This window comes from Coturnix japonica, chromosome 5 (genome assembly GCF_054131305.1).
Source record: "Coturnix japonica strain WE chromosome 5, WE-NBRP24, whole genome shotgun sequence".
Classification (NCBI taxonomy): domain Eukaryota; kingdom Metazoa; phylum Chordata; class Aves; order Galliformes; family Phasianidae; genus Coturnix; species Coturnix japonica.
In genome coordinates, this window is record NC_140667.1 from 28,258,718 (window position 1) to 28,753,726 (window position 495,009).

At 38.8% G+C, this 495,009-nt stretch overlaps 15 protein-coding genes and 2 long non-coding RNA genes across 82 annotated transcripts in view; 7 read left to right on the top strand and 10 right to left on the bottom strand.

Moving 5' to 3' along the window:
• The window catches only part of TMEM229B (transmembrane protein 229B), a 31,316-nt gene extending 30,436 nt beyond the window's left edge, over positions 1 to 880 (bottom strand). Inside the window, exon 1 of the mRNA XM_085549028.1 lies at positions 809 to 880. The gene's annotated coding sequence lies outside the window, so the exon portion shown is untranslated. The remainder of the gene's footprint in view (positions 1 to 808) is intronic.
• The window catches only part of LOC146760728 (uncharacterized), a 17,610-nt gene extending 15,702 nt beyond the window's left edge, over positions 1 to 1,908 (top strand). Inside the window, exons 3-5 of the mRNA XM_085549819.1 lie at positions 310 to 1,039; positions 1,158 to 1,264; positions 1,657 to 1,908. Coding sequence (XP_085405945.1) covers positions 310 to 1,039; positions 1,158 to 1,264; positions 1,657 to 1,682 — 863 coding nt within the window. The 3' untranslated portion in view covers positions 1,683 to 1,908. The remainder of the gene's footprint in view (positions 1 to 309; positions 1,040 to 1,157; positions 1,265 to 1,656) is intronic.
• A 19,779-nt stretch (positions 1,909 to 21,687) lies between these two features.
• PLEKHH1 (pleckstrin homology, MyTH4 and FERM domain containing H1) lies at positions 21,688 to 67,543 on the top strand. Of its 5 annotated transcripts, none has more exons than XR_014946635.1 (29): positions 21,688 to 21,901; positions 26,660 to 26,805; positions 32,000 to 32,062; positions 34,341 to 34,490; positions 37,496 to 37,579; positions 39,490 to 39,571; positions 42,152 to 43,155; positions 45,400 to 45,478; positions 46,147 to 46,235; positions 46,619 to 46,769; positions 47,354 to 47,493; positions 48,414 to 48,524; positions 50,089 to 50,175; positions 51,373 to 51,534; positions 52,234 to 52,314; positions 52,989 to 53,168; positions 53,293 to 53,401; positions 54,342 to 54,454; positions 55,029 to 55,205; positions 55,437 to 55,534; positions 56,064 to 56,241; positions 56,626 to 56,781; positions 58,605 to 58,705; positions 60,537 to 60,678; positions 61,501 to 61,643; positions 62,106 to 62,516; positions 63,414 to 63,500; positions 64,016 to 64,162; positions 64,484 to 67,543. XR_014946635.1 is itself a non-coding variant. In XM_015864798.3 (29 exons), the coding sequence occupies exons 2-29, from the start codon at positions 26,680 to 26,682 to the stop codon at positions 64,658 to 64,660; spliced, it is 4,347 nt and encodes a 1,448-aa protein (XP_015720284.2). In that variant the 5' UTR covers positions 21,688 to 21,901; positions 26,660 to 26,679; the 3' UTR covers positions 64,661 to 67,543. The 5 variants fall into 5 exon arrangements, 4 of the variants coding, with proteins under 4 accessions (XP_015720284.2, XP_015720288.2, XP_085405128.1 ...); XM_015864798.3 differs by having other exon boundaries at positions 62,387 to 62,516; XM_015864802.3 differs by lacking the exon at positions 64,484 to 67,543 and having other exon boundaries at positions 62,387 to 62,516; positions 63,414 to 63,505; positions 64,016 to 64,153.
• On the bottom strand, positions 29,490 to 48,478 carry LOC107314946 (uncharacterized). 3 transcript variants are annotated; one of them, XR_014946649.1, is made up of 4 exons: positions 48,362 to 48,478; positions 43,061 to 43,344; positions 35,195 to 35,296; positions 29,490 to 29,633 (listed from the first exon to the last, which is right to left on the bottom strand). It is a non-coding gene; the product is annotated as an uncharacterized LOC107314946 (long non-coding RNA). The 3 variants fall into 3 exon arrangements; XR_014946648.1 differs by lacking the exon at positions 29,490 to 29,633 and adding an exon at positions 30,892 to 31,030; XR_014946650.1 differs by lacking the exon at positions 29,490 to 29,633 and adding an exon at positions 33,527 to 33,641.
• Positions 67,544 to 68,691: 1,148 nt separating the features above from the next.
• Positions 68,692 to 89,229, bottom strand: PIGH (phosphatidylinositol glycan anchor biosynthesis class H). Of its 8 annotated transcripts, XM_085549021.1 has the most exons (6): positions 85,491 to 85,581; positions 83,832 to 83,892; positions 79,932 to 80,191; positions 73,189 to 73,398; positions 71,977 to 72,060; positions 68,692 to 70,170 (listed from the first exon to the last, which is right to left on the bottom strand). In XM_085549021.1, the coding sequence occupies exons 3-6, from the start codon at positions 80,130 to 80,132 to the stop codon at positions 70,069 to 70,071; spliced, it is 597 nt and encodes a 198-aa protein (XP_085405147.1). In that variant the 5' UTR covers positions 80,133 to 80,191; positions 83,832 to 83,892; positions 85,491 to 85,581; the 3' UTR covers positions 68,692 to 70,068. The 8 variants fall into 8 exon arrangements, with proteins under 8 accessions (XP_085405147.1, XP_085405151.1, XP_085405145.1 ...); XM_085549025.1 differs by lacking the exons at positions 79,932 to 80,191; positions 83,832 to 83,892; positions 85,491 to 85,581 and adding an exon at positions 89,091 to 89,229; XM_085549019.1 differs by lacking the exons at positions 79,932 to 80,191; positions 83,832 to 83,892; positions 85,491 to 85,581 and adding an exon at positions 88,425 to 88,673.
• Positions 74,665 to 89,106, top strand: ARG2 (arginase 2). Its single transcript, XM_015864768.3, has 8 exons — positions 74,665 to 74,893; positions 74,978 to 75,050; positions 84,591 to 84,768; positions 85,635 to 85,794; positions 86,355 to 86,449; positions 86,589 to 86,693; positions 87,374 to 87,510; positions 88,673 to 89,106. The coding sequence occupies exons 1-8, from the start codon at positions 74,777 to 74,779 to the stop codon at positions 88,876 to 88,878; spliced, it is 1,071 nt and encodes a 356-aa protein (XP_015720254.1). The 5' UTR covers positions 74,665 to 74,776; the 3' UTR covers positions 88,879 to 89,106.
• Positions 89,019 to 95,025, bottom strand: VTI1B (vesicle transport through interaction with t-SNAREs 1B). Its single transcript, XM_015864770.3, has 6 exons — positions 94,860 to 95,025; positions 92,842 to 92,900; positions 92,453 to 92,644; positions 91,163 to 91,336; positions 90,382 to 90,443; positions 89,019 to 89,375 (listed from the first exon to the last, which is right to left on the bottom strand). The coding sequence occupies exons 1-6, from the start codon at positions 94,972 to 94,974 to the stop codon at positions 89,279 to 89,281; spliced, it is 699 nt and encodes a 232-aa protein (XP_015720256.2). The 5' UTR covers positions 94,975 to 95,025; the 3' UTR covers positions 89,019 to 89,278.
• A 182-nt stretch (positions 95,026 to 95,207) lies between these two features.
• On the top strand, positions 95,208 to 101,858 carry RDH12 (retinol dehydrogenase 12). Of its 2 annotated transcripts, XM_015864769.3 has the most exons (7): positions 95,208 to 95,341; positions 95,701 to 95,819; positions 96,521 to 96,676; positions 97,285 to 97,389; positions 97,593 to 97,802; positions 98,589 to 98,778; positions 100,415 to 101,858. In XM_015864769.3, exons 1-7 carry the CDS (start codon positions 95,247 to 95,249, stop codon positions 100,515 to 100,517), a joined length of 978 nt encoding a protein of 325 aa, XP_015720255.2. In that variant the 5' UTR covers positions 95,208 to 95,246; the 3' UTR covers positions 100,518 to 101,858. The 2 variants fall into 2 exon arrangements, 1 of the variants encoding a protein (XP_015720255.2); XR_014946643.1 differs by lacking the exon at positions 100,415 to 101,858 and having other exon boundaries at positions 97,593 to 98,372; positions 98,496 to 98,778.
• Positions 101,859 to 102,548: 690 nt separating this feature from the next.
• On the bottom strand, positions 102,549 to 143,452 carry ZFYVE26 (zinc finger FYVE-type containing 26). 8 transcript variants are annotated; one of them, XM_085549001.1, is made up of 43 exons: positions 143,277 to 143,452; positions 142,906 to 143,117; positions 141,561 to 141,639; positions 140,606 to 140,695; positions 139,477 to 140,026; positions 138,932 to 139,062; positions 137,995 to 138,159; positions 137,310 to 137,398; positions 136,852 to 137,012; positions 134,525 to 134,707; positions 133,429 to 134,082; positions 132,427 to 132,516; positions 131,648 to 131,716; positions 131,053 to 131,204; positions 129,564 to 129,762; positions 128,964 to 129,227; positions 128,690 to 128,809; positions 128,243 to 128,407; positions 126,582 to 126,809; positions 125,022 to 125,127; positions 124,030 to 124,769; positions 123,222 to 123,418; positions 122,205 to 122,309; positions 121,538 to 121,660; positions 120,637 to 120,813; positions 119,276 to 119,522; positions 118,315 to 118,413; positions 116,943 to 117,097; positions 116,285 to 116,454; positions 115,642 to 115,670; positions 114,488 to 114,609; positions 114,186 to 114,406; positions 113,438 to 113,585; positions 112,154 to 112,363; positions 111,087 to 111,305; positions 109,945 to 110,142; positions 109,441 to 109,643; positions 108,620 to 108,761; positions 108,018 to 108,077; positions 106,966 to 107,148; positions 106,632 to 106,701; positions 105,974 to 106,018; positions 104,836 to 104,939 (listed from the first exon to the last, which is right to left on the bottom strand). In XM_085549001.1, the coding sequence occupies exons 2-42, from the start codon at positions 143,094 to 143,096 to the stop codon at positions 106,008 to 106,010; spliced, it is 7,515 nt and encodes a 2,504-aa protein (XP_085405127.1). In that variant the 5' UTR covers positions 143,097 to 143,117; positions 143,277 to 143,452; the 3' UTR covers positions 104,836 to 104,939; positions 105,974 to 106,007. The 8 variants fall into 8 exon arrangements, 4 of the variants coding, with proteins under 4 accessions (XP_015720252.2, XP_015720253.2, XP_015720250.2 ...); XM_015864766.3 differs by lacking the exon at positions 106,632 to 106,701 and having other exon boundaries at positions 102,549 to 104,939; positions 134,525 to 134,704; XM_015864767.3 differs by lacking the exon at positions 106,632 to 106,701 and having other exon boundaries at positions 102,549 to 104,939; positions 111,087 to 111,302.
• A 1,182-nt stretch (positions 143,453 to 144,634) lies between these two features.
• LOC107314928 (galectin-related protein A-like) lies at positions 144,635 to 148,122 on the top strand. Its single transcript, XM_015864763.3, has 4 exons — positions 144,635 to 144,713; positions 145,738 to 145,826; positions 146,547 to 146,721; positions 147,080 to 148,122. The coding sequence occupies exons 1-4, from the start codon at positions 144,687 to 144,689 to the stop codon at positions 147,221 to 147,223; spliced, it is 435 nt and encodes a 144-aa protein (XP_015720249.2). The 5' UTR covers positions 144,635 to 144,686; the 3' UTR covers positions 147,224 to 148,122.
• On the bottom strand, positions 146,853 to 156,426 carry PLEK2 (pleckstrin 2). Of its 2 annotated transcripts, XM_015864759.3 has the most exons (10): positions 156,256 to 156,426; positions 153,984 to 154,148; positions 152,831 to 153,012; positions 152,031 to 152,122; positions 151,537 to 151,724; positions 151,080 to 151,181; positions 150,293 to 150,376; positions 149,648 to 149,726; positions 148,860 to 149,030; positions 146,853 to 147,218 (listed from the first exon to the last, which is right to left on the bottom strand). In XM_015864759.3, exons 1-9 carry the CDS (start codon positions 156,301 to 156,303, stop codon positions 148,903 to 148,905), a joined length of 1,068 nt encoding a protein of 355 aa, XP_015720245.1. In that variant the 5' UTR covers positions 156,304 to 156,426; the 3' UTR covers positions 146,853 to 147,218; positions 148,860 to 148,902. The 2 variants fall into 2 exon arrangements, with proteins under 2 accessions (XP_015720245.1, XP_085405138.1); XM_085549012.1 differs by having other exon boundaries at positions 146,853 to 149,030.
• A 2,965-nt stretch (positions 156,427 to 159,391) lies between these two features.
• On the bottom strand, positions 159,392 to 167,572 carry EIF2S1 (eukaryotic translation initiation factor 2 subunit alpha). 2 transcript variants are annotated; one of them, XM_015864760.3, is made up of 8 exons: positions 167,472 to 167,572; positions 165,534 to 165,775; positions 164,526 to 164,605; positions 163,596 to 163,747; positions 161,907 to 162,013; positions 161,119 to 161,216; positions 160,232 to 160,375; positions 159,392 to 159,925 (listed from the first exon to the last, which is right to left on the bottom strand). In XM_015864760.3, exons 2-8 carry the CDS (start codon positions 165,772 to 165,774, stop codon positions 159,800 to 159,802), a joined length of 948 nt encoding a protein of 315 aa, XP_015720246.1. In that variant the 5' UTR covers position 165,775; positions 167,472 to 167,572; the 3' UTR covers positions 159,392 to 159,799. The 2 variants fall into 2 exon arrangements, with proteins under 2 accessions (XP_015720246.1, XP_085405140.1); XM_085549014.1 differs by lacking the exon at positions 167,472 to 167,572 and adding an exon at positions 166,409 to 166,431.
• A 48-nt stretch (positions 167,573 to 167,620) lies between these two features.
• On the top strand, positions 167,621 to 173,934 carry ATP6V1D (ATPase H+ transporting V1 subunit D). Its single transcript, XM_015864761.2, has 9 exons — positions 167,621 to 167,735; positions 169,320 to 169,437; positions 169,604 to 169,683; positions 170,188 to 170,255; positions 170,981 to 171,025; positions 171,512 to 171,615; positions 172,016 to 172,082; positions 172,535 to 172,613; positions 173,172 to 173,934. Exons 1-9 carry the CDS (start codon positions 167,695 to 167,697, stop codon positions 173,311 to 173,313), a joined length of 744 nt encoding a protein of 247 aa, XP_015720247.1. The 5' UTR covers positions 167,621 to 167,694; the 3' UTR covers positions 173,314 to 173,934.
• Positions 173,935 to 174,883: 949 nt separating this feature from the next.
• On the bottom strand, positions 174,884 to 217,138 carry PALS1 (protein associated with LIN7 1, MAGUK p55 family member). Of its 2 annotated transcripts, none has more exons than XM_015864881.3 (14): positions 216,949 to 217,138; positions 196,357 to 196,870; positions 192,455 to 192,663; positions 187,467 to 187,544; positions 186,823 to 186,969; positions 186,063 to 186,224; positions 183,919 to 183,996; positions 182,885 to 183,068; positions 181,199 to 181,270; positions 180,694 to 180,765; positions 180,257 to 180,424; positions 179,377 to 179,579; positions 178,550 to 178,660; positions 174,884 to 177,946 (listed from the first exon to the last, which is right to left on the bottom strand). In XM_015864881.3, exons 2-14 carry the CDS (start codon positions 196,721 to 196,723, stop codon positions 177,770 to 177,772), a joined length of 2,028 nt encoding a protein of 675 aa, XP_015720367.1. In that variant the 5' UTR covers positions 196,724 to 196,870; positions 216,949 to 217,138; the 3' UTR covers positions 174,884 to 177,769. The 2 variants fall into 2 exon arrangements, with proteins under 2 accessions (XP_015720367.1, XP_085405136.1); XM_085549010.1 differs by lacking the exon at positions 216,949 to 217,138 and adding an exon at positions 202,179 to 202,286.
• Positions 217,139 to 222,119: 4,981 nt separating this feature from the next.
• Positions 222,120 to 231,326, bottom strand: GARIN2 (golgi associated RAB2 interactor family member 2). Its single transcript, XM_015864886.3, has 7 exons — positions 231,219 to 231,326; positions 230,339 to 230,478; positions 228,752 to 228,948; positions 227,950 to 228,214; positions 227,235 to 227,488; positions 226,718 to 226,764; positions 222,120 to 224,929 (listed from the first exon to the last, which is right to left on the bottom strand). Exons 2-7 carry the CDS (start codon positions 230,420 to 230,422, stop codon positions 224,871 to 224,873), a joined length of 906 nt encoding a protein of 301 aa, XP_015720372.1. The 5' UTR covers positions 230,423 to 230,478; positions 231,219 to 231,326; the 3' UTR covers positions 222,120 to 224,870.
• Positions 231,327 to 231,599: 273 nt separating this feature from the next.
• Positions 231,600 to 232,790, top strand: LOC116653548 (uncharacterized). The gene is made up of 2 exons (XR_004307639.2): positions 231,600 to 231,760; positions 232,646 to 232,790. It is a non-coding gene; the product is annotated as an uncharacterized LOC116653548 (long non-coding RNA).
• A 7,352-nt stretch (positions 232,791 to 240,142) lies between these two features.
• Positions 240,143 to 482,736, bottom strand: GPHN (gephyrin). 42 transcript variants are annotated; one of them, XM_085550340.1, is made up of 29 exons: positions 482,643 to 482,736; positions 409,793 to 409,871; positions 382,204 to 382,261; positions 364,209 to 364,394; positions 358,342 to 358,434; positions 350,300 to 350,338; positions 337,276 to 337,370; positions 333,546 to 333,612; positions 327,243 to 327,515; positions 326,031 to 326,138; positions 321,608 to 321,742; positions 310,062 to 310,118; positions 302,982 to 303,023; positions 288,020 to 288,082; positions 285,646 to 285,688; positions 282,553 to 282,690; positions 278,300 to 278,392; positions 276,213 to 276,268; positions 270,841 to 270,960; positions 267,017 to 267,075; positions 266,640 to 266,793; positions 265,359 to 265,480; positions 256,703 to 256,774; positions 247,581 to 247,668; positions 245,428 to 245,501; positions 244,930 to 244,994; positions 243,631 to 243,734; positions 242,293 to 242,389; positions 240,143 to 241,154 (listed from the first exon to the last, which is right to left on the bottom strand). In XM_085550340.1, the coding sequence occupies exons 4-29, from the start codon at positions 364,353 to 364,355 to the stop codon at positions 241,021 to 241,023; spliced, it is 2,538 nt and encodes an 845-aa protein (XP_085406466.1). In that variant the 5' UTR covers positions 364,356 to 364,394; positions 382,204 to 382,261; positions 409,793 to 409,871; positions 482,643 to 482,736; the 3' UTR covers positions 240,143 to 241,020. The 42 variants fall into 42 exon arrangements, with proteins under 42 accessions (XP_085406466.1, XP_015720326.1, XP_085406467.1 ...); XM_015864840.2 differs by lacking the exon at positions 364,209 to 364,394; XM_085550341.1 differs by lacking the exon at positions 350,300 to 350,338.
• Positions 482,737 to 495,009: the final 12,273 nt, after the last annotated feature.

Below are 495,009 nucleotides of genomic sequence, written 5' to 3' on the forward strand. Positions count from 1 at the left end.
GGGACAGTAGTCAAAACCCTGCTGCAGGGGATGGGCAGGAGGAAGCACATTTTCCATTTCGCAAAAATTCAGCTGTTCTGGATGTTTTCCATACCAAAAATGGAACAAGAGCAAGCATCCAGAGAGCGATTTAAAACGTAAAAGCAGCGGTAGAAAGATCCCTCGTTTGAGCGGTGCCGATATCCGGGTTCCTGACCTCCCGGTACCGCAGCACGAGCGGTCCCCGGGGCTGCAGAGAAATCATTGAGGGGGATGTCGCCACCCCCCTCCCGGTTCTGGGGTGCTGGACATGGATTTGTCCTTTCCCAGCACAAAGAGTTACTGAAACCAATACAGCGAGGATATTTCACAACACCTCTCTTTGTTCAAAACACGTCACAACTCAGAAGAAAAGCAGCCCCAACCTCCTCATCTCCGCAGCTCCAGCCGCCCCCCCGCACCGCTGCCTTCCTCCCTCCGCCCGCCCGGCGCTCCGCACCCCAGGACATCGCGGCGGCGCTCGGGGTCGCGGCTCCCCACGACCGCTCCCGGGAGGGGGCGACTGCGGGCCCCGTGCCGCCGCCTTTGTCTGCCCGAGACCGGCGGCCGCCCGGGTACCCCACGGCCGCCCGCAGAGCGGGAGGCGCGGCAGCGGCCCGGCGGTGCAGGCGGCCCCCGCCGCCAAACCGAAAGCGGTAGCGCCGGTCGCCCGCCCTCCGCCCCGGGCGGCGCATCTCCGGCCGCGGGGAGGCCGCCGGGCGCCGGGGCGCGTCGAGGGCAGGTGCCGGGCGGCCGCCGCGCCTCCCCCCGCCGCGGGCCCTCGCCTCACCGGGGTCCATGGGTGCCCTGCGACCGGCGGCTGCGGGAGGCGAAGCGCGCCCGTGCCACTCGCCCGTAGTGTGGATGCGGTTGCAATCTGCACATGCTCGCTTCCGACAGCCGGCCTTCCCCGCCACCTTCCCTTAACTCTTTCCCAACTGCCTCGCACCGTCTTCCGCCCCTCCCGCACCGCGGAGAGGCTGCAGGGGTCCGGGCCCGGAGTTCCCCGCACCCGCGATGGGTGCGTGCCGCAGCACCCGGCTTTCGAGCCCTTCGGGAGCCCTCCCGAGCGGTTGCTCTGCGGGTACGCGGTACCTGCGGTGCGGTCCTTCGTATTTACCCTGAATCTATGCCCGCAGAGTCCGAGTGGCCGTGGGGCACAGCCTGCACCGCCTGCTGCTGGAGCCGGGAGCGGATGGACGCCTAACGCCACTGTCAGAGGAAATGTTTGTCTGTAGCTTAGCTGGTAAAGAGTGAAACATAATCCCTGCGAGAAGTGTTTTTCCACCCAGAAGGATCCCTTCAGATTTAAAAAAATTTTAAAAAAGGCCCAAAGAAGGAGTGTAAGAAAATAAATTTAAGGCATAAATACTAGAGCAGGTTAAACTCCTTTCTACTTCTGCATTAACTCTTCTGCGGTATGAGAACAAGGGAGAATAAAGTGCCTTTCTCTAGGGTTAGGAACCAGAAGTCTGCAACCTCAAGCCAGAGATGATGCACAGACATCTCGGTGCCCTGGGACAGTGTGGGTGACACAGCCACGTGCCACCACTTGGGAGGGCTGCGGTGGGCAGCAGCGGGTTAATGTGGTATCTTCTTCCAGAAGGGGACGAGATTTCTGTATCTATTACTTTACAGAGAGAAACCAGTGTATCCTGGGGTAAGAGGCTACCTCCAGTAACAGGAATGGGATGGGACACGGCCCATCTCCTGGCCCTGTGTTTCAGCCACCTCATCTCTGAGCTCTCCACTCTGCCCAGGTTGCTGCAGCAGCCCACACTTTCTCCCAGCCCCCACGTCTCCTGTTCTCTCCTGTCCCCTGCAATACCAGGAAGGATGAGCTCATGTTTTCAGCAGAATAAAGATGTTTTCGTGACCTCTGTTTAATGATTCAGTGGTTCAGAGATCAATAAAAAATGGTCATGGTGATGAGGCAGCACCAGACCGGCACAGGCCTGAGGCACCCACGGGAAAGGGCTCCCAAGAAGCCTGGACACAGGCTGGTGCCACAGGGCTCAGCACCACAGGTGCTGCATGGATGCACAGCCCCATTGTGACCCTGGTGCTCCTGGGGCCCACACACTGTGTGCAAAGAGCTGTGGCTGTTCCAAAGATGCTACACTGCAGCAAAGCGCCTGTCAGAGCGTCACCTGACCACACAGTCTCTCTGCGAGAGCTGGAGTGTCAGAAAGATGGAGTGTTTTAAAGGGGAAATGGAGAATAATGCAGTCAGCCCTACCCTGGTCAAGCTGTGCCAGCTGGGGTGGCACTGCATGTGCCAGTAATCTCAGGCTGGCTTAAAAAATGAACTGTCTGATGTGTATTTCAACAGAGCTGGGAAGGAAAATGCTAAGACAGATATCTGTGGTGTTGTAGAAGCACCTTTAAAATACTGCATCTGATCAGACAGATGCAGAGAACAGCAGTCAGATGCTGTGCTCATGTATTTACTGTGAAACAGCATCCTTCAGAAAGTGCTGAGCATTGTGCCAGAGAGAGAGCGTGAGAGAGATCATTTCACAGCATGAGGCAGCATGAACATTTCACAGCATGAGAGGAGAGAATGCCTTAAGAGGAGCAGAGGAAAGGTCAAAGAGAAAGGAAGATGAGAGCTAAGAGATACTCACCTACGAGAAGGAGAAATCAACAGCCGGAGACAGACCAGAATAAAGGAGAAGCACATGTAGGAAACATATAAATCTGCATTCCCCTCCCAAGTCACAGTAAGCAGGGAGGAAGGAGGAGGCAGCGAGGCAGGGGTGAGGGGGATGGAGACTAGGGCTGCTCTGTGCTGAGTGACAGGCAGGAGGGAGGCAAACAGAGAGCACCTGGGGTGGTGCTGAGCCCCTCAGGCTGGTCAGGTCCCTATCATCCAGAAAAGCTGTTGTTTCTCCATTCAGCTTCCCATCTTTTAGCCTGAGCTAGTAATGAAAAAGAAAAGCTAACAGAGCTGAGATTACAAAATGCTGAAATATAGAGTAAGATGAGTCTGGAGGCATGAGGATCCCCAGAATTACCCACTCATTATGTGCTCCTTGAGGGCTAGCCAGGAGTGAGCACTGACCTCTGCAGAACACCCAGGTGTGTGCAGGAAGCTGGCACCGAGATGGAAATTTGCAGCGACCCACAGATGCCCCAGCACCTCTGCAGCCACCTATAAACAGGCAGCAGATCCTATTAACTGTCTTACAACTGTGCCATGAGTGCCTTGCCTTTATCTGGAAGAAGAAAGATCATACAGAGCACCAGACCTTGATCCTCTATATATGCACCCAGAGCCAGCTTAGGTGTTTTTGCACCACATAATTTCTGGAAGGATTAATTAATTCATTTGGTGCAGCATCACACCTGAACATGCATAAACACCCCAAAAAGTGGCATAATCATATCTGTTTGGTACCACAGTCTTGTCTTTGGGCACACTCAGAATACAGCACAGACATACTCAGGCTTGTTCCTCACTCATCCAGCTTAGTCTAGAAGAGACTATTCTCCCCCTCTAAATTGTGTTTTATTTATGGTAAAGTTGTCAGACCGAAAAAAAATATAAAGAAAAAAAAGGATGACTTATTTCTTCAGGGACTCTTAATGCGGTCATTACAGCAGTGTCTGAGTGCATCACAAATACTGCTGTGAGCACAGTCATCCCCAGTGAAATCAGATCTCACTCTGCAGACTGGCATTTGAAGCCCAGACATGTCACAGTCAAAAGGAATCATAAATTTGAGCCTTGTCGCATCTCTTTATCCTCAAGAGATTTTTGCTTTATACAGCTTCTTATGTTTACATTTCATTTGTGAACATTCATCCCTTCTGTAAATCCTCAATGTAAATTAAAAAAAAAAGGAGCACCTGGGAACTCAGGAACTCCTATTTTTCTTCCAGTTTAGTTCCATGACTTGTCTGGTATTACTTAGGAATTAATGGAGGATGGGATCCAGCTTTCCAGAGTGGAGTTTAACCACCTGGCTCACGAAATCGCCCTTCCTTTTTTTCTTCTCCTCTCCAGCATGCCTGAGGACATCCTGCAACTGGGAACTGAGGATTTTATTTCTCTAGGTAAATAAACACAGAGCATCTCCTGTCAACTCTATATAATAAATCTCTCGCAGATGTACATTCGAAACAGGCTTCTCTGTCAGAAAACTGAGGAACAACCCTGAAGCTTATGAAGAAACTGAAGGAACTCGTTTCTTCTTTATTTTTTCCTTTCCCTTTTTTACTGAGGGGTCCCCAGTCACTGTGTTACCACATGTTCTCCAAACAGGAATAGGAAGTGTTTTTAAGACTGCTTCAAATGACATTAACCCATTTAAATTTTGTGTTGTTTGCTTTAACACAGAAATTGCTTCCTCTATCTTTTTGGTGAAGGTAGAAAAGGCCACAAACAATGAATTTTCACTACCTTCATACTTCCAGGGAGTTCACTGAAGAAAATGTTCATGTTCAAATGCAAACCTTTCAAAGTGGAGATTTCCTCACGCAATGGTTCATCTCTTTTCTTTTTCTTGCATGTGGCTGGGCTTATTTTTCACTGTAGGCCCTATCAAAGCACATTTGCGTTCTTCTCCTGGCTTCAGGCACTAACATCATACCATTCCTAACAAAGTCCATGACTTACAAAGGGACTGAAGTAGGACGTAAACCTACTCAGGTTCTTATCATATCCTTGCCCCAAATTCAAGGCCTTTAAACACCTGATTATTTAACCACACACATGTCAGTCTCTGCTGTGGGACCATATGCTGTACTTCGCCAGTAAGGTGCAGTCTGGTATGACTGATGCCTAGCAAAATAAGATTGTTTGCCTTTTTAGGAAAAATTAAAAAAGCAATCCCTTAAGGTTTCTAATTTCTTCTGCCCAGCAACGAAGCCAAAAGTAAATACTTCACATGTGGAAATTACAGATCCAGAAGGGTTTGAAGAGATCTCTATTTTCCATTTTCCCCAAGTTGCACAAATTGCAAACATCACTTCAGAGAAGAGAAAGTCAACGTACAACACTGCACATACACAGTCCTTCTCAATCTGATAACTTATCTTGGGGGAAAGCATTGCCCATTAAAAATGGCAGGTGATGGGAGCACTGCAGACTTGGTCAATGCACAGAGATGTGCTTCAGGCATCCCCAAGAGCCCCAGATTCACCTTTCTATGTTTGCTTCCCCATCTGTAAACCAAACCTCAGTTCCTTTACTCAAAGGCTGAGAGATATGCCAGTAGAAAGCAGGAGAAGAAAGGAGTTGTCTAGAAGCAACCCAGTGCTATCACTTCACCAACATACCTTGCAAGTCTGAGCCAGCTAAAAAACAGAGAGAATGGAGAAGGAACGTGATTCACCTAAAATACTTCTGAATGTCAGTACCACAGATGGGATAATTATAATAAATAATTCTATTTCATAGTGCGCCTCTGGTATGTATTATGCTGCAAAATGGTTAAGAGACTAAGTATTTCAGTAGCTGTAATTCTTATTTATACAACACAACATGTTTGTAAAGCGCTCTGCATAACAGTAAAATGACAAGTGCCTGCTCTGAGTAATTACAGTACAATTCTAAAAAATTAGTCAAGTAACAGTAATAAACCAGGAAGGGGAGGGGAGTGGATGGAGGAAACGATGGAAAAGACGTGGATTACAATATAAAAGGAGATCAATAGAGTGTTGGGAGCAATTAAACTGTATGAATGAAATAGAAAAAGTGTTCTGAAATGATGTGGAAAGTGGATGAGTCAAAGGAACACATAGAAATTATTCAGAGCAAAGAATCATAGCTTGACTCTTTAATGTATCAAATACTCACAAGGAGCTGCTCGAGAACATTCTACAGGCCGAGAGCTTTTGAATAACAAAAACATCTGAGATGAATGAAAGCTGTTCACAAGCAGGGCTGAAGAAGCAAGAGGAGCTAAATCTGTCAGATAAGCTGTCTACTATAAATACAAATTATCTGCTCTTCTCTTCTCCATTCTGCATTACCTGCACTTCCTTTGAAGTTCCATTAGCAATGAGATTCTTTAGCTTATTTCCTAAACTATTACTTGGAATGACTGCGCAATAACAGCAGCATCCATGCTTTGCCCCCAAGCCATGAAAGGCCTCCTAAGAGCTTTTGAGGATTAAACTTTTCAGGGACTTGAATCAAAAAGCACTCAGGCACCCAGATACACAGGTCACTACTAAAGGGATTCTCAAAAGCAATTTAGCAGCAATTCAGTTCATTTTGGAGATCCAAATATCAAAACCATTTTGGCAAATAAGGTTCCTGTGTTCAGGCACCTAAATAATGTTGAAAAATGTGTCCAGTGACACACTGGTGTTCTCTGCATCCTGACTTCCATTCATGTCTTTCATAAATACTTTGGCTATTTTTTGTCAGTATAATGTGTGCCGGTGGCAGAGTTACTTACTTGCCATTGGTGCATGTCACAGCTAAAGAAAGAAGTTTCTAGACAGAGCAAAGAATGGAAAAGGCACTCAGCAACTTTTATTTCACACATGTACTGGCAATCCAGGCAGTCCATCTGGTGAAGTGGCCACCTACAGGAATATCAAGACAAAGAGGAATAACAAAAAATAAAAAATAAATCAGTCAGGGACTTCTACAGTCCTCCAGTTTCTTTCACTAGCTTCCTTAACAGGCTTGGTTCATCTTGTTATCACTGAACAACAGCATTTTAACAGGCAGAATGTGAGAAAAGTTGCATGTTTAGGTACAGCTTATTGACATAATCATAACAAATATATAGCTCTCCTGCAGCATAATGGAACCCAGAGATCAGTATCACCTACAGTGACCCCTTAGATATCATAGACCATTAATTTCCATGGAGATATTCCAGTATTAAACACTATAGATCACGCTTGACAATTTGTATTTGGCTGTCAGCTGATAAGAAAGACATCTAGTCTTGATATGAAGACCTAAGGAGATGAAGGATTCACCACATGAGCTTGCTCTGGTGGTTAATCATTTTCTATCTCATTCTTCACTTGAATTTGTCTGGCTTTATAATTCCTGCACAAAGCCCTTGCTGAGATTTACTCTGCTCAGAGACCTTTCCTGCTTGTGTTTTACTCCTCCAACTGTACCAATTCATTAATCGAGCCATAAATCAAGGCATCTCCTTTTCAGTTAGTCAGATAAGTTGAACACTGCAAGTTTGTGGTTTGTTTGTTTTTTTAAACAGTCAGGCCATTTCTTTAGGTCCTGAATAATGGCAAAGCTTCTTCTTTATCTTCCCCACTTTCTCAGCAGCCTTTGAAAATAAATATCTTGCATATGATTAGCCTCCCCAGTACTACAGAGGCAAAGTAAAGCATCCTGGTACTTTTACTCACCATTCCCCTTGTTTATGCATGTGCGGATTGATTTCATCCTTTTTGCCACAGTATCTCACTGGAGTGAAACTACTCCTTATGACCCTGATCTCTTTCAGACGGCTGTTTTCCAGGGTAGAGTTTCTGATTACACATCTCCTAACCTCCTATCTGGTTCCCACATGCATAACTTTGCATTTGGCTGTAGTAAAAGGCTTTTTATTTCAACATGTCTGATCTGTCAGGTTAATGATCCTGCTTTATGCAAGTGCTTTCCCTTCATCATCACCATTTCACCAGGCTTTATATATCTGCGTATTTTGTCACTAGTGAGTTTGTATTCATTATTTACTGCAACAATTAAAGTGTTGAATAAAACTGAAGTTAGAACTTCTTAATAACAACAATCCCGTTGTCCCATGTTTCTCTTAACAAATGGAATTCATAGGGTACAAAGATCCAGTGCTGCCTACATACATTGACTCCTATCAAGTGAGAACTCTCAGTTGGTAACCATGTTACTTCACCTTGGTACCATGGAAGATGGGGCTGGAAAGCACTTTACAAGCATCCTAGTCATTGTCCTTACCAGGGAAAGAACATTAATCCTAATTCTTGATATTTTTCTAACCAAGATTATTCTCTTGTTGGAAAAACACATCCTTACATTTTCTCATTTTTTGTCAGATGATTCTTTATCAGTTAATACTTCTTCCCCCTCCCCCAACAGCTGCTAACCTTGCTGGCACGTATCCTCTGTGATTATTGACTTCATTTTTAATACTGGCACAGAATAAACACTCCTCTACTATTCTAATATTACCTCCCTGTTACAGAATTTATTAAAGATCAATACCAGCAGGCTAGAAATCAGTTAACTAAGCTCTATTAGTATTCCTCTGTAAGCTATCCAGACCTGCTGATTTTAAAATATTTACCCCCAGTACATACTTTACATTCCTCCCCGTCACTAATGGAGTGGAAAATTTTTCATCAGCCCATGTGATATAAGTGCATCATCATTTTTATTCTTTCCAAATGGAGAACAGAAATACTTATTGAATATTTTCATATTTTCTGCTGCATTATCATCTTATCATTCCCATCAAGCATCTGTATGGACCCTTGTTAGGGCTTTTTATTTATACTCTTACCTCATTTTATTGCCTTAAGTCCTGCCAGACAATGATTTTTCTGTTGTCATTTTCTGTCTACTTTTACACTGTATAACTTCTATATTCATCAATAAAATTAGAATTCCCATTTTACCCATCTGCTATGTATGCTTTTTATTTTCTAACTATGTCTTCTGTTCACACATTAACCCAGGATGGAATTTTAAACAACATTACACTCTTATGCTTATGAAATTGAGGCACTTCTTTTCACCTAGTAACAATTCTTAAACAGCTTTCAGTCATCTTTCATATTTTTCTGTCCAAGCTTCTCCTCCCTAACTTTGATGTGTTTATAGAGTACCTCATCCTGCTCTCTAATTTAATTTGATGGCCTCTGAGAGATCCCTTTCCCCCACTGGTACTTTATGCTTTGATATTATTTAGTACATTCAAGACCATGTGGTTCTTGGTTATTAGCAATTCCAAAATAAGTAATAATTGTCCTTAACATACAGCATATCCTCCTTGTTCTGTCTCCTTTTCCTCTTCTGTTCACTCACTTCTTGGAGAGCAACTAAACCAGGAGATTTTATATATGATCATTTCAACAGCTTTCAGAACATAAAATCAATTTTCTCTTTAGCAATAAAAGCTTCTGGTTTTGTGCTGCTAAAGTGTGTTTGTGTTATGAGCTCCTCCTTTCTTTTATCTTTGTGACTTTGGTTCTGCTGGTTCTTAAGGATGAGGCAGAGAACAGTTCCACTAGAAATAAGGTCCTTTTGCATTTCTCATTGAGTATAATTTCCACACTCAACATGGAGATAGAGTTATTTCTGTTTTGCCTCTTTCAGAATACATTGCATGTGAATAGTTCTCCCATTCAAGCAGGTCACCTCAAGCGCAGAGAATTTTGTCTGAAGCTCATAGCAAAGAACTGGAAAGAATACTCAGAGGCCTGGATGAGCAGCCACCTAACCTTGCCTGTATAGATTGATATGATAAATAATGCATTAAAGTGATAATCAATGAGATTATTTTGCTTTTTGAAAAAGTAGCTTTTTCCTTTCCTTCTTTTCCTTCCAGGTGATGTCACTATCTCAGTAATAGTCCCACAACAAACACATGATCTCAACAGATGTCAATAGGTCAGGTAGAGTAGGAACCAAATGGTTCCAAATCATTTGATGACTAGGAAGAGTCACATGAAAAAGACTTTCTGCCTCTAAGATACAATGAATAAGTAACTACTTCATCAAATATTCAGCTATATTTAATGTAACAAAGCTTCCCATCAATAAGCATCACCCCAGCATAGACTGCATAGGAACAGTCATTACCTAAAGAGCAAGTTCTAATTTTTGAAAGTTTAAGGAGATTTCCTGTGAAGAATTTAATGGGATTTAGTATGTGCCTACCCCAATGATCATTTAGTTCAAGACGCTTTCAAAAGAAGTATTAATGAGATTTTGTCATGTTGCAGTATATAGCTATCAGATATTTCTACACTGCCTAAAAACGCTAGCTGAACGATGTCCAGTACAGGGATATTTAAAACTTCAATTTTGAAGAACTGCAGTTCTAATAGAGACTAGAAATTATGCTTCAGACACCAAGTAATCCCAACCAGTAAGCCTACTGAAATTTCAGTTATAACTTGCATAACCAGTGCTGATAACAAGAAGCCTACCTCAGAAAAGGAAGCACAAAAACAGATAAATTGAGGTGAAATTTGGGCAAAGATATCTACATATTTTTGCCTCCCCAGCTGTGAAAGTCATTTGCCTACAAGAACATTGTAATCTGCTGCCTTCCAATTCCTGTAGCACCCTGTATGCTCTATTATGAGAGGTGGATGCTTCTGGATGGACTTGCTCCAATCCTAAGTGGATGGAACAAGTTCCCCTTTCTCCACTGACGATAAGTGGTGCCAGATGAGAAGCTCAGACAAGTTGCCTGACTATAGGGAAACTAATGCCACACTGATGGTCAAACTAGATAATTCCTGTCCCATAACACCATGCCTAACTGCATGAGACAGATCCTAAACAGATTAAATAAAGATCAGACATGAGTAAATATCACTTATTCCATAATTTGACCTCTATCACCCCTACACCACCCAATGCTGTCAGAGCTTTCTGCATAATTGTCTTGGTAAACAAACTAATTTGTCTCTTTTATATCCTTCCAAAGGAAAATTGCAAGTTAATAAGAGGTGAATTTGAGAACAGAAGTGCCAGTACTGAATAGTGCTTAAGCAGAAAAAAGAAAAAAAAAAGTCATAATTGCTTCTCAATTCAAAAACATTTGAAGTTTTGTTTTAAAAGTGGGCATGCTATTAGGGAGAAATATTCAACCATAGTTCAGCACAGCCAAAGATGATATCAGCATATAAGATACTTCTGGAGTCAGCTGTATTTTCAGTTGGCTTTTTTCCTTAGGGAGCCTCTAGACAGATGAAAGCAATTAAGGACACTCTATTTGCCAGTCTCCTAGGTACAGTCTCAACCACAAGCCATTATTCTGACCAATGTACAAAGTACATAGGAGGCATTACTTTTGGAGTGATCTATTTATTTCCATTGAAACTACAACAGATACAAAGAACTCATTAACACTATTTGATAGAGAAAATTATCAGCTACAAAACACTATTTTTCAATATAGTCACCAGCATTAGCTGTGCATTTTCACACGTGATGAACAAGGGCATGCCACACTCAAGAATCTGCACCAGTAGAGGTGACCCACTGTTTCACAGCTGCTATGGCATAGTCACTAGGAAAACATCATCCACACAATCCATATTTCATTAGCCTGGACAGTTAGAAGTCAAAAGGCACCAAATCTAAATGAGTATAATAGGACAGTGCAGCCAAGACTGGCAACGTTCTCCAAGGTACTCGGACTGGTACAGGGCCTGGTATTATCCTGTTGTAAGAGAAAGACTGCCTTCCTCTCCAGCCTGACTCTGGAATTTTGAGCCTTCAGCTTAGCCAGTGTCACAACATAGCAGTGAGAGTTGATGTTTTGCCTGTTTCAATGCAGTCCAGTAGGATCACCCTTTTGACAGTGCTCATCACTTCACTCGTTGAGAGCTGTGTCTTGAACTTCTTCCTAAAAGGGGATTTCACATGTCACCATGCCAGAAGCTGTTGTTTCAGCTTCAGCTCATAGTAGTGACACCACTTATCCTCACCAGTAACAGTATGATCCAGGAGCCTGTCTCCTTCAGCCTCATATCAGTTCAATAGCTCCTAAAAAACTTGCATAGGGTGCTCTTTCTGCCCCCATGCAAGCCTACGAGGGACCAAGCTGATGCAAACCCTGCAATATTCCAACACTGCCAGCATCATTTCCAGTGTGTTAAAGGTAAAACTCAGCTCCATAAACAGTTTCCTGGTCATAATCCACCAACTCACATGGATGAGCTGATCACAGCATTCTTCATCTTTTGGTGTGACAGCTGCACAAGCCATCCAGAAAGTGATTTGTTTTTCACTTCTATGTCACAGCTACTGAAAAGCACCACTCACTATCTCACTGTGCTCAGACCCACTGTTTGCGTTACATAAGCACCCATCAAACATAAATGAATGTCAATGGGTGCATTTTTTTTTCCCCCCATATGGAGGGATACAATAAAACACCTTTGCTTTATATGTACTTCCACATGAAATGCCAGTTTGCCTGACTGCCCTTCTGTTACCATTTGTCGCACAGCAACAAAATGAAATGGAGTATTAGTGGGAAGGTCCAACCTTGGAATGCAACGGAAAGCACAGGAAAGACAGCAGGGTAACAAGGACCCAGGCCACAGCAAGTGAGAGTTTACTCAAATACAACAGCTGTGGGCACAGCAACAAAGAAAAGACACTGCTTACCTCAAATAAATAGAGACCTCCAGAAAGGTACCTTTGCCTCCACTGCCAACCCTTAAATGAAGTCTGGGAAGGGGTGGATCCTGACTCCACCCATTCTGATCACTAGAATGCACTGCATGCAGCTGAGCTCCCCTGGGTTGGCCCTGCCTTCCTACCAGGTGCTCAATCAGTTTCAAGCTGTGACTTCGCATTTCTGCTACAAACCTCTACTGCCATACTACTGCCACCTGCCTCTGATGTCATGGGAAACCATAACAAAATAGAAAGCATTACCTTCAGAGCTGCCCTTGTACATCTTCTCCAAATGAACTATTCATTCAGCGTGATCCCAGATTTGAATTGCCACTACTAGCTATATAGCACTGACTATAAAACATTTATGTGCTCATAATTCTTCATGAACACTTAGCTATTACTTATCTGCAAACATCCCTGTGGCATAAATAAAACACAATTAAATTAGGAATTCACAAGCCCTGCTTCCATAATTAGATTATGCCGTCCCTTGCTTCCCCCCAAGAAGATGCCCCAGGATGTTACACTTGCAGAAATAAATGTAAAAACATCTAAAACCAATGTGAAAAACTGCTAGTGAAAAGATGCTGATAGATGAGTTGATATTCCATCTGCTTACACTGGTCCTGTAACATCAACTGGCATTTTATAAGCGTAGGAATTTCTATGTTGTTGTTAGGGCAAGAGTAGTGTCCATTTGTTGTTAATAATGTTAACGCTGGGATATCCAAATCCTTTCTTTCCAAGAGAGTAAATAACAGTGCTGTTATGTCCCCTGAGGCTGGTGGTTAGTTGTATGAAAATTAGGGCAACTGGATCTGCCCAGAGGACATGTACCCTGGGTAACAAGGTATCTCTGGGAAACAATCCCTGCAGCAGCCCTACATTTCACTATTTGTGTTGATCTCCTCCCACCTGCTGGATGACAGAGGGAAACAGAAAAATCTGCAAGAAGCTCTCCTCACAGCTGCAGAAGAGACATTTGCCCGTGCTGATTTTTGCTTGTCCAAAAGCAATAATGGCAAAAAAAAAAAAAAAAAAAACAAATTACTAGGCAGGGTAACAAATGGAAACTCTGTCATTCCCTGGGTCTAATACAGGCTTCTCTGTGACACTGGATAGTATCTAACAGCCTTCTTTGTAAGCAGCTTCCAGCAGCTGGCCTTTACTCGAAGCCCAGGCCTGACTACACACACAGTCCCTTAGCTCTGTCATTTGAGTCAAATTTAGTGGCTCTACACAGCTGCCTGTCATCCACACAGAGCAAGAGGTCAAAGGTTCCACTGATGCTTGGTTCCTGTCTGCGATTTTCATGCCATTGAGTGTCAAAGACAAAACATCCTGGAACTATCCCAACAAACTGCAAACTATTATGTTTTGAGACTAAGAGCATGTCAATTTTCAGTGACTTGAATATCCATACAAACTTGCAACCATAAGTTAATCTTAGCAAAGATTTCTGAGCTGCTTTTTTTTCCCCTCCCTAGCTGAATATTCCAGAACTTCTCACTTGTGTTCTTATCCCGGACTATGTTTGGTTAGAAGTATTTTATTTCTTGGATGTGATTTTTACTCATACAGAGTGGTTGAGGTTTAGCATAAGGACTACTTTAAACTTCAAAAACTTGTAGAAAGAGTCTTGAACTACATCCGGCTTGAAATGAAACATTCTCCTAAAGCCCCAGAATGGAAGGAGTTTGGCATTCTGAGCATGGTACAAAGTGGTATTGTCAAACAGAAGCTAATTAGGATGGGATTTCACATTGCTATGAGCTAAGTCTTTGGTATGCAAGAGAGCCAAACAGCAAGGGTGAAGTGTAACTATTTAAGGTTCAAGTTTGCTATTTAATTGAAGATGTTCATTCTGGCCCAAAACTCAGCTGCAGTCAGGAAAGTGTTTCTCTGTCAGTGACAAGATGATGGGCAGGCACAACTGCACTTGGTGAGTCCAGATCGGATGTGCTCAGAATATAAGACAAGAGATTTTTTTTCCAACCTGTAAGCATCAAAAGCACCATCTGTGATTGATATTATGATAACAGAGTAAGCCGCTACTGGAAAATCAGGATAGTTCCCAGAGATTTTGGTCTCTGGGAAGAAGGAATATGAGCTTGCAGGATCAGTACAGCTGCTGCTACCCAAAACCTGCCGTCTCCTCTGCAGAGGCTGAGAGATATGGCCCAGTCACTAATCCATGGGGGATTTTGCCTGGTCCTGTGAGGGAAGATGAATGCTGACTCTTCTCTCCTTTTTTGCCTGCAAGCCTACCATTCAGAATATTTACTATGACAGTAGGTTTACCTTAAATATAGATCTAGTAAATCAAAGCCCAGAATGTAAAATGTGGGAACTGATTTCATGCATAGACTATGGAGATTCTGGATAGATTACTCTGCACTGCTGTATATCTGCAGAGGGAAGTTAAATCTAGAAAGCTGGGCAGAAAATCTCTCAGATTTAAAAGCAAAAGCATCTCTTTCTTGTGACAATGGTGGCACTACTTTTCTGACTAGAAGAATCACACTATAACTTTGCTCCAGCACAGGTTTTCTAAGGATCTTAATTTTTAGAAGTTTTTATATAAGGCATTTAATTGCTATGGCATCTTTCCCAAATAACCTTTGGGAAAACAAACAAACAAAAAAACCTAAAAACTCAAATGTTGTTTGTCTGCATGAGGAAACAGTCCAAGACCGAGAGGAGACAAGAATCTTGTGTGGAAACATCGAGCTTTGAATTTTGGCTCTTTTATCTGTAATTAGCAGGGGGTCTAAACTGACCAACACGAGGTTCAGGCTCATGGAGGAGCGCAAACAAAGGAAGCACAGCTCAGCACATGTTCCATGGCTTATAAAAGCACTGTATGTGATCCAGTTAAACGTCTCACTCTGTAACCTTTCAATGTTGAATGAGGCTACCGCAGAGCTACGCGCCGCAAAATCTATTCAAACAAATCGAAGAATGCCCCCAATCCCAACCAGGCTCCCGACTGGGTTCCATCCTCCCGCAGAGCCTCCTCTCTCCAGCAGGTGACGCCAGAGCACGACGGTCGAAAGGCTTCGAACCTCGGGCAGCAACGAACGTTCTTTTTGCAGATTACTCTATACAATACGCTTATTATTATAGCATAGTGGACGTTGTGCAATTAAATAGATAGCGTGGTCTCTCTCTGCACCAGAAAAAAATCCCCTGAGTTCCACTCACCCATTGCCACCCTGGTCACAGCAGCTGAGCGCGCATCTCCCTCCTGCACGGCCCTTAGCTGGAGTTCCCAGAGCGGTCAGACCTGGTACTTGCCAGCTGACTGAGCACTGCAGACTGAACTCCGTTCCCCTGCTGTGAGCAATTAACACTAATTAAACAAATAATTAATTACTACCCCGTGGTGCCCTTTGCAGAGAGTCCTAGCCCAGCTTTGTGCTGCAACTCTTGGGTCATTTTAATTAGATGTTGTTTCATGGCCTGGCCTGGGTTTCTGAGGGTACAAGTGTGCCATCATGCTGGGGCTGAGCTGAGGGAAGCCTGCTTTCTTTCCAGAAGCTCTGCAGGCTGGCATGGCTCTGGACAAGGAAGCACAGCATGAAGAGGTGAGCAGGATTCACTGGTTCCAGGCAGTAGGTGAAGCCCTGGTGAAATGATACTGTGCTGGAAGATCTGTGGATTTGGTTTTTGCACGTGGATAATGTGCCTCTATGACCAAGATGAAAGGTTTGAGATTCTGCCCATGTATTTACAGACATGACAAAAGAGAGGGCAGTGTGTGTGTTTACTCTGCATGTAATACCTGCATCTATGCTTGCATGCTGCAGCACATGCTGGCACATTGTGGGCTCTCTACCAGCACTTCCTACTAAACCCCTCCAGTCAAATACTATCAAATACTGCTTGCTTAAGGTGCCTGCTGACATTATTTGGCAATGCTATAAATAAAAACCAGTCTGAAATATCATTTGAACCTGCCCGTGGCAGTTTGTAAGTGGGAGTTATTGCTTTGAGCTGCTACTCGCCCTTTGGAAATGGTACAGCAATGATTTTCCTGCTGATTTGGTGGGGTAAGCCCCAGGATTGACCCCGAGGAGCTCAGTTAACAGCATAAGAGCAGAGTTGTCCCCTCCTTCGCAGCCACAAATACTATCACATCCTATTATTTGCCTTCCAAAGGAGATCAGTGCTTTTCTGCTGTTTTTGTGAATCACCATGGAAACTGTCAGGAAACAGAGCCATGCCAGGGAAGCTCAGCAACTATTGCTGTCAGAGCACTTTGTTTGGAGATCTTGCCTGCTGAGAGGTGAAGCCTTTTCCAAGGCTGCTCACCTGTGGGTGACCCTTCCTGGGATAAGTAGGTGGAGGGACCTCCACTGGGGCTCTTGGCATATCCTCCCTCCACATAGGAGTGAAATATTTCCTCCCTTTACACAACTGCTTGACAAGTTTGAAAGATCCCAGAGCAGAGATCACAAATGTCTGGGAACTGTGAATGCCTGGCTCCAGTGTGAGACCAGGAAAGGAGCCAAAAACCTTTCCAGAAAATGTAGCCTCCCTCCTGCACTTGCTGCAGAACAGCCTGCCCACCGGTTCCAGCAGCAGAGGCTCTTGCAAGTAGGAGTCCTACAGTGGGGATCCACGTTCCTCTCCATGCCCCATTCTGACATCTGGCATCTGTAGGCCTGACTTCAGTGTAAGGCTGGGAAGGGAGCCAAAAGCCTTCCCACAGACTAGCCCCATCTCTTACTGGTGTCTTCTTTGCCCCACTCTCAGCCAGTAAACCAGTTTTGGACAGGCAGGTATCTTCTGTCATGCTCTGTGCAGCATCTCCTGCTTTGGCCATAGAGCTGCCCCAGCTGCCTGTGCCAGAGTTCTCAGATCTGCATCCAAAAGTAGAGTGAGCTGGGACCTACTTTTCTCCTAACAGAAAGTATTGACTTAATACTGAAATGGAATTTCCATCCAGTACTGCCATGCAGATGTGGCAGGGACAAGGATATCCCTTCTATCTGCCCTAGCTAACTCTCTCCCATCCAACAACTCAAAGCACCAATGGGGTTCAGACATCAATTCACTTCTCGTGATCCAGTCTGAATGCACTGAGAAGCTGTTTTCCGTGATGGAATGGATGATGAGCTGTAATCAAGCATAGTAGTAGCATTCTTTGCAATACAGTGGAGCTCTGCTGTCCTGTGTCCTGCAGCACACACTATTGCCTCTTCAGTGCTCAGCCATAGTAAATGTGTTCTACAGAGACGATGTTTAAGAATTGGGCTGAGACCACTTGTTTGACCACAAAGCCATCTCTGCTGCTGCTTGTCAGAGGGTAGCAATATTACAGTGATGAACTGTCCTCCTTTCTTCTCCCATCTACAACAGTATTTTGACATGCACACGCAAGCATGCTGACAACAACCTCAAATTTACTGAAGTTCCAGCTGTTTAATCTACAATCTAGATAAAATGATGAGGATATAGGCACAAAAGAGCCCCACATTTTTAATGGAGATTTTAAGTATGTGTTTTATAGAGGAGAAAGTTAAGAGCCTGTTGTTCGGATTGTTTGTTCTATCATGGTCTATACCTGATAGCTGACGTCTTCTTAATCTAACAGAAAAAGGTCTAATGAAATCTGATACTTGGAGGCTAAAATAGGAGAAATGTAGTGATGGAACAAGGCATAAGCTATTAATGCTGCCAGTAACACTGGAGTTACCTATGGACTGACTCGCTGAGGATAATGGGAATTCTCACTTGTTTTGCTCTCTGCTAGTCGAGACTGTGCATACAAAACATATGCTCACTCTCAAGCAGGAGATCTAGTGTGACTAGAACACATAAGGACCTTTATGTCCTATGTCACATGTGACACTATGACCATAACACAATCAAGCCCAATTGACATAGCACCTACTGGAGGGCAACAGCTTCCTGGCCCTCCCACTGGGTCCTCCCACAAGCAACTGATTTATGCAGTGCGGTGATCCACAGCTGCCAGTCTCTTATTTTCTGCTGCATGAGCTTGTCTTTGCTAATTAGCAGATAAGCAAGGCAGGAGTTTGCAGGTCTGTGTTGTATCTGTCAGCACACTACAAGTCCACAAGAAACAGAGCATGAGAAGAACATAAAGGCTGTTTTTAACTTCTTTAAGCCCCTTGCCTGAATGGAATTTAGAGAGCTACAGTCTGAAGCCTAAGTTCTTGAAGGAGAGAGACAAGTACATCGAATAGATGTTTCAAGGCACTGTCTCATTACTGAACAAGTTTTTTCCCACATAGGACTGAGACCTCAGTGGGGCTCTCACACGCAGGCTGGGTCTGATTGGTGTTCCTGCCCCTTTGGTAAGTTTTCAGCAGTGCCGTGTCTGGAGCATTATTCTCTCTCCCATCTGCAGGACTGCAACAACTTTGCTTAATAGAGACAGTTTTTCTGCTCTCATCTGCTGACACCTTGTTCGCTTGTATCTTCTTGCCCTTCCATTTAGGTATCTCAGATAAGGTGCTCTTAACAAAGCGGTCTGTGCTTGTTTTGTGATAACAATATCCTAACAGTGCCAAGCTAGTTCTCTTGGAACTGTCAGAGAGTTTGTTTTGTCAATAAGATACTTGCTGTTTATAGTAAATTTTGGGGTTTTTTTGCTGAATGATTTGTCTGCAAATTATGAAGAACTGACATGGAGTGCTGGAGCAGACATATTAAAGATAACTGTCAAGGGAAGCCCCTTGGGAACTGTGCCATACTGCTGGTTGTTCTTATGATGTCCTCCCTCTGAAATTAAAACAATTTTTCTGTCTGCATCATTTCATAGAAAACACTTTAAAAATGTTTTTTAATAATTATTTTGTAAAATAATGTAATTGAAGGGTCAGCAGATATAAAGAGGTATATCTTTCACAGAATCACAGAATTATCAAGGTTGGAAAAGACCTAGAAGATCATCTAGTCCAACCATCACCAATACTTCCAGGCTAAATCATATTCCTCAGCACCACATCCAAGCGTTTCTTGAACACTCTTTATATCTTTATAGAATATCTGCCTTAGAGAAATGTAAGCATGTGATTCTGTGAGTGCTGATGTGGTTCTGGGCCTCCAGGGGTTAAAGTAAGGTGTGTACAGGCAGTTCTTGGGGAGGTACTTCATATAAAGTTCAGTGGCTGAGGAATGTCCTGGCAGTCAAGCTTCAGTGCCTGGGAAAAACACAAGGCCAGATATTTTAGCTAGTGATACAGTCCTGTTGGCTTTGCTGGCACAAAGGAGAGAATCTGACCGGTAACTTTAAGGGAAGAGTAAGAATACTTTGTGAAATTCAGAGTAAGGAACATTGCAGTTGTACGTTTTGGCCAAAAGAAGTCAGAAGCTGTATAGAAAAGATGAAGAGAATAACTCCTTTTCCCATTTTGTGTTTGGCCAGTCTCAGTTCAGAAGAAAACTTTGTGAAGCATGAAGCTACCTTGTGCCCTGCTGAAACACCAGTAGGGAGCCTCAAGACACATTGGTTCTGGTAATTTATTACAACACCTTATTCTCTGGGAGTAACAAATAATACATGCACAAAATATACAGATTGCAGGCAATTGGAGTCCCTTGTGCTGCAAATTGCTGGAGAAATCTACTGTCACAGCAGCCATCTCATCTTGTATTCCAGCTTATCCCTGCTCAGCTGGCCAAATGAAAGAACTCCTTGCCAGATGCCTGTTTCTTTTCAGCCCTCTGCCTGTCTCCTCTTGGCTCACTGGCCATCTCTGTGTAGTTCTGTCCCGCTCTCTGCCTGAACCAGCTCAGAAATGAGTGCTTTGTCTAGTAGCTAGAAAGGAACAGGCAGCTGCATTCAGCCAAAACCTCATGAAACTGGAAATGGATGAGAAACTGAAGCAAGATGATCTGGAGGGAACTGCAAGATCCACAGAGTCTTTGGAAATCTGACCACCTATCTGGATAATGAGGCATAGATTTCAGAGTCTGCCTTCAGTCACTTCAGTGTCCAAATCTTGACCTAATGGTTTTAGTTATATTTTGCAACTTTAATCACATAGTGACATAAGTGGTTTTGTTTATTCCTGGTAAGAGATTCACTAGGCATTGTTTCTCTGCTGAGACACTAGAGAAAACACACTACCAGTTGTCTACTGCAAATCATATAGAATCATAGAATGGTCTGGGTTGAAAAGGACCACAATGGTCATCTAGTTTCAACCCCCCTGCTATGTGCAGGGTCACCAACTGCCAGACCAGGCTGCCCAGAGCCACATCCAGCCTGGCCTTGAATACCTCCAGGGATGGGGCATCCACAACCTCCTTGGGCAATCTGTTCCAGTGCGTCACCACCCTCTGTGTGAAAAACTTCCTCCTAATATCTAACCTAAACACTTCAATAAGCAGTGGATCTTGGACCAGACAATACCTGTAAGCCAGATAGCTGCACTTGAGAATTTGTTCAGCTATGCCAGTTTGGGAGGGGAGGCAATGAGCAGCACATAGTAGAGGGCAGCAACAGGCATTCCCCAGCATCCAGTTTTCCAGCTTGATGGAATAGGTATATGTATTCACATATGTCTGTATGTATTCATATAAGTGCATGCTATGGGTAAAACAGGTCACTAAGTGATGTCCCTAACCTTGGAGAGAATATTCTGTGCACTGCCAGCTCCCAGCAGAAACGCCTGTAGCTGTAGGATGGTGTGTTTGTTCCATTCCATGCAAAGTGGCCCAAGTACATTGGGAGGATAGCATCCACTGGCCAGAGATTTCAGGACACATATTCTGTTTTCATCTCTCACAACACAGACCCATGTCTTGGGGATGCCTGCAGCTCATGGAGGAGCTCCATCTGGAGACCCGGCCACAAAGCAGAGGAAGGCAGTGAGGTGCTGTGGTGGCCCTGGTGCCAGCACACGTCGGCCACCACTGTGTGAGTAGCTTAGAGCAACGGTGGGAGACGGGGCTCAACTGACCCGCAGAACACTGCTGAGCCTCTGGGCTGCAGACGGTTTAGGAGCACTGGCTTTGAAAGCAGAGAGATGACTACAAGGGGAATCCCAGATGCCGATGAGGGTGCTTGCAAGCCTCAGGAGCTCTGCACTGGGTGGGTTCCAGCAACTTTTGCTGTTGCCCTATGGCACAACAAGATGGCCGTCCGGCAGGGGCATCCCCGATGGACGGCCGCGGGGAGCCTGACCCGGGAGTCCCCGGCGGTACCGGCGAGCTCTCAGCACATTCTATGTCAGCGGCAGCTTCCGAGGGCCGTACGAAGGGCAGTCGGTCCCGTCAGGAGCAGAGCGCGGCTGAGGCTGCTCTCCCCGGGTCCGCCCCGTCCCCCGCGGCCGGCTGCCCGCCCCACCTGCCCCGCCGCCGAGTCCGAGAAGGGGTTAAAGCCCGTGGCGGGTGATGTCAGTTCCTGCGCTACTCGGGAGGGCTGGCTCTGATATTTGAGCCGGTCTCTCCCGCTCGAAGGAGAACGCCGAAGCGTTGAATGGGACAGAAGTCGCACCGGGCACCTGCCTGCGCCCGACGGCGGCTCCGCTGCTGCCCTGCGCCCGAGCGAGCCCCGCGCTAGGCAAGGTGGGTTCGGGAAGTGGCAGCCTGGGCCCCGTCGCTGCCGCAGGGCAGCCCTCGGGTGAGGTGAGGGCGGTGGGGGTCCAGCGGGTCCGTCCGCGCGGAGCTGGCGGAGCTGCTCACTTGCAGCTGCGCGGAGCGGGGCTGCGGGCTGGAACGGCGGCTCTGGATGAAGATGCAGTCGGAGATCGGCTATACCTGCGTCCTGCCTTCTGCTCGGGCTTTATGGTAAGCCCCGGTGCGCAGGCCGAGATCTCGGCAGTAGAATGTGAGAGCCGCGAGCCCTCTTCCTGCCTTGTGACTTTTCTGATCAAGCCACCTGCGCTCACGGAGGGACACCTTATTTTTTTCCCCTTTGCCAAACGTTTCCTGGCGTGCAGCAAGCCCTACCTGCATTTTGTCACAATGCTTTCTCCGTGCATTCCAAGCCACTCTAGCTTGGTCCAGTGACCATGTATATATTGTGTATCTAAAAATGTTCATTGTAATCAGTTACCTTGGATTCTTAGAAGGTTTTTCAGGTGAAAATATACTATGTCAGAAGTGCTGCTGAATCCAATGTAGAACTTAGAACTTCTGAGCTGATTGATTGAATCCAATCTAGAGACAGAAAATGTTACTTTCTGGTATACATTTTAGCTTCATCAGGATTACACGTTGGGCACTCAAAGTAAATACAATTGCATTTACTTCGGTTATAGCATTTGGAATAAAACTGTCCGTGATGTTCATCAAAACTTTAACATATGGAAGAAGTCAGAACTAGAAGTCTCACATCTGCATTCTGGTTCAATTGATTTTGTTTTCTGCAAGATTCTAAGAACTGAGCATCTCCTGTTACCTTCACTGTAAGTTGTTTGATGCTCAGCACTCTGAAAATCCAGATGTTCTTCAAGAGATGCCTGTATTTAAGAACTGAGTTTTGATGATCTCAGCTTTTCTGAACAGTGTGGCTGTTTTCTGCTTCTCACGTCCCCAGAGAAAGTATCCAGCACCTGAAAGTATATTTCCTGACTTCTTTGTATGCCAGAGGAAAATCAGAATCAGTTTTATATAACCATATAAATATTGTTTATAAAACTGTGCAAATTCTTTATGTGATTCAAAAATCACCAATATCTGAAGAAAAAATATATCCAGAAACTTAGTGGATCAACATGATCAAGAGTTCTCAAGAAATAAATAAACAAATAAAAACACTAAATAAAAATCACATGAGCTCTCACGTCCAATAGCAGGGGTTTTATGTCAGCCTGCTAGATTAAAGCTGATCCTGGAATTCATAAAGCACAGATTGTCTGCTTCTGTTTTGGAGACAAAGTGGAGAGGAGTGGTATATTTAACAGCAACTGAGAATGCAGAAGTTTGAAGGAAAGTTGGAATTTAGCAGATGAAGATAAGTGTGAAATGGTAGACATTGTTCCAGAGTGATGATGTATCTTCCTGAAAAGAGAGAAGAAGCTTTAAACCTAATCTCTGGTCTTCTGAAATCATTTGATAGGACGACACTTGGGCAAATTATTAGCAGAAGTTGAGGGAATAGGGATTAATAGAAGAATGATATGTGTAAAGAAATGACGGAAGAGAATGTGACACGGTGCTGAAGGGGGGATGCTGAAAGGTATTTTATTGGAATTTCTCTGCTCTGATAGTGTTGGCTTGTCTGTAGGTGTTAACCACCAGTACAATATGGACATAAAAAGGCAAATGTGATCAGGTGTGATATTCTCTAGAATTGCCTTCACTGAAAGTTTTGGAGAGACTACACACTGCCTTCCAGCTGTGGTTGTGGTCACCTGTGCCTGAAGGGGAGTGAGAAAGACAAAAGTCACCTCTTATATTACTTGCACTGAAGTTGGAATGGGTGCAGAAGGAGGGTGGTAGTTTTTTTATGGATGACTAAAAGAGCTCCTTATCTCTGGCCTTGAAAAATGAAATTTTTAGCTAAGGAGAAGCTTGTGCTATCTATGAATGTACTGAGGGGCAAATATGAGGGAGAGGGAATACAAAACAAAATGAAACACACACTCGCAAAAACAAACAAACAAACAAAAAACCCCAAGTTAGGCTGAAGGGCAATATTTTGCAAGAGTGAACAGACACAAGCTAGTTATGATTACATTTATGCTGGTAATTACAAGGTGGCTCATTAGAGGGGTGAGGTTTTTAGAACAACAGGAATAGCATGAGCAAAAATGCCTGTGCAGTTCTAGGGAATGGTTATGTTCATTTACAAAGGGTTTATGTGAAGCAATTGTCCATAGTGAGAGGGAATGAGTTCTACAGACTTGGGACACCTCTCCTAGTCTTGGATTTAGATCTGGGTATTTTGGTTCAGCCATCAGTTTTGGTCTAGCTGAGGAAGTTACTTTTGCTCTGACATAAACTGTGCAGTAAATCAGGTTTGTTGACTATCAGTGGACTTAAACTCTATGAATAAATACTGAAATGCCTTTGTGCCTATATGAAAGAATTCATTTCAGAGCTGAAGCATTACATCCAGAACAGAGGTACCAGTAAAAAGAATTAGTGTTGTAGGATCCTTCCACAACCAGTGCATTTCTTTTGGCTTGAGAATGGCTGATATCTCCAATTGAGAGTGAAATCCTACACTCTCGTGAAGTGTGTGAAAGATAGCCTGGTTAAATGCCAAAGAACTAGGGCTAGAGATTCTACCGATGTGCTGGGCTGGACTGTGGAAAAGGCAAGTCTGTACTTCTATAAGCTATTGAGGTACATGTTGAAGAATGCTCATTTTACTTCCTACAATTTTTATTTATTTCCTGCCCCCTCTTCCACCTCCTAACACATTGCCTGAAAAAATTCCTATTACTGAACAAAGCTACCTGTATACAAGGTAACTAACAGCTAATGTTTGTAGCTAAAGGGTATACAATGTGTCTTCCTTTATTCATCTGTGCGCTTGCTGCTCTGAGTTAAGTGGCCTGCTGTGTTATGTATACTGTTATGTACACTTGGGGTAACTTCAAGCTCTCCTACCTGCAAAATATGAGGCAGCTGTGCTGCAGATATGACCAGAGGGACATCTGAAGTGTTCTCACCCTACAAAGTCAGATGTACAAGCAGTAAGGCTGAGTGACTTCATCGCTCTTTCCCAAGTCCTGGCCTGTTGCTTTGGCCCCAGTTCAGGGAAACTCTGAGTTTGCCCGTGAGCAGGTGAGAAGTCCCTTTAAGTCTGAGCTTCAGTGTTTAATGAAGCTGATGAACTAATAACTCTCTTGGCTTTGCAAATGTTTGTTCTTGTAGTGTTGCACAGCTTGTTGCTGGGCCTTACACATTCATTTGGTATTATAATGTCTGTGAATACTCAGCCACTCTCATTTTGTTTAAAGGCACTCTTATTATGCACATCTTACATAATCTGTACCCATTTTAAAATAAAATAAAACTTCTAAATAGGTACTGAATAGGAAAATTAAACAACCACAGGTTTTTTCCACTTCATGGAGTTACAATTTGATGTCTACAACATCTTCAGTTTTGTCTTCAGACATAGCTTCTTCCTAGCTGGGATCCATCTCTTTGTTTTAATGAAGTGCTTGTTTAGATACTCTTGTTCTTGTTGTGCAACTTTGTTTCTTCTGATTTTTTGTTTATCCTAGTCTGTAGGCAGGTCCTTTTGCAACAACCTCAGATACGCCAAAATGGTGGAGAGGAGTCCTGCCCAGACCTGGGACTGTTCAAAGTTAGAAAGGTTTATTTTATGATATGACAAAAACTGGATGCCAGCTGGCTGGCAAGGAGAGCATAGATCTTACAAAGCAGAGAACCTCTAGCTCCTCCTTAGGCCTTGGGTCCAGCTCTGTTGTCAGTGCTGAGCAGCATGTGCATTGCCTTACATTTTCCAGAGAGCTAGACTTGAAAAGTCATTCTGAAAGTTAGAGCTGATAGGACAGCTCACTGTTGTTTTCCAATGGGAAGAGTAATTCTTGAGGTTAACTAAGAACTGGATGCAATCCGTGGACAGTGTTACCTCATATGTCACATCCTCTTAACAGTCCACATGATGTAAGACACTAGGTGTCTCAGATTGGTGATGAATGTATGATCTGAGTTTTATTTTAAAAGTTTTACTGACTTGAGTGTTTGCAACCACACTGGTGTGAAGAAGGCAGGAGGGAAACTTAACTTTTCATAGGAAAAGGCTAAACAGGGCTGTAAGGATGGCAAGATGGCTGTTTGTGGAATTTACAGTATGATGCACTAGTAAATTATTTACTCAGTCTAAAGGTAAAAGTTTATTTGAATATTTATCTGTTACCCATTAATGGCTGCCTTTTGTGTGATTAAATGCTTGAGTATGCTCATCTGTAATATATGTAGCTGCATGCAGCTGTGCTGCTTTTTCATTTTCTAGATTTACACCCTCTTCCAAATGTAGTTGTATCTGTGGAAGATATCACTGCTCCCTGGAGTTCATCCCTGCTCATCAGCTAGAAACCATCATTCTCTTCCCACTGAGAAAGTGATGAGGGCAAGTTCTCCCAATTTCACTGTACATCCTGACTATAGCAAGGTCAGAGCAGGTTGGTGTACTGTCATATGATCAATTTATCCATGACAGCAGTAAGAATATAAACTTCTAGTAGAGGGCATGTCTATAACTTGGAATAGTACCACTTCATAGTCTGCTTGTGGAAGAAATCACCCTTGTTCCCAGTTCTACTGACTAAACTGACTAGGCCCAAGGAATGAAAAGTTTTCCAGTTTAAAACGCATTTTTTTCCCCCTTCTTTTCTCTAGGATTTTTAAAGCACCACAGGATGGCTGAACTCACAGAGGAGAATGGCAGCTGTATGGACTGGCAAAAGCGATGCCTTGTGTTGGAATCCCAGCTCTTCAAATTCCGCTTGCAGGCAAGCAAAATCCGAGAGCTACTAGCTGAGAAGGTGAGACAGTGGTGACTTTGGTTTCATTCTGAATTGTAATATGAAAGCGAAAAATCTCTAAATACTGAACTATCAAGCATAGTCCTACCTGCAGTAGAAATCTCTTTCTAATTTGTAGTATCTCATTTAGCTTTTCTTATCACATGAGGTACGTGGATGTTGCCAGAGTGGTATAAAATGGTGTTAGTGAAAATAAGAACGTGGCCTTGTTTGTTGGAAAATCACCAGATATTCTGACTACTGGAAAACACCAACACCACAATAGCAAGATTCTGGACCTCTAATGCTCAAGGCAGCTACAGAGTAAAGATGGATTATTTTAATTTACAGCAGTGGGATTGAATCTGGCCACAGAAAAGCTTACAAGATAAAAAATTATACTGTAAGACTGGACAGTGATACATGTTTTGCCATAATGTTAGAATAATATTGAATAACCAGTTAAAATATCCTGGAGATGCTGAAGATCAAAACTGATATGCTTCTGAAGATCAGGATATTAGAAACTTACAGAGTATCTGGTTCTGAGGCAACTCCTACTAAACTCTTTGAAGTGCTTTATATGAAGTTGCCTGCCATCTTAGGGGAGGGGACTAGCAAAGATTAAAGATTTTGGTAAAGGTATTTTTGGTGGGGTTTTTATTTGTTTTGTTTATTTGTTTTTGTCTGATTGTTTCCACCAGGGTGTATATTTTCTTTACCTCAAAATAGTTTACATTTCAATTTGAATTCAAGCTTATTCATTAAGCTCTAATTTGCACATTGTCCAAGTTTGTAATTCACTGTGGAGTTCCTTGTTTCAAAATGTGGCTTACAATATTTCAGTCCAGTTAAAGATTATTCAGCCATTCAATCACTGTTGTTAAAGTAAGTACCATTTCTTTCCATCATACTTTGCTAATAAAGTTGAAATCTTTGTGACTGAATGCAGTTTACTTGGAACTCTTTTAAGTTATCCCTGATGATAGACGTGTTCTAACTCACTTTTGCTACATTTTGGGTTATTTAACTTCTTTGTGCCTGTCTTTGTTTGTTAGATCATTTGTTTGTTGATGTTTTAAAATGACAATTACTTCAGAGGGGAGTGATTTTTATTGTTGCTTTCGGTCTAATTACATTTCCACTACTGCTTTATGTGCCACATTGATTCCACCTCTAGTGCTGTTTTAAGAAATGATGCAATTCTAGCACCCTGTCCATCTTTAAAATATAGATTTGGAGGTGGACATTAGATACTGTTTACCTTTGAGAACATTAAGAGTAGTCATAAAGTTGATTTAGACAAAAGAGTGTAAGAATCATGTATGGATGTGGCACAGGTCTGGTAAAGACCCCTGTGATGTACAGCACTCCACAGACTCCATAATGCAGGAGAGGTAGCCATGTGCTTTGCTAATTCTTGACTAACCCCCAGAACAGAGATAAACCCATCTATCAATATTTTGGAGAGGAGATTTGCCATGCTCTTGGACTGTCTGTTTAGAGATGTCTGTGAGCCACAGCAGAGAACAAAACTGTAATCAGCTGTATGGGGCTGCTCAAGAAAGGGGCCCCATGACAATTAATCCAGCCATTTGGTTAAAATGACATTCTCTCTGTTAAAATTAAGGATCTGCTTGGTTCAGCAATCAGGTTACTCTGTAACTACCTGTACAGCATGCTGGTAGACTCACTTGGAGGGTCAAAGAGCTAGCAGGTTTGCAATTCCCTACTGTGAATGTTATAAGGGAAGGGGAGAGCACCAGGGAATGTGGGTCAGCCCATGTCCTCTCCTGACACAGGTGGACTCAAGCCCTTAGAGCAGGTGCTCAAGCATGTGATGCTCAGGCTGAACACAGTTGTTGGCAAGTCTCCTGTGTCTCAGGTTCCCAACTGTTCTGCAATTACTTCCTCAGACACTTTTCCCTACAGGACCCATAGTATGCCATGGTTCCTGTCCACACTTCATCCTTCTCCTCAGATAGGCAGTGATGCAGAACCCTAAACGATGCACATATTGTGCCTTATAATGCAAATTCCAGGGACTTTTATCATATTCTACAGCAACTGTGATTCTGTATATAATTGGGTCCATCTGTGAGAATGAAGAGATACAGACAATATTGAAATTGTACTGCATTTCTTATAGAGTTTTGAGGGAAGGTAGAGAATCTCAAGAAATGGACACCATTTGAAACTGTGTGGCCAACTCACGGTGCCCCTGAGAGCCCCTGATATGGTTTGTAGCAATGGGATAATTTTTTTCTTGAAGTCAAACACAGTTTTGTCAGGGAAAGCTACTGATTGAAAGCTTGGAAACCTGATTCCCATCTTTAAATCATTCTTTAACTAATTTTTGGACTTTGAGGCAGATTTTACCATTTTAACTCAAAAAACTAAATAAAAAATCACTGATGGAGTACAATGCACGCTAACATTTTAAATCCTTCAGATTCTTAAAATCCGCTTAGACTAAATAGTCTAGATCACAGTTCAGAACAAGAAGAATTTAAAACCCAGCAGTTTAACTGCCAACACTGCAGTTCACATGGCATGAACTCCCACGTCAGTAACCTGGGCTCAGCTTCCCAGCAGCAGTTCTTGGGTTGGCTCACTCCTGGCTGCAGGTCAGCATGCCAAGGTGCCCCAGCATGATGCCCAGCCAGCACGCTGCTATCCCCCTGCACTCCCCTAGCATGCAATACCTCTGGATGATTATTTGGTGCAGCCATCATCAGGGATCCGGTGTCTCCAGAATCATCCAGTTATTTCCACGCTGGCTTCTCTGCTGGTGAGTGACACTGCAAGCTGTTGTCTTGGCAGCACAATGACCTGGTTACAAGTGAGCTCTTGAAGAAAAAACAAAAACAAAAAAAACAAGAGGAAATTGAGGCTGAGACATGCATGAACTTTTTTCTCCTTAGTTTTATTTTGCATGTAATAGGCAGTCAGGAGAGGGAAAGCCTATTGAATGGCAAATAGAAGGATCTTTTGCAGCTCTTAGAAGGGCCATCTGGCTAACTTTAATCAGCCTCTATTACTTCAATAAAAATGAACACTTTAAAAGACTCTTTTGTCTCATGCAACAAGGGCCAAACAACTGGGCCTGTTTCTCTCTTCATACAAGCTAAAATTTGGGAGAAGAGTTACTTGGATTTGGTTTGCCACTAATTTTTTTGTATGTGAACTGGGTCAAGTTACTTAGTAGTATTTGTCAAATTATAAAGCATTTTGAATGAAAGAACCCATGCAAATACCAAGTATTATTATTAGTTCATTGAGGGATTTGAAAGAGCCTAAGAAGCACGGATGTATTAAAATTTAACATTCTCCAGTGAGATAGTTGACATCAGGGATGGGTGAAGTAATCATTCTGTGACTACAAGAAATGCAGTGGTTATTTAACAGTTCATAGTAGGACAACTTAACAATGTAGTAGAGGAAGTTAAGAAAAGCGCAAGTTCAGTTAAGGTTACAGAGGGGATTAGGGTGACAGGATGTAATTGATTTGCCTGGAACTTAGCCAGATCATCTTGATTGCACAAGAAGTTTCATAACTCTTTAGTGATCAGGAATGGTCCCAGCACACTTAATTCTTTTTATCCTGATCAAGAACAAGGACAACTACTAATGAAAAACAAACTGTCTTGAGGCTGGGACAATCAGGTATTTTTCTTTCAGCCAGAGCAATTCTGCCTTTTTAAAATAACTTTAGTCTTCCATGGGGATCTCCTATTGTGAAGGATCCAGCTGTTCATCTAAGAGAATAGCCTTTGGGAAAAAGCCTAGAGATTCATCTAAACTGTGTTGAGAACGTACACCCCCCTGCTCCTCCCCCCCCCCCCCCCCCCCCCCATCAGTTCAAAAGAAAACTAGCTGAAACTGGCTTAGAAGCTACTGTCAGAAACAGTCTTTGCTTTCTAAAGTGTATCATGCTTCCAGTTTGCAAATGTCTTTTGCCAGCTCATTTTGCTACTACTTGTCTATGGCCATTGCTATTCCAAGACTGACAGAAAAATGACTTGGGAGACCACTTCTCCTAATAGGCAGAAACTTGTGCCCACACAACTGCTGTAACATTAGTTACCTAGATGTCAGCTTCTACCAGGTCTCTCAGATACACTGTCTTTGCCATGACTTTGGCTGTCTGGGCAATCTTTTGTGGCATCTCTCTTCTCTGCCAAGGAAGTGTCCTCAATGATTTGGAGATTAAGCTCCATGAACTGTGCTGTCCTTGACTGCTATACTGAAAAAAAAATATATAAAATCAGATAGGTACTATGCTACATATGTGGCTCTTTCTAACCTTTGTGGTGTGTGTTTATTTGTCATGGCTTTTTTTAGTTACACAATCATTGATGTGTCTACGTACATATAATTCTGATATATTTTTCAGTAGGTGTCAGTTTGCTCTTATGATCAACATATGAGGAGGAGTCTTGTTGCCATCTAAAGAATGGGAAATAAAAACATAAGAATACTGACATCTGCCTTCAGGGTGATCACTCAAAATGAATGAAGGTCCCTTTCCAAAAGTGTTGATTTTGTTCTAATAGTATCCAACTTGACTTCCTGGCTCCAGTGCTTTATCCAGAGTCATAAAATATATCAAAGAGAAGTTCAGATTCCCTTATAGTCTGTTACAGTAGAGGCAATGCTCAGATTAAGTACTATTAGTTTGCAGAGTTCTTTAAAATGAAGAGAAGCATAGGAAAACTAAGAACATTCATAATCTTATCAGATATAAACCTGGCATATTTTTGAAGCCAAACCAAAATATTCACTAGTTATAAAGGGACATAGTAGAGAACCTGCTGTGAGACTCCCAAGATGTGATTCTTTTCTTAATCATCATAAATTTGAGATGAAAACAGGAAAAAAAAAAATGGTGAACAGTAGAAGTGTTCTTGCAGGAACAGCCTATGGCATGTAAATTGTAGAGATGAGGTCAAGAATTTGGGACTATTTTCTTGACCCATGTAATGAATGATGAAGTTTGCTAATGAGGAAAAAGTTCCAGTAAATTCAGATTGGGCAGATGACTGGAAAAGGTCAAAGGTTTTTTCCCCTGTTCAGGGCTGACCAGTTAACCCACGAGATGCCAAAGATCTGTGACCTACCCAAGGAATTGAACATTTAAAGTCTAACAAATTAATCTCTGTGTGATGATTATTTCTTCTTTCCCTTCTGTCTTACTTCTTTTCTGGCTCTGAAGATGCAAGAATTGGAACAGAGAGTGATAGAAGCAGAGCAAAGAGCTGAGGATGCAGAGAAACAGGTAAGATACTCTCTTATGTTGCTCTGGTGCAAGCTCAGTAGGAACTTGCTCTAAACTCCTTCCAGTTTAGCATACAGGTAGCACCTCATAACACTGTGCTATACAAGAGAAAACTGATTTACCATGGTGAATGAATACACAGTCTGCACTGAAAGGACTATTGTAACACAAGTCAGGAAGGGCCAAATGACTTGGGCTCCTGCATCCCTGCATGCAACAGCTGAAGGGAGGCTTTGAAGTGAAGCAGCTCCCTCCAGCTGGTCAAAAACTGCAGGCCTAAGCATAGTCAGAGATTAAAGCATAGAACTAAGAACCATCCAAGATAGTTGAGAATGGTTGTCAAAAAGCATTTCAGTAGTGAAGGAATGAATAGACCGTTGTAAGTGCTGGAAAACACTGCCTCAGAACTAGGAACTTCCGTCTGTAAAACATAGACTTGCAAACCTCCATCAGTTTTGTATTAATGGTGAGATTTCTTAATTCTGACCAACATAAATCTAGGAAAGCTATTAATTTCATCCTCTTGGCCTCTATGCTAGATCAGCAATCATCAACCAAGAATTGTTCATGAGAGTAATATCAGTTAGTCTGCACATAAAAACATAGATGAAAAAGGTAATGTTGACTGTTACTGCACTAACAGGAAATGTAGCTAACACTGCAGTCCAGTAAAGGAGGTTTTATACTAGGTAACAGCTCAATGACAGGAATGGCATCCATGATATAAGAAGATGCAATGACACTGAGAAGCACACATAGGGAAAGTCAAATCCAGGTTAGAGAATGAGCAAAACAGTACTTGACTAGGAAGGTGTAGAAGGGGTACCCTAACATAAATGAAGGTTCTGCAGCTTCGTATAGGGTAGGTCCCAAAGACCAGCAATCTTCAAAGCTGTATAGTCTGCCTTTCTAGCAACCTCGGTCCCATACAGAGAGAAATGTTGCTAGACACATGCTTTGCTGCTGCCTAGCAGCCAGAAGATACTACAGAATAAGGAGTCATTCCCTTAGCTAACAAATGTATTTCTAATGAATGAGAAGCAGCTTACAAATGAGAGAGCTCTGCATCAAGTATAAAATCCCTTGTTTTGTTTCACTCCAGGATTCTGAGGGATTGGATTTGTTAATTCAATGGACTCCTTGGAGCTGCCAAACTCAATTAAAGAAATCACATACTTGCAGCCCCCACTCCAAGCCTCTAGCATAAAGTCAACTTTTGAGCATCAGAGAGAAGGGGCCATCTCTTTTTACTATAATCACCCTAAACTCTAATGAAAACACATGTGACTCAGCAGGCTTAGTTTTCTGGCTCAGATATTGAGTGTCTACCTTTCTTACTCAGAATGAGGAAGTGCCATTGTGCTTCTCTGCTTAACACAGAGAGACAGAAGAACAAAACACAGCTGCAAGTATGAGGGGCAGTCTGTTCAACAGAGCATGAGTAACTTACTTGCACAGTCTCTGTGAAGTGCCCAGATCATTGCTCATCTTCTGCCTTCCTGGTTCCAAACTCAGGACATATTAACAGTTCTTGGAACAGATTCAGTCTGTCTGGGATGTACTGGAGCCAGATATCTTCCTGTTGTTAAATACCACATTTGAGTTAAGCTGACAGAAATCCATTCACTTTTAGAATGGAAGACTTATAATCCATTTTGAAGAAAGTTTTCAGAACCGATTAAAGATTTACAAAGCTCCAGCAGCAGCTAAATTTTAAAGTATTGAAACCTGTCAGTAGATTCTCAACAGTCCTGTTCTCAACAGGAGAATCACCAAGTGTTGGCACTCATAGGAACTCAAGAACAGGCAGATCTCTAAAAATACACCTACCAGATTGCCAGAAGTTACCAAAACAGCATCTTAAGATGGAGATCATATAGAGAAGTATTTTCAGGATGTTCTGGTGTATGCTTTGGTGCTCAATGGGGTTAAAAAGCTGGCCATGGTATTGCAAAGGAGGAAAACATTATGTACCTTGTTTAGATATCAGTACAGACTGTAGTGCCTGCACCATCTCTCTGACCAATAACAAGTAAGTTTATAACAATCCACTGTGTGCTTGTGTTCATTTTTCAGTTTGTATCTGTTACACTTTCAGCAGTGCAAACAAATGGAAAATATTCTTATCATAGACAATATTTAAGGTGTTTTCTTCCTATTCTGACTACAAAAATGTGAAATAATAAATATTACATGAGTTAGGGTCTCAACACTAAATAAGCAGCTCCTTCACTTGCTTTTTTGTTTTTTTAAATTCTCCCTCTGATTGTCCTTGCAGGTCAGAGTTATGAGAGAGGAGGTAAAACTAACCAACATGAAGACTAATGAATCAAACAGCACTCTGTACAGGAAATATCAAGAGCTGGTGGGTACAGTGCAAAGAAAGGAAGGTGTAATCAGCAGACTGGAGACACAGTTAGCAAAACAGGTGAAGACACCTTCTGCATGCAGATTTGTAGACATGAGCTGGAGGGACTTGTAATGTATGGCTCAAAGGTACAGCTTGCGTCTCTATTACACATTAGCTGCTTACAGAGGGTCTGAAGGCAACTCAAATGATGCCCTCCACAGTGAGATTTCAGTAGCATTTGTCTCTTCATTACAAAAGACTGATAACATTCAAAGACTTAAGCTACTGTTGAATCAGCGGTGAAATCCTAAATTGCAATGCTCATATCTAGACATGGCATTTATCTGGCTTCCTAGCATATAGCTTGCTCCACAAATTCATTGTAGGTCCCATCTCTGACTCAGAATGAGCTGTATATTCAGAAGGGGCTTTTCCTAGTCTTCTGGGATTCTTTGGCATAGTTCTTATCTTACCTTGCCAGATAAGATAAGATGATATATTGCCTTCAATATAAAAGACAAGCCTCTTCCATTCTTATTTGGTGGATGACAGGAGCTACACCTACAGCAGAATTTTCAGTTCTTGAAGAGGGCTTGGCCCTGTAGTCTGCTTTATAATATGAGGAATGAGATAGCCTTATATTTCTAAATAAATTACTTTCTTTTTAATGGAAACATCAGAATTTTACGTGAAAACATTTTGGTGTTTGAATTGCACTTTCAATTTAACTGATTGATAACTAATTTAAAAACAAAGTAGATTGGTAAGCTGTTAGCACTTACTGAGATCAAGCATGGTGTGTGGAGGTCAGGCATCAGGTCTCTTGTTTCAGGTCACTTCCCTCATCCAGCTTACTCAGATACAATGTAGGTGAAGTTTCTCTTCTGGAAGAAAAAGAACACATTCAGAAGGAGCTACAATAGTGATCAAGGTCTAGAAGCAGTTGTTGCATTCAAAGATGAAAGAAATTTTGATTTACCCATAAGTACAAGGTGTGATTTGATTAAAATCAATAAACACTAGTTGGAGAAGTGTTTCTGTTAGTAGAAATCTCTTGTATTCAAGCAAAAGAGGACTATTTCAGACAAACAATGCTCATCTGGTTCACTGGGTTAGTTTCAAAATGGAATGAGATAGTTGAAGTTCTGGAAGTTCATTCAAGTGCTGTAATGTTGCCATTCTACTTGCTTTCACCAGGTTGGGGAAAGCTGTAGAGTACAGAGTATTAATAAAAGGACACTGAGGTCATGTCTGCACCACACAATAGCATGGGACATAATGAATCCCTAACTGCTCCTGGATATTTAGGCACAATAACTGCATCTGCGGGTTCTATGCCTGAGCAAATTGGTTCGGCTTGGAGGCAGGGCTTATTAAGCTCTGTGACAATGCTTTCATAATGTTGCTAGTCTGGTTCAGGACCCTAAAAGAAATACTGGTTTTGTAATTCACTGTGTAGTATACCAATATTCTTAATCACTTGTCACTTGCTCTCTGAATTATTAGGGATTCAGAAGCATAACTATATGATGGTTATTCAGAGGACTGTAGTAAATCCACTACATTTGTCTAATCATTTTGGATCAACAGTCATGTATAATATTATGACTCCAGCAAAGACTGGCACCTGAAAATTAGGAACACACACAGCTATGTTCAGTGAGGGAAAATAAAAAAAACTAAATAAATCCTCCTCTTGAAGCATTTGATTAGATTACTTTTATTTCATTGTGCTCAGTGACAAATTTTACTGCTGCCAAGGTCTGATTTAAGGTCAGGAAGCACATTTGAATAGAAGCTACTAGATGTGCAGCTATGGTGACTAAAAACATGTAGTGATTAAGAGTATCTAAGATGTTGGAAACATAATGAACTCCACATAAATATAGTAGTTCCAGTAAGTGAACCTCAGTTTAAAAATGAAAATAAAAATAAACCAGATAAAAGTATTAACTTCTGTTTTCACAGTTACTGGTATTTGTACACACCAAGAAATAGATAATAGATCAATAAGTAGATAACATCAACTACTACCAGTAGCTATTACGTTTTGTCCATTTAAGGAAAGATATTAAAGGTTGAATATATCATACAGATAATATTCCCTCTCCCTATCATGCCTCTAGAACTAATTTCTCCTTGTAGTCATTTAAATCATGGTGTAGATAAGAAATCTTTCTGTGGCAGTGCTCCTGATGAACCCATAGAGGGAATAAACAGGTACTATTGTCACCTGAAGCCTTCTGCCTGGTGCCTTGTAGAGGGAATTCCCAGAAAAAAAAGGAGGAAAAAAGGAGGAAAAAAAAAAAGTGCAGCTGAGAAAACACAGCTGCAAAAATGATGTTGTAACAACGCTGCTCAATCAGATACTTGAGAGAAAAACGTTCAGTGTACAAGTCAACAGTATTCCCCTAACACTTTGTAGAATAGAAACTGCTTTCATTGATATGTAAACATACAAACACTTCTACCAACAAAAAAGCATCCGGGTGGATCTTAGAGATTGAGCTTTCTAAAATCTGTGCCTACTCATTTTATCTACTTTCTCAGAGAGAGCACTGCACATTACTAATACGCTGTTGGTGTTAGTTTCCATCACGTGTCTTTAATATCTATACTCTACAGAAGTACCTACAGCAAACGAATTGCTTTTGCTTGCAAGAATTACACTGTTTTCTGAATCACCTACTGGTACTGCTTAGTTCTTTATTAACCTCAACCAGCAGGGTGGGGTGGTGTGAGGAAGGACACTACAGACGCTCAACAGCAACACTGCAAAACCATCTAAAACAGGAAAACTTGGAGACTACTTAAAACTGTGGGAGGAGGGCAATCATTACCTAAGCTAGGCTTGCTACACCACTACAGGCTCTTGAAATAACCCTCTGAATTTGACCCCAGGGATTACATAAGATAACTTAAAGAACTTGATTTTTCAGAGGTTAGCTGGATAGTAATATCCAAATAGAGGTTTCAAGTTTTACATCTATAATAGGATTGTCATTGAACAACTCATGCAGTAACCCACTGAGAATACTGTTAGCTGTACCATCCTAATGCATATAATCCTTTTTTTGGCACAGAAACAGCTGAGGACTGAGGAAGCCAAAATAATTCAAGAGAAAGCTGCCAAGATTAAAGAGTGGGTAACATTTAAGCTGAAAGAGGTGAGTCTATAGTCTGCTGCCAAGTTTCAAGGCCTATGGGTATATGCAGTGGCTGCACTGCCTGTATGCTTTTATGTAAGAACAACGGACTGAAGACAGTCAGTCTGCCAGAGAGTCTTTCAGCTTCTTTTCCCCTCCCAGTGCACACATTCAACTGCAGGACTAGAGTTACCCCTATTTTACTGATTTGGACAAACTATGAATAACTGCTAAGTCACTAGTGCCCAAACACAGGCTCTGAAGAACATTGTTTCACTGACTAAACAGAAACAGCTTTTCCAGTTTTCTTCTACCTTTTCTCTATATTAAGGCTGCAGTTTCTGTATTTCTTTCTGACAAAGTAGCTGTAATACAAACACTATCCTTTGTTCTTCCACAGATTTCCATTTATAACACAACAACGTCCCTGTTGCCTTACTACCTAATGTTCTTTCCTACCTACCCTTTCATGTTTAACCATCCTGTAGATATAGACCTGCATTTGGGCCCAATTCAATTCAGTGCTCTCTGGAATAATGCAAAGGTAGTAATGGGTCATCACTCAGGTTTAAAGCTGTTGTACTTGAGTTTATCCAGACTTCCCTTCTCATTCCAAAAGAAAGCCAAGCATTTCAGAATTTATACCAGAAAGAAATATAAAAAATACTCACTGGAACTGAAAGTAGTAATCTCTGTGAGCACCAGTTATGCTGAGATGCGACTTTGTGAAGTCATTAGATCACATCTGTAGTTATGTGCTTGAAAGTTTTGCTACTTCTTTAATTCACCTATATAAGGCAACTTAATGTGCGCCTACACTACTGACTGATGCAACCTAAGGGAAACACAGGGGTTGACTTAGAGAGACCTGCTGTGAATCCAGGAGTGTACATCCACACTGTGTCTTTGTTAGCAATAAGATCATGTCACGTGGTGATCCCAGGTGCACACCATACACATGTAAATTATAGGTGACTGAAGAACTTAATATCTACACTGCAAATGAAGTACTCCAGAAAGCATAACTGAAGTTTCAGCCTTGATTCCATTAAAAACAAAAGCCCTTAGGATGCAACAAAAACATTGCTTGTCCTACGAAGCAGTGAAACTGCTTCTGACAAATTCTTTAAAATACAAGGCAAAGCATCATTGGAAATACCAATAGTCATATACAAGGGGTGGAAAAACAGACAAACAAACAAAACTTACACAGTAATAAGGTTCTCCAGGCGTGGAACATTCTTTCTAAGGAAATAACCTTCGCCTAGAAGACATTCTCCCTTTAGAGGCTGGCCCTTAAATGAGCCTGGGGTGGGGGGGGGAGAGGAGGGAAGGCAACCCTGGGTCCACCCCTTCTGGTCATGTGGGAAGTATGCTTAAACTGTTTGCACCTGTGCTTCTTAGGCCAGCCCTATTCCTCCACCAGGTGCTCAATCACCAGTTGAGGCCATGATGTAATAATTCCTTTAGAGATGTAAGGCAAAACTGCAAATGTATAAAGTTTTTTTCTTTAGTCTTCTGGAACAGGTGAGGATCTTGTTTTACTCACGCAGTGTGTGAGGAAAAATGCTGTTCCTGGGTAGCAGTCATTTGACTGTTTCATAACAGTTATTTCTGAAATGGGAATAAGTGATAAAGAACAGCAGAAAACAAAACTAAAAGATCTATCTGAGAACAACAGATGGAATAGACAGAGGCTATTTGAAGAAGTGCAGCAAAGTGTAAGTAGAGCTGCAGAGGAGGAGGATTTCAAGGTGACTGGTGGAATTCACTGATTTTTTTCCCATTTTCCTGTTCAGATAATTGAATGTAAGTAAAGTTGAAAAACTGTTCTGTGTAGAAAAACACAAGTACATCCACATTAAGCATTAATTTTCAGGGGTTTTTTTGGTTTTTTTTGTTTTAATTTTTTTTTTATTGTTGTTTCATAGCTTGAGCTAGAAAATTACCACCTGAAAAACTGTAATCAGAGGCTGACTGAGCAAATTGAAGCCCTTCAGGACGCATTGCAAGGTAATTGCATTCACCTGTAGCCTACTAATCATCTCAAGAGTAGAAGTCAGCCTTCCTGGGGTATATTCTTAACTTTGTCAGAAATGAACACTTACACTATTGAACAAGAAATACAGTTGTTTGGCTTCTCAAAGGGTCTGTTTTTTAAAGAAGAATAACATTGTTTAGCTATCTTAAAATACTCTTAATTGGTTTTCCATGAAGGATTGAACATAGACACCTTTTTTTTTTTTAAATTTTTTTTTTTTTGCCAGTGAAGTAAGCCAGTGAGATCCTGAGTTAAAAGCACTCCATAGGAAAACATCAGTGGTGCAGGATAGAAACCTCTGAGGTGTTTCACTTCACTTTCTCATGTGAAGCACTCTCATCTTCAGAGGCCTGCTGCCTCTGCTGACATGTGAATCAAGTAACTGAATACTGAATGGCCAAGGCAGCAGTGGTCTTATCTGCCTTTCTAAGTTATGTTCTTCTGTGCTGTCAGGTTGGGATGAAAAAAGCAGTTCACGTTGCTTGTACTTTTGTGGCTCTTGAAGGGAGGATAGAAGGAGATCTTTGGTCTCCATGATTTGAAATCAGCATGTTTTGAAATCAGCACGTTTTGTTGCAACACATTTTAAAGAAATTCTTTACCATATTCTTACTTTTTTTTTTTTTTTTTTTTTTTTTTTTTTTTTTCCTTCTTACTTCCAATGTGCTTGGTTTGGTCACCTAAGACAAGATAATTTTCAGATCTTCACAGGGCATGCAGACAAGGGGTACTTCTTTCCTGCAGAGGTCTCTTTCTGGCATTCACATTACTCCATAGCTAATAGGGCAAGATTCCTTCTAAATCCCACCATGTTTCTAGCTAAATGCTTTATTGACTGGGTTTTTCTCATCCCCTCTGGCTCTAGCTGTTTACAAAAAGTGAATGGCTGGTAAGCCGCGTTAATAATCTGGTATTAAGTGTTCCCTGTAGCCCAGTGCTCTGGGCAGTAAATAGTTCTACCCTGTCCCCCACTGGTCTCACTGTGCCAGGCTGAATTCAGAGGCCCCTGCAGAGGGACAAATCTTTTCACTTGCCATTCTAATAGTAAGAGCTTTTTCTGCTTCATCTACTGTCACACCTAGCAATCTGCAAAAGTATCAGTATTATTTAAAATGAATGGCCTTTTTTCATTCTAACAAAAATGCGTCAGGCCTGTATGTTAGGAATAGCTTTGTTAACATCCAGTTTCTTGTGACTCAGTTGCTGAGGTCAAAACAGCTCTAATGGCTGTCTTTTTCTCTGCTGTACTTCCTAAAGTGGGCTTTGGCCTCTCCATAATCAACAATGATTTATTCTACCATTTGCTCTTCCCTTTGTTACTTTGTGTCTTTGGTGCCTTTTTACTTCCACTTAAATCTCCGAATCCCACTCACAGTTCCACATAGGACTACCCAAACTTTATGTCTAAGAGTGCTGTCCAAATGCTGCTTGAACTTTGTCAGGTTTAGGTCATGACCACTGCCCTGGGGAGCCTATCCCAGTGCCTGACCACAGTTTGATGAAGAACCCTGTCCTAACATCCACTTGAGCCTCCCCTAATACAGCTCCATGCTGTTCCCTTGGGTCCTGTTGCTGTCACCAGAGAGATCAGCACCTGCCCTTCCATTCCCATCATGAGGAAGCCTTAGGCCACCATGAGGACTTCCCTCAGCCTCCCATTCAGGCATGGCTGCTCTCTGAATTTTGTTATCCCTGTTATAATGGTACAGAAGCAAGACTGAACCTATGACGTGGTTGCATGTGGCCTTCTTTCTTAAGCTTAGTGCTAGAAAATAAAAGTCTGAGTTTATAGTATCTTGTGGGATACCACGGGAGCTTGCTATAATGAGCAAGAGGAACAGACAATGTGCAGGGCTTTAGCATAGTTTTCTCTGATAAATAATATCCTCTGCTACTCAAAGTTATGTCCACACTTTCTCATCCCCTGAAGTTCTCATTCAGTAGAAATGACTGGAAGGACTGAAGACAAAAGATCAATGTTAACCAGAATTCTAGGCCACCTAGATTGTTTTTGACAAAACATTGTGCAGACAGCTGTAAATCTTTCTTTTGTCTGTTCAAGAGAAGAGACATGAATATGGATAACAGTAAGAAGTAAACAAGTACTCTACTGAAAGCTTGTCAGTATCTTGTCTTCTGGTTGATTGGGGAGAAAAAGTAAACAACAATAAAAAGCAGGCAAACAAACAATAAAACCTGCAACCTTCCTTCTGTAAATTTCAAACACACTGCCTTCTAATTTCATTAGGTATCTCTAAATTCCATTTCTGTAAGAAACTGTGATTAATCATTTCCTATTCATCTTCTCTGTACCATTCTAAAATATTCAGTGCTTCAGTTATAACTGTCCCTGTGGAATGAAATAGTGGGAAGAACTCTACTTAGAACTTAAAACTACAGAGGCTGTAGTTCTAGTTAGGTCGGAGTCCCTCCTCTAGCCTGTTCTGATATGGTTGCTACTGAAACACAACTGAAACAAATTGCACTTGCAAAAAGCATTTCTGACAGTAAAGAATTTGAATGTTCTAACAATGTATTCTCCTTCATCATAGATATAACCAGCGTTCCTCCTATGGAGTCTCTTTGGAGATGTAATTCTCTGAAGCCCGGAGCACCACAGCCCTCCTACCCTGAGAAAATAGACCAGAAATCTAGGCTCCTTGCACCTGCTTTCAGACAGGTGTGTCAAACAGGATCAACCAAACGTGTCCTATCGACAACAAACATAGTCCTGGCCAGTGACAACTTTACTGAGAGTGGAGAGAATAAATCTCCGCTTTCCCAGAACACACTGAAGCTCTTGACTGACCCATCAAGCTGGAATCTCACCACGGAGAAAGACATGTTCCTGGACATAAGCTCAGAACACAGGCTAAGGTGCTCTGACCCCTCATCACTGGACCCTCCAGTTGAGCCCACAAAACTCCTTGGGGCTTTGACTTCCCAGTCATCTTTAGAGGGTAATCATAGCACTGTGAGCACCTTGAAACAAGTGACTTTGGACAGAGCCAGCTTCCCTGATGATCTGACTGCCAGGTTCCACTCCCACTGTTTGGATTCTTCTTTCTCAGGAGAAATAATGAGCATCTTTGAGGGCCGTCTGCAAACTGCTGAGCCACCCCTAACTGTGTCGTCATCTGCCGTTACAACACGTTCCATCCGTACAGAGAGACAACATGGGCTTGGCTCAAGTATGACCTTTCCAAAAATACGAACTACCAGTACACCAAGAGACAGTATCCAACTAGCCAAAAGACATCACAGCCAACCACAGTCAGGTACTAGTTCTTCCTGTCATGTAATGAGCTTCAAGGCTAGCACCTTCCAGCCCATAAAAGACTCCCCAGTCTGTCACAGGCCAGTGGAGGAGACAGACATTGATGACGCAGTGCTAGAGAAGATGGAAACAGAAGGTGGTGTGGTGAGGGAAGAAGCTGGAATGTGCGAGATTAACCACTTACCTACAGAGCAGAGAGAAGCTTTGAGTTCTAAGGCCGGCATCCTTGAACCAGGAGGTAAACCTCCCACACCACCTCTGCACAGATTTCCTTCCTGGGTAAGAAATGCAGGGACAACAGTCCAAGAGGTGTTGTTCATCTTGGAGAGGTGCCTGGTAGCTAAGCTAGAGCAGCTTTCAATCTCAGACAATTGTTTCCTGGTGGCATAGATTTCATTTCTGAACCACTTCTGACAGTTTCAGTCATGGGGCATGCTACTTCCACTGACAGGTTTCTTATTTTTTTACCTTTATAAGGAAAAAAACAAATAAAAAAATCAGTCAAAAATAGTTCTCAAGATAAAGACAGGGGGAAAAAAATGACAATTAAGAAGTGTCGCAATGTGTTTCATCCTTATGAGACATCAAAATTTAATCCTCAGTTCTGTCATCATGTTTTTAATGTTTAGTTCAGGTGCCTGTCCCTTTGCTGATCTGTTCTTTTGAATTTGACTTTTTAAAGGAGTAGACAAACAAGTGGCTGATTGAAGGTGCAAAGTGAAACACTCAGTGTTATTTCTCATGTTTTATAATATTTTTTCCATGAAATCTTAACTTTTGATCTTTGGATGTGTCCTTTATGACATTAGTTTGAATCCCCATATAATGGCAGCTGTTTTTCTGAAAGAATCTCTCTATATTCAGACCATAGTGAAAGAAAAGTTTATGAGAAAATCCATTATTTTCTCTTCAGAACAGAGTCAGGGGAGTGCATCTTAGTACAAATATTAAATTGCAGATTAAAAATAAAGTGACTTGGATGAATTGATAAAGCTTCTCCTCAGCTAGTTTGCTGCTAATATGAAACTGAGTAGAGTGGCTGATACCACAGGGTGTCGTGCTGCTGTTCAGAAGGATCCTGACAGACTGAAGAGCTGTGCTGTGAGGAACCTCTTGAAATTCAACAAAGTCAAGTGCAGAATCCTGCTCTTGTGAAGGAATAAACAATCTGCGGGCTGACCTGCTGGAAAGCAGATCTGCAGATATGGACCTGGACACCAGGCTGCCATGAGCCAGCAGCATGCCCTTGTGGCCAAGAAGGTCAGTGGTATGCTAGGTTGCATTAGGATCAGCATTAACAGCAGGCTGAGGCAGATGATCCTTACCTGGCATACTGTGCTGTTGAAGCAAGTCCAGTGAAGGACTAATATAATGGTTAAAGGACTGGAACATCCCTCCTACGAGGAAAGGCTGAGGAAGGTAGGTTCAACCTAAAGAAGGCTTGGGGTATCTTGCCAATGTCTGTAAATACCTGAAGAGAGGGTGAAAGAAGATGGATCCAAGCTCTTTGGTGCCCTGAGATAGGACGTGAGGCAGCAGGCACAATCTGGAACACAGAAGATTCGAAGATACTTTCTGAACATTGGGCAGAAGCTCTTTTCTGTGCAGGTGATGGAGCACTGACACGAGCTGCTCAGAGGTTGTGGGATCTCCTTCTTGGAGACATCCAAAAGCAGCCTAGATGTGGGCCTGAGAACTGCCCTCCGGATGTCCCTGCTGGAACAGGAGTTGAGCCTGATGGCATATATTTCATTAGGGTCTGAATCACACTGCATAAATATAGAGAAAATACTAAGCCTCTTACTTCTTTTTTTTGTGTGTGTGTGCTTGACTTTGCAGTCATCAGGTACTTTAATATATATGCTTACATGTGTTGCCTGACACTTGACAGTGATTGTACATTATAAGGAGCAGCAGGAGAATCCAGATTTCTAGCTTCGATAAAAACCAGTTTTACGCTGTTTTTTATCTTAGTTGGAACACTGCTTTTAGTTACAGGTTTATGTTTTCTCCATTGAAACTAATTTGTGAAGCACTTGGAGATCTTTTGAACTGAAAGCTCCACATGTTGCTGTAGCTAAGTCATGAGTTCATCAAGATCATTCTAGGTGTTTCCTTCATTCCCTTATCAGAGAAGGGAAATCCTTTGCAGGCAGTGGCTCAATAAATTATCTTGTTTTAGAGCTATTCCTGATTCATTTTAACACACTGTTTGTAAAAGAGGAGGAAAAAAAGTCTATTCTAAGCTGTCAAGTATTTACTTATTTACAATTTTATATATAGGTTTCATTTTGCAGTTGTCATCTCTAGCACTCTTGTCCACCATCTGTTGTGATTCAGGGAATTACATGTACACACATTTCCACTAACAGTCATTTACCCAACATCACGGAACAATTTTTCTTGGAGGGCCATTCCTTCCTGCCCAAAAGGGATATGTGATCCTGTGACGTGAGCACTTCTTTTTTGCTGGAATAGTGTTTTTGTCTGACTATTGCTGTTCGTGGTATTGTATTCTTCCAGGAGAGCCGAATCTATGCTGTGGCCAAGTCTGGCATGAGGTTGTCTGAAGTAGCCACTGTAAATGATGCTTCCAGCTGCTGTAAGTTTTAGACAAGATCCATCCTTAGAGGGGGATTATAGTGACAGTGCAGGGACCTGAACAACTGGCTGTTAACATTTCTTCATTTACTTACCTATTTTCAAAGTAAATTTGATTTAATAGATAATCATAACAAAGAAAGGGCAATGACTGTTGCTGAGCTGTTTGGGCCCCTATATTCAGTAACATCCTCAGGGGATTCTGTTATCTGTCTTTTACTGAAACTGCTCTGCCCCTGTGTGTCTGTGACCTGCTTTTGGTCACTTGATTTCACCATAACTTTTCCCTGTTTGTGAGTCAGGGAAGGTAGCCATGAAAAAGATCCCATTGAAGCAGGGAATAAATTACCTGTTTTGGCTTTAACCTGTTCAGAAATTGTTCACTTCACTGCCATCATACTATGGGGAGCATGGGGGGGAGTGCGGTGGGGGTAAGACACGTTACAGGCTAAATGAAAGGAACATTGCAGCTGTCTCTGATAGTAGTATGCAATAAATAACACATCCTCTGGACTTTCTGAAGCCAGACAGTCCAGGATGGCAGTCCTCCATTGTGTTCCAAGTGGCTACACAAGGTACATGCATATACATGTACCTCTTCATTAAAACCTGTTTAATTTCACCAGATTGTATCTTTTGTTCTCTTGCTCTCTCTCTGAATTTTCCCAGTTTCAAATTTCTCATATTCAGCTTCTGGGCCATTTACCTGTCTCATCTACAGAAATATCACAGTTCCAGTCTACACTACATTGAAGGGGGTAAGGAGTTATTTCAGTCTTCCCTCTTACAAAAAGCATGGTCTGGGGCTACCACTAGTTTGAGAGAGAATGGATTGAAGCTGTGCAGAGAGAAAAGAAAATTAAGGATTGCTAAGAAGGACTGGAGATCAAAAGAATGGAGAAGGAACAGGAAACAATAAATTTATAAGGAAATACAGAATGCTGCATCAAGTTTTGGTACTGGAAGTTGCAGCTTGCACCATGAGGCTGTAGAAACCTAGTAGTGATAGCAATTGTAGCCTAGAGAGTGAAAGGGTGAAAAAGAGGAGGCCTGAAACAGTACTGGTCAAAGCAGTGAGAACAGGGATTATCCTGGAGAAGCTCCTCCCTTACATGCTGACCATGTCAGATCTGTTTTCCAGAAAGCCACACAGATCAGCAACGTGCCTTTCTTAGATGAGTCTTCAGGTTCTGATGATGACTGTGGCTCCAATGCCAGCATCAGGAATTCTGCTGCTGGACCCGAAAACAGGAAAGCTAGTGTGCCAGGCAGCCCTCGTGCAACAAAAAGAGGTAAAGTGGGAATTTTGCTACTGAGCAGCACATGTGCTCTCCCCACAAACTGTCCTGAACAATGTCATCAGTGGCAGACAGGCAAATACAAGTTCTCACAGCATGCATGAAGACATCAACAGCTACTCAACAGAAACCTGTTTTCTTAGATGGATTTTGCTGCTAGTAGCTTTCTATCCAGACAATTGCTAAGCTAAGATGATGGGATGGATTATTCCTCAGATTCATCATACAGCAGAGCATTGATAGCTTATCATAGAATCAAAGTTGGAAGAGACCTCCAAGATCATCTAGTCCAACTGTCCACCTACCTCATTACGTGTAGCCTTAACATTTGTTGTGATGACTAAACAATGCCCACCAGCGGTGAAACATCCACAGGAAACTTATCCTGCTACAAAAAGAATACTCTCAAAAACCTAGTGAGCATGCTTTGAGTTTCCAACTTCTGATACGTTGTTAAGCAAAGGAACTTTAATGGTGGACTCAAGAATCTTTTAAGAGTGTACGGTATCAAATACAAGTTACACCTGTGCCTGCTTCTACCTAGCTATAATTCTATTTCTTTCCTTTGTTTTTAACAGGTGTTTCTATGTCCTCAGTGAGCTCTGAAAGTGACTATGCTGTCCCTCCTGATGCCTATCCCTTGGATGGTGACTATTCAGAGCCAGAACACAAGCTACAACGGACATCATCCTATTCCACTGATGGTGGAATTTGCACTGTAAGAGAGAAGTATAAGCACCGAGGGCCATATTCCTTCCTAATGATCTGTATTGTGTTTTTGAAGTCATATCTTCCTTTAATGACAGCCTTATACTTTTATGACTAAGACTGGAAATTCAAAGGAATTAGAAAGGATAGTAATTTCACTTAATCATCATGCTGTGGTGATTAATATTTATAAATATCTAACAGGAGCTGGGAGGCAGATGGATGTGGCCAGGCTCTTCTCAGTAGCCTGTAGTGAAAAGACAAGTTGCAGTGGCCTAAAACACAGGAATTTCCATGCAAACATGTAGAACTTGTTAATGGTGAGGGTGATGGAACACTGTTGCCCAGAGAACTTGTGGAGCCTCCTTCTATGGAGATACTCAAGATCCATCTTAATGCCTACCAATACAACCTATTGTAGGGGACTTGCTTTAGCAGGGGGTTGGACCCAGTGATATCTTGAAGACCCTCCCAGCTCCTGCTGTTCTGTGATTAAAAATGGCTCACAGGTTTAGCAGTTTTGGTGAACTTGATTAGCCATTTAAATGAGTTAAACAAGTATCTTTAATGTGATAAGAATAACTTATCTGTGCATTAGTTTCACAAAACTAGGTCAAATACCCCACTAGTTTTATGTTTTTGTTGCCTTCTTTTAAAGTTTTAATTAAAATACTAGAAGCAGTTTTGTTACTTGTATATATAAATTATATATATTATAGGTGGCTCAGGCAAGCCAAACAGTTGGACATCCATGGTCTAGGGCTTTTTTCAAGTTAAGTGAAGAGCACTGACCTTGGATGGCTGCTAATTCCATCTGTCAGAGTAAAGAGAAACGCGAAGAAGAAACAGCAAATGTCTGAGCTCAATTTCATGCTTACCTTTGTATTTTGAGAGGTTCAGGGTAACTCTGCTGTGCTCCTTTACCTCCAGGAACCCATGGAGAAATCAGGTTACTTGCTGAAAATGGGCAGCCAGGTGAAAATGTGGAAAAGACGATGGTTTGTCCTAAGAAACAGACAAATCATGTACTACAAGTCTCCGGTGAGTCACAGAGATACTTACCTGTGTGAGGAAGCATAGAAAGAAGGGTGGCTGCTGAATTGGTTCCAGACAGACAGCACTGGCAGAACATATAACTGTAGCCAAGCTTACCACCAAGTATCCTGTTAAAGAGTTTTGTGCTTCACTCACATGTTCAATTACAGGTGATTTGCTCAGGCAGAGAATCTCGTTGGTAGTTTCTGAGGACATGGAGGGCTATTCAGACACAAATGTTTGATGCCTCTGGTTGATTCCATGTAGAGGACTGAAAGAAGGCATACTGTTTGGTAAGGTTTAAGATGATAATAAAGGAAAATACCAGGAGAGCACAGTATTTATCAAGTTGTTATGTGGGGCTCTAAGAGGAAAAAATAAAAAATAAAAAATAAAAATCTTTTACTGGAGGGAAAGCTGAGACGTTTTAATTTCACATCCTCTCAAACTGATGAGGAAGTGCTAGGAAAGTAAGATACAATTTAAAACAGGTTCTCATATAGAATGATTTCCCTTACAAAGATATCAGGAGAACACATGCATTCAAACCATTCCAAATATTTTCCTAACTTGGAATTATCCTAAGTGAAGTTACATTATTGTAGTTCTAGATAATTAATTTAGGAACATACACCTCCTCTATTTTCTTCTCCTTTTGAACAAAAGAGTTTCCCATATATATGCATAAGATAGAAGTATGAAAATAAGATATAAGAAATAATAATAAGAAGAAAGGAATAGCTTACCCTGGCCTAGAGGCAAGAACACAGTGAAAAGTTCCTAAAAGGAAATTATCTCCAAATAGAGATATTTTCCCCTTGACTACCAGCCCTTAAATGAAGATTGGAGGGGTGGATCCTGGGTTTGCTTCTTGTGATCACAGAGGTGAATTGCTTTCAGCTGTGCTCCCAGATCTGGTCATCCTCTTCACTGGATGCTCAATCACTGGTTCAAGCTGTGATCAAACATTTCTCATACAGTCAGAAACACTGATAAAGTATATTTCCAACTTTTTTTCCCCATCACATTCCAACAGTACAAAAATACACCCTAATGCATAATGCATCTTAATTTCAACTACTGTGTCTATCTATCATGGTTTACAAGTAAATTGCACATATGTAATATACCTACATAATTTAATACGCACAAACAATGCAGACCACCATCAGCTATAGACTAAATCAGCCATGGCTCCCTTTAGCCAAACCTTAAAAAGTTCCAAGGGTGGAAAGTCATTAAATCTGGGCACCTATTTTGAGTTGTCTTGCCTTCCTAGAGAGAAAGTTTTGTTGTTGTTGTTGTTGTTGTTTTTTCCTTAATGTCTAATATGAGCTTCCACAGACACTACTTGTTTCTTTTACTCTTGCTGTATAGTCTGTCACTGCTAAGGAGACTTATTTCACTACTATAAAGGGATCACGCTGTTGTCTTATTTTACCTGGCAATCTTCAACTTCCGTCTTTTTCATATTTCATTCTGCACATGAATTTATTTTGCTTTATTTAACTACTTTGAGATCCATATAATTTCTTCCTACTGCAAAGGTCATTTGCTTCTCTTTCCCCAGAGTGATGTTATCCGCAAACCACAAGGGCAGATGGAGCTAAATTCCTCATGCCAAATTGTCAGAGGTGAAGGATCCCAAACATTCCAGGTAAGCATTGTTTTTCATCCTGCAGTTAACCATACACTTGATGTCTGGGTGAGTGAGCACTTATTTCAGGCAGAGTGGTACTGATAAGGGCTGACTTTAGCTCCTATTTCCTGGCACAAGACGGGCAGTTTTATAAGTAGTGGGGAAACTGTAACCCAAATGTAACCCTTCTGATGTTGAAAGAAATTCTCCTTTATTTGATTTTAAACTGTAGCGTTTTCCTTTTTGCAACTTGAGAACTTGCAAACTGCAAGTTACAACAACTAAAGCCAGAGAGCACATAGGGTCTCCTCAGCAAGACTCCTCTCACAAGATCTCCAGACAGACTTCACATGTGTAATATAGTGACAGATGCTTCTACCTATGATAGAAGATGGACCTGATGTTCTTTAAAGGTTCTTTCCTACCTGAACTATGCTATGGTTATGTATGGAGAATCTGAAGAAATACCTAAAGCTTTGGATTCCTATTAGAATTCAGTTTCCAAACATTAAAAGTCAGTTCTTTACTAGGTTTTTAAAGGAGTTAAAGGAGTTCACTATAAAGGAGACATTAAAATTTCTGTCATACTTTGACTGAAAAGCACACAGCCTGGCCTGGAACTGCATTTACAAAATTGTTGTTGCTAAATTCTTAAATTCATGGCTTCATACTTCTTGGATTGCCAAACCATTTAATACAAAATGAAAGTGGAAAAAAAAATATTTCTACAGCAATCTTTAAAACGAAAAATTACCAACATCAATGGGGTCACTGTCCGGATACTCACTGACCTAAGAAAGTAGCTGCTATCTCAGAAACACCAGGTAGTAAGGGCAGAGAGGGGAGAAGTACAACCTGATCTAGCTGTAGGCATCCCTGTTTGTTGCAGAAGAGTTAAACTAGTTGACCTTCTAGAGTCCCTTCCAACTAAACTGTGACCAGCACTCAGAAGCAAGATGGGATGAGAGACAAGTAAAGCTTCAGCGTCTAAGAGTAATAGCAAGAGATCTCACAGGAATTTGTTATCTATCTGAGTTTTGTGTCTTTCAGTCAGGGTTGGAGTTTTAGCACTTTTTTCTTACACAAAAATATCCCTCCTCAATTGCCAGAAAAAAAAAAAAAAAAAAAAAAATCTAATGGGATAACGAAATTCATCAGCTAATGACAAGATTTAAGGTACACAGATTTATACTTCCTCATTCCTTTTCCTTCCAGCTTGTGACAGAGAAGAGAACCTACTTCCTGACAGCAGACTCTCCCAACATTCTGGAGGAATGGATTCATGTCCTACAGAGTATCCTTAGAGTGCAAGTGACCAGTCCTGTTGGAGTTCCTCATGGTGATGCTAAACCCACTGTGAAAGGTTGGCTCACCAAGGTAAAATACTACTTTTGACTTTATTCAGCTTAGTTCAGTATTGACAGAGTACCAGTCTCGTGTTTTGTACAGTAAACGTCAGCAAGAAGTTAGTATTTTAATATTTCCTAGAAGAATGGGAAACAACGAAAAATGGCAGTAAACTGATGTTTGTCAGAGATGAAGGTTTACATAAATGATAAAGAATTGCACAAACTAGGCTGCAAAGAGATACTGACTTTGTCAAATAACAAAGTAGTAACAAATATATAATTTATGTAGGTTTTCCTTCAACATAAATCACAACATTTCATAGTTTAATAGACAAATATGAAGAAAGTGTAAAGCTTGTAATTTAACTGATCTGAACTTGGTGATGTAGGAGAGTTTTAAGGACACGGATTGTATGATTTTAGCAGAAGATTTGTTTCCACAATAACAGACTGCAATCGCATTAGTACAAAGTACAGAGGCTGGAAATTATTCTCCTTTATGACATTTCCATAGATTGTTTCCACAAACACCTACATCACATCTACTTAGGTGGGATCTAACTTCTTGCTTTTGGAAATGGTGCCCTGCGTGTTTTGGGAGGAGCTTGTATTAACATACAACAAGTACTATAAGCAACATTTAATTGAAAATGGAACTTCTATAAAACTGAGGCAACAGCACCACTGACATTAAAAAACATTATGTATTTCCTTGTCCTCCATATAGGTTAAGCATGGTCACTCTAAGCTGGTCTGGTGTGCACTGATTGGAAAAACTTTTTACTATTATCGAAATCACGAGGATAAGGTAATTCTTGTTCTTGAACAACACTGAAAAGAAGTAGTGACAACAGTATGGAATGAGGAAGGTCATTTAATCAGCATAATGTTCTTCTGTTTCTAGAAAACTTGGCCCAGCTCTCCATTATTTTTCTAAATGACATTTTAGCTTATCAAGGAACACTGGAGTTCAAACTTGAGATCAACCACTAGAGTTAGCACAGTAGATATCCTCCATTTGTCTGAATCTACCCATTTATGTCATTGAAACATACTTATTTCCTAATAGTATCCAGAAAGTCTGACCACAATCAGAACCCAGTGGCTCAAGATATTGGGCAGCTGACCATTAGAAAGCACATCCCACACTACAAAACCAATAGTACGAACATAACTAATGAGAGAAAAGCAGTAGTTTAAGGGAAAAATAATCCTTTTATTTTCATACTCTCATTCTGACCTGTAGATGCTCCCAAAAGAAATACAGTAGGAGTAATACCACAGTGTGAAAGTACTTTTTTTCATGGAGGAACTTCTATAGAAGTATGAGATGATGTAAATATTGCTGTTAAGCACTGAATTATAGTTCACCGCTCACATATTACAGAACTGCTAACATTTTGAGATAGAGCCTCTTTCCCAGTGTTCCCTGTCCATAGCAGATCATTAGCTGGAGTTACCCAGCTTGCCTCCTCCTTCTAGTGTCCCTTAGGGCATCTGCCATTGCGTGAGTCCAAAGTGGAAGAAGTAGATCGTTCCTGTGACTCTGATGAAGATTATGAAACAACTGGTGGAGGACTTCTCTCATCCCACTGCACTTTGGTGATTCACCCACAAGACCAGAGTCCCACATACTTACTCATTCGCACAAAACAGGAGAAGGTATGAATGATGGTCTTTTTGGAGACCAAGAGACTTTTTGCTATCAGACAGCATATGGGGAATAAACCTCTGTGTAGAAAACAAGACTGAAGTTGTCTCATATTGTTTTCATCCTCATGCCTAGAACACCTGGCTGTACCATCTGACTGTAGCAGCTGGTAGCAGGAACACCACAGTGGGCACATCATATGAGCAGCTCATTGGAAAACTGCTGGATGCAGAGGGAGACCCTAGTAAGTAGAAACAGCAAACTCTTTTTTCACTGTAGCAAAATACGAGGAAAAGTAATCTAAATCCTCAATTTTAATTCAGTCAGAGATGAAAAAAGGGGATTCCTGGCAGAACAGCATATGATACAGCGCATTTCACCCTTCCACAATAACATCTTGGGAGAGAATAGGCATTGTAATGAGACAGCAAGTCTGTAGCAGTGTTACATCTTTTATCAAAGCATCTGAAACTTCTGTAATATTTATTCAAATAACTGGGGATTTGTTGTTTTTGGTTTTTTTCTTCTATATTTGTTGGTCCTGGAGTATCCCTTTTGTGGGAATCTTCACTGTACAAACACGTTCTCTCTTTTCTCATCTAAATACACACATATTTGCCTTCAGATCTGCTTTTCTGTCCACACATATAAACCTTATCATCTACCTCTATGCTCATCTTTTCCTCCTTGTCTTTGGTACTTGCTCATTCATGTACATTTGTGCACCATGTTCTCAAATCAGAATTCTAGGGGCTGGAAGGGACTCTGGGGAAAATCAAGTCCAACCCCCCTGCTAAGAGTAGGTTATGTGTGTATCAACAGGTCTGTTTGTTCTTTATACTCTTTCCTGCACACTCATATGTTCCTACACCAATCTTGCTTATTGTAGAATAGTAACTTGCATTAATAAAGATCCTCGTAGCACTGTCAGAAACCATCTGACAAGGAGTTCTGTGTCATGCATGGAAGTGCTTCTTTCTGCTGATGCCTAACACTGCCCGTGGCCTCTTGCTGACAGGAGGCATTGCCAAGATCAGCCAAGTTGCCCCAAAGATAAACATAGCATTGTATAGTGCTGCTTCCCAGTATGTTTTGCCTCCTCAACAAGGCTCCTTTTCAACATGAGCTCTCTTACCTATCTTCTGGTTCTGACAGTGCATGTTCTTGCCTATCTGCTACTTCAGATTCTCCACTGTGGAAACACCCTATGTTGTGCTACAGTAAAGATGGGCTGCACATGTCCCTCACCACTCTGCCATCTGAGGCTCTGCAGACTGAGGCTCTGAAACTTTTCAAGGTACTTAAAGGGACATTATGTAGCTTTCAGCTATTTTGCCCCATTGCTGGGGCAACACCATTGCTCATATTGTTGCTGATATTTATCATCACCCTTGGCTGCTTTGGACAGGCCTACTAGGTCATTCAGTTACAGTCAAACATTAGGTGTCATTCACTCTTTAGAAGTTTAACTTCTCCTTATAGAGAATATGAAGCTAGAAGCAATGTTCCATGCAGGCTTTGTACTTCAAACTTAGCCTTACCTTCCTCTTTCCTCTCTAATAGCTGGACCAAAGAAATCCTTGTACTGACAAACTCAGCTGTGGGAGTAAGAACAGTAGCAAAGCCATTGGAGATCTGATTCATAGAATTATAGAATTGTTTGAGTTGGAAGGGACTTTTAAAGGTTATCTAGTCCAACAGACCTGCAATGAACAAGGACACCTACAGCTAGTTCAGAGCGCTCAGCACCTGGTCCAGCTTGCACTTCTAAACTGTAAGATCAGAACTAAGTAATCAAAGCTAAATAAAGCATGGAGTAAAATATCAGAGTCACTATATTAACAGCATTGATTAACTTCACTATTTTACAGTCCTGTCAGCTGTTCATCAATGTCCCTGTGGAAGCATCCTCTATTGATTACCACGTGTCGCTCGCCCAGACAGCACTGCAGGTCTGCCTGACACATACCGAGCTGCAGAATGAAATCTTCTGCCAGCTTGTCAAACAGACGAATTGCCGACAGCCCCAGAACCACTCAGTCATTCAGGTGAATTCTTCTTTGTCAGTCCTGCTCTGTAAGTATTGATACTATTGATAATATTGATCAGATGCTAAAGGTGTGCTGGAGGAAAGAGAAATTTGATACTTGAACTGAGTATCCAAAATGGTTACTCCCAAATGCACTACTCACCATCCAATGTTCTAGTTACAATATTCTGTGAAAGGCAATAGATAGGAAGTTTCAAACAAGAATTATGACTGAGCTTCATGTTCACAGTGCTGGCAGCTCCTCGCTTTATGTGCTCCTCTGTTCCTGCCCCAGCATCACTTCCTTTGGTATGTCAAGCAGCACTTGCAGCGCCACGCAGACCCCAGGTAAAGGCTGCAACAGCTTTTTTTCCCCTAAGATAATTGCTTTTTGCATCTGCTACAGATATTGATGGAAATCACTTTGTAACTCCTACCCACAAAATACTGGAGCTAATTCATTATAGTGTATGATTAGTTCTTATCAGGACTTAAAGTGATAGTACCTAAGTTCTCCTGGCATGATAGTGAGCTTAAGAGTGAACTGCCTGGTCTTAGTTCAACAAATGCTGTGATGTCAACAAGGTACAAAAGAGGACATCTATGCTGTGTCAAGTGCAGCTTAGAGCAGGGGACGTTCAGGTGCTCCCCAGAGAGCTCCCTGTATACTTGAATTTCACAGAGCTGAGGAGCTCATGTTTGATTTGCAACTTTTGATGTGAGCTAGTCAGTAGAGATCAGCAAGGATATCTACACAGAGATGTAACTCTGAGACAAACCTGGAGGAATGCTTTGCTGTAGCACAGGAGTAGGAAAAAAATAATGACATATTTAAAGCATACATTTGTGACTTATTTCTGTCTCTCTCCCTGCCTAGGAGTGAAATAGGCAAGTATGCCATCTACTGCCAGAGATCAGTGGAGCGCACTGTGCAGACTGGTGAGCGGGAAGCCAAGCCCTCAAGAATGGAGATTGTGTCCATCCTGCTGAGGAATCCCTACCACCACTCACTCCCATTCAGCATCCCAGTGCACTTTATGAATGGAACCTACCAGGTGAGTTGCTATGGTTACATTTCTTGGCACTAGAGAGGTCTGTGCCATAACCTGCTTCCTTCACACAATTTGGTAGCACCACAGTGTTTACATGTCAGACATTTAGAGACAGGTACTATTTCTCTTCCTTGCTATTTTAGCCAGGAAAGGAATCCAATCCCTTTCCTTTTAAAACTTAGGAAGAAAAGGTAGCTGGGGTGAGACACTGAAAGTGTCTCAGTATGAGAAAGAATGCAGTGTTAGGGGAAATAACATAAGTGCAGTCACTGCAGCTGGCAGTCAATCATGATAAACTGATCTGTAGAAAATTAGGTTTCATCAGTTGTGATACTCAGCATCACGCTTTTTGAAAGTTATACTAAATTAGCTCCTATTGCATCACAGGTTGTAGGTTTTGATGGCTCTTCAACAGTTGATGAATTCATCCAGCGGCTGAACCAGGAGACAGGAATGCGGAAACCATCCCACATGGGATTTTCTCTGTTCACAGATGATCCATCTGGCAGGGATTTGGAACACTGCCTGCAGGGCAACATGAAGGTAATTCTTATTCCCCCTTCTGCTACATCTCTACTTAATGGCTACTAAATTTTTCTTAATGCAAGAAAGATCAAACACACATGGATCTTGCCTACCTTGATTAGTATTCAGAGATGAAATATTAACTAGCATCTCAGATAAGATATTAAGACAAAGCACATTTTTTAACCAGCTTGTCACCTATCAAAACAAAGGCTTCAAATCAGATTTTAGCTCACACTAAAGTTTAGTTTGTCTCAACTACAGAACTAAAATATGACCGAGTAAGCTGACATGATCAGATATTGTAACTAACATCAAGTATAATACTCCCAATGGAGATGAATTTAGATTTGGCTGTGATTTTCTTGGCACACTTATATAAAATCTTAAATATTGGATTATGAAGCCTCTCTCTCTTTTCTACCTCTGGATAACTTTCCTTGAGGAGTGTTCTTAGGGGGAGAAAGCTCTGCTGAGTATACCTTCGCTTTAAGAGAAGAGGAAGGGAAAACAGTTAAAAGTATTAACATGCATCTCTCATGGAGAGTTTTACCCATGCTGCAGCTAGACAGCTACCTTAGTTGTGTGGGCTAGTGGCTATGAATGAAAGGCATCAAATTTTTTTATTAACTTGGGAGATACATTTACTATGCAGTATTGATGGAGGATAAAGTGGTAGTGACAACTTCAAAGAAGCCCTGACATCTGTAAGGAATATAAAAATTTACTTTTACACAGTGTAGAATTTCACTTGGGCAGCACAGGGAGTAGATGCCAGTAACTTTAAATTAGACAGTTTAAAAAGGAAATTACCACACAGTGCCAAATAATAAACTTTGCTTTCATGGCCTGATGCAGATCAGATAATCTGAATCTTTTCTGGCAATCAAATCACTGTTCAGAGGGATACAGCATTACAGTAAAAGAAGGAGCCTGAGACAAGCAAAGGCATTGGTTTTACTCCTTATAAACAAGATACTACTTAGTGACCAAGGCAACTTCAATACACTCGTAAGAGAAGGTTATGATATCTGGTTATGTATTTCACATAGTTTCTTATATTTACATTCCTTTTACTGAAATGCCATCAAAAGAGAACTTAGGGACCTTTACTAGACCACTTGTAAAAGGACTGGAATCGGAATTGAACCAAAATATTTAACCATGTTGTTATTAAGAATATATGTGAAGTATGAAGCTGGAATCTAGATCCAAACGTTCCCATGAACATTCACACGGCTTTGGTTTAGCCATGCTTTAGCCATGCACATAGCTGCCATTCAGAAAATACATTACTGCTTCTGGTAGGCTCAGGAATGCACTTGGGAAGCAATCCTATCAATCTTTCCTATTAACAACGCTTTAGTTCACATTGTGAAACTATCTTAGCAGGAACTGGATTCTTTTCATGTGAAACAAGATAAAAAATGTGATCCAATCTAGTGGACTTCCAAGCTTTCTGACCACAGTAAAGACAGTGCAGAGGAAAACACCATAGTGCGGGCTCAAGGTCTTAACAATAGCACATTGTTATACACGTCTGTTCCCCCAGGCTACATAACTTACTAACATAGACATAACAGCCTGGTACTAAGCCAGAATTCACTTACAAATATCCTCCTGCAGATTAAGAGATGGAGTTTTTATTGAAACAGTTTTATTTTTTCAACATACTATGTAATAGGAAAAGGAATTGATTTATCCCTTTTGGCTGTCATTATAATGATCCTGTCTATTTATCATCTGTGTTCCACAGTACTTTTTCTCCCCCACTTTCCCATCAAGCCTGGACTATACAATTCATATGTTTGTCTTTTCTCTCTCCTTAATATCTTTGAAAGATCTGTGACGTCATTTCTAAATGGGAACAAGCCTTAAAGGAATTGCATCCTGGTAAATATGAAGGCGGCACAAGAATCGTGAAATTGACCTATAAGAACAGGTACCTCATTACTCCTGTTAATTAAACATTTGCAGAATGCCTTCATTTCTGCAGAAGTCCAGCAAAGTATAGCATTGGTAGGACTAAAGCTTTTTAGCAAGTATGATGTCAGCTCCTACATGTGACACAATTTCTTCTATGTGCATGCAGTATGCATGTACAAGAGAGCATACAATCTATAATGAAACCTAAAAACACTTTGCAATGGTGGAATAGTCTTAAAATGGGTTAAAGGACTAGCTATAATATAATAAAACACACCTGACACAATTTTGTTTGCCTAGATCCTAGAATGCAATTAAATAATGTTAGGTGAGAGGATGAGAAACCTGGAGGGATAGGGTGGAAATCACCACTATAAATGAAACTTGCAATTAAGTGAAGAATCATGAAGTTGAAAAGCATACAAGAACAACATTCTAAATGGCAGGGACGGTAGAGAAGACATGTAGTAGCAATGCCCAGACTTCATAAAGAGAGAAATGTTAAAAGCCAGATGAAAGATAGAGAAGAAAACAATGAAACACAGATCTAAAACAAAAACTGGAACAAGTTCATCACCTATAATAAAGACAGGAATTCTGAATTAAAAAGAAAAGAAATCTGTGTATGAGAACAAGTAATGGCCTTCCACACGAGTTCCATTTTCAAGGGAAATAAAGCCTCACCCAAATTAGAAAAGTTAAAGTTCTGCATTGAACACAAAGATTTTGGTGACTGTAATGATGGAAATAGATTTCTGGGAGCTCTATTAGCTGTCTTAACAGTAATAGAAGCAGAAGTTATTACTTTTTAACCAAGAAGGATTTTTGTTGGTAGTGGTTTTTGTTTTTCTTTAAAAGGAGTGACTCTTTGCAGTATTATTTTGTTAGACTGGAATGTGCCCAGGCTGGGCAGCAAGGATATTTTGATAAGGTCTTTCCAAGGTTGGACTGTTCTAAACTGAAGGACCCTGATTAGACATGTAAGGCAACTATGGTCCTAATCGTGTTGTCTTAAATTGTCATAAAAATTCATTCCAGTGGATCACTGTATCAATATCTTGTGTGGCATTATGGAATATACAGTCACTGCTGTATGTAGCTTTAAATTAGTATTTGAGTTAGATGATGTGAGCTGTAAGTAGGCATGCATGAGGAATCTGCCCAGGAAGCATTACCTACACTTGTGTCTTCAACCTCCATCAGTCATATTGCTGCATCAGTTCAAAGAAATTAAGAGCAAAGAGAATAAATCAAAGCTTCCTAGTAGTACTGCAAGAACTCTTCTTTCATTTTTGCAGTAAGGCCTGATAATTGGGTTTCTTATTTCCCACTGAATCAAACTGAAGAATTTTCAATAACAATTTCAATGTAAGCAGTCAAAACAAAGTTGGCAAATGTAACAAGTCTTCAAGGCTGGCATGTAGAAGGTCACACAGTTCTTGCCCTACAGCAGAGACAACTCTGTACTCCATGGTAAGCAGAGAATGACATCTCTTAAGCTTTGCCTCAGTGTTAATTGAGTTAATTAACAGTTAATAATTGTTAATAGGAACAGTGCTCATCTACCTTTGTTTAAGAATGTTTTTCTGTCTTGTCTTGGCTGGCTCACAGAATTCAAATATCTGCCAAAGTAGAAAACATGATTTGAGCCTCCTTGCCTGAATTTTAATCATAAGGAAAGCACCTTAGCTTCTCAGCCTATCTCTAATCACCTTTTAATACACAAAAGTCACTTTAGACCAAAAGCAAACAAAATGCTTGTTTTTACTCATCTTGACTAAAATTCACAACTCTATTCTCAGTTAGTTCATGACATGTTTTTACCTGTACAAACTTCTACATTCTAGGTTGTATTTTCGGAGCCAAGCCAAGGGTGAGACAGACCGGGAGAGGCTGCTGCTGGCCTTCCAAGTCAGCAATGAAATAGCCAGTGGAAGGTTTCCAGTAAATAAAGAGCTAGCTCTGGAAATGGTTGCTCTGATGGCTCAGGTGAGCATTTTCATGATTCTTCATTAGATCTCCAGGCTTATATTTAACATTTTACCACATAAAACACACAACATGAGTTGTGGGCATGATGAACAGGATAATCGTTTCTCCTTAAGCTGAAACTGTTGCATTTGTTAAAGCAACATAAACTGAGGTGACAAAGCTAGAAACACTATCCACTCTATTTACAAATAGGCTGTTGTTTTAATTGGCCAGATGAAAACAAAACCCAAAAGTTTAGCAGTTACATAGAAGCATCTTCATACAAGTAGCTGGCCCAAGTCTTGTTTCACTTTTTTCCAGAGCAACAAAGAATTCCTTGAGCAGCCACGTCCCCTACTGCTGCTTTGTTGCATGCTTATTGCAGTAAATGCTGTAGAAAAAAATTCCCCATCCTGATGGTATTGCTTTACAGGACTACTAAACACAGTAGATATCAGTGAGGGAATCCACAGAACATTTTACTGCACTAAAAAAACCTCATCACCATGCCATGCTACAAGCCCTAACATTATCTTAGGTGGTAAACAGATAGGCAGTAGCAGATATAGTTGCTCTAAACCAATTTTGGATCACCCAAGAAAAGTAGAGGTCACAACCTAGTAATAGAAGAGGAATTGCTTACCCCTTTCCAAGGATCAAGGCTTGCTGAATGCTTCAAGGGAAGAAATGCTTCTCTGGCAGCTGCCAGCCCTTAATGAGGTGAGGGAGGTTCTGGCTGCACAGGTGAATTGCTTCCACCTGTGCTCTCAGGGCTGGCTGTGCCCCCTCACCACGTGCTCAGTCACTGGTTCAGGCAGTGACCTAACTGCTCCCATACAGGTGGAATATGGGGATTTGGATCGGACAGCATCTTCAAGTCCTGGGGGATCATCACACTTCAAAATGCAGCATCTTCTCCATCAGGTCTTGGATAAATTCTACCCCAAGCGCTACAAGAAAAATATTGCTCCTGAACAGCTCAAGTAAGTTGTTTGTTCTCCTAAGCATCAAACTTACCACAATTTGGTATATTTGCTCTCTTCATACTTAAGAAGTTTCAAGGAGCCCTGTCAGGCTTATTTCAGTGTAGAAGCTTAAACAGAACACCGGTGTCATAAGAAAGATTCCTTAACAAACACTATGAATAAACTATGAATAAACACTATGTATGAGTAGATAACTCATACAAAAACAGTCCAATCACAGACTAACTTTCCCCAAGTCAAGAAGTTTAAGCCTAAGATGAATTCTACTTGTGAACACATATTTAGGGATGCAAAGGCAGAACTAACACAGTTACCTAGGTGAGACAAATAAAGACAGAGTGGAAGTGTGTTGTCAGCGCATCTAGAGCACTGTAGACAGGTTAAGATGAAGGTGAGAGGATAATTGAATGCAAAGCTGGGCAGGATTTTACTGCAATAGCTGCCTGTTTGTTGTTGCAGTTGCTGATTATCTACACCAATGAACAACCAATGTGCAACTGGGATTCCTGGATATTACAGTATAACTAGCAGTGAAATAACTGGGAAAGTAGAGAAACTGCTAAAATAAACTTAGTTTGTACAACACACCCTAACTAACAGAGCTAACAGTCCTGTCCATAGTGCTTGTGTAGAATAACCCTTTGGAATGAGAGGTACATTTAGTTATTGGTATAATTTTACTCACGTTCTCTTGAAAGACTTTATTAAATTGTGCTGTCTTGTGTCTTGGACTCTGAAAGGCAACTGGCTGACAAGCTGGCAACAAAGTGGATGGTGCTGCAGGGATGCTCTCCACCAGAATGTGTTCGAATTTATTTGACAGTGGCCCGCAAATGGCCTCTCTTTGGAACCAAACTATTTGCTGCTAAGGTAACAGTGCACCATGTTTTTTCCCCTAAGAATGAATTCTATGAGCAGAACCATATCTACTTCCTGTGTTAACACAGATAGAAAATACTCCTAAAGGAAGAGGAAAAAACAATGCTCTGTTCTGAACAGTCCTAGTGTCACATTCGTTCTGAAAGAAGTAAGAGGTACCTTCTATCCACCAGGGGTTGCTGGCGTTCACTAAATAGGCACTGAAGCTTTTCTGACTATCAGTTCGACACAATATGAAATACTACCTTTAAACCCTTACCAAAGCTCTTATATGTAGGCATTTTCTTGGTCATAAAGCTGCAATAAAAGCTTAAAAAATACTATTTACATACCCCTGTGCGGAAAAAGGGAAGAGTACCCCATTAATCACACCATGCAGCTTTCAGTACTTCCAAGTACGGGTATTTCAGTCCTGCTGTCTCACCAAGCTGGTTGCTTTTCTTGCCACATGAGAGGCAAGCAGTAAGAAAGAAAAGTGCACTGATGTGATGGCTCTATGCACTGGTGCTGTTGAAGCCAATGGGCTTTACTGCCTGATGGAAGTCAGTAGTGTAAGAACCAGAACAGAGCAGAACTGCCATTCAGTCACTGTCCCAGCATCACCCTCGCTTTTAACTGCACCAAAACAACGGTGACAAAGATGTTGAGATTAAATTCCATCTCATGTACTGCTAGTCTCCCAAATTCTATTTCAATCTGAAAATACTTTTCCAGATTTTGGAAGAAATCCTCTTACAAGTCAAATCAGGTCAGATCAGTAAGTCTAGAGGATTCTTTCACCTCCACTTTATCCTTAAAATACAAGTTTTATATCAGAAACTGCTTCTTTGCAGTATTCAAGAAAATGAAAAAAGTATTCAACTCAATAAAAATGTTCTTTTTCTCTAGCCTGTTTTGCCTTCCTCATTAGAAGACTGTCCAGTCTGGATAGCTGTGAATGAAGATGGTATCAGCGTACTGGATTATAACACTATGGTATGGTGAGGAACACAGCTTAAAAAACAAATACACCTCCCACAGGAAAACTTTCCCCCAAATCCACTTAAAGTCGGTAGAAGTTTGTGTTTAACTTCAAATGGATCCAGAAGTTAATTTGTAGAAGCCAGAGATGAGGAAGTGAGGGCTATGTTTTAGAGCTACATAAACAAAGGAAAATTACAGCTTTGGTGTAAGGTAAAACTTCATGTAACAGCTAACTGCCTTGTTGATGGGCAACAAGCAAGCATAAGCATCTCGCAAGATCTCAGTGCTATGTGCTTTACTACTACCATCTGGTTAACAAAGTTTGCACCCTAGCTCTGAAGCATCGGGGCATGGAGCAAGCTAGGAAAATACTGCAACTGTAATTCTCTTCTGAGATTTCTCTGCCAGCTGTTATCTGTACAGCCAATTGCCTATTACAGCTTGCAGTAAATAACAAAGGCACTAGTTTGAGGTGGCAATTTTGTCTCTTACAGAAGTGTGACTCTTCATCTCTCTGTTGTTTGCAGCACTTGAAGTTCTCTTACTCATACTCTTCTGTGTTGACCTTTGGAGGCTGTCGAGATGACTTCATGATTGTAGTCAGTCAAATAAAAGAAAGGAGTTCTGGAAAAAGCAGCACAGAAAAACTCCTTTTCACAATGGCAGTTCCAAAGGTAATTACAATATGCACAGTGAGTGTCTTTTCAGCTAGCAGTATCTAAGCTGGGCATTTTGAACAAGCCCTGGGTCTGGTACTTCAGGCTGCTGCACTAGCTACGTACAGTCAAGAGATTCCATGTAAATTGTACCATTTAACTGAGAGACTTACTCTACCTCTTCCAGACAGACCTTCAAATCAAAACTTAACAACTCCACGTGAGAAAAAGCCTTTTGCAAAAGTTACGTGATCAATAGGTTCTAAAAAAATAAATAAACCAAAGGGCACTTTTCCCTCTCCTTGCCTTACAGTTAATCATTTTCTTTTTCTCCTCCAGATTGTTGAAGCAACACTTCTTATCGCCACCTATATTAACTCCCGGTCGACAGCTTCGCTCCTACCCTCCACACAGCCCTCCCGAAGCACAACACCTGCCAACAGGCTCTGGGAGACTGAACATCGGTGTTTTTTCCCTTCCGTGCCCCGAAGCACTAAGGGGCCCACCCTGCTCTGAGGGCTCATCCCAATTGGGGAACTTTTTATTCTTGGGGTTGTGGTTTGTTATTACTTTCCACACTGCTCTGCACCAAATTGCAGACCACTAAGATTTTGCCAGTTACTCACCTTGTTTTAACGCGGGCTCTGGTTCTTTTTGCTGCACGTATTCTTCCATCTCCCTTACAGCTTTGTTTACAAGCACGTTTTCTTTAATCCTTCCCATTTTCAGCTTTGCATCTGCCCTTAAATCACTGCACGCCCTATGTCTGGAGCCTCAGCCCAGTTCTTAAACTCCTAGTGATCTCTTGTCCTTGTCAGGCCCTTTCAATTATTCCCATTATTTCCAATAATCTTCTGTTTACATCAATCACTGACTCACTCACTCCTTACCTGAAACAGACTGCAGCCTCTGCAAGGCAGGTTTGAGTGGTGCGTAAGCTTGACTTTGACAGAAGTGAACCCATCACACGGTCTCAACAAAATTAAAGACAGGTGGTTCTGGATGCTGCGCCACAAGCCAAGTATACGGATGCATCCTGCTGAACACTGCCTGCATAAGGAGCAGAATGTCACTTCTTCATAAACTAGAGAGACACTGACAGGCTGCTACCAGAGTGGAAAGATTAATATGATGTAGTTTGGTCAGGTAATTTAGACATAGCTTCAGCTCTGAGCTCTGGTTATGAACAGCCACTGTGTGAAAGTTTTGACCTGTGTTTAAATTCACTGCTGCTAATCTTGCTATCACGATAGTCCTTTTGAAGAGACTAAGATAGTTTTTTGTATTTTTGTGCCACTGATTAACAAAACCAAGACAATTTATTTTTTCCTAAAGCTACACTGACTGCTCCCTAAAACAGATTACAAAATTCAAAGACAATTCCAAGTCTCTGCCCCAGACGTGGAAGAAAAAGAGATGCAGCTGTTGAAAGAGAATGGGAACTGAACTGACAAGAAGATGTCATTTCAGGGGTGATTTTGAAGACCTGGAATAGGGAGTATAGAATAAGAATTCAGTGGTACATGAGAATCTTTTCAACCTTAATTTAATGAAGGTTAAAAGCTGATGTCCTTCCTTGTTGAGGACTCAGAACAGCTGGGATTGGACCAGCGTCCGACAATGCCCTGGCTCCTGCAGAACGGGTGGCTTCTGACAGTTGATGCTGCTCTGTGCAACTGCTGAACACCGGATCTCTGCTGCAGGGCTGAAAGTGTCACGTGCCCCACCACCACATATTTTCAGACTCCTTCCACTAATCAATGTTACAGATGTTTCAGGACATGCATGTGATCTCAGACAAAGGAAGACAAGGCAAGCAAACCTTTCAATTTTTGTCTGTCTTCCAGCAACTGGAACAGTCCTTCCCAGACCAGCTCTGTCCTTCACAGAAGCTATTTCTTTAGATCTCCTGTTTTCTTCATGCTACTGGCTCAATGAGGAGGTTGTTAGCAAACATATACTCAAATACTGTTCTTCAGATTTTCCTAAAGAGTGGTTTTTTTTATGGGTTTCAAAGTGACTTTGTTCTGATTGGGAAGTGAAATGCATTTTAAACAAATGAAAGAAAAACAGACATTCCTCTTAAGAACTCGACATCTATCTGGCTTGAGCTGAGCTATTTTGAGAAGCCTTTTAAGAAGTAAAGACGAATTGCCCTTTCAAAAGTACCCGAGTAACTTCATCATCATGCACTCATGGGCAACTTTCTCAAATTAAAACAGTGTGAATCCAACCATCATAAAGAATTCAGCAATAGCAAACCAAAGCTATTCACCAATGAACCAACCAACCATACCAGGGTGTTGTTTTTTACTTCCTAGTATCTGTGACCAACCCTGAAGTGGACGCTGATACTGCGAGAAGTTTTTGTTTCAAGTTTATGGTGGGTACAAAGCCAAAAATCAAAATTACATGAGGCAACAATCATTCTATTCAATCCCTTATCAGGGATTATCCCATATCTTTAACATTAAAAAAAAATGAAGTGGTTTGTGGAAATTATATGATAGACTTGAAATATAAGACTATATATACACAGAGACCTGATCTGTCCGTTCTGTAACAAACCCACTTGTCATGAATTTAAGGACCACCCCTTCAACTTATCTAAAGAGTAGTTTTCTAAGTTAACAATAATGTTGAGAAGGTATAGTTTTAGTCTCTACGTAATCTTGCATACTTCTGATATACCCTTGTACAGTGTCCAGTAGCACGTATTATTTCTCTCTCTGATCTTAGTATGGATAAACAAGTTGGAATAAAGACAGTGTTATTCCACTTCACTACTTAAGTTACCTGCGACAAACGTTTGGCAGCCTGCTTCTTGTGTCCCACCAGTAGGAAGCTGCCTCAGAATGAGCTGAGCTCAGCCCATTATCACCTGTCCTGAAGATGCTCAAGGCATGCAAGTCTCCAGTTCACTGTTCTGAGGCTGTGCTCACCTTATACTGCTAACACCCACATCTTTGTACTGGGGCAAACAGGAAGCAGAAATGCTAATAAGCAAGAGCTGTCATGATGCTCACTGTTTTCTGCCATAAATTCACTCTAAATTCACAAACATGGCAAATGGGACTTTATTTCTTCCCTCTTTCTTCCCAATATTCTTTAATACTTGAGTATTTCATGGACCACCCCACTCTGATGGATGCACATATACCTCCTATTTATAGGTTACTCGACTTTAAAACAGAACAAATTTTAAAAATCCTGTGTAGATACCTATTTTGTATGATTCTATGATAAAGTTTTAATTTAATCAATGCTTTTGGCAATGATAATTGCAACTGTATAGAATGAGACAACAGCCTGTATCTCTCTAACTGCTGTGTGTATGGTAAAGGCTGTCTTGGAGATATGACAACATTTCTGTTCTTAATAAAAAGAAATTATCCTGAATGAACTTGTATTTCTTCACAGAGTGAAAGAAATGATTTATCTTAAAAGCCAGAATAGCCCTGAAGTAAACGTGTGTGGGCAATGACTGTGTGTGTTTCCAAAGTCATACCTGGTGCAAAGCTCCCTGTCTCCCTCTCCTTGACTCTTCTAACTCAGCCTTAATGGTTCACTGCCACACGCAGGGGATGTCCCAAAGACAGCTAAAACAGTTTTCCAGACTTCCTCCTGTGATACAGCTCCTCTTTCATCTGTTCAACTCACATTCTCAAGACTCGGACATTTTTACAGCATAGCCAGAGTCCCCAGCAGACTCTTAGATCCAAGTCTGCCCACTCTGCTAAGATAACTTCTCCTCCAACTAATTCTTCCCACAGCTCAGCAAACCCTCCTGCTGCTTTAAATGCTTTTCAGTGTTCACAACCATTTCAAATCCCCATGAAGAAACACAACCTGCCCAAAGCAGACCTATAGGCAGCTGTGTACCCAGCTCCAAGTGCACCACAAGGTTTTCAAAGGACCTCCACTGCAGCCACATTTCTTGTGCCCCCTTCTGCTGTCAAAAGCCAATTTCTGCCTCTGCCCCAGTTCCCCAGCTTTGTCTGGATTTACCACCAAACATCAGGTATAGCATCCTCAACCTCAGAGGCAGACCTACCAGCTTGCATTACAACTGAACCAGACTTAAAAATCCAGCCAACTCCATCGTTTAAAGCACCTGCGAGGAGTGAAACCATAGAAGAAACTGAACACCTAGACAAGGTTACCCAAACACTGTGGTGCATCCCAAAGCTTCTGCCCTTCGCTTCAACAACCAGAGGACTCCTGTCATGTGAGCTAACCTGTACGCTGCAGCACAGTGCAAAAACCTACCAACCAAACCACTGTACATTACATCTTGACAGTGTTGCTGTGTTGTCACATCTTAACTCTAGAGAACATACACAACAGTAGCACAGTGTTGTATGAAGATTAAGAATGAGCCCAAGGCTTCTGTCAGCTTGCTAGTTTAGCTTTTGCTTTTTCCAATACTTCAATTGCCTTAATTACTTTAATAAGGATTCACACACAAACAAACAAACAAACAAAAAAAGGACTGAAAAATACCAGCTAAAAGCTACAGTAACTTTTAAATAATCAACTAAGAAGAATTTCTCCACATTAAGTTACTTTATTCACATAGTCATTGTTATAATTTTAAACAACATATTTTTCTCATATCCTCATAGTAATTGATCTGTCTCTTATGGAAGAGGTTGCTCCAACCCCCACAAAGCTGCCTGGGTCCCTCTGGCTGGCAGCACACCTCTCTGGCCTATCAGCTGTTCCTCTGAGATTGTGTCATTAGCAAACTCTGTCAGCACTTGTAGGTGCATCCCACCAGGTCCCATGGACTTACAAAAGTGCAGTTTGCTTAAGTATTTTCTGGCCTGATCCATCAAGGGTCTTCCTTGCTCCAGAACTTTCCCTTTCTATCTGCAGTCTGGGATTCCTGAAGCCCAGTCTTTCTAGTGAAGACTGAAATGACAAAGACATACAGTACCTTATTCTTTTCTAGGTCCCATGTTACCACACCTTTACACCATTCAGCGGTGGGCTCACATTTTCCTTGCCTTTTTGTTACTCAAGTACTTCCAGAAGGCCTTTTTGTTACCTTTGGCATTCCTAGAAAAATTCAATTCCAGATAGGCTTTGGCTTTCCTAACCACATACTTCACAAGCTTCAACAGTCTATATTGCTCCTAGGCTACCTATCCTCACTTCCACCTTTTGGCATTGGAATTTTGCCAGGAATAACCTGTTCATCCATGCAGGCCTCTTGCCATTTTTGCTTGACTTGCTACTTGTTAGAATGGACTAGTCAAGTGTTTGGAGGAGGTGATGTCTGAGTATTGACCTTGGACTCTTCTCTCTAGGGTCCCACACCATGGGACTCTTTCAAGCAAATTCCTGAAGAAACTAAAGTATGCTCTGCTATGTTTAACTCCATAAATATAAATCAAAACAATGGCATATTTTCATTTTCTGTCATTATCTGAAATTCCCCTGTGGATCAGGAAAAGTTACTGAGCCAGCCCACCCTTCTATTTTAATACTCTTTCCAAGAAAGGATTATAAAGAAACTTAAAAAAACCCCAAAGTATTTTTTTCGGTCTGCCCAAGGTTACAATTTGTGTTCATCAGAATTCCTGGATCCATGGAAGTGTAAACATTTGCTGCATGTTCTTGTCTCCACTTGCCATCCTTTTTTTCCAGAGACGCATGGAAAAACCTCTTCTGTCTGACTGTCAAAAGTTTTGCTCACCTGTTTTCATAACAGTCAATTTCTAGGTTCACTTGTGTGCTTCAGCTGACATCTTCTGCAACAGCTCTGTGACACTGTGCGGGCTGCTGCCTATATTGCCATCCTTACAAGTGCATCACATTCTAAGCATTTAATTTTAAAAAGCCATGGGTCAGATTTGCCTTCTTTTCCATGCATCTCTCCAAGTCCTGCTGCAAGTTTTCCATCTTGATTATTTGTTACATTATTTTACTCCATCTGATTGTGAAGCTGCTTTCCTCTGATCCAGGATTTCGTGACAACTTTTGTACACTTCTATCAGGCAGTCCAGACGTGGTTGGGAACTCTAGAAATCAAGTCAAACAACAGAGAATCACACTCTGAACTGGTTGTAAGAAAGAGATCTGTAAGTTTGTAAGAGTAAGATATCAGTAGTTAATATCTCACATTAAGTCAACTGAGAATAGATTTCCTTTTTACATGCTCATTGAGAATTCATCGAACTCCAGTTTTTTAATGTAAGTAGGTGACAAAAGAACGTAAAGCTATTGCACAAGCTGCATCAGCTCAGGGATGAAAAGCACCAGACCCTACAGCTGCCAGGTTAAAATACACAACACCATTCTCCAGCCAGCCTGAATCTCCCACCAAATCAAAGATCTTCTCCTTTCAACTTACAATGTACAATGAGAATACAAAAGAAAATCCACACCTTCCAAGCCATTAATCTATCTGTAAGGTCATATTCCCTCAAAGACCTCCACCCTGAAAAACTGACCTTCAGGACAAGGAGCTTAGACACTTGGCCCTCAGCTATTACCATCAACAAGAGGACAACTGAAGGTTAACTGGAAGCATCAATTCATTTTCACACTAACAGAGGAATAGTGGTCAAAGAATAATGATTTTTCATCATTTCTAATCTGGACCAGCAAGACAGTGAAAGCTTCCCAGTTCTGCAGTCCCTATGGCCCCATGACTTTTGAGTTCCCAAAAACAGCATTACTGTGCGAAGTCCATCTAATGCCTTTCCTTGCAACTGTTGCTTAAGAGAACAATAGGTTAACTCAGAGCAGAAGTGCTCCTGGGCACAGTGACATGCTAAGTTGTGTTTCTGAGGGCTGACATGCCTTAGAGGAACAAAGACCCACTGAAGGAGATGCAAGTAAGTTACTAATTACTGCTCCTTCAAAACTAAGTAACTTTAAAGTGAGAATTACTGACAGGTAACAAACTGCAAACTGACACGGCCCTTTCCTGTTAATCCTTTGCTGGTGGAATCAACTCTGCCAATATTGAGATATTTCCATAGAAGTAAACATTGTTCAGACTCGAGCTAAGGAGGAAAAAAAAAAAAAAAAAAAAAAAGAAAAAAAAGAAGAAAAAAAAAGAAAAAGAAAAAGAAAAAGAAAAAGAAAAAAGGGAAAAAACCAAACACATTAATTCCAGGAAGCTTGGAAGGAACACAAATCCTAAGTGCAGCCCTCCAAGTTGGGTATCCCTTGGACATACATGAAATACCTCACTTACATTGTTGAGTTAGGTATACAAAGAGAGAAAGAAATTTCATCCCCAAAACAGGATTATGAACAGCCAAAACAAGTTAGCGAGAGAGTCTGAGCAAAGCAGAGCATGAGATAGGCAGGGTGTGAATAAAACAAACAAGTTATTATACATTAAGCAAATTGCTCACAGCTTGTACTGTGATCTTTGTCAGCGGATGTAGGGGAAGTTACCGTTGTAAGCCAAGGAAATTTTTATGAAATCTTTTTGGCACAGACAGACAAGAGAAAAATCAACTACAGCACTATAATTATAAAGGTTACGCTGAGCATAAGATCACACAGAAAGCTGTGCAAGTCCTCATTACTCTCCATGAGCCAAAAACTTCTACTTCATGCAATCTGCTGGTCAGGTTCACATTTATGCAGCGCACTATTCTCTGCATGAGGGATAAATGAACAAAACTTCCCTGGTGCTTCACTTTGTGAGACTTGAATACCGCTCACAGCACACTGCTGTAAGATCCAACTTGAATGTGCAGTCAAAGAAAGGTGGCCATAATCAGCTGCGTGTGGTGAAATAAAGGTATGACAAGGCCTCTGACATACATATAGATACTTGTAGTGCCCCACTATTCAGTCATGCTCACCTGAAAGAGTGGCACAACCTCAGACACTCCCTGAGGATCCTGGGGGTCCCGCAGAAGGATGCACAGGTAATAGATAACTTTTTGCTACAAGACAAACAGACAAAATAATTGAAGTCCGAAAACACTATCAAAGTGCCCAGAGTCATCACAGGAAGAGGAATTTGTTCAGCCCAGTGAGTTGAAACAAGTGTGTGACATTTTCATTAAGATAAATCAGCAGAAACATCTGTGTTTCAAGAGGGTAAATATTCTTGCTACAAGGTTATGAATAAAGCAGCTTGAAATCAGTCCCCTTCTCTTTTTTCCTGTTTGCGTTCAGCCTCAAAAATAGCAGGATGGTTTTGCTCCATGAACTTATCGTTTCTAGTTGAACAGGTGGCAGGTGGGTTTTCAGAGAACCCATCCCTTCCACAAAGCCATTCTTCACCCAAGTCTACCTGAGTTGCTGACATTCAAGATATTACTAAACATATTAGCAACAAAATACACAGGAAAAAACCAACAGCACAGGATTTAAACATTCCTGCTGACAACGCCTTTCTCTTATGCTTTTTTTTGATGCAGAGCATTTTACTAATTACCTGTTTTGCCTTTCTAAGAAGTTACACAGTGTTGGAGCACGTTGAAGATTGTGGGGACTTAGTACAGATTTGTTTTCACCTATGATGATTTCACACACATCAGTGACAATGTGTACAACCTCAGTTCTCCGTAACTGTTTGAACTCAACAGTGATGGTGGCACAGCCCACCAAGTCTTACATAAAACTGACAAGTAAGTGCAAAGGCTTTTCTGCCTCCTTGCATATAATGAGAAACCTTTGTTTCCTTTTGCTAGAAAACTTTATACAGTTCTATGCAAATCTCCAAGACTTCCCAGAGTGCTCTGCCAGCAAAACAACTCTTTTGGATAAGTTTAGCAGGAGATGACTCCAGGCTCAGGTACATTAAACTGCTGGATTTATGGGTGTCATGTTAAAGAGGTATCACAGCTGCCTGCTTCAGCCTTTCATGGAAGTTACAGCTTTCCACCCTCCCCTCCATGCAAGCAGTTTGGTGCAGAACATCTGCCATTTCCCCATCGCTCCAGACCGCAGTCAAGTCTATGTATTTGTATTTATGCTGCTGTGTTCAACTGCACTGCTAAGCCACTAGGTGAATATACACAGTGGAGAGTGTGTCTGCAGCTATACAAGAAAGACGATATGATTACCATGTGGATGGCTTCATTGATAACCACGTCCTTCACTTGGCTCATCTCAATGAAGGTTGTGCTCTCCTTCCCTGAAGCGTAGGATGAAGTCACCTGGATGCCAAGTGAGCCGATGACCAGCAGGGATTCCTGGTCAATCTTCACAAAGTGCAGGTAGATGATGAGGCCGATCAGCATGAGGAATATGGCAGCAGAAAGCACCATACTATTCTGTAACACAAACCAAAGACAGAGCTCTAGTCTTAAAACCAATTGAACTTAGACCAATATATAAGTAAATGCTGAACGGTAAATCATAACGTAGTGGCTACATTTACAAGGTGATTTTACATAGGTGGAGTCCATTCATTCAGAAGGTTGGCTGATACGTGCGTGATGGGATTTAAGTCACCAAACATCAGCCTTATAGGATGGTCTGAAAGAACGACTTTAAACTGAAATCAGCAAGAACATTGTATTTCCTTGTAAAGTTACTGGAGAAATCTCATCCAAATGCAGTTGTATACATCAGTGACAGTATATTATACAGCCAAAGACCTGGTAATGAAGCCTAATGGTCTTCAACCCACAGCTGCTTTCTGGGGTATGTTTCAAAGGGTTCCAGACCACACACACCCATCAGCCCGAGCCGAGCGGAGCGGGGCGGGGTGGGGGGTACCTGGCAGAGCACGAAGAGCCCGTAGGCCGCCAGCCACACGGCGGAGGTGACGGCGCTGAGCGAGCGGAGCTGCAGGCGGGGGCAGCGCACGGCCAGCTCCCGGCACGAAGCGCTGTGCTGCCGGCACCGCAGCCACAGCGGCGCCCCCGACGCCGAGCGGTACCGCCGCTCCTCCATCGCACTGCGGCCCGTGCACACAGCAACGAACGGAAGGAAGGGAACGGAAGGGAAGGGGCGGGCGGCGCGTGCGCGTGGGGAGCGGAGCTGCGGTAGTCAGCGGGCCGTGCTGGAGCCGTGGCTTTAAGGGCTGTGGTTGCGTTGTTCTCGTATGCGCCTCTTACCATGGCGGAGCAGGGCCGCTGTTTTGCTCCCCGCTTACCCCTCTGCCCCCTCCGGTACCAACTTTCTGTGGGCAGCTGCCTGCATTCATGGCAGCTTCAGAATCCCCGCGTGGATGCCGTGTGAGAACAAAAGAGCGGCGGCAACGGGGGCCGAAGGGCTGGGGGTACAAACAGGGAAAAGAAAAGGCCTGTATAGGCTGAAAATGGGGCACTAATATTAGGGACTGGGGCTGAGCTTTTTTACAAGGAGAAGCGTTGCTAACAGAGCACGGCTCCTCAGCCGACATGCCGACGTGCCGTCGCGCTGCCCGCCGTCCCCCCTCGCATCGCCGAGTCCCCGCCCGGCAGTGGAAAAACCCCAGCGGCAGCGGCACGGCCGGGTCTCGCTAAGGGCCCCGCGCGGCTCCGTGGGCGGGACACACCTCCGGCCACGCACGCCGCCATTGGCCCAACGGCCCGGGGGTGTGCGGGCGGGGCGGGGCCCGGCGGGGCGCGCGGAGCTGGAGCCGGCTAAAAGGAGCGGGGCGACCGCGGTGGGCATCACTGGGCACCATCGGGCACCATCGGCTGTTTGAGCATCTTCCGCACCATGGCTCTGCGCGGCGGCTTCGTGCGGCTCCTCCGCAAGCGGGCGGATGCGGGACTGCAGCTGTCCCGGCGGGCGCACTCGGTGGCGCTGGTGGGCGCCCCGCTCTCCAGGGGGCAGGTGGGCGCCGGGCCGGGCCGGGGGGGGCTGTAGCCTGGAGCCGGGCGGCTCTCGCTAACGCGTCCCTTTTTCTCTGTCTGACAGAAACGGCGCGGAGTGGACCACGGCCCCGCTACTCTCCGCGCCGCGGGGCTGGTGGAGCGGCTGGCCGGGCTCGGTGAGACACCGCGGGCCGCGATCCGACTCGTCCCACCCCCATCGGGGCTCCCCCTTCCCCGCGCACATCGGGGGGAGCGTGACTCAGCCGCGCGTTGTGCTGCGCCGGGGCCGGGGGAGGCTGCGTGAGGGGCTGCCGCGCCGCGCCGTGCCGGCCGCCCATCTCCCGTGCCGAACAGCGGCGCTACCTCGTGGGATGCCCGAAACAAAGGGCTCGCTGCCGCAGCCCGCGTGTCTTCCCGGCTCCCGGGGGCCGCATCCGCTCGGCAGCGGGCGTGTGCTGCTCCCAAAAGCCAGAGGAGCATCAGGCCGCGTAGGGAGCGTTCCGCGTATGCAGCCAAGGGATGCCCTTGACTGTGCTCCTCGATTATTTTATTATTATCGTTGTCCGTGTTCATTGCTAGGAACTCAGCTTGTTCCCACAACAGCCGTATACTTTCAAGTGATGAAATTCAGAATTTTCTGGAGAAATCTTTAGGTCTGCATCTATCTGAAGTTTTAGCATATCTGTTTTTCAGCTTCCTGTATCTACAAGCTGAGAACTGGTTAACAACCGTGAGATGGTGTTCAAAATGTGATATAAGGGACAGAAACCTTTAAAGTGGTCTTAAAGAATCTTTAGGTAGCGCTGAAAACTACCATAGAGATGAACTGCAGAGGTGGACCAACAGCAGAAAGAATCACGTTAGCAATAATTGCACATACTGTAGATAATGAAATTCAGATGCATACAGAGAGGAAGAATAATTACTTAATAGCCTTCTAGCAAATTTAATCTGAATTATGAAACCACTTTAAAACAGGCTATTGTTCTGCACAGCCCTATGGGCTCACTGTGTGTATTTTGGGATTCACAAGCTGGAAAGTCCCGATTTGTCAGCAAATGCATAGATGCTCTTTTCCTGTCCTATGCCAAGTTGAGATGGATGTCTTGCTCATCTGCACACCCTTAGCAACATTTCACTTGCTAGCAATCATGGTCTGTAGCCACAACAAAAATAGAAGAGCTGCTGTACACTGAAATAAACACAGGTCTAGATCTTACTGACCTTAAAGTTACTGAAAATAACGAGTTGGCAGCTTTGAAAGGATGTGTTATCCTTAGCAAGGAGGCAGGCAGTGGTTTGACGTCAACTGACAGACATCTCTATTGGAAAGCTTGGGAGTCTCTTTCAAGTAGTTCAGATGTAATAGTTTGCGTTTTACAGAAATCCTTATTTTGATATAAAACCTCCTTTGCATGACACTATTTTGCTTCTGTGTAAACTTGGAGGTGGTGAGGAGAAAGGATCCCTTTCAGGATCTCAGTAACAACAACAAAAATAAGGATAGAAATGAAGCAAACTAAATTCAGAAATAAACAGGTGAAGGGTACTCTCACTGTTCAGTTGCTTATGGACCGCTTACTAATTTGTCAGTGATGTACATGGAGATGCTTTCTTGCTCTTGCTTTTAAAGTTCTTAACAGCTCTGGTGTTTTTTCTTCCCACAGTTTTAGTTTCCTGTATTGTTCTTCCACTGGGGTGCTGCTCTTTGCCATTTGGCATTGATGCTTCTTGCACCTCTCTCCTGAACAGGTTGAGATGGCACAAATGTCGTAACTCATTCTGTGTGAGGGCCCATCCCTGGCACGGGCTGAGGAACTGTTTACTGTGCAGAGACCATCTGCTGGAGGGCTGGGTGGTAGGCTGAGAACTACCATGAATTGTGCACATCTGTCTGTGGAGACTTAACTAATAATCAGTTTTTGTGTGAGGGCTGGCAGGATAGCTTTGCCTGGATTAATGTGATAGTGCCGTTGCTTGGCCTCCTGTGCTATGCTGAACTGGCACTAAAACATCTTCCTTTGTCTTCACCTTTCTAGCACAGCACATTTTCTTTTTAAGACTGAAGAAGGCACAAAAGCAGCGCTGCTCTTATTAACTGGAGCCTTCCATCTATCTGTTCTGCTAAAAGAATCTGTTGTTCTCATGGGTCCTTGTTTCTTGTTTTCCAGGAGCAGGTAGATAATTGCAGCAGAAAAGATTTCTCCTTGAGAATAATGTCTGCCTAAGATATGAGGCTGCCTAAGATATGAGGCTTCTCTTTTCCCATATATTTTGTCTATTTCTGAAGCTTTCATGTCAGTGAGTTGCAGGTGCTATTTTATTTTGTTCCCCCTGCTTCCCCTCCCAGCAGGGTTGTTGGAGATGGCTATAGACACAATTGCAATGTTTGTCCTTGTCAATACATGGGTGAGCTGTGGGGAGATGCTTCCTAGCAAGAAAGTGAGTTGGATTCAGAATAGTCAAAAGAAGCAGAAATGGGAAAAGGAGATGTCATTCCTTTAGGGAAAACTGCATTTGTTTGTTTCAAGTAGAAGAGATTGCTAGAATCTGCTGTTTGCCTGAAAATGTAAAGTTTATCTTGCTTGTTTTTTCATCCACATGTTCAATCTGACCTGCATGAAATGGAGATGCTCTTAAATCCACTTCAGAACTGTAGCACCTGGGTAGTAAGACCCATGCACTGCCCAAGTCACATGTGTCATACTTTGTGACTTTTAACATCAAGGAACAGCATGGCTTTGTGTGTGTGTGTATATCTAATTGAATAACTTCAGTAGACAATGCTTAAGGTATGTCAGAGAAAGTGAGAACACCATATCTTTGGTTCTTCCTTTTGCCACTCTCCTGTTTGGAAGGGATTTCTCTGTTCCCCACACTCTATTTTAACAGCTAGTCTTTTATAGTTCCTTTGCAGCCTCCTGAGCTGCTGCTCTACTTTCTGTCTTCATGGATCTTTCCCTTGAAAGACACTGTAACAGTAGACACGTGGTATGATATCTTTTAGGCTGCCTAGAATGATCACTGCTGCTGAGCAGCTTGTTTATGCTTAGGCTGAAATACAAAGAGGGAGCTGAGAGGCAGATGGTATCACTATCCTGTCAGAGATGAATCTGAGCCATTAACTCATCTTTTATGCTCTCCTTAGAAGAATGAGAACACTGTTACCTCCTGGTAGTACCTTGAGGTGCACTCAGGAGGAGAGAGTGCTAAGGTAGCAGGAGTCCAGCTCCCAAGCCAAAAACAGTGGGTGTGCAAGTCTGTAGCAAGCACAATTAAAACATAACTAAGCCTGAGGGGCTTCTTAATCACTTTAGTGACGTCTGTCTTTTGGCACTGTTTCTTTTCCAAAGGGAAACTAAAATAATAACACCTTAAAGGACTCTACCATCTCTCCAGAAAAGAAAAAAATATTACATGAAAACAGAGATTGTTAACTGCACGGTGTGGGGAGAGAGGACAGCATACAAAGTTGGAGGGCTGTGTGTTGTTCTAGCACTTAATACAAATAGGAGATTATCAGACTTCCAGTGGAAGGGCATGGGGAAGCTGTGATGTGTCAGAGTACACATTGACTTAAGCTGCAGAAGATGCAAAGTGTTCTTTTTTGGAGTATTCTTTTCAAAGTTTGTTTTGGTGGATTTTTCTTTGACCTCACCCTTCTGCTGTAGATTATACAGAGAATCTGATTAACCTTAAATCCAATGCTGCTTAGTTCCCTTATTGACAGAGAAAAGGACCATTCTTACATGATTTTTTTCATAAGCAGTAGGTAGCTGTTAGTCATCTCAAAGGCTGTTGTGATCTAGAGCACCATTGCTGTTGCTAGCATGGAATTAACTTTCATATGTTGACTACTGCTAGGTTTTATGTTCTATTTAATGAACCAAACGTGGCTGGATTGCTGTGTTTCGTTACAGTTGGGTTTCTCCTACTCTAGAATGCATTTTAAAAAACTGGAAGAGAGCTGCTTGCTTGACAAGTTGATATAGACCACAGCCATGGAGCCTACAAAACAAGTAGAGCCGAGCTTGTCAAAAAGAATGATCATCATGTTGCTGCTCTTCTGTGCCACAGGAACAGAGCTCTTTAGTAATAGCATGCAAGAGGTCAGTGCAGTGAATCAGAAAACTGAAGGAGGTACCCCCTCTAAAAGAGGAAAGGAGCTCCTAATCCCCACATGACTGGAGATATGCTCCTGATTTGCCTAAAACCACTGGATCCCTACTGACATCAGCTCCTTAAAATAGCCATTCAGCTTTTCTGTCTCACCAACAGATGAAGTTATAATTTCAGATGAAGACCAGTTTCTGAACTGATGGAAAATAAATCATGAAGCAGCTACTTAGACATATCCACCATTATCTTCTCAGGTGAAGAGTTTTAAGGAGATAGTTTTTCAATTATGTACAGAATGTACTGGTGCTGGAGTTGAGCAGAGGTTAGTAGAGCCAATCAAGTCTCCTTAATCTGTGGAATTCTAGAGAAGCCCAAATTTCCTCCATAGGTAAACTTAAGATCTGTCTCTCTTGTTATTTGTACTTTTCACAGTTGACGAGGCTAAGATGGAGGCAGACAAAATAGTAAACAACTGCTCACAATTTAAGTAGAATGCTTTGTTAAATCTCCGTGTTGCTGAGATGAAAAATGCTATTGTTTGAGAGTGTTTTCTGATCACATCTGCTGCCAGTACTGTCAAAGCTGTCTATTAATTTGCTAGGAACTTTCTCAGCAGAAAAACTGGCTAGGATACAGCATAAGGTTGTTAACAGTAATAGCTCGGACATCTGCCCTACCAAGTAGAAGTAGGAATGCCTACAAAATGTAAATGGCAGCCTTCTTGCCTTTTCCTTTGCTTCTCACAGACAAAAGCGCACACAAGAATCCTCTATTTAACAGCAGTACAACATGATTATGAAGCATTACAGCTTATTTCTAGAACTGGAATAAATTAATTGCTTCCTCTTATTTACACAGATCCAAGAGACAATTCTTTAAAATTACTCCTTTCAGACTTTGTTTTGCCATGAATGCTTAATTTCACAGACCAGTGATACCTGTATGGCCAAAGTCAAGGCACAGTTTGATGTCCCGGTCATAACTGGCACCTGCAGCATGTCTAACATCCAGGTAGCTCCCAGAATGCACTGAGGGCAGGTGTGGATCAGCTCCATGACAGCAGGCTGCCAGCTGACTGATAACCATGAAGGCAGAAGGAGCCCTGAGGAGGCTTTGTAGGAGAGCTGCTTTGGGAACATCTCCAGGGAGGCTTCTTCATGGTTGCTTTTTCAACTGACCCTGGGCATAGAAAGCTAAGCTAGAAGAAAGAAAATGCGTTCTGACACCAGTTATGAGATATCCTTTTAAATGCTGGACACTTTGATGTCTGCATGGTTACCATGAGGCTTAGACATATCTAGAGAAATAACAGCAGTGAGTGTATATGGAGTTCAGGCGTTCCTTCTAAAAGGTCAGTGCTGATTCTCATCCCTTGTATTTCATTTAGTTTTATGAGCAATGTGTTTCAATCTTGACATCTTATTACAAAATCAGTTTTAATACATGGCTTAGCTGATTTTCTTCACCCACAAGATGAACTGGATTGGAATAAGTTTAAGTTGGATACTGCTTAATTTTTCATTATGAATGGTTTTTGAAGGAGAGAAGTTATTGGAGAGAAGCACAGGGAGATGACTGAAAAATCTAGACAACAAATTGTTCTTTGGTCATTTCAATATGCATAAGTGAGCTAGTCTGATACTAGTTTATAGCAGCAGATATGGAGAAACTTTCATTGAGCTCTACTTCTGCTCTTCCTTCCTTGCTACTGTCTGGATGGTCAACTAATATAATAATCACTTCTGTAATGTTCTCAAGCATTTTATTATTAAGGAAAGTTGCCTTGGTATTAACTTCCTATGGCTCTAATTGCTTACTTGCTGTCAGAAACAGTTTCTGGGTTTCTGTTTCTGGATTCTGGTTTATTGGAAGGAAAGTGGAACTTGTGCTGGGCTGGTCAGGGGAGTGACAGACCATAATAACTGCCCCCTTCTCTCATCTCTGATGCAAGCTACAGTGCAAATGTTTCTCAACACCTGATGCTGACGTTTTTGGAGACCTCTTTCAGGTCAAGTGCACTAGATTTCGTAAGTGATTAAAGATACAAAGGGGAAATGAGGTAGCTTCTTCATTTGTGGCTGAAAAAAATACTTCTTGGCTAATAGAAAGCAAAGGGGACACCTCCAGACTAGAGATGTGGGGTAGCAGTTGGAATTGGGTTGTTGCTGCCTTTTACTTTGCCTTAAGCCAGACCTGTCTGAACACCAAAAAGCAAGGCAGAGCTTCCTGGGATGTATAATTCCTTCTTAGTGAAATTTGACAGCTGAAAACTAGGGAACCATCAAATACCTACTAGAAGAAATTTCCCATTAGGCAGTGACATATAATTAAAGAGACTCAAACTCTATGTAATCAACTTCAAAGCAAAAAGATTTGATTAAACCAGGCTGCTGAAGGTTTAGACCCTTGGAGCTACCACCTTTCTAATCTAGTTTCCTACTTCAATAAAACAAAAGTTTACCTTTGCTTACACTCCCCTCCCCAGGTGAATATGGAGGGTTGGAACTATCTTAAAAGGGGTTTCAGAATGCACTGTTCGTACTGAATGAGTCATTCGTTTGTTGTGTAACACACTGCCCTTGTCTTTGAGAAAGCATTACAAAATTAAGTCCAAACAAGTCAATGAGCTTATAATGGTAACAGTTTGTAGCCCTTTATTCCCAGGAAGTAAAATGTTACCTATGAACAGCGTTTACAATGCTCATTGCTTCCTGACAAGCCTCTCTATACTAAGGAGGCTGTCATCTGAGCAAACTCTGTTGTGTAAGCAAGAATGATGCTTTCATGAGAGCAGTTTTATATAACACATAGCTTAAAGTGAGGTACAGCAACAGTGGCACTTCCAGATTCTTTTTAAATTATTCCAGCCAGATTTAAAAACCCTTAAGAAAAATTTCCTATTTTAATTTAAGATGTTCTATTTTACCTCTAGTACACAATTATTCAGTGTAAGCAGCCTCTGTCAAGAGATTGTCTCCATCTCATTTTCCACTTGCTTCTGTTTCAAGTCTTGTTTGCTGCCTAGGAGACTTGTTATAACTGTATTACGGCAGTGTGCCTTCCAGCAATGTCAGCAGATAGGCTGGACTTTTAAGGCTGAATCTCTGTCAAATCTTTGCTTCTGGCTAGAGAAGGATGGGGAAGCTTTCCCTAATGTTGGTGCCTAGGCAGTTTTTCAGTTAAATGCCACCTGCTTTTGCATTGGGCTGAGCCCCATTATGACATTAACTAAAAAGGCGTACAGGAAACTTTATTTTCTTAAATACATCCTTAATTTGTATTTATATTTTTTCCTAAATACAAGTTAAGCTCCTACTGATGAAAAATGCAGATTCCCTTTGCTAGATGTTTGTTTTGGGCTCTTCAAGCTAAAGAAGCAACTGTTCTACATCCCATTTGGTGGTTGGATGCCTGTTTGACCTTCTCCCAACCTACTGCATTTTCTTGAGCTCTGAAAAAATCTAGAGGTAAATGCTTATAGACAGAAAGTAACATCTATGAAGCCATTACTGATACTTGAAAGGGAATAAGTCTGAGCAGTAGAAAAAAAGATGTGAGCAAACAGGAATGCCAGATTCCTTGGACTCATTAGAAGGCACAGCATGCACACCATTTGCCTGTGCAGCAGATCGCATCTAGTCAGGGACAGCAGGGGACATGCCTTGGCATTCAAAGATTTGTTCTGCCAGGTGAAGCTTTGTTTTCCAAAATTTAAGGAGAAAAATCACACAAAACGAAGACACCAGACAACTGGTGGCTGTGACCAGCAAGTTCATTGCATCTGTGACCTAACTAGAAGGCTATGTAGAATGAAAGCAGTTCCCCCTCACCCCCACCAGCTCTGCAGATTTGCCTGCATGTGTTTTTATTTCAGGCAATCACATTCTTATCTGTCAAGAATATTCAGTAGGATAGATGAGTCATCTTCAGCCATACTCCAATACTTTCATTGAATCTTTAAATAATAGTGGAATAGTGCACATGTGCCTGAGAAGTAGTCTTGCAGGAAGATACAGATTAAAAAACAATTCTTTAAGGTACGTACAGTGAATGTTGCAATGCTTTCCTGATTCTGTGTGGGAGCAGAATGAAACAGTGGGGGGAAATGACTGCACTGGGAGAGAAGATAATGCACTGAAACCTGGAGGAAAAAAAAAAAAAGCTAAAAATTCCAAAGCTGTTGTCCTGCCAAGGACTTCAGTATTGTGTAAGGGAGGAGAAAAAATGCTGCTGTATGCCTGTGCTGTCTTTTGAAATCTATGGGGCAGTAGGTCCAGCTTACTGCCTTAAGCCTCTGTAGGTGATGTGCATTCTTGCAGAGCAGCTGATGCTGTATTCACTGAATCCCTTGTCAAATAGCTGTACTCAGCTGCTACATCTTTATCTCAGATTTGCATATGTCCTTGATATAGAAAATATGCTCGCCTATTTCCCAGCAGCCTAATTCTCACAAGAGGCTCAAACTATTTCCTTCATTCCATTCGTTAGTCCAAAAATCCTTTGAAACGATAATGAACTCAAATTTTTCCTAGTGCAACTTTAACTTTTTTTCAACCAAATTCAGTGCCTTTTTCACAGCTAATGGTTTCATGGGACTCAGACAGGAAACACAGGGTCCCAAGTGGGACGTTTCTTCATGTTGATTTGCTTGCCTTAGTTTTAAAAAGTTCCCTGTTAATCACTGAATGGCTGAAGGCAAAATGTCAAGCTCCGGCCTGGATGCTTTGAACTATGAAACAATTAGTGACTCTGAGGAACAAACTGGAAAGGCATGAGTGGTATTTGGGGTAGTCTTAAGCGAATTTCATGTAGCTGTAAATACCTTTTACGGTACTCACCAGTGCCTGCAGCGGCTGGCCTATCTGAAACTGAAAGGCTCTGCATGCAGGATCTGAAAGACTGTTTGAAAGCATGTGGTATCAGAGAGCAGAACTTCAAAGGTGAAGCACTGAGATGGAAGAGAATTTAGAAGCAGCCAGTTAATAAACTTTTTCCATTTGGGTGAGAAAAGGGAGATGACACCCAAAAATGTTCCCTTATTTCCTTGTCTGTGAAGGGACTTCTTTTTGTTAAATAAGCAGAAAGATCTTTTAGGATAAGTCTTAGATTCATAACATTGTTATGTTTCAACAGCTGTTTAATCTTGCGGCTTCTTGCTTTGAGAAAATGGACAGGTTCTCTTACAAGACACCAGCTGCATGGGAAGTAGTCTTGTAAAACAAACAAAAACCCCATCACCTCCATTACAGTTAGGCATACTTTGTGCCTGGGTTTTTGTGGGGTTTGGGAATGGTAAATAACTACTAGGACTCAAACAAACTTGATGGAATACAGTTCTATGCATCTTTCAGCAAATGGTTTAAGATTGTACACAACTTGGCTAATTAGAAAGACAGCAATACAAACTATACTTTTTTTTTTGTACTATAATTGTTGGCAAGGGTGCGCAGACAGTCTAGTGAATTGGTTCTGTTCCTGTTGTTCCTTACATATTTGCCCAACTAATTTTTTGAAGAGCCCACATTTTCAGTTTGGACTGTGCTTTCCTTTGGATGCTTGCTTAATAATGCCTCTTTCTCCTTTTGTTGTGTTTCCAGGATGCCAATTGTATGACTTTGGAGATTTGAATTTCACTCCAGTTCCCAATGATGAACTGTACAACAACTTGATCTATTACCCACGGTCAGTGGGGTTAGCCAGCCAGGTCCTGGCTGATGCTGTAAGCAGAGCGGTAGCTGCTGGACACAGCTGTGTCACTATAGGAGGTGATCACAGGTACGCTCACAAACTGGAGGCTATTCATGTTGCATGCTTACAGGCTAACACTTAAAAGAGAGTATAAGAGCTAAAGTAAAAAATAGAAGGGTAGCAAGAAGGGGGTTGTTCCCTGGCAGTACCACAGCAGCATCTTGATTTCTGAGTATTTTGGGGTGGAACAAAAATGTCATTTATAAAAACCAGGCCTTCTAAAGATAGTATTGCTTAATTCCAGGCTGTTCTTAATCTGTAAATATACAAATGAGGTTTTTCTCTTTGGGAAAGTTGTGTGATCAGAGCCCTTTAGAAACTGTTGCAGTTTCGTTAGTGGTGAACGTTTAGTCACTTGTCTGTTTTGACCCCTTATAGCTCTCAGGATGTCATCTCTTAGGATGGATTTGTAATGCCTGCACATGGGCCACTTTTTAATAGATGTTTTTATACATTAGACTGTCTTTCTATTCTTTTTCACTAACCTTCAGTGTAAGAAGTGATTGAAGAAAGCTGGGCATATAAGAATGAACTTGAGGTGAAGGTGAGATGGCAAAACTGGAGAACAGCAAATTACTGAGTTAGGAAACCTGGTACACTAAGAGAGCATTTGGAGCTACAACACGCAAAAACTTAGTTTGGGAAGGCTGGCAATGGAGAAAGAAGAGCTCTCTTTTATCTTTCATTACAAGTACTGTCCTGCAGAGTTATTTGGGAGTGGCATACCACACAGTCTGTACAGCACACACCTTTGTTCATCATAGGGATGTCCAATATGTTGAAACATGACAATGATGCTGTCTGAAGTTGCAGGCTTCCTACTTCCTCTTCAGAACAACTACAGGGACAATGTTTTGCAGAACTGAGTAAAGACTTTGCTACTGTACTTGCAGCTTGGCACTTGGTTCTGTCAGCGGCCATGCACGACAGTGCCCACGTCTCGGTGTGATCTGGGTGGATGCACATGCTGATATTAACACTCCTCTTACAACTCCAACTGGAAACCTCCACGGACAGCCAGTCTCATTTCTCTTGAGAGAACTTCAAGATAAAGTAAGTATCTTATTAGACAGTCAGCCTACATTGAAATCCTTTCGGCATCTTACTTTTTCTGGCATTGAGTGCACTCTTAACTGCCATGTGTCCCTGCCATGCAGGTGGGTTGTAACTTTGGAACTTGATTGCCTTTAAGGTCCCTTCCCACCCAAACTGTTCTATGATTCCACAAGTACCTGTAGGATCTACTGGAGACACAACAGCAGTGTCCTGTGTGCTTGTCAGGAGCTGAAGCCTTTATGGTCAGAACTTAGAAACAATAACCTGTTTCTGTTAAGGTTTAGGCTGGATAGAGGAGCAGAATCAGGAACTGTGTATTGGGAACAGACACTGGATTGCAGAAAAGCTTAACAACTTCATCCATTAATGTATTCAGCTCAAGTGAAAATGGTGGGACGCTGGCAGGGACTGATTACATTAGGAAACAGGACTCTTAAGTGGTGAACTCTTCTCTATATAGGCAGAGAGAAGATGCTATAAAGTTTTGATGGAAGAATTAAATACAAGTTTGTTATATATGTCATTAAACTAATCTGATATAAAAACTTTGCCTGCAGGTCCCACAACTTCCTGGCTTTTCCTGGCTAAAGCCCTGTATTTCAGCATCTGATATTGTGTACATTGGGTTGAGGGATGTGGATCCTGCTGAAAAGTAAGTTGATTTAAAGGATTTCCATAAACTCTTGAAATCATGGGCTTCTTCCACAGAACCCTGGCTGTTTACAAGGATTGTACAGTTTACGCTTAGGCCACTAATAATGATGATTCTTTTTAAAATCTTATTCTAACAGCTACATTTTGAAAAACTATGACATCCAGTATTTTTCCATGAGGGATGTTGATCGTCTTGGAATCCAGAAAGTTATGGAGAGGACATTTGAACAACTGATGGGCAGGTAACAAACTATGGGCTTAACTACTCTACCAGCTTGCTGAGTACTTACTTTCCCAAGAGTTATGTAAGTGAAGGTCACTGATTATGTAAGGCAACCTAAGAGAAGTGTTAAAGTCTCCAGTAAATATTAGGTCTTAGCGCTGGCTTTGAATCCTTGACTTACACGTTTTAAAACAGAACCATTTCACAGTGTTTGGCAAAAATCTTGAAAGGAATTACAGCTGTAGCAACCAATGAAGCCTGCTGTATCTTATTTGTCCTTTTTCTTGAGGAATCCTGTATTTTGGTGCAGTTTGACAGAAGTGTTAAATCAACTCTGAGTCTCGAGTACCCTTCCAAGATTATACATATATATTAGTAACTGAGAGTAAATTGAATTCAGCTGCAGTAAATGAGGTAGAAGCATTTAATGGCCTCCCCCTTAGATGGAAGCAGATGCTCAGTGAAACTAGAAAGACAAACTTCTCTTTTCCCAAGGTATATTAGAAAAAAGTTTGAGGTAAGAGATGGTTCAGAGAACCAAAAGGTTAAAAATATATATATTTCCAAATACACATGGCATAGGACTTTGTGCAAAGATCATGCAAGAGGATGCCATTTCACTGATCGGCCTGGACAGTGAAAAAATACACATAGAAAAACTTTTAAGTTTCTGAGATTCCTTTTCTTGTCCTTGTTTAGGAGACAGAGACCAATTCACCTGAGTTTTGACATTGATGCTTTTGATCCTTCACTGGCTCCAGCAACTGGGACTCCTGTTCTAGGTGGATTAACTTACAGAGAAGGCATGTACATTGCAGAGGAAATACACAACACAGGTAAGAGCTGACAAGCTTTTCTGCACTAAGCCAGAAAGGACAAACTACACAAAGCCCATAGCAGTTGCATTTCTCATGTATAACCAAATAAGATGAACATAGCCAAAACTGAGATGCCTGAAGAATCAGTTCAGTTTCTTCCCACTGAGCAGTAATTCAGGTGTTGAAAGCAGCTTTCCCATCAACATTCTCAAAAGTAAATACAAATATTAACAGCAAATACAGAAAGTGGTTTTGTCGTTCTACAAAATACCATTCCCTATACCTATTCCCCATTTGGGGGAAAAGGATACAAACAATTCTAAGCAGTCTGGAGATCCTACTCTAGGATGCGAAACTAACAAATCAAGCTTTCATCAGATATCCACAGAAGCTAACTTAAGGGTTTCTTCCTTGTGCCACAGAGACTTTGTTTAAGCAATTAATTATTTGCAGTAAAAACTGTTATGGGAAAAATAAAAACAAAGAGCAGAAACCTCCACAGAATCACGAACAATATGACAAAAATTAGCCAGAGGATATAAAATAGTCTTCATGTTACAAAGGGCACCTCAGAACTGTAAGTGAAAGATCAAACTCCTGAATTTCTCCTGAATGCTAAAAGCATGAATGGAGAGAGGTAGCAACAACCTAAAGAACTAAAGAAAATAACTTACATCTAAGAACAGTGCCCTTTTCCCTCACTTGAGCCAATTTTATTTGTCCAATGGACAGAATAGGTCAGAACCTCAAACATCAGACTAGCTGCAAAGAATGAAGGATTGCAAAATAAACCCTATTACAGCTTTAACCTTTATCCTTAGTGTAATGTGATACAAAGCATACCAAGATGGCAAAGCAGCAATATCTTAAGCTACGGCAAGTGAGTATCTGCCTAGATGGGACAGCAGTAGGAACAGAAACAAACTGCTTACCTTTGGAAGGTCTGTAAGGTCCTCAAGGAGACAGACTGAGATGCCCCCACCTCCACTGCCAACCCTTAAATGAGGCCTGGGAAGAGGTGGATCCTGGCTCCTCCCCTTCTGGTCACTCAGGCACACTACACGCAGCTGAGCTCCCCTGGGTTGGCCCTGCCCTCCCACCAGGTGTTCAATCACAGGTTCAAACCGTAATTTAGCATTTCCACTACACATAGTAACAAAGCTGCACCTAATTTTTACAGGAATGCTTTCAGCTGTAGACCTGGTTGAAGTCAATCCGCTGCTTGGAGCTTCTCAAGAGGAAGTGAATGCAACTGCTAGTCTTGCAGTTGATGTGATAGCAACGTGCTTTGGACAGACGAGAGAAGGGGCGCACACTGCTTTTGATGAACTCCCAACACCCAGCTCTCCAGATGAATCTGACAGTGAACAGCAAGTGAGGATTTAAGAGCCCGCAATGCTGGGTATGCTAGATGTTAAAGAGCTCTGCTGAGACACTCGAGCAAATAGACTGTCAACACTTGGCAAATACTGTTAACTAACTTCTTGATTTTTAAATAAAAGTAGTTTTTGCACTTGATCAGTGGCTACTGTATTACATATGAAGATTTATTCATTTAGTTAAGTATATACAAATTGAGACAATAAAATATTTATTACCTTCTCTGTAATCTCACTGGTAGTTTGCAAGTCTGTCTGTATTTTCCTTTTGCTTCCTTTCACTGTCTTTCTCGTGTCAGTACAGTTTCAGCGGTGCATGCTGTCTCATGAGATAGTTCAGTTTTAGACAGTCACAGAGGAGACATCCCATCCTGCTCCTCAGCAGTGGAAAACAAAGTCACAAAGGTTCATCTACTGCGAAAGAATTTGTAGTAGACCACACCTCCTAGGATGGCTAGTTCCAGGACGATGATGATCATCAGCAACAACTTATTAGTGGCTATTCTAGAGTTAAAAAATAATAAACACAAATAATCCAAGGCTCTTTTATAAGAAAAAAAAGCTGATTCTTACCTTCAGAAAGTAGATTCCCTGTTTCTGCTAGTACTATTTTAAATAGCACTTAAGAAGGCAACCTTTGGGTGCCCATTTAATTTTTCCTGAAATCCCATATCCCATCTTTTATTTCAAAAACCGCAGTTGTGTTCTTTTCCTCCTGCCCCCATTCCCCAGAAAGGCAGAGCATCCTGCTCTGTGTGTGCCTGTTTATTCAATTAAGCACAAAGGAACACTTAAGTTGAATTGCTGCAGCTTTAAAACCTACACTGTGATTAATTTTACATCAATTAATACAGTTAAGTTGAGATTTTTAGTCTTAATTCAATGTACTTTTCCTTTGAAAATTATTGCTAAAGGAAATTACGGTAATTATAAAGGAAAAAGCTTGTTAGACCAGAAGTACCCACTGAAAAAGTATTCCATGAACTGGTTTATGAGAATAATTAAACCACACAGTTAAACCATAAATACACTTAAGCAACCAAGGCTTCAGTCATCAGCACAGGGTAGGGTCAAGCTCAGAGTTTCTCAAATAACAGTCCAGCTGTGCTAAGGCATTCCTGTGGGCTCAACGGATTTGTCTCTGTCATCAGACACCTAAATCACTTATTGCTGCAGTGATTTATGCCACAGTGTCTCCCAACCTGAATATACACTATTCAAAATTTACCTTTAGAAATAGACTGTAATTTAGTCAAAATCCCTCCCATCACTACAATCTATCATGCCTCATTGTTACAACCCCAGTATTATCTTAATAAAACTGTATACAAATAATTTGCAGCACAAATTCAGTAGTATTTGCACACCTACACTTCCATTAAATCTGTTTGCACATGCCCTAATATCTCCCTAGAGTTCCAGTTGACACTTTTGTTACTTTTTTCCATAAACAGTAAGCAACAACAGAACCTTCTGAATACTGCATCCCTCTAAGTCAGGTGCTACTCACCTCCTGGACATGGAACGCAGAATCTTACGACTCTTGCTTAAGTTTTCACTTGTATTCACCAACTAAGAAGAAACAAAAGTTATTTACCAGTTTACAGTTCTGAAGATGCAAATGCAATTCTTAATTGTAACATTTAGACACCAACAAATGCATTCAACGCAAACTATATGTTCTCAAAATTCAGAGACAACACCGCTCTCCAGGCACAGTACAAAGGGAACAGCTGTCTCCTTACTAAGGCAGAAACAAGACTGTTGGGGATATATTCCTTTAGGTACATGCAAAGATTCTATGCAATTTACAAACACTCTATTGGTAAAGTTGGTGTGAGGCCCTTTTATTAAATTGGTTTCTTTAATCGAGTTATGAATATAATTGCTGTCTGTTATCAGCATGTTCTTCTCTAGTGCATATCTACAACTGTTTGACATGCAATTAAGTTCCCCGCAAAGAAAATAAACACGTTGCTCTGACAGGCCTATGTGACCCAACAAATTTGACCACTGAACTGTTAATGGATGATCCATTTCAGCTTGGTAACGCTCAGAAATGAACCAAACTGTTGCCTCAGCTAACGTACAAATATTGCAAGGTTAGTGTTAGCTGTTGCCATTCAATTTCATTTCATGAGCACAACACAGTAATGTGGCAGCCTTTGGTATGTTAAAGCATCAACCGGCTCAGCCCATCTGGGGGTCTCCCAGTACAATGACTGGCATACATTTCTCCCTAAGCTAACACTGGGCTGTGTGAGCACACTGCCCACAGGATCTCCACTTACTCTGCTCCTGGTGCGTTCCAGTTGCTCTCTCTGCTCCCCAAGTTCTTCAATGATATCAGTACCAATCTGATCTGTTTCAGCAGCAATCCGGTGTGAGCGCTCAATGCTCTGACTGGCTCGGTTCAGACTGTCTGTTCCTTGGAGAAGCAGCACCCTCTGTGACTGCAGATTAGTCTGAGGAAAAATATACATTTAACTATTAAACACCAGGCTTCTGACGTATTGAAAAAGAAGGGTATGCAGTTAAAGAGTTAAGACATTCAGCTACAAAGAACTGTCTTTGCAGTAATTCATTGTTCTATTGAGCAACATCTGTATGAAAACAATATCTGGGCTCTTCCAGATGCTTTCCTTTTGTTCAGATTTAATGTCAGTCTCATTTGTGACACTACAGCTAGTTGCCAAGGAGATTATTAGGAGTTTACTCAGTCACAGACAAAAAGCATTAGCAGATGGACTGCTAAGTAACAAAGCTCCTCTATTAAAGCCAGTAGCCGCAGACAGAGAGCAAGAAATGTTTGCTGACCTCAGGGTGAACAGGTAACTCAGATTTTCTTAAGCTTCAAAAAGTCTGACCCATCAGCCTTCTCTTGGGTTTTAGCAATCAAGAGGAATCAAATGCAAAAATGTACCTAGCTACTGTATTATGGAAACTCCCCCAAACATTTCTTAACTAAGGCAGGGAAACAAACAAAAAACCAACACTTTTCCACAAATTTTCTATATAGACACCTCTCTGAAGACAGCAAGCAAATTCATTCTCTCTACCCTGGACATACCTAAACAGATGCAGTAAACCAGTGTATTTCTTGCTCTGCAGCAACACATCCATTACTGCACGAGACAGAGGAAGACAAAACAGTTTCCAGAAAGTATATAAAAAATGAGATTGTTTAAGAGAAGGCTCTATGGAAGAACCTGTACAGTGTATGTAAGTCACATCCCTTTTTGGGGTTAAGATTGAGATCAGTTTACCATTCTTCTCAGCAGGGGAGTGATTTAAATAAAGTATTTCACTATCCTTAACGAGTCTCTTAAAAATATGTTGTGTAGGTGATCAACCACATGTTACCATTTTGATTACATTCATGTCTGTGTTTTAGAACAGAAAAGCTCTCTTATGAGTTCTAGGTCTTTCTTCTTCCCAAGATACTCAAGTTACACACAAAGAGATACACAGGCAGTTATGCAAGAAAGCAAGTGGATTAAAGTAGAAACACTGTAAGCAATACATCTGAAACATTATCATAATCACAGAAGCTTTAAATACAGTTTCTATCAGATGCTCACACTCTGTTCATTTTCTGTGGAAAAGATTCCGTATTTCATATCCCCTTGACTTCCAGGGCCCAATCCCAAATCTGTGCTTCTCATCTCCCTCTGGAACATGGAGAGGTCCCTTCTGTATGCCCGGATTTTGCTCATCATTTGATTGCGGAATGGTAGAGGAGCATACTTCAGTTCTTCTTCCATTTCCCGGAGCTTAAAGGAAAGAACACTTATTTTAAAGCATCACATTCATTCTTATAAACAGCTGTACCCAGAACTTACACTAGATGAAGGGATTCACATATTATGTTCACATAAGAACATTAAAGTAAAACTTGGGATACTGTCCTTTCTAGGGCAATCAACATATTAAGTGGCCAGAAAGGCCACAATTCCAGGCTTAAACTTACCGTTTCATTTGCTTCACGCTGCTTCTCATCAAACTCCCGAATCAGCTTTTTCTTCTCCTCTGCACAAGAAAGAGCAACACGTGAGATAAACCCCAACAAAACTAAAGCAGAACTTGAAATCCTGATTTCCAGCAAATCGGGTTTTTGCATCCTAGCAGTTCACTAAAAACAACCACTCAAATAAGACAAGCACCCTGCAGAGCTCTGAGATGGAAGACACCATCAATTCACCAGATCAGGTTGTCCAAATACTTCTCTTTTCTGGAACCACACTGGATGTTAGATCAAAACATTTAAAACCAGCTCATCTTATGGATGTGCCGTGGCCACACCAGGGCCCTTCCCTTTCAGTTCAAATCCCCATTAAGCCCCTGAGCTTGACCTGTAGTGCACTTAAGATAGAATAAGTTTAGCGCTGCAGGAAATGCTGATTTATGGGGTTCCCAAATTGACTATCCTCAGCTCCTCCCCTGCTTTTCTGCCACGTACATTTGTGCTGATTCAACTGCTTGAACGGCCAGGCTGCTAGCAAGGACACGGGCACACACAGCAAGGAAACAACTTTCTAAAGTCACCATTCTGCTCATGCAGGACACTCCACTCCTTTGGTGAATGTAGTGCCCTCTTAGAACAACTGCTGCTGTCTCGAACCCATTGAAACCCGAAGCAGTGCTGAAAAAGCAGTATTTTACCCTCTTTGGGTGCCCACAATTGGATCAGTACAGCACTGCACTTCAGCCACAGAAACATTACCCACATGTTTCTCAGCATCTGTGAGATCTCATTTAAACCAACCAAAAAACAATCAGTTGAAAAAGGCAGTTAACTGTTTACTCAGATAATGGGATCTATAGCAGAAACTGATCAGTGCCGTTTAAAATGCTTTCTTATAGGTTTGGAAGGAAGAAAACACTTGCTTCCAGACCTGAGAATTTATTATCTTGTAAGATAACATTTCCACATGGAAGATGGTCCAACAATGACACATTTTGTCCTCCCTGCAGTCTGGGAAGTTACCAATCATCTCAAAGGAGTACACAGGACACCATCTGTTGTCCCACAGACTTTTCATAACAGTGTGAAAAATGAAGACCCATGAGTGCACAGGCAGCAAAGAATGCCTTACAAATGCCTTCAACAGAGAGATAAATTCCTGACTTCACATGAACTCCCTTGTTCATACTTCCTTGGGAATATCACAGATCTGGGGACCTGGCAATAGTTTACTTTTGTCCACAAAACTGACAACCCTCCTTTCTGCAAGGAAATTTCTGTTCTTTGAAATTCAAGCGTTGTGGGGCATTTTTCAATATGTGTGAGCACGGTCTCTCCCCATTCTTTTCCCAGCAACAGGGTTGAGTTGGTATTTCAAGGCAGCGAAAAAACCCTCACCCTACCCTGCAACCTCCTCCCACTAATTATATATAGTATAGAAATGATGCCCAGATTCCAGGGCCCTTCTTCACAAAGGGGTATTCCTTCCTTTATGCTTTTCCTTCTTGGTGACTGTCAATAAAACAAAGGCAGCTTTGAATCACAGAACTGCAGGGTTTGGAAAGGACCCCAGGGGATCACCCTGTCCAACCCACTGTTAAAGCCAGTTCCCTGCAGGTCACAAAGGAAAGCATCCAGGAAGGTCTTGAATATCACTGGAGGAGACTCCACAGCTTCTGTGGGCAGCCTGCTCTGCCTTCTGGCCTTGAAAGCTGCGGCCCATAGTTTTAAGTGCCTCCCACTGTACTTTCTGGAAACGAATAGGATGGTGTCCCTGGATTTAACCCGGTATTAGACTGAACCGGGCAGCCCGGACACCGCGCCCCTCACACCCAGCCGGTGCTTCCCCGCCTCCGCGGCCACTTCCCGTTCTCCGCTACGCCACAGCCGAGCGCTGTGCGCCGGGAGCCAAACGAGCCCCTCGGCTCGGGCAGCGCCGGGCCGGACCGCGGGGCCTCGCCGCGCTGCGGGAGAAACCTCCGCGAACCCGACGAACGCGCCGAGCCGGATCCGCCCCGCCTCACCCGCCGCGCCGCCCCGCAGCCGCTCCGGCACGGCGCGCAGCTCCCCGTGCAGCCCGCGGAAGATCTCGTGCAGCCGCTCCAGGTGCTCGGAGGACGCGGGGCCGCGCTCCGCCATGGCGAGGAGCCGAACGGGGCGCTGCCCGGCGCCGCTTCCGCCATCGGCCGCGAGGACCCGCGCCTGCGCAATGAGGCGCCCCGCGCTGCCTGACCGCGGCACCGGGGCAGCCCAGGCGGAGCGGGGTCCTGGCGGCGCGCTGCCCGCTGGGAGCCGTAGTCGCAGCGCCGCCTCGTGGTGCTCCGCCCCGCCCCGCCCTGCACCGCCCATTGCTCCCATTGGGGCGGGGCGGCTCCTCCGGGCGCGATCAGTGAGGGGCGGACGCGGCGCGGATGGAGCCGTCGGCGATGCTGAGCTGCTGGGGCGCGGTGCTGGGCGCCGCCGTGTCCGTGCCCCTCGTGCTGCTGGCGGCGGCGCCCTACGTCAGGTGCGGGGCTGTGGGGCGCCTCGGGGGGCTCCGTGCCGCCGGGCTAAGCGGCTCCTTTCTGGGGGTTGGAGACATACAAAGGGCTTTCGGGCAGCGCTGTTACGGCGGTGTGCGGTTGGCGGCAGCCGGCTCGAGCCGCTCCCGCGGAGGGTCCGGCTCAGCCAGGCACGGGGCGGTGGGAGCCGGTGGCCCGGGTTCGCCCCACGGCGCCGCGCCGACTCCATTGGCCGCCGCGCCGGGAGCCGCGCTGTCAGCCAATGGCAGCCGTGGCCCCACCGGAGCGGGCGGAGCGGGGTGTCGCGGTGCCCGGTCCGATGTCGGGCTCGGAGCCGCCGTCGAGTCCCGCCGCTCTCTTGCAGGCGGTACGTGGCCGGAGGGCGCTGCGAGTCCGCGGCCAGGCTGGACGGGAAGGTGGCGGTGATCACGGGCGCCAACACCGGCATCGGCAAAGAGACCGCCAGGGAACTCGCCCGGAGAGGCAAGTCGGCGTCACGCTGCGAGCGGGTGCGGCTGATGTGATCCGGCACCACGCGTCGTGGTCTGCAGCCTGGGGCCGTGTTTCTAAGAGCCGCCTTCTGAAGGTCCTTCAGACAGGGCTGTAACCACTGAGGTGCAGCTCCCCAGTTCCCAGCTATATTCACTGCTTGAACCCTGACCCCGCGTCTCAGCGTGTAGAAATACTCAGCGCTGCGGCCACCTCGGGAGGACCAAGGAAGTGCCTGGAGTCACAGGGCTCTACCTTGTTCGGGGCTGGGAAATGGCTCAGATCCACTCATGGTTCAAAACTGGCTTAAATGTTTTTTGGTAACTAGCAGGGCAGTGAAAGTACCCAGCAATGGCTCTGGCTGGAGTCCAAGCAACCCTGCGTGTGTAGGCCCTAGTGCTCCCATACAGCCACAAATACAACCTGGTCATACCGGGGCTGCAGTGCACTCACCTCACCTGGGAGAAGCTGGACAGAGGCACTTCAGATGTGCAATCTCCCTGTCATAAAACAGGTCTGAGCTGGCTTGGAGCTAACAATCTACAACAAGAGTTGTTGTGCTTGTCAGCTGCTCCCCTGGACTGAAGTCAGTTCCATAGGACACAATACATTGCAAGTGCTGAGTCGTCGGCCCTTGTCACAGCCCTGTCCATACAGAGTGTGACATCTGCTTGTGTTCTTTTTCCTCCTTGCAGGTGCGAGGGTGATCATTGCCTGCAGAGACATAGCAAAGGCAGAAGCTGCAGCGCGTGAAATCCGAGCTGAGACAAACAATCAGGAAGTCATTGTGAAAAAGCTGGATTTGGCTGATACCAGGTCCATCCGGGAGTTTGCTAACAGCTTCCTAGCAGGTAAGACCTCTGGGTCCTTCTTTTCAAGTGTGCCAGCAACTTCTGTCTGCTCTCTAGAGCTAAGGAAGGGGCACAACAGAGCATACACCAAGAGGAGTATTGCCCTGCTCTGTTCCTACACTGCTGTTGACTTCGTGTGTGACCACAAGCATATCACGGACTCCGAAGGCAGGAACTGCGGGTGTTGTACAATGCTGCTGTGACTATGAAAGCGTCTTCCCCTTTGCTGTAGGGATTTCATTTGTGGTATCTGGAATCGTTCTGTGCGACAATCTCTATTCTGAGCAAAGGAAGAAAAATGAGATGGCAGCCCCACCCTTCATTATTGTTGGTGCCTTCAGGCAAGAAGGGGGTTCTGTTCTGGTGCCAAAGGTTTTTAGCTAACACCAGATTCCTGACCCATGCATCTCTGTGCCATGTTGGCTGTTGCGGTTCACAGCAGGGGCTTGCCAGGGGCCATGGACGAGTTGGTGGTAGGAGAATTATCCTTATTTTACAGAGGCAGTGTGGCTGCCACTTGGGTGTGGGTTTTCTTTTTTGCCTGACTTGTGTCTGTCTGTCTTCCATCTCTGTATTTAATGACTGATGTATTTTTTTCTTTCTTGCAGAAGAGAAGGAACTCCATATCCTCATTAATAATGCTGGGGTAATGTTATGCCCTTATTCCAAGACAGCCGATGGCTTTGAGATGCACCTGGGAGTCAATCATCTTGGTAAGGCCAGTGGAGTCACGTTTTCATTTCATATCTGTGGAAAAATGCCACCGGGAAATCCTGCTTCCAGGTGCTTTCATTTTTCCTTCTTGTGGTAGAACGGAAGGAGGAAAGCTATAGGTCATAATCAGCATGTTCAAAGTACTTTGTAATTCCAGTGGGGGAACCCTTCAGAAAAGAACTGAATTTCTTCTCACCCCCAGGTCATTTTCTTTTAACCTTCTTATTACTGGAGCGTCTGAAGCAGTCTGCACCATCCCGCATTGTGAACGTGTCCTCACTGGCTCATCACGGAGGCCGAATCCGCTTCCACGACCTCAATGGTGAGAAGAGCTACAATCGTGGCCTCGCCTACTGTCACAGCAAGTTGGCCAATGTCCTTTTCACCCGAGAGCTGGCAAAGCGACTGCAAGGCAAGTCCCAGCAGAGAGCGGAGTGGTTTCCTTGGCTTTTGAGCAGTGGGGGTGAGGGGAGTGGGTTGAAAAAAAATGCCGTGTAGAAATGAAATGGTTTGAGACAAGGGTCACTGACAGCTCTTTGTTGGAAGGGAAAATGTATCTCATCTGTGGAACTAGGAAACTTAAAGCACTAATTGTCTTTACGGCAACAGGGCATGGGAGGTCAGTTGTCTGACACAGCTGAATGGATTTGATTTTAATTTGTCAAAAACTGGCTGCATCCAAGCAAACAATTGTGCTACGTGAGTAGAATTGGAAGAGGGAAAAACAACAACAAAGGAATTGAACTTGTATCTAATTGCAGGCTGCAGTGAACAAACTAAGGCAGTTGTAGCTGCCTTTACTGGTGATGGGCTGTAAAACAGAAGCATGGGGTTAGACAGTATCTCTTAAGTCACAACATATGTATCAGCCTTGTTATTCAGTCCTTTTTGTAAACCTGAGCAGTGTCTTCTCTAATTGTAGAATTCTCTTGCTGTCTAAAGCCCAATGGAAACTGCTGCTGTTTGAGCATCAGGCTTCCTAGTACACTGTTGTACAGAAGTCATGCAGTGACAGCACTGTTTGGAAGGGACAAGGGAGTGCTCCAGAAAGCAGCAGCACTAAGAATTTCACTAATGCTCTCTTTATCCACAGCAGTTCTGCAAGGTGCAGAATATTTGCAGGTGGAATTGAGGAGGATATTAGCCCGTTGTTTAAAGGCAGTCTGACGCATGCATTTTGTCCTTTCTTTTACCATAGGCACTAAAGTCACAGCAAACGCTCTCCATCCTGGGTCTGTCCATTCTGAGCTGGTCCGGCACTCATTTGTAATGACGTGGCTGTGGAGGATATTCTCATTCTTCTTGAAGACCCCATGGGAAGGAGCTCAGACCAGTGTGTACTGTGCAGTAGCAGAGGAACTAGAATCTGTGACAGGACAGTATTTCAGGTGGGTGCAAGCTGCTGGAGTGATGTACCATGGAAGGAAACCTCTTTGGTTGAGAAAATGAGCATAACTGTATCATCTTCAAGAAATCTAGAATGGATAGCGCTCTAGTATTTCTCTCACCCTTAATCTTACTGGCATGAGTTATACCAACCACTTACAAAGTCTCTTCGTAATAATGACAGTGATGATACTGTGTTAGAAAGGATCCCTGACTTATGCAACATTTCCTTTCACGCCAGGAATATTACTGGTCTCCAAGTGCAGGAAAGGCTGTCACGGTTGTAGCACTCTAATCCTCAGTCTGCAGCAGAGCTGTTTAGTTAATGAGGTCACTTAAGGCAGTCATGGAGAGACCGGTTTAGTTTTACCCTGTTGGGTGCACAGGATATTTTTGCTTCACAGAGCTGAGAGATCTGGTGGTGCAGCAGAGCTAGGAGGTGAGATTTGCAGGACTGGCATGTGACAAAATAACTTGATTCTCCAGTGTGACAGACCAGCAGCTACAAGAGATTCCATCTGGGATGCTTATAGCCCTTGCCTGCAAACTATCAGTTGTAGCTCTCTCTGTGAACCTGATTGTTTCTTAATTTCCTTTCACCTACTCCAGAACACCACATAATCGTGCCTCTTCTCTTAAGAAAGCTACAGCTCAGAACAGTTCTATATCATCATTATCCCCCTAAATTTGTAAACTGCAGTTTCAATGGATTCCTTCAGCTGTATCTGTCAGCTTCTTGCTGGGCATAGAGCAGTATAACAATACTGTATTTAGGAAATGAACGTAGGTGGGGTTTTTTTGCCCCCCATAAATACTGTTGCCTTTGCAAAAGCAATACTTTGCTCCTTTTCTGAGCTCTCCTGTCTTGTGATAAGCAACCAGATTAGTCTCTGTAATGACTCTGATCTTCACTTGGGCATTCATTTGCCTTAATCGGACTTGAATATATAAATAGACGCCTTAATCTTCTGTGTGTTTTGGGATATAAGAAAACTAGAATGGATAGAAATCTTGCATTTCACCAGATGCAATTTCATCTCTTCTCTTAAATTTCTATGTAACGTGCAGCATTTAGCATTACATATGAGAACACACGATCCCTAGTACAGACAATGTACTGCCTGACTGCAGGAGCTGAAAGGGGCTGTAGCTCAGAGGATAATGGAAATGGCAATAATGTGAAACCATATACGGTTATTACAGTGTTATATTCAGAGGCAGCTTTGCCTTTCATTCAGTGGCAATATAATGGGATGAATAGGATGGGATAACCAGTTTAGAACAAAGGTCTGTTTGAGTAGCTTAGTTATAGTTTGTTACAGAAGTACTCCTGCACAAGCCTGGTTAGCATTTATAATCTTTTTTAGTAATACTAATGAGAACTCACACTGAGTATACAGCAGAATATATGTAAAGCTCTGTAAACATCAAGATGGCAGATAGACCTAGATGCATTTGTTTTTGGCACCACTGGGGAAGATTCTTCCTAATTTAGCTCCCATCCTCCCTACCCTTTTTCAGCTGGTCTTGAAGTTTTGTGAATTGAAAGCAATTCCCTCTCTTTATCATAGCCATTTCAGTGTACAGCTAGAGATCTTAGATTAAAAAATAATAATAATAATAATGTTCCTTTTGCAGCGATTGCCGGCCAGCATATGTGTCTCCATGGGGTCGAGATGATGAGACAGCAAAGAAGCTCTGGAATGTGAGCTGTGAGCTCCTCGGGATCCAGTGGGACTGAGCAGTGCAGCCTCTTGCGTGTACCTGGTTGAGCACAGTGATGCTACTCTTGGGAAGAGCACTGCTGCCAAGAATGCTGGTACTTCAGCCTCCCTTGTGATGGTTCTGTGGATGCAGTCCAAAATGAATTTCTGGAATGTCACAGTTAAGGACTGAGATTAGAAAGAAAAGCAGCCCCTTTTGTAGCTGGAGAACTAGAGCACTGATACTGTGAGCAACCTTTGGTAACTCACACAACAGCCAGAGGCTGTTGTCCTGTGGCTTTAGAATAGAAATAGAGGTTATCATCTTAGCTTTAGATCATCTGTATTGAAAGTTGATTTTTGTGTTGGTCTCTTTTTCCATACCAGTAATAGTAAAAAGGTAGGACACTAAATTTATGCTTTACAAGGTCGTTTTTTGTTCCTAATATTTGACACAGCTGGGTACAAGTATTCATGTTTCTGGCAATTAAGTGTAATATAAATACTCACAAACACACAGAAACAGGTGCTGGCCTAACTGGGATCAAGCATTATTTTCCATGTTCTCTTGAGCACCTCTAGCCTGCAAAGTATTTTGCCTACTGGTTGCAGTAAGGTTGGTTCATCTTTTGGGAACATGGCTGTCAATGCAGCTGGCTGGAAGGTTAAAACCTGCAGGAACAGTGAAACTGGGCAATGGCTCGTTATTTTATCCAAAACTGTTAACATCTCTGCTGTGAAGCACTAAGCAAAGATGGTATAAAACTTGTCCTAATAAAATCCCAAGCTGTACTTTAAGTGATTTACAAACTCAGAAAAGAGCAGATTTAATTAAAATTAACTGCATTGAAAAACAACACTTAATTTCCACTGAGGCTTTAGCATTGAATTTGCTTTGACAGCAAACTACCTTGAACTAAATAGCTGAAGCAGGGGCCAGTGCTATCCTGATATTATGGTCAGTTTAGTCACAGGACAGAATAAGAAAACACAAATCCCAGCAGTTATGGGCCATGGCTACCAGCCTGACCTCACAGTACTGTACAGCCTGCATGGTCAAAAGGCAGCTCAGTCAGCCCACATCCTCATGATCCTACTCCCTTGGAGCTCTAGTGAAAACTGATATAATGGGACCCATGAAAAAGAGTTTTGTAGTTGCTTAACAAGTGCCATAGCTCACAGGATTATCTTTTTCTGGAAAAGAAATCCAGAAGTACTTAGACCCATGTCGGAACATTCCTCTGACCAACTGCCAGTGTTGGGAAGCAAATGCTCATGTTATGATTAATTATGTCTGAAAGCCATCTATGTACATCAGTCCCATGCTACCTCTGATCAATACTAAATAAAGCCATTTCCTTTTTACAGCAAGAAAACAACATTCTGAAGAAACTATGCAACTCATTTGTTTTTGCTGATATCTGCACCTGCCTTAATAATGTTTCTCCCTGTGCTTGTCCTTTTTTCCTCCCTCAACAACACTGTAGCAGTGGATTGTTTACCCAGCATGCAGACTGTGCAATTCTCTGATCTTTAAAGGGGCTTTTAGGAACAACAGAAACCATTAAAAAACGAAATAGCAGAAAGCATCTCTAGGCTGTATTTTTCCCTTTCAGGTCAGTGCTTTTCTCAAATGAATGAATCAGATCCTAGATGCACTATAAGACCTAACTACATTTTACCATAGAGGGGAATCTCCTCCCTCTCTGACCTTGAGTAAGTCATTTATACCTTCTAGGTTGATCTGTAAAATGAGATCTTAAGCTCATTTTGCTGCCTTAAAGGAAGTATTGTAAGGGAGAGTTGCATTAACTTGCAAAGCTGCCTGAAGAGAATTACTGGTCTGCCAGAGTACATGTATAAGCCGAGCTAGCTACCAGGGTGACCTCTGAAGGGGTGACAGCACAGTTGCTCGAAGTATTGAGAACATTATAGCAAAGGCATATTTTTGTATGACAGCAATTCTTCCCCTTCTAGTTCGTCTGATGAGCACAGCCAAATGCAAAACACAGATCTAGAACAAGACTCAGCTATACTGAGGCAAAAAGCAAACAAGATATATTGAAACCTTCAGTCAGAACACTTTTATTCTCCTTTCCCCCCCACCATTGTAAACAGCCTGTGGTCATTTCTATAGAAAGTTTTTAAACTGGCAGTACTCAATCCATTTCTAAAGCTCAAAAATTCAAAGCCTGATAATTGCACTATTAATGACAAAAGGCAGTTGGTCAGGATCAGAATTCCAGTTCTGCTGGTAAGAGAAACATTCCCTACAATTCCAGGTTAAGAACATCAAGTTACAACAAACACTATAAAGTGCATAAAGTACAGTGCAAAGAAGTCGAGAGGAAAGGCAGGTACAGAACTGACTGGTCTGCATGACAAACTCCACTCTCTGTGCTCTATACAGCTGTAAGGAACTGGAGCAGAACAGTCAGTGTTACAGCAAAGCATCACCAGACACCCGTGAACAGCAGAACCTCCCCCCATAGTTAGAGAGCTAGAAGTCATCAAATAGATGGACAGTGTCACGTTTTAGGATTAGCCTAACAGCTCTAAGCTGATGGCAAGCTAGGTCAGTCTGGCCAGGAAAACAAAAGCAGCTTTCATTGGTACTGCTCACTAATGAGATTGTGCAAATCTGTGATTGAGAGATTCTAAAATCTAAATGTGGTCATTTCTGACGACTTAGCTTAGCGACATTTCTAGCCCTGCTGTAGTGAACAGCACACCACTGGGAGAGATGGTGGTAACAGTGGAGCACCCAGAGGGGATGAAGCAAGTCCTTCCCAATGCTCTCAAAGTCTGTTCTGTTACTGCACTGAGTTTGGGAACATTACAAAACCCATACCTGACAGTCACAATCTACGTACTAAAACTATTTGAAGAAACTGTTCTGTTTATTCCAAAGTCAGTCAAATGGTGAACAGTTAACAACAAAAGTGAAGTAGTTTTTCCATCTTGTGCTGAAGTAAAAATTAACTGTTAACATACTCTTGCAGCCAGGTTTGTTTCTTTTAAAAGGTCCTACTGCTGTCTACATTTCTTCTGCTCATTTCACATGTCAAAGTCATCACTGCAGAGCAGCAGCTGCTTCTTTCGGTGTCCTTCAATGCAGAAATGACACAAAAACGACTGCTGATTAAACCTAAGAACTCTGCTCTGTTTCTTGTCACAGTAAGCACCTCACCACACACACAAGTTTAGCACAGAAGCCACTGTTCCATTCCTTGCGCTATGAAATACTGCCTTTTCACATGTCCTAACACTGCAGCCTGCCATTATAATCTGCACAGTGTGTTTAGTTAATGCATTCTGCTGTACCTGACAGGGACAGGTTATTCTCATAAGAAAAAAAAAAACCTAAAATTCCTGTGTGACAGGAATACAGACTGCTGAATTTTGCCACAGCTCTATCTTTCCGTATTTCCTGCCGTATCTAAAGTTCACTGCCATCTGCTCAGTGATAAAGCTGCATCACATTTTATTGGATATTATAGCAAAGAAAGAGGTAGGTGATTTTTGTTAAAAACTATTTTAAAGGATTTTTCCCTTTGTAGGCCCTTTGCAGGATGTGTCATTTATAATTTCATCCATTTTGTAAGGACTCAAGTGCAATACATATATCAGACAGTGCAACTGGGAAGTAAAAACCTGCCATGAAGAATCAGTCTGTACTTTGTCCTATAAACTAAAAAAGTCGTACACTCTGCAGTGGGTGGGAATGGGGGAAGGAAGTTCGCAATAGTTTGTATAGAGGCTTTAAAAACAACCATCTCTGAATTTCAGTTTTGTAAAAGATTTCTGAGAGCTTGAAAAGAGTCTTACAGGAAACCCATAATCACAGAAAGTGTTACACTCCAGGCTACATTGAGCTGTTGAGATTTTTCTGTACTCTCTATGCAGGTTTTCTGGATTAGAAATAAAAAAAGGGAAAAAGTTCAGTGCCTTTCTAAAAAACCTAAGCGCTCTCTTCCACAGACCTAAAAATCTTGCTTGTTCAGTTTGAAACTGCCACCCTTCCCCCTACCCAAATCAAAGAGGGCTGAAAGACACCCTGAGGTAGTGACTATTTGTCAGATTACTGGCACTTGTAATTTAGCTCCCTTCCTTTTAACCAGAGGCACACTAGCAGCTTCCATTTGCTACCGACACAAGTTAGAAGACTTCCCTTTTACCAAGCGATTGCTGCACTGCATGCCTTTAAGGTGTCTTGAAGTCTTCCCCTTCTGCGTGATGGTGAATGTCAATTACTTCCTGCTGCCCTGGCCAAGCCGATTTCTTGTTTTGGGCTGGTGCACTGTGAGCCATTGGGTACAGATGGCACGCACAACATCTTCTCCACTGCTCTCAGCCAGCTGGCGCACATGTTGGACAAGCTGCACTGCTCTGCTCTTCTCCTGTCTCACTGAGACCAGATACGCAGAACGCAGCTTGTTGCACATCAGGTAGGCTTGAATCTGGAGGAGAAGGGCAGGCAGAACTCCTTTAGAAAGCTAAGATAAGCTAACACAATAAGCTTAAGCAAGGATTTGCTGGAACACTACCTCGTTCAAGATGCTGTCATAAAAAGCAGTAGAAGCACAACATGAGGCAGAGTATTGCATGGTGTAGATGCCAGGGTAAAAGATAAACAGATGTATATTTCATTACATTTGGCTCTTAAGGAAACTCTTACAGTATCACCAATAAATATACATTAATAATTTTATTTCATGCATTAAGTTTCTGTAACCCCATGGCAAAGATTATAAAACAGTCATTATCTTCTATTGATCTCTGGAACAGCTGAGACATGAATATTTCAATAATAAATCTTTCATAAAAGGCAGAATTAAAAGCCCATTTTTCAATCTACATACAACACCCAAGTTTGTCAGTTGGAAGAGGACAGAGTAGAGTCAGAGATTTTAAGTTTTGTCTTTAATTATGCCACCCTGGATCTACAAAAGTCTGCAACTCTCTTCCACAGCCTCTTTACCTACAAATGTGCATTCAGAGTTTCCTTATTTATATGCAACTCTCCAGAGGCTTGGCAGGCTGGTATTTAAGTTTATCAAGAAATCAATTAGTGCAGGCCTCATTTCCTCTAAGAAAAAACTACTTCAATTCTGACATACATTTTACCATTTAACTCCTAACCACAATGAAAACAGCTTAAATCTTGAAAAACGATAAGCAGAAATGGCCATCTCAGAGCTAACTCGGAAATAATTTTCCTACAGTCTTACTAAAGCCTAGCTCTCATTCCAAGGATGACCAAGGGACTAGAAGGATAAAGATCAACCAATACCTTCATCTCACAATCCTACACTTGAAAACACTGCAGCCTTAGGCAGCTCATTGATTTCTACAGACTAGAAAGTAGCCTTCAAAACCTTTACTTGAGTGAGGATGATAAAGAAAATACTGGAAGAGAGCAGGTATCCTGGGGATCAAGACTGGCCTGTTCAGCTCTTGATAAAGGAATTCCTCTTACTCTGATTTTACTTACCTTGTTTTCATCACTGTCCATATCCTGAATCAGATTATCGAGGTCCTGTAGACAAAAAAGGAAAAGGTGATCACATTTAAGTGACTGTGGTTTGCAAACTTTTATTCCTTAAGGAACCGAACCTCTGCCTAGACTGCTGAGATCACAGATAGTTGTTTACATTATCCCAACCACCACTACACATGTAGAAAATATAAAGCCCAATTATTCCCTTTATCACAGCTTCTTCTGCCTGCCAAGTCTTTGGGGTCTCCCTAGAAAACCCTATGAGGTCAACCTCTTGTCCCCTGTGAAGTTCTACCATTCAAGTTAGGGGTATGCTGCGATAGGACAAGGATCATTGGGCTAAAACTTGAACATTGGAAGTTCCATACCAACATGCAGAAGAACTTTACTGTAAGAGTGACAGGCTGCCCAGAGAGGTGGAGCCTCCTTCTTTGGAGATATTTAAGACCTGTGTGAACACCTACCTGAGCAACCTATTGTAGGGTAACTGTTAAGTGGGGGCTTGGATTCTATGATCTCTCGAGGTCCCTTTCAATCCCTGAGATTCAGTGACTTATGCTTCCTTCACTGGGACAGAAAAGATGCTGTGGTAGGTAAAAGGAATCCTAAAATGACTCCTATGGAGGCAGAAGGTTCCTGTTTCTATACATACTCTGTATCAGCCAGGGAAGCTTCACTGAAGGCAACCCCTCCCACTCCAATTTGGAGCATTTGGCAGAATCCTGTCAGACAAAGGTTCTCTCTCCATCACAAATATTTACTTGGGAAGTGCAGGTTAGGAACACACAAAGCAATCTTATTCTCTCAGACAAATTAGCATAAGGAAGGAAAACACACCCACCCACCTTCAAACAATGCATGCAAGTACAGGGCCAGAATATTTGAATCACTAGAAGAGCAACACAGACACAGCAGAGTTGTCCCTGTAGCCTGTATTGTATACAGCCATTGTATTTCAGAAGAGATATCAGGCAGGACAGAATTACCTCAGCAGGTATGTTCTTGAATTCACTTAGACAATTTAAGATAATGGTATCCCCATCATTCTTGGCTGCAACTCCAGACTCACTGACACACTTGAGTAGCTGTCGGATCTCACTGTACTTTTGCTGCTTCACCAGCTGCTTGGCTACTTTGCTATACACTTCTGTAGCCTCCAGCTGGAAATCCTAGAGGCAGTTGAAGACCAGAGCAACACGTTAAATATTGTCAGCAGGTTTTCTCAGTATAGCCTAAGCAACCCTATACAAATAAGACAATCTCTGCCAAGGACAAAATATCATAGCATGCTCCAAAAAAGAATAAAAAAGAAACTGTTTTGGTGGCCTCTGATTTTTGAGTCACCACTGCTCAGGACTGATTCAAAGTTTCTTTATAATCAGATGGCTAAATTTCAGCTTTGCTTAAGAACAAGAACAGTGTCACTTCCTTTTCTGGGGTGGCAAAGTCATTTTTACTGTTTCTGACAGATCTTTCCTACCCAACCCACTACTACCCCACTTAGCAGACTTCTTTAGCAACATATGAATGAGAAACAGAAGAAAGAAATAATGTGCTACACTGACTGTAAGCACCTCAGCTTCTACCCAGACAAGAAGAAGGTGAGGTCCCAGGAGACAGCGATCAGTTATTCAGCTTTGCTCTTCTTTACAGTTCAGAGAACAATGCAGAGATGTTCAGTGTATTTGTATGGCTATCCAAACTGCAAAGACCTAATATGTCAGAGCTCTCTACTCACATAGTAATTGTGGTTTACCAGCACTAAGTCACTGAACAAGTAGCAAGGCAAAGAAAAAGCTCTATATAATTCATTTGTTGGAGCGAATTAACTTGGAGGTATCCTACTGAAGGAGACTCTCCCTTTCTTTACCAAACTTTTTCCAAGTACAAGCACATTTCAGACTTAACTACTGACTTTTCGCATAAGAGATTTTCCCTTTCTGTGGATTAGAAGGCAGCTGGCAAAAAAAGTCTTTTGCTTAAATAACTGCTGTTTGCAGGAAATTACTATTTAATAGTAATACCTGTTCTACCATACCTGAAGGACTCTGAATGCAATCCCAAATCCCTCCTCAACATTTTTGCCTTCCAGCATGACCTGAAAAGAAAGGCATCAGACAACTCTAAGGATGTACATCCCTCTTTTGTGATATACAGTTAAATAATAATGCTCACATTTCCAGATTTTGCCCATATGACAAAACACATGAAATTACTTCAACTGAGAAAAGCACCATCCCAACAAGAGGTGGAGGAAATGTAACATCTGTTGCTGCATACTGAGTCATTGTGGAATGCTAGATAAGCAACAAATGAAGCTGAGCTGAAGTCAAGAAAGATAGCAATAGCAGTATTATTTGCCTTGCTTCAAAACAAGTAGGTTATATAATCAAAAGGCGCATTTCTACCAGAATTTGGGATTCCACACTCCTGAAAGCTTGAATTTTGAGCAACAGTGCTTCAGGGTTTTAAGTATTCCCTGCTACTTGGAGTAGCAGTTTTCCATTAACTGTAGGTTTCATCCATGCACAAGGGACCTGCTCATGAGGCTGCTCCAACCATCAGATGTTTCAACCTGTGTATCACATTAGCACTGAAGGTAAAAACAAATAATGCTGTGTTTGAGATAGTGGTATGTACCTTGCAAGCAACATCCATTTTCATGTTGTTATTTCCAAACAGTGTGGGCAAGGAGGAGCCTGCCATCTGAGAGCTTCCTGAGATCTCACAGCGATGCAGAAACTTAGTTACTTCCATTTGCAGATCAACCGTATTGATGTGTCTAGACAAGGGAAAAACAGATCTCACTTCATTTTTCTTACTTAAAGAAACTCACTTAAATTCTTTCAGGGATGGGGCATCCATAGCACCTCCAGACAACCTGTTCCAGGATCTCAGTGCCCTCTGTTTAAAGGATTTCCATCTAACAGCTAACCTAAATTTCCCCTCTTAGGTGAGAACTGTTTCCCTGGAATCCAGAATCTGGATCCCAAATCAGTAACCACTACCTCTTTTTGATGTCTTCACACTCAGTCCCCCTCACCAACTTCAAGCTTAATGTCTAGCCTAAAAAACGTGAAAGGAAAGCAAATCCTAAGAAAACCAACTGTAGAGATACGTGGTTGAATTTACACTCAGATTTTTGAACACAGGGATTCAGCCAAGTCCAACACCCATAACTTGACATAAAGATTCAGTCAAATCTGACACCTGTTAGTTGAATTTAAATTTAAACAAATATAGCCAGCAAAATATATCTGTCTATGCATTATGTTTTGCTCTTTTAAACTACAGGATGATAGGTGAAATAAATGTAGTGGGAATCTTATAACTACAACTAGCTAGCCAAATGTTGGTCAAGCCCAACTGGGATGCATTGGTTAAATCCAACCCAAACACAATCATTAAGACAAAGTCTGAATTTCCCCTTAACCAAAACATAGCTTGCTGTTTATAGATACCTTGACACGTCTGTAGCAGACATTTTCTTCCGGAAAGTGTATACCATTTTTTTTCTTCCTGAGCTTCTTGAGACCTCCTGCAGATAGACTTTGAGGTGGTCCTTGATCTTTATGAGCCATGTCTGTTTGGCTCCCAGTTCGGTGTAGGATTTTGCTCCATGAGTAAAAAACCTAATGCAGGTCATGGCAGCACGAACATGATCCTAGAAGACACATACTGTTTTCTAAGATGGATCAGAGGAAACCACATTCTCTAATCCTTGTCTCTACTGAACAAAGCAGCCAATGCTTTCACTAAAGCAATACTTAAGCTACTGCAGTGTACCATATCAATGACAAAAATACACAGCAGGTAAGCATCAGCCAGCCTCACACTTTCTGTCCACTTTTCCGGATTGGAAATTATATACTTGCGCATCATGCAAATTTACACTACAGCAAGCAAACAAAAGACTGACAATATTTAGCATCTCTCTGAAAGAGATGGGCAATCACTCATCATACCTTCATAAATTGTTGTAACTCATACAGAATGTGGTAGTAGTTCTTTTTTTGCAAGTATTTGCAGGCTGCAATCAAATACATCCCCCAGCTCTCTAGCCCCGGGTCAATGGTTTCCAGCAAGTTCTCCAACATATGCAGCTTTCCACTTTCATAGCTTGGAATGAAGATCCCTTCAATGAATACTTCAGATGGGGATTCCTACACAGACATCAGAAAGGTGGCTTGAAGCAAAGCAGCTGTGATGCATAGATCTTCCTTTTACAAAAGCAGTATCAAGTGACAGATCATAGTGTCAACAGGTAACTCAGGCTGGAAGGGATCACATTGTTAAAATCCCTGTTAAAAAGAGTGGCCTCTCAACCTGACCAGATTCAGAGCATCACCATGACTCAACAGCCGCTCTGGGCCCCAGCTCCCATGTCTAAATATCCACATTGCGAACCAGAAGTAAAAATAAATAAATAAATAAATCCCATTTTCCATCTGTCCAGCTGGAGTTTCCCTTGCTCCACACGGTGTTAATTGCTTCTTGCACTGTGCATGTGAGACAAGCCTGTCTCCATTTCCACAATCACCCACTAAGTGGTTGAAACCATCACTCAAGATGTTTTCTCGCCCACTCTTCCTTAAAAAAAACTAAAACAAAAACAAACAACAACAAACCAGAAACAAACAAACAAGAAAACCCCATCTCTGCCACTCTCCTCATATGCACCTTGTACCAACATACAGAGCCACTGTGATAAAGTGTCTCAAGCTATCAGCACGTTGGAATTCAAAATCTTCCTTATTTCTTCTCAACTGTATTAACAATGAGTACAGATTTTCAGCTTTGCAGGAAAAAAAAAGCACTTTTGATACAGTGACTCTACAAAGGAAAACCAGAGCACTTTTCTTCTCTCTAGAAGCCACTGTTTCAACACAATGAAGAAGAGAAACAAAAGGCCTAAAGGTCAGTGTTATTTTCTCATATCACTGAATTGTAGGCAGTCACTGGATAGCCTCAGTGATAACATTTAGGGCACTGAAAAAACACCTGTGCATGAAAACACCCCAAACGCTGTGATGCTCAATGTCATTTTCAACTGGCCTTGAAGACCTCTCAACTGCTTTCTGAATTTCATTTTAAGTGATGGACTCACCTTATTTAACAAGTGAAGCAGTGCTTCTCTCATACAGTCATGCCTCATATAAAAGCTTATTATTGCCAGATTAGTGCCATAACTATGTAAATAGAACAAGCACTCTTGATAGTAGCTGTTGTGCTGAACCTTCCCCTCAGACATCATCTCCAGGGATAGACTTCTTGTTCTCAATGTTGCTTCGAGTTCCCTCAGTGTGGCAAAGTAATCATCATCCTGCTATTAGAACAGAATCAGTGATAGGTGACAACTAATAAAGAAAACTTTCTTTCCAACTATCAACCAGACCTCAAGGTTTTCTGTTGTTCTCTTTGAAACTGTCATCACTTTGGTGGGGTTAGTCTCTAGTAATGTTTTTTTTTATAAACAGTAGATTGGAACTGTGCTGCCAACAGACATGCTGAAAGTTGTGGCAGCTAGCACAACTCTCTTTCCAGGGATGGACAGGAAGCTTGTTTGTTAAACAGAACAAAGCTCTCCACAGCAGCTGCTTCAATAACCTACTTCAAACAGGCTTTTTCATTTTTTGAAAATATTTACTACTAAAACGTCTTTCTGTAGTTAAATACTATAAGGCTTTTTGGTACACCTAGTTAGAACTTCCAGAGCTCATCCCAAATCATATAACAGCACTCCCTGTCAACAAAGGAAGGAGTGAGATCACATCTGCACCTTTGGCTTTGAATTCCTGCTACATTAGTGCATTAGTAAAGAAATACTATGACTGCAGCAGCACAGAATATCAGTGGGATGGAGTTTAGTTTTCGCAGACTCTAGTAATAATATTTCAACCACTACAGCTTCTTTCATATGTACCAACTATGCCCTCAGTTACTATAAAAAAATCCTATCATCTGCTGCTCAGTCATCAATTCACTGTGAGGAACCAGCTTGTGAATTTCTCAACAATATTTAGTTTGCAGCAGGTAATCATGACACAACATGAAAATCATGACACAACAGGAAAAGAAACCAATACCTGATATTGTACCATGCATTGCTGCAATATGTGTCTTAAACCAAACTATTTTTGATATAGGTTCTCAGAGCAGACAGAAGACCCTCACCGCAATGAGTACAGGTTTCACTGTGGACTCCAGGTATTGTATCACATCCTGGACTAGCCTTGACCCGTGGCTCAGCTGGTTTAGATCCACAGGTGGCTTTAAACATCGGTTAAACTTCTCTCTTGCTGAACTTAAATTTCCAGCTTTAAGACAAGCCATACCCCAGGCATGCCATGCTCCACTTGGATCCAACCCGGATTTTGTAGAAACCTAAATTCAAAGCAAGTTGTTAATACTGCAGCACAGAAAATCAGAAAGTTGGCTTATCACAGCCTGTGACTGTGACATCAATGTCTTTCCTAAAGTGTACATCCCATTAGAACAAACAAAAACATCACGTGCTGATTATTTCTAGGCTATTGTATGAAATGCCAACTGCTGAAACAACCATGATCTCCAAATCGATGTGTTTAATCATACAAGGTTAAGTAACCACATATCTGGGAAACTTCAATTCATCAGTTTTAAAACTTAGAAGAAAATCTGTTTCTGATTTGAAAATGTCATGAAGCAACTGTTTTTGTTTTGTTTTGTTTTTTACATAGAAAAACTGTGTAAATAACCGTGAGTTTGTGGTTTAAAAGCAAAACAATAGCAGATACCTCATGAACTGCCAGGAAATTTTTATTCATTTAAGTTTGCTGATCAAATTTATTCCTGAAGTTTTTTAGACAATCAGCTGCCGTTAAACATGACCCCCTTTTATTCAAATATGTTATTTATTTCTCTCTGTTTTTTTAATCATCCCTTAAAAAATCATAATTCTCTTCCTAAGAAAGTGCAATATCATAAAAAGAGACTTAGAAAATACTGGGAGCTGGGGAAGATAAACCACACCCAATGATCTTAGATATACAGATTTGCCGTTATTGCCAGTTTCTAAGTAAACCCTTGTAAAAGGCGTCTACTAATATGTGCTGTGATATTAAGACAATAAAGATCAAACACACAAGCTTCAGATAAAATCCTGCCACAAGTGATACCTCAGCCCATGTAATACTCTCATCCATGCAGTTAGCCCATTCCAATTTTAACTGTACCAGGAAACATAGCCCCTGTCTATCCCTTTAGGAACCTGCTCCACAGCAGAAAATATCTTCCTTCTCAAAAAACCCTTTTTTCCAGCGTCAGAAAAGATATTATTTGTTGTTTAAAAACTTATTCCCTGTTTGCAATAGTTTAAATGTTGTCTGTTTCACACATATCCCATCCACCTGAACTCTGAGAAAAACAAAAATCACCAGAGAAAGATTATTAACATTCACATCTTTCTACTGTCATTACCTCTATAGCAAGCTGATAGTACTCTGCTTCCAGGAGCCGATTTCTTAATCTTGTTACTGCTGAAGGGAGAAGAATCTGATCCAAAGATGGTACGGGACGGTAGGCAGCAGCAACCAAAATATTCAGCACATCCACTTTGCTGATATAGCTAAGGGAAAACAGGTTAAACAAATGCATATGTTTTCACTATTGACATACAAAGAATTTTCAAACAACTCAGTGTTAAAGACAATCTTTGAATAGCAGATCCTAAATTACCAGTATATGAGGATTCTCTATCCATCACATTTTCTCATTCAGGTTATTTTTTTTACTTCCTAACATTCAGTGGAGCACTGAAAGAAGATGACTGCAGACATCAACAGGCATTATAAAACTAAAAGTGATACGTGTGAAATTCATACACTGCACCTGCCACTTTAAGCCCTCCAGGACAAAAACTCTGGATTAATACACTACTTCTCAGCAAGCACAGCTTCAGAAACCTAAATTGAAACACAGACTGAAAGCAGAAAATACAGAAGTAAAATTTTTACCTCAATCATCATGAATTATTTCTCCTATTCTGAGAATTTTCTCAGTAATCATTATGTAGTTATAATACTTGAAGTTCTGTCACTTGAGCTCTTATTCTTACATTATCAATTTATCTTCCTGTTTAAAATGCCCACAGCACAACCAAAGGAACTCTCCCACCCTCTGCTCCCCAGTGAAGATAACACATCCTAGTGAACATCTGATCAATCACCTGTCACAGAGAGCTAGGTCCTGGCTCCTTCCAGCTTTCACAAACATCATTTTGGCACTGAAGAGTAACTGTTTCATAATGTCCATAAGGAGTCCAGCATCTACCTCAGGATTAGTGAGTCCTTGGGACAATTTGCAGCAGTGCTCAATCAGCTGGTGGCCACACACTATGCTGTTGCTGTGCAGGCTAAGAATGGCAATACATAAGGATGAGCTGGGAGCCTGAGGAAAGAAAGAAACACAGCTGTAGAGGTAGGTCTCCAACAAACTGCTTATATTGGACTCTCCTTCTTCAGGCCTCACCTGCTCATAATAAAATTCACTGCGTACAATTTCATTCTCCTCTTCATTCAGTGAAAGAAACCATTCAAGGGCAGCTGCCCTGGGTATTCGCACCACTGTGGAATATTCATTATTAGAAGTTTCTGCAGCCAGGAAGAAAAAAAAAATAGGTAATATAATCATACAAGCAGCAAAAGAAAACCACCAAACAACCCAAAACAAAACAAAAAAAACCTGCTAAAAACTCATGATGCAGAGTATTCCCACAACCTGTGCAGCTGTTATTTTTTATGTGCAGCTGGATAGCTGAGAACCAGAGATATTCCAAGATAACTTCAATAAAAACAAAACAAAACCAAACCAAAAAAAGCAACAACAAAACTGTAAAGTTAAAAACAAAAATAGTTTGTCAAGGTGGAAAACAGCTAGACAAAGCAGGAATCTGCAGCAGATAATGGCTGGTGTTGCTGAAGAAATAGTAAATAGCCTGGGAAAGTAAAAACTGACCCTAGAACAAAGGAAACAGCATCATCTATTGGCTGGCTATTCCAAGTGAAAAAGAAATCAGCAACATCTACTGGGTGCTCCAAGTGGTACTGTTCTACATCCCCTCATGTCTCTAATGATAAATATCTAAGTGACTTGCTTTCTGCCCACAGCACAGCGTCTCTCTGAGAACTCACCTTGTATGAACTTCTCTACACAAGATCTGGATAGATCGGACCCTCAGTAGGGACACCTCACTGACTTCATATCCCAAGACACCGACCACTTCTGAAGTGAGAAATGGTTCATCACCAACTGACCCTTCTCCTGGAAACTGTTTGGAGGGTGCCACAGCTCGGCACTAGCCTAATAATTCCTACTCTTAATGCAGCCTGACTGTATCTAGTACGCAAGGTGCCTTCTCCAACAATTTCTTCAGTTCCTTCATTTAATCCCCAAACAGGTTGCTCTATATTGGCTCAGACATTTTTCCTAAACCACAAATTCCCTTTAATGGAAGTAAAGTATTCTAAACTTCAACCTGCTTGTACAAAACACCTCTGAAGTTATTGCAACTGAATTTTTGATCAACCTTTAGCTACAGCTAGATGTGCCAGCTTGCCTCCTCTAAATCCACTGGCAATCAGGCACTAAAAGAAAGTATATTTTAATTCTACTCCACTACTTACCTTCCACTTCATCCTGATCTTCCTTTGTGCTGTAACAGAAAGAAGGAAACATCAGGCCTATTCCAGCACATAGAAGAAAAAATACTTTAAAAAAAAATTACAGGATTAACATGTCTAGCCTTTTCAGAACAATGTGTGGTAAAAATCTAACATTTCTCCCCCTACCCTTCCCAACCTATTCCTTGTCCCCACCCTCTATTGTCTGGAAATGTAAAATATCTGAATCTCCCAGGATTCAAGAAGTCGTAACCAAGGGACTATGGAGTAACATTAAAACAATGATACATTCAGCAGAACCAGTCACCATGCAGTGCCAATCCAGGAGCTGAATAAACTGTAAGCAACTTGCTGACTTACCATAGTAGCTTTTGTTGAATACATTTTCCAACAAAACATTCAACTTAATTATATTTAATGATGAACTGAAGCTTAAAGAAAGAAATAAAGAACTTTGACTGGCTCTTCAGTGTTCTAATATGACAAGTAAACTGAGAGTGGTCTCTTCAGCACACAACAGCTGTCTGCCACAAAACCTGATGTTATCATAACATCCAGATAGAACCAGAATTCGAGTTTTTCTCATTCCATTCACACACTTTGCTAAGTACACAGAATTGAGAAATACTAGAATTGAAAGACTTACATGCTTGTGTCTTGTACCAATCCAGGCAGACGTTCCCTGTTGTAGTAACTATAGCATTGATCACAAACACGGGCTGGATTTTCTCTACAAGCTTCTACTGCCATTTTCTTGGTAGAGCAAGAACTGCACACAAGCCTGCCACAGCGCCTGCAGTGATGACGTCTGTTAAACTGAGCACACAAGGTCATGGGTAGGCAAATGAAAGGATTTACCCAAGTCCTCTGCCATATCTGCCTCCACTGCATCCTCCTACATCTACCTATCTGCCTCCACTCATGAGTAAATGTGAGGAGAAAAATAAAACAAAAACCACACAGAACAACTTGGGGTTTAAATATACTTTTGCAGCCCTGGATCAGCTTCAGTCATCCAGATACTTAAACCACCTCTTGAAAAGTCAGAAGCTGTAAACTGCCTTTCTGACATAACCTTAGCCAATTTCAAATTAAAAAGCAACTGACACTGAACAAATTCTTTTGTTTCTAACCAATATAACAGACTGGCAGCACATTTTTAAAAGTCAGATTAATCTTCTCCCTGAGAGCACCAATGCAGTTGCTTAAGTACTCTCTGGAAAAAACAAATTTTAGAAGCACACTATGAGCAACAATTCACATTCAGAGATCACCATCCTGAGAACTTCATTTTTGCTCCTTACCATAGTAAAGCGCTCAGTTTTGCAAACCATACATATTGTTTCCGTGTCATCAGGTATCCATTGTTGCTTTGGAGGTGGCTTCTCAGGTGGCACAAATTCTTCAGAAAAATTCTGCTGCAGGCTTCTTTCTCTGGGACTTGCAGACACGGTGACACCTTAACAGAAGCCAAGGCAAGACAAACGTGGAAGGGAATTTAAACCATTTAATGGAGTCCTGAACACCAGAAAACACTACAGACTTACTAAGACTTGCAACAAGACTACTCTTGTCCTTCTACAAGGCATGGCAGATTAAAATAGCGTAAGGAATAATAACGATTTAAAGCTAAAACTGTAAGACTGTAAGCTTCTAATACTGCGATACTAATGACCAAAATCGCTTAGTTACTAACAGACCTTTGCCATAACAATTAAACTATAAGACAACTTCTTAGCATCTAGCATCTATTTTTATATCACAAGCAGAGTCTTGGAGGAGGAATGAAAAGAAAACCAACACACACATATATATAAGCCTGTGTGTTGTTTTATATATATATATATATATATATGTGTGTGTGTGTGTGTGTGTATGTATATATACACATATATATGTGTGTGTATATATACACACACACACACACACACACCAAGTAAGGGGTACAGCATAAAATACAATCTTCAGGTTGACATTCCTTAAGATTTAGACTTCTCTCTATTACCAGAAGTATGGCATCGCAAGCAATACTATATACCTCTCTGATCTGGTCTGATTACAATCTACTGTTGGTAAATCAATTCAAAGAAGCCACAATTTTATTCTTCGGCCTTTAGCATCCTTGAAGCCAAAGAAGCTTTCATTTAATCCAAATTATAGTAGTAGACAGACTTTTAGTTTACATGATGTAATCCAGCTGCACTTCAGGCTAACTAAAAGCCTCAAAAGCTCTTTACAGCCCCACAAGCCACATCTCACATAGCAGGATATTAAACTGAAAAAAGAATAAAAAACTTTATTCCAGTAAAGTTAATTGATGCAGAAGGCTACAGAAGAATTTGTGCTTGCTTTTAATGGAACAAATATTCTTCAGTTCTTCTGGCTTAAACTATATTGCTTTTATTGTATTTGAAGGCTGTGAGTAGAGGCCGCTCAGACAATAAGATGTACTGTTTTCCCTCAGGTCACAAGCAGGATCTACTAAACTAAATTCAAGGACCAAAAGAAAGAAGGAAATAGACACAAGGATGAGATTTCAACTGTAAAACCAAAGTTAACATGGAAAAGATACTGAGCAAAGAGCAGGAAATACTACCACAGAGATGGGCTTGAAGAAAATATTCTGTCTTTCTTTGTGCTCCAGAGAACGCACAAAAAATGGCACTGAGACCTTACCTGTAAAGCCAGCAAGAGATAGTTCTGATGATCCTGATCTAGACATTGTTTCACCCTCCAGTACTTGAGAGAGACTTTCTTGAATACGTATCACAGAATCTAGGTCAGGAAAAAATAAAAAAACAAAATCAGAACATTATTGATAATCAAGCTACCTGTTTTAAAAAAGATCACCAGGATTCACTGACAGGAGTAGGTAACAATACTAGTACAAGCAGGAGCAGCTCTATTACCTTTCAAGAAAACTAGCCCACAGCAAAACTATATAAAACACAGAGAAAGGGATCCTTAAAAGCAATGGACTACTGACAGGCTCAGAAATAATTCAGCAAAGAATCAGTTGTGAAAACCATCAGTTGACACAAGATACACATGGCAAATATTAAGCGTTTCACATAGCAGCAGAAGGAACACACTTGCAACTTTAAATGTCATTTCGCATGATAAGATATGTGAAGTCTGATGCCTTCATAATAGCAAAAGCTTTATCTTTTAATCATGAAATGACAAACATTTTGAAACTGGCATAAAGCAAGGTGGTACCATATATGTAGAAACAGGTAGACAGATACAAATAAGTACACACATCGTGCATTTTTCATGTAGTGAAACCACTGAACTTGATCTGCAGCACCCTCTGCTGTTCCAGTTACAAAACCCGCAAATGCAGAGCGAAATGCAGAACTGAAGGCAACATGGATGAAAACTGGTTAACACACCAGAAGACAGCTATGTCAAGAGCATTAAATAAAAGAAGGAAGGAATGGAGCAGCAGAAGAAAATGAGAAAGTTTTGTAACCCTTCGTCCTATAAGAAATGTAAGGGCTTTAGAACATATTCTGGGCTAGAAGGAGGCTGGAGGCAAGCATCTAAAAGTGTAAGGCACAAATGGAAAAGCAACTCCTGGTGAAGTTCTGCCCTTCTTCCCCAAAAACAAAATAGCATTCTCAAGAAAAGTCACCTGATCTCCTTTCTTTCAATGAAAAGGGGAAGTCAAGGGCTTTCTCTGCATACTTTGAGAGCAAATTATCAATATCTTCTACAGCAAAACCAACTTCCTGTCCACCTAAGAGCTGGTGCAATGTCTGCACAGCCACAGATACCCAGTCCACTTTCATATTCATGAGCAGCTGTTCCACCATAAGCAGTGGCCTGGAGGAAAGGTGGAAGTAGTTAACACGAGAGAGTTCAGGTAGAGTCAGCAATACCTGGGAAGTAGAAAAAAAATAAGTTAGTTATACACCTCCAAATATGATTTATGTGAGCCTAAGACAAGAAACTAACCAAGCAGCTTACATGAGGAACAAAGCACACAGAGGCCAAAAAATTGAGACAGGACTTAATGGGCCTATTCATAGCTCTGTGACAGAATTAGCGAGCAGCTTACTCAGCTTCTGCTTTCAGATTCCATCAAACACTGTCTCATTACAGAGGAAGCTGAAAACAGGAAAGCATTTCATGCCATGTTGTAGTGGGTATGGTATATTATCCTATTAAAATATGACTAAGAAAAAAAAACCTAAGGCACTAGCCCTATTCTTATCTGTCCATCCTTTTAGAAGGAAATGAGATGATGAAAATATGAGCAGTTCCCTCTAAAGATGACTAGTTAATATAAACTCTTTACAAATTAAATCATGTTTTCAAAAGTAAAGAAACAAATGTTGCTACTGTTGTGCAAAGCACCAGAGCAAGCTGCTACGTGTAATCCTGCAGAAAGATCTGGATTTTCTTCAGATAGGTTATATTTTATTAAGATAATCTACTGGTTAATATTCACATTTCCAGGATGAGCACAGAACACTTGTGAGGCAGAAGTCGTACAGAAACTGAAGTAATGGAGCGATACTGACTGCCTTTGGAAAGCAGATCTGGAAGGAACATGCTGTGAGAGTATTAAAGACCACTACACAGATGACCATACTTCTAATGTAATTTATGACCTTCTACACAAGGAAGGAAGCATGGCATTTCTGATACAACAGAGACTAAGTTGAGGATGCTTCCTTTTTCACTAAGACAAAACTTAGCAACTGTCCTGATAAATACCTCGGGTTTTTTTCCTTCTTTTAGTTTGCCTGGTACCCACCTCCTCACAGCTCAGAAAGAAGAATGCTCTGTTAAAATTGGAAGCTACAACCACCTCAGAATACAGGAACTATGAGAAGGGAAAGAGGTTTTAGGCCATCTCTAACCTTTCTTTGGATTCTAAGACTTGGAATCTTGTGCCCGATAGGGTGAGAATTCTGTGGTAAAAATCTACAAGCAGATAATTCTATGGCTATATTGCTGTCAATCCTACAGCACATGAGTTTTACTCACTTTTGATCCCGTGTAAAGTGCGTGGATTTCATTACGACGTGCTGTTGTCAGATTCCTGTAGAAGTGGGTTGTGAGGTAATCAGCTAAGAAGTGAGATGCTGCCAAGCTAGGATGCTGGTCCAGAGACTGTTCACTGATGGCAAGGCAAATACCTGGATCTTCTATTCTTTGTAACAGCTAGAAACATACAAAATACAATAAATCCCCACTATGTTCCTGGAGAAGATTTTTTTATACCAGTCAGTGAATAACAGATTGCTGTCATACAATGGTCCAGCAAGCAAATTAACCTCCACAAGCATCTTACACACACACAAGTGATGATTTATATCATCCACTTACAAACTACTCACCATCTATTTGCTCCACTTAACAAACAAAATAGTTTTAAAATCTAAGCAAATAAAAAAAAAAAAAACACAACATGATAAGCAAGGAATGAGATACAAGATGTAGTAACAAAAAAGCTCTTCCTTGCTTCAAAAGTATTTACAAGTTATGTTGTCTAGAAGAGAGTGCATTTTATTTTTAATCTGTTATTATCTACAGCTCCATAATTATTAAAACCAGAAGAATCCACACTTTGCTGATTTGGGCATTGAAGCACAACTGACCAATTTGTACCAGTAGTTTAATTTCTGCTTCTTCTGTTTAAGCAGCACAGAATTACTTCATTACGATTTTTCAAGTAAAAGGGGCCTTGCATTTCCATTTAATTAAAATAGCTGTGAAGACACAGAAACTTCTAGGTCCAACAAGCAGACCAGGTAAAAGCCAAGACTTTGAGAAAATATCTAAGAAAACAGTCCTCCTTAAAGAAGAAACAAAGTCAACAGTTTAGAGACCATATTCTCCACTTACTTGACCTTGAAATGTAAGGCTGAGAGAGTCCTGCTGTTACCTGTGATGCTTTTTCCATGTCTCCCATCTCCAGTAAGTGGAGAAGGTGCTCACGGTGAAGACTGATCAAGTCTTCTCTTGGGACAGGATATAAGTGCCCCCATTCCTCACACAACTCATAATCCTGAAGGATAAAATGAAACAAACAAAAGTAACTAAGCAAACTGAAAAGAAAAAAAAAACCCTCCAAAGATCTGATCAGCTTCAAGAAATTTTTCACCTCAGACTCCTCTCCCCCACACAAACACAAATAATTAAAATGATAAGGGAAAATGATGACTCAATCTGCAGGAGTCACAATCTGCATTGAAAATACTTCCCCACCTAACAGTAAGCAAACTGGCTTTCTAGGGAAGCACTTTCCAAGCTAACCAGACCTACTGTATTAGCACTTACATAATAATCAAACTAATATTACACCAAAAGTCTTACTATTAAAATCTTGAAAATTTTAACAGAAAAGGTGCCTCAGAATAAGAGTTAAGGGATTATTAACTGTGCATAAATCTTGACATTAAGCTGAATCTGTTTCTGTAGCAAAGAATTGAGCAAAGGAATCCTTCTTGAGGTACTATCTGCTGACTGCTGTTTTAAATTTGCTGAACTGGCATTTTATCCCAAGTCTAATATGTTCTAAGCTCAACAAAATTCACGTGACAATGCCTAACCTTTGCTTTCAGAATGATATTCATGATGGCCTGGGGATCGTCAGTGCAGGCTTTTTTCAGATCCTGCCAGTCACTCCACACTGGTTCATTTTGCAAATTCAAAATCTGAAAAAGTTTGATATTATTGTAGCACACATTTTAAATGTTTTATCTACAACAATCATGAAGTCTAGGAAAACAGCTGAGAGCCTCATATCAGGAGTTACTTTGTACCAACAGACAAAAAGACGATACACATTTATCTCTAGCCCTGTATGTGGATGTTGTAAAGCACTTCCAACAGGAAAAAGACTGTAACTTTATTTGTATTTATCAATCATTGCCCCTGCAAAGGAGGTTTGTAAGGGAAAGCTCCTAAAAGATTACATGGCAATAACTATGGATGAGAAAGTTCGTGTACACTGAAGACACTGCTGGCACTAACAGTGAGAAAGCCAAACTAATTGCTTGCAGAATCACCACCACAAATAACTCAGCAGGAATTTATGACTCCTCTATGCTCCATCTGCCTTTTCAATTTGTACCGAACTCCAGGCTGACTAGTCTGACTTCACTTGGGTATCTAAACTGTCCTGTAGTTAGAAAAGCTCTCTGCAATGTAAGCATGCTTATTGGACCAGTAGTCCTGGACACCACACATATCTACATCTCTCAAGCAAATAAAAACCACGACTTTCTGTGGAAAGCTTCTAAAGGTCCTCACAGTGGCACAGAATGGAATAACAAACTTTTTAAAAATTAAAATGAATTAAGTGGCATCACACAAAAAAAAATACAAAATACTACTAGCAGACTTGAAGTATCATAGGAGAATGGAGAAGTCCTGAAAGATGGCGGAGAGTTTTAGCTGGATGTTACAGTACTGAAAACACATGACCTGTTTAGAATGAAAGACTTAAAAAACCATTACAATCAAAATAGATCCAAGGGCTAAAACTTCCTACCAAAGGGCAAACATACTTTTTTCCTGCTGCCTGTTTCTTAAAGAAACTGGTAACTTACAGAACGGCTTTGTACCTTTTGATAAACCTGAAGTTCTTTCTTCCTGCTCTGCAGATCTGCTTTCAGCTCAGCAGTTATGTCCAAATCAGAACTACAATAAGCTAGAATTTCCAAACAGGCATCGAGTGGCCATTTGTCCAAACAGCGCAGAGCCAGCACACTTCTTAGTGTTGCATTTTTTACCGGGAATAAGTACTGCCAACCATCCTTACCTGCAAAGAAAACGAACCACCAGGTTAAATATTTATAAATTTATAAATTGTGCAATTTGGCAGACATAAAAGAAACAAAACAAAAACACCCTTAACTGCACTGAGTGGCACCAGCAAAAGAAACAGTGAATAGCAGAATAACCGATATTAGACTGATGCCAAATGCCAGATTCTCATGAAGTAACTGAAGACAAGATAGCATGTTTACTACCCTTAGACTATTAAAAAGGCCTCTCCTTTCACAAGATTCATCATCCACACATGACAATTATAATGGATCATCTCTTACAGCAGTAAGAGTAATGCTGTAATTAGTATCTCCTGACATATTCAAGTCTACACATACAAGATACATGAGACACTTCCCAGTTCTTGTACTACATTGCTTTTGGGTAAGTTTGCCATCAACATTTGCAAGTTTGGAAAACAAACAACATGATCAGAGAAAGTAAATTTAGAATGAAGAAAGGGAAGGGATCTGCTTCTGTTTTTGGATTTGCTCAAGAACAACTACCTCCATTTTTATCTCCCATTTCATGTATTCTTTATAAACAAAAAAGAAGGAAGAAGGCAGAGAAATGCAGAGGAACACTCAACTTCATCCTTCTTACCTTCAGCAGCTGCACAGCTCAGCACAGCATCCTTCACATCAAACAGTTCCTGCACATCCTGACTGTACAGATCCAAGACCTTCAGAGCTCTAGTCCAATCCTTTGCAGCAAGTGCTTGTTCAAAGACTTCCATTAATACCTTAACAGCTGTGGAGGAATGCAATCCTAGGAGAACCAAAGGTATGTATGTCCTGCCAGAGAAGACACCAGCTAAATTGCCACCTTCTTCCTGTTGATTCTGAAATGGCTCAAACATAGCAAGCAGAAATCTTTCTAGTATTGGGAACTCCTTCAGCAATGCCTCACACTCCCTCGAAATCTGTTCCAAACCTAATGGCAATTCCCGCTTGTCCCAGAACTCCATCCAGGATAAACTTGATTTAGGAACTTTCTGTATATTAGATGCACTTAGACATGCAACTGTGGCTGTTAGCTTCGACTGAGACTTTAGGAAATCCAGGCAGGAGGCAGTGAGTGTGTGCTGGCTGAAGTCAGCCACAGAGGATGAGGCTTGAGTGTAGACATCCTCAGAGGCCTTTGCATGATTGGAGAAAGGTATTTCAACATCTGGCAGGCAGCATTTGGCACACTGGTGTGTTAGGTTTCTGATGTTTGTCAGAAGACATTCTGCTTGGCTCTTTTGCCTTAAATTGCACAAGGACAGCCTTTCACAGCAACAGTTAACAATAACCTGTTGCACATTCAAGCTCAACTCTTCTCTAGCCAAGAGTGAAGCAAGCCTGCAGGATTGAAAACAGAAACACACACAAACAGTACTTTTGATCAAAAATTTTCATGATGGCAAATAAACTACTGAATAGGTACATACTTACAGATCAACCCATGCAGAACTAAGAGATCTATGAGTGGGAGGTAGCAAAGGGAGGCTGTACTGCCTGTGCTAAGCAGCCAAAGAAAACTTTAAACTTAGCTAAAGCCCAAAATCACATGCATCAAAATAACCTAGAGAAGTATATCTGAAAAGCACCAACCTGTCAGGTGGAACCTGCTTTTCAAACAGGAGTTGAGAAAGCAGCTGAGATGGACTCTGCTGCAACAATATGAAAGGATTCCCCACTTTCACTTCTGCAGATAAGCCTTTAAAAAAGTAAAAATAAAATTAGGGCAATATAAAACATTTATTACAATACACATCAGTTTCACAGAATGACCAGGCCTTGTATTAGGAACACACATTTTAACAGCCTGAGTCTGAAACCTCTTTTCCTGAGCTTACAAAGGTCCATGTTCACATTAGCAAGGTAAATGCAAAGCGAACTACAAGGGATTTTTTTATTACAATACCCCTCATAAACCTGGCATCTCTGGCTCATGTTTTATCAGATCAGTTACCAGAACTGGCAGTGTGGAGCATCTGTTGCTTTTAAGTAAGATCTACATTCCAATAGCTTTCCCACTTGACTGCATACTTGAACCAAAACCACCTCTGTAGTGAGACACAAAAATATGCAGCATTGCTTTCTGAGGAGACCGTGGATACAGATGATTAAGTTCATATCTTGATCAAGTCAAACTGAGTAAAGGTGGTAGGGAGATTTTCAGAAATACAGCTGCTTCTACAGAAGGAGTGAAACTCCAGCTAGCATTGCTGAAATACCTTCATACAAAGTTAGGAGAGTCTGCTTACAGTGACTCAGCATACAAGTTTACCATTTCTGTTTGCCTTCTAGTACAAGAAAGTTCCCCAGAAACTCGCTCAGCCTTTAAACATCACACAGTTTTTGGCTTTTGATTCAGTCCTCATGGACTAACTGCCAGTCCATATGGAGGATGGCATCTGCTGGAATGGCAGAGGCCTCAGCTGAATCAGCACATCTGGAAATGGATCTTTACCTTCTGCATTTATCCTCTTAGAAAAGAATTCCCAGAAAGCAATTCTGTGGAATTTCACATTAGCGCGGCTCAATTAGAGTCAGTGTTGAATACCAAACAGTATTTGTCCCCTGTCAGTGAACAGTTCTGTTCTTCTGACAGCTTTATATGCTGATGATGTAATTCTTTTCATTCACCACTATCATCAACTGATTCCACAAGAAAAAATCCTGCCTGGTTAACTCTGTGCAGCTGTCTGCACATTTCCTTCCTATTCCATACAGCAGCAAGGCACTGGTTACTGCCAAGAAAGCCAAAAACTACGCAGCACACTGACCCCCACAAGACACAAAAATCATTTTTGCCTTGTAGGGGAGCAATCTTGGAAGGGCAAGAGTCATTTGTTTCATACAAACAAAGTGCAGAATTTGGGTCATCAGTTAACATTACTGTTCTGATTTATCCACTGCCATCGGCTACTTTTACCTCTGCTGTAGGTGGCGTAGATATTAAGAAATAAAGCAGTATAATAATAGGTAGAAATCAAAAGACCTACGTACAGGTTATAGGCTTGTTTAGGAAAGGCATTTCATATATTTCATACCACTTTACAGTCAGACAAGCTACACAGATGTCATGGTATGGGTGAAATAGCTAAGCTCTGCTGTCAGCAGTTACCTATTTCACCCATACTTAGGCTTTAGGCAGAAACACCTTACCTAGCTCTGCATTCAGACTTCGTAACACAACAGTAGCTAGTGTAGTAATGTAGTCAAAGAAAATCTTCACAAAGTTTGTCTTCGTGTTGCTCTCTGGCGAGGTTTGGAAATGTTGATCAAGAGTTCTCAGCAAGAGCTGTGTTTGATTATAAACTAGGTGTTTCTCCAGCTCCACGGGTTTCAGAGAGGCCTGTTCCACCAAGGTGCCAAGCAGGCTCCCTTTAGAGTCTGGTTGAAGAAAAAAAAAAAAAAAAAAAGCACAGATCCAAGACTAAGCAAGCACTACATGCCAAAAAAAGGGGTAGTTGGGGAACTGGAAAAAATACATTAAAAAAAAATTGAAAAAGAGAAATGGTTTAGCGTTGACGAATGTGGTTCATCTAAAGTGGTATCCTTGCAAACAGCAACTCAGAAAAGCCTAAAATACATCTAGTTACATCAATAATAGATAAGCTTATTCCAAAACATAACTGTTGACTAGTCACTATGTTCCAAAACATTTAGCCCTTACAACTCTCCTCATGTTTGCTCAAACATAAAATTATTGCAATATTTTATAAACATCTACATGCCATTCGAAAGTTTGGAAAACAGAAAAAAAAGCCAAACAAAAGAAAAGATTCTAGTACTGTTAAACAAAGAGAACTCTGAGAACAGGCAGGAAAACACAACCCAGGAAGACTCCTTCAGAAAAGGACAAGCCATTTTTTGATAGCCCCAGGAAAACTGGAAGGTATGTTAGATGACAGTAACTTGACACGTTTATCTGCTTTTTGTGAAAACTACAGAAAAAGCAGCAGTAAGAATATACCCAATTAGGTATAAGTGGCCAGGTTAAAGTGTACTTACAATATTTCTTTGCTATGATTGAAGAAAATAGTACAAATAAAAATAGCACCTCAAATTTACATTTTGCATTCTTCTCTGGCAAGTTCACAATTTTAGTTCTGAAAACAAATGCCTGGATAGTAAGAATTACAGCCAAATTTCACATTTTGTATTCAATTTTAAAAATATATACAAGGCTGCTCTAAAAGTAATGCTTCCTATTTTATTATGCTGGCCCACAATGTCAGATGCAGATGTTGATGGTATTGAAGTAGAGGTTGAACCTTCTCACCAACATTAACTTTGTTGCTGTGCGACAGATGGCAGAAGAAAGGCAGACTGACATGGAAGTACGTATGAAGCAAACGTGTGTCAATGAATTCCTCCAAGTAGAAAAAAAGTGATATCAACACTTGCTGAACATTCACGGAGATAAATGTGAATATGAATAGTGAATGTGAGCAGACTGAGGTGATGGGTGGTGTGTTTCAGCAGGGGCAGCAGCAACAGTGGTTACCTCTGCTTGTGCAAATTTTCAGAAGCATGGCAAAGGGCTCTTACTCATTGCTGGCAAAAATGCATAGCTAACAGTAGTGACTATGTCGGAAAAAAACCTGTTTTGTACCAGAGAATTTGCTCTGTGAAATGGCATTACTGTGCTCTTTGCACCTGTGTAGTTTCCAGGGAAATAAATAGGAAGCATTACGTTTAGAGCAAAGAAAATGAAGGTCATGAATGTGACAAAAACCATTACTACTAGATTTACGCTTTTCAGGATGCAACAAAAGTCTAGATCCATTTGTCAGTCTTCATGACCACAAAAAAAACCTCACCTACAGAACGTTCAACATGTGTCAGTGCTTCTAGGATTTGATCCAGATGTTGTGATAAAATAACTTCATTAGTAATACTTTCTTCAGTCAAGGAAGGATAGCAAGCTTGCAGAAGGTCTACAATACTGCATCGAAAATAACTGCTTATTTTCTCTTCTGAGAGCTCTACAAAGAAATAGGAAGAAACACCAATTACAACAAATACAGAAATACTGTTGTACAGAAAAACTCCCACAGAACCAAAACTGCATTAGAATACCACTAGTTTGCCAAATTCAAATTTATTCAAAACTGAGTGTGAATGTTTTTTGCTTTCTTCCCCTCCCTTTTCATTAAGTACTACACTCAGAAATGAAAAATTCCATAACTTCTTATTGCAACAGAAGGCAAAAATCTGAAACATTCAACAGAATTCCAACATAAAGTTGTATCAGCAAAGTATGCTACCTGATTTGGACTGCCCTTGTGATGTGCAGGAATAGTTGAGAATTTTACTTATTTGCTGAAGAAATGCTGGGAAACCCTTTACACTTTCAGAACGCAGCAAAACAAAATCAGGTCGGTGACCTAGAGAAGTGATTGGACAAACAGGGCAAAATAAAAGTTAGGAATGAAGAAAAGGAGAAAACAGAATCTAATTTCATATTGTTTATATTATGATGCTGGTGTTAGCACAAACACCAGCTCATACAGAGGCTTTTTTTACAAGCCAGAAGCCTACCCCGAGTTTCAAGGCTGCTGTACAGTTTTCTTTCTGCTGTCTCCAAAAGCTGTTTGCATGTCTTCCAGAGACGGCACTGAGTACAAGCTAGGTCAAACGCTGCCATTGCTGAGGGACTGAGGTCCTCAAGGACTTCCCAGAGAGGATCAGTGTGCTCCAGCTGGATGCTGCTGACCCAGATGTTTTCTTGGAGAGTAGGGGCAAGACTTCCAGAAGTTGCAAGCAATTTATCAGTAACATCCGAGATGGAATAAAACACCATACCTACATCAGTCAGCAAAAAAAACAATCACTAATTATACAGGATTTTCATCTCAGATCTTGGCAAGAATAATTATTTTCCAATCTTTTATGTAAGCAATTCAGTAGATGGCCTGCTTTACAAAATGCTCACTGTGGAATTGATAAAACTAACAGCACCAACAGTAAGTTTCAGCTTTCTGGATTTCCTTTTATGTCAAAGAAGAGATACATATCTTTCTGAACAATTATTCCACTCGTTATGACAGTAATCTGATTGTTTTCTTCTGTTTTCCATTTCTCTCTCATCTTTTTGAACAACCAAAAAAAACCCACAAACAAAACCCCCATGGTCCTTACCAGCTGCTGCTGCATTCCCAATAGCTTGCAATGTTGAGCGGCCACTGCCGGACCTCCTGATACCTCCAGTACCATCCGACACTTGATTCTCAATGTTGTGCTCCACTTTGGCCATTTCTCGCACCGCCTCTTGGTAGCGCTCCATGAAAACCAACTCACCATAGCAAGGTGAAGTGTCCAGATTGAACATTAGAGCCACCTTTCACGAATGACAACAAAAGCTATTACAGAGTATATCAAAATAAGTTTTCAAAGGTCAAAGAACTTCTGAGTTTTCTAAAGGAGTTAAGGGAATAAAATAAAACTGGTACTTCAGCATAAAAACCATGTACTCAGCAGGGAAAACAGTATTCATTTTCCCCTCCAAGTTTTAAGTGCCTAAAAAACAGTATTTTCTTAATTGCATCCTTCAGAATAATTCTTGACTTCAGGTTACTAAGTAGTAAGGATTTCAGTTCACTACATTGGAATACTTGCTACATAGCAACTATGACCTTCAAACTAAGCTACTTAAACAAATTCTTACTCAGCAAGAATACTTTCTAAAGATTTAAAGACAGTAGGATGAGCATGGATGTTCACGATCCTATTAGTAAAACAACAACAGAATGCAAACTAACCATGAATTCTTTACCACAAGCAATACTGACATTCAGAGAAACAAAAGAAACAAAACACTTCTTAGCCCTCTAAGCATGGAAAAAATGAAGCAGCATGCTTGACGTCAAGCAGAACTAATGAGCCGAGCAGCAGCTTGCTGCTAGCACAACAACATCAACTGCCTTAATATTGCTATTTGAAACTCAGCCAGGCCCCTGCTTTTTGCACATGATCTAATAGCTGATGCACCTCGAGATATTTTTCAGAGCATCAACCCAAAAGTCACATACAGAAAAGTAGCCTTGAGGGAGTAAAATAGGAAAAAAAAACAACAAAAAACCACCACCATAACTACAGACAACTAGGTTGTTAGTTTCCAGCCTCTCTATTTTCAAAACTAAGTTTTAGCCTCAAAACATACCTGCTGACAAACAAATTCACCCATCACTTTTGTTCTATTTCAGGTAAAGAATACAACTGCAGCTTAAAAGAAGCAGATAGTCATGATTTTGATTCACTGGACTAAAGCAAGCTGTTCAAGTGTTGCTTCCTTGTCTGGCTTCACATGACCTCTTGACTTTCCATTTTGCTGAAACACTAAGCTTGGCCAGCTCTGATCAAACACTGCCATGCTTTGAGAAACTAGTCTTAAAAGAGTCTTCTCTTTTTTTTAACCTGTTGAATGAAAACAAGGCATCCTTACATTTGGATTACCTTTGCTCATCTTACTTGCACCTACTTCTGTGGTGACCCTTTTAATCGGAATGCAGATGCTTCAGCCCTGTGTTAGCTAATGCAGGAGGAGCAGGAACTTCATCACCCACCATAACCACAAATGCCAACACCAAGCTAGTTTCTAAATTGCACAAGGCACACACAGCCCATTTACCTGATGGGCTTCTATGAAGTTTCCTCTCAAAACACAAGAAACTAACAATGATTCTGGTGGGGAAAGCATCATAGGAATTAGGGGATTTTGCTGCTGTGGTCTTGCTCTGCTTTCCAAATCACTTGAGCCAGACACATTACTGGTACTTCCCTCTGCAAGACAAGAGAATGAATCAGTACACCATTATAGAAAAACAAAACAAAGCATTTCACTAGTTAGCAGCCAGCTACCAGAGAACAGCACTAGACATATTTAAAACAAAAACACAGGAGCAGAATCACAAGGAAATTTTAAGGTAAAGAGGATAACACAGGAGTGAAATCTTCAGCACCTTGTTAAAGATTCTGTTTGGTCAGAACGTAGCTTCCTGCCAGCTAAACATATCTAGAAAAAAACAAAGTTATTTTCTTATTCTAGAAAAGGAGATGCAGGTTATTCTATTTAGAAAAAAAGGTTAGCCAAAAATGGAAATCCTGAAATTAAATAGTTCTAATTCTGTCCCATACAGAGGACTAATTTATATTAATCAGTCAGACAAGTAGTTCAGCATGGCACACTGACAAGACAATGGAATGCCACTTCTGTGGCTCGATACCTGAGGTACTGGCACTTAGCTCACTACTTGTACTTTCCCACGATGGACTGGAAGTTTCCTCTTTCCCATCTAAAATAAAAACAAATCAAAACAAGCATGTGAAATGTGCTTTTTCTAGACAAGGTAATTTAAAATTTATTGCAGCTAACAGGCAAGCAACTGCAAGAGATCTTAAATTATTTCACAAATGTGATGCCACTGACTACCCAAGATAAATGTTTAAAAAAAAACCTGCTGACAAAAAGCAAATGCTAGCCAAAAGATGGTAAGTTGGTGTAGCCCATCAGTGATAAGTTATCAGTTACATTTTAAAGCTGACCCCAAAACCAGGCTTACCTTTCAAGGTCTAAATAGAAACTGTCTTATGGCTGTCAATGTAAGTCACAAAGTTACGTGGGAAGTCATAACCTAAATACTAACGTGACATGAATGAAAATATAGGAGTCATTGGATACACTGTAGGAAAGAAAGAATTCTTATGGGAAGAAAGAAGTTGTAAGGTTCTTCCACCATCCCAAACCAGAACACATATTAAAGAATTTACTTCCTTGGCTGAATTTAAAATAAGTTATCTTCTATTTGAGCAGGTGAGCTTTAGAGAAGCAGCCTCAACCCAAGTGGTACTGGATTAAGACACTTCAAACTAGCTGGAAAGCTAGCTGGAAAAATAAATCTAGTTTTCTGGTTTTAGACCATTAAATCTAATTGCATTCAGATGTGAGCTCAGTGCACACACACAGTTTCAGAGATGCCCTCTCCAAGTCATTTTTTCAACTCACCTGTTCTGTATCTTTGAGATCTACCTCGTTTCCTAAAGCTGGAACACCTAACTAAAGAGCTGCATCTCCGAGAAACTGCAGGCTGTTGTTCTGTAAAAAGAGACATTTAAATCATTACCAAATAGCCAGACAGCCCACTAACACAGTGATTGTCCACCTTGAGGAACCATACAGACAAAATAGGCATTGTCCAAGAACATAAGCAGCTAGAAACAAAGGCAAAAAGATTAAGAATTAAAATAGCAAAAGAGATAGTTAGCTTTGCTATTAAGATTTGAACACAGTTGTTCCAGCAAAAGCTGCTCACAGACAAGAAAAGCAGTAGAATAACAAACACACTGGGATGCCCTTCACAGCTTTCATCTCTGCAGAAAAACAAACAAACAACTGTGTATTATGCATCTTAAATTCCAATCTGGAAACACTAAGAGGATATCCTTCCCTAAGAATGCAATAAAAGCAAGCAGACACCAGAAGCCCTGTTTCAGTAGCACTGTTGTGTAGCAACTGTTATCAATAAGGCTGAGGTGGTCTAATTGCAATCAAACAGCTGTGATTACAGAACAGAATCTTACACAGCTGAGATCAGTGCCAGACTTGTGCCTGTGCACTTCTAAGAGATCTTCAAAACTGTAACTGCCCTTCCCCTCTAACAACAACACTCCTGTGCTTGGAGCACTTGAGGTCCATACTACCCAGACTCTGCACAGTCTAAGATATGCAATAAGCAACACTCTGATACAGGCAAAAATCTGACAGCAATGGGAGCGGATAGGGGGGAGGCGAAAAATGTAAACCTGAACTCTCTGATTAAAACAAATAATTTTCTCAAGAGAATGGTGCAGGAACCAGGCGATCTCTAACTAGGTCACTCTCCTAATACCTGCCAAAATGCACTCTCCTTCACCAAGACGCTCAGGGAACTTAGTCTCGAGGGCACTGCCTGAAGAGCTGTAACAGAACAGTGTTCATATACCAGAAAGTGCCAAATACAAAGCCTACCTGCATTTCTGTTGCTCATCACCACCTTATATCGCCAGTGAGCTTCAGAAAGGTATTTGGAGAACTGTAACACACGACTTCCAAAGCCGTCTCTGCTTGCAGAAAGGTTCAAGCACTCAACAAGCTCCAGCTCTTCACGAAGAACGTTACTGGAGTCCCATGGGAGAGCACTCTGAATTTCTTCCAGATGGTTGAGGAGCAATGTGAGGAAGGCATCCATAGCCACGTCATCCGCTAAAAATCCACTGACACTGCTGGTGAGGTGTTTCAGATCTGGATAGCTCAGCCTAGGGGATCCACAGCTTTTGCCACATTGCTCCAGGTCAGGAAGATTCTGAGTGTCCAAGTGGTCTGTCCGAGCAGTTAACAGATACCTCTCTAATTTCTTTTCAGACTTAACTAGGTGCTGTGGACTTTCTGATGCAGAAGACCGCCGACTGGCACTGCCTTCTACACTCACAGCAGAACTCTTTTTGTCAAGATCATCATCCTCTGCATAGTCCTCAGGTAGAAGATTGTCACTGTGGAGGTCACTGTAGGAAACAAATAGCAAGGAGAAAATGTTCTCCAGAACTTCCAGGCGCAGTGGGACAGGAATGCTCCTTAAGAACTGGTGGCACTTAACAAGGTACTGAGAAAAGACTGGAGAGAAATCTGTACATAGAAGAACAAAAATAAAGAACACTCACAATGTTTTCCAGGAGTTCTTTCCTCCCATGTCTGCCCTCTAAGGAAATCCCCAGGAAGACAACTGTCCCAGTAGCTCAGGGATGATAATTTCTTCACACATCAAGTACATACATGTTCACCTTTTTAAACAATGATTTTTCTCTTTCCTCTAAGCAGCATCAATCATCATCCCAGGCAGCGAGGTGCAAACTCAGATTACAGACAGTGTAAAGATAGACCCATATATCCAATATATCCATATCCATCATTACTAAAGGTAACAAGAGCTCTCAGAAATGCCAACATACTTGTTTGTAAAACATCCATAGCCCACTGAATACACAACGTATGTACACTTACATGATAATTCAGAGCTCAGCAAATGCAAAAGTATAAGCTACTGAAACTGAGAAAGCAAGTCAGTCACCTGCTGATTCTCCAGAAGCTGTGTCCTCAGGGATATCACAAAGAAGGCTGCGTATGCAATCTCTGCACCTGGAATGCTTATGGGAATTCACACAGAGAGCGTAGATAGCATACTTCATGGCACAAAATGCTCTAAAGAGCACCAGACTGCGTTGCTGGCTGAGAGCATTAGGGAGTGGTGCTGCTGTGGGGGAAAACAAGGTTGGTGAGAGGGTAGCAGGTTTTTAAAAGAAAAAAATAAATAGAATTAAAAAAAAGTGAATCATCTTCTGCAGTCCCCTTATATACTTTCTTGATCTTTCTCCTCCAGTGTCACTTCCTTCCCAACTTTGCTCTACCTCACTGTTACTTCTGCAAGTCTGTGCTACAGGATATGGCTACAGCAAGAAAGATCACAACCTCCTCATGAGAAGTCTCACTAGAGAAAAGTGGTTAAGCTGAACTTTTGCATTTACAGCACACTGTTCCAATACTTTACAGGTTTATAAGTAGAGAGACAACAACTGTAGAAGACAGTGTAGACCGGCTATGACTTGTGAGATTAGAGAACTACCACTTCTACATACGTGTACTAATAAATGAAGTCCATCTTTTGATTCTATCCACAATAGCTGGTCATGTCTTCAACCTATAACTACAAGTGCCTGACCGTCCTACCCTAGAAACATTAATATCTTACTGGCAAATACTTTCACACACAGGGATTTTTTTTGTTACTGAAGCTGATAACACAGAAATTAGTAATGCACTGATCTGAAGGGTACCTTCCAAGTGTCAATCGCTATTGCTACTTCAGTTTCACTACTGCAGCTGACAGATGTGCCAGAAAAAGGAGGAAGAAGGGAAGAGAGAAGCATGAGGAGAGAAAAATGCCTGTTAACACTCTAAAATCAGAAATTAAAACTTCGTTACTCCAATCCTCCCTTAAAAGTTCAAAACATATTTTAAAGGAGTTTCAATTAAACTGTGTTTATGCAATTATGTAAATTATACTGTAACTTTGGAATAGTGAAATTTTGCCTACATTAACTAGTTCCGCAAATTAAGGGGATCTGAAACAAGAAAAACTACAGCTAGAGTTCATTTGCTACTGTCATGCAGCTACCAGATCTGACAGGATTTCCCCTTCTTGTCTTTGAAGGATAAATAATAGAAGTCAAGCAGAAAATAATTGAAGCATTACATGTGATTAACAACCTATCATTGACACTGACCAAAACAACTATTTACAAAAAGGAAGAACTCTAGAAGTCTATATAGGGGTTTCAATCATAAAGGTTTAATTTTCTTGGGGTTTTTTGTTTGTTTGTTTAAGACTTATTCAGGATAACTGTCACGGTAATGTTAACAAGGTCAGTAAATACAGGATTGGAAAGTGACATCTTAATAATATGATGCTGGATAGCAATCATCAAAGCTCCATCACTGAGAGCTCTCCACGTAACTGGAGTTGAAACTGAACATTTATGAATTTCCCCCACAGAAGGAATAAGGCACAAAACGCTGCAACTTCTTTGTTTCTGGTATACTTGCAAAGACTGAGCTTCTGTACCATTATTAAGAGGCCCTGTAAGAAAATGGTATTAAACTATCAGTGGCCAAAACTGGACATAACTGCATACAGGCAAATGTGTAAGGACAGCCACTTCTAAGTGAACTGACATGACCAGCAGTATCAGATAATTCTAGGCACCAAACTGGGACATGGGAAAACGAGAGAAAAGAGGAAAGAGGTACATAAAGACAGCCTGAAGGTAAATACGTAAATCTTAAGATCTAAGTAAATTTGTTCAGATGTAATTGAAAATGGAAGAAAAAAAAAAAAAAAGAAAGAAAAAAAGAGAACAATATTCCATATATCTGACAAGTGAAGACATTGCAGCATGACACACTGCCAACTTCATTTGGTTTTGTCCTTTGGTTTTAGATTGAAGTGCAGAGATTGCCAAAATTGAAAACACATTGTTCAAGCCATGCTTGTTATAGAACATGTAAGCAACAGTGAATAAAAAATTGTTTTTAGAATTAAGTCAGTTTTAAGTAATAAAAGAAGACTGTGATTTTTCTGAAACAAGTAGAAAGTGCACGTACATTTCTGAGCATGTGCAAAACCCTATTACCTTGAAAAGGCTCATCCAAAGGTGTGCTCCTGGGAGATTAAGGAGATCTCACACCTCCTTCCTGGGAGACAGTTTAGCATCATAAAGGACTCTACACTAATTTCCACATGATCAGAACAAGAACAGATTCTTCCTGGCAGAAATACTGAGCAGGACATACTTGGTGGACCAGGGGTTTTCCTGAGTTCTCATTATTCTACTCACTTACCCTGCAACTGCTGGTCTCTAGCAGGAACTTTTTGAAGCAGCTCAATAACATCCTCTTCATTTAGAGCCAGAAGATTAGTGAGATGGTGAAGAGAGTATATCGCAGTGTGGCAATCTAGACTGTGCAAGTGTTGCAAAAGAACCTTTCTTGGAATAGTAATACTGCAAGAGAGAATAAATAAAAGAGGTGACACACAGATTTAGGTCTTTCCTTCAATCATTTTTCAAGATATACTTCCCCTCTAATTTTGAATCATCCAAATTACTGCAGTGAAGAAGGTAAACAAATAACATAAGTAATGCCCACCAAGCATTTTCAAGAACTTGGCTTATGCAGATACTAGGAGATGGGTAGCCAGGATTCACAGAAGAAAGTGCAATTTCTACTTGTATACACAAAAGTGACTAACAGGCAGGCAGCTTTAGCAAGACAGTGTGGAAGAAGTTCTTCTACTTTACCTGTTTTGCTGTATGCACCATTCAAGGACTTCCACTTGAGCCCAGAGCCCATCACAGAAATCTTTTAGCACTGAATCATTGCACAGATCCTAAATGGAAAGACAAACAAAAGAACCCAGTTACAACAAATCCTCTATTCAAACAACAGAAACAAGCTCCTGTCACATACAGGGGTTCATAAGACTTCTACCCAGTGGTAACTTTAAAGTGCAGAAAACTGCCAGTTTTATCACAAAGGCAGCAAAAAAGGGCTATCAAATGTCCCCTGGCTCCTCTCAAAACCAGTCAACAACTGTTACTGCCCGTCTTTCTCTTATATTAACAGCAAAGGACTGAACTGCTTGCGTAAGAGAAACTTTTATAATCACCTGCACAATCACACACCCATCACAGCTGAGGAGTAACAAGAAAAGCATCCAACTCCATTGCCTACACACAACTGTAGCATCTCAATTTCTCTTAAGTTCCCTTCTGAGAAAGATTAAAATACTCACTAGAATCTCTTTATTTACTTTATTTAAAGAAAATCTGCAATTCAGATTCTCATGATTTGAGGTTGTCAATTTCTCTTGCAAACCACAGGAAACTTTAAAACAAACACAGAAACTCAACTAACAACTTAAGCATACAAACTGGATTCACTGGATTCAGTCTGGGACACTGTCCCTTGCTTTCTGTTGACCACCTGAGTTTTGTGAAGAGTCCATAGCAATGTTTTTGCTGATTCCAAGCTTTGACAGTGAGTCCATCCTAGCAATACCAAGAGGCGGCTGAGGGGGTTGAATTCTCTCCTCAATAAGCTGCTCAGGCCAGAGAAGTCTTCTCTTTTCAGCAAAGTTAATGCTGTCACCTAAAAAACAAAAGGAAGGAGCAGTTATCCTTCCAAGACACAAAGACTCATAATACTTAATGGGTTATATAAGTACAAAGCCATTTCAACATTAAGTTCACTAAAACAGAGAAACTCTGCATCTGAAACTTTCCTAAGTTTTATTTCACAAGCCATCAAGTTACATTTCATAAAACTGGAGGAAAGAAAACACCATTTCAAATGCCTCCTTTCTAAGGATCATGTCTCTGTTAAGAGCATTATGTAAGAAACTTGAATGAGCAGATTATCTAGAAATACAACTACATTCAACACGAATAACGTAAATCCACATTTGAACAGTTACCACCTACTTGGATGCTATTCCTTCAATGTAAACATGCTCAAACAAAACTTAGAGTATCTTTTGCTAGAACTTTACACTCACCAAGTTTTACCTTGCCAGCTCCTGAGTTTCACTGTCCCAACTATCAGCATCAGAAAAGCTAACCAACCAGACCCAGGCCACAGAGTAAAACAACAAACAAACATGCAAGTAAGACAGGACTGCTTAAATTCTGAAGATCTACGATTTGGTCTGCATGCAGATTTGCTTTTCCAAAAATCTCACTGAATGCTTTCAGTTCATCATACAGCTAGAAGTAGGGGAGTTATAAGAACAAAGAGGTGACTGATGATAAGCTGTGAATCCTAATAAACGCTACTAGAATAAAAACTCTTCTGTGCAACACCAGATACAAGGTCTGACTTTAGCTGCCACTGGGGTTCTCTCTAAATGTTTTACTGGCCATACCAGAATCTGTTCCAGAAAGTGCTTGCTACTGCTCAAGCAGTAGAAATATGCTGTCTTCCATGAAGAAGCCTCTTTGTGATCTGAGAACAAATTCATCATGGTTCGCTCTGCATCCAGTTGTTCAGATGAACCTAAAAAACATCACAGGATTACTTTCCAGTACAGAACAGTATCTTTAAAAGAAGCACAGTTGCTGTTAATTTCAACTGATGAACCCTCGACATTTTCTTGAATGCTAACCAGTTATATGTTAACAGTTAAGATGCTCAGATATTGATACTGGATCATGAGAAAACCAAGGAAGTGGGGGTGGTAAAGGAAATGTTCAGCTAGAATGGCCATACAGATCGCAGAAATGTAGGAAGAGACCCAGTATTCCTATGTCAGATCCTTGCTTTAAGTCACTTTAGCATCATCTTTCACAGGACTTCGTGGCTTGGAAGTCAAGGCATCTCAGCAAGGGCACTGCCTGATTCCTTGACTGTTTAATGCCTAAATGAGATTGTTAAACAAGAAATCACAAAAAAGAAAGAAGAAAAACAAACCTTTTCCTACTGATTTTGATACCAGAAATTTTTCTCTTGTTTTATCTATGAGAACACTGCTATATAGGTTTAACAGGCCACGGCTCCGCTTCCTCAGCATACAGCCTAGTAGCTTCTCCTCCCTCAGTGGGCTTCCCTCAGCCCAGCATACATCCAAGAGCTCCCTGAACAGATGTTGCAATTCATCAGCTTGGTGTTCCACCTCAAAAGTCACCATACTGAGGACAGAATAAATTATATCTACTAGTTCTCTTTGATCTAGCTCTGAAATCTCAGAACCGCACTGAAGCCTCTGCAGAGATTTCAAGGAGTCACGAAGAAATTCAACGAAGATGTTTTGCAGAGAGCAGTACTGCTGGATTGAAGGGCTGTGCGTCCCCTGTTCCTCCTGGAAGAACTCCAGCAGGACCTGTGCCCTCTGTGGAGCTCGTAACAAAAGCTTTCGGAGAGCAGAAACAACATCCAAACTGAATCTCTGAGAACAGCCATCTCTTCTTTTCGTGTCTGCAGCATGTCTGTTCTGGGTGCACACATACGCTTCAAACAACTCCTGACAGGGAAAGAATAGAAGATTACACCTTCTGGACTCCATTAATAATATGACTTCTTTTTTTTAAAAATATAAATAGGATAAACTTGAAAGCAAGAAGATAAATCAATTCAGAAACATCCAATTAACTAGGTAATCCACTAATTGAGGTCTACATCACCCAGTACTCTCCCTAGAAGAGTGGATATGCTTGAATACATAACAAAATGTAATGAAACCTATAACATACAACTACACTACATGGGTCATATGCTGATAAGTATGTTTACACCACTCATTGTTCACACGAGCAGCTCCTATGGGATGGCAGATGCATACTGCTCTTCTACCTCTTTGCAAAATGTGAATACTGTAAGTCCACAATGCCCATGTTTTTTTAATTTGTTGGATCAGAATATAACTACCAATTATTAAGCCTCTGAAAGAAATTATGAAGTTGATTTATCTCATATTTCTGTGCAACAATGCAGACAAGGGTGCGATCTATTATGACCTTGGAGGTTAGATGGAAATATACACAAAACTGCTACACATTCAGCATAACTAACAAGAAATCGTCAGCCATGCTAAGCAGCTCACCTTTAGGACTTCTTCAGAGACATCTTTCTGCAATTCTTCCAAGAACAATAAAAATTCTGTTTCTCTCTGAAGAATAATAGGTACAGTTTTCTGAAACAACAGTAGAATGGGGAAGATATTAACCAACATAAGCTTTATTTATCTGTACTATCATAACTGAGCCCTAGCTGTTCCATTAACTTTTTAAGGCAGACAAATATCTCTCTGAACATTCTTAACTCTCAGTTGAAGGCCATTCCCCATCTAGAATCTGCTGCTGCTGCACCAGTGGACTCCACTGGAATAGGAGATAAATATCACTTCTCCGGGAATTACAATACCATCAACTTAAGACATCTTTAATTAAAATGGTGAAGAAAGTGCAAAGCTTTTAGCAGTGACAAGAATAAGTGAGATTAGGATGAAAGAAAAGCAACAAAAAACCAAACTCACACACCACTGAACAGACATACATGACCACACTACCCAGCATACAAATTAAAACAAAGACAAATAAGGAAAGAAACAAGTTTCTCTTTCACACACAAAGCAAGTCACATCTGTCATTCTGAAAAGAGTGATACAGGAAGCACATGTTAAACCCCCATGGCATCAAAAGCTCATTAAGAATTGTCTGATGCCTGAGCTATTTCTTCAATTAGGTAAGAAAGGTGCTACACAAGTGCAGAACTTGATAAACCGAAGCCTTTCCGGTTACAGAAATACACAGTGACAAAAACCAATTTCTATTACCAAGGAAACAACCAAAAAAAACCCCAACATTTTATTCTCCTACGTGCAGAAAAGTCACTTTCAAAGATTAACACTTGTTTCTTGAGAATTTTGATAAGAGCAAAACCAATAGACCAGCTACCTTGAAAGCTTGATTCCATGAACATCAGGAAAACCTATTGATACAAACAAGTAACAAGGATGGCATTTCACACTTGGAAGACAACTAGAACTAATTCTGTACCTGATCCCTTGCAAGCCATTTTTCCAGCACAAGAAGCCAAAGCCATGAAGTTCTCCACGGGCTGCAGTTCTGCCCACACCTGTAAAAGCAATAAACATGTATATGTCAGATTACACAATGTCATGCCCTTTTCTTAGATCATGGAAAACAGTTAGAGTTACTTCTATTTTTTTTTATTTCTTCATGCATTATAACAACTAAACTTTTGAAAAGTCTAGCAGGATAAGAATACTGAGAACACAGAACATTAACATTACTTACACATTTGCTCAATTATTTCTGCTGTGCAAACAACTGCTTTTGGATCTGTGAGAAACCAATACTGTTGCCATAGTTCTCTCCTTCAGAACATCGAAATGTATTTCTGGTCTAAAGTTCAGGCTGCAGAACCCACTTTCAGTGCTTCAGCAGATTTCTCTGAAATCTGACTGCTTGCCAAACTGCTATTTCCTGTCCCGTCTAATTCCATCCCCCCAAACGAAGCAAACTCTTACATCACAGCAGCAGAAGCGGAGCTCTCTGTCCAAAACAAAATTAACCTGCTGTACTGATTAAACAAACAAAAAATCTTCTCACTTCCATCAGCTTTTCACAAGCTCCAGTACTGATACAGACACTTCAAAGTTAGTATTCCAAGTCAGCACTTAGTCTTGACTTTTACTTAGTCAAAGGAAATAAGTAAAGAAAACAGAAGGAAAAAAAGACAGCGTAGCAGCCTTTCCCATAACCTTTACCACTGCACAAACCTTGACATGAAGCATGACCACATAGTAACATAGTAGTTGAGCAGGAGCAGCAATAAGCTTTAAACCTCCCACAGATAGCAGCACACCCTCAAGTGCTAAAAAGGCACCGTTCGTTCGAACAAAACCCCTGGACACATCCGAGACATCTCAGCACATAAACCCGCACTACACCCCACATCCCAGCTGCCTCGTGCAGCCATCACGCCATCGGACAATCCTCATTGCAGCCTTTCAATACCTGAAGGGAACTTACTCCCAGGAGGGGAGTAAACTCTTCGAAAGGGCTGATAATAGCAGGACTAGGGGAAATGGTTTTAAGTTAAAAGAGGGAAGATTTAGGTTGGATGTTAGGGGGACGTTCTTCACTAGGAGAGTGGTTAGGCCCTGGAACAGGCTGCCCAGGGAGGTTGTGGATGCCCCGTCCTTGAAGGTGTTCAAGACCAGGTTGGACGGGGCCCTGGGCAACCTGATCTAGTAAATGTGTATGTTTGGTGGCCCTGCCAGGCAGGGGGGTTGGAACTACATGATCCTTGAGGTCCCTTCCAACCCGGGTCATTCTGTGATTCTGTGACACAGCGCACACAACGTCCCCTACTTACCGGACCGCCTGTGGACAGGCCACCAGCGCCTCGAGGATGGCCTCCACCTTCTCGGGGCCGTCTCCCCTCCACCGGCCCAGCTGGGGCACGCAGGCCTGCGCCAGCTCCCAGTGCCCGCTCCGCACGCACTCACAGAAGAACCCGAAGAGCCGCTCCAGAGAGGCCGCTTCTTCCTTGCCGAAGGGAAACATCCTCCCAGCGCGGCCTCGCACCTGGGCAGGGAACACGGAGAGCGATGCCGGGAGGAGAGAGACAGGGAGGCCCCCTATGTCTCTGCCAACGTCAGCCCTCGGGGGCCTCCCACCACGGCTCCCACCGCCCCCCACCTCCTCAGCGCGGACTGCCCAGGGCGATCCCCCCGTTAACGTTACCTGACAGAGCGGGCACTGCGGCGGTACCGGCTCTACCGAAGCACCGCTACCGCCGCCGCCATCTTGGGAGGCGCCTCAGCTGAGCACGCCGCCGGGCGGGCACGGGGAGGCGGGCGCCCATTGGCCGGGCCGGGGCGGAAGGTAAACAAGCCGCCATCTTTCTTCGGGAGCCGGGCGGCGCCTCAGGGCTCCGGGCAGCGCTTAGCACCGCCCTCACCGGCACCACGCCCCGGGCCCTTCCCACACAGCCACAGGTCCGGCTGTGGTTGAGTGTATTTATGAGTACAGAGAGGAGACAATGCATGTGTAAGCATACATGGGTACAAATAACTACGTGTTTTGATGTCCTTATGCAAAGGAGTAAATATATTTGTCCTTACAGGGTGTGAGAAAGGCGTGCACTAAGGGGTCCATTTGTACATGTGTGTGTGGATACAGAACACACCTATTCTCCTTTGAGAGAGGGCTGGAGTGGAAGAAAATGTATTTTATAATACACAGTTTGTATGTGTGCTGTGTAGGTCACTCCAAAAGTAATGCCTCCTGTTTATTTCCATGGAAACTCCAGTGGGTCTGAAGCACAATAACACCATTTGATAGAGTCAATTTTCAGCTACAGAACACTATTTTTCAACACAGTCACCACCGTTTGTTGTGCATTTTCACCAGTGCTGAACAAGAGCAAGCATGCTGCACCTGTCAAAATCTGCATGGCCATCTGGAACATGGCTTGTCTTTCACATCGCTGTCACCACTGCTGAAATGCACCACCCGCCACCTTGCTGTGCTCACAACCCACTGTTTGGACTCCATAAATGTTCAGCAAGTGCTAATGAATGCCAATGGGTGCCATTTTTTTCTGCATGGAGGGATTCAGTGCTACACCTTTTGTTCATACTCACATCCATGCCAGAAGCCACTTTGACAGACTGCCACTGTGCTGCCTTCTGTCACATGGTGATAAAATGTAGCAGAATATGGGTGGGAAGTTGTGGCCTCTACTGTCCTACCACCAACATCCTCCTCTGACATCATGGGCCAACATCACAAAACTGGAGGCAATTTCAGAGCAGCCCTCATATATTTGTATGAACAAATGCAGTGTCTTGCACATACACACCCAAACCAATATGTACTTCTGCAGTACGTATAGGCTGACAGTCAAGATATGCCTGACCCTCCAGGTGGGTGTCAGGGTGCTCCATATTGCTGCTGACTCCTTGGCTGTGCTGCGCCCAGGCGTGTGGGCTGTGACTCAGCTGCTTGGCTGGGTGTTGTCCAGATACTGCCTGGCAGAGATAACTCGCCCCCTCTCCCGACAGCCTCCCTTTATTCTTGGCTTTTTGTTTGTTTTTGTCATCACACGAGAAAAGCTCCCCCGGGAACAGCAGTGTGTGTGGCGCAGCAGGGATGACAGAGAAGGAGAGGTGTCCCAAAGTAAGTGAGCGAAGGGGTCCCCAGGGCTCCTGAATGGAAATAGGGGAAGGGGGCCATGTCCCTGTGCACACAATGGGACTCACCTGCACACCCTGCAAGGTGGTGCAGGAGCTTGTACAGCTGCTGGCTGTATGGCATTTTGAGTATTTCTCACCCATACTGCTAACTCAACTTTGGCTGAGTGACCACATGTGGACAGCTGTGCTCCTGAGCTAGGGGGTTATTAGTGAGTCTGGGATGCAGTAAATGTTGGCTGGATGTAAATATCAAGAAGGGAAAAGGAATTGCTTAAGGTCATCTTAGCAAAAGGTATAGCTAGTATACTGGAATTAGGAAATGGAGATAGGTGAAATGCTTTCTATCGTCTTGAGTTTGTGTTCCCATTAAGTAAGTTAGCATTCAATAATTTAAAATTCTAACATTGGACTAATTTTCCAACCATCTGAATTTGAAAACATGTATGAAATACCCATAGCAATGTACACTTGAATGGAAGCCCATGGGTTTCCATGCAAATATAGTGGTTCTAATAGCCAAACTACTAAATCATACTAATATTGTGTGAGTCTTCTAGAAGAAAATGAAGTTTTTCTTTGGACCACTGGAAGAATAAGGCACGTTGTTATCTGTAAGAGTGTCTGTTGTGCATTGGCTTGGAAAATTATCAGTGTTATGCAAACTGCTCATAACACTTAGTGTTTCACAGCGTCTTCTCTCCATCTGCGATGCACATGGAGTGATTACGTGCTACAGCATAATACTCCAAATGTCCTCATTACTTTATTTTCCAAGTTGTCTCTTATTTTTCCTTGCCAGCCATTGCCCCTATTAGGTTCTCCACTGACCCTTGAAGCAGACAGGGAATTACTTGGAACAAGTACATGTAGCTCTGTTCTTCCAGGGGAGTTTGCAACTAGAGTGAATGGGAGAAGTGCAGATCCACCCAAATTCTCTTTTACATACAAAAATACAATGAAGTCATCTGAGGTGACCTACTGCAGTTTGTTTTCCCTCTTCCCTGTAGGTGGAGCAGTATGTTGGTGAAATTAAAGGTGGTCTGAGACCTGCCATGAGAATCACCATCATAGGGATGGTACCTTCCAACCCCAAGAGGTAGGTAAAGAGGCTGATGGGGAGGTCATCCATGTCATATACTTGTAGGAATACAAGGACTGTACAGAGCAGCAGCTGGAGGCAAGATAAACAGCATGAGAACCAAAGACACCTCTAGAAGAAGAAAGAACAGCTCACGGCTCTGATTTGATAAGCTGAGATGAGAATGTGGAGCGAAAAATTACTGTTAGAACTTTCTGACTGTTTCACCACCATTTTCTACTCCTTGCCTTTATCTAACATGAACTAGAAGGGATGAACTAGAAGGGATGAACAAATGGTTCAACTCAAAACCTGTAGGTTGTCTGCTGGTGGCTGGAATCAAAACCACTTGAAAAATAGCAGTTTTGGCACAGGAAGTGAATGTCCATTGCTTTGTTTAATCTAGATGACAACTGTGCTATCATTACTTTTTTTTTGTATTTGGCAATCAACTCCAGCACTTCTATTGGTGAAATGCTGGAATTCAGTCACTCACCAATACTTGTTTGACTTCACTCACAAGAAACAGAAGACAAAATGAGAACTTATTAGTGTCCTCCTAGAAACTGGAAGAGAAAGAAAGCATGGCCTAATCTCAGCCTGATCTGCAGCTTCTAAGCCTGTCAGCAGTTTCTTTAGGAGTCCTGTGTTTCAAGGAATAAACAGCTCTCTCTAGTCTTTGTAGATGTCTGCTATGCTCCTCACTCCCTTTTACATTGTCATTTAATTGTTTTTCAGCTTTTCAGTGACTCTGCTCTGTGATCCAGTGGATGCAAACAAAGATGTTGGGATGATATTCACAGTTAACTTCAGTGAGAAGTCCATCACACGAAATGCACGAATTGATGGGAAGTGGGGGATGGACGAGAAGACTATACCCTACTTCCCATTTATAGCAGGGGACACATTTAAGGTAACTGTGGGACTGCTATAAATAGGGTGGAAAGGAGAAGGGATGTGAGTTGTGTGTATGACTAACTACTGAAATTGCTGGGTTAACAACACTGGCATATTCTCATATGGCACAGAGAAACAGTTCAAGCCTTGAAGGAGAGATTCATTTATTTTTCTAGTTTTAATGATAGAGCTTTTTATAAAGAGTTTTACAGTTTTACTTCAGCATAGAGTAGGTTATTTATCAGAGGCATCTCAGAGGAACTGGTAGACCTTGTGCTTCACCGTCCCTATTACGCAGGGGTTCTAAGTTCACACTGTTGAAATCAGTTCAGCTGCTGTCTTCTAACACCCTCACCTGTCCTTTTCCATTGCAGATGGAGCTCTTATGTGAACATCAGCAAATAAAGGTCTTGCTTGACGGGCGGCAGATCTGTGACTTCACTCACCGCATTCAGCCTCTGAACCTGGTGAAAGCTTTGCAGATCACAGGCGATGTCAAGCTTACCAAAGTGGCTTGAAAAAAAAGGAGTTCACAATATTGCCAAGGGACGGAGACAAATGCACTTTCTTCTGTCTGAGAAATGTTTTATCTTTTTCTCCTCGTTGATTTTGGAGAATGGGAACTGTCTTTTTTCATTTGCTGATGAAATACACTTCTTTTTTTTTTTTCCTCTTATCCGTGTTCCACAATTGCAGAGATATGGCTGGTCCAGCTAAGTCAGAGGACCTATATGTAGATACTGTCTTGGTCCCCCAGATTACAAGACTTTTGATGCTAGGTGGTATCTCATATCCTCATAGTTCCCTAACCTCTCAGCCATGCCATCTAATGGAGCTCAGTCATTTGTGGTAACTGTCACCCTGTAACTAAAATTGAGTGTTGTGCAGGCAGTGGGACTTAGAAAGGAGAAGTGGGAAATATCTTTGGAAGTGAATAAGAGAGTCTGGAGAGTCCCAGCAAGGCTCATGTTATCAGGAAGGAACTGCTTGTCCAGGAATCTCCTATCAATCAGCACAAAGCTACATGTGTTTCACCATATAGAGTAATAGATGCCTTACCACCATCCCTATCTGTTGCAGGTAGAGTTCTCAGGAGCTGAAGGGTTTGAGCAGTTGTGGATTTCACAGTCTTCACTGGACCAGTCCTATGAAATTGTATCTGTATCTGAAACTGCATCATCCATTTTTGCATGTGATTAAAACTGCCTTTGCTAGCAAACTTCTTTACCAGCTTTTGTAAATACTTGAATGCATGCATATGCTGTGCTGTTATTTCATTGCTGTAGATTTGGAAAAGAGTCCCAAATATGTGGCTGTTATAATAAATATATAAATACAAAAGGGATGGTTCTGTGGATAGAGGACTACCCAATTCCTTTGTGCCTTCAGGAACAATAAATAGCATTCTGTCTTTACAGTGTTTTTGTGACTCTGCAGAATCTGTCAGATGCAGCTACTCAGATAACAGGAGTCTGATAAAAAATAGCACATCAGCAGTTTGGTTGGATGTTTTGATCATCTCATGTGTTCAGTCCTACTCTGACACTGTGGACAATTTCTCAGTTTCCATAGTACTCTAAGTTGAAACCATTATTTTCCAACTGATCTCTGAGAAGGATCATATCTAAAGAGCACAAGAGAATCAAATGCACTGAACTTTTTTTTTGTGATGTATGTTTAATGATACCAGAGCTAAGCTTCAGCAAGGTTTTATCACAGTGCATCAAGAAAGGCAGCCTCAGACACCAGGGCCTTTCATGACTGTGACTCAGTTCAAGCACCTTGATTCAGTCCATCTGAACTAGTTAAGTTCACAAGCCCCTTTATGAAGGATAAAAGGAGTAAGACATTTCTGCTTTAGAATAAAACAGTCTGGATCTGCCAGATGTAGACTGAATACTTGTGCAAAAGATGCTCTTTCTTCCACCTTGAACGAGTCTGTCTTACTGTTTCCTCGTAAAGCATCATTTATTTGTATCCACATGTTGTTCTTTGTCTCTTGGTTAGAAGGTAAGTTCTGCCAGATCTGTGTGCCACCAGGGATTCTGATCTGACAGGAACTGCTGGGTGCTATGACAATACGCGTAACAAAAATAGAATGTCTGGGGAAAAAAAAGCCACAACCATCACTCCCAGATAAAGAGAGCAAGAAACATGGTCACAAACGTGGCACTGTTTGGCATGGAGTCCATCTTAATCATGTCAGTGGTTTGATCGCTTCAATCCATTGTGTTCGCTCTGCCTTGGAGCTGGCCTGCATGTAATAATGGATGTCTTTTTTGGTGATGATTTTGAAGAGGTTGCCTTGCACATTGCCCTTCACACCTACAGAGAAAAAAAATAACATGACAGGTGAGGAAAGCACACAGAGAACAGCTTTGCAGCAGGTACAAATTCTTACTGTGGCAGATTTTTATTTTAATGAATTAAGGTGTTAGATCTCTCAGTTTCATTACAGATAAGACAGCTAAAGCTGTTCTGCCTCTGCTTAATCTGGATTCTAGCAGATCCAAATGAGAGTGCATACAAATAGAGAGGACATTAAAAAAGGACAGTATCTGGGGTTTCCTCAAGATTTTGAGTCCAGTAACATCCAAAAAGGTCTCTCCTCTTTAGCTGTTAACTCTGGAAAATTAATTCATTTAATTTATTAATTTAAATGCATTTCTTGAGACGGTCTCCTACATCACCTGACTAAGAAAAATCCATAAGAATGGAACACTGAAGATATGCAGAAACAAAAACCCCCAAAACAACATCCCCTCTGGTAGGGTACAGCTCAGCCCATTAGTATGGCTATTCCTTACAGCTTACTTTCTCTCCCCTGAAAGGGGAGGGGAAAGGCCAGCCTGTGTTTACACAGTCAGCCAAACCACAAATCACCCCCAGTGACTGCAATCATATAAGCACGAAGTAGCAAAGCGCAGAGGCTCATGCTTTACCTGCTGGGACTCCATTGTCCTCCAGAGCTGATACAAGACAGCCTCGAAGAGAAAATCCACCTACTGGTCTGTTCTCTTCCTGATAACAATCAGACAAACAAAAACAACAAGCACAACACAAAGGAGATGAGACTTAGCTGCAATGGTTACATCCATGAAGACAGCATAACAAACTTTCCTGGTCCTTAAGCAAATTTAAATCTGAGTGGCATAAATTCCAGTAAATGCTTTGAGATCAAGGGAACCCTATTCAAGGATGTAAAAAGAACTGAGGAAATCCCAGTGTTGATCTCAAGTGATGGAATGCCAGCCCAGAAATATTACAGCCCAGGAAGAATGCCTGCAGGAGCACTGTCACAGACTGTGTGTGTACAGCAAAAGAGTAACCCCAAGGTTGCTGCCCTACATGTAAGGGAAAGGAATCTCAATGGGGAAAAGGTAGGCAAGGGATGCAGGGACAGAGAATCATGCAGGGACAACTCCAAAGGTAAGACCACTGAGGCCTTACTCCCCAGGAAATCAAAGATGAATCCAGAAGGAGAGTTGGGAGAGAGAAACATTTACAACAAAATTGTGTTGTATTTTCATTACGATATTTAGATCTGCAAGAGGATTTCTGAGGGTATGAACTTGCCACACATATACCTTGGTGGGGTCATAGTAGTGTAAGAACGCAGGATCAGCTCTCAAAACAAACTTCCTCACCTTCCAGTTTTTCCTCTTGTGTCCCTGCAAAATGAAAAACAGATGTTTTGCAGCCAACAGAGAAAAAAAAAACTATACTGACATCCTAATAACTCCCAGGATTTTCTGCTTAACCTCCTTCTTATTCCTTATTCATATTCCTCTTTAACATTTTCTTATTCCTTTCTTGTGCTGAGAACCAAGAAAGAAGAGCGAAAGGACCAAGAGATGGCCTGAGAGTGGGATCCTATAACCAATTACCATGGGAAGGTAAATATGCCTGGAAAAAAAAACAGGGCTCACCCCCACCAGAGCATCTGTGTGAGTGTCTGAGTGACTGCTCATAAGTTAATGTCCACTTCATGCAAAAACCAAATTGCTCAGCTTTGAAATTCATCCACGGTCCCCAGAATATCATTGGAAAATCCCCACAGCTTGGGTTAAACCAGAGGAGCAGTGCATTCACTTGGTGCGACTGTAACAGCTCTGGTGGAGTTTGTGTGGGACTCTTGTTGTTTTATGCCTATATACTCAGCACATACAGAATATCCAATTAAACCTGCCAGAGCAGTAAGTTCCATAGCTCATGTATTTATGACCTGATACTCTTCACCTCATGATGGCAGGCAAGATCTACTCTGTGGTACACAGTTCTATAGCCGCGCTCATGTAACACATTCATTCTCCACTGAGCTGTACCAGTTGTCTTTTTTCTTGCTCCCCAGTGATCTCCAAAGCCTGTATTTACCTGTTTCACTAAGAATCCTTGCTTCACAATTGTGCCACTTAATTCAGAGATGTTAAATTGCAGCTCTTCCTTGGAACTGATCATTTTCTTACTCGTCTCAGCCTGCAAATACAGAAAAGATGATTTCACATCTGTTTTTCATCTAAATACATTCTTTAGCATACGATTCTGCATTTTGTCTATTTTTAGCTACTATTTCCTGAGCAAATTCTGCTCTGCACCCTTTCTAATACCTAATTATTTGCTTTGTAGATCCCTCTGTATCCCTGCACTTGTTTGTCTCCAGCAAAGGTTCCAGAACTGCATGTCCGTAAGCCTGAAGTTTCTCCTTCTGTTTGTTTCCACACCTGCATATTTTTCCTGTGGTGCATTTTGTACACATCCCCTTTACCACTGCCCCAAACCAAGCACATGACAAAGGGCAGAAGAGCTGCTGCTTGTCAGCTGCATCACTTACAAACATGTACAGTGCGGTGGAGTCATCGAGGAACTGCTCAGAGAGGTCGCTGTAGCGCGTGGCCCCGGTGCTGCGTGCACCCACGGGTTTGGTGAAGTTCTCCTCCATCAGCATGGAGGCCAAGGTGACGGCCTCAAACCGTGATACAGCAAAGTTGTTGGAGATGAGCCAGTCCACCAGAGCAGAACCTGCGGGGGGAAAAGCAGCTCTCAGACCAAGGGAACGCTCTCTTCCAAGGGCAGACAAATGGTCTTCTGCCTTATAAGCCTTCCTTTGCTTCGGGATCGTCACAAAGGCTGTCAGTGAAGGGGGAGGGTGACAAAAGAGAGGGGTCCTCTATGTGCTTTCATATATTTAATGAATAAGCAAAAAAGGACATTGGACAATTCAGCTGCATCAGTACCTTCACCTGGGCCATAATTAATCCCATCATGAAAGCAGTGCAGTATCTCCCTTGCCCCTGCAACATGTCAGAGGCGAGGCAGCAGACATACCTGTGAAGGTCTCCTTGTATCTGTTGCCTTGCTCCACGTTGAGGGTCAGCTTAATTCCAGCACTGCTGTCACGCATCTTATCCACGATATGGCTGTAGAAGAGTACATAGGACAAAACTATGTAAGTAGAAAGATGGGCAGAAATTGTCACGTGCTTCTGTCTGTGCCTGGGATGCCCTAAAGATTACCAGCACAAAGCTATGAAACAGCCTACATACCTCTCCGACCCTTAGTGCTAAGTATGGTACAGCAAAACTTTGTGATCCCAATGCAGAGCACTAAGCAGGATGCCTTATAATGTATCCTTCATTTCAAAGCACTTCAAATTAAGCTAGAGACAGATTTCATATACTTTCTTAACACAAATCTAATTAATGCCATTTTTCTATATCCTAATAGAAATTGTTTAATATAGTATACCCTAAAAGTCCTAGCCTGGATTCTGGTTGCCAGCTCTGAGAGCTTACCAGCATGGCATGCACAGAGTCACCTCTCAGTCTTTCTGTGACATTACAGCTTGCAAGATAATGGATCACTCCAGTCTTAATATCTCTGCAGCTGAGTAGCCTTCAAGCCAGCAGTGACGTGCCTGTGCAGAACCTCCATATATCCAAAAATTAGGGTCAGGAAGAAGTGCATTCCCATGCCTCAGCTCCCAGGAGGGAGCAGCCAATGTAGATGCTCCTGGTGATGAAGGAGAAGATCTGTGCAGAGAGAAGCTTCCCTTCGCCATCCCACCCAGTGGCTCAGGTGCTTTGCAGAGTACAGCAACAGTTGAAGGAGAAACCATGAACACTTACTGGAGGCTGATGTTCTCTAGTAGCTTGAAAGAGTTCTTCATTCTGTGAAGCTCTTGCACCTGCACTGGGTGACCAGCATGAATAGCTCCAGTGATGTCCAAAGCCCAGGAGTCTCGCTCTTCTCTAGAGCAACATTCAAGGAAATAGTCTGTGTTGGTCTTTGTCTTTAGTTTGATAAGCAACTGTGAAGAGAGAAGTGCAAAGGAGTAATAATGTTTAGCTTTTGTTCTTCACTTGCATTTTGCTTCTTTCGCCACTGGTCCAAATATAAGAAATAGGTGTGTTACAGCATCCCAGCTGGGTAGTAGCAAAAAACTATTGACCTGAAGGATGCCGGGCACAGCTCTGTTTTGGGGGGAGATTACTTTCTCCTCCCCCCAGCCCCACAAATCCCTGAGTTTTCAGTTACAAGCATGACTTGCATGCATGGTGCAAAAGCTTGGAAGAGAACACATCACCCAGATACCAGAGTACATAGCAGCATTCTGCTGAGGACAGAGTCTTCGCATCCAGAACTCTGGTTTCTGAGCAACTGCAGGCTCTCTCTAGGCTCATTCTGTCATGAGAAAGGCTGAAACAGTGAACAATTTACAGAATCATTTCCTTTTGGCCCCACTCTGTGGAGGTCTGTGTCACAGCCGCCTATGGGTGAGCTGAGAAGCACAGGATGCGCTTTCCCTTCCTCAGCCTTTCTGCTAGAAGCTTTCTAAAGCAGTGAAGTCCCACTGAATGGAAAAGGGAATCTGAAATGGCCAGGAACAACCAGTGGAGACAGCTGGGTTTAGGGCAATTACTGGGGTGATGAGCTGCCATTTTTCTCCCATCCTCCTTTGGTTTTATTGAGCTGCTCATGCCCACTGTCCACACACTCTTAGGCTGATGCATTTGTTCCTGTGTGTGTGTGTAATTAACATTGTTTTGACGAATGTGCCCCAGATTTGAGCAGAGCGGATGACAAAGGCATAAGGAAGGAGTTAATTTCTAGTCCTGGTTACATTGCAAATGGCTGTTTGCTTTTGGCTGCACCTACTTCTGGAATTACATACCCCAGTGATATGGTTGCAACAATCAAAAAAATCAAGAGGAGGGGAAAGATAAGGGAGAAATTAGAAAGTGAGTATCATTGAGAAGGGATACATATTTCTAGCCATACCGGTCTGTTCTCATATTCCAGACAAGGACAAGTAATAGTGCAGCCATCCAGAAGGATCCTGCCCTTTGGAGAAGATTCCTTCTTGCCTCCTTCAAGTTTATAATACAGCAACTTATCCTGGAGTAGAACGAACCATCTTACTTTCCAGTTATGAACGATGTGTCCCTAGAGGGGAAGAAATCCACGTATTAACACAAGCATAGGGAAAATGTTTTTTTCTTTCTTTTTTTGTGAAATACCACAATAAATCCTCAACAAACCGATAAGAATCATGAGAAGACGTTGTGAGTCCTGTTCTCCCTACAACACACATCTTAGGAATGAAATAACACAGCTCCATCAACACAACTTCACAGAGTGAGGGTAGAAATGTGACTTGCCTTTTCCTTGCATCCCTTCATGTTGCTACTGGGAGGCTGCCTGCCTCAGCCTCCTGGGCTGAAAACAGTCCCTGTGCTACTGTTTCCTGCAAAGGAGTTATTCTTTTTACTGGCAAAAGACTCGGTGAAGGCTGCTGTCAGATGCATTCTAGATTATAGAGAGTAAAACACTTCCTCTTTCCTCACCATGAATAGCACCCAGCTGCCTTTTGCCCTAGTGCATGGGAGAGCACGATGGGCAAGGTGGGGTACCTGCAGGTTCAGGTCTCCCTGTGGGTCAGGCACAGCCAGGAGCTGGCTGCCTTTCTGTGGGTGAGGGAGCATCATGGTCTGCAGGCAAAGGAAGCTCTGGGGATGGGAGAGGTGGGTACTGCCAGGAAGAAGGAAGAAGGAAGGTCCAGCTGTGGTAGGAATCAAACCCCCTTTAACTTGCTACAAGTAAAGGAGAAGCTCAGCAATTTCCAGTAAAGGTGGAGTGGCAAGTCTAAATTCCAAAGCACATTAAATCTAATGCCTTTGAGTCTATACTAAATGCAGTCTACCTAGCTTAGTTTTGTTCTTCCCTTCACCTTCTTCACTGTCTTTCTCACCTACTGCAGATCACCTTGGCTGTCTTTCCTTTGTTAGGGTTCTTTCCTTTCCTTCCTGGAGATTTCCTTCTTCAGGAGGTGGTATTATTCTTTTTCTTTAACCTTACCTGACTCGCACGTATTTTACTTTATAAGCACAAAAGATTACAGTATTTAATCCAGCCATTTATAATACACACTGAGACTTTCTCCTTGCATCTACTCCCTTCTTCTTAAGAAATCTGATTCCTTTACCTGATCCCACCCCCAACTCCTCCCTCCCCCCCCCCCTTTCTTTTTTCTCCAAATCTCTTCCTATTCTTGTTGCCTCCTCCCTCAGTTTCCTTTATTCATCCTCTCCCTGGTCTCATTCCTATCCAACTTCACAGACTTCCAGTAATTTCAGCTCAGCATCCTCTCACAGTCACAGTGCCTTTGATTCCCATCCCAAATCCAATAGACACCTAAGAGCCACAGAGCATGGCCACAGCCTGGAGACAAGAGCAGGAGCTGGGGCTGTTCCTCCTGCTCCATGGAAGGAAGGGGCACTGGGGAGCAGCTTGAATTGCACATGGCCAACATCTGTCCTGCCAGCAGAGCTCCTGGCAAGGATTACCCTCGTGTTAGCACCAGAAGTGCAGACACGTAGTGCAGAAAAGCATTTCCGAAGGCGTGGCAAAGCTTTGAACAAACCTTTGAGTTGCACTTGGAGTGTGTGCAAAGACCATATTAGTCACTGAGCCTTGGTTCTGAAGGCTGCTCACGCCCCAGTTCAGTGGCCCCCGTGTCCCTGCTTTGGCTGACTCAGTTCTGTGGAAAGAAGTGCTGAGAAAGACTGAAACCTGTCACACTATCCAGTTGTTTACTCACCTCTTACTCTGGAACTTGGGGATGTGGAAGAAAGTAGCTACTTAATGCATTCCTATGTTTGTACTGCTCTCATCCTCTTAAAAAAGGACAATCAGTTCCCCATCCTTCCATACAGAATAGCAGACCCTGCTCAGCACCCACTAAAGAAGGCACAACACCTCTGTCCAGCCTTCCCACAGCCACTTCGCCGCTGCCACGTAGCCTTCCCCAGGCAATATTTCTGTGTGCTCTTTGCAGAGGTGTGCCCATCATTCTGATAACTGAGGCACACCGATAGCTCCCTCCCCTCTGAGCAAACCTAGCACAAGCAGCTCACAGGACAGTCAGTGCCTGTGGGTCCTGCAGCTCCCTCATAAGGGCCTGGCAGGAGCCCTCAGACCCACACCAACAGCCCCCCTCAGAGGCTGCTTTGCCCTTTGGAGGGAACAGCATGAAGGAGGCCACAGCACCTACCCGCTTGACGAGGAAGCCCTCCTTCAGGACCCCAGTGGTCTCCTCCATCACAGCCCACAGAAAGCAGACCCTTGTCCAGCTGAGAAGCACCCAGGCCCTGGCAGCCCGTTCCTCTGCACTCTTGGAGCCGAGGAGAGCTCATTTTTCTCCATGACCCTCCTCCTCCACTGTGACGTATCATCCCATCCCTTCTTTCTCGCTTTCTTCCCACCTATGAGACGTTAGTTAAACATTGAGCTGGCTCTAGTGCATTACCTGCCCTCTGGGGAGAGAAACAAAGGGAGGTCTGAAAAGGATCTAAAAGGAATTTCGCCGACTTCAGAGTAATAAAAAAAAACCCTGCGGTGAGCAAGCCAACATAGAGAGCAATTTCACAATGGCAAATAAGGTGAGACATGGGGACCGCATGGGGGGAGAAGCAGCACCATAGAACTGCAGCTCGATGTTTCAGACAAAGCCATTCCATAGAATAAAGTGTCTCACCTAAGAAGCCCCAAAACCTCCCACGGCCTGCCCTGCTTTCAGTGGTTGCTGGACACGTAGGTGTATTTAGGAATACTGGTGTACTTCAACTTAACAACCTAAATCGCTGTGGAAGCAGCTACTTGCCTTTTCAGAACAGCAGTTTGATTGGCAAACACACTGCAGCGACCTCTTGAAATGGTGCCTTTTTGTGGCTGAACCCATGTCTGAGCATTACTTCATTGTTTAGAACCTCAGCCACAACAAATGTATTTGATAGGTCCTGATGAAGCCAGTCAGAATGAGTAACAGCATAACAGTATGTCAAACAGCTGCAGCCTGCTGTACTTGTGAGCATTGCCTGATTTGTAGCCAAATGGAGCTGATGAATGCAGATAAAGGGGCAGGCTGCGATAAGAGGCCTGACGCACTGCACAACAAAGCATAACACAGCACTCGTTGCTATGCATTAAAAACAAAAAAACAAAAGAGAGAACAAAAATAGAGTTCTTCAGTTCTGTTGTGTTTGCACTCTGCTCAGACTGCTGGTCGCACTTGCATGCACCCAGGTAAAGGACAAAGAAAGTTGTTACCTTATTTGCTACATTTCTCACAAGGAGGCAGTAAAAGCGGGATGCTGAAGCAGGTATTAAACATGACAATGTGCTGTAGACAAGCCAGAGGATGACCCTGCATGGATATGAGAAATACAGCAGGCAGCTGACTGCTCATCAAATACCACAAATCCCATACAAGCAGGAAGCATGCAGGCCAACAACTCAAAAGCAGGGAACCCACTGTGAAGTGAGCAGGTTCTCCTGTACTCTGCTTGCCTCTGTAGATCCCAGTTCGCTCTTCAGACTGCCTGGAGCAACGCAGTGAGCTTGATGGACACCCAGAGGATCAGTTTATCTCGCAGGTATGTGGCATTTACAAAGGCATCAATTCAGGCATTAACTGAAAGTATAGGCACTGTTCATACAAGCAGGCACTCAAAGATGCTACCAGCGCTGAATCAAGGAAAAGAAGCCATGAATCAAGGTAGCAACAGTACATGAATACTGCATTTGTTTCCCTGACCAGCACACCTTATGTAAGTGGCTCCAGGAATACCATGTTCCTGCACACCGTATTTGAGGTTTGCCTTCACGTTGTTCAGCTTGTTACTGCAGGCAGCCCGTAACCAGGTGGGGAAGGTAATTCCACGCTGGCAAGGACAGGCAGGAGCTTGCAGAGAGCTCTGGCTCAGACAGTGATCTCAGAATTACACAACAACCAGCCCTAGTCCAAGTTCTGAGTGAGCGAGCACTTCTTTTTTCCAGCACGCAGACCACACACAGCCCTGCGGATGTATCTCGGCAAAATTACCACTAACAATGAATGCTATCATCAAATTAATAAAGAATGGTGAAGAAAAAGCTCCCCCCTGGCTGGTCACCAAAGCAGGTTCCACAGCAAGTAGTTTCAATAAACAAGAGCCTTTGCTTACTCTAACACTTGGAAGCATTTCTTTGATACTTGGGATATTTGTAATACGCATGTATCCATCCCTCCCATCGGTACCTCCCGTTTAGTCCCCCAACAAGCAAAGGACGAGGAGAACCCACACAAAGGACTTCCCCCATTGCATGCTCTACAATTCCCATTGCATATTATAACGTGAACAATATCATGTTGGGGGATTATGTATTTGGAGGTTTTTCCAAACAGCTTCTTAAAACACTAAGACTTTGCCCCCTGGTGTAGGGTGCCATCAAATCTTTAGTTCCTTGAGTGGATTAGGGATGAAATAAGACCAAAGCCAGCTCAGATCTAGCAGGCAGCAAAGTTGCTAATGAACAGCAGGAACACATGACCTCACATTCTACAAAGATTTTCACACACAAAGCCCACGACAATTACCAAAGTGCTTGGTAGGCAAACACACACATACCAAATAGACCAGCTGAGACAGAAGGAAATGCAAGTGCCAAGGATCCTCAGCTCAGCAGGCTACCCAAGGCACTGACATGTAAACCAATGCAGCAGAATGTAGCTGAGCTCTCAGTGCTGCCTCAGTTACATTGCTGACAGCCCTACACCAGCCACCTCTGAGCTCCTTCCAGCTACCACAACACATCCAGCCAGTTATAACAAAGCCCATCTATTGATACAGTGAAACAGCTCCTGTAGGCACACTAATAACACCATCCCTTGGTAACACTCTCACAGGTAAGGCTGGCTCATTTTCAATGCCATTTTTCACAGCACTACTTCAGCATACAGATCACAGGAAGGTATTTTACTTCTCACTGTAAACTAGATTTAGCACATGTGGAATTGGAAGGTCATACAACAGTTGGCTCAGAATAGACAGTGCTGTATTCTGAAGTATAAGTTCATTAAAGCTCCTGCTATATTCACATACAGGAACAAAGTAACTATGTATCTGCTATCAACTATAATTATTGAAGTTGTAACGTGCTATATACAAAGCCTACAAGTTCTGAGCCCCTAAAAGTAGAAGAAAAATACTCTTCTAAAGGAATCTGCATCAACAAACTTGTAAAAAACAAACCACGATCACACTAATTCTTGCCTTGATTTAAAACAAAGAAGCCCTTTTCAGCATTAGAGGGGAATCACCAAGTGATGACAGCACCCCAAGCAATTTAACAAAAGATTAAAAAAAACCTTCAGGTTACATAGCCCAGAACTTTATTGGATATTCGCTCAAATACATCCTCAATAGAACTGCTCGACCTGTTTGGTTTTCGTGCTTCTAGAAAACATCATTAACTGAGCTGCAATCGCCAATCTGGAATTGTTACATATGTAAATGTTAAACATAGAGCTGCAGCCTCCCTCTGGTCATGAGATTTGTGTCTTGAATATGTCTTGGCACCTTCCTTTTGAAGGATTCAATTTGTAAGTTGCTGCATCAAGTGTTACTCTGGAGATGCTTTATTGGTCTTTTTAAACCAGTAACATACTTCAAGTATTTGCATTTGAAGTTTTCAATACTGGAAACATTTAGTTCAGAGTGTTTGCAGTGGGGTCTCTAATTTTTCATATGCTTTCTCTTCTAAATATCCCAGAGTATTTAGTCTTCAGTTTTCGCTTCCATTTCCTCAGCATCATCGTCTCCATCCACTTCAGCATTTTCCCTCTCCAGTCTTTCCAACTGCCTTGCAAGCTCAGTCTCATCTGTGTCAGTGACCACTTTAGGCTGAAATAGAAACACAACCAAAAAAGAACATGTGAAAAACAATTGATTAAGAAAATTATGGTTGGTGGTTCTGATTCTGGATCATGAGACAAAACGAGTATCCAGAGATTGTTCAATAAAACCCAAGAAACAGAATTTCTGCTCATTTGATTATTTAAGGAATACTGAACTTTATGCTTCAATTATTTTTTTTCCAAGTTTCCTGATGTCTTTTGCTCAAACTTCTCCCAGTGCTGTGGATCTTACTCTACTTACAAAATATTAGGAAGTAAATCAGTTACGTTGTAGAATGCAAAGTGTTCTCACCTCCATCTGCACATTGAAGACTCCTCTCTTCTCCTCAATTTTCTCTTTAATGACAGCCATAGCTTGATTCAGAACAGAGAGCCCTTCAGTTCTCTCCAGTGTTGTAGTAGTCATCACATACCGAGGAGGGGCTATCAGATTGATCTATTGCGCATCATAGGGAGGAAAAGAAATCCAAATAAACAACAGTAAAACATGCTCAGTAGAAGAAAAGAAACACTTCCCCATCAGAAAAGCTCCTTCTGAAATCATACATGACTTGGAATGAAAGAGCATGCACAAAAAACCCACACAGACTGTTTAATTTCTGGTACAAAAGCCAATTATTCCTACCTATTATGTTCATTTAGACAAATGCTATGCTGAGAATACCAACTCCCACACCATTAAAGCAGTCTGTCGCTAATCTTTCAATTAGAAGACTGTGACAACCAACAGACGGTTATCTTATTTCTTTTTTTTTTTTAAGACAAGTGGATGAGTACATTCTTTCTTTTGTTACAAGAAATCGTTTTACATACGTGGACAAAATATTCCTTTTCTTACACAGTCTTGTTTCTGAAAATAAAGCTTTTTGCTTCTTACCTGCTACAAGGCTACGTAAAGGAACACTAAGTATTTAATATGCAGATACTACACATTAATTAATTGAAGAGAATAAAAACAGCTTCTTGAACTTGGAATGAACTTGAAAAGCCACAGCACAGTCACTGGAACAACAGGGACCTCACAGCAGAAAGGAAGTCTTGTGCATGTGCTAGACAGGGGAACTATGAAGCAAGAACATGGCTTCCCTCAGCTGTGTGACTGTGACAACTGCATAGTACTGACAACTCAGGGCGTTAGAAAACTTTGCTTTGGATTTCACCATTAAGACAGACACTTACTTTAATGGGCATGTTCTCTGTGGAACAGTTCAAGCCTGCTCTCAGAGCTTCTTTCACTGCATCTATGCCTTCATAACCATAACATGCAACCTCGATATCTAGGACAGATCAAAACAAAAAGTTATCAGAAGCCGCAGAAACTTTAAAACTTCTTTTTTTAAAACCTAAGCTTTAATAAAGCTTCTTAGCAACCAACATTTATTCACAGCGGTTCCCTCAATACCTTCCAAAACATTTTACACTGTGCTTTGAAAATCCTAGATATGAAATTATGCACCCATATTCACTCAGAATCACAGAATGACCTGGGTTGGAAGGGACCTCAAGGATCATGAAGCTCCAACCCCCCTGCCTGGCAGGGCCACCAAATTTCCACGTTTACTAGATCAGGTTGCCCAGGGCCCCGTCCAGCCTGGCCTTGAACACCTCCAGGGATGGGGCATCCACAACCTCCCTGGGCAGCCTGTTCCAGGACCTCACTACTCTCCTAGTAAAGAACTTCCCCCTGACACTGACTGCATTATACATTAAACCTATGTCTGTGTCCCAACGAATCTGCATGTGGAGAGTGGGAGCAGCGGGAAAGCCAGTCCACCTTGGACTTTGAGTCAGGATTGATACAGACATTCTGCTATTACTTCTCAATGAAGACAGCTTAATTCTAAAAGATCAGCTTCCCTCAAAAGTCAGCACTACAAGCCTCTAGTTTGAAATGAGTTTATAGTTAACAAGATACAACCTACTTAAAGTGTCAAAATCTATTCAGTAATGATCTGGAAAGAACTCACCAGCTCGGATTTTGACTGCTTGTGGAGTCAGACGTCTGTTGATATTGTCAATCAATACACGCCTCTCTTCCTCTGTGAGATCCAGGCTATCCAGGATGGCAGGGTCTCTGAACCAAGACAAGAAACAGTACAAAAGTTGTAACGAAGAGGGATGTGACACAACATGAACCTCTGATATTACTCCAATGTTCTTATGCATAATTGTGTCAATCTATTAAGAAAGAAAACACATAAATTCCTTAAGAGGCCACTGAAATACTAGAAGAAAATAAAATCATCTGTTTACAGTGTACTTTAGAAAGGAAGCACTTAAAGCAGATAGTTTACTTAGTCTGCCTCTTTCCTTTGTCTAAGAAATCAACAACTAAAAAAGCCAGTAACGTCTTCTGCCTTGTACAGTACAAGAGTAGAGCAAGAAACACATCTAATTGCTTGCCATTTATGCTCTTTCCAATGCAGAGATAAACTCACAGTGAACATGAGGTTTTCGAGTTTTCAGCTCCTTGTGCAAAGAAAAGATTCCCATCTTTCTACAAAGTAGCACGTCATTCTTTAGTAATTTTAACAGTAACTGGATCACAGGCAGATACTTATCTGTTGGCTACATTCACAGCTAAAGAAAGGATAAAATTCTTTCCCAAGCTGTCATTTCTCTTTATTGCCATATTAGCTTCATCCCAAATCTCTCTGAAATAAGAAAACAAAAAAGCTCCTCATCTAAGGCCTGTAGCTGTTTTCTCTTAGCTATAACAACAAATGATTTTAAGCTCATGAAACATACTTCCAAGAGCCCTGCTTCTTAGACTCAGTATTTTCTACAATCTCATCACTGCCATCTAGTGTCAAGTTGATGTTCCTCTCAAGGGTTTAGGTGCTATAAAAAGTAAACCGGAAACATTTATTGAAAAATTGATTTTGTTGACAATTTTATTACAGAATCTTTAGAGGGAAACCATATGGCTTCATTCTGAAAGTAAATTAAAGTACCACAAATATTAATAACAAGCAGTCTTGGTGCATACTCCCTTAGAATCACTGTTTCCAACTCTTCTGTTTGTAATTCCATTTCTAAACTCATCATCCCATTTTCATTCTTTAAGTTTGGACATGCAAGGAGCTAAAAAACAAATTTGCTGCATTTATAAAAGAAAAATTCTGCTGATGACAGAAAAATGAGCTGTGAGCTGAAATTCCTTCAGACAGAACTGGATATGATAAGAACACCTGACTCACTCTAAGAACAGGTATGTTCTGACAGAAACCAATATTAGTGCTGCTGCTTCTACTAGAAATGTTACAAGTTCATCTGTAGTCACATAAATCTCCTCAGTGTTTGCACTGTTTCTCTTAAACACATTCTTCTGTGAGTACCTCAAAATCATCCATACCAAATTCCATTATTGCTTCTAGAAAACTGGGTTAGGCAGAATTGGATATTCAAAGGCAGATAAAAAGAAAAGAACTCTTGAGTCCTTTTTTTCCTCAAGAGCACTGGAAACTTGAAGAAAGTAGTGACAGAGATATCTACAGTAGGCAACTGGAAGACTGATATCAAGAATCACTACGTGTCCTTAACCAGAACATCCTTCTCAACTGACTGACCCTTCAAAAATAAAGAAGTATCTATTCCAGAAAAAGGCACCTTGCCATTATGAAATAAATCTCTACAGACAGAAAATATGTTCTTACGAGACTGCATGCTTGAATGCATCATAAGCACCATATCCCGGTCTTTTGTACTTGTCATCAAACACCCAGGCAGTCCTCTGGAACAGACTCTCAAGCTGCTCATCCTTCGTGTACTCCAACACCTCAGCAACGTGGCGAAGAATGCTGTACACCTTCAACACAAGCGGGATGGTAAAAAACCCCAGAAATGAAATATTCCCACTCTCACACTGTTACATAATGACCAATTCCTACTCAGTTTGTGCAGCATAAAACTGACTTCTACAGATGACAACCCAGACCCCAAATAGTTGAGAAAAACACTGTAAAAAATATCAGTTGTTCAGTGTTTGGACTCTAAATACTACATGAGGTTGTAATACAATATTTCCCTATATTTAGAAATTAATAACAGTTCTAAGTGCCCACAAAACATCAAAACCACTTTATTAGTCTAAACTTCTGCTGTGCAATTACAAAGACAAAATAATTCTCCCAGCTGAAGTATTATCAAGTTGTTAAAGCCTCGGTATACTCATACACACAAAAAAGCCAGTCAAATTAACAAATAAGAGTAAGCATTCTTCTCAGAAACTTAAGATTACAAAGCAGTAAGTGAGATGCCATGCCTTAAGCTATCTGGATCCTTCTCCACTAAAATCTGCCTGGTGTGTTAAATGAGGATATGCTTCTGGATTTCTACCTTTTAAATATCACCCTTTTAATACAGATTTTCAACTGTCACCTTATTTATCTATTTATTAACTAACAACCAGTTTATCACAGCACTCAGACAGACTGGTTATATACTGCTTGGGAAATGACAATCAGAATACGCCTAATGAATGAGAATATGACTTTCTTTTTCGTGCTATGTTTTATCTATATACTTTGGTAATTCAGGAAAGAAAACAGCAGCACACAGTGCCAGAATACAGAAAAGTAACTTACAGTCTTTGATTTTGTGAATTTATCTTCGCATTTGATTGCCTCCTCTGGAGAAACTCTTCTTTTTGACAAGTCAATATAACCTACCAGGGAAAAATCGTTTTGGAATTGTCAGACACTGCACAAACCAAGTCTAACTGCTTCAGGGGAAAGGTGGAACAAATCCTCTGGCTCAAGACTTGCCCACTGCCTACACTATCCCTATCAGTTGCTAAAGAAAGTAACAATACTCAAGCTTAAATGATTTTAAGCAAATCATGATCATGATTCAGGTAACAACTTATTCTTTCAACTGAAAATGCTTACAACAGAGAAACTGTTCTATCACATGCTTGTAGGTTTGTGCCTTTAGAATAGCTTCCCTCCCAGCTCAGAAGAAATTTGCACAGTATTTCATCAATTTGTGATCCCCTTTTGATGTCACTGCACACAGGTTTGGCAAAAACCACACTAGCGTACAAAGAACCAAGTATGAAAACCATGTCCCAAATAGAAAATATATTCAAATAAATCTTTAAAGTCAAAGGTTTCCTGTTCAGAACACAGGAAAAGATCAAGTCTGCACAATCTCAATTTGTGACCTTCTACAGAAGGCATATAATTATTACATACGTGTGATCTATTTTATAGCCAAGATTCAATACAGTTATTGTGGCACAGGACAGACTGCAAGCATTACATTCTACTACTACATTAGATGACTTTCCTCTCTTCAGTCAGGACTTAGAATCTGCACAGATATCAGACAGGAGCTCCACTACAGTCTGTTGACCAAACACTGAGCTGGCGAGCACCCATTTAAGCAAATCTTGGGCGATGTGACTGACCTTCATTAACCCAATTACCAAAGGGAAAAACTATCATACACATCAGATGGTAGGATGGTCTATTTAGATTAAGTGCCTCACACAAAGAACTCCTGGCTAAACTACTCACGCTTAAGCACCCCAGTATGTCTGCATTTCTCTTTATGAATCCAATCGTGATACAGCCCATAGTATCCCCAAATACCTTTCTCTTTGTCAACTCTGATAACCACAACACATTCATTCCTTCCGATGCGGATGAGTTTGTTTATGGAACGAATACGTCTCCTGGACAGCTCGCTGAGAAGGATCATGCCTTCGATGTTGTTGTATTCTAACAGGCTGACGTAAGCACCCATTTCAGCAATGGATCGAACGTTGACCATCACTACATCTTCCACCTCTGGAAACTTGTGCTGGTAGAACCTACAGCTTAGTGCTGGCATTCTGGAATGTGAACAGAAAGAAACAAAGGTTATTTATTTCAGAGTACATCACTGCCTTCTCCTATAGAAGCATTAAAAAGCAGCAAAGACAAGTGAGGATAGAGAGGAACACTAACACTAGAATGAGTGAATTAGGATAAGGCTTAGGTAGCGTATAGTTAGGTTTTAACAGACAGGCTATAGATCACTTAGTACTTTAAAATGAGCACAACCTTTTTCTAACAAGGAAAAGTTTGCCACCCAGACTTTATTATCCACGTAGCAATCCAATACAGAGGAGACTTCAAGTGGTGAAAAGAAGGCACTGCACCCTTACATTCATCCAGTTCACAAGATAATAAAGTTGGAAACCAGGTTTTAGCAACAGGAGGACATGGGAAAGATGAAACTTACAATGTTTCTATACACACTGCTAGGCAGCATGTGAAAGGCTGAGAAAGCAAAAAGTAGAGCAAAGCTACTCCTCTACTAAGAAGGAAAAAGAAACACAAAAGAAAACCTAACATGTAGGCAACCAGGAGGAAAAAATAAATACATTGAAAAACAAAGCAGAATTCCTTTACTGTTACTATACTTGAAAAAACCACAGCATTACCATTTCATAACCACATAGCAACAAAAAGGAATGCTTAACCTGCTTCGCCTCCATGATGAGGGTAGCAATGCATGCACTCATCTCTGCTAACCAGGTGAGTCTCGCTCCTTCTGCCTACACCTGAATGCTTCATTCAGAAACTAAGAATTTGAGAAGCAGGAGCCCACCACGCTGAGCCGGACACACAACTCCTCCAGGAAGTTTGTTTTGTCACCACATCACGGAGCTGCTCAGAGCTTTAGGGCAGCAGTGCCAGAGCTTTCCAGCTACTGTGAGCTGGCAATTATATTAAGATGGTAATGCCACCTGCTACATAAAACACAGCCACACCATACAAAAGGCTGTATTATTAGTTTCATTTTTAACATTCTGAAAGTGGATACAGACTAGCAGAGCAACTACAGAAATGCTGGACCTTTCAGATAACTCCGAATATAATCTGAAACCTGAAAACAAAAACCACTGCTAAGAGTAAACCCCAATGTTTCACAGTTCACTTTTCTATTCCATCAAACGCAGTAAGCAAAGGCAGACTAAGCGCTCTGCATTTGTTTCTCTCCTCAGACACGAGCGCTTGGTGTTGGCCCCGTACGGGAAGGGCCTCAGCCCCAACGTTGGAAACGATCTCCCCTCCCAGGAGGCTTCAAAGGCTGGATGGGACTTTAGGGCAACCTGGTCCAGAGGGAAGGGACCCTGCCTCAAACAGGGGGTTGGAACTACACGATCCTCAAGGTCCCTTCCAACCCAAGCCACTCTATAATTCTATGACTCTCTGATCTTCCCACGCCGCAGAAATGCTGATGCTGAGCGTTAACCCCGCCCGGTGCACAGGCTGCAGTAGGAGCCGGCAAAACGAGACCGGCTTCTGCCCGGCCTCCACGTAACAACGCGGGGACGGAGCAGGGCCCGGGGACGGCAGCGCGGCCTGCAGGTCAACAGCACCGGGGCCGGGCCCGGCCGCTGGGGCCGGGACAGGGCGGGAGGAGCCGGCGGCAGAGCCACGCGGGGGGCCGGGCCCGGCCTCGGCCACGCCGCACTCGTGCCGAGCCGCCCGCTCCCGAACCACGGCGGCCCATCGCAGGGCGAGCAGAGCGGCCGTTACCTGGCGACGGCCGACACGTCCCGCTCCGCGCTACCGCCCCGGCCTCCCTCGCTGCCCCCGCCGCCTCAGCGTGCGCCGACCCGCCTCGCACCGCAGCGCCCGCTGGGAAACCGAACCCCTCCTTCCTTCCTTCCGCCGCGGGGCGGGGCGGGCGCAGCGCCGCGTCACGTGACGGGCGGCCGCGGAGCTGACAGCTGGAGCGGGCCCATCGGCCGCCACCACCATGTCGGGCAAGGACCGCATCGAGATCTTCCCCTCCAGGATGTGAGTGTCGGCCGGGCGACACCGGGACGGGTGAGGGGCGGGAGGGAGAGATACGCGGTCGGTTCTCGTGCAAACGCGGCTTTAAGCGGCTGGAGGCGGCAGGGGGACCTCGAAGGCAGCCGGCTACAGCCGTCTGCAACATCACCGTTACATTGATTTTGGGATGAGGGTTAGGGTTAGGGTTAGGGGTAGGGTTAGGGTTAGGGTTAGGGTTAGGGTTAGGGTAGGGCTGGTGGGCTGCGCGGGCTCCATTGACAACATCACTTTGTGTGTCGGGGAGAGCACGGCTCAAGGCGCCGCTGCCCTTCGCTGTTCCGTAGAGGACGCCGGTGTCGTGGTACGAGGGGCTGAATGAAAAGAGAACGAAAAGGGAAGTGCGGCGTGATTTCCAGTCATTTCCCAGTGACAGCAGGCGGTGTGTCACGCAGTCAGGTGGCTCCTGACGGGGCTCAACACAGCCGGCATCGCAGCGAACACCAGTGCTTAAAGCTGATGAACGATTAGATATACCGTTGTAATGGTGCCATTACGTTCCTCTTCAGAACTTCCCAGGACAGAAAGCCTCTGCGATAAAGGCTGTTTCAATTTTTGTTGCATGCAATGAAATTGGTGTTAAACATACAGGTGGGCTGCCTCCGCAAAGAAGCTATTTCTTAATTGACAGAACCGTACAAGGGTCATTTGTTTTGTGCTGCTGGTGCGATCTCTGCTGTGCTGGCTGGGATTGCTTACAGAAGCTGCTCAGCCTCCTTGATGGTAAACATGACTTTTTTAATGCCCTCTCAGCCTGTAAGGGCTTGCTGGAACCAGAAACGGAGCTGGTTTCTGGCAGGTGGTGAGCAGAGTTTGAAGGTAGTTCAAGGTGGTAACAGCGACCTGCTTGTTGGAAACAGCCAGTTGCTTTTTTGTTCTTGGACTTTGTTTTTCTCATGGACATTCAGAAAGCACGTGTGTGTCTTGTGAATGTCAATGGAGTTATTCTCATATTAAGCCAGTAGAGTGGGGAAGTGATTTTGTTCACTGTGTAGATTGAATCTTAATGGTGCTTGTTTTTTCCAAGGTCAGAGAGGAAGTGCACAGGGTTCTCTTTACAGACCCGAACCTTTGTGCATTAGAGCTCCATATACAAGGCAGTAGCTTAAGTTAGCGTTAAGTATAGCATCTGAGATTTTAGTTAGATCAAAAAGATTCTTCAAATTAAATATCCTCTACAGCCAAGAGGGAAGAGAGATTTGGATGCTTCACAGAATCACAGAATGAGCCGGGTTGGAAGGGACCTCAAGGATCATGTAGTTCCAACCCCCCTGCCTGGCAGGGCCACCAAACATACACCTTTACTACATCAGGTTGCCCAGGGCCCCGTCCAACCTGGTCTTGAAATGCTTCTTGTGTTGATAGTTTAGCACCAGAAACTCGGAAGTTTGCTACTGGAAATAAACAAATTGAAATTGTTTCCATTCCATGCTGCTATTTCTCCACTGCTTCATAATTTGTCATACAGCATTTTCTGACATGGCCACAAGTTCTTTTTCCCTTAATGCCTTTGGATGATGCAGGACATTTTTCTTTCTTTTTCTGTCACAGGGCTCAGACCATCATGAAGGCTCGTCTGAAGGGAGCTCAAACAGGTCGCAACCTCTTGAAGAAAAAGTCTGATGCCTTGACACTCCGATTCAGGCAGATCCTTAAGAAAATTATTGAGGTAGGCAAATGAGCAGGTTGAGAGTAAGCTGGAGATAAGAGTGCTTCCTCTACTTCTTTTTTCTTCTTTCTTAAATTTCCTATTGTTTTCTTGATGCTGTTCAAGAACATCTGTTTCATCTTTGAAAAAGAATAACATACCTTGTATTTGATGTCTCTTTTTACAGACTAAGTTGCTGATGGGTGAGGTGATGAGAGAAGCTGCCTTTTCGCTGGCTGAGGCGAAGTTTACAGCAGGAGATTTCAGGTGAGGATGGGGAAGAGCTCAGTAATCAGATGCTGTAGTAACCTGTGTGCTGCTGGAGGGCAAAAGGCATTTTTGCCCTTTCATCTGGATGTGGGTGCTGTTCCCTGTCTTAACCAGGTACAGTGTTTAGCTATAAACAATAGTCAGATTCCACCCTGTAAGTAAATTGTACTCCAGTGGAAGAGCTGGTACAGTAACCCGTTCTTGGAAGACCATAAGACACTTCAGAATCCGTCAAGGTGAACTGTTGTACCAGCTCAAGTTTGTTAACACAGTAAGAGTTAACAAACTCCAACTCATTACTGTTCTGAAGGAACAAATAAATATGAATTTGTAAAAAAAGAACAGTGTTTTGCTCTTGATCTGCATTGAAATTGCTTGAACTGCATTGAAATACTGAACTGGAAACAATGCTATCTGATAACTACTTCTCTTTGGATATAATGATGAAGTACTGGACCACTCTGGTGTTCCTGGTTAAGATAAATGTTTTCTTCCTTACAGTACCACTGTGATCCAGAATGTGAACAAAGCTCAAGTCAAGATCAGAGCTAAGAAGGACAACGTAGCAGGTGACTGTTTTATAGACAGTAGCATTTCAGCTTTCAAGGGAGCTGTGGGAGCACACTCTGAAATATGAAATATAGTTTGTTTCTCTTATTCATCTGACAGTAGGAACACTTACAATTTACTAAGATTTTGCTGATACAGGAGATTTTTAACGTTTAGTCGTTTACATTCATTTCATCTTACGAGAGGTATGTAAACTGCAGTCCTAATTCCTAGATCTTCAAACAGCACATAATTTCCATAGAGAAAATTCACTACTGAAAATAGATCAGGAAATAAAGTATCAAGATTAAATACATTTCAGAAAATTAAGTATCAGTAATTGTTTTTTTGAATAAAATAAGATTAATCAAGATGGAATGGTGAAAATATTCCTTAAGCAGTGGGAATACATTGCTGTAACCTACTATAGGGAACCTACTTCAGCAGGGTGGTTGGACTAGCTGATCTCCAGAGGTCCCTTCCAATGCCTAAGATTATCTAAGTATAAAATAGTAATACAGAATGGAATACTCTGAATTTTTCATGTGTCTGGATCTGTTATCTCAACATAACGCTGAAATTCCATATTAAAATGGCAGAATCAGCATGATTTAATCTTTTCAAATAATATAGGAAGATTGTGGAAACAAAGTTTCTGAGCTTACAGAATTTGTTAAAAGCACACAGACTAAAAATATATTAACCTTTATGTCCCTTCACACAAATCTGTGTTTGTTGTTGCCAGGTGTAACCTTGCCAGTTTTTGAGCATTATCAGGAAGGAGGCGACAGTAAGTAGAAAATATATTCTGCCTTATGTGTACTCATAGCCATTCTGTGCTAATAGAAGAATACTTGTTGTGCCTTGCTGATAAGTCAGTTTACATCACAGGCACAAGAATATTTCTTTTCTCTATATTTTGCTGTTTGCAAAGGTATTTTTGCTACGTACTGTTTCTCTAACATTAAGGGATTAAGTATGGGCCACAGTGGATTTTAGTTTACTAAATCAGTGAGTTTTTCAGATGAGGAGAAGCCTTGTTTACCATGTCTTTGAGACTGGCAGATATGGATATAGACAAGAACAACAACTTGTAGTAGCGCAAACCAGTATGAAGATAGATTTCTTAGAAGGTAAAGACTTTATCAGCACTTTTTGAGCTGCCTGCATCCCTCTAGTTTGTAAAGTACAGATACAGCTTTTTATCTAGTAAGAATATGCCATGGTAGCATTAGCAACAAATCTTATGTTGCTTTTTTTTTTTTTTTTCCCTCAGGCTATGAGCTGACTGGCTTGGCCAGGGGTGGAGAACAGCTAGCGAAGCTGAAGAGGAACTATGCCAAAGCTGTGGAGCTGCTTGTGGAACTGGCCTCCTTACAGGTTGATGGGAGAAAGAAACATGGGGGTCTCCAATTTCTCAGTTCTGAAATGAAAATATAGTCTCAATGACTGTAGCTCATTACTTTCAGCTGTATTATTACAGACTTTTAGTCTCAGTGCTTTTACCAAGTTTCAACCCTTTCTCAGCCATTAAATACAGCTATAGTACTACATGTCACGTTCTAGAACACTAAGAAACTTTGAAACTGCTAGAGTTCAGCATTCAGATGTAATCTGGTAATAAATAGTAAGAACACCAACATTAGTAGAAACAAATCTGCTTCTGTCAAGAATGTAGTCTGTAAAATGAACAGCTTTGGCTTCCAAATGACGTTTGGTTTTGTGTGTAGAATAGATGTAAATGCTGACTTCATCTTGTTATTTGTTCCTATTCCATCAGACATCCTTCATCACTTTGGACGAAGCCATTAAAATAACAAATAGACGTGTGAATGCAATTGAACATGGTGAGTATTTTTTCTTTTGGAATGCATAGTGCTTGTGTGTCTCTATGGAAGATGGGGAGCTGGGTCCTGGAATCTACTCTTCTTTTGACTGATTTCCTATTAGTATGATTTGAAACCAGTTTAAGAACTCCTGAGTACAATTACAATAAAACATATTGCAAAGGGGTTGGAGTACATTTACTGTATTTACTTCTTCAAGTTTGTATGCTAGAAACAAGAGAGGATGTCTCTGTGTCTTAAGGTGTTTTAATAACTATTTCTGTAGTATTTCCAAGCATAACTTACCAAATTTTGATGGTGGTGTCCAGTAGAAAGGTGGCAATGTGTTTATTATATTTGGCTGGGATGGCAGAGTGGGCATCCGGAGAGCTTAGGTATGAGGAATTACTAGGATAACTTTAAATAACCCTCCATGCACTGGTTCATCAACTTCCTGATTTATATCTATTTAGTGATTATTCCCAGGATCGAGCGTACTCTTTCCTATATCATCACAGAACTGGATGAAAGAGAACGAGAGGAATTCTACAGGTAACTATGTAAAACAAGACCAGTGTTCTTTTCCTCAAATAGACTGTACCTCAGAGCAGACATCAGAAAACTATTCAACAAATGAGGCAAAGAACACTATTATTACTGTGCACTGAGCTTCCAGAGTTGGGCAACTCAAGAACTGCAGTTAATTGTTAGTTTCACATGTAGATCTACCACTGGGTTGTACATAGCTGTCTTCATCTTTCCCCCAGTGGGAATGATAGATAGAATACAGTACTCTGAGTTGTTCTGCTTTAAGGATACCCCTGCCACAGAAGCTGATGTTCTGGGAAAAAGATGTTAAAATTGGAACTAAACAAATGTAAACTGCCTTCATTCAAGAAAATGCAACACTTACTTGTGGTCAAGAACATCATTTAAAAACTGCAGAGAAGATGAATGTTGTTTAAGGGCAGCATCTAGTGATAAGGTTATTTCCTGGTGAGCATCTCCAGGCAGCTTTATCACAGCCAACATGTACGGCATCTTTGTTGTTGGTCTGTTTATGGAAACAATCATGCTGCTTTCACAGATATGCCACATTTCTTTTCACAGGTTAAAGAAGATACAGGAAAAGAAAAAGGTATTGAAAGAAAAATCTGAGAGAGAACGGGAGCTGCGGAGGGCTGCTGGTGGGGAACGTGAACCGGCCAATCTCTTAGCAGAAGAGAAGGATGAAGACCTTCTCTTTGAGTAACCTGATGCAGTTGTTGTATTTGGAGCGGGGGACCCAGGCTACAGAAAGCCCGTTTACTATATAATTTGGGACATTGCCTCAATCATATTTATGTGGCTTCTCAGTTGGTATATAAGCCTCAATTGACCGGACTGTGGATTTCTCCTGGGAGATTAGAAATCTGGGAACTTAAAATACAGCATCTGGATGAAAAGGAGATGAATAAGGTGCTTTAATATCAGGAAGGCCTGTTATGTGTTCAGCCTGCTTGTTCACTTAATAGGAATGGCTGTCCACAACTGTTCTTTTTAGAAGATGGCTCTGGATTTGCCTAGTCAGATTCCTTTTTAATTGCTTCCTTCCCTGCCACAAGTGGTGGGAAATGTTATTTAAGGAGGGAGATGCATGCACTACTCTTTACTGATGAAATGTGAACATTGCTTAAAGCAGGTACTGGCACAGCTGAAGTAAAACACGAATGTAGGCAGCTCTGGTTTTCTAACCTGCTGATGAAATCCATAGTCCTCTGTGATTTATTTCTGTTGCACGATCATTACCACTGGCCTAAAACATCTATGGTTCAAATTAGAGATTCTGCCAACTTGTGTACTGTCTGTACTAGAAATAAAAGTTCTAACTGTTCGATGTGTTGTGCCTGGCTCATGATTCTAAAAGATGATTGTCTGAAAAGCTTGGGAACTGTCACACTGATTTAACAGAAACACAGAACAGCCTGGGTCAGAAAGGACCTTAAAGACCATCCAAGTTCCATCTCCCCCTGCTGCAGGCAGAGCTGCCACTCACCAGAGATGAGGTTTCTCAGGGCCCCACCTAACTTGGCCTTGAATGCCTCCAGGGATGGGGCAGCCACAGCTTCTCCAGGCAGCCTGTGGCAGTGCACTGTCAGTCACTAACACCCAGCCTTCTTAATATCCTGGGTAACCATGTCTATTGCCAAGTAACCTTTTTTTCTCGTAAGCCCCCTAAAGGTAGCATTGAAAAGGCTGTACTTGGTATTTGAACAGCCACTTTTTTTTGCACCTTTTTATAGACTAAGAGCTTTATAACAGTATCATTCCTCCTACTTCTGCAGATGGCAATTTTTTGTATAGCAGTTTCTTACCTTACCTGGACTAGAATTCAGATGAAGATGGTCTCAAATTGGTATAAAGTTGATGTCTATCCAGAAAAATCAGCAAACACAATTTGATTCTGGAACTCTCTGCATTCTGACACATGAAATTCTGCATCTTTCAAACAGGATGATGGGCATGTCCCCGTGAAAATGCATCACATCAAGGCAACTTACAGACACCTAAAGCCTGAGATGAATTGTGATGACTGGCAAAGACGTTGAATTTACCGGAAATGAAGTAGTGATTAAAGTAAATTAGGCAGCAGCTATAAGAAATCAGCAGCTATAAAGAAGTAGAGTAGGACTGCAGAGAGAACCTGTAGACCTAGGAATGTATTTCATTCCCTTCCAACACCACAAATCCTAGTGAGTGAAGTAAAGAGAACATCTTCTAGGGCATCTTTCACACACTCAGTAAAACAGCAATAAGACGATTCCCAAGATTCACTACAGTAATAAAATTGTACAGTGATTTATTTTAAATCTAGAAATATTTTACATTTATACATTAGTGTGCAGTTCATGATGTCTGAAAATACAGAGTGCAGATACACATATAAAAATACAACGTGGGGCTAACCACAGATCTGAGTAAAGTTACCTTAATTAAGGCATTAAACCCCCACCTTACATTTTAAGAAGTCACATGTAATTACATTCAGAAATTTTATGCAATTTGACTGATTTTTATTTATAATTCAATCTGGACTGATAAAAATGCAGATTACCTTCATTTTGGTCTGATACAGCTCACTACAAGGCCCACGGTAAAGTGTTCCACCAATGAAATTTGCATATTCTCTTTTGCTCTCAAGGGAATAAACACAATCTGCGTTAAAAACAGTAAAAAAGGCAGAGTAATTTCTTATGCCAGGTAGTTCCAGATCCAAACTGATGGCAGATGGGACAGCCAGGTACATTTCTTAGTGTTGCTCAAAGCCCTTTAGCAGCAGACAGCAAACAATGGGTATAAATAAATATCATAGCACCTCTTTACATGGATATCAGCAAGTACTGTGTGCCCTGGGAATTAAGAGAGTAGAGCTGAACCTCAACATTCTTTAAGTCTACATTCAAGAACTTACTGCTATACAAACAGCCTCTGTACAACATTTCAGAGAAAACAGGGAGCAAAACATCAGACACACTAACAGCAATTACTGAGACTGACACTGGCTATAACACTGAACACATAAGGGGGTTTCAACAACCATCTCCAGTTGATTGTGGCTGCAGAAATTTGGACAGTATCCGTGTAGCTAAGTTACCCTTCAGCAACAATTTTTACAGCTTTCCATCTTTTTGTCCCACAAGGACACAGTCAGTACCAAATAGCCTAATGTATCTACAATCTTCTTAAAAAGGGGAGAATTGGTAAGAGTATTCTGTCACCTACGAAACATCCAAAATACCTGAACATTGTAGTTTTTAAACTATGGAATAAGCTGAGAACGTGCCTGCAGTGTGAGGCAAAAAAACCTATCAATCCGAGTACCTAGTCCTTACATCAATACATAGAACATCACATCTTTCCCTAACACAGAACTTACAATCCTGCCCCCCTTTTTCTCTTATTTTTTCCCTGAAGGGTCACTACTTACCTCTTTAATTGCTTCACAGCCCTAAATATTAAACCAGCAAATAATTTTGCTTTGTAGCAGGACAGGAGCACACTCTAATTCTTCCAATACAAAATGTTAGTTCACTAACTAGAAATGTTATTTTATGATTTCTTTATATTCCCCATATACTCGGAAGTCTCTGTTCAGCTACAGGTATGAGTTCGTTCCATTAGAACTTGAATATATGCAAGACAGTATGGAAAAAAAAATAAATCAACTACTTGTTAAATCCTTCAGCATTAGACAGGAGCGAACGACAAACTGATGTAACTCATGTTTTACCTGTTGAAAGTAACAAACACCATGGCTAATGTTAAGAGATACTCACATTCAAGGGCTGTGCTACCCTAAACTCAAACAGCCAAGATTATATTCAGTTTGCTTCAGTGACAGAACTCCCCCCACTGCAGACACACAGCCCTTCCTTGTAGTTAACCAACATCATAGCTCAGATTTGAAGATGCAGAGGTGATTTGATCTGTTTAGCAGAACACACGCTGGGATACAGACCTGGCCTTCTGTTCACTCTTTTCAAGTTATTTGTTTTAACAAGTATTCTGCTTTGCTGTGACTTCTCAGTCAGTTACCAGTGTTTCACACACATTTACTGCAGTAGTGAGCAAACACAGGACAGTATGTTGGCTATTGAATTACAATACTTGTTTATAACACAACAGCTACCTTCAGCTATTTTAATTCCAGTTAGTTATCTGTTAGAGAAACAACCATAAGAAGAGCCATTCGCAGAGACTAAAAAACCCACTTATCTCCCAATGTTCAGCACATCAGCATATTTTAGCCAGTATTCTGTTATAAAACGTGAGAACTTCAGCTGACTTCCAAGCAGTGTTTTATAACTATATATTTTTCATAAAAATATATCTGCCTTCCTAAATATCTCTACAGATCTGTGGAGAACAGCGGCTCCAATCAGCCGGTGCTTCAAGGAAAATCCCATAAAAATATCACATCTAAAAGATCAATAGAATTCATCTTTAATTGGACCTAAAATTAATGTGCAGTCAACTCAGGAATTAAAAAGTCTGCCTAAGACACACGGACTGAAATATTTACATTATACACATTTTCCAATTACAGTGCTATTAGAAAGTGGAATGTTTTTTAGAATTAGAATATAAATTCAAGCCTCACCAGGCAGCTCCAGACCAGAGTGGCATCTTTGTTCTTCAGGTTTTTGAGAAGGACAGATTTTTCATTAATCACATTCTTCACATGTAGATTATTTCTTCTCTGCCCAATGATCTGCAGAATTACACTCCTAAACTACCATCAAGTCCCATGAAATCATTAAGTTAAGCGTTAAATAACATTCATATTTATAACTATGTGACAATGCGGACTGTATATACAAATACACACACACACTTAAAATCTTTGCTTTCCTAAGGGTGACTAGGTAGAAAAAAAGAGGATTTTTATATAAAAGTTGTTGCTAGAAAAATCTAAAGCTTTAGAATTTAGTACAGACCAGGTCTCCATATCTAGACCACAGAAAATCTGCAACAGTTAAATCAGCTCTCAAGCTGATCAGTGTTTTTTTGTTTTGTTTTTTCAATAATACCCAATTTCACTTGCAAAGGATGCAGCCACCAAGGTCCAGAGCTCAGACACTTATGACTAGAACTGGGTTGACCTACACGCGATCTCCTTAGAATAATTACTCAGCTGAAGTCCGTTTGTCCCTTGGAATAATTCTCTTTCACCGTAGCCAGGTAGAGGGCACCCACTGCGGTTCTGTGTCAAGTTTGTTTATTAATCGAAGTAACTCTTGATAAGCCTTATCAAGATCAGAATTCACAATTGCTGTATCGAAGTAGTGACCATTGTTCTGTTCCATCTCCCTCGTTTTCTCTATGATTTCTCTCAACTCCTCTGGCTGCAAATAAAGAATAGGGAGTTATTGTATGTGTGTAAGCCTCTCCCCCATTACAAGAGAAGGAAAGGTAACAACTCAGGCCTTATACATGGATTTTTCATTGCATTATTACCAGGTACTCATAGCTAAATTTTCTGACAACAATGAACCACCACACATCTTAACCCAAAGGCAACTGTTACTCATTGCCCACAAGTGGCAATCCAGTGAAAAACAGTCCTGGACTGAAGTAAATGAGGAAGACACAGAACTCCTTTTATGGCATACATCCTAGTGAGGCTTCTCAAACATGTTTCTCAAAAATCAGTTTGAGCACTAAGCCTGCTAACTTTCTGGAAAAAAAAAACACAAGACAGCAGAAATAAAATGTCATATTTTCTACCCAGCTACAGGGATTAACTGTGCTCCAGGCAACTGGCTTCTCTCACGTTCAGCTAGTGTGGTCTGCTTACTAACCTGGAGCAGCGATCTCCGACTAACCATCTCCTCTATACTGTCAGTACCACTGCCATCATCCAACTCCAAAAAAAAGAGCAGATGAATTTGTACACCAAAAGCACCCCAGAACCAGAATGGCTTCAGAAGAAGTGTTTGATTTATTACCTTTGGGTTCTTCCCTTCTTTGGCCAATAAAGCACGTAATCTCTCTTGCGAAGGTGGTGCAACAAATATAATATATGGCTTCAAGTCAGAATTACGTAGTGTCTTCAGTGACTGTAGAAAAAAGTATTAAATATTGAACACCTAACCAATTTCCATCCAACAAACCATAACACACCACTCAGAATTCACTCACCATTTCCTACAAAATTTATATTCCAATAGTTCTCAAATTAATGGACTACAAACATTTACTTTTGTTCAAGAATTTCCCTTAGACTGAGGGAATATCTTTTAGTATGCAAAAATCAAACAAGAAACGTAAATTGCAGCAAGTTTCCTTAAAATGCCAGGGAATGAGAAACTTTGAATTGAGAGGTCTTTAAAGTACAGGATGCCAAACACACTATGTGCTCAGAGTATTTTTTGGCAGGCTACACATATATCAAGACATAACAAACAAAAAGAACCTGACTGTAGTCTGAATTTTCCAAAAGCTTCTCCATCTTCAAATACCTCAGAGCACATAGAATAATTGCAATAATTAGAGACAAATCTTAATTTTTCAATTTAGAAAATTAGAGCTAGTGAGAAATATCTGAAAAGCAACATCCCTTTTAACTTTAGCGCAGATGCAAAATTTATGAGAGCAACTTTCTTGTTCCTTGTTTGAAGATATACAGAACACTCTAAATAGCTAACTGAACATCACTGGAAAAAAGGCTGGAATAAATAAGGAGACAAATTTTACACCAACTTAAAATGGCTCTTTTAGACTTTCACAATAGATGCTAAAATTGAGGCATAACATACAACAGCTTCTGCCATACCTGAGTGTGAAGATTTAAAAGGCATATCTTGCCAGAGTTGATCACTTGCCGCACGGAGTCTATACTAGTACCATAAAGGTTCTTTTCAAATTCTCCATATTCAATAAACTTCCCTGCAGCTATGTCATTCTCAAATGCTTGTCGGGAAATGAAATGGTAATCCCTGCCAGCTACTTCAGTTTCTCGCCTGCTCCGAGTTGTATCTACAAACAAAAGCCACAAAAAAATAAACTGAATGAAACATAGCTGTTGAAGTGAAAATATCAGAATTTAATTAAAATAGTCAAGAGATACATGTATTTTATTTTGTGTAATGAATAATCCTGGAGAGAGTTACTCCTCAGAGAGGAAACTGAAGCTACATTCTGATGTCTTCTTACATTCATCTAAGAAAAACCAGTCAGTTAAGAAATGAATAATTTCACCCATGCAGCTGCATTCTGGAGGTGAAAAACAGCTGTTAATTGTTCATAATACTTATTTTGGGTACAAAAGACATTTTACATAAAATTCAGTGAAATGTAAGTAGTTTGAAAAGGTATTAAAGCCATGTAAATTTAAGTTTATGCAGGAAAACTAGTTCAAAAATTATTTGTCAGATGTACCATTTCCTCTTTAACCTTCTGTAACTCATTCCAACTTTATTCAGATTGAAAAATACACATGCCATATAATGCCTCTACAGCACTATGTTGGGACACTGGAATTGCATTTACAAAAAGGCGAGTGCCTGCCACACAAGACATAATTTGTTCTTCACCAAAGAGCTGACTATAACCTACTCAAAACCCCCTAATTCCTCATTACAATTTTAATCACAAGAAGATTTAGGTGTAGGCAAAGTTTAGAATGAGCAATCATATCTGTCTATCAAACTTACGTGGAACAGCAGAGGCAAAGCGATCCACTTCGTTATTCATAAGTCTCTGCCGCAATTCATTTTGGCCACAGTTCTGTGGGCCAATGAGAACAATAGGCCGTTTTCTATTTGCTGGTTGATGATACAGTGACATTTCCTCATAAGTTAAAATTTCTTCATTATCATAATCTTGAAAGAAAAACAATAAAAAGGTCAACATATTATTGCTTGTTGAATGTGCCACTTGCCCTACAGTGAAAAGTTTCAGGAAGCTCCCCTCCACAACCTCAAAGATTAAGACTTGTTTAGTAAACCAAGACAGTTTTCTTGCTTTCTGGGGAAATTCACATTAAGTGTTATTAATATCAAATTAAGCGTTCCTACTCTTTATACAAAAGCAATTGTTAAATCTTCTAAAGTTACTTATAAATGCACACTACATAAAAGATGTTACTTACCATCATTTTTATTTGCATTGTATAAAACCTTCTTCCGCTTCTTTTTGTTCTTCTTCGCACACCACAGTTTTCCTAACCAAAATAAAATCACCATGATTGCATACCCATGCAGTAAAAAGCTTCCTGTCTTACCAACTATATGGATTTGCAGATCTGGAAACACTGTGTTGTTTAGTTTATTACACCAGTAGGGTGCATGAAGCAAATTCTGCACAGCAAGTGCTTCAACTGTGTCTTGCTACAAGTAGGTAAAATTCTTTAAGAAAAAGGTGGCCCTCCAAATTCCCTTACATTTACTTACATTGTGCATAATAATAATGATAAAAATATCTGATGGATACAACTAAATTCAGGCCTGCATTCACACCAAAAATTTCAAGCAAGCACCAGATTAGTATAAAAGTGGAGAATTTTTTTGTAACTCTATACTGACAAGGTTCTAGATAATAGTAATTAACACCACTATTAGTTAGACACCTTCTTCCTCGAAAAGCACAGATCTAACCTGATTTTTCTGGCTCCTTGTCTTCTTCTATAGTTTGCTTCATTGCTTCTCTCTGCTGCTGAAAACTTTTTCCTGGAAGCATTTTAAAGAAAACATGAAAAGTCAGTTAACTTTTGATACTGTTACTATGTAAAGCCATAAGTACATGTATATTTCTATACCTTCTTACAACGACTTCTTCATTTTGTTAAGATTTCTAATCTCTGATGCTTCTAGTGGAACATGTCATAAAATAGAAATTTGTTGAAGAAAACTGCTCTTCATAAAGATGTAAAATTCTATGACCCTAATAGAATGAAACTCAGAGAAATTGAGCTTAAGCTTTAGTAAGGAGCACAATTAATCTGGCTGTGTACATTAACAACACCCTTCAAAACTGACAGTATTTGGAAGTGATGTAACTCATATGTACACAAAAGTATCTGTTGTCTTTATAGCACTGCCTAACTTGTGTGACATTTACAGACAATTTTCCAGGATTTTTTTTAGTTGTTTTGTAGCATTCATATGGGGCTTTTAAAATAAATATTACTTCCATGTTGGCTGTCAAGCAAGCCATATATCTAGCACTCTATCATCAAATATGTTCATATACTTCCTCAGGATTTTTGTATTGTTTGACTATCACTTTTTCTTCAGCTATGTTTACACTGTCAACAACGCTGTATTTAGAAGTGAATGGGAACTTCATTGCTCAGCTGATTTCCTTTCCATCACACCCGAAAATTTATCTGAATAATAGACAGGATTGAGCCTAAAACCCCTAAAAAGTAGGACTTACAGAGGTCAATGCTGATGAGAACATTGCTTCCAAAACATAATTATCAAATGAGAGTTGCACAGCCTCATACTTTTCTGGATAGTTTTGTCTGGGAACTGAAAATATGGGGAAGACTACATTTTTTGTCACTGTGATGATATATTTTTCTTATTTTTTAATGTTATGTGTGTTACTTTTATACTACCTTCCTAAACTTTCAGCTTGAAAAAAATATTATGCTACATTTAAAAATCAGTGTTTCCCTCATCTTATTCAAATATCACAAAATAACAGCATTCTGTTCTATGGAATTAGCATCTGTTCATCTGCTAAGATCTGTGGTGAACTGGAACGCAGTACATACTTCAAGAGAAAAATTATACACTGACTTCAATTTCTGAAGCTTCAATTACTCAAAGGCCTCCAGCAGTTAGAAAGGAAGCTTGATTATTACAATAACTGAAGCTCTTGGTGAAGGGAAAATATGTAGAAAAGTTTCAACCTGTAAACATATTTTTCAAAGATACTACTTGAAAGAGTGAGAAATCCAAAAGCTGCTCTTATCTCCAGGTGCAACAAACAGGCTGAAGTCCAATTTGCCACTGCAGCCAGCAGAGGGAACTCTGAACCCACAGAGTTGCCAGGGTAAAAGATAAGGAAGTGTAGAGAAAGTCAGGAAAAGCAAACTGCAGTGTAAGCAGTGGTTTTACTTGATGTATAAATGTTAAACATGAAGATACTTCTAAAAGGTCAACCTTTTAAAGAAATGTATTATCAAACCAACAGCGGACTCTGCTGCAAAGTGTTCGAAGTCACAGGTATTTAAGGCTGTGGCTACCAGTCTGCAAAAAGTAAATAAATGAAAATATTGCCTCCTACAGCTATAGGAACAACAACTTTTCAAGGTTTCTCTAGATTTTATTTACCAGGAATAAGGCCTGCCAGTGGTTGGTTATCTTCATCCCCATCTCTGTAAGCCTGCCACCAGTTTGGATCTTCTTGGCTGATGACATGGAGTATATCTCCTTTTTGAAATGACAGGCCTAATTCTCGGCAGGGGACATAGGGGTCATCAGAAGGATCATAATCAAAATGTGCTTTCACATGTATCTGTGGAAGAGAAAAATGTAAAAAAAAGGAAAAATCCATGACTTCAGAAGTGTTACACTTCCATCTTCCTGTGACTAAAGATGAGGTTTGATAGATAAAAGCTCCAAGATAACTTCTATAGAACGCACACTGTATCTAGGGCATATAAGAGACACTGGAATGGATAAAAGCCCAAACCTTTTATTAATTCTAGAGCCACATATTTTTTTTTACCACTTAAGGAACCAAAAAAGTCCTGAGCTACAAATCTAAGCTTCCAGCACTCAAAAAGAATCACAGATATTCTCATTTATTTATATTTAAATAGCAAAGACACAGAATGAGACTCAGTTTCTGGCTTTCAGATAAAGTTTCACTTCAAAAATACTTTACTTTGCCACCAAACATTTAAGTGCTTGGTTTTCTGTGTTTTTTGTTTGTTTTGTTTTTGCTTTGATGGAAATCTGCACAATCTTTCTTCAAACCCTTGAAGCAGCCTGAGGAGAGGTTACACAGATTTTTCCTCACAAAGCATATTTGCAAATTACAGTAGATAATTTTTAAATTCTATCAATTCAATTGATATAAAATTGAGAAATTAAGAAGTTCTAAACAGAATTTCAGAAGCATAAGTAGTTCTATTTTTATTAAATTCTTATTAGTTTAGAAACAGTTAAAGATATACTGTATGTTTCAGCTTATCACTGTCAGTCATTTTTAACGGTGAACTCAGGCACAAGTCTGGTAACAAACTAATTAAATAACTGCAATTTGTTTTTTGTTTTGCTGGGCAAATAACCTACAAAGCAATGTTCTAAGCTCTACTGGAAAAACAGGGCATGCACCACCAAGGTTATGTAAAGCTACTTACAACTGTTTCCTTTGCAGGAGGTGGCTTGCTCTGCTGACTGGGAATCAATACAAAGGTCAGAGTGCCATGCATGTCAGCCTGAGATTAAAAAAAAGAGACTCTTAACATACAGATGCAGTGATTTAGAGACAGATTAGGAATCCAAGTGTTGATATTCAGATTACTAAAACCTAGAATTTCAGATTATACATAAACTATTTTTATTTTTAAATAGAACACTTGCAACTGCATCAAGCAGAGACTTGAGACAAAGAGTACCAAAGAGTGCATTTTTTTGCTCTGTTTAAAAATATCAAGCAGATCTATGCTAGCAAGAGAAAATACATTGAAAACTTTCACCCTGAAATTACTTAAATGCAAAAGTGTTTTTAAATGTAAACATTTCCAGTGCATTTTTATGCTGTTAACACTATAAAGTACACAGAACTCTTCTTAAAAAATTACCCACAACACTCAAATCCTGCATAAGTACCTAACATTGAAACTGACAACATCTACAAGAGAACTAAATACATGTCTTGTTTTTAGTTGTCTGCATACTCCTCTACACGATTTATTTCTTCATGCATGAAACATCTACTTTAACAGAGGTGCCAAATCCTGAAGAGGCCTATGCGTCTCACTTTCAATACAACACTCCATGAACCGTAACAATTGGCATTGCATAAACTAAAGCATATATGTGTATCAACAAAAATCGACACTTCAGGCTTAAAGAAGTAAACTTAACCAAGGATAATACGATTAGGCAGCAGGAAAGGAAAATCCACCATTTTCAGTCAGTACGCACAGTTCCTTGAGGAATGTGCAGAATTTCACAGTGATAGCAAGAGTAGCCTTGTCTCAAGTCACATGCCGGTTCATTATCATTTTAGGCACAAGGAGTGAAGCAAGAATGAGAATGCAAGAAATTTCTTTCTCTCCTGTTCTTAACTATTCTTTGGGGACTGAAACTTCATAACTTCTAAAACTTAACACTACAAAACAACAACAACAAGAAAAACCGAGGTTTTCACCAATTGCTCTTATAAACACATATAACGCACATAAATAAGACATATGTATACATATTACGTCTTTTATTCTGTAACTAAGTTGTAGGACTTGTTCAATTGCCGAACAAGATCTCTGCAGGGAATCAAACTGCTGCTGTTTAATTATCTGTTAAGAACATACAAAACATTTTTTTCAAAAGCACATACAAAACACTACACCAAAACTGTAGCTGGATATCGATGGCTTCTTTTGAAAACACAGATGGCAATGAAGCCAAGCACACAAAGGATCTCACACACCTCTGATCCAAAAATCACATGGAAACTGAAGGCTTTCCAAATAAATGGTTCAAAAAAACTGCTTCTGCCTCTAATTCTCTCCTCTTGGCCTCCCTCCATGCATTAATTAAACAGCACCATAGGAAAAGATGGGCAGTGTCCATTAAAAACTGTAGTCTTACACTAGGAGGCTTCATTGGTTGATGATGATTTGTTCAGAACAAAACTAAACAAAAAAAAACCAGCACTGAAGAAATGGCTAACTGTCCATTTTTTCTTCCTAAGCACGGTACTACTTGGCATGAAATATCCCTTTGGTCAATTCAGAACACCTGTCCTCACTGTCCCCAACACAACATCTTATGCACCCACTCATGGGAAGGGACAGAATGAAGAAGAGAAACCACTTTGATGCTGTGCAAGCAACAGATAAAACACTGGATTTTGAAGAGAGAGACCATCTACTGTGAAGATGGTGAACTCCATGTCAGCCAGGCAGGACCAGAATCATGCAGGCACACATTTATTGATATTAACTGAGAACTGAGTCCAAGACAGATAAAAAAAATCACAGCTTTTCACAGCTAAGCAAAGCTTTTCATCAGAAGTCATTAAAATAAGCCTCAAGATGACAGCATGACTTGTTCACATTTGTAAGGTTCATTTTTGCATTTAACTGCCATTATACTTGCTAAAATTGCACCTTACATGAGAAAGTAAGCTTAAAATGGCCCACCATGTGTGAGTATTAAGTATGAGAGTAAAGTTGGCTCTAAAATAATTGCAAATATGTCTACAAATGACAAGCAGAGGTAACAGACTTCAACCTTAGGAGTATTTTTTGCAGGGAAAACAAAGTTCCCAACTCACCAGTAAATCAAAAACTTCATTAACATCTTTTCCACGAATCTCAATGCCATTAATCTCCAGAACTTCATCCCCTTCATGCAACAGCCCACTCTTCTCTGCAGCACCTCCTTTGACTATTCGACTAATGATGACAGAATCCATTTCATTACGAACAGTAGCTCCCTGTGTAGTAGAAACAAATTCTGAATTTATTACATATCACAAACTCAAAGCCATCTATTGTAAGTATTTCAAGGCAGTGAGGAGACATTTCTCCGTTGAAAGAAATGCATATAATATTGAATGTAATGCTCTAGTTTACAAAAACAAAAACCATATTTGTTTCTGTGATATTAAAGATTGAAGAAATAAACTACTCTACACTTTCATAGTCTTCTTTTTTTTTTAAATAAAAGCTTTCCTAAACACTAATTTTAAAGATGCAAAATAGTAGATTAAAAAGAACACTAACATAACACAGCCACCTGTAATTGGACAAGAATCTAAGCTTTCCTGCAGCTAAACTTGGATAGTGACTGCTATAATAAAACCCTAGCCAAATCCACACGATGAAAGCTATACAGGCTCTAAGTGCTGTCTACTGCTATATCATAATGCGCATTAAGTAATCATTTATGACCATTTATCATTTGGGCAGGTGGGGAAGAAAATGATTTCTAAGTTAAATATAACTTTCACACTCAAATCCTGTAACTTTCATAGCTATCTGCAAAGACAGCTTTACTGCTTTAAGCATAACTGGGCAAGTACAAATACTTACCAATGGAATATCTCGAGCTTTCTCAATACGAACTATTTTAACCGTTTCCCCTCCATACGTGCCAACATTCTCATAAATTTTTTCATCTGCAACAGGCTCGGGTTGCATTTCTTGTTCTGCAACCTTATCATGTGCTAGTAGAAGTGCCTAGTGTTAAACAAAATGAGAAAAATTCTAATTCCATATGCATACAAAATAGTAGCCATCAATGAAATTCTGCAATTTGAAAGCTCTTTATAACTACAGAATACTTTATAAATACAGAATACTGTAATTTCTACTTGACAAAAATTCTGCTTTCGGTTTTGGAAAATAATACAAAATTACTTTGAACACAAAGTTGGAACTATACTTATGGCTTCTCCTTCTTGAAAAAAAAGTCAGACATTGGTTTACTATGTATGTCAAAGATACAGAAGCAAAAAAACCTACTGCAGTCAAAACTACTCATGAATTTACTTCACTGGACAAAATTCTCTTTATGCACCCTACTATAAGAATGCAATAGCTGAATCTATCACAGAAAAAAACCCTCAGGAAAGTAAGTAGCTCATGTGTTGCCACTGACATTACTGATCTAGTGCTACCTTGCTCACGTCAAAACTACCTTGTAATACCTGCAGAATACAATAATTTTTTTTTACCTGCATGTGAGGGGCATTCAGCAAGGCATTGAGTTCCTGCCCATCCCTGTGGTGACTGGGTTTCAAAACACACTGAACCTGAAAAGAAATGAAGTAGTAAAGCTCTCAGTCTACCCAGTGATTTATCAGTCTTCCTTCTCCAACTGAAGCACAAAACCTTAGCTGCAATCATCATTCATTTTACTGAAAGTAAAATATGCGCACATAATTGTTATACTGACGCACTGAGCCTGGCCTAGTACACATTAGGAATACATGCAGTGAGATCACAGGACTACTCCAGAATGCTGCACCTCAGTGATTTTCTATCGAATGCAAACTGGTATCCAGTATATCACATGGATTTCTCAACAAAAACTAACAATGATAACAATGATCTCAGCTACCACAAGAGATGTATGCAAAGAAGTTGAGAAAAGAACCTGACAGCATAATTAGCCACAGTGAAGCCTACCATGCAAATACTGCTACATCTTTCAAAATTGACTAGTTTCTCACTACTGTGACCAGACTTCCTTTTCCTTAAAAGTAGATGATTTATTTTTAACCCAGTATTGCTACTAGCAGCAAGAACAAAGATTCCAAGACAGGTTTTGCAGCACTTGCTGGAACATCTGCCTCAGAAACTCTAAGAGTCAAAACTTCAAAATACCAGCATCTCAGCAAACCAGTTTTCTTCAGCTATTATTTATTTTGTTTGCCACAGAAAAAGAATAATCCACAGAAAGACAACAGCTGTTCTTGCTCAAGTAGCTTTTGTTGCCAAAAAAGGTTTGCATTCCTGTTCACTTAAATAGGTCTTGCCATCATCTCAAATACAGAAAATCCCTGTATGCTTTAAAGGCAAGCCAGGAGCAGGGCATTCCCCTTTATCTAAAGGCAAGGTTGAAGAAGATACTTTCTACAGTAATTATCTTCAGGCCTAATCTGCATCAAAGTCATGAGTCCAAAAGCACTAATGAAGCTGTAGGAATCAAGAACAGATTATACATAACAGCAGCTTTCTGTGCGATAGAAAACATTCTTTTCCCCGAGAGTTTTCCACTCTTAAGGATGAAAAATGTGACAAAAAAAAAAAATAAAAAAAAAATCAAGAACTAAACTGAAGAACTAATTTAGATAAAAACACAGAGAACAGAAGGAATTCAGCTTCACATCAGTTTGACCTAAGTCATATCTCTGCAGCTGCCAGGAAGTTATCCCCAGTTAGAAGTCCTGCAAGCAAGACATTTCAAACATGTGGCCAGATGCTAAGTATTAGACAGAGAAAAAGATGTACCAATAATTACGAACGTATGTAGTACATCTCAGAATCAAATCTGCACGCTTTGTGAATTTATAAAATAAATATTTAGCATAAGAACAATCCTAAACAATATATTATTTAAAGTAACATTTTGCTAGTTGCTACATGATTCACATATGAAGCCTGAATAATAAGCGCACAATAAGCCATATATACATTTAGATGCTCAGAACAGCATCTCCCCTCCTCCTCTATTTTTCCATGCCTTGTGACTTGGCCCAACCAGTGATCCTCTGTGCAATAGCATCCTCTATGGCAGCTGAATTTCCTCTTTGAAAAATTATATTACTCAAAAACGCTAACAGCTCCTCCACCTCCTTCCTAAGGAAAAGATAAATTCATTATTTATTTGCTTAATATAATGTGTGAATCACTAGGAAAGGTTCAGTCTGCTTTGTGCAACTCTTATTACACTGGTATTGCTGCATGTCAGATTGCTTTGTTATTTAAGGTAAAGAATTCCATGTCTCATCAGGTGAAGAAATCCAAATCTAGGCTGACGTTCCAGAAGTGACACACCACAGACAGAATAAGCATTCCGCGCTAAACATTTGGCAATACTATTATTTTCTTAACCCTTCATTCCAGTTTTTATTGTTAGTTACATTAACTTGAACTCTAACAGCTAAGAAATTATTAATGGGGTTTCATTATAAAAGCCACAATTTGGAGGCACACTGTGAGACACATACCAGAGGGCTCACACTGGAATGATGTTGGCCCTTCAGAATATAATCATACCTGCAAAACCATGTTGCGTGGGTTCAGTGCGACCGTTGGGAGCAATGTACATTCACATAATAAAAAAATTACACTGGAAGTTACAAACATACAATCTGTCTTCTCAGAAGGCCTGATCAAATTTAATTGATTACAGTTCCTGAAGTGAAGGGTATCAGGTATTTAGGAACATAATTTATATAAATTGAGTCTGTAGAGTATATTTAATAGCAAGAATATATTCAAGGCATTTGACGTGGTGTTACAAGCTAAAAACTACCAAGTGTCTTACACGCTGCATCAAATATTCTTACAAGGTCAAGATTCAGACCATGTTCCCATAATCCTTGCCTCTATTTTGGTCAAATTTAAAAGGATTTAAAATCAATTTAATTACACTTGATGTTTACTGGCTATTTTTGTTTAAGAGATGAACAACACAATGTTTTATGGAGATTAGGTCTTTAAAATAAATTCCCTACACCTAAATGCTCCATTCCACCTTAAAGACTTTTCCAAATGTCTCTTTAAAAACACCTTGAAGTAGGTAATGCTCCAAAAAGATTAAAGTACTGAGTTCTGAGGGAGCTTCCGGAACCTAATATTTAGAGATGAGAAAAGCAAAAGGCACAAACAGGAAAAACTACAAAATAATTGGGCATGCTGCCCCTGCTGGGAGGTGTGTGTGTGTGTGGAAAACAACTTTTCCTGAAGCAAAAAATTACTTCCTCATTAAGGGATAACAGGACTGAAAAATGAATGTAAGATCTGTTCAAACAAGAATGACATGAACGGAGGCCTCAAGCTTTTCCTTACAACACTTCTGTTGGTCACAGAAATATCTGTCCTGAATTTCCAGCTTAATCATCTCAGGATGTTATTCAAAGTATTGCAAAATATGATTTGCTTAAATAAATCAGAAGCTGAATCTAGATTACATCTGAAAATGAGTACAGACATATGCAATATATTTCCCTTCAGGAATTTCAAGGCTGTGACAAGACACAGACAGGGGATGGAGCATCAAAACAAGCGCAGGAATACATCACATTCTATGTAATATTCTTCTAGGTCATGACAAAATTCCACCAGACAAGCAAAATACTTAATTCTTAAATGCTTTTATGCATTACTGCTAAGACACATAACTGCCTTTGCACTGCCTTCTGATTTTAGGATTTATGAAACTACTTGAAAATAACAGAGGAATGTGCTGAGAATGTGGGAGTTAGGGAAGAGGGCAGGGAGGAATATGAACATTTGAGAACTGACTTGTAGTTTGCCCTATACTGATAAAGCTCTGCTATTCCACTACAGATGTCAAGAAAAGATTTTGTCTTGCAGGGTAATTTAGAGTTGGAAGGCATATATTCCTCCTGGAAACTTCCATTAAGCACCAAAGAAATATCATATCCATGAAGGAGAGGGGTGGTGGTGGGGGAGAAAACCAACCACATTTCTTATATTAATCTAAACATTCAATATACAAATAGAGATTTAAAATCTCTGACTTGCACCTGAGTGAAAATGCAAACTAGGCCTACAGGCAGGATGTATGTATGAGGAAATGGCTTACAAACAGAAGTTAACTTGGAAGGTTCCTCCAGACTCAGACGAAGCTTAACAAGCATCCTGGAGCAGCCTAGAGGCAGACCAATAAACCAGAGGCAAGCTCACTGGAAAGATATTCCCACTTGGTTTTGGTGCAATCTTACTGACAAGCCTGAACAGAAAAATCCTGAGCAGCAGATTACTGGGCAAACTGTGCCTTCTGAGAATGTTTTATTGACATCTCTCAAGAGCCAGTAATTAATTCTGCAAAAGAACAAAGACTGCAACATTGTTTTCTTTGACTTTCAAGATCAACAAAACCAGACACTACAAGAATCATCCTGCTGCCATACTGAAATGGAAGTGATGCATCTGTGAGCAATGCGCCAGTGCACCTGAGCCAGGTCTGAGCAGGTGTACTTAACTGGCCTGGGGAGCTGGCTCTGCAGAATGCAACCTGTTGCACTTGTGCTGATACTGCCTCTGTTATCTGTAAATTTGTATCTGAAGAATTTCCAATGAAACTGGAATATAGAAGTAATTCCAGTGAATTGTTCATGTACACTGTAACCGCGTTGTGTATCTTAAATGCATTCTGAAAATCAGTGTTTTGAACAAGCTGTAAGATGAGAGAGATATCCTCTTGGCTCTGAGGGTCTACCAAGTAGCCTTATAAGGCTACTATAAATAGACATTGTTCATCTGCATTCAAATGATTAAGACTCAAAGAAAACAGTTAACAAAATTTTTAACAGTATTTCAAATACTTCTGATCTCAGTGAAAATATGGAAGTCTTAAATCTTACTGAAGTAGATCCCTAAAAGCATGTTTAACCATTTCTAAAAGACATGATTAGTCTTATCAGGGAGCTTATTTTTTTTCATGGCAGAAAAAAATTAATTGTAATCTGACAATCACAGCAGTAATCAAAACATAGAAATGAAGTAGGAAGGCACCTGCTGCTTACTTTAAAGCAAAATGTTTTCTTCCAGTACAGCTGTGTTTTCAGAGATGCCTCCAAATTTAAGAACCAGGGCTAAACTTGGAGAAAACTCACAGTAACAGATAACTGCAATGCAATTACTAATGCTTGGACTAAAGACTAATATAATAATAACCTAACATGAAAAGTTTTCCCTAACTGCTCCCTTTTGTGTTTAATTCTTTTACATGGTTTAATTCTTTTACATAACTACTCACATCAAAATGGGTGTTCTTACCCCCAAAATATTCTTCCAGTTACTGTTTTCCTGGAGATGTGGAAAAGCTGGACACAGCAATCAGTGACTACTGGAATCCATTTTCTATTTAGCATGCAGTAACTCAGACAAGTTCACCAAGTACACATTTCAACAACAGCTACGATTACACACTTCGTATAGATACCACAGAGATGCATACTGTACATACCTCTTGTGCTAGTTCTTGTGCGTTGGAGATGAGAGGATACGGAGGGCTGGCTTTGTTCATGTACACTGTAACCGCGTTGTGTATCTTAAATGCATTCTGAAAATCAGTATTTTGAACAAGCTGTAAGATGAGAGAGATATCCTCTTGGCTCTGAGGGTCTACCAAGACATGCTGGATATGTTTTAGGGAAGTCAATAGTTCTTCCACTTCTGGTAGGAAATAAAACCAAGACACAAGTTAAAGAGTAATGATGTTGTAATGTTTGTGTTCAGAGTTCTACAAAAAAAATTTTGCTGCTCAGTTTTTAAATCAGCAGTAATGTATGCAAATATATTACTTAGCTATTCTTGTCTCACGGTTATCAGCAGAACATAGTACAATCAAAACAAGAACCACAAGCCAGAATATGAAAAAGAAACAAGCTGATACATGATTCAAAATTGAATTTCAAATAATAGGAGCAGTACTTCTCTGAAGGAAATCACTGGTATGTAAAAGATTCAATAACCACAGCTCACCTGTAAATAAATGTTAAAGAGGAACTACTTTGCAATATGAAATCAACTGCGTTGCTAAACTAATTGTGATTCACTGTACACTAAATTATTTAAATACACTTATCACATGTATATCACTTATAAAGTGAGTTATTGATCAGTAAATTACGCTGAGTTATTAAGTGCAAAATTATGCTCTTAGCAGTTTAAAAATAACAAGGTAAAAAAAAAGTGAAGAAAAATCTTCTACACTCATGAAAGTCTTCTGCTCTAAAAGCAATCCCACATAAAAGCAAATCCACGTCACCTATCAGATTACGAGCCCCAAACCCTGAACACGGTACACTGAACACTAGGCTAGACTAAATCAAACATTCGATTCATTAAGATTAAAATGGCTGATCAAGGGGCACAAGAAACCTGTAAAGCACAAGTAAATATGCCTTTACATGTGCTTGAAAGCTTTTAATTTCAAAGCATACATTAATGTTTTCAATTTGGAGATTGCAAGTCAGTTTTCTAAAAGGAAAGAAATAATCCCCCAAAAACATATCCCCAAAGCATTTCACAGTCACATAAAATACATCCTACCCACCAAAGGCTTCTTCCTACAACCACCAAGGAAACAAAGGGCAGTAAGAAGATGGATGCACTGAAAACTCAGAGGCAGGACAGGATATTCCACGAGGAAAACACAGTACAGCTCAGAACAGTAACTAAGGCCAACATCTTATTGGGGAGAGGCATACAAGATCACACATGGAACTGCTGTTTGGGATGAAAGTTAACACCTAGCAGGCAAGAATAACTGCTAAATAGGACGTGGTTATCTGGCAGATTTCTTGCCTAGTGGAGTATGCAAATAGTCTCTGCAACCTTTTCTCCTGAGACTGAAGAGAACTGCTTTCAAGTATTAAAAAAAAATAAAAATGAAAACATGAAAAACAGCCAGATGTTCAAGTTTCTGTTAGTGCCTGTTCAGTCAAGCATCAGCTGAAAACTCTGTTGATACTGTTACTAGGTTCAAAGAAATGAGGCATTAGAGAACTCAACTTCTTTACAATACTCCTCAAGCATTAATGGTTTTACTCAATTACTTCTGAATTCTCTAGCCCACTCATACACCTGAGACTTCAAGTACATGCTCATACACTTTCTAACGTATACTGCATATAAGATAGAAAACAGATATGGACTGATAAACATCTATTCTACAGATATAGTAAAAAGATGGACTCTTCTTAGATGCCTCCACACATTCTCTCTTCAGTGCTTTCCTAGTTCCTTCTATCTTCCCCTTCCTTACAAATCTCCCCATCAACTAATTTCCCTGTACACCCAATCTTCATCTGTGCTGGATGCAGAAGACCAATACCATATGACCCTCCCCCCAGGAACAGCAAAAGCTCCAAAGGCATGAAAACAAGCCTCTCTAGGTCCCTGTTAATGAATTTTAAGTCACAGATTATATTTCTGAAGGTTTTGTTCTTGGTAGCAAGACTATCTCTAGACATTTCCTATTTAAAGGGTTGTATAGAAGAAAGCAGCTCAGTAAACAACTAACATCTTGCATTTACTCACAGAAAAATTCAGGGTTCTGTGGCAGAAAGTCCACTTTACAGCACGGATCAATTAGCCATCAACTGCTTTGTTTAATTTCAATTCTTGTTTTTCAAGAATCATTGCAGCCTTTTCCCATTAGAGCAAAGAAATGGCTGGAATGTGACACAGCACTGCACGATATACACGGTAATCAAAAAGACTGCTGGAAAAAAAACACGCAAGTGCAGGGGAGGACCCACGGTCACTGCTTAACACACTGGATCAGAAGAAGCAAGAAAAATAATGCTGCATATAATAATTTTGAACGAAAAGTTACAAGCAGCAAATTTAAAAGCACATAATTGGCTTTATTATATATTGCCACAATAACTTTAGAATACTCCGCAGGCTACTGCTAGCTCTCTAATGCCTCATATATTACTTGAATAACAGGGCTAAGAAAACTGTTTTATGCATAACTATTTATAAGTTTAAATTAACTTTTAGAAAACAAAACGTTTTATATTTTGTAAGTTTTGCCTGAGGAATAAAAACAAAAAAGGAACAGGCAGCCTTCCCCCTGCAAAAAAAAGAACAGTTTTTGCTGTAGCCACAAAAGGTTTCTTACACGAAGTGTCAGCTATTAATTTAATTAGGAGAATAAGCAGCAATGTAAAACATATTTTCTGCATTTAAGAGAACTACATTGCTATGAATGAGTTTGTTAAATTTCTCAGCAATGAACATGTTCTGGGTGCTCAGAAAGGTATTTCCACCCTGTCAGCTGTCTAATCATGTCCTGTTTTGATAATAAACATGCCCTTTAAAACTGTTTTAATTACGCATGCTATTTTATCTCTACAAACAAAATCCAATTTGCTTGATTTTTTAATTGTTAAGATGAAAAGATCAAAGGCCTGGCAAAGAAATACCAAATGAGATATTAGCATGTATGGAACATTATATTCAAAACTAAAAATATAGATAACATGCATTTACAGCCCTATGTTTTAGCAGCAATTCTACAGCTTAACAAATAAAGCAAAGCTAAAATCCTTTTTTTAAAACACAATGATAACAGTAGTTTAACAACTTCGTAATTCACTCAGAACTGGTTAAGAGTTCTGCTAACAAAGCTTAGAAATTTACCAAGGTGAAAATTCAGGAGTCAGAACCAGCTCGCTTCAGAAATTCAAACTAAGTACGAAAGACTTCACACACTGCAAGGCTTTGGGTTTGTTTGTTTGTTTTGACAAAGTCATGGGCTAGCAAGTTTTTTTTAGAGATCAAGAAGTTGTACGTATTAACTTGAAAAATTCCAGCTTCTCTAATTCATTAAAAAGGCAGAAGTACTAACTAAAATGGACTCCAGCCCTTTTTGTGGTATTCTGTATTTTACATTTATAGGCATTCATAAGGTAACTTCACCAGCACTTGACGAGAATCAGCAACAGGCAGCATCACTCCAAATTCCAAACCAAGTTGCTCACATCCCCACCTAGCCTGGCCTTGAACATCTCCAGGGAGGGGGCAGCATTCACAACTTCACTGGGCAACCTGTTCCAGTATCTCATCATCCTCACAGTAAAGAATCATTTCCTAATATCTAGTCTAAATCTACTCTCTCCAAGTTTAAAGCCATTTCCCCTCATCGTGTCACAGATACTGATATAACATAAATTAGTCTAATTACACTGCTGTGTCTTCAAAAGGTCCCAGCCTTTCTAGCTCAAAGAACAGACCATACATACTCACCGAACTAGTGAATATTTCTGCTGTGTGTGACTTCAGACATTTATTTTAAAATATTCACATAAATCTTTCTTTTCCATTAACCTACCCGTAATTTCCATTAACACCTACCTAACGTCTTCACAGTATAATGAGGACTCTCCAAAACAATCCCTTCTTCTGTGTCAAATATTGGATTGTCTATTCCAGTTTTCGGAGGAATCTGTGCTAATTTCTTAAGCCTCATTGAAGCAGTAAGGTCCAATTCCTGTTTCTTCCCCTCTTCCTCCCTTCTGCGCCTTATGTCCTCCTGCTGCTGCCGGATTCGCTCCAGCTGAGCACTCCGCCGCATGGGCATCATCCTGGAGCCCAAATCACCAGGGCAATCGACAGCCATTTCTCGGTGCTTCTGAGGTTCCTCAGGAGATGCAAGATCCACATTTTTTGCTTCACTGTCAGAATCTTCTGTGATGTGTCCGTTCATATGAGAAGTTGTCATGGTTATGTGCAATTAGGCCTACTCTCTTTAAATAGAAATGCTGCTATTAGGCCAGTTTTTGTAATGCTGCTGCGTAAAATCCATTATAACTTCAAAAATATCTCTCTTCCATCACAAGACAGCTGAAGAAGCATCCACGATGAAAATCTAAAGAAACACATTAAAAAAAATTAGTAAATATCTGTATTAATAACAAAATACCTAAGACAGTTCTTCAGTGCTCCAAGCACAAACTTCCCCTCCACATTATACTTCCCTTACTAAGAACTACAGCACCCTCACAAACCTGATTCATATGTTGAAGAAATTTTCAAGCGCTGGCATTAGAAAATTAGTAGCTCAAACTAATGCTAATATTTTGTACAATTCCATATCAAAGAACTGCATTATTCTGAACTTAAAATACACAACTGCAAATTAGCAGTTTTCTGAAAATTCCCATACAGTTTTTACACGTTCCTTCACTCTTAAAAATTCCAACACAAAACTGTGGTAGAACAAGCACTAAACATGAATAATTTGTTATAAACAAAACACTCCCAGGAGGATTTATAAACATGTAAAAGATATTTGCATTTATTGCTTGCAAATTGAGGCATTTTCATGTAAACACTGCCTCGCAGGTTTCAGAGAAGACAGGTCTGGCACAGAGTTCTTCCAAAAGATACTATCTAAAGCAGACTGCAAGCGCACTTACACAATCCCAAGTAGTGATGAAGTCCCAGCATGAGTTATGTTAGCAGCTACTCTAAATGCTTTCTATTGATACGCACAAAAGCAGAAAGCATGTATTAAATACAAGAGCAGAAATCTTGATCTGTGCACACACATATTTGGTAGTGCATAATCACTGATTTCCACAGGCACATAGCGGCATTTAACTGCACCCCAAGTGCAATCTTACCATCCTGTTACTTTCTCATTCCTACTGATTCAAGCTAAAGAACTTCAGTGTTTTAATAATGCAGCCACACATCCTTGTGCCTTATACCACACTGCCTTTTTCTTCCTGCTCTCTGCATCACAAAACCGCAGAAACGTTACCTTTTAATTGAACACACTGAGAATAATAAAACTAATAAACTGTTGCAAAAAGTTACAATTACATTTGATTTTTCAAGCTTTTTTCTTTTGTGTGTGTCTCTATTATTTATCAAGTGAAAGGAAATAATACAAAATAACCCAAAAGTTGCATTACACAAAAACACTGGAAGGACCAAGACAAAAAGAAATCCCTTCTTATACCAAGTGTTTGCATTTGGAGGAGGAAGGGAAGGCTCCTTCTGTTGTAATTAAGTTGAAAATTAAATATCATTAGCACAGCTTTGGAGGAACAGCAACAGACACTCCTACACAAATCACTGCCAGCTTGCAATTCTAAGTATGAGCAGCTTTTCATTTTCATTAATGGTATGCAGCTACATACAGCAACAGCAAAGCAATTATCTTCACTTCTTTCTCGTCCAGCTGGTTATTACTAAGACGTTCCAAAAAAATTAATCTAAGGAGTACATACAGAAGCATTTTTCAACTGTGAAAAATCTTTTTTGGCCTTTCTAATGATGTTAAGGTGCCCGGCACTGACACGCAAAAGTGCTTTCAATGTTCAACATTTTCTTATTCAGAATAAAGAAGAAAATCACGCAACAAAGAAAAGCCCATTGAAAGCTGTACAGCACTGGGGCTAGCACTGCAAATGCTGCACAGTCAGCTGGGGCCTGTAAAACTTCCTCTTAGTACCCAATTTAAAAAGAACAATCTTACAATCTTTGAAAAATGAAGTCACAAAGTCAGTATTAAAGAAGCTGCTAATATAAAGCAGTGGGCTAAAATGGGGTTTCTGAACTTCAGGAAAAGGCAGACAAGAAGCTCACACAATGACATCCAGATATACAGAATGAGAACTTTTCGTCCTTTCACTTAGCAATAAACACTGAAGTCCAGAGAAACAAAAACATAATCTGAGATAGATATTACTAAGTAATACGCAGACAACAGTAATATTGTTTCCATGTTCGTTTTCCACACAAGATGTCAAGGGCATACAAATTCTTGAAGGAATGAGACATACGAGTGGCCTGTAATAACAGCGGCTCATTTGCAGTCCCTAAGATTTGAGTGAAGCCAGTTAAGAAAGAAACAAACGTTGGGGTATCAGGGTCCCCCCCCAGTCTCACTAATAGCCACATTTGGGAAACAGGTATCAAAAAGCAAGAGTTTCAGGAGCACTTCAAGTACAAAATAATTTCTATATCCCAGAAAAGTGCATGTCTCTGTAATTAGGAATTAGAGTAAAGACACAGTAATCATACCCAGATAACTGAAAAGATTCGAAATCTCATTTATCAGGCAACCTAACGTGCAACTTGGCCAAAATACCAAACCAAGTCCTCCAAACATCTAGTTAGTGATCTGTAAAAGCACAGGGATGCTGCAAGTCTGGAATGTTGGAATAACTTCCCTTAATCAAAGGACTTGTGATAATGGGTTTAACCCTCCAAATCTGAGCCTGCTCTTGTTTCTGCCTTCTGAAGCCTACCTCAGATACCACAAAGCCTTATCTGCAACAACTCATAGAAAAATGCTACTGCCAAATGCAACAAACGAGCATTTCATTAGTTTTCATTGCCACAAAAGGGAAAAAAGCAAACTTTCAGATCAGTTCTGAAGTTCCTCTCTATGGAACTTAAATGTAAAACATGACACTGGTGGAGCATTAGCTCAGTCCTCAAATCAAGGCACGCTATAGCTGAGGTTAAAATAATAATTAAGCAGAGGCAGACAACAGGAAGAATTATTCTAACCAATAAGCATCGCATCAGAAGTCTTATGACAAATAAGTACAGGAACAGTTTTCTTGGCTTTTCTTTCATGACTTAAAAACCGTAGACACCATCAGTAAGGAAAGGTTGATATATTAAGTCTGCCCTCTGCAAGTTGTGGATCATCTCAGACATCAGAGAAAGCGTATTTTATTCCACTAATTCTTATACAAAGGGGAGAATTTACAGACATTCAGCAACAGTTTTCCTGTGTCGCATATAAAATACACAGAAGAAAATTTGCACTTAACAGAATTCTGCATTAGGACTTTGTATTGCAACCTGTGCACCCCTTAGATGTATACAAGTCTCTGCAACACAGACTGGTTGCTAAAAGTTGGACAGAGCTAAATCATAGCTTCATCTCCCTTTGAACTGACTGCCCATATCTAGCAGGGGAACCTTTGTGTTGCCACGTGATGAACAGACGTTTCCAAATAAAGTTCATTGATGAGTGTCTTCTGCCAAATTCACACAGCAAGTCTGACCAATAAGGCCCTGGAGAATGTTTTCTCTTCACAGACCACATTTACTATTGAGTTTCTGCACTACAGAGAAGGTTTGTACAAATTGCTAACTGCAATACAGCTTTGGACAGGGCACGTTTTACCTGCTCCCAACACCATTCAGCAGTACAGAAGAAATTCACTGTGAAGTAATTATGAAAAAGCAAACAATTTTCAGAGCAAGCTCAAAATAGTGAAATTAAAGGAAAAAAATACAGCTATTGTCATGCTAGCTACACCTATTCTTTGAAACACTGTATTTTATACAAGCTAAGCAAGCATCCTTCACACTGAGTCCTTAGCATTATCAGGCTGCTATCGTTCCTCTAACCAGCACAAATGCTGAATGCCGAAAAACTCTGTTAAAGAATAAACATACAGGAAAGTAATCACCTCGGTGCATAAGATGGACACTAAAATAAAACAAAGACCAACAGAACAAAAACAAAGACAGAAACAGAAGGGAAATGCTACCAGGTTGCCTGAGCTTTCACTCAGAAAACTCTGGCTGGTGCGCATAGCAAACCTAATAGCTTTAGCAATCAAATTCCATATGGTAAAATTAAATCTGCTTTGCTTAAGCAACTTTCACAAAGCAAAAATGACATTTTCTAGAGGCTGAGATTGTATTAAGTTTTGGTGATGTTTAAAAATTCTTTCAGTTCTAGAAAAATATGATCAGGCTTGACAGCTCCCTTTCCAAAATGCATTAGAACTGCAAATCCTGAATGACTGCAAGGGAGTTCAGCGCCCACCGCCAGCCAGACTCAGTTACTTCTGGCACAGTATGGAGCACAAAAGCTCAACTTGGAACTGTAATCAAACATAGAAGAAATACATATTTAACATTGTGCACAATGCAAAGGATTTTATTATCAGATCCGAGCAACGTACAACAACTATAACAGATATAGCACAGTAACAGATTCGTTAGAAATAACTGGGAGAAGCATTGTAGGTTGCTGAAGTTATTTAAAACAAACAGTTTGATTAAAATCTTGCACAAGATGCTTCCTGATAATCTGAATTACTGAGAAAATACAAGCAGAGAATTACGCCAGCCATCTCCACCATGAGCCACTAGTGGCTGAATTAGCAATGGGTGTTTTTACTCACGCTTCTAAATAAGCAGCACTTCAGTCATCAAAATTACAAGCTATCACAGCAAAGTAGAATTTCAGTAATTCCATGAATGGAATTCGGTGTAGAAAAAACATTCCCAGCTTTCACTGCATCATCTCCCAAGCGTCATTTGTTTCCTCAGCAGTACTCCAAGCTTAAGAGGCTTGAACCTAAATTACATAAAGGAAGGCACAACACAAACCAGTTTGCATACCACAGATTCCACTACTAATCAATGAGAAATTGAAGTGTATAGTAGAAAATACTTCACAGATGTCACATGGAGACCAACAGCATCTGGTATACCTGGTACACACTTGAGCAGCCTAATGTTTTTCACAAACAAAGTCTATGATAGCTTCACACCATTTTTCTTAAGCTCAAAAATTCTGTAAAAGAAAAATACCCTGCAGTAATTTTGCAATGCAATCAATACTAATTTCTAGTATGTTTTTTTTTATTTTCGTCTGCAACATTTGACATGATTTTCTCTAATCAGATGCTGGCGTACAGACTTTGTATTGAAAGAAAATGTTTCCTTCATTTCCAGCTGGCTCTGCCTTCTAATCATTTCAGACCAGGGCTCATTAGAAAACCTGTCAAGCACGGTAACTCAGTTCAACATGTGTATTTCAAAGGGCTATCAGACATGCCAAAAGGTTTTAGCATTCCATGCTCACTTCAATGTGCAAGGTATGTGGATCAACAGCTATAAGCTCTAAACCCTCAAAAGGAAAGCAATTTTCATTGTTACTGCTAGGTTACATTTGTACAGGAGGAATAAGACTGTCAACCTACAACATTAAAAGGCAATGAAAATGGTGAAATTGAAATTTCAGACACTGGCAAGTGATTCCAGCCTCACAAATTGTATGTGCAAGTTGCCTGATATACAAACATAGGGAAGAACAATCTTGTATCACACTGATACCATACATGGGATTTGTCATTATCAGAGTAATCCTCTTCATTGCCAAATGCCCCAAAGAGCAACCGGGCACTCACCTGGCCCAGGGAGGTAATGTGTGCTCCCCTCCTCTTCCTCCAGAGCCAGGGCTTCCCAGGCAGCAGCTGCAGCTACTCATTTACACCAGCTCAGCATTCCGCTGCCATTCTCTGCAGCAGGACTGCTCGTTCCCATGGCAAGAGCTTTGTCCACTCCCACCATGCTCCTGCGAAGAGCTGCAGGACTTACATCATACAAGAGCCATGCGGGGCTCCTCACTGCACTTGGCTTCTCACCCTGCAATTCTGAGATGGGGCAGCTGCTCCTCCAACCTTGCTAGGAAGCAAGGTGACTGCTCAAATCCAGAGGTGAAAATGCACCATTTGTGAGTCATATTGAGTGTGTATCTCAGTAAGGAGAAGTAATGCTGCCAGTAAGGTCAATAACGAACAGCACTCTGAGCTCACATCCTTAGTGACTCAGGTGAATGAAGGCACCAGTTAAGACAGGTGCAGAACATGCCACCACAGACTAATTTCAATAATATATTTTCAATCTGTTAGGTCTAAAGTAATCAAAACCCCTTTGAATAAGCATGAATTAAATTTTAAGAAATCCAAGAGGTTGATTTTAAGAAAAGAAATAAAATCTTATATAACGGGGGCAAGAAAAACAAATCAGAGAAGGCTTCAAGCAGCTTATTGACAAAATTCACGTCTAGATAGAAAACATACACCTGCCAAGGTCATTTAAGGATATATTAAAATTCAGTAACATACTAGTTGACCTCTGTTTATCTTTTGCTATCCCATATCAATAATAAAGCTCTTACATGGGTGATCAAAAAGTGTTCGACTATCAGCAACTCCCAGTGCTTACAAGACCTAAACTATCCGTTAGCTGAAGAGTACAGCAGAGGGCAGTCTCTACATTAATTAAAACTGTCAGAAAAGAAACAGGTTCCAAGAAGTAGCCCACAGAAAGGTTATCGAGTGGCCTGATGCCCACAGGACCCCTAAAACACTACACAGATTTACTACCCCAGCATCTCCCTATGACTCAGATTAATAGGCTCCAACTGCTTATACATTTGAACACTCGGTTCTAATCAAGTCTTTTGCACCATCTACCCCTGCTCTACAATTAACATTTGATATCAAGATGACAGTGGACTACACAAATATCTACAGGCTGCGAGGAAAAGATCTTAAGTAGTGAAAGAGGAAAGATCTACTTTAATTGAGAGTTACTGCCAAATGTTTAGAAACCTTGAAGCATAACAAATGAAGAGTAATGGAATTCCTAGAATTCCAAGGGTTGTTAAAAGATCTCACAGGACAGCCAGAAACACGATAAGACGAAAGCCATTTCTTTATCACCTATTCACAGACAGTTAAGACTGCAGATTTCATTGTTTTAAAAGTAAACGTGCCATTCCTTGGTTAAACTGAGCTTATATTCTCTGTAGAATTAAAAATATTGCTGCTGTTTTAAGTATCTAATAAGATTCCCCCCCACACAACCTGCAAGCTCATCCCTTTGAATTGTATCCTTTTTGGTTTCGACTCCTGTGTCCTCATCTCAAGTTAATCCCCAAGTTTTTTTTTAGCATAGTAGTTTTAACAGTGTTACTGCTTCACTACAGAAAACAGTATTAATAGTAAACAGTAAAAGAGTAAATAGTCAATATTTGCCACATTAACTGAATGGGTGAAAGTTGTCTTTTTTTTCCCTTTTAATTACTATCTGTAACACCTTAACCTGCTTAGCCCCACCAATATGTCATTCTTAGTTACCAGCGGGTGGGAATAAACAACTTCTGACCTATTTTTCTGTCCGCAAAAATGAGTCCAGACTTCTAAAAATTCTGAAAACTTCTAAAAGTTCTGAACTACAAAACATAAAACAATGATTGCGAGTCTTTGCACTTTATATAGACCTCACAGTCAACCACTCACCACACCCTCAGAACAAACCAGATTTCATTTGAGCTCTTCTCTAGTTATTTATAGGATACTCCTACAAACTATTTGAGATATTCAGGTCTGTGATGTCACAAGTTCTCCATTCCTAAACTCACGTGAGATTCTGGTGACAGCTCCACTGAGTAAACCCCAAACAATTTGCTGCATGAATTTCAGAAACTTTTCTTCTCAAGTATTTCCACTTCACAATGGCTATCCTCCACACCCCGTCACCCCCCAAGGTTTTCTCTAATTACCATCATCTGCACTTGTTTGCTCTGGAGGACACTGTAAGCAAGGCATAGCAGCCGCACAGCAGATATCTGTTTCAATCTATGATACCATTTCTATATTATTATTATGCTGAGATGCACTGCTAGACAAAAGATAGAAACCTTGGTTATTACCCAACAAACACCCATTCTCAAACAGGATAAATGCCCTGGGTAGCCATGGCAAGCGTATCCCCGAAGAAATGCACTGTCACAACCGCCCTTTGCACAGAACAAGCAGAGAATGCTCTGTGAATTTGTGTCCGTGAGATCTGCTGGAATGTTTCCCATTCCTAAAAAACTGAGCACTAATGACAGAGCTCAGAATACTGCATACAGGAAAAAAATATTCCGAGGCTGAAAGATTTCCTAGTTTCTTCACACTTTGCCAGCTTTATGTTATCTAACATTTGCAGAATATTTTAATATTTTCTTCAGGGACATAACAAATATGTTTGTGCACAGCTTTAACTCTCAACTGCTAGCACAGCACAATGCTGACTAGGCTTTCAAGTGTGCCCTAATTTTGGATCCTTCCAAACAGAGATGGCATAGTTTATGACAAGAACCATGAAAGAGCCTGTCAGTATGGTTTCTTGGAATGGTTTATTAAGCTGAACTAGTTCACTGCTGCCAAAGACTGCAGTCTCACAACCCTCTCTCAGTCACTCCCTTACCCTCTCCTCCTTTGGGCTGTACAGCCAGTAATACCTGAGAACTGTGTAGCTTTCAGATGTCTCCGCAAGTTGCCTCAATTCACTAAGCTTGAAGAATATTACAAAATATTTTTATCTTTCTGGTTCCTTTTTGGGCAAAGTGTCACGCTGAAACAGTTTGCAGTAATCCAAAATGTGACCAGATTGTGACACATGTGGCAGAAGCAAGAGACTGACACCAGCTTTGACAGAGTTGCCTGTCAACAAAAACTAGCTCCATGTGCTACCTGCTACAATCAACTGCAACAATGATCAGCCAGCAATGAAAACGGTAACAGCATAAGACAACAGAAATCACAATTGAGGAAGGGCCAGTTGCTCTTCAAAGATACTGAACAACTTCAAAACGCAGAAATTTGCCCCACTTTACCTTTCATGCATATCTTTTATAACAAGCTTCTCACCAGAAGAGTGGAAAAGCAACTTTTGTACATTACCTCTACCTGAAATGAGCATGCAAAAAAGCAAGTTCAAGTCCAATCTAGTGGATAAAAAAGCTTTTCCATAACAAAAAGTTTTTCTTCTTGGCATGGATGTCAGTGATCAGCAATTCAGGCATTTCATAACGGGAGAATGGAAGAAAACACTAATGCTGTGCATCTTGGCATTTTACCACTTAGTGAAGAAAATTGTACAGGTACTACACAAAAGGGCACTGAATACCTAACAAAGAAGCTAGCAAGAAATGCTTAGAAGAATCAATCACACACCCAACCTGGAATATAAATACCTTAAGTCTGTACAAGTTTTACATACCAGTGATGCAAATATGCTTATAAGCATTACACCAACGTGGCTGATAAATCTCTTAACAAATTAGAAAACATTTTATTGCTCCAATATTCAAAGACTCAGTCATCAGGTACTTCTAAATCAGAAAATTCAGTATCCTAAAATAATCCTGCTCGCAAACTTAAAGCTGTCATCCACAGCCACTCCATGTAGTGCTGACTTCAACAATTGCAGGTCAGCTGCACTGCAAAGGAATGACAGTACTGATTCCTTTGGAAGTTCAAGCTTCATAAGAACACATTGTTGCCATCCAACCAATGAGAAAGAGCTATTAAACTTAGCACCTTAGTGCTATATTTCCCATAATTTAGTTTATCTAAGAATCTGGCAGTTCTGCTTTGGGTTAAAGAATACAGCCTTCAGTCTCTCACACGGAGACAGCAGATGGCTGCCTTTCAATAGGGGTGAAGAAAAAAAAAAAACCCTAAAAATCATTAATCTAACACCAGTCTGGGCTTCTGTACTGTTGTGAAATCAGGCATCAAGACATTGATTGCTGCTTCTACAGACCACTGTTAAAAGTGAGACTGAATGGTAGTGAGGATGGACCTTGGCATTCCATGAGAAAAGCCAGAGAAAGACATGAAGAGGCAGGGGAAGAAAAGGGGAAGAGTCTAGATCTAAATGTTATGAAGCTCATAATGGGAGAAAATTCAGTAAATTTTTCATCCAAGCAATAACAAAAAGAATAGCAAAGCTGAACTGTTTCAAACTCCCTGCTTACATTAAAAGCGGAACCCACTGCCAATGAGCAAGGCTAAAACAATAAAACTGGGATGGGCAAGATCACTCCCTGGATGCATGGCTCAGCACCAACACTGTGGTTTCTATGTGCCCTTCAGGAAGCTGCCACTGTCTTCACACAGTTTTTCAGATCAAAGACGTCAGCCAAGTAACAGCAAAAGCCCTCATCCACTGGTAGAGAAAGACTGTACTACAGGGAGAATACTTTCTCTGATAGTAGCATAGGGAATGTGGCAAAAATTAAACTGAAAAACTAAATAGAAATTAACAGTAACCTGGTCTGATGCATCAGCCTTGTAAGCAAGAGAAAAAAAGAAGCCAAGTTTGCAGATGAAACTCCTAATATCACTGTGAGGTGCCACAGCCCCAACAACAGCACATTGGTCTATTCAAGTCATCACTGCAGTCATCTTAACAATCAGGTTTACAGAATGGATTTCAATTGAGAAAATTCATCCATATCCTAGCTATGAACATTTCAAGTTCTTGCCTGTAACTGGGGGAAACCGTTATATCACCAAAGCAAAGAAAGCAGTTTTCCTAAGCATAACTTTTCAAGATTTAACAGCAGCAAGTTCTCTCCATACACTTGGGGAGCACAGCTGCACGACTTTAAGATGCAATGAAACACACCATCCATCCCTAAATACACTCACATACCCATGCATCAAAACCATCTTGTTAAAGCCACTACTTCCTATTAGTTTTCCCATTTGACCACAGGTTATCATTCTGCGAGATGGAAATGATGTTTGCACTATTCCCAGCCTCTTTCCTCACTTACTCCACACTGCTCTTAGCATTAGCAGCTCTCTCCACAAAACAACTTGGTGGGATAAAATGACAGAACAAACCAGACAGAAAAAAGTCTCCCACACTCAGTGGCAAAAAGCTGCACTGTCAAAAGCATCTGTATATAAGGCTGTGGTTTCTTCCCATCACTAACAGTACTGCAACTTTTAGCTTTTATAAATCTGCAACTCAAATTATTACCAGCTCCTACTGGATACACAAGAGACCGTTTATATCTCAAAACGTGTACCAAAAAATACTGTGCACATTCACTTGAAAAAAACAAATACAATCCAAAACAGTGCTGCATGATTAGCAACAGAAGGTTCAGGAAGACAGAAATACCCAAAGGTAACAAACAGGAATTAAGAGACAAATGCACTCCCTGCACGTCAGATTAAAAATCCAGATGGTAGTGAATGCTATCTGCTTTCTCAGTTTGAAAACTGTGGAATTAGGATTAGAAGTGTAAGGTTCCATTTACACACAGGAGTGTTTGCATTCTGACTAATATGAAAACCATAAATATCACTTAAAATGCAGTCCTCTAATGTCATCCAAAGCACTTCAGGCTATTATTTTAGCAGTCTACCTGATTTGTTTCAGATTATTATAAATTACCTATCAGCGGAATTTTTTTCACGTGGATTAGGTCACATTACAAGGAAAATATCTCTCTATTAGAAAGGAGACTACACTATTCTCCATTAAGACAAATCAGCCAACTTAATTCATAGAAGTCGGGAAGTTTCAGGTTTCTGTCACGCAAACCAAACAAGGCATAAGTTCACACGGAACAATTTTTGCTCATTCTCTTTGAAAGAGCCAGAAGTGTCTGAAATCAGTACTGGGAGTTAGGCAGGACGCACCAAGGTGCCTGAGGAAAGGGGTTGGACCAGCTGACCTCCAGGGGCCCAGTCTGTGATTTTGTTTGCACGTGAAACAAAGTAAGGAAGTACACAAAAGGTATGCACAGATAAGAAACAGCCTACAGAAGTTAAATCACATACTTCTAATTTAACAAACAACAGGCTATTCAAAAAGGGTTAAAGCAGAAAATGGTTTGCTTACCAAAGATGTGACCTCAAGATTTTACTGAGCACAATACACAAAAGGATCCAAATATTTGTGAAAAAACAAAGAATACATCCAAATACTTTTCAATCTATAAAAAGAATCCCCATAGGACTGGGTGAATAAATACAATCAAGACGTCTGACATGACTGAAATTCAATTAACAGAAGTTTTCTAGTACAGTTTTCCATCTACCACTCAACATAATGGCTGCAATAGAATAAACTTTATAATATAAAGGTTTCACAGTCAACATTCCCAGTAAACCAGAAGGGACTGGGATACTTTGTGTAACAGCAATGACTGCTGGTAAGACACTGGAGGACCTGACAGAGTAAGAAAAAAACTAATAGCCGACACTGAACTGCCTGGGTCCATCACAGCTGTCAGTGACTTGACAATAATAAACCACCATGTATAGAACTTCTGCCTGTTCCTGGCTAAACATGCTAATCACAAATAAAGAAAAGTAATAGGGCTCTGATATAACAGAATGCTTTCTCTCCAACTCCAGTGCACATGAGAGAGCTCTGTAGCAGCCTGTCCAGGTTGTGAGCTCATCTGGACACTGGCCTTAAAATCTGCTGCTCACTATTTGCAGCTGCCGGTCCTGCAGGTGTCATACTGTGAAGCTGTTTAATACAGTCTTTCAGGCACAGCTGGGTATACTGAAAATTCTATTAACAAAGAATTTTAACTGAGAATTGAAATGCCACCTTCTAAATCAGTAAAATAAATTTTGGAAATGCAATTTCTTCTGCTTTAGATTATAACCAAAAACCTCAAGAGCGACAGCACTCATCAGTATTTCCTCTTCTCTAGTCACGCTGACAGGTCACACCATCTCCTTACTCAGCTGGTACTCTGTGATCAACACTAGTGCTGTATCTGAAAGAAGCCCTTCTGACGTTCTAATGCCTCACAGAGATCCTCCATTAGCAGCTCTGAAGCGACCCAAGAATGCTGCAGTGACTTTACCATTTCATTTGGAACCCAAGTACATAAAAGTACAGTCACTTGTTCAAATAATGTCTGAAAAATACTGACTTCCTGAAGAAAAGCAGCAACAGTTTGAACCATCTGCAGTAGCAATACCTGTTCCTGCAGCCAGGGCATAATAGAGCCACACTAGGAAGGTTCAGGTATCCCACAGCTTGAGGGGCAGACAGTCAGATTTCATTCATTACCTTAGAACTTTTCATCTAGAACCAAAAAGATTCACATGCTCTTTTCCAGTCCATCAATGTTAACAACTTGGGATGTATTTTCAATTTGAATCTGGCTGATACTTCACATTAGACAATGATTTTGTTCTAGAGATTTCTCTGAAGAATCAGCACTTGTGACCTTTTTGGTTTTGATTCTACACTTATAAAATTTTACCTCTATAAAAATAGGAATAATTATTTCCAGACGTAATTAATATTAACAATCTAAGAATACATTGAGTTTCGGGAACCCAACACATAACAAATTGAAATAAGAATTTAATATACAAAGTAGATCAATGAGACAAATGAATGAGATCTATGAATAGTTTAACATTGTAACTCAAATAATTCTAAGCATGAACTTATTGCTCCTAAAGGAACAGTTCTGGAATTCTGAATATAAACACTGGACACGTATTAGTTTAATGAATTTTAACAAGCTAAGCTGATGAACTATTTCAGTAGAATTCTTGTTCCCCTACATTTTAAGCATCCATTCAAATAGCACCAATGCATAACATTTCAGAGTCTTACTGCAAGTAATAAGTTCATGGATTTTATTTCTTTTTTGAACTGACGATCAGTTTGGCATACAGTGGTTGTACATACTGAATGCAAAGCCCTTCTGCATGATGTTACACTACAAACATGGAAAACTAAGCCACTGCAAGTTTTAACTGCCAAATAAAATGTTTCAGAAACATAACTGTAAGAATAAGCTAATATAATAATATATTAATCTTCGGCACCCAGAATTGTGTGGAAAGCAGTAATACACCGGATTGTTTATAAGTTTCTCAATGTACAGGTTTGAAGTTAAAGAAGAAAATAATGCTGCATAATAGGCTGAACTGGAGGGACAGCAAGCTTAAAGATGTTGATAGACAAGTTCTAGCAAATCTTGTTGTAGCAGATTAAGTTACTATTCTCAGCTGAAGACTCCGCTCCGGTCAGAAATCACTGATCCCAAAAGCAGAGTTAGCAGAAGGCAATGTGTGCTGACACCTCAGCCGCTTCTGTACTGTGTCTTTTACTTGGGCATCTTTTACTTGGGTCCTCTCCCTCAGACATTACACTATGAACTTAAATGACTTGGGATCTAGCATTTTGGCCATGCCTGCAAGTGACAAACTAGAACAGAGGAGCTGAATGTGAAAAACTAAGAGAAACCACCAGGTCCCTTAAATACTCCTAGAGCTATAGCTGCAAGCTAAGTGTCTTCTTAAATAGCTAGAATCAGATGTGTCGCAAATCCAGTCAAGAAAATAAATACCAAAAAAGTGAGAAAAAATAATTACTAATTGCTTAACAGTTTACTCATTAAGTTGAACAGGCTCTGATTAGTCATATTATGTACCTTAAAGGCTGAATACTGAACTTCAAATGAGCTTTAATATCCAAGAACTGAAGACTTGCATGGAATTTTAATTGTCACATCAACTCCCAACTACAGAAGCTACAAACAGCTCCAACATACATACTACCAAAAGAACAGTATTAAATATTTTTCTAAGTCTTGACAGGAATGTGCACTTAAGACGGAACACAAACCTGGTCTACACTCACTACTCAACCACTTAGGTATGCAGCTGCAGTCATTAAATATTTGTACAAAAAAGACTTCAAAAATGTTGACAAAAGGAGAAACCCTATGAAGTTCTCACCAACATAAAGTTCTCACCAAAAGTTTGAAAGTGGCTTACACGTAAAATCAGGTTTGCAACACAAGTTGTTTGATTAAGTAAAACCATACATATACTTTAATACTTTACTACCAGAGAGGTGGTTGTTTCGGATTTCACACAACCTATTAAACAAAACTGCAATCTGTTTTCTTTCTTCTTTGCTCTGATCTCCCAGATCTTCATTTCCACTAAAAGAGATCAATTCATCTCCAGCTTGTTACACACATTACACACTTGCAGCCCAATGAGTACAGCATCTGGTTGAGCTCATCAGTCATATTTGTACAGAACAAATTTCAGTAAGCTATAAAACACAGTTTTGAGTTTTTCAGGATATCATATTGATATGGAAGTACAAACAATATGAACAAAAAATGACTTCATGAGCTGTAAGCCAAAGTAGCACTTAGCTGTCACTTCTAAACATCATATAAGCAGATGCAGCATTCTCTTTCTCAGCCAAAAAGAAACAGCTCTCAGCTGCACTTCATTTTGACCCTGAAAACCAGCAAAAGCTTAAAGAAAGAAATAACCTACAAAATGCACTGAAATAACCGGTCTTGAAATCTTTCTGCCCATTCTGTTACCCTAAAAACAGCCTCACGTTTTTTTCTTTTGGGAAGCAAGGCACATGCCATTTACTTTGTTAGGATTCTTAGCTTTCCTTAAGATACTTTCTGTCCTTAATCTTTTCATCTTGCTTGACGAGTCAATGAAGAAGAAATGTAAGGTCAGAAGGTAGAATGCGTCCATTAGACTGCAGAAGTCTGGGAGTGACAATTTCCTCCTCTTTCCACCAAAGTCAGGTAACCAACTACTCCAGCTAATACTCATCATAACAGCTTAAAGAAACGTGCTATGTCAAGAAGCAACTGATGACCATTGAGTCTTGAATTAAGAAAACTGCACTTGCACTTAACAGTCCAAGATCAGGCAAAAATCAAGGTGATTATTCAGTAGAAGTGATCCATTAATCTACTAAGAATTTAGGCTCAAACACATTTTTGGTGCTGTTTATAGCTCTTAAAAAAAAAAAAAAAAAAGACAAAACAAACTATTCCACCGGTCAAAACCCAGATAAATACTACTGGGCTCCTAAGTCATTTATGCAGCCCAACAAACAAGACAATGCCAACCTGATCAGCTTTTACCTCATTTACTCTGAGGGACTGCGCTAATTCCTCCCTGTAAGTAATTAGGTTACTGATTTAGAACACATCTTGATTACTGGAAAAAAAAGAAATTGTACAAACTTGCATTATGTTTAACTATCCCACAACATCAATCACCACCTTTAATACATATCCAGTTAAATTTCCATTCACTTCCATACAGCTGAGAGCTTCTAATACTACTTAAACAAAATGTAAATGTCACTGCATATTGACACTAAGCAATTCCATCACTGCTTGATCCTACAGATTCTGCAGAGCACGTGATGCTCACTAATACTATATTCTTCCACTAACGCAGGACTATGTTTGCCTGCTGACATCATGCCCTTTCAGACACAGGGAAAAATTTGCTCTCTGAAAACAACTTTTCGCCAATATTAGATTTGTAGTTAACATCTATTAAACACAATGCAGTCATCTGTAAATTTTTTTTTCTACAAACACAGATGAACTTTTCTTAGTCAAGAAAGGTGAGAGCTCAACTGACTGATCTGTTTGTCACTCAGAGACCAAGAATTGACCCTAGGGAAACAACAAGTGAAGCCTTTTCTCTTAACAGCATTTTTACCAAGGTATCACACCAGTTACATTTTACCTGCCTTCCAGCCTTGAACAAGATGAACCTGAAGTTTGATTATTCTTTCCTATACCTCATTAAGTACCAGCCACTCATATGCCATTATATAGCTAAGAATAATCCATGTATGTACCACCAGAAGCATTTACAGCAGCACACTACTGAACTAAGTAGCACTTTTAGGCAGTAGCACGTGTTGTCCCCCTTTGATAACATATATTAGTAAACAGAACACCATAACTAATCATCTAAACAGTACCAGCACTGAATACTTGTTTTCAGGTCCTCAGGAAGAGGACAGGAATGCATACATTCACCTCCCAGCAGGCACTGCCAGGCCAAAGAGCACTTGCTGAGGTTGCACTGGCACTTCCTGGTTATCGAAGGTTTTAGGTCTGCTGAATTCAACACTTCAGAGCATGAAGACAGCACTGAACAACTTCAGGCTGTGACAATGAGAATTCACACTGACTACTCATTAAACAGCTGATGCAAATACAGTTGCGTGCTTTAGATGCTGACACACTCAGACTGTACAATATTTGAGTACCCTCAATGCCTCTTGTAAAATATCGCTTACCTTTCCCACCACTTCTAAAAAGACCTTATGAGAAATCATTACTAGCCTATCCAGAAATCATTTCCCACAAAAACACCTACAAGGGTCTCTAAGTTGTCTATTATGGCCAAGTATGTATAACCTTCCCAAAGCTTCCCCAGAAGGTAAATCCCCTATTGCAAGACAAGGATAAAATTTAGTTTGTTTTCTATCTTATTTTTCTAAAGACCCTCCTTCTCCAGAACATCCCTCTACCACCTTTTCTTCTCTTAGAATTTTCAGGGAGATGGAAGTTCATTTTCAGTGCTGATAAAGCATAGCAAAAGAATACTGAAGTTTACAGTTGCCAGCCATGAGCTGCACTATCATGTGTTCCTATCGTCAAGACCGTTCTCTAACTCTGGAGAAGAAATCTAAAAAAAAAAAAAAAAGACCAAAGTCAAATGAAAATCGAGAACTAAAATTGGTAGCATAAAACCACAGTAACTATTTCTCACTCAGCACTTATTGTAAGACAACTGTCACCAACCAGAACAGACAGATGATGCAACAGGCAAATAAATTCAGGAAACAGAATGCATCCAGGTGATCTTTATGTAACACGTAATTGCACATACGATGAAACAGTTTATTTCTGTATCTAATTACTTGGCAACTTACAAGAAAGAATTAAGTCCACAGCAGAATCCAGATGTCATGCCACCTAATAGACTTAGCAGACAACCAACCAAGCTCCCCTCTAAAACAAGCGCAAATCATAGATGCTGATCAAATGTCAGGCTTATCACCTGTAGGAGCTGGCAAATTTAGCCAAAAATCTAAAAAGAAAGCTTAGAAACTCACTAGCATCATGTTCAACAAAACACTCCTTTTCACCATTCAGAACTGTGTCTGCAAACAGGAACATGGGTTCACATCATCAGCCTGTGCCTGACTGAGCCCCCTGCCAGCCAGTCCCTTCCCAAGTATTACCCCTCAAGAATGAAGCTGGCACCTAATGTTATATCACTGAATGCTCCCCTGAAGACAGTTTCTGCTCTCACAGGTGCACCAGTAACTGTTTGCTCGTTAATAGAAGGAAAACAACACAACGGTATTTAATTAATATTTACAAGTAATATTGAGGCTTTCTAATGAGTGACCACGATTGTAATCACGCTACTGTTTCAAAAACCATAATGTCGAGCCTTTCCACAACACCACCTATCGCACTGAGGAAATAAAGAAAAAAAATAGAAGCTCGTTGCTGGAATACTTAAGGATTTTAACCACACCGTATGAATGCAAATATAGATCCCACCACCTGAGAAGTAACACATCGCTGGAGACCTTAGCCTACAGCGTTGTGAAAGCCTGACATTGTTAAAGAATGCAGTTAATCACAAGTGCAAACTGGAAGAAAAAGAAATGAACAGCTGAAATAGGTAGTCACAACTGTTTGTATTCAACTCTAAGAGCCAGTCCTTGGGGAGACAGCCCAACACTATTTACATCTGGAAATTCGGTGGGATTCAGCAAAAGACTAATTAAAAAGCGCCAAACAGGGTGTTAAGAAAACATGGTTACTTCTATAGAAAATAGATCCTTACGAACTTCAGACTACACCAAGTGTTCTGTGTCCATCACCCTCCGTATGAATGGCAACCTCCGCAACCATGTTTAGTGTTTCTACATCAGGTATTGTTGTGGTAATGAAAGACATCCGACACCCCTCAATGGCCCGAGTAACCACTCCGAATTCCTCAGGAAGTAAATCGGTTCAGTGGAGAAATATTTCCATTTCCATTTTTAAGTAAGCTCGGATCTTCTGAAATTAGCTTCAATGAAATCCAGGTAAAACCATCACCTTCACCATCATCTGCTTCTTCACACCAAGCACTACTGCCCATAGCCATTCTATGGAACTCAAGGCAACATGAGAAGCTCTACACGTGAAGTCTGAAAGCATTACTTTGAGAAGAGTTAAGTGATCACGTACTTACACTTAACTCTGTATTACTGTAATAACAGCCATGTTAATTAAATTTAACATTCTGCTATGCCGGTTCAAAGTGCTGCAATATAAATATTTGATGCCTTGTTAATCCACCTACAATACTAATCATTAATTAACCTTTTAACACATGAAATACAGAGGGCTTTTTGGATCACAGCATGTTGGAAGATAGTTTATGTGTATATAACATAGCCAGGCTCGAACGGCAATTAGAAATTACCCCATTTTTGAGTAATTCAGGAAAAGCATCTTGGTCGTCCAGAAGAAAGGTCCTCTGAAAGCACAGGAAGCTGCACATTGAGGCAGGGGGCATTTACAACACCACCAGAGCCCTTTGCCTGCAGACATTCATACATCAACACCAATGCAAGTACTTTGTCATAGCCAGTCAGCCACATAGCTAGCTTATGCTCAAGTAATTCCATTGAAGTGGCTTTAAGAATTATCATTCAATAGCACAAATAGATGCTCCTCTCCAATACATCCCTCATTACGTTCTTTTCCAGGGAACTGTCTCACTGAAGAAATAAGTAAGAAAGTTATTCTAAACAGATACGTATATGCACTGTTAAAGCCAGCGGTATCCCAGAAGGCCATACCCAAAAACTCAGTTTTTGGTGCCGTCCGACTGAAGGAGCTCCCGGTCTTTGTTGCCGCCCTCACTCAACGCAGCTCCTCAGTCCGGACTGTGCTGCTGCCACAATAACACAACCAGTACGGGCTTTCTGAGCCACCAGACGTTATAAAAAACTCCGGAAGTCGTTCCTACAGCACCTAATTCAATCTAACCCCGCAAAGCTTTCTAATCCAGCACATGGCGACGTCCCTACGGGGCATCACTTCGAAGCATCGCGCTGACCAGCAGATCAGATGTGCGAGAGAGTTTCCGACCTTGCAACGCGAGCAAACGGCTCCTCTCACACACTGGCACGGCACTTTCCTCACGGCCTCGGCCCAGATCCGGGGCAGGGGGCTCCCAGGAACCGGCCCGGCCCACGCGCCCCCGCTCTCCGGGCAGCTGCTGCGGGCGCCCCGCGGCACAGACACCTGTAGACACGGCGGCCCCCGCGGGCCGGGCTCCGGGACCACAGTACTGCCCGGCCCGGGGGAGCGCGGGGAATTCCGCGGAGCCCCCAGCTCGGCTCAGCCCGGCCGCCCGCTCGGCCCCGGCCCGGCCGGACCGCGGGCCTGCGCCGCGGGGAGGCTCCCGGGTCCGGCGGCTCCGCAGCCGGGACCTGTTGCTCGCACGCAGGGTGTCGCGCCGCACTCACCTTCTTTCCTTTCCCGCTGCTGCTGATGCCGCTGCCGTCGCTGCCGCCACCAACACGCTCGGTCCGAGCCGCGCGGTGAAACTCGCAGCCTCCCACGGCGTCTCCCCACCGAGTCCGCGGAGACGCCCGGCCACAGCCTCCGCGGAGCTGCGCAGCCGCCGCCAGCCCCGGCCCGGGCCCGCCCCGCCTCTCCGAGCTCCGGCCGCCAGGCCCCGCCCCGCCAGGCCGAGGCGCGCAGGCGCGGAGCTGCTCCCTTCGGGCCGGCGCTGGCCGCCAGGCCCCCTGCCGGCCGCGGTGGGGCCGCTGCCAAGGGTCGATTCCAACGGGCGCCCCCAACGGTTACCGTCGTGACTGCGGCCGCCACAGCTCTCGTGGGGGGCCAGTGCTCCCGTTCCCGTCCTCACACGTTCACATTCCCGTCCTCACACGTTCACACCCCATCATTCTGCCGCAGCTCCCTCTCTTCCCGCAGTCAGACACCTCTCTGGGAGCTCTACGTGCCCTGATCTTCCAGTCTGACCAATTAGTGAGAAGTGGAAGAAGTGTTGCCCTACATGATGTTTAAATATCAGTGGACTGCAGAGTTATTTGCTTGGAAATTGAAAATGGAGGGAATATGTGATTATAGTTATTGCTGTCCAAACAGAACCAAAGGTTGTTCTTTTCACCTTCATATGAACGTAGTGAAAGTTCGCATGAACCTTCTTGAAAAAGTTTTTTGGCAAAAGGTCTAAGAACTGCTTCAAAATATGATCCTTGTCTCTATGATATAATGGCTGCAAAATGTATGTAGGTTTAGCAGTTGACTATTTACATTCTCATCCAAACCGATCTCTAGATTAAAGTCTTATTTCTGCATGCAAGTTTACAATAAACAGATTAAAAACAAAACAACAACAACAAAAAAGCTACAAATTCTGATTACAGCTTCCCTTAACTGATAGCACTTCTCTTTTCATGACAGCAAGTCTCATTGTCTTTAGTTTGCATGTTGCCCTAAAGCCAGTTTTTTTACTATTTTAAATGAATTTTCTTCAATATATTGTGCAGTTTGTCATTGAGCAAAGAAAGACAACCATTCTAGAGTTTGTCTTCCTTGTTCTCTTGGATGCATAGCTGAAGTTTTTATCTTTTGCCAGAATGGATTGATAGACCAGGTTAAGACTGAGCTTGGAATATCTCTTGGATATATCTGCTTAAGGATCTATTTGTTTCTTTGGTAACCAATCTCCTCCCTCTGGCTTTCACAAACCCTAATATTAGCCTTTGCCCATCTGGCAAATCCATTCATAAGATGCTTGAATGAGGAGCACTTGGCTAATTCTGTCCAACAGATTAAAATATTCCATCAGGCCAAGAAGTTGTCATACTTGAAAATATTTCGCAACAGAGCACTGGATCAGCAGCATTGTTTGTAAAGTATCAGATAAATTTCTCTTTTAAATCATTATGTTAGCAGTTTAAATGGATGGATCTGCTGGGTTGTTTTGCCTTGTGGGTGCTGTTTGTCGGCATGCTGAGAACACAAAAATTGCTGGGAGAAAGCAACATCTTGAATTTAACAAAATATGCAAATTAGAAAACCAATGTGGAGAAAGAAAGGGAATAAGAGGGAGATGAATAAGAGGGACAATTAGAAGATGAGTGACTGGGAAGATCAGAGCTTTTAGTCATTTGTTTCATCTCAGCTGCCTAGTTTTTCATGTGAGTATATACTAAGACAGTTCTCAAAGGAATTTGAAAAATGACTTACCAGAGTATTATAAATAACCCATTCCATCTATTCTTCAAAGTTTTCAATGTTTAAGCAATTAAGAAATTAACAGAAAAAAAAAATAAAAATATGTGCATCTAAAACCTTTTGTGAGCTTGGATCTTAGAACACCTTGATTTTAGGGGCTTAATTTTAACAGTGTTGTTATCACCAAAGCATGTTTGGAGCTACAGAAACAATGTATTCAGGCAGCTTTATTAGTGAAGAACAATCTTTTTCAAAGGCCAATGACTTCATTCCACAAACAAATACATTTCTATTTTTACAAAGAATATGTTTACCTTTGGTTAACTGAATTTTACATACTAATGTCACTGCTGGCCAACAAGGTAGTGACAAAATTGCTGATCAATCTAAATCTGGCTGGTTGCAATCAATGGAAAAATAAATGTTTTTGACAAGTTGAGATGTCAGCCAAACATTGGACAAAGTGTTTTCTTTGAAACCATTGCCCTCTGGAGGGGGAATGAAAAATCACAGAAGGATTAAGTAAAAATTCCCCTTCATATCACTTTGTGCCTGAATTTAGATTTTACCCATGCAAAAAGGAATGCTCTTTCAGAAGCCCCAGAGTCCACAGTGCCTTTTCCAGTGAAGGCTGAAGGAGAATTAATGCCCATCTGTCTGCTCCATTACTCTCCTCCCCTTTATCTCTAAACTCTTTATCACTAAACTCCCTGGACAACTATCATACAACAGATGTACTTTCTCTTCCAACTTCATCTTGGATCCCTGCCAAGTCAGTGTCATCCCTTTTTTATCTGCCAACATAATTTTCTTTTTTTTTAATGCAATCTCTGAAGAATTCTTGCACTCCTGATATCAGTCTGTATCTCATCTTCTTTCTTAACCTTTTCTTAACCCTTTTTTCTTAACCTTTCTCCTGCTTTTGTTGTTATCTTAACACCCATTCCTTCTTGATCTTTTATTCTTGCAAGGTTTTGAGAAATTGTCCTTTTTTTTCTGTCTAATTTTATATGCGTCATCTACTTAAATAATCTGGTTTCCTCCTGTCTCTGAGAACTTCACAGGGATTTTTCCTTTGGCTTTTAGATACTGACAGACTGTGTCATGGATAATCACATTTAAATGTCACTTTTAATAGAATGTGAATGAAAGTGAGCTGCTTCCTACTCAGACTTATCCCTGTGTTGCAGGGGAAATAACAATATCCTTTCCATTTTGATTTATAGCAATATGATATTTACTGACTACAAATCTGTTGATTATTTTTAACAGGACACATAAATACCATGGTTCCAGAACCACAGGGCTTGGAAGGGACCTCTGGAGATCAGCTAGTCCAGATGAACCAGTCATCTGAAAGAATGTAACACCAGTACTAGTCCACCTACAGGGCTAGAAGTGTCCAAATATCTATTATTTCAAAGAAGAATGCAAAATTCAAAAGTCTAGGAGCTATTTTTTTCAGGCAAGAAAAGAAATGTCTTGGCCTCCACGACACATCTACAGAAACCCTGAATTTCAAAGTTACTACAGCAAACCAATGTTCTTTCAGCTTTCTTTGAATTTGGACAGCAAATATGAAGGATTAAAATGTGAACATGCTTTAATCCTTGGAAGCATCTAGACATATTCATTCCCCTCTATCCAGTAACACATGTGTGGATAGAGTGAGCAAGTGGCAGTGTGGTGATGAGCTACCTTCCAGTGTTAAACCACTGCACCGCCTAAGAAAAATATTTAAGTAGTAAATCCTAATGAATGAAGATATTTGTGGTGCCTAGGTGAGGTCATCTTTCCTGAAAGGTAGCTTAATGGCAGTAATTATGTTAATGATGGGACCCGCCTTTGTGATAATGCTACATTATTAGCTTAAGCTTTATGTATTTATCAGTCAAAAGTAAGTCACTCTAGTATATTGTTTGCATACTGTATGAACAAAAAATGCAGTAAATATTTTTTCCTGAGAGTAAATTAGATATACAGCAGGACAGCTGTAAGGTATACATTACCAGCCCCATAATTCTACTTCTTGTTCCCCTTTTCTAAGTCTCCACTGAAATAAATCTTCCGCACTATATTTTATCATCACATCAATCTTGTCTGGTATAGGATTTCTTCTTGTGCATATCTGCTATACTTTAACTAATGACACACAACAACAACAAAAATAGTGGGTATTCTGTAGTATACCATCATCCATGTGGTTGTCTATGTTAAATTTTCATGAGGGTAAATCACTTTCAGAATTATTAGTTTTAAAGCTCTCTTTTGGTTATTACCCTAGATATTGAGCTTGCTTCTAGCAGATTATAAACAACATGTGCAGCAGCAACTACCAGTCAGCATGTCTGTTGTTTCCGAATGTTTAAGGCAATCTTTAGTATCATTTTTATTTGAGCCCTAAACATCTGCATAACTACTGTCATATTGGAAATTTTCTGAAACTAAAATTAGAAGAAACTGTTTCTTATTTTTGAGAAACATGCTAATAGGAAATAATGTGCTCTATGTATGACCCTGAAAATGATAGATAATAACTTTGGATAGATACCTTGAAACCCATCAGTACAGATAATAAATAATTATATTGGTCTGTACATAAAGAATTAGTTCAGTTTAAAGCTGTTTGGGTCTGTGAGCACACATAGTTTTATAGTCTTTCCCTGTAGCCCTCACAGGTATACTTCATTGCCTGTCAGTTAATTTGCACTTGCTGAGATCTGTTGCTTTGAAACCAAAACAAGCAATAACTCACAAAGTTTGGATTTCTTAATCTTTCTGTCCCCTCAACTGCATTATATACTAACATTAAGAAACCCAGTCTCAGCCAAGAATCCTTAACTTTTGAGATTAATATGGACAACTGAGTTGTTGCTGGATGTGTTGCTTGAATACTATCAGAAAAATAATCCTTCATACATACCTCAGTATCATATGCATAAATCTAGAGCGTTGTGTCACAGAGGAAACAAAGGTACGGCATCCAGTTCCTTTGTAGATATCTGTACTGATCTCAGCATAATGTCTTCTATACAGATATAAGATGCCGATAGATTTTCATTCCCTCTTCTTGAGCAACAGAGGCATTTTTCAGAGGATACTTGATATGTGAAAATGTTACAGGAGACAGCACCAAAATATACTTATCATCTATTGCCATAAACAAAGTTAGTATACTTAATTACCTTTCCCAAGATAGCAATAGCAGCTACACAGTCATCTCTAAGGAAGGAAGACATAATTTTCATATTGACAGAAATTAATCATTTCCACATAGCTATGTGGACAGTCTTCATTATTCTTGGATAAATCTGCAGGCTACAGTGTAAACTCTATCCCATTCTCAAGAATCTGCATCTTGACAGAAAGTTGCGGAGGAAAAAAAAAAAAAAAAAAAGAAAAATCAAACTGAAAACTGTTTTGGAACATGTTACATAAATGCCACTTTATTTTGCAGTATATCCTAAAAGGTGTAATCAAACATCTTACACTTGATAGCTCTACTGCTTGCAGGATCTTCAGAGACTGTAGTTCACCCAGCCTTTATTTTTCTTTCAGAGCAGCTGATTGCCTGCATTGGCATCTAGAGCCAATACTGCATACCAATCTTCTGAATCAGCTCAGTGCAAGACTGTTTTGGTATGTAACCCAGCAAGCATCCCTGCTGATTTATTTTTCCTTGCTTCGGCTTCAGTGATCAATAGTATTTTTTATTGCATTTGCTATGCAACAGTTCAACCATCTTCCCAGCCTTGTAGCCTGGAAAAACTGACACTTTGAAGTTACACACTTGCAGCATTGATTGAGAGCACTTTAGGTTGTGTTCCAAAGAGCTGAGGCTGCACAGTACCATTTCAATGGTGCAGCAATCCTTTGTATCCCTTCGAGGGATACAGGTCTACAGGTTAGGGTACAAGAGCGTATGTTTTGGTAGCACAGAGTGTTGCTCTGAGACTGATCTTGGCTTTTGCAGATAAAAGACTGCATCTGTGTCTTCAGCCAGTGAAGAGAAACAATGCAGCATATCTTGATATGAAGTCATATACATATCTATATTACTTCTGTGCTAGTAAAAAAAAAAGTTTCTGATTAATAATCTTTTTGAATGCAGTATGCTTAATTTCAAAGTATTCAAAATACAGTATCGTTAGTTTTCCAGTGATCCACAGTTTTCATTTTCTCTTCTTCACTTGTGTGAAGTCACTGATGGTAAACATCTGCAGCCAGTGTCTCTACAGACAGTTGTGAAATTACTGTTACTGATCGTTGTTCTTGCAGAGTTTTGTTTGTGCATGTAGTTGACAACAGCACATCACAAACCATGAATCATTGTAACTCACAGTCCCTCAAACAGAAAATATACTGTACAAACATTTTCTCAGGGACCGCCTAAAAATTTCTTCTTGTCAATAAATGCAGCTATGTTCTTTTGATAAATAAATCACGGAAAGTTTTTCTGCCATGGAAAACAGCACTGGAATTTCCAAGTATACTGAATGATATTTCAGTCTTGTTCATGTTCTGGTGATATCTGGAGTTTGAATTTACTACCACTTGCTTATCATGGCATCACAGACTGGAATCCATTTACATGCAGGCTGCCTCAAAGAGTATTCAGTTAATTTATTTTCTCAAGGAACATTCAATTGGCATTTGTCTTCTTGGAATGTATGAATTATGTATATCCTCTATGCTAGCTTGCAGAAAAGCATACTGAGTCTTCCAACCAAGCCATGCTTGTCTGTGATTACAAAAAACTTATGCTTCAAAATTTCATTAGAATACTTAATCTGCAGTAAACTACACAGAAATGTCCCAACACCAGCTAGAAAAAGCAGTAGCAGCGAATGTATATATAGAGTATCAGAGAATGCAGTTGTTATGTGCAACTATCTGTTGTTGCTTCAATTGGTAAATGTAGTATAACTTCAGTTGCTTTTTTGTATGGTGGGCAGAGAGATGGAAAACAGCTACATCAGATTGTACAGCTGTAGAAAATGTTCTTAAATTAACCGTGAGCTGTGTGTAGTGCTGGCAAGACTTGAAATGTCTGATGATTGCAGAGGTGAGGTAGGGAGAAAAAAATAAAAGTGCATCATGTAGTCTGGGGCAGGTCTGCTTTTAATTTGTTGTTATTATTTTTAAGGAAGTTGAACTACATTCTAAATTGAGAGAAGGAATTTTAGTATGAATAAAAGTTACCATGCTGGACTATTAACTCTGTCATTTTTAGGACAGGGTAAATTATCTCTTGGTGGGATATCTCCCATTTATTTTTGATGCTGTCTGAAAGAATACTGATAGCTGAGTTGGTGACAGCCTTTTTCTCATACCAAAACTGACTAGGTGCTTCTGTGCAGTATGGATTTGTGCTACACAGTGCTGAGGTAAATGCAGGGTACATGTGTTCATTATTGTAGACTGCTGGCCTTTTGTAGTGGGTTCAGTCACAGAACGTAAGATTTTGGCCGGCTTAATGCCAAATGCTTAGTAGTGCAGCAAGTATGATCCATAAAAACTGCTGCTCAGTATTCCAAAAAGATACCTAGGCTTATTGGTATCTAAATAACACTAATATTAATGACAGTACCCAATCTGTACATAATAGTTCTCATTAGTAGATTGCACGACGATTTTCAATATCAGTCTAGCTATTTTCATCCTACAAATGAAGAAACCAAGGAATGAAGAGCATTTTGAAGTGTTTTGCCCACATTCACCTAGAAGTTCATAACACCTGGATTAGCGTGATTTTGTGTTCCCAGCATGGTACTGCTTACTATCACTTGTCTTCTTGCAACACTTTGAAAATTGTTAACATGAGAAGCTTTCCCAATGTGTAAGCCACACTCAAGCATTACTATTAATTCAAGTGTCAATTTCTTTGCCTTCTGCTGCATGTTACATAATCTTCTCCATGAAAAAAAGGCCTCAGTCACTGAAAAAAATGTAAATTCTACTGTCAACAACCAAAATACATTTGTTTCTGCTAGTTGTGAATTAAATACAGAGAAATACAGGGTTTGTGTTTCAGCAGTAAACTGTAGAACTGAAGACTGTGGCATCCATTGTTTTTTTTTTTTTTGTTTTTTATTCTGTTGGTATGTCTGGTCCCTATTTTAAAAGCATCTGATGACAGGATGCTTCACTTTGTTTTCTGTTATTCCTTCTCACTGACAAATTATTTGGAGTTTAACCTGAAGCAGCCTATGCTTGACTTCCTGCCACTCTTTTGATTTCCTGAAAACAAAGCAAACCAAAATCACGATAAGGATGAACTCAGAACACTGTAGGAAAGTAGAAAATGGAAAAGAAGCAGGAGTCAAAAGTGAGAAAAAGATGGAGAAGATAAACATACACCAAGAACAACAAAAGAGGGAAGACTGGCCAGAGGCAACTGTTTTTCAGACTTTTCTGATTGCTTCACTATTCAGTTTACAAATAGTGGGGGAGCTTACTAGCATTTCTGCCCTGCATCCCAAACTGGCCTTTTCTCAGTCTCTCTCATGATATTCTCCTTCAGTTACTCCTACGAACTACTTCTCACCTACTCACCTCTAAGAAGAAATAATCTCGAGTCCTTGCCGAACACCTGAGAGGCGTAAAAAGTCTGTGCATAGCTAGTATCAGTTGACATGATATTGGCATACCTCTCAGCTGGCTGGGGATATCTGAAGATCATTTCTGTTCACTACTGAAAGCTGATCAGCAAGCTGAGAAGTGAACATTGCCTGCAGGTTGGTAAGCTCAGGGAAAGCCAGTGCTGCCTTTGACTCAATGTGGCAAGTTCAGAAACAAGTAATAGAATGTATACCAGGGGAGGTATGGTCAGCAAATGAAGAAAAAGACAAGTGCACAGTGGAAGAATATAGTTCCTTCCTATGGAGGAAGATATAGTTTAACCTGAGGAAATATATAGGACAGGATTTGAGAAATGTGGAAGGTGAGAGAAAGGGTAATCCAAAAGTAGAGAAAAGGAATAGAAATCAGAGGAAAGATGAAAAGATAAAAGTGACTGAGGAAAGGAACAATTAGACACAGGGGGCGAGTGGGGGAGCTAAAAAAAGTCTGTTAAGGAGAGAACAATGGTGAAGGAATTGCAAGCAGCCCACTGGCCAGCTATAAAGAGAAGCATGCAGTAGCATCATGTTTACAAAAAGTGAGGTTGATTGGACAAGAGATACCACTCAATCTTTCATAACTTAGTCAAGTGTAAAAGTCTGTGTGGGAAGCCTTTAAAAGCTTTTGTTCAAGAGACTGATTCACTCATAAGCAAAATGACCATGAGCTTAGACACAAAGTATGAGCCATCAGCAAACTAAGAGCAAGTCTTTGTTGTTTCTTGGCAGGCATAGGTAACAGTGCATAACCACTGATAAGAAACTGGGAACTGGGAATATGGCAAGTGTTTAACAGTAAAAAAGACTGTCTTTCAGATGCCTGCTTGTTGTAGCTGAATATTCTGTAGAGATTTAAGCAGAAATGCTGAATGCCAAGGACACTAATGCTAATCTCAGTGTGGTGTTGAAAACATTACTCCAAAATAGGTTGCCAGGAACACATATTCATGGTTGAGGATACTGCAGACACACTGCCTGGAAGCAAATTTATGCTCTACCATGGACTTTTGTGAAGCCTTACAACACACTGGAAGAGGAAATAGGGGCCAACATTATCTCTTTGCAACACCCTATAGCACAGAGCTTTCTTATCCTTCCCACTGGAGAGTATTTCATCTGATTCTGCCGTGATGTTGCTCAGCTGACATCAGCCAAACAAAATGTCAAGGCTTTTCTAAAAGAAATCTGACTGAACCCAGCAAGGTGAGGTGTGTTCAGAACAGGGATCTAGAACAGGGTACTTTCTAAAAATATTATTTCACTTTTATACAAATACTAATCCACTGGCAATACAAATGGAGATAAAATGTGTTCTAAACAGCTCCCAGCAGAAATTTCAGCTCCCCATATCTGTTATTGAAGTAGGAATAGCAATGGGAAATGGCCAAATATCAGAAAATCCACATACCTGAAGAATGTGATGTTTTCCCTTTTTTGGATTTTGTTTTCTCTGTCCTAAAAATAAATAAATTAAAAGTTCAGGAAAAAACCCAATGTAGACAGCCAAGGGGATAGCACTATTGCCAACAAACATAGAAAAAGAAACAAACAAAAACAACAACAAAACTTACCTTAACAATCTTGTTATGTACCAGTATTAAATAGATGCTATTTTAATCTCTTTCTGTCTGCAGCAGAAATATCTATTGCTAAATGATGTGGTAGTGAATGATGCTTTGAAGTGCAGGCACATGGAAACAGTCTTTCAAAAGAACCTGAACAGCTGAGAAGCCAGAGTACAGATATTTGGAAACCCCACCCAACATTCTTCAGCTTCTTAGCACGTTTAAAGCATCAGGAAAATTGCAGTCTGAAAAGGTGTTGCAATGATATATTTTCTAAAAATAAAACTGCAACACATTTTAATTTTCAAATTTCAGCATCAAAAAACAACTATATCAGAATTATTTCTCAGCCATATTTACCTGCTTTTCCTCCTTTCTTTGCTTCTGCTCTTTACTGTATCCAGAGGATCTTTATTCTTTGACTGCATGGTGTTTTCTAGTCTGATTCCTTCCTTGGAGCTGCTGAAGGTTGCCCTTTCCCTTCCACTCTTTTCCATGGGACCCACACTACCTGAGTTGGGAACTTGGTTGGAGGGGGTTTGTTCAGTAACAGTTTCTTCCTTAACAGTTTCTTCCTCTGTTCTGGGGTTAGGCACATTTTGCGAGTTGTTGCTCTAGACAGAGAAATGGAATTTAAACAGATACAGTAGCAACAGACATTAAAAATGCTCCACACACATCGCTGATCAACACAACTGGAACTTTATGATAATTTCCTATATACTAGTCCTTATTTTTTTACATATAATATATTATATATAATATTCAGCCCCAAAGATCCACCTAAGAAAATACGCTTAACTGCAAGGAAAAACTAAACACCGAACATTTTATAGTACAATATTTGTAGATCATTACGGTTTTATCAGGGCAAGGGTGCACCCAGCGTTTTCAGTCCTTTTGCCCTGATTTTTGCAGGGAGTTTACAAGCCAGCTATTTTGATGAACAGAAATGTAGATCCCTCAAAAGCACATGAAAGGTTTGGCTTGAGAGAGACAGTAAAGAATATTGATAGAAGCTATACTTTCTAATTGTTCAGCTCAAAGATTTGATATCTATTTGCCAAAGACTTACATTGTCTGTTGGGATCTCGGGGCTGGGAGCTTTCTCGTGACTCGTGCCAGAATCCTCACATATTGTGTTGTCATTGGTATTGCTTGTATCTTCTGGACTTTTCAGCAGAGAGATTAGCTTCAACCAGTGGTGGAATAGCTGCTGCTGTTGATCTGGTGGAGCACAGAGCTCTAGATAATAGGAACGGCCATTTACTAATTTTAACATGAGTTGTTTCTTATCTGAGTTGTGAACAGAGAGTTCTACAAACTTCAAGGGCAAGAACCTGGAAAAATAAGAAAAAGAAGATATTATGTCTGTCAGATTTGAAGATAGAATAAGACTACAAGTGAGAAACTGGAATAGGGAAAAGATGCTGAGTAGATCTGGACGCTCCTCTTTGAGTGACGCTGACTTTGGAAAAAAGCACACAGAATAGAGACAAAGAATGTCAGCTTCCTTACAGTGCCTCTATTCCACTGACTTTTTCCTTGACAAACCTGAGCCTCCAATCTTTTCACCAGTTTTTAGCTTCTGATACGTTTAAAAAAAGACTCATTAGCTGTTTTCCAGTCATTTTCCACCTGTGTATATGAGTAGCATTGCCCTAAAATGATGACCAGAGTGAGGCCTAAATTTGTGTGCTTAAATTTCAGTGATACTCCTCACTTTACTGTGTTAGTGCTGGAAGAAAGTGCAAATGTGAGATCTGTTAATAATCTGATTCTTAAAAGGAGGAAAACACCATACGGAAGGGAAAGAGTATATACACTTCTTACATGCTCTTCAAGGACTTATTTAATCCTTCTCTATGCTCACTCACCTGCTGAGTGCTAGCTGTTCCACTTGAGATGGAGGCTCTGAGAATCTCTCAAGATTTGCCTTTATTTCCTGTGGGGACACGGGCACCTTGTGTGCTAGCAGAATTCCACTGGGCATTGGTGAATTAGGAGCACAGATGCCAAGGGTCACAACGGTTGGTCGATTATGGAGATTAACCAGTTCCCCTCTTTGGTTAATCTAAACAACAACAGATAAATCAACACTCTCAGAGAATATATATCAAAGACATTTCACAGTGATTCAGCCGAAGTTTCCTAGAGCTTATGTAATGAAGTGGTGAGGAGAGAAGGGAATGTGGAATAATGAGATGGGTATATATATGAGTAAAAACAGAGGAAGAAAGTAGAACCAGGATAAAGAGGGATCACTGGTTATTGTATAGTCTCCATCATTAGGTATCTGACTGCTGAGGTAAGAAAAGACAGAAGAGACACTGCTCTGATGATTCAGTGTCTTTATCAGAATTATTGTGATATTAATGAGACCTCATTTTGAGCCAGGATCTTGATAGATGCTGTAAAAGTACAGGATGGAATAAGATCATACATAACTTATGCATAAGACATGAAATGACAGAAAAAGAGAAATGAGAAAATTCAAAGAAACAAATTGATATGCATGATCAAATCACATGTTATCTACCACTGCCAGAATTCACTTTCGGTAGACATTAGAGAAAAAAACTGTGTTCTAAGAAGGAATTTGAGGGATAACAGTATATTAAATTAGTGGATTTCTAGTATAAGCTCTTTCCAAGTGTGAGACATGGAATATGAAAAAATAGATCAAAGACTATTATTTTTTACAGTTAGTGGGAATGACTCAGTGATGAAGCTGTTTTTGCAGGCTGTTTGTTTAGGGCAACAGCCTCCTTGAGAATAAATAGGATCTGATAAATAAAGCAAGATCAATCAAATACCTTGAAAATAGAGACTTGCAGCTGATTAGCATTCTGCAGGTGTATCAACAATGCAAGATTGAGTTAAGGCAAGAACGAAGGATGTTGCAGTTATCACAGCGAGGTGATAAAATCCTATGAAAATTGTAGGAGTAGAATTTGCATGTTTTAGATACACAGTGAATATAGTATTGTAGACTCGTAGGCTGTTGCGAGGGTCATGAAAGATTCTGTGGCCAGTCAGGGATACTGAAAGAAGGGAGGGAGCTGTGGGAAGCTTACTGAGGAAGGTTGGCAGCTGTTTAGGTTAGGTTGAACTAAATTTGATGGCTAAACAACCCTAATGAGCTAGCAAAGAACCAGAAAATTGCTAGCACTGTCCTAGTAGTTCCTACAGGAAGGAGCAGGGACTGACAAAGGAGAATGAAAACATCATTCTTGGCTGTTGCTGAAGTTCTAGACCATCATGAGTAAGGTGACAGCAAAATGAGACTGTATGAGATGAGAAACATTATACCCATATCTTTTTTTTTTAATGAGAATAGGTGTGGTGGGAATAAATGAATGAGGAAAAACTGTTCAGAAGAGGAAGGGAAAAAAATGTGTAATTTTTTGGATCAATTTTATATTGAGCAAACCAATAATTTCATTTAAATTATTTAATTTTACCTGAACAAACCTGCTTTCAAGCACGGGAGCAGAAGCAAAAAGAGCATATTCTCCTTGGTTTAGAAGTCTCTGGAGGTCACCCATGATGGATTTCTGACTTGATATAATCTCTTGAACACCAAACTCACTACTTATTTTGCCTATATAACAAAATATATAAATACATTTTAAAAGGAAAAGAAATAGAAAAGTTTATAAATTGGGATTATAAAAATAAATAAATACAGTTTTTTGGGTTTTTTTGTTTTGTTTTTTACAGTTTTTATGCTACTAAAAATCAGAACATTTCCCCTGTACACACTCATTTTTATCAAACATACACTACATACATTAAGTGCAAAGGGAAACTTAATAGGGCATTTTCACAGTTCTGTACTTCCTTTTTTTACCATTTTTTTTCTGTTTTTTTTTTTTTTCTTCACATGAATATAGTGACATATTTTGCAAGTAACAGAAGCTGTTCTCAATGGTAATTTGGCATGGTGAATTCTATCTTTGTGTCTCATGGATCACAAACATATTTATTGGGAGTCAAGAACACAGAGAAGCAGAGAAGTTAAAATTCTCCAGCAGTTAACTGAGTGGACTCAGTGAACATACATAATATTAATAGCTTCACAAGGCATTGGGGGTGGGGGGAAGTCAAAGTTACTCATTAATTACATTTCCTAAACATTTATTGGAGAGGTAACAAGCTGTTATCCCAAGTAGATACCAAAGTCAAAGGAGTTGTTCAAGACTTCTCAGTATGAAACAATGTCAATAAGAATTAAAAAATCCCTTCTCTGTATTTTTGAGGAAAAAAATAACCCACAAAAACAAAAACACAAACAAAAAAGCCCCCACAAAAACTTAGTAGACTTCTACTTCCCTTTCATACCTTGTTTCACTCACAGAAATCCATTGCTTAGCTGGAGGAGAATACCTACAGAAGGAGAGGACAAGAGTATGCTGATCCCTCTGTGGTGCCCACTGGAATTCTCCCAGCTCTAGAAACGCATCACAATGCATCACTAGGTTTGTGTTCTCAACAGTCCTGGCAACAATTATGGTTATTGGTTAAGTCAGGGCATAGTGATAACAGCATGGATTTCCTTGTAAAACACATTATATCTAGGTGCTCCTGCTCTGGCAAGAGGATTGGACTAGATGACCTTTCAAGGTCCCTTCTAATCCCTAACATTCTGTGATGCTGTGAGATCACCACAGATTTTTGCGTTGGTGCTCTCAGTGCAGGCTACCAGGGACAAACAAGAGCAAACCTTTGACAGATTATGAGCTGTGAGTCACGTCTAGATTTAGCAGAAATGTTGCTTTCAACATCCTGGGCACAGTCTTTCAAACCTGCAGGATCCAAAAAGAATAAACTGAACAGGATTGGACCTACTAACAGCCAAGCAACACAAGGCAAAACGAGACAAGGTGAGGAGTGAAATCCGAAGTCCATCTTAGGATTCCATCCTAGGATTCAAGTCAGCAGCAAGAACAAGAGGAGAAGGAACTAGAGATAGATAGAACTGTAATATGTGATCAAGGACATCTGTCCTAAAGTCAGTAATAGAGACAAACACACCCGTAACCCAACTCAGAGGAGGACTAGGGGTGCAGGCCAAAGCTTCCCTGCAGCTCTCCGATGGGAGGTGGTGGTGTGAGAAAGAAGAGAGGTGGGGTGGAGTGGAAGTACCTGGAGGGGCTGGTCAGAGCAGTTGCAGTCTGTTGGTGCACTCTGAAACCTGGCACAGGCCCAGGATGTTAATGAGCCAGTTTAAAGTGGGATGGGTATTCAGATGCTTTGCTTTTATTTGCAGGTTTCAGCTTCTCCTTTTGTTACAATCAATCAGCTCTTGATGTTAACTCTTCTTTTTTTTCTTCACCCTAATGTGATAACACCTGCTTCAACTGAGTCTGGCACTTTGACAAGGTTTTGGGTCATGAGTGATTACCAGACTGGCTGAAGGAGTATTGATGTTGCAAAATAAGAATTATGTTGTCTGACAGTTTGAAGATCAATTGTGCAATCCTCTTTGCAGCCTTCCTTCTGTAGGTACACATTCACTGTTTCCTTAGGTAAAACCCCCCAAGACAGTTTCTGTCTGGTTGTATATGCACTAACACAGTAGCATCCAGCAAAAATGCTTTCTGTTCTCTCCAATAACAACTCCAATTCAGTGTTAAAGATGATGATACTTTTCTTTCCCAGATGGATTTTAGTTGTTTAGTAGACATAGACAGATAAATAGTGTTGGTATATCAACAGCAACAAGTAGAAATAGATTTTCCAAAACTGAATTACCTTTCCCTCTTTAGCCAATGGAAATGCAATTCTAAACATCAGAACAAGTGAGCAACTGAGCTGGAGGAGATGGACTCAGCAGATGAGTGGTCATAGCACTTACCTGAACCAGAGAAGCCGCAAGTCCTGCCACCTAACCAAAATACATGAGTACACTTAGCTCTTGTCTGGAATGCAGTGTACAAGCACTATGAAAGTCAGAGCCAAGACCGTGTTAGGAAGCAGTAGAATAGCCACTGAGTGACTGGCTATTACAAATGGTGTTGCTGTTTTTCAGGACAAATTTTGTATAATTGTTGGGAGTGTGGGGTGAGGTGTGGGGTGAGAAGCTTCTGCAGCTCTATGCTGCTGGTTCCCAATCATAAGATAAAGCATATGTACCTAACCTGCCCTGTAGCTGGCCCTTGGATCCCAGTCTATCGTGTTGATTATGATACATGGATGTATGAGCCCCTGAGGCTGCAGCCCCACCTCTGTTGGTACATGCCCCTCGCTTATGCGCATGCACACACACACACCTCTTACTTGCCCCACAGACCCCATGATCTCTCTAAGAGCCACCTGGGACTCCCCCACTCCCTCAGTAGGTAGCTCTTGGCATGGTCTCAGCCCTTATTTACCCAGGAAAATAAATTACATTGAGTAATGTGTGACAGAGTGTGGACAAGGCACGGGGCATGGCCTGACAAGTGCATCTGTTTGTACTTGGCAGGCTCATTTATTCCTTCATCTCTCTATTTTCCATCATCAGTTCCTCCTCAAAATCACTAAACCAATCCCTTTTACCACACATAAAAAATCTTGTGCAATCCTAAAATGCTCTTCCTGTAAAGTGCTCTACCCTCCAGGTGGTCTGAAGAGTGATCATAGGAGCCCTTCCATATAACCCATATTGATGGGTTTCACACCTGGACAAGCCCTCTTGTGACAACCCTTAATTTGGGTTCCCACCTGCCTTCATGTCCCTGTGTTCCTCCGGGCTTGAGGGAATGAGCTGTTGAAATGCTGAAGGTTCCTGTGATGGGCCTGGGAGTAGCTGAGGCAGTGCATTATTTAGATTCTCTTGTATGCCATTTCTGTTCTCCTTCATCTGTGTGCTTTACATCATACACCCTAACAAAGGACTTTTATTTTCATTATTTTGCTTTAATCTAACACTATCCATCACCTCGAAGAAAAACTCCAGGTAATGGAGAAAGCAGTGGCATAAATCCCTAGCAACGCAGCCTACCAAGAGCATACTAAATTCTGTCTTCTTCTTTGTTCAGTGGCTCTTTATAGCACATTGGGAAAATTGATTGGATTTGGCCAGTAGGGTATAAATTATGGAAAACTACTCATGGATGTACACTGTTATCTAACCTTGTATTTAACTGAGTTCAAATAGCATTGCATCTGTTTGAGCCTCTTTCCTCTTCTGAAAGGTGGATGGCTGAGTAGCCCGCCCACTCAGATCATTTTTATTCTCTATTCAATGCCTTTTGTGATGATCACCTACCTAATGTTGACCCAAAGGGCTGAGCTTTCAGAAAGGCACAGTACACCAGAACTGACTGCTCCTGTTTGCTTTTCTGCAAGTTCCTGTGTGTGAATCCCTCTGAGCATAGCATGCACTGACCTGTGGGCTCTGCAGAGCCACATCCCAAGAGATTTCCAATCAGTATTTACTGTGGAGCTACTTGTTGCAAGAACTTCATACAAAGACAGGGCAGATATAACAACGTTAAGCCCCTTTTTTTTTTTGTTTTGCAGCTTCTCCATATATGGATGAGGGTAGTCTTGTCTCAAGTGGAATTTATCAGGTCAGTTGGCAGTTCTCCAGAATAATGGAGACAGCATCCTTACCTGGAGCACAGAGGCTGTCATACCACTGGACAGTCCAGCTGGCAATAAACCACAGTAAAAGATCAGGCATAATAAGGAAAAACATCAATATTATAGCATAGTTGTCAAATCACCAAAGCAGGGCTTTTCACACAGGATAGAACTGATCCTCATCTGTGATAATTGATGTTATCTCTGTTGTCTGGCACCTCAAAATCTCCTCAGGATTTTGGCAAAGGCGTTGATGGAAGCTGCTTGTGTTCATATTGCTTGTACGTGCTCCAAGTAACATAAATGCTTATAGGTGTCCTTTTGTCAAGACGTTGCTGTAAGTTTTCCTGAGCTCCTTATCTCCCCTGAAAAAGCTAAAGATTAGGAAATAGCAAATATGGATTAAAATACCTCCTGTCCTGCTTGTACTCTTGTGGAGCAGAACTTCCTTGGAGAAGTAAGTTTAGAAGATTTCAGCTTATAAAGATACTTAGAACTGTATTAAAACATATTTGAAAAGGGACAAATGGTGAACTGATAGAGACGGCTGACAATATTAATGTGTTTGCAGTGCTGAAGACAAAAACAGCTACACAGAACTGCAGATGCATTGCTCAACATTGAGTGGAAGTGTGTTGAAATAGTTGAGGTTATCAACAAAGATAAAAGTAAAATGATGCATATGGGGAAGACGTTTTCCTTAGCTTTCATCTACAATTACTTATTTTCTAGGCTGACCACATCTAATTAAGAATGAGACTTTAAGGTTACCTGTATTTTTAGACCTATAAAAACAGGGTCAGAAACACTGAAAATCAGTTATTAAATATTAGGAAATAGAAAAGGATGTAAGTTATTAGACTATTATAAAAGACAGTTATGATGCCTTTTAGCTGTGCATTCAGTTCTGGTCTCCTTGTCTCAGATACTATAATAAAGCTGAAGAAGTTTCAAAGAGGTGCAACAGGAAAGATCCAATCTGTAGGTACTTTAAGATGGTGCACTGACCACACACAAAGGGCGGACTATGTAGATTTGGACACTTAATCCATACAAGAGTTATCTACAGAAATATGGGTGGCAAAGTGAGGATGGCTTCTTATTGCCCACTCCAACATGAAAGCTAAGAGACATCAAAGGAAAGTAGGAGGTGGCAGATTCAGAACAAAACAGAGGAGATAATACTTCGTGCTGCTAAGCTGTGGAAATTGGAAGCTGTATCTGCAAATATCTTGGCTGGCTTCTCCTGGCTCAGTGCCCAGTCTGCACATTGCTGCAAAGTGGGGTCCCTGTGAGGGAGCCAAATAGCTTCTTTCAGACTGATGAAGCGATTGATCACTTGGCCACAGCAGACAAACATCCTGGTTAGGAAATGCTCGTCAGACCGGTAACGCTATGCTGTTTTTGAAAAGCTTTATGCCCTTGGTGTGCTTGATCTCATTTGACCTGCTGATCTTTTAGATGTCTGTTAGGTAATGGCATCCCACCAGTGCACCTTAGGATACTGTAAAATCCACGAAGAGGAAGTCAGGCACATATGGAGGCCACTTTGCATGCTTTCTTCTCAGATGAGTGGGACAATTTTCTGTTGTTCCCCTGACAGGTAGTACATCTGTATTGTTTCCTCTGATGGCTTCACTGTAAGTTTAATTTAATCACAGTCAAATTATTTCATCTCACTCCAGTTTCTCTTACTCCCAATCCTCCCCTTTAAGTCATTCTCACATTCAGCTACCTCTTGGACAATATGACTGCTACTTATAGATACAAGTGCTTCAGGATATGATTCTTACAATCCAGCATTGTTCACTACGAAGAGAATAAATCAAGGTTTTGAAATCATAACCTGCTGCTGTTTATAAGGTAGTTTTCACATGGCTATACAATTGTATTCCAGAAAACTCTCCTCTTATACTTTCCTTGAAGTTGTGTCAATTCTAGTTTCAAATCACTGGTTATCAGGATCATGTTAGAGCATTTACTTTCTCTGGTACGTTCAGATTAATTGTGGAGTTACTGGTATACAACCAATCCTCAGTTTTGCTTGTAGTTAATTCTGCTGAGGTCATTTTCTTCACTTAAAACTAGGGGTATTTTCAAATCCAAGTTGGATCCATGCAAATGCATATTTTTGGATAAAGACAAAGCATGCTGAATGTCTTCATGCAGTGCTGTGCTGAGCAAGTAACCCCAGCCAGACCAGTTTGTCAGTTTGAGCCACTGAGCATGTGTGCATTGCCCTCAGAAGGCTTTGTATTCTAAGAGTTTTGTCAGCTTGTGTGCAATATGGCACGAACGCACAGGACAAGCTGAATATGAGTCACTAAGCCCTTTTCAGAACACATGCAACTAGCAGAGTATCATGATGTTGTAATGTTTGTAAACCCCACAGGCTTTTGAATTAGCCGGAAAGTGTCTCTATTTTCATAGATGTTTTAAATCTAGCATGGGGACTCACCTTTCTGGGTGGAGGCTGGGATATACTTATTGCAAAACAAAGATTAACTCTGAAGAATTCACAGCAGGAAAAAAAAAAATCCACAGAAGAAAATGATAGAAACAACGTGTTTTGTTTTTTTTTTTTACTCTGAGTAAATATAGAAGTTAAGCTATTGGCAGCATCATGTTGAAGGGTGTAAATACTTTGGTTTTTGACTGGATAGCTTTTGCAGGGTGAAGGGGTTTGTGAAACCATTCAGTAGTTACAGTTGCTGGAAATCGTGCTCTTCAATGTGAGGTTAAGGCACTTAATCACAACCTACTGACCAAATACTGCTGTGAGAAACTGTATTTTGTCTTTGTTCCACAGATGATAGCTTTGACTAACATCAGCTGCTGCACATCTTCCCACAACAACCCCCGCCCCCTTTTTTCTTTCTTCTCTAGCTGTGACTTTGATCAGTGCTTTCTTTGACTATATGCATAAAGGCCCTTTCTCTTCTAACCTGTAGTGCTAAAATTTCCTTTATTTTTTTTTTTTCCTAATGTGAATAAAGCCAATTGGCTTCAGCTTGTTGGCAAGTTTAGCAAAGAAACTACCATGTTTTTGGAAAGTGTCAGCATGAATGATAACTTCCATGCTGCTTCAAATTTCATGCAAACAAAAATAGTTTGGTTTTTTGTTTGTTTTTTGTTTTTTTTTTTAAATGTTGCGCACAAGCATTTAACATCTACCCACTTCTTTCCTATTCTTACTTTTTTGTTAGTTAAGAAGACTGTAAGGATCATTACATGTCAGACCCGTCTACTGGTTGGCTTTATAGTCCGCACTGGTTTCTGACTCCTCATTTAATACTCTCCCACATAGTTCCTAATGGGAACCAATACTAAACTCCTTTTTGCTATCTGACCGTTCTTCTTTCTGTATTTGTCTTGCTTTGTAAAGTGCAAATACAGTTACTCAGAAACATCTCAGTGCTCTTGTGATGTAAGCAAACACTCCTGTGGTATGTTTCTTTTCTTTTTTAGTGGGTATTTTTCTTAACCAATTGAAAGCCTCACAAACTGTTCAATGCTGGTTTTGAGAAACGAAGTATTAGAAGATAATGGAGGGCCATAGAAGTACTAGGCCATCTTAGCCTGGTGTGTGGTACCCAAAATAAGATGCCATGTTGTCAAATCTCAGCTCCCAGGTGTAGTTCCTGCCCTGAAAGTGCTGTCAGAAGAAAGCCTGGGGAGTTTTCCCAAACAGGATGTGGGTCAGCCCTTAACTCTGCTACTGTACCAGCTTCTGTGAACTTACACGGTCAGCACAGGGTATATATAGGCTGCCTGCAGCTTAGGGACTGTCTTCAGAGTCTATGAGGCAAGTAGCATCACATCTGGACTGACACCTGTCAAAAGAGATAAGCTTTAACACTCAGTGCAGAGCAGCAGGATGAGGAGGACAGAACTGCAAGGTGACTCCAGTTGTATGTTGTCCTTAAGTGCTGTCTATTTGCAGTATAATTTAAATGCAATCCTTCAGCTCCTTCAGCTCCTACAAAATCAAAAAAAGCTAAACATTCTGTGCTAATTAGTAATCTCTGGAGTCACACAGATCTCTAATAACTACCTAGAGATCAAAGACATTTCATGTCTAGTATATTTTAATATCAAGACAGAATTAATGTAGTAATTTCCATAATTAGGGTCTTGAAATTAGTATTTAGAAAAGGCCTATTTTTGTATGATGTTTTCCATCTAACAGTACAATCAAAGTTCTGGTAGCTGGCCAAGATGCAAAAGTTGTTTGCGGGTCATTGTAGGATTTCCCCAGCTGGATGACAGGGACTCACAAGACTCACTGCCTATGTTTCTATACATGATAATTCCCATGTATGGGTGATGAAGAAAACAATATGAGAAGAAGAAAACTACAAAGTTTGTAGGGGAAAAAAAAGAAGAAAGAAAGAAAGAAAAGAAAGAAAAGAAAGAAAAGAAAGAAAAGAAAGAAAAGAAAGAAAAGAAAGAAAGAAAGAAAGGAAAGAAAGGAAGGAAGGAAGGAAGGAAGGAAGGAAGGAAGGAAGGAAGGAAGGAAGGAAGGAAGGAAGGAAGGAAGGAAGGAAGGACGGAAGGTAGGAAGGTAGGAAGGAAGGAAGGAAGGAAGGAAGGAAGGAAGAAAGGAAGAAAGGAAGGAAGGAAGGAAGGAAGGAAGGAAGGAAGGAAGGAAGGAAGGAAGGAAGAAAGGAAGAAAGGAAGAAAGGAAGAAAGGAAGAAAGGAAGAAAGGAAGAAAGGAAGAAAGGAAGAAAGGAAGAAAGGAAGAAAGGAAGAAAGGAAGAAAGGAAGAAAGGAAGAAAGGAAGAAAGGAAGAAAGAAAGAAAGAAAGAAAGAAAGAAAGAAAGAAAGAAAGAAAGAAAGAAAGAAAGAAAGAAAGAAAGAAAGAAAGAAAGAAAGAAAGAAAGAAAGAAAGAAAGAAAGAAAGAAAGAAAGAGAGAAAGAGAGAAAGAGAGAAAGAGAGAAAGAAAGAAAGAAAGAGAGAAAGAAAGAAAGAAAGAAAGAAAGAAAGAAAGAAAGAAAGAAAGAAAGAAAGAAAGAAAGAAAGAAAGAAAGAAAGAAAGAAAGAAAGAAAGAAAGAAAGAAAGAAAGAAAGAAAGAAAGAAAGAAAGAAAGAAAGAAAGAGTAAAGCTCATTTTCCTAAATAGAAGTTTGAATACTGGTAAGAGAGCATTAAAAAACACATTAGGATGGGTAAAACAGTTTCTACTATCTGTGATTTGAAAAAAAAAATCTTGATTGTTTTAACCGCTACATGCTTTATTCATTACCATGGTGGTTAAGTGTTACGATTCCAAGATATGGTTTAAATGGAGTGATGCATAGCATAGCATAGAGCCAGTTCTCAGCCATGTCCATGCTGAGCAATGGTTTTATTCCAGTAACACCAAAGATATTCATGGCTAGGTTTCCTTGCATCTCTCTTTTATAACTGTCTAGTATTTCTGATTGCATAAACAATCTTCTCTCACATTGCTGTTACTAGTCTCCTTTATAAATTTCCCATTTTCACTGTATATGCTGCCTTGTATTTGCCTATAATAATTCCTATGTATGTAATATATCTTTTCATTAAAATAAGCCATGCTCTATATTACTTCTCAGAGATGTGTTAAATCTTCTCTCCTGTTACTCCTCCTGTTCACTTCCCTCACCCCAAATATCTCTTAAAACAGTATTTTCTTTTTGATGTTCAAACAACAACGCTAAACAATTGAAATTTTAAATAATGATTGAGGATTTTTTTTTATTCATTTAAGTTTCAGTATCATTACAGAAAATGTTATGGTACAGAGTTGTTTAACATCAGTTTTATTTCTTTGCTCATTTAATTTCCACACGAATGCTGGTAACACTAATATCTGTACAAGATCAGTCTTTGATTTTTTTTTTTTTGTTTTTAGTTCTGTACATTTTTAAATGTATTGGTTAAAAAGGCTGTCAGCACTTAAGGAAGCAATTTTTTGATTGCTGAAATAAAAGGTATCCAGTTACTGCCCAAGAGTACTGAGCTGGGTGGCTGCTGGGACAAGAGAGATCCCTGAACGCACAGCGAGGTGAGGAAACCTCGGGGCTTCATTGGGTTCCCAGTGCAGCCACTCTGCTTTTGGCACTGTGCACATCAACACGAGATACAAGATAAAGAACAAGCAGAAGCTCTCTGTGAAGCGGTTATGAAGCATACTGATAAGGGAAATCCAAGTGTTGTCTACGCTAGTATAAATAAGCAGACAGCCTTGTTTTAAGAGCATAAGTAGTTGTATCTTAAAGATGAGAAAAAACACAAGTTCTGCAGGCACCTACTGCTGTCTACTAAAAGCTACCGCTATTAGAACTAGCATTGAACACACAAAGCAATTGCAAGGAAAGGAAAAAGTTGCTTTGATATAATCAGAATAAATTTCTTTGTTAAGATTTCTTTTTAAAGTTTTTTTTTAAAAGGTATTTATTTAAATTCCATTTGAAATATAATTCAAGATGTTGACTATACTGATCAACTTTTATCCAAATCAGAAAAACTAGCTGTGCCGTTGCATATTACAGGATACAGTCAATGATATGTGGACATGCATCAAATCTTCACTCTTGCTGGTGACATCATAGCCTTCCAATGACCATGACATCCACCACCTCCCCCTTGTGAAGCTCCACATACTGCTCTGTCTTTGGAGGTAGCATCAACAGTCCATTGGCACTGCGCATACTCATCAGACGACTGCTCATCTGATTCCCTACGGAAGGGTGGGAGAAAAAGTTCAGTTAATTTTTCAGTTAGTTAATTTCAAATGCTGCAACATACCAGATAGGAAACAAGAGCTGCTCTTATAAAGATATGCTAACATATTCATGGAACTCCAATATATCTGTTCAAAGGTGGGTAGACACAGACAATTATGAAGAGAATGATCAGCTTTCTATTGTTCTAATTCTCAAAACTCTCGTTCCTTTGCTGATTACTTTCCTATCCAGTCTTCCGCATTTTCTTATGTTAGGTCTGTACCCGTGCTTTATTTTTTGTTGTTGTAAATTACTTTAATGTTGGAGTTTCTAATCCTATCAAAATTACTTCATTTTTCAATTCGTGTATCTACTTCAGATTGTATGGAGACTAAAACCAGCACAATCTAGAACATCTTTAAATATACCAACTCAAAAGAATGGGCTTCTTTGGGATACCGAGCTATACAAGAGACCGTGAAGATAAACAGTATAGTATTGGTTGTACTATCAAAAAATGAAAACACAGTTGTAAATCATGACCCTTAGTTTCTTGTCTTTCAAACTTTTGGATTGACAGAGAAATCATTCCACACAGTCTGTTTGAGCAAGGCAAGAAGTGATGTGCAACAAGACAGATAAAGTATTCACATATAGTGTTTATTTGAACTGCAGCTGAATATCCAAAAACATCGTTAGATAGCAAACATGATTAATAGAGGTCTTAGTCTGTGCCAAGAGAACATATACTGCTGTTTCTTCTTCTCCAGTTCAGTTAGAATCACACTTCTTCATCTGAATTGTTTCTATCTATGGCCCAACTTGTGTTTATTTAGTAGGAGTAAAAAGTAACGTACCTCTGAGTGCAAATAAGCACAGATGAGTATTTACAAAAAGCACACAGGTGTACTGTGTGTGTGTACGAAGGTGGGTTATTCTGATAAAGAAAGTTTTAACAATTAAGTTGGTAAGACACAGCATGAATTTCAACATCATGACTGGGTAGCATGACTGTAAACATGGATGCGCACAAGTCAGAAAATCAGTCTGCATGAGAAAGCTTATATGAAAATACATGTGCATGTGGGTTTTTGTTGGTTGTCTGACAGGACCTGTGACTGCATCTGTCTGTTTGTGTAATTGGGCACTAACCTGTACTCTGTGCCCAAGGTAGTGGTTCTTGGTGATGCCAAGTCAGTATGCACCGATGATATTCTGGGCGGGGGTCCAATTTTACATCACATGATAACTGTAGAAGAAGCAAAGAAAGGATGAAAATGCCATGTATTCAGATATCACTGTCTAGGATAATGGAATCATCTGCTCAATGTTTTTTCCTTAATAACAGTCTTTTAAAAAACTTGCATTTCTAGGCTACATGGTGTCTAGAGGAAGATCAAAGGCTGTAGGAGGTAGAGACTGCACTATTTAAGGGAGATACAACTATGATATTAGAATATCAAAGAGTATGCTGGAGTCTGCATGCATTAAGAGGAATATTCCAAAGCTGTTCTTTTACTGGGAGTTCAAAGATACTATCTCTCTGGAAAAAAAGCTTTATCATTTCTAGTCTCTGGCTTACATTTTGTACAGATAAAAAATTTATTCACATTCAAAACGCTGCTAGTCCTGACAAAAGGGATATGACCAGTCTTTGAAACGAAAAGCTGTACGGGAGATTGCTCAAAGTGAAATTTAATGGAAGCACACTGGAAAATATATGCAAACATGAGGGTCATGTTGGAGCATCACATTTCTGAAAACTGGAATGTTACAAATTGCTGCCTGTCTTACAACACTTTAGTCATGAGATAAAGAAAAAGATGGACTACTGAGGAAGCATGTAAGAAAGACACAAGGGATGAGCAGTAAGAGAAAAGTTTCTGCAATGCCAAGAACAGTAGAAAAACTGTAAAAGGTAATCTCTTCTTTGGTACCTTCTTTAAAGCAAAAATACGAGAATAACACATACAGACTCAAGGACAGTTATTAAAGAGTTAGTGTATGCACTGTTTCTTACTAGAGTAGCGTTAACAGTTTAAAGAATTCACATTGCGTAGGTGGGGGTCATGTGGATTACTTCTATAAACAATCTGTTCAAGAGCAGAAAGACTTTGAAGTTTGTTCTTTCTAATATAGAACTACCTCACTCTTTAAGTATTTCCAGATCACTCTCTATTTTTTTTTTCCACAGGTTAAAACAAATGTATGTTTTTAACAGTGAAATGTCCTCCCTGTCAGACTGGCAAATAGCTGCATCTGTTATCTGTATATCTTACTCCACCAGCTGGCCACTCACTTTTAGAAATTATGGGACTGCATATTAACATTAACAGATTCAAGTCTATGCCTCTGTTTTCTGTAAAACTCCTTCAGCTTGTCAGAATTGGTCGAGCATTCAGATCCCCCAAACAAGACGGTCTTTTTGAGCTCGTACAGTATTGTTTCAACAACTTGAGAGAACTTTCAAACATAGGACAAGCTTCTTACCCTGGCTTTGATAATGGTGGGCCTAGGATCCAGGATACCCTGCATTTTCCTCAGTGCAGGAACAACAAAGAGATTGCAGGTGACAACAGCTGACACAGGATTGCCTGTAGGACAAAGAATGGTAGTGAAAGAAAGAATGGTGGTGAAATCCTCTTGATTTCCTCTGCGAAAGCAATATTGTATTTTTATGACAGTCATACCCCAACGATTCTAAAGAGCTTTCCATGCTGCGTACAGGAAACTGTCCTTATGTCTGAGGTGGTATGTGGCAAGTAAAACCCCTCAAAGCCATACTCTGGCGAATGGTGTCCTGAAATTCTGCTCTGATCACTGCTGCTTTGCATTCCTCAGGCCCTAACATTTGCTTCTGTTCTCCTGCTACCTTTCTTATTACATCTAGATTTATCTGAGGTGAGGCCAGCGCCTATTGTGCAGAGTTTTAAGTCCAAGATCATATGGATATAGATTCATGATTAAGGTTTCCAAGACCAATGGAAAAATAGGTATTAATAACTTTCCATTCCCTAACAGAGTTACAAGAAACTTTAACATGACTGCTGAAGACAGTTCTACTGCTTTATATGGTTTCTGTTGACTCAGAAGAGAGGTGTATGACTAACTTCCGTCAAACACCTCTTGTCTTACACATCTAGTCTTCCCTAGAAGACAGCTGTAATGTAAATACGAGAGAGATACGTTCCATTATCTCTGACCCGGTGAACACATACTGAAGCAGGAGAGAGAAAAAAGAGACAGAAAGCAGTAGAGAGACATCTGAACATCACTAGCTAATAAAAAAGGATACCTTGTTGTCAGAAATCTATGCAAAGACAAAGCAAGAAGAATAAAATTAAGGGGAACAGAGATTTGTAGATGGATTCCCAAATAAATATTTACTCTGAACTTACTGACTTTCTCCGGCATGCAGGAGCTGAAGCACTGCTGCCCTCTCATGTTCCAAAGTATGAACATGAGAAACAACTTCAATTCTGTGACATATTCCTAGGCACTCTCTAGATCTCATCAACACTTTCAAAACATTAGAATGGATGTGCTGACATTCAAGGAATCTTTATCTGCAATGTGGATGGAACTGTGGGAAAAACCACCCTTGCAAAGCATATTAACAAAAGCCAAGGAAATTGTTGGATGGAAAAAATCATAAGCCCTGTATCCCAACCAGCACATTCTGATGACAAGAGTAAGAACACCAGACATGGGTGTTGTGAAACATCACTGTTCTGTTTCAGATCTTGTCATCTATGCACAGCAACAAAAGTAATCTACAAAACATCTTACCTGGGAGTGCAAAGATTATTTTTCTTACGCCATCGATATCCAGAGTTGCAAAAGTTGTTGGCAGGCTATGGAAAAGGAAAACTTATGATCTGCACTGGACTTTGACTGAACCTTATTACATTATTATTTAAAATATTTAGAAAATAAAACAAATGGTCATTTTCCTTCTGTTGAGAAAATATGCAAGAGTAGATGAATTAATAAGTGAAAAAAATCACTCTGTCTTACTGTCAGATGCTAAATCAACCAATAAGTTATACCAAGATTAAACTGTTACAGAGCTGTATTTGTTTTTTATATTATATATTTATATTTTTTATGTTACTTTTTGTAACATTAGTGACTCCGCTTCCCTTTGCTCTAGTGGTTATAGCAGCATTAACAATGGGACAATATTTCAGAGCAAACTGTCCACAGATGAACAAATTCAGATACACAGGCAGTACTGCTCCTCAATATGATCTCTGTCCATGCTACCTCATTAAAAAGATTTCTTACCCTGGTTTCATAAAAACTCTGCCAAAGTGAATCTGTGCATGAAGATCAATATCCAGCACCTGTTTAAGATAGTCCTGTTTAAATTACAAAAAAGAAAATCAATTAAGTAACATCAAAGTGGCTTACATCATCTAAGTGTTCAATGCAATTAACTGATACCAAGTGAAGATGAAAGACTTGCTATATCCTGAAAGTGCTACAGTCCAATTGGGGATTTCCAGCATTTGAAAGAAAGCATTTTCAAAAATTAGACATGAAGAACAGACTCATTTCAGGTGCCAAACCTGACTCTACAAGGACACAGTAATATATTTACTTAACAGTCAGCTGCAGCAACAGAATCTTTAAGGACCCGTCATAGAGGCTCCTAAAACATTCTGTCTGTCAAAGATGGGGAAAAGAAAAAAAAGCCTTTACGATTCAAAGTTAAGCCTTAAAATCATCAGTTTATTTAACTTTTTGCCACAGAAGCTGTCCAGTGGCAGAATAAGAGATCTCCTAGTACTTTTGAATTCAAGACTGCACTGTAGAAATCATAGTTTTCCAGGATACTGTAATTATTGTAATTTCTTGGGGATGTGGCATAATTCACAGTGGTCAGGTTTAACTATCCTAAGTTTCTTAGAAAGGAAAAACTGTGGGTAGTTTTTGCAATAGTTCAAAAACAATTCAGCATAAATACTATTGATCGAGTTAAGAAAACTGGAATTACATATTCAGTTTACAGTGAAAACTGCTATGCTTAGAGATTCAGTATACTATCTGTTGTGTTTAGTGAGACTTACAACACAGGACATAACAATCACCTGTTAAGACAGACTTTGGAAGTAGTAAATTTGAAATTCCCTTGCAGTTTTCCCATTTTTTCCCTCTTTTGTTGTTGTTGTTCAAATACTTGGAAAGCAGCAACTTTTTTTTTCAGCCAGGCGTGAATTCTCACTTACTGATTGCATTAACCATATTTTTATTTGCTATTTAGTTACTGAATGCTCAGTTATTTCATTAAAAATCTTGAATGCTCAGTATCAGAGGGAGAACTGTCAGTGGAATATAGGACTCATTGACTTTATGTGGTTGCCTAAAATTCAGTCTAGGGAGAATTTAGCCAGAATGTGTAAATGCCTGAAGACCATTCAGCAGTCTAGGCTCTTTATATAGAGTTCCCATGTCTGTACTAGGTCACCACACTCCCAATTTAAAGACCAACACTTGGCCTTTGATATTTTTCTAGGAATACTGAGAGGAATAATGGAATTTAAAGTAATTGGCACTGGTTTAATTTGTTAATCATTTCCATGACGTATCCAACAATATGATTTCTACTCAGAAAAGTGACAAAAACAGCACTCATGTTTGTCATCTCCTAATGGCTGACTTTAGTATCTGTTATTTATAAAAGGAGAGATGTTTCTTTTACCTGCCAAACTCACAGATTCAGTCTGGGATCAAAAAGTAATCTGAGTTTTCCTTCGCATAAGTCATGATTAATAAATGTCCTGCAGGTTCATCTACGCCCCACCAGCATCTGTGTATCCCTATTTTCTTTGATGGTTTTGGCACAGGGATTACCAACAGGAACTCAATCAACAATTCTGTTAATGATTCAAAAGGCAAATATATCAGCTCACTGTGTCTCATATGTATTGCCTCTGTAGGACTATCTGGAGTAAAATGTGATAAAACTATTTTTGTAACAGATACAGCTCTGGCACATATAGGAAATAGATACACTGAATAAGAAAGAACTATTCATTTACTTAGCTGCTTTTCAAAGTACTTGCAAAGTAGCTTTCTTCTACCCAAATTTTACCTGCTCTAAGAGTAGAAAGAAGTTTGTTGTCTTCATGTGCTATTAAGCTATCACCTTTGTCATCATAGCTATATAAATAATTCCTTAGTTAAAAAAAATGCAAATCACACCAAGAGCCTTTTGTTCTATGCCTACTACAGTACAATAAAAAGAACAAATTAAATGAGGATAGTATTGAGGGCTTTTTTCTTAATTATTCACACTTAAATGTTAAAAAAAGAAAGAAAAAAAGAAAATGACCCCTTTTTAGAAAACTTTAATAGAAAAGCAGAAGCTCTGGTGACAGACTCTGGCTTGGAATTCTTATAAACATTACAGTAACTTGTACTTAAATTGAGCATACCTTTTCTCCCATAGATACGCCTCCTGATGTAATGATCACATCAGCACGGCTGATACCCTCATTCAGTGCATTCAGTAAATCATCTGGGCTACAGAAAAGAAGAGGTAAGCAGATTAGTGGCACGCAACTACTATGAGTTACAGTGTAAGCATCTCTGTGCACAGATAGTCGTGTATATATACACACTCACTTTAAAAAGGAAACACAACTAGGATAATACTGAGATCTTATCCTTCTGAAGACTCTATTCTCTACTAAGACATTATTCAACTCAAGAGCTGCAGCTGTATTAAGCAGACACCATACAAGTTGCCCTCTTTCTATCTAAGAGCTTTGTATAATGATTGGAAGGATGGCATTGGAAGGTTGGGACTGAAGAACACCAATACAAAGCTATAAAAGCATGCCATTTACACAGCTTGTAGCAGTACAGATTATGATTTAGGTCAACTGACAGGTCTGTGCAGAAGGACGTGGCCCATAAAAATTACCATCCACCAAGCAGGCTGCAGTACTACCTAACTTATTTGATGTGTGTAAAATGGGGGTATGGATCCACTTCAAACTTCTAATAGTGCAAAGTGGGATAAAATCCTTTGCTCATCTCCTCCACTTGAGGGCGCTACAGCAAAGGCACCTGTACATCCACTTCATCTTGAAAAACCATAATCCATCTTGTTCAGGTATGTATTCTTCATGAGAAACAGCAAGCAGAGAGCTGTCATATTTCTTCACAAAAAGAGTATAATTGTGATGATGAAGGATAGAAACTGAATACATTTCACTGAGTGTCTTAAAACTCTTTTTTAAAAATCTAAACTGAAATTGTAGTTCTCAAGTTACCATTACCAACCTAACAAGAGTGCTTTGCTAACATGGAGCTTAAAGGCATGTGGGGAGGAACTGTGTAGCATAAACCATACAGGAAGGCTAAAGGAAACAAAAAAGACATTAAATGTGTACTTTGTGTAACATTTGTGAACTGACCAGAAGCCAGCATATTGCTAGGACTGTATGGCGTGTTCCTTCAAAAGCATCAAATAGCACAGAACATGAAAATAGTTTTTATGAGAGGCTATTCCTTATGCAAATGTTGTTCAAAGAACTGGTAGTCATACTACTGACTTTACAAAGGAATTAATCTGGAACAAGGAATCTCAGTTATCACATTACAATTACAAATTACATTTATGTGTTATCAAGACTTTTCAGGCTGCAAATGGCATGTATGCTATACTTGGTTAACTTCTGCTATATGTCAATACAAAATAGAATCACCACAGTTCTTTTGGAGACTGAACTGGAAACAGGAAAATAAAAAATACTATGTAAGATCTGGTTGACCTTTCAGAGAGACTAATAAAATGTGTGTTCCAGGTTTCAGACAGAGGAAGCCTTTCCTCTTAGCATCTTGCCTTTGCCCATGGCTTGCTAAGATACGATTTATGCAGTACTTAGCATATTTTTGTGCTGTGTGCACATTTTAAGTGATACAAAGACAGCTCCCTCACTGAGTAGATAACTCAAGAGCAAGCAAACCTGCACACTCCTCATCTATTCATCAGAGAACTCATAATCTTTTTCCACCTTGTTTGTCTTATAGGCAGAAAGACTTCAGAACCCCTTCTCCACCATTTCCAATGAGCAATGCAGCGTTCTGGTTGACATCACACCTTGTGATTATGCTGCACAGCTTTCCTAAGTGAAGTTAATGCCTCCTATTTTATGATGTCAGTAGTAGATGTTTGTAATAGGGCAGTAGGGGTTGAAACTTCCCGCCAATACTCTGTTACATTTTATTGCTGTGAGACAGATGGCAGTAGAGGAACAGTCTGACTAAATAACGTCTAACATGGAAGCATGTATGAATTGAAGGTCTGGCAGCGAACTCCTCCATTTGGAAAAAAATGGCACCCCCAGACATTCACTGATGCTTGCTGAACATCTATGGAGCCCAAACAGTAGATGTGAGCACAATGAGGTTGTGGGCAGTGTGTTTCAGCAGTGGTGGCAGTGACAGTGGGTCACCTCCGCTGTAGCAGATTTTGAGGAGCAAAGCATGCAGGCTTTTGTTCATCACTGCTGAAAGCGCATAGCTAATGGTAGAGACTGTGTTGAACAAGAGTGTTTTGTAGCTTAGAATCTGCTCTATCAAGTAGCGTTATTGTTCTCTTTGTACTTGTCGAAGTTTCCATGAAAATAATTAGGAGACATTTCTTTTGGATCAAGCTACATATGTATGTAAACATTCCTTAGGTATATTTCTTTGTAAAAGGTAGGGAATACGCTACAGTAGAAGGAAAGACAGATTACTAGTGTTATAGTATATATATGCCATATATATATGGCTGTAATCAGTCAGCTATAAAGAAATACTGCCATTTTTTAAAGGAAGGAGTGACTATACATACTGTGGCATGACTCCAGGGTGTTAAATGGCAAGTATTTTTGGCTTCTGCATATCTCAGATACTCTAACTAGCCTATAAATTAATGGTTGAACTCCATTTTCTTTGGGGAAAACATAAAGCATAAAACAGATTTAAACACAGCTATCTTTCTTTCTTTGAGTTATCATTCAAATTGCACAGTAACACATCTCTGATAATCAGATTAAAAAGATCTCACTTCTCATTTCATTTGTTGCATAAAAAATGAGCAGCTTTCCATTTGGACTGACATGGAAATGGAATAAACTGAAGACTATTAACTTAGGAAGAACAGAAAAAATAATTCTGGTATCTGAGCATAACAGGACAAGATTGTTCTAATGGGCTTATGCCAAATTACCACAAAGCCAAGAAGTAACACTCACCATTAGAGAAGGTACAATTCAGAAGCTTTCTTCTGAAACCCTGGCCATTTCTAGGGCCAGGATAATGAATTACCTAGACAAATGGTGTAATTTAATACAATAAATCCTTAAAAAATGTCTTCTGAAAGTGCTATTCTTGTATTATTATTTTTTTCCCTGTGGATAGTACTGTAACAGGTGCTCAAATATAATGGTGAATGCCTTAATCAGTGTAAAGGAGATTTGATGGGAAGTCTCATTTCCAGATGGCAAAATTCTTCTGTTTCATTTGGTGATTCTCAAAGTCGGGGTGACATTGTGCAAGAGAAGAGTGTGCGCTTCTCTAACGCAATGGAACTGATTAAAGAAACTACACCCTGTATGCTTCAGGTTACACCCCAGCACTTTCTGTAAATACAATGAAGAAAACTGTTCTATAAGGATGACATGCAGTTTATGAAAATATTCACATAGGTAAGTAACTGCAACTCCAAACTGTCTCTCAAAAAAGGAAGAAATCTCCATTTAGAGCAGACTGTGTCTGCACAAGTAAGTACGTACTGTGTGTAGGTTGCTCTGAAAGTAATGCCTCCTATTTATTTTCATGGAAACTTTGAAGATACAAAGATTACAATAACAATACTTGATAGAGCAAATTCTCAGCTACAAAATACTACTTTTTAACAGCAACCACCATTACCTATGCACGTTTGGCAGCAATAAACAAGAGCCTGCATGCTGCTCTCATAAAAACCTGCATGGCCATCCAGAATGCAGCTTATCTAACTGTGCTCACATCCACTGTTTGGTCTCCATAGATGTTCTGCAAGCTTCAATGAATGTCAATGGGTACCATGTTTTTCCAGATGGAGGAGTTCAATGCAACACCTTTGCCTCATCCACACTTCAGTATCAGACACCATTTGGTCAGACTGCCCCTCTGCTGCCACCTGTTTCACAGCAACAAAATGTAACAGATTACTGGTGGGAAATTTCAACCTCTACTGCCATATCACCAACACCCACCTCTGACATAGTGGGCCAACATCATAACATAGGAGGCATTACTTTCAGAGCAGCCCTCATACACACATTTTTGAAACTGCAGACATAAAGATTTACATAAAAAGCCCATGTACTATTAAATATATCTTAATACTTTCCGCTAATTGTGTCAGTTGAAAACCAGACCTTCTATTTTACCATCCCAATTTCCTGCCCTCTTATTCAGTTTTATATAACAGAATGAATAGTACAACCTGGAAATCAGATGGAGGGTATCTGTTATAGTGGCAGCAGTACGCGTAGAATCTGGTAAGTATATACATGACGTTACAGCTGACATGCCACTTGGTTGCATTAATTTGAAGAGACCTTTTGGAGGCTAGTGGTGTACCAGAATAGGAACACTTTCTATGTTCGTAACAAATTCTGATTATCAAAGCCAGTTTGCAGAAAACTGTTGTGCAGCACTTGGTTACTGAGCTGTCACTGAATTGAAAAGATACACGGGAGCTTAAGAGCTTCAACAAGACAATGATACAAGCCTCATTAAAAAAGACATCAACCAGATACAAGATTTTCTTCCTTTCTATCCGAAAATAACTACTGTACAGTCTAGACCAAGTGCCATTCTGAAGTATCCTACATTAGAGTATAATTTTCTCTATCAAATAAAATCTATGCCGTTAATTCATTTCTGTTGATCCCATTCTTGCACTTCATTGTCATTAATTGTAAATCTGTTAACCTCTTCTTGTGACACAACCCTTAACATCAGCAGCTTGAGATAAGTGCAATTAAACTGTTCAATTTTATCATTTAATTTAGAAAACAAATTAGAAAGAAATTGTGAGCTGCATCACCTACCATTCCGCTGCAAATGTATGAACCCTGCAAAACTGAATCAGGGCGTTTACTTAGAACTGACTTAGCAAGCCACTGTGACAGTGGAGAATCTGTAGTTCACTGCTGATTTCCAGGACCATTTCCACCAAGATCTCAGCACAGTAATTTCATTCTTTCAAAACAATCTTATTATCTGACAGTCATTTCCAGTCCTTGTACTTTGCTATATACAGCTATTATATTTGGATGATTAATAGAAATACTTTTGATAGTCATACTCTTCCGTACATCAGCCCAGGCTTTTATAAATCCAGATCATTTGGGAAAGTCTACTTGCTAAATTGATGCATGCAACCTTAAAACACGGTGCTTCATAAATATATTGAGTGGACATGCAAAAAGATGCATGCACCATAATGCACCATGATGCATGCAGAAGTGTTTTATTGTGATTACTAAGGCAGAGCTTTTTTTAATTATTATTTCCTACTGTTTTACTTCATTTGAAAGCATCTTTTACATTTCAATAATGTGATGAAATAATCACCCCTTTAAACATGACTCCTCACAGATGCAGAGGACCTAGAGATTTCTGCACACTGAGTGAAAGCAGAAGTGTGGGCAGTGGCTCTACACCAATCACGCTGAAGATGAAAGCAGATCAACTGCCCCCCTATAGCAGCTGACCACAAACTTCAAAAGTCCACGTGCCATCTGCAGGTACCACAGTTTAACACATTTTGGTCATGTCCATGTGAAACAGAGGCTTGTTTTGCATCTCGAGGTCTCTTTTCTGTTAATCAGAACTCTGAGAAAATGAAATTATTTAACAACGATACAAGAACTGCTAGAAATTATTTTTGTGTGCAAAGATCCTAATAAAGTTTCTACTTTCATATCAGAAACACCTCCAAAACAACAAAGAATTTAACAAATGAAAAAAGACGGGAGTTCTTATTGTACTCGGAGATCTCATCAAGTTCAATGTCATTTCTGTTTGAGGAAACACAGAATATAGATTTGATTCTTTATGATTAACTCATTTTTCTTCTTGCACTCATTCACTTGAGGTGACAGATTTCAAAATGAACAGATGGATGCAGCCGGGCATAAAGACAAAATCTGTTGCCCACTTCTCACCTCATGGCTGAGAATATTTTACATACCAGTAATTTGCAGGATGCAGAACAGTGAATAGATGGCATATTAGGCTTAGCCAGCTAAAGCCAACTTCTGTAGAGTATATTTTGATTGTAACAAGAATTCTGTGTTTTGACTAGTATGGCTTTCCAAAGTAGAAGCTGATCCAACTTTGATGATGTATCTAAGAACATATGGGAACTCTTCTTGAACTGTATTTGTTTCAAAATTTTCTACTGTATTCCATCATATTCTCGTAACATTTCTTCCTTCTCCCTTCTGTGGTATTTCTCTGGAACACTTTGGGCAGATGCAAAATGTTCCTCCTAAGAATACAGGCCAACTTGTTAGGAAAGCTGGAATCATTACCATAGTGGCTTGTTTAACATGACTATGAAAGTTTTATTATTTGACAGCAACATAAAATAACCTTTATTACTTTTTACTGTTCCTCTAATTGATGCTGCTGTAAATAAGAATTCTATTTCCCAGAATAATCTTTTTCATGTTAACATTTATGAACTCAAAAAGACTTTGATTAGAAGTGTTCAACTATTTTATTGAAGTTACCATAAGATCTGTCTAATGCCTTAATGTATCTGGATGACAACATACTTTACTCCATTGCTTTTGTGGACTGTTTCAGAAGGCTCCCAGTCACATATATGATGGAATGACAAAAGAGCCAAGATGTTAGAGATAGGAGTGGGGATGGTAACAGAAAAAGGTCCCATATTGTAGAAGTCAGGTGCTTATGCACTGTGAAGCACATTCCTACATGAAAGCATTACATTATTGATGTAATATCTGTATGATATTTGTCTGCTGCTTGTGTATATTCATCAGCAAACACTTTTGAACTACAGTGATATTTTTCATTAAGACTGAAAGGAACGAATTATTGACAGTAGGAGCTGGTTTTCAGGTGCCATACCACTGTACTTGCCAGTGAGCACTTTGGTGCTGCTGCTAGTAGAATGCTGTCTTGGAGTAAAATAAAATGTTAAAGGATTCCATTTGTTTTAGGGCAACTCTTTCTGGATATTTATTTCCTCAGTGTCAGAAGACAAAAACATGATGCTTAGGTGTTCAAAGCTATACCAGTATTCACTCTAAGTCTGGAGTAGTGTGTTAAGAAAGAGTCTGAGAACTGCTGGTTTCTATTAATTAATAAACTATTCCTTGCTATTTTATTTGCTGTAGAGCTTCAATTCCAATACTTACCAGAAATTCACTAAATTTTCTGTGAAGTTGAATGGGATTTCAATACTAAAGATAGTAACTTCTATTTTATCTTCTTTCTTAGTCTATATGGATTCACTGACAAGTTTTTACTTTTAGAGTGGAAAATATTCAGCAATTTAGTCAGGCTGAAATAATGTGACTGGAGATTACATTGCACAATACAATAACAAATGTCAAAGACATTGCTCATCAGTAGATATGACTGTAGTTATTCACTGGTGTCTCTGAATACAGTTTTGCAGTTATTTCTCTCTCAGAGCAGTCATTAAATATGGGACATATGCAGACAAACCTGACACATGGTGTCGTGGCATAGCTATCACGGAATTTCTTACCTTATTATCATTTTGATTTAGCTGCAATTTTAAGAGTATAAGAGCTAAATTAATCCTCACTGTAAATCAGAATAATTGCCTTGGAATTACAGTAAGCACGACTCTATTTCTATAGGTAGAAAAGCAGCTTCTAAAGGCAGTGCCTCAAAATGAAGGTTTTCCATGAAAAGCACTGCCTTTAAAGAATCATAACTTAGTCATGTGGAAAAATGTCTGTCTTTAAGTGACCCTGAATCCATAGGCCAGAGACAACAGAATAGGGCCTTTCAAAAGTTTTCCTTGACATCAGCTGTATCTTAAAACAAATACTTTTTTTTTCTCCAAAGAAATGTCGTATGAAGTATGACAGTTATGTTTGTACACTAAAACATACAAGTTCTAAAAGACAAGTAAAATATAGCTTATTAGATCTAAGTGGAAAGAAGAAGCAGAAGAAAGACTTATCTTGTTTCACACAAACTATTTTCTTTTGACAGCTGTTAATCAACAGAAGAAACTACAACTTCATTTTGTATCTGTAGTACTTGGCCACATTCATTCAAGCACAAAGATGATTTTCATGTAAGAGAAAGCCCACAGTATTTTCTCCTGCTTCAGAAACAGGAGCATTTTTTTTGTTAGCAAGGCTTTACTTTATGGGCTCATTTAGTATGTGCCCTTTAAATAGGCTGTTAGTAATGATATGTGATCAGAATTGTATAAGGAATTTCTGGTTTACCAGCTACTGTTAGATTCCAGATTCCAAGCCACTTCTGATAAGGGCAGACATGTTTGACACATTAAATTAACATGTTCTAAGGCTACAGGTGCTTGTAAGCTAATTGCAGTCAAGTTTTTGGGATGCAGAATACAGCACAAGATGCTAGTGAGCTGTTCACTACAGACCATTTAGTGAGGAAGATCTAGATCTACAACAATATGGTTTCCGCACAACCAACCAATTGCTAAACAAGAACAAGTCTTTTGAAGGCTAAGGCTATGACAGATTGATTCAGTAATGAGTACAGAAACTTGTTTTTACAGTATGCAAAGCAAATGTTAATATGTTTTCTTTTAAAAAAACGGATAATTAACCTCCGTGAGAATCCTCACATGCCTGAAATTTTCAGTTATTAGCCTTTAATAGGCTTTTCATTACTTTTCTGCCCATTTTTAATTCCTACATGAATCAAACCATAGAAACTATTTTTAAATTATTGTTAATGGAGAAAACTACAGATGGTTTACCCTCCGTTTGGCTTATCTGTGATAGGAGATAACATTCTGTAAATTAATGAGTATTATTAAATCAGTCCCTTAATATGACCTAGTATTTAACTTTATAGTGCACAGTTTAGAAATTTCTCAGACATTCCAGTTAGCCTGCCCTAGAGATGATCAGCATGGTAATGGAAAAATAAGCATGCAGAAAAATAAGTAATGAAGAGTCATAACAGTGACTTCTCTAGAGTTGTACTCCACTACTGCAAGCCGTTTTATTCCTAATTTGCTCTGTTCTGAAGAATAAAGGTGTCTCCTACTACTGATGGGTAATATAAACATTCTTGCTATTAACAGAAATTCAATTCTATCAGCATTGTGGAGCCATGGATGCACCGGTGCAAAAACATGTCACGTATGGAATAAAATAGCACTTGTTCCTCTATGGCAATCATTGGTAAAATCTGTGCTCAACTCTCTGCACTGACAGACACCTAGTCGAGCCTGCCTGTGAGCATGCATGTGCCTCCACATCCCAAGTGTTTTAAAAACGGTGCTCACCAATCTGGTAGGCCTTTCTCCGCAGTGTTCTGGAAGCTCTGTGTCCCTTCTTCTTTAAAAACATCTGGCTTCCTGAGGGTAAAGGAAGCAGAAGGGGTATAATAAAGAGCCTGGGAAGGGGAGAGGCTCCTGGGGTGAAAGTAATGCTCTCTGCCCAGCTGTGTCCCCCTTGGTAGTTCTGAATACTCAAAACAAGCACAGGAAATACTTCATCCCTGTGATGGCCAGCCAACACAGTGGAAGGGTTATAAGGGACCACAGATCTGTGATAGTTTAGACAGGCCTCTCACATGGATGAAGAGTGAAGTTACAGAAAAGTTAGTCTTCTGGGTACACCAACACTGTAGTTCATCTTTCCTTGCAGAAGCTATGGAGGAACTTCTTTACTCTTGACTTCCAGGCAAAACAAAATAAAGCATTAAAGAGCCTGACATTTAGGAAGGAGAACTGTAGATAATGGGAGAAGGGCCCTGTTAAAATATTTTACTCGAACCTGCTTAAAATGGAAAATAGGGTAAAGAAAATTAGGGGCAAATAGAAATTTATAGCACTTTGTAGTATATTAAATATGAATGCAGAGAGCTTTCTGGCCTCCTATTCTGGAAAATGGTCTCAGGGCATATTAAATGTCATTTTCTTGACTACAAAGGAAAAAGGGCTTTAATTTATCCTATTTTTACATTTTCACAGTCAGTAGGGATGCCACTTCATTAATGAGAAGCTGTGTATCCAGCTACTCTGCTCCATGTGGCAGGATTAGAAAAAAATATCAAAAATTGAAAAAGTTACAGGACTTTCAAAAAATTTAGTTAGGGCTTCATTTAAAACAATTAATGTTTTGATATGAATTTCTATCCTTACGAAATCAGCATTTCCTTTTACATATACCTTTTCCAAGTCAGTTTCACTGGGAAGAAATCATTTTTAGGTACCTGAAATGCATGTTCTATACTCTTTGGATAATGGACAAGTACTTTTATATTCTCTAGGATGTAAAGGACTTTGATATTTCTCTAATTGTCTCAAAATATTAGACAATTACATGTAAGATGTAAAAACAAATAAAATTGACATGACGATTTATGTATGTCAGGACTAAAAAACAAAAACAGAATGTTCAGCGTTGAAATGGACTCAGTGATGAAAAGTCATTGTGCAGCTCCTGAGCCCTTTCTTCTTTTCAGCAGTCTGAAGCCTTAAAAATTTCCCCAGACCCCATCTCAGGCTCAGCTGATCCGGCACATAGAAGCTGCAGTTTGTCGTTTCAAAATAACATCCGTGTACACAAAGATCCTGTCTGACGGATGGATGTGAGGACAGAGCTGGGCCAATATGATTGTGCTATGTTATACTGTTAAGGATACAGACTGACATTATTAACATGGAATCTGAAATCCTCTTTTTCACCTTTGTAAACTCATGCCTGGTTTCTCCTCATAGGTCATCACAGAAACAGTCTGTTGGATCAGATGCTTACTAAAGTTGTTTGGCAGTAATGGAAGAATATTAAAAGCATTCAGGTTATAAGTTTAGTTGTGAGTCTCTTTCTGTCAGATTTCCTAAGTTAGCCACTTTCTGAAATGGCTTCAGTTCAGCAACTGTTCATCTATTCACTGTCAGAGAACAAAGTCAGTCTTTCGTAGGGTCACTGTGTCTCAGGAAGTGATATACAAAAGATTTTCATAGGCAATCCCAGCTTTTGCTTTAACCATTATGGAGAGCAGTTTCAAACATCAAGAAATTTTTTTGGCAAGTTGCGAAATCTAAATAATACTCAAGTTGTCACAATGATCTTCTACAAGAAGGTCAGCTGACACTATAGATGTGCCCAAGTGACACAGTGAATTACAAATGGTTTTATTTTTCTCCAATAAATACAGTTCCAAACTCTTTAAACTGCAAATATAGGAGGACTTCCACTGTATTTTGTCCTCTTTATCTATTTGCTGTCCAGCGTCATGTTCTACTATTGGCTTGTGACTCTAGAAAAGCTAATTCAGAAAGAAGCTCAGGACCCTGTTGTGGACAATTATAAGAACCACACAGTTTTGCATTAGCCTAGCACTAGTCACTTCTACAGTGTAAATTTCGCTTTGTGTCACATTATGTGGTTTCCTACCAGTAATGAAGATTCCCTGGGCTCACAATGCCCACTTTATGAAGTTCTTTTTTCACTTATGGTTTGGTTCAGATGCTTCTTTGTGCTTCCAGATTCCAATATGTGAATTAGATGAGATTACTTGTTAAACGTGACAAAGTATCTGAGGTTTGCCCTACTGATTACTGAGATCTGTGAAAGATATTGAATGTTTATGCTTGAAAAACAAAATATTCTTTCAACAGATGAAAGAATGGACCTTGCTCTCTGAACTATCTTCAAACCACTAGTTAGCATCCTCAGATTCATTAGGCTATGACCACACTTCATAACATCATTTGAGCAGATCTAGAACTCAAGCCAATTCAGCAAAAACAAAACAAAACAATACATGACTTACTTCCTTTTCAATAACAGTTTCCTTGCAGTCCTTTGTTAAATCAAACGAAGAATTATAACATTTGAACTTCGGTTCAACGTGTATTTGACTGTACCCAAGAAGGACATTAAACTGTTGCAGGGAAGAGGCTAGGATACTGTGTCTGAATTAATTCTGCGTATAACTCATATTCTAACTGATATAATGATATATGTCAACTCAATACTGCATGCAAAATTTTAGAGCAGTTTCCCTCTCTTCTCCCCCTGACTCCAGATGTTCCACCTGAATTATGATGCGGGTAATTACATGCAACCCACACAACTAGTAAAGACTTAAACCTCTTTATGGATGACAGATACAAAATTCAAGCAGACTCAGAGTACATTCTTGAATGAGTCAGGTCTTAGTTCCCTACCAAAACATGAAGACACTCTTTCAAAGACTGTATTTTGGAATATTATATATGTATACAATATAGACAATAGGAATATCAGAACAAGAAAGGTGATTTTTAAGGAGTTTACCTGTCACTTAGGAGCTCTGTGTCATCTAATATGTCACAAAAAGAGAGGTATATAAATGAGAAAACAGTCACTTCTAATGTAGACGAGCTCTCATATGCCAACTTAACACACAACATAAAAAACACTGCTGATTTTATAATTGTTCTTATTAGTTTCCAAAGCAACTGAGCAGATAAAGTGAATTTCCTATTATTTCTCTTCCGAAGAAAGATTTTCTTGCTATTTCCATTGTGCAATCACAAGCTCATAAATGAAAATGTGGCTGGAAGCAGCTAATGTTATTAATGTGTCTCTGAGAAAAGATGATAAGCAAATTCAAAAACAGAGAAAAGAATGCAGAGAAGGGAAAAAGGAACTCAAAAGTAAAAACATATGAGGAAACTGAATTCATTACAAATGTCATAAAAATTCTTTGGGAAATTCAGTAAAATGAGTCTCTCATTGAAAGAAAACTGGCAAAATGGCAGATGGCTTTCTAAATTAGAGGCCCGCTCTATAGCAGGTTTTACAGTGGTTAAACATCACAGTTTTAAATGAACAGTGAACACAAAGAAGACCAGAAATGAAGGCGGTAGACACAAAAATATCCTGATCATTGGGTTAGTAGAGCTCTGCAGCTCAGAGCTGAGATGAACACTTGTTTTTATCAATAGCTTCCACAGAACCAAATAATTTCAGAAGCTATAAGCAGAGGAAATGAAATTAGAAGCCTTTTTTTTTAACCCGGTCTTCCTACATGAGACAACAGACAAAAGAACATTAGAGTGTCAGTTTTAACTGGTCAGCTGATCAGTATCTTCTGTAATTTTTAGCAAGTTTTTCTGTGATTCAGACAAAGACGCAAGGCACGGCAGCAAACGAAAACATCATCAGAAGGGTTCTCCCTTCTTTGACTTTGCATATATTTTTTGCTTTTGGAGTAGTCCTGTGTGATTATCTTCCATTTCAACCTCAAAGATTTGCGTTCTTCAGACAGCTTGGTTTTTATGTATTAAGACCACTGATAGAGAAAATGGCTTTCAGACAGCTTCAGCTATATAACATAGCTTCAGCTATGTTGCAATTACGATTTTAACTGCAGGTATTATCTGTGTCTTTTGGACTTGTGTTTTCAGTTTTAAATACTGACTCCTATAGACAATTTATGGGAATGGAAACAATGACAAGCTCAGGAACTGTTAAAATGGTTAACACTTAAAACATACTGGTTTCAATTGAATATACAAAATATGGAAGTGCGACTCGAGTGGCCAGTTTGAAGCATAACAACATATGATTAAGATGGAAAGACATTTTAACACTGAACATAACTATTCTGCAGCCACCTGCAGAGGAGCCACGCTCCTCCATCCTTTCACATTTCCTGCTGGAATGTGTTTGTATGTATCACAGTGTTGAGTTTTGAAGCAGCTGTCACTTTGTTCACACCTCAGCTGGATGTGCTGTTTTCTTAAATTTCTGAGTGATTCATATGCTGAAATGACACACAGAAATACTTACTTCTAACTTTATCTTTGCAAAACAATTCTCATGCTTAAGTACTAGCTTCTTTTATATGACAGAATTTCCAACATTGCTAGAAAATTGACCTGTTATGGCAATAATAATACTCTAATGTGCTTCCTATTAGCTTCAGTCACTGCTTACGTGTACAGGAAGTTCTGCTCCCTGTAAAATGTAAAAAATTACCCAGTGTAAAATGTATAAGCAAAAAGAAGTAGAATAAAGAGCTAAAAATATAAGTCCCAACCATGAAATATGAGAATGGGGGAAATACATAACAGTGAGGACTTTGAAGGAAGTATTACAAGTTTTTAATTTTCCCTTCTGGGGAAGTTTATAGTTTGGCAGTGTTTTTACCACATCTGTTCTGTAGGTACAGCAGGCACAGTGTCTTCCTCTTTTTCACTCTCTAGTTACATATGTAAATATGTACAAATTAAACTGCACATATACATGAGCACACACAAACACATAATCTATGGCTTAACTCCAGTAAACCATTTGAAGGACACTAAAAGCTTGTTCATCTTTTCCACAGACATGCTAACCAAAAAATCAAAACTGTATCCTTTATAAAATCTCTTTGGTAAGTCTCTTGCGTTTTTCAAGTGTTACGATACTCCATCAAAGCAGTCGTGCTAGTCAAAAAGATATATGCTGAAATATCCACACAGACATCACTTTCTCAGTAACTTCACTATTTAATAAAATAACATTATACTGGTTATCAAACTTATTCATGTAATCAGATTTTCCATTTGACTGCAGATGCGTTTTAATGTAAGTTTATGAACTAGGTTTGGTGGAATGAGAAAGGCGAAAGACTTGTAGGGTCCTTATATCAGGTGGTGATGATTCTTCAGAGAGTCAACACTAACAAATTCTTCTTTCAAAACTTACTACAAATGACTAAATCACTCTAAAATTGGAGGGTCACTACTTCTATTCTCTGAACAAAAAATGACTATCTCTGCAGAAATGACCCTCCAAGCATAAAACTGAAAGCTTAAAAAGAATCTCTTATTACCTTTCATAGATTCATAGAATGGCCTGGGTTGAAAAGGACCTAAAAGATCATCTAGTTTCAACCCTCTGCCATGGCCAGGGTTGCCAACCACTAGACCAGGCTCTGCCCATAGCCACATCCAGCCTGGTCTTGAATGCCACCAGGGATGGGCATCCACAACCTCCTTGGGTAACCTGTTCCAGTGCATCACCACCCTCTGTGTGAAAAACTTCTTCCTAATATCTACCCTAACCTTCCCCTGTCTCAGTTTAAAACCATTCCCCCTTGTCCTATGACTATCCACCCACATAAACAGAATCACAGAATCACCAGCAGTTGTTCCTCCTCCTGTTTATATGCCCCCTTCAAGTACTGGAAGACCACAATGAGGTCTCCCTAGAGCTTTCTCTTCTCCAAGCTGAACAAGCCCAGCTCCCTCAACTTTTCTTCATAGCAGTGGTGCTCCAGCCCTCTGATCATCTTAGTGGCCCTCCTCTGGACTCATTCCAAGAGCTCAACATTGTTGTGCTGGGGGCCCCAGCCCTGGACGCAGTACTGCAGATGGGACCTCACAAGAGCTGAGTGGAGGGGGACAGTCACTTCCCTATCCCTACTAGCCCCCCTCTTTTTAATGCAGCTCAGAATATAGTTGGCCTTCCAGGCTGCATGCGCATACTGCTGGCTCACATCCAGCTTCACATCCACCAGGACCCCCAAGTCCTTCTCCACAGGGCCAAGATAACACTATCTCAAGACACAGAGATTTTATTAGGGAGAATTCAGAAGCATCAATCTCTCTCATAACTGAAAGCAAAACTGCAGCACTCGTCTGCCTTTGACACATGCGTATGTTTGCTGCTTTTCAACTCACATCCAACAAGTTAAAAAAGGGATTACAACATGTATTTATGCTAGAAAATTAAAAAACAAAACACACATACTTGGCTCTTACATCACTAAAACTGTACTTATCACTGAGAACTTTCAAAATTAATTATCTTTATGCACATTCCATGCCCATGAATTTCCACAGATTCATGAACTAGGAGGTTATTGAAAAAATTCTTGAAAGTAATTATGTAAAAGGCTACAGTTTTGCACAATGACTCTATGTTATACTTTACATCTGAAAGTACTGACCTCCCAGCAAATTTGATTTAGATACTGAAAGGCCTCTACCAGGTCCGCCCAGAGCCTTCTCTTCTCCAGGCTGAACAGCAGCTCCCTCAGCCTGTCCTCATAGGGAGGTGTTTGATCCCTTGGATCATTTCTGTGGCCCCCCTCTGGATGTGCTCTAACAGCACAGTACTCCAGACGAGGTTTTTACTGCCCACAGTAGAGGGACAGGATCACCTCCCTTGACCTGCTGGCCATGCAGCCCAGGATATGGCTGGCTTCTTGGGTGCAGGTGGGCGCATTGCTAGCTCATGTCCAGCTTGCCATCCACCACAACTCCCAGGTCCTTTTCAGCAGGGTTATGTTCAATCCTTTCATCTCCCAGCTTGTACTGATAACGGGGGTTGCCATGACCTAGCTGCAATACCTTGGTTCAACTTCATGAACTTCTCCTGGCCTCACTGCTCAAGCTTATCTAGGTCTCTTCAAATGGCATCCCACCTCTCGGGCATGTTACCATACCACACAGCTTATTGTCATCTGCAAACTTGCTGAAGGTACTCTTGATCTCACTGTTGATGTCATTAATGAAGATATAAAGAGCATCAGTCCCAGAACTGACCCCTGAGAGACACTACTCATCACTGACCTCCATCTGGACACTAAGCCATGGACCACCACTGTCTGGGTATGATCTTGCAACCTGTTCCTCATTCACTGAATGGTCCACCCATCAAATTCATATCTTTCCAACTTGTAGAGAAAGATGTTGTGAGTGACTGTGTCAAAGGTATTGCTGAGTTCTGTCAGGCCAGAGAAACAAGTGTTGTTTGGATGCAGAGGTAGGACCCAGAAGGGTTTGCTTCCCCTAAGATAACAAGAATCACTGCAGTTGTTGTGTCACATTTTGTATACAAAGACTTCAAATAAAACTGCATTTCCCATCATTTATGTTGGTTCAGATTTCATAAAATCACACGCTGCGTAGCCCATTCATATACTTCTTGTTAAGCTAATGATGTGCTTTAGGGAAGTCTGGTTTTGAAAAAAGCAGCTCCCTGGCAGTAACTTTGTCTCCCTGACTGGGAATTCTTTATCAGTGAAGGTGAGGCGCGGGTGCTGAGATTCAGTTTTTTTTTTTTTCTGATCTAGTCTTAGTTCTAATCATACACAAGAAATAACCTATTTCTGCAAGTGGAGATGAACTTGAACAACTCCCAGTTCTGCTGGTTTGGGTTTAATACCACAAAAGAGAAACAAGAAAGCCAGTTCAAAGCCTTAAAGGCTCAACAAATTGAGGAAATAGGTTATGAAGAGAAACCCAAGCCATGGATGACAGGCACTGCACAGTCTTGCGAAGAACAAAAGACTGAACACTTCAATCACTTACTCTACAACTGTAACAGAAGATATGACTTTACTATCAGTGAGAAACAAGGTGCAATCACTGTCAGATGAACAGAAAGGTTAATCACAGGGTACTACTCTATGGCAATCAAAACAAAGAGACCAGCAAAGGAGGAAAAATAAGAGTGACTCTCTTAAATACTTTGACATATGTATGGAAATGTTCAGGAGTAAGCTAATAAGTCTCAAAATTGGACAAAAAAATATTCCTTAAATTAATTTTGGCCTGGAAAATAAACATTGAGAGAAATCTTCTTTCTCATGTTATTGGATCAGAAAAAAAATTGTAGTTCCTGTAGAAATGTCTCCACAGAGGTGGTTTTTCACAAGTTCTAGATACAGTGCTCATGATGACACTGCAGCAATAAAATTAATCTGCAGCTGTAATAGATATTTCAACAAATGAAAGGCAAAATAAGATCAATGACATCCAATAAAAATTTATCAGATTATTATTATTAATATTACTTAATGAAAATAGTAAAATGTCTCCTCTAAGATATGTTCTGACGCAACTCAGTGATACTTAAAATGAGTGACAGTATATTTTTTCTCCACAGATGCCATAAAGTGAACCACATGAATACAAAGTGACATCCTTACTAACACAGTGTACTTACTTATCTCCCACAATTCCCAAGTTGATTGTTGGATAGCCATGTTCTTGGATAGTAGCTAGGAGAGTTGAGCGGTTACTGTCTCGAATCTTTCCCGGCAAGAGATCATCTTCGGGATTCAGTAGCTATAAAACCAGGAATACTATTAGTCAGTCTCCTCAGAGCATTGTTTCTTCAAATGAATGAGAATTTCCTTCCTCAGACTGTACAGGACATTGTCAGACAGATGTAATAAAATATGTGTGAAAAGTGATTTAGTGAATTTAAATTAATAAGATATTTAATTTCCTTATAAAGTGCAATTCTCCATTTTGCTTAGTCAGTTTCTATTGGTCCACGGCTGCAAAACTTGCTTTCTCCTTATGGTTACTCATCTTCTAACCTCAAACAGTATATATAAAAACAACTTTAAGTGTCCAAGTTATTCCTTGTACTTAAATGGTTTTACAGGAACCTCAGTAATGTTGTTATCCAGATTCAAAAATATTAAAAGAAAATCTGAAGTTCATCTTCTACTGTATAATGAAGATGTAATCCAAATTGCACTGGAAAATAGACAGAAACTACAGCTTTGTTCTTATATGAGTATTTTGGAAGTTCTACTAGAAAACACACATATGTAAACATGCATTTTACATACATTAGGAATTCTTTTGTAGAACATAGGGTGGACAATATAATATTGACAGGAGGTAAATAATAAAAATGTATCAGTAATAATGTTAGATAGTAAGGTAGAGAATAAACAAAAGTGGAGAATGGTTGCGTTTTGATGCTTTGGCTAGTAGAGTTTGTCTGAACTTCAGCTACAATGGGCTACAAATAATGAAAATATTAAGATACAATACTGCAGAAGGGCATTTGCAGTATCATTCAAGTTACCTGCTAGTTACACAACAGCTACAGAGGAGTGCTGCTTAAAAGAAATTACTCTTCCAGTCATGACTGGCAGTATAAATTGGCACCCTTAGTACCCCACAGGTTCTCCTCCCTGGTTGGCAAGAATAAAGCAGCTGGCACAGGGCTGGATGCATTACCAAAATTTTGGCAAATGGAGTGTGGGAGATTTGTGAGAGAGCAAGAACCTATGATCCTGTGGGGAAGGAAACACAACAGGCTTCATACTTTATGTCGGCATGAGCTGAGTTGTGTCAGCATGAGTTACAATAGCACAAAAAGCCGGTCTACTTGGAAATACTGTGGAAATCATTATCCAAAACAGTATTCCTCTTCTGCTGAAGGTAAGAATTATTCAGACCTTGATTCTGAAGTTATTTTTCTTACCTCATTCCCTGTTGACATGACTGCAACCACTGGAAACTTGTTAACTTCTACTTCAGTTACTCCAACAGTGGCTAAGAGACCAATCTCAGATGGACCCATGTGAGTTCCTTTAGCCAGCACACATTCACCTCTTTTAATGTCATGTCCTATAGGTCTGAAAATAATAGCATAGACAAAATGAGAAACAGAATGAGACTGAAAGCATCTTTCCTTGACTGGTCTGGATTCAGGTGAGAAATGTTAAAGGATGATCATTAGTGAGATTGTCAAAATGTCAGTAGTACTTAAGGCTAAACAATGACTGTAAAAATCAATCACCACTGTCCCTTCTTTCCCTACAGATATTTTACTGTTTATGAAACAGGCTGTTTACAGACCTGATATCTTGGCCTGGTCGAGCTTGTACCAGGATTCGAACTTCTAACTCTTCAGTGCCCTATAAAAACAAGGAGATCGTGTAAGGACAGCAGGATTATTCAAACAAGATTAATCAGTTTTGATATCTCAGATATCAAAGCAGCTCACAGTACTCATTGCACTGAGATCTTATGATTTAAGTATCACTGTTTTCCTGATTTGCGCAACAATAGGTGTTAAAGCTACAGAAGTTTATAAGAAGTTCATCTTTGACGAGTTCAGCAGGGAAGGACCAACACTGAATGCATAGTTTTACCTGCCTTTTCTATGACCCCTGTGTTTATATACCTTTATGTTGTAATGTCCTGTGTTTTATTGATATGGTCTACCACGTGGTTTCTTTCCTCTCACCCAACCTTATACCAAAGATAGCATTTGTGAAAGAGCACTTGACTGTCAAAATGCCACTACATCCACAAAAAGGTAGGGAGTTGATCCAAGCTCTAACTGTTTCAAGATCTTTGTAGTGGAAACTTCTATTTGAAAGCTTTGTACTTAACAGGAAGAGACCTATTCATCATGTTTATTTACAGTGAACAGGAGAGTATCCTGAAAAGCCTGATGCCTACTTTAATATTTCTGTTTACTTTTCCATAATTTCAATGGTTCAGTGTTTCATTCAATGTCAATAAATGGTACGTGACCTATATCATTAACATTTAATCCATAAACCTGCAAATGCTTTTATGATAAACATACTCAAATTTAAGATTGTGCCAGCTTGTCAGCAGCACTGAATCTACAAGTTCTTAAGCAGGCACTGCTGTTGTATTTTTACATTATGAGGCAGTATTTCATACTTCAAGTTCCTCAAATTTATAAATCAGACACTAGTATTGCGATGGAAACAAGGTGAGTCATTGCCATTTAGAATACTATTTCTTGCAGGGAAGACAGTGTTGTATTGGACACTTGGATTTGCCTTCTTTTCATAAAGGTAATATGGACTGTATTTTCTGACTTCAAAGCAAATGCCTCAGAGCTTTAAAGAAAAAATTCAAAGTTAAGGGTAATGTGCTGTTACAAACTATGATTCTGTTTGTATATTGTGAAAATAGGTAAATTTAAACCCTTGAAAACGAGGAAATGAAGGACAGCACTGATGAACTTGGAAAAGTTCTTATTTCTGACTTCATCACAGTACATCTAACATACACAAATCACAAATTCTGTTGTTTTTTTTTTAATACTTGTCCCTCTTGTTTAAGAGGAAAGACTATTTTTGGCTGTGCTACACTCTCTTATATCTCCCTTATTTCTGTCTGACTCTGTAAAAGACCATTTAGGCTTGTGATGAAAATCTGCAAGAAAAGTTAGTCCAATTATTATTTTATTTTTCATGGCACTCTGGGGATCGTTGGTCAGATGTGAGTTTTCCACAGCTTTGATAACATTTTAAAAATAGCCAGGCAGTTTCTAGGGAATCAAGACAAGTCCCACTGATACATTTGATTAATAGAAGAAGTCCTCTTTAGGGTCCCTGTATTACTCGAAACAAGGAAAAAAAATGCTTTTGAGAAATTTAGCAATCCCAGGTTTGGAAAGCATCGTGGCAAGTATGGCTGTAGATAACTGGGTGATGTGTGGAGATTGTTATTTGTGGAGCTGATGAATGTCCCAGAATGCTTTATAAATACAAGATAATTCATGGTTGTTAGAAGTTAGAAGAAGAAGGACTAGAAAAAGATATGGCATTATGTTGAGAATATCTCACATTTGGTGTGGATCAGGCAGTATTTCTCGTGCTGTAAATTAACATATTTTGAACTATGAATGGTTTACTCTGATAGCTGTTAACAGACAGCACACTGCTGTTCAGTCTCAGTGCAGGATCTCTCGTTTCACCGATCATTTTAACCTCCTTTTTTTCAAGGAGGTGACATAAAAACTCTAAGTAAAAGGGTTTAGAAATGTTCTTGCAAGGACTAATTTCTCAGTGATGGTGCAACTGGCAAGCTGATGAGAATTCTTCTTGCTGCTGAATAGATGTTATTCCTTTCAGGCCTGTGACTGTGACAGCCATTTGGGGAATCCCTGCTATGGTGTTTAGGTACTGCTATCACAACTAGAGGTCAAAGAGCCACTTTTAAAAGTACTCTGTCTTTTCAGAAGAATATTTCTCAGATGTGAGAGATTTCATCTCAGTTAGATCCCAGCCTTGAAGAAGCTCTTAACAGTAAAAAGAAAAGCCTTCTTCAAATATGTAGCCAGCCAGGCATAAAAAAGGGAGATGAAAATAACATGTTAACTAATTGGTATGAACTACAGGACTAGCAGAGAGGCATATCCAAGGAAAAGCAAAAATTGAAGGATTCTACCTCACACTCAAAGGCAGGAAAAGGACAGTGAAGTTGCCTGACCATTTGCTGTGAAATACAGAGTTTATGCACTCAGCCATATAATCTATTACCACATTCAGTGAACACACTCATGAACTGTGGAATCTAGGATAACAGTCATCCAAGAAGGAAGTAGGAAATAACATGTTATCATATATACTGCTAGGCAGTGTGATAATCTTGTCATGATAAGGTGGGTAATGGCCACAAGCAAAACTTGTTCAATAAGGAAATGGAATTATTAACAAGTGATAAAGTCAATGACATATTTTACAAGAAAATACAGTTTACATATATACATCTGAAACCTCTCAGCAGGACTGAAGGAAGAAATTCTGTGTTAGGAAGAAGGCCAAACTAGACAGCTTGCAGACTTCATCAGATGTAAAAATCTATGTATTTACAGTAAGAAGGCATGAGAATATGTTTCAGTTTTTGCTGTCTTCCTCAGCTGTAAATGCTAGAATTCATGTGCTTACATGCCAGCTCCATCTGCAATGCTAGCATGTAGCTATGCTGAAGTGGAGCAGCTTGTCAGAACAGCAGCAGACCAAAGGCTGATATGAGCAGAGAACCACGCACACATTTCATTCCAAAACTGAACTTGGAATTTGTGTAAAGAAGAGACATCTACTTGCTGGTAAAACTGTCAGATGATGGCAAATATGACAACAGTGTCCTGAAATCACAGCTGGCTAAGCGAAGGTAATGTTTCAGAAAGAGTTCTCCAAACACATGGAAAGAGAAGAATATTTAGGTAGTCTAAGACAAACTGGGATACAGTGGACTACAGACATCGCCTGTGCTCCATCACAAAAAGGCATTTTGCTTTGTTAAGAGAACTGTGTGTACATGATTAGTGCTATAGTACCATGATGTCAGAGGTGGACGTTGCTGGTATGGCAGCAACTAGTGACAGAACTAGAAGGAATGGCCTCAAGTTGCACCAGGGGAGATTCAGATCAAACCTTAGGAAATACTACTTCTCTGAAAGAATGGTTAGGCACTGGAATGCATGGAAGTGTTCAAGAAACATTTAGATATTGCACCAAGGGATGAGGTTTAATGGGAAATATAGACAGGAGGTGGATGGTTGGACTGGATGATCCTGGGGGTCTTTTCCAACCTTGATGATTCTATGATTCTATGGAACTCTGAGAGGTATTTGCTCTTCATTCAAACATGCTCCCAAAACTTTCAGTGCTGCCAGATAACAACCAAAAATCAAGGTCAGGACAGGCAGGCCTGTGGTAGTGTTACTGTAGTTTAAAAAAGCAGAACTGCTACTAGGAACTGATGTGAAACTCCTTGAACTTCTAAGATAAACAGAAAAGGTCTTCTACAGGACTATCTACAGGACTACCTTTCATATTTACAGGATTGCACCATGAGCAACATGCTGCTGCTGCAACCAAAAGCAAAATGAGTTTTAACTTGTGACTCACATCATCTGATTCCCTGATGAGTTCTGTATCTTCCACTTGCACCACTGCATCAGCACCACAAGGGATTGGAGCACCGGTTGTAACTCGCATTACCTGACCTGGCATCACAGTTTGAGTTGGCTGAAAAACAAAATAAAACAATTTAGTTTTGAATAGAAAACTCTTGCATGATATGAAGATTAAGAAGGAAATCTGAAGGAATAGAGTTCTTCCATATGGCATGTATCTCGTTATACTGCTAAGTGATACTGACAGGAACAAACTCCAACATCTCTGAAAACCTCTAGGAACCTGACTCTTAGGTCACATATCAGGTAGCTTCATTTTTCCTTACAGATAGATTCCTATCATAAGCATAACTTTCAGATGGAGCAATATTGTGGTATTCTCATTGGATCAGAAATGTCAGACTTAAATGGAGACCTTTAGAAACGTACATGAGCAAAAATCCACTGTATGTCCATAGATAACTACTTCTGCAGAATATTCTGGTCCTTAGGTCAAATTTCTTTTTTACTTTTTTTTTATGTGTTGTGTTACTGGAAGCCATTGCTACACTGACCTACAAGAAGGGCATAAGACAAGATGCAGGAAACTACAGACCTGTTAGTCTAACCTCAGCCCCCAGAAAAACTATGGAGATTGTGCTGGGTGAGAGGAAATGGAGAGGGAGACAACATTTTTTTTCCCCACTACTCAGTGATAGAACATAAATGAAGAGCACACAGTTGCACCAGGGAAAACTTTACTGTAAGACTGTTCAGACACAGGAACAGGCTTCCTAGAGGTGGTTGATGCCCCAAACCTGTCAGTGTTCAACAGGCATTTGTATGATGCCCTTAATAGCATGCTGTATCTTTTGGTTAGACCTGAAAAGATCCAGCAGCTGGACTAGATGGTCACTGTAGGTCCCTTCCTAAACCTCTAAATTTCTGACATAACCTGCTGCTTGATTTTTAAGCAGATTTCCTCATAATGAGAGACATTTCAATTTCAGTTCACATAGAATGTCTATTTTTGCAAAGTCATTTTAGCAAAGACTAAAATATATAATGCTTTACATTATGTAAAGTCACAGTACCTCAAAAAGTTTCACTATAAGAATACAAAGAATAGGAAGTGCCAGAATAAAACGAGTGATGTGGTTTTAATAACATCTACACCAGGAAGCCTATTTTAATACAAATATACAAAGTCCATAGTAAAACTCTAATTTGACCACAACTACATGAGAAATAAATAATGAAAACAAAAGTCTTTGTGATAAAGTGCAGCTAAAGGAAGCTGTATAAAAATTGAGATTTTATTGCTGAATGTGTACATGATACACATGTTACACACAGCCACTATCAATCCAACATACTCTGTGCATGTTGCATTTATAATTCCCATACAGACGGACTCTATATTCCATATGCAATGCTGGAGTGTGTCCAGGACATCTCAGACTGAGTGTGATTAGCACGTATTTGATAGCTACCCAAAGTAGTAATGCCCAAGCACTTATTTGCTCATGAACAGCAGTGATATACGCTATGACTTTTGACAAAAAGCTGTTAGACATCTGTAAATTCTAGACAGGTGGCCAATGTTTCAAATATACATAGCTGTGTTTGCCTTGTCCATTATTCTACTGTATTTCAGCACAGCTGTAATGTCTGAAATGTGAATATTCCTTTGGAATGTGTGTAATTCAAAGGCTGCTGTATTTTGTTCTTTGGCACAAAGGCACTAGGAAAAGGTTGTAAATGGGTTGTACCTAATTTACCACAGTAATGCTGTATGTATCCCAAGAAATCACTGAGTTTGGATTTGATTGAATACTGGACCTTTTCTAAGCATAAAGGAAATCTAACAGCCTTTGAGAAGAACATAAAGTGCTAAGATACACTGGAAAAACAGTTCACAGTAGCAACATGCCATGGTTTATGTGCTTTCCGAGCAAGACTGATGTTATCTTAAAGTAGGTGTCTAACCTACATCTAAATAAGATTAAAGAAATACCTTTTTAATTGTGTTTTTTTTCAAACAGAATTCTCACCACAGATTATTCGAGGAGCTGCTGATAAATAGCCGAGATGCTATTTGCACTGAATATGATTAAAACTAAGTGCAAATCATCCTGTCCAGTGTGGTAGTTTGATTTTTATGAAAAGAAACATTGCAAAAATCTGGGCTTATGCCTTGGGAATGTGGGAGCTCTTTTGCATATTCTTGTAGGCACATTCCAAATAAGTAATATTGTTTTGAACTTAGTAAATAATTAGTCTATTAGCAGCAAATATTAAAGGAGGAATGTTTTGCATAAAAAATTCACCCATTTAAAATACAGTTTTTCAGCCTCAAGAATGACAACAAATGCATGCATAGGACTCTGCCAGGAAATAGTGCTTGTGGTGATAAAATGCACAGTAAATATCCATTTTTTTGGAGTTTATTACCATATGAAGCAGTTAATTTTTTTGAGGTGTAGTGATGTAAAGTGTTTAAACAAATTTATGATGCAGTAACATTTGTTTTTATATTCAGTTGTGTTGCTCTTATATTTCATTTCTATTTTGTCCTTTGGGAATTTGATCAGATGAACTTTAGAAAGAAGACAGGGGGAAAGACAGGGCTTGTTTTTTCCTTCTGTGCTAGACAGAAGAAATTATTGCTTCTCAGAAAGCATATTAATGCATCAATTTCACAGAAGCTCTTTTAAAGGTCACTGAGATCTCATAGTTACCTGCAATAGGGCACTACAGGATTCTACCACCCTTCACCTTCAGCACTGAGGATGCATTCTATGTTAATCACTGACAAAAACCAGAACTAATCTGTCAAGCATAGCCTCATCTCATGCATTTTCTCTTGTACAATATTACACCTCTCCTGCAAGATTTACAATGACCCATGCTCCTCTCTGTAAAAAGGGTCAAGTTAATGGAAAGGTGAAAAATGTCTGTTTCTATCCATCCATTACAGTTAGTCACAGCTCCTCTTAAAAACTTCTTTGGTCTTCCAGGAAATTCTAATCCTCAGCTATTCAACTCTACAGGAAGAAAATCATTGCTCCCTGCGGTCTAGTTTTTCACAGAGTCTGCTGATGGCTCTTGACTAGTGCTCTCAAATGTGCCCTAACCTCTCCAAAGCAAGGTTGTGTCTGAAAGTTTTCTTCAATGCTAAATAAAAAAAGACTGTTAATATAAGCATGACCATCTGGAAATGGACTTGAGGAAATAATATACAATTCAGAGATTGATACAGAAGCATCCAGCTTGGCTATATGGCCACTCTGTAGTTCTCAGTCCCATTTTCTTCCTCTCTAAGTAGCATTTACATAACCTTTTTCTCCCTACAGGAGGAGCCAAATGTAAACCTATTTTGAACTCCCTGCTGTGAATCACTCAGTTAATTGGTCTGTAACATGAACAGCAGTATGCTGCTGCTGAGAGTGACTGAAGGGTGAAATAAGACTGAGGAGACTTCCATGGCTATAAATCGTTTCTTGGGAAGGAGATGTACATGAAGATGTGTTGGCCCAAGAGAAAACCTCTGACCAATTATTCAGAGGTCAACAGCCTCATTTTTCTTACTTGCCGCTGGGATTTCCAGAACTGTTCTCTTTCTACACGCCTTCCATTACAATTAATCTGGTAGGACAGACTGTCCCTGTAGATACACATTTGTGAGCTTCTGAATTTTGTAGGAGGGAAACAATCTTCCAGTTGCCCTTCCATCCTTACTAAAAACCTGCTGAACTGATCAGAACCCCTCAGACTTGTGGGCAGTTTTAAGTACACACAGCCTCGCCAGTCCTGTTTGTGAGCACCAATGTGCTGCAATGGTTTTTAAGTAGCAAAATAAAAATACTGATGACAGGTAAATAATGATATAAATGATAATACAGCAGATTGCTCTACTGGTTTTGATGGTCTATAATGATTATATAAAAGGTGGTAGATATACTTGACAATCTTCTGTATTTTAGACTGATGTTGGAAAATATAGACAGAAAGACTGAAAATTCAAGGCAGATATAACAATACTGGAACCACTAACCTACATGTTTCTACTATTAATTTTACATAGTTTGTATAACAGATTTATTACTCTAAGTTCACATGAGTATCATTATTGAGACAATGCCTATGCCTCTATAGCATAATTCATGAGGATGGATGGGAGATGCACCTATTTATCATGCACCCATACCTACCATGATTAGCAAAATCAAATGTTGCATTTGTTACACATACACAAGCAGTTCAACTTCATTATAAAAAAAAAACAAAACAAAACAAAAGAAGAAGTAAAAAAAGGTACAATCCTGCTACAGGTAAAGCTTCTAAAATCCGAAACAACTGTTTGAAATGCAACTATTTAACTTGAGACTTTTGCGGTGAGTAGTTTTACAGGTCACAGTGTAAAATCCTCATCAAAGCTTATCCACTGTTTGGCTGCTGCTTACTCCATGTATCCATTATTTCATGTGCATTAGATTTTGGACAGAACTATATGCTGGGGCTTGGAACAGCTGGAGAAACATTTTAGGTTAACCCATGTTCTCTTGAACAGAAGGTATCAGGTACAATTAAACTGACTGAATAATAAAAGTGGTAGAACCTCACACATTCTTTTTTCTATCAGTCATCCTAGTATTAGTATAGAAATTTTATCAAATGTACGCTTGAGGTTGGCAGCGAATGACAGTCTCTACTTAAGAATATTTATATGGCATGGTAGGTCATGAATGGATGCTACCCCAGCCTTCCCTTAAACTCAATCCATTTATCTGCTGAAGAGCGCAAGGACTCTTTAAACAAACAGAGCGGGAACAATACTGCAAACTATACCTGTAAAGGAAATTAAGCTTCTGATGCCTCCACAAGATTGTTCAGATCGTTCCCTTTCTTAAAAGGCTTCTTACAAAATTCTAAATACATTTCAGTTTGCAGGAATCAGTGTGAAATACGCAGTTCGTGGAAACAGTTTCTCGGCTGATGTCCCATTTAAACCCTGTCAGCAAGAAAGGGTTAACTCTTGGTTCTCTCTGTTTATGAACTGTTAATACCACAAGAAACCTTATGTCCTCTAACCTTGTACTAGGGCAGAACATTACTGTATGTACTCCTATAGGACATGTCAGCACAATGCTCTGAAGTATTTTAGGATATCCTTGTTAGTTCCTTATGTAACCGTACTACCTTACTGTTTGAAATCACATCCCAAGGCACACAGCAGGAGGCTTTACAGCTCTGTCCTACTTCCTGCCACCTCCAAGAATACTGAGTCTGGAAGCCCTAGAGAGGCTTGTAAAAATACAAAGCAATACCTTACAAGAAAAAAATACACATAAAAAGAAAAATGAGAAAAGAAATAGTACTTACCTGCTCTCCAGCCTGGGATTCCCCAATGATGAATCGATCCCCTGGGCCATCAGCAGCTGTTAAGATGGACAACACAAAAGGTGAAAGTTGAACCAAAACAAGTGACAGTATTAGGAATTAAGAGCGGGAGAGGTAAAGAGTGACCCAAGATTCTTCAGTTTCATCACAACAGTTTATGGAAGTGTTGCAAACTCTTTAGATTTTAAGTCAAGGTTTATTATTTTTAAAATTACAGGTGCCATAGTATTTTTAACAAAAAATTTCTTGATGATGTGGAATCAGGATGAAGAGATGAGGAGAAATTACATTAATAACAAAGACTTGAGGGAGTTCATGAACTTACATGTATAAGAACGTCCCATAGTGAGCAAAATTTTCTCTATGTGAAACCAACACATGGGTATCACAGATTTTGTCAGCCTGTTGTGTACTTTATTGACATTTCTAGATTCTATTACTGCTTTTGGAAGATGTGGACAAGTGCAGTGGTTACAGACTACACCAAATGGATTTTCTGAAGGGCAATAGGGCACTTTGAAGACACTTTGAAAGTTAAAAGTCAAAGAACTTTGATTTAACAAATTGAAAGCCTTCAGGACTTCTAGTTTAGTCAAACTGGTATTTTTACAGGGACACTAAAGGCATGATTACTAGCAAAGTTCAAGCTTCTGCCTGCCTCAAAGGTCTTACAGTGAAGCTGCATTAGTGATGTTTTCTTTGAAGGTTCCAGTGCTAGAACCAAAAGACTATAAAAAGTCACAGTTTCCATTATAAATGAAGGAAGCATCTAGTTCTCATAGCTGTAGTAAAAATCTTTAAAATATGAATGAGCATAACCTAAGAATGCAGAACACATAAAACACAGGAATCTCCAACCTGTGATTTCTAAGCAGTTGGTACCAGCAATACTGCTTTCTTTGTGAAATGGCTCAGAGACTTTTACAAATTAAACGTTATATGATTTTTCAAGTTTATTAGCTGTTTCTTTGATAAATACACAGAATCATAAAGACAGTATGGCATTAAAACTGAATTGCACTTTTACCTAAGTGAAACTTTCCTGTAAAACAGCAAATTCTTTTGTAATGAGAAAACTGTTCTGGACTACATTTTGCCTTTTTTTGTTGTTGTATTTTTTCCTTCAGGCAATCAGAGAGACCCTACCACTACTTGTCTTTGAATAATGCATGTAATACTACTGAATGCAGTAGTCAAACCCAAAAAATGCACTATCCTCCAAAAGAAGAGAAAATATCCTTGATGCCTTTAAAAGGGAGTTGGGTACTGTATCTGAATTTCAGCATGGTATTACAATGATTCAACAGCTACCGCAAAGATATCACTATCAGAATAATGTTCAATCACATACATATATATTTTAATTTCTCTCTACAGATACTTAAGTAAATATCTTCAGCCATCCTTTTAAAAGGATAAAAACCAAAAGATACATAGAGAAGCAGCTTGCTCAAAAGCATCCACTGGCAAAGCAGAAGATAGATTCAAGTTCTCTGGGGAAACAGCTCCATGCCCGCTTGTTAATACCCTACTGCTCATTTAGATACAGTAACCAAAAGTTTTCTGAAGTACAAATTACTTTTTCTTTTGAGGTACCTCTCTCTGATACCCATTTTTCTAAATTTTCCATGGCAATCACTAAATAATACACAAATAGGGAGCTGGGTCTGTAAAAGTTCAATGAAGTAACAGCTGCAATAAGAAAATTCTGATGAAATCAACAACAGAGAAATAGAAGAATCAATTGTTCAGAAATGGACGTTCTGTTACTCTCATGGAATTCTTCGTGTTTCCAAGGAACTCACTAGCAACAAACGTACATGTCCGTGAGCACACACAGATGTTTGTTCATGTATCCTCTTAAAAGATCTGAATTGAACATCCTTCACATCAGCTGCTTTGCATGTAGCAATGACTCCAGCAATGAACTGGATCAAATCTTAAGCAAAACACCCATAGATGGATCCAAAATACAAGTGCTGCTTGACTGGCAAAACATGGAAATGAACTAAATACATGTTGAAAAGTAGTTTTACTGGCTCTATACTGCATGCTAAAGAAGATTTTACCTCTGACAGCATAGCCATCTTTTACAGACGCTGGAAATGGCGGTAGATTATCTTTTGCATATACATCTTGAGCAAGGACTCGGCCCATTCCATCTATAAAGGAGAAAAGAGAAAATACAATGCTCCATGTCATTAGAACTAGTGAAAAAGAAAACAGAGTGGCAGCAGTGTGCTCGGATAGATGAAACGTATGTGTATGTGAGAGAACATATGAACCCATCTCTCCGGTTCTTGATTTCTGTCAAAACCTCTACATAAATGGAAAAAAAAACAAAACCCAACAAATAAACTGGAATCATTTTGTAGGAGCAGCAATAAATGATCCATTATGGTCAAAACACTGACAGTTGATCTGAAAGCCATGTAACAAAACACAGAAGTAATGGCTCTGATGTGTGATCAGGCAAAAAAATAAATACTCTATATCCTGAAATCTCTTAAAATTGCATGTGGTTCTGTATTTTTATTTAAATATTTTTTAAAGTTTTTGTGCAAAACATGAAAGGTAATAGAAGAAGTCCAGAGGATAGCACATAAACAGTAACGATGGACATGTTTCAGTAAACTGAAAAAGGAATTTTGCAATAGATTAGCTTTGCCTAATTGCTGATAACATTTCTGGTTAATAGAGGATGAGTGAATAAAAGTGTCAGGATTATTTAAGAAAATTTACACCGCAGTAGTTCTAAATATTTTAATAGCTGTTTCAAAAAATACTCTTTTCCTTCACTTAGCAACCGTGACTGATGAGCCATAATTCGGCTCTGCCTCCCTGTAGTGACCGACACGAACCACTTTGCCCTCAGTCGTGTGAACTTTACCTGTTTGCTTTCACAGTGTGAACGAGAACTTTTTTTCTACGATGTGGAATGAAGTGGAAAATATGTCTCTTATCCCTTCATGCAGTGGGAGGGTGATAAAGAGGATTTATTACATTTCTAACTACATGGAGTAGGAGGGGTCAGAACTACTGAAATCAGCTGGATTCCAGTATGTCTAAGCAGAAGCAGCTCCTCTACAACAGAGGCCACTGCTCAGGAGCAAGGCAAAATCCACCTGACAGCATGAAGGAAAGAGAGGGAGTTTTCACTCAGAAGTACTTAGAAAAGTTCTCCTGCCAGGTGAATTTGTGTGGATAACCATGTTGTAGGATATCAGTTATGCCAAAAAGCAAGAGATCTGAATAAAGTATGTTTCTCATTTTGCAGCCTGACAGGAAAATCTACGTCCCTCTGGATTTGCTACAAAGGCAGGAGACCTAACTGGGTCCCTAAGTAAACTGACATATTTTGCCAAGAAGTGCACCTATGTGTTTAGGAACTGTTCAGCTTTATCAAAGTGGTATGATTTACTTATGAGCACAATGTGATTTAGTAAGCAATTATTTATAATCATAGTATCTCTAACATCATTGCACTCATGTACCAACTAGTCAGCCTCAAGTAAATATTTATGTTGCATTTTTGAAATACAGCTTACCATGAAGATTCTGGTAAAACTTATTTGAACAACCAGGAAAACATTTTTCTGATGGCTACTACATACACAGTATGGAAGTTATTAGAAAGCTCACTGAAAGCTTGAACATTTGTGCTGAAAAAAAAACAGACAGACATTTGAATTATAGCTCAGAAAAGCCAGCTTTCAAAGGCCTGGAGAAAACAACCTCTGCTCACAGACACACGGAATCTTGCACAAAAGTGATGCTTCTAATTTTAGTAGGCACGTCGTATCTTCATTTTACTTCTTGTCTGCATGCAAAATCACACCAATCAGAGCAAATTTGAACAGTATGTTCCTGGCATGCTGCCATGCAGTATCTGAAGTGAATAAATGGCAAGGCAGTAGTGGGAATGAATGTCATTAAGCAGAGAAAAATGTAAGAACTACTTGCCAGAGCCTTGTGCATTTAAAATGAAGGTAGTTAGCAACTACAGGACAATCTGAAGCACTTCTTTACTCCCCTTTATGTGAACAATCATTTAAGAAATACCCCGTTTGACTTTATTTTAATTAATTGCAATTCACAAAACATACTTTGAAATGTTTTGATGTCATCAAGCTGCTTCATGAGATGCCCACAGTTTTCTGATTCTAATGCAGAATTGTGAATGACATGAAATGCACTTTTCCAATCTGAGTATTTCTTTTCTAAAGAGCAACTGGTGAAACTGGTAAGGCCTGTGAAGAATTTTGATTTCTAAGGGTATTGGTACTGGGATAAAGCAGCAAGATGACAGGTACTGTGCTAGGGCTGTACATCTTCCATTTCATAAATTCTACAATATCTTCAGTGCGATATGAAAATGTAATGCTACAAAAATTATTGACAAGTTCAGAATGAATCAACAGCAGAAAAGCAGAAAAGCATGCTCTACAGAAGTTGAGAAGAAGGCTGTTGGACTCAGCAAAACTCCTCAGTTCTGAGGCTTAAGCCTAATGGCCTGTTAACTGTATGTGAACTTGGTTGTCTCTCTACTTTTAGTATCAATTAAACTTCCTCTTCTTATCTAGAAAATGATAATTGCTATCATGCTGTCTAAAGACTTTACCTTGTATATCCACAAAATACCATTTAGGTAACTGCATCTAGCTGAAATAGAAGGCTAATTGAGGGCTTCATATCAGACATGGGTAACAGCAGGTGGAAAAAAGCTTAAGACACCTTTGGTTTATGCTGCTTGTGTGAAATGTTTTGTTTTGCAATTGCCGAAGTGTATGGCAGCAGGCCATTATATAGGCTGTGACTTTGTTGAATTTTACTATAATTCCAATGAAGAGGTTTGCAGATCAGATATATGAAGACCTCTACTATACTGGCCTATAAGAATGGTGTATACACATAAATAAATGTTAACTTATATGTACCGTTAATAATTAAATAAATGTTAACTTATATGTACCGAGAATTATGTTCATTTTCTGAACATAACAGATTCCCTAATAGATTTTATTTTAGCTACATTTTTAATTTCGGTGGCAATATAGCTCCTGTTCACAAATATGAGGGCTGCTCCAAAAGTGATGCCTCCTATTTTATTCTGTTGGCCCATGTCATCAGAGGTGGATGTTGATAGTATGGCAGTAGAGCTTGAACCTTCCCATCAATCTTCTGTTACATTTTGTTGCCTACATATCATCAAAGTATGCTACTACTATCCTGGTAGACTAAGTTCTATGTTGATTTATCTGCAAGAAATGCCTTTTCATATGTATACTTCTTAAATAAGCATTCCTAACAGTGTGACTCATTATGTTGTCCACAAAACCTATACTGACAGTCATCATCCACACAAAATACATGTCAACACTTTTCATCTAAAAGCAGCCTAAAGATCAGGCCCAGAATACAGACAACCATCCAAAAAGGTCTAATATGTATGCCCAGGCATACTAAACCACATACCATTATGAAAAAGCAGTATGTAATATGCATACTTCTTGTTGGTCCAGTTTTGGTCCTATTCTGAATGCAGTATATGCATTTTCTTCTCAGAGATATACTTCCTGTTACCAAGTGTGTACACTAAATCAGTCTGTCAATATGAAGACATCTCAAAGGCTTGAAACAGAACAAGGATTTGGTGAAGGACATGTAATCTTTGAACTTTCAGGACAGAAGACAAAATATCCAAATTAGGAACCATTTGTACCTCTCTGCTACCTGGACTCTACTGAGGACCTGAACATTTTCACTCTTCAGGCTTGGGGTGCTGCTATTTTTTGCTCATCACCTCACCTTTGGAAAAAGAGGAAAAAACCCTAAAGGTTTCCCCATCCCTACAAACTTCAGTCTCATTTGTATTTCAGGATTTAATCATTAATGTACAATTAGGAAGGGGGTAAGTAAGACTCTTAGAGTGAAAGAACTGAGTGAATCATTGCAGTTCATTTTGAAGCCAGATGGCATCTACAGAAATCCAGTGTTACATCCAGCACTGAGGCAAGCTGTGGCTTCTTGGTTCCAGCTTTGTTGCATATGCCACAGATTATCAGAAAATTCATTCATAGATTTCACTACAATCCAATCACAGATTCCTTCAGGAAGCACGACTGAGATTAGTTCACATTCTCCTGATTTTGAAAAGAGAATTCTACTACAATTATTGTCTTTCCTAAAGTAGTTTCTGTTGGAGAAGATCAGTCTCAGACCTCTCATAAAAACCACTAGAAGGTTAAGCACTTAAGAAGATTGTAAAAATGGAAAACAACTATCATACTTCTCACATAAAATCCAACTTCATGCAAAGTACCTCTGTAATTGATGATTTCTGTTCCAAGCACTGGGGTCATCTCCAGAACTGTGATGAAGGCCTTGTCCATAGATGTTAATGGGAACGGAGACATGCGGTGTCTTCTTGCTACCTTGGTAATGTCAACAGCACTGTGACCTGAAAAGAGAGCACTATGGTTATATATGCTTTTACACATAGATGTAAACAATGATGTTCATTTAAATCACTTTGCTGAAGTACATCAAGCCCTCTGGGGTAAATTAATTTAGTTACTTATCATGTGTATGACAGACACTGGGAAGGTATTGCATCAAAAGCGAGATTAAAAACAAAAAGCAGTTAGCAATGAATCCATTTATAAAAGTGAATATCCTTTCTTGTCATGAAATATACACCAGAAGTCTTGATAAGCATAAAAGGATCGTTTAATCAGAAACAGAAGCATTTCAAAGAGGACACAGTATATAACACGGTGAATGATAATCTGAAGCTAACTCTGTTCTACTGCTCAGGAAAAATCATTCCATTCTTTCTAGATTGTTTCCACAGCCTTCTGATGGGCAGCTGCAATTTGACAGTCAGATTCAGACCTGCTGAGTTCCATTATGTGTCTTTTTCTCCATTCCCCATTCGAAATCTAAAATAGTGTCCTTGGAGAGAACTTCAATGTGCCACACCTTTGACTCTAATGGTATACAGAAGATTCTGTATATCATATCTTAAACACAAATCACTTTTCTTCCCCAGCTACGAATAAACCCAGATAAAATAAGCAACTTAATCAGGTATGAATGTGAAAATTAACAAAGAAAAGAGACATCAGCACTGTCAGTGTATAAAGGCTGGAAATTTAAAGCAGCTGTTGATGCTGTTCCAACAAAAGGAACTGTAAATAAGGATTTTTAATACTGTCTTTAAAACACTGGCAACTCAGAAATCTATAAAGATTTTACTTATTTAGCATAGATCATTACCACTACTAGTATATGTATAATCATGCTCCACAAATACATATCAATAATCTGTGTGCAAACAAAACATAAAAGTGGACCTTGTTCTGGTGAATTTGCAATATAAGTTAAGATGGGAGTCATAACAACAGACTGTTTTAAGTCCTATCCACGGGCAAGACTTTGTAGTCATCAAAGTGACTGCAAGCAAAGTGATGTTTAAATTCTGATGTGAGTGAAGACAGAAGGATTGATTAACAGAAGTTTGTTTTCCCCAAATAGAAGGAAGAAAATGTGAAAAAAGTTGTTTGAAAACGAAGCCAGCAGAGTATTTGCTTTCTTGATGCTAAGAGAGAACAAACAACGAACAGCAAGCTTTGAAGGATTCTGAAAACAAAGATGAGCAACAGAAGTGAAGGATCTATTTCACTAATGCACAAAGAAGTAACAGATACAAGCCAAAAGATTAAGAAAATGATATTTGTAGAAATATCTTGAATGGATCTACCTGTAACAGGAGGGTATTTATGGGAGCCAAATGGGATGACCTAGAAATACCAAGGGAGAACCTTGAGAATAACTTCAGATTGAGAGGAAATGTTCTATCTCAAGATCTATAAAGAACTACTCTACAAGGAAAAGGCACAGTCTGCAGGAAAACAGAGCAAGGTGAACAACGTACATGAAGCTCAGGTCATATTAGTTTGCAGTGATAAGGGGGATGGTGTTTGTGACTGGTAAAATTTAGTGGGGGATGGCTAGGAATTGATGTTAGAGACATGCAAAACAAGAAAAAATTAGAGAGTAGGGAGATTTCCATATACAGAATGGCTGAATTTGTGTTTGATGGGTTAGAGAAAGGTCTAAAGGTTTAAAGAAAAGGGATCAAGGACACAGCTCTGTAGAACAGCAGAAAAAATCTGTCAGTTTCCAGAAAAAAATGTGATTCTACGCAAGTCTTATAGAAGGAGCTGTCGGAGTAATAAGAAAAGACCAGAAAACTGGCAGCTTAAAGACAACATAACTGAATTATGGGATTCTACGTAAAACCTAAGCTAAATATCATGAGCACTCGGCCACCCTCTCTATCCAGACAACAAGAACAACAAAAGGACATTAAAGCATCTTGAGGTATCATGCCCAGCTATATGCAAAAGTCATCCTTGGTAGAGTTTCTGATGGTAGTAAGGCCTGTCTGCAATTCTAATGGACACTTTACACACTAGTTATGAGTAATGACTGATTTCACTTGGCTTTACCGGTGATGTTCCTCAGCATGATCGCAAGATCTGAAATTGGTCTGCCTGCCATTTTTCAGTCCAGTTGTATTCCTTAATTGACGATTTTTAACTCATGTAATTTCTGTTCCCATTTTTATCACCCTTAATATTTTCCATCTTTACTCACTTGCTTTTAACTCATTTCCACCCAGTACTATCCTACTAAGCAGTAGCTCATCCATAATTATAGCATTTTATAGCAGCATTTTATAAGGCAAAATAATCCTCTGGCATTGAAGCAGATAAAAGTCAATTGGTTGTAGAACGTAGAGAATTCCTGACAGCCCTCTCTCCTATCACCAAAACAAATTCTGATGTATGTTGTTTTAAATATATGCATTTACGGTTGAACAAATTTTAAGCTAGGAAAGAAGCCGATTAAACAGAAATGAAAGGCATTTAACAAATTAGAGACCAGGTCATTTGGCACAAATCTGAACTCTTAACCTTTTTGTTATTTGATTGGATTATCTGTACTCCAACTGAACTTCTGTACTGCATTTCACATTCAGGTATGAAAATAAAAATTGTACATGTCCAGCTTGAGGTTTTAATCATCGTTGAGTGTTGATTCTTTTTATCTTTGCACACACTTCCACACACAGCATCACTTAAAACAATTCATCACCACAAACAACAGGGACCTCAGTGTCATCAGAAAAGCAAGGAGAGGAGAAGAAAAAATTAAAAGGCCGCTTCAATTAAGATGTGAACACTATAAGCTACATACACTTTTATTTTCTTTTTGGACTGAAATTCACTGTCTTCAAATATTAAATTTCCTTTGGAAACTCCCTTCATCCCAGCTTTATCCTTCTCACCTGACCTGTCTTGCAGGTAGCGTTAGTTGCACAACACAGCTATGAAGTTTCAGTACTTACTTGCTCGGAGGATGTTCTCCTTGCTGCTGCACCTAGACTGGACCTGCAAAGAGAGCACACAGTCTGTGAGCTACAGAAGTTAACAAGAATGCAAATACAGAGATAAGATGGGCAAGCTCCTGGGATCTAAGACAGAGGCTCTACATATTCCCAGCAACTTTTGTCCCTACTCTACGAGCAATAAATATCTTTAAGCACAAGTGTACTAGTTGATGATCAGAATCTAATATTAGCAATTTAAACTTTCCCTCAGAGAAAAACCCAAGATGGCCTAAGGACAGATTAATAGAGTAAGCTCAAAGAACACAGTGGTTAAAATTGTTTGTTAAGCTCCAGCTTTAAAAGAAAAACCCACATTTTTGTGTATAGTTGCTATGACAGTAATTCTGATTCTATGTCCTCTGTTTTATGATTAGACAAAATACTTAAATTATCACGCCCAGTGTTAAAACTCCATTATTGATAACGTTCAGGTACTTCAGAGAATTAAACTGATTCTGAAAATATTCAGTAATATTTTTTTGCATAGGCAGATCACAGTTGTAAAACAGCTCCTGTCTGGAGCCTGATAAATTTACTTCATTGTTTCTGTTTGGTTAAAAGAAATGTTACGTTCAGTATGAATTTCATGGTGCAATTCTACATTAAAACACAGGAGTGTGAGAACTTTGACAACTAGCTCCTCAATAAATCCGCTCCCTGAATGCTTACTGCCACTGTGCTATTCCAGATAGATATGACTGACTGCAGTGAAACTGAGGGATTCACATTGGTCTGATATTCCATTAAGACGGGATATTTAGAGTTCCATCTCATTACCATGCAGATTTTTAAAAATATGCTTTTGCAGAGTATCAGTCCTGTAAACACAACACAGATTGAACTTTGCTGAAGCATCAGCTCTCGTTAATTCTCAGGCTTGGAAAGACCTCTTACTATACACTAATACTGGATGCAAGTTTTTAGACAGACTAATTTGAACAGCAATCTGCCTTCTGACAGGCCAGCTGACTGGGCTGGTGACACCTGAATAAGGAGACCTTCTTGTGGACAAACCCCCAGCTGCCAACACAAACTTCACAGGAAGACAAACCACTAAGAGTATGAACTGAATCCTTCAGGTTTTTACTTTAGTGACAGTTGTGCTGCTAAATTTCTGAGAGGAATAATAAGGTAAAACCAAGCATAAATAGCAAAAGAAGTGGAATAGCACAGGTGACACTTGAGGGTGCAATTTTCCTTGCAGAACTTTTGTATTTGCTGAAAAATGAAGGATTATTTTCAGACTACAGTTAGAATTTGTAGTTAAATAAAACTTGTTTTGAATGTGAATATGTATGGTCTGACAGTTAATGAGGAATGACACACATTCAGCCCCTAAAAGGCTTCATTAAGAAACAGCCATTTAAGGCTGAAAAGAGTTGTGCCCCATTTCTAAACCTCTTTCTTCTGCTCCACAGCAGCTTGCCCCAAATGTATATTCACATTAAAAATTGGATTCTATAGCGCAACACAGTCTACTTATTATAATGGAATAACTTATGGAAAGTAATGTTGCAACTTAGAGTGGATTATGGTGTCCTTTCCTGAAGAAAAAAAAAAATTGTCTAAAGAAAAAAAACCACAACAAACCAAAACCAAAACCTCCCTCCTTCCCACCAGAAATACTACACAAGAAAACTGCAAACAAAATATTAATGATGCCCAAATTTGGCCCAGAGTTGTTTTTCCAGATTTCAAAGGTATGACATGGACTCTCATTGGAAGAAGTAAATACTTATCTGTAATTTACCAAGGGACAATTCTGGACCAAAAGGATGGTATAATGATCGGACAGAAAGCACAACAGAGAGAGGCACAGAGTGAGAGGCACAGAGTGAGAGAGAAATAGAGAAGCAGGATGGGACGTGGCAAGCCAAAAGACAGTGTATGCCAAAGAAGACATAGGCCTATGTGTGTAGGACTACTGTATAGAATGGAAGAGGCTCTCTTATTTCTCACTGCAAACCATATGAAAAGAGAAAACGAGGAATGTGCCTGCTGCAAAATAACCAAGCAATTCAGCAAACTGTGGAATGAAACTCAGTGAGATAACGTAGTCCTAAATTAAAAAAGGCATAAAAACAAAAATACAAAACACAAACTTTGAAACGATCTACCAAAATAAACTAAGTGAAATATGTGATCCAAAGGACACAGATTAAAGCTACTAGAGAAGGAGAAAAAATGTTAGCAGACAAAGACAGTGCTAAAGAAGTAAAATGAAAGTCAAGAGAGAGTCTTCAACAAAGTGGAGGAACAGAAGGAGCCCAAACCCATAGCGCAAAGCAATGTTTGCGAATGGAAAACAGCTCCTTTGAGCAGTAATAGTTACTCTCGAGTTGTAGCCTCTATTCCTCCTGAGTTCATCTTTAAGCCCTTCCAACCTATAGTGGAGCTAGCGTATGGACAAAAACAAGAGATTTATAATGAACAGAGCGGCTGAGATTTGCAGATCAAATCTTCTAATATAAAATACGTGCTGACAACGTTTTGCTCTTACAGCGCCCAAATGACAATGGTAACAACAGGCAGCTGCCTTCACACAGCTGCCTACAGGTCATTTTTTTTTAGTTCTGTGCACACAGAGGACTTCAGCAACAAATTGAAATGTACTTTTTGATTTCTTACAACCGACCTAAAGTTTACATTTTATCACTCACCTGATGGGCAACACATGCAGTATGAGATATTATTTGCTTCCCACATATTTTAAAAGCAGCTGTGGAAGAGGAATCCATGACAACAAAATAAAAGGCTGGACCAGCTAGACTTGATATTTCCCAACCTATGCTCACAGCTGCAGAATACAAACCGCGTTTTAACATAACTGACATCAAAATTATTAAGTAATATTTGCTCATTTAATATGAACTTCACATTGATATCCTAAATGCTATTTTAAAATAAAACTGCAGTAAAATATGATTTTGAATAAAATGTACAACTTTTATGGCACACAGAGCTTTAGCTGTAATGGAGCTTTGTATCCAAGGGGTTATATGTATATGCTTTAAGTGCCTTTTATAATAGTCATTATTTGTTTTAATACTTCATTTGTGACATTTACAAAAAGAAAACAACAAAACACAACAAAAAGCAAAAAAAACCAAAACAAAACAAAACCAACCCAACTGTATTATTTTCACAGCTACTGCAAAGTAAAGAATCCATAACACACTGCACATAGTGCCACAACTGAGTGGGGCAAATGATTGGTAATACCGTCATCTACTATAATTACTCTCATTGACAGGCAGTTACAGAAATAATATGCTGTGGCTGTCTCCCCTTTCACAGGGAAAGTGTAGTTTTATTGTTTATCCATTCTACCACCCCTGGGCTCACAGTGTAACACAGCAGAAGATACAGTGGGTTGTCATTCAGTACCATTCCCCTGCTTGGTTCAGGAAGAATGTAACCGAACCTACAACAGTCAACTCACATTTCTTTTTAACCTTTTTTTTTTTTTTTTTTTCTTTTTTAAAGCAAGATATAAATTGAATTTTATGTCCTTTAAGATATAATTTTATCATTCTAGAATGTAGAGTAAGCTTTCTCCCACAGGCTGAGGCATTAAATAGAACACGAAGAAATGTAATCAAAACTCAATTAAGGGAATGGAAAAAATAAAGAAACCTGCCGACATCTATCAATCACAACTGGTCTGAAAAAGGAAATTAAAGACTGCACTGAATTGGATTTATATAAGTCTACGTGGTATGTTTTGCTGCAAATAAAAGTCAGTCCAAAAAAGATGTTACAAGTAAAACGGAAAAAGACACAGAGAAGAGTTTATGCTACAAGTGAAAATCTCGAGCGAAAAATAATTAAAAAAAAAAACAGAACAAAACAAAATGAAAAACCCTTCAACACTTTACCATGTTTATTAGGAATGGTGAGATAAATAACTTACCTTTTATAAGTCATAACAAGATTATCACAGAGTATTAAGTCAGCTCTTCATTATGGGAGGTACAATTAGAAGCCGTTGGTTATAATAAAACAAATTGCTACACAAAGATGAAGAGTTTCCAGCCCAATATGAAAAGCTAACTCTTATGTGAGTACGTTCCAGTTGTACAACATGAAGAACAGTTCAGAACAGTGACACCAAAACATGATTTATCACCAACAGAAAGAGCTCATTTCTCAATATACAGAGACTGTAGGAGTCTAACCCGTGATCTTGATCATTTACGGGAGAGCACACTGCTCTGCCTTTAAGAAAGCATGCAGAATGTGGAACCACCAGCAGAAATCCAAACATACACAGACACAGAGGACCAAGGTACAGGAAAGGGAATGATTTTGCCAAGCTGTAATGAAGGAAGCAGAAGCAAAGCACAGCAGCAGTTAATGCTTTAGGAGCTCTGTTCCTCTAACAGTCTCATAAATGCCAGACCCGTTTATGAGGTGCTGCACACACTATAAGTGAGCAAGTGTGTAACTCACGTAATCTCTATGTGAAATTTCTGAAGAAATATGAAGACACTTTACTCTGTGGGATGTAGCTGCTTTTTCTAAGTGATTTACCTAAGGGGTAGAACAGGTGACTGGCACTGAATAGCCCTTCAGTACAGAACACTACTGTCTCACATCAATGTTTCTTAAAATTTTATACTGCTAAACATTCAAGTGGCAAGAAATATCTGATTGCCATACAAGCATTAGTACACACTGCAATGGCTAAATCCTCTTTTCAGATTGTACTCACCATGTTTATACTAGTTACCTCCTACATCAATAACGGCATTACCCGAGTTCTGTACAATATTCATTGTGTTTATGCCTTTCGAATGGTCTCTCAAATAATCTAAGCGCTGCTTTTAAACAGATTTCAAAACTCACATGACCCCATTTGTAACTACAGTGGTTTGCCTGCTGTTCCTTGCCTACAATACTCTTCCAGGGTGAGAAGCACAATGTTAAATTAAACAGTATCTGCAGCTAAATATGTAAAATGAATTAAGAATAGCAAAGTCTCAAACTGTTGCAATAACACTGCAAAATGTATAAATTTTGGCTTATTCCACCATTCAACATACATAAGGTTAAAGTAGGAAAATTGAAAAAATAACAAAATTCAATGGTTTTGTTGAAGAACAGACAGAATTGCTATCATTAAACTAAAATGGAATACTTAGATGTGGTTGTTAAAAAGTCATGGCTGAAGTGTACTTGGAAGTGTGTATGCCAGAAAACATCAAACATAGTGAGCATTAAGCAATGCTGCTACAAGATGCAACTATTCCTATTTCAGGAATGCATCCCTATTCAAACTGTATTCTCTTAAATCCAGTTGAATGTACAACTCTCCAGATAAGCTTTATTGCCATCTGCACGGGACAAGAGTCAATTCAAAATGAGAGAACCATTTTTCTCTTTGATACTGATAAAACTTCAGAAAGGAAAGTGAAGTCCAGACATCTGATAAAGGCAAATATTGATCATTAAGATATTTTTACAAAGGACAAGCGTTGTTGGTGGTGATCTCCTCACCAAAATTCAGAAATGAACAACGTTGTAGTCTATAAATGGAGTTACTCATTCAGGCACTTGGAGGACACAAGCACAAAACTTTTGAAGGCAATAGCACTTCAGAAGCAGATTTTTGCTGCTTATTAAGTGTGATGCTTAGTGGTCTGGACACTAAAGAAAAGTCATCTTCAAACCTGGAATGTGCGTTTCTACCTCCAAAGTCTTTTTTTCTGAGTCTTCTTCCCACTCTCCCAACTTTTAACATAAACATTTATTTGATTTTGATCCTTGTTTTGCAGTAGGCTATAAACACATACATGACATTTTATGGTCATATTAGTGTTCATGCTAACCACTTTTCAAACAGGACAGTGGAAGTGGATTGATGAATGCACCATAGAAACAAGAGGGCTGCATTGGTTCTTTTCACTGGAGCAGTAATAAAGATATTATCCCATATTTGAAACAAAATAAGATCAAAATGCAAAGGACAGTCTTCTGGAATGCAAGTACAATAACAATTCTACTTTTTCAGCTATTTGGAACTGGCCTTGTTCTGAAGAAGCAAAACAAAAATGTTTTGTACTAGAAGAGGATTCAAACAAAATCTTACGCATCAATTAAAACTGCAAGCAAAAACCTCCCTAAATGATAGAAAAGTAAGAACTGTGATACATACAGCAAAAAAGGACACAAAATAGTAAACCGCTGGTCAAGAAAGCTAATGGGAAAGCAAACTTGCTATTGCGAACTGAAAGCATAGACTTGATTGACAGCTGAGAATAAGAAGAGGCAAAGAAAAAAGAAATACGTTATTTCTTCACATAAGTTTTTATGATTTACATTTAGAAGCACAGAATCGTACGGTTGGAAGGGACCCTCTTAAGACCATCTAGTTCACTTATATGAAGAAAAATATAAGAACTGGAGAAGAAAAAAACTGATATGTTATATGAACAACACTGGAGACAGAAAGCATGTTTCTGTGACATCTTAGGGACTGCTTAGGGCTCATTCAAGATCATGCTGTTTCTGTTCAGAGAAGCAACATCAAGCAGGATACACAAATCTAAAGAGAACATTCATCTTATGTAAGCTAAGGCCCATATTGAATCAAGACATAAAAATTAACGTCAAACAGTTTGTGCCTAAGCTCTAATGTACATTTCTAACCCGTGCTAACAAAATCCAAGCGGGATGTGTAAGACACAAAAAATCTCCAGGAACATTGTACTTGGTTAAAACAAAAATCATACTACTTGTATTACTGGCTGTGACCAAGACTGTTATTTGTTTGAAGGAAAATCTTAAGAAATCCCCAAATGTCCTGGAAATATTATGCAGTTTGAGAAGTAGATAATGTAAATAAAGGCAGAGTGAATAAATTTTATTTCCAAAGAGATATAAGAGGAGGAGATTCCTGCTGCCCCTCATCTTAGCTACAGAAATGGGAATTATTTGTGTAGTATATTGAACATCATTAAAAGAATAAATGCTTTTATTGAAAAGAATTACGAAAACTTAACCAATGTGACCGAGATCCCTTGTATTTGCTCCTGGTTTTTCTCCATCTTTTATTCCCTGTCTTTTCAGGGCAGTACGGGAAAAGGAATATCTTGGCAAACTGGTGGCTCTATGTTCTCTGCCATCTAAAAATGATACTAACTGCTTGTCTCACACACGTACCTGTCACTAAAAACAATTACCTGTTTAAAAGCATTAGTATGAGAGGAGGAGAAAATTTTGTTTCAGAAAACATTTGTTAAAGGATATTGACTGGTAAAAAAAGTCAAATACTCTCCTTGAATTCCTTCCTTTGAAATTCCTTACTTGGTGCTTTGAGAATCCTGTACCCTGCAAAACTGTCCTGCTACCACCTTTCAGTCTTATTTTGGTACAGACTCACATCCTGGCACTTTGACTGATCAATCAGCCACAGAAGCGTTAGATGTCAGAGTTACGTTCTGCCTAACTGGTGTTAAGTCTCTTTCCACTTCTTGCTCATTTCAGTTCAACTGTCATTTTAAGCTGCAGTCAATCACATGAGCTAAAAATACAGAAGTGATGTATAAAACTCTTGTCCTCAAGCACTCTATAAATTATTCCCTAACCCTTGACATACAATAACAAGACTGACATTTTAAAACAAGTTTCCTTTCTATTTGCAGCTTTTTCTTTTAAATGAAATTTCAACTGACTCCGTATTTCTCTTCCCTGACCCAGCAATGGCCAATTCCAACAACAGCCCAATTTTCAAACTACTGCACACATGGAATCTATTTTTCTTGAATGGTGAAAATGTCAAAGTGATTTTGTGAATTTTAAAACAATTGTTTTGTTGCTCAAATATGACCAAATAACATCAGTAAGTTAAACACTTTGCAGTTGTGAAATATTACATCAATATTATGTGTGCTGCCCTTATTTTTCTTTGGACACGTAGGTATTATGATTCCATTATAATTAATTTCTATAGCACTTCCACATAAGACACGATAAGCCTATTTCACTGTAATCTACCGGTTCAAAAAGTAGTTTCATGCGTTACTTATTAAAGACTATTGAAGCTGTTCTGAATGGGGAATTACCTAAGACTTTACAGATTTCTCTGGTGTGCTTTGTTCTAAAATAATAAACTTCCCTACACAGACAAAGAAATTTATTTTTATAAAATCTTTGTGAGGTTGAGGGATAATTTTAATATACACACACAAAACTGAGACATAGAGACATCTAGACTAAATTTAACTTGACATGCCTACAGCTGGATTTATTTCAGAATGCAAAGCCCCTGAGCTGCTATTTATTTCAACTGCATTTGGAGTGCTCAGTGTACGTAAAAATCCTTCAGTACATGTTTCATGAAGGGCACAGAGAAAATGAGTAACTCTAAAAATGATTTAAGAAGGTTTTCCAGCATAAAACTCAAATTTTGCATGAATACAGAGACAGAGAATGCCATAAAATCTTCCTCAGTACCCACTCAGGACTTTCTGGTACAGCAACATGCTTTCTCTTCCAGCAGCCAACTGCATCACCTGAACTGAAAGGAGGAGAATTGCACTCCTCATTCACCCCATCTGCTGCAACTGGGAAGCACAACTCAGTTTAAATGTCGAGGTATTGTCAGTATCTAAAAATGTGTTGATGGGGAAGGGACGTCTGTTTGGCACTTCAGTTTTCCACTGTGTTTCTTTCTGAGGCCTATGGACCTTGACTCTTTTGATCCAAGGTCCTTGGGATTTAAAAACACACAATTTCACTGAATTTCAAAGGATTTCAAATCCGACTTGTAATTTCTAAAAAAGCATAAGACCTATGTTTGATGCTTACAGTCCAGCTTCCTGAAGCTGACTACTGAGGTAATGTCCTTTCCACTTCTGACAGAAAAAAATGAACATGTGAACATCAACAATAAAATTAAAACAATGATATGCTTTAAAAGCCATCAGACAATGAATTTTTGGGTCTGGAGTCCACAAGTAAGGCATCAACCATTTTCTTCTTTTCTTAAAGCATCTTTAATATTAAATTTCAGCTTCCCCATAGGTGTTCAAAAGCAATTTTGTTTGGACATTTTACTTATCATTCTACAATGAATGGTTGAGCAACATTTTTAATTCTATGAGCTGGAGCAAAGTATTCCTTTTCCCACATGACTCTACACTAATAAAAATATTCTTGGCACAGACATGGTTTAAGGCTGCAAAACTGCTGTCTTTCATGGCTTTCAAGGAAAATGAAAACATTATCAACATGTGATGCTGAATTTAATGACAAGATTTTTAAAATTTGCATCACAAAATCTTTGTATGCAATTATATACATATCCAGCACCTGCAAATGGGAAGTGCTTTTCAGGAAATCCCTTTTTAAATTTCAGTGAGTAGCCATTTAACATCACATGTGATAAAGAACTGAAATCTGCCTTACAGAGAAAGCACATTTCCTATGGTTATGTACAATAACATGTTGGCTTTTTGCACAAACTAATTCATGTTAATGATGTTGCTTAAGTTTCCCATTTTTATTTGAGCTAGGACCATCAAATTTGAAGGGCTTTCAGCATAAGAAGAGCCAATAAAAAAGGGTGATAAAAATCTTACATATGGTGTTCGTCATAGTCTCCGATGTATACAGTCATCAGACAATATCTCAGACTTTTACATCTTCAAATATAAAAAAGAATACTGTTCTTTTAGATTAAGATTCAAACTAAGGAGACGTGAGGAAAACAAAGCTTCAGACTGTGAATTTATCTTCTAATCAGCAGATTGCCAGTACAGCAACCTCAGTGAAGAGCCATTTCTGCTTGTCTACTGAAGTAGAAACACCCACTATACTCCTCTGAGAAGAATACTTAAAATGAAATCAGAATCCTCGTGGATGACTAACTTGATTTCAGAGAGTTCATAAGCCACAGGAAGGAGATGGGAACAGAGCAAATGCTGCACCGAGAACTGTCAAACACAAGTTAGTAATTCTTTTTGAAAGCAATCAGAAATATGAAATCACTGGGAACAGGATCTGCATTTAGGATTTTGCTTTGAGCATCGAAGGCTCAGTGGGATAAGATTCCTTTAGCGCTGTCTCAAATTTGGCAGTCCAGATTGCAAGGTCCAGCACCACACATCAGCAGCCTCTCCCCTGCCACTGTGTGCCTGGCACATCAGGCTGAGAACAGAACATTTATTTGGCTGGGCTTCCAGCAGCACTGAATCTTGGAAAATGGTAAAAGAAAAAAGGATATGACAACACTGAATAACGACACCCCTTCCCTCCAGCTCTCACATGAGAAGCCACATGTTAATTAGGCTTAGCAAAAATCTGTTTCCAAGTTACAAGACTGTATTTAAAAAATGGAAAATATGGGAATAATGTTGGGAGCACTTATAGGAATCCGCCAACATTTAAGCTACACATTTCTGACAGCATTGTACATATACAAATCGATTTCCACGTGTTAAAAACATGGTGTCCACTGGAGACAGCATATAGATTGGATCACACTTACAGCATTCACATCAGTGAATCTTCCCAAAGTCTAAGCAGCAGTGTAATAGGAGCTATGATTCACTTTGACTTGATCATCTAGGCTAATTTTCCAGAAATTTTCTTACTGAAGCTTACTCCAAAGAGCTGGAGTTGTTGGGATATGAATCAAGAGAGCAGCTGCAATGAGAGCTACTACTAGTCTAAGGGAGCAAATGAATGACTAGCTTCTGAAACAACCATTTAAGTGGTATAATAGAAAGAAATGGTAAACATTCTATGCTGGTGAGCACCCCGTGCCTGCATTGTTTTAAAAAATATGGAATTCATTGCGCTCTGATTTGACCAAACTTGGCTGCACATCTTTGCCATAAGGTGGGATGGAAGAAGAAGAAAGAGAAAAATTTAAGATTTAAATATAAACACCTGTCTTATACTTAAGAAAAAAATCCAACAAAAAAACAAAAACCCAAAAGAACTTCAGAGTGGAGAAGGATGGAATTATTTATGAATTACTTGATTTTCATAATAAAGAGATGTATAGAACTTTATCTGGAATATATCTGTGATTTTATTATTCAGTTTCTTAGTGCCTATACTTCCTAACTGACAGCTGAACTTTATGTATTCTCCCTTTGACAAATGCAGAGTGAGTAAGCATTTTACCAGAATAAAAGTAAACCAAAAAAATTCAGCATTTGATAGGTTGAGTAGGTAAGTTTTAAAGCAGTATCTTTAATAGGAAATATATCTGTCAAAAGCACAGTTTTTACTACTTTTCTGAATGTTAAACAGTTCTAAAGGAACCTATTGCTTGGAGTGAATTTAGAAGTACAAAACAGAGCAAATGCAAGTCTTCCATACAAGGGGTATTTTTTCCCACAAAAATCTCAAGGTAAGTACTACGCACAGTGAAGCTGAAAGATTAAGTAAAACTCTGCCACTATTTTGAATGTAGAAATTACTGATAGTTCTAAGCTAATATGCAGTATAGTGGATGAACAAATATATTGCACTACAGGAGTTGAGCTTTTAAAGGAGCAGGCTTTTAAATTAAATTTTAAAAATGAATTCTACTGTAAGTATCTAAGACAGCATTAATTTAAGATACTCGTTTATACCTTTATAGAGATAATAGCTGTAATGTATTTTCCTTCCTGATGTAATGTGAAGTTTTCCTACACCTTCACAGCTGAGCTGTCACAGATGCATTTCTTTATATGACATCCAGTTCTATTAGCAAGAATGATTCTCTGTTCAGGTATAGCAGAAAGATTGCTACGTAAGATATTTGTGCATAAAAAGGATGAAGAAAGGAGCAGTACAGCTGTTTTCAGTGGACAAGAATATTAGATCACCAGCTTTTCTACAAGTTTTGCATTTTAATGTTCCCTGAGGAAACCAGGTTTCTCTGAATCTCAGAATTCTACTTCATTTGTTTTTTCTTAAGCCCAGAGGAAAGCACCACTATCAGCACAGCAAAATGAACAGAAAAAAATGCAATTTAAAAAATACCATACACCAAATAGAAAGCTTTCAAATCCTGTTTGTGTCTAAAAGAGAAATACTTACAAATTCTAATCTTATTTAAAAGCTCAACATTCCATTAGCAACTGCAAAAATATAATACAGAAAAAGAGGACTGGATTGTAGCAGTGTAATTGCACAAAACCCCAAAGGATTAGCGTATCCTTATTGGCTCTGCTACGTTCATTTTTGAGCTGCAGATTTCACAGAGACATAAGGAAATAGTTTCTCTCCATGACAGTTTTCTTCTTTTCAAGCTGAATATCTCATCAAAGAGCACTACTGCGAACTCTGTGGAGTTCAAAAGCAATGGGGTAGGCAACCCCAATTTAATGAAGCAGTTGATCTTCAATGCATTAGTATTTTTATGTCATGGTTAGAATCCAATTTTCTCTCTGCTGGGTTTCTGCTTGAAAGCAGAGAACTATCGAATTGGTTATATTTACTTCACTCTGTCTCCCCTTCTCCCCTACACAAGGTATAGTCTTAATTGCTGAAGAACAACCTGTGTTTATGTCATGAGAGCGATATTACGTTAGAGAAAATAAAGGCACAGCTCCACTCTTTGGAGTCGTAATTTTCCACACCCTGAAACACTTGCTTAAATTATGTCACCCTTTGACTGTAGTTGCTACATGAAATGACAAAACCACTGATTTTCTGATAAAAATTCAGTGTGTATTGCAATAATAATAATAACAACAAAAACAACATCAGTGGATATAAAGAAAAGTTTTAAAAACAGAAAGCAAACAGAAAGAAATTGCTGTGCATTGCTATCTTTGTAAATTCACATGCCAGAATAAATTGACTAAAAAACTGTATTAATCATTCAGCAATCCAGGGAGAATTACCACTGAAATACGAGTAAGAAAACCAATTCAAAAGAAAGGACTAAGAACTATACAAGTCGTAACATTCTTAAACCAGCACAAAGAAGCTGGCATACAACCTCCATGTCAGAGAGCCAGAAAAGCCTTCTGGAAGTGCTGGATGCAGAATTTACAGATAAACAGCTAACTGGAAGTGCTGCCTTATCACACACACCTTATGGTTGCACTTGAATCTGACTTCCAAAAGTTGTCCCCTCTGCCCTTCAGATAAAAACGGTATCTCTGTCAAACCAATTGTGCAGTGCAGTGTATAAGTATTTTCTGTAAATATTGACATAGATATTTAAAATCCTCAACCTGAAAACGAATTCTAGATTCTATGATAGAGGTAAATGCCTGAAAATCAGAAGTGCAGTTCCCAGTCTTGTAGCACTGCCTCCTTTAAAGGGGATCCTAATTAGAAAGGAGGAATAGATTCCCATCTGTTTTTAGTTGCAATGAACAAGATCTGGTTATTTACAGGGTTGTGCAGCACATACTGTACAGAATACTTTGATCAAGAGCACCTAAGAATCTTCCTGCAGTCTTTGCATGGACTCCTGAAGCTGTGAACTCAACAGATAAACTAAGTATTGCAGGAAACAGAATCTCCTCTTCTCTGAATACTTTGAGTTCTTAATTCCTTGTACTGGTGCCCCTGTTCTTGTATTATCATGTAATGTTCAGAAGTCTCTATTGTTTAACAAAGATAAATATACAATCAAATCCCATTAATCATTATGCAGCTAATACACATACCAAAACTAGTTTTCTGGAAATAATTTACTTGTTGGAGAGAAAAATAACAAAAACTTGCAGATCTTTTGTAACATGAGGCATTCAATAAGCCTAAATGAAACAGATCATGTTCCCTTCGCAAATCAGGGTTTTTTTTTTAGTTTTTTTGTTTTTTGTTTTTTTTTTTTAAGAGTAAAAGGGGATAGCTCCTCAATAGCACTTCACTGCCACTATACTTTCAACCAGCAGATCAATAGGTTTCCTTCATCAAGCTTTTAGCCAAACACACAGCACATGCAGAAGCCAGAGGAGAGGGAGAGAAAGAGAGAGATTGATGCTGGTAATAAAAAGTCTGAGATACAAATAAACATAAAAAAATGGGGCTGCTGCATAATACTACCTATGTGTAATTTCATTAACTAGGAGCCTACAGACCTTCTTTGATTGGTTTTTTACATTTTTTATGAACAGTATTTTTAAGAGGAAGCTGAACTCGATGTACATCTAGAAATGTAAGTAACACTGATCTGATCTAATTCATTTCTTAAGCAAACTACTGATATTTAAATAAACCTACTGTGTTTTGTAACAACTGGATAAGGAGTAAATTAGAGATAAGTAATACACATATTACACTGTACAACTGCTAATTTGGCACTGTTCCTAATTAATACTTCCACTTTTAGAAGGATCATTTAAGTACTACTGGTAACACAAAAATTACAAGTGTGAAGCTAACGGGTTTTCAGGAAAAGAGGGAAAAACTACTGCATCTTGTGAACTTCAAAGGGAATATGAATTTAAATTATACTGTTATACCATTTTAGAACATTAAAGCTCTACTTCTCTTGCAGCATCAGAATCTCTTTAAAGACATTCACTTTGCTTTAATTAACTAAAATCAGAGACAACTTCTCAGTCTATTTAAATGGAACTGTTAAGGTTCCTACTGAGAATAGGGAGGTGGCTAGTACAACTATTCTATAATGTCTACAGCTCAGCAAAGTGTGGAAAAGTAAGCATACATTTTTAAAAAACCTTTCTGCCCATTCCTTTCAAATTAACATCAGTTGATCACATCCACACTTTTACTAGTGTAAACTGGTGACAGTAGAAAGGAAGCAGTAAGAAAAGATGCTTCTCTAATGACCAGACTCTGAGATGAAAAATGGCCTATACAAGAATACTTCAGTGAAGAAAATTAGGGAGCAAATTCTACCTCAAATTCTTCACAATGCAGAATGCACTGATCCCAGCTTCATCTTATGATGGAAGATCTTTTATTTCTTCAAATAAAGATCTTGTAAGTAACAGCATAACAGATTCCCTGATAGTAAAACTCACTTTTCTTTTTGGCTACCACAGTTCTAGAATTGCCAGTGCATCCAATTCCAGAGCTTTTCTCAAAAAACAGAACTACAAGTAGATTTCTTAAGATGAATCTACGATGTCCCTTTCAGAAAAAAAAAACCCACAGATTTTCTTGCCTTCTTATACCTCCAAATAGCTGTAACTGTAAGAGATCTTCAGTTTCAACAAACTTGTTTTTATGGATCTGTGATTGGCTCAAACAGACTATTCCAAAATGCATAGGGTGTTATTTTGCCACCAAAGAAGAATGTATTCATGTTTTCTTGCACCTTCAGTTTAAAAGAAGGCAGCTGATGTCTCGCTCATATGTTTCATAAGCATAAACTGATCAGCTGGAAACTTTTTAACTGCATCACAAGATCTGCCACACAGCCAGATTATCTGTTTTTTAGATACTCATATCTTCCCTCTGAATAGAACATAAAGAATGAATTGCTTGTCATTCTCACCGTGCCACCTTCATACTTCAGCCAACAGACTCCATACTGCAAATGACAGAAGACTTGCTGTGTGAACAGCGTTCAGTAAGTTTTCAAACACCTTCTATTCCGGTTCCCTTTTTCAGTTGAGGCAGAATCCTCAATTCCAAGATGACAAATCAGTCATACAGCCTGGTAGCTTTGGAGAAGGCAAAATAGCTTTTGGAATCTGATCAAGCAGGACAGATATACATACTGACCAGCACTAAAGAAAACATGTTGGCTTGGATTTCAGAGTGGTGCCTTCAGAACGGAAAAGGACAAACAGCTTTGAATTTGCAGGCAAAGCAAGAATACAGTTTCTCTGGAAGTGACACACTTCCAGTATAATCTCAGAGTACGCTGACCACGTCTTGCAGCAGAGAACTATCAGAGGGGGAATCTTCAGAAACAAAGCAACATCGAGCTTTTTAAAAAATTTATACTGACCATTCAGAAGAATGACTGGTCACATGGAGCTCGTAGTTGCCTCATATCTGTATGCACTAAATTTCATTTCTTGCTCCCTGCCTTGTTACATCCAAATGGCACTAAAATATTCCACACCACTGTTCTGATGTTAATTGTGATCAAAAAGCAAGGCGTTCATAGATAATGATAACGAGGCTCAAATTTCTGAATACGTACCAGATGCTTTTAAGAACTGATACCTGAGCATCTTTAAAACAAGTTGTCTGCTGTTGAAGCCGGACTGCAATTATTTGTCTATAACAGAAAAACTGTTAAGCATCTTTCTTCTTACAACTTTTAATATTTTGTCTGGTCAGTCACTGAAACTAGAAAACAACTTTTTAGTAATAAGGATAATAATTGCTAGCAGTTATTATTTGAGCAGCCAAATCTGTAAAGAATAAATCAGATGTATATCAGCAAGGTATTGCTTACACACAGCTCATCCTGATTTGGTTGTACTCCTGATTAGGAGTAGGTGAGCTCCTTTTTGCAGGATACTCATCAACAGAACATTAATATCAGGTCTAGAACTTGTCCAACAGTATAAGATAGGGTGAACAGTACTCTTTTTAGGAGTAAAGTATCTAAGTATCTTTAGGACAAGTATCTTGTCAACTTTAATGACTTCTTCTTTCAGAATTGCTTTAATATCACCGAAAACCTCAAGTCCACCTCTTTGACATTCATCCACTATTCACTTATAAGTTGAAGCCTAATCCTTACATAGTTGGTCACAGCACTAATTCAACAATATTTTATAAATTCTGACTTTATCCTATGATTCATATCTTCCCCCCAGTCTTAAATTTATATAGATTTTCATCCTAATTACAATTAAATGCATTTTTCTTTTAAAATCTTGCTAAGTTGCTACTGTGCCTTTTATTATAGAAGGCTGTAGTGAAGTTGATATGGAAGTGTTTAGAAGAAGGCCGTGGATAAAGACAGAGTTTTTGGAAACAACATTAACTTCAGATGCTCCTAGGCAACCTACATTTAGACAACTAACTATAATATAACTAATTTCTACAGAGCCCCTCCACTTTCATTGCTTCTTGCAGTCTGGACATCTGTTACTCTACTATGAAAGCATTCTCATTTTAATGTAAGAGATAATTAAGGATGCTTTAATTATATAATTTGTTTGTATGCTAAGCATTAGTTGCCTGTCTTGACTGTATATCACAGTGGTCCCGGACTGGCACAGTGATTTTAAAACCACGCTGAACATGGCTGCAGGTTGATCATGCAATTTCTGCCCCCGCAAGCTGATTGTTCCCCATTTGTGCACAGTGCAATGCAAAAAAAGAAAAAGCTAAATAAAACCAAAGAAGTGTGATGGCAGAGCAGGTCAACTGTGTGAGAGAACACGTGCAAAGTATACCTCAGAAACACTATAGGTGGATGAGCACGAAGGGAGCCGAGCCTGGTTGTGCAGTGGGGAAAAGAAAACATTGTTAAAAAAGAAATGGTGACACAGTCAGGGTCTAAGAAGGTTTTCTGTGTAGGTGGTTCCAGCACTGAAATGGTGGCAGAGGGTTCATTAAGTTTCTGTGACCAGCTATTTCAGAAATTCCAAATTTATGCATTTTAAGGTGGAAGCTTCTTCAAAAGAAAAATAAAATATTTTCGATGTATGAAATAATTAAGCCTATGGGTGAATCTGAATTGTCAATTCTCCCTCCTCTATCTATTTCATAATGTGAAGAGAAAGCTATCCTTTGGACAGTAAGGTATTCTAAAATGAAGCTTTACCAGCCTCTTCCATTTGACGCTATTGGTTTTATTCCAACTCTGCAAAGGAAAAATGTGAAAATACATTAGAGGCCTTTTTCTTCCCTGTATTCCTCTATGTTTTAGTTGCTAAATTGCAATGTTAAATGATTCACTGTCAGACAGAGGTCAGCAGAAATCTGCAGATTGTCTCTAAGCAATATAAACAGTTGTGACTCTTGAGGGACAGCGCACTCTGTCAAAAGCTTTCAACACAGACACAAGTTAAGTAGCAAGACTGCAGTTTTACCGATTGCTTTGAGAATGCCTTGCTTACACAGCATACTCATTCTTCAATACCAGTAAGTCACTTCTAGATCAGAAATAAACTTTAAAAAGTATCCAATTAATTATAGATTTCTTCAACTTAAGTAAGTCCAAATATTTTCTCTTTGGTTGAAAATATTTCATGTTGAAATTACAGAGTACTTTGGATTTTTCTTTTTCCTTAATTTTTGTTAGATTCATGATCAGATTACAAGTGGCTCTAAAAACTAAAACCAGCTTCATAAATGAAACTTAAAAAGACATGGTTCATACAAACACATTAAAAATCTCCTCTTGATTTTTTTAAAGGTAAAAAAAAATTAATTATCAGAAGACCCTAAAAACCTTTCTTTGTCTTCAGCAGAACTGTTTGCATGGCACATTAGGCACATTTACAGTAAAATAACCCAGCAAGAATTTTCACCAAAATTGCTGACTTGAGTATCACGATGGACTGAGCAAATAAAATAACATTCATAAAAAGTCACCCACAAACATCCTTCAGTCTCAAATGTTAATCCTATAATTCTTCACTGAAATGTAAAATTCCTTTCCAGTACTTTGTACATCTTTCATTTGCTCTGACTGGACTGTATTACTAACAAAATGAGTGACTTCATGGCATCTTAAGAGTCTGTACACAATCAGAGCTCTCTTCATATGATTTTACTTATTTTTTAATTAGAATATGGTACAGTGAGATGGTTTTCAGGACTAAGTCACAACTAAAAAATTAATCAAAAAAACCCCAAACAAACCCCAAAACAGAAGAAAAAAGACAACTCCTTTCAAACAAATACAAAGCCTATTTCTAGACAGACAGCACTGAGTGCCTTCTAGGAAATTTAAGGTATGCTTTTGCTTAGAAGAGGGGCTCCGCTATTCACCTAAGATTTTTAGAAGATTCCCTACGCAAGATTCTCATCAGTAATGTCCACTCATAGATCCCGTGTTTTGTATTGCAATAGAGTGGTAAAAGAAAATTCTTCAGCCTCAGTTTTGAAGGTGAGGATTCAAAGAATGCAGTAACAGGAAGAATAACACAGCACCATTTTAAAAAAAAAAAATTATTATTACTATTTTTAACTATCAGCAACTAAATAAAAGAAAGCAGCAATGATATGAGCTTTAGAATTATTATTTTTTGTAATTTGGAAGAATTTGGCTTATATATCTATTCTTCATGTTAATTTACAAGGGGCATGAGAAGCACTTTCATATATCTTTTATCTTCTTTTGGACATTTACCTTAAGGAGACTGCTATTTATCTGTGATCTAATTAATCATAATTTCGTTATTATCTATCTAAATCTTAACATTTAATTTAGGTCTTACTCCTCTTAGTATTTGATCACTTCAAATCATTCCTTTCTTTCTTGGTTCATAGTTCCAGTTTAATAGAGGTGAACTGTAATTTGAGCAGCAAACATCCAAGCTAAGGGGGACAGAATTTATGCCAGTCATAGAAATTCCCCCGCTGTGATAATTACTTTTAAAAGAGCTGTGCTCATGTACACCAACTGAGAACCTGGTTCAAAGGCTGCAAGAACAATCTGTTAATTGTCTGAAGGCCTTGACTCAGATCTTTAATAATTGAATATTTTGACCTGGAACAAAAGCCCCATAAATGCAATTCTTCATCACGATCAAAGAAGGCAGGTACTTAAAGTAAGTCAGAACAAAACAGGAGATTGCAGATTTTGTGAGACACAGTTCTGGAAAATGATGATCCAGGTTTCATTAAAGAACATCTACAGACAGATTTTGGCTTCTGCTATGAATTCTGAGAGCATTTTTCATGATCCAAAACAGAATCTTTGATTTGGAATGATGATAGTTTAGAGTCTACATTTAGACATACTTCTTTTCCTGATTGGATTTCCATAATATATTTCTACAGAATTAGAATCCGTATTTAAAATATGAGGGCTATCCTGAAAATAATGCCTCCTATTTTACTACTCCTACTGCTACATTAATTTGAACGGGTTTAAAAAAATGCCAATAGCTCCAAATGATAGAAAACTAACTTTTCTAAACAATGTTCAGCTTCAAACATGGGCCTCTGGGAGGTTCAAAGGTTTAACTGGAATATCTGAAGGTTCGATAAGTGAAGAACTCAAAAGGAAATTGAAAATGACACTTCAGGTAGCCTTTATGCTAATATTTATGTACTACAGTTGACACTGGCTGTTCTACAAAGTTATAAGCCCTCAAACCCTCAAAACTGCTTAATTAATTCAAATTTTCACACACGATTTCAGTACAACATTATTTTAAATACCTGGTTGTACTTCTGGTTTAATCTGGGATATTTCTACATATTTCCAATAACATATGCTTTTAATGTGGGAAAATTCTTTGCAATTCATTCTGAAACAAAGGTTCCACCTTAACAGCATATAGTAATGTGCAATAGCATTTAATTTTCATCTATGCCGCTGGCCATCAGATACTACATGTTCCCCCTCCCTCACAATTTAATACATATCCTACATTGTAGGGGGACCCCTTTGCAACAACAGTATGAAATACATGAAAAATATTCATCATTATGAATTATTAACAGATCTCTCATTTTCTTTCCAACTGTCCACTGCTTATTAAGGACTTCTTTATTACTGACCAGTCATTTGTATACTGCCTTTTAAGATGTTGACTTATGTAAAATACCCATTGAACGACACGAATCACAGTGGCAGTGAAAAAGCAATAGATTTTAATTCTATATTAATATACTTGCAATGTGTCCCATTTAAATTTTAAGAATCTTAAAGGGCATAAGCAGAATGTATGGAATATATCTTAGCTCATCATCTGACTTCCTTAATAACACTATGTGGGGTAAGGCTACATAATAACAGATAAAATGGCACAAAGGAACAAGACAATTTCATGTCAGTTAGTTCTCTTAATAACCATAGTTAACGTGGTCATAGTTTCTCATTTGAAACCTTTCTCAATGTGACATTCAATGGGATAAAGTGTGATTATAACAACATTTTTATAGTATATCATCTCATGGCATTTTTTTCCCCCTACCTTAACATTTATTCACTAGTAGTAAAACTCAGATTTAAGAATGAGACTTGCTCTGTTATTATTAACACTAAGAAAATAACACTAAGATTACTAAAGAACTGTCAATGAAAAGACATACTGCTTTCACAAAATGTATTTGTGGAATGCTGCAATATATTAGCAGCTTGGTTTCCCTGTATTTGAAATGCAAGCAATTATTAGCCCAGGGATTTCAGTCTGACAATAAGCAGAAGCCAACTTTGCATCTGACACAAACCTGGTATGCAAAGTCATCCAAAAGGGATAGAAATTACCAAATTATTATCACTGTCAAAATCATCTCTCACTGTATAGCCATAGTGTGTTATGCATTAGAATGGTAATGCTGAGAATAACAACAGTCATAGCGAATGGAAGACACAAACAGGACACAAATCTCAAGAAACTTCTAAGATTGTCACTGGATGGATGTGTAAAGGGATAAGTGGTTTTTGACATCTTTTACATCTGTTATACTCATATCTGTCCCTTTTTTTCTGATTTTTGTAACACATCAAGTCATGTGGCTTAAACTATTTCTTCTGTAAAATTAATTGCTGAAAGGCTGATCTTCATTTGCAAGGTGAAACACGTGTTTACGGGGTACTTACTGCCTTCACTGTTATGTTGAATTTGACTCAGGTTTTTAAAGATTCTTTGAAAAATAGTTAACTTTCCAGGGGTGTCATGACTGATAAGAGATCCTGATTCTTTTTCACATTATTTCATTTATTAAAGAAGAAATGCAAAAAGTAAGATATATGAAACATTAGTTCTTGTATTACAGAGTCTCGTAATAAAACAACCAAAGTTCCGTAGACTGCATTTAACCAAATATTAATACATTTTGTAGGATGATGTAAGGACCCCAAAAAGATCAAAGGCAAAGAGGGAGGCAAATAAGATCACATATGCTTTTGGTTTTCCTTAGTGCATCTAAGGCTATCAATCACAGGCAAAAGATACCATTCTCCTATAAACCAAGAGCATCTATTTTATTTGTTACTAAGCTTAATATTTGGGAAACATTAATTTCAGTTTTGGAAAGGGATGTTTTTAGCTGGTGTTAAAGTCAAGCAGTCTGATTAGCACTCATCAAAACGCAGTGGTCTATTCTTTTAAGCAAACCCTTTCAATTAAGTCAGGTTTATCCGACACATTGAACATGAAGTCCCAGCTAGAAAAGAAAGAAAACACAAAGGGAGAAAGAGAGAGAAAAGAAAAAGATGGGCATGAGAGGACAAACCAATCAGATTTAGTGACACCAGCCAGCGGAAGTTTTAAACAAAACAACAGATCACCGAATGAAATCGTACATTTGCTCGCAGAGAGCATCCTTTGACACTGCCTTCTAGGTGATCCCTGAGCTCCACCAGCTTTCGATGGAACTACATGTAAACATCAGAAAATGAATTGAAAAAGAAACCTGTTCTTTGGTCATGGGTTTTTTTCTTTTTTTCTTTTTTTTCTTTCTTTTTTTCTTTCCTTTTCTTTCTTGTTTTAAAACCATAGGATAACACATTTCTCACTGCCTCTGGCAAAATATTTCAAGACATCAAAATGATTTCAACAACACAGACATACAAGCTCAATAAACTTCAAAATTGGGAATAGGATATTTTTAGTTCATGAGCATGGCTCTTTTCTCAGCACAAAAATAAACACTGAAAAAAAAATCAAGGGACTGATTATTCTAAACCAATTGGATCTTCGCTACACTGATTGTTTGCCTGTTTATTGTTAAGGCAGTGTTCAAGAATGTATTCTCAAAGGGACCTATGTTCACGTTTTGGATTCCCAGTTGGGATATCCAATTATACGGATATTTATGTAAGATTTTGTGTCTAAATACATACTTTGGGCAGTAAAATTAAACCATGAGCAGTCAGGTACAGAAATAAGAATCCTGAACTAGGTATCAATGAACATTCATAAATTACGAGGTGAATCCGACCCCTTGTAAATTACATTGTGTAAGTTACAATGTGTATGCATACTATGCATGTAGAAGTGTATGTTATGACCCATTAAGATGAACAGGTCGCAGTAAGTACATACACAAATAGCACAGAAACTCTCACTGTCTTATCTTTTCCCCTGTATGCATTCAGTGGTACTGAACGCCCGCAACTGAAACAGTGCCTCATTCACATAGAGGGCTCTACTCATTTACACTGTAACGAAAACTTCTTCCCAAAACACAAGATGAAAAGATAAAGCCTCACAGTCAGTGAGGAATGCTACAGATGCCACTAGGTATGACTTGTATAACAGAGAGCAACTGGCTTCTTTTCTATATTGAGATCAATTTAAATGGTGTCATTACTGGAAAGAGGTGCATAATTAATCTCTCCCCTCCCCTTCTTTTTGCTCAGTGAAATAACATTTTCACAAAGAGCAGCTGTAGAGCAGTGTTAGAAAACAGAGAGGATGGCTTGTCCTGGAACAAAGGCAGTACACACACATACAAAAACAAAACAAAAGATCAAAAAATAAGAAGGCGGGAAAGGCAAGGAGAGTGCAGAAGAAAAATGAATTAGTCAGCCCTTTAGAAAGTGCTATAAGGAGATAAAGTGAAAAAAAGGTGGAAAGTTGGGTGGCTGAAAGAGGCAACTGTTGAGATGGAATCTTAACAGAATGGCCTGGACTGAATGTGATCAGCATCCTGACACAAATTATGTCCTGTGTTTTAAATCGTTTATTAGAGAGTAACGCTATACGTGGGTAGGTAATGATTTAGATATCTGCCTAATAAGTGCTCTAAAGTTTTAAGTATTTTATGCAAACAAAAAGGCAGAAAAGGGGACTAACTATTAGCAAAACAGTGGCTCCATTCTTATTAGTCTCACCTGAGTCTCTCTCATTTCCTCTTTATCTGCTGTTTCTTTCTGATTTAAAGGCTCGGTATGGTTGAAACATTCAACTTTCTTATCATGGTCTTTTGCATAATTTAAATGCAAGAAATGCAAGCACTATAAAAGCTAAATTGTGATTTAGATGGGAAGCAGTATTCTGAAGATGAGTAAGTCACTTCTCTATGTAACAGGCAGTTAAGTGGCAAACAACACACATCAGAGAAGTGGTTTAATCATGATCATGAAATTACAGGCACTTCAAAAAAGTCAATTTTTTTGTATTTTGTGACATTCAAAGCTTACTATCTGGCTTTCTGTAGGTTGTTCTATGTGTTGCACAGAAACAAACAAAACGTGACCCAACAGCAATAAGAGTATTGAAATAAAAATGATGAGATGGTGAGAAATGGAAAAGCCCCTTCCCTCCCTCCCCTCACCTCCCCCCTGAAAAGGAAAAATGTAGGCTATAGAAGAAAATTTGCAAAATAAATGTTAGAAACATATTTACTTTGAGGGATCCAACTCTACTAGCAACTCCTTTGCTTTCATCCGGCCGTCTAATTTGCTACAATGGAGGAAGATGGGTAAAAAAGACAGAAGAATAAAGAAAAAGTGAACTTAAAAAAATTTCCACACAATCAGTTAGCAGTACATGCAAGACATCAATTTGACTCTCTGAGACACCTCTAGAGGACAAAGACACAGACTCTAATTTCTGAAATAAATGGTGCTTTATCACGTCATTTTAACCTCCCCTTCTTTTTCATTATATTACCAACCTGGCATATATTCTGCATGCTAAATTCACTACTATTTCTAAATGAATACATGTTACTTATCTGATTTGTATATGGAGAACAGTGAAGTCCTAGAACTCTAACTGAAGAAAAAAACACTATATCTTCTACAAATAATATGACCATAGTATGCTATAACTGAGTATCAGGCCTGACAAGTATCATTATTGATACCTGACAGAATGCAATACAGATTCCAGTTGTCCCACTCCTAGAGATGTTAGCCACTGCTATCAAGTTTCCCAGTTAAAAATTATGCTGCCCAACCAGAAAATTTTAATGCCAGACCAATATCAGATTTTTCTTTTAAATATTCAATGTACATGACTTCTCCCACACATCTCCTACCTGATTCCTCTTCCTTTATTATGTAATTTTTTTCCTAGATGACGCAGAGGGTGGAAGAAACAAATGAGATAGATGCTCGAAATGCCTTGTATTGATAGAAACACACAAAATAAAACATTCATTTACATCCAGAGTTCTTTTCAGAATTGCTGAATCCAGTAAGTAAACCTTTTTTAATGACAAATTAAACTGGTGTCATGTCAATTCAAGTAGAGAGAATGAAGACAATAAAAATGACCTTAGGGATATCTTTCTGCTTGCTAGTCTCAGTCAAGCCTGAATTGAGTTTCCATCACCTGGTTATTTCATAGTGTATGTAAGAATAAGTCCCACAAAACTGAGGTGAAACCTTTCAAAATACAATCCCTTTCCTTTATGAAGTCTCACCAAGGAAGCCAAAGACTGAACGAACCATGGAAATTTAACTATGCTTTACACTGGCCAGGACATTCCACAGTAAAAGTTAGATTGCCACTGCTTATACTTTTTTTGATCCCTGGAGAACCTAAAATGTTGTACTCAAAACATAGTCAGGAAATTTTTGCTTTCCTTACCCTGTATTTAGAAGAAAATAATGCACCTAAACAATACATTAATTAAATATTTAGTTTTGATAGAATATGCCTTAGTAAAGTACAGTGGAAACATCTATGAAAGCTGTTGCTTTCTGACTGCATTAGAACAGTATCAGTCTTGAACTATGAAGCAAAACATTGACACTACAGTTTTGATGGAGCTCTGAGTCAATCTCCAAGCAATTCTAGTATACTGACTAGGAACAAACTGTTGCTTATAAAAAAAAGGTCTCCTTTAGAACACAGATTCAAATTAAATATATGCATTTGTAACCTAGTTGCTGTATGTCTCAATTCAAAAAGAACAAGAGGAAAAAAAACCACCAACCAACAAGAACCAAAAAAAAGAAAAACCAACCAAAAAAACTCCTTCTCAGGAGGAAAAAGAACACCTTATTGGAAACAAAGAGACATGAGTTGGTACAAAAACACTTGGCCCAGTATCCTGGCATAAATGCCATCAATCTCAGAAAGTATAACACCACCAAACAGAACAACATTTTCAAATATAACACTTTCAGTTTTGCTTTGAAAAAATGAGAACTAGAAAAAAGAAAAAAAATAATGGAAAATAAATATTGATAATCTTACACAATCTTAATTATGTGGAATCAGGACATCACAAAAAATACGATATATCACAGAAAGGAGGGGAATTGTTTTAAGATACAGCTAAATGCAAGCCCTTCACAGAAGAACACCAGTATTATTCTGTTACTTACCAGTGTGGGGTAGCATGGCTACTCAAGTTGTTCTGAAGATTTAGGATTTAGAAATGAGTCTGGAAATACCGTAGGTGCATATAACTGAAATAATTTAATCTTTCACTTTTCAAAATATATAGAGAAAAATACACAAGATCTATAGATTGCAAGTGATGAAATAATAAATGATTGAAAATAGAAACTCGGGGGGAGGGAAAGGGGGGGGGGAAATTAATGCGAAACAAAAATCAACAAACAATACTTTTTTTTTTCCCCATGGCAAAACCCATGGAAGGGAATTGAGTTGTATCCTTATTTCTGCTCAACTCCTGTCTAAAGACGTTTGTCAATAAAATAGTATTTTAGAAAAGGACTATGGATTATACACTCCTCATTTTTCAGACACAACTAAATACAAGAACCCTTTCACAGATGAGCACTTGTAGCTACAAAAGACCAGAACAAAAGATTGTGCACCTACATGTTCTTAATCAAAAGTATATCTATATCTATCCCCACCAGAAACTTGTGTGATCTAAAACTGAGTCCTTTGACTTTTTTATTAATCATCTGTTTAGTGAAATAAATCCCTCCTTCTAAGCAAAATGTAGATCTAATAAAAAGAACCTGAAGAATGAAACTGAAAACACACCATTCACTTTCTGTTTTTATGTTTACTATTGATCATTTTTATATCACAATACAGTTAAATGAGTAGATAGAAAGATAAGGCAGGAGCAATACTAAGTAATTGTTATCAAAATGTTATTTGAGAGAGGTGAAGGTTTTGGAACAATCTGAAATTAGTAGTAATGAAGGAAGATGTTCTGTGGAATTCCTAGGAAACTGAAGGTGCAATGCACTGACAGTTAAGACATACCATTTTTACATCCCTTTCCTATTCACAAGGGAATAAGATAGGAGTTAGGAGTTAAGGATGAGCCAAGGTGTCCTGTCCTGATCTTTGAAGAACAAGGCAGAGCTATAACAAGAGAATAATAATAGGAAGCCAGTAGAAGAAAATTCGGGAAGTAGGGAAACCAGACCCAAAGACTGAGCAAAGACTGATAATAGATTTGTTAGAAGATGAATGAAAACTGTGGGTACCAAAAGCCAGGCATGTCATGTTTTCCAAGCACATGTTCCATTATTATTCCTCTGTCCTCTAGTAGCATCAATAAGAAACAGACCTGTTTATCCCTAGCTTTACTTCAGTAAAAAGAATTTATGAAATGGAATATATATATATTCCATATATATATATATGAGGCAGATATATATATATATATAAGGCAGATATACCCACAGGTCATAAAGAAAAAAACAAGTAAAGCACAGGCAAATGCGAGAGTCTGGTTTAGTTGGGATGTTTAAATGAGTTCCACTACAGCAGAACACGTAACACTATCCATTTCACTTGTAGATTCCTTCCAATTCCTGAAGATAAAATCCTGCTCTTGTTATTCCTAAATTTCCCTGCTTACTGCTTCTGACAAAGCAAACAGAACTTTGCAACTTCCAGAAATGTTTTCATATCCAAATTCAGCAAGAAGTTGAATTTCTGTCAGGCTTTTTTCTAAAATCCTGGCTAATTCACCGCTTGACAAAACATTTTCGATATGATCAAATAATTTAATTCAGAAACTGAATACATTCAACACCAGCAATGGAAATTCTTTACAGCATCAGTTTAAAAAGATGTTAAGTTCCAGGTAATGATCCAGACATGCACTGTTGGAATCATGTTAATAAAAAACAACTAATTATATTATATTATATGGCATCCAAACAATGTTCGGGTTATTTGCTGGACACATAAGAACCATATAAAAGCTAATCTCCCACTTGACCACAATGCACCCCAAATCTATCTCTTTTCCCAAGGCACAATATGGAAAAATAACAATCGGATAAGCTACACTAGATTGGAGAAAGGCTTAAAGAGAATGATTCAGTGCAAAAGCAGATGTATGTACAAAAACAACATAAAAAATATCTTTGAGATTAATGCATTGGAAAAAACATTCAAATTTACAGATGAGAAACTAACTATGCATCACAATATGCTGAGAAAGCCCTCATGTGAAGTAAAGTCTGGAAGAGCAAAATACATTAAGAACATGGATACCTAGGAGCAACTGACAATTATTATCAAATGCCTGGATACTCCTCCTGTTGATAACAGCACGTTCGACTAGAGAAGAAGGTAGTCCACCGATGAAGAGAAATCATGAAAGCCATCCTATGCAAGTTATTACAATATTGTGTTTCGGAAAGATTTTCTTGAAACCTCTCCCACCACCCACACTAACAGAAATGAATGGCAGAAGTTTAACTCAACTGAAAATTATTTCACATCAGCTGTCCATAAACAAAAAACAGACCTCCATATGGAAGTGAATTCAAAGGAGATTATTATTAAGGTCTAAGATGCTTTTTCTGACCCTTACCAGTATTTGCCAGAGTTCACGGTTCTCCAGAACTGGAGTTAAAATGACTAAAAATACTGATATGTGCAGGATTTTCTACAAACTTTGCCTGATCAATAGCAGAAAATACGAATACAGAAATCTACACTTCAGTTACAATTTTCTTCCCAGAGCTCTACATAAAGTGAGCAGTTCCGACTCCTAACAAAGAGCCTGATGTATTTTTAATACTGCAGCAACTCATGTTCTTTTAAGTTAAAAAATGCATTACATTCAACTTTTACACTCATGCATTAAAAAGGGGTTTGTGGTTGAAGGCAGCTTTACTTCTGCAGTTTTAGGCAAGACAAATGCCAACTAGTTGAGGCTTCCTGAGTAAATGTGGAGTATTTTCAAACAAAGGGAAGAAATACTTCCATTACACAGATAAACATTCTCACACAATAAAACTATTCTCCTGTATGCACTACACTGACATAAATGTTTTATTAGGGCTGCTGCACTTCTTTCCCACATATGATAAACCACCGGAAGTGTAATATACACGAATGCCATCTGATGCCCACATAACATCTTGTTCATACCATCACACATTTTGTTCTCACTATCCACTATCACTCACACTACTCCATATGCAGACTAGAGAACAAATGCAATTGATGCGGGCCAAACAGTGCACCAAGAAATGCAATTATCTTGCAGCTCTGCAGGTTAGAAATGAATTTCATCACCAGATCAGTGCTCTGTTAAGTCAGATAGCTGCAGAGATAATGTAACCACATGCTTAAACAGGAGCTCTGGTGATACACCGGTAATTTTACACCCATATGTGGCAGCCTATTTCTTCCAAAATATCTACTGACTTCTGTGGAACTCAGTGGTCAGAAATCTCCATAAAGTTGATAGGCAAAACGTGCAGCCAGGGCAATAAAAGATTACAGTAAATACTAACATTCCATATTTTGCCACTATTCCCAGTAACTTAATATCCTAAATCTCATCTACACTGGACCTCTGGTCAAATGAAAATTAGGCTGTCATTTTCACTATGCAGTGAACAAGTTTGTGCTTAAGAAAAAAATAAAAACATAGTTAATCCAAGGTGGTGACATTGTTCTGGATTGCAAGTGTATGTTCATCTCAAACTAACAAGTTAGTTTTGAATGCACAGCTCTTTTGCCTTGTTGCCATAAGTTGAACTGAAATTCTAAAAGCTGCAATGTATATAGGAACATTCATATTTCAATAAAGGACAGTGTCCTTTAAACATTTTAGTCAATAACATATATTATACCAAATACATATCGGAGGTAATGGTGAAAGCTGTCGCATCAACAGAGAGACTCACAGGCAACTCAGTGTGGGGGACAGCTATGTTATAAGTAAATCTGCCAAGAAAGTTGCTTGCTTTGACAACTTAGCAAGAAAATTAAGGGAAAGATGATGCATTGGTGCTCAATGTTGTAAAGGAAAGTTTCTAACTTTCTGAAAACAGATGGATCAGTGGGGCTTTAAAGGGAAAGGTAAATTTCTTTGAGGATAAGTGCATTAACTTTAGTTTTCAAATTTCTATAATATTTTGTACTTTATCCTTTTTGCTAAGCAGAAATGAAATTGGAAAGTCTGTGTAAAGCTTCTTGTCACGTATATTTCCTTAAATGTATGCCACCTGAAGAGCTCAGTACTAAAAGAGAAGTGGACAAGTTTGTAACGACATCAGGAAGGAGTGTACCTGTTGAAGTTATATATATTTCTGAAAGAAATGATTCAGAAGAATCCAGGTGAATTTTGTTCCACGTGACGTTCACAAAGCAAATGGGACATGCAATGCCAAGGCACAGAACTCCTAGCTCAAAGCGCTCCTTGCATTTTGAAAAAGCCTTTTTAAAAGGAAAAAAAAAGTATGCAACAAAATAACTATAACGAATGGTGCAAATTTAAAAAAGATGGCCAGCAGCTGGCCTGAAATCTTGCCAAACTTGTCAATGGTGGTTATTGAGTGACCTTCATAAATCTTCTCTAAGGCACTCAATAGGAAAGCTACACTCAATGTAGTATTTGGAGAGAAATATGTTCCAAATGTTTGAATCTCTGACTCTCAGGATCCCTAATCTGTCATAGAGCTTTCCTGTAAATACCTTCCAACAGAAACCACTCGTAGGTTCAAATAAAATGTTCTTCACTGAAACATGCAGGTTTTCATAAATCTCAGTATCAAGAAATGCCTGCGGAAATTCTTATCAGAGAATATGAAATGCTACTGTGAAACTGAGCAAAAATAAATAAATAACCACTTTATTTCCTTTCAAACAAATAAATACATTGTTGAATTGAAGGAATCAAATTCTATTCCATGTTTCTCAAATGGTTGTTTGTTTTTTTTCCTCAGTGTTTTTGTTTCAGAAATTCTTTGCAACTGAAACATTTCCATAGACAAATTTTAAGATATGCTATTGTTTAGATTTGGAATATCAGGTCTTCAGGTGAATGTAAAAAAGAATATAATGACAACAGCTCTTATTAGGAGATACAGTAAGCGATTAACTAGCAATATTAAATCTATTATGCCAGGAAAAATATGTTTATGGAGTGATGGATAGACAAGGAATATGTTTTGCTAATATCTAAAACAACTGTGAAAATAAGACTTGGTGCCTCATTTAGCTTGCAGATTCCTACAAACTCATGTAGGAATTAGAACTCTACCATGACTACAAATCTGTAAGCATGTGTCTTATCAACACTAACGACTTTATCTTTTTCAAGTTTAAATTAAATATGACAGATAGGGGAAAGACAACCAGCAAGTAAAGAAGAGAAAATAAAGAAGAGAAAAAAGACAATTTTTCCTAAGCAGAATATAATGAGTGTAAGGAATGAGGTAGTGAGATAGAAAAAACATCACTCTTAAAAGTACCATAACAAGTTTCTTAGGCTTCTTCATGATCAAAGGTACACTGAAAGAAACTTTTCACATTGAAGTGGAAGAAATGACTATCAGTTAGACTAATGATCTTGCAAAGTTAAGCACTTTGAACACCTTGTCACTGAAATGTACTCATTGAAATGGTGATAATTTCAGTCTTGCCCTTAGTCTTCTATATCTGCTTCATTTGACTTTGACACACAGTATTGGCAAAAAACAAACCAACACTGCGATTACATTTATGTATGGGAGAAGCAAAGACTTGAACTTGAAAGCTGTAATTTTCTTTTATACTAATATCATCCCTAAGATTAGAAAGGAAAAAAAATATATATCAGAAGTTTGAAGCAATTACTCAGTTATTTGGATAATTTAAAACAATATACATATGTATTCTTTTAAGTTATCTGAAGTTGTAGGTATAATATTTTATGCTTTATAAAAGCCCCCTGTGTCACTAGGCAAAAAATTTTCATTTACATTTGTAAAAGGTATTTTACACTGGGTATTGTATCATTTTTGTATCTGAAAAGAACACTGCATTTAATTTCATGAAAATGACATTCATGAAAATGTCCAAAAATAGGCAGATCTCACAATCTAGGCAACTGTTGGAAATTATATTAAAAACTTACAAACCATATTGTGTCATCTTATACTTTTGTCACACGACTATTTAGCAAACTCACTCAACCTCGTTGAGAAAGCATTAAAACTTTTCTATGACCAAAACTATATTGTTAAAGATAAAAATATGTCAGAATCACTACAATACTTCAGGCTGAATAACAGGAAAGGAGATGACTGTTAGTGCAGTTTTCCCTAGAGTAAAACGTACGACTGCCTCTCTATTTGAATCTTTCCACTATAAATACGTTTTAAATGCTCTTCAAGCCACAGTGGATTTTGTTTAAAACTTGAATGCAATTTATAGAACAAGGAAAGCATTCTAGAGGGATTTGTTAAATGCTCACACAAGAAAGTCTGCTTTGTTTTGGGGATGTACATAATGACAGATAGAGTAGTCCCAATGCAAATTTGTCTTGAAAACCTCCAAAGAATTAGTAGTGAAAAACACAGAACCACTGAATGGTTTGGGTTGGAAGAGACTATCAAGAACATCACATTCCAGTCCCCCTGCCACGGCTGAGGACACCTCCCATCAGACCCATTCAGCCTGGCCCTGAACACCTCAGCTCCATGGAGGGGACACCCGCAATCTCTCTCTGATTCCTTCTTTTTTCAGGAAATCTAACTTCTGAAGACTGATTGAAATATACAGGTTCAAAGGGACTATTCACCGTTTACTTCCTTCTTACAGTCAGACTTTTAGAAAACATGGAAGATAAAGTATAAACAATAAATACATCTACAATTAAATCTTCTATTCTGTGCCTATCTACATACTCTGTGTGTACTCATAAAGAACATTATTTTTTTTCCAAAATGTAATTATGAGAAGGTAAAGACTTTTCATAACAGATTAATCAAGAGTATCAATAATGCACTCTCTCATACCTTCTCTCCGACACACTCATGCATTAGTAACTTGCTACTTACATTTATTCAGTAAGGTCCTCCCTCCCATCATTGCAGAAGCTTGACTTTTTAAAGTTTATTTTTTTTTTTTCAGAGATGGACAAACAACTTTCTGCTATTCAGCAAATTCAGTAAGAGAGATATAAGGGTTTACATACATTTAGGACAAAAAATACAACAAGAAAATGGTGCAACAAAATAAACTGGAATATATTTCACAAAGAAATCTAGTGCCACTAATCCTCTGGCTAGAGCACCACTCCAAACAGTAACCATAATCAAAGGAAATTACACTGTTTTCTGATGGAAATTCCTCTTCTTTGTTTCACTACACATATGTATGCTTAGGAGCCACCTAGTGAGATCCTCAATCAGAAATTGAGGATATAGAAACAGTACACATTTGCAGATAAAAAAAAAAAAAAAAAAGCTGGAACAACAACTAGATGCTTTGTTACAGTTAATTTTTATACGCACTACTGTGTGAGTAATCTCTGGATCAAGAGGTTTAGTATGAATTCCATTAAACTGCATTATTAGAAAGCTGGGATCCAGAAGGAAAAATGTAGAAAGTGAAGATGTTCGGACATATTGACAAACTTGAAGAATGTGAACGAACCGTGTTTCTAGACAAATTCAGATGATGTTTGAGAACTTAACGGTAAATAAAAAGACTGAATAAAAGATACCAAGAATAGTTGGTGGTTTCATTTTTCAAAATACATAAAAGATAGAGCTTTCTAACTGATAAATGAGTTTATGCATCTTTCCAAAATCCAAACTTCAGGTAATTGGAAAGGATGAGATTATTCTTCACATTTATTTTCTTGCTGTTAACATTTGGGTTTTCCTTATTTTTTCCTTGAAGCAGCTTGTACTACCCCCTTCTGGAAGTCATTAAAGAAAAGCTAGACTAGGTAGATGACTCATGGCAACTCCTGTTATAAAAGTGGGGTGGTCTCTCCTACTTTGAACAAAATATGATCTTACAGTAATACATGAAAAATGGGGCTTAACACAAAACACCGAAGTGCTATGCAATTATAAGAGCTCATCTCAACTAATTTCCCAAAGAAACGCTTCAGTTTTTTTGTTTTTTTTTTTAACTCTTGTTTCAAAATTAATGTAGTTTCCTTCTGTAGACTCCGAATCATTGAAGACTGCCTAGAGCATGAGCATTAAACCTTCTGGTTTGCCCAGGCCACACTGAGTGAAGAGGAATTGTTTTGGACCGATGTTTTGCTTGTTGCTCAGTGATGGGTGCATGGCTGTGGCTGGGCCAGGCCACTTCATGGGGAAGAGCTGCCACTAGGATGGTGGGGCTAATTATTAGCTGTACTGAACCACATGCAGCCTGCAGGCAGTAGGTTGGACATGTCTGGTCTAGAAGAATGCATTCTGCTTCATCACTGATAAAGTTCACACCTTTCTACAGCAACACCTTCCTTAAAAAAAAAAAAGAAGTTTAATCTAGAGCTATTAGCAACATCGGCAGTATTTTACACTTGGTCTCCTTCCATTTTCTTTGGACTTTTCTGTTTTGTCAAGAGGCTTAAAACTCAGCGCAGCTTCTCTGTTTTGTATTCTTCTTCTGCTCAAGATTTCTAACGTATAAGTTCTGAGCTTCTATTTTTAGCCATCAGACAAGTGACAGCCTTTTTAGTAAGAAATGAAGGAACTGAATGCAGATTTAATTCTCTGAATATCTTCTCAAGAAAAGCAGAATATAGTGAAGCTTAGTATGCTGTCTATCAGAATAATTTTGACTGTGTTACAGTGAAGGTGACTACTGCATAAAACTCTCCTACAGACTAAACCAAAACATTTCTATGGGTGGTTGCCTATAAATCTTGTTCACTAACAGAAAAGAATGAGACAGCAGGAAGAAGAATTAGCAGATGCTAACAATCATTTTAGGAAGCAGAATAGTCTTCAAGAATCACAAATTAGATAAGGAAGAATGTTATTGTTCACCATCTGCTACGAGTTTATTAGTATGTCTGCATCTGGTACCACAAAAAGATCATTGTGACGTGAATACATAAAGCAAATTCTAGCAGAGCTTTTTTCTGCTGAAAAGAATCCTACTGCAGGTGGACTTTACAGGCCTTGCCACTGGTCAATCCACTTTGTCCTTGATGTATGCAATTCAAGGTTTTGAAAAATAATCAAATCGAGTTCGCTTTAACAATTAGATGGCATAGTATAATCAGTAAGAAGTGAACAATAATCCCACAAGGTTGGCATTAAAACTTTCTTACTACTAAATTTAGACTGATTTTTGTTTCCAAGTGTCAGGCAGCAAATATCTAAGGTTGAGCAAAATTAGTTGGTTTGAAAGAGTCTTAAACTGATCAATAATAGAGCAGGGCAGAGAACTGCCCCAGCTCAGGCTAAAAATTTGCACACATGTTTTGTCAACAAAATACTACTTATTAAATGTTGTTACTCAGTGGCAGGATTATCTACGTTCCTGAGGATAAGAAACACATTCAAGGCATTAATGATTTCATGACTGATATTGCAGGAGCTAACATGAAACTTCAGTAATCGTAACACGTTGGTAGACCCACATATTAAATTGTGCAGAAGTGCACATGGAATATCTTGGATTTATCTATTACTGAGAATGATATATCCCTTGCATGCAAACCAACCTCTCTTAGCTGAGGCAATACATAAATCTGATAGATCATACATCTGAGCATGGAACTCGCAAGGCATAGATGTACTTACTTTTGGTGTTGGGCAGGATGCAGTGGAGAGACGAGAGGTGGCCTGGGCACGAGGAGATTCTGAAGGGGTAGTGCTGAGGGAGGCTGTATCACGTGGGAGCACCTGAACACCACGAGAAATGATGGAATCTGGAATCTTAAAATAAGAGAGGTGGAATTAAGAGTCAATAATAAACCTCATTGAAAAAAGTATAATGTCTTTTATGTAACATTTTTTTGGAACACACCAGTCCTCACTTTGTGCATTTCCTCATGTGTACTGCTAGCAATGGTAATATTAAGCTCTTGTAACTTCAGTAACAAACCTACCACAAATGAGCAAAATCATATAGTAACTGTAGAAGCACAGAAGAAATTATTTGTCCTAAAAGTGTTTGCATATGATGTACTACAAGATGTAAGAGTAAGTAACAAGATTGTTTTTCCTCAGCCTGAAGCCCGATCCTTCAAAACCCAACAACGGACCAACAGTGACTTCTAATATGACATAGATGTATCTCATCTTTTATCTGTTTCAAACGGAAAACCAATTATTAGCAATGACTGAAACCCTCTGAAGAAATGTCATGCTGTAAATAAATTTTTCAGAAGAAATATCATACAGTGAGTACATACACTTCATTTCATGTACTAAAGAATTTATTTCAGGTACAGAAACTCTTGATGTAAAATCTGTATTGGAAAAACCTGCAGGCCTCTCTGAAAATAATATAGGCAAAAGCACCAGAAAACTCCATACAGAGTCAATGCTTGCGTTTAAAATGCATTGTGAAGAGAATTCAATCTTTGTTTTCACATAATATACTAGAAGGCTTAGAAAGTCTCTTGCTTTTTATTACTGAAGTATTTCAGTCTAGTCATGAAGATATCGCACCAACTTTATAATAGATTGGATCACCAGTTTGACATCATTATTCCATTTATTTATTTTGTATAAAATGATAAGACATACAGATGATAACTATCTCAAATAAGAGAACAGTTCCTAAAGCCTAGTATGGCTTTAAGGCAAACAGAATGCTCTAGAAAATATCTCCTCCCAGGATTCCTTGTCCCAGAGTAATCTCACGTTACTGAGTTGTGGAGACAAAGCAGGGATGATACTAAAAGAGGAGTAAAATGAAATAGACACGTACTCCCAGGAAAAGCATGGGATGTTCTTAATGGTCTGCTGATTTTGCATACTAAGTGACATACCAAAGCTGTTCCAACTGGGGAAGTTACAGTATCTTTGACATCTGCTTGGGGAACTTCCTCAGACCTTGGTAACACTTACTGGCAAACAAACTGTCTTACCTCAGTCATAGGACTGGTATTATAATAGTTTAAAATTTAATGCAACATTGTTTGTCTACAAATGCGTAACTCGTGCCCTCGTACTTTCAGGCTGTGGTTAAGAAGATGTTCATGTTATGTTCCTGTTGAGTGGCCTGTTGAAATGGACGATCTTAAGGCTCAAGTCATTAAATATTCCTCTTTTATGTCATTTTTGTTTCCTTAGCTTCCTTGGTTCACATCTATGAACAAGAACCACATCTAATTTTACAACCTTAACTTAAGAGACATTGGCTTATATCTAGTGGATTGTACTGAACATAAACTTTTCTCCATACCTTGGACTTTGTGTTTGCAAATTAAGTTTTATGGCAACAGACTTTCTTCACAGTTTACTACCAGCCGCCTGCTGCTGTGTTTCTAGACTGACTGGTTTTTGCCAGTCAATTTCTGTCCCTATTTTAAATGTTCTTCAGAAGTTTTTTTGGTACTTAGTAACTTGTGCTGCAATTCCCGCTCTGAATTAAAAAGCAAGCAGTTTCTCTTCACTAAGGAAGGTTATGCTTGGGATTGCTTCTGAAACAGTACCAAACTGACCTCAACTTCCAGTAGTCTAAATTGCAAATAAGGTCTTAGATACATAGTATAAGCAGGAGAACGAAGGCACAAGGGTATTCTGATCAGACAGACTGTATTCAGAAGAACAATCTCCTTTCTGTTCTCCTTCTCCTGAAATTCTATTTGAAATAAATCAAATATGCAAAAAAAAAGGTTGGCAACTCTTAGTCTTATACTGGCAAAGCTCCAACACTATATACAACTTTTAATACTTCCTTTTAATCTCAGTGTTTTAGCAAAACCCTAAATTTTGACCAAGGCATAAAACAAAGAAAATTCATAAAAGATAAAATAGTTTTAAATCTTTAACTATCCCCCTTTTTTTTCCTACCCTTCTCTGATCAGAGGATGCATCTTGTTAGATTTGGGTATGCACCTAATACATATTACAAATGGCAGCACGATGCAGTTCTTCCTGGAGTTAACTCTGGGTACTCTAGAGTAATTAGATATCTCTTATTGTCTCATTTTCTTCAAGCAAGTGCCTGGTTTACTTTTTTACCCACCAATCTCTGCTGCCAAAATTTTATGTATCACTTTTTTAAGAATAAAAAGAAAATAAAAGTTAAATGAGACTTTTCCAGTCTCCATTGAAATGCGCACACAGTACTAATTTTTTTGCTGGTGGAAAAATTAAAATTTATCTGAAATATCAGGTAGGACATTAATTAGCAAAGGAAGCTAAAGACAAAGAGTAAAGATGATGACAGGAATTACTTTTCAATGGGGATTATTTCCTAATCACCATCTTAGCTGAAAATAAAAATTGTCATAGAACTATATATAAACCCATCCAGTTGTGGCATGCCAGCTTTCACAATTTCAAAATCTTAATGAGTGATTTAGGTTAGCCTGCAGTCAAAATGTTGCTCCCAGGAGATCTGTTTCTCTACAGTGACAGCAGAATTTGTTGTCTAGCTAAAAACAGCATTAAGATTCTCTTTAATCACCATTACCTGCTGACTGCAGTTACTAATACTAATGTGTAAATCAACATAAAAATATATCAACATAAAAACATAAATATAATGCACGTACACTGCTCATTAAGGGATAACAAAATTCAACTGATTTTTTTATGCATACATGTTTTGTGAGATTGGGAATGTTGAATTTTACTGAGATTTAGTAAGTTTTTTATTTAAGAATTAAATTTAGGTAATCTACATATCTAGTAAAGGTGGTGTTTTGTTAATGCTGTTAAAGAGATCGGCCAGCCCTAGAGATTTTTGTGTTGTCTGCAATAATGAAAGGCAGAAACATCATTACTTTTTTCATGAAGTTACACTCTGTGTGTTTATGTCATCCTTACCTAAATATTTCAATTCATTTGCAAGCAAATTTAACAAAGGGCAGATGCCTCAAAACTCTAAATGGGGGTACTATAAATGGGGTACAATAAAACTCAAGTTGAGTGAAAATAGTTCGTGCTTATAGCTTGATGGAGTGGAAAAACTTGAAACATACTGATGGAAAAGGATATGAATGAGAAATGGTGGACAGAGAAAGATATTCACTGTGTCTTTTTCATGTCATTAATTTTGAAATTTCATCTGATATCATCTTTTCCAAAAGTAGTTTTACATTGGTTTAAAAGCCTTCACAACATTTCCTAAGTGACTTTTCAAGAGACATGGCCATTGTGTTACATATACAGAAGTGATTTAAATTAGTCTGATTGGTGATTTAAATTACTATTTGCCTAAAGGGTGAGAAAGTGCAGATTATGGTAAACAGAACTTAATGACTTAATGTTAAGAATTTACACTTAGTTTGCTGGCAGACAGGGAATGAATGTGTTGGATGGGACAACTGCCAGGGCAACTGCTTTCCTCAGATTCCTCTGACCTATAATTAAAAATATGGTAAATTGTGTTTCATTCCTAATGATTCTAGAGCCATTACTCTATCTTGACTCAAATTTAGACACAGCCTTTGGTAGTGATTTCTACTCAAGGAAGTAGCTGTCTACTATTCACAACAAAGCAGTTATTTATAATTTATGAATCCACTGCACCTGACGCCTTTTTTTTTTTTTTTTACTGTTTTTGAAAAAGTCTACTTCTAAACATAACACAAAAATAACGAGAAAATAAGCAGTGAAAACATATGACAAAAGCCCAGTGCCAATCTTGCATTATTTTGACAAACAAGCTTTTGAGAGAAAGAAGCAAAGCAAGTTAAATGATAGTGAAAAAGCTCTAAGGCAGTGATTTTAGGAGATTCTTTTAATTATATTTAATAATTTAGCACATTAGATGATAAAGTTGATGACTCATCAGAAACACAGGCTTTACAGCAATTTTTTATCTCAGCAGCCAAATAATTCCAATTGACAGAAAAGCACATGATATTTATCCTGTTGAGTTTTGTATCTTAAGCAGAATGTTCTCTGTAGCATGTTCTTTAAAAGACAGATAGCACTGATATCTATTTGTTAGAATAAGAAAAAGTAACACTGTTAGAATAGGTGGCAGGCAGTGTAATTTTAACTACTGTTAGTGCAAAAGCCTCTGGGAAGTGCATCTTACCGGTTCTTCTGCACTGCCTGCCGCATGATGGCAATAACTGATGAGACCAGGAATGGGCTGTTCACCTTTTGCCATAATAACTGCTGAACTGGTGTAGGATGGATGTTTCTAATGCACAACACATAACAGCTATGAATACAGTGACAGGAAAATATGAGACCAAACAAGCAAATGACTGAAAGACAATGAGGTGAAAACAAGTGTGAAGCTGAAATGTCAAGCTCACATGAACACAGCCTGTTTAGATGTCAGATAATTTCTGTCTTTAAAATTGCATACATTATTTTTCTTTGTCTATATTAAAATAAATCAATGAATTTTAAAAAATGCATTAATAAAAACTCAGAGTTGCATCTGATAACTTCCTTAATTCAGCCTTTTAAAGACATACACAACCAGGATTTTCCATAAAACGATGATCTCCAGCTGTAGCTGTCTTAGACCTGAATTCACACGTCTGGAGTTTGAATGTTGCTGCTTTGCTTTAGAAGTTCTTTATAAGCATTTTGAGTTATGTGCACATTCAGTTCCCATAGTTGGAATTAAAAGTACAGCAAGTAAATACAGAGCTCATTTATTTGTAATAAATGAGTGTCATTCTTTTTCCTTTTGTAGTCTCCAATTCATAATTTTGGTCTGAGTAACGCTGAAGTAACAATCACCTATAATTCGTAGTTACACAGAGGCTCTAAAGACAACATGATGACACTTAATTTAGTGACAGAATTTCACATTTCTCATGCAGTAGATTGGATAGCTTATGACCTAACCTGCTACGTAGCTGTCATACTTTTTATGTTTTTAAAAACCAAGCGTCATTACAAAATGGAAAATATAAGTTAGTGAATCTTGCTGTGACTCCTTAGTATGTCACTAGTTGGACTGTGCACATCCAGGAGCCTGAGTATTTCTGATCGTTTCTTTTAAACCTAACACTAAACATGCTCTGTCAAGTCAGAATATAATATCAGAATATAATTAAAATGTAACCTGCAATCTAAATAATAAACAATGCATCTTCCAATGAAATCGGTGATCATTTACTGAAACAACATTCATATACTCTTAGGATGCTAAATTTCTATGAAATGTATCCAAAATATATCTGTTTGAGCACATCAACATTGACGTATAGACTTGACATGCAAATGAATATTGGTGGAAAGTACCTGTGCGAAGCTAAAGAGTGTCTTGGAAACAAGCCAGACTCACCTTAGCTGCAATGGCTGCTGCAGTTATATGTGAAGAGGAACTGTCCTCTGTTGATGCAACTCCACTATCCTTCTTCTCTTCCTCCTCTTCCTCACACTGTACTCCTTTGTCCTCTGTCTGCTTGTGAGGGCTGGTGGTTGGAGGAGGAGAAAGAGGAGGTGGTGGTGAAGGTAGATCTTCTAGCTCATCGTGTACCTCCTTTACTTTTACAATGGCATCTCGCAAGAGATCGATGGCATGAGGTAGGGCTGGCAGTATAAATTGAAAGCATTCCTATGCACAAGAAGAGAAATGACTATGAATAGTTACTCGCAGAAGCAAATAAAGATTTTTCAGATTTGCTCTTAGGAGATATTGGGGATTTTGATGCATCTTTTCACCTGATCGTAAATGAAAATCAAAATGCCCATTACCAATGCTCTTAGAAAAACAAACAAACCAAATCCCCAACAACCAACCAGCTAAAAAACCCACCAGAATCTGAACTGAGGATTCAAATATTTTAGTCCTTTTCATGCAAACATAGTAAGCAGTACAACAGTCAAGAATTAATGCAATTAATCTAAAACTGGATTAAAATGTAGGAAAACAAGAGTTAAAATTTTAATGAATGCATAAAGCAGAAGCACATTTATGGCAGTTGGCAGTATTATTACAGAAAGGCAGAATAAAAACATTAACTCTATCTCTGCAAGGTTATTAGCTTCAAATAACTTCTGTTACACTCATTCACAATTTGAGAATGTTTCATAATAATTGCCATAATTGTACTTTTAAATAACGTTATTGTTTATTTTTTAATTCATGAACTTATCCTTTGGGCCTCGCAGGCAGTACTGATGTCATTATAATTTTATGTAACTAAAATAAATTTACCTTTGGTAATCTATTTTTCAAACCTCTCCTTGCTCCGTGATTTAAAAGCCATCAAAAAGTTTATTTTGTACAGTCGGAGAAAAAACACAGATGCCATGTAACCATTCTAGCTCTGCAACAGGTGTACATATTTCTAGCTACCTTTAGTTATTTCACCAAATAAAAGAATCATTCGTGTTGCAAGGAACCTCAGGAAGTCATTAAAATACTGAATTCAGACAGGTTGCTTTGGGTTTGTTCAGCCTAGTCTTGAAAAAATCCAAGAACCGAAGCTCCCCAAATTTTGTGGACAACCTGTTCTAATGAGTAATTATCCTCATAGTGATTTTTTCTTTATCTTTTTATCCAGTTGGAAGCTCCCCTTCTTCAATTTATGACTCATCCTCTTCCCAGGCACCTTAGAGTAAGGGGTTTTCATGTCTCGTCTGCTCACTACATAGACATATTGAATTACTGGAAAATGATGGCAAGGTCACAATAATGAATTGCCAAGGCAGTACAGTTAGAGTTGACAAGGTAGCTGATGTTATTCCTTTCATCGCTTTTCATCTTTTGTTTCATTTCAACCATAAAGAAGACTTCTCAAAATTGTAATACTGGAATTTAAAGAGTGCAAAAACTAAATAATGATAAATATTTTTAAGCAGATACAGTAACAAGTATTTTCAATAAATAAAAATGACTATGTTAACAAACCGTCCATCAGAGAATAGCAGAATTTATATGACCCAGTTTGTAAGTCAGAATCATGACTCACAAACACTATTTCCTCAAAACCTCTAAATAAGAATCCATCTTTCAATCATACCTCTGGGGGTAATGAAAAGTCAGACTACTACTCAGGTATTTAAATTCTATAAACATTTGATTTGTTACTCTAAACAACTCAAGTAAGCAGATGAGCAAGAACTGCTGCATATAATGAATATATATGAAAAATCTATTTTTAAATATAATAAAGAAATATAATTTCTGTTGCAACTGTAAAGCTCACAGTTACTGACCTTCCAAAGTACTATTTTAAAAGTGGTTTAAAACACTGAGGTATACAACCACCCTTACTTCAGTGAAAAAGCAGATCTCAAGCAAGCAGTAAGCAAGGAGATCTGACTACAAATAATGAAAACATACATTAATTATTAACTCATTAGCAAGCAAACTCCCCCCACTCCTACCACTGAAATAAATCCTTGTTGAATGAACTATTGATAAGTTAGTTCCCAATTATGCTATTTCTAACACTCATTGTTTTAGGCAATTGCTAGTATAATCACATAAATTGCCACAGACCCAAAGATTTTAACGTGTATTTGGTACTTTCATACTCAGTGTCATCTGACAGTATTATATAGCTTTATAAAGGCTGAAATGAAATGAAATAGACTAGAACAACACAAAAATTGAAGTAGACTACAAACCTATGTTCAGTGATACATTCCATATAAATTCTCTGGAGAAAATATGTTTGGCATCACCTGCATTTTTCCTTTTGCTCACTACCATGCCAGTAGAGCAAAGAATGCTCAAAATTCTAGCAGGCAACTGAGATCAGAGAGCTGCTCTGAAGTTAAGCAGAAATGCCAAGCTAGCAACTCCGATGAACAGAAAGACAATGGCATGGCTACAGAAACAAATGGTGAATTTGGAACACCAACAAATTTTCTGCTTTGGATTATAAGGTTTTTTCCTCTCCATTGTGCTATACTAGTGTTACATAAAATAAAGAGCTGACCAAAATGTATATTTCAATTAGCTGCTAGAAGTATAGCTAAGAATGGTTACATTGCTATGACACCAGTGGAGACATCTTGGATATTTTCTCTATGAGACAGTGTACTAGTCAAAAACAGTTTATTTTACTTATTTGAAAGATTAAAACTTAAATCTGCAATTTAAAATTTGACTCTAAGATCCTATTCCAACAGTGTCCTTTCCAGTACCAAACAGTCTTGAGATGGAGAGACTCCGATGACTCCTTTCACACTGAGACTTAGACTCCTTGATAAGGAAAGTTTTTATTCTGGTGCTCTGATCAAGCTTAAGTAAACAGTTATTAGCAACAAAGGTTAATCTAGTTGCTTTCTTCCTTCTACTTCTATTGCAACATTGGTTTTGACATAAGAATACATACTCTCCTTTCCTAAATGAAATCCGTGCTCATAAAAAAGGGGAAAATAACAGCAAGAGGGAGTTTCACACACTCGGTTCAGACTGCTCTTGCCTTCATTTCCTTCAGTTTTGCATTGTGTCCATTTTTTAAATGGACATTTACACTGCTGTCACGTTGTGTTAATATATTTAGTTTTTTATTAATAAAATAAGCATACTGGTGCAATTTCATAGCTTTTATATAAGCTTCTTACGTGACTGCATTAATAAGATGGAAATAATATTAGCATGTCATAAAAGAGAAAAATGAGAGCAATGCCTGGTAACAACCTGCCCTATTTGGCTCCTGAGAACAAGTTTGTTATAGAAGCAATTTCTGTAATATGCATCTTAAAAGTCTTTGCTGAAACCTCTTGTTTTGCAGATGTTTTATGTTTAAATAAATTGTGACAGAACAGATGATCAACATCACAGGATTAAATAAAGCTTATAACAATCTTATATAAGAAAATCAAGCTTTTTTTTTTTTCTGGCAGAATTGCCTCTTTATTAATCACTTATATTTGAAACTATTGCTAAAATACTTATTAACATATTTCATTTCTTTTCCTCATCCCTCTTATCTAGCTTCATAGTCTGAGCACCTCCAGGCAGAAAAAGACTTTTTTTTCCCCTGCACCTGGTACGTTAGGGGTGCTACTGAACACTACAAAAATCGGTAGAGATTGCAAGTTATTCTACTTCTTTCATAAGTCAATAAGAGAAGTACAGATTTCTCAACAAAAAGGAAGTACGAACTTCTTACCAATGCACCAATTCTCCAAGGTGAGGATTTAATTGCTATGGTCAGACACTTTTTTAAAAAGGTTGCTGATGTAGTACGAGGCCTGGAGAAGGATTCCCATAATTGATATGGGATTTATTTTAGCAATTTGTATAACTGTACAGCTCAATATTCAGTTCAGTAGAGTATATGTGAAGAAAGCTGCCCTTCCAAAGCTATCAATCAACTGCACAGATGGAAAAAACATTGAAAAGACTGAACCTTACTAACCCAGAAAGAGTCCTCCTGATGTTTAGTTGAGAAGAACTGTCTCATCCTTAGAAGAATTATGCTTCACAGAAGCATAATTTCTTCCAATTAGGAACAAAATCACCACTCACAGCAGAAACTCAGAAGCATCACTGCAATAGCTTTTGCTCAAGTAATCAAGTATATGATTTACCAAACATATGGGCTCATACCTCGTCTACGTTCATTATGGAAATGATTGCCACCATAGCAAAGACTTTTAGCTAACTTCTAATAGTGGAATAGTTGCTCAGAACTATAAAGGTTCTGAATATTTATTCCTAAAAACCACTGTTTTCAAAACATCTTGTAAGAACATCATATACACAACAACTCTCGTACAATTTACAAAGGCTACTGTGCCTTTATATATGACATCTTCCTCTGTACATAACAAAAGGTGTCACATCTCACTTGTTGAATAGAATAAAGTACTGCACTTTGTGATTTGCAAGAGAAAATACAAATGAAAAGCCCATTTCATATCAATCTATATTCCAGAACAGTGACATGAAGTTTCTATTCCCTGGGGGTTCAGTTACCCCACGCTTGTCAGAATACATAAGTGAGTACACTGATTTAATGTGAGGGGACCTATCTGGAAGAAGTTGAAAAGGTAAATCAAAGATCATTTGATCACTAAGTTAATAAAGGTGATCTCAAGGTTGAGAATTATATAGTTCCTTCCATAAATAGTTCCTTTTTGGACAAGTACATGACAATGTATAAACAGGCAGCAGGAAAATCAAGACATACGAATGAGTTTTATTGAACAGTTGAGATTCTGTATTTTAACTTACTGATGTAAGGCCTTTTCCCTCTCAAAAGCAAAACAATTTTCCACCTTTTTTTCTATTCTTGCCATTCCTTTCTCCTTCATACTAAAATATACTTAGTAGTACCTTGATCCTCTCTGGTACAGAGGAATGTTTTAAGGTTACTAGTGGCAGCAAATATTTTTATATCCTAATACAGAAAAGTTGCATCACAGTAATCCTAGAAGAGCAGCCAAGAAGGTACACGGACACAGATGCTCACTGCAGTGTTGGCAATTAAGCATCTGAAAATCAAGCTTCTTCCCAAAAAGAGACCTCACTTAAAAGAGAAGGAGGTGGTACTTTTCATGAAACTATACAAGACAACAGTGAGTTCGAGAGTCACTGCAAAGGTGCGCCACGTGAGGACAGCACACCTGACATCAACTGTTAAATCCATCTTATCTGAGATTAGTAACTAAAAAGCAAAAGCAAAGAAGCAATATACTCAAGAAATTAGTGTTCATATGGCAAAGCTACCTATTTTATCAGATGTTTAGCTTTACCTTACAGTTTTTTAAGGCTTGAACTTTACCTTAAAATTCCATACATCAAAAATATGGGAAAAAAAGGGGTGATAGGTCCTTTGCATACATTGAAAAAGTAAACCTTTCCCCCTTTCAAGAGAAAGCAGATGTCTGTATCGGGTACATGTTTGAGTAGGCTGTCCTTTGGAAACAAAGAAATATAACATTAAGTTGATACTGGCTGCTTAGAATTGTCACCTGCATGTTTTTCAAACTTCTGATTTCTCATAGTCATATGAGAATAGCAATATATAACAATGGTACTAGTGAATAGTAATTAGGCTGCATAGCAGAGGAAGAAATCTCAGAATATAGCACATATTCATGTGATCAATATAAAGCAGTCAGAAAATAAGTATGAATAAAAACATATATCCAAACTTCCTTGTCCAAACTGAGGAAAATGTAGGAAGAAGAAAAACTACAAAGGGTGTCAAGTCTGATAGCCATATCCAAAATATTAAAATTTCTCATATTCTTAAAAACTATGCTCCATTTTCCCCTCTTGCTGATCAAAGCTGAAAATATTCTTAACTCTCCAGTAAGTTCTACAATACACTAGGCCTTCCTCTTCTGTGTGAAAAAGAGTACTTTATTGAAAGCAGTAGAAAACATGGGGATCAGGCACAGGCTGACTGGAAAACAAGAAGGACGTGTAAGACCATCAGAGTCCTCATTAATGCTGCCTACTACAGATAGCACTCTCCTTCAGTGTAAGTAGCGTTGCACAGTACTTTCAATCAGAACTGTATTGTCCGTGACTAATGGGGATGCTGCACTCTGTAAATATGTATTTCAATTGACTTTTGTAAAACTTCTTGTAGCAGGTACTTTCTACCATTCAGGACACTGGGAGGAACTTATCGTCAGTCCTCAGTAGAAGATCAGCAAGAACACTTCTTACCTGTGACCCTTTCTTGCTACCTGGCAGATTAATTATGAGAGTTTTCCCTCTGATTCCACATACAGGTCTGAAAAGAAAGAAATCCACAGTGAAATTTTTGTACGCAAATGTCTTCACTGTAGAAAGAAGAAAACATTTAAGATAAAACCTATAATTTACTAGAATTTGTCAAATCAATTTCTGACATATATATTTGCTGCTAGTGTTCTCACAAAACAGCTTAGGAAAAGGTGAAAAAGTGTTTGACAAGGGATGGAAAATTCTGACATTTAATTGATAGTGTAAACACCAGCTAGATTTCCATCTTCTTCTACTTTTGTGTAGCACTCATAATTCTGTTGTTTACTTCTGTCAAACACATTCTCAAGCAAATAGTTCCCTGGTAACGTAACTGATAGTTATCAAAAAGTATTTCTCTTGACAGGTTAAAAACTAAGTCATGCTGGTTGCATTACTTCAAACACATTCTATTATTATTATTATTTTTTAAGATACAGCATAAGAAAAGCACAGCAGAAAGAAATTCTGAAGCAAATATTACACTTAAGTAGTTCAAATCTAATTCTTCTTAAGAGTCTCCTACTCCTTCGAAAAAGAAGAAAATAACTTCTGAAAATGCAAAATTATATTTTAAGTCTTCAGTGATTTTCTTTGGTCTTGATGCAGTGCTGATATTGTACACTCATGTGTTGAAGGGGATCCTCTTAAGCTTTCATTTAGAGCTCATTTAGAGCTCAAGTGTTCTTCCTTTCAGCTAAACAAACAAACGAAAAAAAAAACCAAACCAACACTTCTAGATTTCATCTGGAGGAAAAGCCACATGCCTCCCCATGTTTTTGTTTACCAAAACAGTGGTAAAAAAACAGAGCTAAGATATAAAGCTAAGGAAAAGGTTAAGAGCAAAAGCAAACCACAGCAATATGGAAGTTACATGGAGAAAACCTGTAGCAGTCTCTTTTTCAAACAAAAACATGAATCAAAGTGAAGAAAGGAAAAAATATATATATCGACAGGATATTACCGAACTCTTGAGTAGCTGACTTCCTTGGATTTTCTCCTTTACTTTCATTTAGAAGTACCATGGCATTTTCAAGCAAAGTAACAAGTATTTTAGTGACAGCTGCCCTAAGGCACACACTTAAATACTACAGAGACGGTTTTTGTGCCACAAGATTAACCTCTGATATTCTAGTCAAACCAACTAAAGGAGAAGTCTTATTTTCAACTGACAGCTTTAATACTCCCTGACTCCAAGCCCCTGTCTTCCTGCACTCACTTCTTACATGTTATGGGCCCTAAAAACTCGTGGTAGCTGACTAACATTCTACCACTATAAAGTGAAGAGCCTGAGTTAAAGAAAAATGATCATGTGCTACTGTTGTGGTAGTCAGACTGTAGTTTATGACATGTTAAAACTAAGGGAAACAGGAAATTTCCACTGAAGAAGTTCAAAGATACCTAGTACCTAAAGACAGAAATGGGGTTGCCAAAAATTTCTCATGAGAACATGTAAAATGTTCTATTCTATGATTCTAAAAGCAAGTTTGCAAAAAATAGTGTGTGCTCACAACAAAACAAGCAAATATGTGCACATTTTCAGTAATTTGAGAGAGAACATAATGATCTTCCTCAAAACGGGGAACAACAGATAGATGCTACAGATCTTACATTATCCACAGCCTTAAGAAATTTTTTAAAAATATGGAGAAGTTGAGGGAAAAAATGGAATATAATCAAGGGAGCTGAAGGAAAAACAGAGTAAAAGAGACAGAAAAAAGCAAACATGTTAGATGAAAATTTAGATCAGATGCAGAAGTGGAAGAGAGGAACACCTTCCAGGGAATGAATTATGATTGTAAAAACAGAATAAATGTGCAAGAAGACAGGGAGTACTTTGAAAAGCCTCAGTAAAGACTGGAACGGCATGAGTAATTGGCTTGGGTAAGGAATAAGAATTTACACAGAGAAACAGGAAAATTTGAAAGGTCTGTGATCCAATGCACTCCCAGCTAGACCTCAGAACAGGATCCCCATTATGAGCATTTCAGAGGCTTCTCATCTGCTGTGAATGTAGTCTACAAAATAATTTACCACTTTCTAATTCTGGCCCATGGTCAGGAAGACAGTCAATAACTTATAACAATTTCTAAAAGTTCAAGTGATAAAATTCAACATGATTGATCCAACATTTTTAAAACTGTGTGTGATTTACAAAAGTGTCACCTTAACACTGCAAAATGAAGATCTATTTTTTTTTTTTTTTCCTTTTTTGGTAAATTACATGCATAAGTATCTGTAAAATCTGCATTTTCAAATGAAGTCAATGACAGCCAAACTTGGGATAGCAGAATTCACTAAAAAACTCCATAGCACACATGCTTAACCTAATTTTATCTGAATTGTATTATAAAGATACTGACCCTTTGTATGTTAATCACGTTTAGACCTGAAGTAAAGGTTTTCACTGGAAATTCTTTACAGGTCTAACATGACTGCATGCAGTATCTATATGAAAAAACATTTTCATTATATATTTACAGAGGAGTTATATTCCACCACTGTCTTCAACGACTACTGAAAGTAGCTTGAGGTTAAGGAATATCTTCTTGCTGTATGGATGGAAGACAGCTTGCAACCCAGCAGTTTGGTTCCATTACCATTAAAACATCCTTTCAGCCACCCCTAATCACAGCACATCCTAAATTAAGCTGGGTGTCATCTAATTGAGTATCTTTATCAGAAAAAGAACAGGTAAATTAACTCTTCCTCTCTTTGATTTAGCTTTGCTATACTTTAATTTCAAAATATACAAATCATGACATCAAAAATTATGTCAGATGAAAAAGTGAGAACATTTGCTAGTTTTAATGGAATCTGAAGATTACTTTGGTAGTGCTGTCATTTGAGGTACACAAAGTAATATGTAAAGCTTTCAAATATTTTGCTGAATTTGTAAAATTCTCATCTAAATGTCCTTTAAAAATCAAAGCATCTGAATACAGAGTTTTAGACAGATTTGAAAGTGTCTCCTTTATATTCTACTGATGTAATTATTTTTATGTTCTTATTATGCGATGAGAAAACAAAAAACTCTAATAATAACCCCTTACCTTGAAATGACAGGCAAGCACTAACTAAACTACAAAATATATTGATAATAATAAATCTATCATAGGAAAATGATTCTGGCAATCTTGAAAAACCAACACCTGAATGAAATACAGGGTAACAACAGGTGTCTCTGGTAAACAGGAACATGGGGAGTATCTGTTGCTAACTATTTAAACAAGAAATACTAAAATTTATGATTCAATGTATTAAACCTGAAAGCACGTTGAGAGAGCTTTTGCTGATATTAGATTAAAACAAAAAACAATACATTTATATTTTTATTTTTTGCATTTTAGTACTTGAACAACATACAGAAGAATTCTTCACTCAAACTGAAATGTCACAGCTCCAGGGTGCAAAGACAGCTGTTTAACAGCATGCATCAATATTACAAATAGTTTAGCACAGAAAATACAGAAAGATGCTGTGTTTAACAGAGACTACAGAGGAAATAAAGAGAATGCAATTATCATTGTTGGAATTTGACCACTTCTCTGAAATTAAGCCTTCTAGTCCTGATAACATCAGCAATCTTCAATTATTTTTATCTGGTCATCCCACTACCTTTTACACTTCTAAGTTAATAATTCACTTCATATTCTGAAGGAAATATTCTTACCTAGACAGCATGCCCAGAGGAGTTACATTAAGTGACCCCATCAGCATTGCCAGGGCCATCCCCGGGGCTTCTCGCTCTATTACTTCTTTAGTGGCCTGCAATCAAAGATTAAATAGCAAAGTGAGTGAAAAACAACGAGGACTGGGAAAATATTAAATAAACTAAAATTTGGGCAAGAAAATCTTTTGTTTGCTTCAGAGCCAAAAGATGTCCTTGATAAACTCTCAGCACTCGAATATGTTGAAGAATTTTCTCTTGGTTGCATAAAATAGGGACAAGAGGGTAGGAAGAAGCACTGTTAGCTGCACTTATTGTGAGGATACCTACAGAAAATTTTACAAGTCAAGACCCCACATATGGAGGAATACTAACGAACACCACATGAACAACTCCCTCTAGCAGAAAGGAAAGAATATTTGTGAAGAATGAAAGAGTACACTGCATATATAATGATTTGTTCCTTCTCCCCAGTCTGTCACATTTTCCAGGTGAGATTTTACCAGGTTCAAGAAGGATAAATTAATCTGTGCAGAAAACGAAACAAAAAAATTGCAAAGGGAAACCCATGTAGCAGGAAAGCAGAAAAATAGTAAAATGGTAATGATAATGGCCAGAGGCTGACGCCTTCCCATTTTATCATGTCAGCAAAACAGCAATTCCAAACAGGCTGGTGGCTTTTATTCACAAGCAGTTTCTATGCTGTGGGCACTGAGAAGCCTGGAAGCAGAGTCTGAAAATTCTTCTGTGTTAAGTCCTTTTCTTATACAGGATATCAGCTGTGAAATGATTATCCGGGAATGTTCACAAACTTCTGTCTTTCCTTTCTAACATAAATTTTATTAAATGTCCAACCTGCTCTGGCTTCCCAAACTCCAACTTATTTTTGGATAAAATACCTCAAAGGAGGGTTACAATCCTACCCACTTTCCATTTATATTGCAGTGGTTGCTTTTCATTGGATCACCTTGATTCCCATTGTAATTCAAGATTCTATGTTATTTGTCACAACTAAAATGTTCACAATGCTCATGAAACTACAAAATCCACTGTAAAACATCCAGCCAAACTACTGTGCTTTAATGCCACAGCTACCAAGACAGAAAAACATGTTTTAAATGTATGGACACAGAATAAGCTAAATATTCTTGGCAGTTTGACATGTTAAAGAATACAAAGGAAGAAATCCAGACAAATGATTTTGTGGGAAAGATTACATTACAAATCAGATCTTAATACTTTGAGAAGCTTCCAGTTTACAAAACAATATCACAGAGAAGGAAAACATGGCTTAAAAGTTTTTTCCCTATGATTTAAGAGTGCAGAAAAAATAATTTTATTTATTTATTTATTTTGCATTAGTGAACAATTGTTTTTAAGGATGAAACACAGGCAGAGAAAATTTCAGCAAAAATCTCTGTCGAGACCTTGAGAACTTGGTCAGAATTGCAGCCACTTCCATAGAATAAGACTGATGCATTTGTTTTGCAAAAACAAAGTCAAATTTCCTACTAGATTTATGTTATTCTTCTTTGATTTGAATAAAAAATACCAGAGATTAAAAAATAAAATAAAGAAGAACTATATTATATATTTTATGAAGTCTACCCTGCAAGTAATGCCTCCTATTTTATGACGTCAGCCTACAACGTCAGAGGTAGATGTTGTTGGTATAACAGGAGAGGCTGAAACTTCCCAACAATATTCCACTAAATTTTGTTGCCATGTGACAGATGGCAGCAGATGGGCAATCTGACAAAATGGCATCTGACATGAAAGAGTGTATGAAGCAAAGATGCATAATTCCTCCACGGGGAAAAAAATTGCTCTCACTGACATTCATTGATGCTTGCTGGATGTTTATGGAGACCGAATGTGGATGTGAGTACAGTGAAGTGGTGGGTGGTGCATTTCAGCAGTGGTGACCCTAACAGTGGATCACCTCTGCCATTGCAGATTTTGAGAAGCAGAACACAGAGGCCCAAGTTCAAAAATGCATAGCTAATGGTAATGACTCCATTGATAAATAGCATTTTGTAGCTGAGAATGTGCTTTATTAAACAGTGTCATTGTGCTCTTTGTATCTGTAGTGGTTTCCATGAAAATAAGTAGGAGGCATTACTTTCAGAGCAACCAATGTCTATGCAATCCAAGACAATTCCTTTTCACTCAGTGTGGCCCAGGCAAGCCAGAAGGTTGGACACCCACGCCATACCGTAGTCATACAGCAAGAAAATTTTACAGGAGGAAATACATAAATCAGAAAAAGAAATGAAAACAAATCAGTCCAAGTATTCCACTGGCCATTTTCAAATATTACCACTAACAATTTAATGTGTTTTAGAGAGATATGTCATTATCAGAAGGCATCAGACACAACTAACAAGTAAATTGTCAGGTATTTTATCAAAAAGCAAACTTGGAATGTGCTACTGTGGGAAGTGGGAACTTTGGTTTATACAAAATCAAACAATTTCAGTTCAGTAGCTGAGAGCAGTCTCTTATTTCCAGCATATCCACTTAGAACAAAAGAAAACACCCAAAATATACCTACAAGCTCTCCAACATGGCATCTGTTTTTTCAGAAGCAGGTTAGAAATGATATGGGCAAAATTAAAATATCTGCATTGAGGAAGAATGCCAAAAGGTACCCACTGAGGTATTAAATTAGCAATTACACATTAAAAATTCTGAAGAAAAACGCTCTGCAGTGTTGAAGGGACATTTTGCTGACAATGAAAAACTTGGTGAAACACGGAAGTCTCTATGTGTGCATACACAATAAGTATATATCTACGTCCTTTATTTTCAGCTAATGCCTTGCTTCAAAGATATTCAAAACTAGTTTTAAATATAAAGTGCATTTTGAGATTTCTTTTCTGCCCTTGAGCACAGTGACACTTTGAAGATATCATTAGTTAAAATTCTAAATAGGCTTCAAAGGTAGTACAAGATGCAAAAGAGTTCCACAAACAATGACCCTGCAGCTCTGGGAGTCCTTCAATGAAATTTAAGTCCATTCTCTAACTTCACAAGTAAAATGACCTTCACAAAATGTCACTGCTAGCAGCCAATGTGATTATTAAAAATGTATAAACTAAGCAGCAGCAAAATCTGAAAGGGCAGAAAGTCCAAGGAGCGGTACAGCCCTCAACACTAGTTTCTAAAAATATTTGTTTCAAAATATATACGCTTGTATTCATTTCTGCAGGCAGATTTCTACAGACAGGGGAACACTTCCTACAGTCTAGCTGGACAGATGCAACCAAAATGGCTGCTGCAAAGGAAACATCTTTTACAGTGACATCTGCTCTTGAAATAAACCACTGAAGAGTCCACTCTTGGGTTGTCCTTAAATAACACTTTATTTAAATGCGTGGCATACAGAAGATAGAATCACCATCAATCACACCAGGAAGCCCACTCAAGACATACGCAAATGTATGAATGAAATCAAGGATGCTGCAGTGAGCTGCAGATAGTTTGTATCCATCCCTAAGGTCTATTAGTTCTACCTAAAAACGTACTGAAGTGCTGCTGGACAAATTTTCTAAAACACCTTTCAAGACTGAAGGAAGGGTGCAAGAGAGATGCAGAAAGTCCATAGCACCTGGGAGTTACAGCCTGGCACCAGTGTCTGCACAGAAGCAGCCTGTTAACGACCGACAGTGCCCCAGCTCTTCCATGTTTTATGTAAAAGAAAATACTGCAACAGAGTTGTTGGTAGCCTCACCACCAGCAAGCCCTTGTCTGCTGCATGGAGCCATGGCACTGGCACCTTCTCCTCTAGAGAACACAGCAAGGGCAAGGGAATGAGTAGGATGGAAATAAGACTACAGAAGGCACCATGGACTGAAAATACATGAGGGGAAAACTCATAAGGAAGAAAAGAGAAGACAGAATACTATACTACTGTCAGACTGTGGGTGAACCAGAAAAAGAGAGAATGGGAGTGGAAGAAATGAAATGCCTGCTCCTGAGAGAAGTGGCATTAACAATTAGAAAATCATTTTGAACTATCACTCTTCAGGATTCTGTAACAACAGAATGAGAACATTTCTTTTCTATCTCATTGCTACGTAAACAAATCCAGTATATTCTGAAACATGTTTTTGATAGTATTCAAAGTGTCTTTTTATTGGAGTTAGAGCATTATGTTCCCAAACCAACTGATATATTTTTAGATATCTTTGACGTAGTTGTGGTTGCTTAACAGATGGCTTGCTGCCAATTGGTTTGAGAGTTCTCTTCTGCTTCACTGCTTTTCTGTTCCTTCATATAAATTACATTAGGTGAAAGCCCTTCCAGGCAGCTTGTGAAGGATATACCCACTGCTGACTGATTTAATTAAAACACCTAGGACTCTTCTTGAAATGCACAGAAATTCCTTATCTTTCTCTTTCAGGTATTAAGCACGGTGAAGTTTGACCTCTTACCAGTAAGTAGTGATCTGAGACATAATTTTATATACCCCTCAGCAGTATCAGGAGAGTAATATAGAACTATCTTTTCAACTAAAATGCAAATAAGAGACTGAGAAGTCATCATAAATTTGATTAAATTAAGGTGATCTGTCAGGAAGTATTATTTCTGTTGGAAAACTTCAAATATATGATTCTGCATAGCATATCATAAAGCTATTTATGCAAATTAATGAACAAATTTACACTTAACAGGCTATGGAATTAGCATAGGTAACATATTATTGCATCACGGGTTTTACACTTTATATGAAAGTTTTAAAAATGTTGAATCAAACAAATAACTATCTGCCCTCTCCACCAAAACTTGCAGACCACAAAGTCAAACCTCTCAGAGGAATGGACGAAGAAACTGTATGGAGATAGTTCAGCTGAACGTGCAACATAATTTTCAGTCATATCTGTTAGTGAGATGTATAAGTAGTGTGTATATTAGTAACAAAACCTGTCTTGCTCAGCTTGCAGAAGAGATACCACCTTACAGGTTATTTGGTATACTTCTGCTGGAGAGACTTCATGTGGCAGTAATTCCTTTTCAAAAGTCAGCAACTGGAGCTTATCATCAACTTCCTCGCTCTCATCTTGCAGGCGAGAAAACAGAGCTTACACAGAACTAGACTGATTACAGCTTCTTATCTAAAATTCAGTTATATATTTCTTCTCTTAGTACAATACCAAATAAAACTTGCAGCAGTTTGTTACTCTTAATATGTTGGAAAGTTACTGGATAAACATCACTTTTCAGTTACTCATTCATGCCATCATATTGTCTTTTCTTGAATTTTTGTTACACTATGCCCCCAGTATCCTCTGTGATGACATTCCATATCTTTTCTATGGATGGAAGGCTTAACAAGAACCACGTTCTCTAATGACCTCCAAAATCAACTTTTTTTGGCTGACCAATCAGTTAATTTGGAAAATGGGTGTTACCATATGTAATATTGCTGCACCGCAACCAAAGCTGAGGCAGTTATAAAAGTCATTCGAACTTTAACAAAGTCAGCAACTTTCTAGTGATATAAGCTATCTTTGCTACTTGTATCGGTTATTCCATACAGAAGACCTTTCGAAGGTCTTAAAATAATTGTTAGGATATGTGGAAATTTTAATTGTTGCATCTCCAATGTGCTACAAGAGTATCCTCAACAGAAAACAAAAATTCAAACCATCTATAGTACGCGACCAATCAGACAGAGCAACTCTGGGAATATTATCGAAGCACAAAAGATATCAAACCCAGAATTCATAGTTTAAATAATCTCAGCCCTGCTATTTTTGTGCCAAGGACCAATATGGAATTCTAAAAGGATCTGCCAGAGGACTATCCTTTGTTCTTTTACATTTGAACCGTACAGACAAAAATAGCCCTCTACTGTCCTCATGCAAACCGGCAGAATATCTCATTATTAATACTGAATACACTAGTGTTTATAGTGCAAGAAAGGAATATGCTACCATGACCAAAGAGGAGTTGGAATTCAGAAGTACACAGATGATGTGCATCTGTTGCATAAGGTTCCTAACGCGAATGAAATATACATTTTGATTGGACAGGTCCAGGAGTATGTTGGGGTGATATGACTTGTAATCACATTAATCACAGGTCCTGGATAACAACTTGATAACAGACCATGTAAGTCCACAACAATGCCTAGAACCCAAAGGCAACAAAGAGCTGCTCCTGTAGAGGGTGGATCCCAGAAAGAGCTGGTTGCTGTCATATTAGAGCTTTTGACAAAATTAACACCCACAGAAATGAATGTGTCCATATTCACATTAAAAGTATTAGCCCCATAACCACTGTTTCCTCAGCAACAAGCAATCCACAAGTGCTGCTAGGGTGGGTCTATAAAACCTGTCAATGGATTTATGGTGGCTTATTCCATCTACTTCAGTGGAATTCTATCAACATGATTACTTGCTCCTTTTTCTTCTCCCACCTCAAACCAAAGTACAGTCAAAGATGGATGAAACCCTTATTAAAGTAGTCAACTAAAAATGAAATCTACAAACGGTTGTATCTGCACACATCAATAACATATCCACTGACAATAGGTCTGCAGCACAGGAATACTGATTTGAAGTTTGCTTGCTTTCTCAGCATATTCACAAGGACTCTGCTGCCAGCAAGATCTCACACTTCACAGGATGACCTTACAAAATTTACCCGTGTAAGGAACAGAAGTGTCACAGCAATTACTGCTGATAGATAAGATTAAATACAAACTCTCTATTTTTCCATGAATCCATGATTCCTAGTGCTTGCAACTTGCTTTAAAATACCCTCACTCTCTTCACTGGAACTCATGATAACATTTGTTGTTACCTAATGCCTACGGCATGAGATCCTAAAGCCTGGAGCTAATTCCATATTCTTCCTGTTTATAAAACAGTATCAGCAAATGATTCTATCAAAACAATTACACTGTGCATACAAAAAAGAAACACAACTGCTTGGCAGAGGTACCTCTGACAATACCTCAATAACTTCAGCACGACTAAGCCATTAATATGTTTAATTGTTTGACTTCAATGATACTGCTACTTTTTTACCTAGGAGTATAGAAGATAATAAAGATCAAACCCAGTAATATTTACTATAATTTTCCTCAGAGACCCTTCCTTCTTCAACTGAAATCAAGCCACTCAACAGATTTACTTCACAGTGTTCAGCTTAATTTTTACTTATATCTTGCAAAACATTATGGGGAAGATGCTTCATACTTTATATGTAATAAAGTTAAATCAATGCAGTAGGAAAACCAGCACTGTGGGATTTGTAATTTGCATCCGTACCTCACCAGGTCATTAAGTTTTCACTCAAACCTGGCTATATTTGATTTACATAAAATCCACATATCAGTGATTTACCAAACTCATTTATACATTAAAAATGTTAATGAAATTGTTGCAACTGGGCAACCAAACAATATGCCACTCCTAAATGTAACTTATAGTGTATATTAAATGTTTATAACAATCTCTTTTAAATCCTGACAGATACACAAAATTTTCAGATTGTAAGTATTTATACCATCCAAACTAATCTTACATGTGCAATACTGCTCGTCCCTACTCACAGTGATAAAATCAACAAAATATTCATTGTTAGAAACAGTTAACCAAGCAAACAAAACACTTAATAAATGCTTTTATGCTCTACAAGGGAGGCATGTAGGCCGTATGAAGACTTATACAGCCCACCTGTTCCAGCATGTTAAAGTTGTATAAGTCCTAGACCTGTGTCAAAAGATAAAGTGTTCATAACTGGGAGAAGTTATAGGGTTTCCAGCTGTCATTTTCACAAGTAAACAAGTCCTTGCACTTGGATCCAAAGTAGGGCCAAGTGGTATTTCCTTTTTCAGACCTATTTTTAATGTGCTACTGCTGTGCTTCCCACCACAACTCCAGTTCATGCAAGAATCAATCCCCAGGTTCAGCAGAAGTAGAAAAGATGAAGACAGGCTGTAAAAGTAGTGACACACTACTGTTATTCCAAAACCACCACTAAGTGTATTTAATATTATCTTCTTCATTTCCCTAGAAGTACTTCGAACTACTCTATGCATTTAACTCTCTGTGCAAGACTATTTGTTATCAGTCACTATGTTTGCAAAATTCTTTAAAAACTAAAGTAGAACAAAACTTCAGAAGTAAAAGAATTTTGTTCTCAGCTCACCACTGAACCATGGAGTAGAAATAAGAGAAACAAGCAGAAACAATAATCAATACAGGTAAGGATTCTACAATTACTGGAATTGACAATGTAATGAACACTAAATAATGTCAGGGAGCTAGGGAGCTGTTTTGCATTAAAAAATTACTCTGTGTTGTACATTTGGTAAATATGTACTAAATACGTACTAAATTCCAGACTATTTGCATACATCAAAGAAGAAACAGGGTAATGTTAATTTCATTCAAAACTAGCTTTAGAGTGTACTAAGCAGTACAGTCTAGAATTAAGAAGAGAAACAAAACCATCCCTTTTACATAGTTATGATACCACAGGACGAACACCTATTATTCATGAATCCTCATTAGCACACACAAATAGTGAAGACAACAGTCAGAAATTTATGCTACTTTCTCCTAAGATATTGCCCAGTCTCCTTGACTTTGAATGAACCAGAAGTCTATTCACAATTTTACTTCTCTAAATAAAAAATTCTGTAGTGCTTTTGAGAACAGCAGGAACATTGTCTGTTGTTTCCTACTATTTGCTACCTTCCATGAAGTATAAACATTGCCTATGAACTCCAGTGAGGTTTGGCCATACCTCCTTCAAAAAATTTTAGGTCAATGTCAAAGATTAAATAAAAAAAAAAATCTCTCCTGAAATGCATCTTCTACAGTAAAATGTACTGAATATGTACTTAATGATAACTTTTCAAGCATTTACCTTGACAACTTAAGAATTACTAAAAGCACTTTCTCTTAAGATTGCCTTAAATAGTATTTTCACTATCCAAGTAAATGATGAAGTATGGTGATAATAGCTTTCAGGAACTAATGCCATAACATAAAAACTCATAAAAACAGTAAGATCCAGTAATGCAATTCATGTGTCCAGTGCCTGAATAGTTGCTGATGTAGATATACCTGAATGATGTGCTCACTGGAACCGAAAAACTGAACAGATTTTGAAAGCAAAAGTGACTCTAACAATTTTCTGTACAGTGTTATTTAACTCCTGGCATGAATAATTTTTGCTATTCTCCAAGATTCTCATTAATTGGATGAAAACGTTTCTTAGAGAAGATGAAACATGACACTCCTAGGATAAACTCATTGCACTTTACTGCCCTGGAATTGACAGATGATATCTAAAGAACACATTCAGTCCATTACCTATCATTTGACTTTATCATTTTATGCTTTAAGATCTAAGGGCATAATTCAACTGTCTTGCAATAGCTCTCAAAGATGGACCGTGTCTGTTTGCCTCCTATAACTACAAGAGCAATGTGCACACATTCAGAGAACTGCAACCACAAATAGCTCTATAAATATTTACTTAAAAAAAAACCAAACAGACATTAGATATGCTATGTGTCTGAATACAGTTAAAGAAAAAAATCCTTTTTCTTTCTGTTTTGTTTTTTTAAACCAAGAAAACGAAACAAGGATATAAATTATAATTGGGAAAAATAGCTGTTCTGAAAATGTGACAAGCTATTATCTGAGAAAAATGCACAAGTTCCAGCTAGGGTTGTTAAAGTCCATCTTACTAATGCTTCAAATATCAAAAGAAAACTACCCTCTTCCTGCAAAGAGTGCTGATGAGTTAATAGCAGCTTCTCTTTAAGATGCTGCGGGAAACAAAGTTCCCAGGAGACAAAGAAATCTGCTTTCTCTGTCCTTCTCATCCTTGGAATCACCAATGTGAAACCTGCATGCTGTGTAGAAGTGCTGGAGACAGACTGTAGTTTCAGGGTTTTCTGTTCATGTATTAATTCCGAATACAACAAATATGGATCTATCTGAGAGAAATAACAAGTCAGCTCATAGTAAAGTGGCAATTAGCTATTCATTTTTTTCACTATTGAAAAGGAAGTTGTAGTCCCCAAAATTCCTGGGCGAAATTTATGAGACAGAAACTACAACATATTCTTTCAACTAAACATATAGTTTTTCAAAATGACTAAAATATTTTTACCATAGCTTGATCACTACAGATGAAAAGCCCATTTCCTTGGACATTTTTACCATGAAGCTGCCTTAGTCAACACTACATCAATTTTCCAGAAGGCAAAATTTTCAACCAGGAAAAATGCATATGTTGAAGGAAAAGCACAGTGTTCATCTATCTTCAGTTTCAGAATTTTTCTGCCTTTTGTTTAAAATTTATACATCCGTATTATTCGGAAACAAGCCATTTTTATGGAATAACATTAATTTAGAGAAACTGTATTAATTGAAATGATACACCTGTGATGATATGACCTGCAGTTCTTGGGGTAAGAAATGAGGTCAAGAACTTTCCAGTAGCCCTACAGTGCAAGAGTGAGTGCTTCTCCTCTCTTCTAACATCCTCACTTCATGCCAGTTCTCAAACAACATTCTAGGAAAGAAGCAAAACAGACAAAGTAATATCAAGAGTTAAACCTTTCAGAAAATGAATTGCCACTGAGATCTGTTCTTTTACCCAGAACCCTCAACAGTGAGAAGCTGGTGGGAAGTGAGAGACTGCAAGCCTGTTGTTTTTAAGAATTTGCAAAGTTGTGAAAAAATATGTTTGGAGAAACAGGGAAGAGTTGCTAAGAGTGAGAAGCCTAGGACACCAAAAGGTTCTTATTGTCCTGAAGTTCCTTGGAGCTGAATAAAGCAGTATAGCAGATTTTGAGGTTTCAGTGTGACATCAGGGAGAAAATCCCTGCTGGCTCTCACTGTGTCTGTCTTCCACACTTGGAGCTGTTCTCCAGTGGCAAGCTTGTGTCAGAAGCAAGCTATGTTCTCATAGGATACCTCTCAAAGCCAACAGATAGTCTGGCAGAAGTGAAGAGGTACCGAGTCAAGGGTGCTGGCTTACTGGTTGGATTTGATATCAGTCAGTGTATTTAGGGTATCTCTGAAGATAACAAGAAGATAATGTATACTATATAACATATAATAATATATTGAGAGTTTAATAACTTAAGTCAATAGGATATGACAATTATTTTAAGTGTAGGAAGACTTTATCATGAAATTACAACAGGATTCTTTATGAGAGAGTATTTATTCCAGTTCCTAGTTAGTACTGGATTCAAAAGCATGATTTAAATTACAAACACTCACAGTAAGTTAGAAATGGTTACAGAACTAGGAAAACAGAGGACAAGTGAGTGTTATTAAAAGAAGCAGAAAATTGTACTTCATGCAGTAAGCTCTGCCCATGACTTGTGAACCCTCACCATGGATCTTACATGTGTAGTCAAGTCTTTGTTCTTAATCTGTGAAAAAGTGACACAAAGGGTTCTGAAAGCTAGCAACCAAATATTCTTCCAGTACCAAAAGTTCAGCAGAGTAGGAAGCGACAACTAGAACACACTGCAGTTTGGTAACCACATACTGATCCTATGTCCTTTTTTTAGGTCAGCTACAAACTCGTGCTTCCAAATAAGAGACTTGTAAAATTTCTTACTTAGCTTCTTTGATTCAGTGTCTGATGGACATTCAGCCCTTATTCTCTCTGAGCCTCAGTAATGTACTGCTTGCCTTTTTTTTTTTTCCTCTGTTATTACCTACCTTCCATGGGTACTGCAAGAATTACTGTATATAACGTTAGTGATTTGTTTTAGTGCTGAATTTGATACTTCACACAGCATTACCAAACAGTAATATACCTATCAAATGAAGTGACGGAGTAAAGATTAAGTAAGATTTAGGACCTTTTGGTTTTTAGTTTTGGCTGTATTTTGTTGTTGTTGTTGTTTGTTTTTTGTAAGGAGGGAGAGGGATTTGAGTAAGCAGATCTATGAAAAAGCTGGATGTGGGTATTGACATCAGTTTTTGGGCTGGTATGTTGAACTGAATCAGATAATGAAGGAATCAAACATTATTATTTCCCCATTCCTTACTTTTCTTCTTAATTTTTCAGACTGATACATATTTAGGAATAAAATCTAGGCAGGTGGGCAGGACAACGTGACAAAAATGCCAGGCATAAAAGCAAGTGGACAGGAATGCAAAAGAGCAAGTATCAGTAAGTAAGCAGACTCAAAGAGCAGCAAGGGGACACTATAATCAAGAAGCATGTGAAAGGCAGGAGGAAAATGCCAGGCATTCAGCAAACTGATAAAGCAGTACCAAACAGCAGGTGTGCCAAGCAGCAGAACAGCTCCGCAGTCAGCAGATGCACTCAGCAGGAAGGTGATGTCAGGCACTCAAAGTGGGAGACGTGGCAGTGGAAAACCACTGCCCATGAGTAATCAGATGTAAGGGACAATAAGGAGGCAATACATGCCATTCAGCAGATGGGCAGGGCGGCAGATAGTCAGTGTCTAGCAATTAGCTAGTCAAGAGGTAATGCCAGACAGACAGGCAAAGGGCCAAGATTTTGGGAGGACAATGTCACACAGCCAGCAGTAGAGAGAAGAGAAAGTAGTGAGTGCCAGGCAGTCCCCAGACAGGCAAGGTAGCAGAAGACCAATGCCCATGAATAATTGGATGCAGCTGTCAGCAAGGATAAAACATAAGCCTGTTAACCGACTGTCAAGGCAGCAGGGTGACAGTGCTTTTGCAGCTTAAGGTACCATGAGTGAAAAAGTCCCAAGAATCTAGATGCTCACCCTCTGATAACGTGATTAGATCAACAGAGTGAACCATGAAAATCCACGGGAGAATAGCACACAAATGGAAACAGCAGATGAATCTGACCCTAGCACTTGGGGAGGCCATGGGACCTTCCTATAAAACAAAAATATGAGAATCCACAAGAAAATCAAACAAATGGGAAAAATGCATCTAAGAGCTATTTCTGATGATGATTTAAAAAGCAAAAAAATACTAGCAAAGAATTAGTTTGGAAATGGTTGGGTGGGATTGAAAATGTTGCTTACCCCTCTCTGGAGCCCACATAATGGGAATGTTGGGAATTTCTGCAGCAGAAAAACAGAAGAGAAAAGGGATTTCTAACTCCCAGTTCAAGGAAAGCATGTAAATTTAGGACTGGGTAACCTCTTCGGGCAAAAAAATGTATATTCACCTGAGTATTTGTCCATCCCCAGATACATGACTTTACTGAGGTTTTTGAAAGATTAAAGAAGCCCACATTCACTTTCATCTCATGACATCCCACCCCTATTTCCCCAAACCACACTTACCTCTAGCACAAGGTGTGTAAGAGGGGAAAGGGAATGGTCTTGTGAGCTCATTCCCATATCCACTGGAAAATAGTTGTGAAGATGACAAGGAATACCAATTAGCCAGTGTTGGCCATTTGTGAGACAAACTGAACAAGTTATCAACTGTTACTCATCACTAGTGTAGGCTCGTGTTTGAATTTGGCCTAGGTAAATCCACGCTATACAGCGTAGCTTTAGTCTTTTAAGTCTTGTGGGAAAACCTATGGCAAGAGTTGCAAAAATTCAACCTATGATGCACAGAGCACTCTGTTACTAAACATGGCTGTTTTTTGTAAACAAATACTTTTTCAGAAACATGTAATCAACACTAGAATGCAAGAACTGAGAAAACAGCGGTAATGAAATTCAGCAATTTAACTCATCTGTCATTTCAATCATGGGTTATCTTCCTGGTCACCAAAAGGAAAGCAAACAGGAATCACTTTGCTAGCAATTTCTGTTCACTTAGAAGCCTGTATTATGTCTGTACTTAACTGCCTATCTATTAACTTCTAATACTAATACTGAACACCTAAACTCATTTTAATCAGGGAAGAACACACAACAAGAAGCAAACTCCTCCCTTTGTGCAAACCATGAAAAAGCTCAGACACAATAAAGGAATCATTAGTACTAATATGCCCTGTTGAATTATGAATTGGAAAGGTCACCAAGACAGTATAGCTATGTATTCATAAGCAACAAAGCTTTTTAGGAACACATTACGGTAGTAACAGGCTTCATTATTCATACTGATCCTCTGGGTATCAGCCATTCATTTGCCTTCCAGCCAAGCAAGGCACAGGAATAGTAGAGATTAATATAACCTTAGATGTAGAAATCATAGAATAGAAATTTCTTCCATATCCAAACTTCTCTGTATCAAACACTACTATCTGGGCTTGGAACAGAGTAGCAGAAAATTTAAGCAGAGGAGGCTAAGAGATTTAAATTATATGACTAGTGAAGGCATAAACTAGCCAGGAGCAAAATAGTATAAATGACTGAGAAAAAGCAGAACATTTCTCTTCTATAAAGCTGAACATATTTTAGAGCACATAAGCACATCCTGGTGGTTTTACCAACTCCTGATTTTGTGGCTAGCAGCAGCTAGAGTTAGCTGAACCGCATTAAGAGCAAAATTGCTATCACCTTATCTCCAAAGGGAGACCTTTCAAGGCTCAATGAAAATGAACTATTACAAACTAATCTTCAAGAACCACTGTGGAAGAAAAAAATACTTCATACATCCAGTAGTAGAAGTTTAAAAATCAATAAGAACTAGAATTAGCAGATTCTGCTCCTCACTACCAATTTTGGCATTCACCATACAAAACAACTGGGAAAAAGAATATATGCATATGCATGAAGTGCATGGAAGCTGAAATAACTGTAAACAGTCTGAACAAAGGTTAAAAACATACTGTTTTCTAATCAATATTTGATAAGACTTCTATATCTGTGTGACTACATAGCCATGTTTTTCTCTCCAAATACTTTTAATTAACACTTTGCTGGAGAACCTGCACTGTTCCAGGTGGTAGGAATATGCAGAAGCAGGTATAGGAACAGTCATCATCCAGTTCACTTTTGATTAGTAGCTGAAAGTGCTCCTGCTCAACAGGCAAGGAGCAAAGAAGAAATTTTCTACTGTTCAATAAGCATTAGTTCCAACAAGAAACTATTCTAACAGAGTTATTTTGGTGTTCCAAAATAGCTTATCCCAAAAGGATGGACTCAATTTTTGATATATCTTAAATTCTAATTAGCAGTTGCCTTCTAGTTATTACTCTTTAAGCTGCCTTCACTATGATTTTTTGTTAATTTTCTCCATATTAAGTGTCCATTAAACTATTTGTAATGAATCATGACCAGAAAAAAAAAAAAGTGAAAAATTAAGGCTGAGAATTGCATAATTGCAGGCCTAACAATGTTTTCAATATTATTTTATCTTAACCTGATGTTTAATTTTGTTTAGTTCCCTATTACCTGTTGTGAAGAGATCTTCCAACGGAAATGCCTAAAAGGCAGAAATTCCCAAAGTCCCAAACTGGCAATTTCATTATGCAGAGGAAGCATGGTAAACAGAGATTTCTTCTCCAGTTACAGAAAAAAAGAACTGCAAGATCCTATCTCTGTGACAGCTACACTGCTAACTGAGCCAAGCCAGCTAATTTAACCTAATGAAGACACATCACTATGAGCTCTGGTCACTACAATGAAAGCACGGACAATGCATCAGGAACACAATTATGAGGAGCACCCTTTCCTTTGATAAGTGGTAAACTATGTATTTTTTAAAAATGGTGTATTTGTTAATGTATTTGGGATCGCTGGGATATGAACCATTTGTCCACTCCATTTCATTTTTCAGTCACCTTGGAACAAAATTTTAACTAGAAATTCTATGATACAAAAGTGAGATTTCCTGACTTGTAACTGTGGCTTGGCTTCTCACTGTATGAAACGCACAAATTTCCAACTGCTGCTTTACCTGCTCTCCTTTTTTCCTTTTCTTTCTTGACAGTACTTGCTTGAAAATATTCCATAACAGAAAGTGTTCAATTTCGACTTGCTAGCTCAGAACGTTAATGAGATAAAATGAAACAAATACTTAACTCATTAAAATTTATACATGACTTCCATTAGGGTTCCCACATAATCTCTGTCATGATCTCTCTCTCATGTCCCACATCTCTGTCAAATGAGAATTGATGGTTTGTGGAAGGGATGTCATAAAAAAAAAAAACAAACAAGTTATCACAGAATCACACAGAATCACAGAATTGTAGGGGTTGGAAGGGACCTCTAGAGATCATCGAGTCCAACCCCCCTGCCAAAGCAGGCTCCCTACACCATGTCACACAGGAAGGCGTCCAGGCGGGTCTTAAATATCTCCAGAGAAGGAGACTCCACCACCTCCCTGAGCAGCCTGTTCCAGTGCTCCGTCACCCTCACTGTAAAGAAGTTCTTTCTGTAACATCCAATGTAGTGTTACAAAACCTTAATTTTATTTAAAAACTACATCAGAGTGGATAAAGACTTCATCATCTAAGCTAAGAACTGTCTGGAAGTCTAAGAAAAAGGGAATGATGCCATTCAGAGTTACTGATAAACTCCTGCGTTCTGTTACATGTTAGACTTTTATCACAGTCTACTCCATTGAAGTGCCTTTATAGCCTAGATACACCTTGCAAGGTTTCATAATTCAGACCCTTAAGGAGCAAGCCACGCTAAAAACATTATTTCCAAAGAAATATGGAGTACAGTAGTTCTTAAAAGGTCTGACTGCAAGTTACAGGAGCAGTAAGCATACAAGCACAGCAAACTTCATCACACAGTATCCCCACAAAGAAGTTGCACTGAACGGGGAGTAAAATCTCCAGAAAGAGATATGGAAAACCTGAGTCTTAAGACAGACTACAAAAATACATGAAGAAAAAGCTTTTAAAACTGGTGGGGAGATGGAATATTGATAATGAAAAACTGAAACAACAGTCTTGGTAATGAGAGGTTGTATATTTCATAGTATTTCTGCCATCAAATGACTGACGTTCCATATGAGGTAAAGACTTCATTTTTCCTCACTATGGAGCTTGCTTGAAGTGACAGACAACGTAAAAGGAGTTTCTTGCGGCTCAGTAATCACATGAAGAAGAGTTTAATACTGTTAAAAAAGCATAGAAGTGCTCCCTTCTTTAAAAGGAACACTACCAGAAAATCCTGGTGGTCTGGAAAGGCATTATTTAAGGCAGGGAGGATGAAAATAATAATTCTTCATAGTTAAAGTAATCAAGTATTAAATGAAAATAGTTATGTGAAATATCTCTATGGATTTGAGTCAACCTGAGGGGAACACATGAAATGCTGTGAGGATTCATCAATAACATCACAAACCCCAAGGTGTAACAAGCACCTTGCTTCCTTAACAAAAATGAAGGGGAAACAAACCAACAGACAAAGCATATGACAGCTACAAAACAGTGCAGAATAGGAAGATTGTAAATGCTCCTCAGGGCAGAGAAATTAAAATGGTCTGTGGAAATAAAATGGAATTTGGAAATTTGGAATTTGAGAAGTAAAATATTTGAAGAAAAATCCACACTAAAGTCAAAGGAGAAACTTAGGAAACAATAGCAGTCAGTGAAAGACACCTTATGGAACTCAGAGTAGACTAGGCAGTGCTTGTGAGGCTAGGTTCGGAATATTTTGTCCATTCTGAGCAGGCTTTTTTACTGAAAAATGCAGACAGAAGTTCCAGAGAACAGTGTTCGGGTTTTTTTGTTTTCCATGGACTTTGATGAAAGAACAAATAGGTGTGCATATATTTTCAGATCAAATGAAGACAGGCATGTCTCCAAATAGATTATTTAAAAGTCTATAAGTATTGTGAAATTTAACCAGCAAGAACTAGAAGTCATATTCATCATTTATCCAGAGCAGAGGAAAAGTAGTAAAACTATGAGAAAACATCTGCAGGGATTTGCATGTTAGGAAAGAGTTCTTCGGAGCTTCTTCTGTAAAAGTACTGTCTTACAATTTCAGAGCTGACAATTATCTGCTGTGCATTTGAACTGTTCGTGAATATACACAGAAAACAGCTCAAAGATTTCTAGGCTAAATCAATCTATCCTAGGTTGACCGCCTACTGCTGTTATCTAAGTAAATAAAACTAGATTTATATGAAGGTTAACATGACTTGTGAGCTACAGGAGAGATATGAGACAAGAAAACAGCCAGAAGACTGTTAAGAGATAGGAAAATTAATTTTGCAAGAGAATAAATACAAAAATAGAGAATACGTAAGACAGAAAACTACACAAAGTGCCTGAATGCATTTTTCCCTCGTACTGACTGACAGCAATAAAGAAAATATGTTTATGTATCAGAAGGAAACCCAGTGATCAAAAATTTATTACATTAAAATATTTTGTAAAACACAGCATTTTCATTAACATCATGTAAAAACCTTGTAAGCTTTGTAGTTCCAAGTGGAAAATGTCTGCATCTGGAAATACAAATGTTCCCCACATAGCCTGGACAATGTCTAATAACTTGGTATCAGTCCAACAACATTCATATATCAACAAAAAGATTATATGAGCATGTTCAATATGGACTGAAATAGTATAACCATAAATAATATGCAACATAAAAATAAATAAGTTACATCTACAAATTTAAGCCTCTACTTTTGACCAAGAACTGTCACAGTAGTTGAGAGATTACAGCATTCATTAATTACATCTACAGCAGTTTCCTTCAAATTCAGGGATCCATTGAGTGTTTAGGTTTTAATCTATCCACATCCAGTTCATCACTTATAGACATACAGACAATTCCATCTGCTTACTTCTACACCCACTACTGTAAACAGAAATCCTAATATTTAACTTGAAAGTTTCTCCTCATCGACTCGCTAGACCTTTGTACTAAATTCAGGAACCAGAGATAGATACTCAAAATCAGATAGCATGGATACCCTTCAAGTCACCTATTTTGTTTCAAGAAAAAAAGTCATAATAAATCATTGACACTACGCAATAATCTTGTAGTATTCAGATATAGTGTTCAAAATACAAAGTGACGGGGGAAACAGTAATTTTCTTTTTTGGAACTGAATCGCAAATTTCTGAAACATTATGCTGGGCACTTAAATGTAATCAATAAAAATAATTCAAGTAATTACTTGGGCTGCTAATCTCAGAAATCAACTTTATCTTGTACAGTACAATAGCAATTATGTATCAATGATTAGAAAAGAAAGCAGAAAGCTGAGCATTCTAACTGAAATTAGAGAAAGATTAAGGAGGAGCAGGATTTAATCATTTCAATTGAAAAACAACCTGATGGATTGCTATCACTGATCTTCCACAATAAGATTCAACTGTTACTACGTTTAAAATCATGTCTTAGAGATGATATCTCACTAGCACTATGTCATGATTAAATATCTAAAAACATTAATTTACAGTTCAGTAATGACATGTGAGCATACTGCACAAACACCATACACGAGATAATTAAAACCACTCATTACACAATACACGAGTTTTATTAACTCATTCCTATAATGAGTTTTCTTCTGCAAGTTTTTCATTGCATGTTTGATGCTGACATTGCATTTTTCCATTCCAAGAAGATCTACCTCCTTGACCCAAAACAGATGCAATATTTTACTTACAACACTTTGGAAAACTGATTTTCTTCCCTTTAAACAGTTATATCAGTGTGTTGCTATTATCTAGCGTAAGATTAAAACAACTCGGATCATTTTTAAAACGGGTCACTGTAACATGTAATCTAGTCAAACAAATCATCAGCACCTGTATTTAATAACTAGTTTGAGTAACAGCAATGAGCCAATATAAGGAGAACACCAGATATCATAATAAGTTCTCATTTGTTAATTCCTTGGCCCCAGCACTCCTTGAGAATCTGTAATTCATTTTAAGCAGTTTGAAATGCTTTCTTTGACATTACTACTCAACTCTGCATAAAGTTAATAATTCAGAAAAACTGAAACAGAAATTTCACCTTCTTTTTACACAGTACTGGTATACAGTCTCAGAAACCATAATGCTACTTTGCAGGTAAGAGACCCGCAGAATCAATGCACTTTTCATTTTTGTGTTGCTTTAACAATGTGAATCACCTGTAAATTCACTTTCACTAGCTAATACTCCCTAAGTTTTAGTTAAGGTTTCTAGTATACAATCTAGAACCATCAGAAATACACAAGCATATTGTTTACATTTTTCTTTTCGTTACACAGCAAATAAAAAGCATTTAAATATTCCTAATGAAAACAAGTTAAACTGCAGTCTCAGGTTTAACAGAATGCTTTTGTAGATAAAGAGGATTGTAGGCATGTTATGTTGGGCTAAAAACTACTCTTAAAAGTGTATGCAATCGCAAACTCACGAGTTCTTAAGTGAAAACTAAATACGCTAAATTACAGAAATAAACATATAGAAATAATAGAGTTGTATTTCTGCCCTTCAGTGAACTTAAACATATCAAAAGAGGTATGTGATTTTATAAGTTCAAATCAACCTAATTTAGAATAACAAAATACCAAGTAATTCAATAACAATTATCATTTCATGGCCATGAGGTTATTTGGTTAAGTTTCATTTGTGTAGATATTTTGGTTTTTTTCCTTACCTGAGCTCCACAGAAGTGAAGAGTAACCAAATTTCCTGTGTAATCTTTACTGATGCAGGTTACTTCTATTTCTGCCCATTTAGCTTTTTTGACAATGTGGTTTCAAGTGAAGCAATAGCAGCTTTACACCTTTTTTCTCCCCTATAATCTATCTCCCATTTCCTAACCTATGAAGTTGTCAATGCAGAAGCCTTTAAGAGAGAATTAAAGGAACTCTTTCATTTCACTTTTCTTGCATGGGACACAGGAAACGTGACACATATGGTTTTGCTTAGCAGTGCCGCACTGCAGTGCTAAGGAACATTACACCAGTGCTGTTAGAATTGTTTTGTTTCTATTGGAACCAGAATTACTATGTCACATTTTAGTATGAAAACTGTTTTGGGTCAGAAACAAAGGTCATATTAGTTCTCTTGTGTTGTACTCCCTATAGCATATTCTCCTTCCAAATCATGTATCACCTGACCTGTCTAGAGATACTGCAAAGTTAAGATACAGAGGCAACTTCAGAAAGAATTAACATTCCCTCCCCACAATTTATACATTTCTACATCAAAGCACATGTATTTCTTATTCCAGAAGAAACTCACCTCTGGGGTGACATCTCGCGGTGCAAACCCTGTTCCTCCAGTAGTTAAAATCAAATTAAGTTCCTTTTCATCACACCAATCTATCAGCGTCTCCTGAAAGAGAAGATCAAAGCTGCCAGATTTAGCAAGTAATACCTGGGATACATCTACCTCAGAAAACATCTAAAGAATTGTCTTGAAAATAAACAGAGACATATAAAATAAATGAAGGCAATAGTAAAATCACTCGTGGCATTTTCAACAAATACTAAACTGCTACTACAACAAACATATGGCAGAGTAATACAGTCAGTCATAATATTTTTGGAATTGGAAACTGGAATTCTGTTCTCAAACTCTTGTCTTAAAATGGAAAACAAGAACTCCTGGTTGTTCATTTATATCAGTGTTTAACTGGATTCTGAAATATAAACACAATTCTTCAACACAAATAAGTAAAATACATGTATTTAATTTGGGTTATATGCTTGATTCTTATAAAAATAACTTCAGTTTTTGTCTTTGCTCTACTTTTTAACAGCCTGAACAAAGCAAGATCTACTTACTTTTAAGTCTGACTATTAGAAGATGCAATAATACACCCGATACAGCAGCCCATACGCTGCTCCTTGCAACTATCTTTTCTTTATTTCTTGTATCATCTCAATGGGACAGCACATGCTGATCCCAAAGCTGGAATAAGAAAGCTTAAGAGATCTGCCATGTACATTTAACATCTTGCAGTACCACAGAACTCATGATACTAGAAGAATGTTAAGTTCCATTTGCATTCATTTTTTAAATGACATTTTAACCTACTTTTCAAACTGTGACCAAAAAAAACCATGGCATAAGCAGAGAACATATTTAGTTGCAATGTGATTATATCACTTATCCTTCATATGCTATAGTGCGCAAGCAAAGCAGCTGAGCATCTGCTTGGAGCTAAAAATTATCTGATGTGTACCCATGTATTACATAGCAGAGTAATCACTTTCAGGAATCAGATTTATTACTTATACAACTATCCTTATTCTCTTGAAGTTAAACAAAGGCAACTGCAGCAACTGAAACTGTTAGTTTCAACAGTACCAATATGTGTCAGAAAAGTTTGGGGTTTTATTTTGAAACAGATAATATCTTCTCTGAGCGGTTTTATCATCTAAAGACATTTATCTTGACTCTCAGCACCAGCAAATATCAGGGAACACTTAAAAGAATTTGAGCATAGAAATGCTGTTTAGAAAAGTGAGAGCGTGACTTCATACATATATGTATGTATAAATTACCATAATCAGGAATAAATTGTGAATACAAAACAAAGAGAGATACAGTGAGAATTTTATGAAACATTTATTTTTAGATAAAATAAAACCTGACAAAATCCAACAAGTTTTCAAGTGAAAATAATTCCTTCATCTGTTCTCATACAGCTCAATCATACTCCAGTTCACAGGGGAAAAAGAAAAAAAACAAGATTGTGATAGCATATAGAAAGCTACAGAAATCATTATACTGACATTTCACATAAACTGAGCATATAATTTGTTTCATTATCTTGCATGTAATTATTTACCAAGGGAAAAAGGCTACTTGTGTTCATTTCCTTGCTGCTAGCAGTCCAGCCATATATGCCATTTGCTTTTCATAGACACCAATTTACTGTATTTTCAAATCAGAATTCCTCCAGATCACTGATCTGATACTTGGCTTGATCGATGCTATACAAATAAAATTATTTTACAGCAATTAGTGCATTAAGATGTTCTTAATCCAAAATCCAAGGCCACATGATACAATCCTATTGTACCACATGTTAGCTAATGTTATGAGTCATTTCAGTCAAGTAATAGCTACGTGACTTTCAGACATATATTCTTCAGCAAAGCATCTCAATGTCCAAAACACAGAACTGTCACTAAACTGAGTTACTGTACATTGGGCGAGTCACGGAATCTTGGTGAAAACCTTCTGTGCTTAAAACATTTTTAAAGGACTCAAGCATATCTTTCACAGAACCAACCAGCCTTGCTCAGAATTAGATAAGAGATTTGAATATACATCATATGGTCTTTCAACAGCTATTCACAAAATTTTATTAAGTATTTGCTATATTTATAGTAACTGTTTCCTTTTCATTATATCTGATGGAACCCTCCACAATACCTAAGAACCCTACTTACAGAATTCTCAACAGAATGGTTAGAAAGTGGATGTTTTTTCAATATCCATTAAAATACCACTCCTTAGTACATACAAATAAATGAACAGAATAAATAAATAGGGACTATAAAGGCCCTACATGAAAATTCTGTATTTCTCCAACACAGACCTTCTGAAACCCACTAGCTTTGTAAAATTACATAACTTCTTTCTTCACAAATGAATCCTGTTTACTAGGATGAACTCTACGGAAAGTATGCTTGAAAATACAAGCAAAAAATATATAAAACTTTCAAATAAATGTTCTTAAACACATAAGTTATTTACAGCATGTTCTTAAAGTGGTGATTACTCTCCTTAGGAATCCAGGTCAAAAAATAGAGTTGTACAAAACGACACAGTGAATATCAACTTAATTTTCTTTTATAATGATATGACATAATCCTAATGAAGAAATCTTGAGTAAGAATATGGAAAAATAAATCAATACAGAGAAGAATTTACCACCCTGCACAGTGGCAAATTTGGTAAGAAAATTGGATGCGAATCTGACCACTGAGTTTGAGGAACTCAGAAATTGGCACATTAGAATCTTACAAGAAATTCTGCTTGGTTCTGTGGCTGTAACTGCTTCAGACTCCAGCTCAACACTGATATCCTAAGAAAACATATTTCATTGTTCGTGAATCAGAAATTCACAACAAAACAAACAAATTCAAAGCAGAAGAATAAAGATTAAGAGAGCCTTAAAAATGTCAAGTTACTCTTGGAATTAAGTTTTTTGGTTTTCTTAAACCCTTTTTCTTGTGAAGATTCTATTTTTTATGCTTATGACTTCTCACTTATTTCATGAAAGTTTCACCGAAACATACATGTATGAAGATACTCCTATGTGCGGAGCAACAGCTTTGCAAATAATCAATCATAAAATGGTTTAAGAATGCCAGAAAATGAAATACTAAAATACACTACACATTTCTGGAACCTCCCCACCCTTTCTTCCCCCATCAATAAAGGCATAAAGTAACATAAATAGGACTGTTTTTACAGTATAATAATTGCAGTCAAAGGACTTGGGTAACACCAAAGTACACATTTCAATGTCTATAATAAACAGAGCTTTTGATCTTTTAATATTTTGCTGACCATTGTAGTCTTTTGAAAACATTTGCAGTTTTCAGCATCACAGTCTATTTTTTGTTGAGTATTGCTTTCTAAATAGTAAGCTAACATTAGCCAGAAAGTAGTAAAAGTACAACTATTCTACTGAAATGAAAAGCTAAAAGAAAAAGAAGTCATAAAAATGTACTCTATCAAAGGTTTACTTCTTTAAAATGGAAATTTAATTGTGGGCATTTTTCATTATGAAATAAATTGCAGCTATCAAAAACTTCAAGGTTCAGCATAGCTATGAAGCTTGTAATGTAACCATTTTTAAAAGCTACTGTTCCTTATAATTATTCCTAAAATGAGAGAAAAAAAAGAAGGGACTGAAGTGCAATGTTCAACAGAGTACACCAAATGTGAAAGTAAACCAAAGAGACGTGCAAACACTGAAGTGTTTGCCCATTAAACCACCAGCATTGGGCGTGACAACACTTTTTGAGGACTGAGATCAGGAAAACAAATTTCAAACTATTTCAGTGGAGAATGGTAAAGACATTATAGGTCACATGCAAGATTGAATCAAGCATGAGACATTGAAAAACTGCACTTCTGTTTTGTGATTTGCTCTCAGAAAGGTGAAATTCTTAATTCAGACTAATTACAGTTAAGTATCAGTCATTCTGCAAACAAGAAAAACTGTGATTTGTTGGTATGCTTTAACAGACTGAATTAAAATCTAGAAGAGGGTGTAGATCAGATACAAACATCAGTTTATGTACGCAGTGCCATACAAGAACTACCAGCTTCTTTCTGTAAGAATATCTGCCTCCACTGGAGGGTTGGTTGGTACCACTGGAATTCTCCTAGAGTGGATATTGAACTCTGGAAGTGCTCACTGGAAAAGACCTGACAACTCCAGTGTAATGGTTTTTCTCAGATGTCACGATGAAGGGGTGGGACTTAGAGGTGTCAGAAGAGTCAGAACTAGATATTTTGCAAACATATCCAGTTTTTGAAGCAACTTTCATGCCTACTGTGAATTTGGCAGATATATACATTCAGGTGAGCATGTATACACACATGACCATCTCTACATAATAAAAATTTACTAGCAAAAGCAATAAGTTAAATGCACTTCATTTTTGTTAGGTGTAAATCTCTTCCTCTAAAATGTTTATTAACTAAAATAAATATTAATGAATTTATAAACAGTCAACTGTCTTTAAGACTTTATTTGAAACCACTCAAAAATTAAATTTAAAAAAAATGCCTCCTTGCCAATATTACTCTTCACTATCAGATTATTCCTATAACAAGCTAATATAGCAATTGGAATAAAAAGAAAAGGGAAAAAGCATATAGCAATGAAATAAATTCAAAACTGCTCACACGAACCAGGAGAGATTAAAATCAAAAATTTTCTCCCTAAGATGTGTTATTATAAGATTACAAATGGTTGGCTTTGGAGTCATAAGCCTCCCATTCATTGTGCAGAACAAGACGCCTTTTTCTATACTTTCTTTCCCTATGCATATATTAATATTTATTTAAGATTATTTAAGACTGTTTACTTCTGATTTTCTCCCCAGAATGTGAAAAGGCAAGCTGCTGTTAAAGACAAGTAAATAATATCCTATAGAGCACAAGTACAAGATCATGGTGGTTTCACGCACCACAAACTTGAAGACTCACCAATCTTTGCTGATTGTAACCAAGACTTGATAACCTATTTCTTAATCTTTCTCAAAACACAGAAATGGCAAAGCTACAGAAAGATAACTGTAAACATCTTTGAGCTGCCAAAACTACTAAATGCTTCAAATGTAAGGAATCAGTAAAGCATGTGGGTCATTGTAGACAAAGGCAAAATATCTCAGAGAACTCCAAGTACAAACATGTAAGAGTCATATTCTCCAACAACCCTCCACACAGATAGCTGCACTTCACAGTCAATTGTAATGGAAAAAAGCACTCAGACCTTGCATGTGCATATTTATAAGCAGAGATAATCTGCATCCCTAGCTTAAGCCAAGTTATTTCCTGCATCTATTTGTTCTGCTTAATGGGCAGTAAGTGAACTGGATTGAAAAACCTCTAGAAGGGTTCTGTAATTAACAGGGGGGACCCAGCTGTGGAAAAGTGTTTAAATGGGATCTTTTTTTTTTCTGTAAATATGAAGTTCTATCAACAATACAATTGTAAAATATAATTCTTATGAAACCCGTTTCAGTTCCTAGCTCCATTTTCTAACAGTAATAAGTACAATCTTCCATTTGACTTCACACATCTAGCCACAATTATTCAAGATATTGTTTCCTTTTACTTTTTAAATAAAATTCCAAACTTTGCTTTTTTTTTTTTTTTTTTTTTTTTTTGCAGCTCTCAATGTAAATGGCAAATCAAAACTATTCAAGATCTTTTATGAAGTTTGCATTTGAGGATAAAGACATCGCAGAGAAAGGAAGCTCCCTCAATGTACCTAATGCAGTTTCTGGTATAAACACTCCCATGTGTCTGTTATTCACGCATATAATCCACAGAGTTAATGAATGAATTTGTTTTTTTAAAAAAGATCTACCAGTTCACCTGTGAAAATACAGTAAAGAAAATTTACCTACCAATAGCTGATGTACTTTGAGATATTTAGTCCATATATATACTCTAAGAGTGGGCGAGCTTGTGGCCTGCCTTGAAGTGTCCTGGGAGGTGCGTTCTAGCGCCTCCCCTCGTCCTGCTTGGTGCATGAAATATAGGGCAGAGTGCATCCGCCACCACTTCAGATCCTCTTAAATGCACAATCAAACCTGAAAGAGATCCAGAAAGAGGGGAAAGGCAGGTAGGAGACGAATGTACATGCAGACCATACCTCTCAAAGAACATCAGTTACTGACTAGTAACCTTTCTTCTTTGAGTCTGCATGTACATTCCAGCAATGATGTACGCTCAGCAGTTACCTGTCTTTCACTGCCCAGCACAAGTCCTGAGGCCCCACACAAACAACTGCAGCACCGCTTCACCAAAGGCTGAGACAGCCCTATATTCTATCATACTAACACACTGCTAGAGGGAAGCAAAGATGGAATTCCAGGTGGCTTCATGGCAAAAATGCTAATACCATGCAACACAGATACTAAGTTTCCTCAGGGTTCTCAAGGAATTTGCTTTGGCCACATAGGGAACTCCAAGTCACAAGTCCACACACAGCCAGATAACCATCTGAACAACTGCTGTGTGAAGCAAGGTGAACTTCTGGACATTCCCACAGCACAGCAAGCAAGCAAGCAAAGTAAAAGACTTAGACCTGTGTGAAGAAAAACAATTGGGTCCTAATGAAATCAAGAACGTGAAACATAAAATTCAAGAAGCATAAGACCCAGGAATAAGTATTGGAGGACTCATTGCCTGGCTGCTCTTGGAACCCTGCTACCACTTCAAGAAAGAATTTTGGATGACTGAAGAAAATACCTTACGTAGGTATGGAATTAGTAAAATGGCAGCCACAAGGATCTGTCTTCTCCAGCAGATGGCTGAGTAACAGGATGCACCACTTTCACAGACAGAAGCAGAAGGAATAAGAATTTAAGAGCTTAACAGAGGAGAAGGAACCATATAATACAGTGCTTTTCCAAGAGTACTGTATCATAAATAGTCCAATATGTAAAGATCAATTCTTTTAGGACACTCAAGGTTATGAGGTATGAGAAAGAGAATGTGTTCAACCACTGAGAGCAACCAAGTAGCCTCAGCAAATTTCAACAAGAAGTCAAAAGAGCTACATAGAATAAACAATCCAAAATATCCAAGATCAAAGAAGCAACAAACATATCACACAGACAATATACTATATACTTTTCCTCTAGAGCATATATGTCTAGACAACGTGTGTCTCACCTTTTAGCTTGCCTGGGCCACACTGAGTAAAGAGGAATTGTCTTGGGTTGCACATAAAAAATATAATATAGTATAGTAACATATATAGTAACAGAACTTTAAAAAATATATATATTTTTATTAAAGCATTTTAAAAAGAGAGCAAGAAAAACAACCAGAGGAATATTTGACCTTCTTTTGTGAAACAAATGCATCAGTCTGGTTTAATGGAAGTAGTTGCAATTCTCAGTGAGTTCTCAAGGTGTCTGTCAGATATTTTTGATGAAATTTCACTTTTCCCCTACTTCATTACAAACACGTAACGCCAGAAAGTGATGACATGAAAAGATGGGATTGTGAAGTGAGGAACATTTTTCTGTGGTAAGATCGGGCTTATAAACGCCTTGTAAAGAGAGAATATTAAATTCTTGAGTTTAAGATCTGATCACAAATCTACACACTACATTTGAAAATTTGCAGGCAATGTATTTGTGTTAACTTAAAACTAAGTTGCAATTATACCAAAAATTCATGTTGTTTTTTTCAGTCTTGAAACCTCCTCTCAAATTCCTTTATCAAAGTGGAAAGCAAGGCTGCCTATTTTTTTAAAAATTATTATTTATTTTTTGCTGCTCGCAGGACTGTGTTTAGCCATTGTATTAAAATACATAAAATTATTTGTCCTAACTTGAGTATGCCATATTTGAGTTTCATTTCAAACATAGTCATGATTTGAAGCATGGCACAGACCACTTGATTTTTCACCTCAAAGATGCATGATTAGCTCATTTAAATGAGTGGTAAAATCCACACAAACAGCCAAGCCTGTGAGCCATTTGTAATCTTCATGTTCCGGCACAAATTTTCCTTTTGATTCTGTAAATTAATTGACTTCATTTCAGAAACCAAAACATCTTTTTAGCATTTTACTTCAACTTAAACTCTTTCCTGCAGAAAAATAGAAGATGTCCCCATAATCAACATCCATGCTTCTAAGGAAATCCTAGAATTTGCAATAATTAAAAACCTTGGACTTTATGAAATTCATAGCTTTGATTACAATTTGCATGTCCTTATCATTTTTAAAGCTTTTGCACTTAAATTAGAGCCCCTTTTTAAACCAACCATTAAACTAAATCACTTTCATGTAATTCTTACTGCTTCATACATATCAAGAAATTTAGTTGAGATACAAACTTACTACAATTTATCATCATCCTGAAACTGTGCAGATCAATTCATTGAAGTGTTCTTTTGCCATGATGAAGCTTAGTAGAGAAACAATAAAATCTATTTCCTTGATTTAAATTAGATGGGAATTATCTGTGTTCATCTTTCCAGAGTAACGTAAAATAAAAACACATTCGCATAGAGACCTGCAATTTGATTGAGAAAGGATCCTTGTACAGACCGGGTCACTACAGGTGAGTATACAAAGATATTTTTCCCTAGAGAAACTATTGCCACAAACAAATAAGGGAAAAGTTACAGAGAACGATTTTTAGACAGTAAATTATTTTCCAGGTGTAAAGACCAATGCCAGATGTAGATTCCCAAGAACATGAAAACATCTAGAAGAAAACCACTTCTTTCCAAACTAAGCAGTGCTCTTTGTTTCTCCAGATACACAGAAGGTAAGAACACTTTGCAATGACAAATTACTTCAGTAGGGATAGATCAACAAGAAAGAAAAAGGAGTATGTAAGAGGAAAGAGGACTGAAGTACTCTAAAACTCAGGCTGTCTGTTCTTCTCCATTATCTGTTGATTAGAAGTCATCTTGGATATCATGAAAATGATTCTTAAACTGAACATGGAAAGGATAAAAATCAGTTCAGATTCATCAATGGTTCAAACAACTTGATGACTGCTGCTGAAGGCAATGAAAAATAACTAACAGTGACTATTACAGAAAAATTCTTCTTCTGTGAGCAAATAATAGAAGACTAACAGAATGAACTAGTAATAGGCTACCTTGCTGATTAGGATATTGTTCATTCCTGAAATCCAGAGTGTTAGAATCCAAAGTCTACAAAGTATTAAGACAACCTTTCAGCATTTATTTCTGAACAAAAAGACCATTCTCTCAAAGGGAAGACTTTTTCAGGACTTAGGGTATGCAAAATGTCTCTTTTAAACTCAAAGGATTATAGCTATTACCCATGATATGAGGTGAAAACTATTACTATGGAGCATGATGAGCTATCTTCTACTTCCATTGCAGCTTGCAGAAGCGTCTCAGCACTAGCTGATCCCACTGCAATCAAAGATTTCAGCTGATTATTACAGTCAGGAGAAAATCGATGCGGAGCAATTCACACTAGAATTACATTTTTCCCCCTAAGAGCTGAAACTTTCTGGTCATTTCTCTTATGGAACATTTTTAAAAGATGTTAATTTCTTTTTGATACATATTAACAACAAAATTACTTGGAGTCAGGTGGTAATAAAAACATTCAAAATCCCACAGAGATTTCAAAATCATCTTCCAACTGTTTCTGCAGCTGGTATAACTAAAGCTAAAATCTGCCAGGAAACCAAGGTTGTTCAAACATGTCTTAATGGGTATGGGAAATCTCTCAGGCAAAATAACATGCAGAATGTCAAGCAACCTACAGTATATTTGTACAGTTATGTATACTGTAATTTCCATTGTTTCTAAGGCCCTAAATTACTGGAAATAATTTAGTGTTATACAGAAAGATATGCCAACATTTTGTTAGATGACAATATCTACGTGAATACATCGAATACATTCAAATATGAAATATATAAAGAAATATATCTTTGTGACTTGGCTGAGTATAACTTTGTAAGATGTATGCCTAACATAGCAGGGTTGCTGCAAATGGAGTAAAAAGAAACTTCATAGAGCAATTGCTTCAAGGAAGCAATCAAGCTAAATCTTGTCTCAGAAAGTTATCACGACCATAGAAGTTAAATAGGACACGAACACAGTTCAAATCAATACACGTAAAGAACTGGAAAGGACAATTTTAAACTGAATCACATGCCATTTCTCATTTTGGTGGACAGATGCCAAACTTCACTTGCTGAAATTTAAGAGCCATAAAAGAAATACTAATCTGTACTATCAGAACAAGACTAAAATAGAATACTTTCTGTTACAGGAAGAACAAACTTCACAAATACAGTGATCACATTGAGTCTTAACTCCTGCAGAGAAAGTCTTGTTACATTCAGAAATGCTTTACAGTCCCAAAATTCAAACATGGCAGTTCTAACCAAAAAAACTGCTTTCATGATTGAATTTTGAAATAAACACTACCAATTTCAGAATGAGAAACACCTGCACGAAGAATTTCATATTTACAGGTATTTTTAACAGTCAATCTTGAAATGAACTATCGCTTAATTAATTAAACGGTCTGGCACTGAATATATTTGTACCATATGCTCCAGTTGCAAAAGCAAGAACTGTGCCAGAAGCAAAAGCTGCAGCACTGAGGGAATAGTAAAAGACAAGTGAAGCCCTTACAGGGTCTGCTTCAAGAGGAATTAATGATTTACCAAGTCTAACTCCTTAGCACATGAAAAACCAAACCCTGAAGTATCCTTTTTATGAAATGTTTTTCTTACATTCGAGTTCTAAACCTCAAATGACTTCTATTGTGCTAATCTTAGCAGACGTTTCCCACTATAAGCAATGGTTTTGAGAGAAGTATTTAAGAAAACATTTTGCAAAGTTATTTTAAATTTCTTTCACTTACATTATCTGATGTTTTTATTAAACCTTCATAACTATCTAGATGATGTCATTCTTTTAAGCATGACAATTAACATACAGATGCTGCAATTACTCATTACACTTTCATAAATGGTATTTCATGCCTCTCTCCTCCTGTTTCCCTCAGAAAAGAGCAGAGATAATACATTTATGTTCTTTTTTTTTTTTCCCCCTTTTTCTTTTTTCCAGTAGCTTTCCAAATGGATAAGCAGGGAGACTCAGTAATTATAGAAATGTTTGGGGAGTGCAGTTGTAGGTACAGCAGGTTCCAGCTGAAAAAGTGCATTCCCATTGTTACCCCTGCACTTGAATCAGACAGTAAGTGGAGCTTATGCATATGAAATGTCTGCTGCTTCACAGGAACAGAGCCCTCCCTGCTAAAGCATGAGTCATTTCTAGAGCTGTGAAACCATGGAAAGCCCTCTGGACTAGGAAGTGCTTGTTCGTTATTTTAAAGATGCAAGAAGACACAAACAGTAACCTTTAAAATATTGAGTTATTTATATATTAAAAAAAATTTTTAAAGTGGCACAAGAAGCTTGAGTTGTTTCCCACTGTGCACCACCTGCACTACACACACACTATTTTTAACATATGGTCTCTAGCATGAAAACATTAATGTCAGTAATTTTTGTGATTTTTTTAATTGCAAAATTTCCCTTTCTGGACATGTTACAGTCACATTGCAGTCATCTGTTCAGTGCAGTTTATAATAAAGGCATCATCTCAATAGTAAGTAAAAATATCACACTGCCCCTTTGAAAGAGTTGTATCAGCTCCCACACATTCTACTTTGAGGATTATGATGCATGCAGTGCATGCTATCTCTGGACTACTACTTTCCATTGCAGAGACAATTGCCACTTTACTGCTGAGACTGAGGAAGAGCCTACAGTCAGAAGAGTCATCCAGACTGTATTTTCAGTAACAGAGTAGGTGGAATTAGCATATAAAGAAAAGCATGCCAGAAATTGTATCTGTGAGCAAGAACTGGGCAATGCCCTCTGAAATTAAGGGCCAAACAATCTTCCATTTATAACCTTTCTAATATTGCAGCAATCCTGATCCAGAGGCCACAGAAGACAATGGAGTTAGTAATCTACCTAACAGTTATCTGCACGGGCAGACGGAGAGCTGTGCTGTGTCCAGCACTGTAATCGGGGCTGGGTCACACTGCCCAGATCCTCTGCCTGAAGGGAAGCTCAACAGCTCACACTACCAGAGAGGACTGCAGGCAGCTCTCACTGGGTGCAGAAGGTCACATCATCACCCTGGCCTTGCTACCAATGTGGCAAGAGTTTCTAAAGAGTACATTCTTTATGCACAGTTATCTGCCTGTAAGAAAGAAAGACAGTAGCTCAAAAGACCTATAAAAGGAGGAACGTCTACACACAGATGCAATCAGAGCGCTTTGCCATGGAGAAATCCATCTGGAGATTCATCCAGTGCTGCACAGACACAGGGTTCACAGCATCTGAAGGGATGTAAAATTTATTTCCTACCCTGACTTGTGAAAGCAAATATTTTATTAGCCACTTGTTGCTGGGCCTTTTTAGAGAGATCCAGAAAGAAGCCTGTATCATTTTTTTTTTCTCTCTCTGTCTTCCCCTACACACTGCAGAACAAAAAACTGACACATTGAATCCCTTTGTTATTTCACTGCTTGGCGCTTCTGATTCTTATAGCAGGAGAAATCCTTGCTTTTTTCCTGAAATTATTAAGTCATGTCTGTCTTTTAAGACTTATCTCTACAGTCCTATTAATATCTCATATATTAGGACACACTAAAAAAGATTGAGGATCTTAAGAGTTACAAACATGTGACTTAGGACCAAGTCTAGCAGAAAACTCAGAATTCCAAAGGAATGTTATTTCAACTTGCACCTGTGAATCTAGGTGCAGTACTTGATACTTTGTCCATTTAGGACTTCTAATTTTGCAGCTGTAATCACCAGTACTGATTGAATCTAAAATATGGAGCTAATTTTCAAGCCACTGTAGCTATTATCTCATAAATGCCAGAGATCATGTAGTAGTCCATTAATTCTCTAGGTGCTGTTACAGCTTTCACTTTTAACTCCAAAAACATTCTATGCATTTTTGGTCTGTCACCTTCATTTCAAAATACCTCTATGTTATCTTAAGAGCATTGGCTACAGCAAATATACTTCACTGGAATTAGCAGTGCATTACACTCTACATAACTTTACTAATAAAAACACATGCTTTTCCATCTCATTCTTTGGCTACTGGGAAGTCTGAGTTTGATATATTGTGGCTTTGAACATCTATAGAAAAAATTAATGATGATGTAAGTGATGCACTGACAAGCAGATTGCCATTTCTTTTAAATATATTGGATTGAAGGCTGTAACTAGCAAAATACCATCCAGCCATCCACATTTACAGTAATGATACTATTTTGCACAAGAAACAAGTGCAGGCTAACATTAAGCAGACTTCTGCCTTTTACGATCCTTTCTGGGAATGACACTTTTGTGGGGAAATTGAATTTCTCACTAATCTACTTCTAGAAAATTTTCCATCAGTAATCTCTTTTCTTTGGATTGATTTCAGTGTCTGTCTTAGCTTTGATTAAAAAAAATGTTTAATTCTTTTGCAGACTCTGGATGTTACTTTCAGTTCCCTGTCAGTTATAAAAGACAAAGGAGAGGGGTAAACCAGAATCTCATGGAGATTTGTGTTAAAGAGAATCAGTGGCAACCTGAGAACTGTTTTAAGTTATCTTTTCCTAGAAGGGACAATAGAAAAATAGAAAGATTGCTTATACTGCAATTTCAATTTTTAACTAGTTTTGCTGCTTTTACTTTCTATTTGTTTTATGCTGTCTTTAAGTTCATCTACCCAGACACTATTTGTCAGGAAATTTCATTGCATCCTTGATTATATGAAACTCCCTGACAAATAATGTTTGAGCCACTGCATTTTATTCCTGATTTTGAAACCTAGAAGGTAAAGTGACTTAAGTGAAACATATTATGCATGCAGAGAAAAACAAGGACACAGTTTGTTTACTCTGATGAATTAGGTTGTACCTGTTGATGACAGAACATGTTCATAGTATACTAAGATCATAAAAAGGGATAAAAATTGAAAACAGCTGATCATTCATTTATTCCATGTTTCAACCATATCCAAAATTCATAGTTATAAGGACAATTATATTTCCTTCAGCTTTCCTTTTCTACTATTTAACCACCCTCAGAGGGCAAGCTGTTGTATGTGAAACACTTCTCTTCAGTTCTCATTTTAAACTTAAGCATCTTTCCTCAAATCAGCCTGAAGACAAATGTCTGTTGTCTTTTACAGCCTAAGGGTACTCAGTAAAACTACAGCATTAGCTTCAGTGACCCAAATGACACTCGCCTTTATTTTTACATATTGCCTTTTTCTACAAATACTTATTCCCTATCAATTTTTATTAAGGTACAGAAGATGTTCTTTGCCCCAAGTACATAAAGAAATGTTTTCTATTTTTGTCAAAAAAAGAATAAGAATTTTAAAACATCTTGATGTTAAGCTGTTATAAGATATCCTCAGACACATAGCTTCATATTCAAGACAGATAAACATCAGGTAATCCTCACTTTTCTCAAATGAGATACAACCACCACGACCACTTCACTGGTAAGAATGCAGATGCAGCCTTTCAAATGACAGTACTAAGCAGTACAATTTCCACAGGCGAGTAGACTATTTGCATTCAGTAGGGTGGTTTTTATCATCATACTAACAAAGCAGGACACTGAAACTGTTAAAATACTTGTAATCTTTAAATACAAGGCTATTTTGACAGAACATAACAACAATAACAAAGCAGATGATAAGTAACAAGAGGAAACAGAAATGGCAGCCTGTGCAGAAATGTCACAAGCAAATATATGTTACTTTTGCAATCTTAACACTCCACCTAAGTTTGTCACAATGATGAGGCATCTGAAATTGAATGCAAACATTTCTGACAGAACAGTCCTAGAAATCCTTGCATATTTTTTTTATGTGAAAATATTTTAAAAAGTAGAACTCTGCAACCACTGCACCTTTACTGAACTCGACTCAGTGGCATTTGCTTCTTTATATATTACTCTAAGGACAGTGAAGTCACATCATTTCTGAAACTCCTACTGATAATTCAAAGGTACAGAAATGCTGTCACAGGAAATAAAATCAAAATGCTATTTTATTACAAGGGTATCCAGAAAAAGAATGTATGAAAAGCTCAAGGACAAAAATACTGAAAAAGAGAAACATCCAGCTTTAACCTTCTATGAGTGTTTAACTTGAAGCGTATCATGTTTCTTGCTTAGATAGGCATGTGCTAGGAAACATTTCCACACAGTGATCAAAGATATTCCAAAAAAGCAAATATTCAGACTTCAGTCACAGCAAGCTACATCAAGTGCATTCTAATATCAAAGCATTCTGTTAGCAATCTACTTTTGTTCCAACCATAATTATTTCAGATAACTGACCAGCCTGATCTCACTTCCTTAGGCAACTAATGGCTGCACTCAAGATGGGCCCATACAATTCAGGCAATAACTGCTCCCTACACTTCTATCCAGGCTTCTCACCCTGTGACATCACTTCTTAGCTCCCATAAGTATACACCATGAAGATAAACCATGCCACAGACTAACATTAACTGGCCAATCATAAAATATGGTGGTTATCAACATTTATCAACACATTAAAGCTTTTTATCTCGCAAAAGAAATGTGGAATGTTCTTGAAAAAGTTTTATTGTTGTTGCTGTTTTTTGTTTATTCCCTCCTGTGTACTTTTAGGAGCTGATTCCATTCCTTTCAGCCTGCAAATTTTATCTGGATCCTTTCAACCCATTATCGTCAAGAGAATGTTCCATAAAACAGGTACTAATGTGCCCAAGTAACACCTCTGCATTTATTTTTTCCTGTAATTTTGTAAACACCTCACACACAATACTGAATGCTGGGTGATTTTCAGAAACTTATGACCAGAATGGCAGTATAAAAACTAACTTGACTTGGAACATCTGATGTACGTAAAACAAAAGTGGATTTCACGAAATCCTTCCACCCCACTAGTCACAGAATCGGGCCGAACCAGCCTGTAAGCCACTGACACTGTTGTGATGCTCCCAAAACCAGTACATTATTTCAAAAACTGAGGTTAGTGGTATCCAAACTGGGCTGCACACACTCCAGGAGATATACAAGATGATCCACTGGCATGCAGGAAGAAAATATTAGAACTTTAATAACTGATGAGTATAAATTAAAGATAAATAAATATACAACTACTGGGGGTGCATGTTCACAAATGTTTCACTACTACAGGTGCACATGAAATAAGTAGGCTCTGGACTGTCTGAGGTGAGATGAGACACTTATCTAGTATACTCAATAACACAGATAATTCATTTAAAACTTTATATACATTTTACATACATTTCATGTATGTTCTGAAATAAAGATTCATCTGTACGAAATCTCATCTACATCCATCTTTTGCATCTGACAATAAAAGCATCTGAGCAAAATGCCTCTAGCCACATGGCTCACCACATCTGGTTTATACCATAGTTAATTTTACCTGATTCCTTTTTGAAATCTTCAAGAAGAAATTTTTCTTCCTCTGTTATAGTCAGTGGATTAGAAATGTGATAGGGTAAATAATGGCAAATAGGATTAAGGTACCACAAAAATTTTAAGGATCAGAGATGTTTAATTAGGTATAAACATATGCAAATATTAAGCTTCACTCTCTCATTATAGACTGCAGGTTTGCATACCACAGGGAGGTAGATGTCATCTTTAGTGTTTTCCTAACATATGTTTCCAATCAAGTCATTAAAACATAGCATAAAAAACAATCCAGACAGACAACATTATATGAAAGCAAAATAAGCTCCACTATTTTAGCTGAATTATCTGTAGTCTATCAGCTATATCTTTTATTAAAAAAAAAAAATAAAAAAAAATGCAATCCCAGAACCAGTTTCTGAAGAAGAAATGACTGTTGTGTTATGATGAAATAAGGTTACAACTTCAACGATGTTAGGTAAAACCTGTTATTAAGAATTTAATTCTTTATTACCTTAAAATAAGTAAATTATCAACCAGTAGAATACATACAATCAAAGCTTGAACATCTGCTTTCAGTCTTACAATTTGCATAAATCAAGCATGAGAGGTTATTTAAAATTTGCCGTAAGTCTAGAAAGGAACAACTTCTTGTGCCACTTGTTAACATATCAGTTTCACTGTCTTTATCCGTTCTTCATATGCAAGTAGTGCTATAAATTAGATCATTCTTACACCTTGATGCTAAATCATTTTATTCCAATTCTGTCACTGTTGTGACTAAGGGATCAGACCTCCACGCACCATTGTATATGGTGGGAGAGGCTCACAGATAAGGTCTTAATGTCCCGATATCTGTTCCTTTCTTAGTAACTCACTTTTTATTCCAATTGCTCCTGAACACGGAGCTAACAGTAAGCACACTAGCACAATTCTCAGACCGCATTCCTTGACAGCAGTAGTCCAACCAGCACCTGCTGTTTTATATGCAAATTTAGGATTTTTCACACCTCCTATACACATCACAACACTGAATTCTGCTTAATTGCATTAGATGTTTTATAATTTATTTATTGAATATTTCAATTACCCTCAATTCCTCCGCATCTAATAACTTCCATAATTCACTACTAAACCATTATGAAACCATGTGCTGTAGAACATGAAAGTTTAATAAACAACCGATCTCCTTTTCTATAAGTGTGTGTGTATATGTACACACATATATGAACATACATACTTACTACCAATGCACATCTCTTTTGGCAATCCTAAAATAATTTACTGCAAAAAAATAAAGATCATGCCTTAGATCTCCCTTAGACTTGTTCAAGCCCCAGCTGTGATAGGACAGCATTACATTTCTTTGATAATCTCTAAAATGAGCTACCAGAACACATTCTTACAGGGCAAATATAATGAAACAAAACTTAATGTAACAGGCCACGTGGAAAATGACAAGGGCTTTTATATAAGATTATTTTACTTGCCAAAAGCAATCTGGTGTTTAATGAAGCTAATCCATGTTTTCTCTTCTCATTCGGGCTATGTGAGAACCTACTTAAGAATTGGCATTCCAGTGAGAATGGAAGCTACAGAAAGCATTGTCCGCTACACTGGATCTTATGAGAGGAATAACAAAGTGTCTCAAAAACAAACAAACAAGAAAATGCCTCAAAGCCTAACTACGCTTCAGGTGATGAGTGATACAGAGATATGTACATAGCAAAAACTGAAAATGAAAGCAAGCCAGGAGGAAATGCAGAGAAAATTGGTTACTATGGTCACAGAGAAAAGCAAAGATTTCTTTTTTAATTTAAGCTTGCTGAAAAACAAGAAGAGATCTGTGAACAAGAGTATCACCTCTTGCTGTTTGCTTCTCATTTGCAATGTTTATTTCTAAGGAAGTTTCAATAGGCAAACAGAACCATAGCAATGAATCACCTGAGGAACATTCACCTCTTCCCTTAAGGGCAACAGTACTGAGAATGCATAAGTTTTGACTAACCAGAAAGACTCAAAATATCATCAGTATTCTGATCTGCCTGGTAGTTTAAGTTTCAGCTATTTTTTCTCTTACATCCTAGAGACACTTCTCCCATTATAGAACTAAAGAACTGTTTTGCTTTGGAAAGTAAACGGTCATATTGCTAAAATGATGACACAGCATTTCAACTTCATGTCTGGAGCCATGAGGTCTCTAAGGAGAGCCTGTGAAATGCAAAATGAGGACAGTAGGAAAACAAGCGGCAATCTCTATCTTCATGTGGGAAGTTAATGAGTATACTTAGTCCACTTAGTCCAGAGAACTAGGCAGTGGGAGACCTAGGCCAGAACTTAGGGAGAAGTAGGCCAGAAAAGCAGAAGAGTGCTTGATACACACTCTAGTCACAACAGCAATCAGAGCTCAGTTAATGAGGTGTAAAGAAATTTGGACCATTCCTAAATATCTGCTGTCTTCCAGATAACATGAAGAGCTGATCATCCTCCTCAGCACTAGATGCCAAAAGGAATGGATGCTTAACTTCCCCCATTTGCTGGTTTACATCATGCAACTCTCTCAGACAGTACAGTAAGATAAAGGGGAAAACCAGAATATGTCAGCAATAGTGGTAGTGGCAACAACTCCATGAGCCCAAAAGAAATCCTGTCAAATATCAGGAACATCCACAAGGGCAGAGCTTTTCTCCTACAATAAAGGAACTTTTACACAGACCTCGATCATCTCTGCTTTTACATTTCTTTTGTACATATGATTTTTTTATTTGAGAGATCTATGAAAGCCATGAATATCCATATTCCACAGAGGTTTAAAGAAACAGATTTAATTTCTGTAAATTAAGCCTCTTGAGTGCTTTCTAAGCACCTTCTGAACAAAAACTTGAGGTAGAAATAGCTGGACATGGAAAACAGTCATGTCCTTCTTTGATCAAAAAGTCTCAAACCTACCAGAGCAGAAGAAACAATCCAAGAATCAAAGCTTATATCCACAATGTCTGCTAGCTTTGTAAATGGAAACAACAACAACAAGGAAATAAGCCTGACCTTGCTGCAATAGAAGAGGTACTCTAAGGAAACACTCATATTGCATTGGAATAAAAGCGTGCCTGGACATTAGTTCCAGTCCCTCAGCCAAGCCTGGCACTGAAAGTCCAGATTCCAAGCCAGCATCCAGCGTAGCACAGAACAACAAAAAGACACTTGCCGACTTATTTTTTCCACCCACTGATAAATGTGAAAATACTTTGAGGCATCATGGCTGGTGTCTCCTGGCTGCACACAAAGCTCACATAAGATTCATCACCTACTTCTATCAGCACAAAAGACAGATTCTAGTGTATGTGATGGCACAGGGTCTACAAAGCAGAAGATCTCAGATAATGCCTCTGGACAGACTGATTTTATTTGTAATCATTTCAAATGACTTCTGTTTAATTGAAGTCCATCCTTGCTCTGAGACACAGTGGGCACTAACACTGAATCAGCTTTCTTCATAACTTCGTTAGTATGATCATGTGGGAAAGTTAAAACCTCATGAATTCATTGGTCATCTAAAGTAAATATGTATGTTTAGTGTAACTGTGTGGTTTTGTTGTTGTTTTTTGTTTGTTTGTTTGTTTTTTAACTCTCCAATTCAAAGATGCTCTCCAAGACCAGTGTTGTCTGACACTTTCCAGCCCCTGTGTACATTACATTATTTGGCCTAGAAGAGCACTCCTCTAGGCAGAACATACAACTACAGTGAATAAGCAATGCTCAAATTAGCCAATGTATTTTTGCTACTTTGTAAAGAATACTGCTTCCAGGACAATTAATTTTGCAGAAAACAGATGTCTAGAGATAAAGTCCAAACAAATTACACTTTCTCAGAAATATGCTGTAATTCTTACGTTTCATGACTTCATCAGTTCCTGCAGTATTCTAAATCCATCAAGTATTGAAAATCAAGTGTTCTTGCTTTAACTAATTTAGAGAAGTGACAGGAATGAGAAAATGACAGGTGTGCATCCACTCCATTTTTCCTGCTCTGATAGTTTTTCTGACCAAAGCACTGAAGATCCTGTTACAGAAGACATTTCTATCTTCTAGAAGAGCTCTGGGGGGTGCAGGAGAACCTGTGATGGTTCTCTTTGCATGATCACCATCTGAGTGCTCTCACTTTGTGAACCTACACATCTGTGACACAAGAACAGGCAATCTAAGTTGCATCATACTCAGTTCCAGACTGATGTAGATGCTGAGAAACTGCCATGGCAATTAGTTCCACTCAGTTCTTCCTAACCCTGATAAAGGTGCATGAGGGTGGATAGGGGACATGCTATTTCTTCAGTCATATATAGTCCTTACTCGTATATCTATACCTACCCAAGTCATTACACAACTTTGGTAACAAGAAAGCACAGCTTGATTTTACCCAACAATGACCAAAGACTCATTCACAGAAATATGCTCACACATATACAGACAATATTCTAAATTCATAAGCAATATGTGATCTCACGATACAAATAGACACAGAGTAAAATCACTTATATGGACTTGAATGCAAGGACAACTACATTCTGAACACTCTACAATGGAAACATTTTAAACATACTGAAATTTACTGAGCATTGCCATATGGACACGTAAACTCTCATATATATGTGTATATATATATACATACACACACAGAGGCACATTATGCAGGTTATTTTTGGAACTGTTAATACATTTAGAAATGTTAGTTTTTTTTTAAACTTCTCTGGGCACACTTCAACTGACAGGTGTGCTAATGATTACAGAGTTTTTGCTTTTCCCAAACTGAGAGAATCCTTTTTACAACAGTACCCTACCTAACAAGTAATTACATGCATCAGTGAAATCAGTAAATCTGTACTCATTTTCCTCATAAGCTATTTTGAGCTACAAAAGAGGTTAATCTACCACCTTTTCTAGAATATATGGAACTGCTGTCAAAATTACTTATTTGTCATGATAATTATTACTCTCTGCCTAATAAAGTATCCTCTTCTGCCATTTAAGCAAGCAGTTTATTTTTTGAGATCAGAAAACATGATTATTCAAACTCCTTGGATTTAATTCAGTAACCTGTCAAGATAAATCATATAATAAAAACAGAGCTATTCTTCTTGCATATTCTGCCAACTTAAAACTCCTAATATTTCAAGTTTAAATAGGGGAGGGATTGTTCTGAGACAAAATATCTCTGAACTACTGTGCATGGAAGATTACATCATCTTTAAATGCAACATTCCAACAACCTCACTTGCTTTGTCTTTTATTACTTCTCCTTTTTCCCCCACTCTAACCTGCTTGGAGAATCTTTCTGAAGTTAAGACTCCCTGTCTCTACTGCAAGGATGGTCAGCCTCCCTGTTTGATAGATGTCATTCAAAATATGCACACGAACAGCTTTCTGTTTCAAAATAGGTTTGTTTATTATACTCACTGCTGCTGTGTCACAGCATCTTCCAGCCATGCCTTTTTTCATATGAAACATATACTGTATCACAGTTTGAGAAGTTCAATCACATAAGGTACGATGGGGTGGCTGACTTCTGTCACAACTAAAAAAACATTACCTGAACAAGACAAGACATCTGCCACAAACAAGTAACACAAGTGGTTTTTTTTTCTATCAGGTCTGATTTAGAACAATACAATCTTCCCTTCACACACACATGCTGGTATAACAGAAATCAACAATGAAGATTCTTAACCCCTTAGCTGTTCTCTACAGTTTCAGGCATTTAAACACCGGCTAATTCAGAAAGAGATGAAAAATCAGAACAGAACTCCTTCCTTAGTAGGCAACTGGAGAAAACACAAATCTTTGACTAACAAGCACACCCAATTCAGTGAGTTCCTAAAAATTATATTTCTCATTTCCTAGCACTCCATTTTTCTTCATTAACTGAACTCAGTTTGCAAAATAAAGCCAGAAATGCTTCAAGAAATCCAAATCTCTTGTCCTTTTTTATATATATATAAGAGGATATAGTCTGTGGTTTCAGATTTTTCTCATTTTTGTTTTTATAGTTTTGGTACAGTTCACTGAATGGTAGGAAAACATTAGTCAACTCCATTAAGTTGCATAAACACTCTTTCTTCTCTTCTACTGCCCAACTCTGAACGTCGGATCTAAACTTACAAGTCATGTTCCTCTTAGTAATTTAGACTTAGGGAGTCCATGTATCTTGGAGGTGGGAAAAACATATTTACTTTGACCGTGGAGTGATGGCTTTGATTTTGAAGCAGATGCACTGTATTTCCTTATATTGGATTTGATGTCAACTGAGTAAAAATAAATCCTCACAGCTATACATATCATGAAGTTATGTCCAGATCAAACAATTCTGCAACCACTTCCATTTACTGTATTTTACACTACTAAAACTCTTTGCACACATGAAAACAATAGGTCAGAATAACTGAGTGCCAACTGAAAGGAATAAAGCACCAGTTACAGAAACCATGTTAACAGATTTAGGCTAAATTCCCACATAGCGCTCTATTTAAGAACTGACATAAATCGCTAAAGCATTGAATGTAAAATCATTGTTGTCAACCTTCCTAATCAAAGAGCTTTTGATGATTCCGTGTACCAAAGATTTCATTCTGTCCTCTTTAAGGCACAAATAATACTGAAAGAATTGATCATGGTTTTTATTTCAGAAGCAACAGAACTCTAAATATTTATTTATTATTATGTGAATGTTCACCAATAGTCCTGCACTGTCGTCATGTATCTAAACACTGATACACTGAATTACACAACTTTTTTTGCATCAACCCTGCCAAATCCCACTTAAGCTGAGGGTAAGATATGCTTCTAAAAAAAAGGAAAATTCTATTTTACATGCCTACATTTGGATCTGAGAATTATACACATCATTTCTGTGTGTTTTTTTTTAATTATTCTGTGACACTAGATTAAAATTGAGTGGATGATAAAATGCTTCAGCAGTGTAAATATATTCATCAATTCGTACAGTGGAAGGAAACCATTACTAACCATAATTTACTACTAAACAATTTTAAGATTTTGATGTATAGTTAAAGCTTTGGATGCATAAATAATTACCAAGATTAATATTTACTGAACACATATTTTATCAATTAAAAGAAGAACTATAAAGAACAAGTGTCCAATTCTATTTAGTTTTTTAAGTTAGGCCGGTTATTTTTTTTCCGACAAGCAATCAATTCAGATAAACAATATTTATAATCATTCTTGTTTTCTATCTTCAGATTTTTTCAAACAGGACAGTAAAGACAGGCTATGTACTCTTTGGGCCTTTCAAAGCAGAAAATAACGTGGCTTTATAATACAACATTCCTGTAATTCTCTAAGAAAAAAAAAAAGAAAAAAAAAAAAAAATCAATGTTGAAAAGCACTAATACTGTACCTTGATTTCTTCTATTTCATCTGGCACTATCTTGTATGCAGATATAGTCCCACCCAATCTGGAATTGAGAGAAGAAAATATTCTCAGAATCAAAAGCACAAAGCACAGCATGTTAACAGTGTTGTGACCCACTCCAAAACGCAAAAAATCTCACCTGTAGGTAAAACAAAGGTAAAACCCACCCAGCCCCAAAACAACAGGGAAAAAAACCCCCCAAAAAAAAAAAAACAAAAAACAAACAAAAAAAAACCCCAAAAAAACCCAAAAACAAAACCTCAACACCTTTCTACTTCATGTCATTAAAATAAGCACACTCAGATACACAGTGTTCTTCACTAAACTCCACCATAAGAAATATGTCAACCAAGCAGAACTACCACTGCTAGGATGTTATAGAGTACATTAACCGACATCAGTCAACTTATTTCTTTTCTAAGCTGTATGGAAGAGTTTAAATATTTTAGGCCTGACCTGCTTTGTGCCTGTATTTCACTCAACTGTTAGCATACCTTACAAATGTGTATACAAATGCAATTCCAGAAACTGAAATTTTCTAAACTGTACAAGCTTCAAAAACCTCACAGTTTCACAGCTTCATGTTCGCAGTTACTAATTACAAAGTGGAACTGTTAGCACTGATAAGGAAAAACTTCTTTTTTGTTCCACATTCGATTTGCTGAAAAGCTATGATAAAAGGTAGGTTTTTTTGTCTGCATCTTGCAAAAGCTTATGGTAAATAATCATCCACATACTGAGTGAGAATAAAGACCATGTAGCATACATACATGGTGGTTAATATTTGCTAGCTACTACTGTATTTTCCCCAGAGACATGCAAACATGGCTCCTTTTATTTTATGAAGCAGCATCATTGATAGTGACAATTCAGACCTAAAAATATAACAGCATTAATGACCTTCCTGCTGGCTCTGCACAACAACAGCAGACATTTTCTGGGTCCTACAGAAATGGAAATCACATAATATTTATTGTAAAGCAGTAGAGAGTTATCAAATATATATTTGTATGTGTATCCTCATGTTATGAGATTTTCCCTGACAACTCTCAGCATTTCTACACAGGTGTGTTTCCTTACATTCCGTCTTGAAATTGTTATACACATTGCTTACTCAACCTAAAAAGGGAAACAAAGAGTAACAGAGAAAATACATTAAGATTTTCCCTGTAAATCCAGCCTATCCATATTTCTACAGTCACTCTCAGAAATTAACAGTTCAAAGGCTTCAGACATAGAAGAGGAAGTCTGCACAGAAAAGATTCCAAAGTTCATTAGTGCTCCAAGTAGTATCAGCCATGATTACCAAGACAGAGACAGAATCCAGATACTACAGCATTTAAATTTATCATAGATGGTCAAAAAATGTAGTTTTTCCTATTACCTCTGCACCATCCTCTGCTGCTCATCCTCAATGCAACGGAACATTGAAGAGAACCAAGAGAATTTTTTTTTTTTTGCCACCACAAGTAAAAATGTGAGGTTTTACTTTTAATTGTATCTGATCTTTGTTCAAAGGACATTGCCCGAGATAGCTGTTAAAAAAATAGATAAGAAAAGCTTTTGTTTTTAACACCACGATAAAGGCTTTCTTTAACACCATGACAAAGAATGGCTCAGATGTCATGCACATGAGTTGCACTTGATTGCACCTGGCATGTGGCCTCTGTAAGAACATGTTTTTTTTTAACTGTTTCTGATCAATTCATGTTGCAATGACATCTTTAGCTTGGAAATCCAGGCTATGCAAATAAATAATACCAAATTTGATACTGAGTGAAGAACAATAGGCACATAAATATACAATTCTATAAACACTCCAGAGTCTGGAATCCTTTCTCCATTTCAGAATATAAGATTCCCCTTCATTTATAATTACTGGAAAAGAGATGCAGTATTGCCATGGAAATTTGGTAATACAGAGGAACATAATAAAGACATTTGACTCTGTATAAAATTTGGCTCAGTGTTTCACAAAATTTTAAAGGTAGCCCACATATCAGTGGGATCCAGTTAACACAGCCTGAACTCTTCTACTGGTTGTAATTACTATATGTGTGGGGCACAGAATTGATTTTACTATGTAACTAGGTATCTATGAGGAAAAAAATGATTTCAGCTGTGGGTTTGGCAGCCCGTGTGCGTTTTAACAGTAACATAAACTTTTAAAGTCTGCTTTTCCTGGCAAAAATGTCTTGATAAGTTTCAGTTTCACAAGAAAAATATTACACCATATAATTTCATCATCCAACTAGCTTGTTAGAAGCAGAAGTAGTTGTGAAACACGTTGCATACTCTTCACTCAAATGTCATAAATCCCAGTTTATTCCAGCCTTGTGTTAAATTGTCTGAAAACAAATTTTAAATTGCTTAGTTTTGTGTTACCATATAATTGTTATAAAGGTTCCGCAGACAGAATTGCAAAGGTTGGAAGGGGCCTCAAGAGATCGAGTCCATCCCTCCTGCTAAAATAGGTACCCGGCAGTAGGTCACACAGGTAGGCCTCCCAATAGGTCTCAAATATCTCCAAGAAGGATAAGACCAAAATGATTGACATACACATAAAGTTACTGACAGAAACAAAAACAGTGAGAAGAATCTTAAGAAACAACAGCAAAATCGAAACAAATTTGAAATTCAATGCATTAATCAGCACTTCCGACCTAAGGAGAATATCAGATTTCAAAGATTTGTCTGAATTACACTTACATGTCACTATTAATTGCACCCTGTCTTGAAGTTCGCACGTTATTTTGCAAATCCTGAACTTGAACGCTAACACTTAAAAGAACAGAGGTCAGGTAGGAGATTTCATCTATGCAAAGTACCTACAGAATGAATGATGCACCACAACTGTGTCTGGCAAAGTACGAGCACTTGGCAATCATTTTTTTCATTTTCTTGAGAGCAATCTCTCTTGTGGATTGATTTTGTTCACAGACTATTAAAACATTTTACATTAACCTCTTTTGATTGTAGCATTTCAAGAAGCAATTACATTGCAATCAGAAAAGCAAAGGATCTGCTAGCAAGAATACACATTCGCTACAGTACACTTTGTACACCAGAACATAACACAGCATAGCACATATTAGAAGGCCCAGAATTCAGTTTAGCAGGGATCCATTTTTCATGCAGATTCACACTTCATCTTTCACACAGTCTGCTCTTATTATTGCATTTTTCTCAAGCTGAACAATATAACAGCCAGCATCCCAGAACACAAATAGCATTTTATCTCAGAATGAATATACAACAAACCAAGAGCAAAGCTAAATATACACCCAGCTACTTTCATTAAGCTAAAAAAAGTGGTCATCTATAGAGACTTCATGCACTAAGCCTTCCTCATCCAAACTTTATTTAACAATGAAATTATTTCAAACGCTAGTTAGCTCTAATTTATTTGTGTGCGTATACAACAGATAATCTCTGAAAATTCCGACAATTTGTATTCATGTTTACCTCATGGAGTTGTATCCCACTTCGTGCAAGTAACAAAGACACTCCAATTCCCTAATCCCCTTGCGGAAAAGAAGTGAAATTACTCCCAGATACAGCCATTAGAACTAACACAGAAAAAGCATAGAACCACACCAAACAAAACTAGCAGAGGTCTCCGAGAAGAGAATCCAAAACAATTAGACAAAAATTCCATAAAAATCATTAGAAAATCAGAAATCTCACGTATATTTGTAAAAGCACACAGACAACCTTTTTGCCTTTTTTTTTCAGGAAGCTTTTAGAATAAAAAGTACATCTCAGAATGAAACGTAAGGGCAGACTGTAGGAGGAAGCTCACAACAAGGATTTAAAACCAAGTTCAAAGAAGAGTCGAAAGAGCAACCTCAGAAATTAGGAAAATACAGGAAATATACTGAAGTAAGGTTAATATAATTGCTTTAGAACAGATGGAAGCTTAACTATTTCACAAATCAAATCATAATATCACCAAAGAGGGAAGATCTGAATTTCATCCAGATTAAGAAACATTAAAAACCAGGAGGAACTCTGCTCAAATGGAGGCTAGAAACAGTGAATTGTTTCAAATATCCCGTTAGTAAATCAGATGAGAATTCAAGACAACAAAGTTTAATGAAAAATAAAGTGTAACTCCGTTAGCAAGGACAATTTATTCAGGATATAACGTTATAATAGTCACAATCTTATTTTCCATTATTGTTCCAAGTTAAACTTCGGACTGCTTTACCCCTCTGCTCCTTTATCCATGTACTTGCAAGGTAGATGGACTATGTTGTCACTGCATAACTACAAAATGCTTGTGCAAAGACACTTGTGAGCCTGCATGGAACCAATTCTGTTCAGCTTTTATAAACCCAGTGTTGACCAAAGATAAGAACATGCTCTTAATGTACTGTTCCACATTCACCGACTGCCATAAGAAGCTGAGTTATTGATTCTAACTTAATAAATGAGTCACACTGAATGCAATGAAGTCAGTTTTCTAAAAATATCAGTACAGCCAGCTTGGCTGCTGTCATTTGCTGAGGTTCTCCAATGCCACTTTAATTACCATTCATCTTTCACCAGATAGATTACTCTATCTAAATGATACCAAGCTGTCACTAAACCTCCCAGTGAAACTCTAATTACTCTAAAAAGGAAAGCAAAACTCAGAAACTTTTGCTCACTTTTTTCCTAGATCCATGTCATAAAAATATGTATGAACTACCATTAGGATCTTTTGATTCATTTATAGACCAAGGAGAACAGTCGCAGGAGAATATGCTTGTGAACAGACCAAATGACAGTAAGCTTGACTGCCTACTGCTAATTCTGAAGGCATGATCAAGTTATCCAAGGCTACTGAATGAAAAATACGTGCATACACACTAGTGCTGCTGCCAGAGCAAACTGACCAGGACAGCACTTGAAGCTGACCCAATTGGGCCAGTGTAGTGGTGACCCATGAGATGTCAGCAAATCATTGTGTACCTACAGATCCAGCTCCGTGGAGTGTCCTGAAGAGAGGCAGCAGAATTTGAAGTCAGAGGAGCTTTGCTTCCTGCTACCGGTATAAGAACGCATTAGAGAACACACAGAGCTACATTAATTGATACTGGTTTCTACTGACCTTTCAGAAATTCTTAAACTGCCCTGAGATAAAGCAGTAAGAAGGCATACTATTTTGGGCTAACTTCCTACACAAGAGAACACTGGCATCTAGAGAAAGCCAGTCTAGAGCTCACAGTGTTGGATATGCGCCAGTGATGAACTGTAGAGCAGAGCCTGCAAAATGCTTTGTGAAAATATTTTTGCTTATTTCAAGGTGCATATGGAGAAATACATGTTGAAGATAAAGCACGTTTAATCTTTTTGAAAATCGGATCCAATAATTAAATCCATACAAACTTAACTATAAATATATATATATTTATATATTTTTTTAATTCCTATTAGGCTAACTTCAACATACTGTGCTCAAAATATTCACAGAAATAACAACAACAAACACACACTCTTCTCAGTAACTGGTTTAGGTCAGGATGTGGGGCACACCTGGACATCACTGTTTTGGGTGTTATTATGGCCAGCCTAAACACTGATCTGTAGGATGCTCCCTCTTCACCTCACTTATCAGAATATTTCCTGTCTAACAAGTAGCATGAAGGCACAGAAGTGGAATCTCCAAGAAATTCAGGCTTGAAAACCCAGAGGAAATAAAATGGTCAATGCAAATGGATGTACAATAATTTCAGCATTTGCTTGAGGTTTTTGGTTTTGTTGTGTGGTTTTTTTTAATGTCACGTTGAAGAAGATACTGGGGAAAAGTAAGAGAAATGCCGAACATTCTGTGATACACAAAAACTATTTGCCTTTTGATTTTCATTAAACAAGTATATTAGCAATTGTTCAAAGCTCTTACCATTTATATTGGCATACTTCAATCAAGAGAGGACACTGTGGTGCTGGAGCAGGTCCAAAGAAGGGCTTGGAGAATATGCCCTATGAGGAGCGACTGAAGGAACTGGGGCTGTTTAGTCTGGGGAAAAGGAGACTGAGGGGAGACCTTATTGCTCTCTTCCATTATCTGAAAGGTGCTTACAGTGAGAGCAGGGCTGGTCTCCTCCTCACTGGTGACAGGAGGAGGGGAAATGGTCTCAATTTACAACAGGGTAAGTTTAAGTTGGATATCAGGAAAACTTCTTTACAGAAAGGGTTGTTAAGCACTGGAATAGACTCCCTAGGGAGGTGGTTGAGTCACCACCCCTGGATATTTTTAAAAACTATTTGGATGTCATGCTCAGGAACATGATTTAGCAAAGGGTTGTTAGGGTAGTATGGTTGGGTTGTGGTTGGACTCTAAGGTCTTTTCCAACCTGAGCAATTCTATGATTCACAGCAAGAGATAAGGTACATACATGGCAGACATTTTACAATCTTTGAAGAGAATGAAATTAAATACAAAGAATAAGGATCTCTCTAAATTAAAAATTATTTTAAGACTTTAAAAAAGCATTTAACTTTGTCAGGCAACGTAGCATTCAGAACACTACATGAAAAATCTGCGTAGGACAACATCTGAAAACATGCACTCTAGAAAAAAAAACGTGAGCAATTAATCTCCTGTAGATTCTACGGGATCACTATATTATGCTGTGTATAGTGTAGTTAACACCAGATTACAAAAGAGAAAGGCGCTGCATCTAGAATGGGCTAAAAATTAAATACTACAGACTAATTCCACACATTGAATTTTCACTATAGGTACATTTTACTTTCAAGAAAATCTGACTCTAAAGTCTCCCAAAACGCAAGTAGAATCTGAAAATGGTCTTTTCATGTAGACCAACAGCAAAAAGGCTACTTTTCTGCTGGATGCATGCTTGTTTATAGCACAGAGGAATGACTGTACTGTGCTCCATCTGATTGGTAATCTAACTTTGGAAATCATACATTAAATCAAACAGACAGAAATGTCAGCTAGATTTAAGTAAAAATGTGTTCAGTGACTTTGAAAGTTCCCATCGGGGCATCAGATGCTTGACCAGCCAGCTCATTAAACAACATGAGAGAGATCTAAAATTTCCTCAGAGAAAAATATGCAAAAGCAGACAAAAATTATTATCACAAAAACAATCACATTCTCAGCACTTAGATAAAGAAATATGTATTTAATACTCATGCTGGGATTTAGTTGGTAGACTGAGGACTTTGAAAACACTGTATGAAATATTTATAGTAATGGCGAAGAAAATAATTACATTTGATCTTACTTCATCCTATAGGAAATAATGTGGTACAGCAAAGCAGGTATTTTTCTAGTAAGTATGTATGTAAGAGAAATACACAACATTTCCATATAGATTGCTAGCAATTGCTTGTCATGAAATCCTCATGAAAACTCAACTAAAAGCAAATTTTTTGGGTGCCTGAGAGTGATCTTTTTCTTCTCATGGGAGCCACAGCGAATTAAAGGATTTAGGCACTATGATAAGGAAATGAAAGATTCCACTAGTAAATTACCATAACTCCTTGCAGAAAACTAAGCAGAAGGATAATGCTGTTTTTGCAGATAATCATTTTAGTAGAGTTCTATTTGCTTCTGCCCAACTGTAAAAGAAAGATTATCTTAAACAAATACTAAGATTCCCCCTGGGAAGTTAAATTGACCCACAACTAGTAGAAATTGTAAGGCTTGGATTTTTTAATTTTTTATTATATTTTATTTTAACACAAACTAACATTGGCCACCTCTACAGCAGACTTATAATCCATTCAAAAAATGGAATTAAAAAATATGACCTTCTTCACCCTATACCAAAACACCCTCATATATAAGCATTTCTCACACCCCAGTATCCTCCTTCCACTAACTTCAGCATTTATCTTCCCTTCCCTTTGTTTTACCTTAGAAAATACCAGCACTAAGTCCATGCACATGTTTATTCTAAGGCTAATAAATATTAAATGTTTGTTCTAAAAAGAGATGAAGTTTGGCTGAGAATATATCTCAGAAGGTGGAATAGTAGAAACGCAGGAACCCCTGATGTTAGAGAATAAGCTGGAATGAATTGCACATGATAGGCTGACAAGAGCAATCACAGTCCATTCTGTGATAAGGCATAAAAGCACCCTGAAAATCTCTTTATTCCACAAACTGACTAAAGGTGAGAGCAGGAAGACCGAAACTCAGGAAGAAATTAAGCAGAAAATACATGGAAATGGTTTGATCATTCCAGGTCCTACATCAATTGTTCTTCACAATTAAGTAAATCACAGAGTTGACAGAAGACCATCAGAAGTTTTAAATAATTTGTTTTACAGATGAAATCCGACAATTCTGAAATTGCACAAATCATATAGAAATCTCAGGGAGTGTACTTTTAATTAAACCAATTAAGGAAGGCCCAGAAGGAAAGTAAAATCACACCAATTGTTGTGTGCTTTCTCCTATTTGTATCTGGAATTGTAATAAATTCATTGGAAATGAAAATTCAATCCCCTTTCCTACAAAATCTGTAACCAAAAAGGTACAAATAATAAGCCTGCAGTTGTTTTTCCTTTTTCTTTTATTTTTCCAAACGTACTGGTCTACTTGCTCAGATATTACCTCATGTGGTCTAAACAGCAGAACTTAACTGTGTTTAAAGCAGTGACCCAGTAACAGAAATTTAGTGTATGCTATCAACTGTTGAATACAGGAGGGAAAAAAAACCAAAACAACTCATGTTCAATCCATCCCTCCTCATACTTAGTGGAACTTTCTGTAGACAAATAGAATTACTGACAATATAGAAAGTGAGACCTCACTGCATATCTAGTATAATTATCTCCATTCCAAATAACCTAGCCATTTCTGAAGTCATCGTCCACATTGTACAGAAGCTCATAAAATGCTTATGTAAAATTCAGACTCAAGTTAATTGAAACATATTTTTTTCAAGATAAGGGTCTTCAGCATTCTTATTTTTGTTTTCTGAAGTTATCATTCCCTTATTTCTTTGCAACTGATCATTCAAATGCCAATAAAATGTTTCCAGAAGAATATAAAAGCTACTGATGTATTGCCTCAACTTGTGTCACAACTAATTACAACCCCACTCTTTCAGTATTCAGACACACAGCAAGAAAGAAAACATGGATGTTGGACAACATCAGAGGTGTGTGGATTTACAAATCTAGTTTGATTCGGGTACTAAAATAAGAACCCAATACTATTTCCAAATAGCCTGCAAAAAGAAAATCTATTTGGTGATGGTTAACTTCTCTTTATTTGTAGCTTTAACTTACCCTGTGTGATGTTCTTTTAAAAGTAAAATGAAAACTAGATAAAGCGATCCCCCTGGCTTCATTTTGCTGCTGCCCCTTTCTTCTTTATAACTTCTTGCTTCTGCAAGTATGATATTTAGAAAGAAGAGTAACCTACTCCCACAGAAGTTGAGATTTATTTCTTCAAGATTTGACTGCACGATGATACTTAACTCATATGCACAGTAGACACTGCACATATATCTTTGGGTGACAGTGCCTGTAACAACCCTGATAACCTCAACATGCCTCTGGCCATCCCCCAGCTGATAAACACAGAGGAGGAACAGGTTTGATTTCTCCCTCAGTTCCATCACCAGTACAGTTTGAAGAGGAATGGAAACAGAACTGTGGCATTTATATTTCTGTAAACTAAGTAAATTCTTTCAAGTGTCACCATTTATAGTCCATATCATTGAGCTGTGGTCAGTTTGCCTGGATAAAGATAACAAAAGTGACAGAAGGATATATCTTCCAAAGCAGAAATGTTGTCTAGAATTCTCAGTCACATAACAGCATCTTTAAAAGCAGCAGTGACGTTCGAACGTTCAGCATGCTCATACCAATGTTACTTTTCCAGCTAATGATTCCTTTCATAAATCTGACGAATAGTTTTAAAAGAAACTTATCCTGCAATCCCACTGACAAGTGCCACACATAGCTTGGAGGCATCTGAAATAGTTTTGTTAGCTATTACCGCAGATTCACATTGAAAAACATTAAGACTTTATTTCCTTAAATAACCATACATTACAAGACTAAGTACCTATTACTAGGTGAATGCCTAAGACCACCAACACTAATATAGTTAATACTTAGCACAGTACTTCCAGAACCACAATGCAGGAAGGAAATTAAAGATGGTTAGGACAATTCTACTTTCAAAAAGACACTGAGGACAGTATGCATGTTTGGCCTTCACAGATATTCATACCCTAATGTTGTTTTCTATATAGAGATACCTGGACTTCATGACTAGAATCCATTCAGACCACTTTAAGATGTGGTTTCTTCCCACATCAGTTTTTCCAATGATTTGTGAAAATTAAAAAACAACAGCAACAACAACAACAAAAACACAACAAAAAAACCAACCATCCAAAGAAAGAAAGATAACACAGCTAGGAAGAACAACAGAAACTGAACAGCAGAACAGAGCATCACTGAAAAACAGCTCAAGGGATGATTAGCAATTGAAGTAAAAGGCAAAATGACTCTTTACTCACAGGCACCTGAGGAATTCATGCATATACTTCCTTTTCCCTCTCCTCTGCATTTTTATAAACCCCTTATGTTTTCTATAATAGAATCATAGAATTTCCCAGGTTGGAAAAGACTTTGAAGATCATCAAGTCCAACAACAGCCTAACCATAGTACCCTAACTCTAACAACCCTCTGCTAAATCATATACCTGAGCACCACATCCAAATGGCTCTTAAATATACATCCAGGGATGGTGACTCAACCACCTCCCTGAAGAGTCTATTCCAGTACTTAACTACCCTTTCTGTAAAGAAGTGTTTCCTAACATCCAACCTAAACTTACCTTGGTGCAACTTGAGGCCATTTCCTCTCGTCCTGTCACTTGTCACCAGTGAGAAGAGACTTGCACTGCTCTCAGTGTAAGCAACTTTCAGATACTGGAAGAGTGCAATAAGTTCTCCCCTCAGCCTCCTTTTCCCCAGACTAAATAGCCCCAGCTTCCTTCATCTTTACAAATGAATATTTCTGTTTTATAGAAACCTATAGAAACTCAGTCCAAAGTATAATACATCTAAACTATTCCCAAAGAGCAAAAAGAAAGGGAGCATCACTGTCATCACAAGTCAGGTCAGATGGCATTTCATAATTAATTATTTATATGACTTTGATAATTTAGACCAGTATTGGAACGCTGATATTTAAAGATGACTAGGCACCAACAGATAAGGAAAACCTAATAATAAAAGTATTAATAAATGTGTAAATTCCTTTTATTACACAATGCTTACAGTTAAGTAGTAAATGAAAAATCTAATGCTGCTCCTGCAGTTTTTATTTAATGTTTTGCATTTTGCACACATCTATTACATAATTTCTGACCTGAACAATATTCTTTCAAACAACGTAGCAACAGGTAACATAAAATATATCATGAAGTATAAATAGTATAAGACAATAAATCATGAAGAAGTAGTGTAAGACAATGTTCCTTGCACATAACAGCTTAAATACGCCACTCCTCATAAATCTAACCATACTTTATACCTATCCTTAATTAGGGCCATCATTAGTTCCAGGAAATAGGTATTATTAACAAGAAAGCCTTTACTGCATGTAGTTTCTGTACCTAAAAAAGAAGCAATAATAGCAAACATCTTGTTAATTCAGAGTAGCGCTTAAAGCCTTTACAAAGAACCTGAAAACATGCGGCCCTCCAAAAACCCGTACCCTTGAGCTACTACTGTAATTACTATCTGTTTAAGGAATATTCAGTTCTTCTCTGCATGAAGCTTAAAGTTTTTTTTTCTCGAGAGAAAAAAAAAAAATGCATAGCTCATGCAAAAATAATCAAGAAAAAAAAATCACTTTTTGAAGCCAGAATACATGTCAGAAGACAGTTTAGAGATTTCTGTTTAGCTCCAAGTTCTGAAGAAGTAGTATTGTTTTAACTTAAAAAGTAATTCTGACCTATGAAAAATAGTTATAAACACAGGACCATGCTCTTCTCTCATTCATGAGCATAACATTGACACTAACAATCATTATCCACTTTCAAATCACAGAGTAATGTAGATTGGAAGGAACCTGGAGATCATCTCAAAGCAACTCCAGTGAGAATGATGTATTAGGGACTTCCATAATGAACATCAAGGCTGGAGGTTTCACAACCTCTCTGGTTTAACAGCTGTAACGTTTGACCAGCTTTATGGTTTACAAAAAAGGCAAAATTCCTTGTACTTGGTCAGATTATCATATTCTAATTCATTTCTGATAAGTTTCCCCTTGAGTTTCCCCTGAGAAAAGTCCTACTCCATACTGTTTGAACTAGCTACGTTCTCTCTAGCACATCCAGGATGAATTGTCTGCCCTACTCCTAGGCGTAACACCACTAACTCATTATTGAGCTTTTTGAGCTACCCCAGCTCATTTTTGGTAGGGTTGCTTCCTAGTTAGCGCAGCTTGTACTCTGTTTTTGCATAGAGTTGCTCAATCCCAGAGGCAAGACTTTGTATGTGCTTCTGTTGATCTCCAGAAGGTTCCTGTCAGCACTTTTTCTCCTGCCTCAGAATATCAGCCTTGCTCTCTAGCATGCTGACCACCAATTTGGTGCCTCTCACAAAGCCAGCAAGGGTTGAATCTTCTCCATCATTCAAGTCATTAAAGAACACTGATGCCAGGACTGACTCCTGAGACATGTCACTAATTGCTGGCTGCCAGCAAGCACAACCAGGCAACAGCAAGACTGGCACCCCACTGAGATTTCCACTCACCTTATCCTCTAACAGACATAGGAGGAACCTAGGTCCCTAAGCATATTTTAAACTGGTTAATTTGCTTCAAGTTCCTCCATTTACCATTCCTTTCTGCTATAACGTCTACTGAAAATATCTGACAATAATTAAGTTTTGGCAATCTACGATCACTGTTTCCTACACTAACATTCTACTACTGTTGGTTGATTGCTTTTTTGTTTTGGTTTGGGCTGGTTTTTTTTTTGTGATCTCCCACTTACTTAATCTATCTGTTTCCTTTTGTCTGACACTGCAAATTTTTTGTTTCAGCCACTGTTCTTGTGCTCTATAATTACACAGAGCTTATTACAGCCATATTCTAATTTACAATTAGGTACTGAGGTGCTGTAACAATAAAAAACTTATGAGATAACAGCATGTATGACTCAGCATCTAGGACTCCCAGATGGCAACTGGAACAGAAACCAAATGTTGAAAATGGCTATGAGAAAGAATTAGATAAAAAAAAAAAAACAACAACACATTACCCTTTTGATCCTCAACTTTTAGGACAGGCCTCTCTAAACAAGTTGTCTAGGAACACAAATCCTTTACAAGGATAAATGATAGCAACAGTTAGGCAAATTTCTTTCAACTACATTCTCTTACTTCTTATATATGTTTCTCATAAATATATGAAGTACACACACTGCAAAATCTGAAGTGCCAAGAATGAGATTATATATATTAACAGAACAATAGAACTCTCACTCTGTCAGGGCTCCAAAGGAAACAAGCATATATTCAGGACAGAAAATGGAACATTCACTTGATAGGCTCCTGACTGAAACAGGATCTTTTATTGATGCTGCACTCCACATGACCCCTTTTAGGAAATTAAAATGTTCTTAAATGATTCAACATTAAATACATCAGAGGAGAAGGCAGAAATAGAAGTTCAGGAGAATGTCAAGTCTTATGCGGACAGGATATTAAAAAAAGCAAAATGATGGTAATAATAGTATATCAGAAGTGTGTCAAGAAGAAAACTAAGTCAAATAGATTTAATTTTATTTTACACAAAAACAGCAAACAGCAACACTCAAAGCATTAAAATAAACATGATGAAAAGATCAATTTCTTTTTAATTAAAAAACAAAAAGGCAAAAATCTCATTGACAGACGCTGCAACACAGTAAGAATTCCTCTATCCTTACTCTAATACTATTATAATATTGATTTTGCTCTTCATAATGGTCAGATTTCAGAGAAAATTTAGAACTTGGTACATGTAAAAATGATACCATGACTACAATCTGAAAAAAGTTGATAGTTCTCCAACACAGAGATAGTGCAAGTAGAAAGAAGTATTGAAGAGCCGTGGCAGGGAAAATGAAGTGGAATGCCAGAAAGGAAAGAATAATAAAGAAGTTGGGGAGAAAAAAAAAAAACAACAAAACAACAAAACAGTGTTTTAAAGTAAATTAAAAAAAGATTTCCAAAGCAGGAAGCTGAAAAACAGAAGACATCGTAGTGGTAGGGAGCATGAACTAAAGAACCTGAAGGTCGACCAAAAGGAAGAAAACTACAGTGAGAAAACAATCCTAGCAGCTGCAGCATTCTCTGGAGAGGAAAGAAATCTGGTTCCAAGATAAAAGGAGGCTTTTTTTTTTTTTTTCTTTTTGTTAAAGATTGATTTTATTTCAAATTTACACTTCTGATCAAAGAGCTTATATGTGAGTACCATCTGGTCAAGAAATCAAAGAATGAAAAATGCCTGTTCTGAGAAGGCTCACCATATCTCCATCAAATCAAGCAAAACTGAACTTATCAGATCATCTCTTCCACTTGAACCTAAAAGACAGATCTAGAGAGTAAAGTGGACTAAATACCACTTACAGAGAACTCCAGGTTCCTTATCTTGGAATTCCTTCTCAATCCGTATAGAATGGGTAGATTCTATTAGGTTATTTTAAAATAAATAGACATTCTTTACAGAAAGGCCAAAGACTGAGTAGTCACAAAAAACAAAGTAGGCCAAAATACTGTATATGTCAAAGCTAAAGCTCATCAACAAGCTCTTCAGTTACTTATGGCCCACACCTGGCCTACAGGGAATTGCAAACAGTCCATTACCAGACAAACATCATGCAACAGATTCAGGCTCTTTGTTGCAGAAGGGATGAAGGGAGAGATATAAGCAAATCTGACGATTTCTATTCCTGTGGTCTTACCTACACAGTTGACCTGCAGTCATTTCTAACCATAAACTTCAGTATTTTCCCCAAAGCACTGCCTGTAGCCAAGAAGTACCTACAAAATTTCCACCCCAGGAAAAGTTAACTGCAGCTTATCATCTTCATCTCCTAAAACCAGGTATGTCACACAGCACTGCAGTTTCATTGCCTCTTCTGCTCCTGCCCCAGCTCAGTTTCATCCTTAGAACTGTGCTAACACATACATGAACACAAACACAGAAGAATTCTAACACACTGTCTTTTTTTTTTTTTTTTCCTCCAATCTGTTTTACTATAACCAGCTGAGTAGCTTTAATATAAGAACACTTGCACGGTATTGGAGATATGTTTCATACAGCAATGCAGCCTGTGATACAACTTTGCACTACCATACTATTTAAATAATCCTAATTCTGAACAGCTACAAGTGACAGTAATCCAAATTACGTATTCTAACACAAGACCGCTTTTTTTTTTTTAAACCATGCTTATCTCTTCTTCATGTAGGATTCTCAGGATTTCTGTTCACAACTGAATTTCTGTTCACAACTGAACAATTAAATGTAGGAGGTAGAAGAAGAAAAAAATCTTGGGTCTGCTTATCTGTTACTTTCAGAAAGCTCTGCCAGCATCCTGCATCAGATGACAGCCAACTCTGTACCACAATGAGAATGGCACTCCGCCACAACCAATAAACCATGCTGAGAGGGAACACATGTTGGCAGGTACTCAGCATGAAGACAGCTATGTTACAGCCAGCTAGAGCACCTTTATACTTGCTCATCTCTATTTGGCAAAAAGGAAATAATATAGTACTATGCAATTTATATGAACTATGCAATTTAAATATATATAATACACTGCACATCATAACAATTTAAATTAATAAAAACTAAGAAAATCATTTAGACCAATTCGAGATATTTCTTACAAAACTTGATAAGGGCTACCTGGTCATGCACCAGAGAAACTTTTCACCAAAATATGCAGTAAAATCACAATGAAAACATTTGCACATCATAAAAATCTTTAAGTTCTTTAGTGAAATATTTTAAGAACACATTGACATGAAACCAAATATTAGATTTTCTTTAGGTTTTCCAGTATAATTTTACATTCAACATTTAATTCATTTTTACCAGCCAAGTACAAAATAGCTACTGCTGTGTTCATCTACGGAATTAGCTGGATGGTCTTACTCAGAGCATTGCAGTCAATGGCTCAATGCTCAAGTGAAGACTGGAAATGAGTGGCCTTCTTGTGTTTGCCTGTTATTCTTAGCCCCACTTGATCCCTTAACACTTAAATTACTCACTCAGTATTTCCATTAATCACAAGCAGTACTGAGAATGCACATGCACAAATCAATATTAGTATTTAATATTAATATTTACATTATAATAATCTAGTCTTATTTCATGATATATCTTTCCTTTAGCAAGCTAATCAGCAGCACTGAACAGAGAGTGTTATTTTCTACTACTTCAAAGACAATCTCCATCTATGAAATGAAGTTTTAAGAAATGCCCTTGATTATCAAACTCTGGTCAGTGTGACTCCCTTTTAGCAATTCCCCCACGAACAAACTCTCTCCCCCTGCCTGGCACAAAACTCTTCAGCCCTCATCTTCCTTACCTCAAGGATTTGGAACATACAGTTCATGCAGTTTTCTGCAGTGATTGTTAGATTTTTCTCCTGTAAGCCTCATGCTCTCCTGCTAGGTTGTTATAAGAGTTTCACAAAAGATTATTAGAACAAAAAGAAATGAAAAGAGGTAGACCTGCTTCTGAGCTGAAAAAAAGCAATCATACCAGGCTAAGGGCTAGTAACTCCAGCTAGTATTTTCTTCAGTGTGTTTTAAAACAAAGCAACAGAAGCAGATGTAAAATCTGAGTAGTATGTATACACACCATATATATCTGAATGCAGTACTTGATCATTCACTCCTCCTCCAGAATAACAGAACACCAAAAGATTTTCTGCAACTACCTTTTTTCAAGAATAGTTTTTGCTGACATAGAAAGGACAAGTACCATCAGAGAAGACCCTGCTGGTTGAAGAACATCACTTCTTGAAAACATTCATCAATCAGCCTTCTTGTCATAAAGGTTATAGGGATTGCTCTTTGCCATTACCCAATCTGTCTGTTTCAGGAAGTGCATTTCCTTTAAACATTGTAATTATAGAAGTAAATGATGCCTAACCTCTTCATTCTTATACTTACAGTTCTTGTCCAAATATATTAAGTTTAAAAACTGATATTTTTCAATAATTTTTTATCACCAATTACTGAAGCTTCAGTGAATTCTTCTTCCTTCTCCACAATTCTAACCTAAGGTATCTGAAACCCACTGTTAGATTAGATTAGAGATTAGAGGGTATTTTCTGACCTATGATTACAGAGGATAGGGTGGTAGAATTGCTTGTCTATTAAGGTATCCAATAATCTGGGAAAGTAAAAACTTGTGGAGAAAAGAAGGCAGCTGCCTTGTGCAGAACAGTACAAAGAAACTATGACTTAGCATGTCAAAGTAATAAAATAAATCACAGTCTTGAGAAGGCTTTGTATATAGTGCCACAGCCTTGAAGTGAAGGGGAATATTAAAACAAAGAAAGAGAACATGTGAAGAATAAATGCAATTGATAAACTAAGGAACTCTCAATTAATAAAGAAGGGCAGTTCTCGTTAATGTCTTCATACTGCTGCAGAAAATGAGATCTTGGACAGAAACAGTTCTAATTCATTTGAAGTTAGAGTATTAAGAACAGATAAAATTGGTTGGTTGTTGGGAAATTAAAGTAATTCAAATCTTCAATTGAGATGCCACTGAAACAAATTTTAAGGGATTACATTACTGCATTACAAAAATAGAAAGGCATTTCTACATATTGCTAGCATTGCCACAGATTAGTTCTACCCCTTTGCAATTTGTCAGTATATTAAGCTATAAAGAAATATTCAATCTGGCAAATTAATAAAAAGCCTGGATACTGGTAACTGTGCAGTCATACTGAGAACCAAGTAAAAACCTATGACAAAACCTTACTGAGCCTACAGTAAGCTCTGTGTTGTAGCTATAATGACCACTGTCAATGTTTTAAAAGTAGGTTATGTGTTTCTATACATGCAGCACTGTGCACATAATGTTCGTTCCCCTATTTCCACCATGAAAATATCAAACATAAGTTGTGACCAGAAAGAAGAGCTCTAGCAATCCCAATAATGCATAGCTAAGTAAGAACTCGAGCTTAGAAAAAAAATGTGGGGTATTTCTATTTCATGTATGTGTCTTCAAAATGTTCTGCTTAACCACGCCAGCAGAAGCAGGCACATCTCTTGCTGTGACTGAGAAACTAACAAAAAGGGGAGAAATGGTCTTAGTTTTGATTTCATAAAAAACACGCTTCACAAAGTTCTTTCACAGCACAGAACCCAATGTTCTGTAGAAATGCAAAATACTTAAAATGTGAAGTGATTTGAAACCTCCAAATCTTTAACAGTTCATCTATTACTAATGCTTATATATAAGCAAATAATGAATTGTAATTATCCTACCTACCTTTTAGCCAAAAAAAACCTGAAAACACTTCAGAAGTCTCTAATTTTCCCCTGAAAAATCACACAGATTTAGATAAAAATGAAGATCTGATTTCTATAAAACTTTCATTGTAGGTGTAATTAAAATGTATTTATATCTTCTAATTTTCAGAACATAACATACACGATAGAGTATGCACGAGACAGAGTTTACTAAAAGATGTGCATCCAACACTGGCAGGTATGGTACAGGCACAACAGCTGCTTGTGCACTTGAAGCAGTCGGCTTCACAATTATAAACAATGCAAACACCTCAGAACAACCATGGTAACAATCTTCGTTATGCTACCCTGTATTGCCTTCTTCTGTATATGAAAACAAACACCGAGTGAATGTCTTCCTTATGTTAATAGTAATCCATATACTGAGTTTCTTTCTATGCTGTGTTAAAAAAAAACAACAAACAAACACTTATTTTTTTTTAATGTGAGCAGGAAAGAGAAATGGTTCCACTAAAAGAATCTTCACTTTTGAAGCACACATGATTCTTTTAGTGTTTCATTTGGAAAAAAATGAAACACCACAGTCAAAAAAGCCCAAACTTCAAAAAATAAATTAATTAATTTTTAAAAAATAATTAAAAAATCACAAGAACAAATGTAGTATGGTTTGTTAAAATGAAGAAAGTAAGGCACTCCAGTTTTGCACTCCTGAACTTCTCTACCATCTAATTTCGTTGTTGAACACTTGTTGTAGAATGTTTCCACATATGGTACCAAGCTACAGAACACAGTAATTGTACTTGTAACATTTGTGACAATGAGAGAAACATACTAAATAAACATGGGAGAAAGACAACTCTCACTGTGTACTTTCCAAATAGCTACTTCAGTGATGGACCTTCAACAAGACTCCAGAGCCACCTAAATTCACTAAAATAACTGATTCTTTGAAAATGAAGTTAAGAATAAATTTCATGGAAATATAAAGAAAGTTAAACAAAAATATCACATTATATAAATGGGATACACTTTCATATCCAAAACTCATCAACTAACAGAAAATAATCTATTAGAATTGACAACTTCTTAGAATATAACAAAGAGGATGAAGCTGCAGGTAAAAAGAGATGCTGTAGGTAAAGAAAAAGCAAAAAGCTTTAAATAGAATTACCAAGATGTAAAGGAAGCATTTAGTGTTGTAGTATCACTGTGGTTCTTTGACAGAACTATTTGCAGAATATGAGTTGAGGTATGAGTTTCTGAATCCTTGATGTGTTAATTTGAACTTCCAGGCTGCCATCATATAATCACAGAACAGTCTGTGTTGAAAAGGACTATCATACTTTGTGTCCTGGGCACTTCGCTGTGTTGTTTATATGTTAGCATAGATAAAAAGCAAAAGCATAAGTGAAAATTCCATGATAAAATTCAAGTTATAGTAAAGAAAAGTGAGAAAAGAATACATGAAAACACCACAAATATTATTGTGGATAAATATACTTCTTCCTTCTTAAATCACCATCTGCAGAGATTTCTGTTCTACAGTCTTAAAAATAAAACAATTTTAAATGGTATATCTGAGTAAATGATGGTAGGACACTGCTTTATAATTAAGAAAGTGATCTATTACTTAATACTGCAAATAGTACTGTATCGGGGCTGTCCCAAAAGTAATGCCACCTCTTCTATTATGTTGGCCCACATCAGAGGTGGATGTTCACGGTATGGCAGCAGAGGCTGAACCTTCCCACCTATATTCCATTCTATTTTGTGGCTATGTGACAGATGGCAGCAGAGGGGTAGCCTGACAAAATGGAAACTGACATGGAAGTGTGTATGGAACAAGGCTGCGGCATTGAATTCCTCCATGCAGAAAAAAAGGGCACCTACTGATACTCACAGACACTTGCTGAACTTTTGTTGAGACCAGTTGACATAAGCAGAGTGAGGCAGAGGGTGGTGTGTTTCAGCAGCAGCAGTGATTGTTTGTCACCACTACTGGTACAATTTTTTACAAGCACAGCATGCTGGCTCTTGCTCATCATCAGCAAAAATGCACAGCTAATGGGGTGACTATATTGAATAAGTGCTTAGTAGCTGATAATGTGCTCCATCAAATAGCGTTATTGTGCTCTTTGTATCAGTTGTAGTTTGTAGTAAATAAACAGGTTGCTCCAGAAGTAATGCCTCCTATGTATAAAAACGTAAAACCATTTCCGAGTATCAAATTCCATATCTGAATACAGAGTAATTCATAAGATTTACAGCAAAGACTTTCTTTACATCTGAAACCTGCAGTTAGTTCTATTTCAGTCTGTGAGAAACAGCTTATTTGTTTCCCCTGCTAACTTAATCTATATGCAAATATGTACACAAATTCAATAAAGGCCTCATCTAATTAAGCACTCCCTTCAAGTATTTATAGCTTTGACAAAACATATCCTGTTCTACAAAAAAAATCATGTCCAGAGAGAAAAGGCATTTCAGAAGAGCATTTAGTTGCCTTCAGTAGTGAGACTAAAGGAGAGAAAATTTCTTCTGTATAATAAATTATTACAAGTCCTGTGCTGAGAGTGCCTCTGCTACTGGGAGTTCCAAATTTAGCTTCAGTCATGTCAGGGAAGCCTGCTCTGCTCTCAAGTGCAATTTCTCATTGACTCCATGCAAAAACACACTAAGTTCACATGTAGTCTGTTGCTTAGGAAATGATTATGACTGCAATAAGAATATAACTGCCATAGCAGCTCTGTATAAAAGCCCACACAACTCAGTACAATGTTTCAGGGATTGAGAAACAGGTGCTTAGGGAACAAACATATAGCGTCAAGCATTACTTGTCTTCTGGTGCATGCTTCTTGCCTCTTGCTACCTTCATTTCCAGACCTTTGCTGAGCTAGAAGCTGCATGAATGTAATTAATCGTGTAGGTACAATAATCTCATCCCCCCCACCCCCCCTTTTTTTTCTTTGTAAAAACATCAATCATTTATACTCCAGGATCCCATGTTACACCAGTTATAAAATATTCAGTTCAGTTAAACTTGATGACATATTTCTATTTTTTCCAGACCTGCTGTCTAAATCTTTTCCTGTCAAAACTTCTGAACTCTGAAATATGGTGAATAATCTCTTTTTTTAAAATCACTTTATCTTTACAGTATTCCTTCTGTGTGCCTCCACTGTAAGTTGTTTTTTAGCTAAGGAGAAAAGTCTAGTAACCATTGCTAATCTGTTTGTTCCAACAAACATTTATCCATTTAAAACTTAGTTTCAGAACAAATGAGCAGAAAGAAACAGCCCCATGAAAGAGTGCAATCCAAATGTATTTTGTTTCAAACTTCCTCCTCACACAGTAGGCTGCAGATCCCACTGGCACAGAATTCCCTGAACACATTTGCAGAAAGGGCCTCAAGCACCAGCTCGAAGGGCCAGGCCACATAGCAGCCATTCTGTGAACCAGTGGGCACCAAGGCTAACCACCTCCTACCTCAGCAACCCGGGGTCATGGAGCCTCTGCTTCTACAGCACCTTCTTTGTTTCCTTGTTTGTCTCAGAAGTCCCTCAAGTTACGGGCTGCCTCACAGCACTGTTGCAGCAAACAGAAGAAAACTCCTTTACAGAATTTGGAAATCATATGTTGAGAGAAGACAAAACTGGTTCTGAATAAGGCTACTATTTGTAGGCAAAGCTGACACAGAGCTTTGCAGAAATTAAAAGATGACTCCTTTCGGGCACAGTGAAAAAAATAATTAGTTGAAAGTGACTAAATTTTTTTTTTTAAAAATAGGTATTTTTCTGATATTCAGCTTTTCCAAAGACTGTGACAAAGGTTTTGCTTAAGATGGATGAGAAGGGTGCTATAGGTTTATGAGTCATTAAGCCAAAGGAGACATAGAAAAATGCAAGCAATATTAGCGTTTCACTACAATCTGCCAATGGGTATTGTATGTTGAGAAAATTATTTTCTTGAAACATAATAGAGAAGATCAGAGAAAGGGAGTTCTCTCAGATAGTCAGTACACCTAAATGGCAAGCCCCTTTCAAAAGGTTTGTAGGAAACGGGGGGACAGGGACTCACAGGCTCACAAAATTGTAGATAACAATCATCAACAACTGTTAGCTTCCTTCAAGTGAAGACTGATAAGGTCAGATTTTCCATTCACAGAGTTAGAATTATATTCATCAGCTCTTCAATCCTACAGAACAGCTTGTGTCTTCCATTAGATAAATAATCAGAGTTCTTCAAGAACTACCTCATCGTCTTCAGAGGACTGACTGTCAGTCATTAAGACTATGCAACAACTTGTAAAATTCTCTTAGTTAGTTCCCAAAAGAAGTATCCATCTTCTTACATGAAATACAAAGCAGTGACACAGATGACTTCTGTCATGATTTATAGCTTCTGCTGTCAACAAGGGGGATTCAATTCAAGTTCAAACAACGTCTACCACGGACCTGATAAACTTCTATATTATTAATGTTTTGACTGTCTTTCTAATACTACTGCATGGAGAGTAAATAACTTCTTCTCACGGCTTTTATGAAACAAGTATTTTTTTATATGTGTGTGTGTGTGTGTGTATACATATAATATATATATATATTATATTTATATATTAAATGTAATAAATATATATATATATAAGTTTCTGCATAGGTATTAAAAAACAATTTCAGTTCTCCTGTCAGAAATTAGCTATTCTTTCTGTTTTTCATTAACATCACTGTGAATCTGAAGGAGATATGAAACATGGTTAAGATGAGAAGACATCTTAAGCTACTGAGGGCCTCTCATCATCAGATTCTGTTCAGCTCAAAGAAGCTCTTAAGATGCCTCCAAACAAATGGGTATCAGTGAATATGTGCACCTGCAGTTAGTAATTCTCACAGAGAGCTTAAAAGCAGCCTCTTTTCTGTATAAGCATTTATTTTACAAACTATATGTCTATATGTAGGCTAGAGCTCAAAGGAACATCTTATAAAGTGACAGAAGAGCTAAAACTTGGGAACATCTACACCTAGATTTTCTGCCTGAATTAGGTGGATGTATATACCTAAACCTCTACTGACCTGATGGGGTTCATGCTTCAGAGGTGTTTCCAAAGCAAAGCTACCTAAAGTAACCTACAGTTAAAAGAAATTTAGAATTAATTTGGAAGGCCACACTGAATGACCTACTGGGCTGAGGAGGAGTAGAAAGGGGGCAACTTTCAGTCTGCTTCTAAGTAAGGAATAAACTGCTCAACTTCCTGTCTGTACTTGAACACCAGCTCCTGTCTTGCTACAGTGCATCAAAGATCTTCCCATATAAGCATGACATTGCTAGCATTTTAGGCTGCTCAACTGCATTTTAGTTCAGCTGAATGTAATTTGAAGAACATCTGTATCATCAACAACCAGACTGCAGCTACCATTTGTCTGTAGCTCTGCTGTTTAGGACCATTCATGGAAAGATGTCTATAGTCTTCTAATGTAGATCAAGCTCAGCAGTGGAATGCAAAACTCTAAATATCTTTCATGTGTTATTTGACTGGCAGGCAGGCTGGAGTGTATGCATCATCTAAACCAAATCATAGTCTTGAATATTATTACCTACAATAAATTACTATAAAGCAATCATAAGAAGTTCTACCTGTTTTTTGTTCATGCTGACTGTGCTGATGCAAAACTGCATGAAAACGTGCTTTTTTTATTTTTCCTCTAAAAGAAAGGAAGAAAATGCATTTCCAGCTCTAAGAACATCTACAAGGTCCTATGTATGTAGACTGCAATCTGCACAGCCTTTCCTGACATTCCCAGAAATAGATTCTTTACCATACTGACATTTAGATTTTTTTCCAACTATCCAAACAATCTCATATGCTACAAAGTGAAATAATTCCTTCTAATCAACCAAAAAGAAAAGGCTCTAATATTTTTTATATACTGTAGGCTGTTCATACTTCCTCTTTTCCACCGTTTTATCTCTAAACTAAATAACAAACAGAACACATTGCACTTTGTCATCTCCTCTTGCCCTTCTCTCACACACCTCTGTATCTTCCTCAAAGGTTTGTTTCCCAAACTGGGCATTGTACACAGTCTGAACATCAGCTTATGCAGTGAATAAAGAACAGCACTGAAATCTCTAATCAACTTTCTACTTGAACTTCCAATCAATGTTTTAATGAAATTCAACTTTTCTGTAATTAACTACAGAATGTGACTGAAATGTACAATGCTGAATGCTTCTTTCTTCCACAGTGACTCAGTAAACTCCATGTTCTAAGTTTGATACACTTTTTTTTTCCCCCTCAAGTGGTATTTCTGTTTATTTTCATTGACAGAATTGGATATACACAAATAGAAAGAAATGCTCAGTATCCTAGTCTGTGAAGCAGATTATTATCAGTGCCAAGAGAACTGAATGCAAATAAAGAGTCCAGACAGCTCAAGCTTATACCTCAATTGGAAAGAAAAAAAAAAAAAAAAGAAAAACAAAACAACCCTACCCTGATAATTAAGCACACTTGATAAAATTCAGATATTAACCCCCAAGCCCCTCAATGCTATAGTACAGAGTCTCATTTCAGTGTAAAGCCACGCTTACAGCCCTGCAGAAAAAGCATCCATTTGATAGCTTTCTGCGATAACAGAACATTCTGTCTGCAATGGAGCCAGAAGTGACAAACAACAAAGAAGATGCCAATGCAGTCTAGAAAACTCTATCAAACAGCTAACTCTCATAAGAGTTGGACACCATTCCAAACGCATTTTACATGATGTATTAAGCCACCCTAATATAAAACCAAACTTTTTTTGTGATATTGTGTTCTGGGTATGTATTACAGTATAATTCTACCTCAACTGCTAACCTGCTATTAATCTGATTTCCTGTTAGAAGTATGCACTAATTATCTATTTGCATGCTAACAAGCCTAAAACCTTTTGCACCCTCTTTGTTAAACTAACTTTATTAATGTCATGCATTAGAAATGCAATGCAGACCTTTAGAGTGACAGACTCACTCACAGAGAGAGCACCAGAATTTCTTTATGAAAATCTGATTACAGAGAAGAGAGACGGTTGATCTACAAAGTGAAAAAACACCTAAGAAATCCATAGATATTAAACTGTCAAGAGGAGGAACATTGTAATTTCAGCTATTGCTACAGGTGAAAATTTTAGCTAAGTTCTCTAGAGTTTTTAACTAAACTTCATTTTCTTTCAGAAAAGGTTAAACCATATTTCCAACTGACACTGTAATTCTTCAGCCCCATATTGCCCTTTTGCATTCTTCCTGCATCATAAAGTATTCAGAAACCACGGTACCTTAGGAGTCAGCTACAAAAGACTGGGCTGGACAATACAGCCTTACTTGGTACTTTCTTTACCTTTGAAGATTCATTCATGTAATTTAACATTTTGCAAGATCTCTTAACAAGTACTCAGCAGTAAACAATAAGAATATCTGCTTGGAAAGACAAAACCAAGTATATCTGTTTCGATGGTGATTGCCCAAAGAAGCTATGGATAGATACCCCATCCTTGGTGGTATTCCAAGCCCTCTTGGATGGGGCCTTGGGCAGCTTGATCTACTGTGTGGTAACCCAGTCTATGGCAGGGGATTGGAAATGGATCTCTTTTAAGGTCCCTTCCAATCTAAGCCATTCCATGACTTTGTGACTCTAGAAAAAGGCATTTCTTGCATTCAGCAGTCCTTGAGAACTAGCAGATGCTTTCTGACTTTATTCCAACTTTCAAAGTGAGTGATAAAAAGGGCACTTGGCAGCCACTTAAACTTCTGTGGTACAAGCAACAGAAATCCACTGAATTTATTTTGTAGATTACAATAACCTATTACAACATTCTTCTTGTAAGTTATGGTCAGGGAAGGAACTACAAGATTTTCATCATTTTTGTAAATGGCAAATAAGAAAGATCATCATTCAACACAAAACACAATCCATCCTTTCTGAAGGGTGCACAGGTTCAAAACCAAAACAGGGTAGCATAGAAGCCCACTTGCAGTGCAAAACAACACATATAAATATCAAAGAGAAAATAAAGCAGCTCAAAGACAAAATTCAGTTGAAAACAAAGTGTTTTGAATTAGTCTTGATTTTGACACTTAGTAATTACTAAAAATGTTCTTATTGCATTCAGACTCAAGCAACAATTCTACTTTTCCACATTACTTCCATTAATAATCACAAATTAAACACAGTATATATAAATTTTCCAAGAATGCACATATGTATGCATGTATGTCATCCATCAATGTGGCAAAGCAAATTCTGCATCTACCTCAATTACTCAAAGTTTCTTGTAACTGAAACAAGATGTCAAATATGCTCAACTTTCTACTCATTTTCAACTTCTACTACAGAAAGTGCACCGCTAACATAAACGCCATCATGATAGGACCAACTGTAGAGTACGCTATCACTCTTCTTAAGGACATGTACATTTTTCCCTTTCTTCCACAACAGTTAATATACTTCTGCACATCAGCAAGCAAATTTTCAGCCAGTACCAAAGTTAAATGGAGGGAAAAAAAAGTTTGACAAAATGTCATGTCTTGCTCAGAGCTCATGAGACTGAAGTTTGTTTTAGAGGAAGATATCATACTAAGATGAAGACCACTAGTCTTCCAGTCTTCAACAAGGGAAAAAAAAAAACCAAAATGATCATATGCTCATACACTCAAGTAGTAGAAAATTAAATGAATATCAGCTGTATTTAAAGATAACTGGCAATAACAATTACTTAGTAATCTGCTAATTTCTGTGTGGTTCAATTTTCAACAAAGAGGAATGACTTTGTATATTCTCCACTGAAATACCAGCATGCACAATCTATTTCCTCTGATGAATACTCTTTGTTCCCTTTACTGTAATACTCACTTGATGTTAGTCTATGATCATAAGTAGGTAGCAAACATGGTTTTAATAATATGTGCCTCTATTGAAGTCTAACAACTTGGCAAGCATACTATCATTAAAGAAGTAAGTGAAGTGCATTATAATACTACTGATACAATTACAAAACTACTCACAGTATTATCACAAAGTTTTTCCATTGCTTAGCAATAAGAGCCAGATACTCACAAAGAAGGGTCCTGGACCAGATCTTTAAGGTTTATCCCACTACGATCCTCGGCAAGGTTCCTGAAGCAACTGTCACTCACTAAAAAAAATAGAAATAAAATTAAAACAAAACAAAACAAGAGAAACAAAAGAGGTGGAATTTTAAAAATGAAATATGACTCTACTGATTAGTTAATAATTTTTTTGTGTGTGTGTTAAGTGGAATTTGACATTCATATACAAGGTCTGATTTTCAGTGACATTTCAACAATTTTTAAGGTAAATCATCCCAATTGAAAGTGATAATCTATCACAATATACAAAGAAATAAATGGATACAAACTGGTGTCCTTAAGACTCCTATAGTTCTGGGTAAAATAATTCTCAAATACAATACTGTATGTGCAGATATTGATACATTTAAGAGAAGAAACCTTAATCATTCATAGCTCTGTATTCTTTAGCTAATCAAAAGGAGTGTGTTGCTATGCTTTTAATCAACATACAAAGTTCAATAGCTATATTTACTCAAAAAAATTACCAAAAAAATTTAAAAGATATTAATGTATTTTGGTTTACTTCACTACATTAAAAAAAAAAAGTGTTGATTATGCTCTGAAACTCCCTTACGTTTGCTAATTATCTCAGCACAGGTATTCTTTTCAATCTCATAGACACTTCTCTCAATGAGACAGTCAATTTGTGAGGTGGAAATAAAGTTGTAGCATGAGCACTGTAATAAGTCAGCATCAGTTCAAAGGCTTTTATGACTACATCAAGACTTTCTGAAAAACAGAGGTTGTGACATGACAAAAGTCAATGTAAAAAGTAGTTTCCCCTAATTATCAAGATAACATGCCAGACTGAGTAAAGCTCATAAGAAATGCAACACTGCTCATCTTCTGATACAGAACGCAGCCTCACTCACAGTTGATGAAAGGGAATGCATTTAAAATCATTTGCAAAAGCATGTGTTCCTTCTGCTCTCTAAATGCGAGAGACTCTCCCTCTGATTTACATCTATGAGTATTCATGTGCACCATCAACAGCATAAAAAATGCACATCGTTCCTAAAATATGTTCTTTATTTGCACAGAGTAAAATACACACTGTGATAGCCCTACCCCCTGCTGCCTACACACCTCAGCAGCCCACAGTCTGTCAGGCTGTTAGTAAAGAGAGAAGCTGGAGGAAAGGCCTCCAGAAGGGGCTGGGGTATCTGGGAGTAAGTGCCTACTGCAACTCTCTCACAGCTAACACTAATGTTTACCCTCTGTGCACTTCAACACCGTTACAACCAGTGGTCCCAGAAAGCCCCTCAGGATAATCCATACCAAGGCCACGAAGCGGCTCTTGTCTTTGAGGCAAATGCCACACATCTTCAGCAATTGTAGCTGCTGATCCAGCAGCACATTCAGGACCCCTGGCTCATTGCCCCAGAGGCAATCTCTGCACTAAACTGAAATTTAACTGCAGTGAACCAGCAAGAGCAGCGTAGGGCAGTGAACTCCCCTTGAACACCTTGGGCCTTCAGAAATCTTTAATTTCCTTGTCCACAACTGCATTTATAAAATTTCAAACTGCTGAGCTAAAGGAGCACGCCAGTGATCAGCAGAATCATAAACAGCATATATTGCAGATTTTATGTTTCAAAAATAGTCCCATAAGTTAAGCTAAGTCTAGATTGTATTTGTCTCTTGTCAACTTCAGCAATGAGAGTACACACAATATTCTGACTAATGGTTAAATTCTATGTGACTGATGCATTGATGTGTCTCCAGCACAAATAACAATGGTGGTCAATAATGTTTTTTCACCACTACTCAATTCAAGCATTTCTAAAGCATTAAAGATGCAATCTAAATGCTATGCATCTTTTCTCTACTGTTTCCTCCATGTCCCCTCATTGAAAGTAATCAACTGAAGACAGATGATGATTGATCTAAAAATTTCTTTGAATGTGGAATAAAAGTAACAACATAAAATTACTTCATCAGTAAAAGTGCCCATTATTTGTCTGTGTATATAATTCAAGCACTTTATTAAAAAAACAAGATGCATCTCAAATAAACATTTAAAATGAAAGCTTAAATTTGACAATGGCTTTTTCTTACTTATCTAATTTTAATTATTATATATAATACCATTTTTATGAATGAAGATGAAAAACTTCAAGCTTCCCTTCAACTGGCAAAGCAAAGTTAGTCTTTTCAACTAACTTCCACATGAATCAAGTACCTGCACACTTCAAAACAGGACTCAATCATATCTCCTCCTTTTTTATTGCAGTAGAGTTAGAACACCAAGAAGCTGCTAATTTGCAAGCAAACTTTTTCTTAGTCTACCAGCCAGAATCAAGAAATATTGGTGTCTCAGCTAAATTTCAGAGATTTCAAACCTATTTTCAAGACTCAAGAAGCTCCAACATTATAGTTAACATTCACCAAAATAAAATTTATGAAAAACAACATTTGACTATAATCTTTAGTTAAATCTTTGACACTCTAACAGCAACAGGAGAGCTTCCAGTGTATGAAATAACTCAGCAGAACAGTGCTGGACTAACAGCTGTCACAGGAATGCTTCCAAGCACTTCACCAATCTGCATAAAAGCACAGTCACACTCCCTCACACCCTTGCAAACTCTAGTACAGATGTAAAAACAAATGTTCACAGTAAAAATGGGATAGAAACAATCAACCAGAGTGGCTAATGCATTTCTCAGTGCTTAAGAAAATGTAAAATCAACACTACATGTTTTTAAGATGGTATACTCAGATGGAAATGCAAGCTTAAGGAAGACAGGAGACAAAGCTGTGTTTGATGGTATAGCAGAAAGGTCAGAACTATCAGGCATGAAAAAGAGTGCTTAAAGGTCTGAGGGGGGGAAACAAGGCAGGAAGAAAATGCATCACTGCTACAAATTGTACCACGTACACAAAGGGCACACCCAGCTTCTTGTGCTTAAAAAGCAATTGGAGAGAATTTGGAATGCAACATCTGAATGAACACACAGCCCAAGATTTTATTTCTAAATTCTCTCTCTCTCTCTTTTTTTTTTTTTTTTTTTTAAAGTCCCCAAGTTTGTAAAAGCAGTCATTTTATGCAGTGTTCATTTCTGATTTGTGGTTATGTTCAAACATTTGTGAATATAGGAACAATATTTAAATTTACCTTTAAGCACCTTTGCAAGCAATCACTTAACTATTAAAGTTGTACATAAGGTTGACTACAAAACATAACAAAAGATTCTTCCTTCGGTTTTAGAATGTGAAAGACAACTGTTTTGTTTTTCAGTTTTTTTTTCCTCAGACATCAGAATATCTTTCCCTTAAAGCCTATTCCCCTGCAGACACAAATTCCTGTTCTATTGGCATACCTTATGGATGTAAAGATTGATGCTTCTACCATTTAAATACATTTAAGGCATCTCGCCTGCCCAATGAACAGTAACGTCAGAGATGAATATCTTGCCTGAACCCTTTTTTCAATGCTACTATCATTTTTTTTTTTTTCCAAGAGACTGCACATCAAACAGGAAACATACATAAAAACAAATGGCATATTAGAGAAATTTTGTAGCACCTTCACCAGATCTATTGCAGAAGATGGGAAATTAATTATAAAGAGCATAGTACTAGCATCTCCACACACAAATCTTTGTGACGTTTTTATAGAATGAAAGAAACTGCTTGTCTGCCTGCAAATTGCAAACGCTTGTAACGGCTACAAAAATATGTTGCCTGTGAGTGTTAAAAATAACGCAGGCTGGTTTCCTTAGAGCTCACTATTGGCCACTGAGAATCGTTATTGTAAGAAACAACATGAATCATAAGAATTGTTTGAGTTGGAAGAGACCCTTAAATATCGGCTAGTCCAACTCCCATGTTATATACAGGGACACCTACAACTAGATCAAGGCACTCAGAGCCTAGTCCAGCCAGACCTGGATGTTCCCAAGGATGGTGCATCCACCACCTCTCTGGTGGAGAGAGCACCCTTTACTGTACCATAGAATGGTTTGGATTGGAAGGGACCTTTAACATCATCTAGTTCAAACCCCCCTGCTGCAGGAAGAGGTATCACCCATTAGACCAGGTTGCTCAAAGCCCCATCCAATCTGGTCTTGAATGCCTCCAGGGTGGGGGGGCATCCACAACCTCTCTAGGCAACCTCTTCCAGGGTCTCAGCACCCTCACAGTAAAGAATTTCTTCCTAGCATCTAGTCTAAATCTACCTTTTTCCAGTTTGGAACCATATCCCCTTGTCCTGTTGCTACATGCCCTTACAAAAAGACCCTCCTCAGCGGAAGGCCACTATAAAGTCTCCCTAGAACTTCTCCATGCTGAAGTTCTCCTGGTCCCACAGCTTACATTTCTATTGACAGCATTCTGTTGCTCAGGCATGTTGACTATACCACACAGCTTGGTGTCATCCACAGATTTGCTGAGGGTGCACTCAGTCCCACTGTCAATGTCATTAATGACTCTCATCACTGAACTCCACTCAGACATTAAGCCGCCACCAATCTCCAGGTACAATCTCATGACCATTTTCTAACATGTGATAGGAAAACAAAGGAAGAGAAATGCCACTTTCATAAGCTATGAGATGAACTTTACAGATGAAAGACATTACACTGCTGAAATTAGCCTGTTCAAAATAAAAAAGCCCCAGTGCAGTGATGTTAATTTTCCCTGGGTATTCAGAACTAGCTTTATTATCAAGATTAGATGCAAATTCTACTCATATATTATAATCCACCCCTAAATATAAATTCTCAGTAGACAAGAGCAAGAATAAAGCCATTTTAGCCTGGTTAATTGAATTCACCAAAGTCTACCCAACACAAGTGCTCTCTGCTGCATCAGCAAATACCACTACAAGATATTCATAACTTCTGACCAGATAGAGGCTGGCAGAGCAGATAAATTATCAGCTGCCATTTCACAGGTTTTAAACACAAAAGTACTGTAAAGGCTACTTTGGCTGCCTGCATACATCTGGCATTCACACATAATGTTGCTGGCACATGCTTTGGTTTTCACAGTTTTTGTCATACGCTGAAATACAGAAAACATTTAGTATGTTTAGCAAAAATACTTTTTCAAGAAGACACCTTTAAGGAAATCCCATAGCAAGCTTTTCAAGCTACACATCATTGGACTGCAGAGCAGAACAAGTCTTCTTTCTCCTCCCTTCAGATGAAATACTATAAAGTGCCAGACACTGACAGAGATTGACAAAGTACTACTACTATAAAATACAAAAAAAAAAAAAAAAAAAAGGAGCTCATCTTCTGGAAGAACAGGAGATGAGAAATGTTCAGGTGACCCAGTGAAAAATGGGGTGAAAACAAACCAGAAATAAATTGAAACACTAAAAAAGAAGAGAGAACATGAATTGTTGGTTGTCTTTCTCATTTTTCTTTCCCCCAAAAGACACGTGGAAAAAATAACATCACCTGTAAGCCAAATACAAAGAAGGGCTACTAAAATGATGAAGACTTCTTAAAGAAGATGAAAAAAGCCCCCTTGATTAGTTGATTAGTTTAGCAAAACAGAAGCGTTATATGGTTGTAGCTGATTTGTTCATATGAGCATCATCAGCAGAATAGACATGAGAAGAAGAGATAAAGGACAGTGTTGTACAGGAAAAAAAATTGTAAGGGGGGGGGGGGGGGGCAGGCTGAAAGCTCACAAATTAATTTTTCTGTGCAGCAAAGAAGCTGCCCAAACTGGCAATAAACAGATTCAGCAAGAGATTAAATAGCAAAGGAATTCTTTAACACAGGAGACGGAGACCAGCTATGTCACAGTTGTTAATACTGTAAAATTAATGTTGGAGCTTCTCAGAAGGCAATGAACCTCTAAATCCCCTCTCCTCCCCACAAAGGTTTCTTACGTTTTCTAGCAGCAATTAAATAAGTTATTTTATTTTCCATTAATCTAATGGATTATGGTTCTTTCAAATCTTTTATTGCTTAAATTTCACAATATTTGTGTGACCTTAAGACTTTAAATTCTGTATTGAGTTTTAATCTAATATTCATTTCTTGTCTAATAAGCCTGAACTTAAACACACTGGCTTGTTCAAAACGAGGAGGTGAATTTTCGAAGGAAAACCTCAAGCCATTAGGGACATTCAAATCTTTGGAGATGTCACATTATCAATATCTGTAATTGTTCGCACTCAATAAAACAATTAAATTCCTTGAAGTGATGAATATTGAATTCTTGATGGAATGCTTCTTTTTGGATCCATTACTTTTCATTGGAAATAAGCTGTTCTTAACAAGCACATGTAATAGGAAGATTTTGTTTCCCCCTCTATGGCTGTAAACTGCAAAAAAATTCTAGAAAGGGGAGGGAAAAGATAGAAGTTCAGTACACGTACAAAAGGGGAAAGGAGTTAGAAACACACCTGAGGACCCCTCATCCCCCAAGCACAGATCTGAAGGCAGCAATACCATACCAGGGCCAACCTGGACACAGCAGGACCAACAGTGGCACATCCTGAGCAGCTCTCCCTCACTTAACATGCTCAAATGCCACTATCTAAGCCTAGGTGATGAAACACCAGTCAGGTACATACATCTCTTCTAACTTTATGTATTTAATACAATGCTTTTAAGTGACAAATCATACACTGCATTAAAAATAATGCATTACTTTAAAATTTCCTTTCCTTATTTGCAGGTCTCCAGGGTTGTTGTTTTGTGTTGGTTTTTTGTTTGTTTGTGAAGCAGCAAACAGGAATGTCCTCCTGTTCTGTACATCTCACCATGGAGGGCTGGAGCCCAGGGAGCACTACCTCTAAGTTTCTTTCTGTGAACATTCTTCCATGTTTTTAAACTCTTAGCTGTCTATTTGTTCTGTATTCCAAGCTTTTGGATATCAGCCATGCTCAAAAATTGCATTTCTTACTAATTACAATGAAATTAGAATCACTAAAGCAGCAAGCAGCTAAGATTATTCCTCCCATTTATTTTAGCTACCTAAACATGACTTTTTGTCAAAACCATGCTGTTCATTTACCTTACTCTCCTTACAGTGACTCACAGCCTTTTTCTATTCCCAGCTACGTGTCTGCACTGTACAAATGTTGTCATCTTACTGCTGTCCCACAATACATATATACATACATATGTGTATATATATATTTAACCCTTCACAGAAAATACTGTTCTCTGGAGATTATCTTGTCTGATATTTGACTCCTTACACTTAGCCGGTAGTTCCCTCTCTTGGCTGATTCCAAATCTTTAACAATATTTCACTCTCAGCCTGAAGCAAGCAACAAAATGGAGAAGCCTTTAAAACCTATACAGCCTGTCAGCTCTAATATGCTGGCTTATACTGGCAATCAAGTCAATCTGCTGTCAGGACTGAAGCACAGCATTTTGGCATCCACAGGAATAAAAACACTTGTAAACACTTGCTCCTCTAACCTCTGTTTCAATTCCCAGCAGCTCAAAAGTAACCCAACAGTCTCCATGTTTGCAGCAAGGAGCAGTCAGAAGCATCCCTGCACACCCAGGTGAGACAACAGCTCCAGAAAGCAGACAAGAAGGACAGGTTTGAAGAGGTGCTCATCATCTGAGCCCACAAAGACAGCATTCCCTGCAATTGCCAGCCCCTGATCCACCAGGTGGCCTGGTGCTCTTGCCTGCTGGCTTGGTGCTATACTTGGGACAGCAGACTCTGACATGCTCACAGGGAGTGTATGTGCAGCAATCTCCATCACGAAGGTTGCACAGGTTGCCATCTGGGCTCACCTGACAAACCTATAGCAGTGGCAAGTAGAGTAACATGCTCTCATGATCCTTCAGGAATTCTTTCTTTTTACTATTATTTTTTATTTATTTATTTAATTTTTACATATATGCATGAAAAACATGGTTGGCATGCAGTTTTCATGAATTTCCCTTTTTCACTGCTCTCGTGTGTATCTGCAAATGTAAATTACAAAATAATATCAGATACTATAAATCAACCATGCTAAATTCTTGCTAATTACTTTCCACAGAGAGAACCACTCACATTAAAACCTTAAGCAGAAGGAATTGAGCAAGAATGAGAAATGGTGCAGAAAAATGAATAAATAAATAAATAATGGCAGTCAGTGTTTCAGAAAGTATGACTCAAATAAGAATAAATAGTTTTTCCCATTGGGGAAAAGAGATTTATTTTTTGTATTGGTGACTGCCAAAATGATAAAGCAAGGATTACACCTCACATTTATTAACAAATCCTAATTTAAGCTTTTCAACAAAATAATATCTTTTCCAAAGAAAGACCTTTGTATTCTAACCTTTTTCCCCTTCTTAATTCTAACTTATTAGATATAAGTACATGTAAACATATAAAACTGTATCTAAAGTCCATAAAATGATCCTTAGTAGATGTTTTCAAGCTCTGGAGGACTCCCAGTAACCAGATCTTAGCAGACTGCTTTGTGCAGGAGAATGGACTAGCTGACCTTCCAACCTCAATTATTCTCTGATTCTATAAGCAGGCTTCTGCTTCATATTTAATGTATGATTTAATGTAAAAATTTGGCTTCTAAACCAGAGAAATAAAAGCCATTAACATTGGATACCATTAACATTTATAGCCTCTAGCTACACTGTGCAAGATAATCAACAAGCTGAGAACTCTTATGAATTTCCTATTAAATAATTTGTAAGACTTGCCTTGCTTTTAGAACAGCCAGCAGAAGCACTGCCTTCCTTTCAGGATTACTGTTTTCAGACAACCATCACATTTTATAGGGCTACATAAAAAAAACAAACTAAGCAGGAAGGCCTACAGAATGCAAGTACAGAAATTGTGTCAGATGTGAAAAACAGGTGGACGGTAAGCTACTACATAAACTACAATTCTATAAATAACACTTTACAAGATTTTCTAAACATCCTAAATGTACGCTGCCACAAATGGGGTGCCATAATATTTTATAAATCATCTGAAAGCCAGTAAATCTATTTAAAAAGACAACCAAGCAGAAAGTACTGTATAGAAACCACAGCTTTACAGAGAACTCTCTAAGTACCAGGCCTACATCCAGTTATAAAGGCATTCAAGCACCAGGATATTTCCAATTCTTCTATGTATTTTTGTTTGTTTATTTTTTACTGGGAAATAACTGAGGATTTTGATAATAAAATGAGCAACTCCTTTCTTCTATATTTCTTCTTCATTATGCAAGTGCATTTTACTCCCCCATTTTGTCTATTGCATTTTCTCACTTGCATTTTGAATATCTAGAAGACATCAATGAAGAGAAATGAAGCTAGTATACAAGAACTTAATTTCAGGCTTCTCATTCCCTGTATTATCAGTACAGAGGTCTTCCCTCCCTTCAGTTTCCCTGTTCTCTTCTGTGTGCACCTCTTGAGGGATCAGAGGAAGCAGCCAGCAATATAGGACAACCATGGCTGCTACAGAATCTCTTCTTCTGAACAGGCAGAGTCAGGCTGGGAAGGGTTTTTGCAGGGAGTATCTGAACTCCTCTTGTTCAGCAGAGCGTAAACTCTTATTTCAACCCAGTAGCTTCCAAAACTGTTAAAATAGTTGAAAGGTTTTATCTTTGTTTTGAAGAAATGGCAGTTTGTGGCATTCCCATTTAATCTGTAAACATTTCACCAAGCTGAAAGATGACTTCTGCTCATCAGCTCAGAACAGTTCTAAATGTCACCTTAAAGAGAATTATCACATGACACTATCAGCTGTTACCATGCCACAGTGAAAATTTTTTTTCATGAAAACAGTGACGTCAATGACCAAGATTTACATCGTATCTCTGTATGATCTCTATTTTGATGTATGTGCTTTGTGCTTTCTGCTGAGCCTACTTGCAACAGTCTAAACTGAGAGTAAGACCTGTGATTTCCTCCCTGTGTTTTAGGATGGCTACCAATATTCCAAGGAAAAATAGGAATTCCCTCCAAATTAGTCAATATGTAGATCTGCGAGAATAAGTCTGTCTTAACATGTTTTACACGGTGGTAAGATATGTAAGAGTTTATGAGTTTAATTGATAATTAAAGCCACTATTAGAAAAATAATCATCATCAAACCTGTAAGAAGTGCATTGCTGCTATATTCTCCTATCTGAGGAGAGATACTAAAGACACAAATACAGCAAACAGTAAAACCAAAAAAAATTTCTCCAGTATCTGTACTACTGCAACAGAGCCAAATGGTCTCAAAAGCAATGGACACATCTGGTTAAAACTTTTATGGGTTGTGGAAAGGTACTGCAAACAAGAACAGCAACCACAGCATGAAAAAGAGAAAAAAAAAAAAGAAAAAAGAATACTGAAAAAGAAAAAGAAAACAAAAAAAAGGCATTTATGGGAAAAGGTAGAATCCATCACACTGGTTCTGATTTTAAACATACTGAAACCCACCTACATCCTCCCCGAACAACTTAATGAACTGAGTGTTCCTCATCTCACACATTGTGTTCAAAGATGTTCTACAGGAAAAAAAAAGAAAATTTCACTACCATCAAACCTAAAACCTTCCTACTAATCAACAGTGAAGCAAATGCAAGAAGGATTTTATAATTGTGTTAAAAAAAAAACAAAAACTGCAGATATCAAGTTTCTGCAGAAAGTATCAATATCCTTGATATGGCCTAGGAACGATCCACCCTAAGAATAAAGGTTACAATACTGACTATTCACTGTCTCCTTAGAAATGCAAATACGGGGAAGAAAAATAAAGATCAAAAAGCATAAGTAAAGCGAATAAAATGCACTTTGGGCTGATTTTTGCTCTTTTATATAAACAAAAGAGAACAGCAAAATGCTTATATTTTTAATCATAAAAGAGATTCACAAGAGTAGCATTAGAAATATTCCAAAGCCAACTTGTATGCCAGTACTAACAGAGACCTGAGTTTCACATCTGACTGCCTCAGGGGGCTCTCTGACACTCCTCAGCCCTGTCCACTACACCATGGAGCAAAGCTGCCATCTGAGGAAACCAGCCGAGTAGCCAGGGAAGCTGGACAAGAAGGCTCCCAGAGTCTCTTCCAACCACAGCCCTCCTGTGATTCTATGGGCAGGATCTACTGCTGCCAGTAACTTGCCAACACACTTTTCAGTAAACATACACTAGCAACTGTATCCCTTCTCATCCAACGCTACAGACTTGGGGCAGAATGGCTAGAAAGCTACAAGGAGGAAAAGGATCTGGAGGTATTTTTGAAAAGCTGACTAAACATAAGCCAGCAGGGTGCCCAGGTAGACAAGAAAGCCAACAGTATCCTGACTGTATGAGAAATAGTGCAGTCAGCAGGAGCACAAGGGTGATCATCCCTGTACATGTGGCATTGGTCTGGGCACACCTGACCAGTGTCACAGTGTTGACACTGCAACTCACTGCAACTTGCAAATGAAGGAAAAGTAACAGCATTTAAATGGCTTTGTGTCACATGTCCAGAGAAACCTAATTCTTTTAATACATCCAGATAGTCTATAGAAGCAATAAACTTTAAAGTTAAGGAGAAAAGGTTAAGTATCTTAATTAAAATTTTAACCCCTTAGTTAAAGCTACCTATAATCATTAAAAAGCAACAGAAGTCCACACTTGCAACTGCAGCAGTTCACTGAGAGGAGCCATTTGCTCCTCCAAAGATTTTTACCAGAAGTAAGAACCATTTAGGCATCTAAACTTTAAAAGCATCAACAATTATAAATTAAAACAGTGCATAAAGTTTTTGGCATTACTTTAACAAAAAAGCCCTGACTGCTACACACAGGTATTAAACACAAGAGCTTTTAATTTATTCATTAAGGATGCCTGCTTTTCTATCCATCTCCCTGTGACCAACTCTTCTTCCTTTCCAAATGCTTTTTTCTTGCTTTGTTTTTCTCTCTAACTTGACCAACTTCAAGCAAATTTTGCAAAATCAGAGTTGTCATTACAGTATATTATAGATGTCAAAGATAGTAAGATAATAAATAAGACAAAAATCAATGGTTGAAGAGAGGAAAGGCAAATTAGTGCCCTTTCAGAGATAAGGCTTTCAATCCATGCTATCCCATCAGCAGCGGTCAGTCAAGAAACACACAAATACATGGTCTTGAATACTGCAAGCAGGGGATGTAACTGGAATTACCTCCTGCTACGGTGAAAAGACCGTCCAGTTTGGTAACATAGTTATGATTTAGTATTTGTCTAGTTCCAAATGAAACAGTATTTAGAGAAATATTTAAAAATTAAGCCAACAAAACACAGAAAAAGAAGAATTCAGTGTTCGATATCACAAAATGCATTAGCATAAATAAGAATTTCAAAGTTGGTGTTAAATTATTTACTGCATGAAGATTCAGTAAAGTATTTTTAAAAACTGAATAGTATTAAAATGAGTTTAATTCAAAGGTTAGTTAAAATGTATTGTGGATAATGAGAAAAATGCTAAACTGAGAGACGAGCAGTTCTATTTTGGGAGGTGAACAGATGGCTACCAAAGAGCAAACCCAGAAATCAACAACAATATAGGGAGTCAGAGCACACACTTTCACTTAAATTCAACATACTAGGGACTTTATTGTTTTCTATTGGTTATTTTTGTAAATATTTTGTAAAATTGAAACAAGAAATATTTTGAAGAGTTGTGTTAGGATTAAGAAAGTTCTTATCCAAAAGCAGTATGTACAGTGTAGGTCTTGTCATCAGTGACAACTGGTTGGCTTTCTTTAAGTTTAAGGAACAGGTCCTTTTAATAGACCATTTTCACTACAAGAAAATGGGTAAAATTTCAACAGATCTTCCCTGTTTGTTTTTCTGTTGCATTCTGTTGCTGTTCTCAATTAACAGAAATTCACAGAAGTGACAATTACACGCACAAATGATAAATTTCTGATGCTGAAATAAATAACATCACTTCTTATTAACACGCTCATCTTTGTAAATACTTCATTGTTCAGTGTAATCCACAAATATTTTATCACTTCAAATCTAATAAAAATATTCTTGAAATTCACATTCTTGCTAAGTTCCTTTAGCCTTATTTAATTCTTTTTTGGGCTGGCCACCCTTCAGGGACCCCAAGAAGCAACAGCATGACTATCTCAATTTCCCTTTTTTTGTTTTTAGTTAGACATCAGATCAGACAGAATGCAAAAGATTTACAACTAAATTCCTTAACCTAAGAAAATGATTTCACCAGACACCTCTTAGATTGGTTTATGTACCTGTTTTACAACTAATGAAGGAAAAAAATCATACCAGATGTGGCCCCATTCATTATGAACTGAGGGCAATAATCACTTTCCCTGACCCGTTCTCCTAATACATCCCAGGACACTGCAGGCCTTCCATGCAGCAAGGGCAGGCTGTTGGCTCACAGGCAAGTTAGTATCCCCCAGCACCTCAGCTTCCTTCCTGCCAGACTGCTCTACTATATGGTGCCCCAGCACGTCCTAGTGCGTGGGGCTGTTCCTTGGCAGCACAGTGCTCTGATTATCAGCTTTTCAACCCAATTTTGTGTTACTGGGAGACCTGCCGAAGGCACGCTGTGCCCCATCACCCAATTCATCAGTGCAGACACAGACCAGTATTGTACCCAGCACCGACTCTGGCATACACTGCCAGCGCCTGGCCTTGACTATATGCCACTGCTCACCACACTCTGGGTAAAGCTACACAGCCAGGCACTGTGGCAAACCTGGTCCTGGCAAGTAAGCGAAAAGAAGCAAGAGAAAAGACCTGTTGTCACAATCTCAGCATAACTTCAGTACAAAATGCAAGAGATGTCAAACATATTCAAACAAATATTTTTAGGTGTCTACATGAAAAATTGCTTTTGGCACACAGGTCTAAAACCATCCATCCATCCTAATTGGTGCTTTATGATCAGTAAATAATAGAACTATCCTATGATCTGGAAAAGAGACAAATCGCAATCAAAACACTGTGAGGCAGGACTTCTGAACCTTATTTACTTTCTGAAAGCTTTGAAAGATGTCTTCTGAAACTGCCGCAAATCCCCAGAGCGTTACATTCTCCAGCTGAGAGGAAGGAGGGTTTTCCCTTACGACTTTTTTCAGTCATTAAAAAAATGAGCATGTAATGATATTAAATAAGCTGAAGGAATATCTTTTCACACTGATACTCTGCAGTTTTAAATGGATGCATAAAGAATTAAATAAGCTCCCCGTTAATAATTTAAAAACAAACCAGAGAAAGCCAACAAACATATGTGACCACCTGCACGAACACTCTCTGCTCGCATGGGGAGCAGACCAATGGGGCGCAGCCTGAGTTGAGCCGACAGCACCGCAGGGGCAGCTCAGGCACTGGGGACACTGCTTCTCCTTCAGCACAGACACAGCTCGCCACCCTGTACACAGGCAGGACAGTTTGGGTGCACCCATGGATGTGAGCTGACATATAACTATATAAATATTCAGAACCACAGAATGCTGATCAGATACCTTCCCACAGTCCTAAAATAACAAGCAAGTAATCTTCTGCAACACTGCATTTCTCTGTTGCACAGAAATAAGCAGTGCTTATTTCAAACCCTGCAACTGGCACGTACATACTTGGAAAGAAAGAACAACATGTCTACTGATGATCTCCCTATGCATTTGAGTTTTACAGGTTTCTCAACTACCAGCGTGTTTCCTTCGGTTTTATTTTAAGTACAGAGCTGCAAGAAAAATAAATGCATTCATTTCTTCAGAACAGTTCTCAGAATTACTGCTCTCAGCAGTTTTTGATGCTACAGTTAGTCGAGAAGCCAACACTATGCAGGACTACTAATTAAAAAGCCCTTATAAGTGAGAAGAGAAGGGGAGCTGGCAGCAGGGTTGAGGCTGCACTTGGCATCACAGCAGATGCATCTCAGCAGACAGCAGCAGGCAGCAGCTGCCAGGGGAAGCTCTCACTGGAGAGACACCATTAGGAGAGCAGAACCAACCAAATCCAGTCATTCAGCAAAGCATTAAAAAAAAAAAAAAAAAAAAAAAAAAAAAGCTAAGCGGAGGAGACAGCTTCAGGCTTTTCCCGTTTATTTTTGGAGGACTCCTCAGCCTTTAGGGCCAAAGGCAAGGTGATTGCAGCATGCTGTGAAGCCAGACGCACTGAGAAGCCTCAGATCATTAAAAAATAATCATTTAGACAGAAGGAGAAAGATGAGTGAATGTAAGTTCTAAGCTGAAACAAAAAGCTTTTTATTTATTTTTTTTTCAAGTAAGATCTTGACTACTTTAATACCTAATCACCTCCCAGAAATAATATAACTTGCAGTAGACTCATCATCTTTTCATCTACTTTTTCTTTTTTTCCCCTCAGATATTGTGGTTTTGTTTTAAGACTGCCACACTCAGCATGCTTGTTGTTATAGAAGAAAGAAAAAGAGTTTCCAGTTGAAATAGAGATTTGAGATACTCGTTGTTGCACTCTTATTTGAGATTCTTTTTCACAAGCACCAGAGGAAAGTCTGTGCACACATGTTCTGAGCCAAAGGATCAGCTATTAATCATACACATCATCCCTGCATCAGGGAGCTCAGCCACGCTAAGCTCAGCCCATCTAGCACTCTCAGATTACTCAGATCCTATACTGGATTTTTTTTTTTTATCTGGTGACTTTGACACAGAATAGATGGAGAAAAATGCATGGCATTCAGAGCCTTTTCTGCATTATTGTTTTCAAGTAAAATTTCTTAAGGAATTATGTCTAACAGTCCAAGTGCTAATGCAATCCTGTTATTAAGCTAAAAAGTAATTAATTCCACAAAAATCTTTTTACTGGTTGCCAGGATTGGCCACCCTTCTTACCAATGGAATACACTAGAAGGCATTGACAGTAGGTAACAGAACACAACTCGCTAATAGGAAACTTCAGGGCTTCTAACCTGTAGTGCTTAATGAGTTAAGCAGATTGAGAGAGGTGATCCTCTGCCTCTTACTCCACCCTGATGAAACCACAGCTGCAGTGCTGTGTCCAGTTCTGCGATCCCCAGTTCAAGAAAAACAGGGAACTTCTAGAAAATCCAGTGATGGGCCAGAAAGATGAGGAGTCTGGATCATCTTCCATACAAGGAAAGAGGCTGTTCAGCCTCTACTGAGAGGGATGTTATTGATGCTTGTAAATATTCAAAGGGTAGGAGTCAAGTGGGTGAGGCCAGTCTATTTTCAGCAGGGCCTAACAATGAAACAAGGGGCAGTGAGCACAAACTAGAACGTAAGCTCCACATGAACATGAAAAAAACTTCTTCACTTTGAGGGTGACAGAGCACTGAAATAGGCTGCCCAAACAGATCCTAGTCTCCTTCTCCAGAGATATTCAAAACCTGCCTGGATGCTTTCCTGGGGTGTTGGACAAGGTGATCAACAGAGATCCCTTCCAACCCTTCTGTAATTCTGTAATTCACTCAGTAGCACCTCTGTTCCAGATGGAGGCTCCCCCAAAATCCCTGTCTCTATCAACTTTTACATCACCATCTCTTATGCTGCTTCAACAACTTGCTGTTTTCTGTTATCTGTTCTCAGCCATAGTGAACTGTCAATTTTCCAAAAACTCCAAAGTAAAACTAAATGGACTAGGACCAAAGTAAAACAGTTCCATAATGAACAAACATGCCATAGTAGTGGTCTGGAATTAATACATACCTTTCAAAAACAATTCAATAAAATAGTTTTGCAAGGATTTAAATCTTGCCCCAGAGTTAAATTCTTAAAAATAGTCTGTAAAATACAAGCTGGGAAACATAGATTTCGGTTACTGCTTGACTGGATGAATGTAACCCAACTCTCTTTATGTGAGATGCCTGCAGATGGATCCAAAGATCAGACTTTGAAATAAAGGAAACTGAGTTAACTGCATCACCCAGCCAGTGACCTGGTACTTCTTGTTTTGGATCAAGCTGTCAAAGTTGCAGAGAGGTTTTATGTAAGCTTGCTGGAGTAATATTTATACTTGGCAGACAGGCCTTAAATCATGGCATCAGTTCACAGTACACCTGAACAAAGCTAGCACTGACAGGCCAATGGAGGCTTTTTCATTCACTTACACGGAAAAGTCTAACCTACTGCAAAACTGCAAAACTGACATCTCTAAACACAGAAAAGTTGTCTCACTGCACCAAGATTAGCTCTTGGAAAACTGTCACTGGATACTACTGTATCCCTTCTGCAAAGAGCAAAATCTTAGGAAGGTACTCTACTACAGCAAACAACTTCAGTAGGAACAAACATCTAAAGACACAGTATCTGTTTAACTCAAAACTTTAATTTAGCTCCTTCCCTACCACCCCTGATTCTACATCTCACCTCAGCCTGACTGCTGGATTTGAAGGATTTACCACACATGAGAATCTCTTTAGACAACTAAAAAAATTGCAGTTCCATTAAAGGATTTGCATTGTTGTTTTTAAGACTAACTGGTTTGCCAAAAATCTTTCATGACTGATACCAGCAAACAGACTGCTGCCTATAAAGGCATACTTTAAAGATTAAGTTTTGTCTTGATAAACTAAAAATTATGAGTGTATCTACAGCATATATTCAAGTGAACTATAACTGAACTCTCTGGAATAGATATGGACTTCAGTGACTTGGCTCTTAAGTTACTCTCTGGAAAACATGCTTTTGCCTAATAATTAGTTTGAATTGATGAAGAGGTAAACATATGTAAGTAAAAACAGCAGCAGCAAGCTAATTCTTATGAACATATTCAAGTAAGAAGAAAAAAGGGGGTAAATCAGCACTAGAGGCTGTTGTTACAGAGAAAACTCTCCCCTCTAAACTGGCTCACCTTAAATTCCAGCTTAGCTGTTTTTGTAACTCATACCATGTATGAATGACAACAGTTCCAGTCTTCACTTACATGAACTACCCCACCAAATTCAACAGTAACTGCTCAGTTTCTCTGTTAAGAAGACTAACAAAACAGAGTTTCATGATACTCAAGTTGATACTTTAGTTTGGACTAAAGATTCACACAGACACTTTTTCAATGACGTTCTAGAAAAAAAAACAAGCGGTAACTCAGTGGTATATTTTCCTACTAGTTTTATAACGTCTTTCTTAAAACTTGGCAGGAAAGGAGGGGTGGGTGTTTTCAATTTGTTACCAGCTTAGACTAAGTATATTTTATAGCCACAATAATACTACTACGTGACCACTCAGTGTGTTCTCATGCAGAGAGCGAATATTATTGTCAATTAAAAGTCCTTAGTAACAGAAAAAATGGTGCATTCAGGCAAATTCTGAAATAAAGATAGCAGCATATAACCTTTTTTAAAACATGACTGAAATAACACGATTGACTCAGAAATGGAAATTAACTCTATTTAAGGTAAACTGGTAATGTAAAATAAAATACTGTATAAATTGTTAGAGGGGGGAAAAAAGTGTCCTGGCTGCACTGAAACTGTAGGCATACGAATTAAAGAAGGAAATCCCCATATTTCAATAGCTTATTAACATTGGGTACAGTACTCAAGCCTAGCATTTAGCAACACAACCAGAGAAAAATCAAGAAATAGAGTTTGATTTATAGAATTGTCTAGAAATGAGAGATAATTATTTTGAAACAGATGAGTTTATATGCACTGTTCAGCAGCAGCAAGAAATCTGCCTCACCCTCTTTGTCTATTACTAGGCGTCTGATGAATTAACATTTGAAATTCAGACTTTAAAAAAAAAAAAAAAAAGATGAAATTGTATAAAAATGACACTTCCCTATGCAAGTTTTAAGAAGTTTTTAAAATATATTAAAAGATCAGATGAGAATGAGGACTGAATGCAGAAGCAGACAGGAAAAAAAATAACTCCAAGATATACAGCTTTTCTAGCTTTTGTTCTGGAAGGCTGCATAACTTCAGATATATCCTGCACTTCAAGCAGTACAGATGTGTTAAGGAGAAGGAAAGTACAAAAGCAACAGAAGCTCAAAAACAGTCTTTGTTTCAGTGGCAGCTGGAGATATTTGCCATGGATATTTGACATTTAAAATCCTTTAATCACAAGCTCATATATATCACTATTAATTCAATTTATTCACTTTTCTCAGTAGTTGGTGCAAGTGTTTGTAGTAAACAAACTTGATTTTAGGGCAGTTAGCTCATTTTTCTAAGCTTGGTTGAATTCATTCTTTTGAACTTGGAAAAAAGGCCAAAAGCAAGGTATCTATTACTGCACACATCTCTGCCCCTCTTACCACAACATCTATTTCGCTACATATTGCGGTGATTCTGCAAGAAATAACATGAACACAAGGATTACCAAATTCAACTTTTGGCTCCTCAGGTTCACCCAAAATTCAAGCTGTATTTCCAAGACTGTTGACCAACTCCAGAAAGCTCCGATTTTAAGCCTGGAGTGTTAGTCGCCACAGTGTGCTGGTATTTTCCAGACATTCAATAAGGGCTGATCCATGCTGCAAGGATCTCAAATTTGGGACACAAGACTGTAGTAAGAAGTTACAGAAAATAAAACTAAAAGCAAAAAAAAAAACACAAAACAAATTGACTAATTCACAAGAGGCAACATAGCAAAAATTGGCATGAATATGACAAGCTAAAAAGGTGATGGCTGGATAGGAAAAAGCAGCAGATGAATTATTATGGGATACATCACATACTGACACTGCCAAGCAGAAAGTGAAAGAAAAGGAGTGTGAAAAAAGCTAACAAACAAGTGAGTAGAAACTCAACAAGAGAAACATAAGCAGAAAGTGAGCTCTGTATATTATACTTCCATGGTGTAGTTTAAATTTTCTTATTTCTTAGCTGCAAAGTAATTTATTATGCTAGTAGTGCTTTATTAATCAAATCACTTGGACTCAATTAACATTCTTGAAGGATTAATTTCTTCCTTGTCATCCACAAAAAATAGTTATTTCAACAGGGAGTACCATCCTGCTTTCATCACTAAGGATATCCCTAGAATGTGCTGGACTTGAAATATAAACCTTGCTGTGAAATTTGTATTTTATTTTTCTCCAGTGTTTTAGGTAAATTTAATAGGTTGTATTACACAAAGTTTGTTATAATTTTTCATAGAGAATGATGTTTTACATATAAGGTTTTCATAAAGCAAAACAACCCTCAGACTAATGGCAGAAAAGAGCTGCATGCATACCACATTTATGTCACAAGTACAGAACCCCTAATTCTGTCCTTGATTACTTTTCCTCCTTATTTCACACAATATGGCTTAGCAGAAACCTGTAAGTCTAAGTAACTAACTCATCCAAAACATCTATTTAATAAAAAGATCATTTTTTAAATCTTATCTTCCTTCCTCTTTCCTTCCCCAACAATAATTCAAATATTCTCCTATACTTCTCATAATAAAGGGCTAGTTAATCATCTGCAATTCCACTTCTCTCAAGTCATTTTCTTAGAAGACTTTCTATCTTCTAAGCACCTGAACACCAAGACCAATGAATCACAATTAAACTCTGTTCAGATTTTTGTTGTCATAATTTTGTTTTATAAGAAAAAGAGACATCAGTAAGATTCAAGGCACTGATCCAAAGTTCTCTTAAAGCCGTTGAGGATTCCACAGAGCTGAAAATGTTGTCTTAGGAACTTTCTATACGAGTAAGAAAAAGAGCTCATAAAAATAAAGATCCATTACAGGAGTTCATATTATTTCATAGAATCACAGAATAGTTGATGTTGGGAGAGTCCTCTGGGTCCATCTAGTTCAAGCAGGGTTCCCAGAACAGGATATCCAGGCAGCTTCTGGAGCTCTCTAAGCAAGAGACTCTACAGCCTCCAGGCAGCCTGAGCCATCACCTACACAGCACAGACCTGTTCCTGATATTCAGAGAGACATGGGTTCTATCACCTTTGCACCCACCTCTCAGGACACTGCTAACCTCCCAAACTTTCTCCAAGCTGAATAGGCTAGGTTCCTTCAGCCTTCTCTCATAGGAGATACACAAGAAAAGGACCATCTCCTGTCAGCCCACTTCTTCAGGTCATCCATATCCCTCTGGATGACAGCCCAAATCTCTGGTATACAAGCCATTTCCTACTGTCATCAGCAAATTTCTGACCATATGCTCTGCTCCATTATCCAGGCCATTAACAAAGATATTAAGGAGGACTGAACCCAGGGATACACCCACCAGTTCCCAGTTTGCACCACAACTTTATGCCACTCAATGATCAGTGACTGTTTTCAGTCCACCTTGTCATCAGCTCATTCAGCCCATGCTTTGTTTGCTTCTCCATTAAGATTTTATCAGAGATAGGGTTTACTGTGACATAAGTAAGATTTTCAACATCCACTGCTCTCCCCTCATTTTCCAGGCCATTCATTTCATCACAGAAGTTTATCAAGGTTGGTTAGCGATAACTTCCCCTTGGTGAATTCAAGCTGACTACTCCTGATGACTTTGTCTTTTATACACCTGGAAATTTTAACTTATCCTTTACCAATTCTTTTCCAAGAAGTTAACACAGCTTGAATACTAAAAAATGTACAGTATACACTTCTGAAGTTCTATCTTACAGTAGCCAAGTGCAGATGCGTTGTGCATTGGGATGCAATGAGCAATCCTAATACCATTCTCTGACTTTCACAAGATAACATGACAGCAGGAGCTGAGCTGCAGTATTTGTCCTTAGCCAAAGTGCTAGGACCGTAGACTAACCAAGAATAAAACATATATATTTATATTCAACAAATCTATTTTCCAAAGGCACTGAGTTAATAAAGGCTATGCAGAAAGAACATCTGTCTACATAAAAGGGAAGTTAAATACTGTACAGATACTTAGCTTTCCTTGGTTCCACCTCCATCCTGCTGTTGTGATTAATAAGCCATCTCACTGCTCTTTGCCTTGGCTTTCTATCCTACTCCTTCCATTCTATTTTCAAAGCAAACCCTTCCAGGAGAAGTCCTGGGCCATAAAAGCTTGTTCCTGATGTTAATTTGAACCACTAGGTGCTGCTGCAACACAGATAATAAGTAATTACAACATAAACTGTCCTGTAAGAAGACTGACCTTGAGAGAGTAGACAAGGACTATTACTAACGCCATGCTTTTGTCATACTGCAACAGCAAATGAGTGGTCTCCAACCTGAGAAGTGATCTTTAGCTTTTCTTGGACTGTAAGTGTTATTCACCGGTACATGATTCAAAAGCCACCCATGAAAACAGTGCACAGGTCAATCTGCCTTCCATATGACCTAAGCTACGTAATGGCCAGAAATGCATCAAAGACCACTCTCATAACTGAAGTCTCCAGCACAACAATTAGCAAACATCATGTTGCATACTTGCTTGTTAAGGTAAAACACTGATTGCCATTCTTTGAATTTTAAACCCTTGAGAAGCCTTAGCTATCTCACCTCTTCCCTAGCAAAACATCTGTGAGAATTACTGGGTTTTCACAACACACCAAGGGTGAATTGTCTCACACTGTAGAGTCCTTCTATCCGCATTCCCCCTGGCTAAACCAGGCACATGTCCGTTAGCAAGTTTAAGAACCTATTTACAAACACAGACTTTCCAGGCTGCTACCAGACCGGTGTCTCCAAGGAACAGAAATAATTTGATAGAAAGTTTATGAAACTAGTCAAACAGGTTTGAAAATAAGATTTGTAAAGAACAAACATTGCTCTAAACCCTAAGAGTCTCAACACACAGACCATCCAAACTGTTAGTTTTTAGTATCTGCTGCTCTTTGACAAAAGAGTTGTATTTCAAATTCAATTTAGAATAAATTGATATATTCTGTTGGGACAAATGATTTTAAGTTGACTCTTTCAGTTCTATAATTCACATATCTGAAGACTTTCTTGTTCACATTCTCATCCAAACGGAATCCAAGGAAAGGTGCATAACCATTTTCATTCTGTACAGAGTCACAATATCCTGTTTTTTCTTTAGTAATAGGACTATTAAAAAAAAACAACCTGTAGAAGCTGCTGCTTTGGCATTAACAAAGATTTCTAATTGCTTAAATAGTTATCTGGAAGCATATAAAATAGCATAAAGAAAAACCCTGACATAAACTAGCTGATGGCAACCAGTGCCAAATTCCTTTTATCAACCAATTTGAAGGTCTGGGATATAGCCATTTTCTAACTTAAACGTGGGTAAAAGCACCCTTAGTTTCCTCCATATGAGGAATTTTTTCCTCCCCTCAAAACAGATCAAACTTCTCAATGCTGCTACCATGAAACTCAGAGTCATTCTTGAAGGAAGGTGAAAATATCAGTGGATTTTGCCTTAAAACCTTATCTCAATGCAAAAGTACACAGCCACATAGCCAGGTGCCAGAGATCATATTCAGGCTTGCCATGAGGAACTGGAGGCAGAAAAATCACCAGTGACAGCTACCGCATGCTGTGCAGACCTTTGTGTTTTGGTGATAGCCAAAACATTGCTCTCATCTTTCCTTCTTATAAAAAGAAGTAATTCTGCACAGGAAGAGTGCAGAAGAGTAGAGTCGTTATCTTTCCAGACTCCATATTGATTTGTATCATCTAATTTAACTAGTTTACAACACAGCCTGATCCAATCCAGTAACTGAAGTCATCAGTCAGCAGGAATTGGTTGATTACTCTGCAGAATCTGGTCCCTGGTTGTCTTCCAAGGACAGAATCACATAAAGGCTTTGGTTGGAAGGGACCTTGAAGATCACCTTGCTCTAATCCCACTGCTGAGGGCAGGGCTGCCACCCACTAAATCAGGCTTCTCAGAGCCACATCCAGCCTTGCCTTCAAGCTTTTCATCTATGGTGCAGCCTGTGTCAACACCTTTACCACTCTCTCAGTAAAATATTTCCTCAACATCTGATCTAAATTGTTCCTCTTCCTATTTTAAAGCACTCCCACTTGTCCTGTCACTATCGGACCATGTAAAAAGTCGATTTCCCTCCTGCTTATAAGCATCCTTTAAGTATTGGAAGGCCACTACCAGGTTCCCCCCAGAGTCTTCTGTTCTCCAAGCTGAACAAGCCCAGCCTTTTCTTCATCAGAGAGGTACTCCAGCCCTCTGGGGGGAAAAATAGATGGGAAACTGTCCCTTCAACAACAATAAATGTTGCATGCATGAATGAATGGTTTCCTTCTCTATCTTCAGTCTGGTTCTTACAGCTCCTAAAGAAGGATCATACCTCTGGTGGAAATACCAATCTTTATGTTAGGTGTCCTAGCAAAAGTTACTCCAACTGCTTTCTATAAAGTCTTCTACAAGTATTACACAACTGATACAAATTTGTTTGGCATTTGCTTGCGTAAACTCCTGATCTGCAATATCTCTCTTTCAAGGGAAATCTGATATGGAATTTGGAAACAGTGACCCAGTAGGATTTGACTACCACACTCAATATAACTGCCAAATGTCTGCTTTTGGGTTTGGTGATAAAATAAACAGTAGTGACCTGAAGCAGACACAGAGACTATTTCTTTTGTTTTGTTTTTAAGCCTTGAGAAAACAAACCAAAAAAGGCTTACTACAACCTATTTCTGCAAATCTCCATTCCTTAGCTATATTACATTGACAGTCTACAATTATCTCAAAGTCAACACAGAGCTGTCCCACTCGCTCTCCTTTGCCATTTTCAGTTGACAGAAGAAATCTACTGCAACATTTTTTGAGATATCAAATATACAAGCTACCATGGTGCATCATAAACACTAACCTGTTTGTGAGGACAAATATTCTTTATAATATTCGAATTTATCAGTGGGATATAGAGATAATACGATACATGGGACTGTAAAGGAGGCTTACATATCACAACAAGTGATGAAATTACAAAGAAATGCATAGCTATAATATTTACAGTGCTGATGAGTGAAGCTCCATAGAAAAAGAAATAACTGATCATTACAGATTAAGATGATGTTCAGGCTTAGGGAGACAAACATTGTAAATTTCAGACTCTCACCAACTTTGATGTGCTGTAACCTCTATAACATTAATTTAACATAGTTTTTAAATGCAAAGTTAAAGGCAGAACAGGATCCCTAGATTCAGTAATAACTGCTGAAAATGAATGTGCATTAAGTTTTACAGCATTATTTATTTTTTCTGTGCATTCTCATTTGAGTTTATAAACAGAAAGGAATCCAAACAAGCCTTACTGCTTTTGACTACCATTTTTCTAAGTAAAGATATTTTTACCACCTACAGTAATTCTACTGTTACTGATATTCCTTATGGAATATTTTACAGTAACAGTCATTCTAATTCAGATTGAAAATATATTTTTGTCAAGAGTATCTGCTAGAACTGGATTCTGTTTTATAAATAAACTACTGTGAGTTTGCAGAAGAACAAGGCTAACATGAATTCCCATTCAGTTTACAGAAGATAGCTGAATTCAAGTGTTTGCATAACATCTACTATCCAACATCATATTTTATTTTCCCTATGAATTCTTTAAACAAACTTACCCTTAAAAGCAATGTCTTTTGATATAATATATCAATCATATAATATCAAAAGAACAATAATTAAAAGCTACTGTTAGGCATCTGGGGGGCAAAAACATGGTCCTGTTATCTCCCTAAATACCTAAGAGTTTTCCCAGAAGCAGCTACTAAACTACTACAGAAAATCCAATCCATCAGCTGCATCACTGTAACTAGCACCTCTGTGCAATTCTGCTTTTCTCTTGTACATGCTTTGAAAAACAGTATTACAAAGGCAAGAACTGCAGGAGCTGCCCAGTATTTGTTTTGAGCACTGTCACATATTCCACAAACAAAGGATTCTACCTAGTCATAAAACACGATCAACACAATTTAAGCAAACAATTTATTCACAATACTCTGAATAAAAATACCACCAAACCCAATGGTTACGAAGATGGTTCACTGGAAATTATCAGAAACGTTCCCATCTCTGACGTAAGGTCTGATCTTGAAATGGTTCTTCATCCTGAGGCAAGTTTCATTCTCTGTGCAATGACTCAGATATCAAGACACTTCCCATCCATGGAATCAAGAAGACATTCTTAAGCAAGGCTTACACCCTTAGGTTACCTTAGAAGATGATCTGTGTATGGTAATAAATACAAATACACAGAAGGTTATCTTCTACTGTTTTCATTTAGATTCAAACCCTCATTTTCTTTGTTCCCTAGAGATTACTGATCACCAGCTTTTTTAAAAAGCAGTTTCAAAACACCTCTCCTGCATTACTCAGTGACTCAACAGTTTTGCAAATAATTACCTTTTGGAAATCTAACTGCAATCACTTCCTGTCCTGACAGCTATCAGAATTTTATTTTATTTTTTTTAAACAAATCTTGATGCCAGCAGCAAAAAAAAAAAGCTGCTTAATGTGAAGGAAAACAGTTTTCTTGCCTAATGTGGCAATATTTGTATCTTAGGGCAAAGTTTCTTCCATGCTACCTTTCCTAAAGTCTGGTATGTTTTGTTTGTATGCTGTATAAAACATTGTATATCATGTAAACTAATCACCATGCTTTATATAAAACTACAGATAGGATTAATTAATTATAGATGTTGCATTAATTATCGTTATATTGCTATGGAAAAACCTAAACATCAAACTATTATTTGAAACAGTAAATTCAAAAGTTCCAGGGGTTTCCCACCTGCAAACTGTCATCCCAAAACACAACGGATAATGAAAAGCTGCCATCTTCAAGATAGCAAGTAGTTTTGTTTTGATCTTGAGATGAAGTAGCCAGCAAACTCTAAGATAAGCCTAAATTACTTCTGAAGATTCCCAGAGTCTATAAAACAGCAAATAACTCCCTACCACCACTCTCCTCCTCCCTGATGCTCTTTCCCTGAATGAAGTACAAAGTAGAGTCAGCCACACTGTGCATACACTGTGTTTTCCAAGTGAGACAAACAGAAGGCTATGACATTCTGATGCCTCTTTCACATTAAGAGAACTTTGGAATAACAAAATAGGACTTCTCCAAAAGGCACAGATGTGTTCACGATACCTCCTACTTCTCTTTGCCACACACGCACGCAAAAAAGGGAAATTATAGCTGTTAAAACAGGACAGGAAGATTAACCATTAATCCATTCTTCCTTCTACATGGGGAAAAATTAACCAAAAAGAGTCAAAATCCATTTTAAATCAAATACATCGGCTCAAATAGTTCCCAGTCCTTGAACAGTCATAAAGATGAACTATCCTTTACATTCTCTTCTCAGCTCTCAACAGAGTTAGAAAGCAATTGTAGGAGATTCACCTCACCTCATACCTTTACTCTGGACACACTGTTTACAATCCTAAAGAGAGCCACTTGTTGGAAAGCAGAGGCATACCCTTTCACATTGCACATGATGAATCATTGTTCAGAATTTCCACGAAATTTATCTTCTGCTCACCTTAAGCTCAAGGTTCAGAATCAGATCTGCCTTATTAAGGAGTACTAGACTGACACCAACCTGACAAGATGAATATCTGCAGGGATTTATTATCTATGTGGACATTCTATTTTCTAGTTATACAACTGCGTGACTATCTTTAAAATACCTAACAAATATCTGTAGATATTCTTTAGCCAAAATCCTCTCCCTCGCTTCACTAACTGATGAGGAAGGAGATGGCACCTTGGAAGCGATTGCCTACTAAACACCATAGGCTGCCAAGGCCAGTTTCACAAGCAGGGAACAACTCTGTGCCCATGGAAAGTATGTCCTATTTACAAGCACTTGCACTTCCTGATATCAGAGAGCAGATTTAGTTGAAGACAGCACAACCACACTGAACCCGAATACACAAATTAGGCTTTCTTCCCAACCTAGGACAGGTAAATGCAAGTTTCTTACTACCCTTTTATTTACCCCATTGCAAACACTTTGTGCTAGTGGCTTACTTCTCATTGGCTAGTGGTTTACAAAAGAGAGACTAACAGCAATCTGCTGTTAATCAGCAACATGCTGATTAAAATGCTGAAAATTGAACTTACAGTTCAGTCGCCATTCCAAGTATTCTTTACACACACACACACACACACACAGAAAAAAGTTTTACATATTGAAATAAATCTTGGAGTTTATGTTATGAACATACTCTCAAAACTCAGCACCAAGAAGTACAGTCCAATTAAAACATGTATGTAAATACTATTTTAAGACCTCTATGAGCACTACTACAAGAGATCTTCCCATTTGTTTCAGCACAAAGACTCCATCACATCAACAGCATCCCATTATTCCAGAATCTCCCCTTTCCAGCACGGAACTCAAAGCCAGCAATAAAATTTCTAGGAAATCATTATAGTAAAAAAAACAAAAAACAAACAAAAAAAAAAAAGCACCCACACAAATGTGATTACAAATCACTAGCAGGTATTATTAGCAACAATTTATGTTTACCTGTTTTTAACAGTTTGTGGATCGTTTGGAAGAAGGATGCACACAAAAAATAACACACAATTTCTCAGTCTCCCTTTGTAGAGCATGTCTTAAATGCTCCTCATGTATTAAATGAATTTGAAACTCAGCCAAATTAAGGAACAGGAAAAACAAGTCAGAACGTGGGTTTTGACAAAACACCAAGCATTTGCTTCAGAAATAGTAAAATTACGTGTGAAGGCACAAAATGCATTTTATTTCTTAAATTAGCTTGCTGCTATCAGACAGGTAGATCCTCACCCACAACACATATAATGTTCTGGATGGGAAAGAAGAAAGCAAGAACAATTCTTCCCCTTCCCTTGAATTTCTTGAATTCAGGGAAATGTTTCTGATGGGGACATAAATCAACTTTTGGAGTGAAGATGTAAAATAGAAAACACTATCTAGTTAGTACTCATTATAAGTTTCAGGGAGTTAATCAGCCTTAAAGAAATTACGTAAAGTATACATCACTTATTACACCCAGATGGTTGCAGTAAGCTTTTCAGTGATCCAACTTTACATAGCTTTACACCAAAGCTAATTCTACCATGCTTAAAATACTAGGTCAAGAGTATGGACTCTCTCTTGAATCAGCCAAGCAAAATCAGATGGCAGATTTCTTGGAAACTTCAAGTAGACAGCACAGAAACTCTATGCAACTGTTTCTCCTGGGTAGGACAAGCCTTAAAGGACCACATGAGAGAAGGGAAAACCTGGATTTCAAATGAAATCCTCAGCTGACAAGGGAGAACATGACAAGAAGATGTGTGTTTGACTTCACTTAAATGGAACTATATACCAGTGTGTTCACTGGTGTGCATGAAACTTTCCTCTCTCCTTTACTGAGAGATATTCTTTATTATGGCCTGATCTTGCTTGAACATTTGACCATAAAAGCCAGGTACACTCATAAGAACAAAGCAAAAACATACTAAAGTTTCCATCTTGTGGAGCTCAGTTATCTTCAAACAGAAAATGCATTATTTGAGACTTGGTCTTGCACATATTATTCCAGCCACTGCATGGCTAACTTATAAAATTATAAAAAGCTAGGAGTTACAAACACCGCATGGATAGAAAACTCAGGGGAAAAAAATATATATTAAAGTGAAAAAAAAAAAAAAAAATCTCCACAAATGATCAAGAAGAATTTGAAGTAGCTTTCTAGCTAATCCTGCATGTCATCTCTTTGTTTGCTGCTGCAGTGTTATAACTGAACGAAGGATCATTACCTTCTAGTTGCAGGAGGAAAAAAAATAAAAATCACTGTTGCTAAATGAACTGTACTGAGAATAGCATGATAAGAATAGCAATAACGTTTTGTAACACTTCTTTAACGTCAGCTCAAGAGCATACCATAACATCACTGCCACCGCTGCCCCCAAAACATTTAAATAACCTTACATTAAGAACACAAGAGTGATTGTGCTGGACCAGACAACTGTCTCTTCAGCTCAGGATCTCTTATATAGTGGCAAACAGACAACACCTAAAAAGCATTAAGCCCAGCCTGTTTCTACATTCTGTTTTCTACATTTTATGTTTCTATATTTCTACAGAGCGCTCTATCAGACCTGAACTTTACAGAAGCACAACAGTAATAAGGCAAATCTGCGGTCAAGTCAGGAAGTCAGGCAACCAAAGCAGGGTCACCATCAGCAAGGTATGCACAGGTAAGAAGCAAGAGCCAGAGGCCTGTACTTAAAAGCAGCCCCAATCCTGCTCTGCCCAGAGGGCAGCTACATAAGGCACAGGCCACAGAGGGTATTCAGGGCTCCCACTAATACTGTGCGCTTTCACAGTGCCCTCAACCTAGATCCCCCATCCTATGATAAAGTGACTGAAGTCCAAAAGAGGAAAAACATTAGAATACAAAATTTTTCACGATCAAGTGAAATGATTTCTTAGATACCAGAAATTTAAAATAAAAGCTTGCATCAAGGGTACAAATTGTCACATTAGCCCAAATATACTTTCAAATGACAGCAAAAATGAAGACCCGAGAAGTCAGGTGGAAAGCTACTTTTCAGAAAAACTACAAGACAGTTACTCCTCCAGGCCCACGATATTAAAAAGCCACAACTCACAGCGATACCAGATATGAAGAGGGCTAGACACCACGCTTAGGGCTTCTGCTGACACATCCAAGACAAAGCACCGTATGGTGCAGATGGAACACCATGCCTTAACACCTCCTCCTTTGACTCATCTAAACAGTGACTTGACTTCTGTTAATAGCATTGCCAAAGAAACAACTATATGAATAAGCTGCAACACCACACTGCATTCACAACACGATTTTATGATCACCTCCACATTATTTTCAAGCAACAACACAAAAGCAAACTTAAATCAGCACATCTCTAACAAGAAACCCTCTTGTTCCCAAAAGGAAATTCACTTCATTACTTAAGAGCACATCAAAAACATGAACATTTTTTCCTTAGTCCTTCCAGTACACATCTCCTCACAGTAAGCACGGGTGAGGTATAGATATGGGAAAATGAAGCTAGAAATAAGCTCTCTGAATTGTAAAATCTGGGGGAAAAACTGGAAGCATTCGAAATAAGCATTCGACATCATTCAAAATATCAAAATTGCACACACCCCCCCCCAACACTTTTTTTTTTTCTTAAACCAACAAGCATTTCAAGCCTCAGATATTCAAGCAATTTTTTTGTGACAAAGTTTTAAAATTAAAAGCAGTGGCTAGATTTTCCTCCCACACCTAACTGGCAGCAGATACGTGAAAGTTATGCCTTCTATTTATTTCCATGGAGACTACAACAGATACGAAGAGCACAATTAACATTACTTGATAGAGCAAGTTCTCAGCTACAAAACATGATTTCTTGATATAGTCACCACCATTAGCCATGCATTTTTACCAATGATGACTAAGGGCAATAATGTGACATCTTTATACACACTTCCATATCAGACACTGTTGTCAGACTGCCCCTCTGATGCCATCTGTCACATGGTAACAGAATGCAAAAGAACACTGACAGGGAAGTTCAACCTCTACTGCCATATCACCAACATCCACCTCTTATCTGTGGGCCAACATCATAAAATAAGAGGCATTTCTTTCAGAGCAGCCCTCATAAAACATATAGAAGTGATTGAGAGAAAACCTGATAGTTGAATAGTAAGAAAATTGGTAGAGTGGCACAGACAACATAGAAATCAGTTCCAGAATAAATTACAACCGAAGGGGGTAGGAATCCCACATCTACTTTGAAATAATATGCAAATGAGTTAATTTAGCTTATACAGTGGTATGCTTCAGAAACATTTATTTCCTTCAGCATGGTATTTTTAGAAGTCTGGTTATCTTTTTTGGCTAGATATTATGAGAAGTATAACAATTAGCTAGGAAACATCTGTTTTCATTTTAGGAATGTAGAATGCTGGCTCTACTTTTGCTTTCTGCTTCAGTAACCTGTATGTTTTGATAATTTTACTAAAACTGGTCAACAGTCAAGCATAGCACCAATCATATGTTAATTAAATGTTATCTAATCTTTCTCTTCCGTGTCAAACTTGTTTAAAAATGATGACTGAACAGTCACAAAATGGTATGAATGCAACATGGCTATTAGTTTAAAGGAAGGATTCAGTTCACCAGTAATGAGTTGTCAGCATACAGGTAATAATCAAAATATTATTTGAGTATTCTCCCCACCAGAGTAAGAATAGACCTTTTGGAGATGAAACAAATGGAAGGAAAAAAACAAAACAAAACAAAAAAAACTAAGAATAAAATAAATCACCTGGAAGAATTCTCAGAAAAGCAGAAGATGATCACAAAAGGAAATAAAAGGCACCATTTCAGAAAGCAAAATACTATCAAAACAATAAAAGCTACAGAGAGGCCAAGGACAAGAAAATACTTCATTAGAAAACAAAGTTCATCAGAAAAGAGGTCTAAGTTTTTGAGCAAGCTCTTTTGCAGAATTCCTTTCAGAATTCACAATACCTGAGCAACCTAAACAACTGCTACCAAAATTTTGCAGGCTAGTTAATAGATTCCCCACCCCACCCCCCTTTTGCAGAAGCTAAAGGAATTAAACATTACAGCTCCATTTTTCCTCTTTCACATAAACAAATTGAACAGCACATTTGTTAGGGTTTGGGTTTTTTTGTGTCTGTGTTTTAAGCATTATATAAAGACACTGAATAACAAAGCCTGTGTGACTCTTCTTACCTATCCTTCATGGTAAGGAAAAAAGTATGAAAGGATGGGAGACTGTGAACAACTGTGTTTCCCTAACAAAAAACTAAGCATTAAGATAATTTTCCCTCTGAATTGGAAGTTATTACACTATGACACACCTTGTACTAGGCATAGTTTGGTAGAACACACTTTTCCTGTTGCAAATATGTAATACTGTAGTTTTGTACAGTACAGCTGATTTGCTGTAAATGGAAATGGACCAAGCATAGATGTAATTACAGCAGCAAACTGTGCTTCTCCCAAAGTAATTTTAAAAAATAAGTAAAATGGGTTAGGTAGTACAAAAATGCATCCGTACTGGGGGAATTCTCCTCATGCAATCTGAGTCTGTCTTATTGCTTCCTCTATAATACCACAAAGGGACTCTAGATCAAATCTTAGTGTACTTGGTGCTCATTCCCTCAGCTAAGAAAAAACTGAAGTAGAGAAAGATATACAGAATAACTCACTCAGTGACAGGCAAGCAAATTAACAGGATACTTCTGCAATGATATATGTTGCAGAGTATGCTTAATGTTCACAGATAATCATATCTTTGCTGGCATTAAATTTTAATGACAGAAACATCTTAACAGACAGGCAGCTGTTAAGTGAAAATTTAATTCTTCACCTCATTTTTGAGTGAAACATCACCAGAGGACATCTGCCCACAGGCAGAAAATCCATGAGTTAGTCAGGTTAGAAAATGCACATTCTTAATTCTATATCCAAATCTGCTCCTTGTCAAACCAACTTCCACCAGCCATGGAGAATGAGGGGCACCCCCCTTTTTGCCACCCCAGAAGTCTGAAAGCACCTAACATACCCATTACATGCTGATTGTGTTTATGACATGGAAGTGAATACTCTTCTTCTATGCACATTCTTTCATAAAATAAGGACTGAAACTTACTTCAACTGTAGACAGAGATTGCTCACCCACAACCAAGCTGTTTCAAGTGTTTTATCCACCTGACTGATAGATTATGGCAATCTGGGCACAAATCACAGTCATGCCATTTCTTGACACATGTGCAATGAAGAGCAGTGTGCAGAATAAATATTACACTAGTTGTAATTTCTATTTCTAAATGGAAATAGTCACAGTAACAGCTATAACCTCAAATGCTCCTGGCTGAATTAGTAAACAATATGCTGCAGAGTAGGAAGATAACAGGATGTAGGAAGGTAGCAGGCTACAGTCTGAACTGAAGCCTGAAATAAGAATCAATGACAGATAGCACTATTATTTCCTTCATATCATCCATTAAAATTCTGCTTTTTCAGTCAAGAGCCATAAAATGTATTTGAAGGATTTCTGCCATTACTAACAAGGGAGAGCATCTGCGCTACAAGAGATTCCTTTCCCTGAAGTGAAATTTTAAAGATTTCTTCTTCAAAAATAGCAAGATGACTAATTAATGAAATACTAGGTACAAATGCTAAGCAGAAATGTTTACAGTGTTACGATGGCTAAGATTTCTCTCTAGACAGGGTGTCAAACAAAAACATAAAGAACTGTTTCCACAGATGCGAGAATGATCTTCTCTGCTAATGACACTGCCGTGAATTTTAGCAGCTCAGTTGCACAAGTGCATACCTATATTTTGTTCCAGGCCCTGAACAGAAAACAAAGTATGACTGGATTAATATGTTTGGAAAAGGTGAGTATTTGCTGCAATACTATCAGAACTTTCAAGAACATCCATTACATGCTCTACAAACACACAAAAAGAAAAAAAACCACAGCAGGTGACAGGAGTTTGTATGTGGCTTAGATGAAGTCCTCTTTTAAAAATAGACAAAAATCTCAGCTTTTATATTCCTGTCTTTTTTTTTTTCCTGAAAAAATCTGATTAAAAGCCTCTGCAGCATGTCTGTAAGTCAGTCAATACTTGAGGAAATAACTGATTTTTTTCTTTTAAATAAGAACAACAAAATCACACCAGGAGCTCAGCATCCCTAAGGCTTTTTTAAGAATATAAATTATAATAAGGAAACTTTGAAATACAGAAAGTTGGATCTGCTGGATGGAGCCTTAAGAGAAAAAGATCTGAAGACAAAACCATAGTCTGTCTTTGAAGGAGATGGGATCTTCCTGTCTCTCAGTTTGTCGACTTCAATTCACTTCCCGGATCAAAACAAGTATTACACAGTTAAACTTTTACAAAAAACATCTCCTGTCTTAGCAGCCAAGTGGTGATTTGTACTATTTTTCTGAGCCACATCAGCAGCCATTTATTAACATTGAACCATTCACTGCAATCAATAAAACACCATTAGCATTCTCAGATCTCCTGCAGCAGTTAGAATGCAAAGATTCCATAAAGGTGCTAGATTTTGAGTTAGATTTTTATCCTTTTATTGCAGTGCAGCACAGAATGAAAAGTTCCACCATAATGCAGATGGAATGCTTAAGGTTTTGAAAACAATTTGGGTAATACATACAAAAAGCACAGTGTTTTTCCTGTGGTCAGCAAATTTCACTTAGGCATAAAGGAAGTCAAAGCAAACATATATATAATTACTCCTTTATGTTTTTAACGCGTAATAACCCGAACTGTGGGATTTATGTTGTTATTATTCTTTTCACAAACTGTCACTAACCTTCCAGTGGTGTCCATAAACCAATTCAGAAGTCACATTTCACTCAAATTTATTTATCCTCTCTATCAGAAAAATAATTTATTAGCTCCATACCAGAAGCTTTCTGCAAGTGCTCATTAAAATGCATATACAACAGAACCCTTTGATCCCTCTCAAATTTCATCCTAAATAATATCAAATTTTTTAACTGGTGTGTCCTTACATTCTGTAATAAAATATTGAATTGTCTTCTAACTTTCAGTGTTTTGACTAATTCAAAATACATTGGATTTCCTTTCTATTTTAATGATATATATCCCCTAACTCCAATCTTCCTGATATAAATTACACTACACATTTTCCAAAACATAAAAAATTGCATTAATTTCCACATAAGTTATATTTGTTACCAGGATTACATTCTTACTGGAATCTCCACCAATTTCCCCTTTCTATTGCAGCACACAACAGAGAAACCTGCCCTCCCAATCTCATTCTAGCTCAAAAAGGCATTAGCGGATCACATGGTTCTGCTGTTGACAACCATCAGTGGAAACTGACAACTGGCCTTCTGAGGATGCCATTCCTGTAGCTGTGAAACATAAATTCTCATTATCTGCTTCATATTCCACCCCTGCTAAGCTTGTCCTCCACATGAAAATGGATAAAAATACAACCATTTCAAAATGATTCCACCTAAAAATAGTTATGAAAATATTGAACTACAGATTGGTGAAATGGCCCAGCTGAACAGTCCAGCTTGTAAAATTAATTCCCTATGTGGCTGAAGAGATCTTGTAAGTGAAATGACAAGTGTGATATTTGGAAAAAAACGCTAATGTTCTGAACAAAAGGGACTACTTAGGTTTTAGAAATTGCCATATGGTATACATCAATCTAAGGCCTGGAATTTTGTGTAGCCTGGATACTTGAAATAAATATGAAGAAAAGAGGCGCGTTGCCTTTGTTTTTATAAGTTTCAAACCTGAGATGAGCACTAAGCCAAAGGTGTCTTGTAATTCCTCTGCCAGGTTTCCCACTAAGTCACCCACACCTCCTCTTCCAACAGTTAATAACATTGCCAAGATATTGCAGTTCCAGAAGATTTACACAGGGTACTGCAGGTCAGGTTTTAGTCACACAAGCAAGGATAAAGGCAGGCAAATCTACTGAAAGAATCAAACCAAGCAATCATTCAAACGTTTTAATACAATGCTGTTAAGATTCATGATTCCAGCTTCCCATTAATCATGCCAATCAGTAAGATTGAGAGCAAGTGTTCTACCTCTAAAGTCATCATGAATTTCACATTTCATTTGCTGAGTGTTGTCACAATTAATTTCCATAGAAACAGTTGTGATGGTAAAAATTCACAGGTATGTTGTATCAGAGCAAATCAGACAAGCAGACTAATTAAATAGGACTCTTTCTAAATATACATAGCATGCAAACCAGTAGTATCAATAAAATATTTCTGGAGTTGTCTTATAGTTGAATGGTTGTTAGAAATACCAACAGTCTCATGTACAGGTACAGACATCCAATAAATTTACTGCTGATCAAATTTACAAATATACACTAGAAACAATTATGAATAGGAAATAGGCCCTCTGCAGGGTGTTTTTAAGTCAATGTAATTCAATGTAATATAAAAAGTGTTGCCATAGGTAGAGTTTGCAGGATCAACTGACACTCACATCTGTCATAAAAGAAAATGAAAAAAACTGCACCTGCACAGATTACAATGTATCAATACTTCATTCCGCCATGTACAAAAAGTATCTATTTATACATCATCATGTAGAAAAAGGTTATCTTAACACAATGAAAGACACACTGTACAGCCATTTTGCTATTCACTTAACTCTCTACTGAAGCAGCAATTCTAAAGATGGGGAAATCAGTCCCATTGTAAATCACTCAAATCCCCAAATTCCCTAAAATCTCATATCTCCAAAACAAAGAAGATGCTTAGTGAGACAGAAAACTCACAAGTGCAGAAAGGAGACATTTGTGTGCAAAAAAAGCACAGAAACTCGCACAGCAAGGCACAGATAAACAAATTTTAATGGGTATGGCCTACAGAAATAAAAACACAAGTTTGCAAAGAATTAAGTAAATCAGTTTCCTGTCTTCAGACACTACTAATTCCTCACAGATAAGGACAATGAAGTGGAAGTGTATGAGAACTGGTAAAACATGACAATTTATGCCTCTGTTTAATACTAAAATATTTCTCACTGGCAGTAGTTTTGCATCACTAACAAATCTATCTCCTTTACCCTCCTATACTTAACAGTTCTGGTGCTGATACACTGAATCCTCTGTGTTGTTATGTGTTGTCATGAAGCACACAGAAGGGAAGTTTATTCCCAGAATGATTTCCTGCAAATTATACAATTTTTGTTCTGGATATATAATTTTATTATTTTTACCTTTTCTAACAAAGTATTACCCATATTTATTACTACAAATATACATGATTCAAAAGTTTGATCTGAATTGTTAGAAAACAAAGTTCCTGAAGACTGCCTGATGACAGAATAAGAATACAATTTGAAGAACAGCAGTAGCATGCAGAAAGCTATTTATAACTTCTCTATCCTACAGGAAGTCATCTGTTTTGGGATGCTTATGCAAATGCATCTTATTTTTAAGAAAACATGTAAGAACACTGACCCTTTTGGGGTCTAGAGAAATGCCTCCAAACAGCTACACTTCTTATTAACTCCTCCTCAGGCCACCACAGGTAGACATGCTTCCCTACATCAGCTTGTCTGTATTCTTCTAGATATTTTCAGAACACTCGTTTTGAAAAACCTGACAGTAAATATAAACTAGATAAGAAATAAAACTTACTTGTAGCTACCCCTCAATCTCAATTCTGCACTTCTTAAAGGGAAGAAAATGACAAATTCCTCTCAAGACTATCCACTTCAAAGAATTATCAATAGCTAAATGCATTTTTTGCTTCAAAATGGAGAAAAAATGATGCCTAAACAGAGGTTTGATATTTTCAGTAGTACCCAGAAAGAGAAGTTCCATGTCCCTCCTGCTTTTAAAGCAAGTGCTATGAAACTCATTTCTAATGAAATGTTTAAGAAAAAAAAAAAAAGCAACGGTGAAAACTTTGCACATTCTTGAAATAAGTAATATAAAGTAATAATTCAGTGTTAGAGAACCCCCTTATTAAGGCAAGTGATTTTTGAAGAAAATTAGTCAAAGAATACAATGTCACTCTCACATGAGGCCATACCAGCTGAAGAAAGAAGGGAGCATACCTACTTCTCAGGGCAAACAAGTACTGCAGGTAAAGTACCAGGATAAAAAAAAGCATGTCTCAAAAGTGGAATTAAGGTAGAGTAAAAAGGAAATGTCTTATTCATATTAATAAGTCCTATGAAGAGAAATAAACAGGAACACAAGGGGCAACTCTTCTTTAATTTGACATATGTTCTCAAACATCAAATACAAATAAAGCATTTCAAGCATTCTGTGCAAAACCTGTTGAAGACCATTTTCTAGGAGCAACTGCATGTCAAAAACAAATTCTTTTGCAATTTCTTTACTATACTTTCTATTCTGTTTCAAAGTAGGTTTTGCTTGCTTATGACACAAAGCTCTTAGATTCGAACTGCTTATGTGGGACACATGTACTTGAAAGTCATTCACTACAAGGAGCTTAGAGACAGGCATTTTTACCAACTACAGATAATACAGCAGAAACAAATAGCCTTTCCCCAACCCCAGTCCCCCACCCCCCCAATTAATTCAGAGTTGCTTATAACGGACAGGAGTTCTGCCACTTAAGACACTATGAAGAAGAGAGGGAGATGACTACACTTGCTGCTTCAGTAAAAGCAAACAAAATTTGGCATAGTTACCCTAGCAAGTGTTTTCAGGATTCACTATCACCCACAAATTAGTGGGCATATTTGATCAGATGAAGCAAGCACTACAGAGCGTTAAGTTTCCTGGGGATAGTCTTTTGTTGGGTTGCAGTGATGGCTTTCCCCACCGAGGAACAAAACCCTAAGCACACTCTGCAACTTCGCGCCAGTCACTGAGACCTCAGAAAAAGAAGTCAGAAATAGTAAACAAATTCACCTCACTCTGCTTCCCCAGAAACTGACTTGCTGACATAAACTGGGGGCAGCCTTGATATCTGAGCATACAACCAGGAGTGTGGATGGAGAACAGCAATTGCTACAAAAGGAAACAATGTATTATGCCATACTTTTATCCTTCGGCCTCACCAGACAACCCTGGTTTATTTTCCTGAGACAGCTCTTTATCAAACTGCAAGCAGAAAGAATGCACTTTAATGAAATAAATCATATACAATACAACCAGTAGTCTCTAACCCTTGCAATTAAAATAAATAAATTAATTAAATCAAAGAAGAAAAAAAAGTTCTAAAGTTCACATTAGCCCACTGTGGGATTTGGGAAGCAGAGTTTATAATTAAAGAGTGACTCAGTGACCCAGGAGATATTCTGTATAAGGCACGCGTCCATGTCACGTACACTTGGAAAATCAGAGCAGAAATACTAATCTCTGTACTAACATTCACTGAGTTTGGTTCACATCCCTGTTGTGTGATTTCTAGTAGCATTTCCATTAAAATATTAGTCATGTCCCTGGAACAGCTTGGAGGTTGTAAAGCCTAATTTACTACCCATAATTAGAGCCTTGCCCGTGTTTGCAAAGATGTAACTAACACCAGGCATTAGAAAATGAGACTTGAATAGAAAGCTTTATTTGTCAAGATCTCCAAAATGAATAAGATCGACTTCCAGTTGCTTTGAATATTATGTAAGAGAAAACTGTATCTGTAAAAGCTGTAGTTACTTCAGGAAAAGGACAGTTTGAACAAGCCAGAGAATATAGCAAAGGCTGCTCTGGACTCTCAACAGCTCCCATGAGAGTCTGGCATCCAACAGTCTCTCCTGTCTCTGTTCCTACTGTTAAAAATAATCAAAAATAACATTTCAAGAATCAGAAGACCATTTTTGTCCACGTCAACCATTTCAATGAATTAAAAATAAAAAAATATGAAGCGAATTCTTTAAAAATGAAGAAAAGAAAAACAAGAACAACAACATTCTTTAGAAAAGGCAAAGACCACCTAAAAGAGTCTGCTGCAGAAGACTGTTTTGGAAAGTGCAATTCTGTAAGTACATCAGAACAGTACAGGGGACAGAAGAACGGGGGGATGGAGGGGGGGGAATGTTAGAAACATAACAACAAATAAAACAGAGTTACCTGACTGAAAAAAAATCTTATTTGAAAATATTTATATGAAGAAGTGCATCTGTAACTACAGAACATATGATTACATCCTATTGGCAATCCTTATCAGACCTACAAGTTTGACAAGTAGATATTTTACTCACATATAAAGATACACAGGCTTTCACCAGTGGGATTTAAGCACTAGAGTATACCAGGGAATGTAAAATCCAACATAAACTCTAAGTTAATAAAGAAAGGACTACTACCACCACTGATGATCAAAAATTCATATTTAAATAACCTCTCTGCTGGAAAGGACATCAAAAGACTTGCACAGTTAGTACTGCTTTGTGAATGTCACTGCACTTTCAGCATTTGTAATTTTTTATACTATATATGTCCTGGCCCTGTAAGTACCATAACTTTTAGGGACACCATCCACCATCTTGCTGGATAGATCTCCTTTTTATCTATCTGGGGGCAAAAAATAAAATAAAAAATAAAAATCAATGTCTCTGAGACTTTGTTGCTCACTGCTGGCAGATGGTACAACACAAATTTTTATTTGTGTTCAGCTTCAGTTCGGTCCACTGCAATTTTCTAGTGCTCTCAGATCAAAAGTATGTTTGTTCTGTGGGTGCTTCAGGCAAGGACATGCAACACTAGTAACGCTAGTAACAGGAACACAAGGTCTGCTTTGTAAAATATATCTGGTTGCCTACCTCTACGTATCAAAAATACAATCCAGTAGCAAGTATCCCACTTGTTTTGTGTTTTTGTGGGTTTGTTTTTTTTTTTACTGGAAAGATAACGGTCATGTCTGAAGGGACAGTTGATGCTTCTGGGATCACAACTCTCTATTGTCAAAGCAATTCATTAGCTAATCTTTTCTGGAACAGGATCCAACAGGCCATAAAATCTAAATATTCTCTCTTTAAAATGAGCATTAATACATTGTTTGTTCCCATCACCAGGTGTTAAGTTTTTGGTTAGCCTCCAGCACGGTGAAATAACTACTTATTTTTCTGCCATTCAGAATCATAGAGGCTTCCTTACACCAATACCAGGAGTTAGATGAGTTCATTCCTTTTTCAGGCAATTACAGCTGACATTTCTTCCTTATTCAATTTTTCCCAAATATGAAGTTTTAAAATCTAATGATTACTGATACTATTCAGCTCAAGCAAGCAGGAAATTCAGATTTTTTCCAGTTAGCAGAAGCACAGTGATGCCTGTGTGTGACTAGAAATACTAATTTTTTTTAAGCTGTCAGATGCTTTTCAAGCCCCAGACAGTGATAAGAGACTGGACATGAGACCTTCAGAAGTGCCATTAAGCAATTTCTATGAATCTAAGTAAGATTCATTGTTCCACCAAAAAAAAAAAAAAGAGACAACAATCACTCATTTATCTAGGGATGCAATATTTTCCCCTCTGTAGTTGTATACTGCTGTTCAAGTTACTTTAAAGATGAACCCATTGCTAAGAAACTCAGTCAACCTTGGGAAGTAGGTTAACAAGGCTTGATCCTGAGTGACTGCAGAGATCTTTAAAAAGCCATGAAGTACTTTTGGTACCCTCCTCTAGCTCATATAGCACTTTGCCAGACAACCAAGACTGTGACTGGTAAGAAGTATTAGTACACAGCATGAGTAAATGCCACTGAGACTTTTCTTTAACTGGTGAACTTAGAATTATTTTTAAACATGTAACCCCACATTATGGCAGGAAGTACCTTCATCATCAACCCTTACGAACATCTTTCCATAACTTATACCAATGGTTCTCAGAAGCATCAAAGCATCACCAATTTGCTTACAGCTAAGACACAGCTGAGCACTGAGCAGACTAGTCAGCACAGTAACAACTCAGGAAGTCCAGAAGCAGAAGCCCAGAACTGCTACGTTCATGGCTTACTGAATACATGTCCAGCCCTGGAAAGTTTCTGTGAACCTCTCACAAAGAATAAAAAAACAGATTCTTCCTTACAGATGTTATTAAATCTTTGTTTTGACACAATTGTGCTATTCCAACAATATTTTATATGAAGTCATAGCAAAATGTCAACACATTTATGAAGTTTTTTTTAACTTAAGCCACTTAAATTTAAAAAATTTAAAACATGCCGCAGGTACGTGTGCATTAGCATTGTAAGAAGTTCTGTAATTCAGATGTGCCCACCTCTCTAAATAGTCTTGAGACATCACCTCTTAGCCTAACCACCAATACCAAACAGAATATGAGTAGAACAAAGAGTTGTTTTTTAAACCAAAGCCCTTCATCACCTGTAAAACAAAGACCCTAAAAAAGTCTCACAAAAAGCAGCACAAGCAAATTACAGTGTCCAAACAGTGTTTTTTGAAGCCCAAAAAAAAAGGTGATTCTCTAACGATATATCCTCTAGACTTTGCTCTCCACAATCTCCATGGCAGCAGTGCCCCACACTAATACGAAAATAAATTGCTAGATAAAACAGCAACCTTTACAACAGACTGTAAAGAAAAATAAGCTCTCTTTGTTCAGTTGGTCTCTTGCATGGAATTGGAAGCTTCAAATCTCCTTGAAACACATCAGCTTCCTTTCACACAACTTACCATACTCTGCCAAACTTAGAGTGGCAAAATTTCTTAGAGGTTAAGAACTGGACTGACTTTGTTATCCCTCAACTGAAAACTATACCTCAAAAAATAAACCTGAACTCATGATGTACTGGAGAATGATGTTCAGGTAAAAATAAAAAAAGGTTGAGATTGGTTGCTTTTATTTGTTCTGTTTGCTGGTTTCTACAGGGTTTTTTGTTTGTTTGTTTTTAAATAAAGTATGAATTTTAAGAACACTCGAGCCTATTGCCCATTTAATAAGTGATACCTACCCCATGAATTTTTCCCCCACATCTACAGATCAAACCGTAGTAAAAAGACGGTTATACACAGCATGGGAAGCCTATATTGCTAAAAACTTCAAGCCAAGATTGGAAGCAGAAGAATGGGCATCAAAAGTAGTGCCAAGCATTCTATCTATCTACTGCTAAACTGGCAAGAATTTCTACTACTTGATGAAAATAGAACAGAATTCTCCTACTTGCTTGCCAAATATAGGGTAAAGTCTGTAGCAGAAGGCAAAAAGCCAGTGTTTACAGATGGCCAACATGCTGTGCAACCCTGCTCTGGTTAAGACTTGTATTTTCCTACAAAATCTCAAGAAAGAATGAGGCTACAGATGGAGTAAATGCATCGAGGTCTGCCCTAGAGTTCTGAAACACATAGCTGAAACCTTGAGGGTGGTCAGACACCGAAATAGGCTTCCCAGCAAAGTATTTGATGCCCCATGTCTTTCAGCGTGAGTGGAATTAAGATAACACCCTCAATAAAGTTATTTAAATGTTCGTTGGCCCTGAAGTGGTCAGGCAGTTGGACTCAATCTTCATAGATCCCTTCCATCTGAACCGTTACATAAATAAAATAAATAAATTCTAATTTATTTACAGGCATTTCAGATTAAATCAAATTGGTCTGAGGTTGACTGATCAATGCGTACTACACAAACATAAACCTACAACACAGGTCTTTCACCAGGTCCAACTAAGTAAAATGTCTAATTTCACGCCTAAGCTAATTTTGGCACAGATTTTACCTTCATTACTACTCGCACAAGAACATGTCAGAGATGGAATGATACTTTTTGCCTCCATCGTCTCACACTTCATCCTCACGCTGTCTATCCTGTTCCCCTTTTAGGGAAAAAAAGGTGATTTTGTATTCAAATCCAACCTTTCATCTAAGGAATACACTTTCAAAGTTCAGTTTCACTATTTTTTCTGCAATCATGCATGATTTCTTTGTTACTTGTGATTTTTAACCCAGATATTCATAAATCTCATATTAAAAAAAAAAACCAAAAAAAAACCAAAAAAAACCATGCACTCTTAATTTGTAAGGGTACTGAATAGAAATGTTACCAGTACATAAACAACCAGAACCGTGCAAGGCAGCAGTCTAACTGTGAGGAATTAATGTACTAGGAAAATATGACTAAAAAGCTTACAAGATCCTCATTTAAACAACTCACTGCAGAAATCTGTTCTTCAGATTTCTATATAATACTCTATATCTTTTAAAACATCAACAGGACAGTAACATGATATCAGATAACATCACATATCTGTATTTCTGCTGCAGTTAGAAAAATACAGTATGTCACAATTTACAGTTTAAACTGAAAAGTCCACTCGTGTGCTCTGCCTACTGACAATTATGCAGACCAACACGTGTTGATGCCTCTTGCTCTGCCAACCAGATTCACATATTGCCTAACCACTACCATAAAATACAATCCCGTGAAGGCCTACATATTTGCTTCTGCCTAAAGTACCAATCTGCTTAACTAAAGTTAATGGGAAAATTCACAAGTGTTAAATAAGTTTAAGAATTAAACCTTTATAAAGCTCTTCTGCTCTTAAGTGTAGAAAACATTTAAAAAACACTTTTCTAGCATAATTACAGCAGTATTTAAACATCTTTGAAGCAAATTGGACAGCAACAGTGCTTCTTGAATCAAAATATTTCCTGCATCACAATAACAGTTGGTGGTTCCAAGTTAGATTAGGATTTGTTATCTAAAAAACACACAACACATAGATGGATAATTAAGTACTATTTATGAAAATAAGACCAAAAAACAATAGGTCTTTCATACGCATTAATTCTAGTTCCAGGACAGGAAGGATCAGCACTTACTGGGAGTTTCTTCTACAAAGAGCTTTAAAAACAAAAACAAACAAACAAACAAACAAAAAGCTTTATTCCTTAAGAGCCCTTGGTGCTCATCTTTGGCACCAAGTGCAGAGCTTATTACTACATGGAAGCATGGCTAGCAATTCAAATCATCCTAGGAACTTATTTATATCCACTACTAACAAAAATAGTCAACTGCTTTTAACCTAAAGTGTGAGAAGATCCTTTCCTGACCCCCAGTCAGGAGCTGAGCATAAAACCAGAAATACCAGATAGGCAATGGAGCTCTTGGAATCATTGCAATCAATGCAGCACTCTCCATAAATGTCAGTCTTAGTGGCAGTCAATATTGTAAGTATTTTACACATGGAGACAGTGCTGTTCCAGACCTCAAATACAAATCAGCAAAACCCCTAAATATTTGCTGATTTTATTTATTTTAAGGTGACCAAGATCTGCTACATTATTGCCTTTCATAGGCTGACAAGTGTTGGCACTAACCTCTATAAAATTATACGAAAATAGAAAAGGTACATGTTACACTACCTTGGTTCTTAAAATGGAAAGCCAGTCTTTTCCCACTTATTAAAAAAAAAAATTGTTTAATCACCACTACTTAACATTACTACAGAGACTAAAAGCACAAAGTACAGGCTAACCTTGGAGACTTTGTAATGATATGTATAATTAAAACTAATAATAAAATTTCATTTATGCCTCCTACTACTCTCAGTACGAAAAAGGGTGAGTAGTACAGAACCTGTTTTGTATTCTCTTACTCACATTAACTACAATAGTTTGCAGTGCAGATCCCTGCACAATTTTGCTGGCAAACACCTCTACAGAGAAGTCTGACAGTTTATTCCAACACTTTTCTAATTATTAATCAGATATTAAGAAGTGGAAGGGCTTTCCTTTCTATTGTGGGACAGTTTGATTTCTTTATGAGTCTTTTGAAACATTCTGGAAGTACAAGTTTATTATGTTGTAACACTCATATTGAGAGCAGCTTGAGAAATTAACAAACCACCAGCAAACTGAACAGAATTAACCCAAGGGAAAGCTGTTGCAATTCTTTCCCAGTAGAAGATATGCTGAAAATATGACAGCCTTTGCTATGTATCTGAGATGTGCTCAACGCAGAATTCAGACCTCCTGGTCTGCAGTCATTCCCTCAACCTCTGAACAGAGCATTAGCATACAGAATGTATTTAAAGTCTATCTGTTGACTTTACTTTCCTCAACCACTCCTATTTTTTATTTATCCATGGGCCCCACCAATATTCTGAGGCTTTCTGCACCTGACACACATGAATTACAGCTATTATTAGGCATTATGCTGTTAGAAAGCTGATTCTCAGGGGTCTATTACGGGTCTGCCTTACTAGCTTTGCTTTTGACTCACTGCACCTCCGATCTATTTTTGCCTTTGGTATTGCGTCTTTTTATTACCAGTAAATCCCTTTCTCCCGAAGTTTCAACATAGCAGCTTTTATTTCTGGCCTTCTGATACTACAAAACACACTGGGAAAGCAAGAGTGCTCTCAGTGGCTAGAAATGTCCCTTACAACAGCTACCTGCCAATTCCATTTTGGGAAAAACACAGGACTGCTCCACACCTTCACAGCATGGCTTCCACAGAATGGAAATAAAGGTTTGCTGGTTCAAAGAACACTGCAATGCACTGCAAGAGACTTCAGATCTGGATAAAGCTGAGACCAATAAGCTGCACTGCATGAAACAGCTAGAAGCCAGCTAACAGAAAGGCTCTGATTTGCAGTACATGTTCTAGTTCTGCTCATAATACAAGAACTTGACACAGATCCACAAAATCACAAACCTTTCAGTTGCTCTTCCTGACTTCCCTTTCGGCTAGTTGTTTAAGTTTCATATATTCTTTACTCTGATTTCTTCTCCCATAATTGGGAAAAATGGTTTGCCATAGTAACAAGAAGAGTAAATTAAGCAAGTCTGACAAATCATGAGTCATTATTTTGTTTTTACGTTACAACACTCGGGAGGAAAAGCATCAGTTCCATATATAGGTGACATCAAGAAAAACCTCACAAATAGTTAACTGTAAGGAGAGACAAGAGCTGGAACAAAGAAAATAGATATAAATCCAGGTTTGCTCAACAGATTTCCTTGAAATAATAACAGTACTCAATCCAAGAGTGGTTTATAACCTCACCATAGACCAAACCCAGTTTTGATTAAAAAAAATTCATTGGTCACCGTCAGCCATAGGAACTTTCAGTACCAAATGAAATTTTTAATAAGGACATTTTTTCTGAAGCTAAATCTCAGTATATTTACACATGCCTAAAGATTTCAATATTGTTATACCATGATCAAATGACAAAGGAGCTCTGAATATCTTTCAGGTTAAAAGCCTTTATTCCTTTGTGAATGTAAATTCTACTTCAGATACATCTACAAAGAACTTGATATATTTGTATAGAAATGACCAAGAAACACCAAACTAAGGGCAAAATAGAAATATTGGATTTGACACCTTTCTGAAGTAACCCTTGAAAGGCATCTTCTTTCAGCAAGAAGTTAAACAGATAAGAAAAGGAGAAAAAAATTGTAAGCAGCCATAATGCCTACATGATAATACATTATATGGATGAGCCACTGTTGTTGTCATTTGTATTCAGTAGCAACAAGTGAAAACAGGAAAAATAAATGTTCCCCTCCCAGCTGCAGGATTTTATTTTTTAGGGAGAGGAATAAAAAATGTGGCACATGTTCAGTACACCACACTAGGACTGCCCAGTGAGAAGGTTACTTTATTATATAATTTGCAAATTTATCCTGTTGGTGAGAATTAAACTAACAAGTTGAAATGCAAGATCTAATTATTTGCAAGTGAAGGGTGAGACTTGTGAGAAGTCAGTGTTCTCTTTCTCACCAAGAAATGCAAATACAGCAGCACTGACTAATCACCATTTGATATTACCACTGGCAAAAGGTGCTAGAAGATACTCATATCATAAGGCCAGTCAATTAGTCCACATATTGTAAAATGTGAACAAAAAAAGGTCTGGGAGTTGTGCAACTGCAATATATGAAACCTTGATCTCTCACATAGGGTCATTTATTATATAAACATTTATTATATAAAATCCGGAAAGCAAATGGGATCCTGGGCTCCATCAGGAGAGGGGTGGTCAGCAGGGATAGGGAGGTGATCGTCCCTCTCTACTCTGCTCTTGTGAGGCCCCATCTGGAGTACTGTGTCCAGGTGTGGAGCCCTCAGTACAAAAAAGATATGGAGATTTTGGAAAGGGTCCAGAGGAGGGCCACGAAGATGGTCAGGGGGCTGGAGCACCTCCCCTATGAGGACAGGCTGAGGGAGTTGGGTTTGTTCAGCCTGGAGAAGAGAAGGTTGCGGGGTGACCTCATTGCAGCCTTTCAGTACCTGAAGGGAACTTACTCCCAGGAGGGGAGTAAACTCTTCGAAAGGGCTGATAATAGCAGGACTAGGGGAAATGGTTTTAAGTTGAAGGAGGGAAGATTTAGGTTGGATGTTAGGGGAAAGTTCTTTACTAGAAGAGTGGTTAGGCCCTGGAACAGGCTGCCCAGTGAGGTTGTGGATGCCCCGTCCTTGGAGATGTTCAAGATCAGGTTGGATGGGGCCCTGGGCAACCTGATCTAGTAAAAGTGTATGTTTGGTGGCCCTGCTAGGCAGGGGGGTTGGAACTACATGATCCTTGAGGTCCCTTCCAACCCGGGTCATTCTGTGATTCTGTGATTTATAAATTAAGCTGACTCAGTGCAAAAATTCTTAATCTCACAAAGTTTTGCGCTATAAGAGCTTCTTCTTAAGTTTGTAAAACATATACACAAGACTTTGTCACGCTGCAGAATAAGTGCCAGAAGAATATAAAGCAGAAAAGCCATACAGAAGCAGAAATACCAACACCTCTTCTGTTGTCAGTCTTTTTTCCGTAGTAGCTCAAACACACACTAAGGACTCTTAACAACTTTAAAGACAACCTGAAATTCAGGAAACCCAGGCATCAGGTCAAGCAGGAAAAGGGGCATGGAAAAGCTCCCCAAAAAAGCACGGAGAACCAGGAGCTGACACAGACAAAAGCTAATTTTTGTCCCCGTCACTGAAGGAGGTTACCCATAGCTACACACATACACAAGATTTGGACTGGGAGACCTTGTATCTGCATGAGGGCTCTGCATGTGCAGCTATGCCAGCCAGGCAGCTGTGGTACAATTACTTGCTCTCTATCAATTCCCTCTTCAAAGAGAACAGAACTTTCATCTACTATTTTATGATACCAACCTCAACTGGTTTTGCTAAACAAAACTTCGTAAGTAATAAGACAACAGAAAATGCTGACAAGTTACTTGATCAAGAGTTAATTCCCAGTATTCTATGCCTCGAGTAGAAGCAAATCATTACACACTCAAAAAAAACCCAATCTTGTTGTAGTCATAGTGATATATCAACTTGTACAGACCAGTTGTTGATTTTTGATGTGTCAGCAAAGAAGCATACATAGCAACTTAAACACAGCAGATTTAGAACTTTTTGAATTAGTCCAGGCATTCCAAAAAGTTGGAACATTTTTACTAACAAATTGAAAAAGAAACCAATCTAAAAAATAGTAAATGACTTCTAATGGTAACAGCATACACTTTAACTGAATGAAATTGCAAAGCATTGAAGTAGCAGGAAATCAACATCCGGGATTTTCAGGCTCTACACCTCCTCAACCAATGGTTAACTTTAAAACAGAATAGAGAATCCTCTATATGCAGCATTTACAAAAATGCAACAGCAACATAACCACTAGAAAACAAATTCAGAAACACAGACAACTAAGAAACTTGGTCAAAGCGGACTAAGCAGAGCACAGCTTGACTGAATTGCATATCTCATTTCAGGCAATTGATTCTACAGGCAGAGGTTAAAAAGCCCAGTTTTTAAGGATCCACCATTTCAGGTAGGTCATGTTTCCCACCGCTGTCCTAATAGTGGCTTCTTGCAGACGTACTGTGACACCAGATCAGACTTTCACTTGTGTCATGAAGCATCAGTGCAACCACTGCACTCCATTACACTAAAGAAGAGAAAATGGAAGCATACCTAGCAACAAAGTAGGAGGTTGTTGCAGGGGAAAAAAAAAAAAAAAAAAAAAAAAAAGGACTACCAGAGGAAAGTAGTTACTGGTTTATCTTAAGAAGTAAAATAAAATAGTGTCGAGCATAAATATAAGACAGAGAAAAGTTCCCCAAGCCACGCTGGTACTGAAGATGTTTTCTATTTGATAGTAAGCTAATTTGATGTGTTCTTGCAATAAACGAATTCCCTTGGCCGAGGCTCTGTTTCATTAGGGTTACAGTGCTTTGGGGACCAAAGTAACCACACTACAATGCAATACAGCTCAGCCTGGCAGATTCTTGGTGGTATGCATCCACCTTTATGAGTCTACGTTTACATCCCCCCAGAAAGTCTTAACAAATTAAGTGCCTAACAGAACAGACAGCAGTACCAAGTCTATAAAGGAAAGAAAGTTCTTAGAGTATTTCTTCAAAAATATTTATTAAATAAACTTTCACTTGTGTTCAGTTCACATGAAATTCTATCATTCATGAATGAAATCTCTCTATGCCTTCCCTTGCCCGCTCTCCCCTCACCATAAACTCTGTATATTCTGCATACCTTGCATCTTTTTGCAGAAGGTACATACATGTAAACACACATGCATATATATGCAAACACCAAAAAACACAAGAACACCTCAGAATGACACTGCAGTCTAACTGCTTACAGAGAACAAAAACCATTCCATTTGGATACCCATGACAAACCACACCTTTTACATAACTCTGAATGCCCTGATCTATCTCCACCAGAATTATTCCTAACTTGCCAAGCCTGCTGTCATGAAGGACCTCAAACAAATCTCTCTTCTCTGTAAAATATACAACTCCACCATCTTCAGAGGGATGACTGTACTATCTTTACTGAATGCTACGCTAAAATGGAATATCAGCTTCCAGGTAAACAAAGACATCAGCTTTAAATACAGCAGATCCCCATGAATTGAATCTTAGAAAAATAACATTGATAGATTTCTTAAATCTTCACAGATCAGATTTATTTAGGAAGTTTCTTGAATTCCCAAAAATCAGCTACTTTAGTATGTTAAATGCTGGCAGACTGATACTTCGAGGTAACAGCCTTTTAAACTCATTAAAGGAAAAAAAGGAACTATTTAACCATTCTATTCTAACTGCATTCCTTCATTTAATATTGCCCTAACTTCGTAACAGAAACCTAAAGACTTCTTAACTCCACTCTGTAAAAATAAGTGAACTAGGCGAAGTCAATTTCTCCCTGTGCTCCATTTCTCAAATTCTGATCATTCCCACAGGCCCTTCTAGGACAAGAAGTATGTTAATGGCACGCTGGATTAGCTGCAGCTAGAGAAGGGGAAACCTGCATGAAAGCAGCACAGAAAGTAATTAAAATAATCCAGTCTACCAGAAAATAAAATAAAAAATGGCCAATTTAAAATATTTAGCTCAGTACTAGTCTGGCTCTTCCCCTTGTATTACTCCCACGTCACAGTGCATGCAGTATGCTGCTTTTTAAGTGCAGTATAAAGCTACAACAAAAGGCTTCCCATACTCAAATACATTGCAGTTTATGCAGCTGTATTTTATGTTTTGATTTAAAATACTATCAGCTAAGATGAACCAATGGATTTATAAAACCTGTACTCTCCTAATTAAGGTCAAGTCAACAAGCAATAATTGCACAGATTATCCTCAAACACTTCCACAAACCCGACATTCTGGGAAAATACAGTTGTCGACTATGACAGGATCTGCAGCATACTGAAGAGCTTTCACCTTAAGACTTGCCCTTTAAAATCACTGAGCCTGAAATAAACTGTTTTCTTGATAAACTGAAAGCAGTGTCAAAAGAACAACCTTCAGCAAAGAGATCAGATGCTCTGCTACTCTAAAATTACAAAATGCATCCTGCAATTTGTAACAGCCACAGCAGCAGTGAACCTAAAACAGTTTTCCTTAAAGCTCTGCCTAACAAAGCAGCCTACATTTCTTTGATAAAGTCCTTAATATTTGTTCTTTGTAGACTTTCTCCAATCCAATCCAATATTTTTGAGCACAAGATTAATTACAAGAAAGTGCTTCTGTCATTTCTTAAAATAGATTCCAAGTGGGAGCATATGCCATCACAACATTGTAAATTCATCAGGAAATTATGATGTAGTACTGTCTTATTCTGAAGGCACCTGTTAACTAAGACCTGGTCAAGGCTGCATCAGCACTTCATGTTTTTCAGGATTGATTCTCTAACCAGATTTTTATTTAAACAATGATAATCCAGGAAGCCAAAGTCACAGTGTGTAAGAATAAACTTGACAGCAATTGCTTTAAGCAACTCCAGCTTCAATTTATACAAAGCTACAACTATAAGTGAGATAAAAAATGATAAAGTATTTAAGTGTAATTAAAAAACACAGTGAACTGCACAGAGGATTTCTTTATCAAATAAAGCTAAAAGTTGAGATGAGGAAAACAGATTGTTGTTTTTTTTTTTGTTAATCATACAGTATTTAAATAAGAGCTCGAGGAAGAGTTCACCCCCATGTTTTTTCTCCTGATTGTTACAAACTTAAAGCCTACACAAGTTGTCTTTGTTACAAAATGATAAAAAACACAACTACATCAGAGAAACCATGGAAGCAAAACACTTCTAAGCAACATAGTGAGTATTTGCAGAACTAGATCAATAAAATATTTTCTGCTCTCAACAGCATCCCAAAAAGTAAACTCAACACATCTAAAACAAACACTCAACAACTCCCTCTGCCCCCTACATCACCACACTATAAAGTTAGCACCTCAATTCCAGAAGACATTTCTTTGAGCAGCTTACGCCTTGTGGATCACATACTATTTTTCCATCCAAAATACATCCAGAAATATTCATTCCAGAATTAGAACACACATGAAATTAATTGGTTAATCTATTGATTAACCACTTATGGTTAATTAACTGTAAATTATTTGTTCATTCTTTCAGAAATTGTTATATACTTTTCAATGCCACATTAAGATAAGCCTACTAATGGTGGCTTACATCTTCAGCTTTTCATCTCAAACTCTTACTCCCTGGAATAAGGAGGGATGAAGCCAAAAGAAAAACTTTAAATTTAAGAGGAAAACAAAAACCTACCAAGAACTACAAAATGGTTTGGGTGGCAGGGACCTTTGGAAGCAACCTGGTCAAACACTCTGCTCAAGCAGTGCAGTGTTATAATGGGATAATAATAGCAGGGTGGCAAAGCCTTCAGCTACAACAAATGATAACAAGACCAAACACGGCAGCCACGTATGCAGAACTGAGGGAGAACTGTTACTTACCCTTGGAAGGCCACAGGTGGGCAGGGATCTCTGGCAACAAATACCCTCACCTCCACTGCCAGCTCCTAAATGAGGTCTGGGAAGGGGTGGATCCTGGCTTGACCCTTTGTGGTCACTACATGCACCTGAGCTCCCCTGGGTTGGCCTTGCCTTCCCACCAGGTGCTCAATCAGTGGTTCAGGCCATGACTCAGCATTTCCACTGCAAGCAAGGACGCCTATAGTAGGATATCCAGGACTGTATCCTAACAAAACATTACCTGACCTGTTCAGGGGGAATCTCTTGTGTTCCAGTTTGTGCCCACTGCCTCACATCCTGCTGTTGAGCATCAGTGAGACCCTGGCTCCATTTTTCATGGTGCTGTGCTGGACTCTCTCAAGTCTGCTCATACGTGTCTTGTACTGGAGAACCCAAACTGGACACAGTGCTCCAGGTATGGCCTCATCAACTCTGAACACAGAGGAAGTCTATCACACTGTCTATGTCATTTCTGGTGGAATAGCAGTATCTCAGTACATAAAATGTTTGAAAACCTTAAGAATTAAAGAATAAACAAACTAGATCTACAGAATCCTAGCTACTCAGCTAACAAATTCCAAAGTGAATGAGACCAAGGGCAAAGCTGTGCACGTGAGATGCTTTTAAGACATGCAAACATGGGAACTTCATATGAGAAGGCTTAGTAGGAAACAATACCCAAGTATAGAAAAAAAAATCTTAAAATAACATTCACCTTTTAACAAACAGGAAATCTCAAGTGAAATGAAATTTTATAGGTATTGTAAGAGTACTCGCAACCCCTACATTTTGTTGGTTTGTTTAAATAACTGTAGGCCCTGGATGCAGAGACTACCATATATTAAATGCTTAACTAACATCTGACAGAGCTCAAATTGGCTGTGAAATCTCGGGATCTGCAATACATTACAATAGTTCTCTACAGCAATTCTTAAATAACCAACAAGTGTATTTTACAACTAAGTCATGTTTTAAAAGTCACAGTAGACAGATCTAATTATGAGTGAATCCAGGTAATACAAGAATCCAACACTGTTCAAGAATCTTGCATACTAATTTATTACCAGTTTTTGTCCTTGCAGACTTGAAAAAACATATTTTAGCATAAAATCTATCTGGCATATAAGTTTCAAGTCCTATTTTCTACCTAAGAACTTACAAAGTAGAGAAGAGAGAAAAGAAATCTGTAAAATGTATAAATCAAAGATGATCTGCACTTGGAGAAAGAGCTTTACACAGATTTATACAGCAAGCAATTCTACCAGTCACAATTCAATATCTGAAATTGCATTCATTATAGAATAAATCACACAACAGTGATAATCCATGCAGTACTGTGAGCTTTAAACATGTTTAAAGAAAAAAAAAAAAAAAAAAAGATAGGAACACCGTAAAAGTGTTCTCTTCAATCACATTCACTTAATAACATTAAAAACCTAGCCTGTATCTTTGGATGCATTGTCAATGCACAGTAATAGACATTAGATAGCTGTGTAACAGCCCAGAGAAACATTACCAATGTATTACATTGACTTTAAATTGAACTAACACAGTTTAAATGCTCGCTTTACTTTTTTCCTATGAAGAAAACTCCATGAAATTATGGAAGCTGAATTTCCATTTCTGATGCCACTGAAGTGAAAGAAAAGAAGATAAATCTCCAAGGGCTACTGAACATCTATAAAAAGCTAACAGGTGCTAGAAGTAAGATTAACATTATTGAGAAATTGTTGGAAAACAATGAGCAATGTAAACCAACAACAGATGTAGTCTTTTCTCATCCTACATTGCATACCAAAATCTGTGATCACAGAGTGGGCCATTACTTCATTGCAAATAAGGCCTGTATTTCTAATGAAGGGGATCAAGCAGATTAGTGAAACAAGCTACAAAATTTCTTACAGACACGTTTTGTCTGAAGGCTCCACGCAAAGATGAACCAGACTACTCTGTCCATCTGACTAACAGATAAATAACAAATGGAGAATGTAGAACTCAGACTTTTAAAATAAATAAATAAGGACACTAGAAGGGAACAGATGGCTTGGTACATGAGAGAACAATAGATGGAAATAAATGAAGGATGGAAGAGCACACAGAGAAGTGGACCAAAAACTGGGTGAATGGCTGGGCACAAAAGTGACCAGAGATTCCAAGTCTACTTGGAGGCCAGTAACAAGAGGGAGGTAAACTGGGACTATTCAGCCTGGGGAAAGGTAAGCTCAGGGAGATGTTATCAATGTGCACAAATATCCGAAGTGATGATGCAAATAAAATAGAGCTAGACTCTTTGCATGCAATGACCAGTGTCAGGACACAAACAGAAACACAGAAAGGTCCCTCTGGATATCAGCTATCACTTTCTTATTGTGAGCATAACCAAGCACTGGCACAGGCTGCCCAGAGAAGCTGTGGAGTCTCCTTCCTTGGAGATACTTAAAAGCTGCCTGGACATGGGCCTAATCATTCAGCTCCGGGTGTCCATGCTTGAGTACAGACTGGTCCAGGTGGCCTCTGGAGGTGTCTGCCAACCACAACCATTCATTCAGTGATTCTGTGGCTGGGCTGAGTATCAGCAGTGCCATTTGCAAACACAGCAGAAGCCTGGAAAGGAACAGAGTACTACTAGGAAGTAGTAGAAAGTACCTGACAAGAAGTCAGCACAGCAGCGAGAGAGTTACTAAAAGGTTGGAGATTTCAGTTCTGTTATCTAAGAAATCAAAAAGCACAAAAAAGGTGTTTTAAAGAGTTTCTTGCTGACAACTGCAGGCTGATGCTAAGACTTTGCTACAGTCATGAAAGAGACTAACAGAAGATGTCATTAAAATGACAGGTTAGGCAAGGCTACATAGGTATACATATTCCCAGGTAGCTGAAAAGACACACAAAAGAACACAAAGAATTTTCAGACAACTCAAGTGAAATGCTATCAAGACTCTTTTGTAGAGCTGTGCAAAATCCAACATGAAGACAATGTACTACAAGTGCAGATATAAGCACAAGAGCTCTGTACCTTCAGACTTTACACCTTATACCATAGCTCACTGTACAGATAATTTTGTTTTCTTCAGTCTCAACCTTGACTAGGAAGCTGTATCCAATATCACACCTCTGCCTTACCAAAAGAAAAGCATTTAGACCAATCATTTGTTCTTACAAGTAAACGAGGGCTCAAATTATTTATGGGCAGAGCCTCTCTTCCGAATCCTAAATCAGACTGAAAAATACACACTTCTGCCTGCACATACAGATGTGTGCACACGCACTCAAAACGGAAGAAGTACAGGCCCATGGGTTCTAATAAAACAACCAGAAACACTCCTCTCCCATCCAGGGGTGCTTTGGGAGACCAAAGAAAATAAATTTGATATATTTTGAGAAGCAAAAACTTTCCCGTGTGAGAGGCTGTACAACTTGAACTGACTGTCTTCTGAAGTAGAGTAGCCCAGTAAATGCTGCACCCCCAGAGACTTAGTTTGCTTTGCAAATAGCTTCTCTATATTATTAATTCAGTTTACTGGAAATAAGTTTAATTTAGATAGAGTAAATCAATTAAACACAAAAAATGTGTGTGCAAAAAGAAAACACAGATAAATCTCTATTACTCCCATTTTAAGAAATAAAACTGAGATCTCTGCAGCAATGTTAACTTGTTGCCCCAGCACCAGACTAACGCAGCAACTATTGGGACAGGGCTGAAGGCCCATAAGTTGCAAGCAAGATCAGCCAAATCACTACACAAAATATCACAGATGTTATTGTGAGGGCAAGATGACAAAGGAAAAGAAAAACAAAATACAAGTCACTATTTTTCTTGTTAGAAAAACAATCCTTTATGCAACAGTGTTTATTTACTGTAAAGATTCCCCTTCACTCAGTATAATTCTAAGACTATAGGAAAAAGCAGAAAAGTGTCTTTTTTCCAGAAAGGACTTCTGTAAAAGAGTAGTCTGAAAACCCTAGATCCTTTTCAGATACATTTGGCTGAATAGCGTGAAGCATTAGCTAGCACAAGTATGTACTTATTTGAAAACAGTAAAAATCACAAGAAATGTATGTTATTGTTATGCCACAGTGTTTGTCTCATTATGCATGACCAAGCCTCCAAGCTTCCCAGGAAGAAGCTGAAGATAGCTTACCAGTGGAAAGTAGTGAAAGATTTCACTGTTTAACTTTGCTCACACACACAGTTTTGCTTCATTTATTAAACTGCCTTTTATTGGAACCCTATGTTTTCTCACTTTCGTCCTGATTCTCTGCCCCATCCCACCTGGAGAGAATGAATGAGAGAGAGGGTATGGGCTTAGCTGCAGGAAGGTGTCAGCCCAGACTATCACCTTCAGTGATTTGTTTCAGTTACAGTGTAACTGTTACATCCTTTGAAATGCATTATGGCATTACATACATCAATTATATCCTTCTAGACTACAAACAACTCGTAAATTCTCTGGCTGCAAAATGAAAGAAACATAGGAAAAATGAAAATAAAGACTTAAAAAACCAAACATCAACACCACAGTCAAAATGATAACAGCTATATATTATTCTCAGAGCTATACTAAGAAAGGAAAGATGGGAGAAGGAAATATTTCATCCAAGCTAAGTCATTCAGGAATACAAAGTAAAGTGGAAGAGATAATTGTTATCTGACAGGGACTGGGGTGGTAGGGAGGCAAGGTTGTTCAAGGAGCATAATTAGTGATATTAATCCAACAATAAAATTTTAAGACTCCAGGAGATATTGGGTAACAGCAGTTCCCAACAAAGAAATAAGCATTTAACATTTAGTGCAAAGTCTGCCAAAAAATCTGATCTAGTTGCATCCAAGAGGTTGACTTTTTTACCTAGCACAAAAATGTATGTAAGCTACATGGTATATTTGAAAAACCAAACTCTGTATCAAGATCCATGCAGATAATGGTTAAAATAATGGGGAAAAAAAAAAAAAAAAAAAAAAAAAAAAAGGTTTAAAAAATAATTAAAAAAAAAACCACTTGAAAAGATTTCATCATTCATTATCACATGTTAGGCAACAATAGATATTACTGCCAGTCTGAAAGGAAGTGCACCTTTGACAGTTCACAAAGAACAAAACTTATACAGGAACAGAAATAAAAGTATTTAAAAGTATTTTCAATATAAAAATAGCAGATAAGAGCTGAAAAGACATTCCAGCTCCATTTAAACTGAATGCAGACAAAAAGTGAGACATGGAAGAAGAGGACAGCAAGGGAATCTACTGGCCTTACTTCTTCATCTTCTATTGTTTTTGAAGGAAGAGCTAGATTTATTAAGTAATGTCTTTTTCTCTTGTCAGTATTAAGAAGACAGTATGCTCAAGGATTTTACTTAAAGCTGAGGAGTAGCAGAGTGGAAGAGACACTGCTGAAAATCCTGCAAGTACTTTTACAAGCCATAATCAAATACTGAAACCTCCCTAAATAAATAAAGCCCACACAAATAATTCTGTAATGCAAGTTAATAAAAAAAATTAAAATCACAGAATCTATAGATTTGGAGTACTGTGTCCAGTCCTGGGGACCCCTGCACAAGAAGTACACAGTGCTGTTGTAATGGGTCCAGAGGATGGCCATGAAAATGATCAGAGAGCTGGAGCACCTTCCCTATAAAAAAAAGGTTGAGGAAACTGGGCCTGTTTAGCTTGTAAAATAGAAGACTCTGGGGAGACTGTATAGTGGCTTTTCAGTACTTTAAGGGAGCTTATTATCAGGAGGGATACTGACATTCTACATAATCTGATAGTGATAGGATAAGGGTGAAAGACTTAAAACTAAGAGGGAAGGTTTAGATTAGTTATTAGGAACAAATTCTTTACTCAGAGAGTGTTGAGGCACTGGCACAGGCTGCCCAGAGAAGCTGTGGGTACCCCATTCCTGTGGATGTCCAAGCACAGGTTGGATGGGACCCTGGACAGCCTGAACCGGTGGGTGGCAACCCTGTGCACAGCAGGAGGGTTGGAATTCAATGGCCTAGAGGTTCCTTTCAACTTATAGAATTGTAGAATGGCTTGACTTGTTCTCCTGAAAGAACACATTAATACAGTAGGAATTGATCCACAGATCAATAAAGTATCACCAGACGTAGCACAATCACTTGAAAAACAGGATGCTAATCATTTAATATACAAGGAAAAGAAGCCTGCCAGAAACTAACAATAAATGCTTCTGTGGGCATGACTATATAAATGGGAAGCAACTTAATTTTTCGGGCTACTGTACATAGCATCAGGCCACTGATTCTGAAATTGCAATCAATACACGAGTGGTGCACAAGGCTTTGAGATATGACCTGATCCATTCAGTCTTCTTAAAAGCAAAACTCCCAGTCTTTCCAACTTCAGCTTGACAAAAGCACACCACAGCATTAAAATAAGTTTAGAAGATGCAGCAGCAGTTCATTCCCTAAGCACATGGGGTGCTAGTGCCCTAGTCAAAGATCAATGTTTCTCATGCATTATTACCAAAAAAAACCACAATCCCACCTTACTACTACTGCCAGGAGCTTGTTCCCTTCACCACCTGTGATGCACAAGCATTTATCCACAGTAAGCTAAAAGAAACTGACTAAAAACTAGCTTTGAAAATTATTTGCATGTGGATCACTTGACAGTTTAGCGTGCCACATATAAGGAACAATTTTGCTGGTATAAGAGGGAGGTTACATACACTTCTCTAGATGGGATTAATTTCACAACTACAGAGTACAAGACAAATTTCTTGTGAAGAACTCCTGAAAGATTCAATACTTGTCAACTTTGCATGAGGCCTGGTGAAGGATTTTTAAAGAGTCTCTTCAAAACTGGGCTGACGTGCTTTGGTATAATTAGTTTATTTCTCCCTCTCTTTTTTTTTTTTCCTAGTTTCTAGTTTTGCCTTCCTTAATGTGTTGTGTGAAGCTTTTGTAGTGAATGGGATACTTGAAGACACTTCTGGAGGCACAATCATTAAGCATAAAATCTTTTCCTGTTTAGCTAATCTGCACACCGATAACAGCCCTTAGACCTCATCTACAAAACCCCAGTCTCTACATTCTTTGCTAGAAGCTACACTTCAAAAGACAACATCTTGGGTTTATACTGTTTATACTGTTGCCAACAACAGCCTCCTTCATACTTTCTTTTTCTCCCATTTCCCAGAAAATTCCATTTTATAATTCACCTTTAAATTGCTCTTCTAGAAGGAGTTGTTTTCAATGTTAGAACTGCTTTTTCGTTGACAACAGAATTTTGGCATTTTTTGCTATTTTAAACCACAGTTCCTCTTGCTCTCCACTATGAACACATTTTAATGATGAAGATCCTCCTTATGTTGCACCTTGTAAAATACAGTTTAGCTAGCTAGTGTTATCTCCAAGTACTATGTCTGGATGCCAAAAACGCAATCTATACATAATTAGTAGCCATGGAAACCATGGACATATACACAATATTGGACATGCACAGACAGCAGGCTTCTCATTTTAAGTGAAATAAGGTACAAAGTAAATGCACAGGATCTCCTGATGATAATTATGTCACTTCACCCCAAACGCTCCCATTCTGAATGTAATAGCAAGAATCCCCCAAGCCTGACTAGCAGTGACTGGTGGTTCCAGTTACCTCCATCACAAGAGAAAGGCAGTGATGCTGTTCAGGTCAGCAAGAAGGCGTGCAGGACAAATGTGAAGTAAGAAAATTATCCAGCATGCGGATGTTTCCAATAGTTGATGTACATACAGGCATCCAAGAAAAGCAAAGTGGCATATCTACAGCCATCCTGTACATATCATATTATCATCCTCAAAATTAGCATACTAGCTGACTTGTCTGATAAAGATATCCTTAGAAAAACTATTTTGAGCATAAATAAGATGACAGATTGAATAGTGTCAAAGAAGTCTGTTGAGCAGAAGGCAAATGAAAACTGGTAGAAATGGGTAACTTGACATATATTTCTTATTATATTATTTTTAATATGGGTATGCATACATAAATAAGGTGAATATAGTTACAAATGAGATTGCTTTATCAGGCAGACCATAGCCAATGTAATAATTTGCAAAAAAAAAAAAAAAAACAACAAAAAAACAACGCATACGTTTTAAGTTTTGACTATTAAATTTTAGCATGTTAATAAAAAAGCCAATCCTTCAACTTCTCTTTAAATACATGCCATAGTACTTGTCTTTTCCCAAGTTTACCACTGAAGAAGCATAATGTTCAGATTTCCTAGCTGCCCAAACGTCCTAAGGTTACTAAATGCTTAGCTCTTCATTTTCAGATGCACCTTGCTACTACACGAACAAAAGTTTACGTACACCTCTGCTGAAAACAATTTCCTGTAATGGACAAATCCTTCCCTGCATGCTGTTTGGTGAAGGCAGCCTTCGTTCATCAGCCAGGGCAAGCTCACAAACATCACGGAGAGGGTACCTGGCCTGACAAAGCACCACTTGCATGAAAGGAGAAAAAAATGAGTGTCTAATCCCTCCTCTGCAAAAAGACCAGCTTTTCAAGGGTTTAGCCAGTTTGCCTGGCTCCGTACAAAGTGAGAAGCAGCAGGACAGAACCAGCGTGCAACGGTGACAAGGCCACATAACTGCAAAGAAGGCCAGCAAAAAGCAGCAGCACACTTTTCCACAACAGCCAGCAGTCAGATTACAGCAAGTATCTCTACAGAAGTAAATGCATGGGTGGGGGAGTACTAAAGAAAGAACGCAGCCTGAAACGCTTGGCAATAGAGGCAAACCTGGGCAGAGCTCTGTCAGGGTCAAAGGAGGTGAGCAGCTACCAGAGCCTGCCAGCTCCAGCAGGAGAAAAGTCTCTCTGAATAGCACAGCTTGAGATGTAGGGAATGCAGGAAGATAAAATCCCTGACAAAGTGTTGCACATATTTTTCTGACAGATAAATCAGCCAGGCGCAGGCAGGGCCTGTTCAAACTAAGTATTAGTGTAAACACGCTTCTTCTGTCATTACTTCATTTATATCTTTTATAAAAAAACTGCAATCATGTTGTTCATTTTGGACTTCTGACTTACTTTTACTTAATACTGACAGTTCTAAACTACCGCATGTTGGTTCACACTGCAGAGAACAATAAAAACACAGATCTCAGAACTCCTTTCAGACAAAGCAAAACGAGCTGTACTCCAAGTGTGCACCTGGAGCACTGCAACTATTGCTTATTTGAGCTCATGCGAAGCAAACCACCACAAACCATCATGCAGACACGGAGTCCCAGTACTAAGTGTGCTGCTCTATAAATCTGCTTTTCTTAGGCTGCTCTAGTTTCAAACATAGACTTTGCTAAAATTGACTGAAACAAAATGTCTTAGGTACAAAGAGCATCAAACCAAAGAACTAAGAAAACCGTATTTACAATTGCAGAATTGAAAGAGCATCTAATTATCCAAAGATAAAGAGTTTCTGTATCTGCTGTTTCTCTTTTTCTTTGTGATATTTTTATTTAATTATTTATTTATTTATTTAACTAAAATAACTTCTAGTTGTAACGCTGTCATTTAGGGATTTAACTTTAAATTTATGCTTCAAACAAATTGTGTTACACATTTTGCTATTGCACTAAATGTCTCTAGGCTGATGTTTTCATATCATCCTCAACATAGGACGCATTCAAGAGTTTCTTCTAATTGCTAGATACTTTCTAGATACAGGTGAGATGTTAACCATTTATTTTTAAAGTGATTTTTGGCTTTTGTTTTTGTTTGGTTATTTTTATTTTTATTTTTTTCTTTTGTTAGCATATTGCTCTAATGTGCAGTTTAATTTACATTCTAGAGCCTAAAATATAGGTAGAATAGCAGGCATTTTTTCCAGTGCAGAACAAAGGAGACTAGGAATAATCTGAATATTAGGACTTGCTAAAATTATTAAGGAATATTTCTGGTAAGAAATATTAAAAATGATTATTATTTCATATCCAGAATCTTCCTTATGATTTGATGGGTCGTCACAACATCTTACGCATAACAATAACCAAATATAAGACAGGCTCTCAAGGAATTAAGGGATTTTTCTAATATTAACGACAATCCATGTGTCCCAGTTTAACGCTATACAGAAATTTGCCTCAGATGCCTTTTCCAGAAAGATGTGCTGTTCATCAAAGTGCTCAAAAAAAGTCTACTGGAACCCTTTTTTGACAAAACAATGGTGAAGTGACAACAAGTATTTTCACTAATTCCTTTTCATCAACTGCTAAGCCAAAGAGAAAAGTCAAGTACTGAAACCATTGTGCATAAACCAGAGCCATCTCCTTTGGAATAAAGAAATAGGAAGAGGCAGGTGAGCATTCTTGAAGCTTAACGAACAAGAGATTCTTCAGTAGTTGCTTTTTTAGGCAGTTGCTTATAACATGAACTTCAGTTTCCATTTTGATTTGTAATGCTTAAAAAAAAGAAGAAAAGGCTTGTGTCTTACTCTGATTACGAAGTCCTACACACTGGAGATGTCAGTAGTCATTTTAACTCTTACCACACTGGAATTTTAGCGGCATGTTCAAATCACAAGGTTTTACAGCCTGCCTCCCTACTATGGAACAGAGTGTGTTCCTAAAAACAAATGTATCACATAATCCAATGCTATTCTGACATTAAATAAGTGAATACTATAATCTTATGAAGATGACTGCTCCCAACTTCTTGAAGTTCTGAGCCTTGTCTTCCTCCAAGCAATTACACCCCACAGCACAATCGGGTAGTCACATTTACTTGAAAAAGCTTTAAGTTCTCTCATAAATCTCAACAGCCTCCTAAATCTTTTAGTTTATTCTCCTTTTCTTTATTCTGCTAAACAAATGCCAGAACAAATGCTTGCACATCCAGAATGCTTGGGAATTCCTCACGATGGGAGGGAAGAAAATCCCCCTACCCAAGACTTCTCAGTCTGCTCAATCAAATGGATCATCAAAAGCCTATCATCATCATGCATATTTTACAGTTAACTGGAACTATTTTCACTGAGATTTAGCAGGAGCCAGTAACTAGGGAGTTATACCTCACTCATCTATTACATCCATCTACCAAGGCAAAGGAACATAATCTGAATGACTACATCAGACTGAATTCCTTAAGGACATCATGACGATGGTAGGAAAAAAATCTGGAGGTTACAGAAATATTCTAACCCCAATTTACATACCATTAGCTCCGAAATAGTCTCTAAGTTTTCTTAAAGTATGAAATCAGAGCTTAATAGCAAAACAAAGGTTTTAACCAGAGGGGTTTGCAGACCAGCATCCGTGGCCACAATTTTCCAGCAGCTCCGTAGTTTTCTGAGTATTATCTACAGAAGCACTTAGTCCCTGACTACCTTCTAAAGATATTTCAAAATATTCCTCTTCAGTATGTTAAATTTAATTTTTCCAAGGAAGCTGATTCTGAGGATCTTTGATTTGCTGCAAGTTTATTTAAAGTGTTCCCTGGAGTATTTTGATAATTGAAAGAAGGGGAAAAAAAAGAAAAAAAAAAAAAAAGAAAGAAAAAAAAATAAAAGAAGCTAATATACATATATTCTTTTTTAATTTTTTTATTTTTTTAATGTTCATTTTTTTTCTTTTTTTCTGCTTTTCCTGGATGCAACAGGCATTTTTGTTGCCAGATACATACTCCTGCCACTTTCTCCTGACTGTTCTCTGACACAGATTCTGACAGAGCACATAGTTACCTCTGGCTTCTCACCCACCTACCCTGCTTTGTCACTACTCTACAGCACATGAAAGAACCACGTTAGTGGGAACCTATCCAATTGGAACTCCTAGAATTTTTCTTCTTCCAGCAGCACATAATGAAACCCACACTTTCACAAGACCAGACTCATGAATAAAAGGATACATACCTGCCTGACACCAGCATCACCTCTTCTACAGCCCGCTCTGTCATCAAAACCCCATGAAAATTGTTTCAGGAAGGAATAAGAGGTAGGCAAAAAGAAATATATTGGTCTTCCAAATTCATAACTATTGCCACATTCAGGTGTTTTGAAGTCTTCCTAAGAACTGCTGGATGAAGGCTTTACTAACTTGTGACATTACATCTCTGATCTTGCTGTCAACCCTTTTCTAAATGCTCTATCCCAGGGCATGAACAGTGTATTGCTGAGGCAAAAAGGGAGTGTTACTTTTTTTTTTTTAACTGCAATCTCTGCCTACAGCAGCATTTGCAGTGATCCTAGGAGCCTTTCCCTTCTGAGTCAGACCTGCAGGATACTTGACAGCAATTCATTTTAAACCCTAAAGAATGCATAGTGCTCTTCATCCATACAGCTTCTCACTGAACGATTCTATGCTACAGCTCACCTCCCAGTAAATACCTTGCTTCATTCAGGTATAATACAGTGTATTTCCAGGTCCTCAAAAACTGCACCACACAGATACAGTCCTCAACAACTACAAAGGTACAATAATAGTCACTAAGAAAATCCCCCTAACAACAGTGTATGCATAGAGCTAATTCCCACTTAGTCATTATATTTCCCTGGTCAACCATAAACACAGACAGTAACTACAATGATTTTACTAAAGATTCTTTCAGGTGAGGTTGCAGAACTTAAAAGTCTTAGTTTTGGGCATTTTTTAGAATCCAGAACTCCTCAAGAATGGGATGAGTTGCACGACTTTGAGGTTCCAACACAAATTTGTATTCCCTATGTTTCAAATACAAATTAAACTAAAATAAAAATTAATAATCACACATACACAAAAAAAAAAAAAAAAAACCACACCACATGCTTCAATTTCTGCTACTCAATTTTAAGTTCCAAAAGTGACACGCAAGACAGAAGAAATCCAACAAAATCAATACAAGAAAAAAAGTATCAAGTAAAAATATTCCACATAAAATTTAAATTCAATATACAGCACAAAAAACCCAAAACAACTAATAATTTCTTTACCACACAGTAAGCACTCAAAAGTCCCAAATATATTATCACTTGTGCCTGTGCACAGTTTCTTCGCACAACTACATAATAACATAATTTAATAAGAAAATTAAACGGTGTGTTTGAGAAACATATTTCTACAGTAGCAGTCTCAAACACATGTGCAGTACTTGCTGTATTATTATACCTATCTACTAATACAATTTGTACATTAAGTATATAATGAAGTGTCATATTAAATACAAAATTTTTAACAATTATGGTTCTAAGTAACAGACTCGCATATGGAACTAAATTAGCATTGGGTCAGTTGTTTCAGATCTTGGCATACATCAAAAACACTTTGCTGCTCAAAAATAGATTTTGTAACACACAGCCTATTCACTAAATCACTGAAGCCAGCCAGTGGAAGTTTTGCTATTTATCTTATGGTACTAGGAACAGAAAATGCATTGCATTCCTTTCAAAAGGCCATTACTATCAATCATCAACTTCGCAATGGTAGGACAGAGTCCTGATTTGCAAGATTTTGCAGGTGTACACAAAAGGTTATTCATTAAGGCTTTTGCAAATCAATTGGTAAAAAAAAAATAACAAATAGCATGTTAGGCACGGAATAAGCTTAATTAAATTAGTATATAAGCAAAACAAGTAAAGAAAACATATCATATATACATCTTTTACTGGAAGTTTGAAATTTTCTAAGATAACTGCCTAACAAAGCCAATATTTTCCCAAGCACTTTAATGCAAATACCTGCTCCCTGTAAACTCCAACTCACTACTCAACTGTTTTGTGATTTATACAAACAGAAGACTATAAAAACTTTTTTATTAAATAAAAACATCCCACATACAGAAGTCCTTCCTTATTATTTTCCATGTAATTACTACCCTCCTATTCTCCAAAAAACAGCTTTTTCAGGCATTCTCCTACCTTTTCAATAAGAATTCTGTCATAAACAAGACCATACCAGCATAAGAGCATTTGAATACTTAGGAGTAAGGAGCTACATGTAGAAACAGAATGCAATTTTTCTTGTTTTATTTCACCCACTCTTCAAGACCTTCTAAATTCTGAGCCACAATTTGCTCTAATTTTTGTTTACCATGTCCTCCAGTTGCACAGTATCCATCTCATGGATGGAAGATAAAAAATACCATCTGAGCCCAAATGAAAAACAAAAAAATTACAACCCAACCAAGTAAGCTGTTTCAAGTATCTGCACAAATATCTTTGCCTTTAAAGTATTACAAATTTCAAGACAGACATTTTCAGGTTTAAGCACTGCTTTCTTTCTAAGGCCATCTGAGGCAATGTTAGGAAAGTTACTGGTCAAGTTCTACTCCGCTATAAAAGAACATTTAAACAAATACACCCTACTCTTACTTCAAAAAAGCAAACAAAAAGATAGAACCACATAAAAATTAAGGGGAGAAATTTAGTATCTATGTAACAGGATTCTGTATGCCTCACATTCTAAAGCATACAATGACAACTGTATTTTCCATGATCACCCCATTAATGAGAATGGGAAACCAACTAAAGGTCATGCCAGAACAAAATTAGCTCCCATTAGACCCACGCTTGAAAGTAATCAATCATTTTCAAGACACACACAGGAAGTTTCTCATCTTTACTGGTAAAGTGGGCAAATACAATGCAATGAAAGTAGATATTATGAGTAAACTCTGTACAGTCATACATGAGCTACAGGCATGGCATATAGGATAAGATGGGAGTCTTTCAACTGTGTATTTGGATAAATAAACTGCAAATTAAGAAGCACTGATGACACAATGTCTCACTCCTGCTCTGTAAGAATAAACCTCTAAACTAATGGTCACTACTTACATATGAACATATTAAATAAAACATCAGTGTATAACAGGGAAATCATCTCTTGCCTTATATATCTTTAACTTCAGAGTTTGGAAAGAAACTATCACAGCAAGCAAATTAAACAGCAAGTAAAAGCCTCCTACCACTGAAATTCCATTTGGTGGTTTTTTTTCCACACTATATATTTTAAAAATATTTTTTAAAAAATCCAGAACTTACTTCCTCTTTAAAAGTAAAAGTCATATTCAACACTGTGAAATTATAAAAAGGAAACTGGGTATGTGTATGGATCACAACCAATAAATGTAGATAGTTCTCTTGTAGCCATACAAAAAATAAATAAAAATTAGAAAGAAATGCTTTTATACAGACTTACAGCCACAAATAGAAGAGTTACCATGGATAAAGTAGTTACTACAGATAAAGTTAACATTATGACAGCCTTACACTAAGGAAAGAGGGAAACCAATGTTTGTCAATCCCAAAACGTTCTACTGCTATTAATGGAAGAAGTACAGCTTTTCTCTACTTCTGTAGCTCATTTCTTAAGCTGAATTTTGGGAAGAGAACTGGGGTTCCTCATAAAAGTACCAATTTGAATCTGTGTTTTGAAAACTAGTGCCCACCAGGATGTAGGAAATAAAGAGATGTGACAGCAAGTCCTAACAAACTTAGTGCCAATCCTTACCCTCCCACCTAGACCTCTGGGAGAAAGTTTGACATAAAGCACATCCTACATGTGAACTGCATCACCCCTGAGAAAAGATCTCACAACTTGCATGCTAATGATGCGGAGTATTAAAGTCATAACAATTTACCTCATAATGCTCAAGACAGGCAAACTACCTTTTAGCTGGAAAAATCAACAGTGTGTATTTTTAAAACAGCATTCAACAGCGATGCTCTAAAATATATTGCTACCCATTTTCCTTACAGATAATTTTTACAATTTGTTAATGGTTTTTTGTTTGGATGTTGCTGAGTTTTTGTTCTTGTTGTTGTTTTATTTGATTGGGTTTGGTTTCTTTGTACAGCACTGAACTTCAGATACACTCAGTTTCTTTTTTTGGAAGGGGTTCCCAGGTAGACACAGCTCTCACATTCCAAGAAGCGCGTTTGCTATAAAGTAATAAATTCAGACATCATGTGTATCTGCTATGCTATTTCAATAAACTGCATGTCCACATACACTTGAAGATGCTAATGTAACCTTTCACAGTATAAAGAGGTTATCCAAGACCTAAATTTTTGCATTCAGCAGCCATTGCCTGCTTTCTTGGATAGGGCCATGACCACAGCTGACATGGTTTCATAATCATATGGTTTGGAAGGAACTTCTGGAGGGCAGGCAATGCAACCCCCTGCTAAAGGAGGTTCCCTACAGTAGGCTGGACAGGAAAGCATTCAGGCAAGTTCTGAGAAGGAGACTCCACAGCTCCCTGGACAGCCTGTTCCAGTGCACTGTCACTCTCAAAGTAAAAATGTTTTTTTCCCATGTACAGATGGAACTTCCTGTGCTACAGCTTGTGCCCACTGCCTTCTTCCATTGATGGGCACCAACAAAAAAGCTCAGCCCCATCCACTTGACTCCCTCCTTTTAGGTATTTATAAGGAATGATAAGATCCCCTCTCAGCCTTTTCCACAATGAACAGTCCCAGGGCTCTTTGCCTCATCCTCCCTAATGAGGATAAGGGAGATGCTCCTGGCCCCTCATCGTCTTTGTGGCCCACCGCTGAACTCTCTTTAGAAGTTCCCTCTTTTTCTTCAACTGGGGAGCCCAGAACTGTACACAGCATTCCAGATGTGGCCTCACAAGGGCACAGTAGAGGGAAAGAATCACCTTTCTCGACCTATGGGTCACACTCTTCTAAACATGCCCCAGAATACCACTGGCCTTCTTGGACACAAGGGCATGCTGCTGTCAGTCAAATCATTTTAGTCTCTACTTACTGGAAGGATAAGTATCTGAAGAAATCATAAGTGCTGCACTTTGCTAAAACCCCTTACATGTTAACTAATTATAAAACTACTTAGCCTACACATACTGCAGACAGCCTATACATACTGCAGCCTTTACCATAATTTTTACCACATTTTTCCTCTTTTTCACCTCTTATTTCACCTTTCTTGTTTCTTTGGGGTTTGTTTTTGTTTTTGCTGTTTTCTGTTTGTTTCTTTTTAAAGGAAGATACCTGGAACACTAAATGGCAAAGCTTAGGCCACCATCAGACCTACCCACTAGTTCATTATCCATATGACCTACCAATCTGATGATCAGCACTTAGACTGAGTGCAGAAATACAGATAAGTAGGAAACCAGCAATAAACACACAAACACAGAACTCCATTAAGCAAGACCTACAACAATACATTCTCTTGAAGACAACGAAATCTAAGCTACAAGACAAACATTCACTTTGTATTATCAATATACTCTAGAGCCATGTGCCTCAATCTTGACATCAGGCAAGGCCTGCAACACACCCAAATATTTGTTTTATATCCTCATTTAAAAAACAAACATACATTCCAAATCAATTCAAAGGAGTTCAAATTCCATCTCAGTACAACCATGAGGTGCAATGATGGTACTTAATAAAGTAAGTGTTCCAAGCCTGATAGGAACATCAATGCTTATGACGATAAATCCACATTACATATATTGATAACTAACCAAACATATGGCTATGATCCTAACCAGAAAAGCTAAGTCATGTCAATTACCTAATTTCTAATCACCGTACCCTTCTAAATGTTTAATTTTTTTAAAATTAATGTTTGTACTAAATCTACCCATTCTTTCATTTACTATTTTGTTCATCAGACCAGAAGTAATTAGCAGGGGGAAAAAAAAAAAAAAAAAAAAAAAAGAAAAAAAAAAAAAGGACTCCAAATTCCACTGTCTTTTCACAGCTGGAAGCAGCAGAAACTAGGTGGTCCATGCCCCCAAATTACAACTGTTTTCTTCCACTGGTTAAAGGAAATTCCAGAGAGGAAAACAAGTCTGACCATAGATATGACACTCATTAACACATTTATATAAGGTTTGGTTTCATGTCTATAAACACACACTGGTTATCAAAAAGAGCCTAGAAAAATTGCTAGAAACCAAAGCGTCCCCATTATAGTAGGAAAATAATTTGCAAAATTTTTCAGCATGCAATTCAAAGCAATGGCATTAGAGGGAAAAGGGCTAAAAATGTTCTGTTCTTTTGTCTTCTGATTTCCCTTTAAAAACAAGACAAAGCAAAATCAGATCACACACTCTTCTCAACAGAATTTCACATTATGGTACCCAGGTACAAGAGTTTAACAGCGCTCAGACTGGATTTGTAGTACAAATGATAGGGCTATCTGGGAACGTTTACAGGTAAAAATTATTACAAGCCACCAATCAACACAATAATAATTCAAGGCACATAGCACGAAGCTGTACAAGTACGCAAAGAGCGTTTTGCTGCCAGACGCCTCCTGCTCGCTGTAGCAGCGATAATACGGGCTAACATCACGCCTGCTCTCGCTTTCAGCGCAAGAGCTGCGGACTCCCCTAGTGTTCCCCGCCACGCGCACGGCCGGGCCGCGTTCAGCACCGTGCTGCGGACAGCGCCCGCTGCTCGCCATCTCGCGGCCGGGCTCCACGCGGGCCGCTCGGACACGCGGCGGGCACAACTTCACAGCAACTCCCCGCTCCGTCCCCCGGGATTGCGGCCCCTTCCTCCCAACAGCTACAGCCCGCTACGCGTGCTCGCACTGCCGCCGTCGGCCCAGGCTCTCCATCCGAGCTCCGAGACCGACGCGAGAAAGGCTCTCTCAGATCTCTCCCCTCCCTTCCCCACGACCGCCGCTCGCACGGGCAGGGGCCGCTCCCGGCCCCGCCGCTCTGCCATGGCCGTGCCGCTCTCCGCGGCGCGCCGGGATAACCGCAACCCCACGGAGGCCGGGGAGCCCCGCAGCCTGCGACACGCGCACCGCCTCCAAACGGCTCTTGGCAGCGCCCGGGTCGGGAGGGGGCAAACCCACCAGCCGGCAACAGAGCCCCCCGGCCCTCCGCCCCCACCCGCGGCCGCCCCGTGCCGCCGGGAAGGGCCATCCGGAGGTGCGGGGCGATCCGCGCTGCCAGGCCCCCCGGGGCAGGCTGTCGGGCCGTTCCTTGCGCCGCCGCCGCCGCTAGGCCCGGCTCTCGTCCGCCCGTTCCCTTCTCCGGCCGCGGGCCTCCCTCCCCAACGTCTTCGCCCTCCCGGCCCCGCTGCCGCCGCCGCCGGAGGAGGAGGAGGAGGAGGAGAGAGCCCCGGGCCCCGCGACGGGCGCCCACCCCCGCGTTGCCTCCCCTCCAGGCGGGGTGCCCCGGGCCGACCCCGGGCTGCAGCGCCCGCCCGCAGCTGCGGAGCCAACACCAGCCGCTCTCGCGCACCCAGAGCCGCCCCCGCTCCCCGCTCCGGGCCCGGCCCGAGGCCTCGGCTCCCTGCGCGGTGGCGGCGCCGCAGGAGGCGGCCCGGAGTTGAGCCCCCGGGAGCCCGACGGCGCGGCCCGACCCGCGGCAGCCCCCCGAACACCGGCGCGGACCCCGTCTGCGGCCGTTACCTGTGAGCACCCCGACGCGGATCTGGTGATCGTGGTTCGTTAGAATCATCCCCTCCGACGCCATGTTGCCCGGCGCAGCCACCGCACTGACAGCAGCGGGCGGGGGGGGAGCGGGGAGGGGAGGGGCGCGAGCGTGAGAGCGGCGTGAGCGCAAAGGGGGCGGGGGCAAGGACAGAACGGGCGGAGCCAGCGCCGGCCGCGACGAGCAGCTGCGAGCTACGGGAAAGGCCGTGGTGTGCGGGAGGAAGGCGCCGGGCCGGGCACGTGGGTGCCGAGTCCGTTCGGCAGGCGGGGGCACTCGGCTCTCGGGACGCTGGGCTCGGTGCCGGCCGTGCGCGGGGAGCAGCGGGTGGGCTGCGCGGCTGTGCACCACAGCGGCTCTAATGCGCTGCGGGACACCCCGGAACGGCCCCGGTTTGTCGTAATGCCGGTGTAACTCAGTGCAATCACCGTTACCACGTGCAGTGTTTTCTGTGCGTTTGAACTCAGCCGAATTGCTCTCGGGGCGCAGAACCCGCAGTCGGTTCTGCCTTACACAGGTCTAACAGTTTGATTCTGGAGCTCTCAGGTGGTGAGGAAGGATAACACGGTTTGCAGTCACCCTTTACTTTAGATGACTCGAAATACAGCAGAGCAGAAAGTTGCCTCACAGCTTTGTAGGCCGGCGGTCACTGCGTGGCGTCTCAGCGCTGCCCCATGGCCCCTCTCATCTCTACCTTCAGTTCTCCCCCTCTGCTCTGAGAACCTCCATCACACAGCCCGCGGATAAAGCAGTGCCATACTTTAGCACACTTGGTTTTGCTGTCTGCAAGTTCACGTTCAGTTTGCATAGATGCAGTCAGATGTCTGTTACCACAGCTAACACTGTGCAGCCAGCTACCCAGAATCAAAGTTCACGCCGTCTGACTCCAGCTGAGTTTTATGTTTCTGTATATTGTTGGTGTGATTTCAGTGCTACCTTTGTAAGAGCAGCCTGGGGGTTATCCTCCTTTTGGCTCTGTCCTAACAAGCAATTACCGAAAGCAGTTATAATTTACATAGCCATTAACAAACGTTTTCAGAAATCTCCTCTGTAAAGCATCGTTTTCTTGGGTGGATTTCTAATGCAGAAATGAAGGCCTGAAGAAATACCCCGTGTCTCAGGGAAAGTCCTACTAGTAGCACTTTGACGGGATGGTGCTTCAGCATATGATACCACTATTTTCATATTGGCACAGCAATTGCAATGTGCAGCCACAGAGACTGAGAACTCAGGCTCCTGAGATTGCCGGTTATGCAATGGTATAATACAACATATGTGGGTGGGTGTAAGCCTGAACCCAAAACAGCATGGTTACTGAAGATATTGCATCGCTGGTGCTCGTACTTCTGTTTCCTCGTGGGTTTGGTCGCTATGTGTTGAATATTCTGCTGTAGACAAAGCACAAAGATTTTTTTTCTCTAATATATCTGGAATCATCTGAAGTACAAGCAGGAAGCGTGACACTTCATAGCTTCCCGCAGAGGATTTCACACCCAATACTAAAGGCAGTAGTGCTTATTCAGACTGCTCAGTCTCCCTGTTTAACTGATTGATGTGTTGCTCTTGTGGACAGTAGGGAGGGGCAGAATTAAGATTTCACTGCCAATGTTAGCGTTAGCAATTCCTGTGGGATTTGTGGGGGATTTCTTTGTATGAAACATAGTAGAGGACTATGTAAGCTTACAACATTTTAAAAGACTGAGCCAGAAAGATGCTGAAATCAATACAAGGGAGTTTTAATGTTGAGGTATGAAAGTTCTCATAAATTAGACTTAAAATAAAGGCAGATCCATAGTAGCTCGAGAGAAGGTTGCAAGAAGATGATTTTCTGCTATCAAGTTTTCATCAGAATAGCAAACAAGTTTGTGTAAGAAAGTCCTTTTGCTACAGGCAGTAGCATTGCATACAGGCAATGAACATTCTGGGAAATGTGCCAGCAGGCCGTACCAGAGTTCATGTTGACTGTCTACAGAAAAACAACTTTTTGTCAACAAAGTCGGTATACAACGGGGAGTCACACTTTGCCCTGGTCAGGCCAGCTTGAACTGTAGCTCAATTTGCTAACCTCTCAGGAAATGTTTTGCGCTGCTTTGTTTGCCAGTTGTTAATTATCAATATCTGTCCACTAATAAAGGATTGCCCTTTCATTAAACCATCTCTTTCAGCCATGTTTGTTCCATATCTACTAGCTGACACAGTAGGCTTTCTTATCAGAAATATTGGGCCATGGCTGATTTTAAAGACTCATTCAGGTGAAACAATTTCAATGTACAGGACAAACTTTAGTTATGTTTGTGATCTTGATGAAGAGAAAACAGACCAGTGTGATTAAAGGAAGATACTGTTTTGTTTTTCTAATCACAGTGTGAGCAAGGATGCTCTACAAATTCACTGATAGTTATCAGGACGGGACAGTCAGTAGTTAGAGTAGGGGTCCAATATTTCCACAATTTTGTTGTCATTCCAGCTGGTTTTATGGTTTCAGGTTTTGTTGTGTTTGATTTGGGGTTGTTGTTATTTTCATGGTGGCTCCTTAAATTTAATTTCCTAACTCTTATTATATTTTTTTACTTAGATTTTACTAGCTGGATCAGCAGTTGGACACAGCTATTTGACTGTATGGCACTGGTATAGATCCAGCTGAAGTCATGAAGTACTGGCTTAATGAATCATTAATGGAATCCAGAACAATTTATTTCTATGCCACTGGTGCAAATCCAAGTAAGGTCAAGAGACTAGCTGGCTCAGTGGTTCAGTAATAGGAAACAGGCTTCCATCTTCAACTTACTGATGCCATTCTATAAAGGGTCAGGAAAATAAGTTCCAAGACCTCAAAAAACAAAGGTTTTTCATTGTGGCCATTGGTTTAAAGTCATTCTGGTATACATGATTGCTTTCCCATCTGTTTTTTACAGTCTGTACTGATGTATAAATTATTTAAAAGAGTAGTATAAGCACGTTTTCTTCATAGCCACTGATACAGCACAATATTCATCACTCTAAAAAGAGAAGGCACAAGAGACAATCTCTCCAAACAACCTCTTCCTTCAGGAAAGCACCTAGGAGAATGAACTGAACATACACATCACATTTTAGCTATATTATATAAGACCAGCAAATTATGTGAATGTCCTCATGGACCGTACTGCCATGTTCATGTACCATCCTTGCCAGAGGCCTCCTGAGGAATCTATGGGTTTAAACCTCCAGTCAGGAGCATGAACCCAGCTTCAGAATCTGTCCTAAGAATTAGTGAGAGGGAAAGTGTGTGGTTTGCTTAGAGTAAAACTGCATAACTCCTCACATTGAACCCAATTTGCAGTCAGATTTGTCTTTTAAGAAACGACTTCCCACATCTACCTGAAAGATTACATGATGAGAGAAGCTCTTAACTTCTACACTTGCTAACAAACTACATCACAACATATCTCATTCCCAGTTTCAATATGGGCAATGACAGGAATGTGGAAAACTCCTGAAGGAGTGTGGCCTGTAGAGACATCCATGCATACCTCCTCTTTTTTTCACTGTTTCCTCCTACTCATATACCTGCCATGGTGCAGATTTTGAAATGGCACCATATGTTGAGGAGAACAAGTTCTCAGAAACAACATCATCTGGCAGAGTGAAGTTTCTGGAGCTTATATGGTATGATTTTGATGGCACTGTGGTAGTGACAACTATGTAAATCCATGTGATGATGCACTCCCCAACCTCCTCCAGGTTCATCATTATGCCCAACACTGTCCTGCTAACTATTGTGACTATGAGCCAATCATCTTATCCCATAAACAGAGCCCCTTGAGCTCTAATTATAGTCATAGCAAGACTGCGTGCGACCTCCCCAGTTACTTCCAAATATAGAGAAGCTGGAGTGACTGTAGTCACAGGGTGGATTACGTGGAGTAATTATTGGAAATAAGTTATTGGGATGTCCCCCTCTTAGGAAAAGAAATGTATTGACAAAACCTCTAGGGTGGAATGCAGTGGATATACTAAAATTCTTTTCCATGTAGTTCCCTAAGCAACCTAAGACCTGCAATTCTTTGATTATTGACAGCACCAGGGGAACCTGGTATGATAACTCTGAGTTACAGCACAGAGGGTGGATTAAGGTGTAAAACTCCACAGCCAGACTGTATGATAAGATCATGGGAATGGGAACTTTATGGAACTGATAAATTGAATAGTAATCATCCTGAGTTAACAACTTTTCAATTTTCTGTTGCACTGATCACAGCAAAGATGAGTATGATTAGAAACACTCAGACTCCACCTGAATGTAAGATAAAAATGGCCTAAGAAAGAAGGGATTTGGGGGAAGATACCTTTGCAGACAAATGAGGAGCACAAAGCTGACTTCTGGGACTAGTCAGCAGGCTGAGCCTCTCTCTTCTCAGGGATACCTATTGGGTAAGATTCATATCCTTTAACTAAGTTACACCAAGTGCTTCCCCCAGAAAATTTAGAAACCTCTATAGAGTTATTCCATATTTTAACATGTTTTTGGATAGTTGCATTGTTCACATTATTGGTATTTACACTTTCTCCGTAGGCAGTGTATTTATCACTGGCAGTTCAGAAGAATCTGTAATCTGTTGCTCCAATACAGAATGACATTCTATAAACAAGTTGTGAAAGTTCTTGTTGCAGCCAATGGTCGTACAAGTCCTTTGAAATAGGATAGAACCCGTATCACCAAAGTGGGTATCAAGCCTTTAGCACAACACCCTCCAGACCAGTTCCCCTGCAGTCATCTTTTTTCTTCTCTTTTCATACTCTGGTTAAACTTTAAAAGCAGCTCCTTCCCCAACATTCTGCTTAGAAGTGAGGGTATAATAAAACCATCTCTTCTAGTTATCCAGCACACAATGCTGATCCAGACTGTATTGTTTGACTATTCAGATGTTGCCACTTTGCCACTCAGTTGAAGAAACATTTGTTTCTCCAGGAGTCTGTAGATAAAAGGTTGCATAGATCCCTGTCCGGGACATAGGTGTTTGTGTTACATTAGGTTACATTTGTTTCTGTACAGACTGTTGCAGACAGAATTTAAGAAGTGCCAAGCAGGGAGGTCTCAAACTAAAGCATACCCTCGGCTGGGCACTAAGGGTTTGAACCTGCCATTTAGGAGCAGTGAAGGTCCTGAAGATCCTGTACAAAGGATCCTGCAGCTTTTGTTTTCATCCATCATTCACTGAGCTGGTCCTCTGTACTACACTTAAGAAGACACACCTGGTATTTCACATATTTCACCTCTGACAAAATAGGACTTTCTTGAAGAACAGTACATTAAACAAGGTCTTCCACTTCCAACAATTTGGAAATGGTGCCAGCCAAAGGTAATTCTTCATTACTTTTGCAGGGATAGTGAGAAGCTTGACACTTCTGAGTACCAATTCTTCTGGGTCACTGCAGTCCTTACTGACAACCATCCAGCAAACAACCTAACAGCAAACAACAGCCTAAGAGCACAACTGAGGTCTTTAAGAGAGGTACATGTTAAATGCAGCAAGGCTACAAATGAACCTCAGTGGATTAACTACTAGTCTTGGTGCCTAACAACAATAAATGAATCTTAGTGTGACTCCACATGAGTGGTGTTGACGCATTCAATTGTCTGTGCTTCATTTGCTACAAAACAGTAGCTATTTTAGAAAAGCCGTTGATGAGTTTCGCATACGCAAAGAATAGACAGATTTTAAAGACACTGTCCTGGAACATTCTATTTTTGAAATTTCACTTTGACAAAGCTGCCTCATTAAGGACCTCGGTATGTAAAGCTGGAGAATGTTTTCAATCTCATATAAACTACATTCAGAATTCTGATGAACTGAAAAAGTTCTTTTCCACGCATTATTTTCCTTTATCTGTATTTCCTCAATTTTTTGTGAGAGAGATGAAATAAAAATGTATGAAATGCTGGTCTCCATTAATAAACAAGGCAACTCTAGACTGTAAGAAATAAGGCAGAAAGAGGTAAGGGAAGTTAAGAATTTGAACCCACATTTAAATTAGAATATCTCAGAATGAATTAGCCACAAATGATCATTACATGCCAAAGCCAAAACTGAGCAAATGACAGCTTGCTCTTATCCCGTTGATTGCTCAGATTTTATGGAAGCATTAAATATACTAAAACAAATCTTCTAAAGAAGAAGAGGACACTATGTGGAGAATGGCAGCAAAACTGTAATCAAATTATTCAACAGCTTTTGAAGGATACTGTATTTGAACTCTGACCAATTATGTGATAACTGGTTTCAAAGTATTCCTTAGCCTTCAGACATACGCAGCTACACCAACAACTTAAATTCAGGTAAAAAGTGAGCAGCAGTACCTTCTCAATTCATATTTTGTTGTGATCTGTGGACTACAAAACTAAGAATGTGTACAGTGACTCACATTTAGTCAATAACAGCATAAGAAGGTTTAGCATCTGCTCATTTTCTGTAAGTTTGGTTGGTTTTCCACACCTCAAAAACAAAACTGTTACCTTATTTACTAACTCTTCTTGCACATCTTTGCATTATAGCTCAGTGAATGTTGGCTTGCCATTGTGCGCATTTCCTACATGCACACAGAAGACTACCAAATGGCCCAAATGACACGGCACGTTTATGAACCATTATTGTGGTTGCATTAGATATGGAAAGATCTTAATACTCATCACCTCAGTATAATCAGGGGTTTTACTATATTATATCATATTATATTATATATTTGGTTTTTTTTGTTTGTTTGTTTTAGACAAGGTTGCATAGACTGTGTAGCACCTTTTGTCTTGCTCCAGAACCCTTTGTTATCTAAATTGTTATCTAAATTCCAACTCAGACACTTCTTTAACTCCTGATGTAGTCAGGCTCATATAAAATATCTACCTCTTCCACAGTTAATCATGCTCCAAGTAGCAGTTGAAAAAAAACAAAAAACAAACAAAAAAAAAACCCAACCAACCAACAAAAAAAAAAAACAAACCACATCACTTTTCTATTCAAACCTTTCTTCACATCTTTTCATTTCCATGACATTTGTCAGTCCTGCACTGGCTTTACTTCCACCCATCCTTCTGCACTGCCTATTTAATATACTAATCTAATTGCCATAGTATCCAAGCATATCACAGTCAACATATTTATCCTGACATCTGCAAGATAAGCAACTATTATTCTTGTTTATAGAGAAGGCTAAAAGAGCTATACAGGTTGTGTTACAGCCAACTTGCTGATGGATGCTGTGGGATCACGGTTTCTTGATTAAATACCTATCAGAGTCCCCTGGGGTTCCTCATGAAGCAGCACATAGGCATACAGTTGGGTCTCACCTCAATAGAAACATGAAACTGGGCAGAGCGTTCAGCTGGGACCTGGAAATTTGAAACTCATCTCATGTCAAATATTGGCCTGAAATCTATCTTTAAATCTACACCTCTCAGAACATTACACAGCAGGCTGTCAGCCCTTCAGGATGGGTTAAGGCTTTTTAGTCATTCTTGTTTGCAGTTTACTTTGAGTTAATAATTTTTCTTAAGCAAACATTGCTGAAGAAATGTAAGGCCCAAGGTCTAATGCTGATTCTAATCAATATTTAACCTAAAACTGGAACAGAGACTGAAAGTGAACTGTTTCGGTATCCATGTCCTTGCTTTTAAGTTAGACAGTCACACTCATTACTTAAATTTGTGGGTTTTTTCTCTCTCTCTCCTCTACTAGTTGGAGTAGGTGACCTTGGTGGTTTTTTCCAACCTTAATGATTCTATGACTCTGTGATTTCCCCACCCCCTAAATAAATCCTTCTTTTCCTTTTTTATTCTATTTGTCAGTACTGAACTTTACAATCTAAACCATGTAAATAAATTTACTCACATTAAATCTTATTGGCATCAATGAAGATAATTACGTAACTGAAACCAGGCATTCTCATGGAATCAGCCCTCTCTGGAAAAAAGAAAAAAAGAAAAAAAAAAAGAAAAAGGGTTTTAAAATTTTACTCACCAAATGCAAAAGTTTCTATGCCATGATACTATGAAAAGTTTCTGGGTGAAATAAGAAATAATAGAAAGTATTTTGTATTGAACAAAGCATTTGGCTCAGTCCAGAATGAAATATGCCTCTTTGATCTTCGTTGATTGACTTTATTAAGTCAATGACTTTTATTAAGTCATACCAGCAACTTCCAAAGAGAAAAATTCATATGCTGGAAAGTGAAATGAAAACATCTTTTGAAAATATCAGTGTTTCAGATTCTGGTGCTGCTCTACTTGAGAAAAAGGCTGCCAAACTGTAAGTGCTGCTCCTGCTGAGATGCATCACTGCAGCCTAAAGGGGGAAGTTTTGCTCCTCCACTTTCCTGCTCCACTCTCCTCTCTCCTGTATTTCTCCCCTTCCACACCTGATTCTTATTCCTTTCTGGTGCAATGCTCATCAGACTCCTACATCAGTTAATGTATTTCACTGCTACAGCAGGAATCTGTGAAGGATTTTAATGCAGTCTGGCAGGAAAATAACTCACAGATGGGTCTAAGGAGTGCCAGAGACAGCACAGTAATTAGCATGAATGTGATGCAGGGGTCAGTGGAAATTTGGACAGGTGTAACAGGATCTGACTCTTCTGTCTGTTTTGTTGGCTTGCCACACTCCAGGGACTGGCATCCCAAAGGAGACACATTTAGGGGGGAAAAAAAAAAAAATGGTATATCTGACTACACCAGAGCCTTGCATGATCAAATTCTCATTCCTTTGAGACAGCTGTATTGGAAAAATCGGTATCTTACCACTTCTTCCAATCTTGCTCCCTTATTTAACTGCAATGTTCCTAAATTCACATCTACTTCTCTTATCAAAGTTGAAAGGCAGGAATCACTTGAAATCATATTTTCCAGCAAGTAAGTTAATCTAGAAGTTGTTTCATCCAGAAACAGAAGAGATGAGATGTTTACTATGTTTACTTATGTATCACTATTTATCTGTATATTTTGAAACACTTAGAAATTAGTTAAGCTCTGATACCCATCCCTTAAGGATTAGGAAATTGAGTCAAAAATACAAGTATCCAGAAGTCTTCCAGCCCAGCCCAGCCCAGACACTGGCTAGGCTAGCTTACTCTGGCATGCCACTTAGGAAAGCAGAGGCATTACTTTATGTTGCAGAAATGCCAGTTGTTTTCAGTATAACCTTTCTTCCCTTCCCTTTTCCCAAGATTAAATGTACATGACAGACATTAATTGTACTGATATCTCTGTGTGCTCAGGAACTATGGTAATTAGTATAGCAGGTGAATCTGTATAGAACAGGAGCCTCAGAACTTTAAACACTAATGACGTGAAAAACATGTACAAAAAGATGTGTAAGAAACATTGAAATCCTTAACACTGCTAACGAGCAAGGCATAAATCTGAAAATGGCTGCAGCAGACTCCTCAGAAGATGTTAAAGTGAGCACAGAACAAGAAGTCTTGATCTTGCTTTCTGAATTTAGACAGATGTCACCCATGACCTTAACAGGGAGCTTTGTCTAGGTGTGAAATGCAGCATTTGGTTTTATCCACCAGCCTCCAAGGATAAACCCATGCTGGTCAGATAAACAAAACAAGACAGTAACGGTATACAGTAGCCCTGTACACTAAACCAACAAAACAACTTAGTGTTTCACTTTAATTACAGAGTTTTTGACATAGATTAAAAATCTGTCTGCTTTCAAAATGTCCTCTCCTACACTGTGTTTTTTAATTGCTTGCTCAAGAAATACAGCCTGAGACCAACCATTCATCCACAAAACACTTTGCCACTGTGTATGGGCGCTGCTAACACTTTAAAAGTAAGCCATAGCAGCTAAAGGTGATGACAAACACTGTCTTTTCAATTACTGTAAATTGTGCCCTTATTATTAAGGTAATCTGTATTCAGGATGACTTTCCAAATCGAATTTCCTTCTGAATGTACTCATTGAGAGTGCACTTCCAGGAAGGAAAGTCTATTGCTGCATGCATCTCTTAGCATCATCTCCAACAGCTCTCTCAAATACACGTTTCTTCCACTCTCTCCCTTCCTGCAGTGACAAATCAGTTTGCTAAGTCATATGATGGGAAAAGATCATCTGAGCCCACATGATAAAGCAAGGGTTCTGTGTCAAAGCTGCAGTTGGGACTGATCTGCAAGTGCTGTTCCAGTGAGCCTGAACATCACTGAATGGCTCATGCCTGGGCTGTAAAACAAGTCATCCAGCTACACCTCACAAGGGAGCTCACTGCCTAAAAAAAGGACTGTTGTGCTGCATGTACAAGGGATATAGGCCTAGCAGCTGGAAAGTGTGGGAAAGGGCTCAGCTGTGCGAATCTTGCATTGGCAGCCCGAGGACATCGCATGTATGTGTAACCATGGTGTCTGATGGCTTTCAGATATGAACTTGGGAATCCAGTTTTCCAGAGATTCAATGTTCCGGCCCAGTGATACCCAGCACATCAGAAAAAAATGATGCTTAAAAGACAGAACAAAAATAGCCCAGAAGCAAATGAGTGATCCAGACCATAATCTGGGTAGTGTGCAAAATATGTTATCTAATAGATTGTACTTACCAGACTTCCACAGAATTTACTCCAGAACAGACTGTTTTCTGTTATCATATGCCACTGGTGAAAAGGAGTTAAATAACTGAGTTATTTAAGAATCTTTCATATTTATTTTTTTTAAAATCTACTCGCTAAGTAGGTAGATTGCTGCCTTGCTAAAAGGGAAGCGATTTAGAAAGGAACTGTACTGGGAACTTAGGACTTAAAAAGTCAAAGTTGATGAAGTTTTGTGGAAGAACTCTGTCTCAGTAATTTTTTACTGAGGAAGTCAGCTATGAGGAACTGATGTAATCGTCCAATTTGGCTTTTGATGAGAGTGCATCCAAATTTGTACAAGAGCCATTATACTATAGAATGAGTTCTAACTCCAGGCGAAGTTGTGTGAGTACTTACCCAGGGGCTTACACAAAACACTACTTGATTATTTTTAAAGTAGCTTTTCTGAAGAATAGGATTGTCTGGATAACTGCAGCATATGAATTAAGTTGAAACTCTTCTTGATAATTAACTCAAGGACTCCAAATCCAGTGACACAGCTAAACACTTTAACTTCTGTCACTGTTTTACATGTTCCTGGAATAGAATTTTAAGTGTTCTACCTCAGCTTGTGCTTCAAGGAGTGCCACACTCTTGGTTTTTTTCCACCTACAATCTCATCATTAGAGTTTTTAATTATTGACTTTGTTTTTAAGCTGTTTCTTTCAGCACCCCGGGCTCCTTCCAGGCAGCTGATCAAACCCCTTGCACCCTGGAAAGGGAAGGTCATGCAATTCTTTATTTGCTGAAATACAATCACAGTGCAAACTCTTTGTGAAAAAGCTGGCTGTTCCCAATCAATCTCTGCTGGCCTTTCATAACAACAAAGATTGAACTCTACTTATTGTTACACTTGATTGTAAGTCTTTTCAATCTTTTCTTCTTTTGACTGAATATATCAACCCAGGTTCACTATAGGAAAAGATAACCCTTGCTTTCAATGGGGCTTTCACACTGACGGCCCAGGCAAGATGGGCATCTTCTGAGACGCTTACATTCCAGAGGAAATTATTAAGCTGTCAGCTGCCTTGAGCCAAGGGATCTTTGTGTCAAAGCCCATGGAAACACAGCAAATCAGCCTGCCTTTCTCTGCACTCACAAAAATTCCTTTCTATTTCTACCAGTATGAAGGAGTGCACCCTCCTAGAAGCAATGAGTGTTTATTGCTGCTTAGCTTATCTGCATTAAAGTAGTTCAGCACATAAATGTGAACACCTTCTTACCAAAGTATAGGTGGATCTGTTTAGTAGTTTTGATTTAAATGCAACATGACATAGACTCATTCCTAACAAGTACTGAAGATCAAAACTACACTTGTGGTATCCCTGAATACAGTTGTGCATACCCAAAGTCAAATGGTCTGAAACAAACACCTTGCCTATGTAGAATTATTTGTCATGCCTTCCCATATGATACTTGTAACCACCTGTACTCTATCATTTTCTCAGGGTGTGTTGTTCTCTATTTAGAATAGATGGCGTTAAGGAATGATTGAGCAGATTTGAGTTCCGTGTTTAAAATGTGTAACACAACAGCATAAATATGCTTTTATTAAACTCGTAAAAATGTCTTTCTATTATTGATGTGCATTTTCTAGTGCATTGGGTACACTGCTTTGCCTCAGTAAAATATGCTGATCAATTTCATACAAGTAGCAACAAATTGATATTGATAATACTATTTCTCTTGTATCTCTTCTTATTTAATGCTAACTATGGCTAACCTGATTTCTTCTTATTAAAA

Bases quoted from the DNA above. Each gene is read 5' to 3' on its own strand.
- PLEKHH1 (XM_015864798.3), top strand. From the start codon at position 26,680: ATGGCTGAACTCACAGAGGAGAATGGCAGCTGTATGGACTGGCAAAAG. The intron at 53,402-54,341 runs GTAAGTAGAAAC...CTGCTACTTCAG, and splicing joins GGATGCAGAGGGAGACCCTA to ATTCTCCACTGTGGAAACAC. The intron at 55,206-55,436 runs GTGAATTCTTCT...TCATGTTCACAG, and splicing joins AGAACCACTCAGTCATTCAG to TGCTGGCAGCTCCTCGCTTT.
- ARG2 (XM_015864768.3), top strand. From the start codon at position 74,777: ATGGCTCTGCGCGGCGGCTTCGTGCGGCTCCTCCGCAAGCGGGCGGAT. The intron at 86,450-86,588 runs GTAAGTTGATTT...TTATTCTAACAG, and splicing joins GATGTGGATCCTGCTGAAAA to CTACATTTTGAAAAACTATG. The intron at 86,694-87,373 runs GTAACAAACTAT...GTCCTTGTTTAG, and splicing joins TTTGAACAACTGATGGGCAG to GAGACAGAGACCAATTCACC.
- PIGH (XM_085549019.1), bottom strand. From the start codon at position 88,643: ATGTGTAGTGGAAATGCTAAATTACGGTTTGAACCTGTGATTGAACAC. The intron at 72,061-73,188 runs GTAATCATATCG...TTTGTCTTGTAG, and splicing joins TCAATGAAGCCATCCACATG to CAAAAAGTTATCTATTACCT. The intron at 70,171-71,976 runs GTGAGCATGACT...CTTGATTTCTAG, and splicing joins AGGTTGTGCCACTCTTTCAG to AGTTCCCAACCACGTCTGGA.
- VTI1B (XM_015864770.3), bottom strand. From the start codon at position 94,974: ATGGCGGAGCGCGGCCCCGCGTCCTCCGAGCACCTGGAGCGGCTGCAC. The intron at 92,901-94,859 runs GTGAGGCGGGGC...TTTCTTGTGCAG, and splicing joins GCTGCGGGGCGGCGCGGCGG to AGGAGAAGAAAAAGCTGATT. The intron at 91,337-92,452 runs GTGAGCATCTGA...ATTTTTCCTCAG, and splicing joins CCACAGAAAATGAACAGAGT to ACTAATCTGCAGTCACAGAG.
- RDH12 (XM_015864769.3), top strand. From the start codon at position 95,247: ATGGAGCCGTCGGCGATGCTGAGCTGCTGGGGCGCGGTGCTGGGCGCC. The intron at 95,342-95,700 runs GTGCGGGGCTGT...GCTCTCTTGCAG, and splicing joins GCGGCGGCGCCCTACGTCAG to GCGGTACGTGGCCGGAGGGC. The intron at 97,390-97,592 runs GTAAGGCCAGTG...TCTCACCCCCAG, and splicing joins CCTGGGAGTCAATCATCTTG to GTCATTTTCTTTTAACCTTC.
- ZFYVE26 (XM_015864764.3), bottom strand. From the start codon at position 143,096: ATGTTTCCCTTCGGCAAGGAAGAAGCGGCCTCTCTGGAGCGGCTCTTC. The intron at 121,661-122,204 runs GTTAGGCATTGT...TTTATCCTTCAG, and splicing joins ATATCATTCTGAAAGCAAAG to GATTATGAGTTGTGTGAGGA. The intron at 104,940-105,973 runs GTAAGTAAAATC...CTTCTCCTCCAG, and splicing joins TGGACAGTGATGAAAACAAG to ATTCAAGCCTACCTGATGTG.
- LOC107314928 (XM_015864763.3), top strand. From the start codon at position 144,687: ATGACAGAGAAGGAGAGGTGTCCCAAA. The intron at 144,714-145,737 runs GTAAGTGAGCGA...TCTTCCCTGTAG, and splicing joins AGAAGGAGAGGTGTCCCAAA to GTGGAGCAGTATGTTGGTGA. The intron at 145,827-146,546 runs GTAGGTAAAGAG...ATTGTTTTTCAG, and splicing joins GTACCTTCCAACCCCAAGAG to CTTTTCAGTGACTCTGCTCT.
- PLEK2 (XM_015864759.3), bottom strand. From the start codon at position 156,303: ATGGAGGAGACCACTGGGGTCCTGAAGGAGGGCTTCCTCGTCAAGCGG. The intron at 154,149-156,255 runs GTAGGTGCTGTG...CTTCCCCTCTAG, and splicing joins AGGGCTTCCTCGTCAAGCGG to GGACACATCGTTCATAACTG. The intron at 151,182-151,536 runs GTAAGTGATGCA...CTGTATTTGCAG, and splicing joins CCACCGCACTGTACATGTTT to GCTGAGACGAGTAAGAAAAT.
- EIF2S1 (XM_015864760.3), bottom strand. From the start codon at position 165,774: ATGCCAGCACTAAGCTGTAGGTTCTACCAGCACAAGTTTCCAGAGGTG. The intron at 164,606-165,533 runs GTATTTGGGGAT...TTTCCCTGGTAG, and splicing joins CAGAGTTGACAAAGAGAAAG to GTTATATTGACTTGTCAAAA. The intron at 161,217-161,906 runs GTGAGTTCTTTC...GATCTGTCCTAG, and splicing joins AGCAGTCAAAATCCGAGCTG to ATATCGAGGTTGCATGTTAT.
- ATP6V1D (XM_015864761.2), top strand. From the start codon at position 167,695: ATGTCGGGCAAGGACCGCATCGAGATCTTCCCCTCCAGGAT. The intron at 169,684-170,187 runs GTGAGGATGGGG...TCTTCCTTACAG, and splicing joins TTTACAGCAGGAGATTTCAG to TACCACTGTGATCCAGAATG. The intron at 172,614-173,171 runs GTAACTATGTAA...TTCTTTTCACAG, and splicing joins GAACGAGAGGAATTCTACAG to GTTAAAGAAGATACAGGAAA.
- PALS1 (XM_015864881.3), bottom strand. From the start codon at position 196,723: ATGACAACTTCTCATATGAACGGACACATCACAGAAGATTCTGACAGT. The intron at 186,225-186,822 runs GTAAGTATTTGT...TCTACTACACAG, and splicing joins AAGCTCGAGATATTCCATTG to GGAGCTACTGTTCGTAATGA. The intron at 183,997-186,062 runs GTGAGTTGGGAA...TTTTAATCTCAG, and splicing joins ATGAAGTTTTTGATTTACTG to GCTGACATGCATGGCACTCT.
- GARIN2 (XM_015864886.3), bottom strand. From the start codon at position 230,422: ATGGGTGACCTCCAGAGACTTCTAAACCAAGGAGAATATGCTCTTTTT. The intron at 228,215-228,751 runs GTGAGTGAGCAT...TTATTTTTCCAG, and splicing joins GAACAGCTAGCACTCAGCAG to GTTCTTGCCCTTGAAGTTTG. The intron at 227,489-227,949 runs GTAAGTCTTTGG...TTCTCTGTCTAG, and splicing joins CCGAGATCCCAACAGACAAT to AGCAACAACTCGCAAAATGT.
- GPHN (XM_015864840.2), bottom strand. From the start codon at position 482,706: ATGGCGTCGGAGGGGATGATTCTAACGAACCACGATCACCAGATCCGC. The intron at 333,613-337,275 runs GTAAGAATATTT...CTTTCTTTTCAG, and splicing joins CCTCTGGGCATGCTGTCTAG to ACCTGTATGTGGAATCAGAG. The intron at 310,119-321,607 runs GTAAGTACATCT...CCTCCATTGTAG, and splicing joins CATCCTGCCCAACACCAAAA to CAAATTAGACGGCCGGATGA.